At 29.5% G+C, this 576,716-nt stretch overlaps 39 protein-coding genes and 3 long non-coding RNA genes across 83 annotated transcripts in view; 19 read left to right on the top strand and 23 right to left on the bottom strand.

Moving 5' to 3' along the window:
* Nucleotides 1-188,871, top strand: part of LOC141531026 (cell adhesion molecule CEACAM5) — a 252,517-nt gene extending 63,646 nt beyond the window's left edge. The window contains exons 2-14 of the mRNA XM_074248495.1: nucleotides 77,584-77,716; nucleotides 129,831-130,042; nucleotides 140,902-141,012; nucleotides 145,062-145,149; nucleotides 145,223-145,335; nucleotides 148,185-148,345; nucleotides 150,854-150,998; nucleotides 154,563-154,693; nucleotides 169,306-169,465; nucleotides 171,973-172,281; nucleotides 174,064-174,384; nucleotides 187,042-187,272; nucleotides 188,570-188,871. Coding sequence (XP_074104596.1) covers nucleotides 77,584-77,716; nucleotides 129,831-130,042; nucleotides 140,902-141,012; nucleotides 145,062-145,149; nucleotides 145,223-145,335; nucleotides 148,185-148,345; nucleotides 150,854-150,998; nucleotides 154,563-154,693; nucleotides 169,306-169,465; nucleotides 171,973-172,281; nucleotides 174,064-174,384; nucleotides 187,042-187,272; nucleotides 188,570-188,862 — 2,408 coding nt within the window. The 3' untranslated portion in view covers nucleotides 188,863-188,871. The remainder of the gene's footprint in view (nucleotides 1-77,583; nucleotides 77,717-129,830; nucleotides 130,043-140,901; nucleotides 141,013-145,061; nucleotides 145,150-145,222; nucleotides 145,336-148,184; nucleotides 148,346-150,853; nucleotides 150,999-154,562; nucleotides 154,694-169,305; nucleotides 169,466-171,972; nucleotides 172,282-174,063; nucleotides 174,385-187,041; nucleotides 187,273-188,569) is intronic.
* Nucleotides 32,055-34,650, bottom strand: LOC141530940 (glucose dehydrogenase [FAD, quinone]-like). The gene is made up of 7 exons (XM_074248336.1): nucleotides 34,529-34,650; nucleotides 34,195-34,391; nucleotides 33,706-33,800; nucleotides 33,338-33,605; nucleotides 32,746-33,214; nucleotides 32,278-32,648; nucleotides 32,055-32,199 (listed from the first exon to the last, which is right to left on the bottom strand). The coding sequence occupies exons 2-7, from the start codon at nucleotides 34,270-34,272 to the stop codon at nucleotides 32,104-32,106; spliced, it is 1,377 nt and encodes a 458-aa protein (XP_074104437.1). The 5' UTR covers nucleotides 34,273-34,391; nucleotides 34,529-34,650; the 3' UTR covers nucleotides 32,055-32,103.
* Nucleotides 36,401-45,009, bottom strand: LOC141530938 (glucose dehydrogenase [FAD, quinone]-like). Of its 3 annotated transcripts, none has more exons than XR_012479832.1 (8): nucleotides 43,120-45,009; nucleotides 39,897-40,025; nucleotides 39,248-39,444; nucleotides 38,785-39,144; nucleotides 37,680-38,145; nucleotides 37,303-37,431; nucleotides 37,061-37,229; nucleotides 36,401-36,700 (listed from the first exon to the last, which is right to left on the bottom strand). XR_012479832.1 is itself a non-coding variant. In XM_074248334.1 (8 exons), exons 2-8 carry the CDS (start codon nucleotides 43,325-43,327, stop codon nucleotides 36,584-36,586), a joined length of 1,848 nt encoding a protein of 615 aa, XP_074104435.1. In that variant the 5' UTR covers nucleotides 43,328-43,687; nucleotides 44,687-45,008; the 3' UTR covers nucleotides 36,401-36,583. The 3 variants fall into 3 exon arrangements, 2 of the variants coding, with proteins under 2 accessions (XP_074104435.1, XP_074104436.1); XM_074248334.1 differs by having other exon boundaries at nucleotides 37,061-37,431; nucleotides 43,120-43,687; nucleotides 44,687-45,008; XM_074248335.1 differs by having other exon boundaries at nucleotides 37,061-37,431; nucleotides 43,120-43,653; nucleotides 44,732-45,008.
* On the top strand, nucleotides 67,894-70,036 carry LOC141530857 (uncharacterized). The gene is made up of 2 exons (XM_074248222.1): nucleotides 67,894-68,226; nucleotides 68,705-70,036. The coding sequence occupies exons 1-2, from the start codon at nucleotides 68,023-68,025 to the stop codon at nucleotides 69,902-69,904; spliced, it is 1,404 nt and encodes a 467-aa protein (XP_074104323.1). The 5' UTR covers nucleotides 67,894-68,022; the 3' UTR covers nucleotides 69,905-70,036.
* On the bottom strand, nucleotides 70,169-72,121 carry LOC141530856 (uncharacterized). Its single transcript, XM_074248221.1, has 2 exons — nucleotides 71,794-72,121; nucleotides 70,169-71,636 (listed from the first exon to the last, which is right to left on the bottom strand). The coding sequence occupies exons 1-2, from the start codon at nucleotides 71,961-71,963 to the stop codon at nucleotides 70,196-70,198; spliced, it is 1,611 nt and encodes a 536-aa protein (XP_074104322.1). The 5' UTR covers nucleotides 71,964-72,121; the 3' UTR covers nucleotides 70,169-70,195.
* LOC141531027 (uncharacterized) lies at nucleotides 87,850-88,729 on the top strand. The gene is made up of 2 exons (XM_074248496.1): nucleotides 87,850-88,054; nucleotides 88,399-88,729. Exons 1-2 carry the CDS (start codon nucleotides 87,853-87,855, stop codon nucleotides 88,608-88,610), a joined length of 414 nt encoding a protein of 137 aa, XP_074104597.1. The 5' UTR covers nucleotides 87,850-87,852; the 3' UTR covers nucleotides 88,611-88,729.
* Nucleotides 188,872-204,969: 16,098 nt separating the features above from the next.
* LOC141530886 (uncharacterized) lies at nucleotides 204,970-207,242 on the top strand. Its single transcript, XR_012479814.1, has 4 exons — nucleotides 204,970-205,501; nucleotides 205,596-205,808; nucleotides 206,013-206,090; nucleotides 206,204-207,242. It is a non-coding gene; the product is annotated as an uncharacterized LOC141530886 (long non-coding RNA).
* A 17,467-nt stretch (nucleotides 207,243-224,709) lies between these two features.
* On the bottom strand, nucleotides 224,710-231,692 carry LOC141530976 (uncharacterized). 2 transcript variants are annotated; one of them, XM_074248383.1, is made up of 8 exons: nucleotides 231,551-231,692; nucleotides 229,656-229,799; nucleotides 229,358-229,565; nucleotides 228,137-228,653; nucleotides 227,697-228,053; nucleotides 226,487-226,805; nucleotides 226,132-226,416; nucleotides 224,710-225,324 (listed from the first exon to the last, which is right to left on the bottom strand). In XM_074248383.1, exons 2-8 carry the CDS (start codon nucleotides 229,753-229,755, stop codon nucleotides 225,203-225,205), a joined length of 1,908 nt encoding a protein of 635 aa, XP_074104484.1. In that variant the 5' UTR covers nucleotides 229,756-229,799; nucleotides 231,551-231,692; the 3' UTR covers nucleotides 224,710-225,202. The 2 variants fall into 2 exon arrangements, with proteins under 2 accessions (XP_074104484.1, XP_074104483.1); XM_074248382.1 differs by having other exon boundaries at nucleotides 224,716-225,327.
* A 129-nt stretch (nucleotides 231,693-231,821) lies between these two features.
* On the top strand, nucleotides 231,822-234,508 carry Mettl4 (Methyltransferase like 4). 5 transcript variants are annotated; one of them, XM_074248385.1, is made up of 6 exons: nucleotides 231,822-231,959; nucleotides 232,033-232,361; nucleotides 232,812-232,943; nucleotides 233,086-234,024; nucleotides 234,095-234,266; nucleotides 234,345-234,508. In XM_074248385.1, exons 4-6 carry the CDS (start codon nucleotides 233,242-233,244, stop codon nucleotides 234,500-234,502), a joined length of 1,113 nt encoding a protein of 370 aa, XP_074104486.1. In that variant the 5' UTR covers nucleotides 231,822-231,959; nucleotides 232,033-232,361; nucleotides 232,812-232,943; nucleotides 233,086-233,241; the 3' UTR covers nucleotides 234,503-234,508. The 5 variants fall into 5 exon arrangements, with proteins under 5 accessions (XP_074104486.1, XP_074104485.1, XP_074104489.1 ...); XM_074248384.1 differs by lacking the exon at nucleotides 232,812-232,943; XM_074248388.1 differs by lacking the exons at nucleotides 232,033-232,361; nucleotides 232,812-232,943 and having other exon boundaries at nucleotides 231,840-231,959.
* A 1,229-nt stretch (nucleotides 234,509-235,737) lies between these two features.
* LOC141530667 (uncharacterized) lies at nucleotides 235,738-238,359 on the top strand. 2 transcript variants are annotated; one of them, XM_074247908.1, is made up of 8 exons: nucleotides 235,738-236,047; nucleotides 236,139-236,355; nucleotides 236,431-236,584; nucleotides 236,854-236,965; nucleotides 237,043-237,129; nucleotides 237,218-237,373; nucleotides 237,465-237,598; nucleotides 238,025-238,359. In XM_074247908.1, exons 1-8 carry the CDS (start codon nucleotides 235,951-235,953, stop codon nucleotides 238,187-238,189), a joined length of 1,122 nt encoding a protein of 373 aa, XP_074104009.1. In that variant the 5' UTR covers nucleotides 235,738-235,950; the 3' UTR covers nucleotides 238,190-238,359. The 2 variants fall into 2 exon arrangements, with proteins under 2 accessions (XP_074104009.1, XP_074104010.1); XM_074247909.1 differs by having other exon boundaries at nucleotides 235,745-236,047; nucleotides 236,431-236,578.
* Nucleotides 238,360-239,417: 1,058 nt separating this feature from the next.
* Nucleotides 239,418-245,157, top strand: LOC141530668 (uncharacterized). Of its 2 annotated transcripts, XM_074247910.1 has the most exons (5): nucleotides 239,418-240,211; nucleotides 241,423-241,600; nucleotides 242,271-242,383; nucleotides 243,161-243,259; nucleotides 243,728-245,157. In XM_074247910.1, the coding sequence occupies exons 1-5, from the start codon at nucleotides 240,159-240,161 to the stop codon at nucleotides 244,152-244,154; spliced, it is 870 nt and encodes a 289-aa protein (XP_074104011.1). In that variant the 5' UTR covers nucleotides 239,418-240,158; the 3' UTR covers nucleotides 244,155-245,157. The 2 variants fall into 2 exon arrangements, with proteins under 2 accessions (XP_074104011.1, XP_074104012.1); XM_074247911.1 differs by lacking the exon at nucleotides 243,161-243,259 and having other exon boundaries at nucleotides 239,419-240,211.
* Nucleotides 241,648-243,826, bottom strand: LOC141530670 (uncharacterized). Its single transcript, XR_012479781.1, has 5 exons — nucleotides 243,712-243,826; nucleotides 242,854-242,953; nucleotides 242,603-242,789; nucleotides 242,289-242,377; nucleotides 241,648-242,087 (listed from the first exon to the last, which is right to left on the bottom strand). It is a non-coding gene; the product is annotated as an uncharacterized LOC141530670 (long non-coding RNA).
* A 1,094-nt stretch (nucleotides 245,158-246,251) lies between the features above and the next one.
* LOC141530666 (uncharacterized) lies at nucleotides 246,252-250,012 on the top strand. Its single transcript, XM_074247907.1, has 9 exons — nucleotides 246,252-246,511; nucleotides 246,584-246,829; nucleotides 247,420-247,574; nucleotides 247,655-247,802; nucleotides 247,884-248,310; nucleotides 248,717-248,871; nucleotides 248,945-249,184; nucleotides 249,256-249,488; nucleotides 249,565-250,012. The coding sequence occupies exons 1-9, from the start codon at nucleotides 246,457-246,459 to the stop codon at nucleotides 249,742-249,744; spliced, it is 1,839 nt and encodes a 612-aa protein (XP_074104008.1). The 5' UTR covers nucleotides 246,252-246,456; the 3' UTR covers nucleotides 249,745-250,012.
* Nucleotides 250,013-250,330: 318 nt separating this feature from the next.
* LOC141530669 (uncharacterized) lies at nucleotides 250,331-251,902 on the top strand. Its single transcript, XR_012479780.1, has 3 exons — nucleotides 250,331-250,549; nucleotides 251,338-251,551; nucleotides 251,661-251,902. It is a non-coding gene; the product is annotated as an uncharacterized LOC141530669 (long non-coding RNA).
* Nucleotides 251,903-253,087: 1,185 nt separating this feature from the next.
* On the top strand, nucleotides 253,088-254,365 carry Ccdc58 (Coiled-coil domain-containing 58). The gene is made up of 2 exons (XM_074247700.1): nucleotides 253,088-253,134; nucleotides 253,957-254,365. The coding sequence occupies exon 2, from the start codon at nucleotides 253,972-253,974 to the stop codon at nucleotides 254,332-254,334; it is 363 nt and encodes a 120-aa protein (XP_074103801.1). The 5' UTR covers nucleotides 253,088-253,134; nucleotides 253,957-253,971; the 3' UTR covers nucleotides 254,335-254,365.
* Nucleotides 254,366-254,621: 256 nt separating this feature from the next.
* On the bottom strand, nucleotides 254,622-255,988 carry LOC141530329 (protein FAM162B). Its single transcript, XM_074247371.1, is given in 4 exon segments — nucleotides 254,622-254,957; nucleotides 255,361-255,406; nucleotides 255,409-255,453; nucleotides 255,850-255,988. Coding segments are annotated over 4 exon segments (444 nt in total). The 3' UTR covers nucleotides 254,622-254,743.
* Nucleotides 255,989-256,975: 987 nt separating this feature from the next.
* Nucleotides 256,976-258,839, top strand: LOC141530457 (uncharacterized). The gene is made up of 4 exons (XM_074247553.1): nucleotides 256,976-257,158; nucleotides 257,250-257,527; nucleotides 257,923-258,264; nucleotides 258,431-258,839. Exons 1-4 carry the CDS (start codon nucleotides 257,126-257,128, stop codon nucleotides 258,762-258,764), a joined length of 987 nt encoding a protein of 328 aa, XP_074103654.1. The 5' UTR covers nucleotides 256,976-257,125; the 3' UTR covers nucleotides 258,765-258,839.
* On the bottom strand, nucleotides 258,837-260,186 carry Trax (Translin associated factor X). Its single transcript, XM_074247554.1, has 2 exons — nucleotides 259,990-260,186; nucleotides 258,837-259,910 (listed from the first exon to the last, which is right to left on the bottom strand). Exons 1-2 carry the CDS (start codon nucleotides 260,003-260,005, stop codon nucleotides 259,000-259,002), a joined length of 927 nt encoding a protein of 308 aa, XP_074103655.1. The 5' UTR covers nucleotides 260,006-260,186; the 3' UTR covers nucleotides 258,837-258,999.
* Nucleotides 260,187-263,406: 3,220 nt separating this feature from the next.
* On the bottom strand, nucleotides 263,407-274,352 carry Fucta (glycoprotein 3-alpha-L-fucosyltransferase A). 3 transcript variants are annotated; one of them, XM_074248123.1, is made up of 7 exons: nucleotides 273,683-274,352; nucleotides 268,801-269,086; nucleotides 268,198-268,470; nucleotides 265,853-266,044; nucleotides 265,556-265,777; nucleotides 264,893-265,317; nucleotides 263,407-264,450 (listed from the first exon to the last, which is right to left on the bottom strand). In XM_074248123.1, exons 3-7 carry the CDS (start codon nucleotides 268,357-268,359, stop codon nucleotides 264,090-264,092), a joined length of 1,362 nt encoding a protein of 453 aa, XP_074104224.1. In that variant the 5' UTR covers nucleotides 268,360-268,470; nucleotides 268,801-269,086; nucleotides 273,683-274,352; the 3' UTR covers nucleotides 263,407-264,089. The 3 variants fall into 3 exon arrangements, with proteins under 3 accessions (XP_074104224.1, XP_074104225.1, XP_074104226.1); XM_074248124.1 differs by having other exon boundaries at nucleotides 268,198-268,948; nucleotides 269,016-269,086; XM_074248125.1 differs by lacking the exon at nucleotides 268,801-269,086.
* Nucleotides 274,353-276,472: 2,120 nt separating this feature from the next.
* On the bottom strand, nucleotides 276,473-278,167 carry LOC141530858 (uncharacterized). The gene is made up of 4 exons (XM_074248223.1): nucleotides 277,768-278,167; nucleotides 277,369-277,665; nucleotides 276,720-277,055; nucleotides 276,473-276,647 (listed from the first exon to the last, which is right to left on the bottom strand). Exons 1-4 carry the CDS (start codon nucleotides 277,937-277,939, stop codon nucleotides 276,517-276,519), a joined length of 936 nt encoding a protein of 311 aa, XP_074104324.1. The 5' UTR covers nucleotides 277,940-278,167; the 3' UTR covers nucleotides 276,473-276,516.
* Nucleotides 278,168-279,673: 1,506 nt separating this feature from the next.
* Naa80 (N-alpha-acetyltransferase 80) lies at nucleotides 279,674-281,847 on the top strand. 2 transcript variants are annotated; one of them, XM_074247545.1, is made up of 4 exons: nucleotides 279,674-279,692; nucleotides 280,046-280,159; nucleotides 281,007-281,137; nucleotides 281,472-281,847. In XM_074247545.1, the coding sequence occupies exons 2-4, from the start codon at nucleotides 280,050-280,052 to the stop codon at nucleotides 281,798-281,800; spliced, it is 570 nt and encodes a 189-aa protein (XP_074103646.1). In that variant the 5' UTR covers nucleotides 279,674-279,692; nucleotides 280,046-280,049; the 3' UTR covers nucleotides 281,801-281,847. The 2 variants fall into 2 exon arrangements, with proteins under 2 accessions (XP_074103646.1, XP_074103645.1); XM_074247544.1 differs by lacking the exon at nucleotides 279,674-279,692 and adding an exon at nucleotides 279,699-279,916.
* Nucleotides 281,811-283,471, bottom strand: LOC141530452 (flavin reductase (NADPH)-like). Its single transcript, XM_074247546.1, has 4 exons — nucleotides 283,107-283,471; nucleotides 282,717-282,881; nucleotides 282,421-282,642; nucleotides 281,811-282,108 (listed from the first exon to the last, which is right to left on the bottom strand). The coding sequence occupies exons 1-4, from the start codon at nucleotides 283,177-283,179 to the stop codon at nucleotides 281,957-281,959; spliced, it is 612 nt and encodes a 203-aa protein (XP_074103647.1). The 5' UTR covers nucleotides 283,180-283,471; the 3' UTR covers nucleotides 281,811-281,956.
* A 2,235-nt stretch (nucleotides 283,472-285,706) lies between these two features.
* Amt2l (Amt-2-like protein) lies at nucleotides 285,707-287,907 on the top strand. Its single transcript, XM_074247370.1, has 5 exons — nucleotides 285,707-286,444; nucleotides 286,519-287,102; nucleotides 287,181-287,374; nucleotides 287,444-287,544; nucleotides 287,737-287,907. Exons 1-5 carry the CDS (start codon nucleotides 285,707-285,709, stop codon nucleotides 287,905-287,907), a joined length of 1,788 nt encoding a protein of 595 aa, XP_074103471.1.
* A 1,813-nt stretch (nucleotides 287,908-289,720) lies between these two features.
* Sfl (N-deacetylase and N-sulfotransferase sfl) lies at nucleotides 289,721-348,074 on the bottom strand. 2 transcript variants are annotated; one of them, XM_074247846.1, is made up of 11 exons: nucleotides 346,778-348,074; nucleotides 324,580-326,086; nucleotides 310,526-310,723; nucleotides 296,953-297,205; nucleotides 296,263-296,454; nucleotides 293,991-294,334; nucleotides 293,529-293,817; nucleotides 292,920-293,048; nucleotides 292,585-292,767; nucleotides 292,186-292,406; nucleotides 289,721-290,719 (listed from the first exon to the last, which is right to left on the bottom strand). In XM_074247846.1, the coding sequence occupies exons 2-11, from the start codon at nucleotides 324,744-324,746 to the stop codon at nucleotides 290,032-290,034; spliced, it is 2,664 nt and encodes an 887-aa protein (XP_074103947.1). In that variant the 5' UTR covers nucleotides 324,747-326,086; nucleotides 346,778-348,074; the 3' UTR covers nucleotides 289,721-290,031. The 2 variants fall into 2 exon arrangements, with proteins under 2 accessions (XP_074103947.1, XP_074103948.1); XM_074247847.1 differs by lacking the exon at nucleotides 346,778-348,074 and adding an exon at nucleotides 338,945-339,377.
* LOC141531034 (uncharacterized) lies at nucleotides 300,048-301,595 on the bottom strand. The gene is made up of 2 exons (XM_074248504.1): nucleotides 301,337-301,595; nucleotides 300,048-301,267 (listed from the first exon to the last, which is right to left on the bottom strand). Exons 1-2 carry the CDS (start codon nucleotides 301,584-301,586, stop codon nucleotides 300,291-300,293), a joined length of 1,227 nt encoding a protein of 408 aa, XP_074104605.1. The 5' UTR covers nucleotides 301,587-301,595; the 3' UTR covers nucleotides 300,048-300,290.
* On the bottom strand, nucleotides 301,921-304,190 carry LOC141531487 (uncharacterized). Its single transcript, XM_074249333.1, has 3 exons — nucleotides 304,104-304,190; nucleotides 302,252-302,426; nucleotides 301,921-302,177 (listed from the first exon to the last, which is right to left on the bottom strand). The coding sequence occupies exons 1-3, from the start codon at nucleotides 304,188-304,190 to the stop codon at nucleotides 301,921-301,923; spliced, it is 519 nt and encodes a 172-aa protein (XP_074105434.1).
* On the top strand, nucleotides 341,262-501,693 carry Rpiiic53 (RNA polymerase III subunit C53). Of its 3 annotated transcripts, XM_074247849.1 has the most exons (9): nucleotides 341,262-341,289; nucleotides 377,077-377,236; nucleotides 414,947-415,249; nucleotides 499,076-499,371; nucleotides 499,439-499,565; nucleotides 500,089-500,380; nucleotides 500,466-500,728; nucleotides 501,068-501,322; nucleotides 501,498-501,693. In XM_074247849.1, exons 4-9 carry the CDS (start codon nucleotides 499,145-499,147, stop codon nucleotides 501,621-501,623), a joined length of 1,290 nt encoding a protein of 429 aa, XP_074103950.1. In that variant the 5' UTR covers nucleotides 341,262-341,289; nucleotides 377,077-377,236; nucleotides 414,947-415,249; nucleotides 499,076-499,144; the 3' UTR covers nucleotides 501,624-501,693. The 3 variants fall into 3 exon arrangements, with proteins under 3 accessions (XP_074103950.1, XP_074103949.1, XP_074103951.1); XM_074247850.1 differs by lacking the exons at nucleotides 341,262-341,289; nucleotides 377,077-377,236; nucleotides 414,947-415,249 and adding an exon at nucleotides 498,888-498,939; XM_074247848.1 differs by lacking the exons at nucleotides 341,262-341,289; nucleotides 377,077-377,236; nucleotides 414,947-415,249 and having other exon boundaries at nucleotides 498,886-499,371.
* Nucleotides 437,739-496,387, bottom strand: Lmpt (four and a half LIM domains protein limpet). Of its 9 annotated transcripts, XM_074247841.1 has the most exons (10): nucleotides 495,933-496,387; nucleotides 480,168-480,253; nucleotides 465,645-465,819; nucleotides 464,153-464,386; nucleotides 463,850-464,059; nucleotides 450,352-450,552; nucleotides 449,443-449,617; nucleotides 444,103-444,272; nucleotides 439,867-440,053; nucleotides 437,739-439,728 (listed from the first exon to the last, which is right to left on the bottom strand). In XM_074247841.1, exons 1-10 carry the CDS (start codon nucleotides 495,966-495,968, stop codon nucleotides 439,568-439,570), a joined length of 1,635 nt encoding a protein of 544 aa, XP_074103942.1. In that variant the 5' UTR covers nucleotides 495,969-496,387; the 3' UTR covers nucleotides 437,739-439,567. The 9 variants fall into 9 exon arrangements, with proteins under 9 accessions (XP_074103942.1, XP_074103941.1, XP_074103940.1 ...); XM_074247840.1 differs by lacking the exons at nucleotides 480,168-480,253; nucleotides 495,933-496,387 and adding an exon at nucleotides 474,561-475,155; XM_074247839.1 differs by lacking the exons at nucleotides 480,168-480,253; nucleotides 495,933-496,387 and adding an exon at nucleotides 472,386-472,675.
* LOC141530632 (uncharacterized) lies at nucleotides 442,136-444,088 on the top strand. Its single transcript, XM_074247852.1, has 2 exons — nucleotides 442,136-442,782; nucleotides 443,155-444,088. Exons 1-2 carry the CDS (start codon nucleotides 442,190-442,192, stop codon nucleotides 443,171-443,173), a joined length of 612 nt encoding a protein of 203 aa, XP_074103953.1. The 5' UTR covers nucleotides 442,136-442,189; the 3' UTR covers nucleotides 443,174-444,088.
* Srrm1 (Serine-arginine repetitive matrix 1) lies at nucleotides 501,683-509,093 on the bottom strand. 3 transcript variants are annotated; one of them, XM_074247833.1, is made up of 13 exons: nucleotides 508,803-509,093; nucleotides 508,524-508,613; nucleotides 508,311-508,433; nucleotides 506,387-506,557; nucleotides 506,102-506,247; nucleotides 505,785-505,979; nucleotides 504,902-505,702; nucleotides 504,684-504,809; nucleotides 504,118-504,594; nucleotides 503,736-504,039; nucleotides 503,388-503,485; nucleotides 502,398-503,298; nucleotides 501,683-502,300 (listed from the first exon to the last, which is right to left on the bottom strand). In XM_074247833.1, the coding sequence occupies exons 1-13, from the start codon at nucleotides 508,812-508,814 to the stop codon at nucleotides 502,088-502,090; spliced, it is 3,657 nt and encodes a 1,218-aa protein (XP_074103934.1). In that variant the 5' UTR covers nucleotides 508,815-509,093; the 3' UTR covers nucleotides 501,683-502,087. The 3 variants fall into 3 exon arrangements, with proteins under 3 accessions (XP_074103934.1, XP_074103935.1, XP_074103936.1); XM_074247834.1 differs by having other exon boundaries at nucleotides 508,524-508,595; XM_074247835.1 differs by lacking the exons at nucleotides 508,311-508,433; nucleotides 508,524-508,613; nucleotides 508,803-509,093 and adding an exon at nucleotides 507,004-507,139.
* LOC141531466 (uncharacterized) lies at nucleotides 507,353-507,700 on the bottom strand (the record flags this gene model as incomplete). Its single annotated transcript, XM_074249307.1, has 1 exon — nucleotides 507,353-507,700. A coding segment is annotated over one exon (348 nt), but the record flags the coding sequence as incomplete, so codon positions are not given.
* Nucleotides 509,094-509,435: 342 nt separating the features above from the next.
* Cbc (protein CLP1 homolog) lies at nucleotides 509,436-512,325 on the bottom strand. Its single transcript, XM_074248022.1, has 3 exons — nucleotides 512,065-512,325; nucleotides 510,366-511,402; nucleotides 509,436-509,922 (listed from the first exon to the last, which is right to left on the bottom strand). The coding sequence occupies exons 1-3, from the start codon at nucleotides 512,158-512,160 to the stop codon at nucleotides 509,811-509,813; spliced, it is 1,245 nt and encodes a 414-aa protein (XP_074104123.1). The 5' UTR covers nucleotides 512,161-512,325; the 3' UTR covers nucleotides 509,436-509,810.
* Nucleotides 512,326-512,464: 139 nt separating this feature from the next.
* Rod (kinetochore component rough deal) lies at nucleotides 512,465-519,199 on the top strand. The gene is made up of 4 exons (XM_074248021.1): nucleotides 512,465-517,542; nucleotides 517,605-518,714; nucleotides 518,904-518,987; nucleotides 519,058-519,199. The coding sequence occupies exons 1-4, from the start codon at nucleotides 512,617-512,619 to the stop codon at nucleotides 519,106-519,108; spliced, it is 6,171 nt and encodes a 2,056-aa protein (XP_074104122.1). The 5' UTR covers nucleotides 512,465-512,616; the 3' UTR covers nucleotides 519,109-519,199.
* Nucleotides 518,872-520,587, bottom strand: LOC141530732 (mitochondrial transcription rescue factor 1). Its single transcript, XM_074248024.1, has 4 exons — nucleotides 520,107-520,587; nucleotides 519,857-520,011; nucleotides 519,696-519,768; nucleotides 518,872-519,335 (listed from the first exon to the last, which is right to left on the bottom strand). The coding sequence occupies exons 1-4, from the start codon at nucleotides 520,353-520,355 to the stop codon at nucleotides 519,138-519,140; spliced, it is 675 nt and encodes a 224-aa protein (XP_074104125.1). The 5' UTR covers nucleotides 520,356-520,587; the 3' UTR covers nucleotides 518,872-519,137.
* A 229-nt stretch (nucleotides 520,588-520,816) lies between these two features.
* Nucleotides 520,817-538,575, bottom strand: Mask (multiple ankyrin repeats single KH domain). Of its 9 annotated transcripts, none has more exons than XM_074248012.1 (15): nucleotides 538,085-538,575; nucleotides 533,432-533,884; nucleotides 533,153-533,300; nucleotides 531,121-532,970; nucleotides 530,849-531,023; nucleotides 529,517-530,463; nucleotides 529,001-529,144; nucleotides 528,567-528,792; nucleotides 528,321-528,445; nucleotides 528,027-528,189; nucleotides 524,977-527,941; nucleotides 524,723-524,873; nucleotides 521,732-524,623; nucleotides 521,429-521,623; nucleotides 520,817-521,333 (listed from the first exon to the last, which is right to left on the bottom strand). In XM_074248012.1, exons 1-15 carry the CDS (start codon nucleotides 538,277-538,279, stop codon nucleotides 521,310-521,312), a joined length of 10,653 nt encoding a protein of 3,550 aa, XP_074104113.1. In that variant the 5' UTR covers nucleotides 538,280-538,575; the 3' UTR covers nucleotides 520,817-521,309. The 9 variants fall into 9 exon arrangements, with proteins under 9 accessions (XP_074104113.1, XP_074104114.1, XP_074104115.1 ...); XM_074248013.1 differs by having other exon boundaries at nucleotides 528,582-528,792; XM_074248014.1 differs by having other exon boundaries at nucleotides 529,517-530,406.
* A 369-nt stretch (nucleotides 538,576-538,944) lies between these two features.
* Beta-phers (phenylalanine--tRNA ligase beta subunit) lies at nucleotides 538,945-542,123 on the bottom strand. Of its 3 annotated transcripts, none has more exons than XM_074248114.1 (9): nucleotides 541,982-542,123; nucleotides 541,767-541,846; nucleotides 541,628-541,683; nucleotides 541,180-541,334; nucleotides 541,026-541,101; nucleotides 540,658-540,924; nucleotides 540,397-540,576; nucleotides 539,481-540,318; nucleotides 538,945-539,205 (listed from the first exon to the last, which is right to left on the bottom strand). In XM_074248114.1, exons 2-9 carry the CDS (start codon nucleotides 541,822-541,824, stop codon nucleotides 539,054-539,056), a joined length of 1,782 nt encoding a protein of 593 aa, XP_074104215.1. In that variant the 5' UTR covers nucleotides 541,825-541,846; nucleotides 541,982-542,123; the 3' UTR covers nucleotides 538,945-539,053. The 3 variants fall into 3 exon arrangements, with proteins under 3 accessions (XP_074104215.1, XP_074104217.1, XP_074104216.1); XM_074248116.1 differs by having other exon boundaries at nucleotides 542,014-542,067; XM_074248115.1 differs by having other exon boundaries at nucleotides 541,767-542,061.
* Nucleotides 542,124-542,540: 417 nt separating this feature from the next.
* Nucleotides 542,541-544,622, bottom strand: Bai (transmembrane emp24 domain-containing protein bai). Its single transcript, XM_074248117.1, is given in 6 exon segments — nucleotides 542,541-543,039; nucleotides 543,319-543,445; nucleotides 543,860-543,930; nucleotides 543,998-544,127; nucleotides 544,276-544,367; nucleotides 544,370-544,622. Coding segments are annotated over 6 exon segments (630 nt in total). The 5' UTR covers nucleotides 544,458-544,622; the 3' UTR covers nucleotides 542,541-542,917.
* Nucleotides 544,623-545,549: 927 nt separating this feature from the next.
* LOC141531004 (protein ST7 homolog) lies at nucleotides 545,550-547,779 on the top strand. 2 transcript variants are annotated; one of them, XM_074248458.1, is made up of 2 exons: nucleotides 545,550-545,684; nucleotides 545,878-547,779. In XM_074248458.1, exon 2 carries the CDS (start codon nucleotides 545,924-545,926, stop codon nucleotides 547,469-547,471), a length of 1,548 nt encoding a protein of 515 aa, XP_074104559.1. In that variant the 5' UTR covers nucleotides 545,550-545,684; nucleotides 545,878-545,923; the 3' UTR covers nucleotides 547,472-547,779. The 2 variants fall into 2 exon arrangements, with proteins under 2 accessions (XP_074104559.1, XP_074104560.1); XM_074248459.1 differs by having other exon boundaries at nucleotides 545,644-547,512; nucleotides 547,619-547,769.
* Nucleotides 547,780-547,891: 112 nt separating this feature from the next.
* On the top strand, nucleotides 547,892-549,130 carry LOC141531005 (uncharacterized). Its single transcript, XM_074248460.1, has 4 exons — nucleotides 547,892-548,048; nucleotides 548,179-548,263; nucleotides 548,349-548,755; nucleotides 548,828-549,130. Exons 1-4 carry the CDS (start codon nucleotides 547,921-547,923, stop codon nucleotides 549,000-549,002), a joined length of 795 nt encoding a protein of 264 aa, XP_074104561.1. The 5' UTR covers nucleotides 547,892-547,920; the 3' UTR covers nucleotides 549,003-549,130.
* On the bottom strand, nucleotides 549,008-552,092 carry LOC141531006 (rhodanese domain-containing protein CG4456). 3 transcript variants are annotated; one of them, XM_074248462.1, is made up of 4 exons: nucleotides 551,964-552,092; nucleotides 549,872-550,069; nucleotides 549,631-549,790; nucleotides 549,008-549,215 (listed from the first exon to the last, which is right to left on the bottom strand). In XM_074248462.1, the coding sequence occupies exons 1-4, from the start codon at nucleotides 552,025-552,027 to the stop codon at nucleotides 549,161-549,163; spliced, it is 477 nt and encodes a 158-aa protein (XP_074104563.1). In that variant the 5' UTR covers nucleotides 552,028-552,092; the 3' UTR covers nucleotides 549,008-549,160. The 3 variants fall into 3 exon arrangements, with proteins under 3 accessions (XP_074104563.1, XP_074104564.1, XP_074104562.1); XM_074248463.1 differs by lacking the exon at nucleotides 551,964-552,092 and adding an exon at nucleotides 550,817-550,946; XM_074248461.1 differs by lacking the exon at nucleotides 551,964-552,092 and adding an exon at nucleotides 550,145-550,650.
* LOC141531003 (uncharacterized) lies at nucleotides 551,086-560,267 on the top strand. 4 transcript variants are annotated; one of them, XM_074248457.1, is made up of 12 exons: nucleotides 551,086-551,236; nucleotides 551,762-551,897; nucleotides 551,980-552,164; nucleotides 552,352-552,831; nucleotides 552,963-553,246; nucleotides 553,324-553,724; nucleotides 553,801-553,946; nucleotides 554,025-554,347; nucleotides 554,419-554,553; nucleotides 555,300-555,478; nucleotides 555,555-555,712; nucleotides 557,591-560,267. In XM_074248457.1, exons 2-12 carry the CDS (start codon nucleotides 551,813-551,815, stop codon nucleotides 558,602-558,604), a joined length of 3,390 nt encoding a protein of 1,129 aa, XP_074104558.1. In that variant the 5' UTR covers nucleotides 551,086-551,236; nucleotides 551,762-551,812; the 3' UTR covers nucleotides 558,605-560,267. The 4 variants fall into 4 exon arrangements, with proteins under 4 accessions (XP_074104558.1, XP_074104554.1, XP_074104555.1 ...); XM_074248453.1 differs by having other exon boundaries at nucleotides 555,537-555,712; XM_074248454.1 differs by having other exon boundaries at nucleotides 551,154-551,287; nucleotides 555,537-555,712.
* Nucleotides 560,268-560,870: 603 nt separating this feature from the next.
* LOC141530327 (uncharacterized) lies at nucleotides 560,871-569,658 on the bottom strand. Its single transcript, XM_074247369.1, is given in 21 exon segments — nucleotides 560,871-561,416; nucleotides 561,669-561,837; nucleotides 562,423-562,491; nucleotides 562,663-562,869; nucleotides 562,945-563,047; nucleotides 563,107-563,212; nucleotides 563,370-563,561; nucleotides 563,629-563,719; nucleotides 563,798-563,907; nucleotides 564,249-564,414; nucleotides 565,625-565,794; nucleotides 565,905-566,084; nucleotides 566,918-567,086; nucleotides 567,156-567,224; nucleotides 567,300-567,563; nucleotides 567,663-567,765; nucleotides 567,851-567,944; nucleotides 568,012-568,206; nucleotides 568,285-568,375; nucleotides 569,157-569,266; nucleotides 569,365-569,658. Coding segments are annotated over 21 exon segments (3,171 nt in total). The 5' UTR covers nucleotides 569,534-569,658; the 3' UTR covers nucleotides 560,871-561,072.
* Between the last annotated feature and the right edge of the window lie 7,058 nt (nucleotides 569,659-576,716).

Here is a 576,716-nt window from a genome sequence, read left to right as displayed (position 1 = left end):
AAAAAAACATGGAGCTATCGAGACTCTCGAGGATTAATGTTTTTTCTCGTGAAGGAATAGTCTTAGCCAGTGTCGTGAATCGATCATTTCTTATTATTATTTTTAGTTTTTTACTTCTTTTCTTATCATTTGTTTCTTCGGCATATTCGGCATATTTTATTTGCATAATACACACACACATTATTTTTCCATTTCTTATGTCTATGAGAAAAAAAATTACGTTATAAATCAGATATTGTCTGTGTCCATTTATTCAGCAAATAAAATATTTTAAATGGAAGCTGATTCAATCAAAAAGTGCCTGTGTATCAATCTCATAAATTCGCACCTAAATTTCAGCATCATGACTGAGAAAAATTTATTGCCACCTATAAAATTCTATATTTTTGTTAAAAGACAGTTTATTTTTTGTCTCATAAACCCCAAAGGCGTATTTGAAAAATATTACTACAGAGTCCATTGATCTAGAGTATTTATTAGATATTCGACCAACATATAATTCGACTTGACTTTTTTAAAGTTGTATTTGTTGATATAAACGCCAAATTGAAGAATGTAATTTTCTTAAAAATATTGTGTGCAACTTTTTTTTTTTTTTCTCAAATCAAGTTATTTTTTTTGTCAGTATAATGGAGTAATGAATTCGTTTTCAATTAAAAATTACGGTATTCAATAACTTATCGCAATTCTTACGATTGATTATCCTCTCTGGTCAAAAAATTTTCTGACATAACTTAATAAGTCCAAATATAAATTATAGTATATTCTAATATAGCTTGATATAAGTTCATATACAATTCTTTGACCATTATTATAAATATATTATTAATTCGAATTTCTGTTATTAATTTTTTAAGATAAATACATTAAAGCAAATTCAATTATTTTTTAGCTCCACATCAATGTTACATGAAAGATATCGAACTTAGTTTTTTTTTTAATTGAAACTATTTTGTGCATATAAGATTGAACAAATTATTCACAATCATAGTAATAAATGCCTCTCTGAAATAAATTTTTTGTTTAATTTATTCATCTCTAAGTAATAAAGTAAATTCGAATCGTTAATTGACTGGTAAATATTTGAAGTAAAAAATCGAGATTTCTTGTACAACCTGACACATTTTTTTAGTCATGCTTAATTGTAAACATCCATCAGTCCGGCAAAATTGATGAAAATGATCAAAAATTCATGATCCAATTTTTTATTTAAAGGGAACTGTCTGACATTTCTTTCTTAAGTGCTTTTCTTTATATATAAGTCAATGCAAAGTGCCCTGTGATCGAAATTGGAAATATTTTAAAGATAAAATGGACTTTTTTTTTTTTATCTACTTAATTTAAGATTTGTATTGAGTTTCTTAAATTAACTGATGAAATGAATGCTTTAAAAAAGCATGTCATTCTTCAACACGAATTTTAATACTATATAATAAAAAAATAATTTTCCAATTTTTTAATTATTCTAAAATTGTGTAGACCAATTAACATTTTATATTAAACAAAAATGAATTTAGCTGTTGATTTGATAAGAAAAAAAAAATTTTCCTTGGATCAAAATCATCTACACAAGCCATAATAGTCAATAACATCGATTAATACGACGTTAAAATTTATAGAAACTTTCGTTATCGTAAAAGTTATAAATTATTATCTTTAGTGACTACCATATATGAACCCCCTCAACTACAATTTAAACTTGTTTTTAGGGTGGATTTTACTACCAGGAGATTAAATCTGAAAATTCTTTCAGCGTAAGGTCGAAACAAACTAAAAACTCAAAACTCAAGATGTAAGTTAGATTATTTGTCTTAGCTATCCAGTTAATCTCGTGCCTATTTTACATAATGGTATAAAGCGGACTTTTAATTAACAAACAGGAGTATAATTAACAGCGCGATAAGTTCATAATAGTTAGATTAATCATTGACTTGAGAATATACATTATAAAATAGTCAAATATATGAATCCGCTGACGATTCATGGAGTGTTACTGCAATTAATATGATGCAAGACAAATAGGTACAAACGAGCTAACAGGTTTGTCCCACGAGCAAGCGTTTACCCAACTATCTCTCTTTTTCTCTCACTCCTTCACTCACTCCTTCACTCACTCACTTCTCAGTCATTCTCTCATTTACTCTCTCTTTTAACTCACCCTCGCACACTTCCACTGTCCTCCTCTGCCACCCCATTCATCGAGCCTGTGGCGTTGTTTAATGCGGTGTGAGTGGTGGCTCGGGTGGTGCACTGTTGGAGGGTGGTTCGGATGACGTGTTTTCCCGACAACATCTCTTCTTCGTCTAGGCACGATTTAACTTGCTAATGCCACGTATTCGTTGTATATTCATCGATGCTACTATACTAACAGTTGAGCTATTGGGAGATACACTATCTATCTTTATACATACATATATGACTACAACTCGAATAGTTTGTATTTATTTGTACATACACGTGAACAAAGTTTTCGAAATTGTTTACTACACTAAATACTAAATACCTAACTCAATTTCATACGAGTCTTATCCACTTAATTATCTTAGTTATTTATTTTTGTTCATTTTTTTATTATTATTTAGGAAAATTTTATGTACAAAAAAAAAAGATTATACTTTGTGCCTACGTTTGAAAAAATTTTCTGATATTACTGTATAAGGCCTAATATGCAGCGAAAAGGTATATAAAATTTTTTTTTTGCTCTAATCACCCTAAAAACAGTACCCTCTTAAATCGATTTATTAGATTTCCACTATTTTCTAGCTCGATTAAATGTATATCGGTAATATATATTTCAAATTAAAATTCACTCCCAAATCGTGGAAATCTACTAATTCAATATAAAAGATTAGGAATGTAAAAATTTACTGAAAACAGATTTTATTTCTGTTTGACATTAAAAACAAAAGCCTTTATGAAAATTTTATTTCAGAATTTACTATTATATATAATATTTATTAATATTAGATGAAAAAAAAATTTCATTAATTTCAAAAATTAACTTCTCATTGCAATAATAACTTACAATTACTACAATTAAGCTATATCCGTAAGCTACTCACATTTATTTAGAACTACCGCATTACCATGCTTTTACGGTATTTCAAACTTCCCGCTCAGTACCACGTCGCCATCTCTCTCGATTCGAGTGATGAAAGCAAATGTGAAAACTGTTAAAATTAGCGAACTTTCACCATATTTTACAACAAAATAAATAAGCTTGTTTTTTCATTTTTATAGAAACATATTCGTTATATTTTTAATTATTAATTTTCATTTTTTCTAAACAACCGTAAAAAAATTACTATTGTTATTTAAGGAAACGTGAGCAACAATACTGGTCAGGGTAGGCTTCACTTGTTAAATGAACAAATTTTAGTAGTCAATAATTACAAATTTAGTACCACAAGGATTATTTTGCAAAACTTCTACGTATAAGAGACACTTAAGCCTTCGTTGGTCGCTCCATGAGCGAATCGCTGCCTAAAAATTATTTAAGTTAGAGAAACTCGTTATAGTGCAGGTGAGAAACTAAAAAAGTATGTATATTCAGAATTTCAGGAAGATTGTAAGAAAGGTGATTTTTTTGGGGACGTTTTTAATTAGAAAAAAACTCACAAAATTTTTTTACTTGCTAATGAGATTAAAAAAATATTAGCAAATAGACAAATTAAGCAGTTAATACGGAATTATTTGGTTGTAAGTATCAATAAAAAATGAACGAATTATTCATTTTAGAGTGTAGAAAGATAATTGATGAGCTGGTAAAACTTAAGTGGGAAAATTTCAGAATTGAATCAATATACGTGAACTCATGTGTTTGTATGTTCTCAAGCATGGATGGATAAATCCAACTGTTAAACTTTGTTACGCGTCTCTCATTATTATCCATTCGTCCTTTTAATATTTATACAGACTATAGACGTAGATGTAGATCTCAAGTTTTGATTGTTTAACTTAACAACTTCTGTATAGTTTTGTAGATGTATGGAGAGATAGCATTGTCTCTAATATAATGAAAGATCAAAACTTTCACAATGAGATCCTAGCACTATATTTTTGATTCAATCAACAGACTTGTAATTAAGTTCAGGTATTTATTATTATATTTATCCTCCGCTTGCTTCCTAGCTCTTTGTTTCTTATTTATTGACATCAAACTTATTTTTTAACTCATGCATTCACAGTAAGATTCATTTGCATCTATTTCACGGAACAAAAACCTCTAAAACAATCACTGAAAATTATATTCAAATTACAAGTGTGATTAATCTTTTGTTTATTGGTGAATCCTTCGCGACTGCGTATGCATATGACACGAAAAATGGACGCCGATATTAAAAAAAAAAAAAAATAAAAAATACTCTCTAAGAAATAATATTATTAATGTTTTAATTAATTTAATACTTAAAAATTAAAACATTAGGAATTTTCTTCAAAAATTGAATTCACGGTAATCGTAGGACAAATGGCCTAGCATCATCATTTGTCAGTAAGTGATATAATTTAAAAAAATTTTCACGGTAAATTTTATTGGGTTTTCCATGAATATCTAGCTTACCATAAAATCAATAAATTTTTTCGCAATTTTTATTTGAAAAATTATAATAAATTAAGGGCCGCATTAGATCCCACGATTATAGTGAATTTAAAAGTAATTTTCAAAAAAAATTCCTTTCCGTGTACGACTCATTAATTCGTGACTGAATCGGAAAGTCAGAATATCGATGTTAGTACATACAATATATATGTATAAATAACGATTTAATATAGAGCAAACAGTTAAAATAGGAGAGTAATCAGAATAGTTATAAGTTATAACTATAGTACTCTGTTGGATTACCACAACGTAATCGTTAATCGACACAAATTAAATGTGTGATTAACCGTTCGTAGTTATCGTGCATGTTCTGTACTCTACTATTATATTGTATTACTTCATGGTTGTATTCACGCGCAAGGAAATATTTCCAGTAGATTTCACCTCGATGAACAATAATGACACAATGATTGACAAACAAGCGTAAAATACCTCTACGCGACTGAGTGTTAATAATATTTAAATGCTTTCTTCAATAGTCTCGGTTCATACTGACCTGATATATATTTTTAAATAGATGAAGAATAAATGGGAACATTTAACTAAGCTGAGATACTTATCAAACTCAATTTACAAAGGTTCTATAAGACTACAATATTTCGTTATTTTATCATCTTTGTGGGATTATTTTTTAACGCTCATTGAATTAATAATGACTGCAAATGTTAAACATTGGAAACAAATAATATATACAATATATATTGCAAATATTTGTGGTGTACAATAACAGTCACAGAATATGATTGGCCGTGAGATATCTCCACAGTGGAAATGCCCAAACAAAGCTTTTGTAAAAAATTCTATGAAAATCAAATACGAACGTCTCAACCCAAAATATCTCATAAAATGCCTGAACATAGCTCTTGTTAAAAGTGGAACTCAAAATTCTAATTTTAAAAGGTTTTTTATGGAAATTGAATTTTGGTACACCCTATACTGAATACGATATTACTAATTCTGAAAACGGATAATTATAGTTCACAATTCGACAAGATAGAATTATACTTGCATAAATTCAGAAGTAATTTAAACTCTACACTGTAAAAAATTTGCGGAGTGAACGCGGAGTAAACGCGGAGTGAACGCGGAGTGAATGATTTTTAATTGATTCACTCCCAGCGGGAGTGATCTTTACTCCGAGAAGGAGTTAATTTTCATTAATAATAAAATTCACTCCGTATTTACTCCCAAAATAAATGAATTTAGAAATAAATAAATTAAGAGCTTTCATTTCAGTACCCACATGCATTTTGATATATTTTTCATATATACATATATATGATATATATAAATATATTAAAAATTGATGTGGGTACTCAAATGAAAGGTCTTGGTGAGTGTAACATCGGGATGAGCTTATATCTTTAAAAATATTATTAGTTGACAAGATACAATGTCATTTCTTAACTATTGACATTTTCAAAGATATAAGCTCATCCTGATGTTACACTCATTAAGAGCTTTCATTTGAGTACCCACATGCATTTTTGATATATTTTTCATATATACATATATATAATATATATAAATATATGAAAAATTGATGTGTTAAAAATGTTAATAGCTCACGAGATGCAAGGTCATTTCTTAATTATGTATCGAGAGATAGAGTATTTTCGACTGCAGTCTAAATAGTAAATACTTATCATAATAAATTGGCTATTGGTGAGAATAATATGTAACCATGAAAAGGCACAACTCCAAATCAAGACTTTTCCAACGATACCAAATTTAACCATAAAAACCCATTTCATCATATAAATACACTGGCCACAAAATTTTACTTATTCTTTTAATAATATAGATTATTATTATTATTATTATTATTATTTGGTGTTGATTTATAATAAATCATTTATAGTAAATTAATTTTGAGATTTTTTTGTAGAACGAAAATTCATCCTTATTTTATTTTTGTTAAAAACTCCGAACGCGGATGTTTTTCGGAGTGAAATCCGGAATCACTCCGGAATCACTCCGCAAACAAAAACTCAGGATTCACTACCTACGCGGAGTGATTAATTACTTCACTCCGGATTTTTTACAGTGTAATTTCATATAATTGAAATATCTTGAATATAAATAGAATATAATCTATGAGCCAAAATTATCATTTACTTTAATTGGAAATTGAAATGATAATTTATTATAATCATTAGATTATTTTCACCTAATTTTGGATATTCTTATACAGTAAAAAATTTTGCGTCATTGCGTCAAAAAATTTTGAATTAAAAATTTTTGTGTTAAACATTTAACACTTTTATGTGTGAATTTAATATTTATTGTGTTTGTGATTAACTTATTATTTAAGGTAGTTGATGAATAAATGAAAGTTTACATGCTAAATCTTTGGATTATGTTAAAAAAAATAAATAAAAAAAAAAAACTTTCTTTTAGCAATAAAATTTTTTTAGGGAAACCATTTAAATTCATAAGTTTTATTTTATCTCTTCATTCTGTTCTGGAGTACAGTCCATTCTCCGATACCTGGAAAAGACGAGAACATTCGTTAACTAAATGTTCTCCTTTCAGCAGCTGGAATAACAGGGAAGACTTATTTTATTGAGCAAACGGTCCATGACTACTACGTACTCCTACGAGCATGAGAAAAGAATAAAAAAATAAAAAATAGTAGAAATTCTCGGACAGTATCATTTCTTTGACAAAAATTATCGTGTAATAATCTTAATGGTATAATAATAGACCATATCCTTTTTTAAACTGCCTTTATGTAATTTTATACTTACGAATTGTAATACTGATAATGCTGCTTTTTTATCTACTATCACTGCTATATCAGTTAAGTTTTTACACATTTTTTTTAGTCTGGCGTTTGTATTTGAGTATCATTTTATATTGTAAAAAGTGATACTAACAGTTCGTTTTCACAGTACAATATTTTGATTTTTGTTTTATGAATCAATAAAATTTCGCTTATAGTAAATTGACACCACATTGATGAAAACAATTCTCAATATATACATGGATGAGTTAGCGTCTCACACCAAATCCATTCTTGTATATTCACAGAGAGCAGTGTTTATTTACTACGGTTAAATTTTTCAATAAAATAATTTTCAAACGTTTAAACATGTATATTCGAAAATTAGTTTTCTTTAAGCTTACGTGAATTCTTCTTCTGAATGACTTCAAGCTTTTCCTGTAGTTGAAAGAAAAAAACAGTGATAAAATTTGATAAAATAGAGGAAAAAAAATTTTTTTTTCATTTTCAAAAATCGAAAAAAAATAGTAGCCATCAAAAATCCACGACCGAAGGGGCCTAGAAAATTGTGTTTTGAGTAGTAGTTTACTGTAAAAAATTTTGAAGAAAATCAAAATATGCCCTCATTTTAAAAAATGCAATTTAAATTTTAAAAATCAAAAAATACGTATTAAAACACTTGAAATAACTTTTTTTGTACTTTTTTTTTTTCGAAAAAGAATTTTTCGATGGGTACAAAAAAATTGAGGAAATCAAAAATTAAAATTTTTCAAACCTTTTGATTTAACATTAAATGCCCCATAAACTTTCTGGTTTTAATTCTTCAAGCAACGTGTATTTAATTTTTTTGACCGAATGAAAATTTTAATGATCAGTCAAAATGAAATGAAATATTTATTCACCAAAAGTCTTTAATCCAGGTCCACTTTTGTGTAATTTTGAAAGCCATTATGATTCAACATATTTGTTTTTTATTAAGCCCAAAATAATTAGTGAATAATTTTGGTTTAATTAATTATTATTCGAGTCATCTATATCTCAATGAGTAAGGGTATTTTGAACGTTTTTCAATGAATATTTAATTTCAATTAACAATCTCTGAAAAAATATTGATCTGGTGAATGTCAATTATCAGTAAAGCTTTTGATGTTAACTAAAATAAATTCAGAATAAATGACGTTGGAATGATATTGAATGAAATAAAATTGTAAGCTGTCAATAAACTATCAATATTGTTGACACTATCGACGATACTATGAACCGCATAAGAACTATTCACTAAGTGAAATAATAAACATCAAAGACGGATTAATGTAATACTGCCAAGTTGTTATTAAAATATTCATTAATTTTTAAACAGATTTTTATATAAATGTAAGCAAAAGTAAGAAATAAAATAAGCTAGAAAGGACTTTTACACAAACCGAATGAATGGAAAATTTCAAGCGTGAGTTAGCAAGATTAAGTTGACAGTAGATCGAAGTTTAAAAGAACAGGTGGTCCTTTAGAGTAATTTATCCTGTTATAAGAGTGTGAATCCAATAAAAATGGTGGGTACTGAAGATTAAAGCCATAATATGAGCTTGAGCGAATCCAATGGTTATGCTTCTTGTGCTTAGACTGAGTAACAAAAAAAAATATGATAAAATAGAGTTGAGCTAAGTAAAGTAAAGCAGATCGAGATAGAGAAAGAGAAAATAATAGAAAAGAAAAAAACAAGGATAAAGAAAAAGAAAGATAATAAAGATATAGATAGACAGTATATGGAGGTATGTACCCTCTAGATGGTCGTGCTCCAAGTTTCATGCAGAAATAATGGCGAGAGCGTGAAGCAAAGTGACGACGGAATAAGAAAAGGTGTAGAGTTGAAACAACGAAGAGGAAGACCTGAAAGCTAAGTCGAGGGAGAGAATACCGAATAGCACGTGTGTCGATCCACTGGCTGGCCCTTAGCGCTACACGGTCTACTCTGCAGACGACAACGCTTGAATGGTGAAGTAGGCGGAGACGCAGTACACTCCGCACTACACTAGTGGTAGTGATATACTTTGGTCGGACATGCAATTAGTAGTGGTTGCGTGACTATGGTCAAACTGTTGGTTGAATAAACGTGTGTGTAGTTGTAGTTTTACTAAAATACTTGTATGGAAGTAGGAATCAGTCGTTTCAGGAGCATTAGTAGTAGTAGTAGTAGTTAAACTACTCATTGTTGTTGTTGTTGTTGTTGTTGTTGTTGTTGTTTCAGCACTGCTAGTAGGAGTAGGTGCAGTAAAAGTATGGTGTATGCATCATGGTACTCGTGCCAAATCTTGATACCGTCTTAACTGACTCGTTTTCTAGCTTCAGATTTAAAAAAACTTAGTTACTAATTCGTGTAGATTTCATAAAATTTGGTCCACTAAAATCTTATGTTAGGTTATTATAAAAATAATAATAGAAATCGAATTGATACTTGCTGAAAATTTCCAGCTCTAACTGTTATTTATGTTTGTGTAATAACTGGTTATTTTCAAAGCATAAATGTTTTTGATATTAGATTTAAGTATTTTATTTTATGATGTTGAATTTCGTATGCATATCAGTTTAGCAGCATTTTCATCGCTATTGTATAGATCTATGGTTAAAATAAAATGGGTATGTGAATTATTGGGACTAAAAACTTATTATTACCAAGCTTACTGTTTGTTAAATACGCCTTATCATTATTTATTAATAATGGATATTCTAATCTAGATTAGAGAATACAATTACAATGGATATTGTATAATGAATGAAGGGTTGTCACAACAGTTATCCTTTAATTCTTCAGCATGTCCTTCAAAATAAATTGAATTAATTATCTATTATTATATTGTAATTATTGTACTAAGCTCTTAAGCATTGTTTTTTTTTGTGAATGCTTAATACTGTTGAAAGTAAAAAAAAAAAATTTATTTTATAATAAAGAAAAGAAAGTATAAAATGACTGAAGTATTCAAATAAAATTACGAGTTCAATTCTTGGTTAGACGGTGAATATTATTCAACCGAATTTTTTTGTATTTACGTCAATTTTCATTTGACTGTCGATCGTTAAAGTTTGGTTCTGCAACTCTGGTTAACTGTATTGTACTAAAGTTCTTGTGAATTGCGCGTCATCAGTAAGATGTCAACTATACTGCGAGTACATTTTCTGTGCAAAATAAGTTCGTTGTTTCATGAATTTAAAATTATCAGACAAATATCAGAAATTTTTTCACGGGTAGGTTTTACACTCAATACTTTTCAAATACAATATTGAGCTATGTTAAAAAAAAAAATAAAACTCGATTTTAATTTAAATGAAAATTTCATTTTTAATGATTGTTAAAGAAGGATGTACGCATAAATTTAACAATAATAAAAACACGGATGCACATTTATTGATTTAGAATGTTTATATAAATTTGCTGAGTGACCTTAAAAAAGTCTATTGAAACTAATATCGCTGTAAATGTTTAAAAAAAAAAAAAAGAAAAAAATTGGTGCGTCGATTCAGGCGGAAATCGAGCAATGATTCTGTAATAGAATTGTTTGGTCCCGAAGCGCAAACTTGTCAAAAAGTTATCGCTTGAATCGATCCAACCGGAAGCTGTTGTAAATTGAAAATATGAAATATCCGTCGCAATGAAAGAATAAAATGTGTCCTGTACTACAGTTTTATGTAATGTGCGTACATTACTTTGCAGACTATTTTTGTTAATTAAAGTCGGTTGTTCGTAAATCAACTGAATACTGAACGGATAATTGCAGATTTTCTGATTAATTAATGTCGTAATTATTTACAATTACTGTGGAAATTTTAACTTTGGATAAGTACTTGATAATAATGAGACTGATTTTTTTTTATATATTCAAAACTAAAATCTATAAAAACTGATGATGAGTACAAATTTATTTATTAATATTGTTTTTAAACAAGTTATTGTTTCTTTCAAAATACAAAGTATATTATCAAACGAATTTATTTGTTGTCAAAATATAAATTGTAATTATTGAAATACCTATATTTCGTTCCGAACAATATTAAATTTACTTGTGAAAATAATATGCAGCGTAGCGATATACTTTTCCTTTCAATTTTCCTTCATACTGTATGACGTACATATTTCGTAATATTTAGCTCATTTGTGTAATAAATTATTGAAATTTATTCATTGATTGTTATCCAAAATTAGTTTCTGTAGTAACGTCACTTACAATTCATGTATATCATTGCAATCATTATTATACTTGTCATTAATTTAACTTTAATTGGGATTGTAAAGCATTTTAATAAAGTAAAGCCATGTACATTTCACTTTGAGTTCAGTACACCGTCTATACTAAATCAAATTATTGTAATTATCAATAGATGTATACTTCTGGGCAAAATACCATGTCTTATATAATTAGAGCAATAAGAGTTTTATAATCAGTAGATTGTTGAATAGGAAGTAAAATTGAATGTAATTAATGTATTAAATTTTATAAAAAAATTTATCTCACACTGGTCGTACGCTACTAACCAGCTATCAAATGCGTAAGTCTCTCATGATATAAAAATGCAAAAGACAGCATTTAAAAAAAATAAACAGAATAATAAATTGCGCATGTAATAATAATGAGAATAAAATATAAAAACAAACATACACTAGGACAAAATATTAATGACCCTAACAATAAGATATGGATGATTATCATTAACATTGTAACATTTGAAAAGATAAAAACAGGTAATTGCATGTAGTTTATATCTAAATTCATCGAGTTGGTTTTATATATTTTTTCTCCTAAATTTTATCTTTTTTAAAGTTTTTGAATACATTACTCTAATTCATGGTTACGACAGGTAGCAATCAAACAGCCGGAGTTTGGGCTAAGTGCCACTCGTGTAAAGTTAAACTTGTCGTTGAATTAAAGGCCCGAACTAAGTGCGCCTTAGAGTGGGGCATAAGCTATTCCTAGACTCGCAACTCGACAGTGAGCGACTAGCATATCGCTCCAATCTTTCGAGTCACACGCGAACAGCTGTTTAAATCTAAGTGGCATGTCTGTTTTTACGGCAAAACCCTACTAATTTTGTTCCCTTTATTCCTTCGTACCACATAGTATAACTATAAACCGTATAAATCTTCTCTATAGAATTTTCATTCGTCTATTAGATTCCTTATAGGCATATTAATCATAATACCTGAGTGTCTATCATGTGAATAAATATCCGTGCAAAAAATTCATCAGTGTAAATATAATATGCTCAAAATATAGTGCAGCATACCTCCTCATATGCTACACGAAATACTCGTTAATCGTCTTACTCTGTAATTAACCCTCAGATTAATATTATAATATGATACAATATCGATTTTGTTTTCAAACATAAATATCCTTTTATGTTATAATAAATTGCTATTCATATATTTGAATATGATCATACACGGAGAGAATTTTATGGAAGCGCCAATAATCTTTACATTGTAGTCTTTACAATGTAGATTAAGATTTTCCATCCAAATAGTTACATTTTGCCGTAGAATTTAGTTCATTAAGTCTAGCTTTATATATTAAGGATGATTATATATTAATTGTAAACACTAAACTACTATAATTAAAAATCAAATATTACACTTTGAACTGATAAAAAATTAAATTTATTGAATAGAAAAATTCTTAAACAAAGAAAATCATTTATTAGAACTTCATCTTGATTTATGTAAAAAGCTCTTGAACTAAATTTTTATTTTTATTTCAATAAATTTCAAATTCAAAAATTTTTCGTTTTATAAATTTTTTCAAAATTATTTTCGTGGTTTAAGATTTTTTTGCTCGTATAAAGTTAATTTTTTTATTGTTTTTAAGTATTTATTTACTGACCTCTATACATGAAGTTTTAAATGAATAAATTATTTCATGTGAAAATGTACCCAAAAATTGAATTTGCAATGCTTAATTGGGAGAGTTTGATAACTACATTTTTAAAAGTTCATAAGATTACTTTTAACTACCAATCTAACTGTAAGTATCCCATTAAACAGTAGAATCACTTTTAATAATTGATGCAATTCATTATAGCATAGAATTTAGCATTAATATTTCATATTCACAAGTATTAGTGAGTAAAAAAAGTTATTTTTGGTAGAAAAAAAAGATACATGGAAAAAAAATCTCCATAAAAAAGTTCAATCCGGTTTCCAATATACTTTACTTAGCCCGTATTCGAAATTAAAGATTCATACACAAAGAGACAAGAAACAGAATCAGGATTCGGTTAAGTAAAGATAAAGAAAAAATCTATTAGAATTTATTATTTAAATCAAAACGAAAAATTAAGTTTCATTGTACTTTAATGCAATTTTTTTTTATTATCTTATACAATTTCGACTAAAGTGAAATTTCTTTTCAACTTCAAGAAAAATTTTTCTGATATGGTCATGCATACACTGAAAGAAATTTTCTTTAAAAATTATATATTAAATACTATTTGATTAAATTAAATACTGCAAATTTTATTAGGTTTTCTGTAAACTCTATCTAGTCTACCACAAAGTAGATAAATTTGAACGTAGTTTTTATTTAAAAAAAAAAAAAAAAAAAAAACACTGTTTTCAAAAAATGATATATATATGCCCATATTAGACCATGTAAGAAAATTTATTCACAAGTAAATAGCGCCTTATTTAAATCATGTGCACTTTAAACAAAAAAATCTCGATGACTAGTGACATTGCCTATTATCTTACCTACACTTTTTACATACTAATTAAACTAAATGTTAGAGACGAAGGACTCCCACCTGTCAACATTTTGGTTGAACGTCCTTTTTAGGTCAGGCGGAGATAACATGTGTCCATCCTTTTAGATGGTTTTGTACTGATAGATGAATAGAGCACAACTCGCTCAAGGCAAGTTTGCTACAAATTTTATTTTCGATAAAAAAAAAGAGAAACAAAAAAATCTGACAATTTCCACGAAGTAATTTTCAATCGATCAAATCTGTTCTTAATAACTTAGTGGGAGAAAAGAAATTTTAAGTATAAAAAAAAAAAAATGACACTTTCAATGTACTTAAGAGTTCTGTATTTTATTGAGGCTTTTCAAGTTAAGTCGTCAAAAGTTCGTCTTTATTTTTTCGCACTAACTTAATTTTATGAAATATTTTTATATTTATAAAAAATTTTTCATCGCATCTAAGTTTTTCTTCTAATAGTTGAACTGATCTGAAAATATTTTTTTTTTAAATTAAAAATTCAGTTGTTTTTAAACAAAAATTTGCGAACGTAATTTCAAATTAAAAAAAAAAATTACATTTATATAATTACTGTCAAGAACATAAAAAAGCATCAACAAAATGTTCAATGTTAAAAATTTGTTACTATAATGTCAAGAATGTTTAAAATAGAACCCTCTTGGACTTGAATGAATGTGAATGTCAAGCCTTTTGTGTATTATTGAGTCTGGTGTACATACAACGCCCTTGAGTACATTGTCATGGAAAATCCCACTCGCGTTTCGTGGCATGTAAATTCCATGTACATACTTCGGTATAATTGCTTAGAGCAAACTCACTAGTTAACAGGTGAATACGCAACGTTGAAAACTTATCTCACTGATTAATGGGAATGGCATTTCTTGTTTAAATTTCTGCTGCCTGTGGAAATATTTTTTGAAATGGTCTGATATGACTTAGTATGCCTATATGAGGCTTAACATGTTCACATAAGCCAATTTTTGATTTTTCTTCTAAATTTAATGTTAAAAATCTCCAACGGATGGCGCATAATCGCTAAGTCGTCTCTTCATAGCAGAGTTATGTCTGAGCTTTTTTGTAAAATGAAAATAATTTTTTTTTAAATCTTCCTAGGAGCATGTTTGACATAAACTATAGTTTTGTATATTATTACTTGTCGTTTATTTATAAAATTATTATAAAAAAAAATATTGAACGGCTTTAATTTGAAAAATATAAATTTCTTATTGACTAAATTTAAATGAGAACCGTATTTTTGATAACTAAACTCAAACGTTCTCGTTAGTACCTAAAAGTTTATTACTTTTCTGTTTGACTAAAAGTACTGGGACTACTAAAAATAGGTTATTTTTGCCGACAAGAATAATTTATATTCACATTTAAAGTTTTAGAGTCGTGATTCATTAGCCGATATAAATTTAACATAACTTGAGATAACGAACAAGTATAACGCTGGTAAATATTCACGTTCATCATTACAGCTTTTTTCCATTCATTTATATCTCGTAGAACGTAGCCCGTATATTTGAGATTTAAAAATATACAAGTGTTCCAATTAGTTTCCGTTTTTAAATCTTTTAAAAAAAGTAAATGGAATAAAAATAATTTTAAAAATCAAGTAAATAAGAATCTGAAATATTTTTCTTACTGTGGATAAATTTTTATTAAAATACCATTAGCATTGAGTAACATTGGGGTGAGTCTCAACATCCGAGGGAAGACATTGGCGAAATCACTTAGACTCATGAATATGTAATCGCGTGTCGGTTATATATTCTTCCGGTTTCAAGTCATTATTCTTAATAACCACCATTAAAATCTCTACGACCACAAACACAGATGAGATATTTTATTATTTTATGTATATATACCTATACTACATATGTATATTCGACTGTTTTATATTGCAGCAATTTTTTTTGAAATTCCTCAAGTAAAGCCCGTAATTAAATTTTTAGGGATTGCTATGAATTTTTTAAGGTCATTAAAATATAAATTTATTTCTTACTTTTATTAATTGTTTCGTATTTTTTCGATGGTTGTGAGTAGAACTCATGAAAAAAAAATATATATGAAACATATATGATGCGGATATTTTCTAGAATTTACGTAAACGTCTTATGATAAGATTCGACTACATTTTTTTTTTGTAAGGAAGCAGTATATTAATAATTTTTTTTTTATAAACCAAGGGTGTGTAAATATTTTAATTATTCGATTAAAAAGAAATTTGCACATCACCTGTAAGTAAAAAAAAAAAAAAATGGTAAATAAATATTTAAGTTTATATACAAAATAAAAATTGCTTGTCAGACTTCAAAACAAAATCATAATGAGAAGTTAAATGAGATATTTCTTCAAAATTAACAAATTCGATACTCGTCAAAGGAGGTTAATTTTCAAAATAAAATATTCTTCTAACAAATTACTTTTCCTATCAACAGATTTCGGATTACTGATTATAATTATACTGGACCCTAATTTTGTTAAAGAACGTATATGATAAGCAGGGCCAAAGAGTTGGTGTTTAAGGTTAGCGGTAAATTTTAAGATTGATAATATTACCATAGAAATATATTTAGATCGTACACAATTTCAGATATGACTTGATATACTAGACTGAAGTTGCTGACTGAAAGCGGAACACGGAATTGGACTGTAAATATTTGAAATTCAGTCCTTAAAAGTATGAGGTTAAAAGTGCGCCAGCGACAAAATATAATATTTGTGTAATATTAAATTATCGTTGCTGTCAACAAGCGTGTTTTACTCAACTAATTATCCCATCGGCAAAAAATTTAAAGAGAAAATTCAATACAATATTGAAGACAAAATTCAAGACAAATTCAAAGACCAAATTCAATATAAATTTTAAGACAACCCTTATTAAACAAAATGATTAAAAATGATTTCACAATGTTGAATGCTCCTTAAGAGATATGATTTGAAATGATTTACATGATTTGACAGGATTAAAAATAATTAGAAAAATAATCATTTTTGATCATATCAAATCATTTTGTTTAATCAGGGAAAATTCAACAAAAATTTCAAGACAAAATTCAATAAAAATTTTAAGACAAAATTAAGAAAAATTTTAAGACAAATTTCGAGACAAAATCCAATAAAAATTTAAAGACGAAATTCAATACAATATTGAAGACAAAATTCAAGACAAATTTTAAGACAAAGTTTCGCATTCAGTCAGCAACTTCTGTCTAGTATACCAAGTCATCTGAAATTGTATACGATCTGAACATATTTCTGTGGTAATATTATCAATCTTAAAATTTACCGCTAACCTTAAAACACCAACTCTTTGGCCCTGATGATAAGACTTTAAATAGTGTTAGTATTTAAAGAGGAATGGATAAAAAAAAAGTTACATGATGTTATTTATATTTGTTGTTTATTTTTTAACGACAATCGTACGAAAAATTTTTGTGTACACGATAAATGGACATTCGGGAATGCGTAGAGTATGAGCGCCCCATAACACCCCACGTCGTTACCGCCGGTCTGAAAAATATTTTCTGCTGTTTCCTCTGTGCATTTATGATTTGCCCCAGGGACATGGACTCATCCATACTCTGGCTGCCTATCACAGAGTTGAATATTTAATCTAAAGCGCTTTCCAACGTTGGACGTTCACTTGTGACATTTAACATCGAATTTTATTTTTATTTTTATTTTTATTATTATTTTTTTTTTCGTTTTTAATATTTTTTTATCCTATAGTTTTGTCCATGTAAAACTCGTTAAAAAAAAAAAAACTCGTTTTAAAAAAAACGAGATAATTACTATGAATACTCTGTGGCAGCGAATAAGCTTCTTTATAAACTACATTCAGCGAAACTATTTTAATTTTTAAAATATTATATTCGCATTAAAATTAATACAGAAAAAAAGCGCCATTCGGCCACATCCGACATGGATAGGTAGATTTCTTGTTTAAATATTGAAAAAAAAAAAAAACACGTTATTAAAAGGCAATAATGCCGTAAAATCAATTTTTTATTATATCTTTGCAAATAACGATATGAGACCGACTACAACAAATAGATATTTAAAGAAATCTATCCAAAAAACAGAATTTGTAACAGATGAAAGTAATTTAATGATAAAATGTAAAAATCAATTTATTTTTGATTTTTTTTAATTTTCCCAACTGCGAAATAAATTGAAAAAAGTATCAAAAGGCAACGAAAATAGCTTAAATTGAAGATAATTAAGTGAATTTTAACACAAATTTGATAGATTTAAGCTATCTTTTACGGCTTAAAAATTATTTGAACAAAATTACGACAAGAGACCGGTTACAATAGATAGATTTCTAAAGAAATCAACCTAAAAACAATAATGCAGTTATTTAAAAAAAAATGTTTTTTTTTTTTTTCATTACACTTTAATCGATAGCACTGCCGCTGTGCCTCGTATTTTATAATATTTTTTACGTCTATTTATCTCCGGGTTGCGAATTCATATCGTTAAATTGCAATTTATTTTTAGTTGAAGCATACTCACTAATTATTTTGTTATTATCTTTTTCCCTTCAATTAATTTTCATTTTATGACGTAATTGTCTCTTTTTACTCGAATATTTTTTGTTATGTCTATTGTTTTTAATGCTTCAAGTTTTCATGAACTATTCTCGTGATAATTATTTTATTATTAACACAATCTTCGCTTCAAAATTTATAATTAAGCATCAAATAATGACCGTATGATGTCAAGTGGAAGGCTAATTTACTCTACGAAAGATTAATAAGTTAATTAAGTTGAGTGCTGTATATGCAATCAAGGTAAATATAATAAAATTTTTGATGCATTCTCTTCAAACAAGATATTTTTAAATTTTACATAATTATTCTCCAAAACGGTGATTGCTTGGTTTTATGAATAAATTATTTTATCAATCTTTAAAAATGTCCAAATGAAAAATTTTTTGATATATTCTAATAAGTCCACCAATAATTTTTCGATTAAAGATAACTGTCTAAAGTCTCCAACAGGGTAAGAATAATCGCTGAGTTGTTTGCTTACAAGAGAATCAAGAATTAACATAAAAATAGTTAGTTATATCATTTTTTTAAATTACAATTATAATGCAAACAGTGAATTTTAGAAATAACCATTTTATTTATAACAACTATCTAGTCGTAAGTCGCCATTGTAGCTAATAAAGCTGTGTAAATAATTAAATCGAACGAGTAATTGAGTTAAATAAACAATTGAATCGATAGCAAACGATACGTGAGATAAAAAAGATATAATTGAGGTTGATTGAGATTTTCCGGATGTTTTACACGTCAAGCGTGCTAGCCTGAAAGATTCGTTGTGAGCGTGGTGAATGGTGGTACTGCCATTAATTGTTTTTCTCCGGTTTTACGGGCAGGGTATGGACTCTAGATTTACGCCTCGGCCCTTATTTATTTACGCTTTAATTACCCTGCGGCCTCGAGGGCACGTGGGTGTACTCCGAAACGAGAAACTTCAGGAAGCGCGGTAATTAATGGCCTTGGTTAACATTGCGTACTGTCCAGAATGAAGAGGTTTGCGTAAAAAGATGCAAAATAATGATAAACAAAATTTATAAAACAAAATTATTAATAAACATACCATCTCATTTATTTTCTCCATCATTTTCTCCATTTAATTATTATTATTATTATTATTATTATTATTATCACAATTGTAAAAAGTAAAAAGAAAATTAAAATTATGAATAAGTTTTTTAGTTATGTTACTGAATATATAACATTATAAATACAAGTTGCTTATTATCAAACTTATTTTCAAATTGTTTTTGAAAAAAATTATATTCAATGTAACTATTCTCCTTTTTTATTTTTATTTTTTGGATGAGGTTATACGGATCACTGTATAATAGAAAGATTATTCCTTACCTTCATTTATTCAGTATAAAATCGAAAACGTAGTGGTTACTGTAATTAAAATAATACCACCGAAATTAGCCGCAGGTGAACCACAATTTTAGATTTAAATTATTCTGAATATACAAAATGTTGAATTGAAATTAGAGAGAAATGAGAGCAGTAAAATCAAATCGTAAACTTAAATAACACCAAATAATATTATTTTTTATTTTTCATGCAAGTAAGAACATTAGTTCTACAGCAATATATTCATTTTTATCAATTATAATATTGATGCATTGAATATAATTAAAAAATCATAATAACAATAAAATTAAATTTATACTTATCTGTATAGAATGTGTGAAAATTTGAATATAAAAGTAAATAATTCAGGAATAACTCTTTACAACTGTTTACTTTCTCACAGGATTTTTCTCAATTTATTCAATTCCAATACAACGTAAGTCTGTGAAATTTTTTTCACCAAGTCTTATTTAAAACTTTTCAATATGTTGGTGCATTTGTACAGTATATCAGTATATAATATATAATAATATAAGACTTTATATCAATCCATCTATTTATATAAAATAAAATGAGAAAAGAATTGATACCTCGTTTCAATATAAATTTATTCAAGCTAGTGCTTCATCCTATGTATCCCACATATAGCCAACGAAATCTCTATTATAATCTTGACTACGCTTTTCACCAACAAAAGACCGTCACCACGGTGTTTATACACATGGAATAAAAAAAAGCAAACATCAAGTGTGTGCACGATCTTTATCGAAGATCAATAAATATTAAGCGCAGTGACACTTTCTCGTGTTTCGAGTTTCAAAAGCTTCTATAGTGTGACAACTCTTTTCAAGAAGCACCTTTACTCGGTGTCCTCATTTTTGTTGAATTCTTAAAACTTTTTTTCTTACTCTTTTTCTCATACTTTACTATTATACGTACAACTACTACAACTACAACTAGTACTTTTTCTTCTTGGTATCCGCCATCTTATTTTTCTATTCGCCTTCACTTTTCTCTTCTTATTTTTCTTCTTCTTCTTCCTCTTCATGTGCTGCTACTGTTGCTGCTGCTAGTGCTTCAGGCATGTCTTTACTTATGGGCTTCGTAACGGTAACGCTTCGCCCCCGCAAGTAGATACGATCGGTTAGCAATGGGGATGGTGGTGAAGTGATGGGTGGAAAAGGTGGCTAACGGGGCAAGAGGCAGTCAACATTCATCCCAGTAGATAACATCGCTTGTTAAACCTACCTATCCTATCCCATTCTATCCTACCTTTACTTCACCTCATCTTTTCACCTTTGAGCTTATATCTGTTCTCCTCCACCTTTTACTTTTACTTAAGAACATTGCTATCCAACCTACCTACCACTGACAACAAATCGAAAATTTTCTCTACCTTCTCATCACTGTAACTTATTTTATTCACCTCTTCAAGAGTATTTCCATCTATATAGCTATACATATATCTATATGTACTGCTTTATAACCAATCTCGTCAATCACTAAAAGTGATGGTGAGTTCTAGATCTCCAAACACTTTGCTCTAAGATATCTATAGATGTGTATAACCAGTATGCATTAAACGGATAACACTTTTAAATATTGTGTTTTCATTCAGACGCCGACTCACGTCATATCTCTCTATTTATTTAATTATTTATTTTAATGATACGACTATACTGAGAGAAGATATAAGATATTTAGTAAAAAAATAATGATAATTATTTAACACTTACATTTTTTCTTAAAATCTTTTTACATTTTTTTTTATCGAAAGTAGCAAAGATTGACACAAAAATTTTTACTTTCAGTAATTGTTCTATTTTTGATAAAATTAAAAAAAAAGTGTAAAAGATTCTTCGAAAAAAAATTAACCATTAAAATAATCTTAGATGAAGTTTTTCAAATTAAAAATCTGTCTAAATTGCCAAAAATAAAAGTTTGCTAAATTAAAACTTTGAAGAATTTGAAGACCGAACAATTTTATAGAACCAAAAAACTATTAAAACCTCCTCCAAAAACAACAAAAAATTTACTATCACTAAAAAATATATAAATCCCCGAAAAGATACTAATTTTTGTCTTGATCTAAAGCATGAAACGTTCGAGATTAGACATTTTGCATAAAGACTATTTGAAAAAGTTAAGTAATGGTTTTAGAAACGGATAGTAGATAAATAAGACATGAAGTAAAATAGTTTAAATTTTATTGAATATGTTGTGCCAGTTTGTAAAATAGATTTTCCGCAATAACATTTTATAGTAAAAAAAAAAAATCAGTTACGATGTACGTTTCAACAAGAGAAATAGAAAAAAGGATACCTAACTTTTATTTGGTTGTCAAGCATCAGTAGCAGTGCAGTTTGAATTGCCTTGGAAGTGAAAGCAATATACGTATATACGAGGGTTGTTTACTCAGGCGACTGATGTTCTTCGAAAACAATCGTGGCCCGTAATAGGAACCGATTTGTCGTATCTGGTTGAGGTAGGCTTGTTCTATCGTTCGACATTCAATATCAGCTTTAGTATTGTGCTGAACTTTCCTAACATTTTTTTTACTGTGAAAAACCAGTTGAAAATAAACAACTGGAGCTTTTACACTTTTTATCAGAGTTACACAAACATAATTTCATGTGCAACTGCTTTGTACTTTTTTAAAAGATATTTTTTAATGTTATCCATTTTTTTATTTCATTGTAGTAAGATTAAATATCGAGTACATCGGTTATCCAAGGCATTTTAAATTAGTCCAAATATATTAAATCATTGAATTTGATTTTTCTATATTTTCCAAATATGTAAAAGATATTGAAAAACTGAAAGTCGGAATAGTTTCAACTTGTACTTAAATCTAATTTCGATTACAAAAAATTAAGATTTAAAAACGGAACAATTCTTTTTTTTTTTTTTTCAATTAATTTTTCTGCTTTAAAATAGTTTCAAATATAAACAACATGTAGCTTCACAATCTATTCATAAACTAAACCACAAAAAAATGATAAAAATAACATCTAAAAGATTTAGAATATTCGTTTCAAATTTTTTACATCATCCAATTTTTTGAATTGAAATTAAATTCCAGCCTTTTGCTTAAAACACTATTTCCACATTCCTAATATTCCTACAGTTGCAATGGTATGGTATGATATGGATTTGAAAAAAAAAATATCTAGCCAAAACCTCATCGAAGGGATTAGATCTGTTGATCCATAATAATTTGTCATACGAGCCATCTGTTAATACTATTGAATTGTATCGATGATTTGTAGGATTTCTATTTTCTATTGGAATATAAACAATGGACTTTAAAATCGTTAGAGTTATTGATCATTACAAAAAAGGAAAGGTGGATATAGCTTAGGGTGGGTCAAAAAAATCGAATAATTTATTTTTGACTTTATACTCTGAAAAATAGGTTCGTAGACACCTAAAAAGAATTCTCTCCAAGTATAAGCTCTTAATTATAACGGGAAGGTCCTCCGCTTTGCGGGTTTCTATTTTTTTCGAATAATCAGATAAAAAAATTTATATCTCGCTTCCAACTGCTTGGAAAAATATTCCGTGGCATAGATTTTGTGAGAAATTGAATGCTTTACAAAAAAGGTCTCTTATGACTTTTTCAAAAACTCAACCGATTAAAAGATATTCATAGTTGAAGTTTGGCTATTTTAAGGAAAATATTCGTTTTTATTATGAATTTTATAAGTCGATGAAAAAAATTATTTCGGATTGCGGAACTCATGATTTTGTAGGAAATTTACTGCTCTACAAAAATGGTCTCTTATGATTTTTGATTAAGTGAAGCCGTTACGAGATATTCATCGTCAAACATTAACGAATATCAATATTTCCAGTTTTTGATCAATAATTCGATAAATTTTAATTTAAACTATGAGTTTCAGGAAAATTTACATAAATTTGAGTTTCGATCGATAAAGAAATGTTATAAACAATTTTTTAAATATTGTTTTCAGTCTTGAGCTTGTTTGATTGCATTAAAACAAGAAATTAGAGCATTTTTTTCGACATATAGCCAATGATTAGTTTAATTTGAAGTGAATGACATATTTCTTTGTCAAATTTAATATGAAAAGTATTGAATCAAGTGAGAAACAACCAGTATTTAACTTTTTTATAGATAAATTTTTTATTGAATTATCAATTGCAATATAATTGTCTATATTTTTAACATAACAGTACGCTATTACTATAAATAATTTCTTTTATTACAATTTGGGAATGTTTTTTGATGTTCTTTGACAACTTGCAATAAGTACTGGAATTGTTCTTCATTTTTGTCAAGCATTGATTATATTCACTGACTAATGCAACAGCTCGCTCTGCTGAATCATTGACAACTTTTAGTTGTTGAAAGTATTCTTTATTTTCGAGATAACTCTCATTAGTAGGCCATAATTCAACATCGACATCAAGAAAGTCATACGGTAGATCGAAGATTTTGAAAAGATTTAATGACTTTTTAGACACAAAGTCACTCAGAGTTCTCTGCGCCAATGAATTCAAATCTTTTTAGCAATTACAAATCTTTTAGCTTTAGAATCTGTACCTTCACGAGTATTAACAGCTTCAACAATACTTTTTTACTTCTAATGGAACGCCATCGTCAAACAGTGATAAAATGGCAAGTTCATCGCTCAAATACCATAAGTGCGAAATCATTTTTTCACACGTAGCTGAAGAAATCAAAGGATTGATATGTTTGTACTCCAATAAATTTTTCATAAACTGCAAGTCATGATAAGCAGCAGTTGTTGCAGAAGTTGATGAAAACCAAGCTTTTAAATACAATGTGACTATAAAAATACAGAAATGACGAAGACCATGCAATTCTTTCTGAGAGAGTTTGAATTCATCTCTGAATAGATACATTTTCAAACTATAAATGGCCTTAGCCATCCATCTAGCATGATGAACAGCACCAGGACGTTTGAAAGAAATCTTTTCTTGAGGCATTTCTCCAAGGAAAATCAATGATAATTCCAATAATTCTTTATCTAACTTATTATAACATTTCTTTATCGATCGAAACTCAAATTTATGTAAATTTTCCTGAAACTCATAATTTAAATTAAAATTTATCGAATTATTGATCAAAAACTGGAAATATTGATATTCGTTAATGTTTGACGATGAATATCTCGTAACGGCTTCACTTAATCAAAAATCATAAGAGACCATTTTTGTAGAGCAGTAAATTTCCTACAAAATCATGAGTTCCGCAATCCGAAATAATTTTTTTCATCGACTTATAAAATTCATAATAAAAACGAATATTTTCCTTAAAATAGCCAAACTTCAACTATGAATATCTTTTAATCGGTTGAGTTTTTGAAAAAGTCATAAGAGACCTTTTTTGTAAAGCATTCAATTTCTCACAAAATCTATGCCACGGAATATTTTTCCAAGCAGTTGGAAGCGAGATATAAATTTTTTTATCTGATTATTCGAAAAAAATAGAAACCCGCAAAGCGGAGGACCTTCCCGTTATAATTAAGAGCTTATACTTGGAGAGAATTCTTTTTAGGTGTCTACGAACCTATTTTTCAGAGTATAAAATCAAAAATATATTATTCGATTTTTTTGACCCACCCTAATATAGCTATATATAGCCGTCTGAGTGGCTGAAAGAATAGTTTTAGTTACATAACTATAGTTTGTTTGTATGTGTGCACGTATGCATATTCGTGAATGTGGTTGGGCAAAAACCGGAAACGGAAGCGGACCAGCGCTGTATGAATGCGAGGAGGGTGAAAGAGAGAAAAGGAGAAGTGTCAGTTGAAGGGTAGTAGTAGTATGTGACCCGATGACAGTAGAGTATAACGCGAGACCATGATTCGTAAATTTCCGCTTGACGAGTCTCATTGTTTTTACGATTTACAGGCTCCAACAATATTTGTGTATTTGTCCTGTCAAATGTATTATCGACATTTTCCAGGTCGGATGTCGAAGAAACAATAGACGTGACGGATGTTTATATTCGACCTTTAACGTGCTTAACTGGAAAATATCGGCAATGATGTATTTGCTAATGCAGAAATGTCATTTACAGATCATGTGTGCGATCATCATTCCAATTTATGTTCATAATACATTATATTATTTTATAAGTTATCTGGTAATTTGATCATATATTATTTCAGAACAATACAAAATTATTGCCCTATTGTAATATTATTATTATCATTATAAATTCAGTTTTTGCCATGATCAAAATATCTTCCATTATTCATTTAGATTAATACGTATCGACGCAGAATCAATACAATTAGTCAAGTAGTAAAAGACATTAGTCAAATAATGAATTTTTTACCCTCTGAAAATATTCTAATTATTGATTTGAATACAAATTTTAAAACTTATGAAATGGTAGACCTTAACAAGTATTGAGGTAGTTGGATTGCACAAAAAAAATTTCAAGGAATCTTTGAAACTTTAATTATTAGTAATTAAATGCCTAATACGTATAGGGTCAGAATCAAAAATCAATTTACCGCTTCAAACAAAAGATAATTACAGTTGAAAATGACATTATTACACAGGCGCTATGGGAGAAGAGTTAAAAAATGATAAATTTGTATTTTTTTTTTTGCATTCATGGAGAGAAAAATATTGTCAAAATCGTATCATTATTCTAGACGTTACATTTATTTGATTCAGCTATGCATATCCTCACATTGACAAATCAATTGTTTGTTTTAAAGAAACTATATACATTCACAAGAGCTATTGTCTGTATACTTGAGTTGAACAAATGAATGCTGAAATCAGATAATCGGATTGTTATTTTGATGAAATCTCATTTGAAGATACGTTGGATAATCATTTCAACCATATTTTTTCTCTCCGTGTTGAAAAGATTTCAAGAACTTTATAAAAACATATTTTGTTGAATAATATATTCATAATTTCCTTCTTCACAGTTTTTTAGAAGTTATCGATAAACTAGTAATTAAAAAGTCAAAGTGGAAGCGAGCTAATGATAGTCCGTAAGAGAGTCAGCACTAGTAAATAATAAAAAGAAACCAATAGCATAAAATATACGTTGGGAGAAAACTACGTTAAGATCGAATTTTTTTTAAGTTTCAAGTTTCAAGTACTTTTAAAATAAGTTTTCATTTACTATCTCACTTTTGTTTCACTTCAACACTTTCAGTAATGAGAGATAGAAAAACTTTATTTAATCATTTAATGACATTAACTTTGGTTTTTAATTCTGAAACCAATTCAATATTTTAAATGCTTCTTTTCATTTTCAACGGTTTAATCTATTTTAAATACATACAGCATTAAGTACAACAAAACATTTTATCAACTAATCGGATATCCTGTTTGAAATCATAAAATATTCGAGTAGATATATAATCTCCGGCATTTATACATTCTATGGTAATGTTCATTTGTGGGGGAACTCTAGTACGGTTTGGAATATTACTTGGCGAAATTGTTACTTGATGTTATATACTAGTATAAACTTGTGATCGTGTAGAGGTATTTATTGGTCGAAATGTGATGGTAGAGTTAAGTCGGGTAGGGTTTGTGTTTCGGTAGACTTGTTTATAGCCGAGATGTAAATGCTCTGATAGTCACTGAAAATTAGGTTGTTGCCTAATCGTAGAGCTTTCGGCCTCAAAATAAAATTTTTCGTATTTTCTTTTTTTTTTTTTTTTTTTTTTTATTTAAACAAATTATATACCTATGCTCGGTGCAAATCGATTTGAACTCTGATGAATTTTAAGTAGAGACGTTATTCTGTAATGTAGACTTGATAATAGTAAGCCCCTTATAACTAATTACGTTGCGTCCTTAGCATGTGAATTAATTTAATAAGCACGGTCCGTCGTTAAGTCGTCTTGTCTAGTTGAAATTTGAGAAGGGTAAAGCTGTCAAAGGACAAATTTTATTAGAATGTAAATTTAATTTTATTTTTTTATTTTTTCTAATATTGAATAATCGATAACGATCAATCCCGGAAAAATAAGATGGAAATTTTCATTGGAAAGATAACCTAAATTATCAAAAGTCAAATGGTTGGTTGGAAATTGGGAAGGGAACGTCAAGGTAAAAGCGACTGGGGAACCGAAGCTGAAATGTAATGATTACATTTCCGGATTATGTGGAAGGAAGTCATTGCGTTCTGCCGATAAAGTCGGACTTATCCTATTTCACCCTCGACTGCGAGTGCAGCGACGTGAGTGGCTCACATAATTGTGTATACATGTATATCCTCTTCTAAAAACAGATTTAACTGATTTTTATCTGGTAAAAAATTTTAAGTTAAAAATAAACTCGGTTACATACTGGTAATACATTTTTTTTTCCACCTTCAAGCACAAAAGTCTAATATGGATGAAATACCTAAACTGTAAAGTGTATTTTTTTTTAAATAGTTTCATGATAATCATTTTTATGCAATACCTGTGAGAAAATTTTTTGATCCGGCCTGATATGGTCAGATATGAAAATTTGTTATATCTCGTCATACTAAAAAAATGTTTCCACAAATAATGAGATTTTTTAATGTAGAATAATAAATTTGCGAAGCTTTGTTACACTGAAAAAAAAAAAAAAATTAACTTGATCCAAGAGAAAATGTCTTGAACGAAGAAAATCATTTTTTACGAAACAAAATGAAAATTATTGAATTATTTTCTTGATTCAAGAATTTTTCTCTTGAATCTAGTTTTTTTTTTTTTTTTTTTTTTTTTAAGTGTATGAGTTTAAAAAAAATGCACCGATTTTAATTCAATTTTGTTTTTTATTCCCAATTTAAAATAAGTAAAATTCAACCGTCTTGAAACCCACACAGCGGCTTTTATGATGGTACATAGTGAGAGACACTTAATCTACTGTTGGGATTTACTTAAAAGAGTTTAATTAAAAATAAATACACTTGAGTGATAGAAAAGCAGCTTTACAGCTCGCGCGACATCGTCCACATTTTCTTCTTCAGACTTATCCATGGCCCTCTCATAAACCAACGTATTAAGGGGGTAAGTTCAGCTGTGAGTAAGAATCCGCGTCGTAATATTTGTCTTTTTTGTACAAAGATTATCTTAAAATTAACAATCGAAAAGAATTAATTAAAATTTTATAATACCTCAAATATTTTAACAACGAATAGAGAAATATTTACTCGTTTTTATTATTTATAACGGAAACATTGATCTCTTTGTGTATTTCCAATTTTCCTAGTGAAAAGTATTATTCAAGTTTTTTATTCGGATAAATTTTCAAATAAAATAAACATTAACTGCTAGTAATTTAATCAGTCAAAGAGATAGAAAATAATAAAGAAACTGATATTTATTTATTTTACTTAGTTACACAATTAAAGAATGAAGTTAAAAATATAAAATAACGAGTAAAATAATCGTGGCTTAACGATGCTTCTATAGTTTTTCCAGGAAATGAAATTAAATAATAAAAAACTACTTTAAATAAATAACGAGTTATCGAAATAATATTACCTTAGTTAACAATGTAAATATTTTATTTAGAAGAAACCTATTTGGAAAATATTAAAGTTCAAAACTATTTTTCTGTGTCAGGTCCAATATGGTTATTTATGCCCATTCGTAAATATTTTATTTAACATAGTTATTTAATTGTTAATTGTTATGTCTCGTGAATTTAACTAAATTTAAGTAAGATTTAATTAAAAAAACTAACAAAAATTCTAAAAAATGTTCACTTTTTCACCAACGCGACTGCATGTGACTTCTCACTTAATTCTGTTGTACAACTTATAATTATTTATTTCAATTACAGTATTAACCTAATGAGTTTAGCATAATTAAGCGTAATTACTTTATAAAAAAAATCAAAAACTTTCTTTATCATCAAAGTAGTGATAAGTTTAAAGATTTATGCATGGGGGAAAATGAAAAAGTTATGAAGAAAAAAGAAAAAAGTGCCTATGAGTATAGTACACTTGATATATCTTAAAAAAAAGTGCTTTGACGATTTGAATATAAAAATAGTTGTGAAAGAGTTAACAACAAAATTATTCACCAAGAACTGTCTATACCTATGAAATAAATATATCCATATTTAAATGTAATATTAACTGAAGAAGAAAATATATAAAATTTAGTTCATTTACACGTAATATGTTTATTTAAACTTTTCAAAGAATATATTAAGAAGTGTATCTCAGCTATAAACTTATTTTCCGTACAAAAATAAATAATTTATCCACGTTCACTTCAAATATTGTGTTTTATGTTTAAATAAAATTTCATTTCGGAAAACATATCATGTAGAATAATATATATATTTTTACATTCAACTTTTTGCAATTGTCAATTGCAAATTAACTTTTCTTTAGATAAAAAAGGAAAAAAAAAAATTTCATCCTTAATTGCTCCGGTTGAATATTTACTTTAAGACCAATTCTTCATTTTTTTCAGCTGAATGAAAAATAAATTAAATCGTTTATTTTTCTGCTCTAAATTGTCATAGCTGATTTTTTTTCTTGAATATTTTTGCATTTATTAATTTCTCAAGCATTTAATAATTCATTGTTCAGCCTGATGATGTGTTCTATCTCTATTTTAAGTAAGTAATCGTATTAGTCCCGTATTCTCATTTATTTTCTTTCAATTATAGTAAATTTTAAGCTGAAAAGTTAAATTGAATAAAATTTTACATTACTCCAATGAATTATCAATATCAATTTAATAGAATTAAATTAAAATAACAAGTTTTATGTTTTATTATTGATCAGACTAATTACTTAATTGAATTATCGATGTAATTATTATCGAATAAAATTACGAAATTAAAATAGAAGATTTTTCGTTAATTGTCATTTGATATTAGCAATTTATAATTTGGTAAATAAATAATATTATAATTGTGGAAAATCAAGTTAATTTTTTTCAGCTGATTTTTACAGCTCAAACAGCTCTTGACAAATAAATTCGAAAAAATATAGATGAAGATAAAGGTATCGACTTTCAATGGAATAAAGAATGAATTAGTATTATCAATAAAAATTTTCAGTAAACAAAGCTGCTAACAATCATAACTCATAATGTAAATGAAATCTTAATTAATTTAACAGAACTGATATATTTTAAGATTTTAAATTTTAAAGTAGTTTAAATTTACGCATCTTAAAAAATAAATTTATCCATGATTAGATTAGATATATGCATTCACTCTACATGCTCTTAATTGAAATTATTTTTTTTTATGTAATAAATAATATCGCGTTAAGTGAAGTGTAAGGAATTGGAATAAATATTATCGATTTCATTTTACTATTTTGTTATATATACATCGATATGAAAAGAGCTCTTGAGATCGTTTGATGTTTCGATCTTGCTATAGTTGGTCGTCCTCAAAGTGACCTTTTCCGCTATGAATTTATTTCAGTAGTTGATATAGCTTTCACTACTCTCGCTCATGAAATTCAAAGTTCGTACACTGGGTGAGTATATACTTTTCTCATTCACTTCCATCGTTAAATGTTTTATTTATCATGCATTTATCCCATCATTGCTAATAAATTTTATTATTTTATAAATATTTTCTTTTTTATCTACATATATATCGTAAAAATTTAGCAAAGGTATTTTTTGAATGAATTCACATTACAAATTAATAATAATTTTAATTAATGTGATTCTACATTTGATAATGCATTATATGCATCATATTGATTCATAAAATTAATTAAAAAGATATTAAATTCGGGTGACCTTTCACACGAGGTCGCGATTTTTTTCTTTTCATAATTTTTTTTTCTTCATTTATAAAGTAATTTCACTGACTTACTCCGACACCACATTGAGGTCACACAATACGAATCAACATAGTGTACCACTTGGCACATGTCATCGACCTGGGCGCTCCTTTCGAACGTCATACACTAACAAGAAAAAATCGAATGTTATCTACTTTTTTATCAATAATTTCGTGACGGAATATCTCCTATTGAATATGAAATGAAGGGATATTTTATTCTTGAGAGGAATCTGAAATAAAGAACTGAATAAGTAGTTTAATTGAAATAAAATTATGATAATTTATTGAAATAACGCATAAAAATATTTCACAATCAATTTAACATAGATCATAAACAATTCGAAGTTAGTAATTATTATTTATAAGTATGAGCATTGGCTGTATGTTCTCTTGATGAAATCAGCCGCTCTTTCGCCTACCATTGTAACTGCTGCTTGCGGGTTTCCTGAAACAACCTAAAAAAAAAAAAAATTGTCTTTAAATTAACAGAGTAATACTTTGATCTAAATGTATCAAAAAATAATAATAATAACCATTGGCATAATGGAAGCATCAGCAATACGAAGCCCTTGAATACCATGTACTCGAAGATATGGATCGACTACAGCCAATGGATCAGAACTAGGTCCCATTTTACATGAACCAGTCTGGTGATTTTCAGTACGTGTGTCTATATGAACGGCACATCGGAAATAGCTATCTGAGAGAAATTCATATTCCTTACAGCGATCGATCGGCTGGGTTGCCAGAGTCAGACCTTGTGATTTCATGGTAGTTGAATTTGCCATATTAATAATAACATGCATACCATCGACTAATACATCAACGTCCGCAGGATCAGCAAGATCATTACTCCAAATAATAGGATGCTCTAGTGGATTTTTATTAGCTAAACTTAAAGCTCCTTAAAACAAGAAAAAAAAAACGAAATAATTGGAATCCATCCATGATCTTAACTTATAATTCGATAGATTTGAATTGCTAATCACGATAACTATTACCTCTACTTTTAGGATGAAGATTTACTGCTGTAAATCTGACCGTTCTATTGTTGCCATAACTTCTAAGATCAACATCTCCAGTATCAAAGCAAGATTCTTGAAAACCCGAAAAAAACATTTGCAAATCTGGATAATCTGACGTGGTGTAACGTGATGACAAAATCCCAGTTACTTGTGCTAATCCAGATGAAGACAATGGTCCCGTTTGATTGCTTATATACTGAGTCACGTCATCCAAATTAAATCCCAGTGCGTTTTGTTGATTAGCGAGTGTGAAATCAAGACTGTAAGAAACATGATTGTGAAGATTTTTACCAACTCCGGGAAGGTCGAGAACGACACGAATTCCCAAAGATCGAAGTTGCTCCTTCGGACCGATTCCGGATAGAAGTAAAAGTTGAGGAGAGTTTACAGCGCCTCCTGAGACTATAACTTCCCGAGTGACCCTTGCTCTACGAGTTCTGTTATTCTATAAAAACATATTGCTCTTTATTATCGTATTAACAATGAAAATCTGATATTAAACAAGAAATGATAATTTTTTTTTTTGTACTGATTATTTAATTTTTAATACTGTAACAAAAGTACTAACCAGTAAATATTCAATTCCGGTGACCCTTTTTTGGTTGTTAATCAATATTCTTGTAGCAGTAGCATTAAGAACTATATCGAGATTTCCTCTATTACGAATTGGACGCAAAAATGCTGATGCGGTACTCTGTCGAACGCCATTTACACTCATTGTTTGAGCAACTGTAAAACCGCGAATATTTGCACCAACCATATCTTCAGTTCTTCCGTAACCTGTTTCTTCGGCAGCCTTTAATATTGCGTCAGCAAATGGTGGCTGATATGGAAATCTAATATTTTTTAAATGAACACATTATTACGTAATAATCTCTTGAGTTTTGTATGTTATAATGTAATACTAAGTATGATGTTTAGAAAAAAAATTAAAACCTTTCGATAACCATTGGACCTCCAGTGCCGTGATATTGCCTTCCAACTCGATTAATTTCTCTATTATCCTCTGATTTTATAAAATATGGAAGAACCTAAAAAAATAATCAATGCTAATACACGAGGAGTACTTTTATAAAAAAAAAATCCGAGAAAAATAAAACACTAATATAAAAAAAAATTTTTTTTTTGAAAAATTGCATTGTTATTAACTTGCTTTATATTGATTAATGTTGTGAATTAATTTTTTTTTAAGTTATAGACTTGAATAAATTATATAATACCAAAAATAATTTTCCGAAAAGAAATTACTTAAAATTACAGATTGAATTTTATTTAAAAATTCTTGCTTTATAAGTTATATTTTATTTTAAATTGCGAACTTGTTTTTTAACAACCTTGTATAAAAAAAACAATTAAACAATCATATAAAACATTACTTTTTGTATTCATTAAAAAAAAATATATATATAAAATGTAAGCAATTACTTCTGCCCAAGACCATCCTTCATTGCCCATGGCAACCCAATTTTCATAATCTTTAGCATTTCCACGGTGATAAGCCATTCCGTGGTGAACTGTAGTACCACCGAGATTGCGTCCGCGAGGCCAGGAGCATGAGCCGTTTTGCGCCAGACAAGCATAAGATTCATTGATAGTCCTATACTTCCAATCGAGACTACTTCCTTGAAAATTTAAATATATATTATAAATAATATTTATAATTATCAATTTGTCCTATATTGCCTGCATTTAATAAAAAAAAAAAAAAAAAAAAAAACACAACAAAAGTATTTCGGTGAACAATATTTGTAAATCATACCAAGATAAACTCCAAAATTAGATGGAATTTCGGCACCTGCTGGTTCATCAGGACCAGCTTCAATTAATAATACTCGCCAACTGGGGATTTCACTCAGTCTAGCTGCAACAACACTACCAGCTGCTCCTCCTATATTGGCATAAATATATTTGAGCATAAATTTATTTTGAGTAAATAAATCGAAAATTGTTTTACTTTGATCTAAATTAGTTTTTAAATCTCATTTTAAGTATGGTAAAATTCTAGTTATCATAAACTCTTTTAAGTTTCATCATTTTAAAATATAATTTAATTTACAACAAGCAATCAAATTTACTTCGATATAAAATACCATAATTTAATTACTATCAATCAAGAGCAATTTCACTGCATCAGTATAAATTATTTTTTTTATTAATAATATAGCAACATATCTCACCTCCAATTACAATAAAATCATAAACGTTTCGTGGCTTTCTGTCAGCGGTAACACGACCACAGGAATCACCAATCGTCGGGCTTATGTCAATTATATTGTTTACAATATACAAAAAAAATACGTATGTCGCGGTAGCTGATGGACATACTTCTGTGAGAGAAGGGCCACCCAAAAACTGATTTTGACAAGTTGTTGAAGAGTTGAAAATGCTAGGAACATCAGCCTGTTTTATGTTTTATGGTCGTTTAATAAGTTATCAAAATTTTGGCACTAAAGTCAGCAGAAATTGCAAATTTTTAAGTTTCATCTCAAATAAATAAATTATTATTTTAAAAAAGGAATTTAAAAATCAACATATATTTTATTAAATTTTCTATCGGTCTATTGTTATAATTTGTGTCTTAATAATTTATTTTTCAATTAAAAAATCAAAACATTGTTAACTTATGCTGTGTAAAGTAATTGAATTTTTAAACAATTTTATTTAATTGAATAACATACCATTTCACTAAAATTTTTTATCCTTTCGTGCACAAGTAAAATGAAAACTGTTCTTTTTATATTTTTTTATTTACATATGTTATATATTATTTAAACATTCTATTATTTTTAGCCAATATCAATCCATTCGTATGCAGCATAAATTAACAATATTATCTCCGACTTAGTTATCATTTTTAATGATTATGGTCAAAAAATTATAATAAATTATTTATTGGTTCTACGTCACGCTTTCGATTAGTGTCAATATGATTCAATTAATATTTATAAAAAATAATAGTCACGATTCTGTCTTTTGAGAGCCAGGTTTAATTTGAAATTGATGCAGATAAAATGCAGAGTTATTTTAAGGTTTTTTCAGTTTTTTTTTTTTTTAATATTGTATTTGTAATATTTTTTACGATGGTGAGTTTGTAAAAGCTTCCGTTTATGCAAAAATGTTTATAAAAATACTTTCTTTAGCTTTTTCAGTGCCGTAATGATTGCACTTTTTACATTAATCATATATAGATTAAACTAGAAAAGGATGAATGCACTGAACTGAAAATTTCTCGAAAATTTTGTTAACATCAATAAAAATAGACTTTAATCAAGTTGCGGCTGCACGTGTTTTTAACTTTAAATGCAATTAAGATAAATAAGATTAATTTACTTTTAATTAGTTAACACTTTTACATTCAACACTCAACCATTTTTTGCTGTAAAACTCGAAAACATTTTTAAAATAAACTTTAAGTTGATCAATGATTATTTCACTAGTCTGTAGTTTCAGTAACTTTAATATTTTGCTTTAGAGTTGAGATATTTTTATTTTTTATTTCTTATTCCATTTTTTAGATCGTTGTACTAGATCAATTCTCATATAATAATATTTAAAAGCCAAACAATGTGTCATTGTTTCTACACAAAGAAAAATAAAAAGTATATAACACTTTAAAAGATTTAACTTTTGGAGTATTTTTATTCTTTATAAGCTTTTTATGTTTAAGTATTTTTATTCTTAAAAATAATTGAATTTTAATTATTTTAAATATAATAATATCATTACAATAAATATAATTTTTTATTAACAGTTGATCAAAAAGATTTATAATAAATGAACTTGAAATTTGATTAAATTTATGTCAAAATACTTATTAAAAAATAGACATCGGACCCCAGGGTCCTCTTAATCTCAACCACTCTTGTTTGATAAATGTTGCCGCTCTTTCCCCTATCATCATTGCTGGAGCGCCCGTATTTCCAGACGTTACCTGAAAATAATTAATGATCTTTTAATGCATTTTTACTGATGGACCGTTAATATTGAAAAGTCAATTTTTAATATACGATATTTCGTTAATCGTTTTTTTTTACAAATACATCGTTTTAATTGGAATCATGTATTTTAATTATTTTTTGTTATACGGGCAGAATGCGTCAACTTTCGGGCCGCTGCGCTGAATGAAGTTGCCACTTTCTGCCTTCTGTGGTCATATCAGAAAATTTTTTCACGGGATTAGTAAAATATAAACCTATATCGTTTAAATAAATGATATTAATAATAACAATAAAAAATTTGATTCAATTTTTATTATAATATACTGATAAATAAAAATATGCATAAATCATACTTTGGGCATAATAGAAGTATCAGCAATTCGAAGGCCAGCGATTCCATGAACTTTTAGTTTAGAACTAACGACAGACATCGAATCACTTAATGGTCCCATTTTACAGGAACCGGCTTGATGATTTTCCGGTCCAGTATCTTGTTTAACAACACAACTCCAGTACTCGTTGCTTAAATACATAAACTGTGAGCATACTTGAACAGAGGGATTCATTAAGGTGAGGTTAAGTTTTGCAAGTTTACTTGAATTCATAAGGTATGTAGCCAACTGAATGCCTTCTATTAAAACCGCAACGTCTTCAGGATCTTGAAAATAGTTTGCTTGAATGATAGGTTTACTTAGTGGATTATTGTCTGCCAAATGAATGAATCCTAAAATTATATATTAAAAAAAAGTTTATATTACATCGTCTTTTTTTTATGTTTAATAATATTTATTAAATTAATCATATAATTTTGCTTAATTAAAAAAAAAAAAAAAAAACTAACTATGATAAAAAGACGTTTAATTATATAGATAGATTAATTTAATCTAAAGTGCACTTTATATCTCACAGCAATATAAAAGTTTATTCATTAGTATTGTATTAAATAAGCAACTGTTGTCGTATAATACCAACCTCTGCTTCGTGGATGAAGATTAGTAGGCGATATACTAATACTACGTAGGGTATTATCTATAAGCATTCCAATTTGGCCGGTAGTTGCACAGGTTGCTTGATACCCTCCAAAGTAAAATTGTAAATCCGGATGATCTGGTGTACTATAACTCGAGGACATAACACCTGTGATCTGGGACATACCAGTTGATGACATGGGTCCTCTCTGACGACTTACGTATTCTAAAGCCGCGGCCCAATTCAAATCATACTCATTAGGTTGATTGATTGTGTACGTAAGTGTATAAGACACATGATTCTGCAAGTTTTCACCAACACCAGGCAAATCTTGAACCACGGGTACTCCCATTTCTTGCAGATGCTTTTTTGGGCCTATTCCAGACAACAGCAATAAATGCGCTGATCCAATAGCTCCGGCCGAAACAATTATTTCCCGCATTGACCTTGCCATACGTAATTCATTGTCCTTAATTTTATTATTAAAAAACTCAATAAATATCATAAAGATTATTAAGTAAAGTACATAGAGTTAAAGAGCATACAAATATATAAGAGCATTGTTATAGTTAAATTTTGGGTTATTATTTATTTTATACGTTAAAATTAGTAAATATGTCATAATTTGAGATTAAACACCTCCATTACAACGTAATTTATATTATTAAGTGTACGTTAAGTTTACATTATCAAGTGCAAGTTTTAACGTGGTCGTAAACTATAAGAGCCTTTAAGTGTCTGTCTAAATTGATTACCATAGAGAATAAAAATCATTTTTTTTATTTTGTTACTTATAAAATTGAATATTCATAAATTTAACCTCACCTTAAACTCAACCTCATTAAATTTTATTAAACCCTTAAAAAACACATCTTTACCGCAAAACATAAAAGCCATATTGAACGTGCTCTATCTCCGTCTAATAAGGCTATATAAAAAACAAACTATTGAATATTTCAAATAAGATTATTTTCTTTGAAGTCTTGCTTTTTTAGAAATTTATATCTTCCGCAAAATATATAATTATTTTTAAAATTTGTTATCATTCAGAAAAACAGTTATTCTACCCTTTAACTCTGAAGAGAATTATAAAATGAATCTTACCTACTTGAATGTATTGAACGCCAATAGCTTTACGGCCTTCAATAAGTATTTTAGTGACTGTTGCATTTAACGCGATGTGGAGATTACGACGATTTCTAATGGGTCGTAAAAATGCACTGGCACTGCTTACACGAACGCCATTTTTACTTGTAGATTGCGCTATTGTGAATCCAATTATCGTGTCACCGTTCAGATCACTACTTAAACCAAATCCTCGTTCTTCTGCTGCAAGAATGATGTCATCAGATATAGAAGGTCGCCATGGAAATTTTTCTACTCTCAAGGGTCCTCCTGTACCGTGATATTTATCATCAAGTATATCAATATCTCCATTGTCCTCCATTGCCATGAAGTGAGGAAGCACCTATTATTTAAAATGTGAATTATAAGTAAAAACTGTAAAACTAGCCAATAAAAAAATTTTAAAAGAATAATGGCTATTTTATTAAATTCACAAAATTACTAACGTCACGCCAACCCCAATCTTCATTCCCCATAGATTCCCAGTCATCATAATCTTTAGCGTGACCACGAATATACATCATTCCATTGTGGACGGAAGAACCACCGAGATTTTTGCCACGTGGCCATCCACAAGATCCATTTGTTGATAGACAAGCATTTTCTTCATTTGTTGTTTTGAATTGCCAGTCGAGTTCGGTTCCTATAATTTTTTTATTTCTTTTTTTTTTAAATATGTACAATCCTTGTTGATATAATTTTAAGTCTATTAATATTTCTTCAGTGATTTTTATTTTTTCGTATTCTAATTTTGTATAAGAGCAAACAATATACAACAAATTTTAAGATGTAAATTTATTTTTTATTTGTTATTTTTTTTAAAATTTGTTTTGAATTGAAACATTAACATTTTTTTTTTTTTTTAACGTTAAGTTTTCGCCAAGTCGTTTTAAGACACATCCGTTTTAAAGTAAATTTTTGTAGGCTTTCGTAATTTCGGATTCTCCGATTACTTTGAAGAATAATGAAATTACTTTTAACGTTATCGATTTTTCTTAATGTTAATGAGAAAAAATACTATTGGTAGTAAAACGATTAATTTTTTTGAAATTAGAATTTAATAGTCATACATAGAGCTTATTTATTTGAACTTACCTAGAAACATAGCAACCATACTCGGAATATCGGCACCAGGTGGTTCATCCGGTCCAGCTTCCAAAAGTAAAACTTTCCACTCCGGTACGTCACTCAGCCGCGAAGCGACAACCGCACCAGCGGATCCTCCTATTCACAAAAAAAAATAGAATAACACAAAATAAATAGAAAACTGTTAAAAAAAAGTTTTATGAAAATAAGAGAAAACTATTTTCAATGTTTGAAGTTTTTGATGGAAATGAATGAAGAGTTGTTAGTTACAAACAAAAGGATATGTTATTCATTATATTCCATTTATGAATAGAAAATCCGTCATGTATTTTCAAAGATATAATAAAGGGATACATTGTGTGAAGTAAATTATTTAGGGATTTGATTTTAAAGACATATTTGAAGAAATATTTTGCATCTACATCAATTGTATCTTAATATATTGGATATACAACTTTTATCGACTCTAAAATAAATCTAATATAAAGTCACAGAAAACATAACTAATAATTTGCCAGTCGAAGTTCAAAACTTATAATTACATAATTTGAGATTCGTCCTTGGATGTTTAAAAAATATGAGAGCTTGAAATTAAATTGCAACGAGTTGTTTTAAATATAAAGTAAATGAAAAGCATTTTATTTGAGTTATTGAGTGAATCAGTAGTGATTATGACAAATAGCTTTCTCGTGTATCGCTCGAGCGAGAGAATTTCATTCTGGATCAACGACGAAGAAGGAAACGTATTATTGTCGTGTGGAAAGCAGAACACCGTACTCACTAATCAGACGAGTGGTCTACTGGGCTAATTATCTAGTGTCGAAATTGGAGGGATGTCTAGATAATGAACCATCATTAGTAGATTCCTCCAGCCGTCCAATCATTGTCAGCGTAGTCAAACATTGAAAATTCAATTGAATTGTTTGCACCGAAATAATTCGATTTCGTCGAAAATCTATTCTTGATAAATATTTTACTACCCAATTAGTACTTAAATTATTCATTATGCATTTCCTTTATGAATTTACTATTAAATAAAATATTTATGCTTATCTATTTACTCAGAGAAATTTATGATACATTAGTAGAATTAATAGAATAACTTATGATTGTAATTTACGATTATAAGATGTAAATTTTTCAGCTTCGAAAATACATATTTATTATTATTTTATAATCAAACGAATAATAATGAGGTTGTGATTTTTTAATCAGTTTGTCAAAATTAATTTAAGAACATATTGAAATAAAATTTAAAAGAATTAGTTTTGTTTTTCGAAAGTTATGGTGATTACAAAAAGAGTGTTATATGAATTTTACAGGATTTTTTCTGAAAAATTAATTATTTATCGAAATTGTGGGTTGGACCAGCTGTCTATTGTTTAGAAAAATGACCATTGATGTTTTCTTTTATTGTGGTATGAAAGCCGACCGACTTTAATCACTATATTATTATTTATTTAAATACAACGCTGACGGAACTCAGTTTTTTCATTTTTAGGCGAGAGTAGAGCAGACTTACGCTCGCGCTTAAAGCATGCAATATATTAAAGTTAGTATGCAGAACAAGAAATTGATTAATTAGAAAATTTCAAAATTAAATAGAACAAAGAATTGATTGTGGAAGATGACGTTGACGAACAAGAATTCTCTTTTGACTTGCTCGTTGCGCGACATTAATGATTCAAGCGAGTTAACGCATACTTTGTGGTACAACATAGTAGTGTGCACTATGGCTTTCCTTGAGCGTATAGAAATTCTGAAACTCTTAACTTGTGACTTAAAGACGCGAAGGTTCAAATGAAATTGTCGACGAACAACTTTCAATGAAATGAAGATCAACATTCTCAAGTTTCGTTGCTTCTTTATCCTACCAATGAAAATTACATACATTCAAAGAGAGACAAAAAAAAACCATCGTGTTTCTGAAGTTTACAGACAGAAATACTGTTTAATTATATTCGGCATAATTACAAATAATAAAATTAGTAAATCTTTATTTTAATTTTCGAATTAGCGATAAATGAAGTTATTTTTTATTGTTCTACAACATAACTTTGAAGTAAATATATGAATAAAGTAAATAATCATAAAGGATTTTAAAGTAGTTAAATGTTAATTATTGAAATTCTACTCAATTCGTAAATTTATTATAAAGGTATTATTTCAATTTTCTTCACAACATTAATTAAATATTCTCACAAAAGCGCAAACCTGTGCTCGTTTTGTTTTTATCTAGATCACTATACTAAAAAAAGTAACGAACTTTTAATTAAAAATTATGAAACATTTCACTTATTTACTGCTTTCATTTTGTAAAGTAAAAATTTTAAGAACTCAACTGAGGGTTAATAATTACATTTACATTTAATACATTGCTGGAAATAAATACAATTATGTATATTTTTGTGATCAGAAGTAATGTGAAAAATCTCCGACAGAGAACTCATGAAAGCTGAATCAGATCCATACTCATTAGTCAAGTTTCAATATAAAACTAATTTTTTTTACTGTCATAAGAAGCTTATTTAATATTGGTTTTATGTTCAATTAACTACTGCATAATTATTCGTTTATATAAAATGTTAATTGACCTATAAATTTATAGAAACAATTAAAATTTATTAAAAACTATAATAAATCAGTTTTGCATGTTTATAAATACCTTAATTAAACAATAATATAACTGCAAATCTTTATTTTATGATAAAAGAGGTTTTGATCGATTTTTATCTAAATTAAAAGAGATCGATTCTAACTATCGTCAATTTGACATGGAATAAACCTGATATAATACAAAAGTTTGTATCACAGTGATTCTATGACATTTGAGAATTGATTAATCAATGATCAAGTAGAGATATCAAAGAGATGAGATATTCAGAGCTATTGAACCCAATTGAAATCACAGATGAAACAAATAAACGTGAAATTAAATTAAATCAATTACATTATTACTTTAGAAGCAATGATAATCTGCAGTGTTATGTAATTACTTGCATTGTTTTTATATCTGACTAGAGCTCTCAAGTTGGATGGCATAATGAGTAGAGTTTCATTTAAAGTTAACCACAAAAGTCATAATTAAACTTTACAATCAGTACAAAAGGCATACTGATTAATTATGCAGAATGAATAAAGTAATTGTAATTGATATTAATTAGATTAGCAGATTCATCACTTAATTTAGGTAGGAAACTTTTTAAATCCCGTTATTATATGTATAACTTACCTCCAATCACTATAAAGTCATAATAATAATCAGCTGGATTAGTAGGAAACACTCGATTGCACAATTGAGATACTTCGGAGTTGCTGCGAATAAATGTATCCAAGAGAGTCATGAATAGAAGAAACTGTGACCCAGGACATACTTGAGCCAAACTAGGCCCCAAAAATGGTTCCACACATTCAGGTAAAATTGAAATATTGTACGACATTTTTATTTATTGTATCGTAAAATTGTAATAAAAAAAAAAAAAAAAAAAAAAAAAAAAAAAACACCTGAGTTAAATAGTTGATTACTTTCTCAAACTTTTGAAGAATTTTAAATAGGATAATAAAGAATGACTAATTACTCTCCCAAATAATAATATGCAAAACTTATTGTTTACCAAAACACTGTCGTATATTTATACGGTTTTCTCTGTACACATTCTTATAAAATAATAAAATTTGAAAGTCGATTTATAGATATGAAATGTTTAAGCTAAATCAAAGTCCACTTATTAATTCATCGAAATGATAACAGTCTTTAGCTACTTGTCTGTGATAACAACCGAAAAACAATATTATGCAACCTACATAAAGAACACTGCACTACTAACGATTACTGCAAAACTTGATCCTGCATTTATGAATATAAATAAAAAGACTAATTTCTATTCAAAATGATAGTTTAAGTAGTCAAAATTTTCTTTAGATAAAATACAACTAATGAATATAATCGGTTTTTAAAGCTTATTCTTTAGTATACTGGAAAAAAAATTTTTGTGCTCGGTGCCATCTACTGTATTGTAACGAGAGTATCGTGACAGGTTCAATCCGTAGAGCTACGAGTAGCAGTCTAGATAGCGATCTTTTTTTGATGTTTTTGATTTACTTTTTTTTTTTTTTGAAAAGTATATAAAAAAACGAACAATTAAAAAAAAATATTCAATTTAATGGAAGAAAAAAAAATTTAACATGGCCTAGCATGGATTGATCCCACTTGTAAATAATTACCAATTTTTTTGCTCAAATCAAAATGATGAAGTTTTTCAAAATTTTTTTCTTATTTCAAGTTAATTTTTTTTTCTATGTGCAAAAATAATCTACAAAGAAATGTAAAGGATCTACAAATTTTTCTAGCAAATTTTTTACAAAAAATTATAGTTTTTTAACTTAAAATCAGTGTCAATTGAAAAATTCTTCCTATTCTTTATACTTCTTTACTTTTAACCTTTTACAAGTAATTAGAGCAAACAGTTTGCATCAAACAAGTACTCAAATTGATAATACAAACAACTATATACGTAAGGAAAAGTGGGTCAAAATTACCTTCATTAAGTGCAATATAAATATTTTCGTATACTCATAAAGTAATATTAATAAATTAAGCACCATTTTATGAATGAAAAAAGATGAAAATGTTTGTTCTGCCGATATTTTTTTTTTTTTTTATATAATCAAGGATATAATTACTTTCAAATTGGATTGAATAAAAGCATGTAAGTATTGAGAGTGCTTAATGATTTAAATTCTGATGAATAAATAATAGAGTGAATTATAAATTTAATTAAATTAACGTGTGAACGAACAAAACAATGGTTGATGATGATCAATAGCCGATTTGTGAACATAACCTGGTGGAACTCGCTTTCGGTCACAGCACACGCGATGTGTCACGAAATCGAACAGTTGAGTGGAGGTACGAACCCGTGAGAGAATAAGAGAATCACAACGAGAGATCTAGCTAGCTCGCGCATAAACGCCCGTCACACCCAATACCAGAATTCATCGCACACAGGAATTCCAATTGAATCAAATGGTATTACGCACTAAACCTTCTTCATACGTCCATGGACCTCACATGTGAAATTATTCCATTTGTCGCGCTTTAAAATAAAATACCTAAACTAAATTCAATCTACTATTTCCGTCAGAAAATTTGATCTCAATATTTATTTTTATTAAATAAAAGTTTAGAAAAATTTTAATCAATTTTTTAATGATTATAAATTATTAAATTTTAATTTATTAAGGCAATTAAAGTGTTGAAAATAAATTTGCACAAACTTTATTCAACAATAGACTCACGGTACTGCAAGTCCTTTCACTTTGTTGCTACAATTTATGTTCCATCTCCCACTTCTATTCTCAACAATCTCTAATTTAATATAATTGTTATACTTTGATAACAATGACAATGTATAATTTCACAAAAATAATAATAATTATTATAATAATATTATTGAATTAGTTTGTAATCTATTCGATAATTAAATATTGAACTGAACATGTTATTCATAAATTATATGTGACACACAAATCGGTCTAATATTGATTAGTCATGATTATAATAAGTGATTATATAAAGCTGAATATGGAGTTACCGGGTAAATTATTAATGTGTGAAAATGATGGTGTGAATGCATATGATGTTTTGCGATAGATACTGATTGTGATTACAAATCATTCAGTATTTGAGTGATGTTAATTGGAGTGTAACATGATTGTTTGGTAGAACCAATAAGCATTGAGGTTGAAATTATGCACTTTCTATACTTTTTTTATTCAAGATAATTATTCAAGAATTATTAATGGGTTAACGATTATTTAAATAGTGCTTTTCATCTCTGTAAACACTTCATTTTTTATCAATTTTATTAAAAGTTATTTAGATTTATAATGAAACGCATTACTTATTATTTAAATAATGTAAAATATGGTTGCATTATTTTAATATTGCTGATTATTTTTCTGGAACAAAATCTCAATAAGAACTATATTAATTATACAATGAAATAGGAGTTTTAGTCAAACAAATAAAAAGACTGTAAACTAAAAAAACTTATTTGCCTACTACTGAGCTATTCAAGCTTTTTTTAATTTCTTCTCAAGAAATATAATTAGGATATTTTCCCGCTGAGTTTTTAAACTTTGCTATTTAGATGTAATATGATTTTTTTAAGAATAATTTATTTCTCAAAAAGATCTAAAAATGATTGATTTCTGTTCATCTGAGTGCTGTACTAATTTAATAATAATTCTAGTGTCGGAGCAGTCGTAGGGTATTAACTGCCTCAATCAGTAAGATTTAATCTAAGTAAGTAATTCCATCCATTACATATATTTAAATTACCGACAACTCCGATCGTCGGAATCGCGGAAATTTAGGGAATGAGTTGCATTGAATAACTTAAATCTTCTATTTAACTAGAAACAATTCGACTTGACATCACCTATTCAACCAATAGACTATTCAGTGCTACATTCTATCTTTTTTTTTTTTTTTTTTTTGACTACCAAGCTTACAATTATTCGTCTATTGCATTCATCATCTATTATTCACATGTCTAACTTTAACACCGAATAAATTTGGAAAATGTAAATTGATTAAAAAGTCATTCGAGAATTTTTCTGTTGAGCATTTAATTTCCTAAAAAATTATGTATGACACTATTTAAGAAATTTCTTGTAAGGCAAAATATAAAATTCCAGAAATTAAAAATATTTTTTTTTGGAGCTAAAACTTTGACAGTATTCATTCGGATTTTCCTCAAAAAATTTCTAGATCATTTAAAAAAAAAAATTTGTAATTTTTCTATACACCCTCTTAAGTATCTTATAGAGATAATCAGATCAAATAATAATTGGTCTAGTTATTGTTATTTATCCAAATACTTTTGAGTCTATCTGATAAAGTACAATAATTAATTAATTGTATAATTGCTAAAAGATAATAATTGAAGATAAACAGAGTTTTTAATAAATTTAAAAACGAGAATAAAAAGTACATTATAACAATTTGGTAATACGAAATTATTTTGATAATGTTTTTTGAGCAGTTTATTGATGACTGATGGGTTTTTCATATTATTTAGTAACATTTTGAAATATTTTTCCACCACATATTGCATAACGTGAATATTCATTAAATTTAGAATGGAAATATCGAGTTAATGAAAGAGTTCAGCTGTTGTTTGACACTTTTCCAAAAGTTAACCAATTTCCGCAACATGATCAATTACAAATTTACTCAATTGAAATGACATACATTTTTTTTCTCGCAAATTAAATCTATCCGTCAACCTCTACAAAATACTGTCACGCCAAACCGTACTTGACTGTGTGATCCAATCATTGAAACCATAACGGTACTAGATTGCGATACCGGAGTAAAGAAAACGAAAAAAAAGCATAATAAAAGAATACAGGAGACATTTAGAAAAGATTTTAAGCTATGATCAAGATGAATACCAAAGACAAGTGCGTTAGTATATCGAAAGGTACTTTCGACAAATCTTTTGTCTCTGATAACTCTTCTTGAGGAAAAAAAAAAAAAAGAAAAAAACAAGTGATACTTGGCTTTTGTCCAAAACCACTTATCTGCAGCACGGTCAGATATTTTTTCACCCTCACAAAAATTACAAAGATACTATCGATAAAAATTTATTAAATTTATCTTAAAAAAAAAAAAAATTAAATTAAATTTTCTCGTCGATTTTTAATACCAATACTAATTAGAAAGATAAAAAAAAATTATGGACTATTTTTTTTTCTTTATAATTAATGTAATGTCTGTCATAAAATATTGTAAAATTAAAAAATCAATAGTTATAACCCTGGATGATAATTACTTTGCGCACTAATTAGTGACGAAACAAAAAAAAAAAGCCTTGAAATTAGCAGAGTTTAATGTCTACCCCAATTACCAACTTGTTATTTATTTTATGGAAATTATATAAATTTTAAATATTACATTGTTGTATTTTTTGTATTTACTGTTACGATTTTTTTTTCCATACTTTTTAGATTGCTTATCTAACTTAGAACTGTATACTTTTACAATCAATATATTTCAGCGAAATTAATTTTATTTTCATTATGAATCGTGGAAAAATAATAAAACATATCGACGCTCTATATTAACAAATTGCCTAACTCTATTTCAGATTATTTTCCATTTATGGAAAAATCGGTAAATTGAGTAAAATTTTTTATCTATACAAATTAATTCAATATATGTTATATGCATAAGATGTTTTGTTTAAATTACTCAAATAATATGGATTACGACTATTTATTTATTAAAATGTCAAAAACTTACCTCGTAAAAAATTAAAAAACCCTGCTAATTAATGTACGCCGACTTTTGAATTATTAAAAAGACTTTGTTCATTTTCATGCACACTTTTAGATTTAAGAGAAATTTTCTTATTCTGTAAACAGATTTATTACCCTCAGAGACAAATTTATTTGTCATTAATAAAAAGTCATATCAAATTATAAATACACGAACTTTGCATCGATCCGGAACTTTTGAAGTATAGTTCGCAAATTATTAGAAAGTTAAATGAACAAAATTTGGCATCATTTAATTTTTGATAATTCATAGTTCAAAGTTATTTAAAACAAAACTGATGAAAAAATCTGGGAGTTTAGTCATATTTACAGTTTATCAAATTTATAACATTTATAAATCTTTGTAATAAATCATAAAAGAGCCGTATTATTTCAAGAATAACTAATTCTATAATCGTTGGTCTCTTCGGCCGAGTGATTAGCATGCTTTTTGCCCGATCTCGGCTTCTTGCCAGCGGTAGCTGCTGAAATACTGAATAATAAAGTATAGAACCAAGTGATAATGTAATGTCAGACAGAACTAAGTTTTGCAAAAGACCACAGAGTTATCATATGCAAATAAAATCTATTTGAATAAATAAAATTTTTCGGTTTTTTTTATACACCCTTATACTCATGTCAGTCTTGATATTGGCATATCAAGTAATATCAGAACATATTAAGTCAGATATGTCCTGATAAGATGTGGTATGGCAAATTGTTATGTTAAGTCATGCATGGGTATATAAGGACGTATGAAAAATTACATACATTAAAAAAAAGTTAAGTAGAATGAAGAGAAAAATTCTTCAACGAAGAAAATAATTTTGAAGAGTTTCATTGTCTTGAACCAATATGGAAAATTCTCGAATTAAGCTGAATTTACTTAAACGAAGAATTATTTCTCAGCTTAAGAATTTTTCTATTCAAATTGAGGAGATGAAATTCTTCAAAATTATTTACTTGATTCAAGTAAATTTTTTTTTCTGTGTATGGACATATATTATAAAATTTTCCATGGATAATAAATTCTCTAACTTAGAAAAACCATGTAATATACCTGAAAATCGAAATTGCAGTCTAAATAAAAAAATAAATAGTATTTATACTGACCACACTTGTTAAAACCGATTTTGAATAAAAAAAATTCTTTGATTCAAGTTTTCATTATGCATCTTCAGATAAATTAAAAATGATAAAACCGACTGATGAGAAAGCAGAAGTAAATGATTGTAAGGCTTTTTTTGTTGGCTCTTTTTAGAGTTTATTTAAGTGAACATTCTTGTATCCCTTCTGGGGTTATATTGATATCAAAATAACGGACTTTTCTTGAAGGAGTTTGGTTTCGTTCTACATTTTTTTATAGTTATTGATTGAACACTATCGATTAAATTTAAAATACATAGAAAATTCAAGGACTCAACTTATGTTCTGGCAGAACATTAAAAATGTATCTGACTGACATGGACATATTTAAATTTAGAAAATACAATATTAATTTCACGGACAGTCAATTACCAAAGAACAAACGGAGAAGAAACCTTGAAATCGAGTCTGTTGTTGAAAGAATCTTAAAACAATCTGTCTTATTTCACTATAAAAACAAAATAGTATTTCCAGATTCCAAGGACTAGAGACAAGCAATGTCGTTCGGAAAGGCTTCAAACGTAAGAAAATAAAAGTAAAAACTAAATAAAAAAAAGTAAATAAAAAAATAAGTAAAATGATGCCTCTAACTCCTGGAACGGATTCGAGTAGAGAAGAGTTTTCGTTTCCGGTATCGGCATTCAAATCGTCCTAGAGTCCGCTTGAAGGCACGTTGCAGAAGACGAGTTGCTGCCTCGGGGGATATCGCATAGTGGAATCTCTTTCGTGCTGTGGAAATACTCCACCCGTGTTTGGATTCTTCTATTTTGCTCTATTCCCTTACCATGGCAACATGAATTTCTTTGCAATTTTGCTCGCTCGATGATATGATTTCTATACAAACTTACTCACTTTTATTTCTATCCTCGTTAGGTTTGGTTCGAGATTTATACTTCAATATTTCACACTTTGGTATTTCGTTACTTGTTTATTTTTTCTTTCTTCATTTTTATTACACCAATTAAATTCCAGTGATTTTCACTAAATAAATATCAGTCGAGTAGTTCTTAACTCAAGTATCATTTTACTAACAAATAAAACAAGTTACTTTAGTGTGAAGTTATTTGAACTTGAATTTTCCATGCTGTCATAATCAGCTTGACAGATTGATCTTTTTTGAGAAAGTTATTCGAGATAAATTTATTTTTATTACATTATACTAATAATATCAATCGTTATTTTATATTTAATGAAATTTTGTTATATTGGTAATTGTAAAATATTATTCGATTCCATAAAATAATATTCGATTACAAATAATAAATATTTGTTTGACAAATAATGTCAATATATTGATGACAAACAATTTTGTATTGATAGTTGCGTAAATATTGACATCTCAGCTACTTGTTTGATTATTTTTGATGAAAGTGTTGATCTCAAGGTATTTGAATTTTTACTTAAACTCCCATTATAGATTTCGGTCCGATTTTTCACATGATTTTTTTTCGTTAGTTTTTAAATTATTTTTAAAGCCAAACATATTCAAAAGATATTTGTGGCTACAATTTGAAGCAAATTAACCTTTTTAAAAAAATTAAAAAAAAAAAGGTTTCATTTAACTTAGAGTAATCAAAGCGATACTGTCTGACGTAAATTCGATCCCCGTACGTGGTTATCAATATTTTCTTCTCAACTTTTAATTTTCTTAAAAACTTTTAAGTATGAAGCATCATAAGTGACTATATCTTATAATTAAAGGAGAACTTATTATTGACAAGTCATTCAAAAATTTAAGCGCATATACGATTATAAATAAAATTTATAAAATTCTACATTATAATATGAGCTTATACTGTATTAATATAAGAATAAAGGAAAAGATTCAATAAATCTGATAATTTGGAATTTAATACAAGTTTAACTCAACTCTGTCAAGTGAAAAATTACTTCACCAACTTTTGCAGCATCTTTCAAATTCATTATGTAACTCAACAAGTGTGATTTTCTTCATAATAATCTTATATACTGCTGACTTAAAATAGATAATATCTTTCGAAAAGATAAGTTTCATTCTTTAATTGCAGTGAATAAATAGTCTATGAAAATGATGGCTAGTCATACAATTTATTTTTCATTGGTTAATTCTGCTTTTATAAACTATATAAATTAATGTAATTATACACTAAAAAATTTTGTTATTGTCTTTTAATGAATTGCATTGCATTGAAATTGAATTAATAATCGAGACAATAAAAATTTATTTATCTCATAGTTCATTATATTGCATTAATTTTAATAGTGACGACAATTGTTATCGAACATGGTGGATACATAACTACAAACTTTAATCATATGAAAAATTGAGATTTTATCCAACTAAATTTGAAAATTTATTATTAATAAAATAAATTTAAATAGTCCGAGCTGTAGATCATTATAACAGTAGGAGGTGAAAAAAAATAGTTGTGTAACATCATGATTTAATTATAAACTTGACTGGAAAAACAATGAGAATGAATGAAATGAAAAAGAGTGTAGATGCAAGAAAGTTAAAAAGAGAGCTTGACTAAAAAATTTGACAAACGTAGTAAAGAGAAGATACTTAACCTGGCATCGCTGTGGGTAAGACTTTTGATCTTTTTCAGATTGAAAAGCTCAGAAGCTTTTGAAACCGTGTTCTGTGAGAGAGCAATAGAGACGTACACTGCATCATACTATTTGTAACTTTTACCAGTTGCTTTGATCTCTGATATTTTTATTATTTTTTTTTTTCTGTTTTACATATTAATATCAATTGAATCTACAGTACCATTATAAATCTAAACTAATTAGCATTTAAAAATTTCTAATAAAATAAATACCAAGTCGATGCATTAATCAAAAAAGTTTTTGTAATCAGAATTTATAAATTGATTAAAAAAATTTCGGAATTTTAAATAATTGTTTTTTGTTATACAAAAAACTTTTTTTTATGTGATAAATGCATTGAAAAATGCAAAAATTGGATTTTAAAATAAAAATAAATTGGTCTGACATTATTAGATAGTATTTCAGTTAGAAATAACGTCTTATTGAACCGTTGAATAAATCAAGTTAAATGATTTCTTTTTTAATTCATCATCGACCGTATTAAAATATTTTTCAGATTAATTATAATTACTTAAAATTAGTGAAATATGATAAAAAACCTTTCGATTAATAATTTATTAGTATAATAACGTAAGTGATTTACAATTGTATAAAATTCGTAATAAAAGGAAATTTAAAACACATCCAATAATCATATCTCATTATGTAAAAATTATAATTAATAACCAATATTAGAATTTTGAGTGACTTTAACAAGAAGTATGTACGGAACTGCTTTATCGCTAATCGAGATTATAAATAAAAAGGCATTTTAAATGATTAATCGATAAAATAATTCAATGGAAAGGATTGATATTAATAACTAAATTGTTTGCAGAAAAGTTTAAACAGATTTTTACAACTTGAGTTAAACTTCATTTTTAACGATAGCAAATACGTATTACTTGAGATGTCAAGAAGATTATGTCTAAAGTAGAATAAAAAAAAATGGTTACCAGATCTTGACTATAGCATTCAACAAAAAAGTTGCGCGAATAAACCGATTGGATGTTCACATGAAGAGTTACTCAAGCATGTTGAAAGCATTAGAGAGTTTCTTGTGCTTTTTAGTTGGTGAGCAGGGTAGTTTCCCTGGAAAATTAGCACCAATCATTCTTGAATTATCCAATTTATAAGGTGTTTCATATCATTTCATAGAAAATCTCCTTAGTAAACTTATGGAAGAAACTGGCGTGAAATAGCAACACAATGACAGGAGAATTTATAAACTGTTAATAGATTTATTTATTTGGAAACAATTTATTCATTTATTGAATATGACTTATTGTTTAATAAGTTTCAATTCATATTTTTTTGGAAGAAAACTAAATTTATTAACATATAACAAATTTTTATAAACAATTAATAATTTTTTTTTAGTGCACTTATTTTGGCTGTAACAAATAATACTACAACCTTTCATATAAACAGATATGATACATTAATCATTTTTACCGCAAAAAAAAATTGTAATTTATTGTAACCATTTTTTTATTATTTATTTTATTTCCTTTATTTTTTAAAAAGTAAAACATTAGATAGATAGATTGCTACGTGATATCTAATAGAATTAGATTATCTATTGAAATAATGGAGTTACAAAAAAAATGGAGATACATAGGAGAAATATTCTTTAAAAATTGTTGCTGCATTTGTTTTATGATAGGACTGATAAATAAAAATAACCAAAAAGTATTTGTTCAAATTTTTTTTTTTTTTTTTTTTTTTAATTAAAGTGCAAAAAAAATCATGTATGGAAACTCGTTAATCTAAGGGTTAGCTTGCGATAAATAAAGATATTTGGAAATTTGCTAGAGCTTGTACTTTCACTCGATTACACACGTAATGCGTCGTTGCTCATCTCCTTCACTACATACGATATTACCGTGAAATTACAGCGAGCTAAGAGGAATAGAGAATGAAGGAGTGGTGGTGCGTGTTGTATGAATAGAGGAGAAGATGAAGGCGATGGAGCAGAAGAATGAGTCAAGTCGAGTAGAATAGAGACGAAGCCAAGTAGAGAAGAGAAGAGAAGAGCAGAGGTAGATAGGTTACACAGTTTATGAGAGTACGCGCTCGCCAAAGTCGCTATGCGATAATTTGTGTTATCTTACTTAATAAGGACGCGTTTATAGTAAACGATATATACATATATATATACATATATATATATATATATATATATATATATATATATATATATATATATATACATATATATACATACACACATATGTATATATAACACTTGCAATCCCGACTGTAGTATTATATATTCTCATAGAGCAAACTACGGGCAGAGGTAACTCGACAAAATGTATTATCTCGATTACATCTACTAATGTAATATCAATAGCGTTTATACCATCAACTGATGTATTTATGTGTATTTAAATAAACTAGATCATCTACAAAATCTAAATTTTAAAGTTTATGTAAAATTTGACTATTTAAGCATTGCAATTAAAATAAAAAATAAATTTAACTATACAATAGGAACTTTATTTTTTATTTTAAGTTGCATCCATTATTTCTAAGGTTAATGGAAGGGGAGCATATCTTAAATCCTCGTTAATGTTTTTATTCAGCGCTGTACGATAAAACATCCACCGATATAAATTAAAAGGAATTAATAAACTTGAAGCTGTTCACACAGAGTGGAAAAAGCTTAACAAAACAAACTTGTGAAAGGTGTCCGTTATACAGTAGCTTCGTTTTTCTCTCAAAAAATTTGATCCATAGGTTGAATTTTGTGTCAATAGCCTCAGAATACGTATAACAAAGCTCTGTAAAATGTAACAATTGAAATTCTTTTACTTTGTGCGAAATTATTGATTGTTGACATGATAAACTTAGCTTTGCTCACGTGAATAATTTTTAAATACAAAATAACTCGTGGAAGACTAACGTAATACAGATGTTCCTTTTATAAAACGAATATTAGTCTATTATTCTAAATATTTACACTTAGTTTATTAAATGTAATCAGAAATCGAGTTTTTTGTTTATTGATTTTGAATTGTAACAAGAAAATTGTTTATCTATTGATTCAATCAACAAAAGTAACTACACCATTGGACAGTATCAAATTTAATGAAATATGATACATTTTAATAGTTTACTACACATTTGCATTCTGTAATATATATACTATATTAATAGTATGTGTAAGCTGTAAATGTTAATTATTGAACGTTACCCCATAGCACACACACACACACACACACACACACACACACACACACACACACACACACACACACACACACACACACACACACACACACACACACACACACACACACACACACATATATATATATATATATATATATATATATATATATATATATATATATATATATATATATATATATATATATATATAAATGATAACATGCTCGCAGTGAAGCAGAAAGCGTGGCGTGTTTTACGAGGCACGCTTCGTATATTTTCATACTTCCGCGCTTCTGGTTATAACAAGATCTGTATCCAGTGATTCTATATCCTGACTACTCTCGGTAAAGCATGAAAATCGCAAGACATGATGATGACACGCGTGACCATTGATGCGTTTATTGAACAAACAAAAAAGTACTTTTATTTGTTTTCGTCCTTTTACGTTTTCCTGTTGTCCGTTGTTATTAATTCATTTAATACTTCCAGCATTAATACTTTTTTTCTTCAACATCCATATCCGTACTTTTACGTTATTCGAAATTTTAATTTACTGCTCACTTATTATCGTAAACATTGTTCTCATTTTTATGTTTAAACATATCGCACATATATAGAAAATATCTATAATTTTCAATACTTCACTTTAACGTGTTAATATTGATATCAAGATTGTGAATGCATTGCTAAAGAATTAACAAAAAATTATTTTTTCTTTTATGCCATGAATCATAAAATATAAAAAATAATAGTTATAATATTGTAATACTTTTATCGAAGTAACAAATATTAATATCATTTATTTGGGAATAGAGTTTCCTGCACTGCTTTAATAATTTTTCAACAAGTTAATTACACGAAAATACTATCTTTATAATCAGGTTAATTATTAAGCATACTTAATGAATTAAATTAGCAAAAGCAGTTCAACAAGGCTCATTCCTGGTGTACTACATCACAGCACATAGGAACATTAATTTTATTAGACTATGCATACATCACCAAATGTGGTAAATCTTAAATGGTTTTAATTATCTAAGTAATTTTTAATTCATATAAACATTTATTTAATTTCAATTATGCATTCTCTATAAGCTTACTCGTACTCACAGTGAATTTCAACTAAATGATAAATCTTTTGTTCAATTCATAAAAATTTTGTTATTATTTATCTTATTAAAATGAAGAAAAAATTTTAAAACAAGTTAATATCAATATTTTCGAGTAGAATCACAAAGTTTGGAAAATTCAAAAGCAAACCTTATGACTGCTATCTAATGCAAGAAGACTTTAAATTGTATTTTTGACCTCGAGGTAATAACATTAATGATATTGAATTCCAATCGCTAATTAAAACTAAGATGACTTGATTTATTTATTTATTTAAACACTTCAACCAACTAGTTTATTAACTTACTCCAAAACGAAATTATATCGAAATATATTTGTTTATATACACACACGTATATACTCCATCGTATACTATGATTCGATTCAACAATATTCAATTCGAATATTTTTGTTTTTCAAAATAATCGATATTCAAACTTTCTAGTGAATAATTAGAAAATATCGTTAATTGATATTGATGATCGTATGTAAAGTTTTAATTATTAAAAAAAAAAATTAACAATAATAAAAACTAAAAGTAAGCTTCGGCCTATTGCAGACGCTATTGTGCTTGAAACAATATTACAACAGGAAGTAAACGCCACTTCTCACCTTCCGTAGCTCGTATTTCAGTGTCACACTAGCCGGGGTACAATGCTTGCATTACGTTACATAATATTACGAGTCAGTTGCACCATGAACCAAGGACATTTGGCCAAGAGGAAGCTACACCCAGTGAGCCTAGAAACTCACAGTGAGGGGTAGGCTCACACTCCACCACCACCTTTACCACCATCACCTCCCTACAACATTGTACGATGTCTCATGAACCAACAATAGAACTCACCACCGACTAAATCTCACCCATAAATAATATGTAACACTACATACACAGGTCATACCCATTATAGCAACATTAAATAGTCTACAATTAGATATCTACGATAATAGTATTATTAATAAATATCCAATTCAAATTTACATTACAAATCCTTCTCGTAAATTTAGCAGCTTAATACCGCTAATATTAATGTCATATGTAGTTTATCGAAAAATATCAATTGTTGTTACGATAAAATATATAAACATCTTTATATCATTTGTAAAAAATTATTTTAAGTAAAATTTCAAGCTGTTTGATTGAGTAACAGATGTCAAAATTATATTTTTATTCAAAAAAATCTGGGTCGTTAATTATCATGCATGAAATTTAATAAACATGATAAAATTAAATTAAAATGACATTTTTAACACCTTAATAATTTTTCAGTAAGTTCGTATGTTTTATGCAAATAACTTTTTTGTTTAGTTACTACATAAATTGACAAGAGCATACCCTCTTTAGCTGTCTTTATCTAACTACTGTGACGATGACATTCACAGAACATTTTGAATAGAACAGCGTGTATTTGAGCACAGTAGTAGTTGTACGAGAAACGTAGAGTTCATGACATATTTTTTTTGTGATTATTATGATCATTTTATTTACTTTAAAAATTTAATTTAAAACAGCATGGAATAAAGTAGCAATATACCATTGGGAATTGATTGAGAACAAGTACATCAAAGAAATGACAAATGAACATATAATTATTGTTATTATTATTTTTTATTATTATTATTATTATATGATATAGCTATCACTAGCCAGCCAGAAATTGATTTAAAATATATTTACCAATATATGTAATAGATCCTTCTTTTTTTTAAAAAATTAATAATCTTTATATTTAAAAAATTCCATTGATTGGGCCACATACGATTAATTTTTATAGCTGGCAATACATGGCATGATCTCGTCATATATGGCTACATAAAAAATTAAAAAATAACATTATCATTGTTTTTCAATTTTTTATTTTTTCTAGAAATGTATACATTAATTAACATGTCTATTAAACAAAAATTGGTCGAATAATTAATTAAACTAAAAAGCAAAAAATTATTAAACTAAAAACTAAAAAATTTTGTTTAAAATGTCATTGCTTATTACGATCCATTTATTATTTGGTGAATAATTATTTTTCAGTTCTAACACAAATAAAAGTTTTTGAACCAAAACAACTGATAAAACAATAAATCAAATGATATTTTGAGAACTGAAAAGTTAAAGTATAAGTATTTTAATATGCATAAATAGCCTATGGTAGATTTAAAAAGTAAACATTTACATATGCTATTTTGTAAAAAGAAAAAATGAAAGGCATTATTACGAGCAAATGAATTTGAATGTACTCTTGAGTTAAATCCTCAATTTGATGGTGATTCCTTACGAAAATACGTTAAATCCACCCTTACAGCTACTACAGAAGTTATAAATTCAATCAAACTCATAAACTGAGACCTAGAATACGTATAGGTATTGTGTGCATACACGCACATACTTTAATCTGTAAATTAAGTAAAGTTATCTGGTAAATAGACTTGGATACTGCGAAATTTAAAACAAGTGAATATAGTGAATGTCTCAATTAACTTGACAGGATACAGGTTTAGGGAGAAAGAAAAGTTTATACGATGATCTCTTTCTTACTTTGTCTAGCGAGAGTGCTTTCAGAATCAGTACTTGAGTTCAGTACCTCTTTCAATCCTTCGGGCGTTTCTACATCGCAACGACTAAATCCACGATACAAGTTTCACTTCCACATCTGTAACTCGAATTAAACTTTGACTCTCACGATGAAGATTGAATCTAAATCCAACTTGTTGCCGAATTCACTCGAATACGTGGCTTTCTACAGAGAATTAGCTTACTATTTAACACGAGCGGAAAACCCTTAAAAGTTACATTTTCTTTACTTACTTTTTTACGTTTTGTCAGCTTTGTTCTTTTAGTTTTTTTAAATACCGAAATGTTTTTACGAAAGTTGACTATTGGAAAACTGCTGGGATACACCAAAACTTTTTCAATAAAAAACATTGGGGATCACTGAGAACGCTTTTACAAGAAAAATTTTGTACCCGTTAATGTACACTGCTGTTGAAAAGTTTTATCAAAAAAGTACCAATTAATGAAATAAAATTGACTTTACTAATGTTATAAGCTTTTAATGCGATTAAGGGTTTTAAATTTAATCCATTATATTTTTTCCCATAAATGCTTAATCATTTAAAATTATACCATCAGGTTGAATGAAAACCAAAATTTTTTCTTACGGAAAATTGAAATTATCCTAAAAGTTAATAGATATGAAGCCGGATATGGCCAAAAAATCCATAACAGTTAACATTTTCGTATCCGGTGTAGTTGATGAATTGCAAGAGATTTGGTGAGAAGTTTTTTCTGCTATTTTATTTTTTCTTCCTAGAGTTAATAAGTACTTACTTTACTCCTCAGTTGTAGAATATTTTTAACGTAAAATGTTTCCTAAGGATTTATTACCGTTATTTTGACGTGAAATTTTTTCAATGTCAATTAATAAAAAATTTTATAAATATTTACTTACATTCAACTGACTCAAACTAATTTATTCGAGAAAAAAATAAACGAACATTCTGTTAGGTTGTAATTTTTTTTCAAGTCACATACTATGTTATCTGGTCAACAGACTTAATTTTTTTGACAGAATGTTTGAAGTATTATTTAATGGGACTTTACTGTATCGAGCTCTAGATAATTAATCGAGAGCAAAAAAAAACCAATTGATGCGTTATGCATTTCAAAGAGCGCTGTATTAAACAAGAACGTTGGTGACTCGTTTACCGTCCACTAGCTTTCAGATCGAATTGACAAATATTGAAGTAGATAAAAAAAATGCCACCTTTGATAAACGTACACATAAATTCACACGTAAATTGTCCAGGTCTATTGTTTGAAGAATCAACTTGTCTTACTCGACTACATCCTAAGCGTCATAAACAAGTAAATAAAAGTATGTGAATAGAAGCATCATGACAAGTATATTAACAAAGTAACTCATACTGAAAATTTGGGATACAAAGGCGACGTTGCTCAGGCTGATTTTCTATGAAGCTCCTAGGTTCTCGATTGGCACAATCCCCAGCGGAATGTCGACGTGAGATTAAACAGTACTTCCTAATTAACACATGGGTTAATTTACGTTATCACGATGTACCGATGGCCCGGTCTAGCTCTTCGTTCTCAATACACCAACGACTATAGATAATAGTACATTAACGTTGAATAAGCTCGAGTAATCGTCTAAATTTAATGCATGTATACATATATATGTAAATATGATTGTTTCATTGGTTAATAATATCGCAAAAATGACAAAAAAAAATTTTTACAAGGAAGAGCATATCTAACTAGATTAAATTAAACAATATTTAAATAATTTAATTACTAAAGTTTAAGTCTCTTACTATGATTACCGTAGGACGTCTCAGCTCTCTTTAAACCTCGTCCTCAACTATGTCTAACTGACACACTTGTCTTGTACTATATGCCCGTAGCTAATGGCGTTGAATTAGCCCGCTTCAGCGAGTTAATTTCACCAGTTCAACTACATTTGTCGTTTTAACAGCCTCCGTGGGATCGAGCTTGATTAAAATTAAACTAGCCATCGTCGCTGTCAAAGCTCGGAAAATTGTGAGAAGAGATAACTTATTTCAAACTATCATCTCCTGTATAACTCACCCATGGGATTTAATACATATTCTATCTACACAATTAAATAATTATGACATTTTTTTGAAAATTTGCAAAGTTTTATTGGTTATTATAATAAATATTTTGGTAAACTGTTTCTGTGTGTGTTTCAAAAAAGTATTTTTTTTTTTTTTTAATTTGTACTGACAGTAATTTTTAATATTATTTTATTATAACTGTTTTATAATACGTTTATCATGTCCTAATTGATTATTTACCAATTGCTTGATGCTCTTTTGAATAAGCATTTCTATTAAAGGTACTAAAATTCGCATATAAATAATTAAATTATTATCTATTTATGAAAATTTGTAAATTTGTTTTAAATAATTGGATTTCCATCGATAGTTACTGGAAACACATTCATTAACCGAAAATGAGTGGTGAAGCTTTCAATAAATATGGAAATTTATAATTTACCATCAACGTCATACCGTTGGGCGTTTGATTAACAGTTTAGATACCTTTTATTTTAGTCGAAGTTAAGTTAATCACGATTATATTCCTCAAGTTAATGTTACAGCTGCTTCAAAAAAATAAATGAAGTGTGAAAAAAAAAATTTATGCAACGATTGACCGAGCAAAACATAATGACCGAGTTTTGGAAATCAGTTTTGTAGCTTAGTATTTGATTGAATGTAAAAGTTTGTCTGTACAGTCATTTGAAAGTTATTAAAAAAAAATTAGGAAAATGGTTGACCCTGAAGGCCAGCTCTGCAACTTCCCGCCAATTCTATACCTATGCTTGAAATTGTACTTTTGACGTTTTTGAGCTCTTCGAGCTCAAAAATACAGTTGTGTGTATAAAAATTATTGATTTTTATGGCGAAAAGTAAAAAATGTAAATTTGAAAACAATGAATGCAAACGTTAAATTGCATGAAGCCTACTAAGTTGATAATTTATGGGTTTATAACAATACCTAGTAGATTTAACGCAATAAATATTGACAAACAATAAAACCAAAAAGCTTGTAACTTTTAGAGCCATGTATTTCAATTTTATTGTTTGCAAATTTTTATAAAACTATAATCTTCAGCAATTCTTCGATTTCAACTTAAAATATTCCAACTTATAATTCGATATTCCGTCTGTCGATTTCATTTTCTATGTATTTCAATTTGTGTCCAAGTTATAAGTACATAGATGTTCGCTAACTAAACTAGATTAAGTACTGAACTATCAGTACTTCTATTTGTTCTTACTCATTGTTTGATAACGGCCAATAGATCTCGAGGGAACCTAGGTCCGTTAGAATTAAACTATTATTATTATTGTTAAATATTAAACAGAATTAGAACTCAAAAAGTTTAATATTCGATAAGATCTTCCGGTCATTAATTCCTCCAAATACTGGATGTGTGTACACGAATAATATATTTCACTTCAAGGACTGAGTTTGAATTTCCTGCCCTGAGTAATATGCCCAGTGCAGGGCTTTCAAAGTTCTGCTCGAATGGTGTATACTATTCTATTTTAATGTCTATCGGAAGTACGTTAATTAGTAATATTTTTTTAAATAGTTTCTCTGCTCTTATTTCTCTGTTTGAGAAAAAAATAACATGAATGTACAAATTCAAGCTTTGGTTTTTACATTGAAATGGAATTCAGTCACATTTATCTTTTTAAAAATATGGATGAGAAATTGAATTTCCCGAGAGTGTTTTTTTATTTTCATTCTACACAAAAAAAACAAACTCCTTGCACCAAGGAAATTTTAAGGAAGTCAAACGTTACTTTGGAGCAAGAAGAAATTTTTTTGGTACTACAAGGGATCAGGTCTGAAGAGACATGTCTGGTCCCCCACTTCTCAACCCTGGCGTCGCTGTTTTCCCTTCCCCCTCCATTGGGCCCAGGGGTTTTCCTATCCCCTCCAGTGGTTCAAGGGAATTCCCTGCTGTAGTCAGGACATTGATGGGTCCTTGGAGGTCTTTCCCACGCCTAGAGTGGTTGTTTGTTTAGGCGCTAAGCGGCGTCTTCAGATGGATGCACTTTGGAATAAAAAAGTCCGAATTTCAATTTTTTTTGTCCACTTTTTGATACAAAAAAAAATAAAAATTTTCAAAATTTGTTGAGTCAAGAAAATTTACCCCCGCGTCAAGAATTTTTTTTTTCAGTGTAGTAAAAATAAATAATTATTTTTTCTTGAGTGTAATTTTTTTAATTCAATTGAATGCTTATAAAATTTTTAATAAATAAAATTTGACGTGAAATATCGAATGAGTTCAGAACTCGTAAATTCATGGTGAAAAAAATTTTCGATATTGTATGAAATGCTGCCATTCAAATGTAATATAGAGATGTTATGTGACCAGTTAAAAAAAATTGTATTTAATAGCGATTATATTCCAATGTCTCGTTCTCGATGATAGTTATGTAGTCATGCTTGTCATGCTTAAATCCACAATGTTTAAAGTTTAAATTTGAACTAATTTGGCGCCCTGCCGCCATCTTACCGTGCTCTGTGCCCTCTATACCTCATATTGTTTCGTTGTGCTTACGATTCAACACGTTTATTGTAAAAATTTATTAATAAATAATTAATTATTTGGAAGAAAAAATTAAAAATGTCCAGAGAACATAAGCGTTCACGTTCCAGAACACGTTCAAGATCTCGGTCAAGAGACAAGAGAAGCAGAAAGGATGAAAAATTCAATAAAATGCAATCTCAGATGGATAACCTAACTCAGGCTGTAACGGCATTAGCACAAAGCATACAAATACTACAGGAAAAAATAGTAACTGATAAAAATACAGTTACAAGTAATTCAGGTAAGAAAAATTATATAAAAAAAAAAAAAAAAAAAAAAAAAAGTCATCGTAACACTCATCTTTTCACACGAAAGTTGAGGGGTAAGCCCATACGGCATTACCAGGTCCACACGACCACATAGTGATGTAGTTCAATAAGAACATAAACATAAAAAAATACACAATAAGTGTTTTAATTGTCTAATTCTCTTTCTATGTTATTATAGAAAAAGAGACTCCAGAAGTTGTGGAGGAAGTTTTACCTAACGATGACATCGGAAATGGATCAACGCTGATAAAAGACAAGACTCAAGATAATAATACTGCTGAAAGTAGTAGTGTTGAGCAAGCATCAACTAAAGACAGCGTGAATAAAATCCTTGGAATGGACCAAGAATGTACTTACAAAGAGGTAAAGTACGTAACTGGACTAAATGATACTTGGTCGCAATGGATGCTAAAGGGTCTCCCTGAGAAAAATAAAAAAGGTATTCTGGAGGCTTATAATAGAAAAGGAACTTTCTACTCTGAGTCTCCTAAATTAAATTTAGAATTAGGACCATTATTAACGGAAATCGCTAAAAAGAGGGACCGACATTTTGCGGATACGCAGAATTGCGTTGGTACAGCACTATCAGCAATAGGTGCTGCCGTCTCATTACTAGTGGAACCACCGGAAGAAGGACTGGACGAGGAATTGTTTACAGAATACTTATGTGATGCAGGCCAAATATTATCCGACGTTTTTTACCAACAATCAGTGGCTAGAAAGTCGTTCATAACACCACAACTTAATAAAAATATTAAACCATTAGTGGAAACAATGCTGTCTAAAGATAGGTTGTATGGCGATGACCTTAAAGATAAAGTCAAAGACATGAAAGAAATTGAAAAAGCGTGCGCGGAAATAAAAGAAAAACCTCCAACCAAGAGTAACACAAAGTCTCGCGAACAGGGAAACGGGAAATACCCACCTGCGAGCAGTCGTCAGGTGGGTGCTTACCAAAACAAACGTCGGAAAATAACCTTCAAACCAAAAGAATATTCGACCCCGAGAGGATCATCAAAATCAACTCAGCGGACGACGAACCAGTCATCATCGAGGAAATAAAGGTAAATAATGTGGCAGTCCGACTTGGCCTTTTTCTGGAGAGGTGGAAAGATATCACCTCAGACAGATACATTTTGGAATGTATAAAGGGATACAAAATTCCGTTTACGGAAACTCCATATCAAGCAATTTCCCCAGAAGAAAGGGCATTTTCTTCTGAGGAAAAAGAAAAAATACAGATACAAATAAATGATCTTATAATAAAAGGGGCAATTGAAGAATGTGAAGAGTGTGAAGGACAATTCATATCGTCATTTTTTCTGGTACCGAAACCTGACGGATCAGATCGCTTTATTTTTAATTTAAAAAATTTTAATAAATTTATTGATCCTATTCATTTTAAACTAGAAGACATCAGGTCTGCATTAGGATTAGTTTCTCCAGGATACTTTCTTGGCTCAATAGATTTAAAAGACGCATATTTTTTGGTCCCTATTTATATTGGACACAGAAAATTCTTGAGGTTCAGATTTGAAGGTAAACTGTATCAGTTTCTAGTATTACCATTTGGTCTATGTATAAGCCCATACGTATTCACTAAGATTATGAAACCAGTAATACATTGGCTTCGACTTAGAGAAATATTGTTGTCTTTATATTTAGATGATTTCTTATTTGTGGCTAAATCCAAAAAACAATGCGAGGAAAACATGAGTAAAGCAATCAAGTTTCTAGAACATTTAGGGTTTATAATAAACTACGAGAAAAGTTCCTTAGTAGCAAGCCAATCCTGTAAATATTTAGGATTTATCATTGATACGTCAAATTTTTCTTTAAATCTTACTGTCAAGAAAATGAAGCAGATTCTTAGCCTAATAAACGAATTCGAGGTAGGAAAGTCATTTAGAATTAGAGAATTTGCGGAGTTTTTAGGGATTTTGACATCAGCCTGTCCAGCAGTGGTATATAGTTTCATACATTGCAAACAGTTAGAAAGACAAAAATTTCTGGCATTAAAAATTAATGGTGGAAACTACGAAGGAAAAATACGAATTGACGAGTCAATGAAAAAAGATTTAATATGGTGGAAAACTCATGCCGCGATTGGATCTCATCCAATAAGAACGTACCAATTCAAAAAAGAAATTTTTTCGGACGCGTCGCTGACAGGTTGGGGCTGTTTTTGTGAAGGTAAAAAATCCTTTGGGTTCTGGAGTAATGAGGAAAAAAGGAAACACATAAATTATCTTGAACTTTTAGCGGCCTTTTTTGCAATCAAATGTTTTGCGTCAGAGTTATCAGAATGCGAGATACTTCTTAGGTTAGATAATACAACTGCTATTTCATATGTCAACAAAGCAGGAGGTGTTCAGTTTCCACACCTGAGTGAACTATCCAGAAGAATCTGGGAATGGTGTGAAATAAGACACATATGGCTAAAAGCATCATACATTCCATCATTAAAAAACGTAGAAGCTGATGAGGCTTCTCGTAATGTAAATGATGATACGGAATGGGAGTTATCTCCAGCTGTCTTTGATAGCATCAAGCAACAGTTCGGCCCATTTTCCGTGGATTTATTTGCTTCCAGATTAAATAAAAAATGTCACAAGTTTTATTCTCGATACCCTGATCCAGAACCAGCCTCGATCGATGCTTTTAAAGTAACATGGAGTGGAGAAAGCTTTTATGCTTTTCCTCCATTCGCACTTGTCACACGCACACTAACAAAACTTATAAATGACAAAGCTACTGGGGTTGTAGTTGTCCCGGCATGGCCTACACAACCGTGGTATCCACTCTTCACATCTCTTCTAATTGAGCCTTGTATATCTTTTAAACCTAGCAAAAACTTATTAATATCTCCTTACAAAGACCGGAACCATCCACTAGCATCCCAGCTTTCATTGGTGGCAGGCAAACTATCAGGACTGCATATTTGAAGAAAGGAATATCAGAGGAGAGTGCAGACATGATGGTAAAATCTATTGCTGCATCAACGCTAAAACAATACGAATCCAGTCTAAAACGTTGGTGGAAATTTGCTCATTCAAGAAAAATGGACGTTTTCAACGCAAAGACGTCAGACATAATATTATTTTTGACAGACTACTTTAACAAGGGTGCAAATTACAGTACACTAAACACTAACCGCTCAGCGATTGCTTTAATTTCCGCGTATGATATTAATGGAGATGGTTTAATCTCTCGTTTTTTCAAAGGCGTCTTTAAGAAAGACCAACTAAACCAAGATATACGTCTACATGGGATATAACTCCGGTTCTTAATTACTTAGAAACACTCGGTTCTATCAAAAAATTAAAAATGATGGAGGCAGTAGAGAAAGTAGTAACTATACTAGCACTAGCAACTGCTCAACGCTTACAGACTTTATCTGTCATTAATATCGATAACATCGAAAAATCAAACAGCGAAATAAAAATCAAAATAACTGATCAAATAAGAACATCTAAGATTGGAGCTGTTCAACCGGAATTAATTTTACCATTCTTCAAGGACAAACCAAACTTATGCGCAGCTAAAGCTATCCTGGATTATTTGGACATTACAAAAGAATTTAGAGATAATAACACAAAGAATTTGTTCATTGCCACCAAGAAGCCATACGGACCAGTGAAAGCACAAACTATTGGTCATTGGATAAAAAAGGTATTGAAAAAAGCAGGTATTGATACGGATCAGTTTACTGCGTATAGTACCCGACACGCAGCTACATCAACAGCGCATAAAAAAGGTATAGACATTGAGATGATTAGGCGCAGTGCAGGATGGTCACCAAACTCAAATACGTTTTTTAAATTTTATAACAAACCAATTCAATCATCAAGTGGTAATTTTGCACGTGCAATTTTAGAAAAATAATTACCTAAAAATAAAAATAAGAATATTTTAATAATAATAAGCCATGATATTGAATAACTCCGAGTAAAATAAATTTTATAAGATGCATGTAAGTGTCAAACTAATAAAAAGAAGTGTTAAAGAATAATAAACAAACACAAATTATCACAATTACTCTGAAGAACTACATAACTATCATCGAGAACGTGACATTGGAATATAATTGAATGATCAAACGAGCGACCGCCGAAGGCGGTCACGAAGTTTGATCAAAATTATATGAAATGTCTCGTTCGAAGATGATAGTTACCCTCCTTTATTGTAACCCAAAAAATTAAATAATTATAAGCCCACTATCATCTTCGAAACCAAATTGTGATAAATTTATTGCTCACAAAACAATATGAGGTATAGGGATTGAGAGAGAACTGTAGAGGCAGCACTACTGCTGAAAGTGGAGCGCCCTGGTGTTATAAATATAAAGCTTAGTGATGTACACAATGTAATAATCAGTATTAGTTGACATTAAGAATGCAAAAAATAATTAAATTCGGGTTCTTGCCGGTCAAAAATACCCTTATTAGGGGTCAAAATGACATCAAGGGTAAAAAATTATTTGAGTCAGGACACGTTTTAAACGTTGTGGAAACAGAAGATTTAAATAAACACTCAACCATAACCTGCTCAGTTGTCGCTCAAACCAAAGTTTCCGAGGTGTACAATATAAAAATTCATGTTAGTTACTAATTATTCTAACAATTATTTTATACAATATTAAAAATATGACAAATCTGGCTACATCGAAGCTTATTTAAAATTATTTTTAATGTTCATAAATTTACAAAATTTATAATTAAATATAAACCTAGTAAAAAGTTTATGACATTAAAGTTAGCAGTCACTTAACCATTTTTTAATTTTTTTAATAAATAAATTTGTTCCAAAAATTATTTCTAAAAAATTTGATTTTTATTTTTTTAATTTTCTAAACGTCAATTTTTTTCTCATGTTCTTTGATTTAATTTATTTATTCACAAAATTCTTAAAATTATAAGATATCTGCTAAATTAATTTTCATAAAAGTTTCGAAGTATAGAAGTAAATTTTATTCCAGTTTTTAATGAAATAAAAAAACTTGACAGATTATTTATATTTTTAATACTAATTATATTGTTTAAATAACTTTCAGTAACTTAAAAATTATTATATTTAGCTTGACGATAATCGAAATATTATAAGTGCTAACTGCAACTGTAAAACTGGAGTAGCGCAGCAATGCAAGCATATATGTGCCGCAATACACTTCGTTAACTCACCGGATTCTGCAGCTAGTAAAACTAGTCAATCGCAAGGATGGGGTAAACCCTCGCATCGGCAGCTTTTGGGTTATGACAAAGGGGCTCGAATTTCAACTTTATTTCCACCTCCTCCTTTATGTAGTAAAGCCGAAAAATTGACTCCGTTTCATGTTACTACTGAAAACTTGAAGGAGTTTGTGCCTTTTTCACCTTTATTTCAAATTCTTCAGTTTGAAGAGAGAAATCAGGTCGAGATTATTGCTGCTGAAACCTTGGCTGAAATTAAGCGGATGACAGATAAAAATAATTTATTAGAAAAAGCAAAAAAAGTCACTTTGGACATTTTCACTCTTCAACTAGTTAATAATTTACATGGTGTTGAGTGTGAAACGCTTAAACAATGGCATGATTTTTATCAAAATAAAGTCTGCTGTTATGTAGATAAGGCACTATCAATAAGTATTGGAACGATTGATCAGTCTGAAAAATCTGAGTGGTTTGAGGAAAGAAAGTTGCGTATCACTGCTAGCAATGGTCACAAAGTGAAAGGAAATCGTTTTGACATTGAGAAAATTATTGATGAGTTTTTGAATCCTAGTAAACATGAAACCTCTGCTATGAGTTATGGAAAAAAAACTGAAGAAATTGCTCTTAAAGAATACAAGAAATTACTACAACCAAATTGGGAAGTAGTCAGAGTTGGTCTTATCGTTAATATTCCTCAGCCATGGATGTCATGTAGTCCAGATAGTATTCTAATTTATGGGCCAAATATTTGGCAGAAAAAACTCATTGAAGTGAAATGCCCATATTCATGCCGTAATCAACCGATTTTCAACGATGAATCACTGGAAATCCACGTTCAATACTTAAAATTCGATGAAAATGGATTGCACTTAAGCACAACTCACTCAATTTACACTCAAATTCAGCTTCAAATGTACGTCACAAACATTGCTTTTTGTGATTTATTCATCTATTCACCTATGGGTAGTGTTTTAATAACTGTTGGACGAGATGAGGCTTTTCTTAACAAAGTAATACCTGCACTCCAAAAATTTTACTTCCAACATTATCTTCAAAGATTATTTTCTATGCATTCTAAAAAAAACTAGATGTATTTTCTATCTGCAATATTTAAGATGAATTATTATTATTATTATTGAATTAATAATGTTAATTTAACTTACCTTTTATTTGACAACTTAAATTATTAGTTTAAAAAAAAAAAGCTATGAGACTTTTGCAAATTTTTATAAATGTTACAAATTATTATATTTATTGTAATTTAATTGTTACATATAAAGTATGTACAAAAATGTGATAAAAATAATTACATAAATCATATAAATTTTTTAAATAAATTTTTAATTTCATACACTTGTATTTATATTATTATTTTTGAACTATTGTTTTATTATAGGCTTGGAAATATTTATTAAACTGCAGATTACAAAAACAATTTCATCTACGTGAGGAAGTAAAGATATTGGTATTTTTGTAAAAATATTGAAATCTTTGATTCTTTGGTTCACTCGTTCAATATGAATTCTGACCGAAGCAATATTGTAGGTTTCATCAACTTCTTCAGCTGTAAATTGTCCACCATGAGCAAAAGGAGGCATAATGAAAACAGCATTCTTTTTTTCAACTTCGGTTTTAATTTGAGGGAAACCTTTATCAGCAAGAACAACATCACCGGATTCTATCAAATCTACTATCCCACAGTCGTTCGTAATGTAACAGTCACTAGAACGACCACCGTAGCACTTAGATACAAAAGTTATTAATCCATTTGGAGCACACCCAACCAAGAATTTCACTGTTTGATGATGTTTATAGTCTGAGTACATCAAAACTTTCTGTCTTACTTCCGGCGGTTGCTCTGTATACACTTCAGTGCAATCGATAATCACACGTGTTGCAGGGTAATTTTTTTTGAAAGCTTCTGGTAGAGTTGCTTGTATAGTAGCTCTCGAAGGCCAAACTATAAAATTTTTCAATAAAATATTGAGTTGTTGTAAGTTACTGATAAATATTTTTTGTGCTGAAGTTCTGTGGATGCTGAATAGTACTCCTAGTGCTGTAAATGTCAGACCAGTCTTCAATTTTGTCAAAGTGATAAGTAATTTTGTTTTTTTATCTATTTTGGTAGATTTTATGTCAGGAAGCATATTTAATAAAAATGTAAATATTGAAAAATTAACACCGGTTAAACTGCTTAAGGATTGGTCATCATGAATAGAAGTAATTCCATGAAAACCTTGACAATCAGATTTAATAGAATCTGAAGTAATAGGATCACACCCAACATCTTCAACGTTCTTTCGTAAAGGCGGCAGATTAATATCACAAATTTTTTCAGCTGTCCTTTTAATTGGAATGTTTACTTGTACTTCTGCAGTACATACACCATCACAGGAATTTATGTTGCAAAAAAAATATTTATGTTCACCTAAAACACTTTCATCAACAATTTCATCAGTTTGACATGTAATGCTACGAGTTGTTTTTTGTGGAGTACTATCAAATACACAATGATCTTCTACACTTTGTGTTTCAGCATCTACCCAATTATTATCATCTTGAATTTCAATTTCACTTATAATATTATTACTAGTATTATTAATTTTATTATTAATGATATTCATTTCACTTCGTAAATTTCGTTGTCGCAATCGTTCGAAACGTTCAAATGCTTGAGTAGATTTTTTGATATTTACTTTACCAGGAAAAATTGTTGGTATGTATGAAGGATGCCGAGGATGTTCTGACTTTTGATTATTAACAAAATGAGCACTACAAATCCGAGTATTTTGAGTTGGTTCCCAATCATTTGGATATTTCCTGAAAAAAAATTATTTTAAATTTCATTTTTCCTTAGTACATTTTTATTTACTTTACAAAATAATCATTGTATAATTTAATATTCTATTTCATATTACTTGGCCTTTTAAATTTGATCGTGATTAATTTAATTTTTTCATTAAAATAATTTACTTACACATAGTTTTTCACTGCATTTATCCATTGTTGACGTTTAAGGGTTATCCACGCTGAGTTCAGAGTACTTGCAGGGAAACGATAAAATTTAACACTTGTATTTTGATTTTTGTTTTTATATGGCATATTGGAACAACCACGGATACAGCAAGAAACTTTTGACGAAGACATTATCAAAATTTATTTCAATTAGATTAAAAAAAAAATTTATTTAATAAATTTGTTATTGTTTTGTATAGCACTTGCCACCACTTTGCTTTACATTTTTCCCGGCAGGTGGCGTCAAGGTCATCTTTCTCAATCCCTATAGAGGGCACAGAGCACGGTAAGATGGCGGCAGGGCGCCAAATTAGTTCAAATTTAAACTTTAAACATTGTGGATTTAAGCATGACAAGCATGACTACATAACTATCATCTTCGAACGAGACATTTCATATAATTTCGATCAAACTTCGCGACCGCCTTCGGCGGTCGCTCGTTTGATCATTCAATTATAAATGCATGCGTATCAATATTAATATCATTTGTATGATATTGGTGTTTACTAGATAGAATGAAATGTTCATATTAAAGTTATCGTCTATCCTCCTTGAATACATTTAATAACATCATGGACAGAGTACGTCAAAAGCTCATATACAGATATCTGGTGTACGGGCTTTGTATATTGGAATTCGCTTGATACTCGGCGGATATATCGGCTGGACGGCTTTTGGAGAGTCCACCCATGTTGTCCACTGGAATTCAATTAATCGATCTTATTGTTCGAGTTACCATGTATATATAGAACGATTCAGCAGCGTACAGACTGCAGAGTATCTAAACTGTTATGCGACCTCCAAATGGGAAATTGCTTGTTGCTGGTCGTCCGAGCTCATTAAGAGACTGGATGAAATAAAATAAAATTTAACTGAAAATAAAATTAAAAAATAAAATAAAACAAAAAGTAAGAAAAAACGTTGTATTCTAATGCGGGCCGTTAGCTCGGGCGTTTATATGATAAAGAGTCACCTTTAAATTTTATTTATGCATCGCTGTGGGAAGGTGCACTGCTATAAATAAGAGGTCTATGCTAATTCATGCTCTTCCTCTTTCCACTTACCATCCCTCCACTTGTTTCTTTCGTTTACATTTTTTTTTAAGTATACCGAAATATATATTTTTTGCATAAACAAAATCTATTTACATTTGTTGGACGTTTTTTTTTTTTTTTTTTTTTTTTTAATTTAATATTCAAGTATGATCGTTATAAATAATAAATAATCCATTTTATATTGTTATTTTTATCGCTGACAATTTAATGCAGTAGCGTCAATAAAAAACTACTCATTTATTTTTTGTTTGATTTTTTTTTTTCAACTTTTTTTATGCTAGCGCTCCGTATTATGGGTTTTATTATGAAAATTAAATTTGAATAATAAAATAAAGACTCATATTTTTTTATATACGACTAATTTAAAGAAAGAAAAATTTATCAAATAATTATATTTTAAATTTAAGTTAAATAAAAAAATGTTTTTTGCTGTAAAAAATAAATTATTTTAAATAAAAAAGTTTGTTGAATTCATTTTATAGTCAATTTAGTTTTTTATTACTCTTGTCAACATAAAATTATAAAATTAATTGTATTTTAATATTTACACATTTGAGTTTGTATAAAGTTTAATTGTTTATAGAAAAAAAAATAAACCCATGTAAATTTTTCGGAGAACCATATGTATTTTCTGAATCAGTTTGACAAGTTGACTCAGTAAATATAATAGCAAGATTTTTCAAAAGTTACGTTATGTGAACTAATGTAATAGTTAAGTTAACAGTTTTAAACTTGTACATAGCGGGCACAATAAATAATAATGCGATAAGCAATAATATTTTTAATATTGACTGATAATTGTATTTAATTAATTAATGATGTAATTAAAAATTGCAAACATTTCTTACAAATAAGTCTTAAAACTAGAAGCTTGGTATTCAATACTTGATATTTCAATCAAATGTCATCTTCACGTTTGTTTTAGTAATATTGCTTCAGGTTTAATCGGAAGCCGGAGGTGTGTATGTAATATACACGTAAGTGCATTGCATTGTATTGTCTCCAGTAACCTTCATAAAAACAATGCGATCCTTAGAATGTAACCATTATCTGGCTCCCTTACGAGATGGATGAGATGCCAATAGGGTTTCACTTGTCATATGTTATTCTATCGATTGTCACATAAGTGCAGTATCGTATTCTAAAATCATTTTTCTCTTCTTCTGATCTTAAGTATTGATTTTCACCAAATTGAGAAAAATTTTTTCTATTTCAACTGCTGAACTGATACACCGCAAACTTCCTGTAAAAAATTTTCTGACATCGCCAAAACACAGAATAAATATCAAGACATTCTTTTTACATAAACCAATCAATCTGGGCACAACGGTTTCATTGTCAAACAGATTGCAGGATATAATCGGTGGTTTTATTTTTTAAAGGGTGAAAAATTATCAGAAGATAAAAATTCTTTTGTATTTTTATATATATTTGAATACTGTGCCTAGCATTTGAGAATATCGATAACAACCCGAAGTACTTACCTATCAAGTGCAAAAGGTTGTCATTTTCGAATCTCTCTGGATATCCAGACAATCGACTTGAGACTATTACTCTCTACAATACAACAGTCTTTTATTTTGACACTTAAAAAGCTGTGACTTTGAGTGATTTTAGCTATTTTTTTGTATTATTTGTTTCTTTAACTATCGAAGAATTATGTCTATAACCGTTAGTCAAACTATTTATATAAAAAATATGAATATAACTTTTATATTACAGACAGTGAAGTTTACTCTCGAAACGTCAATTGTCGGATACATCAAGCACTTCACCTCAGTAAGATAGCTTCTCAATTCCCACTGCTTTTTATCCAGACAATAACATTCCCGTATATTAGTGCACTATCATCTTTTAACTTATTAAGTTATTCATGTGTGAGAAGAATATATGACAGTAACATTACTTGCAAACTTTTTTTACCACAATATTTATTACTTTTTACATTTTCATTAAAGAAACAAAAGTAAATTTAAAAAATATTAAACCGCTAGTTTATAAGTAATCTTCGTGGCACTAGGAACAAAGTTATACCATAATTTTTTTTTTTTTTTTTTTTCATGTTATAAAAATATTGTGTCAAGACTCAGTGAAGTTTATTCCTAGCGACGGAATTATACATTTGTTTGGAAATATTTTACAACTGGCATGCTGAGAGAACGAAAAATAATTTCACATGCGAGAAAAATTTTCTGACATGGATTGATATGTTCATATATGCCCATATATAATTTTTTGATCAAGGTATTGTTGAAAATATCCCACAGAGGATGCGCGATCGCTAAATAGTCCTTTTACAAAAATGTTATTTTTAAGATTTCAACTTTTAAAATAACAATCAATATTTTGACTCTCTAATGGAGCTTATCTGAAATCATCACGTATGCATATTTCTGTACATATTTTTAGAAATAATTAAAAATTGGAAAATTATGATGGATTCTATTTTTTTTCTCTTAGAGAGTCCGATATAGCCCCACATAATTAGGTCAAGTCATGTCAGAAAAGAATTTTACGGAAAATTTTTAAAAATAATGTATTTAAATTTATTAAATTTTATTGGTTATTTTAAGTAAGAATACGAATTCTCTTCTTCAAATCAAATATAAACTATTTAAATTAATTCAACCTATTTTTTGGACAAAAAATAAATATTTTTAATAATAATCAAGAAAATATTTTCTTGTGTGAGGAAAATTTTCTCAATTCAAGTATTATTTTTCTCAGTGTAATATCTACAATATGCTATGTCAGTGTACTATTATTTTCTCGTGACCAACCTAATGAAAAAAATATATATGAAAACATGGAAGCTAACGTATAAAAACTGTATAGCTTCGATATATCTAATTTATATGCATTTTCACCGAAAACGTACACCAACAATTTTTTTAAAGGATTGGCTACATGTTTGCATATGTATTCTTTTCATGAAGGGGGGGGGGTGACATCCGAACTAAGTTAAAATCCTGTCACGGATTTACTCGTTGACTAGTTATATCTTGAATTTATCAAGATATTTTGAGATCAAGAAAAGAATGATGTTGACTTGAACATATTTTTTTGAAGATTTTAAGCTTATAAAAGAAAGAGATGATTTTTTATACATATCAGTCACAAACAAATAAAAATAAATGTACTCATATTAATAATAATATCAACTAAAAAATATTCAACTCAGGTTTAAATACAAAAAATAAACATAGATGATTCTTATTAAGTATTTTCACGATCAAATGAATTTAAAAAGCAATGTCCAGTACTATTATTGATTTGAACCTTTTCAAAAATTCACAACATGTTACCAATTTGCAAAGATGAGAGTACCATTTTTATTATATATACTTGTGTAAAGCAGTAGAAAATAGAGTAAGTCGGTCTTGAATTCAATGTGCTACGCGACGACAGTTGACTTCTATACTAGGTACATTAGAAAAAGTTTCCAAACTTTTTTTAAAGTTTCTACAGCTCTACCTGAAAGTGCACGTTAAATTGAAAATATTTTAATTTAGTCTCCAACATTATCACATAAAAGATTCAATAATAAAAAATATTTTTATTATGAAGTATGATTTTAGATCTTTAAATATTCTTTTTTATATTTGAAGAGTTAGAAATGAGTATCCGTGTCATTTTTAAGGCATGTAAGTATGCGAGTAAAGACGAGTATAGCAAGTTGGGAATGAATCCGGGTCAATAGTTAAAATATAATTGAGTAACTATTAAGTGGCATTTTTTTATCATTGCTAGCTCAACCTAACACCTATTCTATGATTTCCTTTATTTAAATAGTATTCTAACAGTTTCCGATGCTACATATTTTTATAAGAATATGAATATGGATTAAGACTATATTATTTAGTTTTATCTTTTATTCTACTTTAAAATTCACAAAATATTTGACATTTTATAACAATATAAGCATTCATATACGTACGTGGATACATACATACGATCAAATATGATATTATTCTCGAAGTATAAGCCATCGATGAAGCTACATATTCAGTGCAATAGAATGGTACTCTGATATAGAAGCTATGCATGCCAAAAAGGTTTAAAGCATTGAAAGACTCAGAAAAAAATTGACTGCATTGTGAAGATAAGAAATTTTTTAAGATTTTTCAATTCGATTCCGAAGTCTGCACGCGATAAAATTTATATTTTTACATATTCATCATGTATTTATAATTCATTTTATTATTTTTTCGAATTCAGTCAATAAATAATACAGTTAATTTTTTGAGTAGTTAATTTATACAAATAAATATAAAAATCCATAAAAAATTTCGGATATTGCCTTATGTGTTCGACAGATGGAGCATAATCGCTGAATTGTCTCTTTATGAGAGACTTACGCTCAAGGTGTTTTAAAGTAAAAAAAGTTCTAAAATAAAAATCACTTATTTAACTTTCCTGTAAAACTTATATGAGATTAATTTTTAGTTTAGTTGTCAATTTGACCAATTTTTACCTACTTGACCATGTTTTGTTCAATACAATATGCAAAATAACGCACATATTTCTATATATCACAGAAATTTTTTCCCGTTTTATCAAAGCTCTATTTACTTAAAAAAATTTATACACATCAACTTTTTTTTAAAAAATCAAAGCATAATAATGCTTCATATGAGAATTTCATACCAAAGTTAAATAGAGAAAATTAATCTAATCAACAAAAATTTAATTTTCAGTCCCACTCGTGAATGTAAGCGCTGTGGAAGGTGGAGCTGTTGAGTTACCGTGTGATATTACTCCAATAGGATATGATGCCCTGCATATGGTCATGTGGTTCAAAGGTCATGCAGGTGGAACACCACTTTATACGTGAGTTAAAACATCATCATTTATGAAATTCAACTAAACTACGTAATCTGAAAAGTTTTTTAAATTGAATCTCTCGCATATTTTCTAATTAGTTGAGCTTGTTATTCGCTTTGGAATTTATCGCTTTCCAACTGATATGCTGAAATATTTAAGGATTACTACGCTCAATTCTGAAATTAATTAACTATATCAACGGATTCCAGAGAAATAGTTGTGTAATTTATGATAATTTTTTTCCCAAAACTCATGTAGTCTCCCGTGTAAAAAAAATTATTCAAAAAGTGTTTGCAGCTTGTAACATCAAATCGTGACACAATTACAAATTTTTTTTTAACAAAAAATCGAGAATGCTTTGAGACATGCAGAGTCTGGATTGATCGATAAATTTTGAGAATTTTGTAACGTTTTTCTAAAAAAAGTCATAAAACTGTTCGAGAAAAGTTAAAAAAAAAATATTTAAAATTACTTATTTTGAAAAATTTTAGACACTTCGAATAAGGGCTTCTTCCTGTGATACTTGGAAAGAAGTCATAACAGTGTTCAACAGTACTTCAAAAAATGTCTCAAAAGTTTTAAAAAAATATCTAAAAAATATTCAATAAGTGTTCGTAATTGTGTGACGTTTTGATGTTATGACCTGTGAACATTTTTTGTGCAATTTTTTTACACAGACTATTTTGTTCTCATTTAACAATTCTACATAACTCTATTTACAACAACCATCACAAAAAATGTATAATCTGCCAATTATGATATGCAAAACTTTGTTGTTGGCGTAAAATATACTTATACCTCCTTTATCCACAATAATAACATCGACGTGCCAGTGAGATTTAGAGTATGCCTCATAATCCGCGGTAAGCATGCAGCGACTACAACAATGGCTTCAAGAGCGCGAAACACAAACTTCAGTTCTATTGCTGGCAGACTTTAAGCAGAGATATTTTTTAAATAATTAAAAAATTATTTAAATAGTTTAAGAATATTTTTAGACAATAACCGTCAACACATTAAGTGTATATTAATCCTCCAAAAGGATACACAAGTCGGTACAACTCATTTACGTTATAAAAACTTGTTTATGTCTTATGTATACTCAGAGGGATTATAAAAAACAAAAAATATGACTAAAGACTCTACTACCGGGCTCAAATGTAATATGAGTTGAGATTAAATACATAGCAAAAATGTATATTGAACAAATAAAGACCAGAAAGAATACGATGTACAGCGAGAAAATTTTCAAGCGTATCATTCACGGAAAAAAAGTGATTCTAACTTTTTATCTACACGGGTTTCTAAGTTCGTATCTTATATTGATACACTTTTTATACTAAACATAGCATGTACTATAAACGGCACCGCCGTGATACAAAATTAGAATAACTTTTTTTCCGTGTTGAAAAACCGAGTTTCATATTAAATTTTTTCATTAAATAGTTATAATAGCTAATGGATAAATTATATATAAAATATAAAAATTTACAAGATACTTGTGTAGGTAAATTTAAGATAGAATCTCTTTAAATATAGCTCCACACTTAGCGAATGGTACTCACTTAAAATTTATTTCTTTGTGCACGAGATAGTGTGAGGATAATCCCCCGTGGCACGAGTACGAAGGTTTTGGCTCGGAAGATAATCGATATCTCGTTACATCATATCCCGTTCTCTTTCTCCTCTTGAAACCTTTCTATCCCTTCGATTTTTACAATTGGCTATGCTGTGGTAGAAATAACACCGATAAGACACTGAACTGATTCGTATGTGATTTTTTATAAAACTTTATTCATACATTCAAGCATATTCGTTCCGGGATATCTAATCAAAATCAGTATTTTTTATCGTTATCAGTATCAGTATTCAACTAATTTATAAGTAAATTATCTCTGATTATAAAATATTATTTCCGACCCTTTCGTTATTTAAAAATTTTTCTAAGCCCGCTTCTAACTCAGTTGATAACACCCGGATCGAAATAATATCATTAAGTAACATTGAATACTAAAAATAAAGAAAGCAATCCGGAAAAACCATCTTGTCCGAGGTGTGTCTTACATTATCTTCTTGAGACATCAAAAATAATAGTTATGGTGGAAATAAAAAAATTTGTCTGTTAAACTAGATGGCGTCTCATTCTTCTCAGGCACGTACAAATATTATGATGTTGAGTCACCAGAATAACTTTAGAGCTTCTAAACCCTCAAAGTTAACCTAGAAAATAAAACTTTGTAATAATTTGGCCTTAAGCGTCAAATGCAGAGGTTATGCCCTGCTTCCGCCTCAGTGAAGTTATTGATTCAGTCATATTAAATCAATTATGAAATTCATAATCTGACTGCGCTTGTATAATATAATAAAATTTTTATTAGATATATGCATAAATCTACATTATTAAGATAATAAGGAAAATTTTGTGACAAAGATAACCGTATTATAATTCTATAATTAAATTTTGGGCCATCATAAAAGAATTAACCTGAATTTCTCTTATTTTTCTATTTGATATTTTTGCTTTAGATAATTAAATTCATTATTTAAAAAATTGAATAAATAAGAGAAATTTTCTGACAAGCATTTTTTTGATAATTTGTTCAATAAATGATGATTAATTAAAAAGTAATATAAAATACACTTATCGGTTCCTTATTTTACTTAATAATGAATAATAAATTTGTATAAATTATAGAGGCACGTCACAACTTTAATCTCCAATATTTTTTTTTTTAGAATGGAAGTATAACAACAATATTAAATTTTAATTCACTTCATAAGTATGTACTTTAGCTATATATTGTGGTTGCAAATATCGAATAACTTTTGACCAAAAAATTTTTTTAAATAACTTATAAAAATGCTTCAATAGTTGGCATCATCCTAAAATTCGGTCACTCCACCGGTTGTTTAATTTATTTATTGATGATATTATCATGATTATTATTATTATTATTGCTACCACTATTATAGTAGAATCAATAAATACCCACAAACAAAATTTAAATCAATTGATTTTGTATTCATTTGTTACTTTATTCTCTATAACAACTAATTAATGCACATTCATAAAATGAATTTTGTTGTAGCAAATATTTTATTTATAACATAATCGGAGATAAATTTAAATGGTTTTATTTTCAAAATATAGAATTCTACTATCATAAGATATTAAATCATTTTTATCATTTATTCAGATAAAACAAATAGACATAGGGAAAGATAATCAATTGTTTCAGCAATAGAATTTTATATCTCTTCGCAATATGCACAGGCAATAAAACAATATGCATGCGTATTGTTCTATTCGATCACGAGGTCGTGGATTTTCAATGAATGTGCTTGCTTCGCAATTTTTCTAAAGTGCTTCAAGTTAACAATGCGAAGAATTATCAGCCAGAGGAATTATAAACAAAAGACATTCATTATTGAACCAGAAAATGTCAATAAACGATTCATTAATGTGAAATATTACGGATTTGCGGTTTAATTGTACACTATCTACTGTACTAATATTAAACGAGTTAATATGACTCGTTGGCGTCATTAGACTAGGTCAATTACCAATTAATGAGATATCCAATCAGTACTTTTGATGGTGCTCATTGTTAGGGAGATTAGGGAGATCAATATTTAAGAAGTATGGATTTTATTTAAAATTATAAATTTTCGGATAAAACCAAAAATATGCAGCCTAATTTTTCTTAAATTTTTTGATTCTTCAATATACTATAAATTATTTGACATTATTAATTAATATAAAAAAATTTTCAATCTAAAACATGATAGCTTATTTCGGAATAAGTATATGCAAATATCTATCAATGAAATATAATTTACTTTTGACGGTAATACTAAGTACCCAGCTTTTTTTCCCATTACAATGTAACCATTCCTCATTTGATTACAATATTCTGCGAAAATATACTATTAATTACATTTATTACTGATAAACTGAAAAAAAAATTTTTTTTCAACGTTTCGTTTATTTTTTTTCTATGGGAAGAAATCAGAAATATTACCATGGTATTTGATTTTTATGAAGAATTAAACGAGAACAAGGTTCTAACGCAAAAAAAAAACCTTTGAAAAAAATATATATATAATGATACAATGTTTTCCTTTACAATTTTTTCCAGACTAAAAAATAAAATTTATCTCTACTGCTTTGATCCTGCAGAAAGAAAAACAAGAAAAACTGTTAAACAAAATTATTGTTTTTATCTGTTTTTATGTGTTCAAAGTTAAATTCTTCAATTACAAAATAAAATATAAATACATTTTTTTTTAAATATTTTTTCATGTCAAAGTTACAATTTATACGATAATAATTATTATCTTGTATTACAAGTATTTCCATTTATATTGAGGATATTATAGAACTTAAAACGTTAATCTTTGTAGTCGAGAAAGTTAAATTCTACTACAAGTCTGATAATAATCATGAAGGACCATAAACTTCTCTCCCCACAAACGATAAGCGTTCAAAGCTGTTTGGCAACTTATTAAATTTTTGTTTGTCGCTGAGGTTTGTTGGTCTTTAATTCTTGTAACTAATCGTATAACTGAAACAACTTACCAGAATATATCTACTTTCACAATCTGTAACATACTTTATATATTTGTAATTTTAAATATTATACACAACCTGTAATACTTAAATATATTCAAATATATTCAAATATAAATATATTCAAATTCGAAAATAATGCTGTGAAGCGGGAAAGAATAGGAGTTACGGATAATCATTACATGAAGCGTTCCAACATTCACGTAACAGGATATTTTTGTGAGAAAGGTTTGAGAAAGGATTAGGGAGAGGCACTTCTTAATGTAAGTGTATAGAATATGCGAGAAAAAATTCGAATAGTTCGGATTGGGATTATATAATATAATTTAATTAATTATATAATATATTTACAAAAATCTTTTCGAATTTAATATTATTATTTGTATAAAGATATGTAACATCTCGTTTCTGTAGATTCTCACTCTACATAAAAAATTATTAAAACTTTTATAAGATCCAAACTGGCTGAGTTCAGTTGAAAATACGTTACTACTATCATTTTTGATCAAGTTTGCATGTGACATGCAATTTATGAATTCTAAGGAATTCATTTACATCAAACTCAACAAATAAGTACTTAACACATTTCGATAATATTTGATAACTTTTTTCGCATCTCTAGTAGGACAAACATTTACTTTTCTTTCAAAAAATGCTAATTTACTCGGCTCATAAGTTATTTATAATCTAATTTACAAAATTTTTTTGCTTCTCTATAAAATATAGAAGGTTGAAAATAACATGAAAAATATTCAACCGATAAAATATGTATATAGATTTAAATCTCACTGAACATTAATTTTCTTTAATCAAAATATTTTCATAAAATATAAATAATAACTCTTTTGTTGTCGGTATTTTTACGCTCCTCGAGTAATTTTTTTTTTTTTTTTATAAAAATAAATAAAAAGTATTTTGTATTTCTGTTGAATAATCATTTTTACGCTCTTGCATTAATCCTAATAGCTATTTAAGTACGATCCAATACACTTTTAAGAGAAAAAAAAAAAAAAAAGCCGACAAAAAACATGTGTACACAAAAAAATCGATCCGCGTCCCGAGAGTAAAGTAAGGGTAACCTTTTCCTGTAAATAATGCTCCGTCTTTCTGCAACAATTAACTACTCAACCCTGTTATTTATCGGGTGATCTCATTAAGGAAGTATCCAAGCTTGGTGGGCATATTGATGTTATATAGCTACATGCATGCAAAGGAGCACTAATTATAACATACCATGTCTCGAGAAGAGCTAGATATGCGAAGCACGCTATAATCAACCCCTCGCACTACCACTTTGAATTATGGATTTACCATCGATCTTCTCTACTTGTTTTGTCTATGAGTATTTGGGTTTTATTTCGCTAATTTACTGTGTTAATCACAAAGCAAACATCCGACCCGGTTGTTTTCAAGCAAAATTGTACTGTATATCATTACCGAAGATAACATTACCCAAGAAAAAATATTGTGATGATCTGATATGTACATGTATTTAAAGGCATATCAGAAAATTTAATATGGCCTGATACAGTCTGATATTTCCATATGCAAGTACTCATTAGTTTTGATATGCCTATATGTGGCCTGATATAAAAATTGACCATAATAGGCTATATATAAGAATATAATAACATATCTAGCTTGATGTATCTTGATATGACTTGATATGAATATGTTAGGCTTGGCCTGGTCTTATATGCTCATATCTAATTTTTTGTTCAAAAATAGTGTTTCAAATGTCTGACGGACGGCGCATAATCGTCAAATTGTCTTCTCACAAGAGAGTTAAAAGTCTGAAGTAAAAGAGCACGTTTGATGTTGCTTCATAGTTTAATCAACTACTAAATCATTTTTCATCTACAATGGTATGATAATTGATGTAAACCTTTAAAAACAAAAAAAAAAAACTTCCCGCTAATTCCGTATCTAAGTGCTTAAAATTGCACCGATGACGTTTTTGAATCTCCGAGCTCAAAAAATTTGTTAGGTTTCATATTTTGTAAAATAGAATTCTTCACATCTACACTTTAGTCGTTGAATGAAATTAAATAGTACTTATTCAATAGACACTAGTTAAATATCTATATTTATTAGAACCTTCCCCAGCAGTCTCTCTAATCCCTTACCCAAAGTTGTTTGTTTAATTTCTATATCTAAATTTCAAATAAGCGAATATATCACCATCGAAATTTTGGTGTCATTAAAGTACTCTGCAACTAATCAATTTCAATGCATATTATACACTAAAATGTGTGCGTGTGTGTATAAACATAAATATAAATTATATGGATTCCTATTAGACCACAGTCTCTAATTGGTTAAACTATTATTAAATCATCTTTATAATGAAAGGTTGCATTGAAAATTGTTGAATATCGATGGACATGATAATTTATTATCTATTATGCAAGCCATTTCGTATAATTGTTTACCAATGATATTTTCCCACTTGATAAATTATTCTGGTATTTTAATAGTCTATCCATTTATATAATAACTAATAACCCTAGGTCTCGATATGCTCCATTAGTCGGAAAATCAATTTTTGATTAATGTTGATAATTTCTATTTGGATATTATAAAGCTCTTATTCAAGTAATGGATTACTTTCACAAACAAAAAAAAATTTTTTCTGTCAAAAAAAATTGTTCAAAATTTTATTTTTTTAATAAAATATTTAATAAAATTATTATAAAATTACTTTCGTGTTTATAAATGTTGAAAAAAATTTTCTCAATGTGATCGGCATAATGCAAAAAAAAATCATTTATAAAAAAATATATTTGACATAAGGTAAAAGGTCTAGTTAATCTTTAAGAGAACCAGTTGATGCTTTTTTTTTTTTTAATTAATTTTTATTCAGAGTCGGCTTTAGCTGCTGTGGTCATACCGTGGACTTTAACTGTTGGGAGTAGTACGTTGGGGTCTCGGTTGTGAGAATCTTAACGTACCCGGCAAGGGTCAAATTTCAACCAAGCTGGTTTCTAAGGCCAGTGAGTTAGTTCGAGTGCTCTATATTTGACCTACCTTTGACCACTCGGCTAGCGTCGCCGGTTTGCATATTATTCTCAAGATTCAATTTTTCAGAAAAAGTTGTTATTAAATTTTGTGGGTCATGATATATGAGAACGTGGGTGTCGATATTAAAATCTTCTTGTACTTTTTTATTGTCTTAAATTTTATAATTCTAAATTTTATTATTTGCTATTAATTTCAAATCCTTAAGAACTTTTGTATATATATTGTAAAGATAAAAAATCTAATATCTACACTATAAAGCTAAATTCCCCCAGCTTGAAATCAATACGTAATAAATTCTTTTACCACGTTGAATTCGTGAAATTCTTAAATTAAAAATTTTACATCTTCATCGAAGAGTTTTTTTTTTTTTTTTGATTCGCAAGTTTCTTAAATTAATATGAACTGAATAATTAGAAACAAGAGTAAAATACAAAAAAAGCCTTAATTCATACTTCAATTTTCTACAGACATGAGCCAAATTTTTTCACAACACGTTCAAAGCTCTTCAATTTAATTTTTAAGGTTCAGAATTAATCACAATCTCAATATTGATAAAACTATTAGTAATCTGACAGACAAGAAGTAATGGGCATAAGTAGTTGCTGTTTATTGGTAGAATGCTTTGTATACATCACGTAAAAGTTGATACATGTGAAAAGCACGGTGCCATCTCAGGAAATTAACATAAACCACCATACTTTTTTATTTTCCTAAGCAGGCAGAGTCTATTAGTTTTATGTAAAAAAGAATTTAATTCCATGAAAACTATATAATTACTAAAAATGAATAATTTATTTAATTAAATATAATTTCTAGTTATATTCGACAAAGTGAAAGAAAAGTTTTTAACACGCCACTTCACTTAAGTCTTTCATCAAGTCAACTGCACACCGCTAATCGATAATTATCAGCTATAAATACGCCGTAATTAATTTAAAAAAAAAAAAAAAAAAAAAAAAAATAAGATTAACCCCTGAATAAAATACAATGATTATCCTACAAGCGTTAATAAATATTCCGATAAATAAGAACCTTTGTCTACCCTTTTCTCTATACTCTGTATTTTTTGCCCTTACGGTTGTTCCTATCTCACTTGATTAACATCGACTGGATCTTGTAGACGGCAATACTTTACCTTTGTCTTGGATACCGTTTGCATTACATGGTAAATAACTGGTAACAACTACTAGTTTTTCTTGTTTAACTTACTTACCATAGAATACATTTTTCTCTCTTGCTCACTCACTCTTACTTTCAGTGTCCTACTCAGTCGCTTAACCCTTTATCAACGCAACCCTCCCTCTTATATTTGAGAACCGATTTCTCGAGCGCCGCTATAATCAAGAGAGCTTTCACTCTATCGGGTGGGCGGAATGGGCTCGGCTAGTTGGATAGCGTGCAAACCAACTGAGACGGTGATGTCGGCATGTAACCCTCTAACCGCTATCACCAACACTGTCATCTCATGAAATAGATCATGAAATAATATTATGCTACAGACATTGCATGATGCGACTTAAACCTTCAAACTTCATATGATGCTTACTTTTCATTTATTCATTCATTCATCTATACCAATGATTATATTATTCTTTATTTATGTTTAAATTGACTCGTTTATCAACACTTTATGGTAAGTTACTATTATTTTCAAACAATTTTCAATTTAAAAAAGAAAAGATACATTATTGTTTGCTTATTCAAGATTTTTAATAGTTGGTAATAACAATAACTATTTCAATCTATTTTTTACTTATTTATAAGTAGTAAGAATAACTGTAATTCACAGAAAAAAAAACTGTATTTCAACAAATATCAAATGTAAAGATCACAAAAAAAAAATTCAAAAAAATTATTCAAAATTCAGATATTTTTGTTGCGTTGTTACTTAAAGCAAAATGAGTACAACCTTCTACCTTTTCAATAGAGAAATTCTCAAACTCATATCTAAAACTTGTCATTCTAGCGTATATTATGTTACATGAATAATGTGGTACAAATAGCTAGGACAGCTCTTTGATAGATAACTCCGATCGATATATCTATAAGTTCTCAAATTTAAAAAACAACAGGAAAAAAACAAATATACTTTGAATTGATCTGACTTTTTATACGCTAAAATAGATGGCTTAATAATAGCTGTTTAAGTGCTAAAATATTTAAATGATCATACATGAAAACTGTTTTAGTGAATTCCCGTATTATTGAAAATCAATGATAAAGTATTATAGGCTACAACAATCGCCAATTAAAGTTACTGAGAGGTAATATTTGAAATGTAATAGTTGAGGTTTTATTGGTGTTATAGAAAACAAGGTAATTATCCTTCGTGTCTCGCACTTCGAGATTACGAAGGTAGTATCACTACTTTTATGTTTCAAACCACAAGTTCAGAGCCTAAGAATTTGATTTACGCGCGGCTACCGGCACCTGTGGCGCCACCGCACTACTTTTTCTCATTCATTGTTTTTGTGTTACACAGACCACACGTTTAGATTCAATCGCGTTATAAATTTTATCGTTTTGAGTTTATTATTAAATATTAAACACGATGGGCGGCAAGAAGAAGAGATCACGGAGTCGAGATCGTTCTGAGGAAAGAAGTAATTCGAAGAGATTGCGTAAACTGGAGGATATAATGAGTGGCATGCTGTCTAGCATTGCATCTATCCAACAAGCCATTACGACAAAAGAATTGCCTGAATCATCCGAAGTGGATGACCATGAGTCTGTTGAAGATCAATTGGATGAAGGTAAATTGGATTTTTATTAAATTCAAGAGTAAATCTCTTGGCCCGAGAGGCTAGTTTATATCATTGAATCAGTATACCCGAGAGGTTGATTCTTTGGTAGTGTCCTTTTTAGGCGAATAATAAAGGAATCTACTTAACCCGAGAGGCATAATAGATTCTCATATGATAATCTTACTTTGTCTGGAAGATAAAGTAGAGATAATGTTATTTTAATTACCCGGGAGGTAATTAAAAATGTAAACAAATCAGCTAACTTCTAAAATAAAATAAACAAATATATTGGTCCGTGCATACGAGTACCAAGTTTTTATATCTCTTGGTTTTCTGTCCTTTTTTTTTGTCAGGTGAGGATGGGAATCGTGAGCCTGCTATCCAAGACGAGGGAAAAATAAATGATACTCCAGGTTCAAAAGTCGTGAACGAACCAGAGGTACCTGGAGTCTTAAAAGACGTGACGAATAAGCAACCGCCAGTTAATTCTGAGAAAGATGTATCAGTTGTCACGATTGATGAGTCTGTGACTCAGACTAAAGAAGCTGAAGCTGAAGTTCCCTAGGTTTTGGAAGAAGATACTCTTCGTATTTTTGGAGAGGAACCAATCGGTGAGGACCCAAAACTAGTATTACATTCAAGTATTGCCAAGAGGTGGAAAAAATATCTCACGGATGGCTTAACTAAGGAAGTTAAAGATTCCTTGTTAAAAAAATATCCGCGTGCAGGTGAATTATCTTTCGAGGCTCCATTGTTGAATGAAGAGGTTATGGGAAATTTGAAAGATTCCGCCCAGAAGCGGGACAAGTATTTTTGTTGGACACAGCAGTTGGCTGGGTCAGCTTTATCTGCTCTAGCGCCCGTAGTGGCATCACTTGCTCCGTCAAAAGACGCTGAACGCATAGGCATGCTAGAGAAGGTTTGGGATGCAGCTAAGCTTCTTATTGAGATTCACCGTTCTCAAACGGTGGCTCGTAAAGCATGCATACTACCAACTCTGTCAAAACAATGGGCAACAGCCTTGGAAAAAAGAGTCACGGATAAATTCCTATTTGGAGACAAATTAGTCGACAAAGTAAAAGAGATCAAAGCAATGGGAAAAGTAGGAGATGAGATAAAGCAACAGCCCCCCAAGAAAATTACGGCTCCACCTAGCTCTTTAAACTGGAAAAGCTCGTTGAGCCAGAAGTCGGTGTCTCAATCGAGCTTGAAACCTTCAACACACAGAAAACCACCGACTTCGAGGAACCAGATGAGACAGCCGGCGTACCAGAAGCCAGGCCAGTCTCGCCACTCGAACCCGCGGCCACAGAACCGATAGGAAAGGACGTAAGTATAATAGGGGGACGTTTAAGTCAATTTTTGGAGACATGGAAAAAAATAACGGATGATATATCCGTGATTCAATATATTAAAGGCTATAGGATACCCCTCAGTTCGTCTCCGATTCAAACTTGTTCTCCACCTATAAGAGTCTGGACACCTCACGAGTCTACACTGATTCAGGTAGAGATTGATAGATTGCTGATGATTGGTGCCATTATTCCAGCAGAAGCAGTTATTGTTCAATTTTTGTCACCCTTTTTCCTAGTTCCTAAGTCGGATGGAAAACAAAGGTTTATTTTAAACTTGAAAGAGCTTAATTCCTTCATAGAAACGGAGCACTTCAAGCTGGAGGACTTTCGATCGACGTGTAACCTACTAGAACCTGATTGTTTTATGGGTACCGTTGATCTCAAAGACGCGTATTTTTTGATACGAATTTTTGAAAAAGACCGAAAGTATCTGAGATTCATCTTTAATGGCCAATTATACGAATTTGTATGTCTTCCTTTCGGGTTATGCACTAGTCCATTTGTGTTCACTAAGCTTTTAAAGCCTGTTATAAATGATCTGCGGTCGCGTGGCTATTTATCGGTGTTGTATTTAGACGACTTCTTATGTCTTGGTAGATCAATGGAGGAATGCAGAGACAATATTAAACAAACAGTTGATTTACTCAATCGTTTGGAGTTTATTATCAATCAGGAGAAATCATGTTTGATTCCTAAAACTAGATGTAAATACCTGGGGTTTTTACTAGATTCAATCACTATGAAAGTTGAGTTGCCTGAAAATAAGAAGTTAGTACTATTGTCTCAGATGAGAATCTTTAAGAAAAAGAAAAAATTCAAGATCCGGGATTTTGCTCAGTTAGTTGGATTATTGGTAGCATGTTGTCCGGCAGTTGAATACGGGTTATTGCATTGTAGATTATTCGAGAGGGCTAAGGTTCGGGCCTTAAATAGTAATGGTCATTCGATGCCATGATGTCAATGCCAAGATTTGTACAGAGAGATTGGGACTGGTGGATGAGGGCCATACCGCTAGCTAATCGGACTATTAGAGAGTATAAATTCATAAAGACAATTTTTTCGGACGCTTCATTGTCAGGCTGGGGAGCATTTTGTGAGGGTAAGAGTGCTAACGATCTCTGGGACGAAACAGAGAGAAGTCTTCATATCAACCACCTAGAGTTGAAAGCAGCGCTTTTAGCACTGAAATGCTTCGCAGCAGACTTACGGGACGTCGAAATTTTGCTCAAAGTAGACAACACAACTACCATGGCCTACATTAATAGAATGGGTGGTGTACGGTTTGCTGACTTGCATGATCTAGCCTGTGAATTTTGGAGTTGGTGTGAGGAACGAAGGCTGTGGGTACACGCCACCTATATACCCTCAAAGGACAATTGCGAGGCAGATTACTCGTCTCGTATTGATAATACGGACACTGAGTGGGAGTTAGCTGATGCTGCATTTGATGAGATCACGAAGTGTTTCGGGACTATGGAGATTGATCTTTTTGCATCGCGCATAAACTCTAAATGCCAGCGATACTGTTCATGGCGAAGAGACCCCGAGGCCTTTGCATTCGATGCTTTGACAATTAATTGGACCCAGTGGTTTTTCTATGCATTTCCCCCCTTCTCTCTGATTGCTCGAGTAATTAAGAAAATAAGAGATGACAGGGCTGAAGGTATCTTAGTCGTACCTTTTTGGCCCACGCAAAATTGGTTTCCTACCTTCCAAAGATTGACTGTGGGCGACTGGGTTTGGTTCAATCCAAATGTTAATTTACTTGTTTCTCCTTGCAGGTTGAAGCATCACCCGTTGTCATCGAAGCTTACGCTGGTTGTCGCCAAGTTATCAGCCAGGCGCTCTTAAGAAGAGGAACTCCAAAGGAAGCAATTGATATTACAATTGCGTCTTTGGAGGATTCAACATTAAAGCAGTATAACGGGACCTTAAATTTATGGTGGCAATGGAATGAACAGGCTTCGGAGGATCCCTTTGAAGTGTCGGTCAGCAAAACCCTCAAATTTCTATCGGAAAGATTTGAGCAAGGAATTGGACACAGTGCGCTCAATGCAGCAAGAGCTCCTCTGTCGTTGATATCGAGTATAAATATTGCTAACAACACTTTAGTCACTAGATTTATCAAAGGGACGTATAAAATGCGTCCTAGCTTACCAAAATACCATTCTACCTGGGACGTGGATCCTGTCTTGGAAAAATTAGCCTCACTATTCCCATTGGATTCTTTATCCTTAAAAGATATTTCACACAAATTGATAGTGCTCCTGGCTTTAGGTACTGCACATAGAGCGCAGACACTTGCCTTAATCAAAGTGGCTAATATTGAGATTTTGGAGTCAAAGATTGAGATTCGAATACCGGATAGAATTAAAACAAGTCGACGAGGGCTACCTCAGCCCTTGTTGAAAGTTCCTTTCTTCATAGAAAAACCAGAACGTTGTATCGCCAAGACTCTAATTAAATACCTGGAAATGACTAAGAAACTGAGAAAAAGTACGGACACCTTATTCATCTCATTTAATAAACCTCATGGTCCAGTCAAAAGTGAGACCATAAGTCGCTGGATAAGGGCAGCGCTTATATCATTTGGAGTGGATAAGAGATTTACCGCGCATTCCACAAGGCATGCGTCAACTTCCAGGGCATATGAAAGAGGCGTTAGTGTGCAGGAAATAAAGAAGGTTGCCGGTTGGTCCCCAAAGTCTCAAACATTTGCGACCTTCTACAAGCAACCTATAGAAGTTGGATCTGATAACTTCGTCTTATCAATTTTATCAAACAAGTAGATTAAAAATAGACATTCACAGTAAACTAATTTTTCTCTATTATACTGATGATTGTCCAATACACTTTGCCCAATACATTAAATAAACATTAAAAAAAAAACAAGGAATATAGTTTTCTACTTTTCCTTTTAAATGTTACCTTTAAACAGCTACCTTCGTAATCTCGAAGTGCGAGACACGAAGGATAATTGATTGATCAAACGAGGCCGCCGAAGTTTGATCTGAATTATCCGAGTGTCTCGCACGAGAGATTCCCACCCAACTGCCATCCGGAGATACCCACCCGATTATTAAAATAGGAAAAAATTAGTTAGCTTTAAACTAGATGAGAAAAAGTAGTGCGGTGGCGCCACAGGTGCCGGTAGCCGCGCGTAAATCAAATTCTTAGGCTCTGAACTTGTGGTTTGAAACATAAAAGTAGTGATACTACCTTCGTAATCTCTCGTGCGAGACACTCGGATAATTCAGATCAAACTTCGGCGGCCTCGTTTGATCAATCAATTACAAGGGAACCACAAGTTAGTGAGAAAGTGGTAAGGGTTTACTTTTGGAAATAACCGGTACGGGATATAGTGAAACTAAAATCGCAGACACACAGATTTGAACACAGAATTACGATGGTGGATTAACCACCGCGGGGCTTCATGACTGAATTTATGCTGGGCGTTAAGAGTCCGATGCATCGCTAGAAAACCGCATCAACCACTGAGTCCTGTGGCTTAGCGGAAGGCTTTATTCATACCAGGACACCACATTGGTAAAGCTCCTACCACAAATTATCCTTTAGATTTTTTATTTTTCTGCGACACGTGTACTTGGGTTAATTAATTATATTTATTTACCCATCATTATTTGCTTGTAAATAACAATTACTAAGGATACATAGTTTTGCATATTTCTAACTTCCTGCTAAGAGAATTTAATATTTTCAAGTTAGGAAGTTATTCGTCTTACCCGGTTTTTCGAAAATCGAGTTTTCAACGGTTGACGTTTTAACATCCTCATAGTTTTTAGTGTAGTCTATTTCTTCGAAGTACTCTCTGTTTTATGATTTTTTTTAAATACTGCACCAACATCTTCCATTACTAATAATCCTGGGAAGACGTCAAAATTAATATAATCCTGAACATCAGGAAGAATTCTCTTATCAATTGGGTTCCTTAATAGAACGCCCGATGGATTGATCGGATATCCATCTCTCATTCTCAATGAACCTTTCATATCTTCGAAAACAATTTTCTGATTGTAATTTAATTTTATAGAAAGATTAAACTTAACTTTCCGAAGTGTATTAGTTACTTGGAATAGACAAAAAAAAACTATTCTCACTTACTTCATCTTTGTCTTAATTCAAATTTAAATATCATTGTATCGGATATCGAATCAAGTTGTATATTTAGGATATACTTGTAATTTGGTCTTAAATAACATGAAAAACTAAATTAATAAAAATAATGATCAAATGAAAATTAAGTAGGGTGCAATGCCCCCTTTCTTTACAAGAGATTATTATTTACAAGTGAAAACAATTATTTTAATGGTTACAAAATATTAAATTTAATTATAATAATTTCTAAGATATTACTCTAATTGTGAAATCGAGATGATATAAATATTTCATTTTGAAGGGATTATTTAAATTTTAATACCTGAGTAAAATACGATCAGCGAGAAATGTAAAGTAACAAAGTAATAATTGAAGTAAGTCTAATTTATTTATTTATTTATGTTATTAAAAAAAATATACAGATCAAAAGAAAACTGAACTTGATATAGTACGTTGTTGATATCCGAGCACAGTAAGATTGAATTTTATTCTAAAATGTCTTTCTTAGTGAAGCTCTTGTACGAGTGCCATAGGCGTTAGTCTTCTCCGCCAACCCTTAGCCTGACCAGACTACTCATAATACTCGCTTTGATCTTACTCTCATTGAGGGCCTTTTTCATGCCACATTTTCCAGGTAAAAATAAGTCAAAACCACAGCGTGTCTCTCTTTTACTGCTTCTCTTTAATTTATATTCTTACACATATAGTGAAAAGAGAAGTAGATTAATGAACAATAATGAATGATTGATAAATGTGAGTATAATTTTATATGGACATTTAGATAAAATAAAATATTGTCTTAGCATCCAAGTAGCTATTTTTATGACTCATAAAATAGAATTTTTTATTTAAAGTACCATTTAAAACAAAAATTAAAAGTTGAATAAGTGGTTTGATGATTATTCTCAAAGCTTTTTTCATTTTATTCTCATACTCAACAAGCTCTCGTGTATCATTTTATCGTCACAAAAGAACAAATAACTAATTGCGTACTACTGTTGAGCATTCAAGTACTTTTTGTTCACTCAACAATTTTTATTCATTTTGTTTTCACAAAAACATTAACTACTTTGACGTGGCAATCTCATTACAAACTTTAATATCTCAGTCAAATTAAAATGAAACAGCTAACAATTTATTACTATGAACATTTGATTTTTGTGTCACTAAAAATTTCATTTTAATACCGTTAAAAGTTTTAATTAAACTTTATAAAATTGCCTTTACTTATCTTTGTATATTTGCGAATCATACTAGAAAATTCTTTAACATTAGAGATTTAATGATTTTAAGGAGGAAAATGCGTGTAGAAGGCCGTTTTCATGCTGATTTTCATTAATTTTTTTAAGGTACAAAAAATTAATATTATTTATTGAAACTATCAGGTTATTTTATCCATATATTCATGAGTATTATTCCGTTTGATAAATTTTAATATGCCAACATATATCCTGATATAAAAATCACAATAAATTATTTATTTATTTCTATTTATAACCTAATATAGTAATACATGACAATCTCAAGCCATTTCAAAAAATTGGCAACATCAGAAAATTTTTTCACGGGATCACAACACTTATTTAGTCAATGGAGATAGTAGAGATAAAAGATTAAACTTTAAATGAAATGGTTAATAAATATTAAAATAATAAAAGTGGCGATTGTAGTTATCAGAAAAGCATATATTAAAAGAACGGTTCAATAAATATAAATGTAATGCAACAAAAGTAAAAGTAAATCCGGTTTTTTTTATTTGTTTAGAATGCAAATTAAATACAAAAAGTATTGTTCAAAAACGAGACTATATCACGAGAGTGTATAAAACAAACAAACAAGCAAACAAACGAAAAAATATTTTTATGCATGCAATTGTTTCCACGAATTTTTATTAGTGAATATAGGTGGTTTTTTTTTCTCCCAGTACAGCGATGATTTTTCATGAATACAGAAGAAGGGATACTGCTCGTGGAACTAATCCCATTAGTTCAAGTGGCAAATCCAATCGGGAACGAGAGAACGTTTCTGCTTGGCAATAGTTTGAACCACTTGACCTCACGTACATTATCCTGCAGCAGTAGAGAGTCACTATTGAAAGTCATGAATGGAATACTGACAATGATGTGCTGTATACTGTAAGCGAATGATACTCAGTCACGTTACTGAGGATACAAGAATCACAATAAAACACCCACTATCTACAAGTGATAGTAAGAGCATATAAAGTGTATCAAAATTATTTCATTTAAAAAATATTACTTCCGTTAAATAATCAATAATTCTCATTCAGGATCGTTAAAATTAAGAAATAAATAAATTATCAAAAATTAGATAAGTTTACGATTTTAAAAAGTAAAATTATCAAAGTAATCGTATTAAAAATCTGGTCCTAAATTACGATGTTACAATTAAAATTTTTCCTACAATTTTTTTTAAGTGCAAGTATTTTGCAAAATCGTGGTTTTTTTGTCAATACAAAAAAAATTTCGTAGGTTTATTTGATTAGCGCCTGCGCGGAATCATCGACAAGAATCTATTAAATTAAACGCTGAAGTTTACAGTTTGATTCATTTTTTTGAAATAACCAAGCTAAACGTTTAGAGATTGACAACCAACAGTAATTAAAATAAAAAACTTTTTACAGTGTGAAATATTGCAACAGAGAATAAACGGAGTAAAACAAAATTATTGTTACAATTGTAGATCCTCTTATCGACTCAGAAATTCGATATTTTCGGTAATATTAATAGCCAATATCATCAATTCTATTCTCGTTGTAAACTAGTCAGAATATTTGTTTTACATTTATCACTTAAAATACCAGCATATATTGACGTAGTATTGTATCGAGGATTATCTACAATTCAATGTCAAAGTTATTGATATCGTTTATTTTATGTTGATCAGATCATCGTAAAATACGCAGTCTAAACATCCACAATATCCTTATCATAACAAATAAGTTATAATGTTTTACTGTATGAGTTTTCAATAACCAAATCATTTTTAATCGTCGTGATTACAATTGAATAGTTTGTTATAAAAATTTTATTTTTATTTAATACTCTGAAATTTACACTTATAAATTATTTTATATCACATTCAAAAAATCTGAATTTTCACTAAATTTATAAATATATAACATCGATTTTTATTTGTTTTATTGATGTATTTATTTTCAATTAATCAATATAAAGTATATTTTTGAGCTCAAAAACATCATAAGTGCAATTTTAAGCGCTTCGATATGGAATTAGCGGGAAGTTGCTGTGATGGCCTTTAGGGTTAACCGTTTTTCCAAAATTTTTTTTTCAGTGCAGCATATAAATATTTAAAAAATATATTATTTTTGAAGCTGCTCAAATCCCTGCAGAAATCTTGTGGCCTTTATTATGTAGGTATCTATTTGATGATGCAATATCCACTTTCGCGTTTATTGATCTTCTAAAAACAAATTTATAACTAAAAAAAACATAAGTTATACCACACGATATTGTAGAATAGATAAAATTTGTTGGCGTATTATAAAAGATTTATTTATTATCAAAGATGAGTTATTATTCGATGATTTATCCGTACGGTATGAAGCAGATTTTTCAACCATTAATACATGGTACATTGACACAGTGACTGCTCTTTAACACTGTATCATATGTTCATATATTATATTTATGATCATGAATCACATAACACAACTATAAATATCATAAAAATAGGTGTAGTCAGTGAAAAGGTAAGATGACGTATGACTTAAGTATATTGGGACGTCCGGTGGAAAGCGATAATACCACTTTGACCTACTTACTTCCTGACGAAGAAACTATAAACCAAATGATATATATTTTCGGACGGGTAATCAACACCTCCGCTGAGCCTAGTCGCATAGAGAAACACATAGAACACGCAAAGAAATAATGGGGTTATAGTGCCAGCGAATCAGACTCAGTGGGAAGTAACTGGTACGATAAAAGTGAGAAACACCCTCACAAGTGACGCGTTTAAATAAACGTTTTCTTTTCACTGTCGAATCCTTTGATCCATTCAATTTTTTTTTTTTTCCATAAATCTCAGTCATTCTGTGTATACTTTTTTTCATCTTTTATCGTATATAAACGTACAGTGAACACAATCATTTTTCACCTATAAAAATCTATTTATTAAAAGCACAATGCTACAAAAATATCTAGTCTCATGTTTTGGTATAAAAATTTTCTATGATACGATTTAGTTTTATTTTTAATACGTTTCGATTATTCCAGTTTGATCGAATGCTCTTTTTATTTTTCATTGTAAGCTCTTATATATTTATTAATTTAAATGCTGATGGTCAATGTTGTATGATTCTGTCGATATGATATTTAATATTAGTGGAGAGAGAAAATATAATGAACTTTTGATGCATTAACATGTAATGTTCCGATACTATACACCATGAGATATAAAACAACTGATAAATTTTACTGACGAACGAAAGTTTGATGTGTAATTACTAATGTTATTATTTTCGATAATAATGAAAGTAACATTTTTTTCAATAAAGTATAAATTACATGTATTTCAAATAATAGAAAAAGTATTGATATTATATTTGAATTTAAATATATTTTACTCGAATATGAAAATCATTTCAATATTTAACCCTATTGGAAAGAATACACATATAAAATTTCATAAGATCAATACGTATTGATATGTGGATTTGTCCACGTTTTCAAAAATTAAAAGCTTTTGACTTGAATTATAAAAAAGTACAGGATGGAAAATAATAGTAACAAAAATGAATAAGGATAAAACAATGGTCAAGTTTGAAATTTTTAAAACAAAACTTACAAAAGCCGCATTCGTATTGGGATTAGCCTTATCGTTGGATTATTCCGATAAATTAACTTTACCATTAGAGCCACGACCAATTAAGTAAAACGAATTAAACGAAAGCACGTTCTCCAAGATTTACCGAATTACTTTAAAGATTGTTAGAGTAATTTACTAGAATTTAAATATACTTTCCAACAAAAGAAATTAATAATGATATTTTTACTGATAAATCGTACTAAAACTTTTGTTTATTCTGCGTTTTATGAATAATGTGATAATTAAATATCGATTTTTCACAAAATTTACAAAACATTCTGATTTATCAATCAAATAATTACACTCCCAAAAATTTAATTATTTCGGAAAAATAGCTTAAGATTATTTAGTAATTTTATATTCGTATTTTATGTTTGACTATTCTTATTTTTTTGAATTCTTTGAAATATTGTTAAAAAATCGTGTATTGAAAAGCTGGGAAATAAGATCGTTTCACAACAGGATTGTCGTTTTTTCAAAAGCGCACAAGTGAAAGCAAGTATGCCATGAATATGTTAAGCGACTCAAGATTTAACATATGTCAATTTTCTCACAACTTAGCTACAACTCGCGGATCATATCTGCATGCATAACATTATCAAAATGTCATCATACTAACAGACCATTTTATCTATTAACTACACATGTTATCTTCAATAATATTATTACTGATAATATAAATGGATGTGTGTATTGGTTATTAAGTTATTATTCATAAACCAGTATAAAAATATGAAAAGATGAAGAAAGTAGAGAGAGAAACAATGGGTTTTTTTTTAGTTTATTCAATGATGGAGTACACTAAAAAAAAAGTTAAACTCATTCAAGAAAAAAATTCTTGAATCAAAATAATTATAAAAAGTTTTATTGTTTTGAGTTGAGTGGAAAAATTCTTAAACTAAGAAAAATCATCTAAAATGGCCAATTTTCATATTAGATCACATCAAGCCTGGTATGGCCATATTAAGCTACATATGAGATGAAGAAATTTTATTTTTATAGAATTATAATTTAAAACTTAACAACTTAAACTGAACTCTCTGATAATAAGAAAATTCAGCGATTATGCGCCTCTCATAGGAGATTTTTGACAATATCTTTGATTAAAAAATAATATACGGGCCCATTAGATTATATCAAGTCTTATTAGAACATATCAAGCCCGATATGACCTGATAAGTCCATATCTAGCCCAATGACAAATTTTCCAACGAAAAAATATCGAGGAGCGTGAAAAATTATGTATGGATATACAAACATGAACATATCAGGTAATATCAAAAAATTTCTTTACGAGTGATTATAGTATAAATTAATTTATATTTGTTCGATATTATAGATAAATTATACCGGTAAATTTTTATTTAACCGATAATATTCTACTGTAGATGCATATTTCACGAACATATAGATTTTATTCAATATTCTCTACAGATTTCCTAGTATTATATCACCGTAAAATACTTTTCACATAAATTTACCCTTAGAGTACAAAATGCACGTACTTTCTAAAAGTAAAAATAAAAAAAAAAAGATTATCCAGACATGTGATTTTTGTTTCATTTTCGTTTCATACGATTTTACTGGGGTTTTATTTTCATATGTTTGTTTATTTTCTCTTCCCTCTTATTCTTTATATATATTTTACATCTCGTTGGGTGTAGCGATAATCATTCTGAAAGTCCTGCTGCAGGAAAAGTATGTGAGAAGGATCGTAAAACACGAGAGTAAATGACTTTCCCGGGAAAAGCTTGAGGAGAGACTTTTTAGTCCCATGACGGAAGAATGTTCGGAAGGACAGTTATACGGTTTTTCTCGCTACTGTGTATGCGATATTGCTCTCACTACAGGTGGGTGTTAAGACATCAACGCAAGGAATACGCTCGTACGTCGTATAAGTACGGAAATCCAAGAATGCTTTCAACAGCTTTCCTCCAACATCCAACAGCAACTCCCGTGACGATAACTTAATTCTCGCTACCTTACATATCATAGGTATAAAAGAATTATGGATAGATATAAAAATACTGAAAACTTTCTAAACTCTATGCCTAGCCATTACTCATACATGCGTAGCTTTTTTTCCGAATTTATTTTATTTCAGTGTGAGCGATTTTTTACATGAATCTTAACTGAAAGATTTATAAAAAATAATTTCAAAAGACTTTGATTAATTCATTGCGTGTGATGACGTGGATCATTAAGACCAATCGACTACTCCGCACTAAATAAATTTTTCGTTTCGTATATAGGTCAAGTACGTCTCATACATATATATATATATATATATATATATATATATATATATATATATATATATATATATATATATATATATATATATATATATATATATATATATATATATATTTAACGTATATAAGATATGTTTTACCTATTTGAGCAACCAAAAATTTATTTAGCGTGAAGTAGTTGGTTAGTCTTGACCTATATATATTTGACATTGGAAAATAAAAACGAGCTAAAATAATATTGTGAAAATCTGTCATCATTTTCAGTTTTTTTATTCAGTTAATACATTATTTTTAATTTTTGTAATAAATTAAAAGAGATATTAAATAAAAAAAAATTTTTTTTTTTTCAATTATAACAGAATACTTTACAATGCGGTATCGAAATATAATCAAAGCGATATTACGCTGCACAGTAACTGAATTTTGTCATGTTAATGAATTGACGTTATTTATTCATAAGTCTCACAGAGAATTACGTAAATGTTTGTTGACAAACTCATTTAAATTTTATAAACAAGGGTTGATTATAATAGTTATTTTTCATAGTAGATGATATCGAACCATGTTTTTGTTTTTAATATGAGGATTATCAATCTACTCTTTGATAAAATGTTCCATTAGAATTACCCTACCTGGAGTTTATAATATATACATATATATTGTACGGTAAATAAAATTAATGAATAATCGAAACGAGAGACAGAGCATATTTTTTTTTAATTCTTGACAATATTTCATATTAATAATTCATTTGTAAACCAACACATTACACTCTGCAGCTCAACGATTTAATAATAATTATTTTTTTTTTTATACAAAAACAATTTAATGCGATAAAATTATAAACAAAAATCACGCGAAATTATTTTTGCACATAAGTTTTAATGCTTATAAAAATAATTGTATTTATTATCATTTACATAAAATTTTAATCCTATAATAAAATTAAGCAAACAATTTGTAACGTGATTGGTCAAATATATCATAAGCATGAAAATATATACAAAGTCTACAGTCAGGCGCAAATTAAATTCTAGTTCAATAAAAAAAAGTAAACTCTTAGGTATACATACTGATAACTTTGCTATAAAAGATTCAAAATAACATAGTTAAATAAAGTGTAACTTCTAACATTATTCCTGCTTACTGTTTAACTACTCATGAATTTCTGATTTAACTCTTATGCGAAGCATGTGTGAGTTTGTATTCCGGGATTCGATGATTTTAGCACAAATATATACCTATTTTTACGATTTTATACCCTTGGGAGTTCATCACTTCAACGTTCAGTGTACTGAAAATAATTAATTTGTTGTAATCTGATTAAAGCTGACTAATAATTTTTTTTTATAATTGTGTAAGCAAAAAAAAAAATTGTAATTGAATTTACACATTATTTACAAACGAAGTAATTTTTAATTAACATTTTATAAACACATTTCAGCATTTTAGCTAGTTGTAAAATAATAATACAATATTTGGATGAAAAAAATTTTAAAAAATATTCAGCATACAGTATTTATTAAAAATATCAAACAATATTGATGATATTACACTGATGCTGTTTTTTTTTGTACGCTACTAAAGCAATAAATAACTTTTGATCACATATCATGTCAATGAAAAATTATTTACTACATGACATTGCGACAAAAACAATTTTTAACAACAAAATATTGAAACAAAAGATTTTTCAGTTATTAATTAAGCTCCGTATATAATATATACATATTATTCACGATATTCGATAGCTCATTATAATCATTATGCCGTTAAATACGATACCAAAAAAAAAACATTGCATTGTTAAATTATCTAGCAGAGTAATTTAAGCTATTTGTTTGTTAAATATTGTTCTCTTGTTATGTTTATATTTTATTTAATTATTTATTTCCTATACATAGACGTATATGTGTTGCAATTTTATTTATTTTTAATCATACAAAAAACGTAAACAAAAGTTCAGTATATTATCAAAAGTTTGTTTACCCAATTTTTAATTATTTAAATTTTTTTGAGAAACAGTTTGGAAATTATAGTTGTTAAATTTGAGTCATTCAATCAAAAGAAAGTGGTTAACTTTCGTGATAGATAAATAAATTTTTTTATCAACAAATCATTTAGTCTTAAAAAGTGAATATATAATTATATGTTTAATTCTATTCAACTATTTAAATTTTGCCATGTAGAGAAAAAATCGATAATAATTAACCGTAAATAAGCTCTATTAATCTCTTGTTCGTTTTATTTTTTATACTCCGTAATCGGTAGAATAATAATAATAATATTAAAATTTTAATTAGTAGAATTAATTAGAGGATAGAAAAAAGTAAATTTGACTCGTTAAAAAAAATAATTTCTTAAGTAAAAGTAAAATAAAATATGAAAGGCAATTAAGGAAGGATGAAGTAAAAAAGCATTGGAAATAATAGAAATGCTGTTGGTATCATAACAGATGTACGGTGGTTCTGTCTAAGAAGGCTGATGGAGAACCAAGAAATATGAGAGACTATAGGAAACTTGAGGAAACTGCGGTTTTGAATGAAAATGGTGTGAGAAGGATTAGAGAAACTTTGAACAATACTCTCGGTGACTTCTCAGTCATCAGCTCGGTTCGTTGAACCATTTATAAATGGAAAATTGGACGTACATATCTATATATATTCTTCTTTCTATCTCTCTCTGTACTGTGATGGATAAAATATATCAAAGAATAGTAGATTCTAATAAATTAATCAGAAAACAAAATTTATTTATTTTTATAAATTGTTGATATGTCAAGTAACCTAGTATTAATTATTCATTGAGCATTATTAAGTAGCTGTTTTGATACTTTCCCTTGAAGCTGTATCTAATTATATCTTCACTGTTGCCCATGGGCAAATAATAATCAGATTATAATGTAGAAGACTTAAATAGTTAACTTATATTATTGTCTACAATAATAACTGATAAAAAAAAAGTAATCATAATAACGGCTACTACAGAGTTTAATTATTCTTTATCTTTGTGAATATTATAAATTAGATCTCTTCGTTACTTGCATAAGCTATATTGGGCAATTCTATGCTCATTAAAATAGGAGGCTAAATGATCAAAGAGAATATAAAATAAATACAAAAATGAAATACGAACAATGAGGTTTTATGTTATAACTTATTAAAAATTATTACTTGCTTTTTTAATAGTAAAACAGTATCTTAAGTCGACGATGAATAAAGGTTTTAAAGCCGTCACCTTTATTTTTTATTATTTTATTTTCTATCTAGAGCTTAATTACCCGCCATCGCCGTTTATCATGTAAAAATAAATCACAAAGAGAAAACAAAATTACCGGAGGAAAGCTTGACGAGGAAATGAAATTTTCATCCCGGATTTCTGGTAACAGCAAGATGACTAATTTTCTATTAATATCTTTTGACATATATTTTTCGAAAATCTAAAAAGATAATTAAACTGAGTATTAAGTGAACTAAAAATTATTCAATTATTTTTCATGAATTCTTAGATAGTTCAGTCTTTCACAACGAAAGAAGCATCAACAATTTAATAGAATAATTCTCAAACCAAGTAAAAAAACTAAAACCAAAAAAGAAATTATTCAGTTAAGAATTTTCATGTTTGATTCACGATAATTAAATTCTTAAAAATGATCCTCTGTGTTCAAGATTTTTTATTACAAAATTATTCACGAACACATAATAAACAAATAACATCCATAAGTCATCAGTTAATATGTAATTGGGTGAATAAAAAATATTTTCATGTCATTTTTACTCAATAAAAAAAAAAAAAAAAAAAAAAAAAACAACAAATTTTTTAATTCGAGTCAACCATTAGGAATGTAAAACAAGCGGATCTATTTGGCTCAACAATGGATTAAACGGACAAAATTACATCGGATTTAGTTGTTCTATTCCCTATACTGTCCATGTTGCAACCAACGATGTGGTGTATCGGGTAAGTGGATCATTATTGTCGATCAGCAACAGGTTTAATATGACCCGCGTTATTTTATCACGTACACACACCTCAGAGTACTATTTTTGTCTCTGATATCTATGCTATCTGTAAAATAAAATTCTTAAAATCTATCATTGAATTTTTCATTCTTTTACTTTTCAAAATATACTTACGCTGATTAATTAAAGAAAAAAAGCTCACATTCTGTGCGCAGAAAGAAAATTTCTCCAAAAATTACCGTTAAAATCACAGTATTTGTGGAACATTCGTTAATTCCTGATTTAATTACAATTCTTTCAATAATTATTCACAATTACAATGTAAATAATCCAGAAAAGTACCATTAATTTTTACTGTAGTTTACCGGTAAACAATTAATTAGATTAAAAGTTATTTTTACTCTTGGAACTTTTAGACAGAGTCAACAGTAGTAGGAATGAGAATAATATCAATTCTTTATTAATCCAGATTGATAGTTAATAATAAAATGCTTTCTACAATCGAGTATTTATTGTCTACTAGATATTTAAGTTTTTGCAGTTTCCATTTGCAACATATATTCTGATCGGTGTACACATGCATTACCTGTCCATAATGCTCTCGTATGTTATCCGTATTAACTATCAAATCTTGCTAGTTTGCTACTTACATAAATCTTTCAACTTATGTATGTGCACATTTATATATATAGATACATGTGAGCGAGATCGACCTAAATATAATCTTCGACTTATATAAATATAGAGATAGTATAAGAATCGATTCTTCTCAACCCTAGATAACTTTGACTTATACATACAATTAAGAACAAACAAAGTAAATTGAATATAACTCCAAGGAAACTATCAATTAGTGGTTTAGCTTAAGTATTCTAATCATTACTAATTCAATAAAACTTTTGTTACTATTCAATTTATTTTATTCTTGAGGTTATCGATTCAACAGCCTGCTGAATATTTACACTGAAGATAAGAGTGATTCTAAATTGTGTTGAATAGTTTAATTTACTATTCGTGAAAAAATTTTCTGATATGATCATATACGCCCATATATAATTTTTCGACTAAAAATAGTATTGAAAACCTTGATAGTATTACAAAACCTTTTCTCTATAAAAGAATTGAACTTGAGTTGTTAAGTTCTAAAATAAAAATCATATTGTTCACTGTTTGTATTGCCCAACTTAAAAAAAAAAAATAATAATAATAATAAAAATACTAAGCGCATAAGAAAAAATTTGAAATAATTGAGCCAATAAGCGAGGAGTTATCAACAAACAACATTTTATCACATGATCATTTTTATTGTACCAATTAAAGGCGCAACAAATGAATGAACATTATAAAATGAATAAAAAATTTAGTTAACATCGTCAAAATATGAGGAGACACAGTTTGGTAGTCATTTCTATCTCCGTGGGTATGAAAATAGGGTAAATCAAAATTCACATTTACTGAAGCGTGCGTGATAGTAATTTGCAATTAGAAATTTATCCGAATAGTTGAGTGAATGTTTACTTCTCTCTCACTGCATGTCAACCAGTAACTATGCTGATCTTAATACATGAGTTAGCGCAAATAAAACTACAGTTATTAAGTACTAACAATTCATTCTAAAATATTTACAACTGGATGAAAAAGTTGTTATTATGGCAGGTTACACAGTTTTTGGTACCTAGTTAAGGACATCGATGGGATTTACAATCTCTTGCATTTTATTTATTCGTTTCCTATAAATATTTACCTTTTGTTTCACTAAAAGCTTTTTAATATCGAAATACACCTTTCTCATTTAAACAATACATGTTGATATTACACTATCAATATTGAGTAAATTTATCTGTATTTCACAAATTCATAACTGATATAATTTGTTAATTGACGAATTTTTAATTAATATTCCAGATACAATGTGATCAATAATTTCATTTCGGAAATAGTTGGCAAATATTCATATTTTTTAAATGGAATAAAAATGTAATTAAAAAATATTTATTTTTTGAGTGTTTATTTTTATATTCAAATAAAACAAAGTAATAAAAGATGTTTCGAGAAATTAAGTTTTTTTATCACTTATCCTGTAAATAATTAGGACGAAAAATGTACTTGTTTTATTTACTAACTAATTTCATTCAAAATCTTAAGCTCAAGTTATCAAAGATAAATACAGGTAATAATACCCAAAACTTTTCTTGCAAAATAAAAATTCGAAAAAAAAATTAATAATTAAATTAAACTATCAATCCAAGGTGACGTAGCGCTTTTGAAAATTTCTAAAATTACAAAACAAAACAATTAAATGTTGCTCGATCAATGAATGCTTACTAAAACATTGATTATTTCATAAAAGCTAATGAAATCAGCTGAGGTCAATTACACTATCAAAGGCACGTCAAACGCAGAGTACAATATTTTATCAAAATATAACAAAAACGATTTTAATTAAAAAAAAATTCAATGTGAGTATCAAAAATTAAAATTTATTTCAAACGTTATTTCAATTAGTGAATTTTTTTTATGAGAATTAAAATACATTGAGTGTGAATATTTTTTTAGTGACTGAACTTTTTATATTTTATTTGAATTTCATCATATTTTATCAGATTTGACCATTTATGGCCATTACAGGCGATGTATGAGAATGAAAAAAATAATTTATTGTAATTGTTTCATTTTATATTTTTTCTAGGAATTCAAAGCTCCTCATACTTAATTCTCTCATATATGGAGATAATTTAGCAATCCTGTGCTTTCTGTTAGCGATTTTCTACACTATCTTTGGAAAATGACATGTAAGCATATATGATCATTTCAGCTCTAATTTGGCCCTATTAAAAATTAAATAGGGACATATCAGGTCTTATAAAAAAATTTTTATAAGTCCTGTACTCGTATTAAAATACAAGTGTTTAACTTTGGTCTCTAAATCTTATAAACTTTTTAATAATATGGTAAAGAAAAAAAAATTATGAATTCAATTACTGATATATTAATATACATAGCATCATTTTAATATCAAAGAGAAAGTTTTAGCATATGAAATTGGACTTTATTACTGCGATCAAAAGTTGATAAGAAGTATGAGAGAAGCCGGATTATCCCGAAATGAAGGAAACAACGACAAAGAAGATACTGAAAATGCCAAGAGAGTAAAGAAACTACTAAGAAGATTATTAAGAGTCATGTAACTGTAGTATACTGTTAATACTATAATATCAATGAATCTCTTATAAAGGTGTTTATTTTTATGCAATACTTAGCACGTCTGCAGCTATTTATAACTCCATGAAGAAGTTTTGTTATTTTATTTTAAGACTTAATGAACACGAGACAATAACAGCACTTCTCTATGCATTTGTTATGTGTAATGCATACGGATACAGTTTTTTTTTATTATAAATTATAACCAGAGAGATAAAAAATTAAGAAGTGTACTGTATGTATGTGAGATGTTTGCATAGCAGAATCAGTGATGCTGCACCGCAAGACAATATATACAGGTGAGATGAATTTAATGTGGTGAATAACATACGAGACAAGGTGTGCTCGATTATTCAGTCGGACAAGTTTCCTCGCGAGGTTCGCACCAAACTGTCCCACACGAGCCAGACTTGGCACTGCTATAAATATCCTCCGTTAACATTGTCTCGACAAACATTTCAGACTTCCGGAAAGCATTTTTTAACAGCACTAGCTGGCTGCTATTTCTGTGATTTCGCATGATAACACGGACTTCTATTTACAGACAAGATAATGAGAAATAGTTAGTCCGAAAAATTAATTGTTTCAAGCAAACTTCTAGCAGACGCTGAAAATCGATGTCATCAATTATGTACTACGTGGAACATTTTTTTTTAAATTCAAGGAGAAATCATTTCAAAAATAAGTTTGTTGAGTCCTGAAACCTGATTTTGTATTCGTTCATTATACATGTTTTAGAGCGAAGTTTATTTTGGAAGAGCATACTCTTAAGCTCGAAGAAACTTTGGTTACTAAACTTTTGCGAATTTCCTTAATATCCAAAGTAGTGTAATCGAATGATTAATTAGTAAAACAAATTTGAAAATATTTTAGGTACATATAAAGAACACTATTCTTTCAGTTTCATAAAATACAAAAAAATTTAGCGTATACCAACAACTTATTTTTTCAAAAAAGTTTTCAACTTAGGCTTTCAAGCTCTTTGATTGACAAATTTAATACTTTCTGAAGTTAAAATGTACAGATTGATTTCATTTAAATTTGATAAAAGATCAAGTTCATAAAATATACTATACTCAATAATTACTATGTCAGACTTTTGTGTCAAAAGACAAATGAATTAATTTTAAAAAATTCGTGTAATTATACACGGGTAGAAAGGTCAACTTGACTCAAGACAAAAGTTCTTGAGCCAAGAAATTTTTTTTTAAGCCAAAAATTTTATTTTAGCTCAAGAATTTTTTGTCTCGACTCAAGAAATTTATATATCTCTTGAGTCAAGCTAACCTTTTTATCCGTATACATTTTAATCCGATTTTCAAAAATCGAGAATAATTAGATTTCGACATTCAATAACAAATTAGTCGATTTATACCTTGATTACGATAATCAAAAATTATTATTAAGACCTATTTTCATCAAAGTTAAATCCTTCGAACTTTTTTAATTCTTGATTTTCTAGGATGAATTACAAAGTTTTAAGCATACAGCGTAAGATAAATTTTTAATACTCAAAAAATTTTATATTATCTAAAGAATGAATAAAATATCTATAAAAAATATCAAATCATTTTTTCCGTAACAAAAACATCAAAATTTACTGATATCAGGTCGTAAAGAAGTATCTCCCCTCTTAATCAGTCATAATACATCTTTTAGAAATGCTCACTCCTAAAGTACTCGATTATATATCATTGGGGAAGAACATATGTCCCAATCGATCAAAAAGTTCACAATAATATAAGTTAATAACATTATCATTCTCCGTGTTGCTCGTAAATCAATAGTAGAGCCCAGTCGACAATAAGGTTTAAATTTTTTTTTTAAATTGTAGAACGAATATACCTGTGAATGATACCGTAATCACACAATGGAAGGAAAATCTAAAAAGTATAGGACATATTTCTATATATAAATGCTCGCTAATCACATAGACTTTGACGCAGGTGTTCAACCTCGTTATTCGTTCTTCGTTCTCTTTGCACCGAGACTTCAAAGTGAAGAAAATACATCTGTTTTCTTTATATAGTTCCTTTTCTTCTGGTTCTAATATCGCCTTTGATTCACTTTTTTAATGGCTTACAGGAGCTTATTTATTTAAACAACAATCCGATTTATAAGATTAAAGAAATTTTAATGAAAATATTAATTATTGCTGTGTACTCGTTTTTTATCTTTTTAATTAAGGTATTACATGTAATTAATTATAATTATCAATTTAAAAATCTGATAGTGTTATAAAAAATAAAAGTACATTCGTTTGTATATTCATACAAAACGTTTGCTCAGTATAAACGACAATTACCAGTTAAACGACTACTGCCAGTTAAACTTTGTAGAGCTCTCTAATATACGTTCATTTTCGCAACTAACTTCTATACTTTGACACACTCAAATTTACCACCTTTGATGTTATATGATTCTCTTACTCTACGTAATTTTCCAAGCTTCATGTAGTTAATATTACGATAATAAGTTTAAATATCAATTTGCAACTATGTTTATTCATACCTAACCGATCATAATTACACTAATAGGTTGGTGCGATTAAATTTGGTTGAAACCTCAATGTAATTCAATAATTTAAATTTGATACATTTCTACAATATGTTTAGATTTTACAAATTCTAATCCAGATGTATAATGTCCATAATTATTAGGATTATTATTATTACTTGCAACCTGCGGTTATTGTATGTGGCTTTCCGCGTATTCATAATACTAATAGTTTGAATTAGGTGAGTAAAGTTTACATCTACTCGAAACCGAAAAGGAAATACATTTATCGAGACTTCTTCGATTAAACTAATGTCAAAAAAAAATTTCAATTAATTAAAAATAATTTCTCGAAATATTTATTTTTATTGAATATCTTTATGTTTTTATTCATCTATCAGGCGATGTGGCCGTTTATAGTCACATCAGAAAAATTTTTTTTCAGGGAAAATTAATACTAAAAATTTCCTCCCATGTAATTGATAACGTAGGTGTTAAATAACGATTTGTTAGAAAGTTATATAGCAAACCTTTAGAACTCCTTGATTTTTCAGATCCAAGTTTCACTGATGTTTATTTTTTTTTTTTTCTTTATTTACAACAAAAGACCCACACGAATCAGAAGATGCCGTGCACGCTAGATCCCCTTAGAACGAATGATTTCTGTTGGACAACAGTAGCATATTTCTTTGGTACAAAAATTTTGGCACAACCTTTTTTATTCGAGCTCATTATTCCTAACAACATATTGTAGAAAACTGTTTTTACGATATATTGTAGTTAAAGATATAAATGTAACTACGCTATAGTTGAGACCACTACGTAAACGTCTGCTCTATAAAAATCTTCTGAAAATCACGTCGACTTAAAATTTTTCCACCACTTTGGAAAAATAATAACATTGATAAAATTTAAAAATCGATAATAATTAATTTTTTTTTTAATATTATAAATTAATAATTACTAATGAATCTATCAAATTAATGAGTAGTTCTGATAATTTAAATTGTCATAATTAATTTCCAGTAAATGGTTGGTCGAAATATTTCAATTGGATTTTAATTAAATATTACTGATTTGCAATCATATTTATTTTATAGTAGTTATTAAAATGCGTTATCTACTTATTAATGTGATTATGATTGATTTCCATATTTAATTATCAACTGGTTTAATATGTTTAAGTAAATTAAAAATGAAAATGTCAGTTATTTTAGATATGAAATTATCTATTTCATACTGCAAATAGTTTCTTTCTTCTCAAATATTTATGTCATTTTAATTCTGTCAATCTTTATATCTTATTGTAACAATATTTAACATTTAAATAGAACGCTATTTATTATAAAATCATAAAGTTAAACTCCATATTCTTAATATATATTCCTCGTCATATATTTACTTCAAAATTTTTTTTAACTTCTGTGAAAGGGTTAAAAGTTCGCGTTTTACTGTCATAAAAAATAAAGTTTTAACACAAATATGTCAAACTTTAAAAATAGTCTTATGTAACCACGAAAAAGAAGTTACTAAGTACCAAAGAATAGATTATTTTTGATCCAATAATTGATGTTCGAGACGACATTAGCATTGTAGCAAATCTACAAACTTTGAGGAGTATATCTCGTTTCAAAATACGACTGTACCATTACACATTAATTGTTTTTTTCTAATATTGAAAAGTGATTTGATAAGCTCCATCGTATTCAAACCGTACTTACTGAGATTTCCTTTACATCCGAAAATGGATCTCTCACTAATGTATCGGCTTACTTACCAAGCGGAAATAGTTTCCATAATTTATTGCAAATACTATTTTGATTCTGGTGTATAACATGCGTTGATATTTTGAATTTATTAAGAATTGTAAAGTATACAGATATCTAAATAAATGATGAATTTATTTTTGTTCATCCAAAAATACAACAGAGAATTATGACGCAAGAGGGATGTAAATAAATGTAATTAGTTATGACCATTGGAATTAAATATAAAAGCAATAAATTTTATTGTAATAGAAAACAGCTCACAAGTCATTAGCAATTAGCATAAGAAAAGGAAAATGAATAAAAATAAATAAATGGGAAGAAGTAAAATAAAAAAGATGTTTATCTGCATATTCTGTGTAGCACTCATGATACATTTGTTGACGGCGTTGGGAGGTACTCGAGTTACCACCACAGTGCCAACGTTTCATAGAGTCATTATAGCAGTATACATTTTGTCTGAACATTCATATCCCGCCCTTATGCAAGCATGGTATCCTGACTCCGGTCCTCCATGGCTTTTAAAATAATTCAAAATGCTATCCTCCGCCGGATTTACCATATATTCTCAACTCTCTTCATACGTCTATGTATATTGTATATTGTATATACAAGTGTGGTGAAAATTCTCTACCCTTTATGTATGAGTACCACTACTATTATACTGGACTAAGTGTGCACTCACCACGGAGTTAGCCTGGCGTTTCGTGCTTAGAAATTGTATCAAGTCCAGCACAGGGAATTCACTGAAAATATAAATCCACACTACACTACGAAAACGAGAAAATTGATGTTAAGAAGAAGTGACGAGGAGGCTTGCGTTACAATTAGATTGAATTACTTTTTTTTTGTTCTTTTTTTTTTTTTTTGCTTTCTACCAACACCAAACTTACAGATACAAACAAACAGATAAATTATCCTTGGGAATTTATTTATTCTATACTTCCCTACCTAGAATATTTTATCGTGAATGACATTAGCAATTTATTTTTATCTCGGGTAGAGTACGAAGAATGTTTAAAAATAAAATTTTTTGGTAACTGAAATCAATAATTGAATAACTGATTTAAGAGAAAGAAAAAAAAATTTTAACTTTGCACTACAAGAGTATCGATTAAAAATTAAAACTTTGACACTTGATGAACTGTCATAGAAAACCAGGTGTTCTATATGTCAATGTCCTAAAATTGTCGGAGAACGACGTTACCCATCTGGATCGACGAGAAAAGTTTACGAGTATGTGGTGAACGGTACTCAGCTGAAGAACAGGATGAGTTGGTGGCCATCTTGAAAGTGCGGACCGTTGAATCATCCAAACGTGAAACTCACTCGACTATAAAACTGGTACAGCCACTATACCACCAGTGTGGTGATCGTCGCGCACTGTATTCTTCTCGGGATATAAAGTTCAGATCGATTTACCACTATCTCATTTACCTCTATTTAATATTTTATATTATTATTTTCAGTTTTATAGTAAAGTATATTTTAGTGATCTGACTTGATATGTTTCAACTTTGTTCTCCTTAAAAATAGTTTTATGAAGTAATTAGAAATTTCTTGACTTCTAGTAACGAAAACTTTTTGATATGGTCTGATATTCTGACGTGATCGTATGTGGTCTGATTTAAAAATTAGTGATATCAGGTCATATGAGGGCATATAAGACTGTATCAGTTGACCTGCCCTGATATGACTTGATATTATCAATGTCAGACCCGATGTTATCATAATTTTTCGACTAAAAGTAGTGTTAAAAGTCATCAGAGGGCGTATGATCGCTGAATCCTCTCATTACTAGAGTTAAGTTTGAGATAAGGTAAAAAACTCAGTTATTTACACTGGCCTAATTATTGACACTTGCAATTGTATTTTAATGGGAAAAAAAAAAAAAAAATCAACTCTAATAAATTAAGCCAAAGTGAGAAATCATATAATAATGAAATTTGTTACAATTCATAAATAATGCTAAAAAATATCAGAATTATCAATAAAAAGATTTGAAACGTGAAAAATTTTTATCCATGGATAAATTGTATAAATTTTAAGTTGATAATAAACGGATTACAGTAAATTAATCATTCTAAAAAATTTAATTATATAACTTTCTACTGCAGGTTCATCAGCCGTTATTGTTGTATAGTATATTTATTTAGCTTATATTTTTATTTTGTTTTATAAATTCAACATTAAATATAAATATATGTATGCGGGGGTAAAAATATGACTTTAAATGTTTAGTAAATAGAAAATCACCAGCACGTAATGACGTCAACCGTGAATTATAATTTGAGTTTTATTAAAGAAAAATAAAATAAAAAAACGATTTAGAATGAACGAAGTAAGTTAAAATTATACGGTTCTAGCAACAGCGATCCCCAGTAAATATCACGCAAGCGTAATTTATTTACGACGACGACAAGACATCTGCTATGTAATACACCAACTAAGGGAGAAAAGTGTCATGAATGGATCAATAATAATACGATATCTGTTGATAATTTTTTATACGATAATAACAATAGTAACAATGGTATTGTAGGTTCTTGTGGTTACCAGTAAAAAATAGCAGATAAACTTTATTGTCTTATTCCATGATAAAATATCGTACATTTATTTATTTATTGAAATACTTATTTTAAAAATTCACTACATTGATTTCATTCGAGAAATGGTACCTAAAATACCACGAAATAATTTTAATTTGTCATATTAATTAATGGTAATTATATACAACTCTTATATTTTCTATAAATTTTTGATATAAATTGTGTAACTTGAAAAATAATAGACAATCAATGTTATTCATTGATTTTTCCGCTTTAAAAGAGATTTTGTTTCATAAAATCATTGATATTCAAAGTTACGAATAATAATGTGTTTATATATGTTAATGTTTAAATAATTAACAACAAAATTTTAAACATTGTTGATACAGCATTAATCCATGAAATATTGTTAATATAGTTTAATCTAAGGAAACATAATTAAATCAGTATCAAAAGTTTATACCAACAATTACAATAAATAAAATAAAAGTACTCGGGCGAACATAATAAGACATGTTATTTCGCTCTCGCCAAGGACAAAAAGCACCCATGAGATAGCAAACAATTTTGATTATTATTACGAAAATCCTCTCAGCCTCGGAAGTCCTACATGTGTATGGTGTTGGACAACAGGTTCTATCAACACTAGAGTCGTAGAATTCCAAAGCTAAATAGGTGAACTGCTGTCGTATAAATTTACTAGAAAATATCATCTCTTATCTGTACGACAACATAAATAAGATAACAAAAATTGAACATGAAATCATCAACTATATAACTGAATCTAAAAACAAGCAGTAACTTTAGTTGGAACAAAAAATAAAAATGAATCGATAAAGTTAAAATTATTTTAGATTTTTATAAAAAGTGCTAAAAATTTCGTCGTCACATCATTACTAATCTTTATTTATACATTTATTTTAAGCGACTCTTAACCCAGTAACTATTACAAATTAATGAAATAATTTCATGATGTCAATTTAATCTAAGCCACCTTCAGATAAAACTTTAGTATACAATGACAAACTATCGCTAAGAAGTTCTATTCGATTCAATGGTCATTGTTCTAATCTTACGATTGTCGGATTAAGCCTACCCTCAGTATATAATACATTTCTCAAACTCTTTAGAAGTTTCTTGCTTTGTTAATCCTCAGTTTTACCTATCTATTTGTTTATTTTTATCGTAAAGTTTTCTATAGGACATTACACGCCAAATTCAATGAGTTGGAAAATTTTTCTTTGAATATTTATTAAATTTTTTTGTACCCATAAAAAAACTGTTTTGGCTAATTTAATCATTTTTTGTAATTGCCTGTCTAAAAGATATTAGATTTTCGAAAAAATCGCTCTTATTTTTTAGTTTTTTTGTTGATTCATTTAATAATGGACCATTCGGAATGTTTTTTAAATCTTTGATTTTTTATGCGACATTTTTCAAATTTTTCTGAATTTGATCACAGAATCTACTATAGGTACACAGTGAAATTAAAATGAAATATTTTTGAAGATTCGATACTGCGATCACTGGGCTTGTCTGCCGGATCAAATATAAAACATTTCAAGATCAATAACGATTTGTAAATAAAAAATTAATCAATTCAACATTTTCCAGTGGACTGAATTGAGAATATAAACCATTCTCGAATTCATTGTAACACACAAAAGATTTCATTGAAATCGGTGCAACCGTTTTGGAGGATTACAGTGAGATACACACGCACAAAAGAATTATATATACGAAGATTTTTATAAGCTTAAAAATTAATCATAACTTCCAATTAAGTTATTAATTATCGAGTTAATTTTTTCACCCATTGAAATCTAGAGGAAGAAAAATGAATAAAGTTGTGAATTTTTAAAACTTATTGTTCCATTTTGGTCGATATATTTTAATTATTACATTCGACTATTTAATTTTCATCTGAAATTCACCAAAAGTAACTGACGAATTTTACTTAATTGTTATTATTATTAACATCTCCGTTGCCATCTGAATTTATTCATTAAAATTTCTGGTACCTGAATTAACGATCTCCCTTGCGCGTTAACTTAAATTAATGTAATTTATATTGCAATAATAATATTATAATTTTTAATATTTTGAATGTATTTTAAAATGACGTAGGTAATGAGCCGCTCACATACTTCTGCATATAAAGTATATGAGAATAAATGACAAGAAATACAAAAGCAAACGAGTTTCACTAGGTACTAGTGTGGATTTTGTGGCTCGTAATTTTTAACGACACACGCGAACTTGCATATCCTCTTCCTACTACTACTGTGCTTACAAATACTACTGCTAAAATTACAACTGGTACTAGAAGAACTTGAACGACTCTACTACCACTACTTTGAGCAGCATGACGTGTACTATTATATAAAGAGGACAGTATGAGTAGTACTAGCTGAACCTCCATCCCTATACGTATAGTCGGTGTTCTTTTTTACCCGCTTAAAATGCTTTTACAAAACGACAAACGCTTCATGCACGTCGACCCCTCAGGATCCACTAGGTTTTCATCGTCTAACGAACCCGTACTGTACGGTACAGAAAACTCAGCTTAATTAAAGATTATAACGCGTAAAATAAATTCGAGCAAGCCACAACGACCGGTGTGTTGCGTACTCACTACCTTTCAGACGTGCTAAATAATACGCTCATGGGAGTAGAGTTGCGACGCGCTAGCAATGTCAAGCTTTACGATGCCTGAGAGCTTGTAAAAATAATCATCATTTCTCCACTATACTTAAATTAAACTTTAAATATATATACACACATATAAACATGTCTATTTACATTTTTTTCATAAAAATGTACGTAAATATAATGTGTGTGATTATTATTAGATTTTTTTCAGTTTAACAAAAATATAAAATACCTTTAGTTTTTGTATACAGATACAGTTTTTGTATCACCTGATCTAATTTTTACCTCATTTCTTTCCATGTAGAAATATTTTTGATCGAAGAAAATATTTACGAAGAAAATGATGGGTATATATCAAACTATTTCAAGCCCGATTTAAACATATCTAGCCACATTAAGCCAGATCTCTGATATGGCCTAATACATCGATATATGTTATAGTATTGAATAAAATACTGTGTATAGTTAGCAGAGCTATGTAAGTTTTTTGTCAAAATAAAAAATTTTATGTGTAGAGAATTATTGTTTTTTTAATGAATATTAACTTCATCAAAATTATAATAATTTATCACATTTATAAAAATTAAATTGCTAGTAAATCATCAGCAATTCAATTATTTTCATCGTTTATTTTAATTATCAAAAAAACCATGAATTTATTATCATGTGAATACAAAATAATATACTTAATACACATATTTGTAAATTACCTTTTATGGATGCTGTTATGTGTTTATGTATTTACAAGTATATATTTATACAAGTATATCGTCCATGTAAACATTATTTAATTAAATGTATGTGTACTCAGCGTATTTCAAAAGCTAACACTCCTTTGAAAAACCTAAATAAATATGTATCAAGGTAAATTAAGCTACATTTTTCGTTGGGAAAATTTAAGCTGAGTTTATTCTTAATATGCCAATTATATAATACTTCTGCTAATATTAATTGTGCGTCGTGTCAATTAACATTCATTATTCAAAAAGTTTTATTTTATCTGACTTTTTTATAATTTAACGTTAAATTTTATTATAACATATATTCCTTCAGTTCCAATTTTTTGTAATTCTGTTGAACATTAACACGGGAAAATGTTATTCTGACAGCTTTAAATATAGGTAGTTCGTGTCCGAGATATTAAATATTAATGAATTCACACGAACAGGCAGTGAAATAAATAACAAGAATTATGCTGTTGAATATTATGACGTTTTGATCGAAATTATACTTTAAAATAGTAATAATTGTAATTTTTTAATTAGTTATTTTTATTAACTTTATCAATTATTTTTTCCATTAATATTGAATTCTGAAATATTATGTTATTTAATTAATCTATAAATTAAAGTTTACATATATATACGATCGGCCATGAAAATATCTTTGTTAATTTAATTAGTCTCCAAAACATCGATCGAATGTATGACCAAAAAAATGTTATATCACTTGTATCTCATAATTAGGAAAATTTTAGCCCGAAATCTTAATAAGTAAATGATACAGTTTTTATTAACTGAAACAATAATAAAAAAGAAAAAAAAGTAATAGAATTTTAATTAGAACTAACTTAAAATAAAGCTTCAAATTAATATCTTTGAATCACTAGAATAGTTAACGTATTTTTTTTTATTCTTAAAAACGTGAAAGTTATTTTAAAGGTAAGGTAAATGTTACCGAAAATGTTATGACCTTATGTAACTATAGAAGAGAGTTAAAGAAAAAAAAAGCTTTGCTCGTGCCTTTGTAAGCCTGAACTATTATTTGACTCTTGTATGTCTCGTTGCAACCGAAGATATAGAGCAAAAAAAAACACAAAGAACTACAGGTACTTAAAACTAACTTAACTATAATAATGAAGAAAAAAAAAATTTTTAAAAATGAGTACAATTTAGGACAAGTTGGCAAGCAACACTAAAAGTAACAGAATAAAATACACACACACATATATATATATATATATATATATATATATATATATATATATATATATATATATATATATATATATATACGTGGAGATTTGAAAGAGAGACTGGACGAAAGTCGTAAGGAGACACGACACAAAGAGGGTCGGAGGGTACGATCGAGGTGACGTTTAAGCCGGGAAAAGTCTTTAAAATAGTAGCACGAAAGGATACTCGGGCAAGGAGGAATCGCCTTGGTTTCCACAACTTAAGCGGTTTTTTACGGAGCTTCCGCGTCGAGCTCGTTTCGTGTGATTACCGCGAGAAAGAAAATGCTGGTTTCTTCCTCTCTAACGGATTGTCGAGGATTTGCTTCTTCTCAGACTGTTTTATGGTCATTCGCACTGGTCCCTTCTCTAATATTCTAAATTACACCCATAATATCCTTAAATTCGATTTTTTGCATATAAATCCGAATCTTTAACAATAGATTTTCCTAAAAAATATATTGTTTCCCTTGTTATTTCCAAAACCCCAAGCTTTAAGTATTTTTTAAGCCCACAGAGTGGATCTAAGTATTTTGTGTTAAAAAAATTCTATTCCACATTTGTTCAACAACATTAAGATTTAAAAGTTTAATTTTTCCTAAAATTCCTAACAATTTTTTGCCTTTAGACAATTGCTAAAAATTCTATGAATACATCTCAACAGACATTATTTTATCTGATTTTAGTTTTTAATAACCAAATCAGTCAACAGAAAGTTATAAGTGCATGAGGAAATGATTCAATGCATTAGAAAGTCCAGCGTACTGAATTATAAAGTATTTAATCAAAGTTACACAATATCCAGTTGCTAGAGGATTAAGTTTTATATGATTTGCATAATTTGAATTCATATTAAATTAATTTAGTTCATGAAAATCATCAATTTCCATTTCACCTCATAAATGCTTGAAGAAAAATTGCAGACTGTCAAATAAAACATGTTTCAAAAATTATTTTATCTTGCTTGAGGGAATGTCAGCGTAAACCGAATTTTCGACACATTCTATCTATTTTTTTTTACACGCTAAAAAAATTGAGTTTAATCGTTTTGTTTTTAGGATGTGATACTTTGAAATGTAATTTTTTTTTTCAAATATTTCCTTTTTATTACGGTTAATAGCGATCTGTTAACATGGTAAAATTATCTCAATTAATGAAGAGTGAAGTGCGAGAATTTTTAATTACATTAAAAAAATTGAAACACTTATCATTAATGTATAAACTGGACGAATAAACTATAAATTCATATAAAAACCACAAATATATATTTGAGAGTAAGTATCATTAAATGTCGGCGTTTTATCGTTGTTACATATTTGAAAACTCAATGCACCATGAAGGTGCTTTCCCGATGGAATTTGATTATGTAAAGAGGGTCGCGAACTTTCTAGTGGTCTAGCTTTAGTGTGGTTGTCGTAACATTGGTCAGAATAACTCAACGCAACGACATGACTTCACTTCTTCAAGTTTTTTATCATTTTTTACTAGCACACCATGATTCGCGTTGACTTGAATAATTTTCAGAATAAATTTCGAATGGATTTTCATAGACGATCACGAATAAAGCGCCTGAAGCTTCCTAGTGAATGGAAACTGCCAACATTACGAATAACAATCACATCTCGTTATATATCCGATGTGGATGTAGGAATAAAAATTCCAGTCACACATATGTACTGTCAGATCAAACAAATTGTATACAATTAAAACCGACTGAACTAACTTTTTTCATGATAGTTTTAACGGCTTTTTGTATTTACATTTACATACACTTTTTCTATTCACTAACACTATTCTCTTCGGCAAAGTCAATTGCTAGCTCTACCAGAAACAAAATTTATGCGATAGAGAATTTTAAATAATTCAGAGTATTGAAAAAAATATTTATCAATAAATATTTCAACATTCAACCATCTGAATCATTTTAATCCTAGATATCCCTATTATATTTTTATTTAAATAAAAAAGTTATATTTTGTTTTAATTGATTGTCTATTCAACAAAAATACATAGTTACATGATACCAAATATTACGTTTTGCATCCAGAAAATACATACAATAGTCATGTGTTTTTGATAATTATTTAAACAGTTATGTTTTATTTTAATTGATTATATGTGAGCATAAAAAAAATAATTTATTATGCTGGTCATTTTACAATCACTATTATTATTATTTGTAAACTCATGTTTGCGGTGATTATATATTAAATTATTTGAAAGATAATTGATGAATGACTGCTGAAAGAGCAGTTAAGGTACAGTTCGTGCTAGGGAGTTTTTAGCTAGTATAGGGAGTACTATGCATACCGATAGTTGATAATAATCGTTTCTCGAATAAATGAAGCCGATTAATTTCAGGCAGCGGCACGCGTAATCGACGCGTTGAAATTATGAGTTGGTGTTCTTGTCATAATTTATTATATTGCTGGTGTGTGGCCAATAAATGTCTCGGTAAAGTTTCATTGACTGGTTTGTTGGTTTTATTGGCAAATAGCCAACAAATATAACCGATAACGACGTGTGTTTGTTCCTCTAAGCTATTTCTCTTCTATTTATTTATTTATTTACTAGTCACAAGTCATAACTCATCATATATTGTGATTCCGAAAGTAAAAGATTCGTTGCATCTAAAACACATGACTTAAACTTTCTTTTAACTTTTTACTTTAAATCGTTCAAAGCACAAATATCAATAGGAAAATCTGATTGTTAAGCACAAAAGAATAATGTAGATGATAAAATGAATGATAAATTCAAATATACATGCTTGTTATTTTTTTGTTTTAATGTGTCCGATAGAAGCTATGTAATCTCTATAAATAATCGAAATATTCAGTATTATTTTGTGTAATTCTACATGGCTTTCTTGTTATTATTATAGATTTGTTTAGTTGAGATTGAACTTATATTTTCTTGTTTATACATGCACTTAAGCCAGTCTGTCATGAAGACTCCAAGCTATAGCTGAATTGATTTTTGTATTTATAACTAACGTAAAAGTGCATAGAAAGTAAATTTATTAAATTCACAGGAAAAAGGAAGTAGTGAATTGAAATCATTCAGAATATATATTAGATTCATGTTGACACCTTTAGCAAACCGAACCATCTACCGAACATCACAATAACTATTCAAAGGAGGTCTATGATCAGTCGTTGACAGCTGTTGAAGGAGACAGTCATGTTATGTGAATTATAAGATCTTATTCTGTTCTTTTTTTGAGTAACTAAAAAAAAAAAAAAAAAAAAAAAAAAGACAATTTTAATTAGCAGCAAAATTTGTCGCACTTCCCTCGTAAAAAAAATCGTTAAAATAGATTTTAATGCCAACATTTTTGAGTACGCTCTTTTGAAATTGAACTTGAAATTGTTGAAAAATTATTTTACGACAATTTTAAGACGCTCCGTTCTAATGTTTACGGGGCTCTGTCGCTGTGAGCTCATCTTAAAATAATCTGAAAAAACAACGAAAAAAAAAAAAAAAATGATATTTTTAAATAAACTGTAATATCATTAGAGAGGTCGTGTAGAGAGCTACAAATATACTTACAAATTCCCATAATAGCTAAACCCTTTAACCTGGAATCAATATCCCAGGTAACTGTTAGTCAACAACCATTTGAATTGCATTCGTACCTACAAATATAGTTATCCGAGCATGTATCTATACACGTGATGATGAAAAGCTCAGGGGACAATATACTAACGAGAACTACGCTATCAACGAGTCCCGTGAGGCATCGTTACCCAAAATTTCTACACACTTGCTGAGTTGCATATTTAGACTGAATATTTCAAACAAAAAATATGATAAAAAAATGCAGTCATCAATAAATTAAAAATTATATTTTTTCTATCAATAACATTTCAATAAAATGAAAAAAAAAAAAAAAAAAAAACTTTATTCACGAAAATTTTATCCATTTTATTGTATTATTTATTTGCCAATAATATTTGATATTTCAATAGCATAAACTTATTTACTTTAATTAAAATTTTATATGGAAAATAATGTAATACTCAAACAGAAACTAATTCAATTTTCACGGCAATAAAATATTAAAATGAAAAAAAAAAAAAACGGTATATTTTATGAAAAGTACTTTTTTATGATGATTAAATTGTTATTGATCAACTGAGAGCTGTCTATCTATAGTTACTTAAGTAATTACTTTGTCGCGTCAATTTCTCAAAATTAATGACTAGATAAAAAAAAAATATAAAAATTTTTTTATTTCATCTGGTGATCACTGATAAAAAAAGAAGCAATAATAAATTTAGATACAGTTATTTTTTATCCGGAATGCTCCGTAGTAACAATTTCCGCTGGTAATATTTTTTTTTCTATTTAACTTTATTTTTATTTTACTTTTTTTCCGAAGGATATAAAAACGAACGAAATAATCGTCCAGGAGGTTCAAGCCCGGATAAAGGAAATAGAAGCGAAGTGGTTGAAATGGATTTTGTCAGGACAAAGCGTTTAACGTAAACTATCAAAGTGTCGAACGTCCTTTAGCTTACTCATACTATTTATATCTATATATACCTCGTAGGATACTTGTCTATTTTGTCATCAGACACGATAATCAAAGTCCATTCCGTGACAAAAGTACGGTCAGATCATTTCTTTAAATTCAAGAATCGTCAATCCTGATCACCGAATGTTGATTGTTTCTCGTTTCATCACTCGTTTTATTATATTTTTCATGTTACACATAAGTTTTAGATATTATTGATTTACAGCCTCTCAAGTTTTAAAAAATTCATCATTTAAAAATAAAACATATTACTAAAATATGTAAAAGAATAGTTCAATTTATTTTTTATGAATTACTAGAATCTAATTTACGCGCCTGACTATAGACTTTGCATATATTTTCATGCTTATGATATATTTGACCAATCACATTACGAATAAATTGGCTTCACATATATTTTATCTCAATTTTATGTTGGGATAGATTTATTTAAAAAAATTATTCAATTAATGTATTCTTTTTAAAGTTATGGTGTTTTCCAAGGGTGTCAATCATCTCTACATAGAATCTTTTTACATTTTTTAAAATACTGCAGAGAAAAAAATCTCTGTTTTAAAAAACTCACATTATAAATGTCTACAATAAAAAAGAGCTTATTTGAAAAACCTAATATTGGTAAATCTTTTCAGAAACTAAAATATGAAATTCTCTGTAGGTCTAATCTCGTAGATGAACCATCTTTCAGAAATAAAAGCTCTACATTTTACGAAATTCATGTGTGTTCTTTTATTGAAATAACCAGAAATTTTAAATTATTACAGTTTCTAAGTAATTCTGATCGACTTAAGTTGTTAGCAATCTTTAGTTAATGGATATTTATTAATCGAGTGTTTTGTACAAAACACTGTAATATATTCAATAGACAATGAAGAACCTTTCACTGCAATGCCATTGATTCAATTTTACATGAATTACTTTACTTTACTATTGAAATATCTTCTTATGATTCTGAAAGTAAATTTATATCCAACCTTTCAATCTTCAGTCAAGATATGATTGATGAAATAGTCAATTGAAGTTGTAATATATTTATGATTCTGACTATCTTTATATGCCTCAATTAGTATTTTTATAATCAGTTGATTTTACTTGTTTATTCACATTTAATTTTCAATGAAAATTATTTTCGTGCATTTTCATATCCAGATACGTAAATTTTTAGAATTAGCTTAAAAAATAATATTAAACTCATTCATTTTTAATATGCTAGAAAAATATCTGTTCTAAATAAAGAATATTATAAGAAATGATCGTTCATAAAGCAAGTATTAGATCAATGTCAGTTAAGGGCAAGCACTATTCATTGTCTTGCAATAATTACCCGAGTAACATTACCAACACTAATATAGTGATGTATAGATCTTTTATCCTCAGGATTCATTCGATTAATGTCTGTTTTCATCGTTGGTTCCGTTTATCCTCTAGTTTAGCTAGAACTCGTTAACTGATTGAAATTGATTGACGTTCAGTCTGAATACTGGGCAAGTTTAGAGGGGCCCATAATTTGTAATTACTGGCAGTAAACCCAGATCCGTAGAGAAACTCAGCTGCGTACAGCGGCTATTTGGTGTCTATTGATGGACTTCTGCTTTGAAATGCCATCACTATTATGACTACCTCGCTTTTGTAGGCATGTCTTTTCAATACGATATTATTTTCCAGTAGTTATGCATAAAGTGCATAAAGTTCACGCATATGAAAAAAACAATAAGGTTAATAATAAAGAGCATCAAATTTTAATGCTCGAACATTGAATCAAAAAAAAAAAAAAATAAACTAAGCAGTGAAAACAAAATAAAAGTACCCATAAATCAGTTTATTCTGTTTTTTAATGAGCATACTCGCAAAAAGTTCTCATTCCAGTTATTTGAAAAATTTTATAATGACTCGCACAGAAAATTTTTTTATAGAATCTAAAGGAAAAATTTTTTGATATGGTATGTTCTAGTCATTTACGCCCATATCAGGCTATAAGTGAGAATGAAAAAATATGACAGTTTTTCATTTTTATGCTTTACAATGTATGCAAAATAATTAAAATGTTGTATTGAATAGAACTTCATTGTGCATTTGATCAAACTACAATCGAATGTCAGATAAGTTTCTTTAAAGTGATAAAAAATCATTTTTGTTTTAGACTTTAACTCTCTTGTAAGGAGAAAAGTCAGCGTTCATGCGCACACGATCGGAAATTTTTAACACTAACTTTGATCAATAAATGTGTATGGATATTAGAGTGTGACAAAATTAAATTTCCATGGAGGGCCTTTTATAATTGGAATTTCGAGTTCTACTTCTAACAGGAGCTTTGTTTGGAAATTTCCAACACAGCCCAAACACAGCTACTGTTAAAAGCATATTTGGACATATCAAATTTTCTGATATAGTCATTTATAAGCATATCTGTGTTTTCCTCCTTTCTAACAAAATGCTAACAATTAATTTTACAGTCAATACTTCATAGGTATGTAACTCATGTGTTTAATAATTTTTTAGCAAACATATTTAAGGATAAACAATTTTTTTTACTGCTCGACGAAACAGATATATTGTACAAAATTAGTACATAGAATTAATGCCGTGTTGGTAACGTTCATGTCAAACTACTAAAAACAACTTACATCCACATTCTACTTTAGAAAATTTTATATACATAGATAAATAGATATTCTTGATCCACTTGAATTATGAGAAAGCACGTATCCGCCTTAATGTTTTTCCTTTTACTGCCACTAGATAATGTTGAGCTTATCTAAAGATACTACTCAACATCGAATTCTTGAAATCTTATCAATTTTTTGGATACTCAGGAACCTTTTCAAGTAACATTATTAGATTTCGATATTTGTACCAATATACCTCGGTTATATTATTTTTATATTTATTGAAATAATAATTCTAGGGTAACCAGAACATTTTATTTTTTTACTACAGGAAAAATTTTTTCAAAAACTTATGAAACCTTGATCAAAAAATATCATTTGAAACTATCTACGTTCATTATTTTCTACTAATTGCGATGGATGGATTGTATTTTTTTTACATATTTAAAAAATTGAGAATACTTTGACTTTTTTTTCTGAGTACGTCGAATGTAATAAACTTAGAAAAATACGATATATTTATAGATTGATGAAATCTATAACTAAAGTTTCAGGTATTTACAACTTATAAATAATAATTTGGGAAAAAACAATGACATTCGGGTTTTTCTTCGTCGAATTTTCTTTGTATTGTTAACTGAAACTTAAGGTAGACCCTACAAAAATAGCCTCATAGCCGGATTGCCATTTTTCCATTTGCATATAAATAAGGGAAGCTCGCGTGTTTTCATCGAGGGAAAAAACGGTAACCACGCAACTGTTGTATAGAGCCAGGAGGTATACTTCGATTTTTATGGCCATCATATAAACACGTGTGACTTATTAAAGACGCTTCGAAGCCACGTAATTTTTGATTTTTCAATATCACGCTCTTTTCATCTCGAAACAGAATAATCAAGTATGCTTTGTTTCAACGACAAGAAAGATAACTGTTATTTATTATATGACGATAAATATTGATGCCATGAAAATTTTCCCTCTAGTAAAAATATGTTGCTTTATGAGAAGCTGTTAAGGTTGTCCTATAATTTTTAGTCACTAACATTTTTTCCTTTATAACTTGAACGTGTAATTTTTGTGTTAAACTGCCTACTTTTTTATTAAAAGCTATAATTTATAAACTTTCTATATGAATTAATTAAGAATACGCTTGTTAAATTTATTTATAAATCGCGTATGACTTAATATTAATATGAAAATAAAAGTCTTTAAGCTAGATCCATAAATTTAAAGATAAATTAGTGCTCTCAATGTTTATAATGCGAAAGTAGCAACATTACAGCGATTGAAATATTGTTAGAAAGTTAAAAAAACTAATTTTATTTTAGAGTTTAACTCCTCAAACATAATTCTCTTGTAAAGAGACAATTCAGCGATTATGCGCCCTTCATTGGAGATTTTTAATACTCTGTGATTGAATAATTATACATAGGTATTCATGATCATATTAAAAATATTATTGGAAATTTTAGGACAGAAAAAAAATTATATATTGACGTATCCAACGATTTCAAGACTTCATTATAACATTTTTTCATGGGTCTTTTCAATTTTTTAATTTTTCGATGCATGTGCTACAATTGAATTAATTTTTTATTTATATCTTACAAAAATTTGACTAATTTGAAGATCTTCCTCTCAGAAGATTTTTATATTTTTACAGTAGAAAACCACTTGTAGGATTTTGAAAATTCATTCAGATTGTAAAGAATATTTTTATTTAGTATTGATTGTATTGATAAGAGAAGAAGACAAATAATAATAAAAAGCTAAATTAAGAGTATAATTAACATTCTTAGTGACACTTATCAAGTACGACTGAGATAAATTCTGGGATAAATAAAGTGAAAGGAAGCAATCGGTCAGCATATCTTGCCAAAAATAACAAAAGTTACACACATTGTTAAAGGGCAATATAATATAGTCTCTTTTTGTCTGAAGTGCGTGATATACACTAAGTCCGTTGAGTTAAGCAAGTAGCGTGCCTAACAACACTAACCCTAAATATTAACGCAATTCTATGCAAAGAAATATATTGTATTATTATATGACCGCAGTGACCCGGATAAATTGTGGTTACTGTTAAATTCAACACCGATTCTAATATTTATTCACCGGTATGGATTTGTAGTTGAGGATTAACCTGATTACTGGAGGATTAACCTGATTTACATCTTAGGATCGACAAACTTGTGCCATAAAATACAGTATTCAATTCATATTTCTTGACTTACTCTATTATAGATCTCCAGAAACTTACTTTGATCAATTTGTCCCATAAATTAGAAAAAATTATTGTATAGTTTCTATAAATATTTTGTTATCGAGGTCAGCGAGCGTAATAACATTTTTGAATTGACCTAAAAATTTTTCAGTAATAACTTCTTTTTATATATGTTTATTGTTCTTACGCAATAAGCTGTTTTGTGTGTGGGATAATATGGGTCATAGTCATAGTAAACTGAATACTGTTTACTCATTGAAATGGAAAAAATGAAATCTGTAATTATAATCACTACGTAATTACTAGACACGGTGGTCGGTCTGAAATCGTATAAATTTAGTAAGCCTTGATATTTTTAGACCGGCAATTAAATATTTGAACATCACACATCCCTAACAATGTCCAATACGTGTACATATGCAAATAAACTAAAATAGCTGCTTCATAGGTATAGAAGCTGTTTAAATATTGCAAATGAAGAGCAAGCGTCAATAATTTCTAATTCATCAGTATTTGAATATATGACGATGTAATTTTACTATTTTTCTCTTACCAAATTGGAATTTCTAATTTTAACTTTCGGCTATATTCAGACTTAAAATTAAGTTTTCAAACTATATTATAAATTTTAATTACTAAAACAAGTCGTACTAAATGGTAATACAATTTTTTTCTTTTTTATTGACTTAAAAATGTTCAGTTTGCTACCGATAAATTACCCCTTTAAAAAAAAATCACAAAATGTTTTAAATTAACAAGAACGTTTAATCCAATATTTTTGAAATTTAACATTTAGCGAAGTAAATGTAAATACTATGTGATTATTACCCTCTGTGTGAAGACTGATAAATACTATGATAAAATTTAATTAATGTTGATCAATTATTCAGTGCATTTGTAGATATCAATGAATCAATAATATCGATTTTTAAACTAACGCCATTATCTTGTAAATTACCAGTTATTATTATAATTATTGCTCATAATTTTTTTGTATTATTCCATTATGAAGACTGCACTCGCTGTTAAGTAATTTGATGTGAATAAATATACTTAAGCTGATAAATACAGAAAAGATTTTTTCATTTTTATGTACAGCCTGATATAGCTATATATAAAAATTTTTTCACGGGTTGAAAATATTTATTCATATTGTATTTTTAATTAATTGTTAAATTTTCGAATTTATTGTCAATTTGTTATAGCAAAATAAGTTATGAAGTTATAATGAGAAAATAAAATGGTGTCATTAATTTTACAGAGTGGATGTTCGAAACAAAGCGTTGAGTGACGCTCTACATACTTCTGATACAAGTGTCTTTGGCCCACGGGCATACTTTAGAACAACTATTTCACATCCGGCTGTACTTGTGCTGGATGACATTAAAAGACACGATGCAGCGATATACAGATGCAGAGTGGACTTCCGCCAAGGACAAACGAGAAGCGTCCACTACAATTTGTCCGTTGTTGGTAAGTTTCAATTAAAATTCTCATTTAAAATATAATACACGGGAAATAACACTGAATAGAAAAAAAAAATTCATTTTTGAGATGACATAGAAATAGAAAATTTACTTGAACCAAGAAAATGCCTAAATATTTTCTTAAGTCAAGAAAATTAGTTCTCTAATAATGAATTTTTCATTTCTGTGTATCTACGAATGCTGTGAAAAGTTGAAAAAACTGCAGAATTCCTTGTTGTTAAATTTTCGCAATGTATGATGGACTTGTTTTAAGAATTAATGTAGCATAAAAAAATAAAAAAAAAATCTTCCTGAAGATTGAAGAAAACCTTAAAATACCATCATGCAGTTTTTAGTTTTGATGATCATAGTTCTAAAAAATTCTGCATAAATACCAAAAAATTCCATCAAAAAGTCAAGATTTTTAATTTAAAAAATAACTTTTAGATTTTTATAGTGCTCTTACCCACTTCTTATGATTAAAAAGCTTCCGCAAAACGCCTGTTGATAGTTCTTGTCAGTCTCACGAGTAGAACGTTCTTCATACGAGATCTCGAAGGCATCTTTTTACAATAAATTTGTCTTACATAGAGAGTCTTGTTATGTATAGAATATTTTCTTAGTATATGACTAAATATGTTGATATGCATACTTCAAAAAATTTTTATATAAAACAATCTATATAAAGCTGCAGTTTATAATTTAATCTTTCCTACCCACTATTATATTAATCAACGTAATGATGAAATTTAATTTTTACATTGTAGACTGATGAGTTACATATCAATCTTACCTATTTTTTCGATTTAAAAATTATGTAGTAATAATATTAAACTCGTTATTAATGTATAGCAATAAATGCTTTACAGACAGGTTAAAATGTTCCATTTTCAGCTCTCAGTGATTAATATATCCTAATGTCATCCAGCTACAGTACATTGAATATAGTACATTAAATATTAAATATAGTGTATACTCTGTATAAAGTTAAGTTTAAGTATAATTATAATTATTATCTTTGTTATACTGAAGAATAATAATAAACTTTGTATTATTAAGAACGTTAGCTGTCATGCGCCACTCAGAAGAACATTTGTACCTTTTTGTATTTTTGCTATTGGCCATTACACTGTTAAGATGTATATAAAGAAAATAAAATAAAATAAAATATGCTATAACATAATTTATTAAGCGTTATAGGAATTTCTTGTATTTATTAAAATTCAAGAAATTTTTATTCTGTCAAATAGAGACAATTTAAATCTGAGTCAGACACTATTTAATTTTCATTTTTTGGGTTAAATTAGCAGTTATCATTTGAAAAATAATATATTAATTGAATATTCTATGAAGAATATTAACTTTCAAATTGATTGACATTCAATATTCAGATAAATTTACGTACGTTCAAAACATACAACTCATCACGTCATATCCATGCAATTTCAACTGATTCCATAGAACAAATACGAAAAAATTTCCTTGATTTGAATACTTTATAAATATTACCACAAAAGTTTAGTTGTTATTATTTTTTATCTTCATCAGCTACAAGAATTTTAATTTCTTTATTGGCAGCAGAGATAATTGATGTACTATCGATATATTATTTCATATTCCATACTGCTAACATTAAAATAGAGAAAAATAAATCGAGAAATTGCATTTCAACAATAGATTTTTCTATTAGTATTGTAGTGACTATTCCCTACTCGACTCCATTTGTTGAACTCATAATCATCATCGATGAAGCTTTCATATTTATGGATTCAATTTTCATTTAACAACAACAATCATATCATTACCAAAAACTATAACGATATAATGCAGTTTGTAGTCAAATTATTATTAAAATTCAGATTAAATAAATAATAATAATGTAAAATTCTTTATAAGACACAAACTCTGCCTAAAAATTGACAATTGAATTTATTAATAAAACATAAATTTTTAAATTCGGATTTTATTAAATCTTTGGTATCATTTTTCCTGACATTTAAATTTCAAACCTTAGACTATTTTTTTTGAGATATAAAAAGTAACTAATTTTTCCAAATCCAAAGTAACATAAAAATTTAATCACCGAATGGTTCCTTTGACGTATGTATTTAAACAGTATGGAGTAAATCCATTGGCATTTATTTGTTATCTCGATACAACAGCTATTCTTTTGAAAAATTCTCCTATTTTTGTTTCAAAAAAAGAAAAATAATGATAATGCAGACAAAGGTCAAACAAAACTGTGGTATTTGAGAAAAACTGAAGAAAAATTGTCCAGAAAGTAAGTTGGTAGACAACAGCGGTATTTTTATCACAGAAGATTGGTTCCTGAAACTCTTCAGATTACGTTTTAGACATTCCTTCATCTCTTCATCCTATATCGCTCCATTCTTACGGAAACTCGACTCAGTAGTTTGCAACCATTTGCCAACATCTCTATAGTTTTTTTCTGTTGCTATTTCATTCTTGTAAATCCCACACATTAAAAGTAGCACTAATAAAATTGGGTCTTCTTGTACAATCAATTGATTGCAGTAAAGAATTTTGTTGGAGAGTAGAAAAATTAATTATGCGTTACAAGGAATTTTTACAAATTTCTTTTACATTGAATTCATTTATATTTTATTTAATTTCGTGTAATAAATAATTTTTGATAAGTCAAAATATTTATTTTAAAAAATCAGCCTGGTATCTAAGTTCTTTAAAAATAATTTCTCATGAAATAGCATTAATTTCAAATAGTTTCATACGGCCTGACATGGTCTGATATATTTATATATAATTCTTAATATGTCTTAAAATACTCATACAATACCAGATATAAAAATTGGCCATATCAGAAAAATTTTTCACAGGTTGATACGATCCGAAAACAAAAGCAACAAAGAAACTTTGGTATCCAACCACTATTCGATTTTTGAAATAAAAAAATGATATTTATACGACCAAAAAAGTAGCGAGTAAAATGCAGGAATATAATTTAAAAATAAAGGATTGCCTGGAGATGTAAAATGACATACATTGTAAAATTAAAAAAATGCCTAGTGAAGTAAAAATAAAAATGAATAGAAGGAAAATGATCGCAGGAAAAGCAAAGAAAAAATGAAAAGATTGGGAAAACACTCGGATGAATCGTATGAATTTATGGCGGCATAAATCGAAAAATGCTTCGCTTCCGAGGGTCCGATAATTTTGGGGTTGACCCATTCCTTGTTGCTTTAACTTTTCGCTTTTGCAAAAGCACACTCAGTATTTTACATCGACGTTTATATGTATGTGTATATGTTGTAGTAAATTTGCCGCTTCGAGGCATCCTATAAATCGACAAAAATCGTTATGAACTAAAAGGGAAAGCGGATTTAGACTATAACGCTTGTACTTGATAATACCTCGTTCTGTTAATATATAACGTTGGCATTTTAAATTTAAAAACAAAATATCCAAATATGCAACAGCTAAACTACTATAACGATTTTTGAACATCTGATAAGCTTCATTTATTTTTAATAAATGATTTATTTACCATTGATAAATTATTTATTAACTACAATTCATTAACGGCTAAATAATAAATGTACTTTTTTTAAAAAAAGTACATTTACAAGAAGTTAAAAAATAATTAGTTATATCTAATGAATGATCTAATTGTTTCCAAATAGACGAATTCAGTGATGAATAATTTTTTCTATAGTGTATAAATGGCTTGATTTTATTTTGAACTTATCGATCTAAAAAATTAACTCTCATTAAACCTTAGTCTGAATGAAATATTTTAAATAGAGAAAGTAATTATAGATACAATTGCAACGAGTATAGACTAATTAACTTCATAACATTTTAGTGAATTATCTAAAATTAATCAGCGTCATTACATTATTGCAATTACCGCACTCTAGACATCTTAATAATTGATTTTTAGATCGAAATGATTTATTTGAATAGTTATTTTTATATAAATGACGTGAATAATGAAGAAAAATGTATACTTTTCTGACATTAATTAAATCTGCAGCTATACTGGAACATCGCCCGAATTTGAATGAGTGATCGTAACCCACAGAGTCTAAACCAATAACAACCAAAATACAGAACGTATTGCTTTTGTATTATTTTTTAATGAATTCAGTGAATTGATTTTTCTTTTTAAATAGACGATTGCATTTAGACTCATTGAACAAATTACAAAATCTATTTAATTCTTCCTACCTATAAATGTTACTAATTAAATGGCAATTAAATTGGAAATCTTCGGACGTGAATAATTATCGAATTCATAATTCATTATCACCAATTAATAATGATTAGCTATTATTGTCAAAATGACATTAAAAATTCTCAAAAATTTGTTCATTAACATATTTGGTTGAGAATGCACCATAATCTCAGACTTGTAATGTCTTGTATAAATAAATCTGGGGAAAAGAGTGTCTCTTCAAATTTTTTGGACAATTTTCCAATTGCTTCACTCGGCAGAAAATATTGTTGCAATTAAAAAAGGCTTTTTATTGCTTGGAGTCTTAAATATTTCAAGTTTTTTTTTATCATTTCTTTACTTATAACGAAGAGTAATAAAAAGTTTTTAAGCCATATTGTAAATGCCGGTCTTCACGCTATAAACTGTCTTTTTGGTTGCTTCAAATATGACCTTTTACAGAAATAGAATAATTTATAAATGACACGACGATATTAGGGTTTTTTTTACTGCCTTCTGAATCAGTGCAGCTTTTAGTAATGACTAAATTGAGTTTTCTTTGAAAGCTACTTAATTGTTATCGTAAAAAAAAAAAAAATAGAACCACATGGATCTAAAAGTCTAACTAATTAACAGAAGATTAGAGGGACAAAGTAAGAATTTTCTAGATCATTCCAGAAATTTTTATAACTTTTTAGAACATTTTAGATCAATCATATCAGTTCTACATATTTTGCAACTTCCTAGATAATTTCCGAAGTCCTCATGAGTTAGAAAAGGACAGAAAAACATGTTTTCACATTTTTGAAAAAATCTTTACACCACATGGTTTAATTATTTTTAATTAGTTTATTCCTGTGAATTCTATGTTCTTATAAATCAATTAATTACAAATATTCAAATAACACATACTTTATTCAAATATATATGATATGTTTTGTTATAGGTCAATAATTATTTAATTAAATATGGACATTTCTAACTTATTATTTATGATGATTCCACTTCAATTTGGTTAATATTAACAGACTAAATGAATCAAATAAAATAATAATTATATACTGGAGCACGTAAATAATTAATTAGAGACTTTTTCATCAGATCAACATCATTTTTTCAATCACGATAAAAAATTACGTTCAAAAATAACTTTTAAATAATTATTCTACTAGCTCTTTTCTTTTTTTAACACTCTCTAAGAATAAATTTATTACGACCTCAATTTAAAGAATTGAACTAAATAAAATATTTTGCCTAAGGAGTATTAACAATTACTTTTCGTTATTAAACAGTTGATCTGTCAATCTTAAAAAAGAAAATCGAATCAATGTGTTCCATTCAATTTTTTTTAATACTTTCAAATACGCAAATAAAAACTGTTACTTTATTTATTGGGGCCATAAAAATGATTAACTTAGCATTAAATTCCGCAGACTATTCAGTGCCGGAAATTAAACTTTGTTGTTGGTCTTAAAACAATTGAAGTTAGTTTCATTTACCTATTATTCTGTCTCAGTGTTTCTCTTTAATTTTGATTCTCTCATTTACTCACTTTCATTCCATTACAACAATTCTACGACTGAGTAATCGAAAGATCAGTAATTGTTCGCTAAGAACAATGCGCAGTCGCATACCATTGCTCTATACTTTAACGCGTTCAGTTCGATATTCTTGCATAATTTGTTTTCAACCCGCAAATATTCATTAACATCTCACAACTCAAATTCCGATTTGGAACACATTAATTTAATTGATAAATTTCGAGATAGATAAATTCATTTATATAACCTTTTTATTTGATGAATTTAAAAATTGACATGGAAAAGAGATTTAAATGATTTAAAAATAAGACTATACGTCAAAATACGGTAAAATATCGTATATAATAGTAAAAAAAAAACGGTAATTTAATTAGGAAAAAAATTTCTTCTTTATCCGATGATGACCATGTAATACTTCATAAAGCATTACATCTATTTCGTATTTCGTCGACCAAAACATTATTTTTGGACTTTTAGCTCTTTTCAATTATTACAGTTGATAGTAAACTAGACTTCAAATATATATTCGGCAAAAGGTAAATTTATAAGCCCATGTAGAAAAGTTTTTCAGCTTATTCAAATTTATGTTTGCATTAGGTCCATGTCTATTGAACCAAGATCACCTAGTATTGGTTCATATATGTGAATATGAGAGTGGGAAGGCTCCAAACTATTTTGCTACTTCTATCCAAGGATTTTAATATTCGCTTCCATATATCTCATCGACGAATACTCTAACTCTCACACGAACAAATATCGAAAAGTAAAAAAAAAAAACTTTGATATAAAACCTTGAATAACAACATTTTTTCAATCATTTTTATTAAAATAAATCTCAACGGAAAAGGAAATTTACTTTTTTTTTAATTTTTTTTTCATCAATAACTTTTTACTGACAACAACGTTAAGCGCTATTATTGAAATAGTTTAGCGCATCATTTTTGAATATTCATAACTTTTTACAATAATAACTATTAACTGTTGAAAATAAAGTTTCATTTTCAAATACATTTAACAAATTTTTCCCACACATTCTAATAAGTCACACACAGAAAAAAACTGTTGTTAGAAATATATCCTATTGCCTTACATACTCTTCAGGACAGAACTGGCAGGCTTTCGTTCAGCAGACTCTGATCTGACTGAACCACCTCTGAAAAGTCCACCTAAGCATTACCTGGACTTGTTGAGACTTACTTTGTTCCTTACCAATACAGCCCACTTAATTCTTCTCTGTTCTTGATCAATGCATCATCCTCTTTATGCAAATGAATTACGATGTGTAATAATTTTTAAATAACTCGAATAACTTTTAAACGAAGTTGCCGAGATGACTTTAGGGTCAACCGTTCTCCTAATTTTTCTTATTTTCATACATGGTCTACTATGGTCATTTATCATTCAATCAGTCCGTATGATACCAGATATAAAATTTGCCACATAAGAAAACTTTCTAGCGAGATTTACTTATTTAATTAAAGGAGATCGGACACTAAAGATAAAATAAATTTTATTTTCAGTCATACCGCGTTGAATTACTAATCAAATAAAGTTGATTGCGGAAGCTATTTACGGATAAACTGTGTTTTCGTTGGTTAATTTTGGACTGAAAGTCACTTTTGTGATTACTTCGTAAATATATTAGTTCATTAATTTAGATTGATTCATTGAAGTCGAACACAAATTATTTATTAACAAAACATAGATGAAATTTACTGTCAGTGTTGAGTTTTTGATTCCATTAATCACATTTTAGATATCTTCATTTATCGCAAATTATCTGACATTCCTAATTCATACTGTACTACAGAGGAACTACTTCAAATTTTCATTATTGTATTATTTAGTTAATATTATTAAATTATTGTTAGCATAAGTTTGAGGGAATTATAATTCTAAGTTTGAAAAGTGTGAAAAATTATTTTGAAGCCGAGCGAATTTAGCGAGTAGAAAAAAATAAGTGTAAAAGAATGAGAAATTATTCTATGTCCAGGCGAAGATTTCTCTTTTACAGTGTGATTCACAAATATGTTAAGTACCATTTTGAAAATAAATTTAGATAAGCAATTCTTTCTCGGGAGAATTACTCGGTTCAAGATGATCCCGGTAGGTGATCATAAGCCGTGTAGGTGGGAGTGAGGAGGATACTCTCCACTTGCTCTCGGGGTAGAGTTTAGGGCCCCCAGGGCTAACGACTAGTCACCTGGGGGGAAGGGGGGGTTATTAAGGAGCTTGTTTTAGTAAACCGCGTTTTTAATGTTAGACCGCGAATACCGTGGTATCTGTATGGAGTGTTCTATTGAATTGTTTTATATTGCTCACATTGTTTATATTGTTTTTTGATTTATTAATTAAAATGAAGGGTTTTGTTTATGTTTTGTTATTTTGACGCGATCCCCGTTTAAGACCCTGGACTCCAGCGAGCAAATTTCGAGCCGGGAATTAATTTTATATTTTATTTGAAAACATGGACGTTACAGTATTAAAAACCGAACACAATATCCAGTAAAAATTCAAAAAAATTAAAGAAAAGAAGAGCTTTTAAAATGAACTGTTTAGCATGAAATAATTTTTTTACGCAGATGTCAATTAAACAATCATGAATAAATAAATACAAAAATAGAATGTGTTAACAATGACATAATAATACAAACTTTACGTATGAATGTATATGCTTACTATAGTGATCCTTTTCTTAATACACAGATGATGGGACTGGCGTAATTTCCATTCAAATGCACCATAAAGCAAACTATCTAACTACACTACGGTGATCTCTGCTGCACCACTCACGATAATGCTTTACTAGATTCCATTTTGCGAAACTACCCAATATCGGGCTTGTAACTATTCACACCATCCGCATTACTTAAGAAAGACGTCACTTCTGAAATATCACTTAATAGTTACATTAAATTCTATCTCAATAAATTATTTCAAATATTTCAATGTATTCAATTAGTCAAAATTTACGCTATAATTTCCGTGATTAATTGATTTGTCTAAATATTATATATGCGATGCTTTCAATAGCACATGCTGCTAATCAAATTGCATTAATGGAAAACTGGTTTTATATTATTTAATACGATTGCTCTACATAATTTTGAAGGGCTCTCAAAATATGCATTAAAGCCAAATAGAATTGTTGACCGGACGTTTATAGTAGAATGCATCAGCACCACTTACTAATTAAAATACATTAATATAAGTCGACTAAACATCACTCGACTTTAATGTGTCATCATGAATATGTATGAATCCTCTATCACTAAAATAGTCAATATAATTCAAAAAGGTAAGTTTATCGGCTATAACACATATATAATTTCGATAAAAGATAAAAGAATAAAAGTCCGACTAAAATTGGCTTCATCGCAATTACAGTAATTGATCAAGAGATAGGGACTAACTTGTCAATCATTGCCTCTCTTTGTTCCGCTTTACGATTCTCTACTCGCTCAATTTCCTACTACCTCTAAAATTATCTACAATCACAAGAAGAGCTCGATTGATGACCACTAGTAATTATCACTACAGTTTGTTCCTTTTTTTTTCTCCATTCATTCGTACTGATAGTTCACTTTCAACATTACTAATTATCCATTAGTCAATTAGGTATACTTTATTCTACACAGTTGTTTTTTAAGTCGATTTCGTGAAAGTTTATTAATAGACTTTATGGAAATTTAACTATTGTCTTCATACAGAAACTTCTTGAAAATTTTCTTATGGTTTCTAAGACCAGCTTGGGATTCGAACCCACGTCTCGCCGATGAGTTAGTTCGATTAATCTACATTATTCTTCGATTATTCAACAATGTTTAATTATTTTTTCAATTGAGAATGTTTAATAAATAATTTTTCATTGAGGTTTTTATTTTTCTAAAAAATCTAGACACAGACATAAATTACAAAATATTTTTTTTCGTAGACTTTTGATCAGAAATATGCCTTTATAAATTGACTAAGATATATTCATAAAAGTGGAAATAATTTTTTCCAATTAATGAAAATAATTTCATCAGGATGTTGAACGTAATTATATTGACTAACAATCGATGAAAAAAGACATTAAATCGCTTTAAAAAAAAATACGATTGGCGTGATTTGTTTTTCGTCGGTTTCAAACTGTGATACCCATTTATATTGAGTGCTCTACTAGTGCATTATTGCTATAATTTTATTGCGAGTTTTAAAGCAAAAACATTTAAAAATTTTCCGATTTTTTGTTTATAAAATTAAAAAAATAGGTTTTTTTTTTTTTTTTTAAAACTTCATATTTTCAAACCAAGAGAATAATTGTCTTGAATTGAATGTTAATTTCCTGAATTTTAAATAATCCAAAAATAAAATCGAATGATGAAATTTTATTAAAATTAAAAAAAAAGAGCCAAAAATTATCATAATTAAATTATTCAATTCTTTTATTACTTTGTTAGTTCACGTGATTTATTAAATCATAAAGAACGAGAAGATAGCAATTAATTAAAAAGTAGAATTGCCGTGGTAGTATGGTGCGCAGTTATCGTATACAAAAAGAATCTAGGTGATTCACATCGAGGAATTCCACAAGCTGCACAATAAAACTTTGCTTTTTTTTAATTTTTTTTAAGAACAGAAGCCACACTGTTATAATGAATGGGAAACCGGAGAGCTGTGAAGTCGAAATAAGCTCAATTGTTTCACGGCTTTCCCGACGGTAGCAATTGCATTTTTCAAATGCTAAATAATAAATTATTGAATTTTTATTTTCATCATATTATAAATATATCTATTAATTATCTACAGCAATGAGGAAAAAAATAAAAAAATAATTCAACTACTTGTTAAGTTGACTACGAGTATTATCGATATTTTTATGAGGAACTCAACTAAAATAGAGGGTAAGCCGTCAAATTAGTCTAACGAAGCTTCGATACATTAATAGGGTAACTTCAAAGGAACATCAAAGGTGACTTAGATATTAAGGAAATTTAATATGTCGTACATAAAATTTAACAACAAGGCAAATTCAAATATCTGGATTCAAATACTATTAATTAATGAATTAATTTCTTTATCAAAATATTATTTTCAGTGCAGTAGGTATCTATGAGAATTGAAGTTAATTTTACGTCTTTTTTTTTTTAGTTTTACCAGACTTACCAGTAATTTTAAATCGAAATGGACAGCTTGTCAATGACACTGTTGGTCCTGAAGGAGAACGAGACGACTTAATCCTCACATGTCGTGTTATCGGCGGTAAGAACAAAAACTTGTATATTATATTTATTCCCGGGTCAAAAAATTTGATCTGTTTTAAAACCATTTTTCAATTTAATAATCCTAAAAAAATTTCCTTACAAATTTACAGCTAATAAAATTTTAAACTAATGAAATTTCACGAAAAGTTCTATGTATAGCTTGAACTGAATGATTTATTCAGCATTGTACTATTATATAAATTGTCAATTTTTGGAGACTCTGTTATTTCAATTTGATTTTTAGTATTATCTTTATATTTAGTTATTGAATTATTCTACTGAGATCCCAGCAGTCTAAGTAAATGAGTTAATTTATTTTAATTATTACATCGTTTAAACTATTATTGGACTAGATAACTGAGATCTTAATCTTATCCAACCACAATATTCTAGTAAATCAATAGAGATAATTGAATTTTTGTTCTCTCTCAATAATTTTCTCGACTCAAGCAAATTTTTTTCTGTTCATCCATATTGTGATTAATCAATTCAATACTTTACTTTTCGTTCATAAAAAAAATTAAAATAATTTCATTTATAGCCATTATTTGAACTACATTTTTTATGTTGAAATAAAAATAACTAGAAAATGTTTTCAAGTGACCCATGAAATAAGCTATAAATTAGCGATAATTCATAAGAATAACTTATTTCTACTGAATTTCAACAAAGATTTATTATCTCTTGAATCCATGCAAAAAAAATAAAACAAATAATAGCTCAGGTGAATTTACAATACCCAAGTGATTTTCTTCATCGTTGTTACCAGTATTTTTACTCATTTTTATTAATTAAAGTTGACTATTTCGTGATAAATAGATCGTGAATATATAATCTGTTTATATATTAAACTACATTCAAAATCCATAATGAGAGTAAAATTTTTTGCATGAACAGTAATTATAAAATATGGTTAAAATAATATTATATTAAATTGTTACATTCATATAATATCACTATCTTTTTGTTTATTTTTTTTATCACTAAAATTATATTAAGTCAAAAAAGAAAAATTTCTAATAAAATTATAAAATAGACTGATAGATAATTGTATTTATGTATGGTAGATTTTAAGTAATCGAATAAAGTGATGCAACTTTTTCCGGTAACTCAACGTCAAAATCAATAAAAATTGAGTAAATAGAAAAGTTGCCGTGGCTTTTCTCTCTAGTGTACAACAGGTTTTACCCTCATATATTTTTTTGATCCATATATATGTATGTATGTATAAAACTAAAACTTGACTCACGCCAATCACGGTTGAAGTATAGTATATGATAGTATAACGTATATATATAGTAATGGTGTAGGAAGTAACAGTGTCGTCAGTTATTAGATCAAGCAACTTTTTATCGGTAACCGAGGGTAAGTGAAAAGTTCTACGTTTAGTCGGGCCAGAAGAAGAGGAATAAAGAGAGAGAATGAGTTAAAAAGCCGAGAGAGGAGGCGCTTAGATCGCTTGAGTTGCAAGCCAAAAGAAGAGTAGTCGGGTAGGGTACCGTAAAGCTCTTCGCTGTTTACTTTGGCAACTGGATCTAAATTTCTGTTTATAACTACTGCAACTTCTACGACCGCTTTAAAAGATTATTTTGGCCCTTCATCCGCTCTTGTCTTTCGCATCACTTTATATCTATTCATTTCTATACATATATATGTGTATAAACTTTTATTCCGCTCAATCCTTTCACGAAGACTAGATTTTAACATTTTTTTCATTAATCTTTTTAATTTCCCGCTTTAGAAATTGAAGATTTTATAGAAAGAAAGAAATTTTATTGTGATTAGTTTTCAAATGAAAGTTTATTTTTTATTTATGTTATTTCAATCACTTATTCGTTATTTATTCGACCAAATGTAACGAGTTATAATTTTTTTTTTAATTAATTAATATTTTAAGTGCAGAAAAAGTAATTGATTCATTATATATTTATTGGATTGTCTTGTAGAAATTTATTTTAATGAACGACTCATTTATATCGATTGCTGATAAAAAAAAGTTTTCGATCGATTTACTACCGAGCTGAAGATAAATTTTTAGTACTGTGCAATTAATTTGTAAAAGTAAACTATTATTTTAAGAGATTATCGAAAAGATTTTTAATATAAATCCAAGTTACGAGTATACAGGTATATAAGCTCTAAAAGTTATTGACCGAAGTAAATCGATCTCGAGTCGGTCACGTCGCCAAAGCAGTTAAAACGCAACTCCGTTCGAGAAGCTCCTTGAATAACAACGATATAAGAGTAATGTAAGAGGATGAAATCTGTTTTCTCGTTTCAAAACTCCGTATATTACAACTGTTACACAACTATTTTTTCTCTTTGCTGAAATATAAATTACGGTATTATATAACATTCTCCGAATAAATATCAACCTTAGTAAACAATTTCGAATGTAACCAAACAAAGATAAATTAATTTTATCATCCAACTTTATATTTGAATTTAAAAAATATCTGAACGTACATACTTTTTTTTTTTTTTTTTTTTAGTATACAACATAAAAGCATCCATCAATTTATTTTAGCAAATTGTTCTCGATAGTGGATTGAAAAAATAAAATTTTTATTACAGTAATAATAAAATGATAAAAAATATGTATTATATCAAGTTTTTCCATTTATTTTCGTACCTCAAGTTAAAAAATGTAATCAATAAAATATTGATGACTTGAAAAAAATTTTTTAAATTTTTTATCTCGAAAAAAATTTTTAAAATTAAAAAAATTCAATGAAATATGCCCGAAATTAATCTTTCCGTGACATAAAAAGTAATTTTTTTTTTCAATTAAAATTTCTACAGTTTTTGTAAAACATGTTTTGCTCAAATATTAATTGTTCTCACAGCCTAATTTTTTAAAATAATTTTTTTCGAATAATCGTAACAATAACATTTAAATATCTATAAGTAGAATAAATAGAAATATTTTTTTGTTACACTTGACCCTTCCTACATGCTCTTTTATTATCGTTTCCACTGAAAGACAATAAATGAGACAAGCTTTCAACTTGCAAAATCTCTAAAAAAAAATTAAAAATAAAGAAAATGGAGCATACTTTTTTTATTTAAAAAAAAAATCTAGTGAGTTTGCTTTGGCTCTCGAGCCAAGATGTCTGTATTGAAAAGGTTGAGCATCGCTCTGCTGGTCTCAACGTTATGACCCTTCAATATATACATATATACATAGTATGTTGACGAGGATAGACTAATTTAAAGTTGCCAAGAACTTATTCTATGTTTAGTAAGCTGGGAATATACCAAAACCTTTGAATACTTTATTATCATTGTCACAATCAGCTTACCTCAACAAAGAAACTTGTTTAAATAAAGAACCATTGTATTTTTAATTCTTAAACCTTTAAAATATACGTTTCCTTTATTATCAAAAACTATACTTAGCGTAATGATAAAATAATAGACTTAAAAACCAATAATTAAAAAAAAACCCTTGCTTCTGGGTGAATTTAATTATACTAAACTTCAACCATTACTTATATTACACAGTGAAAAATTCATGGCAATAATTGTTATGATATTATAAATAAATATAATGCATAGAAATATTTTTTTCTTTATACAAACTTTGATGTGCTAGATTAATATAGTTTAAAAATTTTTAATATATTAAAAATTTATTTTATTAACTGATTGTTAAAAAACATCAATTAAAATATTTTTAGTCACAAACATTAATAAATTGAAAGGATTTATATTATTATTTTCTTAATCCGTCAGGACATGGGTGTTTTTTAGTATTTCACTTGCACTACAGCAAAATTCATTGTGTTGAATGTTATTGCGTGAGAAAAAATCTCATAGCCCATGTCCTGAAGGGTTAATAATGTCGTTTATAATGTCTCCTATCATATCCTAACCTTTTACTTTTCCATTTTAATAAATCCGTTTGACAATGGAGCTCATACGGATTGTTGTGGAACTATAACATCGTATTCGTGCATAGCTTATACAAATATTGCTAAAATATCAACTTCGGGATTATATTTAATTAGATAAGTAATTAAAAAATTGTTTAAATTAAAATTACAGGGTCACCAACACCGCGGATAAAATGGCATGTTCCAAACATAACTTTCGAGGAATCTATAACGAGTTCGCTTGATGTAATCGAGAACAAGTAAGTAATTATATTTAGTACAATATTGAGCGACTACTGTAATACTGTTTTAATTTTGAAATTATTTATTCAGATTGACAGTGAGGTCACTTCGTCGGGAATCGTTAGGAACAAATTTTACCTGCGAGGCGTCAAATACTGACCTCGTTCCATCAAAGAGAAAATCTGTAAAATTAGATTTAATTTGTAAGTATTATTTATAAAACAATTAATAGTGAGTAAAATTGTCGTTTCAATTCGAGGAATTTTTTTTATTCACTTTTTTTATACGAAAATCATTCTAAATGTAATAATTACCACTTATAGTTTTTGTTCATCATCTTTTTTTCTGCAAATTTTCTCCAGAACTTTTTTTTTATTTAAAAGATCCATGATTGCAGATCAAGAAAATTATTTCTCTATCAAATAACGATTTGTGAATTTAATTTAAAAATTATCTAATTAAAGTACACCAAACTATTTTTTGAATTAACACTATCATATTTGTCTTGATGATAAAATTTTCGTCTTGTTTTACTGTAAAATTTGCTAATTAGACGGATTGGTTAAACTAATATAATTAGCTAAAAAATGTGCACTCATAATATATGCATGTAAAATGTAAGTAAATATTATTTATCGTTTTATCAGATGAGTACAAACTAAGATTTAGTTGTCAAGATGAACAAAGACATATCGACGAAAGTAGAAAGACAGTGAGGAAGACAAGGGTCGGACAGTTTGTTCCAACAAGATAAAAACAAATGTTTATCTTGGCGTTAACGAATTAAGATCATTATGCTCCTATCTTATCTTTTTATTCTTACTCCATAGATTGAATCTACAAAATAAAACGGGAAAGAAATCTCGCTGCAAACAACAGATACAAATTAGTTTTTGAGCTTTTTGGTTTTACCACTAAGAAGAGCAAAATAAAGTAACTTAACTAGCGAGCGTAAGAAAAATAATTTATTGATGTTAACTCCTTTATTTAATCACTAAAAACATCATTTTTATAAATTCCAAGTGGTAGAACCGTAACAAAGTAAATTCATGCAATTTAATTGTAGAATAAAAAAAATTCATTTTCTATAAAAATAGTGATTTAAGTTAATGACATTCATTACTATTCAACGTGAATCAATTGATTAAATAAAACTAGAGCTAAAACAGCTTTTGAGATGCTCAATAAATTTCGAACAGTTGAAATTACTATTTCCGTTAGCATTCACCGTACTCACCATTTAATGGATTATCAGTAACTGTATGAGCTAAAAGTTGAATCGAAGTTTGAAAACTATGTTTAGGGAAAGATAGAAAGCTATTACAGTACCCTACTTATCATCCCACACATTTCCGATTGCGCTGCTAGTGCTTATGGCATTTTAAGGTAATAACGACAAGTTTCAATGCATCCCACTATCCTAATTCAAGTTTAAATTCTATGTCATAGACGTGGATTTGTTCTACCGGTCACTTTTCCAATTTATAACTTCAAAAATTAGGTTTGTTTACCTCAGAATAAAAACTATAAAAATTAATAATATGAAAAAGAACAATTCCATTATCGTATTGGATGATAGGAAAAAAAATAACGTCTTAGCTAAAATTTTTTTCTAATTATTTCCAATTTTTACCGGAGTTCAAAAATATTTTTTTTTTATACAAACATTTATACATTATTACTCCTTACCACCTGTAATAAAAATTTACTATTTTACAAACTATTCGGCGGTGGATATGTCAAGCAAAATAGAATTTTGTCCAGGTCGCCCAAAATAAATTAAAACAAACAGATAAAAAGAAAAAGAGAAAAAGTAATTTATATATCACGAGATATTAATAAAAATTCCTGTGACACACCTACTTATAGAATGACAATTTTGATTTTTATCAGTAAAAATTCAATGAATTATTTTTCCATCAAACAACACGGCTTTTGGCTCTTATGAAAAGTTAAAATTTCCAAAATTGTAATTTCTTCGATTATACAGACAGAACTCATTCATAAGTTAACAGAAATAATAATATGGCTGGATCAAAATACATGTCAATAATACCAGATCTCAGTACGAAATATTCTTATTTCAAATTCCTATTTTAAAAACCTTTAGAGAAAAAACTGATTTCATAACCAATGAATAATAAAAAAGAACTTCTAAAAGGATCCATGTACATTTCCTAAATTATTGTCGTCAATATTGTGCAAAAAATACCGATGTCAAAATTTAATTTGCATAAAATTTTTAAACTTTAATATTCATACGAACAAAATTTATGATTTTATTCCGTTTGTAAATTATTTATACACTAATGTAGACATCAAAAGACCAAAAAAGGTATAGTGTCCACAAGAAATTTTACATTAAAATTCGATTCTGATTTGACAATATCATCATAAATTTTTTTTCATAGCTTCTTCAATCAGAATTTCTTGTCAATTCAAAAAGAAATTAATGCAAAGCTTATCGAAAAAGTTCACTTATAAGTTTTTATGAATTTAAAAATAGTAAGAATAACTATTTAAGTTTCAAACAGGATAAAATCAATTACCTACTCTCTGAAATTTTAAGAATTTACAATTTCCAGAGCGAGAAATAAAAAGAGATAATACAATAACGACAACTAATTCGGAATGGATTGGAGAAAAACTATTTGCAAATCATTTAAACGTTTGTGTTTTTTTTTTTTTTTTTTTTTTAATTGAATGCTAGTCGTCGACGCGTTTAACTCTTTCCGAAACACTCATCATTTCCTCGTTCCAGTCCAAGTGATACTTTCGTTCACTAATTCAGAACGACCACTGTCCACTTCACAGCAATTTAAAATCGGTGTATAGGTGTAGAGTATTATTTTCGTTTTATATTATCAACCTTCTAAATACTGTCATTTTTTTTTTTTTTTTTCAGTAAAAATTTGATCAATGTTTTTTATTTTAAACTATATGTATCAACATAATAAAAAGCTTTTCATATCACATTTTATGTATATAGATTTATAATATCAATATTAAATATATATTTTTTTTTAATCATGTTCTAAACTTTTTATTGCAGTGAAACCTTTGACGATAAAAGTAAGCAGACCCGGCTCTGCAAACAAAAATGAATCTCTACAAGCCAAACATCGGTACGACTTGGAATGTGAGACAACTGGTTCAAATCCGCCTGCGGTAATAACGTGGTACAAAGGCAAACGTCCGCTCAAGCACGTCAGCGTAAGTTAATTCTATAAAAATAAAAACATGTAAATAATTCAATCTCATTTGTAAAACGTTCTTACTTCAAAGCAATTCATAAATATGGATGTACAAAAATAAAATAATCTATATATCTATTTTTGCTTCTTTATTAATAAATTTTTCAACTTTTAGCGGCAATTAAAAATAAAAATAAATTGTACACTCATGTTGAGTAGCTTTAAACAATCAAAGTAAATTAAATATCATAAATTTTTCTCATTTCCTTCAATTGATGAAGAAATTAAAAAAAAAATACAAATTGATAAAAAATAATATTGTAGTTAAAAATCAATCTGGCAATAGGAGCATGAGAATACTGTGAACTTAAAACCTTGAATTTATTTTTTTTTTAGATCAATGGTAGTAAGACTATATTTTTTATTCACAATACTGTAAACATTTATGTACACTCGTAAATTTTGTCCTGATTCCCAGGATTTCGATTACAATTTACAATCCTAGATTGACACTCAAAATATTAACGAATGACATTACTACGTTTTTCAAACTTTGTTAAAAATTTCAATAGCATTAAGAATATATACGACAAAAATTGTAATGCTAAATTTGGATAATTAAGAAGACTTGAACAAAACATCTATTCGTTTATAAATTTTCTTATGAAATTTAAAAATCCTTACGAAGTTTACTATATTTTTTTAATTTTTTTAATATCTCGTTAATAAGTGAAGAGACGCAATTTAACGGTAATGTGTTCGGTTGAGTAACTGATCAAGATTTCGGTAAAGTGAATGTAAAAGCCGTAACGACAAATTTAGCGCAATCAGACAGAATACGAAATTGAAAATGTCAAGTGCACCCGACATCTACCAATCAAACAAGAGCTGTACAGTAGTAACCTTGTGATTATCTCATTCGTTTGGTACTTTATCTATTTTTTTTTGTACCATTAACTTTATCGAATTTTCAATATATTTAGCTTATTTTCATTAACTTTGTTCATAAAACTATTCAGACTTTCTATCTATTTGTTCGAAGTTCAAAAAGGTGAAATCTGAAAACGGGAATTCCTGAAAGAGTAAAGAGAGAGCTAAAATGTTATTCATTTATTTTTATTTGTCAAAATTTGTCGGATAAATTTAAAACATTTCAAGATCATTGTATTAAAATTTCAAGTCAATCAGAACAAAAATGACAGAAATAGAGCTTTTTTAGTCTCTGTCCCTCTTACACAGTTTATAACGCATGCGCGGTAGAAATCGGTGAACACTAACTCGAAATCTATTGCACGGATATTTTTCGAAAAATTCTTTTTCAATTATAAATAATTTTTATATTAGCAGAATTGTTGACTTTTTTTAGTAAAAAATCGGCGTTTTAACTTTTAAGTGCTGCAAAAAATCTAAAAAATAAAACAAATAAGAACTCAGCAGCATAATCTTGAAAAAATTATCAACAAATTATCAATAAATATATTTATATTAACCAAATTCTTCAAAAAGATATATAAAAATATATTGGTTTTTGATCGAAATCATTTACCTCCTGTAAATAAACTTTACTTCCTGTAAAGTTAGGATTTTGGTATAAAATCGTGGTTAGCTAATGATTGGCTTCAACCCCAAATTTTCAGAAAGAATTCTACTTAGGTAGTAACAATTACTAAAAATTTGCGGTGATTTGAACGACCCGAAAACATCAATCTTCTGTAGCTTTTTACTTTGCATATGTAATTTCCTTGTAAAACGCTTTCGGCATAGCTAATGGCAGTGGTAAAGATTGACAGTTAAAAAATAGTCAAGATTAATAAGTATTCAACTTGTTTGACTGTCTACGGTTCCTCTAACGAATATAATGAAGAACAGAAAAATTATTTCTCACATTTTAGTAATCAATGAATTATCTGAATATTCAGCCATAATTTGTTTTTTTTTATAAAAAAAAAAGTTAAAATAAATATTAAATTTCGTTATTAACACAACTGTCAAGATAAACGAAAAATTTTAATTTTTTTCAAATTTAATCACTTCATAACAGCGAAAAATATTTTTATTTAGATTCGGTTTTAACTGCTGTGGTCATATCGTCGACTTTAACATCATCATTTGCATCATTAGCTTTTGATATGACAAATTTTTGCGAAATTATTACAAATTATTTTGACAGATTATTACAAATACGAGCTGCTGTCAGAGTATTCTTGATGTGTTATACAATAAGTACATCAAATGTATAACTTTAAATTTCTTATTATGTATATCTAAAGCTACTTATTTAATGTCATTGCCGAACCAGTAACGACGCTATTGATAAAACGTCATTGAAAGTTTGAGTAACTTGATAAACTAATACTGAGTTTCTAATAGATTGACAACTTAAGTTGGCTATAATGGAGAATTATCTTAATCACATATAATTTAACAAATTTAATTATAAAAATAACATTACTTTGGACATTATTGTCATTACATGTCATCAAAAAGAAAAAATAAGTCATTGAATTTTTTGTTTTAATATTTTTAGGAAGAAAGAAGTCAAAATTTAACGATCAGCAGGGTTGAGTTCGTCCCTAATGTAGAAGATAATCGTAAAGCCGTGACTTGCAGAGCGGAAAATCCAAATGTTAAGGGTTTATTCTTAGAAGAATCCTGGATTTTAAATGTTGTGTGTAAGTATATATTAAAAATACTTAAATTCTTTTAATATTATCGTTTTTTTTAAATTAAAGTACACTGGTATACTTTAGTGTACCAAATATTGATGACCTTATCTTTAAATCAAAGTCGTAATAATCTGATTAAGTATATCTTATATCCAAATAATCTCAAGCATCGAAGAGTATTCTTGCTTTTTCTATTATATTAAATATTTAATATTATATTTAAGTTCTTTTGAAGAATTGATTCCACACTTGAAGTTTAAATATTATTATTTCTATTTCCCGAGTCATCTTTCATTCATTGTTTTTATAAACAAATATAATTTTAGAGTGTACTTCTTAACTCAAAGTAAACCTCTTAAAGAACGATTGCTGCCTTTTATTAGATTTAAATCGATTTTCTTTAAAATACTCACGACGCATTTTTAATATGAATATTTTTTTTTATGAACAAAAAAAATTTTCTGGTTGAGATGTTTTGAATATTAATCAAAATATTCACAATAAATCGAACAATTTAGATGATAAATTAAAATTAATTAATTGAGAAAGAAAAGAAAATTTCGGATACAAATAATCGAATAAAAAATCTAACTTTGTGATTTTGATATTTAAAAATAAATTAATAAAAATCATTCATCTCGATCAAAATTTGGGATGTAAAAATTGGATAAATGGCATTATAAATTTAGTGTATAAGAAAAAAGCAAAGGACGATAACAAAAAGTCATGACATTCGATAGAAAAAACAAGTTAGATCCTGAAAATGACATCATGTCACGTATTCAATTATATGTCTAACCAACTGAGGAGTAGATCGAAAAAATTACCTGGTCCGTCTCACGTAAGCGGGAAAACAACAAACATCGAATAAAAATATTATTCAATAAGAAAAAGATGAATTGAGCTGCTAGGAAAAGTTTTTCTGTGGAACAAGTCTCTACGTAAACTTATTTTCACGTTGAAATGGTCTGAAGAAAATAAAAAGAACTAAGAGATAAAAAAAAAATTCTGAACAGCTACTGAGTCCCTAAAAGAATATAATAATAATATTCCTATTTTAATTGACATTCCATTTAATTAAAATTTTTAATTACACCGGCACACAAAAAAAAAGTTGTTTGTGCATTTGAACGGTACTGGGACAAAAAAACTTCAGATTTAATTTCAGTGGAACAAAATATATAACAATCATACTCAATCTGAATCCAAAAAATTTTTTTCATTCCGGTCATTTTAGTTTTTCAAGATTTATTGTAACTTTTTTCGGTTTTTCGCAATTTCTTCAAATTTTGACGGCTCAACGAACTAATTAGCGTGTAGATTCAGATTCAGTGAATTGAAACACATGAAAATCAAACTTGATTCGAGTCCACAAAAATTTTTTTATTGCTGCGATTGCAGTTTTTCGCAATTTTTCGAGTTTTTTGCATTTAACTTAAATCTGGAGGATGACTGGGCCAAATGGACTTCAAATTCGGATTCAGCGGGTTGAAATGCATGTCCATAGGTAGGTCCGATCAAATGCACAAACAACTTGTTTTGTTGTGTGCCGGTGTTATTGATAAAATTCTTTTGATAAGTTATGTAGTTTTGAAAAGTACAATGTGCAGTTCAATTTATGATTATTGCATATTCCATCAATTTCAATTAAAATATATAACTAATTTCAATATGCACTCGTCAAACTTAGTTTTGTTCCTCTATTCGATTAAATGCATATTATTGTTCAATCAATCATGAGTCATGAGAGACCTCTATTCTATATATAATATTATAGGAAGGACAAAAATAATAATTTTATCTACAAAACGAAGTGATTCAAGTTATGTCCAATGAATGGAAATTTAATTGGAAACTATTGTTCGACAATTTTTAAATTACACAATCTTGGTGAATACATGCATAACTAATATTTTTTGTTCTTCACAAAATATTTCAAAAATAACCTTATAATTGTTTGGCATAAATTTCTGTGGTAGTTGGTCCATTGGTGTGTGATAATCTTCACATCCATAAACACCCTGAAAAATAATTTAAATATTAGAAACAAATTTTATTGACAACAAAACGACACACATAAACTTTAGCATCACAACTCTTTATAAGTTTTGAATTTGACTTTCTATTACTCTTGGTCAACTTATTCCGTATTTTTCAGGAGCCTTTACCGAAAAAATCGGTAGCCTTTACCGAAAAAAAATCGATAACTGCTACCAATCGCCAATCGGTAGCCTCTCCCGATTATTTTTTTCCGTGTACTAATTTCCTTCCCTTAAAACGGTTAAAAATATGAGAACACTTTAATAGAGTTCATTTTAAGTATTATTCATACGATTATTTAGGTTGTTTTATTTAAAGCCCTTAATAATTTTGTATAAATAAAAAAATTCGTAAAATCTCAATTAAACTAAAATTCACTTAGTTGAGACATATTAGCGATTACGTAAATACTCAAAAAAAAAAAACAATGAATGTTTTTGAATCTTGAAAAATTAAAAAAATAACTAAGATTATTGATCCATTCGATGTAAATGGAATGAAAGCGCCGAATAAATTTAATTTAAATAAATAATATCATTATTGGCAATTTATTTTTAAAACATTCATCAAAAATTCATTCGAGTTTATGATTCGGTTATAAAATAAGTACATGAATAAAAGAACCCAATGAAATTATCATGAACTTTTTTACGAGTCAATTCGCTCTATGTCGAATATGTTACATTAGGGTGTGCCAAAATTCAATTTCCGTGAAGAACCTTTTAAAATTGGAATTTTGAGTTCCGTTTTTAGCTGGAGCTGTGTTAAGGCATTTTCCAAGATATTTTGGAGTGAGACGATTTATTTGATTTTCATAGAATTTTTAACAGAAGATTTAATTGAGCACTTCCGGCCAAAATTTGAAATTCCAGCGGAAATGCACAAACTAAACTCCTGTTAAAAAATTCTATGAAAATCAAATAAATCGTCTCACCCCAAAATATCTTGAGAAATGCGTAAACACAATTCCTGCTAAAAGCGGAACTTAAAATTCTAATTTTAAAAGGTTCTTCATGGAAATTGAATTTTGACACACCCTAATGTTACATATTTTATAAATATTCAAAATTGAGTAGATGAATCCTTTTTATAACATTCAACCGTTGATACGACAGAAATTTTGAAAAAATTCGTTCTCTCATCGTTTCGATTTAGTATAATATACTATATGTCACATCACCGATCAAAGCTCATAGCGATAAAAGTATCTGTGAGAAATTTAAAAGCGGTGAAAAAATACAACAGCGCTCGACGAATTGAATTTAGTGAAGATAAATCATCAACTTAATCACTCAGAAAATGAATTAAATAAAATTATTTAAGAATAGTTTTCCGCTGGTAAATTTTTATAGAAAGGCATTAAAATGCTTTGTGAACTATATTTACTTAAAAAGTAAATAAGTAATAAAATTCTTCAGTGGATTATTATTTTCCAGTCCATTTGAAATCCCGTAACAAGTTAAGCTTATTTCATTTATCACCAGTAGGGAAGAATTTATTATGATAAAATTATACGTGATTGTTTTATAGATCCACCTCTGGTGTCATTAAGCCTCGGATCAACACTGAATGCCGGTGATATCAAGGAGGGTGATGATGTATACTTCGAGTGTCACATTAATTCAAATCCGTCTATCTCAAAACTTATCTGGATTCACAATGTAAGTTTCCTTTTTTATATTTTTTTTTTTGATAAAATATAAACTCATAAGTAATTATTATTATAATTTTTTTTCACACGATTTAGTCTTAAGTTTTTCACTTTTTGATCTCCCCCTCTTCTATATCAGATGTCTTTAAGAGTCTCTTTCGATAAAACGTCACACTGTAACACTTATACCCTATAAGTCAATAGTCATATGATAAATCGTTTGATAATAATTCAAGTGAATAAAATTGGACGAGAAAATATTTATTGGCTTTTTAATAAAAAATTGAACCATTTATTTCGGAAATGGCCAATAATTCTTTTAACTTTGAACCAAATAATTTATTCAATCATTTTGACTTATCTGTTAAATTTAAAATCTAAACAATTTCCATTAATTATTTGGAATTAATTGAGTGACTAGTAATCTACAGTCACTATGTTACTGTCAAAAATAAACAATTTTCTCTCTATAAATAGAGAGAAAATTGGCTCAACGATTTCTCGATATTTTCCATTAAAATATACATAGTTTGGGTACTTTTTGAATAAATTCAAAAACTTACTACTAGGACAGGATTAATTACTAATAATTTAATAGAAAATGTCACTTGGACACAAACTTCAAGAACAAACTATTCAAAACTGATCTACAAACTTAATATAATTAATTAACTACCACTCAATACTATATAAAGTCTTGAAAGGGTAAAATTCGGGTCAAGACCTCTTTTATTGAATCTTCATCAGGCATCTTAATATGTAGTACATAAATGAGCATCTCAATACATCGCACATTCAACATTTTCTAGAACGTTGATTGTAGAAATAATAAATCTGATATAATTCAGTAATCAATGAAAATTACAACAGTGGCAAAACATGTGCTCATAAACAATTATAAATTAATATCAAATATGTTAAATTAACACCTAAAATCCACTTAACTGATAAAAATTAATATTTAATAGTTAGTGTGGATGCAAATAATTTTAGTTATCATTGTATAGATTAGAATATTTTTGCGGGTTAAATTTTTAATTTTTGATAACTTCTTTATTAAAAATAAAATTATTCATGATATAATTTAATAATAACAATTTTAAATTATGTAGATTAGTAAGCTTTGTTAAGTTTTTTTTTCTTTTCATCCTCAGCAGAATCTCGAGATTTACCTTGCAAAGCCTGCTGTTTTTGAGACTTTTACGTACCTTAACAGTATTGATTATTCAAAACTTAAATTTGTAGCAATCAATTGTGATTCCTTGAAAAATTATTGATTCTTATGGTTTATTATTTTTCGATTATTTGATAGTCAATTAAAAAAAAAAAAAAAAAAAAAAACATTCGACCAAATTAAATAGAAACTTATAAATTAATTCTAAAATGAATTTTTAAAGAATTAACAAATTAAAATTTATTCTAATTTACCTATCCTGTATATAATTTTCACTCTGCAACTCAGTCTCATTAGCTTAAAGTTATTTTTTAGCCGCAGTTTCAACAATAATATTTAACTAACATAAACAATAAAATAAATGTGAAAGTAAACCTAGCCTGCGTTAACTTTAAATTTAAAAATAATTCAAAATGAATAATAGTATCTCCGTGTATAGTTACAAAAAGCGTAAAATGTAATCTAAGAAATTTCTTGAAAAAAGGATCTCATAAAGTTTCATTAAACTAGATACACATATCTCAATAACTTTAAAATTACCAAGAGAATGCAAAGTGTTAGAGGCCGAATTGCTTCGATATAAGTACCGGCGATAAATATTAGCATAACATAATTTCATAACACAGATAAATATTATATTATAAATTTAATATAGATGAATAGATATAGATAATAGAGATAGAGTGCTATAAATTAACCAAATATTGAAGGGGAAATAATCTCATATAAGACAGCCATAACACTTATTTAAGAGTGATTTTACATCTCGTATTGAGACATCTTTTCGGGAATCGCAACGAATCTTGGTAGAATCTCGTAATCCTTTAATCCCAATCGGTTTAATCCTCTGGCGATGGGAACGCTATCGTCCGCGAGCGAGACCTCATCTTCTCTGGCTTGGGTTGAGTATATTAAGTCCTACCACTCTTATAGACTAAGCTGGGTAACCTGAACTACCCCGTTTTCATGCTACTCAACGTACCACCCAGCCATTATACATATCCATATATATAAACTTACCATCTACCATCTCCCATCTACTACTAGTGAAACTACCAACTATGTACTACTCTCTGTGCACCCTTGCATCTGCTCTCTTTCCTGCCTTTCCAAGACCCGAGACCCACCCGGGTTTCGTTTCATCGTGATCTTTTGTCGGATGCTCCTCTTTTTCGCAAGGATGTCGGAAACGACTGAGTACCAGCTGCGGCGTTACAGATTTGTGACGAAATTGCTTCTTAAAAATATGATCCGGCTTCATTCAACTCGTCTACTCACTTGCTCGTTCATTCGCTCAATGAGTTACTTACCTAGCTATCCACCTACTATACCTTGTGCTTCATCTTCTTTCTCGAAACATTCTCCTCTTCTTGGTTACTGCTCTTTTTTTTTCTTTATTCTTCATTTTCATTCCACATTTTTCTGTTATCTATTCCGTGCCCTACAAAGCACAAAATAAGTAAAAAAATAATTCATTTCAAAAAGTACCTCGGCTCTATTATCGATTTTAACCTATTCTGATTTTACTTTTACTTTTTGTACAATGTAGTGTGTCTGGATAATTTGTCGAGCATGAAGTTATTTCAAATATTCGGTATCCTTTTGAACATTAAAATTTTCAATGAATTCTATTTAGATGAAAGTCAATTTATATTAAATTTTATTTTTAGGTAGATTGCATGGAAATCAATATTTTGCATTGGTCTTCATGTCAGAACTTACTTAGAATTTTGTAGTAATATCTTTTAACTATTAGAGTAAAGCTCAAAAATAACGTTAGTTAAAATATATATATGTAATATAACGCGGGATATCGCCGCGATTGTGTCTACAATTCTTTATGGATCTAGATGAAATTTGTCTCTTCAAAATTATCAAAATAGCGAAAATCACATTTTCTGTGACTTTATTGATATATTACTTTTGATTGAAAAGTGATGGCTAATTTTTGATAAAATTATGTAAAAGCTCATGAAATTACCTTTAATTTGACGTATATAACGTTAACTTTTTCATGTGATTAGTTACTTTATCGAAGTTAAGAGGTCAATTGAACCCTTTTCAGGTAATGTGTAATACAACCTACTTATGTGTATGTTAAAACAAATTTCATTTAGTGTCAAACAAAAATTATTGAGACAAGATGATAATTCATTCTATGAAATTTACCTTCCATTTCGGGAGCAGCCGAATGGCGTTCTTTTATCAATTAAATTAGCCGAGGTAAAGTAACATGGTAGATTCGAAGTTAATTGCAATTTTGCACAGCTTTAGCTAGAGCTGTAGAGACTGCTTTGTACTTGACTAAAAATCGAATTTTTTAAGCGTTATACATAAAATTATGTATCGTATATATATAACTATGCCTGAAATTCATGAGATGCACTTAAATGGCATGATAAACATGCGTCTACACGGAATGGTAAATAATTAACAAATCATATAGGATTTTTAAGTCAATGAGTAAAGATTCGTTTATTAAAATTTCTTTTGTTTAATTACATAAAACAGTTACTCAAGTATATAAATAAAAAGAATTTTATTTTTAAATATGTCTGAAGAAATGTCGCAATTAAAATAATTTATGCATAAAAAAGTGAAGATTTGTTATCTACCACATTACGAAAGTCAAAAAGCCTATAAATATATTTATGCACCCTAGTAGCACCTGAGAGCTATAAAAGTACATAAAAAAAATTTTTAATGACCTCTATAAATATTAAAATTTTATTACTTAAAATTACAAACTAAAGCCGACCATCAAAATATCAATGTAGAAAAACGAAACATAAACAGAGTAATTTAAGATCGAGTGACACATTTATGCAATTTTTAATTATCAACACTACGCCTATTTTATATGCTCGTTACGTAAACCTTAAAAACATAATGGAGAGAACATCAACCTTCTTTTTTTTTTTATTCATTATAAAATATTTAGGTGAAATTAAGAGACATCTGTCCAATACTCAATTCACCAGAATGCTCAATTCTTTGCAGAAGAGTAGATTCTTTGGGCCACTTTTTATACCTCATTGTTAATATTTCTATTGTAGCATAGTTCATTATCAGTAAATTGAATAATTAAAAAATTTTTCAAATAGTACAAAGTTTTTTTTACATGCATTATTATTTTTAACTTCCCGCTGTGAAAATCATTAATTAAAAAAGAATTTTTAAGTTATTATTTTAACCCAAATTCTCAAAAGTTGCGTTTGAATCAGATCTCACGTTATATTACTTTTACATTCTATATGACCTCAAAAAAAAAACGTCGAATGTTGCAAACCACATCAAAATCGGTTGATTTGTTCAAAAGACATCGTTAAAAAATTTCGGAAAGGCTTTTTTTTATTAAACTCATTCATAAATTTCCTATAAGATTGTTTCAATTAACAAGTTATCTTTTTGTCCTTAAAAAAACTGCGTTACATTAATAAAATTAACAAAAAAAAATGATGTCGGAGTAGTACAGACTAGCTATTTTATAGATGTATCATTCGTTTCAACAATGGTTTTTTTTTTTTTAGTATAAAAAATGAGCGATAAATATTATGATTATGAGGATACTTTAATATATAAATCTAAACTCAAACCTCGTTATACGCTACCGCTAGAGGCGATAGGGAAAAAAAAATTATTGGAAAAATCCGAGATTCAGATTTTCCCTTATGGCCCAGTCAAACTTCCCCTACTTAGTCTTACCAACCCTAAAAGAACTTCACACTCTTGAAAGTGAACGCCATATGAAAAATTATCTTTAACAAATGTATGACTATTTCATAACAAGCTATTATTTAAACAATTTTAACAATATACATGAAATAAAAAACATTACTAGGAAAAAATTCAAATGAAATCAAAATTTTGGACGTTAGTTCGTGACTAAGTCTCTTTCCTTAAAATTTAATCTGCTATAATAAATTATAAACCGTAAAAGTGAACGATCGAACATGTAATAAATGACAAGTAGCTTTGAATCATTTATTCGAAAAATTAACTCGATCATAATAATTAAATAGTAATCTGGGTGTCTGCAAAATCTTGATAACTATATTAATCTATTAACTTATTATCGAATTTGACGGGTCACAGGATTTACAAATTTTATATCCGATAGTAAATTTTTATGGAATCGATAGGTTACCTTTTATGGTATATTGCATATTCAACGGTAATATCCAATACTTCTTGAAGCATTATAATAAAATCATAATAGAGAAAGAAATGACAGAGTGATAAAACCAGCATCATACAGTTTTTCATATACATTAAAAGCAAAGAAGAAAACATCAATACGAACGTAGACGACACATTTTATTGTTCTTTTTCGGTTCTTTATTTTACTTGGGTAACTTTTTTTGTGGGAAACTTAAACTATATTTCTTTCTCTTAAGAACTTAAACTCAATCATTAATTCCCGTAAAGAACTCCCAGTGCATTCGGTATAGTCCTTGCCAAGCATGAATTATTTCTAATCACAACATGGAGTGGCGCCAGTGAAAGAATAACTACAGAGATAGACTCGGAAAAAATAGTACAGTTGAAATGGCGACAGAATCGTGACTTGGTTTGCAATAAGGACCAAGAAACGATAAATCTGACTGCAGCTAGCTAAACGTTAAGGCATGTCTGCGACACGTTCGGCATGATACACGTACAAGTGAGTTAAGGCTAAAAAAATTTTTAAATAAATAATGAAAAAACAGTCTCAAATATTTATATTACTTAAGAGATCAGGTATTTTTAGGAAAGTCGTTTTTTATTTGATTTATTTACAAATATATAGATTGGTCCATAGGATACATTTGGACTTCAAAGTTGTTGTTTAATGCTTTAAAAATATGATTTTAATTCATTTATTTTTAAAAAATGGACCAGAATCGACGTAATTTATTTAAAAAATTTTCATAAGTAATGATAATAAATTGAAGAAAAATTTTAATTTATTCGATAATTTTTGCGTTATAATATAAGCTCGAGATTTATAGTGGAATTTATGAAAATAAGCGGAAGTTTGATGCAAGAGTCAAAGGCGAGGATATTAAAGAGGACACAAGTTTTGCAAAAAGCATCAATTAAAAAGTAATTTCGACCGAAGTACGACAGTGAAGCTTATGTCGACCTGCTTTACTTCAGACGGCCTGCACTTGTTAGTTCAACCGAAACTGAAACGATGTAGCGTGTTACAAGGCTTTAACCTAGTGATTAGTGAAGGTGGATGGTAACGTATCACCATAAAACTATTAGCAAGCCTTGATGTTACACAAGTTTCAACAAGTAAATGTGTAATTTAAGAATGTTAATTTCAAATTGATCGAAGTTGACATTTGAATCGTTTCTTAGAGTAATTCCAGGTAAATCCAAGACAATTAACTTTATTGAAGCTTTATTTGATATCACTAAGCAGTGATAATAACTGATCTGAAAATTTAAAAAATTATAAAAAATTTTTGAAATAAATGGATATAAAAAGTTTGAACTGACCAATAAGAATCTCAAATCTTGGTGTAATTTTTTGTTACTATCACAAATAAAAATTTCCCTCCATTAATCTTACCTGGAGAGTTATCGAAATACTCCTATCTTGAGAGCCACATGAGGTAGTTAAAAAAAAACTGAGAAAACCTTTGCATGTCACAAATGTTAGCGTTAACAACTTACTAGTACATATTTATAGTTTTTCAAACTCAAAAGGATATCACTAACTTTCATTGTCGAAAATTTGGTTTGTATTTTTGATTAAAATACTTATTATCAGAAAAGTTTTGAATAGAAAAACATATGCACTCTTTGAAGTATTTATTTTAATTATCGTTTCACAGTTTATATTGATATTCTTATGAGCGCTAGGTTGAACGCACTGGATCAAAGGATTATCCAATTATTATCCAATTATCCAATCCAGTACATAATTCATTAATACGAGGTTATTTACGTAGAAACTTTATCAATGGCAAATTAATTTCAGACATATTATTAACGCGATGCTAGAATAAACTATATTTTCATTTTTACTTTCAGATATTATTGATTATTTTTAATTCAATTGCTTTTCTTTCAACTTCTATAAAAAAAGAAATAAAAACAACAAATAATTCTTTTCATTAAATATCAATTAAATTCAACAAATAATTCTTTTTATTAAATATCAATTGAATTATTTTAATAATAAATTTATTGTCTCTATTTTCTGAAAGATAAAAACTATTGTACGATAAATAAATTTATTGTTATTACATTATTCTTAGGTATGGATTAGTCTGAAGAAGTCAAATTGACTATTTTTTCAAATTTTTTTTCTTAGTTTTTTTGAGATTTCTTAAAATCGATCGGTTCAAATTCACAGGAAATCTAAGTTTGAGGGAACTCTTTAGAACGCCGTTTGGTAGGTTCCGATCGGTTAAGTCGTTCAAAAGTTATAAGCGGTTCACATACTCTCACACATATACATACATACGTACATACATAATGACAACTTCACCGGAGTAGTCATGAAAGCTTTCTGTGACCTTAAAACGTCAAGATCTGATGAAAACTCGATTTTTGCAAAACGGAGTAAAACCAATAATTTCTCGATTTTCTTAGCGGGAAGTTAAAAATCATTAGTAGACTTATATTGCCTTACTTCACGGTTTTATTTTTTTCCAGACAATTTATTGAAAAAATAAGTTTTCATAGTTCTATAGCGAAAATAAAATGTTTTTATAATTGTGTAAAATAATTTGATCATGAGAATAATATTCACAATCGAAAAACGATTTTCATTCCATATAAGTGCTAAAGTCAAGAAGCTAGAATCGTAAACTTATGCCGTATAAAGCGTATACTCGTACTCCTTTCTCTAATCATCTTCTTACAATTTCTGTACTAACGCTTAGCAACATAATAATTTCTGTAGCACTAACAATTAAGTATGCCATTAGTAACTTATAGAGTAAGATTCGTTTAGTCGATAAGATGAAGATATACTATTTGAGAAGATTAAATATTATTTTTACTTAAGTATTCAACAAATTAATACGCTATAAGCTGTCTAAGAGCTTAAATCATTAAATCTAATGAAAATTTGTCTTTCTTAGTGTGACTGAAGACAATAGCATGCTACAATAAAATTATTAATTAGACAATCATAAATATTATATTAAATAGAAAAAAAAGTAGAAAAATAGTCGAATTAGTAATTTCGAAGTAATTCTAAAAAAAAAAACACTTTTTTCGGTTTTTTTTAGACAATGATAACTCACGAACGAATCAACCGATTTTGACCAGGCTGACGGCGATCGACGTGGTTTTTGAGGTTAAGAGCTGACTAGTTCCGAATGAGTTTGGAATCGATCGGTGAAGCCGTTTAAAAGTTATTCAAAAAAATCCACGTTTGTGAAAAATTAAAAAAAAATTTTTTTTAGATTTCTCAAAATATAAAGGTTCGAATCGGTTCAAATCATATTCAAAATCTAAGTTGGGTCAAGCCCCTTCGAATGGCGCCAACTGCGATGAAATCGGTCAAGCCATTCAAAAGTTACGAGAGATATAGTGACATCCTCAAGAAAATAGTCGGAATTGCTTTCTAGGACCTCAAAATGTGGAGATCTGATGAAAACTCGATTTTCGAAAATTTGGGTGAAACCAATAACTTTCTGATTTTTGAAAATTTTGAATTTTCTTAACAAGAAGTTAAAAATGATACAATAATCACACGGACCACTTTAGAAATAAAAAAAGTGACTCTATAAAAATAAGATTGAAAGAAAGGTTGGATGAAGTTGATAGTGCACATAAGATGCCTGGAATTCTTCAAGTTGTCCTTTTATGAAGATATGAGAGCGTTTAAAACTAGTTGACTGTCCTCATTCTATTCTGTATGTGCACTCCGTCATTCCGGTCCTTTTCTCGGAATGTTCGACGCTTAGGTCATAAGAAGGAATGAACGTAGAGGATACTAAGCTCTGAGACCCAAGAGGGCAAAAGAGTGACAGAGTTGAGGGTACATAAGGCCAAGAAAGTGCAACTTTCTGCCCCATGTGCAGTCAGCTCCTCGACCTCACTTATCTTTTCTTTTTTTTTTGCTCTTATTCTCTTTATTCTACTTTTATCTCTTATCACTTGTAGCTCTTTCTCTTTTTCTTTTCCGCCTCGTTCTTCTTTTGACTTTTTTTTCTTCACTCTTACCCTCGTCCCTTATCCAATCTACTCTTCCACCTGCTGCATGCAACTGTGTTCCGTCGACTAGAAAATTTGTAATGTGCGCTTCTCTGTTGTTGCAGTTTAAGCAGTTTTATACAACTCTTTGTACCTAGTACATGCATCGACATTTTACTTCTATATCTTTTGTATATGACAATTGTGCTAAATTTTATTATAATACTTGCTAAGTTCATATGTGGATGAAACTAAAATGCCAATTTTCATTTTATTTTTTACACTCTATCAAATCATTATGTTTATGTCAAACTAGATATATATTATATACTATAAAAATTATACCTACAATTTCTATTGACTAATTAAATGACTAATTATAGATCAAAGAGCTTTGACTCAATGATTTTGCAATATTTTTAACATAAAGTTATTTTTTCTTTAATACAATTTTTTTTCCGTACATAACAACTAACAATTAACGATACAAGTACGAGTAATTGATAGAAAATTTTATTTATTGATAAACTGACTTTTATGAATTATAAAGAATCACGTGTTTTCTCGAACTTTCACTCAATGTACAGATGTTAGTATCAACCTTATTCAACTAATACAATATACATGCAGGATGCTATCAACTTATTTATTTATTATTCAGATTTTTATTCTGAAATATTAAGCATGTATATAGTTCCATGTAAATAGTTACATTTTCAAACAGATTTATTGACAAAATGGTCCAAAATGTAACACCTTATTCAAAAAAGTTTAAAGAATTTAAAACCGGTGTATAGGACAATGTCTGTCGGGTCCGCTAGTTTGTATAAAAATTTCGTATTGTGTAATGTATTTAAAATCTGAGATTCTAAAAATTAAAATTATGTGTATGTGTATAGATGAGTGTGTGCGTGTGTGGAGTATTCATAAAGCATGACCAATTCTCGTTGCGGAATCCAATCGTTTATGGGCCACTGAATTTCCCCGATCTACGTTGGAAAGTATCCTTGAGGCGACCTCTTAAGATATCTACAGACTGGGCACTAGTATGGTTGGTTAAATCGCGACGGTCTACTTCGAATGCTATATTGTACGGGTGACCACAGACTTTGTTCTCTTGGATGATACTAGAGACCGACGTCGACGAGATGATTAAAAAAAAGACGAAATACTCAGGATTTTATTCTCCTCAGACAGCGCTTTGATTCTTTAAAAAAATTACAGTCTCAACTACATTGGATTTTTATTTTATTCTTTCATTACTCCGGTAAGACTTTGTTAAAGAATCGAAGTAAGAGTGGGAGAGCTACACTTTTTTCAGATACAGCATTCATCTAATCAATATTAATATCGTAATTGAATAGAATGTCTTATATTAAATTAAAAAGTTTCTTTGTCTTAAAAGTTGCTAGCAAAAAAAAAAAATTTGTATCATTAATTTAAAGTTTTGTGAACATTAGCTTTCTTCAATGTCATAATTACTTGAAAAGTTTGGTAATCTGTAAAGAGATAATGCCACAAAACTGCTGAAATCACCATCCTGATATTTATTTATTTCAAGTTTTATGGCCTGTCTACAATAACAATATAATTAATTTTAAAAGAAAAAACAATTTGTCAAAGTAATTAGGATTATTTATTATTATAAATTTTCATTGTGGTGACAAAACAATTTTTTTTGGCAACCAGATTAAAAAAATTAATACATTTAAAATTATAAATTACCCAGCTATCAGCGTCGAGGCATTTAAATTTCGTGGATATTAATTATAACCCATTAATTCTCTCTAAGTTTTAAAATACTAAAACAACTAAGATTTATAAACATCATCCTATTTGTTTTATTTTCATCAAAATCAACAATTTATTTAAATTTTTGTTTTTATCGACTATAGTTGCGATAACAAAGAATGTCCGACTTCGCCCATACTGGTCATTTCTAGTGGTATGCCATTGAAGTAAATGTGATTAAACCCGAATGAATATGTCAAGTTTCATCACATTTACTTGATTGACATAGTACTAGAACTGATCAATATGGACGAAGTCAAACATTTTTAATTGACAATTTATTTTTTATTTATATTACTCTTGTACTAAAATTGCATACACTATTATTTTATATTTCAACATAGTTCATTGAAAAGCATTTTCAATATCTTAGTTAATTACTTAAATATATTTAAAACCTCTGTAGGTAAGCAATTATACGTCCATCTAATTATGTATCAACGGTTGCTATTTATTTTTTCCTCACCGTGTAAATATCACTAAAGTTTTTATTTCTGCTGCTATATTTTTAGGTTATTAATCTCTTATTAAGAACAATATGTATCTTTAAATTTATCACAAATTCTTATATTACAATTTACTTTTTTTTTTTTTTTTTTTTTTTTTTCATTCAAAATGGTGTGTTTTAAAAACTTATAACAATTATAAAAATTCACTATTCATAAGTAATCATAGAAGAATTTAGCTTTGAACTTTATTCATTCTTAATGAGTTCGAAACAAACATTGTTGAGAAAATATTAATTAAAAATACTTGTTTAGTTAACAAAGAAAATTTAATTAAAACAATATCACAGAGCTGCGTTACCTGATAAGAAAACATATTTATTATAATTTGTTCTTTACAAAATTTCATGTTTATTTATTTACTTAAATAACGAGTTATAAATCTTTAAAAAAATATACTGAACATTGTCGTTTAAATAAATTAGTCTTTCATCTTATCGATCAGTCTAGTATTATTTTATTCAGTTGCCGTTAATAGTATATTACGACCTATTACAACTTATTAATTGATAAATCTGAATTAATTTCCCTTAATATTCTCGTCAAGTAAAATTTAAAACAGTTTGAATACCATAATATATTGTCATTTAAGAAAAATAGTAACTCAATGATGACTTACTCACTAGCTTCAAAGAGGCTTTATAAAATACATAATCGATCAGTACAAAAGCAACGCCTTCAATTAAAACTTGAGTTTAAAATTTATCAATAATTTTCCAAAGCATGGCCACTTAGTGCAAAAAGTTTCAGCACAGAAATATGAAAGAAAAAAAAAAGTTGTGTAATATTTGTTGGCTGGGGTCCACGTAATTGCAAAATTATAGTGTCATTTTGACCTCTTTGGGTCGAAAAGTACGATAGAAGATGTTACTCTCGGGAGCTAGTTTCTTCTCTGTTCTTCACCGCCATGGGGACAATCGAAGGTAAACCCCAGGATTTAACCCAAGGCTTAACCTATGCTAAGCAAGGTAACCTGCCTTACCAGCTCACCACTACTACAGAGTATCCCTTCATCTCGCTTTAAGCCGCAACCAACTTCTTCTTGCCGCGTAGATTAAAATCTAGTTAAATTGAGCTCGGCCTCCTCTACTGTCTACCGTTAATGGTTCTGACACTATAGAACCGAGTCGAGTGTATTTTAAAGGTTGACGAAAAGAGTTAACCATTCTTTTCCTACTGCTATCCTCCATTCTACTTCATATTTTCTCGAAATTATTATAAATTGTTGTATTTAGTGTTCAAGAAATAAAATATATTTGAATAAATTATACAAGTTAGCTTAATACAAATTTATTATCAAAATAAAATGATAAAAGTAATAACATTTTTCTTCTATTGTTATCATATCATTGTTGACTCGAGTATTTTTCAACGATTATAAAAATAAGATAAACTTTATTTTTTTGAAAAATTACCGGCATTGTAAAAAAAGACAAGCAGTTAAGAATGATATCATTAAAAAGTCGCGCGAAAAAATCTCGTGAGAGTAGTTAAGAAAAATGACGTCATTATTCGGCGCAACCTTCTTTTAAATAGAAATTTCTTAGATGATCGTTAACTTTTATCTTTTTTAGCAGGAAAATGTTGTTAAAATTTTTGCTTAACTCAACAGAATTATTGATTTTCTACAAACAAGTAAACACAATGACATTCTTTGTTATTTGTTATTTCATTGCTATAACTATAACATTACGCCATTATTTTTTCACTTTGTGAATAACCATAGAAGGTATACTGGCCCTGTTACAGAAACTTTTCTCATGTGAACGTAACATATGAGTATAAAATATATAAATAGTTTTTGATGTCTTTGAAATTCGAGAATAAAGAAACAGAGTTGCTAAACAAAGGTAATCTTTGAAAAATTCTAACTTTGCGTTTCTCTAAAGAGATGGTGATGTTTTTTTTATGTTTTTACTCAGCTTTTATATTAAATAACTAAAAGCGTTTTTCTTATTTGCTAGTAAAGAAACATTAAAACGATAAATGTATGTTTGAATACACGAGAAATACACTGCTCAATGCTTTACTCTGATGCGCTTAAGCTTAAATGATCAATTTAACGTGATTGAATGTTATTGATTTTATTTTATTTATTCAACAGATTAAGCTAGTTCTCGTTGTATAGATTAGATAAGCTAACTAATAAAATTCTTATCGTTAAAAATGCTATTCTTAGAATAAATTAAGAAACATCATTGTTTATTCGTCCATACATAAATTTTAAACTTCAGGCAATGTTAAAAATCTCTGAAGGAGGGCACTCGGTCGCTGAATCTTCTCCAGTATTTTTCAAGAAAAGCTTTAATTTCAATGATAATTTATACGTTTAATTTAAAATGAACTTTATCGATCAATCTCAAAACCACGTCTGTTTTTGTTCATTCAGTTGGAACGACATCGATCGAAAAGTAAAAAAATTCATTCATTCATCCAAGAGAAAATATATCACTCAAACAAGGTTTTTGATCACACAAATGCACCCAACTACACTTACATGCACACACACCAGGATACAGCACATCATACTTTAGCACTTACATCAAGAACTGGTGAGAAATTCACTTTTTTTTTTTTTTTTCAAAACCAATCGTACTTTAATTTTGTGATGGATTTTTTTTTGCCTTTTAATCCAATTCCTCTCCGTCTGAAATAGTAAATAATATTTACAATAATTTTGACAATAAACGAGAACTTATTGCACTGATTGAAATTAAAAACTACGAGGCTGATTTAAAACGCGTTTTACTACTTGCTAGAGTAGTAAAAACAGTATAATTATGAAATTTTATCAGTATTTTAAATATTTTAATAACCTTAGCAAACAGTGAATTATATTTTGATGAAAAGTGAATTATATTTTGTAATTTCATCTTATAACTTTTATTATCGAGTCATGAAACAATTTTTTAAATCATTGAAACAGAATTAAACTGTAAATAGTTAAATACAAAACTATTTTATAATGTATAAATGTTACTAATGTGCTGTGATTATTTTATTTTCCAGAATGAAATACTGATGCATAATACTTCAGCAAGAATTATTCAATCGAATCAAAGTTTAGTTCTGCAGAGTGTAACGCGAAACAGTGCTGGTTATTATGCTTGTGCGGCAACAAATTCAATACGAGAAACAAGAAGTGAACCTCTGCTCTTTCGGGTTAAATGTAAGTTGAAAAGTTTTTATAAATTTGAATAGCAGGTATAATACTGATATCTCTATACAAACATGTTTTTTTTTTTATCAAAAATAAAACTAAAATTTACAAAAACTAATTTTTTATATATTTTTTTTTTTAAATCGAAAAAATTATGAAAATTTATTATGGAATTAATATATGGTTAATTATGGAAATTAAAATAATTTAATTTTTTTAATAAATATTTTTTAACTGTCAACAAATATTTATTAACGTTTAATAAATCGTATTTAATAAATAATTTATTAACTGTTAATAAATATTTATTAAATCCTATGACATTAAAAAATTATTTCTTAACAGTTAATAAAACTGGTTAAATATAAACAAATCCTTCTATCAGTGTAGCAAATATAGTATCCTCTCTAAATTTTATGTATATGATACATGGTGAAATAAATTGTATAAGTCTTTTTTTATTCGGTTATTTCATGCAACGATCGACAGTGTCGTCATCAAGTCCCGATTATTAAATTATGGCGTTAAAATTTATGTAGCGAATAATATTGTTATAAGAAAAATGATTGCTATACAACATAAAACAAAAAGTTATATTTATTCGACGAATGATATATCACGACATAAAGTTTAGAACCGTTTGATTTTGTGAAAAAAATAATAAATAGATCACTTATTTGATGGTTTTGTCTAAAGATGAGTTTTAGTCTGGTGTAAAAACACGCAGAGAAGAAAAAAAATAAAAAAAGCATAAATTTAATAACCAATAAAAAAGATAAGAGAATACACACATGACTAGTTAGAAATTTTATTACACTCGCGATATATGAGAAGGATACCTGAAAAAATCGTCTATGTGAATATTTCAAAAGTACTTAAGTTCGTTCCTACATTTTTTATGTTCAATTCTTATGTTATGATGGTAGAATGTACGCTGAGAAAAGACGATCCAAGTGTATAAAAACAAATAAAATAAAAATAAAGTTACCAAGAAAATAAAGACGAAGCATGCATATTTTTATTGATATAGATACATATTTTATACCCTGACCATTTTGCATTGATCTGAGAATATATAACTTATAAATTTTGTGAGAATTTATCCGAATATGTCAATTCAATATTGTATATTCAGTACTTATGCATATATATAAAAAATCAAATTTTATGTATTTTTAAAGAATATGCTTAAAATAATTGACATGGACATTTCTACCCGAAATATTTTTAATAAATAAATCTCTTAGCAACTATTTGTCTTTTCGTCACTTTCATACACACATTGAACTGAGTAGCTTCAAAAAAATTCTCTTGCATTCTTAAATAATTTCAGTCGGTATCAAAAAAAGAAATGCTTAAAATATTTTACAAAAAGAAAAAATTTTCGGCGATAGAAAAAATTTCTACTTTTTGCAAATTTTTATTGAAGTTGTCAATTCATACTAAAAAGACTGATAATTCCGTGTTTTCACCGTGACCCTCGAAATTGCCAGGATAGCTTTAGAGATTGCCTGGATTTAATAAAACTGTCAACATATGTGTAAAACATATGTGCATCTACGTATTTATATTTTGCCCACGTATTTGTTCTAGATGTGACGTATAATTTTTAGACATTTTGACACTGTGATGTTGCTATCTGTAAATGAAACAACAGAATGTCAGTAATTATGTCAATTGGTTTTTTGACACGTCAACAATAGACAAGATCAATTTTTTTTTTTTTTTTTTTTTTTTTTTCAGACATTAAAAATGTTATTCGGGCAAACAAAAATAAAACATTGTGAGAGTTTGGGCCCTTAATATTAATATAATCGTAATTTTATAATTTTTATTTCTGAAGATTTTTTTCTCATAACTTTGAAAATGTAACTTCTTTTTGAGATTTCATAATCTCAAAAATATTTAATTCATAATTGTTTGACTGAAATAGAATCATGCAATGAAAATCTTTGTGGTATAAACAGGATCTATAAAACTAAAAATAGTCAGAATAGTTCCTTATTCACAATACTGCACATAAAATGTCAACATAAATGAAAAAATCAATGTTAAAAAATGAATCTGAAATCAAAACTTTTTTATCATTGAAAATTTAAAATTTATATATCAGGAAGTTAAAAAATAAATAAATCGTCGTAATACTAGTAACTAGAAAGGAAAATTAGTTTTCTAGGCGGATCGTTCTTTGCATAACTTGAATCCAACTGACGATCACAGTAGGTCGCACGTCTTAGTAAAAGTTCCGCCATGACAAAATGCTCAGGCGTGGTTAGAAAACTTATTACTTCAGCGATACACTTCGTTTTAAGTAAAAAGGAAAAAAAAGGAAGAATCGGATACAAAATATACGTGCATTTACTTACCGTTGAAAATAGGTTAATCAATCAGATCAAGACCTTCCGAAAATTCTATTATAGGTTGAATAAAATGCACATTAAAAGAAAAGAAAAGAAAAGGAACAAACACTAATTGATTAACACATTTTATTTTTATATCTATTGTTATCATTCTAGTCGCGCCGATTTGCAAAGAAGATCAAATAATTGTTGTTGGAGCATCACGAGGTGAATCCTTAAATATTAGTTGCAAAGTGGAAGCAGACCCTCCAGTACGCAACTTTCGATGGAAATTCAATAACAGTGGGGCAACCCTTGAAGTATCGCCGAAACAATTTACGATACCAATGCATGGCGACGCTGATGGTGTAAGCATACTAAAGTACACGCCAGTTACAGACGTCGACTATGGTACACTCTCATGTTGGGCGGATAATGAAGTCGGTACACAAGCCAGACCTTGTCTCTTCCAAATTGTGACCGCAGGTGAGTCAACTAATTAAGATTTCTTATTTACATGTAAATATCTTAACAGAAAGATCATGTTATTATGCACAAACGTGTTCTGCATGACTATACATTTTTAAATATTTATAAGATACATCTACCGTTTTATTTTGTATGCACACTCCGTTTAAATAATAAATAATACTACTAAATTTTTTATTTCATAATTTACCATTTATTTCGTCTGTGATAAATCATATTTAATATAAATTCTTAACATATAAAAAAATAGTTTACCTTGCAAGCCATACCTCAAGCTTTCTGCTAATTTCAAGCAATAAAACTACTAATTTTCAAACTACTCCATTGGTTTAACAAAATGAAACCAGTCTATCGAAAAATCAAGCGTAATTAACGATCTACGTGAGTAGATTGAAGTTTGATAAAAATTGGCAATTTTAGGTATAATTGTCACCAAAAAGTATGATAACTTCGGAAACAGAGAAAAAGCTAAAACTGACGATTCAAAGCCGTTTGATAATTTAAAAGTGGAATCGGGGTTAACATCGGCGACGCGTATAACCACTTAGAGATGTGAACGTGCCATCACTATGCGGACGTTGACAGACGAGAGCGATACAAATCAAAATAAAATGGCTCTTGGTCTCGGCATCGCGTTCATCGCCTATCCATCAATCTATTTCTTTTCCATTTTATCGCCTGCCCAAATGTGAACGTTTGTCCTGCCGAATATATCTCAAATAACTCTTTGAGAATATTAAATGATTTTTCCTCCGATTATTATACCTATACCGATATTTTATTATTTATTACCAACGTAAAAAGTCGCTCAGGATTTTACAACAGCCGTTTAAGAAACAGAAAAGAATTCACATTTATTTTTATTGTCTAAACATTATTTTTCTTCTTTTTCGACTTACTTTAGTATGATGTAATTTTTAAAAGCCTCAGCCTTTAGAAACTTTTGATTTATCATTATGTTCAAGAATTTTTTTACCCGACCTGTAGACTTAGAATTTTTTAGCAATTGTGTTATGTAATGTGAAAATGGTAACAGTAAATGATTTTACAATAAGCTGAATAAAAAAATTAACTTGAGCTCCTATCATGGAAAAACTGTTGATAAACTTTACTCCATTAACTTTTTGCTAAAAAAATTAAATCCTTATAAAGGTGATGCAAAATGGCGAAGCTATAAAAATGTCATTGACCGTACACCCATATAAGACTTTGTCAATACTTAACAAGCTTTATTAACTATTAATAAACGAACTTTTAATATTAAATGATTTAATAAATATTTATCAACAGTTAATGAGTAATTTATAAAATGCAATTTATTAAAAAATAAAATCGTTTAACAGGTCAGAAATTCTTCCGTCAGAGTATTTAGTTTACAAGGCAGTTATGAAAAAGGATCTAAGAAATACGATACAGAATCTAAACTATATAGAATGATCTCTATACAGAAATTTATATCCAACGAAATTCAACCTAAATCTTTATTTAAAAAATTAAATTCACATAAAAGATTCCTTCTCTTTTTTTTTTTTTATCAAAATCTCGTTAATGAAAATTGAAAAAGATTTTGTCTACAATATTCAACATAATTGTGATTTTGTTCAATTAACAAAAAAAAAAGAACTGAAAATTTTTTTTTGTTTAAATAACTCATTTTTCTTCTTTAGCTTTTATACAAAGTTATAAATGTATTACACAAGTATAAAATGCGTTGAACGATAAAAGGATTTAACAAAGCCCTGGGAAAATTGAATTTTCAATACAAAATTTTTATTACAGGCAAGCCATCTCCAGTACGAAATTGCACTCTAGCCAATCAAACGTATACAAGCGTTGAAGTTAAGTGCATTGCCGGATATGATGGTGGTTTGCCTCAGAGATTCGTTCTCGAGGTATACCACGGTAACATTGATTCGTTGCCAGACAGCAAACCACAATACAACGTTTCTTCAAGCGACGAGCCAATTTTTTCACTCTCCAGTCTAGATGTTCCAGTTGATGCTGGAGTACATGTTGCTGTTTATGCTGTCAATGCCAAGGGTCGCAGTCAGGCGGTTGTTCTTAGTGAAGTTACCTTCCGTGACGCTGAAAAACGTACGGGTAAGCCATATTAGTATTTTATTGAGCTCGATTATTTTTAAGAAAACAAAACCGTGTATGGAAAAATCAAGATTTAACTGGTTACAATCTTAGAAGGAACCTCGGTCCATATGTAGTGAAAATAATTTTCAGATAGTAACTACTATCATGTAGATTGTAGTGAGTGCAATCTTCGTTGAACTCAGTTCAATCCGAAATTGGACTCAGTGCTATTCGAGAGTTATTTGTTTCACACTGAGAGAAAAAATTTCTCTTGAAAAAAATAGGAATTTTTGTGACAAGAAATTAATTTGTTGAAAGTTTTCAACAATTTTATTTTTTACCTGAAGAAATCAAAATTTTTCTCATTGTAACTTTCTTCTTGAAAAAAAGTTGTTTTTCATATAACCTGCATTGAAAATGCGAGTTTCAATGCTTGTTGAGCCAACTGAAATCGAAATAAAAAAAAAAAATTTTAGATACACAGCTTGCGAATTTGTATCCAAAATGAATAAAAAAAAATCATTACGTTACTAAGTCTGAACCAACAAATTATATCCTAAAAAAGTATTAAATTAAATCCTCTCTATTCTGATGTTATAAAAAATACAATTAAATTCATTCATGACGTATGATTCATGGGTGTAATAAACTAAGTAATCGACAACGTAAACTTTTGTTGATACTTTTTCTTTCGATAATTGAATTTCAAGTTCCCAAATACATCATGTCTTTTTTTTAAATATCCTGTTTCAGTAAAACGAGCCAGTGAGAATTTTTTTTCTTTATTAGGAAAAATAAGTAAAAGGTAAACCAACTTGTGAAATGTGAACAGTAGTTTAAACTCATCTAAGTGAAATTCAGAGTGAACTTTTGACTTAGAATCATCCTTATGGTCCCACTAGATTTTTCAGTCTCCGAGGTGATCTCTTAAGTTTATATTAGATCACATGAACTTCTTTGTCTGGGCATTATGGGTTATTAAGTTTTATAAATTTTATTTTCTTAAACTTTACTTTCTTTAGTCTACTTATCTACTAAAAAGTATTTTTGTTTGCTAAATGTTCAATTTTAAATTATTCCTACTTAAGGTAACGAACGAACGCTTAATTGGAGTGATGTTATAATTAATTATACCACTTAAGTAATTATAACTATTGAAAACTTTCATATCCAATTAATTCGAAAATTAAATATATTCATTAATTTTTCATTAAAATTTTGTGATTAGTATTAGGATGGAATTTCAAAATTTTTGAATAAATTTGTTTAAAAAAAAATCGCTACCGGATGCATGAATGAAAACTTCAGTTTTGTTAAAAAATATATCCCTCAGACAAATCCCTAGATGTCTCTACTCATATCAATACGATTCAAACGATGTTTTTTAGTTCAGTCGAAATTAGGTACTTCAATCATTTATTTGGCTGATGAAAAAAAAAATTTTTTTTTTACATAAAGAAATTTCGTTTGCTTTGCTTACCGAGTGTAATGACACTGTAACTTATCAAGATTCTGCGCTTTTTTCATGCTTCAAGCGAACGAGAGGGTTGAAATCATTTTTGTTACCGCACACTTTTTTTACCCTCATCTCTACTAGCTGATAACTTCTTAGATTTTGGCTTTTCTCTTTTTATTTTTAAGAGCTGTCAGAAAATAGATTAAATATATTTTTTATACATCTTATATGTTTTGAATCTATTTTTGATATTTTAACAAAATTTTTCTCATGAGAAACGACATATTAATTGACATACATATTTCTAGAAAAAAAAATTTTAAAATAATGATAAATTAGTTTTTTATTAATTTTTTACTGACATTTTTTTAGCAGGTTTTTTCATCTCAATACTTTTGTGTTTAATCTTAAAAATTATTTTTCTATTTAAATTTCGGTGAAAATTGAATTCGATTTTCTGCTACTTTCATTAGAATTAATCAAGTTGAAAGATACTCATATGGTCATAATATTGATACAAATAATGTTGCTTGCTTACTTAAAATAAATTAGGTCATTAGATAAATTGTGTTAACCCTTAATTTATTAGCAAAGATAAAAAAAACTCTTGAAGAAAGTACTATAAAAGATAAAAATGTATAATGATATATCCACATAATCTTGGCTGTATAAACATAAGTAGACTTAGAAAGAATAGTAAGATAAGTAACGATAAGTGAAGTTAATGACAAGAAGTCAGAAAAGAAATTCACGAAGAATAATGACTCTACAAAAACAGTAAAAGTCTTGTAAAAATTACATAGACGAAAAATTGAAGCAAATAGCCGCATGCGTATAGACAGAGGGCAATTTAATGTGCGAAAAAGAAAGAGCTTGAAATCGACAGGAGGTATAAAAAGCTGCTGAGGTAAATAGAGATGAAAAAAGAACATCTAGAAGTATGGTGGGAGAGAAAATAAAAAAATAAAACAAAAACAGATAAAATAATAAAATAAAGAAAAGTATAGATAGAGGTGCTGCTTAATGACCGCGCTCCTCTAAATTCGTATCTTTTCTAGAAAGTATAGGGTATACTGTTGCCAGCTCCATTACCTGTAATTGCTTTCTTCAATTGTATTCTTTTTTAAAAATTTCTTAATGCTCAAAGGAGCGTAGAGAGAATTTTCTTGCTCTCGTACCTGGGATTTTTTTATTTATTAAAATCATTTAATCTTTTTTATTATTAATTTTTTATTGACTTTTTTATATTTATACCTACAGAAGTGAAACCAATTACTTATAGAGAACATAACTATTACAACTTGAATTGATTCGTTATTTTAACGATTCATAAAAATTATTGGCTATTGATTCTAGAGTAGAGCTATGATATACATTTATCAATATATATTTTATTCACAACTCCAATTAAGTTAACAAAAAATTTTGATAGACTGCTAATCAAAATTGAATTTAAATATCTCTATCAGTCGCATCAACTGATTTTTTGATGCATAAAATAGGTCACTGAAAGTAGTCATAATACTATGTTCCGTTATATTTTTATTTTAAAGGATTGAAAAATATCCAATAATTAAAGAGTATTGAATTTTCACTTTATTGCTGAAAATCATTACTGGAATGAATGTTAATTTGATACGTAAAAAAATATCAAACTCATAAATAGTGAAAATTATTTGTAAACAGATACCATATTTTTTTAAGCTGTTAATAATTCGCAATAATTATTTTTTCCAAAAAAAAAAAAAATTTCAGTCTTGTCATTGATTTAATCCAAAAAATTTTGTAGTAAGAAATTTTTTTAATCCACTTATTTTTAAAAGTCAATTTAATTCACACCAAACATACATAACCATAGAAAAAGTTCAAAACTACGACAATTCAATGTCACTTCATTATTCAATTCAACATTTTATCAGTTGGATGTTGAATCAATAAGATTTCGTTGAGTTTTATTCAGTTCTCTATCTTGTTGTAAAAAAAATATTTGAAAAGTCAACTGTACAAAAAATGGTAAAAAAAATTTCAATCAACAATAGTACCTTGAATTTCTAGAAAAGAAATGATGTTCTCTGATCAAATGGAACGCTACTGGTACTTGGTCAATAACCTCTCTACAACTATTATGACATTGGTTGTAAAGAAAAAAAAAAATAAATGTTCGTTGAACTCAGAAAATAGAAACAACTTTTCTATTTTATTTCAGTAGTTTACAATCGTTAAATAAATATAAACTGTATAAAGTATAACTGACTGTTCAATTTACCGTTTAATTAAAAAACAATTATTAATTTCTTCTTTTATATAATTCCTTTTTTTACTTATTCACGAATTTTTTCAATTTTCTTTTCGCTTTTATTGTTTCTCTAATTATTTGTATTTTATGAGCTTGATACAAATATCCGTAATGTCTACTTCTAGGTATTACTTAAATTTAATAAATCGATCGATAAACATTTATGAAAACAATATAAACTACAAGAAGAAATTTATGCAATTTTATCTACAATGTAATTTACCATAAAATATAAATTATATATATATCCAGCGTCGGTAATGGTTTGTATTTATTTTTTTTTAATATCTACTACAAATTCGATGTTTGTTTTACTCCGTCGAAAAAGTGGATTCATTATTGCCCACTACAAATTCTTCTGACTTAGAAAACTGTTGGGTGTTTATAATAAAATACGATACCCCTATATTATACATAAATACTTTTTTAACCTGACTTTTTACATGATGTGAATTTTTTTTCTGTCTAGTTAGTAATATAACGAACAGGTATACAAATATTGAGCCGAAACCAGCTCAGAGGTCATATCAGTTTTCAGTAGTCGACCTAAAAAGCAATGTGTGGCTACAAAATTACGTACTAAGTCGAGCTGTGGAAAGTTTTTCATTCCGTTGCATATACTATGCGAAGGGTTAATAACTTTCTTGTTCATTTTTTTTACTACTACCTACGAGCCATCACCAGAATCTGAAATGGATTATGCAGTATAGAAAAATCAAAATTTACCAAATTAACAGTTACGTTTCTTCAAAAATTAAAAAAAAATAAAATATTAATATAATGGGATTTTTGAACAAATCAACTGATTTGAACTACTCGTGAATAAAATTTTCTGATAAAGCCAATTTTCATAACTGGTTAGATACGAGTGATATGACAATATATGGCCTAATCTAGTTATAGATGGCAGTTGGAGTGTAATCTTGATACATTTTTTTTTTAGAAACATTGTTAATGTAAAAATTGATTAATTATCAAAGTTGTATTCATATTTGATACAAATAAAAAAATTACATAATTCATACACAGAAAAAAAAACGTTCTTGAATCAACTACATATTTTTGAAGAGCTCAATATTCTTGATTTAAGTAGAAAAATTCTTGATTTAAGAAAATTTTTCTTGATTTGAGAAAATTTTACTTAATTCAAGAATTTTTCATTTTGATTCAAGACAATTACCCTCTTCAAAATTATATTCTTGATTCAAGAATTTTTCTCTTGAATCAAGTTAATTTTTTTGTCTATGTACATAGTTACATTCATAGCATTTATATAACACATTAATTTCGGATTTTTGAAGTTGAAGTTTAGTACCAAAAAACAATAGATAATCAGAAAACTTTAATGAGGATAAAGAGTACAGAGTACTCCTATTATATCCCTATATTTAAAAGCAATTATAATAATAAGCATAAACGATCTAATAAAACTGATTATTGTCTAATAATAACGGACGTTTGTATTTAAATTTAACTTGAACTGTTCTGCGGCAATAATTGTTATCAACAATAATTAATAATTAGTTTATAAAAGTAGTTTAACCCAATAGTGATTTCTAAGTTAATTTTATACCTTTACAGTTATTCAAACTATACCTAAAAACAGGTGATAGTAGGAAGTAGATGATAAGAGGTTAAAGATAATACCGTCACATGCATAAATAGTATCGACAGAGAAGCGTTTGCGCAGATGAAGGCTGAACAATTGAGGTCTCTGCACTGTACTGTCGTCTTCTCGTGAGTTGACTACGCAAATACAGTATAAACGAGCATGAGAGCAAGGATAGCTCGTTAGTGCCAAGTACAATAATTGAGATAAGGACCTCCTTTATAAAGCTTCCACAATTTCGTATATATTGCTAGCTAGCAAACTTGTGATAAGCTTGTATTATTGTACAGGCAATATTTACTTACTTTAACAATCTTGTCAATCTATGATCTACATAACACGTGTGCTATTGTCAATTACACTTACCTGCTTGACTAAACTCACTGTTGACGTGCTCTTATTTTTATTGCACAGAAAAGATTCTATCAATTACAATGCCCATGCAATTAACAAGATTGTTTATCTAAATTACCCGTGAAAAAATTTCTGACATGGTCAGTTTCTATATCCGGTTATATATGAGCTTATCCGACTATATATGAGAGTAAAAAAATATATTATTATAATTTTTTAATTTTTTATTTTTTTAAAAAATTTTTACAGTAAGTAATAATATTTCAAGTTAAAAAAGTATTCAAATAAGTTATACTTTAAATACACAATAAAAAAAAACTATTTTTTATGAAAAATTGTTTACTACACAGAATTCGCTTGTATTAAAAATTCCCCACATTCCAAATGACCCATGTAGTAAATAATTTACGATTATACTCTTTATCTACTCTGAATCTATAAATCATACGACCGAATATTCTATACATAATTTTTTTTTATCCAAGTTTAAAAATAATCTGAATAAATTGAAACCAATTATATTATGGAAATAGTGGGTCTCCCGAATGATAAAAAAATATATAAGATTGAATAAATAATGGATTTTATTAAGTGTTTCATGAATGCTTTTATTGGTACTCGGACGTCTATCTTCTAGACCTCTAAGCTCTTGCACCAACAGTGCCGAGAAAACGAGTAGGATAAGCGGAAAAGTACAGAACAGCTAGGGTGAGAACAGAAACACGGTATTGACATTGACTTTAATTCGCTTACCTAACCGGAACGTCACGAAGCTCAGCTTCATACCGGCATTGATCCAGGTGTGTCGCAGTTTGACTCCAACTCCTACTAAGCCCGGCTTGGGCTGACTTGAGACCTGGATCCTGCCGATATACATGCTTCACTGTTCACTGTTCGCTGAATATATCTTCTGCTATGGATTTAATACCATGGATTTCGGTTCATGTTTACTCAACTTTCATTATTTAATGAATTTTTTTCAAAATTTAGTCTTTCTACGAAAATCTTTTGGATATATACTATTAACAATTACAATAGCAACAAATAAAATTGTTTCACCAATACTTTTGACAATTACTCACAGTAAAAAAAAAATTATTTTCTTTACGATGATTCTGAAAATTTCTTTTAAAATTTAATATAAAATTTTTTATATTAAAAATATTATGAATTAATTTTATTTAATTATTTATCCAGAAGAGCAATGTTTTCGTTTCAAATTTTGGTGCGACTTAATTGTGTTTGTGTGTACTGCATAGTAATCTATCCACTAAATTTAATATTAATTTATTCAACGTGACACATTATTACTAACTATAATAGAGTAATCAATTTGTATGCTAAGCGTCAATCCTTACTAGATATACAAACCACTGGTGTGATGCGACTCGGTGGTTAACACGTTAATATCTCTCAAATGATCTACAGTGATAAATTTACTCCAATATTGATAATTAATTTACATTCACACTCAAGATCAAATGTTAGCTAGAAAAAATCATGAAATATAATCTCATAACTAGAAAAAAGATATTTTATTTTTGTCAAAGCTATTATTATATGAAATTACCAAAATAAAATTAGCAGACATCTGACAATTGAAAAAATTTTTTGCCTTTAACATTAAGTTTTATGACAAATCACTGTTTTTATATTATTTATAAAAAAAAAATACTGTTAATATTTTAGTAAGAATTAAGACAATCAGAAGAAATAAGATATTAAATATTTATCATATTTAAAAGTACGAATTCAGAAAAGTGACATAGCAATAATTATTAAAAAATTATCTCTGTCTCTCAATCTCCAATGCGACGTTTCATAAATAAATCTCAAAATGTAAATCATACGAAACTTTTATATCTCTTAGTTCAACTATTTTGCATGAAATTGAATAGTATATACTGAAGGTATAAAAAAGAATTAAAATATCGAGTTTCAGTTATTATTCTCCATTAATAAATGCATCTCCGTTCTTCGCTGCTTGTATTATTACGATTGATATTTTTCAACCATATTAAAAATTCAAAATTTAAATATAGTTACATCATTTTTACAGTGAATTAATAAAATATAGATAAAAACATGTTCTGATATATCCATTTTCTCCTTATTATTTTTTTAATAAATTTTACTGGTAAAGATTGAACATGAAAATTTGAAGGTACAAAAATGAAAAAAACATGTACATGATATTGATGTATTAATGGTAGAAACTATAAATATCACCATAAAATGACCATAAACGTGAATCCAAAAATAGATAATGCCCTACTAATTAATAATTAGTATTAATGAAATGTCGTAATTAGTGGTATTTATATCATATGCACGTTTATTACGATAAGCCTTTATTAGACAGAAGACTATTATTTTATAAGTGGTTCATTAAATTGCATACGTAATTTTATTCCATTGTGAGTTTAATTATTTCATTACGATTCAAAGCATTAAAACATTAACTAATAATAAAATTATTTATTGAGAATATCTAAATCAATCACTGTTAATAAATACTATTAAACAAACCAATGAATTCTAATAAATTTTTGAGAGTATATGTTTCTAGTGGAAAATATTGAATGTACTTTATTCTCTCTGAAAAACTTTTTAACGATATACTCATGTTAAATCGTTTATACGGCAAATACAGCGCACTGCATTGGTTTAAAAATCAGGTTATTTGAAGAGGAGCTTGAAACTTTCGATTATTATACTGAACTAACACTTCAGAATACAGAATATTTTATTTTTTTTATAACAAATCATTTTCAGGAGCTTGGTCTTAATTTAAATAGAAAAATTCTTAAATCGAAAAATTTTTTTTGATTCAAAACAATGAAACTTATCAAAATGATATTCTTTTATCAAGAATAATTTTTCTTTTTCTATATACAACTAAGGAAACAAGTTTTATGCAACCTAAGTTTTTATGACCTTACATGCTTGGATCAGTGAAAGGACTCTCCGTTCGATGAGACACGAATTTCTATATCATAAAGCTTATTATTTGTTTTCGATGATAGATAAGCGTTTTTCTTAAAAAAATAGAGAGAAATAATTAAACTATATTGTAAAATATTTTTTAAAGGAAAAGTTAATCAGCAATAAATTTTTTAAGCAAATGAGATTTTAAAACAAGCAATAGTATAAAATTGGTGGCGAAAGTGAAGTAAGTAATGCTAGATTACTCAAAAAATAATTAACAAATCAACTTTTTGGCCTAAAAACCTTGTAGGTAATGCTAAAATAATCAAATCGGTTTATATTAATCATCAGAAATTAATTTATCGAAATTTAAAGCCTATTATTCCTTACAATACATGTTTTCAAGATTCTACTATCTCAAATGATAATTAAATTTATAAAAGTCAAGATTATCCTACTCCAATAAATCGACACCAATTGTTGTTCGTTGGACGACAACTTTTGCCCTCCAACTTTAGTTATTGGAGGATAATGTAAAATTAATGACTAAAGTGAAGTTAGTTTAATATCGTAATTCGTGATATTAATCGAAAAAAAGGATCCTGATTCCTTCTTCATTTGGAATTAGAGCGCGCGCGTGAAGCGCGCAACTTAAATTTCTTGTATTTACTTAAAACAAAATTAAACATACTCTATGCAGTAAAATATATTTTTTTTTTCACTTAGAAAATCCAATATGAAATTAATTTTATTTAGTAGTAATATTTTAAATTCAAGTTATTTCTAGGTTGTGATGTTATTTGGTGGAGTTATTACTTGGTATACTATATAATTACGGTAGAGTTGTAATTGGGTAGAGGTATTTATTGGTGGAAATGTGATAGTAGAGCTGACTCGGGTATTGTAATTTGGGTACAGTTGTTTACAGTAGAAATGTTAATGCTTCAAGTAATGAGAAACATTATTTTATTTATTTCTAACAATGAAATTACAATTGATTTTATCATTATAATAACAAGCTTTTAAAAAAAAAATTTCATGTAATTTCTGGAGGAAATAATTAGAAATAATTTTTAAGTAAAAAATTAAACTTACATTAAAAATTTTTTATTTAATTTTGTGATGAATAATTGAAAAATGATGAGCAATTAGTTTTTCTCTGTAAAAGTAAAATACAAAATTTAATAAAACCCAAATTAATAATTGATCATTCAAATTTTAATTATCCAATATCTACCCGCAATAATTAAAATTTGTTTTTTATTTTTACTGTCAATCACATTTTGCTCGATTTTACTTAAATTTATTTTACTAAAAAATCGAACGCGCTTTGCGCGCTTTTATCAAAATTTTGCTATCAGTAACAGCTGAAAATTATCAAAGATTTACAAGGCAGATTATAAAAACTTATAATGCGTGCAGTTATAAAGAATGCAATAATTTTTACCAGTTAAATCAAAGTAGCAGACAGATAAATAGTATGATTACTTCGCACAATAAAAATGTTGTAATTCAAACTATAAACTAACCATGATATCGTTCGATAACATTGTTTGACGTCTGTTTTCATGAAAGCTAACAATACCTGGAATTGTATAGTGACCCGAGAATATTTAGTGAATAACGAGGAAAGAGAAATGTTGAGATGGAATTAAAATGGTGCCTTTATCTTTACTACTCCGGTTGCAGAAAGAATTTATTCTCGTATGAAACTCGATTAAAGTTCTATTTCAAGTTTTACGAGCAAGTGCATTTTCAATGCCCGTATGATACCTTCACGAGGTATGACGATAAAACAGATGCTAGGGTGAGATCGTCGACCCCTATTGATTACCGACAACCCGGTAACTCCTTCTTTATAATATTGTCAATACATATATTATATTTATTGCTTACATGTATATTTTATACAATATACAAAAATAAATCTATCCAACTGAACATTGATTCCGTGACATAATGACAATAACTGTAAGTTATACCTTCGATGTCGACCAAAAATTGTTAAATTTGATTTATCTCAAATCCATACATTAAATTTACTAGCTATAGAGGATCACTTTTATTTGTTAATTTTTATCAGTAGTAACTTGATAATTTTTTCATTTAAATAATAAGATTTCATTACATAATTTTACAAATCAGTTATTTTTAATTTGAAGTCAAACAGAGATAAGTTTCCTTAAATATTTTCTTTCATTAAATATAATTTAAAAATATACTCACAACTACTTGAAATACTTACACTATAAATTGCTATTTACATTAGCTGTTCATCGAAAATGTTAGACACTAGCGTGAGAGACTAGCGGAAAAGAGAAATATTTTAAATTTTGAAATGCCAAATTTTTCGACTAATTAATTACTTAATAGATTCCTCTTTCACTATAACAGCCATTCATCTCTGGAAAGAACTCCTAGCAGATATTATAAATGCATCTAGTATTGAAGTCTTCAAAAACAAAATCTACGGATTATGTCATCGTATCCTGCAGCCATTATTATTATTATTACGCTTCCCAATGTTATAAGATTATTTATAATCTACTTTGAAATATAAAGTTTTTAAAAAATTGCCATTTAGCCACTTGGCCTGGGCATAGAAATAAAATATCTGTCTATCTAAAAAAAATAAATCCAATGTAAATTTAGCCGAACGGTGCTGAAATGAGTATCTTTAATACAGTTTTTTTCACCTCAATATATTGAAAAATTTCGTAATAAAATAATATTATTGGAAGAATAGAACAACTAATGAAACTTGATATAATAATTTGTATAACATTATAACAACAAATATGTTTGAATAAAAACAAAGTTTGCATAAAAGTTATAAACATCAGTTCATTATTTCTCTTGTAGTTAAAGTAAAACTTTATACAACAACTCTACCTTACTCAAATATACATCGTGATTGGAGTATTCATGACAACAACATACACAGAGTGTTTTTATGTCTCGTCAGAAATTTTATTTGTTAATCCTATAGAAACAGAAGGTTGAATCTCACGGTCTCATTTTTGATATACAATAACTACTTGTATTCACATGCATACACGTACGCTTATGAAAGACGAAAAATTGAATTTAAAAAAAAAAAAAAATATATATATATATATATATATATATATATATATATATATATATATATATATATATAATATACTTTCATATAATTATTTATAATTCAACATTACCTCTTATTATTTGAAATGATACATTTTGGTATAAAATATGAATTAAAAAAAAAATACCATGAATTTTGATATTGTTCGAAAATAATATCTTTTAAAATATGTGAAGCACTTTTACCGACTTATACATCCTATAGAGTTTCATATCAACTTTCAATAGATAGACTCGCTCGAATCTTGAAAGTATTAAAATCTTTTGACTAGTTATCGCAGTTCATATCACCGAAACTATTTCTCATCCGAGGCTGAAAAATTTTCAATAATATAATAAAGAGATCAAAATAAAAAGTACGAAAAGATGGAAATAACTTTTATATTAAAATTTATATTTTTTTTTAATTTATAATCCTATAAAAGCAGTCTGTGATAATAATAAAGTAACTTTTAATATTATTAACAGCCGCTCTAAATTCAAATAATTTTTACAGTTTGATAAAATAAACAATTCAAATTTAATTGTATTACTAACGAATGAGTAATATTAGTTATTGCTAGACCAGTGGATTTATTTTACAAAATACAAAATAATACTGCAGCAATGATATATTTTTACTATTAACTTATAATTGTTTATTTATATGACCATTGTTTCTGGAAATATTATATAGGAGCTTGAAATTTAAAACAAACTATTTTCAGAAGTTTGGAAATTAATTTATTAACATATTTACTAAATATTGATAACGGTTGAAAAACTCACTGTTTATTTTAAAAAATAAAAATTTTATTGAATTTTCAGAAATAAAATGTGATGATAATAATAATAAAAATAATAATAATTATATTATTTTAAAGTTAGATAATTAGTGATTAACTTTGATTATTCTTTTGTAACCAGGTCAGGATGCAGGAATCGTATTATCTCCTCTAATTGGTATAGTAATCGGTGCTCTTCTTACCCTCGTGTCTGTTGTCCTCGCAATCGTAATAAAAGCACGACGAGAACGAATGTCAAAACCACGCCATGAAAAGCCTGGCGAACTGAGAGAATTACCACAACAGCAATATTCAAATCCAAGTCCGCAACAAACAGTGGAAACTGATCCAGATGTTATCCCAAATAAATTTGGTAAATATTTAATTTATTATTTTAGAATTATTTACAAATTATTCAAACTGTGTTCTAACTTTTCTACATAGAAATTTTCTACATAGAAATTTACATGACGTTTTTATTTGTCAAGCACTAGAAGATTCAAATAAATTATTTCCGTTGACGTATATAAGTATAAATAGCGTATCAATGATGAATCTGCAAGTTAATAAAAGCTCAATACAAAGACATACTCGTCCATATTTTCTTGTAAAGCGATATATTAAATTGAGAAAATGAATAAATATATTTTTTGTAACGTAGCTTTTCAATATCTTTAATAATAAAAATCACCAGTGATTTTATCACGTTTCTAAACTCATGATACGCGAGGATATGAAATACATGCACGAAAAGATTTAATTGAATTCCAGCAAAAAGTAGCATACAGCCAAAATTATGAAATTGAACAAACGCACGTATGAAGCAAAAAGCCAACGCGCAGGTTCATTCGATCTAACCATGCGCATAATCGATTAAATAACACGTATGTGCAATTTAGAAACTTTAATCACGTTAATAATTTTCCTTTATAGATTATAGAAACTAGAGACGTCTTTATTGTTCATACGTTTCTATCCTACGGCAATGCATGGCGTAGCTCTTTTTCGAAATAACGTCAATTAACAGCATCGACAGTCTTGAACTTAGTAGCTGTTCTAAATCATTGAATATAGGGATGTACTACATTGAATTTTTTTGGAATGATCTTCGGTACTTATAAACTTAAAGGAAATATTAAAAAACCTAAAAGAAAATTTTTTTGTTTCTGAAAATAAATAAAATTTAACTTAATCCTTCAGTGCCCACGTTATTCGGCTCACCTTTTTTACTATCGCCATGAGAAAAAATCTCACATTCAAATAACATACGATCTAAACAAATATGTCAGCGGAGTGCTTACCGAAAAGCGCCAATGTACGCCGTAGGGAGCCGAACAGCTTGATTTTTATCAAGCTTAACAACCTTTGATACTCTCGCCATGAGAAAATATCTTATAGTCTTTGAAAAAAAATTTTTTTTTCATTTATAATGAAAATAAGCAATTTTTCAATAAATTGTTAAAAAGAATATAAAATTTTCGGAAGGTAAAAAACTTTTCAAGTGGTCTTTCCATTTGAATTAAAAAAAAATTAATTAAGATTGAAACCGAGCGTGAGTAAAATTCTCATAACGTGGGTACTGAAGGGTTAACTATTTTTATTAAAATCTAAAAAATCATCATTTTTATGAGTAGTGTAAATTATAAATTAATAAAATAAAAATTTTACAGAGGAAAATTTAATGGAAGTTAGTCCGCCAAGTTATCCAGGTAGTTATTCATCAACACATTGGGTAACACCTGGTCCAACACCAAGTATTGATGAACTATGTCATAAATTCACCGGAAGACCAACTGAACTGAGATTACCATCAAGAAGTACAATTCCAATACTTCCAAACTCAGCAATTACGGGAGTGGTGGTTGGCGCTGGTCAGGGTGTTTTTGTTGCTGGCGAATGCCTTGACGGTGAAGCGATCAAGCGACGTCTCATGGCCAACAGACTTCCCGAAAGTTGTGTTTAAATTAATATTTTCAACACCGCACTGTCATTATTTATTTATCTAGATTGATCATAAAAAAATAATAATAAAAACAAATTAAGAAAGTCTTTCTGGTATATTAAACAGGTAAAAAAAAATAATAAAATAACTAATGATAAAGTTTCGCGTGCTTCCAATTAATAAATGACGCGATAGGACATTCATTTGATTATCGTTATTATTGTGTGAGTCATTAAATAAATCAGGATACAATAATAATAACAAATAAACTGAAAAACTACCAAGTTCATTACGTAATCGAGTGGGTAAACTCGTCTTCTTATTCTGGAATTCTCTTGAAATGTAATGTACTTTGGTACTTTACTACCATTAAAAAGGATTCTCGATCTAACGCGTACGCTTGCCAAGTACGAGAAAGCTGAAGATGGATGAGCTAAGCGCGTGAAATCTAAATTGAAAAAATAAAAATAAAATTAATAATAATAATAAGTAAAATAAAAATAATTATATATAAAAAAGAGTACTTATCGAAAGAAAAAGAAATCGACAAGAAACAAAAGATATAATTCATCAGATACTCTATATAAATCTTCGTCTATACTCTTTTCGTTAGTGCTCACTATAGTATTGACGAATGAAAATTGACTTTAGCTAAATACTATTCGCCGATGTCTATTATTATATATACTACTAATTCCCAAAGGTTTTATTGATCGGTCTTGATGCATTTGAATGTTTTTACGATACAAAATTTATTGTTTTTATAATTTACTCTCTTCCAGTTGATTGTGAATATTTGTTTATATTATTATTATTTGATAAATGAGCGCTAACGTATAAAAAAGAGTATAAGAAAAATATAATAGTGTCGTTAAATTATAATTTGGTTTATGTAAAGAAATTTATATTACTATAGAAAAAACGTTAAATATTAAATTAATAGTGAGTATTGTATATAATGTTATAAAATTTTAAGAAACTATTGTTTGAAGAAAAAAAAATATATATATTATATATAATAGCTTTGTCTAAGTAAAAGAAAGAGACAAACGTCTTAAGAAATGAGTACGTTCTTAAGAACCTATTAACAGTAACTCTTCATTTATTATAATTATAATCTAATTATAACTCTAACAATGGTAACTATAATAACAATAAGAGTGTAAATAACAATTTTACAAGATAAAAAAAAACTTTGTATAAATTAAAATATATTTAATTTAGAATGAGTTTAAGTATTAGAAACTTTCATATCATTACTCATATCATTTAAACAGTTCGTATGTATATAATACATATATATATATAAAATTGTGATTGTAATAAACCCAACAACAATTGACTGTCGTAATATTTAATCTGATCTATCTGTTTTTGTTACTTGTTTTTTTTTGTTATATAAATAATCTAATGAATAAAAATTAAATTGACAATAAAAACTATTGTGTGTTAAAATAATTTCTCATATAGACTTAAATATCTAAAGAACGAACCTATCAAATTAAATTAACAATTAATAAACATGATCTACTGACGTGTGGAATAAACATAACTGAAACTTATTTTTTATTTATTTAATAATAATAATAAATAATACGTCAAATTAACGAGTTCATAAAGAGTCAATAAAGTAGCATAGCTTTAACAATTATTTGAATAAAAATGAATTGATATTGAATTTTAAAATTTTAATTCAAAATATTCACCAAAAATAATGATTTTATTTATTTCTTGTTCCGTAATATAAAACTGACCGGTAGCTTTTTTTTTTTTTTTATAATTAAAATTAACAATTTGTCAGAATAAATAGAATAGTTTTTGAGCTATCCTATGACTCAGAATACTAAATAAGACTGAAATTTTAATATAAACTTTTTTATGAATATATTTTACCATAAAAAAATATTAATAATCATTAAATTTTTATCGAAACTCGAAGAAAAAACTTTAATGGTTTTAAAGTACGTTAGTTACATTGTAAAAAATTAAAAAGGTTGTGGTTCTTTTATAGCGTTAGTTACTGAGTAACCAAACAAAGTATTTAAAAATTTTCTAGAAACTTGTTTATTTAATTTATAAAACCCTGAAATAGTTAAAGAAAAAATAACTTTTGCCGTCTTAAAAATTCAATGTAAACTTATCCAACTTTACTCCGTCGAATAGTAATGGGGTATAAAGTCTCTTGCTCACCCTTTTATGAAAAGAAAAAAAAATAAAGGAAAAAATAGCTTGAATTTTAAAAATAAATTCACAGCAACTGCACAGTTGAAACAAACTGACTAAGTGACTTCAAGTGAAGGTTATTCGGACGTGGGTCGTTAAATAGCTTTTATTTATTTTTTTTTTTTTTTATTTAAGCATTGTTATCATTCTAAACATGTCGGTAACAAATATTACGCCGACGAAAGAAATAAGGAAGGAAGGAAGGAAGAAAGAAAGGAAGGAAGATAGTGATGGACAGACGTTGATGTAACCCATGAAAACCATTTAAGATGCAGTCCTACTGAGAAGATCTTTCGAGTGCTTTCACACGACTTAACGAAAAAAAAAAAAAAAAAAAAATGAATGAAATTCGCTTGGAATTCTAATCTCGTCGCTTAGCATTTACCCCGTGAGTTCCTTGTCTCTCACAACCCCCGTACAATTCTGAGCACTTTGTGAATAAAAAAAAAAAGAAAATAGATAGCAATACGTCGTCCATATCTCTTTCCCTTTGGACAATGTGCCTGGAATATTTATTGAGAATCGTCCCACGAGCTCGATAAGTCGATTAGAAAAGAAAAAAAGATGAATGTATATTCGTGGTTGGTCAAACTTTTTGGGTTTTTTATTAAACCAATAGTCGATGGCGATTATAAGGTAACCAATTTCTACGGTATAACGAGATTCGTGAGAAGAAAAACGTAGACGCCACCAGGCGATACTGTATTAATCCTCCGGGAAAAAATCAATGGATATAAATAATAAAACTCTAGATACATTATAAATATATTTAGAGTTTAATTTTTTCAACCAGATGTAATATTTTAAAGGATTTCTTTATTTATATCACTTAGAACTTATTATACTATTTTTAATCCCAACTACTGGTATAATATTAAACAACTACAATAACTAAACATAAAATAGCTTTACTATTTACTAACTGAAGCTAAGTATTATCCTTGTAAAATATTTCTTGTCTAAAATATTCGTAATCACAGTTAAAACCTTTATTACTTACGAGATTGAACATATTATGTATTTTATATTTTTTACTTACCATTTGGTCATAATGGTCTTGACATAAAATATAAATCTATCTATCTGTTCAATTATAAAATCAATGCGTATTGTCATATTTTCACTGGTTCCATTATGGACTTAAAATTTCTTGTTCATTTATGCCTATGACGTACTCTTGTGAGTATATGTGAGATTATAAAAAACGCTGTTCATTAATGGACTCAAGAAAAATCTAAAGGATCTTTTTACCCGGTTTCGAATGTTGGTCACATAAAAACAAATTTATTATTCAAAAAGCCCATTCAACAGTCGAAATAGACGTAGATTTAATAATAAATAATAAAAAAAAAAAAAAATCATAGGATTGTATTGTGACAGGGAAAACTGAACTTTCCATGGTTGTTATCGACCACTTTATTGACGTCACGATAAATGAGGGTTTTCCCTTACCGTTCGATTTTTGACAAGTAGTTCAGACTTGTCACCGGGCGTGCAAATCGAAAGTCCCCACTGCTGTCCCCAAAAACGAAGCAGGGTTGACAATAGGAAAGTTCGAGAACTCGGAGTCAAGGGTTATAAAAGATCCGACAAAAGAAACATCGAGGCTTTTTGAGCCAGGCCCTGGAACAAGTAACACCTTTAGAGCCAGGCTTTTGAGCCAGTGACGCTTTGAGACAGTGAGACTTTTGGCAAAACAGTGAGTCAGTGTAGTGCTGTGTAATAAATTTTGTCATCGAGATTCAGGACCATCAAGAAGGAAGTCAATCTACGATCCGAAATTGGGAACCCATTACTTGGAGCCGGAAAGTTTATTCGAGACGAGAGAGAGAGACCAACCAGCCGCTGATTTCGCCCGTTTCCACCAGGACTTCACTCAACGTTTGGAGAGTTGTAAAAGTTAAGTCAGGTATTATTATTACAATTATTTCAGGCCAAGCTTAAATTTGAAAATTGAGAGGCCGAATTAACTGTAATAAAATTTGTCAATTAATGATCGCTATTGTCTCAGATGTCACTTTTAATTTAGTAGATTCTTTTATAAGTAAATTATTCATAAATGTCAATTAATTAGTTTGTTACAAGCCTTTTAGTTATGGAAAATTAATTAGTTAAAATTAATTGATTAAGTTGAAATAGTAGAAGCATTTGTGAAATTTAGATAGTCAAGGTCACTTGGAATATATGTAGTTTGAATATTTAATGAGGCTTGTTAAATTTGTAGAATTTGAAATTTGTAATTTTATCAAATTAATTCTAGGCCGTTGGGCTAAATTCAATTAATTTAGTAAATTTAGTGAATTAATTTTTTGAGAAAACTGTTAATGAATTTAGTTGAGAAATTTTGGTAATGAATTAAATTAGTGAATTTGGTATTTTGTATTAAAGAAATGTTAAGTGTAAAATTTCAGGAATTTAGAGAATTAGTAATTCGGATAAAGTGTGTATTGAGTTAGCGTCCGGTGGACGATTTTGTATGGAATTAGGGAGTTATTTAGAAACGTTGTATAGACGCCCGAGTCGGGGGTACAACGGATTAAGTTAGGAAACCGCTGCGTAGACGCCCGAGTCGGGGGCGCAGTCAGGAATAGGTTTTAATCAGTATTCCGTCAGGTTGACGAGGTAAATAATGTTAATTGATATGCCGTCAGGTTGACGAGGGAAAATTTAGATTTTAAGGTATTCCGTCGGAGTGACGAGGTAAGAATAATTGGCAAGGGCCAACGTAGGTGAGAGTTAGTTATAAGGAAATTGTTAAGTTTGTAGATTGATTGAATAAATCACTTTAATTGTTATAAATAATTTTTTCTCAGTTTTATTTACAGCCTTTCTCGGACTTCTCACGACCCTGTCTTTTCCCTCTCATGCTTCCCCGGTTTCTGGGACACCGTGTCTAAAATCCCAGTGGCGCCCTTTCTAAAGAGGAAAGGGGTAGCTAACTGGACCTGGGTTAAACCCCCCGGTTACAGTATGCAAAAAAAAAAACTTCCTAGAACGAATGCAATAGCAAATTTCATAATGGTCATGGATAAATATGATTTAATTTTAATACTATATATATGATATGGTACTCAAATTAAAGCTTATTTAAAGAGCTTTTAGATGCGATACAGAAATTCAATAAGTTATCCCGTTTAAAAGTTATTCAAGAAAGAAAGTGAAAAAATGTGAATTTTTACGATTTCGAAAATTTCTAAATCGTGTCGTTTCCAAAATATTCAACCGATTAAACTCATCTTCGAACTAGCAGTTTGCATCAAAATAGTCGCAAAAATGAAAAATAGAAATTCAGAATTTGAACTTATTATTAAAATTAAAAAAAAAATTTTTTTAATTTAACAAGTTGGTATCTTCATACCCCTTTTCAATAATTCAATTGTTTTAAAGTTCGAAAACATATTTATGAATTTTAGAAATGAATTGCGACTATTCTTAGTTAGCATTTGATTAAATAAAATCAATTCACGGATTGTATTATTTGTTTTGTAGTAACGTATTTTTAGATGCATGACTGATGCGATATGTAAGCGTTGCATCACCAGATATTGTTCCGAGCAAAAAATTATGATAAAATCTTTTGAAAAATATGCTCTTGGAATTTCTTTGGTAGACTAGATAATGCTATAGACAGTGATGAGTTTGAATTATATTTCAGCTTCTTAGATAGATATTTAAATATATTTTTATAGCAGGGGTAATAATTCTTGCGATTATTTCAATGAGACTACCACTTACAACATCTTGAAATTCGATTATAAATATCTGGAAGAGACTAGAATAAAAAGAAAATTATACGGCAGCAATTAAAATTACTTACCCTTGATTTAAAATAGAATGAAATATCTCGATATTTCGCCTTGAAATTTTCCCGTGAAAAATTTTCTGATATAACCTGGTCTGATTATAGATTTCTATATCAAGCTATGTATGAAAATAAAAAAATAACATTATAAATTTCTAATTTTTTGTTTTTATTGCTAGAAATGTTTACGTCATTTAAAATGTTTTACTTAATGACGTAAACGTCAGACTTAATTTAATTTTTTTTTTTTAGTGCAGTATTGCATAAAAGTAGAAATTTTATAAAATAGAGTAATATTTTCTAAAGTAACTTTATAAAATTGAGAAATTGATGGCATTATAAACTAGAAAGGTTCTCAAGAGTTGAAGGAGAGGATAACAGAAGGGTGAAAGTATTAAAAGGGTACAGGCGAAAAATCTTTAGTACAGTTAGTAGGGGATGATGATGATGAACAAACTATCGACTGTAACCCAACATTACCAACGCTAAACACTAAGTAAGTATGATAAATTAATTGTAATCAATTAAAGTCATCTTACCTTTTTTTCAATTGCTCTGAAAATTTTCATAAGTGGTAATAAATTAATTTTTTATTTAAAATAATAAGAATTTTTATTTTAAATTTATTCCTAATTGTAATTATACTTAAGAATATTTAAAGAGTTGAAATAAATTACAGCTGAACTAATAGACTTTTTATGCACCCTTCAGAGCTCATGTCTGAGCACGTATCATCATTAGCGCCAACGAGCAAACTTAAAGTTGTCCCAGAGAGTAAATAGTACTTTACACATCTCAAGCGCGAAGCATTGGTTGTGCTCTATTATCACAAAGTGGATTTACTCGGGTTCACTTATTCTGAAACATCTCTTCAATTTTTATAATGCATTTACGTTAAGAATTAAACTAATTATGAAATAATGATAAAATAATATTTTTAATCGTTCACGATTTACTATTTTTTAATTTGTTCCAACCAACTGTTGTGTTACTATCCGCTAATAGTTATATGTCGAGCGGTATTTAAAAAAGGAGTCAATTAGAAATTCCTATTTGCTTTAAATTTTTTTTCAATCGTACTTTTTTTATTACAGATCAATAAACGTTTTAATACTGAAGTTAAACAAGCAAATATAGTTTTTAATTAATTCTTCTGTATTTTTTTTTAATTCTCATATTTTTTGAACCTAGTAAATTAAAAAAAAAGTCAGAAGAGAAAAAAAATTTCATAATTCCAGTCGTGGTTTTATAAATCACTGATATGCTTCTAGTTTTAATGTTTTAATAGTAATAATAGCTAATAATATTCGTATGAATAAAGGCTAACATTAAAATTGAGGATTCACATCGTTGAAATTTAACATTACACTTCGTGCGATTTTCACACCGTCCGTATTAAAAATTTTTACACCGAATCATTTACACTACACAGAGTCCAAAAATTTTTTTACAGTGTACAAATATATGTATTTTGAAATCCACGATTTCTTTTTCATAGATTACGTTTCATGATAAGCTAGATGTAAAAACTCTGAGATAATATCAGAGATATAATAAAATGTCCGGTTGATAATAGCATATATTACATGATATGCATGTACTACATCACATTATAGAGTAGAAATGATTTAAGATTAATCATATATCATGTTTGTTATTTATGAATAATAAAGCTCACTCAACGCTCGGATTAAAGCATGCGATAAATAGACTAGCAAGCGTAAATACGTTATCATTGATTCAAATAATTTTTCACTGATTCGAGACTAAAATATTAACTTAAATGTTTCTGATTTAGTATAACCGGTATAAATTAATTACAATTTGTACTAAATAAAAATAATATAATAAATAAATGATAGTTTTAAAATACTTTTCCTTATTTTCGCAATAGACATAAAAAAATAAATTAAAAAAGTCGATAAACAAGTAATAATTCATAATTACTAAATAAAAGTCGTATTAAGTTTAAATTTATATTAAAGCAATTAATTATTTTAATAGTGTGTTACTACTGCAGTTGTAATCGTTCTTGAGGACACTGCGCCAGTAATATGTTACGTCTCATACAAGAAAACACCACAGATTATTAATTTTTCGTTCCGATCAATGCAGTTATTTTCATCGTAAGTAACAATCAATTTTAATTTATTTATTTGTGAACGGAATGTGTACACATTCGAATTTACTCGCCGTAAAATTTTTAATATTTTATATAATATCCGCCAACTGTCTCCATGATATCCATCACTCACGCAAGAAGAAGCAATGCTAAATTTTTTTAAAAACAGTATTTTTTTGCGGTAGTTCTCTGAAACATATCAAATATTATATTTTTTATTTTTATCATCACGTTTTTATTTGACAGTCACTTCAAAATGTCGAAAGATATTTTTCCCAGATATCTGCATATTATATTAAAATCGTTTATTTTCACATTTTGGTAGTTTCGACGTTTGAATAACTAATTCAGGAAATTAAAAAACCCTCTTTTAATTTTTATTATCGCTTTGTTATTTTTTTGATCTCAATGTATATATATGCATAAATATATATTTTTTTTCTTTATTTTTAATCCTCTTTCTCTCAGTACTACTAAATTCTTCATTCTTTTATTCTCTTGGTTTTCTTGTCTTTATCGTTTTCATTCGTCTGCACCCGGGGATAAGCAATGTCGACGCTGACGGATGTACGCGATTTCCCAGACTCGTTGATCCTACTCCCCTTTTCATATATCCTTTGATAAGAGGTACAGAGCATCAGAAGCAAAAGCACCAGCAGTATGGTGGCTGCTAAACCAGTAGCCGAGTGGCTGAGTACCAGTGGTAGGAAAGCGTGAAGGTTAGATGAGGAGTTATATAAAGAAGCGTAAGATTATACGGGGTCGGAAGTGGTGTGAGACTTGATGAAACTCGTCCGTTAGTGACGAGAGAGTAGCTGTACGTCGGTAAACTTTGAGAGCAACGACCAAAAGTTCCAATTTCTTATTCATCAGCGCTATTGAAAATAATCTAAGAAAAAAACATTTTTAAATTACACTTCCGCCCTTCATCTTGCTCTCTGTTGACATTTTAAACGTAAATATAACACGTACATAAAATGGACAATTATAAAATAATCTGGGGATTAAATATTATCTTCATTAAAAATTTAAATCCACACTTAATAGTTTATCTTACTATTGCAGAGAACTTCATCTCTCAATTTTCTTCAAATTTTGTTAGTCAAGCAGAAACTGAAGTACTGTCACTCTGTACCAAAAATTTTTACTTTCGAAAAAGTAGTTTCTCTTAGTTGAGGGTTGCTTGCCAACGTCTTAGTCGTTTAATCTCTAAGTTGCTTTGAACCTGACTCTCTCGAAGTTACTTTGACTCGTGCAAGATCTTGGCTTGTTAAAATATTTATGGTGATATGAACTATAATATGAACTATATAATATGAACTATAATGAATATGAACTATAACTAATGATGTATTACTTTGTTTTTACTTGCAAGTGCTGCTTTTTTTACGGACTTACGCTAACTCACTTTTACTCATGATTATTTTGTGAATTAAAATTTTTGAATATTAAGGGATTACATAGGTTTGGAAGCTTCAAGAAATCAGGTTTTTTGAATTAAATTTTAGCCTACAGATATTTTTTAGAATTATTAAATTTATTCTTCAATATTGAAGATGAGCGAATTCAGTTATAGAATGAAAAAATAATTCTCTTGTTGTTTGTAATTTTTTTGAACTCTAAAACTTTCAAAAGCAATAAGTTTAGTAAAAAAGTTGAAAAAAACTCTTACATTACAATGGTACATTTAACTTCATAAAAATTTTTAACGAGTTCATTTTGTATGGAAAGACCATTATGCTCTCTACGCTTTTCCTATCGCAAACATTTTTAATGGATGTTATATTGGACCAGTGGACCATCAAAATCGTCCACACTCGCTTTCTAGCTTAGTCTATTTTAATTTGGGTAAAAAGAGACAGACTATAGAGTTACAGAAGCAAAGCTATAGACCATCGCTCGTATAAATTCAATCTAATCTGATGCTTTGGAAAATTAGCTTTGATATAATTATAATTGAATTAAATGCTACTGGGATTCTGGTTGACACTCATTGCATAGTTAATCGATTGATATATATTAGGGTGTGCCAAAATATAACTTCCTTGATGGACCTTTTAAAATTGGAATTTTCAGTTCCGCTTTTGAAATCAGCTGTGTTTAGGCCTTTCCTAAGATATTTTGAGGTAAGACGATAGATTTTATTTTCATAGAATTTTTTAGCAGGAGGTTTAATTGGCCACTTCCGGCAAAAATTTGAATTTTCAGCGGAAGTGCCCTAACTAAGCTCTAGTTAAAAAATTCTATGAAAATCAAATTTATCGTATACCCAAATTTACCCTAATATATATATATATATATATATATATATATATATATATATATATATATATATATATATATATATATATATATATATATATATATATATATATATATATAAATAAATGAGAAAACGGTTAAATAAAAGTGGTTTGCAGTTATTGAGAATAACTCTGCAAAAAGTGTTGTACAATTCACAACGATTTGAATATAATTAACTCATAAATATAATTAATTTTAACAATACCAGGAAATAAAAGTTTAGGAACTTTTCTCATACTTTGTAACGTGGTAGATTTTTATTCGACTGTATAATATACAGAAATATTAAAAAAAAATGTAAACAAAAAAATTTTGTTTTTAAAAAAATTTGAATTTTGCCAAAAAAATCAAATTTGGCACAAAAATTCAAACTGTACAAAAAATCAAAATTTTAGAAAATGATTTTGTTAAAAAGAAAAAAAATTTTCTAAAATAATTCAAATTTTGTAGAAAATTTACTAGATCTGTCACATGTTATGATCTGGAAAAAAATTGAAATAAATCGTTGATGAAATAAACTATGAGCTATCGAAAGTAATGAATATTGCAGAAATACCCATTCTGAGTATTTAATTAAAACTTTGAGGTCAAGTAGGAACTCATAAGATGCCAAGATTCTGCAAAATAAGAATTTAAACTCAACTGTTCTTGTAGAAAAAATTAAATACTTGTAAATATGAAAATTTATTTTTTTTTGCTAGAAGTTATTACAGCGTTTTTGATGAAAGTTAAACCTATTGTCCGTGCACCAAAGAGTCTTGTAAAAATAAATTAAGAAAGAGAACAATAAAATTATAATACTTTAATCTATGTTTTATAAGCTTTAAGATACATTTATATGGATATACAATCACGTCGCACTTCATTTTATAGGTAAAACGTAGAAACCGACTCAAATTAATAAATGTGATTGTATAAACGTATGTTTATGATATATATGTACTAGAAATTTGAATGAACCAATGATGAATCATGTCCCGTTTTTTCCGAGTTTTGACTATTGACTAACTTCAAACTCTCATGTGTTTTTATTTTAGGGATAAATTGTGTATATAGATAGCAAAATCTAATTAATAAACATTACATTATTATTACTTTTAGATTTAGCCCAAATTACTTTTATCAGATTTTTGAATATAAAAATATTGATAATGATTATGATTACATTTTTCACTTTGTGGCATCTCACCATCACTTACTTCTACTACTGATAAAGTATTTGATGCTAGAAATATTTCACGAGTGACATTTTGAGATCGCTGATTGGTGATCCCATAAGTTGCCTGCCACCTCTTCACATGAATACATTCATCAATATTATCATAAAACGACCATTTGAACGATATGTCAGCATTACTAAAGATATTATATACATGCATTGAATATTATTTCAGATATGTTCTAAATGTATGTATGTATACATTTATATGATAAGCTTACAAAATAGAAGATCCAAAAATTGATTATTGAATTTAAATTAGATAATATTTAATCTTCTCACGAGAAATGTCAAATCTTTTAATTTAAGATGAATATGGATAACTCTGCTGATAAATCTGATGAAGAAATAATCTCAGTACAGCACTTAACATGAAAATTTTCTGTTTATTAAAAATCAATTTCTATAAAAAAAATTACTTTACTTACATTCAAAGTCTTCAATAACCTTACTACCGCTTTAGCTGCACATCAATAAAATTAATACTGAATCTAAATTATGCTGCGTAAGGAAACTCAAATGATTTAGCTCTCATCAAAATATCTAGAATATTAAAAAATTGAATTAAGTAAAAAAAAAAAAAAAGTCAATTTGAAATTTACCGATAATTTTATTTCAAACAAAAATTCCACTAGATTTAAATTTTTTGTCAAGTAAAAGATTTAAAAAAAATCTTATTAGATGCTTATATTTTTTATGTCAATTGCTTACGTCACATAATTCATCCGACTTAAATGTCTTGTCTACTACTTATTTTTTTGTGTATGTTCGTGAATAAAATTAATTTTATTTTTACGAGTCAATAATATTTATAAGCATTTTTTTCTGACTAAAATTCACACGAAAATAAAAAAAAAATAAAAGAATAATAACGAAATTTGCGTGAATTTATATTTATTGTATTATGCATAATCATAATTTTTTATCTTATCCGATTTTTAAAATACTGGAAATAAAATTTATTCAAAAATCAACAAAGCTCATAATTTGGATAACAAGTTAGATGTAAATTGACTGTTACAGGTTTTTCAATAATTCTTAAGTTAATTCTAAAATGATTTTTTTTAAAACTAAAGAATTATATCCGTCTTTAATAAAGTTGAATATTTTTCAACCTAACGCAATAATTATTTAATTACATAAAAACATTTCACGATTCAAGATGATCAAATTCTTGAAAATAATTTTTTTTATAAAAGATTTTTCATCTTGACTGAAGTTTCTTTTTTTTTTATAATCAATGCAGATATCCAAATGGACACCACCAAAAATAAGAGTATCATACCAAGAGAACATAAATTATACGAAATTACAAAGAAAAAAAAAATGAAACGGACTAAAGAGATTATAATTATAATTACTATACGAAAGCAAGTTTAATAAAACATTAAGGATTTAGTATAATGACTCAAAGGAAACCCTTTAAAAATCGGAGCACAATAGAAGTACATCAAGCAAAAGAGAAAGGGCGATAGAAGAAGATGTTAGATAAAAGAGATGATGATAAAAAATAAAGCTGGAGGAGAAGAAAAAAAGAATAAACTAAAGAGAACGTCTCCCATATTTCAGTAAAGAAAAGAAAGAAGATTGGGGGAACGAGGCATAAGTTTTGCCAGGCGCTGTTTGAGCTCGAGACACCGAACCGCCGAGTAGAGGAAGGAACGGACATTATGAGTATAGACAGTAAAGCAACCCAGAAAAGACGTAGCCAAGGATGAAAATGAGAGGACGACCTGGGTAGAGCTGTAGAGAGTTTGCCTGGTGAAAAAGATGACGAGGTTAAGAGAGGGATGAAAAGAGAGACGTTGGAAACTAATTTTCGCGATATTGGTTTTACAAAATTGGTTATTGATGTTCTTTTGTCGATGAGTATAACTAGTAATAGCGGTAGTACCGAAAGCAGTAGTGGCGGTGAAAAGATTTATATAAGTTAAACTTAATTATTTTTTATTATAAAATTGACATTTTACCACCATCACGGTGAATTCATTTTCAACTTTTTTATTAAAGGAAAAAAGATAAAAAAATATATTAGATTTTAAAAGTATTCTTATAAATGCATTCAATTAAAGATAATAGTAGATTGAATCATTTATAATTTATATATTCATTAAATTTTAGCTAAAAAATAAATTTTAATATAATGAAAATAATAAAAGTTGATTAGAATAACTGATGTAATCATTCGTAATATAAAATTTTTCAAACTTAACCTAGTCCGGTGATGTAACTCATTATTTTTAGAACCATCGTAAAATCTCCGAGAAAAGCTGATAAGCTTTTGTTGAAAAATGAAAACTCAAAATTCAGAATTTCCAAGAGCGGCATACGCTTCTATTTTATTATCTACTTTAAGTGAATATAAACAATAAAAAATTTATTTCTAACAAGATATATATTAATTTATTATAATTTTCTAGCTTATAACTATTTTATTTATAGAGAAATTTCAATGAACAAATTTACATTTTTCATTCTTTTTAGTAACGATAAAAATTACGGGTTCGATTCGTTTTTGCATCCCCTATAAGGTTTTTTTTAGGCCAAATAGTTGATAATTCAATTTTAGGCCAAACAGTGAATAATTCGATTTCAATTCGAGGCGAATAATTCGTAAACTCGAATATTCACACACCCCTAATAAAAATTAATCTTCAGTCAGATATATTCCTATAATTTTAACGTACCAAATCGACTTTTTTTTAAACAATGTAATAACTCATAAAATTTATAAATATTTATCTTAATTGAAATAAACAAAAAATCACAATGTACTCCTTTATTTATAACTATGTTATACAAGTTGAATTTATTTCCTAAAAAAGAAAGGGACACAAATGATACATGACTCGTACAAAAAGTACGAATTAAATATACAAAAAAGAGTTAAAAAAGTATGTTCTACACAAACAAAAACAAGATGAAAAACAGTAACCTAGAGTCTGCTCTGAGCAATGCTGCGTTTAATGACACAAGTCTCGTGTCAAAATGTTTTATCGTTTTCCCACGAAAAACATGCGGTTTTCCTGAATAAATTCTCGAAATAGTATTGTTATACTAATCAAATTAAATTTTGTACTAAAAACATGATATTAATCACTGTAATAATAGTAGTTAGAATTAAAAATTTTAATACTGAATATTCGAAATGTTTAGAGTTGTAAATATGAGTAATAGTTTTTTTTTAATTCCTTCGGACTTTTCTCACAATTATTTAATCTTTACAAACTTCCGGCTGAATTCATGTTTTTTTTTTTTTTTTAATTATCCACACTAGCTCCTTTGTTGGTGCTACAGGCTCGCCATATCAGGCACTACTACTCTCTGCAAATAGGTTTTTGCCTGGCTGGAAACTCGCCAAAAATCTGAGCGGAGCACGAACCACACGGATCGTCCGTTCTGATGTTCTGACAAAGAATCGGTAATTTTAGCGAATGCTGCAAACCGCACAAAAAGAGTGCTCAACATCATAGCATAGAGAAAGAGGTATGCTACATAACACTAGTGGTAGGAAGAAAGCGTGAAAATGGAAAAGGCAATGAGAAACGAGAAAGAGAGAGGGGAAAAAAAATAAAATAAAAGTGAAACGCACAACCACGATCCACTAGCTACTATCATCCAGCTTGAATCCCGACAAAGTGTAATTCGCGACCTCATATCTTTTTCTCTTCCACTGTAGTATCTCTTTTTCATAATACTTTATCACTCGAAATATGAAAAAGGACATAAAATAATGGTTCAGGAGTTTTTGAGCTTTTTTTCCCGCCATCCGACTATTTATTTTCCATTCATGCCTTAAAGAGACTTGAAACCATTAAGTAGTCGAAGAAAACCCCACGGCATACATATTTACGGCCATTCGTACCAGAAAAATGAATAAGTTAAAGTAATTTTTTATTTCTTAATATTATTTACCATATCGTAAAATTACTCCAATTGAGAAAAGGATATTAAATTAAATTAAATTAAAAGCTAAGAAAATTTCTTCTTGCTCCAAAATAACTTCGGTCTTCCTTATAATTTTTTTGGTTCAAGAAATTTTTTTTTTCTGTGGATTTATCAAAATCATTAACATGATGCGATTATGATATTTTATGTAAAGATATTGATAAGAATTGCATACAAGTATTACATACGGAAGGTTGGGATAATCGAAGTTGCTTTCAACAAGACAGTATGCAAAGTGTTAAAACTTTTATAATCTAAATATTTAATCTTGTGTAAAGTTTATCTTAAGTTTATCGATTTATCTTAATCACTATAGTATACTCTGATATATAATACGTTGAAAATACTTGGATGCTTAATTTTAACTAGAAATATGAGCTTTAATCTAAAATACGAGTTCCATTCTGTCTACAAATTGATTAAGTAATCAAGAGACACGGCTTGTTTCGCGCAAATATGCATCTATCTCAATATGCAGCGTAATATAAGTGCAAGAAACTGTACCGTGTTCTAAATCCGGTTGAACTGTCTGTCAAAATCAATACTTCCATTTCGATTGAAGAGTGAAGGATAAAACTTTGTGTAAATAAATAATATACTTGCGACGTAATATATTAGTTAATCAGATTTTTTGACAATTACTGTGATAATTTTTGGCAAAAAAGAAGAACGAAATAAAAAATTATATATCTCTCCATTTAGCGAATTATAGGTAGTTTTCCAATTATAGCACTAGAGCGCATTATGCGGCATAATGCTTAACATTGAATGTTTCAACTACAGCAACGCTTCGCACAGTCGAGCACTCTCAAAAGTAGTGTTTTCGCTTGATGCGTGCAATGGATACCAACTCAGTGACAGAAAATTAACAAGTGTTTTTTCTTTAAGTTGACATTGATCGGAATGTTTTATTTATATTATCTTTAGTAATATTATTTATTGGTGACAAAATTTTTAGAGCTTTCATTGCGTTGTAGGTTTTTGAAAATAATCAAAGCTAATTCAACCTGTGTTAAAAAAATTAATATAAATATGGATGAAGGTACAAGCATTGATTTTTTTTTTATATTTCACATTTAAAATGTGAATACAACTTCATTTTAGAATGCGAATCTCTAAACAAATTTATTTTACAGAGATATACTTTTGTAAACATTGCTATGGCTTGATCGAATCATTTAATTAAGCAGGAAATCACTAATGCTTTCGTGGAAAAGAACATATTTATCAAGATGAAGAAGACAACATAATGTTATTTGTTCATAATTACGAGAATGACAATAAAGATAACCGTGAAGAGCAAGTGTTTAACAACGAAAAGTCTGAAGTTCATAATCCTTTATTATCAGGTACAAATATTTTTTATTGGAATTGAGTTTAATGTCTTATAATATATAAAATGGCTTTCACCAGTAGATTAAAATTTTTTCAAACAGTAATGTAATAAATAATTTTTATATTTTAATTAACTTTTCAATGTTTGAAAATGTTGAATTTTCTTATCAATAAGATATCTATTGATTAGAATTAAGAGTTTTATTTATATATTTTAGGTTACACTGCATTTATTGAAAATGATGAAGACTGAAGTCAATCTGTAGATTTTCAAACGGAGAGTAATCCTAAGAAAAGTAAGAATTTAATTAATTTTTTAATTTTCCTTAACAATAGTTTGTAGACTGTACATTAGATTTTGAAGCTTTAATTAAATAATAATTGTGTGTTGTGTTTCTTAATATTTCAGATGCTGTGTGGACAAAGCAAGCCACGATGGCATTGCTTAGCCTATACGAAGCAAATTTACAGATGCTTACGGATATCGGCAAGAAATCAAGGGTGTGGAAGAAAATATCCGAAGGCTTAAAAGAATTACGTATACAGATAAATATAAATATCATTAATGCTGAAGGTGCATTGAACTATTGATAGTTCTGTCGATTAGAGATCTTCATTATAAGCATTAATTTATAGTTGTACAGGTAACAGTAGATCAGGTTAAGTGGAAATTTAATCGCTTATATAACAAATATAAAGAATGTATCGACAATAACAATAAAAGTGGAAGAGCTCATATGACATTTAAATATTATGAGCAATTCGAAGAAATTTTTCATAAAGAGAAAAAGGTTTCCATTTCAAGTACATTATCTTCTTCGATACTTACTACAGATGAAAAAAAAAGGAAGCATGATGTAATCGAATCAAAGAACATTAGTAAGAGTAAAAAATTAAAAATAGATGCTATATCCAGCGAAAAGAATCTATCACCAGTTGATAAGTCTCCAAAACTCAAAACAACTCCGATTGCAGACGTTAAACAAACTGCAAGAAACCAGCAACGCATTCAAAGTATGGAAATTTTGGAAAATATTCAAGAAAACCAGAAGGCTAGAGATGAGAAAATGACTAAATACTTAAAAATGAAAGAGAAAGAAATGGATTTAAAAAAAAAAGCAATCGATGTTCGTGAAACTGAAATGCAAGTTAAAAGAGATGTTGCTACTGAAAAACTAAAATTTAATGAAAAGAAGCATAAAGACTGGTTAAATATAGAAAAATTGAAATGTGAGCTTCTAAAAAAACTATTAAAAAATTGTACTGACAGCGAAGAGTCTGATTAAACTACCAAAAATTTACGTTTAAGAGTTTGTTGTACCTAAAAAGTTTATTTTAACATGTCGAAACAAATACTTTATATTAAAATCTATGATTAAGATTTTGTTGTACTTAAAAGTTTATAATTACATGCAAAAACCAATAAAATAATATATTTAAGAATTTTTTATTTTCACTTTATTTTCAGTTTCCACTTCTGTATGTTGTTAAGTATTATCATAACTACACAATTGTGAAATTTATTTAATTTAGTTACAACAGTAAATTAATTATTTAATAAATGTCAATTTTTTATCATTGATTTTTACAATTTAATTTGTACAATTCAATATACAATTGGTATTGGAAAGTATAGATATATTTTCTTTTGAATTTATGCAACTTGTGCATCTGGAAACAATTCTCTGAATAATACCATTCTACGATCATTATTATTATTATTATTATTTTTATATTGTTCCTCATAACCGTGTTCCTCTAAATTTATCCCGACATGTATATTATCGTCTTCTAAGTTATCAAAATTGTCATGTTCATCGATACAATAATTGTGCAAAATACATGCTGCTGTAACGACCTCGGATACAAATGATAAATCTCTGTACTCAGTAAAGAATTTAATCCGTCGAAAACGACTTTTCAATTGTCCAAAAGCTTTTTCAACTGCCATTCGTGTAGATGAATGCAAATAATTGAATTCTCTTTGTTGAGGAGTCAAGTGACCATTATCTCGAAATGGTGGAACAAGCCATGATAGCGATGGATATGCAGAATCTCCAATAAGAAAAGTAATATTTGGAAATACATTTTCTTTATTATTGTGAGACTCATCATATAACGGTGATCTTCGAAAAACTCGAGCATCATGTAAAGATCCTGGCTCACCACAATAAATATTAGTAAACTTCATATTAGAATTAACTACTGCTTGAAGATTTATAGAGAAATATTTTTTCCGATTACAATAATCTACAGCATCTTGAGAAGGCTTTACAATTTTTATATGAGTACAATCGATTGCTCCTAAAATATTGGATATATTTTTTTTTGAGAAAAAACCTTCACATGTATTGATTATTGCATGATTAGTCTGAGGCCACTTGATAACATCATCCAGTTTCGTTAGAATCCAAGTTATGACACGGCGAATGACTCGGAATGTTGATGAAATTGAAATATCAAATAAATTTGATATAGTCCGCAATGGTTCAGTATTTGCAATAAACCACAAAAATATTAAAAATCTTATTTCAGCGCTGATGGGTTTCATCCCAAAGGTATTCTTGGGAATAAAAGTTGATGTTTCCAGTTCATCTACAAAAAAAAGTTTCAGTAATATATGATATAGTATAAATAGTTAATACTCAAAAATATGAATTCTTAAAATACGTACTTATTAGACGATATGCAGTAGTTCGCGATAATTGAAAATTTTCTCGAAATTCAGCATCCGTCCAAGTTTTTACAACATTGAGATAATTTTCTACTCTTTGCTTTCGGCAACCTGTCATCAAATATTTTATCAATGGCTCAAATAACTCATCTGTTTCATTATCATACATATTTTCGATAAATATATCACTTGATAGTGAACTAATTGATTGATTTAAACTCGGAGTACTCGATAAATCATCATCACTATCATCTGGGTAAGATGATTCAATTAAAAAGTATATAATTCTTTTAGAACTCATTTAAAAAAATTACTCAAAACAAATGTTAATTAAATGATCAAAATCAAAATTACTTAAAATAATCGTAAACAGTTCTCATACAAATAATTATTTATACCACTTTATTGCATGCCTCATAAACGAAGCGTTGTTTACACATTAATGAGGTTATTGCTAACTCTATGATTTTTTTTTTTCAATACTGTACTTAGCGCACTCTACTGGTGCATTTAAAAACTAATTCACGTTCCAATTAAGCTTCAGCATAATTCAGCATTGTGCGCCACTGAGTCGCACAATGCTTTGTAATTGGAAAACTACCATAAGTTATAATCATAAGTCCCTGATTTAATATTCTCATTGTACGTATTATCATATACACAAGCTACCTGGCCGTCACTATATTACTGCTGAGAATAATAAATTTTGGAAAAAAAAATTTGGTTTAATGACATCGATATTTTGAATCACAAAATAAATAATTTGGTTACTTTTTAAATATAAAAAAAAATAATATATTGTTTATAAATTAGTTAAAAGTTTGAAACAACAGTATTCATTTTTTCATTCAAAAACATATTCTTAAAAAAGTGAAATAAACTTTTTAATTTCGAAATAACAACATTTTCAAATCTAAATAATATAATCTGTTCTCAAAATTTTTTCACGTAAAACTACTGATATAAAAAAGCTCCTCGATTGATATTTGAGAAAATTCTGTTGTTATTACCTTTCATTATTGATAATACCAATCAATGGGCTCAGGTGTTCTCTGAATAATGGCTTACTCTTAATACCAGATAAGTGTAGCAGAGAGTTAGTAGATATAATTGAGAAAACTAAGGAAGCTGCACATATCTCGAATAAATAATTTTTAGGATTAGTTATATTAAAGCAATTTTTCTACAATCATCAAATGATTAAAAAATAATTTATATAATCATTTTTATTTTAAGAGTCCAAAGAAATATTCATAAAAAAAATTTCTTGAAAGTTAATCAAGCTTAAAAATATTTAAAAAATCCTTCAAAAAAATCTTAGTAAAAAAGTAAAAAGTTAGAATAGATTTTCTGTTAAAATAATTAATTTTTTGAGGGATCATGAATATTAATAACATGAAATAAATTTGAAAAATGCACAGGTCACATATTCCAGTAAGCTAGATAGAAAAGACACAAGTAAGATGATACTGATCAAAGAGGTGGATAAGTTCAAAGACGACACTAAACGTCTTTGGGCTATATGAGGCTCAATTGAAGAGATATGAGACAGCGGTAGGGAGCTAAGGGGGTATGTGAGAGTAAGGAAGACTACAGAGAGCACACGGGATTCATCAGCGAATAGATGATGCGTTATTGAGAGTTCCCTGAATGCATCGTCAGCAAGTACATGATCGTAAATCGATATAAATCGAGAAACCGATGAGCGGGCACTGCTGCCGCTTTAACCGAAATGATTTGTAGTACCTATCCAACCTCCGTAAATTAGGATTAGTTCACAATTCCATGAACTCTGGAACACACGCTTTACTCTCTACCTCCTTTCGTTCTTACTCATTCATACTCTGTCTCATTCTCTCTACTCTAGTCTCTTTTTCTCTCGGCTGTACTCCTTCATCTGAATCGTGTTCTACTACATGACGACTCTACAAAGCGCAACGCGACTGCAATCGGTGGATTATAGCGGTAGTGGTGGAATCGTAATCAAAATTTCTGAAGGGCGAGACTTAACTACTAAGTCGAAGTCTGCTGCTGACTATCAGCAACCTGGTTATTATGGAGACCTCTCTTGAGAGCTTGAGGCTACAGACCGATTGGAATTGGCACCAAACCGACTTGCGACGAAGTCCCAAACTTGGGGAATAGAAGCTGGCAACCCACTTCTCTACTTCATTTCATACCGTCTCTTAAATCTGACTTTAGTTATGGATTACGCCGAATTATTTATACTCTTCTTTTTATTTTATTTTATTTTATCTTACCTTATCTTATCTTATTTATAAATATTTTATATTTATAATCCCTTTCAATCCTATATTTTATTCAATAGAAATAATCTCAAATAATTAATAGAATGCCCGCATATACCGAGGACATTTTATTTAATTGTTCCAAATATCATACGTGGATTATACTTTGAATCACTTAAGCTTGGCTTAAAATCATATTTTTAACTTTTCATGCGGATTAATAAGAATATGAATTTATAAACTCGTTTTATTTATGGTTATCACCAATTTTTTTATTTACTCTATTGAGTTTTTTTTTCTGTAATTCATATAAAACATAAAATTTTTTAAGTTGGCTGAACAATTTTGTCGACTATTTATTATTATAATATCTAATTTAAATTTGAGTCATGTGTAAACATATTATTCAGTAAAAGTTCTTTGTATTATTTATTTATTATATATTACATTTTTTGCTAGCATATAATTATCTCTATTACTTTAGAGCCTTAATAGAGTCAGCAATGACTGACGAAACTTTAAGAATAAAATAAAAACGATTTTGGATATAAAAGTTGTCCATGATCCATTTATAATACACCAATAAAATATTCAAATTGACAGAAATAAAAACAATATTATTCTTAAGTATTATCAAAAATTCAGCTATAATCAAGTTTAACCGAGATTTTATAGATTTCATTCACAAGCATTCATTTTCAACATACATCTACGTAGCAGGAACATTTTATCTAAGTTTTAATTCTGCAAGACTTAAAGTCCAAAGCGGGAGTTTATTTATCCTACACGTCTACACAACCCGCCTTAGAAGTTTATTTCTCTAAGCTTTGTTTAGAGTCTTCTCATCGAGTGGGAAAATTCCTATCGACTGCTAATATTAAGCTTCCAAGTCTTATGAGTTCAGAGATTCACTAAAAGAAAAAACTACAAAGAATTTGATAATAATGACTGATATGTTTTTACAACCATTGATCGCCGTCACCCTAAACTTGCTCCGCCATAGATTGGTAGTGAGAAATTTATTAATTGTATCCATTCATACATTGTTCAAATATATAGTAATTTTTTTTAACTGTATTCAAGGTAAACAGAACAAAATTTCAACTGCCGTTAAGAAATAAAATTTTCGCGAGGAAAAGAGGGTACCCCTAAAAAAATTTTAAAAAAATTTTCTGCGAATTTTTCATCAATAAGTAATCTGGCAGAACTTACTTTCAGTCTAATGACTCAGTCCCTGCATGTTGTGAAGTAATTTTTTTTTTTTCATGAAATAAAATTTTTGGTCTTTTTAAACTCGCATTACTGGAAAATTTTGTCTCCCCTTCCCTACATTCATTTATTTATTTATTCGAAAAATAATTACACTCAAATGTGCTGAAATATTTGAAACAAAACGATCTCGATGTAAATGTGGACACTTGTTGAAGGGATGATTTTTAAAAACCGAGTTAAATCCGATAATTCATCGACTTGAAAATTATCAATATTCAAAACGAAAAAAAAAACAAATATTTCAACTCAAGTTTGTAAGTTATTTATATATTTTTTATGAACAATAAAACACCTTGAATTATTACCGCTAACTGGGTGAGTGTGTTTGAACTCTGAACACGCAATATCGATTGTAATAAAATTGTGAAAATACTACTCGTAGCGTAACGAAAAACAATGCAGTTTTCGTAATTAATTTATTTACACTGGCGGAAGTTTGTTAAATGAATCTGCTAGAATACCACACAGAAATAGTTCTGTTAAAATAAAAATAATAATAATAGTAAATATTAAACTGTTCTCTAAAAAATATTAAATTTCATATTTTTATGCTTAAAGCTCAAAAATAGCAAGAAATTCCAGAAATGGTCTGTTATTGAATTATACAATTTTTTCTTGTTAAATTTTGAACAAAAATCTTGCTTAGTTCTAAAAATAACAAATTAAATGGTACAAAAAAATCGTAATTTAATGATTGAAAGTATTCATAAAAAAATAAAGATAAAAAAATTAACAACAAACTACATGCAGCCAAGAAAATATTTATCTGTTATATTTTTAACAAAGCATCAATTTTTGTTAAAAACCAGTTGAATGGTATTCATTGCAAATTGGACCCTCGGTTCTTTACTGGTAGCAAAATAAATTACCTTTAACAAATCCAATTAAATCCAGCCAAAAGCATTGGGCAAAGCGCTGAGACGTATACCACCGCTGCGGTATCTACTTACCCGCTATTTTCGCCCGCCATCTCCCTGAGCACCACCTCCTTCTCCCACTCTAGTGAGACACTCTTACTCCTTTCACCCGCTCTTACTCAAACCGATACCGCGAATTCTGATAGTATATATATATATATATATATATATATATATATATATATATATATATATATATATATATACTACGCGATAGGTCATGCTGCAAAATGCTATTATATAATACTCATATACACCAAGGGCGCCAAAGTATGCATCATATATGTATTTGATATTTATATGCACTTCCTGTATACATATATAATACGTACGTGTATGTACTGTGTAGTATATGTATTATATATAAATATATGACGGAGAACGATGATATAGAGTAAAGAGAATTGCTGCGCTACGCCGCGCTACGCTTACACTGTACTCAGTGATTCTATATAAGATGAAGAATCTGAAAATATGATTTTAATACTACTGCTCTCACCATATATCATGCTTTTGTCCGCCCACACTATTGTCTCTCAGTTATCCCTCTGTACTAGGAAAATCTATAGGGAAACGATGCTACTCTACTCTGGGATCTCATGTTGAGAGAGCAACCACCGATCGAGTTAAGCTTCGTTACCTTCAATACAATGTTACTGATATATATGTTATACTATACACGTTTAAGATAAACCAACCTCTAATTTATACTTTTTTAAACTTTGGTGACAATGAGTATAAATTTTATGCCATCTTTATCTGCCTTCTGTTTTCTTTTTATTTTTACACCAAAAGAAGGATTTTTAAATATTTAATAAGCTTTACTAACTGTTAAAAAATAATTTTCTTCTTTTGAAAAAAAATAAAAAAATATAAGAATAAAATGAATAATAAAACAATGGTTTGAATGAAATTAATGTATCATGTTTTTGTTATGAAAGATTATGGTTTTATTCGTTATAAACAAGAAACATTAACTCAAAAAAAAATTTATTAAATTTTTGTTCACTATTTATAAATACTTATTAAAATGTAATAAATGTGTTTTTTCCCAATAAAATATTTATTAAAAATTAAAAAACAATTAGATAAATTGAATACATTAACAGTTTATAAATTCTTCTATGGGTCTATGAAAATTAGCAGGATAGCAAACAAGAAACTATCTAAAAACTAATATGAATTTTCACATGATTTTCTATAGAAACACATATTTAATGGTTTTCCCTAGAGATCCATATGAAATTTATTTATATATATATATATATATATATATATATATGTTAAATATAACTTTGTCTAAAGTATGTTTCTCAAAAACCGGTGACCAAGTAATTGTTGCATATTATAATAGACATATAACAAGCGATGCATGCAGAATTTTAATTACTTTTGAATTATTAAAATTTTTGGTCACTGACTGCAAACCCGAAAACCCTGCATACCAGCAGAACAAGGACGTCTGGAGTCATTTATGACTTAAGAATCTTCACAAGTCATCACTCTCTAAAATGATATCCATTTTCTCATGTATTGTAAGGAAAATGTAACAAATTCCTAGATATGGTGATATAGTTTGATATCTGACTGCATTCAAAAACAGTTAATGCTCTCTACTCCGTACGTAGTCACTTTAAGATAAAGCTAGAAAAGTAAACAATTTAACAATCCTGTACTTAGGTACCTTTAATAAAATTTGAACAAAATGATTAATTCAAATTATCAAACAACATTTTTATATAACTTCTCAATTAAAATACAAAATTTTCTACAATTCGAAAAATTAATTACTGTTTATTTTTTTTTTTTTTTTTGTAAGGTTTCTCTTTGTGTCCATAAGCAAGCCATCAAATTAACATTAATTTAAAAATATTACATTCAACATTTTTAATATAATAATAGAAAGCTCAAACAACAGTTGAATAAATAAAATTTCAACAAAACCTCAATCTTGCTTTTTTGCACATGAAATCACAAAATATAAAAAAGCTATGTAATTGTTTGATTCAATTGAAAATTTGTTTTATTTTTAAATATGAAAGATTCTAGAACTGATATAAAAATAACTATCATTAAAAAGTATTAAATTCAATTATTAAAAATTAAACTTTTCAAATTTTTCACGACTATAATAACAATAATAAAATTAGTTTTATTTCAGTATCATCGTAATTATTCTCACGAATATTATCTCTGGATTTCAAGCTCTAATTGTTAATTTTTTATTTTCAGAGATGGTTTTCGTTTGTTCACTCGATGATAAAATACTTGTAGTATTCATTGTTCTCTCTTCAATGACATCTTGCATAATTCAAATACCTTTTCAAGTGTTCTTAATTCGTTCAAAATTAATCAATTGACATGCTTCACTACTTATCATCTCGACTAATCCCGATTTTTTTCGTCATTCCATGAAATTCAAAATAAAATATAAAAAAATATTCTCTACCCTTCTTTGATTATCAATAATAATTAGACTTTCCACAAATATTACACTGAAGCTCATTACTTCAATTGAATTAATTTTTTTTACATACACAATTGAAAAAAAAAAATTATTAATTTAAAAATGTATACTGAACATTCCGTTGTTAAAATTGTCAAATTGGAACTTATAATCGACAAACTAAAAATATTATTGTTTCGTATAGAACGATGGAAAAAGTATTATTTTAAAAAAATATTTACGATTATATATTGACAACAATAAATTTCATTGCAGAACGATTGAGGAAATTCTATCAAGAATTTATGGGATTGATATGTGACACTTTTTATATGTATCAACTCACATTTTACAATTTCTCTAGTTTATTAAAACAATAAAATTTATCGTTAAATCAAATAAAACATACAATAAATTTTATTTGATTTAGAGTATTTATTAATCATTTTAATTAATGTATACTTAATTATTTAATCGGTCTATTCATAATATAAATGATTTGAGAGACACGTTTTGATAAATAATTATGATGATAAGCGTTGATCTATACAAATTTATTATGTTTATAAAAGAGTTTATCACGCATCATCAAATACCATTACTGCACCTCTCTAACCGATAATTTTATTCAATAGTATGCACCACCCTATTCCCTTCATCCTTCATATAATTATTAATACATAGAATAATAATATAATAAATATACATTATAATTATCGATTTTCTACTGAAAAAATTTATATTGGTTTCATAAATAATTTATTTTTCATTATATAGGGGTACAATAAGTAAATTATGGAAATTATTTTTTTGAGTATTATGTATGATATAAGTTATCATAAATAGGAGTTCTTTTTTATTAAACGAGTTGACTTTCATGAATATTAATGCACTTGAAAAAAAAAAATTAACTTTAACTTAATCAAAGGAAAAATTTTTGAATCAAGAAAATAATTTTGAAAAGTTTAATTATCTTGAATTAAAATGAATAATTCTTGTATCAATTGATACTTACTTAAGTAAAATGAACTAAAACCAAGAAAAATTTCTTAGATTAAGATAAAGTTCTTCAAAATTATTTTCTTAATTCAATATATTTCCCTCGATACCTTCTATATATCAATAATTAAATAAAGTTTGAAAATAAAACTTAAAAAATGGTCAAATAATATAATACTGTAGAACATCATGAACTGTAGAGGTATTATTTTCACGGATACAACTAAATTCAATTTATAATATAAATAAAATAAAATAAGGAAGAAAATAAATAGAACAAAATAAAGAGTGGCTCGATTTTCTTAGTATTTTATGTTTTTGTTTTCTATCATAGTGCACCGGGCTTAAGTCAACGATGGAAACCTTCGCCGGCTACTTTTTAGGTCTCATGGGATATCCGTGTTTTTCTCCAGCTATTTTATCCTTCCCAAGGCCTCTTCTTTCTTGGTAATCCAGTAATTTAAACTGATTTTGCCCGAGACCTGGGGATGATTCCGACGTCTTGGAATCACTTCCGACGTTAACCTTGTCAGGAAAACGAATTTCCTACGAAGTACCTGTGAAATGTATTTTTACCATACTTAATATTTAACAAATAAATATTTTACTAAAAAACATTCTTATTTCAGCTAACAAATTTTGAATTATTTATCCGTGTTTTTTTTTTTTTTTTTTAATTCTTTTCCACAAAATTTTATTTTGTAAATAAGATAACTTTTTTACGTATTCTATACAAATGTCTATTTAGTCTAGGATAGTCCAACTGGTGACAAAGTAACCAAGAATAAAACAACCGCAAAAACTGTAATTTATTATCGACCATCAACCGAGTGGAATTGTTAACTCTTTACTTCGGGGTTTTTAATTTATAATTTTTTTCTTCCGTGCATTATACGATATAGTCAATTAATTTTTTTGATTTTCTTTTTTTTTCCTAAAAAAATTTAATTTCAAAGTACTAGATGGCATACAAAAATTATTAATTCTCAAATAATATATTTTGCTGTTTAATATCCTATTTTAGCTAAGCTATTCATATTTATTCTTAATAAATTTCTTGAAATATAATGTAGTTACGTCCAAAACTAAAACGACGTAATCGCATCTTCTTACTGGTAAGCTACTTGCCGATGGTGGACAGTATCGGACTTCACGTAGCTATACATACTTAACTTAAAGCCACAAGTATGATGTGATATATCAATTACTGCTAGAGGATATCAGTTCACAAATATTTACAGTCTACAAATTCATGTAAAACTTTATATAGACATTTCAAAACTTTACCGTCCACCAACCAGCTATCAAATAAATGTATCATTATTTTTATAAAAAAATTTAACTTTTTATGTGATACTTGACGTACTTTAGTTGAATATTTAAAAACGTTTTAGATACTCAGAGATTATCCAATTTAACTTTTTTCAGACATTTCTATTTCGTTTATTTAGCTTTATTATATCACCGTTTAAGTTTTTATGAATTTAAGGTAGTACCTCCACGAAAAGCATATTTCAAGAAACTTCTAGAGTTTTTTTTTTTTTAAATAAATATATTAATAATTCACCACCAAAATTTCAGATTAATTTACGGCACCGTTTTTGAGTAATTAATTTTCGAAATTGCATCTTTTACAAGTAGAGGTACAGAGAGATGGTAAAGTTAGTATAAAACCTTCCGTATCACTCGCGTGATGCAAATAGATTTCATACTAACTTTACCATCTCTCTACATGTAAAAAAGAAATTTTTCTTGGTTTAAGTAAATTTTACTTGATTCAAGAATTTTTCGTCTTAATTCAAAATAATGAAACCGTTCAAAATTATTTTCTTGGTTCAAGAATTTTTCATTTGATTCAATTCGACTTTTTTTTCTGTGTATATATGTGTATCTAATATATATGAATTCTCTATCCTGACCGTAGTTAAGTGAAAATTTTATTAGATAACAACCATACTTTTCTTAGGACTTTTTTGAAAAACTGAGAATATTTAATTGAAGTTATAACAAGTATTTGTTTTTTTATAAAAAATGTTTGAAGTTAGCGACTTTCGATATTTTACATGGGTGGAAGTAAGTGAGCGACAGTCTGTCAAGAGAGGCAGTACTAGTGCGTGTGAAAGAAACCAACAGCCATAATCTATTGGTGTCTTTATTTGCCGCAGTATCTCCTTAAAGAAAAGTATAGAATCTATAAAAATTTATAATCTGTACTGTTACCATTTCACTCGATACTTTTCTTTGTACAATTTTTTAAATCGAAGTGAAATAACGACAGTAGTTACTTCTCGAAAATTGATGTATCTGTACATTTACTTATATATCATGCCAAGACTGTCATACGGGTTTGTAACTGAACTATAATTCCGTGTTATCGCTGGATTCACGGACGAACGCACAGCTCACCCATCAGCCCATCACCAACGCAACCTCACCTATGTACTACCCGATCCCACGATTTCAAAAGCTGCCACTCATTGTCTGTATATTCTGTATAGTCATATGTGAATAACTAGTTTATGTGAAGAACACATTTATATTTACTAGAATTCTTAAGCTGATTTTCACGTTCATGATCCTATATATATCCGTACGTTTTCTGATATGAATAAATAATTTACCTAGGTTGATGGTAAGACAAAATAGAAGGTACTTATAAATACATGAACTTCAATCTTTTAGCCCGTTAATTTATGAAAAAAAAAAAAAAAAAAAATTAAATTTGACCTACATCTCCGTATACAATTTAAAAAGACGACGTCAATTTTCAAAACGAAAAAAAAATTTAACTTAATCAGAAATAATCGTCCAAAATATGTAATAGATAATTCTTTACAGTAAGAAATCAGAAGGAACAATTTAGTCGATAAATATAAAAGTTTTGATGATTAAAATTAATACTTAAAATGTTTATATCGATAAAAACTGTCTAAAACTAATTTTTTTGCGAAATCTGCTGTGATGATTGGAATAATCTTAAAACTTCAGAAAAAATAAAAATTAAATTATTTGAATCGAAATTTCATATTCGTTAAACTTTAACTTTAAATAATTTTTAAAAAATTTAATTTATCAAAAAATCATAAGATACGTTTTTTGTAGAGCTTTAAATTTTCTAAAAAAATAGCTAAACACATCCTCCGTAAGACATTGGGTTAGTGAATTAGAAAAATCAAAAGGAATATCGTGTAGGAGCATAAAAATTTCAACAATAATTTTTTTTTAGTTTTCAAATAATTATAAATAAACAATGAATAAATTAAAAATCATTTTAATATCATAATTAAACAATAAATTTATAGATTTAAGTACAAAAAAATAAATAAAATAAATTAACGTAATTGATAAATAAATAAAATGATGTAAGATGAAATAAATAAGATATAATGGACAATATGATTATTGAGCATTGAATATTTTTTCTTATGTATCTAAAATTAAATTAAATCTAGTGGTCATTATTTTCATGGATCATAAAATAATGAATAATGATAAATATTAGATAAATATTACAATAATGACAATATAAACATTAATTATTCATCATAATCAAAATTTACTATTTGAGTTTGTTTGAGAATCTTGGGAGTACGTTGAGCACAAACACAACCAGTATTGAGTCTCATTAATTTATGACCGCCCTTTTTCATAGGTACTTGAATGTCAGTATACGTTTGTATACAGCAATAAAATAAATACTTGGTATCATTAATTTGACAGGTTGATCCACTGTAATTACACGTTATATCGACAAGATCTTTAGGTACAATATAGTCATCAGAATTATCACTTATCGTGAAAGATTTAACAGTGTAGTTACAGGCAGAACTATTTTCCACATCTTTAACTTTAGCTTCGACTCTCTCGTGCCGTTGATACCGTCTTGATTGAAGTGCTTTTTTTATATTACTATCCATTAGTTCATATTTTATTCCAGAATCATGATCATGACGCTTTTTTAGTTGATGCCGTCTGAAGTGTTCAAAATTAGATCTTCGATCGATATCAATAAGTTGATTAAGAATGTGATGCTGATGAGTTGATGATTCCGATGGTCTTGAATAATTGATAGAAGTCGAGTGTCTTACAATTTGATGAACTTGATCTGATGAAATTTTTCTCCGATGGTGACTATTATTATCTCTTCTCAACAATGATCTTGCTTGTATTTCTTCCAGCGTCAGTAGCACAATAGTAATCACAATTATTAAGTTCAAAAATTTAACATCCACTGCCTGCGTAGCCATGGAGTTTTTATTAATTTTTTAAAAATAAACTAGTTACAACAAGCCACGTACTTATTATTTAGTTTATCAGTATGATATGCTTCTAACAAAATCGTGTTTAAGACTGATACAAAACTTGTGTTGATGGATTTTATTTATTCCTCAGCCTGTTATAAACTCACACTCGCCCCTCTTATTTCTTAACAACGTGTGTAGTGGCTAAAGTAAAAAATCACACAAATCCTAATAGTGGAACCTGGCATTATGTCATGAGTCTAAGCCTTCCTCAACGTCACAGTCATTCCTTTTGACGTCAAAGTACTCCTTTCCTTCTACGGATCGAAGCACCCATATATTTTTATTTTTTACGCCATGATTATCCCTGTCCCCGTTTAATAAACCACTCGTTAAACTATTTTAATTAATTGTTCTGTGTAAAAAAAAATTTATTCCTTCACTCGGAGATATTACTCTTAATTATTTAACAATAATAAACAAATAAATTTAGATCGAAGCAAAAAAATCATGGGCTAATTTAATTCAATCAAAATATAGTCTTTGGGTTTATAAAAAAGTTATCAAGAAAATTTTATTTAACTTTTTTAAATAAGTTAAAATTATTAAAAGCTATATAAAGTTACAATGGTATATTTTTATTCAAAGTTTTTTAAAAATTCAATACTATTAAAAGCTTTTTAAATTATTGAAATATTAAAACACCAGTTTTATCATTTAAAATTATTTATAAAGCTTATAACCATGGATATAATAAAAATTGTCTATTTGTTTATTATTTTATTAAAAAAAAAAAAAGTTATTTAGATTAATAATTGTAGGCAGCAATCGAATAGCCTTGTTTCAATAATTATTAAGTATTAAAACAATATGAATATTAAAAGATTAATAGATTTATTTTAAATTAATTAATGACAATTATATACTATTATTTAATTAAGCTATTGAATGTCAAACATTGAAACTAAATCATAGTGCAGGTTAAACGTCTGTTTTTTCTCCTTTAAATTAATGGCTGGCCATCTGCTACACCTTAGTTTGTTAGCTTAGGTATAAATTAAGAGTTAAGGAGACATAGTTGTATTTTGATTTTTTTTTAAGCTTTATTATTTCACTTTATAAATGATTTAAATTAAGACAAGTTCGTATTTTCATAAAAGACTACTTGTTAAAATTTAAGAAATAATTTTTTATTCGATAAAATATTTTATCTTAATATCAATTTACTATTGATGAGCCAATAATCCAATTCAACATTTTTCAATTCGAATTGAACTTTATAGAGAGCAGTTTTAATCCACTTTTATAATTTATCTAGTCTAAATCTGAAATTTCATCTGAAAAATATGAAAATATATCATGTAAGCAAACTATTCGTAACTTGATTGGTCAAATATATCATAAGCATGAAAATATATGCAAACCCTAAACTCAGGCGCGCGCAAATTTGAATTCTAGTAATATAAAATAATCAAAAATTCATTCGTGTTATAATTCATGATTTATGATATAAAATCAAATATAATGTTGAATCAAAATCATTTTTACTATTTTTAAATTTCATGTACTTATAATTTTTTTTTAAGATAATTTTAATTATTAAATAATTATTATTCATAAAAAGTTTTTCAGGTCATCTTAAAAATTTAGGATGAATTTCATCCGCCAGATACCCAATTTCGAAACCTTAACTTCAGAATTTTTAAGCGTGACTTTTTTTAGGAATTTTTGTAGTTTATGTAACTTTTAGTACACAATCTAATATATTCTTATAATTTTTTTAATTTTCATAACAATTAAATTATTATGAAAAAAATTTCACGAGTAAGAATTTAAAAAAATTACAAGTGCGAATTTTAAAAAATATTTTTTTTTATTATAATTGATTTGTTATAAAAATTTAAAAAATTATCAGATGTCTGCTGGTTCCAGTATTATTCTACTTACAAATAATAATTTTATCAATAAATCAATTGGAAAATAAAAATATGAAAATTGTCTGTTACTGAATTTTAAAAAGGGGTGACTGTAGGGTAATAATTAAAAAGATATACCTATGAAATCATCAATTCTGGATGTTCAACAATCGAGGAATTAGGAAAAAGAGTAAAAAATTCTACGAAATAAATTAGATAAAATGAGGATTGACATGTCTTTTGCGTACATCTTATCTTACAGGATTTATGATAGACTATGTATAATACAACGCATATTTCGTAATATATTTATGATTGTACTACGATACAACCGCGGTCGCTTCGTCACTGATACTGACTTGAATACTACAATCATAGCGTAAACTCGGATACAATGTGTCTGAGGAAATAAAACAAGGAAATGAAACACTTTGACGTCACTATTGAGACAATTTTAATTGTTTTTTTGTAAGTATAGAGGATCAGTATCTATATAATCAATCTTTTATGTATTTATTGTTCTGCTATGAGTTCTTCTGTATTAATAATCTGTAATTATATCAAACGAAGTAAATGCAAACTCGGATGCTCGTGTCTGAGGAATTTTAATTCGGATACAGTGTATCTCAGGAAATAACATAAGGAAATAAAGTACTTTGACGTCAGTATTCAGACAATTATAATTATTGCTCACGTGCTATTAATAACGTTCATTAATAAATTCCAGCTTTTTGGCTCTCTACACTGTTGAAAAAAGAAGCAGTTATTTTCGAAAATGTTTTGGAAAAAAATTTCCGGGACAATAATTCTTCTTTTTTAATAAAACGTCTGGTGAAAAATTTTTTGAAAAATATTTCAATTAAAGGCAAAAAAGCTATCGAAATCTTCATTTTTTTTTTTTCACATTTTTATCATAAATGCACCGTAAAAATAAGCAGAATCAAAAAACTTTTGAAATTGTCAATTTTTCATCTAGTTATAGCCCAGAATGGGTTTGACCGTACTTATAATTAATTACCGAAATTTTTCTTGGCTTAAATAAATTTTTCTTAATTCAAGAATTTTTCGTGTTGATTCAAGTTAATTTTTTTAACTTCCCTCTAAGAAAATCGAAGATTTCGCAAAATCGAGTTTTTCTCAGATATCGACATTTTAAGGTCATAGGAAGCTTCCCTGTCAACCCCTGCGATGTTATCATTACACAGAAAAAAAAAATTTCTTGAACCAAATTATTTTGGAGCAAGAAGAAATTTTCTTGGCTTAAAAAAATTTAACATCATTCAAGAAAATATATTTACGTATTCCAGGACCAGGTGTTTGCTTGAGTATGTCGGACTCAGAAGTCAATATTATTATAATCTTCATACGAAGATTAGTAAAGTTAATGAATAGATTTTAAACTTGCAAAAGTAATATCATAATATTACCTTGAATAAATTATTAATTTTGTTCGTAAACTCGATTTTCAATTTTGAAGTATGTGTGTAAACTATAAAGTTACTAAATTTACGAAAATTTAACAGCGTAGATTCTTTGAGATGCAATGAAAAATTTTTACTGATAATAATTTTGGTACATAAAAAATTGAATAATAAATAAAAAGGAATAAGTAAATTAATCTCCTGCGACAGAATAGGCCCTTCAATTTTTTCTTATATTAAAAAACTTCTGGAGAAGTAAAAACTGATAAGAATCAATAACTGTAATAATTTAATCGTATATAACTTTATAAAGTATTTAAGTAAAACAATACCATTTTACTTAAATAAAACAATGATTATGATTATTTAAAAAATAGAGCGTATTGAAAAATTGAATAAAATTTATCTTTATTCTCCAACAGTTTAAGACTTTTATAATTAAGATGTAAATATTGAAAATCTTAAGAATATTTACAATTACATTAATTTTTTATGAATTTAATTAAGACAAAAATAACTTTAGATTGTAAAACAGTTATGAATTGTTATTCTTTGTAATAAAAAAAGAAACAACGATTGATAATTGAATTCATAAGGATAAATAAGGATAAATGAATAATCAGCGTTTATCGCAATTATGTGAATGAAAACACATTTATTGCTAGATAGTAAATAAATTACAGTAAGCGGTATTCGATAAGATTCACACATTCTTGTATTATAAATAGTATAGTTGGCTATAAAAAAAAATAAAAAAAACATTTCCCTTCACTGACCGACGTCAATGGATCACTTAAAAGACTATAAGTTATTACATGCCATTCCCTGGTTAACTGCACGATTTGCATCAACGCACGGCATAAAGCATAAGGTTAAACGAGTTTTGAAGGATATACATACATTGATGCAAAAGCAGCCGGGATTCACCGGATTGAGATTTAATTTTGAAATAACGTCAACCGAGATTATTATGTTTAATTTTTATTTTCAGTGACCATGGACTTGTTAAAAAACTTTTTAGCATAATCAATGGTAAAGTATTATAATCTATCAATAAAAAAGAAAAAAAAACAATTAACGTTCGTAAACAAATACAATTACTTTTATTTAATCAAAGCAATATGAAAAATTATCAATACATTTTTTTTTTACTTAATTATTTTTTATAGCTAATAAAGTGTGTACAAAATAATATAATATGTGAAATTATGTATATATTCGTTATAAAATTCATCATTCATGTCATTAACATAATTCATAATATTAACAATTGTTAAACGATTGTTGTGAGTTTTCCCTTGCGTGATTCAATACCTTGAATGAGATCCGTTAAAAGATCTTCCATTTGTGTTGCCGCACGCTTCAATTCACAATTGTCACTTGAATTAAAAGATTCTGCTGATGAATAAATAAAATTAAATTCAATTAGGTTCAAAATATAATAATTTTTATTTATTAGTTATATGTGTATTATAGGGTGTACCAAAATGGAACTTCCGTGATGGACTTTTTAAAATTTGAATTTTGAGTTTCGCTTTCAACAGGAGTTGTGCTTGGGCATTTTCTGACATACTTTAAGCCTAAAGGATTTATTTGATTCTCAAATTTTTGCCCAAACAAAACTCCTGTTAAAAAAATTTTTGAAGATTAAATAAATTCTTTACGCTCAAAATATGTCAGGAAATGCCCAAATACAACTCCTATTAATGTATTAAGGAACTCAGAATTCCAATTTTAAGAGGTCCATCACGGAAATTATATTTTGGCACATCCTAGCGTATTATCTTTATGGTTTTTCTATAAATGATAGAAAAATTACTCGAAATTATCAATCATTCACCATTACAACGCACATCGACTTTGAAAAGTTTTCTGCAACTTTTGAAAGTTCAGGTTCATCAAAACTGTCATTTAAGTTTCTGAGTAATGTCTCAACTTCAATGAAGAGTAACTCAATAGAAGTTTAAATGAACTGTATTTATTCAATAAACTTAATTAGATATTTGTTTATTGTCTTCACGATGAATAAAAAAATTTTTTTTAATAAATTATAGTTTTTTAAGTATCAATTGAAGTTCATAATGAAGACTAACTTTTTTTTTTATTTTACAACAATGATGAATATGACAGAGTAAATCGAGATTATTATTGATTTTTGTAAAAATAATAATAATTGATTAAAAAAAAAAAAGTGTAAATTACCTTCCAATAAACAATCGTTTGCAACCATATTCTGCAATCGATTGAGTATGTCATTTAAATCACCTTGAATATTTTGCAGACTGCTATGTCGTGAATGTTTATCAGGCCGCTGAAGACTAGACGGTGTATTGTCTCGCGCGCTATCTAACAGTGAATCATCATGAGACATTTTATCGGTTGCGTTCAACGGTTTTGACGAGTATTTCGATGAAGGTAAATTAGAATTACTCGAATTCAACCATTGGGAGAAGTTACCATGGTCTTGATAAATACTCGTTCGATTTCCTAATTAATTAATTAATTTAATAAAAATATTCATTTAATTTTTTATGGATAATATTAAATATTTAAATACCTCCAATCCAAGTGCTGAGTTGAATTTTAGATGACAATTTAGAATTTTCATAAGTACTTGATGCTTGTCTAGTTTCTTCATGAGATCTGTCAACGTTCGAATTGTCGAATAGATTACTATTTATTTCATATGGATTTATATTACTAATTGTCGTATTACTGCAATCAGGATTATTACTTGGACGGATAATCGGGCTTAATTGGAATTCAGGTAATGTTGAAAATCTAGATGCGACTGGTAACGATGGTAATAGTGGTGTACTTTGTACACAGCGCATAGTTTGTGGAAATGATGACCTTTGGCCATGGAACATGTACTTCTAAAACAATTTTTTTAATAGAGAAAAAAAAATTTTTTTAATTAGCAATGTTGTAATAAGAAATTAATTTGTTAAAAATCTTAAACAATTTTCTTTCTTAGCTGAAAAATTAAACATTTTTCTCAAAGCAACTTTCTTGTTGAAAAAAAATTTTTTAGATTTGAAGAAAACAATTTTAAATAGACAACTTGTAAATTTATAGCCAAAATTATTTTTTTCCCCCAAGTACATAAAACTTTTTTTCAACGAAAAAGCTACTGTAAAAAAAATTTTCATTTCTTCAGCTAAGAAATAAAATTTTTTAAAATTCTCAGCAAATTAATTTCATATGCCTTTGTAAGTTTTCAAAATGGAGACAAATTCCATGTAGGCATGCACCACACCCTAAAATTTTCTAAATGTAGAATACGACGGATTAAAATGGCAGTATCGATATCAAGATTAAGAATTTCTATGTTGATAATATTGTTTCTGAAAGTATTGACTTTAGGATTATATTATTATCTTTCGGTATCTTACACCTTATCAATATAATATTAGAACTATTAAGCTCTAAAAGTGTCGATAGAATTAAAATCAAATACTTTACTTTATCAAAGTGATAGCATACAAATAATATAATATAGTAATATAATAGTCTTAGATCTCTTAGTTTTCAATTGGACTGTTAATGTAGTAGTTTACAATTGCAGTTTTTATGAAACTTGAAATTAAATATTATAAAATTTAAAAATTAAAAATTTTTAATTAATAGAGGAAGATTTACACTTTCACACTTGACTCGTTTAAAAAATTCAAATTAGAAATTAGATATTGATTTTAATTTCATTTAATGAAGCAAATATGACAGTCATCGGGAAAGTATAATCAATTAAAATAAGTAAGACTCACTTTTAGTGTTTTTAATCGTTGTAACTGAGCTTCAATAGCTTCCCGGTGCTGTTGCAGCCTTTCATCACGATTACCGCATATCTCCTTCAATTCCACTTGTAATTTTTTATTTTCTTGTTCCAAATGATTAATGATACTCGACAATTCTTTTTGAGGATCATTATTAACTTTTTCATTTATTATTGAAGCTGACAAAGACGAATCAGTAGTACTATCAGAAAATATCGATTCTTCTTTATTGAATGGTAATGCATTTAATGCTGATGATTCTAACTGTGCAGACACTTGGATCGGACATAATCTTAATTTACTTCTAATGAGATCAACTATTGGTTTTGTGTTTTGTTTACTCAAAGTCTAAATATTATAGAATAAATGAAAATAAATTAAAATGACATACTTTTTTTATAATTTAAAAATAATATAATGAGAATAAGAACCTTTGTGCAATATTCTTTGACAGGATGCTTTAATTTATGTTTATGAGATGTTTTAGCAAAGAAAAAGCACATTTGACATTGATGGTACCGTGCACATCTTAAACAAGTAAATCTAGGTCCACGGATAGGTGTTACTTTGCAGGATGAACATTTAATATGATGAACAACATGTTCGGCTAATTTCAAACGATTAAACGTTGATATCCAGGAGAGTAAAGGTGGATCCTGCATTAGCCATAATCTTAATTCCGTTTTACTGACACCTAAACAACCCTGTGACTCAACGAAACAACTGTCAACAGTCGATTGCACTAAGTGGCTACCATACTCGACACTTTCACCAAGTAATTCTGTTACTTTACAAATGCTTGTAAGTAGTGTATGTAAAGCGGCCTTAGACAAGCATGCATTGTGATCAGCCAGCAATTGGTAAAAGTATTCATATTTTTCATGAAGACTGCCACAACTAATTAGAGTTAATAATACTTTTACTGAGAATACTGAAGCTTTTCCTTTGCTGTAATTAAAATTTTAATTCATTAATAATAAATTTAATTAAAAATTCGATATACTGATATGTCAAGAAAAATGTTTGAATATTTCATTGGATTTTCTTGTATTGAATGACATAATTTTTATTATTAATAAAAGTAGAAATATATTATTTAAAACATTGATTCAATTTCTACTTCAGGGATTATTTTTAATAAATAATTTAATTTTTTTCTCAGAGCTTTAATACACATAAAATTTTTCTGAAATGAAGTTATTTGCTATCTAAAAAAAATAATAAAATGCTTCTTAATAAATTACATTGTATACAAACGAAAATTATTAAAAATGCACGTCATCAATACCGTATATAAATTTGTGATATGAAAAATATTATATTCATATCTTCAACTCTAAATAAAAGTCAATCTTAATGTTTATTTTTAATATTTTCTTAAAGCTGTGAGATGAAAAATACATTCAGGCACGTCAGATTATTGATTGCAACATTAAATCATGTTGAATACTGTAATAAATTCTTAGATAAAAAGACTTTAAAATCATTTATTAAATTTCTTTTTTTTTTTACTTTCCTGATTTTTGAGTGTGATAAATAATTATTAATTATTAAATATGTAATCTCAACAAATTTATGAAATAATTTCCGTGAATAATGTAAGTAATTAAATTTAAACGAATTATTTTTGGCAATAAAAAAAAGTAACTTACTTGTTGAATGTCAAAAATATACATGCAATTGCTAACTCTGTAATTTTATTAATATAAAACTCAACATTAGCTTCTTTACGAGCTGCGAAATATATATCTGCTATAACATCTTCTACTTCAGTTTCATCTAATATAACTGAATTTTCAGTTATTGATAACTTATGACGTTCAAACACTCCAATTACCAACTGAAGAGGTACATATTGCACTGAAATAATCATATCAAATTAAATTCAAAATATTTATTTATAAAAAAAATATTTATTTTACGAATTTATAATCAGAGTTAAATATATACTGTGAAGTTTTCGATGTAGTATTAAAACTTTTGCTGCAGTTCGGTAAAATGGATACCGAATTCCATTACATTCCTTTATCTCTTTCATAACATCATCCATTGTAATAATATGTTCTTTCTTCTAGTAGAATAACAAGAATGGATCTGTTGCAACCCCAAAAAAAAAAAAAAAACAACAACAAGGATTATTATATAATTGTATTTACAAAATAAATTATTAATTAATTAATGAAAGTCACTTAAAATTAATTTTTAATTAAACTTTAATAATTGTAGTAATTAATTACAAAACATTTCGATGCTATTATGATAAAATATGCTGAATCAAATATTACTCCAAACAGTATAACGCGTATGCTGAGAACATCCGTTTACAATTGCAAGCAAATACACATACTCGTTGGTCAGTTTATTGAATTAAGTAAACCGTTGTTTAGAACAAATAACACATATTTGATTTATTTGAGTAATTACTTCCTCGTTTTAACTATAAATCTAATATAAATCAATAACGATTAGAATATATACGTTTAAAATCACAGCTGAAAGAAATTTTCATTTTAAAATTTAAAAATAATTTTTTTTTCAATGAAGAGAAATAGATATTTTTATATTTTTGATTTATGAAACATAAATATAAATTTTTTTAATTTTTTTTTTAAAACTTCTATAATATGTAACCAATCACCACGAGTCTCTTGAAAAGTGCAATTTGATTTCGTTTTGTAATAAATACTCTTAGAGACATTTTTCTATACTGCTAATAATTTAAATTTATAAATTAAATGAAATAGATTTAATTTAAATTTTAATATTTTTTTTTATAATCTTTTTCACCTAAAACTAAATTTAATTGGTGTAAACCTAATGTATAAAGCTAATTGGCGTTTGAATAAATTAATAAATAAATAAATATGATTTTTTTTTCAAATTGAATGCATTTTTAAATTCATTAAAATTCAACAAATTTAAAAAATAAATTTTTCAATACACCAAAAGAATATTTTTATGCAATTAAATTTTTAATAAAATTGTAAGTAAGCATTTTATTTTTATTTACTTAAAAAAATGAGCTATCATCAATCAAACTATCTCAACTTATGAAAATAAAGTTAGGCGATATTTCAAAATTTTTAGAAATTTTTTATTGAAAAAATTTCAATTAAATAATTAAAATAAAAAATTTCACCGGTAAAAAACTTGAAAAACTGTAAGTATAATTTTTTAGAAATATCTTTTTAGTTGTAATTTAATTAATAAAAAAATCAAAAAATTTCAGACGTTTGCGCTAACTTCAGTGTTATCTTAACTTCTACTTTAAATTAATTAAATTATTTATTAAAATAAACAGAAAACTTTATAATGCTGAATCAATATGCTTAAAAAATTATCTTATTCAATAAACTAATACAACTTTGTAATTCTTATATTAAAAATCTAATATCAAAAGTTTTTAAAAAATTTTTTTGTTTTGACAAGCAAGTTATACATTTGAAAAGTTTAACTCATATTTTTAAAAAGCCTTGATATATATTTAAAAATAACACCATAAATTTAACACTAACTTAAAATATAATCAAACATTATTCAAAATGTTCTAATTCCCGCACTTGACAATTTTAAATATAAAAATAGTCTTGTCATATATTCTATTGGCCTCAATAAATAATAAAATATAAAAAAAATTTTAATATAAAATTTTTATAAAGTAATATTGAAAAATAAAATCATAAAGTTAAATATAATTTGTTAGTTAATATTTATAATAATAACAACACGATAACGATAATAATAATAATAATTATGATAATTAAGCGCATTATTCCGGTTGGTCACGTTTTCATTTTTTTAAATAAAAATGATAAATTAAAAGTAATTTACACATGAATACTCACCAAGAATTAATAATAATTATTAATTAAATATCGCATGTCATTAAGAAATTTATTTAATAAGTTAAATAACTTAATTACATTATTTAATAATGTTGGAAAAAATGTAAACAACTTTTTTGTTAATGGCTTCCTAAGTGTTGTAATTAATTGTTGATTTTAAAGTTGTAATTTCAATAACAATTTATTCATAAAAAAGCACATAACTAACAAATAAAATTTTTGTGTTTTATTTTATGTAAGTAAATTATTTAAATAAAATTGGGTATAAAGTTTTAAGACTTGAGAGGTTAGAATAGATGATGCTTCTCTCTAACCGACAACTGATTCAGTCAACTGAAACAATGACACAACAGTGGATCCATAGCTGGTGAATGACCCTTAGGGTCACTTTTACACACTCATATGAAAGGTATTCACGGTATTTATTTACATACGAACTTGCTGTAAGTATCTTATAAAAATTTTATTTTTATTCTTTTCAGACAATAAGTCACAAAAATATTAAGTTTATTTATTATATAGCAACCTCCAGAATTTTACTGTCATTTTTACGACGATATATAAAAAATAATACATTTAAGTTAGCAGTCACTTGACAATTTTTTAATTTTCTTTAACAAAAAAGTTTGTTCTAAAAAATGATTTTTAAAAAATTGCATTTTCAATTTATTAAAATTTCTACAAATCCATTTTTTGAATAATTTTTTTGGCTATAATTTATTTGTTAAAGAAAAATAAAGTAATTGTGACAGGTAAATTTAATGTCAAAAAAAAAATATTTATCACTATCATTGGACTAAGTATTAATCGAGTAAGTAAATTATTTCAATTAAAATTAAAATGAAATTAGCTGACATTTCAAATTTTTTAGAAATTTTTTATTGAAAAAATTTCAATTGAACAATTAAAAGAAAAATTTCAAAAAGCTGTCAATATAAAAAATTTTTTTAATAAATTAATTGCAATAAAAAAATGTTTCTAAAAATTTTCACTTGTAATTTTTATTAATTTTCAAACGTGAAACTTTTTAATTAAATTTTTTCTTAATAATTTAATTGCTATAAAATTCCAAAAAAATTTTTAGCCGTCTGCTAACTACAGTCTCATCAATTAAATCATAATTGATAAACTAATTTTTTTTTCTAATTAATTTGGTTTAATTAAAATTTTTCAATTGATGTCTAGAAGTAAAGAATTTCAATTTTGTTTCAACTGCAAAATTTTAATGAACGAACATTTATGGATTTTTTAAATTCTAAAGGTATATCAACAACAGTAATTTCTTTATTCTCAAAGTAATTGAGTAAAATGATGATTGAATGTTTTATAATCAATAATAAAATAGATGAAGCTCCGAGAATAATTTAATTATTGAAATATCCAATGTAAAAATGTAAATATCTATAAAATATTGATAATTACTTGATGAACGGCAGATAAAACATTTTATATATTAATTTAATATAAATTTATATAAAATTTTCATAATTGAAAATATTTATCTGGAATAATGCTGGACTTGTTAAATATTTCAGATAAATTAGAGTGTCGACAAAATAATTGACGAGAATTAACAAATGATTTATACTGTAAAATATTTCACCGGGAATTTAAAATTCAATTAAATCATATTCAATACTCAATTATTCATTGTAATATTACAAACGTATATTTTAATAAGTTCATATAATATGAGCATTCTTGCGGTTCATGATAAGGGATGGATTATTTCCCACCTTGAATATTTAAATAAAATTTACAACAACGTATATAATGACAATCAATTATTGGAATTAGAATTCAACAAAAAAGTATTTGATATTAATTCACCATTCTTACGCAATAACCAAATACCAAAAATGAATGAAAAAAAATCTATGACAAACAGAAAAACGTCTAAAAAAAAAAAAAATATCGATGATTCTATTTCAACTGAAAAATTGGATGAAATAAAATTTATTCAAGAGACTGTTGATGAAATATTAGCTGATGTTGCGGAAAAAAATATATTTAATAAAATAGTTGAAACTGATTATAATAAACGAGCTCGTGAAGCATCTCAAGAATTTTACGATACCGAGTACAATATATCGGATAATTTTTATGGGTGCAATCAATCAGATAATCCTATTATTACAACTGTACATTCAAACCAATATATATTCCCAAGTAATTCTCATTTTTATTCTTATGACGTAAAAGATATTGATAAAAAATTGGAAATTAATAATCAATTTGATTTTGTTCTCGTGGATCCACCCTGGTGGAATAAATTCATACGGAGAAATAAAAATAAAAGTTATAAAATGATGTTTAATGAAGAGTTAACTAAAATAGCCATCGATAAATTATTAAATTCCAGTGGTATTATAGCAATTTGGTGTACTAATTCTCAAAGTCATTATAATTATATATTTGATGTTATTTTTCCATTGTGGGGAATCAAATATATCGCTAAATGGTATTGGGTCAAAGTAAGTACCAAAATAAATAATTATATATAATGAAATATTTTTATAATAATTTAAAATTTTTTCTTTACAGGTAACAAAATCAGGAGAAACAATTTGTGATTTCAATAATTCATCAGTAAAACAACCATTTGAACTATTAATTTTTGGTAGTTTAAATCAAAGCGCAGTACCTCAAATACCAGATAAAAAATTAATTATTAGCGTACCTAGTGCTATACATTCTCACAAACCTCCTCTGATAGGTAAATAGTATTTTATATCTAAATATTCGATATTTTTATTAGAAATATTAATTAATTGTTTTTTTTATTAAATTACAGACGTGTTAAAAACTTATCTACCTCCAAATCCTAATTGTTTAGAAATATTTGCCAGATACTTGTTACCTGGATGGACAAGTTGGGGATTAGAAGTATTAAAATTTCAAAATCTGTCATTTTTTAATATAAACAAAACCAATAAATGCTTTGGAAGTTGAAAATTATTTCAATTGTATTATTCATAATTCATTTCGATGTTCACTTACTGAAATATTATTATTATTATTTTCAACATATTTACGTTAACTATGAACATAATTTTAGTAAGTTAGTTTTTTATCTTATTTATGCAATTATACTTTTTTCACGAAAAATATTAAGAAGGAATTAATATCCAAACTCGAGATTCGTAACGTACTAGAATAAAAGAACGCATTTAGTTATTCTAATAGAATTATTTACTTTAGATTCAATTATTTTTAATAAAAGGAAATATGATACTGAATTTAGCAAACTCTTTTAATTTTTTAGATTTTTATAACAATTAAATTTTTACAAAAAAAATTTTACTTATATAAATTAGAATAAAATGAAGTGTGCATTAAAAACAATTTTTTTTTTCTATAAAAATTGATTTATTATGAAAATATTTAGAATTTTTTATTTAAAAAATTATTACATAAAAATTTTTTTAAAAATTTCACATGTATAAAATTAAAAAAACTGCAAGTGTAATTTAAAAAAAATTTTTTTTTTTTGGGTATTATTTAATTAATGAAAAAAATTAGAAATTACTAAACGTCTGCTAATTTCAGTATCGTTTTTAATGATAAGTATTTTTATAAAAATTAAATTAGCCGTCATCTGAAAATTTTTATAATTTTTTTCGTTGAAAAAATTATTAAAAAAAAATTTGCTTTAAGAATCTTCTTACTTGTAATTAAATTATTGAAAAAAAAAAAAAAATACAAAAATTAAAAGTTAGCAACTTTACCGCGTTAAAAAATTTCAGTGGTGACATCTGTCCATGACACTCCATATTAAATAAAAATATCGTTTGTTCTGTTGATAATCTAGAAATGCTCGATAGCCAGCGCTTTCTCAGTAAGTGTTGACTTCCAGCAGTTACGGTTAATTTATACATCAAGTTGGCGGTAATTCTTCTCTCAACAGTTGTAAGCAAATTGACGGAAATCTACGGTCGCAACTTGAATACAAGTTAACAATCAAACTTGTAGTTAAATTTCCTTTCAACTTTACTAAAATTTGAAGGAAATACTTGTACAGCAAGTTTTGACGTCTATTTGCAGAGTAAGTTATAGGTAACTAATAGGTAATCGCTCGCTTTGCCAACTCTTTCCGTCAAGTTTGCTTCAAATTGCGGACGTAGATTGACAGTAAGTTATAGGTAAGGTGGCTATCAGGGATACTATTAATCGGGTATACCTAAAGCTTGTTTTACAACAAACAACAGTCAAAATTAACAACAAGCAAGCGACATCCATCATCTATAGTAAAATTATACAGTATCAAGATTAAGATACAGCTCCAAAACATTATTGACAAAAAAAGTAAATTCAGTGATCCCTATGTGAAGTTACAGTTCAAACGAATTGTTAATGCATAAATAAAGAAAACAATTGTTGTAAATAAAAAAATAACAACAATGCCAGCAATAGTATCGGGACCACCGCAACAAAGTGAGCATATGTGGCAAGCATTAAAAAATCATATCACCAGAGAACGTCAACGAAAAAAACAAGGTTTTAATTTGGTTTCTAAAATTATTTATGCTTTCATTTTTATAATAGTTTTTTTATTATTTATTAACTATTTTTATTTGTATTTAAATAGAACAAGAAGCTGACGCAGAAGAAGAAAGATTAAGAAAAGAACGTGAAAGACAACAAAAACAAGATGTTATGACTTTAGGGGAAACTAGAGAACAAATTTGCAGTTTAGAAACTGAACTTTCACAATTAAAAGATGAAAAACATCAATTATTTTTACAACTTAAAAAAGTTCTCAATGAAGATGATAATAGACGTCGACTACTAACTAAAGAAACAAAGTATTTATTTTTTATGTTTATGTTATTCACAATGGATATTATTTTATTAATTTAATTATAAAATTTTTTTTACAGCATATGCTCAGATGTTCTTACTGTTGGTAATTATCAAACAACAGGAGCAAACGTAGTACATCAACAATTATTTTTACCTGTTCCAACTCGGTGTACGCTATACAAAGTTGCAACAACTGCTGCTTCATCTCACACATTAATGACTAACGTAAATGTACAAATTTAATTATTAAAAATTCACTTTTTGGTAATTATTTACAAGTGGGGTCCACCACCCTATTTTTGGCCATATCTCGGTCAAAAATTTACATTTTTATGATAAAAAATATCGTAAAGAAAAAAATAAAGATTTCGATAGCTGTTTTGTCTTCAAAAGTTGGAAAAAATTTTGGCTCTCATGTTTTAGGATAAAATTTCTATTTTATGTTTTTAATATATTTTTTTTTTTTTATAGCTAAAGTATTTTTTTATATATTTAAACAGGGACCACAAAAAAGAAGTCATAGTCCATCACCACCACCTTCAGCATCATCTTATCATACAGCTTACGGATACAAGCCTCAACCAATGCCAAATTATAATCCTCCTCACTCACGTAAATTTTATTTGAGTTAAATTAAATTATTGTTTTACATTCGCTGTGATTGATAAATAAATTATATTACAAACTAGGTGACGTAAGGGGAGACGGAATGGGTTTTACAGAGTCTGAGGATGCTGCTCGAAGAACTGGTGACTCACGTGCCGTTCTCTGGAACAGTAAGTTTATTATTTAATATTTTTTTACTCTAAAAATATTATTGAAAATAAAATAAATAATGAGCACGCTAAATATTTCTGTTATTAGAAAATAACCAGTATCCTCCCTCAACATTTTATTCAACTCCTGGTGGACAAAGTGTTTACAGTTATTCAGCACCTACGTCACAATCATCACGAGAAACTGATCAAGGTAAATCGGTTTATTTGTCAAGTAACCGAGCGCCAATAACCCATCAGCCAGGTCAGTTATTATTAGCTGTATCATAAAAATATTCAAATTAAATTTTATTGTATTTTTTTTTTTTTTTTTTTCCATTCAATTTTATGAGTAGCATACGTTACGAATCTGCATCCAATGGATCATAATAATACGTATTCAGAAGAAAAATTTTATTTACGTCCCAGTAATCATGCGTCCCATGTAACAGTGCATGGTGGAGCAATACCAATCCAACAACAGCCACAGGTATATTTATTTATTTATTTATTGGATTTATATGTCAAGATTTATAGCCGAATGGCAAATTGTCCAATGCTTAGTATAATTAATGAATTATAACAAAAATAATTATAAGGCTAATAATTAATTATGATTAAAAAAAAATGATACGCCCTTTTGGCTTAAAAGTTTTTTTGTCTTAGAGCCAAAAGAGTGTATACAAAAAAAAATTGTTTTATTCACTTTTCTTACAGATCTGAATGCTATAAACATTTTTAGATTGATTGGAGGAAAAAATTTTTTTTATACGCCCCTTTGGCACTGCAAAGCGAAATTAGGCATTTTGAAAGAGATTAAAACTGTAATATTATAAAACTGTATTTACCTAATACAGTTTTATAATATTAATTTGTTGCAATATTTTTAATTATTTATTTTAATATTATATATCAGGGTGCTAAAACAGGCAGTATTACATCCGGTTATCCTGTAAGAGCTCCAAAACCTCCATCAGGACCTTATCCACCGCCAGGAACTTACGTCAGTTCCCCTACTACCAATAATTCTGGCAGATTTTTCATTCCAACCGGTAAAGGATTTCATACAAGTTCAATCTAAAAATTCATCATTAAATTTACCAATATTCGAATTATATATATGTATACGTTTTTTTTTTTTTTTTTTTTTTTTTCCTCTGTAAAAAACATGTAATTATTTAGTGATATTATAAATTTCCAATTTTTTTTAATACTATTGTAGAAAAGATTTTTTTTTTTTTCGTTAATAAATTTTATGTAACATCTTAAGTAATATAAATTTTACTTTCATTCTTAATATGTAATTTAATGTTATGATTTTATACCAACTCAATTTTTTTAAATAAAAATTGACTTAAACATTACTATTATTTTTTTTAATTGAATAAATTTAATCTTTCTAGCAAGTTTGAAAAATTACACGCTCCTTATGCATAGTAGTGTTAACTTAAATTATAATGTAAAAGTCTCGCTTTGGCGCTGATGGCTGCGACGCTGGTTTGTCGCCTTTAGAACCAGACTTTCTGCCAAGAATCGTGAGTTCGAGCCCATGCTCCGGCCGATTTTCTCTGATGCGTTTGTTATTATATTCTCGAATGACACCTCAATTAATTTGTCGAACCACAGTCTAGCTCCCTGTAAGTGCTACAATCACTTGCAGCGGCGTTCCCTAACCTGTGGAGATAAAACTGCTTAGCCTCGCTATGTTCGGTGGTCCTGATATATGTGGCCATTGTAACACGCGCGCTACGCAACATTTTTTAAAAAATTTTTTTATTATCACATTGATTTATCAGTATTAAGAAATTTAACAAAATTTTTTAGTTACTAAAAGTGAAATCAACCATTTTAATTTCTGTTTAATTTTGTTGATATATTTTTTTCTTGAATACATAAAAAAAAAGTTGATTAACACAATTTTAACAAATTTTCAAAAAAATTTATAAATTTTTTAGAAAATTGTGATATTCAACTTTTTTTTTTTAATTGTTCGTTTTTTTATGTACTTTAAAAAAAAAATATATCAAAAACATCAAAAAAAGATAAAATATAAATTTTGAAAAAAAAATTTCTTTTGAAAAAAATGAGAAACGTTGTTATTAAAAATTAAATTGTTGAAAATTTTCAATAGCTAAAGAAATAAAAATTTTTCTTACAGAAACTTTTTTGTTGAAAAATTCGCAAATTTTCAATCAAAAATGTTTTTTTTTTTTTTTGTTAATCAAACAAATTTTTTCGTCAAGAAAGTTATTGTAAGAAGAATTTTTTATCTCTTCAGCTAAGAAATAAAATTATTTAAACTTTTCAACAAGTTAATTTTTTGTCATTACACTGCCAATTTCTTTTAAGATAAATTTTTTCTCTCAGTATAATTATGTCCATTGAAAAAAGCTAGAAAATTTATGGGGATGAAAGTTAGCAATTGAGAATTTAGGGGTAGTACGACTGCAGCGCCATAAAACATTTCTCATAGTATTCCATATTATTCTACCCTGTGTAAGGGTAACACAGAATAACAAGCATCGGTCGTCTTATCAACTTTTTCCACCCTAATTAAATTCAATCTCGCGAATAAATTTCTCTAGACAGTTTGTTGTTGTTGTTTATTGTGATAAAAAAGTACAAAATGGACATATTAATATGATATTTTAGTGACTATATCTATAAATATTAATATCGATTGTTAAATTTATTTTCTTAAATTTTTTTTTCTTTTGTAACCAGCTCTTGTGACTGAAAGAAGCGATATGACGCGTAGTTAATCAATACCGTAAAATTTGCACAGTATCTTACAATTGTGAGCTGATTTTAAATATATATTTATTTATTTACTAATTTTTATTTTTTAATTTACCGAAGACTACTGTAATGATTATTTTTTTACTGTGATTAATAAAATTTAGTTTTAAATAATTTGAATACAAGAAAGTTCAACTGTGTGTTTAATTATCGGGTAATTATCAAGATAATCCGATATGTTTGATTTAAAAAATAAATATTAAACAATAATAAATAAATATTTGACAAGCATAATGGTTAATAAAAAGTGAATGCTCGGCATGTTAATGTGGCAATCCGATGTGATGATGATAGAATTTTTAAGGTAAAAAATCATGATTATTTACTAAAACTCTTTTTTTTTTTTTTTTATAATTAAAAAATAAAAATTAAATTTGATCAATTAAAACATAGACCACCCTCAGTAATATATATTGTGCAGGTTGAAATAAACGCATGCGCATTTTATGTAAACTCAAAGTAATCAATGACCACATTGTTACAGATTCACTATGAATATAAAGCATATATGTATTGTACAATATTCTTTTATGTTTTATATCTTGGAAAAAAAAAAAAAATTTTATTCATTCCTAAAAAATAAATAATTAAATGAAAAAAATGATAGTTTGATTGAGAATAGTTGATGACATGGAATTAGAAGAATATATAAAATTTTGAATAAACTAAATCTTTGAGTCGACCTCCATTGTAGTCATCACACTTCAATTAGAAGACAGCACTAATCTTGTAATTGTAATCTTTTATAGGAGTCCATATTCATTTACAACTCGAGAAATGTTGATAACGCTTTTATTTTTGAGTATATCAGTAACAACTTTTCTTCTTAAGCTCTCAGGTAAATATGTCCCTGTTAATGACCATATTTTCTGTTATTAACTAGCATGGCTTTGTATGAAAACAAAAAATGGAAATTCCATTACGAAATTCACTTAAATTAAATACAATTCATTCATTGACTTACTAAATAAATTATTACACAGAAAAAAAAATTAATTTGAATCAAGTAAATAATTTTGAAGAACTTCATCTTCTTGATTTGAGAAGAAAAATTCTTAAACTAAGAAATTTTTTATGTTTTAAGTAAATTTTACTTAATTCAAGAATTTTTTTTTCTCGATTCAAGACATTGAAATTCTTCAAAATTATTTTTTCTCTTGATTCAAGTTAATTTTTTTTTTTTCAGTATATTTTAAAATTAATTATTTTGCAATTTCTTTTTTATTTTGTCAATTTGTAGAAAGATTAAATTTTACAAAACATTGCACTATTTTATGTTACAAAAAAAAATAATTTTGACATAAATTGATGAATTTTAAAATGAAATTTAAAAACTCAAATAAATTGAAATGATTTAAGTGGTTATAAAAATAATGTGGTCTGCAAAAGGGATATATATATACCTCAATAGCTGATTTAAAAATTATTTTACAGCAGGTTTTTCATTTTATAAATTGAAAAAAAATTTTTTTAATAATTTATAATTGAATAATAATAATGCATTAATTACTTCAGCTCATTAAGAAGAAATATGGCTGAATTAAGGTCACTGGACGCGGCTGACTGTCCAGAATGTTCAGGACCTCCACCGATGTTCCGATTACCACCCCCGCCTCGGCCACCCTTTCTTAAAGAGGGAACATTTTGTTCGGAGGCCCCATTAGCAGAGTTGGAGGATTGCGGTAATATTCCTGTAAGTACTTAAGTACTCTAAGTACTTATCAAGTTATCATGCCCATTTAAACCTGCTAAATACTTATTTCTTGATGTTACATTAAGGGATCGTGAGTATGAAAGTTTTGAGTCTGATATTGTATTATTGAACTGATATAATCTAGCCGGTTAAATTAAAATTATTCAGAGTTATTTTCATTATTGCTGTTCTCTTATTATTAAAAAATATTTTGATAAAATGTCATCTACAAAATAAAATAATATTTTAAATTAACTCTTGAGAAACTATCAGGATAATAAAAAAAGGCGTTTAGATTTAGCATTTAAAATCAAAAGAAATTTCTCCAAGCTATGAAAGGGGTCGGCTGTGAAATATTATTGAAGGTGTACAAATAACTGAAAAATATTACCTAAAGCTTATCTTGTCAGCATTTACGTAAAATTTACAGAAATGAGCTTACTTTTCTCATTCAAAAGTTATTTGATGAAAAAATCACATAGATGCACTGGAAAAAAAAATTTTTGACTGAAGATTAAATTTTCTTAAACCAAGAAAATATTAAAGAAGACTAAAAATTGAATGAAGTCAAATTTTCTTGAACAAAAAAAATTTCTTCTCGCTCAAAAATCATTTTAGTCTTTTCTATAATCTCTAATAATAAAATAATATCTTAAAATTATTTTTGCAGCTCATTGATGTATCGTACCATAATATTCCATCGTTACAAAGCACAGCATTGATAGTAACATGCGCGATTGTTTTGCTTCTAACAACAACAACTGTTTTCGTCGTATTCTGGAAGTAAGATTACTCTTCTTTTATTAAATAAAATACTTTTATGCATTCACAGTGAAAAATTTTTTAAAATTCGGTTATTAACTCATAGCTTTGAAAAAAAAAAAAAAACTTCTTACTTAACATAACACATGTTAAGTGTGCCCAAGCCGAGTGTAAGAAATTTTTTACTGCGTCAATGATTTGTTTATTTATTGGATTAGTTATATGTTAATCATCACTCACCTTGCTTTTGAATGTGCAACTGCTAAATATTATCACAGCCGTTATTTTGTTCTATTTGCGATATTTTTTGCACTAATTCTCTATGTAAATTCATGAAACTTCTGACTACTACTATTGGTGTTCCATAGGTGAGTACTGTAGAGTAGTGTCTTCTTTATGAAACGTCTAAAATTTATCACTTCTTTATCTAGAATTGATAAATATTTTCAACTTAATTCACATATATATCGTTTTTATCGTTCTATACTTGCATTTACGCTCATCCATTGGTTGTTAGTAAATTCGATCCTTCATTTTCATCAATTTGGTCTACTTACTTTTATCTTCTTCTTAATTTTTCTATCTATTATTCTAAATAAATAAAAAATGAACTATTTTATTAAAATTAAAAATTTCTGTATCTGATGTAAATTTTGCATAAAAATTTGCTTTTATTTGAATAAAATACTTTCTAATATTGTAAATATTAGATACACTCCGAGTATTGTTTCTGTAATTTTATAAAAGAAATAAAAAATATTTCTTTGAAATAAAAATCAAAATTAATAAATTTTTCAGTTACATGACATTCAAATTATCACTAGATCGTTATAAGCCTCACGATCTTCAGCATGAACCGTTTCTTTTAACCGACATCAAAGAACCCTCTCGACCAAGGTAAGATTCATATACCATTCATTTTTTTTTTTTTTCATAAACATTGCTTTTGTCTTTTACATATTGTCTTGGACGCAAAATTTTTATTTCTTGATAATATAATGAAAAATTAATTGTTTTAATGAGACAAATCGGGACAAGAAATAACGAATCATTGACATCTTTAAAATTTTATTATAATAAAATAATTATTAATTTGATAATAAAACGATTCATTAACAATTAAATGTTTAGTTAACTAAAATTTAATTTAAAAAAATCTAAGTGTATTTTAAGTTATTAATTAAATTTTTTGAAAATATCAGTTAATAAGTTTTGATATTAATTATTAATTTTTAATTAAAAAAAAAAAAAAATTAAATCTTGAAAAGTAAAATATCATGTCTCGATTTCTCTTACTTAAAAAAAAAAAAAAAAAAAAAAAAACAAATATATTTATCATAAAAACATACACTTTATGCATCGTAGGTTTTTGGCACGTCCTTGCTTCAATATATTCGGACTGTCACGCGTATGGCAATGTTTGCCGACTTGCTGTCAAACATTGGAAGGTCCAGCAGCTAGTCTTATTCACGCGCCACTGAAAGAAACCAATGACTCAAGAAGAGCATTTGTCAATCAGCAGCCTCATCCTCATCAGTATCGTCATTATGCAGTTCAACACACAGATACTGCAGCAATGCGCACAGCTAATTTACAATCTGATTTGACTGCTAACCACGAACGATTCCACTACAATTGCCGGTCAGTAAGCAACAATCCCCACATTAATAATCCAAGAGAAAATAACCCTCAGATTAAATCACCCGGAAGACCATCAGCTAACAGCGAACATGTTATGATGCTTTTAAGCGTTGCAGCACAATTAACAAATAAAAAACCACGTTTTCTGTAAAAAAAAGAAATTATTTAAAACATAATGTACGGGATAAAGTCACTGGTTTTTAATTGACTAACTTTATAATGCTGCTGATTTTTATTTGGGCTTTTTGAAAATTTTAAAAACAATTTTTGTAACTTCATGTTACAATTAAATTAAACATTAAACAACTATACACTGAAAAAAAAAAATTTAATTGAATAAATAGAAAAATTCTTAAACGAAGAAAATAATTTAGAAGATTTTTGTTGTCTTTAATCAAGATGAAAAATTTTTGAATCAAGTAAAATTTATAAAAATTTTTCTACTCAAATCAATAAAATGAAGTTCTTCAAAATTATTTCCTTGATTCAAGTAAATTTTTTTTTTTTCTGTACATGGATTATTTAAGTTATACAAAATTAAAAAAGTAGAATAGTTGGAATTACTATCAGCATTAATGATTTTTTTTTCGCACCATTAATTTTCGTAATTAAAACAAATATCAATGTCTTTATCTCATTAATAATAATTAATACTGATTATAATAATAATAACGATTGAAACAGTTATTTACACTACATATTTATAAAAATAATACTGAGCTCAGCTCATTTTATACATATTGCAATACTCAAATGGTAAATTGTCGCAAAAAGTGCTTATTATTTAATGAAATTATCTCTTTTTTCTAATTTGGCAATCAGTTATACATGTAAATATACTATTGCCCGATAAAAAATTTTTTGAAATTTACTCAAGATTTAAAAAAAGGTATATAAGTAAATAAAAGATCATTTCTATTTAAAATTATTAAAAATTACGTCTATAAAAAGATATTAAAATAATAACTAAATTGAATGCAATTATTCTAGTCATTGACCTTAGTTAGTTATTATACTTTTTATGATAGAATTTATATAAAGTATCTTGAAAAATAACGAATAGGCTGAAGCCGATATAATTATGTGATTATTTTAAATTATTTTAAATTAATATTTAAATAAACTATTCAACTATATACGTATTATTGTGAAGAAAAAAATTTCTTATATTATATATAAATTTCTACTCACTCTGTTATATATAAGTATTTATAAGCATAAAAGTGCTAATATTTTTAATGTAAAAAATTGTTTTTTTTTTTTCTTTTTTTTTACCGAATAAAACATGAATGTATACATTATGTCAAAGTTTTTGAAAAATAAAAAAAAATAAAGTATTTATTATCTATTTAATTCCATTATTTTATTTTCCTTATAATAAACGGTTTAAGGCATCGAAAAAGACTTCCATTTAAGTTTTCTGAAAATTAAAGTAGATTCGAGCAACCTATTCAAAAGTTATCAGAAGTTTAAAAACGGCTAATTTTATAATTCACAATGTTTACAATCGGCTAATGTTATAAAAATTGGCTAAATTCACCTAGCCACAGATTTTTGTTTTTCGCTATTTTATGAATGACTGAATTTATATTTGATGAAATTTCCACTTTGTTAATTTCATTAATATCATTTTTTATTTGCGACTAATTTTACAAATGACATTATCAACTGATTTCCAAATTTAGAGTTAGTAAACGTTCTAGTTTACAAGCGGTTATTTTCCAGTAATTAAAAACATATTTAAATCACGATATCTCTGAAACTATAAGACATAGAGACTTCAAATTTGGTAAGAATATTACTTTTGCTATGTAGAGGTCAGCTAAGAACGGATTTTAAGGAATTCCTTCCTTAAAGGGGTTTGCGGGGGTGTTAATAATGAAAAATTTCAATTTTTAAACTACAGCTCCTATAGACTCCAAATTTGATAGGAATCTTCTGTAAGAGATGTAGAAACAGTCTATAAATGAATTTTACAATAGATCACTCAAAATTAAAAAAAAATAAGGTATTATTCATAATTTTTGAAATATTTGTCAAGATCTCAATAATAGTCATGTTTTAGTGCTCACTCATCCATATTACTCATATACGTGATAATGATTGTTAACAGACATAAATGTAAATACATATGTTTTATCTACACGCTACACCTGTTGAAGCTATGAAGTTCCATTCGTGGCACGCGTATCCCCTCTGTTTTCACCCGCACGTTACAAAATACTCTGTTACGTAGTATTCTTATTTAACATTAATATACACAAAATTCTATGCGTTCTGTCATATCAAAACCACAATCGGTGAGACATGAGTTAACGAAGACAAGGGCGTGTTCATTTTCACTTAAATTTTTAGTCCGAAGAAAAGCGTTAAACTCAGACAAACTATACAACAATATTGATTCCGTGAATTCGGTCAATAACGTTGTTTATCAATAAAATAACTCGTGCAAAATGTTGACGGCTAATAAGTTTACGTTGTTTAAATTATTATTTTTGTTTATTTATGGTAAGAAATTTGTTTATTTATTTATTACTTAAAAACGAGCAGAAAATTTATAAAATGAATTTTTTGCTGCAGTTCGTTTGTCTCTGCAAGAAGAAAAATCTTGTCAGATTCCTGAAGTTATTAGAGGCGCTTGGTTTTCATGGGAAAATAGAAATGTAAAGACCCTCATCGATACTGAATCAATGTCAGGTCGTGGAAAATGTATTTTAATGAAAGAAAATGAAATATCAAATCATACATTTGTGTTTAAAGAACACACATGTTATCATTGTGTTCAACTTGTTACAAGAACGTTAAATATTTTAGATAAAACTGAATGTAAGTATAGAATTTAAATTTAATGATTTAAAGAAAAAAGAACGAAGTGATATTCATGTCACTAATTTTTTTCTTCAGCAAAAGCGATCATACGGGGAAAAAAAAAATTTTTTTTTTTTTAAACTAAACATTTTTGTGACAAAAAGTTTTATTTTTTAGCTGAAGAAATCAAAATTTTTCTCACAGTAACTTTCTTGGTTGAAAAAAAGTTTTTTTGATTTAGGAAAAAAAAATTTAGATTGACAACTTTCGAATTTTCATTAAAAATTATTTTTTTCCAAATCTAGAAAACTTTTTTTCAAAAAAAAAGATTTTAATTTTTTCAATTAAGAAATAAAATTTATAACAAATTAATTTTTTATTAAAACATTGCTCAATTTTTTTCAAAAGAAATTTTTTTTCTTAGTGTAAACAGAATAAAATTAAAAAATATTTTTTGAAAATTAAAAAAGGTTCTTGATAACTGATAGTTTGAATACAAAAATTAAAGTAACCCAATTTGTTTTAGGGTTCAATTTTCTTTTTTGAATATTTAAAGAAAACTTAATTTTTTCTGTTATAATAATTTTTTTTTTTTTTTTTTTTTTAAGTGGAATGCATAGAATTGCCTGAAAATGTGGAACCGAATATTGAAAACATATGCCAAGGAATGGACAGAAAACAACAAATTACGTTATTTTCAGAGTTTCCGAGACCTGTTAACTGTAGATCATCTCTTGAGGGAGTATGGCAATTCGCTTATCAGGTAATCGATTAATTTTTCTAAATAATCAATTTAAAATTATAATATTAACAGAACGCAATAAAAATTATCATGAATTTTAGAACCGTTTCAGATTTACGGGAGAGTGTAATCATGAAGATGCTGAAATAAAATCATGTCAAACAGCAGGATCTCAATTTATGATAAGTAACCAAAAATTTAATATAACATATAAAAAATGTGAAAATATGAATGGAACAATGGACGCAGGTGAAAATTAATTTCTTCTATTGACCCTATAAGTACTAAATTTTTTGTCTTATTATCTATTCAATGAATTTGAATTTTTAGTGGTCGAGTACAGTTGCTTGGGTGATTGGTTTGTCGATAAGAATCATTATTTCGCTGTAGTCAATACAAAAGAGACCCGCATAGAAGAAAAATATCGATGCTTCTTGAAAAATCGTGATGATGAAAAATATATTGGAATGTCATTAACTCCTGAGTGTAACACTTTGAGTGCAATAGACGACAGTCCAATACGATTGCACATCACTCAAAAAAAATCTGAAATTGTTGAACCTGGATGTAATCTCGCGGCAAATATGACAGGGGATTGGATAAATTTGGATTATAAAGAAGCTAATGTGGTTATTAATGATACACATATTGAAGAAACATGGTATCCCGATACAGGACGTGAACGAAAAACGATTTATGTTTGCATGCAAAAACGTGATACAAGAGTAATGATGGCTCGTCTTGATACTTTTGGATGGTAATTTTATTATTCTTCATTAATAAATAAATACTTTTTTAATAATTGTCGATGTCATAAAAGTTATAATATTGAAATCACCAGACAATTTAAATGATAATTTAAAAATTTTTTTTTAATCTCTAATAGACATAAAATTTTTTATTAAAATTTTTGCATTGTTATGTCCGAAAAATAAGATTTTATGATTCATCTTCGTGAACCCATAAAATAAAAACTCAACGATTTTTTCGTTAGAAAAATTTATCTGTTAATAAATAAAACCTTGTTTTTCGGACATAACATCATAAGAATTTAGTTGATCTAGAAATCTAAAAAATTGGCAGATGTCTGTTAATCTGTTAATCTCAGTATCATTAAAAGAATTTTAAATATTTATCGCCAATAATTTGAAAAATTATTACAGTCAAAAAGATTACATTTGTTACGATTTTGTACCACGGCATCATAATATTATAAGATACAGAAGAAGTATTGCTGTTATTCAAGATGACTTTTCGGTAGCTTGTTCATGGAGACAGTTTCAAAATCAAATCAAATGGAAGTACAGTTTGCTCGTGTGTATGTAAATAAATTATTTAAAAATTTTTCATAAATAATAGTGTTAATTTATGATTAAACTTTTTTAATATAGCAAAAGATCCTGATCCGATAAGATGCCCAATCGCAGGAAAATTTCAATTCACACAAAGAGGAGATCATTTATTTGAGACACGAATTTTAGGCGGTGTTACGGTAGCACCGAGACCAGAGCTTTATTGTCAGGAGAATATATCCGACTTTTCAAATTGTGATTTCAGACAAAGAGAAATAAACATTAAAAAAGACTATTGTTTAACATTAGATTGGAAAGGACGACCAGTTGACATTTACAGTAAAATTTTTTTTATTAGTTAAAAAAAAAACGTGTATAGAAGTCACCATATGATTTATTTTTTTTTAAAGGCGATTCTGATTATAAATTGCAATGTATTGGATTTTTTTTGGAAAATATTAAGTCGTATTTGATAACATACGATGTACTAGACCCAGCGAGTGCATATCGATGCTGGGTGTACCAAAGGACTGGCCTCAACAGAATAATTATGTCTCAAGCTGCTGGTCCCGTTTGTAGTCTAGATCAAACGGCAAAAAGTTACAATTGGATTGAAGGAGCCGCTTTAGCGATTGATATGACGGTAATTTTTTATGTTCAGCCATTGATTTTTATTTATTGAATAAGCCTTTGTGACTTTAATCATATTTTTATCACAGGAATATGAGCGTGAACGAGACGAATGTCCATTATTTTTTGACACCGGCGCAAATCCGTGGGCAACTACGGAAAGTTCCATAATAACTTTTACATTTAAATCAAATTCTGCTTGCACGAGCAAAATTATTTTCTCAGTATTAATTTTAAATTTAGTTATTATTTATTTGGGTAATTTTTAATTGCATATTAAATTATAATAGCATATTATTTACTAAGTACAAAATAATAATTTTTGAGTTTGCTAAATGTTTTGATGTTATTACAAATTTTGAAAAATAATTATTTTAAGATTTATGATCAATTGTTTACTCCATTAATTTGAAATAAGAATTATACTTTATGATAGATTTTTAGTTTTATTTTTATTTTTATCAACATTCAAACAAGCTTTGAATATCATTCGATCTAATCTATTTAAAAAATTATTGATCATATAAAATCTTCAATCTGCATACTTTGAATTTTTAAACTAAACTTTAAATACTTGAATTCATAAAAAGTCAAGATTTTTTTAAGCTAACTCTATCAATTAATTAAAAAACTGAAACTAGGAAAAATTGATTAAATTTACTGATTTCAAATTTATTTTATGCAAATTAAATTTTGTTCAATTTACTTCCCAAAATAAAAAATACGATCTTTACATAAATCGAAACAATTTTTTCCGAGAACTAGAAGCATATAATAGCAGCTAAATTTTTATTAGTGCAGAAAATTGATATTTGAATATAGCAAATTGTTTATAAAAGTAAGCGTATAGAAAAGTGATGTATTAGACGCTCGTCTTTCTTTATCAAAGCACAGTATAGCAGCCCAAGCTCAAGAAGAAATTATTTATTTGTGAGTGATTGAAGAGTTGACAGCAGTTTAATTTTTGAGTTTTTGATCGCACGTTGGCGCCAGAAGAATACTTTTATATTCATTCTTAATTTTGAAGTTTATATTTATATCTTCTGAATAGTAACAAATTATAGAGGACTCGAGGTTAGTATTCGATTAAATTTTTTTAAAATAATCAAATCTTAATTAAGCACAGTAAAAAATTTTGCGTCATTGCGTCAAAAAATTTTATGTTAAAAATTTTTCTGTTAAATATTTATGTGTAAATAAACACTTTTATGTGTAAATTTAACATTTATTGTGTTAAATTTACACAAAAAAGTGTTAAATTTTAACAAAAATTTTTAATACAAAATTTTTTGACGCAATGACGCAAAATTTTAAACTGAGTGTTTGTGCAATTGACTGAAACAATTGTTCATGGTGCATAATGTTCATGGTGTATAATGAACATGGTACATATGTTCTTTTGAACACTATTTTGTCGTGTATAATGGAATAGAAAGTTTAATGGTATTACAGGAGGATACTCGATTCTTAAATTACGTTGAAAAATTTCAAAGTAATGAGTCATTTTTAAATTTCATTCGTAGCGTTCACAATACAGTATTTTTTTTTTTTTTGTTGTAATCTATGAAGAAAATTCCAAAAAATTATCTTCACACCCTATCACTAATATATTTATACGACTAAAATGATTTTATCTTATCTATTCATTAAATTTGTATTTAAAATAAAAATTTTTCAGTTAAAAAATTATTTCATCTGATATTAAATTTAACGAACTGAAAATTAGTTAAAATTAATTGGAATAATTAAATAAAATTAGACTGTAATTTTTTTAAAGATGTTAAAGAATTAATTAAATGTAGTTATGACATTTAAGTAATTTGTAAAATAGTTAAATTAATAAATTTTATTTTTTTGTACAGTGACAACGCAAAAACAACCGCAATGCCAACTACAAGCGAAAAGGATGAACTTGAACCTGTGGAGGGATCGTTACCTCCTATTATAGCACCACCAAAATTGACTATTATAGGAGCCATGAACTTTATTGCCCGAGTAGGAGCTCGCTTTGATAACAGGCCACAAGAGTTTGCGTTGCTTTTAGAAACGTTGTCTAGTTTTTTACACACACAGATGGTAATAACAGAGTCACACGCGCGTAGAACTCCTCTTCCTGAGGGCTTCGTAATTCCAACAGTACATACTGTATATTCTAAATCTTGTGAAATTTTAAAAAATGATCCAGATCTTATGGAGGAGCTCAAATGGTACATCCAACCAATAACTGCTGATCCGAGAAATTAGAGATGAGGAATGTACTCTTTGATACAGTTCTAAATACATTCCAATATTTTGATGTTTATTCTTCCAGGGATAATCTTCATCGTAAAATTTATATTGTAATATGATAATTTAATTTTTTTGTTAATGTAAAATGTATAGGAACATTTTAAGTAATTCGTAATCTTCATTAAATTTTTTATTAAAGTCAATAATTTATATGTGAATAATCTGAAAAAAATATTTGCTCAACTAAAAAGAAACATTTCTTGTTAATAATGTTAATTTTATTTAAATTAATTTTTCAAAACGAAAAATTAAAATGTGTTAAGATCGATGCATACACAGTAAAAAACTTTGCGTTATTGCATCAAAAGATTTTGTATTAAAATTAACATAAAAGTGTTAAATATTTAACACAAAAAATTTTACTGTGTAAGTCTTAGCATTTAAGTATTATGAGCCATTGTAAATTTCGGAAAACAATGTATTTTTGTATTTAATCGACATTTTTGTAATCAGAATTTGACTAAAAACGAAGTATGATATCATTAATAGATAAAACAAGATTATTAATCTTTAATTATGTTTATGTTATTGTAAGAAATGTAATACAATGATTTCACAACAGCTTCAAAAATTTTATAATAAAAACAATTATCATTTACAATAACAATACATTTTTTTATTCAGCTATAAATCATTGAACTGAAATGTTAGTGTATAGAATTAAAAGAAAAATTTGAGAATAAGTATCATTTAGCCGTCGTTCAAATTTTTTGATTTATATAATAACTAAATTATTATAAAAAAATTCCATGTCTAAAAATTATAAGTGCAAATTTGTTAAAATATTCCTTTTTAACATAATTGACTTGTTGTAAAAATTATAAAAATTATTAGAAATCTGCTGATTTTAATATCATATAAAAAATTCCTTCTATTACTAGTTTTGATGAATAAATTATGACATTTAGTTAGCAAACAATTTTTATAATTTTTATTATTGAAAAATTAAAAAAAAAAAAATTCCTTTTTAATTCCATGTATAAAAAATTTAAAAATAATGCCTTTAATTTTTTATATTTTTTTAGTTTTAATTTAATGAAAAAAATTTTTAAATACCTGTTAATTTCAATATCATTCAGAGTTTTTCTAGTAATAGGTTAGTAATAAGTAAATAACGGCAAAATTAAATCCAAAGTGTGTTGATTTATTTATTTTGGCAACTTTTGGTTGAATTTTTAAATTTAATGAGGTTAGCCTTCTGTACATATTTATTTTATCAACTGATAAGAGAAATTTTCCGTTCTTACTTCCTCTGTTGGTAAGATGGGATGCTAACGTTAATCTGTTTTTTTTTTTTTTTAATTACCTAACCTTCAGTTCAAAATGGCAGCATCTTCAAGCATGGAGTGTGGGGATTTTTGGAATTTCAGGTATTTTCACAAAAAAAAAAAAAAATGCACATCAAATTTAAGTTACAACAATTTAAAAATTTTGTTCTTATTTTTAATGTATTGATAAAAGAGATTATCTCACATATTTTAATAAATATTTGATCTCAGATAACCTCTATTTCACAGTGATCTACAAAAAATTATTGAAATAAATTTTATTAAATACTTTGAATTAATAATTTTTAAGTTGTGCGTTTTAAAAGTCATTAGATTTTTTTATCAATTAAAAACTAATGATTTATTTTTTTGTTAAATTAATCACTTTTTTTTATTGAAAATTAAGTTAGCCGACATTTAAAAATTTTTAGAATTTTTTTTTATTGAAAAATTATTACAAAAAAATTTCATTTGTAAAAAACTTGAAAAACTGTATATGCAATTTTTAAAAAATGTTTTTTTGTTTTAATTTTATTATTGGAAAAAAATCCAAAAATTAAAAACGTCGGCTAACTTTAGTATTATTCTTTTTTAAATTATTTGCCGGCTTTATTTTGACGATTTGATTTTAGAATTTAAGAACACAATAATTAATTTAATTACTAACAAAATTATTGTTTTATAATCCTAAAGTTAGACGAAATTTTAAAGATTTTGATTTTTTTTTTTTTTTTTTTTTTTTTTTTCAATTTTTAAATTATAGCTAAAAATATTTTTAAAAAATTCCACTCACAATTTTTCAAGTTTGTTAAAAATGAGAAATTTTTTTAATTTTTTTGTAATAATTTTTTCAATAAAAAAAATTCTAAAAATTTGTAAATGTCGGCTTAATTGATTTTTAATATTGTTTTTTCTTTTTTTCAGGACTCCTTACAAAAAATGAGACAGATAGATGACAAAATAATTTACTTATTAAATACAACTATTCCTACGGAATCATTTCGGGGTCAAGTGGATGCTACTTCTAAATGTAAAGATTTATTCCAACAAATTCAATCAGGCCATTCACAAAGGGAAATTGCAATTAAAAAGTGTATGGATTCATCACGTGAAAAGGTCAAACGATTGAAAGAAGAAAAAGAAAAAAAACCTGATGATGATTCAGTGCTTAAATCATTAAGACACGAACAAACAACTTTAAGGCTGTTGGAATCTGAATTAGGTGTTGAAGAAGTAGTTAAAAATCGTACCAATCAAATTTATATGGCTAAATGTCGTGGGTTTTATAAACCAAGCACTTAGAACTTTTTAATAAATCGTATGTTTTAATAAAGTACACGTTTTTTTTTTTTTTTGTTTTATTAAATAACGTGACAAAAATATAAACTTTTTATTATTGAATTAGTAGCAACAAAATTTTATTTCAAAATGTTAATATAAAATTTTTTTATTTTATAACTCCAATTAACATTTTATTGATAATAACTACTTAATGATGTTAGACAACTAATAGAATATGTACATTGTAAAAGAACTTGAAATCAATTTTTTTTATAAAAAACACATTGTAAATAAATAAAATCACAAAAAAGGGATATTGCAGCAGAAATGATCAATTTTTATAGTTTTCATTGAATAAAAACAGTTACATTATGAAATTTATTACTATTAACCTGCTTACTATAATTTAATAAAATTCTATAAATAATAATCATTTGTTAGCATCGTGTTTCACAGCCGCTTTAAATTCAGCCGTTATCTGGCGACGAAAGTCATCATGTTGAGCTTTCATTTCTTCCATTTTTTCCTTCTTTCTCATATTACCCATAATGACAATTGTTAAACAACATAGGGCTGTTAAAATCATCATATAATTAGCTAGGCGGATTCGGGCTTTGCTCATACAATTTTGCATCACCTCTGCCCTATAATTAAGAAAACAATCGTTCAATTATGAATTGAGTATCCCACTATAACACTGATGTTCACAGATTTAAAAAATTTTTTTAGAATTTGATAGCAATCAAATTATTAAAAAGTTTCACTTGTTAAAATTAATAAAAATTACAAGTAAAAATTTTTAGAAGAATTTTTTTATTGAAATTAATTTGTTAAAAAAATTTTTTAAATTGACAGCTGACCGCTAACTCCAGTATTATTCTTTACTATTTTTTAACATAATTGGCCTTATAACTATTGGATTTTAATATTAAAATTAATAAAAGTCATTTTTAGCATAAAAAAAAGCTAAATTTCCCTCTAAGTAGTAGCATATGAATATTTATAAGCCACAAGAATTATTTTAATTAAGGTTGAGTTATTACTTACGGAATTGTATCGGGTACAGCTTTTACATTAGGATACTTTTTGCGAAAACCAAAATTTTTTTCTCGAAATTTGAAAGATGATGTTCACTAGTTACTAAAATTTAGAAAATATTGAATTATAAATATCTTTGCTGATTTGAATTTAATTGATGAAATTTTTATGATATTAAAATTACCCGACACTTGACAATTTTTCTTTTCTTTTTTTTTAATAAATAATTTTTAAATAAATACATTTTTTTAATAATTTTCTAGACCTAGATTTTTATTCAAAAAAAAAAAAAAAAATATAAAAAATCTAAGTCTAGACAATGATTAAAAAAATGTATTTATAATTTTTTAAAGCTTCTAAAGATGGAGGTTTTAGAATAAATTTTTTCTTGCTATATAGTTTATTTCCTAAAAAATTTATAAAAATTATCAGGCATCTCTCAATTTCAGTGTCATAAATTTTTTTATTAATTAATAGAAAAAGAGTAAACTTTATTACCATATTTGGCGTCAGATGCTTCCTGAGGCTTTGATCCTGAGGTTGATGGTTCTGGTTTAACATTTCGTAGAATGGAATTGGTTCTAAATCCTCTGACAGATCTTACAAAAGGACGTACACGAATTAAAAACCCTGACATTTTTCTGAAAAAATATTTCTTAGTATTAATTATTTCAGTATAAATTATTATGGTTAGAAATTCTCTTGATTGTAAGTAAGTGAAACTAAAAGTGTTTTTTTAATCATTAAAATTTATTTGGATCAGAATTTTTTTTTAGCACAAAATATTTAATAATATTAATAACATGAAAATAAATATATACTTATTATACTATGACATTCATAAAATTATAAAATTTTTATTGCACTTTTTAATTATAATTAGATAAAATAAATAAATTTTATAGAGTTAATTAAAATTTTTATTAAAATACAATAATGATGAAAAATGAAAGAAAATTATATCACCCAAAATTCGTGTTAAATTTTAGATTGCTTTGTTATTTAATCAACAATTATAAATTAAATTAAGTTAATAGTTGTAATAATTATGTTAAAACAATTACACGTACATAAATAATAATAGACAGTAAGAATTTGTCCGCACATGACCACGGGAGCGGTAATATTATCGACTTTTGGTAAATTACCCATGCGCGTGCGCAAAAAACTGGTAAAATGACATAACACTAAAATTGACAGATTTTAAAAATTTTTTTAGAATTTTACAGCAATTAAATTATTAAAAAAAAATTTAATTGATAAAAATTAGAAGTAAAAATTTTTAGAAGCATTTTTTTATTGTAATAAATTTGTTAAAAACCTTTTTTAAATTGACAGCTGATCGCTAACTTCAGTATTATCGAATTCACACAGTCTTTTTAATATATATAACCGGAAATAAATTCACTATTCTTTTGTTTTTAATAATTTGTCAAATCATAAGGTTTCGATAGCTGACATTAAACATTAGCAAAATTTTTGTTTATTTTTTCTTTGTATAAAATTTTTAAGTTTTTTTTTTTTGCTTAGACTAAAAGTACTAGTAACATACAAAATGTATTTCAAAAGTTTCCGCGGTTAGTTATAAAGTTCTTTTTACCGACTAAGTTAGAAAATAATAAACAGAATTACGCCATTAAAATTAAATAAAAACCCAAACATTTTATCACGTGGATTAAAAAAATTATTTTTTTTAAGTATTAGTTAAAAAAAAAAATATTATTAGTCAATCGAGTAAATGAAAAATTTTTTATTACTGTCAAAATAAATAGCAATGGACAAAAAAAATTCCGATGGCAAACGTAAAGTAAGTATATATTTTTTTTTATAAAAATTAAAAAAAAAACTTCATGCGTAATTTATTAATTTTTGTTATAATTATTATATTTAAATTTTAGTCTCGATCGAATAATGAAGGTCCACCAGATAAAAAAGCGCGTATACACATTGAAAATATTTTATTACCATGTGAAGATCGTAATAACGATTTGAGTTCTCATAGTATACATAATGTACTTGAGAGTTCAAATTCGTCAAAAGTTGAATTAATTAAGTCTAGTAATGGCCCGTCGACATCCAAAGAAAGTCCAACAGATTTAAATGAAAATATTACTGATGGAGTTGAAGTAACTAGCAATGATTTAACGACAAATGAAAACACCATCGATAAAATTAGGTATGACTAGATATTTTATTTTAGTTTGACAAATTAATGGTAAATAGATGATTAAAAATCATGATATTGAAATCCTGACATTAATGTTAGCTGTCACTTGATTAATTTTAAATTTTATGTAGCAATTAAGTTTATTCTAAAAAATTATTTTTAAAAAATTGCATTTTTAATTTTTTTAAATTTCTACATGTCAATTTTTTTTCTTATTTTTTTTTTGTCATAATTTATTTGTTCACAAAAGTTCTAAAAATGATTAAATATTAAACAGACATCTTACAATTTTTATATTTTTATTGAAAAATGAACTTTGCTTAAAAAATTAGTTTTAAAAAATTTCATTTATAATTTTTAAAGCTTCTAAGCATGGAATTTTATAAATAAATTTTCTTTGCTAGTGATAGTCAAGAATCCAGTGAAAAAGATTCCAATGTAAACGAAGAAGATAAGGAAAATTGTCCAGATGAAGCTGCTGAATCATCACTGCCAGTACATCAGTCTACATCCATCGAAGAAGCTACTGGAATACGAGTTCCTACTGTAAATACTGAAGATAAATTAATTGAATGTACAATTCTTATCGATACCAGTGAGAAAAAAATAAAATGGAATGACAAAAAAAATTCAACAAGTAGAGATGCTTCAAGCGATTCAGTCAAAAATAGTCAAACTCTTCACACATCAACAAAGACACCTGCAGTTCCACGAGTTAAATGTACTTTCGGTGCAAAATGTTTTAGGTAATTAATTATTTCTATGAGATATTCAATATTCTTGATTAAAAATAAGTATTAATACAAAGAAAAAAGTATTGAAAAGAATTGGTTTTCTTGTCAATCCAATTTTTTTCAATACTTTTTCTTTTTTTTTTTTTTAATCAGAGATATAAATTTATGATTATGATAGGTTAAATTCTGAACATAAAGCCAAGTACAGTCATCCTGGTGACGCGGATTTCGACGTCAAAGACAACAGACCCGAGTGTCAGCATGGAATTCACTGCTACCGAAAAAATCCACAGCACAAAAAAGATTACAAACACACATTAGTTCGCCGAAAGCGAAAAGTATATGCTAATCAGATACAAGTGTTGAAAAAAGGCCAAGATGATGACAGCGACAAAGATTCAGATGATTCATCATTCGAAGAGTCTGTAGATGAATCTGAGTACGGGCCATCGGATTTAGACGAAAGTTCTGAGGAAGAAAATGATGTTGAAGATGATGACAGCGATTGGTGAACTTAAATAAATTTTTTCGTTGATTTACAAAAAGTATTTTATTGTTTTAAATAAATGCTGATATATTTTTGTATATTTATCAAATGTTATATTTAATATTATTACAAAATTTAAATCTTAGTTAAATTATTTTTCCTGTAATAATAATTACAGTTGTTGAACGTTACAAAAGATAAGAAATAGGTATAAAATATTTTTAATCAAGTTGAAGTATAATATAAATTATTTAATTTAATTAATACGCCTGATAGCCTTCATCATCATCGGGTGGATAATTTTCAACAGAAGCAATAGCAGCATCTGCAAGCATATGCTTCGGCATTTCTGAACCACGTACTTTAATAGTATAACAGACGTTTTCCATTTTAACTAAACTTTGTTTCAGAACGTAGAACTTACGGCGAATTTCCTTGCTTGAATTACCAGAGCAGCCAAGGAACCCTTTATAAATTTCTTTAACCAAATTGCAAGTTTTGTAGCAACTTGCGATGTCACCAAAAGCTAAATTGTTAATACATTTACGCATTAATTCACCAGTAAGATCAGCAACGCCAAGAATGTACTCGTTTGGTGTCATCAGTGTCCTGTACTCGGACGGAGAGTCATCATCCAAATCATCATTTTTATTTTTTTCTGCTGCTTCTGCTGCTGCTGCTGCTGCTGTTTGGTCGGCGTAGGTGAGATTCTTATCAACCTCTGTCCAATCTAATAAAGAATCGTCCTTCAGATAATTATAAAACGTCATTGCTTCTATGTACTCTTGGAGTCCAGCTGTGTAGGCTCGTAAGTACTGATACGGATCTTGATTGTTTAATTCGTGGGCAATATTTTTAAATAATGTTTTTGCTAAATTATCCAAGCGTAGTTTAGCTTCACTGAGGATTCCGTCTGTTTTGCTTTCCTTGTCGATGGTATGTAGTAAAAATATTATGCGTTTACTTTCAATAGTAATATCACGGCTGAATTTAACAATACGCTCATAACGATCATGTTTATCATCAAGTTCTGATGCATACCCACGAAATTGTTGGATTACTGGGTTACTTTCATCAATGTCATGTAAAATTTCTTTACCTTTATCACCAAAGTTTATTTTATTTTTGTTACCCTGATGATAGTTGCGATTACGCCTGTTGCCATGGCTACCTATAAAAATATAAAAATAAAAAGCATTTAGATTTACAGAGTAGATTAGAAAATTTTATTGATTAGTTAATATATTTACTTCTTGAATGTGACATTTTGTAAATACGTCACAAACTGCTCGAACTGATAATCTTGTAATAATTAAATGATCAGCAATGTTATTTTGACAGTTTTTAATTTATTATTATTTAATAATTGAATTTTATCATTTAGTTTAATAACAAACACGTATGCTACGTAGTAAATTGATAAACAGCAGAGATGTTCGTGATGAGGTTACTGTTATTTTTATCAATCGACTATTGGTATGTCAGGTTATTAAAAAATTTTATTTAATTCAGAAATCTAACCTACCTGCAATATAGCAGAATCCCATGACATTGAAGTTGACAGACCCTTCGCAATTTTTTTTTAACTTTTTTTTATTGAAAAAATTATTACAAAAAAAAAATTGCATTTGTAATTTTTTAAAATTTCTAAATATCAATTTTTTTTGCCATAATTTATTTGTTACAAAAATTCTTGAAATTATCAACTATCAGCTAGGTTAATTTTTATGAAAAACTGTAAGTGCAATTTTTTAAAAAAATATTTTTTTGTTCTAATTAAATTAATGAAAAAAAATCAAAAAATTAAAACATCTAAACTTTTTTAGAATGTTTTTATTTACTTACTTTTTTAAAATTTGCTAGTAAAAATATATATTACATAATATTTTTCATAAATTATAAAATTATAGTCTGTTTTTTCAGTTAAAAAGAACATTCAAAAATATGGCATTAAATTCAGCTGTCACTTTACAATTGTTTTAATTTTTTTTTTCCCCTCCGGGTGTAAAGCGTCAACTTTAGCCCCGCTGCGCTAAACAAAGTTTCCGCTTTACACCTTCGTCAGGGAAAAAAATAGTATACACTCCTCGGGAAGTAAATAAGAAAGCCTCAGATCACATGTTTGTTGACCTCGGCTTCGCCTCGGCCAACAATTACATGTGATCTGAGACATTTCTTACTTTACTTCCCTCGGTGTGTAATATACTATTTTTTTAACAAAAAAATTATAGCAAAAAAAACTTATTAAAAAAATGAACTTGTAAAAATTTAAGTAAATTAAAAATGCAATTTTTTTAAAATCATTTTTTTGTTAAAGAAAATTAATAAAAATAGTCAAGTGACAGCTATAACTTTAATGTAATTTCAAAAATACCCATCACTAAGTTTTTTTTTTTTGGTTATTGGACAAAAAGTCGTAGTGAGAAACAGGATTATCAATTATAAAGTCAACAAAACATTAAAAAAGGTTAAATTCTACTCCAACTTGTATTTTTGTGGATATTTTTATCTGTAAAGATTCTAAATAAATAAATAAAGGAAGAACTAAAATTAACTTCCTTGCATTTTATGGACTGTCAATTAAAAAAACATGTATCCATAATAATAACGTTAAGCCATAAAAAAAAAGGACACAAAGGAAGTTAATAAAAACTAATCAATAACGAAGCATATAATTGTATGAATATTTTTATTCGTCATTAATTTATTTTCATGCCCTACAGCCAGCACCAATCAATTTAGAGTTTTATTACTCACAATGTTTTTTATGTAGTGATTCAATTTTAATGCTTGTTAGACGATAACAGCATCAATTAAATTAGTTATAAATATCACTTAGTTATCGATGGAGATTATGTGTACCTATCAAAATATTTGTTTAAAAAAAAGCCCATCATTTAATTAAGTTATTTACTTTTATATGATAATGTTATTATTTTAACATCAAACTTTTACATTTTGATTTTGTATTTCAGCATACAAATTTTTGAGCGCTCTACTCAGTCATTTACCCACAAGACATATTTCTTTTTTTTAATGCGATCAAATCATTTAATTTACAATTTTTTATAACATACAATTTAAAACGCTTAGTAGTACGTATACTCATCTATAGTTTTAAAACTCGTTCAAACCAATAAAATTTTCTCTTTTTACTGTTTTATAACTTAATATCTTACAAATAATTATTTTATTTTATTTTTTCCATTACAATTATGATTCGAATACTGTATAGTATATAAGAGAATAATTTCTCTATTTTTTTTTATATTAATAAATATCATAATACGTATTTTCATTTACACCTATGGTAATTAGATATTTCAAGCGACAATTGACTATATAAGATTATTGTACATTAAATTATAATTATTGATGTTTTTTTTTTTTTTTTTTTTTTTTTTTTATAATGATGATGGCTAAATAGATCAAATGAAATGTTCAATTTAATACAATGATAGTTCGATTGATATTGCTCAGCAAAAAATGTGTTATTTAGTACTCGTACGGTTTTCAAATTTTTTTTTTTTTAAATGTTAGTTGATTTTTTTACAAATTAATTTCTTTTGTTAGTTTTTTTAATTACACTTACAACTGTTAAATTCAACAATATTGTGCGTATTCACAATCAGCTTGTTAAAAAAAAAAAAATAAATAATAACATGAATTACTAATTTAATTTCTCCTTACTTACATATTTTCCAATATTTATTTATAAATATAAATACCTAAATTATCCATTCGTTGTTAAATCTGCGCGTGATTTAATTATTTAAAGTTATTATTGTTATTTTATTAAATACATCCTATATTTTTATTTGCGCTTTAGTATTTGAGCTATTACAATATTATATAACATTCCAACAGATATGTTAAACTAACATAAATCTATAGTTTACAGCACATTTTATACAAAAAATATTTTAACGTTGCACAAATAGATCATTATTAATTATAATTTCTTTAAATATTAAATAATAGTAAGTATAAATTATTTTTATAAAAATAAATATTAAAACCAAAATTTTTATTTTGGCAGTGCGTTCAATTTTTTTGTCTTTGTCTTATGAGTATGAAGAGTAAATATTCACATTAAATAAAAAAAAAAATTTAATTAAAAATAATATCTCACCCTACACGGAAAGAACAAGATTACACTGGATATCATCCCAGATTATACTCAGTGATATCTGTGGTGAAAAAAAAAATTTCAGACAGTTAAAAAAATCCAGATTATACTGTGCGATATCTAGATTATACTCATTGTAATCCAGATTATACTGGGTGATATCTGGATTATACTCATTATAATCTGGATTATACTAGCTACTATCTGGATTTTTTTTTTCACGCAGTATAATCTAGGATGATAATCAGTGTAATCTTGTTCTTACCGTGTACCTAATATAAATAATTATTTTTCTTGCAATTAATAAATTAAATCATAATTTAAAAAATCAAAAAAACTTAACAATGTACACTCAAAATAAATATCTAAATAAATAAATATGTTAAAATAAAAATAATAAATATTTTTCTTAACGAATATTCATCATCACAACTTATCACAAAATTCATTAAATTTAAAATTTTCTATTATTTTCAATTGATTATTTAAATTACTAAATAAAATAACTATCTAATTACAATTATTTGTGACTTGTTGACAACCTTTTTCATTAAAAATTAATTACCCTATTATTAATAAATTATTGATCGTTGCAAAAAATAAAATCAATAATTATTTATCTCTATTTTAATTTCTTCTTATATTATATTTAATAACGTATATCAGTGAAATTTAATCTAAAGTCTATAAGTCTATAGACTGAAAAACTCAGTATAAACATAGATTAGCTATCGATCATTTAACTTTTTAGGACTTATATCCGTACACATATCAATAATTGTTACGAAACAACTAAAATAACATTTTATTTTAATAGAATCATCTCTCTTCATTCTTATTCTTATTTTCATAGTTAAATATTATTAAATTAGAGTGTCCTATATTTTAAAACAAAGAGTAATAAGATCTTATTCCCTCTATCTCCCAATAATTAACTTCATTAATTGTAATGATATATAATCTTCGTCTCTAAACATGAGGTTACTTCATTTAATGGAAGTGATCAAATTTCCACAAAATATCAATTAAATTAATATAATATATTTTGTAGATCCTTCATTCCATCCACCTAGGAAGCAATATATTTATTGCAAATATCGCAATAATAAATAACATCCAAGTAATTAATTAAATAAACGAAATAAAATATCAACACTTAAAAAATATAAACTTTGTCTTAATACTCGTAATTTTTGATAAAAATAAAATTAAGTCAACTATCTAATCTTCCTTAATGACTAGATTATTTTGTAACTCACGGTTTTCGTTTTCTCGCCAAGAATTGAGCGTGCAAACATCATCACCACGCCACCATTCATTAACATCCTTGTAGAATTTTGGTTGCCTATTATCGTGAACCATCGCACAAACACGACACCAAAAATATGTATTAATAAATTCACCGGTACCTTTCCATTTGAAGTACGAATTATATAATTCATCATCACGGTCAAGCCGATGAAGATAATCAGCTAACTCACGCGGAGATTCAAATTCATCAACGTGAATGTAAGATCGATAGGGAGCACTTTTTGCGTAATCTGTTGGGTGTGCACCCATCACGATCGGCAAAACATTGTGTCTAAAAAGTAATAAAAAAAAAATATTAATCAATCATAAATAATTAAATTTACAATTTAATAACAATAATTATAATGAAAAGTACACGGAAAGAACAAGACGACACTGGATATTATCCCAGATTATACTGAGTGGAAAAAAAGTTCACATAGTAGCTAGTATAATCCAGATATTACCCAGTATAATCCAGATTATAATTAATATAATCCAGATTATAATGAGTATAATCCAGATTATAATGAGTATAATCCAGATTATAATGAGTATAATCCAGATTATAATGAGTATAATCCAGATTATAATGAGTATAATCCAGATATCACCCTGTATAATCTGGATTATGCTAGCTACTATTTGAAAATTTTTTTTCACCACAGATATCACTGAGTATAATCTGGGATGATATCCAATGTCATCTTGTTCTTTCCGTGTTATCAACTTACCCCAGTCCATTGACGAAGAATTTTTCTGTAATATAATCGCGACAATTAGAATTTTCAAAGGCCAAATAAAACTTGTAATCAAGATCTAGCATTTCAAAACAAGTTTGTGCTTGTGATCGTGAGCATCTTAAAGTACCGCAGGCTCCATAAATATCAACTTGAATATATTTTGATAATTCTTTGGCATATTGCATTCGTTGATTGCGAGCATGACAATTAGACACAAACCAAGCGAGTTTTTTCGTTTTGTTAGCGGCATAATTAAATGTCTGTGAAATTTGCGTTATCCTTGGATCATAATACTGCCATCGTTCGTAAGGCGCAACGATATCACTATCTCTACGGTATGTTGCTGTTAAATTAACTATCGCATTTTTCACTGTTTGGGTATGATAAGGACACTCAAGAAAGTACAACATCCAGAGCTATAGTAAAATAAAAATTGTATAATTATTTTTTAAATCAATATTTCTTGAGGTTTTTAAATAATAAATAATAAATTTGGTTTATAACCTCAAAAATTTTTTTTTTGGCATCAACAGAATCAAAATAACTTTTTTTTTATTTGAATTTTGTTAACTTTCACTCCATATATTTTTCAAAAATATAAAAAATAAAAATTTTTTCATATTTCAATAAGTTGAATTTTTATTAATAATTTACCTGATTAGGAGATCTGCGGCCTATATGAGTCACATAGTCTTTAAACAATATCAAATCCGCGGAATCTGGATTATCACGAGTAATTACACAATTACTAACAGGGCATCCTAACCATTGAAACAATTCATTGCCTACTTTAGCTTCGTTCATTCCATGAGGAATCATTATTTTCTTTGGTGGACGCTCTGAACTTCTATCATAGTCTGATGGAACAAACATTAGCTGAAAAAATTAATAGTATGATTTAAAAAAAAAAATAAGAAACAAGGTTTATTAATTATTGAAATTTTTTATTACCTGATTAGTGATACGGTCATCATTTGGATCTTCATCAGGCCACAACCTTGCTATTCTTCGGCCAGTTTTTTTAGATTTAACAGCAGGAATCGGTCGCTTCGTACCGCCTTTCATGTACCATGGTCTTTTCGAAGGATCTGAGAAATCGGAAATAGGCTCCGATGCACTAGTTGTCCCCGTTACATTTGAAAGCTTTTAAATAATTAAAAAAAAATAAGTATACATCGAAAATTTAATTATCTAATTACTGTTGAATAATATTTTACAGAAACTTTTTTTAACAACTGTGAAACTAAAATCGAAATTTTGTACGTTAAAAGATTGAATTTCAATTGTTCTCAATTATTTCCTATAATTTTTATTGAAAAAAAAAAATTCTTCTCGTTAAGAAAATATGAAATCTGAGAAAATAATAAAGATTAAAATAAATTTTGCTTCCTCTTGACAACTCATAAAACGAGTATAAAATATGTTAAACTATCTTTTACCCTGACATAATTGAATTAAGCACATTTACCTTGATCCCAAACATAAATTGACATTTTACATACAGTTCACAGCTGAGTGACTATTTTTCGTTACATCATTTCATTTATATTAAAAATTTATAGAAAAAATTCACATAACTTTTAAACAAAAAATACAATTTAAAATTAATAAATATGAAAATAATTTGGATTATTAATATTACTATTTATTCATGAAAATAAAGTTGGTCGACCTAAAAATTTTTAGAATTTTTTTTTATTCAAAATATTATTACAAAAAAATCAAAAAAAAAAATTTGCACGTGTAAAAAACTTCAAAAAGTGCAAGTGCAATTTTTTAAAAATATTTTTTTATTTTAATTTAATTAACAAAAAAAAAAAAAAAAAATTATAACGTCGGCTAACTTTAATGACATATTTATTCAATAATTGAAGATGCTAAGTGTTGAATTAAAAGGGTAGTTTTGATGAGATAAACATTTTTTGAGGTAAAAAAAATTTTTTTGGATTTAGAACAATTTCGCGTTTTAAAAAAATTTTTCTTTTCAATTTTTTCCGTGTTTAAAATTTGGTTTTTTTGAAATTAATAATAATGATAAAAAAAAATTAATTTTAATCAATCTGATAATATTTAAAATAATTCCATCTTTTCTTACATTTTTACCTAAAACCAGAGTCACACATATGTGCCTGTGAAATAGTCGGTCGCCAGTGAAGTATATATATATAATAGTGTTCAACGAGATAAGAATAATAACAATAATACAAATAATAATGATAATTCATGTATATAATTTGAAAATCGAAAAAAAAAAAAATATAAACACAATGTCACAAATTGTTAATTGTATATCTATTGTTATTATTGAAATAATAAAGGTATGTAAAGTCTAATTGTATTGCTTTGTAGTTCTAGTTGCCTACATAGTACAATATAAAATGTATATATACATGTAAAATTAACTCAACTATGACGACCTAGTCGACATTAGATTATTTTGTTAGTTACATTTTTTTCCTTTTATTTACCAAGCGAACGTTTGTGGGGACTTGATAATGGCAATCAATTGTTGGTTTTCCGTTTGGCGATACAATCGTATATAAAATATTATATTTTTCATGTTTCAGGTTTTTATGTTCTATTTAAACTAAAAAGCGGTGGCTATGAATGGATTTAACAAAAAAAAAATTTTTTTTTTAATTTTATCAACAATTTAATGACTGCAATTACCAAACCGGTATTTCTATGAAGCTGAATGTCAATAAACAAAATAAAAGAAATGGGTTTTGCGACAACGCGTGCCGGCTAATTTAATAACAATAATACTCTAAAGTAAGTGTAATAAATAAGCTAATCAATGATAATAATAATAATAGCAATAATTATCATTATTATTAATCTATATGCTATAGGCATTTCAGAACTTGGCTCTGAAATTTACCTCAAATACTTTATTGAATGCTTTGTCCTGTGTGATTGACCTTACGCGCGGTATCACCGTCAACGGCTTCTTTGTTTTTTTTTTTTGCCGTTGTCTTTTCAACGGCAACGAAAGTTTCATCTTAATCTGTGAGTTAAATTTTACCTTAGATATTCAAAGGATTAAAAGAAAACTAACTAAATATAATATAATATAATATAATATAATATAATACAAGTGGCTTAAAAGTACTATCAAGTACTCGACTACAAAAACATGGATAACTGCCAACTTTTTATTTCAAGTACACAAAATATATAAATATCAAATTTTGAGATTAACAGTTATAGTTAAGTATCAATTGACTATTACTAATCAATACTCTATTTAATTTTATCAGTACTTTTTTTTTTATTAATTAATTTTATTGATTTACCTTATTTGTTTCGGGAAGAGGTCGAATTGGTTGTGATTGTCCATCAGCTCGGATTGAATGCCACAGTTCTTTCTGCCGTACATTCATCACCAGCAAAATCATAACAGTTGCGCAGAAAACATACAGAAAACATCTTTTTAGCGATAATCGAAGTAAGCCCATGCCAATTTGTATTTATTCGCCAGCTTATTTAATCCCCAGCGAGTGCTCTGCGAATTTTTATAACTTTTCAATTGAAATGATTGTTTTCAATCAGTCAATCGACATTCGTTCCTGCAATAAACATTTCTAATTATTATCTTATATGATAATAAGATTTTCTATTGTTAAATTTTTTATAAATATTTGATTGGCGGGTGAATTATTTGTATATAATTATTAATCCTTCAACACAACGTTTTATCAATTAATTTATACAATAATGATTTTGCATTGAATTTTATTGAAAATTTTTTTTGTGATATTCGCCAGTAAGTAGGACAAAAAAATTAAATAATTGATTTATCATTGAAAAAAAAAATAAAAGTTTGATGTGAATATGACGTACATTTAATTAAGGGAATTCATATAAAGTCTTATATAAAATCGGTCAATTGTATTCACCTGATCAGCACAGTAATTGACAGAATACCAATACGGTGGTATTATCTTATCCAGACGTTCTGTTCCGGCGATTAAATATAAGAAGATTGAGTTATTTACGCCCACCGTACTCTGTGGTTACTAAGTGGTTTAAATCTAATCGTGTGTTCTGCTTTTATGCATTTAGTTAATATTTCCATAAATTCTAAGTTAGTCTACTTTTACTAGTTACTCACTTTATACATATAGTTCATTTTTATAGCACTGACAATTTATAATGGTAGCCACCTGATCATTTTTTAGACGCCTATAAAAAAATTACATATTATTATCATAGATATCATTAATAATTTTTCGGTATAAAAAATATCGCCACAGTTACTATACTACTTGTTTGCTAAAATTTTTACAAAAAAAAAAATGTATTTATTCAACCCTGAGTTTCGTAATTTGTAGCCATAAATATGTTCAATAATATTGAAGCTGGTAGAAATTGAAAATTTGATAATTAAAAAAATAAAAATGTTTTTAATTAGCATGACTTTAGTTTTTTTTTTAGAGTAATTCCTTTTTTTAATTTTTGATCTCTTTAATTTTCATGAAATCAATTTCAATCGAGTAAAAATTTTTTTGTAATGCTACACGCTTCATAAATTGTATAAAAAAAATGAGTTTTCTAGGGAGGGTCCCTAAATCACTAAACTTAATTTTTTTTTTTTTTTTTTTTTTTTTTTAAATTCTTTTATATGTAAGTCAGAGATAGAAGTAAGATATATATCTAATATATCGTCTTGATAGTATTCTATGCGACAAGGGATGAAACTAGATGATTTCAAAAGAGGGTAAGTGTTGATTCATCATCCACACTCTTGAGTCGTTTTTCATTTTATGCCAAGCACACATTTTTTATGCCAGCATGAAACTATGTAACATAAGACATTAAGTGAATTTTTCAATTTGATATATATTTTAATTTTTTAAATAGATATTTTGGTGTCTATTGTAAGGTAAAAGACCCAGTTATTGACACTTGCAATTTTATTCTAATTAAAAAAGAACAAATCAACTTTGATAAATTAATAAATATAATCTTTAAATTCTAAATTTTGAAATAATTTTTTGAGAACATTTTATTTTTTTAATTAGAATAAAATTGCAAGTGTCAAACAACTAGACCAGAGTCAATCACTGGGTTTTTTATCTTAGATAAAATTTATTTACAACCATAAAAAGATTTAATAAAATTTCAATTTTTTTTTTTAATTATAAAGATGTTCATTTAATTGTTTGGTATCTTCTTTTTTCAACATTTTTTCTTTTTAACTTATTTATTAAAATTTTTCATTTTAAATAAAAAAATGAAGTGATAATGTTCTATTAATCTCCAAATAAATATCATTTTCTTTCAAGTATTTGCAAGTGTTAAGTTAAAGAATTTCAGATATTTTCATAAAAAAATTATAAATGATAGATAGTAAGCAACAAAAGCTTGTAAAATCAAGACACTAGTTTTTTTTTGTGTTCAATAAGTTTTATTATGCAATTTTACAAGTGTAGAGAGAGAGAGAATAGATATGCTTGTCTCGGAATTCTGTACTAGAATTATTTCAGTACACTCATGACAATATAATGCTGTGTGTAGTATTCAATACTTATTGTGTGAAACAGAACAGCAAATACTCTAATTTTGTTAACGAGAGTGTGTCATATTTCTTTTAAATTTAAATATTGCAGATAACAAAATTAAAAAAAAATTTTTGAGTAATAGAATACATGTAAAATTGATTTTTTTTACTTTAATAAATTATATACATATTTATGAAAATTTTTTTTTCTTATTAAAAATATTTCAAACAATTTATTATTGTAATAGGTATTATTTTTATTTATTGATTAAAATGTGTAATCAATTATGTCAAACTATATGAATAAGTAGTTCGTTAATCGATTAGTTATCTATTTTCTACTTAACATATAATTATAGTTAGAAAAAATATTTAAGATGTGACAGGGAAAACTGAACTTCTCATGGTCGTTATCGACCACTTTATTGACGCCACGGTAATGAGGGTTTTCCCTTACCGTTCGATTTTGACAAGTAGTTCAGACTTGTCACCGGGCGTGCAAATCGAAAGTCCCCACTGCTGTCCCCAAAAAACGAAGCGGGGTTGACAATAGGAAAGTTCGAGAACTCGGAGTCAAGGGTTATAAAAGATCCGACAAAAGAAACATCAAGGCTTTTTGAGTCAGGCCCTGGAACAAGTAACGCTTTTTGAGCCAGCCCTTGGAACAAGTAACACCTTTTGAGCCAGGCTTTTGAGCCAGTGACGCTTTGAGACAGTGAGGCTTTTGGCAAAACAGTGAGTCAGTGTAGTGCTGTGTAATAAATTCTGTCATCAAGATTCAGGACCATCAAGAAGGAAGTCAATCTGCGATCCGGAATTGGGAACCCATTACTTGGAGCCGGAAAGTTTATTCGAGACGAGAGAGAGAGACCAACCAGCCGCTGATTTCGCCCGTTTCCACCAGGACTTCACTCAACGTTTGGAGAGTTGTAAAAGTTAAGTCAGGTATTATTATTACAATTATTTCAGGCCAAGCTTGAATTTGAAAATTGAGAGGCCGAATTAACTGTAATAAAATTTGTCAATTAATGATCGCTATTGTCTCAGATGTCACTTTTAATTTAATAGATTCTTTTATAAGTAAATTATTCATAATTGTCAATTAATTAGTTTGTTACAAGCCTTTTGGTTAGGAGAAATTATTTAGTTAAAATTATTTGATTAAGTTGAAATAGTAGAAGCATTTGTGTAATTTAGATAGTCAAGGTCACTTTGGAATATATGTAAGTTGAATATTTAATGAGGCTTGTTAAATTTGTAGAATTTGAAATTTGTAATTTTGTAAAATTAATTCTAGGCCATTGGGCTAAATTCAATTAATTTAGTAAATTTAGTGAATTAATTTTTTGAGAAAACTGTTAAAGAATTTAGTTGAGAAATTTTGGTAATGAATTAAATTAGTGAATTTGGTATTTTGTATTAAAGAAATGTTAAGCGTAAAATTCAAGGAATTTAGATAATTAGTAATTCGAAGAAATTTGAGTAATTAGAGAAAGTGTGTATTAAGTTAGCGTCCGGTGGACGATTTTTGTATGGAATTTAGTGAGTATTTAGAAACGTTGTATAGACGCCCGAGTCGGGGTACAACGGATTAAGTTAGGAAACCGCTGCGTAGACGCCCGAGTCGGGGGCGCAGTCGGGAATAGGTTTTAACTGGTATTCCGTCAGGTTGACGAGGTAATTAGTTGGTATTTTATGGTATTCCGTCAGGTTGACGAGGAAATTAAGATATTGAGATATTCCGTCGGAGTGACGAGGTTGAATAAATTGGTTAATTAGTTATAGGAAAAATCGGCAAGGGCCATTTAGCGTAGGTGAGAGGTTCTCACAATTAAGTTAGTTTTAAGGAGACTGTTAAGTTTGTGGAGTTGGTTAATAAATCAGTTTAATTTTTATAAATAAATTTTCTCAGTCTTATTTACAGCCTTTCTCGGACTTCTCACGACCCTGTCCTTTCCTTTTCATGCTTCCCCGGTTTCTGGGACACCGTGTCTAAAATCCCAGTGGCGCCCTTTCTAAAGAGGAAAGGGGTAGCTAACTGGACCTGGGCTAAACCCCACGGTTACAAAGAAATTATTTTAATATTAAAAGTTTTACAATTTTTTTGATTTATTTTAAAATGTGTAAAAAAAAATATCAAAAATTCAAATAAAAAAAAAAAAAACGATAATTTTTTAATTGGAGAGAAAAAACAACTTTAAGGTACAACAAATAACATCTCTATGTGATATTTCATTTAGGATTAATCGTTATCGTTCTATATTGTATAAATTAGAGCAAAAACTTTTGACACAACTTTGCTTGTTTGTAAACTAAGTAATTTTCCAGATCGATAGCATGGTGAATAAAACTTTTTTAAAGTTAATTAATTGTGTTTAAAATTTTTATCCTATCTAGCTATATTATTTTAATAATTCACTTAATTGTTCTATTTGTTACCTCAGTTTAAAAATTATTAATAAATGATTAATATAAATTATTCCGAATAAATAATTTATGATTATAGCTAGAGAACTTTGAGAAAAAAACTGATTTTTTTAGTGACAAAATTTATTATTGAAACTCTTGTAATTAAAAGGCCAATAACACTTGAGTAAATTAACAAATTCATTTACTTAAAACTAGTGTAAATTTTTATAGATACTTTTCACATAAAAAATGTATGCAAATAGAAATGGACATAGTATAAGTGTGTTATTATTCAAAAAATTTTACTAATTTTATAATTTATCGTAATCGTAAGCACTATTTATTTTTTTACTACCCGGCTGTATTGCTAACCACTAAGTATTATGGATTACTTCTATCCCAACCTTGATTTTTACATCATCTGTATTTTTATTCATTATAATTGAATCAAGAGACAACACAAGTTATTATTGAATAATAATTAAGCCGCACTTGTTAAATATTCAAATTAAATTATACGCCCCAAAAATTTGACATTGTTTTATTATAAATATAATTAAAATTTTCAAAAGAAAATTAAATTATTAAAGAAGAAATAATTTTGAATTAATGTTTTATACAAAAAATTAAAACATTGCCGTCAAATATAAATAAATAAATAATTTAATTTTGAGTTATTTTTTGCCTATGAATAACTGTTTGACTTAGTGTATAAAAACATTATTTTTCCCTTTTGCACCAGCTGAAGTTTGAATGAAAGGAAAAAATATAAAATAAGGGGTAGTAAGTACAATACAATAGAAGCTAATATTCATAGGTACATCGATACATAACGTGAGTATGCAAACACATGTAAATATTTGTCTTACCTTTATAAATTTAGATTCTATTTTTATTAAAAAACTTCACTAATTAACCATCGAGGTGAAAAAATAAATAAAGTTACAATGACACACTGTTTGATGCATAAAACCGGCGGCATAAATTTTAAAAATATGTACAGGCACCATCAAGCACAATAACAGAAGTCACATGACACAAATACTGGTTGCAAAAGTCATCTTACTGCTAACAGTTGAAAATATTGATAACATAGATAATGTGTATTTTTGAATACTGACAGTACAATTTTCGAAATTATAAAAAAATTTTTATATCACGACTAGATACTGTCAGATCAGCCCCTCTTTAGCCCCCCGGTCTTTAGCGACTATAACTCACCGCACCTTTACAGTGTGTACTGTATTTGCTCCTCCCATGTACATTTAACAAGACACCACTACCCGCGGAAAATAATCCATAAGCTTCGCGTCTGCGCGCTTCTATAGTTGATACATATGTTATCATATACATGAACATTATCCACTACATTAGCTGGCTCTTTTAAACATCTATATGTTTCTATTGCTAAATTTATATTTTTTTTTGGGTCTTTTATGTTGAAAACTCTTTAAATTGTTATCTTCAAACTTTTTTTTTATCAATGATGATTTTATCCAAGCTTGAATAAATTTTTTAGTTACATAAAATATTAAGGGTAGGCCGTCTATAATATAGTAGATTTATTTTTAGAAATTTTGTTCTTTTAATTACTTTTTAGAAAATTTTTTAACTGCGTATTATAAAATTTCTGTATCAGGTAGTTTTTTGAAAACTTTTTTTCATTTGATGAACATCATTTATTTTAGGCGCAATTTTAAAAATAAAATTTCTAAAAATATATTTATTATACGACCTACCCTTAACATTTAAAATTGCTATATGAAATAAAAGACACAAAAAAATATAAATTTAGCAATATTTGTTTTGTATGAAATTATTTTCTTTTTTCCAATAAATAAGTTACAATATAACACATTTCTTCTTTTGTAAAAAATAATAAATTAATTAATTATTTGTTTAGTTTGTTATTTAATTTAAATTTAAGTATTTGCGGCTTCCTTATTATCATTTTGAGAAGTCTGATTTGGTGCGTTTTTTTTCATTCATACGGTTAATTAGTAACTTCACTGTTTCCTTAGGAGTATCACCTTCTGTAAAAATATCATTTTATCAAGTAGATATAAATTAAATTAGTAAAAATTTTTGAATTTTTTAAAACTCTTACTTATTGGAAAACATCTGCCGTACTTTTCTAAAAAAAAAAGCTACTAGGAAATCTGCAGGCAATATTCCAATATGCATCACATTGAAACTCAAAAAAGAATTCAAATCGATTGAATTATCCGGTTTTATCTGTTAATAATAAATGAAATTAAATATTATTATTTTTATTACTACAATCGCTGAAATCATTTTAAATAATAATCAAAATTATATATCTTACGGCACCGATTTCCTGAAGACCCTGCGTGAGAACGTCGTAAATTTCTTCTTTCTGCAATTCATCCATGTCGTCAAATTTAATATTCTGAATATGATTGAACATACGCCCTAATACTTTCGTCAAATTTCCTGAAGTATCTGGTGAATTTTCTTCCATTGTTCAAACCAATTGTAATCATAAATGAGGTTAAATCTGAATGAAGAAATATTCATTGATTGAAGCTTTGTAAATGTTATTGAGAACATTAACTTAAGACAAAAATGTATTTAAAGAAATATTTATTTATCTTAACGAAACTTCCGAAGAAAATTTTAATAAATTTAACTTCCGACGCTTAAACAAATATTTCTATCAGTAAATGTTAAATTTACACATAAAAGTGTTAAATATTTAACACAAATTTTTTTGACGCAGTGACGCAAAATTTTTTACTGTGTAATATATAAACAATTTCGCTAGGACTTTTACAATTTTTTGAAAAGTAAAATTTGAAATTATTTAATAGCATGATTTTTCTTCCTTCTCAATGACATTAAATAGATGACAGTTATAATATATTAATCACATACTTACTGCGTTGTTATGAATGGGCAGAAACTTTATGTTAAAATGATTGAACACAATATTTAATTTAATTTAAATGTGATTATTGGGGTACAAAAGTAATTGTTTTATACAGTACGAGTAGAAGATTTGTAAAGTAATGCGTGTTGACGGAGCGTGTGCGTCAGTTATAATGAGCCAGTTAGTACGATTTGGAAGGGAGGGGAGAGCTATTGGAGAAAAAATATTAACTAATATGATGTAATTTGGAAAAAAAAAAAAAAACAGTAAGATTTATATTAGTTAATTATTATTAATCAATTAATAAATTTGTTGCCACGTAGCGTTATTTTATGTTGATAATTAATGATCATTTGTAAATTAAATTCTTTTTTAAAGTTTATCGCTCTTGCATCGGCTGATGTAATAATACACAGAAAAAAAAATTTACTTGAATCAATTTTGAAGAATTTTATCTTCTTGATTTGAGTAGAAAAATTATTTAACTAAGAAATTTTATTTAATTCAAGAATTTTTCGTCTTGATTCAAGACAATAAAACTCTTCAAAATTAATTTCTTAGTTCAAAATTTTTTTTCTTGATTCAAATTAATTTTTTTTTCAGTGTATAAATGGAGATTTTTTCATAAAATTTTGTCTTTCTCAATAAGCTTGGAACATGGTGAAGTAACTAATGAAAATTCTGCATAAAAAATTGCCACGAACTTAATGAATTTCTAAGTAATTCTTAACTAAAAAAAATAAAATAAACTATCGTACGTAAACGGTAAATAATATTTAATTTATTTCACATTACATAATTTCTATTTCATTATTAATTATTTCGAATAAAATATCCTAAAGATTCATGATAATTTTTGTCTGCAATACGTGCTGCGTTTTTGAATACTCTGCAGGTCACTAATCTTGAACAATTGCCGTGCTTCAGGAAAATTTTCATATGTTCTGAAAACAAATGAAAGCATTGATTAGTAAAATGACTTTTGAATTATAATTTAAAATAATAATAAACCATACTTTTAAAAGTTTTAATCATATTGTCACAATAAGAAGATCCGCGAAGAAAACATTCGATAGCCGTTGCTTCATAACTATTGTCATAGTGAGGATAACTTTTGTTTAAGATTTCAATACTACTGATGTTTGAATAAAATCGATCTTCTTCTTCAGAAATAGATTCTTCATCCATTTCAGTTTCTAATTCAGAATTTCCTTTATAATCAGCTATAATTATTTTATGCACTTCGGTTGAGTAGTTTGCTTCTAAAACATTCTTAATGCTGTTAAACCAATCGAATGTATGTCTGTTACATCCAACACATATACCTAATTCTAAGAAGTTCAGCATAGTATCTGTCAATTATACAAGAAAAGTTTAGTTAAATAAGTTTGGTTCATAAATTAATAACTGGAAAAAAATTATTCCGGTTCCGAATCATGTGTTAAGTACCACAAAAAATTAATTTAGTTTAATTCAATTAAATAATTTAATTACAGATGAATGATGGTTTGTTAACACCAATTTATCTAGAGTAAAACCTTGACGTTTTCTTCTTTGGTAATTTTATTTTTAAATATTTTAAAATATAAATCAAAATTTTTTAAAATAATTTTCAATTGAAATAGTTAAAAAATTTTTTAATGATAAAAATTAAAAAAAATATACCTTTAAATTCTTTGATCAGCTTTTTACACGAATTACCAAGATTTATTAAACAATCCGCAACTATTCGTTCATAAGCATGATTTTTATAATCACGATCCATTGATTTAAAAAATAACTTCTTAGGCTTATGAAGAGGCTTGTTAATATTTTCTAATTTATCGGCGCTGTACATTTCTTTAATGACAGTCCACTCTTTGGGATAGTATTTTTTTAGATGAGAAAATTGTGTTTTTATAAATACTTTCATCACTACACCATACTCAGTTAAGTCATTGTCAAAATAAGGTGCTAATGCATCTGTAAAAAAATTGAATGTTAATAATTTAATATGTTGCAGATAATATCATTAAAAGATTATCAATATCTATCTTTGTAGGCAAGAATAATTTACATACTTACTTTTCAACACTGAATCCAGTCTATCACAAGGAGTCACATCGAAAAAACACCCTAAGTAATTTGAATATCTCTTTGGGAAAAACTTCAAATGATCAACTGTTCCGTCAGTTGAACACAACATTAAAGCAAAAATTACCACAAATAAAAATAAAAACACAGATTGAATTTTCATCTTTACATGCGGGTTTTTTTTTTATATCTAAGGTTGCAAGAACACTAACTTAAGTGACGAGGTTTTGAACCTGCTCACAGCTGGCTGTAAGCGTGAGACCTTTTTCAGGTAAAAACTAACATCTATTATTCCCTTTAATCGAGGGAAGGGGACTTTATTATTCTAGGATACATTGGAATTTTATTTTATAAACTTCAAGTATTATCTTTTAAGTAAATATACATATGTATTCTTTTTAAATTGAATAATTTTTTTAACACTTTTTCAAACATAAATAGATTCTACACGGAAAATAAAATTGTAGGAAAAATTAGAATTCGTAATTCAGAACCAGACTTTCAGTATCTTCACTTTAAAATTTACAATGGTACATCGTAAAAATTTTTATATTGACTACGTTTATATGCATTTTTACGATATAGCATCGTAAATTTTAGAATGTAAAATAGGAGATATTGAAAGTCTGGTCTTGGTTTACAATGTCACAATTTTAATTTTTCTTATAATTATTTTTCCGTGTAAACTAATAGAAACCGCAAAACCAAGGAAGCATATTTTATCATTTTTTTTCCTAATTTCGGAATTTATCGATAGGAACTTTTTCTTTATTTAATATTTTGAAAAGAAAAAGTTTAAAAAAAATGACTGTTTGATTTTTGTTTATTAATTAAATTAAAATTAAAAAGATGTTTCTAAAAAATTGCACTTATAGTTTTTCAAGTTTTTTAGATGTGAAATTTTTTTTTAAATTGTTTAATCGAAATTTTTTTAATGAAAAAATTTGAAATGTCGGCTAACTTCTTTTCATCTAAAAAAAAAAAAAAAAAACACTTTACTATAGGAATATTCATTTCTAAAAACAATTCAAAATCAATAATATTGAAGTTAGCAGTCAGCTGTCAATTTTAAAAATTTTTCTAACAAATTAATTACATTAAAAAAATACATGAAAATAAATTTAGCAGATATTTAATAATTTTTAGAATTTTTTTTAACAAATTAATTATGACAAAAAAAATTGACTTTTAGAAAATTTTAAAATTAAAAATGCAATTGTTTAAAAATAATTTTTCGGAACTAATTTTTTTGTTAAATAAAATTTAAAAATTCTTTAGTGACTGCTAACTTTAATGTCGTAAAAAATGCTTCTAAAAATTTTCATGACATTAAATTTAGCTGTCACTTTACAATTGTTTTAATTTTTTTTAACAAATAAATTATAGCAAAAAAAAAATTATTAAAAAAATGGACTTGTAGAAATTTAAATAAATTAAAAATGCAATTTTTAAAAAATTATTTTTTTGTTAAAGAAAATTAAAAAGTTGTCAAGTGACAGCTAGGTTAGGTTAAGGTTTATGTGAAACTTTTTAACTAATTTTTTTTTAATAATTTAATTGCTATGAAATTCTATAAAAATTTTCTGTCAACTTCCGTGTTATTTAAAATCACATTATGTAAACTCATGTAGGCTCAGTTCTCATTTTAACAGTACAACGTACGATCGAGTGGTTTCTGAGGATTTTTTAGTGTCCACCGTATGGTATAATAACGACTGATGATATAGCGAAAATGACATTTCTGAAAGAAGATAATATATCTTGTCTTTTGACAATCATTCAGTGAAGTTAAAGTTAGTTGAATAAGAACAATACATAAGCACCATCCTTTATGTATTTTAGAAATTTATTTATATTTATGTATATTATATTTCATCACGATGGCGAAAGACATAAATAGTTGTGATCTAATTTTTGTTAGTAAATATTACCCAAAATGTTGGATATTTTTTTTAAAACATATTTATTTTCATAGATGAGTGATAACTAATAACTAATGAATTATAATAATAATAGTTATAGATAAAAATATTCCATAGCTGTAAAATAGTTTAATATTTTTTTAAAAATGCTTATTAAATAAATTTAACAAATTAACGATGATTCTTGGCATTCTAACTCGTGGAATTAATAGTATTATGTGAGTTTAACTTTTCATACTTTATATTAACTTTCATTGCTTCTTAATTATTTATATTATTTATTATTTTTTAGATTTTTTTCGTGATTAGTGGACTTTTATTGAGTAATTATTATTTTTTTTTTACAGGGAGATGATAAATATGAATTTATACACCATTATTCCTATTCACGAAAGACCTGATTTGTATATGGATTGTTGTAAACTTATCAATTCCGAATGGCCTTCTAGTGACACCAGAAGGTAGTTTATAATTAAATAGATAAATATATATATTAAATAGATAAATATATATATATATATATTATAATTGATCTTCAATTGAAGGATTTTATTTTTTAATTATACTTTGATAATTTTTAATCTACAAAAAATATTTTGTTGGTGATTATAAGCTCTGAATTTTTTTCTTTTAAAACATAAATAAAAATCATGGTTACAAGTGACAGATATAAAACTGGCATGTGATTGACATTTATCTTATCATCATTCTTTAATAATAAATTATGAATTTTCATTATAACTGTCGTGATATTGTCTTCAATAATTTGACAGTAAAAACTTAAATCATTTTTTTTTAAATGATTAAATTTTAATCTTTTAAAATTTTAATAAAATTTTTTCAATTAAAAATAATATTTCTCAGAGTTTAGGTTAAAAATTTATTAAAACTTATTTTTTATGTTTACATTTTAAAAAATTTTCTGACTTCAAAGTTAGGAGTCACTTCATTATTTTTTAGTTTTTTTTTTTTTTTAACAAATAAATTTGTTCCGAAAAATTATTTTTATAAAATTGTATTTTTAATTTTTTTTAATTTTTACATGTCAATTTTTTTGCCATAATTTATTCATTACAAAAATTCTTAAAAATATCAAATATCTGCTAAATTAATTTTCATTAAAATTTTATTTTAAAACTATAAGAATAATAATTTTTAAAAAATTGTATTTTGAATTTTTTTTTCTAATTTTTTTACCATAATTTATTTATTAAAAAAATTTTTAAAATTATCAAATTTCTGCTAAAATAATTTTTAATAAAATTTTATGTCAAAAAAAAATATTTACAAATTACATTATTTCAACAGATTAAGAACACTGAGAATGTCATGTGATAATTTTCCAACTTGTTTGATACTTATAATTGACAACAAAGTAATAGGGCACTGCAAAATATCACTAGTACCTAAACTCAATGGCAGCTGTTTTATAGAATCAGGTATTAAATAATTCACTAGCATTATTAAATTTTACTGAAAATGAAAATAATAATAATTTATATTTTTAGTTTTTATTGGCAGTTGAGTCTAATACAACAATTTTTTTTTCATAATGTTGTTAGCCTGTATTTCCCTCCAGGCATAAACAATTTATCGTTAATTCATACCTAAATTTATCATTAAAGATAAATTTGACTGAAAAAATAATTCAGACGGCCCATACCCGTATTAGACAGTCAATAAAAACTAAAAATATAAAATATTATAAAACCAGTCTTTAGAAAAAATAAATATCAAAAAATAGTAATAATAAATAAAAAAATGTATTTTTAGTTGTTATCGATTCAGAATATCGATACCGAGGGCTCGGTTCAATACTTTTGCGTGGCACAGAAAAATACGTTTTGACCAAAAACATAAAAAGTATTTATCTCGCAACAAAAGGGCAAGAACAATTTTACCAAAAAAATGGATATTACAACTGCGAGCCCATCGATTTGTGGGACTGTAGAACAGTCTCAAAACCCATTGATGTAATAAGAAAAAAGTATACACAAAAAGAAAAATGCTCTGGGCCGCCGCCGCCACCACTGCCTAATTTATTTTCTTTTAAAAAGTCAAAAATTACTACATCTAAAACCTACATGGTAAAACATTTATAAAAAAACCAGCTCTATTTATAAAACAAATATATTTTTTTATAAGAAGACATTACATGTTTTATTTAACATTAGTATTTATATTTATTTATTGAAAGTATAACATGCTTATTGCACTGTATTGTAATATTTCTTGTTATCTTGGATCGTAAATGACAATTACTGCTGAGTATCAGTCGAAAGACCACAAACTGTTTGGAAATGTTCTGGTTTTTCTAAACTATCAACTAAAAACTCTCCCAGCTCATACTTGGAGATAACACGTCCAGGAGACTCATCGTACTTAACAGTGTAGCTTGATTTTGGTGATGCTAAAAAATATTTAATCATTAATCAATAATAATAAATTAAATAAATAATTTATACGTCAGTTAAATATTAAATTCAGGGTGGTAAATATAATATTGTTATAAATATAATTATCTGTTTATCGACGAATTAAATTTATAATTAAATTTAATTATAAATTTATAATTAATTATAATAATTTAGTGATAAAAAAGCAGACTTTCGAAGATTTTAAATAAAAAAAAAAAATTTTTATGAAGATGTGTATATATTTAAATCGATTCGATAATAGTTTGATGTCTGCCATTTTTATTTCTAGTATAATTTTAAATTACCGGCAATGTGTGGTGGCAAAACAGCAATCCATTTAAGACCGCTCTCTTTGATAGCGTCAAACATACGTTGGTGATCGGCATTTATGTCAAGAAACTGTTTCGGGATTTTGTCCAAATCCCAGAATAAAAATGAAGATAAGCAAACAGATACGCGTTCAACATTATTTTTTTTCATAGCACGTATTATGTTCTTTAATCCATCAGACATTTCAGTTGTAGGCTCTGAAATGATAAATTTTTAATTAATAAAATAACTAAAATACTAATCCAAAAAATTAACTAAATTTTTAAATTACTCAGATCATTTCTCGTTCCTAGTACAACAATGACTCCTTCCTGATTAGCAATTGATGGTTCAACCTGTTCATAATTGGTGACATTCCCAACGATGGTCTTGACTTTTCCCTTCAAGTGTTCCGGAATTTTGGCTTCGTCTCTTACGAAGACAGTGACGTCGTAGCCTATAAAATATAAAGCAATTGATGATAATTATGTGATAAGTATGTTGATAAAAATTATTTATAAAATGACCAATTAATTTAAAAATATCATAAAGCTGAAGTTAACAGACATTTGACAATCTATTGATTTTCCTTGAAAAATAAACTAGACATAGAAAATTATTCATAAAAATATTATTAATAATTTTTCAGAGCTTCTAAAATTTTAGTATCATAAAATATTACCTTTATTAACAGCGTGCTCTAAAGCACATAGACCAGTCATGCCGGTAGAGCCAAAAATTATAACCTTCTTCATGGTCACAGTGGTGTTTTTTAGTTGCTGAGAGAACTTTCCTTGAAGACACTTGAACAGAGACTGGAATATTTATTCGGCGATAATGAAAACCAAACTATAAATGAATTTTCATTATTTTATTTCAGTACGTCAATTTGATAAAAATACTGATATAGAATTGATAAGAATTAAAGATTTGATTGGAAAGTATTGCGTCTATACGTAGTTGCGTCTATAAATCTTGATAACGAATGACAAACAGCTGAGTCATCTAAGAATAATTTAAGTTAATTGCCGGTATGTTCTCCTACGCTAGATTGACAATTAACATAGAATCTATGCTAACATTAATATTATATTATATCACGTTTTCATAACTTGTTTTTTTATCCTTGTTTAATTTCTTCAATTGGAAGCGAGATCTATAGAAAGCGCGCGCGCACACAGCGGGTAATTTAAATTTTTAAAGTAAAAAATAAATAAACTTTTTAGAAAATGAAAATTAAGCTAGCCAACATCTTAAAATTTTTAGAATTTTTTTTTATTGAAAAAATTATTACAAATAAATAAAATAAAAATTTCATTTGTAAAAAACTTGAAAAACGGTAAGTGCAATATTTAAAAAATATTATTTTTTATCTTTTTCAAATTTAATAAAAAAAAATTGGATGTTACATAAAAAAAAATGTTATTTTAATTAAAATTCAATTAAAAAACTTTAATTAGAAAGAAAAAATGTATTAATTCATTGTTTGAATATAAAAATTAACTAAGCAGATATTTAATAATTTTTAAAAGTTTTGTTAATAAATAAATTATGGCAAAAAAAAATTGTCATGTAGAAATTTTAAAAAATTAAAAATGCAATTTTTTAAAATAATTTATTTGAATTAATTTAATTATTAAATAAAATTAAAAATTGGTCAAATGACAGCTAACTTTAATGTCATTATTTGAATAAGAAGCAATTTAAATATAACCGTTACAAAAAGTTTACGCGCGCTTCCGCGGCAGCCAATCAGCGTCGTCCTGTTCCGAACAAAGCTTTCTGCACATAGAGACACGCAGACGCCATTTGCATTCCGTCTAATGCTGACGAACTGACAATCCACAGCCTCCCGGTGCTATTTTGTATTTGTTTTTTTTACTAATTTTTACTTAATTATTGAAGTTGAATTATCATCACAAATATTTCTATCACATCAACAAATAACAATTTATATTTTAAACATCTTGATTGTTATTATTTTTATAAATTCATTAATTTTGCTTTGTCATGTTCGAGATGATACCTGTACTATACATTTCAATATTGTACGTTAGTCAATTAATTTACTGCTGAAATTGTCTCTTGTAGATTCGTAATCGATTATTTAAGAAAATTTTAATAAATTATTGCATAAAATGTAGCCATGGCTTTGGATTGGGTTTTTTCGTTGACGCCAAATTTTATCGCGCGGCTAAAAAATAAATTAAAATACTTTTTATTTACTCATTTTTTTTAATGACATTTAATTGTGATATTAATAATACTGAAGTTAGCGGTCAACTATCAATTTAAAAAATTTTTTTAACAAATTAATTACATTAAAATTTTCACTTGTAATTTTTATTAATTTTCACATGTGAAAATTTTTAATTAAATTTTTTTTTAATAATTTAATCGTTATAAAATTCCAAAAAAATTTTTAATATTTGTCAACTTCAGGGTTATTATTATTAAATATAAGTTGTTTCTAAGTATAATATAAAGTAAGGAAGTAGTGCACAAGTGTCTTAGTGAGTAGTGATTTGTTAGTGAGTAGTGATTTATTAGTGAGTAGTGATTTGTTAGTGGTATAGCAACAGCGACTTGTTAATTTTCCTCTGCTAGTCTCCTAATTTTTTAACTTGAAGGTAAATTAATTTTATGCGTTTAAAGAATATAAAAATTATTTTTCTGATAATAAGCCTTACAAAATTTATTTAATTTTTTTTCAGGAGTTCAGTTTTGGAGCATTCAGAAAATCTTGATATGGTAAGTGAGAAATAATAAATGCTTAAGTATTCTATTATACTCAACAGACATCAGATTATTTTTAACATACAAATTAGGGTTCAGATAAAATTTACAAAAAAATGTTGCCCATTTTTTTTTAACCTTAACATGTTAATTTTTTTGATAATTTTTTTGTTGAAAAACTCCGACTTATTTTTGGGGGATTGATAATTTCAGTTTTATAAAATTTTACTTACACAAATAAAAAAAAATTTTCATCAATATATATGTAATTCTTTATCTCTTATACTATGCTACTTAAAAAAAAAAAAAAAAAAAAAAAGTCATTAAACGGTATTATCAGTATTATAAATAAAAGTAGATTCTTGACATATTTTTCTCAACAATTAGTCAAATTACTTAAACTTTATATATATATTTAGTAAAAAACAAATGAACAACAATTTCTATTCTCACCTGTCAAAAAAATAACAACAGAATACTACCGTGACATGTGTCACTAAATTTAGTATTCATATATCTTTAAATTATTTATTATTTATTACAATAATGTCAGATGACATCGATAGTTGTTATACAAGCGATTCAGACATAGGATTTAGACAGTTGGACTCTTCAGAATCACCTGGATCAGATAATAATGAGAGCAATTCTCCCTATAATATATCATTATTATTACCGGTAGTACGTATAATACTGGTGATTTTCTTAAGGATCGGATTTACATTAGTGCAGATTGGCAGCGTGCCTATAACCAACGTAAATTTAATCCTGCTTCAAAATATCGTTGATTTTTGTTGGGTAAGTCTCATCTACATTATCCTAGGATCAGTGATAGCTTACACGGGTGATATAGTCGGTGTCGTGGGAGGGGGTCATTGGATAGGTGACAAAGTAGTGAACAAAGAAGAAGCAGTAATCGGATGGCAAACGATAATGATTGCTTCTTCAATAGCAACAACCTGTATGGTCGGTCGTACCCATACAATAGCATCTATTATCATCGGAATAGTTCTCTCGGGCATTGTGCAACCGTTTATTATTCACTGGACCTGGACAGCCAAGGGCTGGATGTCATGGAACTCGCTTCGTGGTCAGCAAGTGCCATTTCGTGATTTCGGCGGGTCAACTGTTGTCCATATCGTTGGAGGTCTTACCGGGCTTATTGGCTGTTCAATATTAGGAAGAAGGATTCTCAAGCTTCGTGACATGGACAAAGCTAGCATTGCAATTGGATCTGTTGGTACAACATTTATTGGTCATTTTTTCATCATCTTAGGACTTCAGGTTTTTATAAAAATAAATTTATTAATCAAAACTTTTTGTTTTGCAATAAAATTTGATGATTATTCCATTTTCAGAGTCTATTTTTTAGTAATAAAATAGATGACAACGGCAAATTAGTGAGCAAGTGGTTATCCCGCATATTTATCAACAATTTATTGACAGTATCGATGTGTGCCCTTGTGACGATAGCTCTTCATTTTTTAATGCGAGATTCATTCAATCATTGGACAGTAATGAGATGTATTCAAGCAGTCACTGCAGGTGTTGTTGTTATTTCAGCTGGCGTTGACATTTACACACCTTCAATTGCTCTAGCTATTGGTTTTGTCGGAGGAATCCTATTTTATCTTGTCACAAAAGCTATTTTTAAGACCCCGTTAGAGGATTACTGTAATATCATTGCTATTCACGTTGTCTGTGCTCTTATGGGTAGCTTCGTCGCCCTATTTTTCTACGGAGCTTCTCACGAATCTTATGGATACTCGGTTGTTTTGCTTGATGCACTCTGGCATCTTATCTGCATAGTTTCTATTATTTCATTCGTTTCCGTAACCGTAACGCCGATGTTTTTGATACTTGACTGTCTAGGACTGCTCAGGAATAGGTCTGAATACTTGAATCACTTGAGGTCTACTGCTGCCCAAGAGCGAAGACATAGGTATTCTAGTTTCAATTATTCATCGTTTTTTATTTCATTTTTCGGGTGATATTTACTGTATCGTAAATTTTTATATAGATCATTTGGTGAAAGATTGTTTCGTCTTGACTCTGAGACAGTTTTTATTCAACCTGGGCAGTTGAATGATCAAGAACTTCAAACCAAGTCATTACCTAGACCCTCAAGAATTGAAACGGTAGCGCGAGTTGAAATTCCCGATCAAAATCTTACCACCCAAAATGTTTTTAACGATAGTTTTGAAGCATTTAAAGGTAAATTTGAATTATTAATTGAGCAGGGTTGAAATTTTTTATAAATAATAAAATTAACTTTTTATTTAGAGTCAATTGTAGAACAGAAATTGAGAAAAGCTCGACAAGTTCATACAATTAGTTCAGCAACCGACCCAGCAGAAGTAGATCATGGTAGTTACAAAACTCTTGTGATTGGAGACTATAAAAAAATAAATGAAACCATCATTGGAAGTAAAAATTTAACCACGCCAACAATTACCTACGAGCTAATAAATGTTAACGATTATTACAACAATAATAGTTTACAAAGTTCACCTAAAGTTATTGAACAAGATCTTTCGTATAAACTTCATAGAACTTTAAATTCTTTGGATTTAAAGAGCGATAGCGTTATTCAAGACGGTGATAAAGTTAATGTACTTGTTGAACCGCAATTTTGTTCTTGTGTAAACAGCGATTCTGAAGATGATGATTACTTGAATTCATTTAATAAACAATCATTTGATGAGAGTCAAAACATCAAGTTAGCCATGATTAATGACAATCAATAATAATAATCATAATAGTAACGGGGATAATAAAATTGACAATTTGTTTTCTTATTAATTTTTTTTTATCGGTCTCACATTTTTTATTTATTTGGATGACAGTATTTTACAATTGAGTACCGTTAGTTAAATAATCATAGGTTTCAATTAATAGTTGTTTTTTTTTTTAAATCAATATTACAAAAATGAATGATTTATATTGCTTGCTTGGATTTATTACGCTAATTTCTGATTTTATTGTCAGGTAATTAAGCTTTCCATGGTTGTATTCTCATCGTGAATAATTGTGATATAACTAGATGCATTTAATTAATTGAATATATTTTTTTCACTATATTATAGATCGAAAAAAATAATTGACATTGATTGAATCCTTGATATTTAACAAACGATTCTCGAGGGTTCAATACAAGAGACTTATAAATACATAATTAATATATATATATATATATATATATATATATATATATATATATATATATATATATATATATATATATATATATATATATATATAATGTATATTTATAATATTTACAACACTGATTTAAATGGCACGATTGACGAGGTTAATTTAACAAAAAATTAACCGTCGACAACAATAAACTTTGTACAATCATTAAACATTTTTTTAGTCATTACTTTTCTTTCATTTATATGAATACTTATTTATTTATTTATATACTTTATAAATATATATTCATTTAAAAAAACGTTCAGACAAAAAAATTTACAAACGTAACATTAATAATTAACTGGATTTTATTTTTTAATTATTATCAAAACGTCAATATGGCGGGATTTTATTAGAGCTGACTAAAATTAAAAACTTAATTTACAATTTCGTTAATATATCATTACATTAATATGATCTTTCATAAATATTTACTAGAAACAAATGGAGTTTAAAAAATTAAATACAAAAAAATCTTATCTTTGGACTGTACAATGGACGTTTTTAAACTGTTGAAAATTACCTTTTCAACATAATTAATTAATATCTTATTTTTATATTAATATATTTATAGTTAATTTACCTAGGAATGAAAACATAGCTTCAATATAATTGATATTATCAATAGTCGAAAATCCACAATTTTGCAATTTGTATACGACTATTTAGTCACATAAAAAACATTATAACAATTTAATAGACATCAATATTGACATTCGACTATTATGCACATTGTAATAATTTACATAAGCGGTAATATCCGCATTGGTTTTCATAATTGTCATAGTTATAATCAATATTGTCAAAATATACATTATTTGTGATCATTATTTCCAAACATTTACATACTCAGTAGCTGCAGCAATCATAACTATAATATATAATATAATTTCATCTATCTACAACAATGATCACGTAAATAAATGTCAATCATTACATTTTAAAATATACAAAAAAATCAGTACAGGCATAATTTAATTTGATACATTTTTAAACGAATAATGTATTCTAATAACAGAATTTTTAACTTAAAAGTTAAATCTTAAATGGTATAATAATTAAAAAAAATTTTTTTTTACAATTAAAAGATAATAAACAATATCTTATTATTAATATTATACAATTATTTTCAAATCTTGCAACTTGATGTCAGCAAAAATTGACGTTTTAGTCTTAACAGTCAGGTAAAAAAAATATAAAAAAAAATGGCACTTGCAATGTACGTTAATTACACACCATTTATCGCAATAACATTAAATTCTGTTGATTACAATTACTATTATTACAATGATGTAAATCGCGCGATAAACATTAATTGTTTAACTAACTATCGGCATACATAGGTATGTACATGAAGGTAGGTTATTTACTGATTCAGTCACCGTATTACTGACTAGGTATTTGACCAACGTGTCCAAGCATATAGAGTTTAATCATTTGACCTGTTCGTTTAGATATGCCAGCAGTATTTTAATGCACACATAGAGCTAGCACTATTTCCGGCGCTTTAATCAACCAATAGATCCGTTGAATTCGATAGAGTTTATTTTATTGTGATAAAAATGATAGTAAAAAATGAACATTAGTTTGATTTATTATCACTGGGTGATGAAATTAAACGTCTCAGAAATAGAGGGTAGGGTGAACCACGAGTAATCAGTAGTCGACGTTTGCTAGGTCATCACAGTATCCGTGAGATCGTCCTTTAACCATTGTGGTATGGTCCGTGAGCCGAGTCGTTTAAGGAGCTTAACTAATGCCGTATTGTGAGATAGATAATACCTCTGCAACAGTTTGTACGACCTATCTTCCATCGGGGGATACTGACGACCTTTACTTTTGCCAAGGCACTTTGTATGATCTTCATTAGTGACTTGACAAAAGAATCCTTTTTTTGGGTCATACCTCAAGTGAGTTGAGTAATTGAACGCCGGGGTTATTTTCAAAAATCGCTGTAACTCGTGCAACGTTTCAACGGGATTCTGGCGCAATTGTTCTCCGTCAATAATGTGCAACTGCTGAGGCAAGTAGTACGACAGCCACCGCTCCAAGTGTTGAGCATATTTACCGGGGTTTAAGCATCTGTTGCGAAGATCACGCAGCGGTTTTGGAGCGGTGTCACTTGCTGTTATCACCGCATGAAAGCTGTAGTTGTTTGCTACCGGATCACCATGAGCACGCGTATGCTGATACCACGAGTACGCTCTTCTGGCTGGTGATAGCAGAATTGTTACAAGCTTCGCTTTTGGTAGAAGCGCGTGAGCTCGTCGTGGCACTAACTCTCCGTCAAAATATGTTGCTGATTTCTCAAACAAGTACCGCGAGCTTTCGTTTTTTGATGCTGGGAAGAAACTCATGTACCTGAAATAAATTATCATTTATTAAAATTTTATTCAAGGGATTTAAATTTATTCGAATTATTATTTTTTTTAATATACTCTAATTTTTTAAAATTAATTCTATATTTTAAATTAAAAAGAAAAATTAGTTTTGAATATGTTAGTTCAATACTAATTTTAAAAGTTTGAATTTCAATTAAATGAATGAGAATATTAATTGGATGAGCATTCGTCTATAAATCTATTAAACTGTCTCTACCTTACGTGAATTTCAATTGAAAACTTTTTTGACAGAAGTTACTATCGTTACAGTTTTACTTTTAATGTATTTGCTGAAGTCATTATTTACACCGGAAATGCTAACTAAGCTGATAAAATATTACATGTATATTATTGAAAAAAATTTTTAATTCAAGAGAAATTAATTTAAATAAGTTTTAAAAAAATTTTTGGCAGTATATTTTACTGATAATTATCAATAAATTTAATGTTTAAGTAAATAATTTTTTTAACAAAAATATCATTTCTCTTCAGTTAGTTACAAAATAACTATTTGTACAAATATTTATACATTCTATAAAATGAAAATATATATCCTTTAAACAGCCGTCACAAACAACATGCGCACTAGTTTCAATTTATGTTTGTCAGCGGCGGCACATGCTTTGTGTGCTTTATTTTTTGAACTAGCAGATTGTAAACAAGTAAATAATAATATTTATAGATGTTTGTTTAAGATTTAAACAGATATATTGTCGTCATGTTACTGTTTGTTTAGAAAAACTATCTAATCTACTCTAAAACAAATTCTTCTTCATACTTATTGTTATTATACAATATAATATCTGCCGGTGATTTAAAACTCTACGCTTAAAACAGTATTTTTATTGCTTACGCTATACGTCAGTCAATAATATAACATCTTGAGATAAAGAATTATAATTTTGATAGTCAAGTGAGTAATAAATAAGCCGAGAATTTTTTAACGAAATATCTCACAGCTACTTAAGCCTTGAACTTAATCAAAGTTGATTGTTTAATGTGTGTATGATACAAAACTTAGATTAAATAATGAGTATAACATAACAGTTTTAGACTGTCTCTTGAATAACTAATACGTTTCTCGATCATAGATATTTTTATTTACGATACGGGTATTGGAGGCGTTTCTGATTAATATAATATAAACTCTAGTTCAATATATTTTTTTTTTAAACGATTAAAATGATTGGAATATTAGTTTTGTTTTTCTTGATATAAATGCTAACTAAATATTTGAATATGTTTCTAAAAACTTTTTGATTTAATTCACAAAGTTCTGAATTATTTTGAAAAAAGGAAAAAATACTATTTATATACTCGAATTTTCAAAGTTAATTAAATTTTGTTTCGTTTTAATAAATATAAACAGCGAGCGATATTTACATTGTTTAAAATTATAAAGTTTTTAGACTATAAGTAAATAAGAATAAGGATAAAAGGTCATACCAATCGAGTCCTTTGTAATAATTTTTTCCATTGAAAAATTGAATTTCCTCAAAAGTATCCGGACTGGGTAGATTGCTGCTTATTGCCGGGTGAATTGAGAGAAATGTATAGAGAGCTGTCGTCCCAGTTTTTTGCGGGCCAATAACGAGAAACCTTGGCAATTGATCGCAGGTTTTATTTTTCGACCATATTTTTTGGTGCCGGGGGTCATCACAAGGATTCTGCAAAATTTTAATAAAAACAGTTAACGATTATTAATTAAAAAAAAAAAAATACAATAAGTACAAGAGTTTTTGCGGCTGAAATATGATTGAAGTGAGTAAGCAAATAAATGAATGAGCGAGTGAGAAGGTGTATTATCGACATAACTCTTAATTAGAGATTAATTAGCTCACTTACTCCCCAAACGGGATCCGCCTCTTCAGGGTATAATTGGAAATAGCGTTCTCCTAATTGGAGCGGCGGGGCACTCGAAAGCCGTAGATTTGTCCAGCACTGGATGAATTTAATGACCGATTCAAATGTATAAAGAGCCAGACGATCATTACCGTAATTGGACATGTGCGTCATGAAGATGTTTATCTGAGAATTAATTATTGGTCTTTTTATTAATAACTCAATAAACTTTAAAATCAAGATTATTATCATTAGAGAAAACTGGCATTATTATTACAACAACAATATTAATAGTTGTAAAAAAAATAACTTTAGTTAAAACTCAATTATAAACTTACTGGATTGTAAACAATGGTCTGAAATAATTCACCGCCCTGTATAGATTCATCCAATTTGTCTCTTCCACCGGGATATCTTTCAATGAAAATTGTATGAGTAAAAAGTCCGCAAGTTTGTCGTGGCAAAACCTTTAAGCATAAAAGTACGATATTGTAATTGAAAATACAATTTAAACTTAAAATTATTCGAATTAATGGTACATTATATATAGATATACATCTAATGGATATAAATATATATATATAAAGTTCGGTATAAAGAACGATAATCTTTGATCACGGCTAAAGTTGATGGGGAAGAGAGAAAGAGAGAAATTTATTGCTGACTGAGCCACTTGAGACGGTTCCTCTTATTCGAGAATCTTTGATACTGCATCAAAGAATATCTCAGTTGAACAGTTTAGAATGATCCTGGCAAAATGGCTTGAAGCCTTTTGCAACTCGTAAATTGATAGCAAACTCTCTCAATACTCGTTGAATCTCTAGATATATATACGTATATTATATGATGTAGGTTTATCTGCCGGTATACATCTAACTATCAGTATCCCTCTTTCTCTCTTTATCTCTTCTTCTTACTGTTTAGTAGGTCTATCGATTTTCCTGTACCATAATATTGCGATGAATGAAGCCACGCCTAAGTCGAGCAGGTCTCAGGTGTGGATACTCCTCAGTACTGGTGACTTTGATGTTCCAAACTCGCTTCCAAGCTTCATAAAGTCCCTCGTGTACCGGATAAACTCCTGAGTGATGAGGACTGACACTGTAACCACTCACCGTCGGTATACCGTGTTCCTTTGCAAATTGCTTATTAAGGCCCATGTCCAATTGTAGATGAGTTACATTCTCGTAGAGATGTGGTTGTTGGTGATTCCACATGTGCGAAAACCACGAGAATCTGTCTCAACATAATTGGGTAATATTTTTATAATAAGTTAAAATTTACTTAAAAAAAAAGAACAATTTTTTTAGTCTAAGAATTTTTCGGCTTTATTCAATATTATCAAAATAATGTTCTTAGTTCAAGCGAATTTTTTCTATCAATATAGGTGTAAAAATAGATTAACATACCTGTCGACGTTCTCTAGCAGCATATCGTCCCCCAGGTTCTCCTCGGACGTTCCGTGATGGAAATACTTTCCGGAAAACCCCAAGTTAAATTTAAACCCTGGCACAAGCGCTTGGATCCTTTGTTGCGTTGCCAAAAGCGCCAGAACGTCGTCCTTCTTTAATCGCGTGCCTTTTTCACCAACAAATATATCATCCACATCCACCAGTATCATGCGATTAAGACTGAGGCTCAATTGTCCGTGTGATAAATACGAAAGCGAATCCAGTAGGAGTAATTTGTGGAGCCAAAAACGGAGCCCGCTTCCAAAAAACACTCGCTGTATACCATCATATCTTCCGTGATCCTGCAATTAAATTCAACAATTTTAATCATTAGCAGTGATAATCATTATAATTATTGTCAATTACAATGGAATAGGAAGATACATATACATTATATTATTCAAATATTAATTATCCAGTATATACAGTTTATTACTCCATTGTACTCCGTGTAAATATACATATTATATATAAAGTGAAATAACAATAGAGGCTGTTGGAAAACTGTATTACGAGTGACACGTTGACAGAAACAGTTAATTATGTTAGTCGACATCAACAAACCCTTCAGTTGCTTCTATGCTGTTTTCATCCTCTCTCACATCAGCAACATCACTACCAGTACCATTAGAAACTAAACCCATAAAGTGTGTATGTGTGTTCAAGTGAACTTGTTAACACTGAACAATAATAATCACACCGATAATATAATTAAAGGGTCACCTGTAAACCCACACGTAGACCAGGTGCACCAGCTGTTGAACAACTATGATCCTCATCACCATTTCAACTTGAGATAATTAAATCTGGAGTCAATCAGCTGTGGATTCATTCGATTAATCAGCAATGCGCCAAAGTTAACCCGCACACACTGGTCTGCATTGTCAATTTGTTTTATTCACGAAACAAACCCACATTCTAGTTCATAAACACATACACACTTTACAACTATTAATTATACTATACTGCTAGAATGTTTTTTCATTTATGCTCTGATTAACGATCCAATTTTGTACAAAATATTCCATCGTCAAGCTTCATAAAATATTCTGTTCTATTGTCTGCATACGCGACCCGATTTAACGCACAAAATGCTTGTTTAAAACTTTTCTGCAGAGCGAATTAACTTTTTTATTACTATTATACCTATGCGATTTCATTTTGTTATTTTGTTATTTTCTTTTCTTTTAGTTTTTCGTTACAAAGAATATTGAGTGTATCATAACTCGGTAAAAGTTTACGAGGGTAGTTTTATATCAGAATCTTCTTCCTCTTTTTCTTCCGTAGTTCAATGTATTAACAATTCAACTCGTAGGAAAGGAATTTCGTACAATTGCAGTGAAATTTCCACTTAAATGCAAACGCGAGTTTAAACAGCTTTACGAATTGTTTTAGTAACGCACACTCTGTCTTTACGGGAACAGTTTATACGTTTATAAAGTACCTACTTGAGTAGATCATTGTCATCGTTGTCTTTATTGTATTAATTCGCGCCCATTACTCTATTCAACTGTGACCCAGCCACAAGTGTTGAATACCTCACCCGACTTGAAACAATTATAAAACCGATTGTATTTCTATTTTCGTCGTTACGTTTGTATAAGACTCGTATTTTCTTATATTTTTTTTTTTTTAAGATTCTTTTAGCAATAAAAATTTTGACGATCTTTTTGCAATTTAATAAAAAGTTTTATTAAGGAAAATCAGATCAGATACTTAGTGATGTTGATGTCAAAAATAGATAATTGACTTAATCTCTAAGTAGTAGACTTTGAATTTAGTGTTATCTTATATAATTAAACATGAAAGTTCCAACTAAATATGAAGGTAGGTAGTATAATTTAATTACAACTCGTGAAAATGAGCTTTGTTAAATTTAATGACACTCGATGACAAGAGATAAGATCGATAAATGTCAGAATTATATTAATACTGAGTATAATAATCGCGAATTCAATTTTAAGTGTTCAGAGTGATAAAGAATTCGTAGATAGTTAATCTACTTAAACTTAATTAAAACACGACGGTATTATCGGAAAAATTATTAATCTAATATACTTTTATCCTGAAATATTTGAGCACTACCTACTCTTCACTTCTAAATAATTCAAAGTGAAAATGTCATTTTAAGAGCAGGTAATATTGAATTTATCATCAAGTTAAATTCAACGTCACTGAGTTATAAAAGTAATTTAATAATATGTATGTAAAATAATAATAATAATAATACCTGTATCACGGTGGCAAGAGGAGTTTTTTGATTAGTATAGTCGAGGCTGTCTCGGTACGCCCAGGCTAGTGGCTCGTACGTGCTGTCGTTTGGTTGAAAAATGGTCCAGTCACCACCGGGTAGAGGCCCCCAGGCAGTCTCGCCGGATCTGGTCAACCTCAAGATGGGTGAGGCCGCGTTCAGCTGTGCATCCTAACGACCAAAGCAAACCGTATGAATGAGAAATAAAACAAATGGATTACTAATAATAATAAAAAAAAAAAAATAATAATAATAATAATAATAATAATAAAAACAAAGAAAAAAATATCAAGGATCTAATATTATTACATAAAGGGAGGAAAAAATTAGTCTTCTTGTTTAAAAGGAACAATAGAGTATCCACGATGAATTTGGATCGCGCATTCACGCGCCACTGAATCGAAAGACAGAAAATCTAAAGACGGAGAATGTAATCTCGGAAATAGAGCAAGAACTTTTGACCCTGAATCGCTCTCTACGAGGGCAACTAATCAGCGCTCTTGGCTTCGTTTTTTATTTTATTTTATTTTTTTAAGGTCATGGATCACAGAGAAAAAATCCGATTTGTTTTGTTTTACTCCGACCGATCAACTAATTTCAAAAAATTCATTTTATTTATTTGTCTAATCAATTTTTTCTTCTGTGATATTAATTAAAAATTTTAATTACCTTGAGTCGTAAATTCGTGTGGATGAATAATGGAAATCCTTTCAATTGGGCACCTACAAGACTCTCCTCACCGGGTGGTGCAAATCCAACAATTCCAACAGAGTATTCGCGGCAATATTTATCGAGTAACTCACGGTTCCATTTGTCCATTTGAAGATACTTGTTTAGATTTTCAAATACCAGCACACCGTATCTCCCTTTATCGAGGTTCGTCAGCACTGGTAATGATTTACCCGCTACTTCTACCTTGTATCTAAAAAGAAAAAAAAAAAATAACAATTTTAAAACAAATTGTAAATCAGTCAATTATACACAATATTATATCAGTCAATCTGCAAATTAACCAATCATATTGTTTAACAACTAAACCAGGGCATTTTGATTGAATCAGCGGAAGGCTTTTAAATAGTTTCTGGCGATGACGTGACTTAATTAGTTATCCATCATGTACAAATACCCACACATATGCAAATCCACCAATATTAATTAAGTAATCAACACGATCGTGGCAATTGTTCAGAGATGAAAAAAAAAGTATAGCCTGTCTCTCGTACCCTGTGATGCCTAGTGTTCATTTGTGTCGCTTCTACATACTAGCTACCCTTCTGGTTAAACACACATAGATATATGTATAAACATGTCATTCGCAATTTCTCTCTTGTACTGTTTGTACAACGTGTATAAGTGCATTATTAATTTGACAATATACAACAACGTTTTTGCTTCTGTACTCATACTCAGCCTCTCTTTTTTTTCCTTTTTTCTATTTTTCCATAAAAATTCTCTTAGCGCGCATTCATTTACATTCACCGACGATATTAATTCTAAATCACTTTGACGCCGTAGCTGTGTATTCAATTCAATCTATCCATTTTATTTTCCCCAGAATAAATGTATTTAAACATAAAACTACCTACAAATATACGCATACATATAAAGATAGAGAATATAACTGTTTCCATTAGGCAAAGAGAATTTATCTCAAACAAAATTTGTGTGAATCAATTCCCAATAGAGTCAGCCAGTCAAATATTGATCAATATCTTGAAATTTTTTATCCAACAGTAAATAAAATAGTTGTCGATGTTTCTCGATATTTTTATTTTTTCATTTATTTTCTTTGATTTCTTTTTTTATTATGTGAAAATAAAAAGATTTTATAGATTACGAGTAAAGATAAATCGTGCTTTTAGCTCTGAATTTTTTTTTTTTTTTTTTTTTAAATTATTTATTCGATAAGTTTTTATTTATCAGTGTAAATTCGTTAAACAAAGTAAATGATTGACTGAGGGTAAAGGAAAGAAATTGTGCCCGACAGCTTGATAAAATGCAGTTGAAAAACCGAGTGTACGATCTTTTGTCAAGCCTCTGGATTGTATTCGCCTTTACTCTCAGTACTCATTATATATAGATATATATTTTCTCTTTTTGTGAGAGTAGTGTGTATACCTCGAGATAGAATGTAATTTAAAAGGGTCCTTTTAGCCAGCTGCGTCGTATTGTCAACCAACACCATGGGATTCTCTTTCACTTTCTCAGCGGCTTTGTCAAAATTCGCGCAAATACTCTATTTATTATGATTATAATTGTTTTTTTGTGACACCTCGAACGTAACACAGAGAACAAAGCAATAAAGAATTGCAAAATAATTTATTAAATTGCTTTCATTGAACTCGTTTTTTTAGTAAAAATATAAGTAATTTTTATTCGATCTATTTTATTGAAGAGGGATGAAAAAAAAAATATATATAAATACCGCCTTAGAAAGAATTATTGTTACGGAGAAGTTGACATTTCTCATTGAAGTGTATAAATGTGTGAGTGTATTTTCCCGACGGATTCTCGGTATTCATGTCACGTATGTACCTCCGGGAGTGTTCTTACATGACATTTCACAGGATAAGGCTTGGATCAATGCGACATCTTCTTATCTTGTCATCCACGCGTTCGAGCGTTAGTCAACAATGAAAATAAATCTTAATTAAGTTTAACGTGATAATTATATTGATTATTACCCCAACATTGATTGTCAGTAGAGTCAGAATCGTAAGGATGTGATGCGAATTCTGATTAGTGATAAATCATGTGTAGGGAATTATTCAGTTTTCTCAAAGCAGTGTTGAGATTATTGATTAATTCCAGTAATGATTTACTTTTCCGTTCATAGTAATGTCTACTTTGAGGTGGTACTAATAATTTTGACGAAAAAAATTTTTATTATAAAAAAATCCTAAAAAACGAAGGATAAGTCCCAAAACTGTAGATTTCAAACAAATTAGACTACTTTTGATATGACAGTATTCATATCCATGTTGGCTCCTTGGGTTGGTTTTTTTTTTTTTTTTTTTCTAAAAGGCAATTTATCATAAAAATTAAACTTTAAAAACAAATGGAGGGAATCTTTGGATTTAGATGGTCTTTAGACTCCCTGGATGAATATCCTGCATGCTCTTATGTAGAGGTATATAACACGACATGTAGAATTATTCATGAAGGATGCGTAGCTTCCCTGGTTTCGATTCGCAAGTACGCTGAAAGCAGTTTCGTGCTTTGCTCACGAAATAACCAATTCGGTATTGTATGCATGCAGGTGTATTGTCCATATATATGGGGTATTCCATGCCAAATCGATCACTTTTGACCCCGACCCTTTTCGATTTGGCCGAAAGTTTTCCATCCTTTTCTACCTTATAAAAAACGGTTCTCAGAATTTTTTTGAATTTTTTTACCTAACTCCAAAAAAGTTATGAATTTTTCAAAAAAATGGCTTTTTTATTTTCAAATAGCCATAACTTTTTCAAAACTAAACATTTAGGTACCTTTTTTTTTTTTAAATTTTTGTTTTTAGATGTACTTTCCGATAAAAAATATTAAAAATTTTTGTAAGTCAATACATATGGAATTTTTCAGTTTTTGACAAAAATCAATGATTTTTCGAAGTTCGACATTTTTTTTTTTTTAATTTTTTTTTCTAAAATAAACTTTAATCAATTCCACAGTTATCCCTGTAGAACCCAGATTGGGCCGATTTCTCTTTCTATTTTTTTTATTCAATTGAAAAAATATTGTTAAATTTTCAAAAATGGAAAAAAAATTTTTTTTCATAAATTTTATTTATATAATGAGATAAATACAATTCAACGATTTCACGGCATTATATTCACAATTTAGAGGCTTCATCGATGACTGTAATTAGTAAGATCAATAATTGATGCAGCTAAAATTAATTACTTTTCTCTCTGTCGTTTAAATATTTTACAAATTCTGTGTTCATTCGAATTCGAAAAGTTTTTAACTAGTAAACAACCATTTTCATCCGGAATTATACAATGTAGTTGTTAAGTTCCTGTAATCGGTTTCGTTTTCAAAAATCGATCATTTAAATCATTTACTGCTGTGTCATAATCTTCTTCTGGGGAAAACTTCACTATAATATTCGGCAAGTTATCCGGTGCAGAAGCCCATTCAAAAAGTTCTTCTGGTGTCGTTATTTGTTTGTCTACCGCGAGTTGGAGACTTGCTCTCGCTGCAAGTCGTTTGAGAATACCACCGATTCCATCACACGGACCTTTCCCATGGGCAGTCGCAAAAAAATGCCATTCAACAGGAATATCAAAATCATCTTCGTGGTAATATAAATTTACAAAGTTTTTAAAGTTTTTAAATTGTTGAGGAGCTCGATCAGAAAAATAATAAATCTTGTTACAACGTTCAGGAAGACTTTTCACGTAATCAGTTATTATTTCGATGAAAACATGAACAGCAACGGCATCATGTTTGTTAGAATCTGAGATAATTACTAAACTTTTGTGTTCAAGTTTGTTATTTACTGTATAATAAATAACGACTGGAAAAACTGTTGCCTGATTATTATTCCAGTGAAAACCAGCTGCCGCATTTTGTACTACGAAGGCATAATTTTCTGCAAAATCACAAATAATAACATATTCATTTGGTTTCAATGTTTCTTTCAATGTCTTCAAGAATTGGGCTTGCTCCTTAGCAATGAACGAATGAGGTAGAAGAATTTCTAACTCACTACAAAATTTTTCCACAAATTCTTCTGTAGGCTTAATAATAGTTTCTAAACTACTTCTCGGTTTTGATATCCAATATTTATATGTAATATTCTCGATTTCCCGGTCCTCAAAACATTTTAGTAAAATTTTACTCAACTCATTGACCCCAGGACAGTTTTTACATCCACCTAAATAACACTGAAAAGATGGATTTTCACATATAATCATGCTCAAGTAATCGCTGTAGTGTTTAATGGGCTTTTCTGTGTTCCTTGTCAAAGAATAAATATTTGCACCTAAAATAACAGTAATTTAGTAAACTTAAAATTCACGCATTTATAATTATTAATTAATTTGATAATTACGAAGCATCATTAACTTCACGTTTTGATGAATCGTACACACGCAGATGGTGTGTGTTCCACTTGCCCCTGCTAACACACAATGTTTTGGTCGCAAAGAAGCGAATTTTGAAAATCCAATTCTCTCAGTAGGATTTATTTCACAGAAACATTGGTATAATTCTTTTAAGTTAGACAGGATAAGTCTTTTTTGGACGTGTATCCGATTACCATCATCACTTCGAATTGATACAAAGTCTTTCATACCGGGCATTTGAGCACTATACTCATCATCGTTGTAAAAATTTTCGACTTTTAATTTTACCTGATCAGTAATTGTCCTCCCTATACAAAAATGTTGAGTAATTTAGTTTTCAAGTCTATTTAAAACATCGATTTTACGCTACCCATACCTAATTTCGATTCAGGTGTAGAAAGTAAACCCGTTTCTTCAACCAAATTTTTTGCTACTCTTGACAAATGTCTTGATGTATTCATAGTTTCACAAATACGTCTCTCACTCCATTTTACAGGTAATAATGTTAAAATTTGTATTTTCAAAGACTTATCAGTTTCTTTATCGTTGAATTTATCATACAACATTTTAATTAGAGAGCGAAAATTTTCACCATCGTCATCAATCGATTCTTCATCTGAAGAAGAAAGCAAAACTTTTTTAAGCTGTCGGATACCCGATTTATTTTATTGTTCAAAAATTGATTATCATTCAATTTCTTCGATGGAATCGGTGATTGATTTAACAATTCTAATGCATGGTTTATTACGGGTAATTGAGTTGCAGCGCTAACTTGGGATCCTGAGCTTGATTGTGATGCTTTGGGTTCGCTATCAAATGACATGGAACCTTAAAAATAATAGTGAAACATATAGCTACTAGAAATGTATTCAAGTAACGTATAAATAATTAAAAAAACTTACGGAATGATAAGGATAATGGGAGATCCATGGCAGTTGTATTACTATCATTATCAGCCTGATCATTGTTGTCATTATTGTCACTATAGTTGTCTTCACGGTCACTTACATCAGCACTAGGATCATTACGAGCATTTGTTTGTTGCTTCACTAACTCTGAAGCTTTTTTCGACATGAACTGCATAATAAATAATTATCATCTAATCCTAACGTTACTTTCATAATATCAGTCGCCGGACGTAAACCAATTTTTTTAAATGAGATTCCAACTCAAAAGGATTACAACACCGATCAAATACCTTTTTGACGCCATAAAGACAAATTAAAAAAGCGCTTATAAACTAGAGAAATTATTTATTTATACAACAAATGTAATGACAATCTTTTATAAAACACTAGATTGCACAAAAGATTTATAGGTTATGTTTTAGATCTCAAAATGAAAAAGCCGCACTTTTAATCAAAACATACTAGCTTATAGCATCTAGTTTACTGGCTATAGGTAAGTCGATAATTGTTATCCCTAGTTTATCGATCTAATTGATATATTAAAATTTGAATCTTACTAAATACAGTCATCGATGAAGCCTCTAAATTGTGAATATAATGCCGTGAAATCGTTGAATTGTATTTATCTCATTATATAAATAAAATTTATGAAAAAAAATTTTTTTTCCATTTTTGAAAATTTAACAATATTTTTTCAATTGAATAAAAAAAATAGAAAGAGAAATCGGCCCAATCTGGGTTCTACAGGGATAACTGTGGAATTGATTAAAGTTTATTTTAGAAAAAAAAAATTAAAAAAAAAAATGTCGAACTTCGAAAAATCATTGATTTTTGTCAAAAAACTGAAAAATTCCATATGTATTGACTTACAAAAATTTTTTAATATTTTTTATCGGAAAGTACATCTAAAAACAAAAATTTAAAAAAAAAAAAGGTACCTAAATGTTTAGTTTTGAAAAAGTTATGGCTATTTGAAAATAAAAAAGCCATTTTTTTGAAAAATTCATAACTTTTTTGGAGTTAGGTAAAAAAATTCTGAGAACCGTTTTTTATAAGGTAGAAAAGGATGGAAAACTTTCGGCCAAATCGAAAAGGGTCGGGGTCAAAAGTGATCGATTTGGCATGGAATACCCCATATATTGTACGAGTTGTTCGCAGTCCCGAGAGAGAATATTTGCCGATACGAGCAAAGCTCACACAAGTGCCAATCGTGAACAAAGAGCGCAAATAAGGAGAATGAGAAAATAGCAGTCACACAATTTCGTAAATTGGGAACACACTCGTTTGTACAAAAGAAGATCGTTTCAAGTTGATCGGCAAAGACCTGGATAGAAGAAAAATGTAAAAAAATCTGTATCGTACACCTATACGTATGAACTTAAAAATAAATGAACAAACTGGATACGCGAAACTCTTTTATTCTTCGTATCCAACAGACGCCAGTTTTCAGATCGAATTGGAAGTTGTCTACCGAAAGTAGAGTGAACACGTGGTATTGGCTTCAGGTTATCTTCTCGACCCCTCTCTCAAAAACTTAGACCTTTTTCACATGACAGTTCGTTCGTGCTTACGATTCTGACAATTTCCGCTAGTAATAACGTCCATTCGTGTTTTGGGATTTTTCCATGTCTTTTTTTTTGCCTTCAAATAGCTTGTAGCCTTCAGGGATCCATCTGAAATGCATTCACCGTCATACAGCCACTAGCTCTCGGATTTACCCTCAATAACGAAGTTTTTAATCGATCACACCATTTTCCTTTCGCTATTTTCCCGTCTACTTTAACTTTAACTTTACCTTCTTTTTATTTTTCTCTTTCTACTTCATCATTTTTATTACCACATGTACCTCAGGCGCTCCCAAACTCTCCATCAAACATTTTCCATTACTTTCGTATTGATCTAAAATTTTAATCCTATCCTCTAAATTATTCATCTAAATTTCTTTTCCCTTAACCAATAAAACATGAATGAAAATTTATCATGGAGATCTAATCTTTATTTTAATTAATTTTTTATAAAGCTCCACCGAAAAAAAAAAAAAAAAAAAAAAAAAAATATTATTGACGCTACATGAAATTTAGAGTTGCTGTTCATTTAGAGAGAAAAAACGCCCACAGTACTTCACTATTGTGAGAACAGAACAAATGAATGAAGTTGATGATGACGGTGAAAGCTCGGACACAAGAGTCCTCGTGAAAGATGTAGGAGAAAAAAAAATGTTGAGGATGAAACTATTGAGTGGGATGATAGCTAGCTAGTGAAGGAGTGCTCAAAGGTTTGTATGGATTCCTAAAGATGAAACTACATAATAGGTAAAAGGTACGACATTCAGAGATAATATTCAACTCTCAGCAGATGTCTGGGTTGTCGGGTATCTTATAGAGCTTTTTAGCTTCTTTACTTTTTTATTATTCTTTCTTTTTCTTTTTATCCTCAATTTTCGTGTAATCTCAAGACTACACTTTTCTTTTAAAAGTTTCGACGTAATTGTTCATATTCAAGGCAATTTCGTTGAATTGATTCACCATATACATGTTAAATATGTTGCAGCACACTTTAATTTATTGAATGTTGAAAAAAATTTTCAAAAGCAATAAAAAAAAATATTGGCATATGCATACGGAGTACTTCTGTCGACGTTGACGATAGTTCAACGGACAGAACGTTACATTTAACTGGACTATTTTAACGAAAGTTTGGCACGTGTTTCTGCGATTCCCTTTCCAAACAATGCGGTCCAGTTGGATTAACCGTTTGAGCATAGTTGGTTTCTACTTTAACCTAGGATGTTCTCTGGCTTTAAGTCGCCATTTCAGAATTCAATGACCTCTTTCTTCCAAGGGTACTAAAAGGGCTTTACCTCGGAGAGTTATACAAGACTTAATCATAAAGCATCTGTGTCTATGTCTATGTCTATGTCTATGTCTATATCTTTGTCTCTATATCAACCATAATTCAGTTCAATATATACGATATTCTATATATTGTAGCCTTGAATCTACGATGACAAAGGGCTCTCAATAACTGTGATCTATATATGTATAAAGTAATAACGTTATTTGTATGAGTAGACCAGTCCGCAATTGAATTCTCTCAGTAAAGTTATGTGTGCAGCTAACTGATAATTAATTTTCATCAAAGGTATTGTAACATAGTTGCGGTTTAATATTTCCAGTCGATCATTCAAATGGTCCATTTTAATCTTTATATTGCCAGACAGACCGAACCTGATCACTACTGTGTGTGAATAATAAACTAATTGTTAAATTTATTCAGGTGTTGGACGATTGTTCTCTTTTTTAATTTATTAAATGGCTGGCAAAGGGCTTTTTTTTTAACCAAGCTATTGTACAATACCGCCAATATTGTTAGTAAATTTGACAGAGTTACTTGGTTCGGTAAATAGAAATTATCGATAAAATTAAATAGTCGATTGGTATTTTGATGATTAAAAAAAAAAAAATAATGAAAAGAAGTTTAATGATCTGTTTAGTTGGTGGGTTGTATGCTCTAGAGGCTACAGGCTATCTCCTAGATTGAATTGTAATCTGATAAAGGGATAAAGGGATTTAATTTAGCAACAAAGTACTTCCTCAATAATCTCTAGCCGTGATTGTAATTTTTATATTGCATTAATGATACAAAATTAATTCTGCTACTAGCGGTATGTGAGCTATTAGTAATTTCAATGGTATTTCATTAACTGACATTAGTATTGATTTAATTCACCGTCAGTTCATTAATTTATTGAGCTATTGATTTATCAGTTGATTAACTTTCTATTTAAGAATTCAGACGTAATTACTCTCTGGATTGTTAGGATATATTTTCGGATTAAGAGGCGGCTTCAGTTATTAAAGGTTCATGAATTTCTTATAAATAAAGAAAAATTTTAGAAAAAACGCTCTGTAATTAAATAGATTATTGAATTATCTGCAATAGCTTCACTGTAGCGAGTAACAAAAAACAGTATGGATTCCCTCGATGAGTGCAAAGAGAGAAAAAGATGTGATTTGTTCTTAATGAAAAAAAGTTGGTTTGTTGTACAAAAAATAATACCAGTACAGTGGAGTCTCCTTAACTTCTTCGTTTTTCAACTTTAACTCCCCACAATTTTCCTCGAAAAAAGAGTGGAGGGGATCGTCTACAACAATTTTATCAGTATTACAATCTTATTATTTTTTGATGATATGAACCAGATGACATTTCACATTCAATTTAAATGTTCAAATGATTGCTGTGTCAAGTTAAAAGCAAATAATATGTTAATCCAATTACATAGTCAATCTTGGTTTGACTTAAAACAGTTTGCGCGATATCAAAAGACGTAGGTTTGATTCCTGCATACAAACACTGGTAATTTTTTTCAAGATTTCTTCGACTTTTAACTTGAATATATTTAGTTTAAATGTGGCATGTCTCGTACATCTCATTTGAAACTTTTAAGCCTTGATAAGATTGTAAAAAAATATCTTTATCAAAACAACATTCATTTGGAATGTTTGATAATACAAGAATAAAAAAAAATGAGTACAATAATCTTTCTTTATGAGTATGAGTATAGGAAGTAAGAGATTGAAAAACAACTGAGTAATGAGGCCATAAAAATTTATAAAGACTGAGTAAATTATTATTTTATGAGCATAAGAACTAACAAAACCGGAAATTAGTGGTGAAAAACAAGGATTAGAGGTAATGCGTGTGTATGTTTATTTTTAAGTATACAGAGTGGAGTAATAGAGAGAGAAATTGGGTGGTACAATTATTTCATACCAGTGAAAACGACATACCTAACTGGTGTGCAAATGTAGATAGAGAGGATGCAAGCAAGAGGAAATAACGTGTATATACTGCAAAGCGAGCCAAATCGTTGGGAGTGATCTGAGTTTGAAATTTATTCAGGCATCAGTGATTATCTTAATGAACGTACTGGCATTTCTCGTCAATTTCCACCTTCTCCGGCAATTTATACCTTCAGCAGCTCTTTTATTTAAAGTTCCTTGTTGGATTTGTGTGATCGACTTTTGTCGGGTAATTCAATTTTCACTTTTACTCCACACTTTCCACCCTTTTTTCCACTCTTTCTTTTATAATGAGTATAATTGCTACAAATACACTGGTCTCGAGCTCTTTTACAATTTCCTTCAGAATTTAATTAATTAGAATTCTAACGCTGCTTTAATTATTTTCTCGTCTCACTTTGATTAAGTTTGGTACATAATATTGCATCACGCAAACACGCTGTTAATTACTAGCTTTCATAGCGTTTCGATATATTATTACCAATTATGAGGTATCACCGAGGTTATGAAAGTTAAAATAATATACACGTAAATGTTCATTTCTCTCATTACTTTTTTGTATATATATATATATATATATATATATATATATATATATATATATATATATATATATATATATATATATATATATATATTAGGGTGGGTCAAAAAAATCGAATAATTTATTTTTGATTTTATACTCTGAAAAATAGGTTCGTAGACACCTAAAAAGAATTCTCTCCAAGTATAAGCTCTTAATTATAACGGGAAGGTCCTCCGCTTTGCGGATTTCTATTTTTTTCGAATAATCAGATAAAAAAATTTATATCTCGCTTCCAACTGCTTGGAAAAATATTCCGTGGCATAGATTTTGTGAGAAATTGAATGCTTTACAAAAAGGTCTCTTATGACTTTTTCAAAAACTCAACCGATTAAAAGATATTCATAGTTGAAGTTTGGCTATTTTAAGGAAAATATTCGTTTTTATTATGAATTTTATAAGTCGATGAAAAAAATTATTTCGGATTGCGGAACTCATGATTTTGTAGGAAATTTACTGCTCTACAAAAATGGTCTCTTATGATTTTTTGATTAAGTGAAGCCGTTACGAGATATTCATCGTCAAACATTAACGAATATCAATATTTCCAGTTTTTGATCAATAATTCGATAAATTTTAATTTAAATTATGAGTTTCAGGAAAATTTACATAAATTTGAGTTTCGATCGATAAAGAAATGTTATAATAAGTTAGATAAAGAATTATTGGAATTATCATTGATTTTCCTTGGAGAAATGCCTCAAGAAAAGATTTCTTTCAAACGTCCTGGTGCTGTTCATCATGCTAGATGGATGGCTAAGGCCATTTATAGTTTGAAAATGTATCTATTCAGAGATGAATTCAAACTCTCTCAGAAAGAATTGCATGGTCTTCGTCATTTCTGTATTTTTATAGTCACATTGTATTTAAAAGCTTGGTTTTCATCAACTTCTGCAACAACTGCTGCTTATCATGACTTGCAGTTTATGAAAAATTTATTGAGTACAAACATATCAATCCTTTGATTTCTTCAGCTACGTGTGAAAAAATGATTTCGCACTTATGGTATTTGAGCGATGAACTTGCCATTTTATCACTGTTTGACGATGGCGTTCCATTAGAAGTAAAAAAGTATTGTTGAAGCTGTTAATACTCGTGAAGGTACAGATTCTAAAGCTAAAAGATTTGTAATTGCTAAAAAGATTTGAATTCATTGGCGCAGAGAACTCTGAGTGACTTTGTGTCTAAAAAGTCATTAAATCTTTTCAAAATCTTCGATCTACCGTATGACTTTCTTGATGTCGATGTTGAATTATGGCCTACTAATGAGAGTTATCTCGAAATAAAGAATACTTTCAACAACTAAAAGTTGTCAATGATTCAGCAGAGCGAGCTGTTGCATTAGTCAGTGAATATAATCAATGCTTGACAAAAATGAAGAACAATTCCAGTACTTATTGCAAGTTGTCAAAGAACATCAAAAACATTCCCAAATTGTAATAAAAGAAATTATTTATAGTAATAGCGTACTGTTATGTTAAAAATATAGACAATTATATTGCAATTGATAATTCAATAAAAAATTTATCTATAAAAAAGTTAAATACTGGTTGTTTCTCACTTGATTCAATACTTTTCATATTAAATTTGACAAAGAAATATGTCATTCACTTCAAATTAAACTAATCATTGGCTATATGTCGAAAAAAATGCTCTAATTTCTTGTTTTAATGCAATCAAACAAGCTCAAGACTGAAAACAATATTAAAAAAATTGTTTATAACATTTCTTTATCGATCGAAACTCAAATTTATGTAAATTTTCCTGAAACTCATAGTTTAAATTAAAATTTATCGAATTATTGATCAAAAACTGGAAATATTGATATTCGTTAATGTTTGACGATGAATATCTCGTAACGGCTTCACTTAATCAAAAAATCATAAGAGACCATTTTTGTAGAGCAGTAAATTTCCTACAAAATCATGAGTTCCGCAATCCGAAATAATTTTTTTCATCGACTTATAAAATTCATAATAAAAACGAATATTTTCCTTAAAATAGCCAAACTTCAACTATGAATATCTTTTAATCGGTTGAGTTTTTGAAAAAGTCATAAGAGACCTTTTTTGTAAAGCATTCAATTTCTCACAAAATCTATGCCACGGAATATTTTTCCAAGCAGTTGGAAGCGAGATATAAATTTTTTTATCGGATTATTCGAAAAAAATAGAAACCCGCAAAGCGGAGGACCTTCCCGTTATAATTAAGAGCTTATACTTGGAGAGAATTCTTTTTAGGTGTCTACGAACCTATTTTTCAGAGTATAAAGTCAAAAATAAATTATTCGATTTTTTTGACCCACCCTAATATATATATATAATATGACTTTGAACAGCACTTCGTTGGTTTCCTCTTTTTACTTTGAGTCGATTGCAATTTTCTTTAATTGCGAAATTCTATAGAATTTCAAAATAAGGACTTAAAAATAAGCTGCTTTTTGTTATCCTCATGCTAACTGCTGTCCCTTCATAGAATAGAAATTATAATAATATTCATCAAAGCAAAGAATATTTTTAAGCTCCTAATTTAACTTTTAATCGTTATATTATATATTAATTATAAAGTACCATTTAGCATAAAAGCAAAGTACTTGTATAGATCCCATAACCTAATGAACTCAATATGAATAAATTAAAATCAAGATAAAAATTCATTTCATAAAATGAAATGTTCAATTAGTATTTCGCGAAATTCTGTAACAGACGTTTTAATAAAAAAGAGAAATGAACAAATCATGTACTGACATATAAAATAAAATATCGTTATGTAAATGGAACGAGTATAAAATAATTTAAATATGAAAGCTCGAAAAAAAAATGCAAAAAATAAAAACGAGACTTTTCAGTTTTATCATTCTATGAATATGCCCATCATACTCACTTAATCCGATTGTAAACGAGCAACTCGGCGATCTCTCGACCCACCCTCGAGTAGAGAGTCTCAACAAAGACCAGAACCTTCGGGTCGATCCTCAATCTTGCTTCGCTACGATGATCTGGAGCCACCGGTAGTCTCGTAGCACCCCTCAGGGTTGAACATCTTATCGCTGGTTCCGGTCTCGTGTCCCGATGGATCAAACTGCAACGTTAATATACATTATCAATATCAATCTCAGTTATGCATACTCTTCTATAATACAAACATAAATAAAAAAATCTATCCATAAATTTTCGGAAAAGTACATTTTACTTATGAAAATACTTTATACTTCTTCAATGTCTGTAAATTATGTTATTTTTATCGGGCTACAAGACAATGATGAAGTATGTCACGAAGACAGAAATTGACTGATGTGTAGGAATAAACTGAGGTATCATCAGCACCTAAGTGACTTTCCCTGGAGTAGCAAAAACTAATCGATACAAAACATGAGTCGCTATACAGACAGAAAGATAGAGCTGAAGAGCTGTTGTAAATAAGAGACGGTTTGAGAAAAATGATCGGTACCTGACTTGACGTGTTGCTTTTTGAAAAATGAAAATGCTGATAACACGTCACTTGATTTATCTGCGGTTTCGTAAATATTTATTTGAAAACGCTTTTCTGATATAGAATACACGTCATTCATTTATTAAATTTGCAGCTATTTATTCATACACAGAAAACAGTGAGCTTCTTTATCCGAGCGATTTAATTCAATAAGCAACTAACAGTTTAATGGCATTACTAATACCATTACTGATTGAATTCTTATTTTTATTTTACTTTTAAACGTAATGGCGTTCACTTGTTAAGAGTTTTTAGTATGTTTCACTAATCAAATTCTTCCGATCCGAAGCAACTGATATTCCCAGTAGGTCCCAATTATCTCTAGTAGCACTGAGAGCTAAAAGTCAGGAAGTCTTTTAACTACAAACTATTTCTTTCCATCTAATCGAAAAGAAGAACGTTAACGAGAAAGTCTTGAGAAAAGACGTGGCGCCCAAAGTATATTGGACGCTCGTTTATTGGTGTACACTACATTTTAGAGAATCTGTGTCTCTCTAAAATTTTTTTTTTTTTTTTTCATTTAATTTACGAATCTGACGGCAAAGTCACGCTTTAATCTTCCAACTAATCTGGATTCTACATGTTGATATTAATAGAGGTTGTATATAGCCCTTATAGTTTCTGTATTTACGAGTATTAAAAGCAAAAAGAAACAAAGCTAAAGAATATATCTAAATATAAATAAAAATGAAGCCCGCTATCGCAATTGGTATTTTTTTCATTACTATACACGTCTTTTGTAACGTACGGAATTTTTCTCCAGTGTTTTTTCTCAAAAGCAAACACATAAAAGCTCGAATATGCGGAAACGTACGTATCCACTGTCCTAGATACACTTTACCGAGACCCGTTGGCAGTGGGATTTAGATATGCATGCAAACGAACACCCGACAATCCCACGGGTACACTTCTGACTCGAAAGCATAAATGCGAAGCATATTCAGTTATTACCATGGCCTCTGGTATTAGTATATATTTTCAAATGTTAAAAAGCATGAGGGAATGCTTATGTACATATATCCTGCCACATATATCGTGTAATGTACTTATATTCATACCGCGGGACAAATAAAGACCGAAAATGAGTGAAAGAGAAACAGAAATTTGTCGACGACCACTCAAAATCTCGTCAGATGTTTTTTTCCACGTTAATAATTTCTCACTCTGGAGATTTGCTGTGTCCCAAGGATCTACGTTTGAGGGAACTGGGGTTGGCAAAAAATATAATTCGTATTAAATATTTAATTTTATCTCTTCATTTTATATCTACGCGCTGTAGTTTTTTTTTTTTTGTAAAACTAAAATATCTAATAAAAACAGTTATTTAAAAAGAAAATAAATTTTTTTTAGTTTGTTTCGTGTTCAGTTCGACTTATGATTAAAAAAAAATGTGGTATTTTAGTTGCTTTTGAAGAAATAAACACTGCGTGCATATACAGGCGGTAATAATAATAATAATAATAATAATAATAATAATAATAATAATAATAATAATAATAATAATAATAATAATAATAATAATAATAATAATAATAATAATAATAATAATAATAATAATAATAATAATAATAATAATAATAATAATAATAATAATAATAATAATAATAATAATAATAATAATAATAATAATAATAATAATAATAAATAAATAATAATAATAATAATAATAATAATAATAATAATAATAATAATAATAATAATAATAATAATAATAATAATAAATAATAATAATAATAATAATAATAATAATAATAATAATAATAATAATAATAATAATAATAATAATAATAATAATAATAATAATAATAATAATAATAATAATAATAATAATAATAATAATAATAATAATAATAATAATAATAATAATAATAATAATAATAATAATAATAATAATAATAATAATAATAATAATAATAATAATAATAATATAAAAAAATGATGATAATAATTGTTTTTGATTAAGCCCAGAGTATCTTTTAAAACTTTCGTGTTTGTGATAAAGCCATAGTTTTTGAGGCAGGGACCGAGGGTGAGAAAGCGAAAGCGAAAGAGATAAAATAACGATAAGGGAAGACCGGCGTGTGGTGCATGTATGTAGTTTAGTAGAGTGCGTGGCCATCAGCCGAGCACGATCAAAGTAAAGGCTACATATCCATAAAAATATATTTCGTGTTCTATCAGTGATATTCGGCTAATTGCTTCTGACATTGCGGCGACTACAAAGTAAACTCCGAATTCTCTGTAGTTTATATTTAAAACACGAACAGTTGCATGCAAGGTTGATTATATATATTTTTTTATAACGTCTGTCCACATTTTTCTTCGATTTAGCTGTTACATGCAAAATACCCTTTGGACTATTTTTTTTACTTTAGTTATCTAACAAAGTCAAAATAAAGTTTCCAATACTTTTAATATATTTTAAAATATCGTTTTTCATATAGACATTTCTGTCTACGAGAAAATAACTTTTGCGAATTTATTTTGAATTATGTTTTATTTTGGAGAGTAAATATAAAAAGTTTCTTACAAATTATATAGATGTAAGGCTATATATGTATGTCTGTGTGTCAAACCGATATCTGATTTTTCGATTTCATCCGTGAGTAGATGGATGTCAGAAGTGATTCCTTTTTCAACTATTTGACATCCTTAGCTGCGGGTGAATTTCCAGCTAGAGAAATTTTATTTTTTTATTAGTGTTGATATGTAGTAAATTCCTTCTTTCTCTTTGAGCTCTTTACATCGCTTCTCTTTTTACGACACACACTCATTCGTTTAACTTTACTTTTGTAACTATATACATATCACGGCGGCTAAATCAAAACGTTCTTTTATCGAGAACCTCTAAACGTCGTGTCAGATAAAAGAAGAGAAAAGATATTAGATATAAGACAAAAATCCAAAAAATTGTACGTCTCAAGACGGTATTCGAGTAGTCGAGAGTATACCTCTGCTACTAGATGAGACCTTTGGTATATTCAGCTTATCCGTAACTGAAGAAGGAAGAACAAAAATATATATCTACAGAGAAAAAAGGGAGAAGATGCGATGATTGAGCAGCCGAGTTGTTTGAGCAGAAAAAAAATACAACAAAATTTAGCTACTGTGGTATGAGAGGTTTTCCGGTAATTTACGAACCTCCGGAAGAATGATTTCTCGGAAGATAAAATTACTTCGTAGAAATGTTTAGGGCATCTTCAACCTTTGACTCCAATAAAGTTCAATTCATCCAGTTATTTTCGATTAGAAGTAAGAAATATATTGCAAATGAAACGAAAAAGTAAGCTATTGTATCAAAGGTACAATAAAATTAAAAAATAGAAATAATTATCGTTATTATTTCATATTTTTTACGAAAACATAGACTTTATTGCTTCAAAATAGCTCCGTGTATTATCGGAACAACATTTGTGATAAGACAGCCTTAAGATTGATGTGATATCCAATTATATCTGCGAGACAGGAAAATTATCATAGAGAGAGAGAGAGTGAAAATGATCGACGGGGTTTGAAGGACAGATGGCGATGAGCTAGCAATTTGTGCGGCAAATCGTTTTAATTTGGACAATTAATGTATCGTTAGCGATGAAAATAAGAGGAGATGAGGATCATTACGTTCCCGAGATGGATTCATTACTCGGTAATCATACTTTGACAAAAAAGACATCGAGCTCTTATCCAGAATAAAGGGAACTTCAAACGTTGTGTTCATGAGCGATTATATTAAAATTTCTTCTCTAAATTTTTATTACAATTATAATAATTTACTTAGTTATCAATTGGAATAATTTATATTAATATAGATAAAAATAGAAATAATATCGGAATTTTATATTGCGTTTGAGTTTGTAATTTAATGAATCGATATTAAAAACGAGTATTTTACAAAGAAAATAAGTAGTAAAGACAGTATCATGACACCGTACGAATGAGCTTTTGTCATATAGCTTAAAAGCACTTCTAATTTTAACGATGTCAGATCCATTTCTTCGTTCTATTCCTATCAAAAGCTCATATAAGACTATAATAGTTAAGAGCGAACGAGAGCGCAACAGGAACAAGAGAGTGAATAATGCCAAGTCTTTGATCAATATTCGATGCACAAAGTTCCTTTCAGGCTATTCATGAAGCATGATTAAAAATATTCAAGAGAATTGTTGACGCTTCGTTTAATTTCAAAATTTATTACTTGATGTACATATATTTATAAATATTAATAGATGCATAAAACTTTTATTCTACTTTTCGTCATCATCTTTTTTAAACTATGGTTGTACTTTTTTTTTTTTTTTAAATAGTAATTTGCAAGATAAAATTACAAATAAAATAAGTCGTGATGTTTTTTGAGTAAATCGGATTATCGAATGGGTATGTGTTGAATTTATTAACGCGTTCGTTATACATGTACAAGCTTTTACTGTACTGATGAGCTTGACAAAAAAAGAGACATACCTTGCGTATGTGAATAGGAAGGCGAAAAAATAAAGGTAATATTGGATCGAGAGATCGGAGAAGTAACGAGTAAAATAAGAAAATAAGTATGGTAGAGCAGTATTGAAATAAGAGAGGAAAAATTATAGAATATGGATAAAATAAAGTAAAGTAAAATAAATAAATGATGAAAAAAATGGAAAAAACAATACATAAAAAAGGACTACTACCTCTCCGTCCGAGCCAATAATTGGAATTCTAATCAATAGAGCGCGATCGTTCGGCCGTACGGTATACGTCCATTGGTAAAAAAAGCCTTTCTCTATCTCATTCACTATTATTAGCTTTTTTCATCCTTTTCCTCCCACACCCATTTTCATATTTTTTTCATATTTTTTATTCACTCCATTATGACTGTACTTGTTTATGTATATCTGTATATTACTCTCTGATACTCCGGCTGGCTGCGTGCATACTTTACTCACCCCCGAGCCTGCCATCAATACACATTATTGATAGAATAATAAAAAGAAATTATATTGACTTTACCAGCCACATGTATGGCTTTCACTTGTCCATTCTTTTTCATTTCATTGGGAGAATCCATTGTTTATTTTTGTTTTAATACATTTCTTTACTTTTTCCCAATCTGTTACAACCATTTTTTTTATTTTAAATTATTTCATGACTACATTTTTTTACACGAAAAATTTTTTACTGATGGAATCGAGTTACTCTTTGACCTTTGGTCGATTCGTATTGGCTAGTCGGTCGGTACTTATTTAATGAAATTTTTTTAATTTTTACCGAAAGTATTGAATAAATTCAATTAGTATAAATTACATTTTTAGGGACTTTTAATGTACAAATAAATTTATACAAACGTATTTTTCCGACAAAAATTTGTACTTCAAAGACTTTAACTATTAATGAAAAATACCTTGAATTTTTTGAATTTACTCTATTTGAACATTTCTTTAATGAAATTCTGCTATTTAATGTAAAAAAAACTAATTTTTATTTTAGTGTTATTTATCAAATAACAAATAAATTATTATCAAACTTCTACCACACGTATTAAAGATCCTAACGAGGTTACACCCGTCGCTGCCATGCTTTTTAGCTTGACATTGTTGCCTAATTTATTTTAAGTGCAAAAAATATTATTTTATAAAATTTAAATTGATTATAAAAACATATTTTTTTTTTTTTTACAGTTTAACTTAATATTTTTAAAAATTTTTAGTTCCATTCGAATTTTTATTATCAAATAAAAAAAAAAGCTACATGAAAAATTTACTAGAAATTTTAAAACGTTGCAAATGCAATTAATAAATAAAAAATTTACAATTTTATAAAAGATCGTCATTTTAAATCAATTAAAAAAATTTAATGGAAAAATAAATTATTTAAGTCTGAGAACATTTTTAGATTAATATTAAATGAAACTTTAAATAATTAGCAACAAAAATTCTGACAATTATTGTCATATGTCAATTAAAACTCAGCATGCAGGGATCTCTTAATAGCTCGAGTACCGAAAGGTTAAACTTATTGAATAAATATCAATGTCAGCCAGCGATAAATGCAATTACAAATCAGAAGAAAGTTGCTATAGAAGTTCTGAACTGATTCCTTTGAACAACTAAACGATATAACTATGACAGTAGTTAATTTCCTACATAAGCGTGATTAGAAGCGTGATTAGCAGCATACACTACCGGTCGTCACTCAGCCACAAACATTCAGATGAAACCCGTAGGGGTCACATTAATGTTAGTGGTGCATAGACGGACATCGTGCTCCCAAACGAGCCATATATATGTATATAACCTCATGCTCTACTCCGTTTGCTTGGACCAAGCGAGCTGAGCGGAGGCATGCACATTTGTTTGTTACTCTAATGTCTCACATATGTTTACTGTCGTACAATTGGCTTTGCAGTCCATGTAAACATTTACTGAAACATTATTCGGTACTTTAGAATTATCAAGCTTTCCTTTCCCTTCTGTCTATTTTTACTCGATAAAAAAAATCTATCTTTTTTTTTTTTTTTTTTTTCAAATTTATTGATCAGTTCATAATAATAATTTGAATACGTTGGAAAATTCAATCAAATACACGGAAAAAAAATTATATGAAAAATTACAATAGTAATATCGTAATCCAGGACTATACTTTTAGTATCTTGATTTTTACGATGCTGCCGTCTACAGAATACAATTTGAATTATTGAAAATTACGATGTTATTTAGTAAATTTTTTTTCTATAAGAGCAAGTGAATAAGGACGCATACTATATGTTTTAATAAAAGAAAGACAGAGTCCAGTAGTTTGCGGCGCCACCACCAAAAAATGACCAATTACTGTATGGAGGGTCTTATTATGTGACTGAACATAAAAGCTAGATATGTCTCTTATAGTGCGAGGGGATAAACCTTGGACTTGTGGCGGAGAGGTCTCCGGGTTCGATTCCTCGGTGATGCAGAATTATTTTTTTCGGTAGCCTAAGCTTCTTTTTAATTTAAGTGATAGAAATTTACGATACTGCATCGTAAAAATTACGATTTTTGAGTTTAGGTCGTCCGGCATTACAATATTCTATACTAAAAATTACGATGTTTTTACCGTAATTTTTCATACAGTTTTCTTTCCGTGTACGAATAACGATAATAATATGAAATGCTGCGGTTGTATCTTAGAATATTGAAATCGAGACTGTTATCTGGACTCTTTTATTCCTTAACCTAGGTACAAAGTGTATCATTGAGTCGCTCTTCCAATTTAATATTATTACATCAATATCTGAATCTCATCATTCTATGGCTCATTCAATTAAAATCGTTTTCGCGATTAATTTAATGCTCACAGTAGTCAATGGCGCTATAAAAGTTGACGATCCTTTTTTCCATTGGTCTGATATTGAATCGGGATTCTCGAGAAATCGGTATCTTTTGTCAGTGTATTTATAAGCTTAGATAAAATGAAAACCAGCATTTATGTTAAAAAGTATGCAGAAAGAAGAAAAAATAAAAAAACATCGATAGTCGGAGAATGCAAATTATTGAAGTAATAAAAATCTTTAAATGGTGAATTTAAAATGATTTTGTTCGTAAAAAGCCATTTAATAGAATTGACATTCTCGTTTTATCTGATAAGCAAGGGTATTGTCATAGTGGACATTGCAATTAATCCAATGACCTATCGAGTATACGTTACTCTCTGTAAAATGGAACAATGCTCATCTCTATGTACTTTATGCGCTATATATGCGTTAATATTAGTAGAGTAGAAGATAAATAAAAAAAAAAAAGTAAATAACTAAATATGTATACGTAAGGGTTTACTGTGCATGAAACAGACATTTAAAAATATATGTCACGTGCAACTAAACGATAAATATGTATATTAATGTTTACACACCGCGATAGCCCAGTCACCCTGACGGTCTATCTCGTGGTCTGATTCCTGTAGCAAGCACTCCTGCATAGTTGCTTTGTATTTACGTCACCGAATCAAAATGAAGTATTTTAAATATTAATAATTAAAAAATAATAAAACTCGAATCGTCATTGTCTTTAAATATTGTGATTGGCACTTATTTACAAAATATTAAATTAAATTGTGTGAGTTGTTATCATGATTTGCGAATATAGATTTATTTATTCATCATTTGAATTTATTTACATATGTAAAAACTGTGCACGTAATATAGAAGCATCTTATTCATTGATTTTATATTTCAGCACACACACACACACACACACACACACACACACACACACACACACACACACACACACACACACACACACACACACACACACACACATATATATATATATATATATATATATATATATATATATATATATATATATATATATATATATATATATATATATATATATATATATATATATATATATATATATATATATATATATATATATATATATATATATATATATATATATATATATATATATATATATATATATATATATATATATATATATATATATATATATATATATATATATATATATATATATATATATATATATATATATATATATATATATTAAGTCACAGTGTGATGGAGTATAGTGAAGGAACATAAAATCAATTCAATAGCACAAGCACATGTTTAGCTTATTGAGCTGATAACACTCAACTTTCGTACATTATAGGTTATTTTTAAAATACTAGAATTCAAATTTGCGCGCGCAAGCGCGCGCCTTACTATAGCGTTTACATATATTTCCATGCTCATGATATATTTGACCAATCACGTTACGAATAGTTTGATGCCACATACATTTCATCTCAATTTTATTATGGGATGTATCTGTGAGCTTATGTGCACATTTATTATTCAAAGGCAATATGATAATAGTTGTATGTACATACGATGTATAATATATCCGACCTATATGTTTATGATTTGATTGTGGAATAAATGAATAAAAATTTGAAGCATTAACTTTTGAATATTTTACTTGTATTCTTTATAATGTTATATTCTATTTTTATTCTATTTGTATTTGTACTTGTATCATTATATGTGTATGGATATGCACAGAATATACGGAATTGGTATATATTTTCTCCGGAAATAGTCGAAACTTTTTACGAGCACCCTTCGCCTCACAATTTCCCGGTCTGGCGCGTGTTTCGTGTGTTTTATCCAATATTTCTCACATCAATTCCTGGGTTAAATGTTTCTCCTTCAAGTACTTGTTTCACTGCCTGTAATAAAGAACTTTTTATTAAGTGTGTATTATTTATGGCGAAATAACTTTGAGACTGCGAAATTATGTTTACGAAAAATTTTGATTATATATCCATTTTAATAACACATATATTTTATTTTCCATTAACTTGGTTGATTAAATGTTTTTTTTTATTGCTGTCAAGTTCTTCTTTTTTAAATAAATATTTACGCGATAACTTTATTAATTTAAATGTTTAGTACGTAGCACGTACTTCTGACACGCATATGTATTGGGTGTTATTATTAAATCTGTTATACGAACGGGACGAAAAATAGTTATGTGAAGGTATTAAAAGTGAGAGAACATCAGAGTGTATTTGTATTATATATATGTAGTGTTTTGTATTGAGGCCGTTTATATTCCGAGAGTTTGGTTTGTCAATGTATATCAATATATGGATAGGATTCATTTGCACGACACTTGAATTGGCATAGTGATTGGGCGTGTGATAAATATCCGGCCTGATTTCCCTGCCGACGCAAACTAGCACTGACTAATAAAAAATTAACGCTAAAATTACAGTTACTGCTTATTTTAATCCGATAGTAAAATATATGAAATTTTCAGTGAAAATTAACGAAGATAAATGTTTTTTTTTTATAAATTGATAATAAAATAAATTATTATAACAACATATATGCTCTATACAAAATCTTGAGCCAAAAAAATCATTTTAAAGAGTTTAACTTCGACTATTATAATTATAATTTCAAAATAGTCGAAATCGCGTGATATGCTACGATTTCTGATGTTTGAAAAAATTCAATGAAATCAGTTTTGGTCAAATTAGTTCATCCCAAAAATCCAATTAAACTTTAATACATCATTGAAATATAATTCTAAACTCAAACATTGACGCAAAAGTTACTCGAAGTTGTGGACAATGAGTTGGTCAGCAATAGATGCATATATCCAACTTTAATGAATTTATGCTTGCTCACATCATAATACATTCTGCTACTTTCAATATTAAAAGTATACTTTCGTTTGTATTTCATAGTTTTTCAATTTCTTAAAATATTTTTTTTTTTTGAGTACTGCATATTTTAAATCAAAAGTAAGTTAGAGAAAAATATAATCTAAAGATTTATTAGGAAAATAGCAAGGAACGGTACCAAAGTTTATTAATTAAATTTCAATCATTATTTATTGATTTAAAAGGGTATTCATAAAATTTAACAATGAACTGGCTGATAAAGGAGAGATGTATTTGAAATAAAATACCGTATTGATAGGTATTACGGAGAATAAGGGTGAAAAGAGGGTGATTTCATTGAAAAATAACAAAAAAAGATAATGTTTGGAGAAGGTAAGTGATACCGGGGTTGGACAAAGTTGGCAACGTCTTTAGATTAGGTTGCAAAATGTTTTATAGATCCCGTTCATCATGAACTAAGTTTCCACGCCTTTCCTGATTATGTGACGACCTGAGATTGGTTCGCGTTAGATTGTCAGAGGGTAAAGGATGTACGCAGAAACTACTCCAAGTTATATGTCTCCTCTAATTAAGCATGGACTTACCCGGATTCCTTCTATATCCCCTTTCTCTCTGGTTCATTTATTCATTCATTCACTCTTTAAATGAGAAAGTACTTTCATTTTGAATTTTGTAATTCTCCAGAGTCTAAGATTAATGAGGATGAGAAAAGACTTCTTTAAAAATTCCAACCCAACCAGTTTACCGATTAGACGTGCATAAACGCCGCGTTTTACAAATTTTTGTTAATCTATATATTATAAAGAGGAAAGATTTGATTGTTTTTGTGTTTGTTTGTTTGCATTGAATAGGCTCCGAAACTACTGAACCGATTTGAAAAATTCTTTCACTGTTGAAAATCTACACTATCCCCGAGTGACATAGGCTATATTATAATATAATTAATTTTGAAATTTATGTTAAGTACCCGTGCGAAGCCGGGACGGACTGCTAGTTACTTATAATTATTTAAAAAATTTATCTTCATTCTCTATTAAATAATTTCAAGCCAATAGTAAAATATAAAACGCCTAAAGCACAAAAATGTTTATGAACACGACAATTATACGGACTTTGTTTTTAGGTTTAACTTGACTTTGTTTGCGATTATTTGGTAAACAAATGGACAGAAAAAAGATAAAGCAAAATTTTTTTTTTTTTTTGTCCTAAAAGATAAATATATAAAAGCATAAACGGAATGTTTTTCCGTGAAAGCAAAAAATAAGTGGTCAAAGAGTTTGTTAATTAAATCATTGGCGCACGAGTAATATGATACGTTTTAACAAGCTTTATGTTAAAGCGTGCATTTAAGCAAACAAAAATAATATTTAAATTCAAATGCATTCTTCTCTTCGTTTATAATATCATGTCATACTTTGTCAATCATTAAATAGGTACACAAAATACATTAGAGCTTATTATTTACATAAACTTCGATTTCCTGGTTACATTATTAAACACACGAAAAAATTGTATTATTGTCCTCATTCAATTCACTCCTTTTTTATTTTTATTGTAATTGCCGGGGTAGATGTAAACGATCAAAATTATTAATGTTCAAGCTGTAACTCGTTACAGACTACAAATTTGGTCGGAGTCTTCTAAGTGTGATGTAGAAATGATCTAAAATTATTATTACTATTTTTTACATGCTACCGAATACTTTAAAAACAATAAAACTGAAAAAAACCAGCTGGTAAATTATATCAATCCAAATAAACTAAAATATTTTTTTATTAATTAAATAAAAAGTGCAGAGAAAAACTGAACACGTATATTTAAATTTCACGAAAAATTTTCTATTGTGAACCATAGCCGTCGTATCAATTTCAACCAGCGAATAGTGTTTTATTTTCTATCAGAAATTTAATTTGAAATAGTTGATCACACTTGAAATTTTATTTAAACAGAGAGGTGCCTTTGTCGTTTTTCTACGTAAATTAAAAAATAAAACAAATGTTTCTTTACTGGAAAATTTAAATTTACCATAGTGTAATCTTTTAGAGTGTAAGTGTACCATCATCATTGTGATAATTTAAAACGGGAAATTTAGAATAGAAAACAAAGCCCTGAATAAATGTACGTTAATTAATATTTGTAAAAGCCCTTAAAACTTAAACAAAATCAAGGTAATCCCACAAAGCCAGAGGCAGCTTTCAAAGAAAACTCATCACTGAGGATCAGGTCCTTGTTCATGAAACTAACTCTGGGGTCATTCGAAAGGGGCCGTACTCTCCACTCCTCTTGTGTACATCTAGTACCCGGTTCCCGGCAGTGTTAGGTATACTTTGCTCTCAATATATACGTGTGTACATATATATAACAAACCGAGACAGAGTTTCTAAACCCGTGGGAGGTACCCGGCAACTCGTTACGCTAAATGACCTGCTTGCCTCAATTCTCTAGTTTGTTAACTAAAAGTTTGCCGTATACGTAGTAGCCATACCAGCAAGAGATCGCGGCAAGAATACCAGCTAAAATCCGCCGTCCGGCTGGCCAAGCGACTAGACGTGTATTTGCCTTTTCGTCTCCACCATGCCAAAGCTCTATTTCCCGCGAGAACGATGGAAAACACATACTCGCACAAACTCACATGTGTGGAAGATAATTTCAAATAGACGTTTGAACTAATAAAATTTACAGAAAACTACCAATAAAATAATCGCTTTATCCGCAAAACTATTTGATTTTGAATTTACGGTAAACTCTACATACAAAAAAAAAAAAATATTAAAAAAACGATATTTTGGCTTTAGAACAATATTCTTGCCTTCAGAACATTTTATCTGTCTTGTACTTTTGAATGGAAAAGTAATTTTTTTAATACTATTTATTAAAGAAACTTTCTTGAAAAAAGAAAATAGTTTTTTTATACATCAAGAAAAAATTTTTGAAGACAAAATTGTTCTTGATTTAAACTAGCATTTTTTTATTGTACAAGATTCATTGTCATCAAAACTCTAGTTCCTCGATTCATTTTTCTTTGCTCAGATTTTATTTTTATTTCTATAAATAAATTCGCGATAATCTCGAAAATTCATGGGGTTTGATCAATGGGAGTATAACGTGTCGCGCTCAACTACTGAGCATGCAGATTACTCGATGATATGCGATTTGAAAACATGCGCCGTCATATATTCCACAGATTGCTTGTATTACATTACAGTATAAAAAGTTCGCGAGAATATTTATAAGACAGCTTGGTTGCTTATGAGCTGTGAGCTATAATTTATTATGGAAAAAATCAGATGATTTACCTGGACAGCGGCGTGCTGATAACGTAGTGGGTGTAGTAAAAAATGCTGGCCACTGAGACGAGAAGCAACGCGGCGACGCACCGTTTAACCGTGGCCTGTTTGACGATACACCTGGGCGCCATTGCTCCCAGTAATGGAACACTCGCTTCCGCCCCGGAAATCTTCATTGTGACCACTCAGTACAGTATCGTTGTTGGTGTTATATTGTTATGAAGAGGGCTTCAATGGCACTCTTCTTTGTTTTAGACGATTCACTTAGGAGCCTTCAATAGGACTTTCAGTCGTCTAGCGCAATTAAATATAGATGTATAGGTATATACATATGATACAGAATACTATCACATTGAGTGGGACATTAAACAGTATTGGGTGCGGTATAAGTAGAAACACAAGAGTTTTCTACTTTGCAAACTGACTATTCCACATCAGTGACTTGAATGATCCGTGAATACGATGGCACTTTTAAATGACTGTTGACAGCCACTCGACCTTGACATCTCTTTTATGTCCTCGCTACTAGTGCTTGTTGCTATCTACGTCGTTCTCTTGAGAATAAATAAAAAACTAACGTCAGCAAAATTTATCATAGATATAATACATGAAATAAAATATCTAAATTATGTTATAAAAATACTACACTAGTTCAAATTTAGGCAATTGATTTTCTTCTAGTCTTGAATTTCATTTTTCAATCACATATTGTTGCAACAGTTTTCTCAATTTTCAATAATTAAATCGTGATCTATTTTTTCCCGCAGTCGTGGAGACACGACCGCCATTTCGTGTTGTTGAAAAATTTTCTAACCCATCTGGCTTACGACTGATATTTTTAGCAGCACTTAAAGTCATTTAAAAATTCATTAGAAAACTTATAAGTCTTCTAAGCTACTTATTGATTTTTATTTATTTTTTACGATAAATCTTTAGAGAATAAATATCGCTTAGGTAACAGACTTGAGTAAAAGTGGTAAAAAAAATTTTATTGAAATGTCACGCGAGGCAGCGGCCACTTGGGGATTTCAGTGGCTTGCGATATCGAATGGGGTATATGGCCATCCGTTACCGGTACTTGCACAAGGGGTACACTCGAATGTACTTCCCACTACCACGGTGGTCGCGGCTTTCACCCTCACTGGTTTCACGTACACCTACACCTCGGTCCCCACTTATACTACTAGTATAAGCACCAGTAGTAGTAGCAGTAATAGTAATAGTAATAGTAACAGTAGCAGTAGCAGTAACAACACCACGATGGTCCAGTTGTCCAGTCGTAAATTTAAGCGTTACACTAGTGTACGCTGCAGTAACTTTTATCCGTGGTGGCACTATTCCTCGGCCACTGCTATTCCTATCACAACAACCTTCCTTGTCAATTAAACTTAATGTACTAGTCCTACTGCTGCAGTACTTTCTCAGCTTAGTATCTTTCTTTTTTTTACACCGTTCGACGGCAGTGCGAACACCGCAAATTGATTCTCTTTGTAATTCCACAGCACCTCGCTTCTTCCTGAAACAAATGATAGCAAGAAAAAATTAGTACTGATAGATAAATATCTACCATTAAAAACATAAAAAATAACACCTCTCCATTAATATTCTCTTCTTATTTTTTACCCCAGACAATCATTCTTTCTCTTAAACAAACGATATTGTAAAACCGCGAAACAGGCATGCGGGCTCGCCTTCTTAATGAATAAAAAAAAAAAAAAAAATGGGGGCAAAAAGATGAATTAGAAAAATACAAAATAGACTTTTAGAGCTTGGGTATTTTTACCAAGAATTTATCCTAGATCGTTTAAACAGCCGCGCAATAACGGGCTGCGGGAGTAGCAGGGTGAAAAGTCGCGCGGGGTAACTAGTTCTACAAGTATAAGTGTATATATTGTATATATGTGCCCTGGTGCCCACAATTAATCGACTGTACTTGCGCTAAAGCGTCTTGGTCGTCGTTGTTGCTGTTGTAACGAACCTGTTTTTTTTATTTATTTTTATTTTAAATGTCTTTTTTTCTATTTAGTCTTTAGTTTTTTAGTCTTATTTGTTCTTTTACCGTGGCTGTGTGGCCGCGTATCATGAGTCTCCCACTGTACTGTGCTACCGACTAGACATACACTGTGTTCAAGAAGTCCATTAATCAAGTCCTCCCTCGGTCTAGAATTACTTATTGCTTATGCGCGTACCGATGCCACCTCTGTCCAAATAAGAGCTGGCGTATTTCTTCCGAGTGATGGTAGAGCTATCTAGTCTTGTCCGAGAGCTATCATATCTATATATATATATATATATATATATTTATATATAGAGGGATGAAAAACAAAAGGAATTAATTGAAAATGAGGAAGAACTGGTGAACGACCTGTCGAGAAAAATCATTAACCAATAATTTATTTTCTTTAATAAAATACAGTAAGAGATAGTATTGTAGGAAATCGGAGCGTAGGTGAATTAAAAGTTCATTTTTAATCAGAATTAATTCCATCACCTCAGCTGAAGTTTCGGAGTTTTAATTAAATTAAGCTCTGTATTTGGAACAAGTACTGAGTTTTCTTCAGCGGTGATTTAAAAATGAATGCTCTGCAAATTTTTTACAGTAAGTAAAATGAAAAAAAAAAAAAAAAAAAAAAAAAATATTAAATGTTAAATATAAAATATGTATTATAATTTGTATAAATATTATTCTTGACATTTTCTCATCTCTTTACGATATCCCACGTGACCTGACCTGGCATTTTTCATGAGCTAGAATATTGATATCTTTCGGCACACAGCTCTGAGCCCTTCTTTCATATATTTATTCTTTGATATATAAATATAGATAGATATCAAGTCGATGAAGTAAATCAAAAAGATGGATATATGTACAACTAAAGAATTACGATGTATATAATATATAGTATATAAAAAAGTGGTGTCAGAACATATAAAAGTCGACATCTAGGACTTCCGCGATGATGAGAGTAACTTGCCGATCGTACTAAAAACGAGGTTACTATGTAATGCTGCATGAGGTGAATAGGGGAAGCAGAAGTGTAGCAGTCTCTTTTGGAAAGACGAGATGTCGGGCGTGCTAGGAATTTAATTACGTACTAGTCACTTGAGCGGTCTACTCTGGGACTTCATCTTCGATTATCGAGCAGTCAATTTCTATCACGCCCCATCATCATCTTCCTCCACCTCTCCAAACCCCTATTTCCCCTTAAATTACATCTTTCTGTTCATTTCCCGATGGTCTCCTCTCATCTTTCCACTCATCGGTTCTATTCCATTTATTTCGGGCAACATTATTTTTTTATCAAGCCTCTCGATGGTTTCGTCCAACAGACTTTTAACATTATCGTCTTGGTTACTTACTTTTATATTTTTCCATCACTTATTATTCCATTTTTATATTATTTCCCCGGAGAAGGTAAAGAACGGTGAGTAAGTTCTTCGGTATTTAATAAAAAAAAGAAAATGTCATCTTTCGATTCCTCGTTATTTTTCATCCGATGGATTCAACGAACCAGACATTGCATTTTCTATATTTTTATATTCAAATTATACCCATGTTGATGTGAATCCAATTCCACTGCGGATTTATATTCCGTATTATATTGCATCACACAGATGATGTGAATTTTTTTTTCATTTTGTTTATTTAAAAATATTGAAAATCATGCATCTGATATTGATATTACTGACACTGATACTGTGAAGTCACGATTTTATCAATATGAATTATCTATTGAACTTTAATCTAGCGATTGAATCTTCTAAGTGTTATCTTCCTTCTCTCCTCATAAATGTGAAGGAAATTAATGTTTGCCTTAGTTCTCCTTGCAGCACTCCTTGCAATAATCCCAGGAAATTCAGTGCCGTGAATAGATTTTCAATTCATAGGACCAACGGCGTCATAAGTTATATACAAATTCATGCATACACATGTTGATATACATATATTTCTTATGTACACATAATATAGCTAGAGATATCTATCTATATATATACACATATAAAATCAGCCAATAAAGCAGATAGTTTCTTGGCCTTTCGTCGACACCTCGTGGTTGGTGAGAAAGCGTTTATTCAAATTCTATCTTTCTGGAAATTGCCCTGCCATTGGGCACGCGTCGTCGTGTTCCGATAGAATTCAATATTCACGCACCGGCATCCTCTTCGTTGGTCCTTTCCTATCAATTTCCGATAGTAAAAAATCTAAAAAGTCAACAGCGTAAAGTCAAAAAGCCCCGTGATTAAGTAAGATGGGACGTGGGAAAAATAAAAATCTAACTAAGAATTTAGTTAAATTTTTTTTGGGTTTATTATTGAACTGTTTGCTCGATCAGTAAATCATTTAAGATTTTGATTGAGATAAGAAATTTGGCTCAGTGTATACACGTAGATAATTGATCACTGAAAATTGATTTAGTAGCACAATTGAATGTTGACGTAATTGATCGACAATCCCATTAAAATTGTACATTGCAACTGAGTTTAGTGTATTTACGGTATAGCGAGGTTCGTCGTACGTCATGATTCATGAATCAAGCGCATAAACCTATTCTATATCTATATATACAACGATACTTGTGGGGAAATTGTCGACGATTGAGTTTAGGGTTTCGCAAACGGAATCAATCAACCACTCGACACAAAGGAATCGGATTACTATGACGGTGTGCAGCTTGCTTGTAGAACTAAACCTGCTGTGAGACTGACGTATCACGTGAATCTTGAACACCACTGATAGATATATATTATCCTTGTTGTTTCTCTTGTCATTGATGGAAGACTGGCTCTCTAAGACTCATTAATTATTCAACTAACTTATGATTTACGTTTCTATTGAGATTATAAAATACTCTGATTCAGGTCAGCTGCTCGATATTCTATTTATTTTATATTTAATGAATCGCCCGAAATTTTCATTAAAACTTTTATATGTTGAGAAATTGTAAATAAACGAGATAGAATATTGAAGGACTGTTTCCTGTAGAGATTCGAGATGGCTTTATCAATTGATATAAAAAAAAAAAAAAATAAAACTCAAAAAAAGTAATAAAAGTACGTACGTGTCAGCTTGAAACGGGAGATAGGCGATATTGGAAGGTATTAAAACGAAAGTAATTAGAGACTTGGCACCGAAAAGACTTTCCAAGCTTGTATCTATACGACCCAATAGTCATCGTGTCTAGAAGCTTATCTACTCTCTCCAACACTCGTAAGTCGACTATCCCCGGGTGGATTATCACTTTGAAGTGGTGTGTCACGTTTTTCACTTCATAGTCAAACCCTCCCGGTACCAGAAAATGCAACAAGAAAAAAAAATAAAGAAAAGCGAGTCCCGAATTTACGATCACTCTTCTTTCAACAGAATGGTAGATTCAAGAAATTTTTAAATTATTAATTTTTCCACTAACGGTAGCGTTGAAAGTATCGGATAGAGGACGCATGATAGCTGAATCGTCTCCTTATTAGAGAGTTATGTCTGATGTATTAAATTTTCAAATAAAAGTTTTTTTTTGTAAAGAGCTCTGAAATTTTTTAGTGGAAATTGATTAATTGAAGACATCAATGAGTCTATATCGAGGTTTATCACGCGATGAGTGGACACGCGTGCGAGTCTTGAGAACGTTCTTTTCGATGATTTACTATCGGACATGTATAAACAGAATCATTCGCATGGTGAATGTCCGAAAGCCCTTGAATGGTTTCACACTTACACACCACGGGCTCACAGCAGTGATAGAATAGATGATGGTAAACAGGCTGATGGTTGTACACACACACATACATACATACACACACACTTCTGTTCCACAAGAATCTTTACTTAAAGAGCAAAAAAAATCTAACAAGTACGAACTGAGCGAGCGGGAGAGCAAAAGCTGAGGCAAGAGCTAGGGTAAAGGATAGCCCTTGAGTTGTGTGAGGTATCTCAAAAGCTATCGGTTGAGATCACGCGCGATTTTCCAATGGAATGGCGACGCGATAGTGTTTACTCTTCCGGAGCAACTTCTCTGCCGTAAGCCTTTACTTGTTGTCTTTCCACCACCGCCTCTGCCGTTCTTCTTATACTCTTATACTCTTACACTTTTTCCTCTTATTCTTGGTTTCCTTCATTTTTATCTTTATCTTTATCTTTATCTTATTTCTCCTCTTCATCTTTATCTTCGACTCCGTCTCACTTTTTAAAAACTTCTTCAGGTTTTTTATTACTCAATTCTTTAGCTCATCCACTCCAGACAGTGCCAAGTACTTGCATTATGATTTTATTTTTTCGTTCGCATTATATTTTCTCTTTAATCTCATATATGCTTTTGTCACATCTGATACGCGTGGTAATACAATTTAAAATTTTAAACGACTTTTGTTTGTTGCCTTTACTTTGTTTTACTTTTTATTTTATTTTAAATTAGTTGTTGTTTTATTTTATTTTAATTGTTTTTTCATGTGGCGTCTGTGGGCAAAGATCGATTAACCGAATGAACGTAAAATCACCGCAGACGAAATATTCGATTTCAATGAGTATACGAGAAACGATAGAAGGCAAATAATAAAAAAAGAGAGAAAGAAAATTTAGAGACGGAATAATGTCTGTTTGTATTTGTGTATGCATGCGTGTGTGTGTGTGTGTGTGTTATTGAGAGTAAGAGAAAAACAACCTGACGATTTTAAAGCTCAAGCTCAAGCCAAAGCCAGACGTCTGCGGCAGGGACCAACATACACCCACACACATACATATTCACTCACTCACAGGATGGTGATATTGTAAAAGCTCGTTTATTATCGTTGGCTTGAGACTCGCGTCCCGTAGTAAGCTCGGCTAAGCACTACAGCGCTACTATATTACACGACGATATATATTTGTATATATATATAGATATATTTAAAAGTATGCACCATTACCAATTGAGCGTACATACAGTTAGCAGTATGTACAGCGGTACTTGAATATTTGTGTGCGTGCACGTGCATACGGTGAAGGAGAATAAGAATCAAATAGTGACCGCGTCGTACCGGCCGGAGAACCTCTGCCTCTGGATCTGGATTCAGTTAACCTGTAAGAATGTGTGGATGTATGTACCTACTATACCTTAGGGTAGTGTATGTGTGTGTGTATGTGCATGTGAGAACGCGAGCAATCTATGTATGATCGACCTGTATATACCAGTTCGATCCTCCAGTATAGAGATAAGGAAGAGAGGCCAATGACTGCAAAAGTCTCGGTCATCGAGTTCTCGGGCTTCCTGATGGGGTTTCAAGTTAGTCACGTGATTAATTTCCTTTTTTGTTGTTACTGCTATTACGCTATTAGTATTGCTGATTGTAAAAATTTAGCTTAGTCTTGCAGAGGAAAATGTTAAATCAACACGCAAATTTACATTTATGAAGCACGATATTATATAATTCATGGTATCTTAGATTTAAATGTTTAATTTGCAGGTTGCTTGATTATATTTGGTGATCACGCAAGATCGACAGTAGCTGAGAGTATATAATAGTCAGTAGTTAGCATTACTCGTTCGAAATTACGTCATGTGGATGAATATTTTGTCTGTTTGTGCCCACACTGTACTAGGTATGTATGTATTCATGTATTTATGTATCTATCTATCTATTTGTATCTACATCAACATCTATAATACATCTGTATTCATATACATATACATATATGCATGTATGTATGGTTATATATGCAGAGAATTTGTGGTAAACATGGCATTTCGAATATTAGAACATTCGGTGTGGACATTAACATGTCTGGAGTTTAGCTAAACCATCAAGTACTCCTTTGTGGTGTAGTGTGCTAATCAGTATAAATTTATATGATGCTTCTGCATTTATGTTTATATATTTGCTTTTGACGTTACACATACTCGTCACTGAGCAATGTGCAACGTCATTTCATTTTCAGCATTAGTTCATGTTTGCTTGTATGTGTGTAAGCCACTGATGGAACCGAGTTACTGATTACAGTCACGGATACTCATATAATTATTATTATTATTATTTTAATCTCATAATCATAATTGACACTGGATCAAATAGCTCGACGAACATAATTATTATATATACTTCCTGTGACGTTCGAGTATTCCAGATAAATATGAAAATCAATAAATAAGAAATATACTATTAAATTGGGTCAATTAGTTTAGAATTGTAAGCTTTTTTCTGAATGAATGAGATAGTATTGTTTATTTTTGTTTGGAGTGTTATTTAAAATTTATTATATTCTATTATAAATAACTGTTTCAAAATAACTCGGAGGAAGTCGACAACTGGATTCCAAAAATATTTTATATTAACATTTGAGGTAAAAGCACCAATCATTGACCCTACAAGGGGATAGGTACTAATTTTTATTTTTTTTTACTATATTTAAATTCAATATTATTAAATTTTTATTTTTACAATGAGTTAATCATTCTGGTATTTTCTCGAATTCATATTTTGTCATAATAATTAATTAAATTTAGAAACTGATGAAATGGATTACTCGGACACATTAAACGGACACATCAGTAATTAACACCTCTCTTGACTTTCGGAAATATTATACAGATGTATTTTTAACATCTATCTGTATAATCGATAATGATTTAAACTTTTGACCTCTCGACATTATTTTATGAAAGAAAGATGAATCATTAATTTCGCAGACGATTGAGAATAATTTTAATAAGACTTTTATGTAAAATTGGCTTGTTAAAAAAATAGTCTTAAATACTAAGACTTTAAAAATGAATTAATATAATTTATATTAGAATCGATCACGCAGTTACATTGAACCTGAAGTCATAAATAAAAAAGTAATGCGTTTTATTGAAACCAGAGACTTAGTATTGGATTACGAACGATGGACATCTCTGATCAGTGAATAATTCAACGTAGTGAGCATCGGTATAATTCGAATCCATTAGCCTTATGCGTAGCAATACGTCATTGTGGCATAGGTTATCGGATAGTGGGCATTAGCGTTTGGTTTAATCCAATCGGACACGTTTGAACGCAACGTTCTGTGAAGTACGCTCGCACATGGCCTTATTTCAAATCTCTATTCCTCTCTGCATACACACACATTCTGTACAAATCGATTCGTGTCTTACGCATTAATCGGATTGGAATCATGCCAGGACGCGTCATAATTTCTTCATTTCATTCTATAGTTCGATTCATTCGTTCATTTTTTATTAGTTCTGCCTTTTCGAAATGCATTCTCCGCTGGGGTATTATTGTGAAGAAATGAAAGGATAAGCAGTGATTTTTATTCAAACCAACGTAAATTTATTTTGAATCGGAAAAATTCATAAAATCCAATAATGCGTTGGAATCAATACAAAGGGATAATCGTCACGCATGACAATAAGATGTGTGCAAATGTTTTGAGCACAATGCAAAGAAAAGCTTTCATTCTTATTGCTCGCCTGACCTTAACACTCACTGATGGAAATAATCGTTCAGGCTTATGCGTTCGAGTGTGCACATGTGCTTATTATAAGAGTGAGTCTATTATACATGTGTCAATATATTAATGTTTTACGACAGCCGTAGTCGAAGATTGTGATAATTCGAATATTATATATATTTTACTCAATACACTTGACATTTTCGCGCTGATTGAAGTCAATGAAAGTTCAACTTACGTTTGAATTGTATGCCGTCAGGAATTAAATTATTGTTTAGGACATTATTATCATTATCGTAGTAGAATGCCGGATGAAACCACTGGGAATGATATTAATGTGTGATAATAAATCTATACAATCGACAATTTCATCTCATAATTACTAATTATTCGCTGTTAATTGAGATCTCCCTAAGAATTTAATATTCACCGCCAAAGCAATGTTATTCAAGTTAAATGACCCGCATTTGAACTAGAGGGATGATAAATATTCATTCACATATCATAGAGCATTGAAGAATAAATGACGAATGACAATCTAATTAGTTCATTGGAGACACATTCCTTTCTCCATAACAGTATAGTTTCTCCATAACAGTATAGAAACCACTTAGTTTTCGTTTTGGCAATAATTAGTCTAGGATGAGCAAGCTAAACTCCATTATAGCGTCAATTGGTCAGTGATTTATGTAGTGACTACGTCTATTGTGATGGATATGTGTAAGTATGTATGTTGATGTGTGTATGTATAAATTTATAATTTCTCTTTGACTCACAGCTATACACTTTCCCGCTTCTCTTTAATTATATTAAACACAGTGAATTGCAGCATCGCATCTCCGGTTACTTAACCGTACACGGTCAGCAAGGGTAACTCCGACGTCGTCATGGTGGTAAAGTGGTTTTAAACGTGCGGCGGATCGTGTGGCTGCAATTTAATTTGCGCGAACAGCCCTCTTCTAATGTTCACCTTCGAGAACAATTATTTCGTTCATTCGTTTCACGGTAAAATGAGCTCTAGAGTTTATAAAAAATATTTTTTCTTGTTATCATTTGTCTAACCTAGGAGCTAAATTAAACATTTTACAACTATAGCTCTTTACCATCAAATATACATAACTTTACTTATGTATTCACCAGTTAACTTAATTAATGCTCGTGAAATATTTAAAATTTAACAGTCAAACCACAATCGGCTTTTTAATAATGTACTCGATAATTTTTAATTGGTAATTTCAATTCAATGTTTTTAATGCTCTTTTAAGTTAATGTAATCACTGAAAATCCTTTTCCATCCATTCGGGATCTATTATTTTTATTTTTTCGATTCAATCAGCTGTTTTGTAAGCAACGTTTTTGTCATAAGATAATAGTATGTTTTAATTTAAAAAACGATCAAATTAATTTAATTTTCAGAAGAACAAAGTAATGAAAATTGATCGCTAGAAAACATTAACATTTATTTTCATTTATTTACAACGGACATATTAATTAATTTTACTAACTTTTGTTTTGACAACCGGAACAAAAGTTATTTAATTAATCCTTATTTATTAATAAAAGAAGAAACTAATTAACATGTTCGAAAATTATTTTCAATCGACAAGAGAATGTTAATTAATTTTAATAAATTGAGGCTGAAACATTGAAGGGAAATTTACTTAACGCGTTTAAATATGAATGAATGATGATTATAATTGTGTTTATAATATAAATGTATGAATATATAAACATGCGTGTAACTGAGATTTATTTAGCGTTTTAATTAACATTTGTTGGCGTAATAAACCGTACAAATGTTGGTAGTAAATTGTTGAAAGTAGTTGTCATTACCTTGAAGTTATTTCTAAACGTTTCCGTCAGTGTTAATGAGTTTCATCAGGGCTTAAGGACGGTGGTACAAACGTACAGTGTTATGCCGTTGTTGCCGCGCTTACAGAGCTCTAGGGTACGTTAAGTACAAGGTGCCTAGTGTCACCGTCTTAATTGCGTTTCGGCGTTACACCTCTTGCTGCACACAGCATGCCCGAGTATAAACGAAAACGTTAATAACCCGCAAGTTACGCGACCAAAGGACTGCTATTTGTTCCTCTCTAGCTTTTAAGACAAACTTCTTTTTTTTTCTCACTACTAATATAAACAACAACATTTACTGTGACATTGTAACGTGTCACACAGGCTTTGTGGCTCACACTTTACACCGCAGTGTTGTTTATAGTTTAATTTCACTTTTCCTGACCATTTTTCCAGACTATTTGCCTTTATTTTCCTTCGGTCGCTTTGTCTCTCTTCGTTTGTTGTGGTCAGGACTCTATGTTTTACGATAATATGCGTGTTTGCGTTGGTCGCCCACGTTTTTGTGCTATACTTGCAACAAAGTCCTGCATTGCTTGTATATCGTGTAAATATAAATGTGTGCATCTATATTTAAATGTATTCCTTTTACTTGGTCTTTGCTACTCATGTGTAAATTTAATACTATAGCATTAATATTTTCTTTCACTAGTATCTTGTAATTTTTAGCGGTAACCGGAGAATCAAGTTTTACGATATCTAATTTGAATTGAATCGTATCGCATTAAAATGCGATTTAAAATTTTTTTTATGGTTTGCTAGATAGGAAACAAGTTTTAAGTTTATTCATTTGTAATTATTGAGATAAATTAAAAATATTGAACTAGTCATGATATTATGATATATAATTAAGTGCACTAAAAGAAAAAATATTAAACTGATTCAAAAGAAAAATTCTTGAACGAAGAAAATCATTTTGAAGAGCTTCATATCGCACTTATTTAAATAGAAAAATTCTTGAACTGGGAAATTTTTTCGTGATTTAAATCAATTTTATTTGATTCAAGAATTTTTCTATTGAATGAAGTTAATATTTTTTTAGTGTAGTTTTTAAAATTAATTATTATGCTCGTTTATTATAATTCATACAAAAAATTTTAAATCGATAACAGTTATGCAGACAAAAGTAAACCATAACTAAAAGAGTGGTTAAATTTTCGAAGTTCTTTTATAATTTATTAGGTGATTTTTTGGTTTAATTTACATGGCAATTCAAATTTGTTCGCAATGCTGATATGTCTGTCATAAATAAGTTACTTTATTATTTTGAAAAAATTAGGTGGTTTTTGTTTTGATTGAATTCACTGGAATGTGTTTTAATTTTTAACATTTTGCTTTTATGAAATTGTAAATTCTCGAGGGTATACAATTAGCTCTTGTTTCACAAAAGGTTATATTTATAATTTAAATACAACCAAAAACAATTCAAAAAGTTCGTAAAAATTGAAACATTAGTTTGGGTCCGTTTTTTTCATAGGCCACGCTAAATTAAATTTTAATTAAATAATTGCCATTTAAACGGAGACTATTTGTTTAATTTTTATTATAACAATGTATACGTGTTACAAAAAAATTGAAAGAAAAAACTTTGATATCAAATAATCAAACTATTTTAATAAACTCAGGTTTTTTCGTTATTGGTTATTCCGCAACGAAACTCGTCGAAAAACTTTAGCCCATGCTGTCGAATGCTTTAAAAAAATTACCATTGCTGTCTCTTAATATCGAAGTTTTTTCACGTGAATAAAAAAAAAAAAAGGTAAAGATTGGAAAAACAGTACGCATTAGAGCGTATTATTTCGGAATGACTTTTTAAAAGCCAAAGATCTTTTAGTGCATATTTATAACGGAAAAAAGTTCGGAGCAATCCCAATTAAAAAGTGAGTATATTTGTACTGAAACTTTTTTTATTTAAAATTGATAGTACACAGTACTATTCCATCGTTAAAAATTTTTATCTAGAGATGCTTTTCGTGATTTATATTTTCCTCTTTTTATGTAAAATAAATAGTTTAGTTTAGTGACAGATGTTCAAAGATGCTTTTTACTAGACTTTAAATGGCTGTAACTTTTGAACCATTAAAACGGCAAACTCATACAACTCCGCCTAACTTTTTTTTTATATAAAATTTTATTAGAAAAAAAAAATGGCTTTTATCGTAATATCCGACGATGAAAATGTGTTCGGCAATATCAATAAAAAGTACAAAAAATAATTAATTAATCGACGTAAAAAATCCCAAAATACTTTCCAGTATATTTCTATATATTTTTGATGTATTTCTATACATATTTTATCTTCGCTATTCTTCCGCTGGTATATTTTTTTTATCAGAACATACTAAAAATTTTAATACAAATGCCGATAAAAAATTACCAAGATAAAGTAAAAATTGATGTTGAATAAAAAAAAAGTTTTAACGACTAAAAAAATGGAAGATTTCAACTGATATAAAGGTCACATTTATGATTGGTGGTAAACTATCAACTCTCGTTGATCGAGTCGTATCGCTGCAGCTTAATATATTTACACATATACATTACAGATATACATACGTACATATAGATCCTTACAAATACAATCGCAGGGTATAGGTAAAAAACGAGAAAAAGTTTGCCAACGCGGCAGGTACCGAGAGAGTTGTCCGTTTTTTCCTATTTTTCAGCTCACTCCCCTTCAACTTTTTCTTCTTTTATTTATTTCATTTTCCTCTGGTTTTTTTCATCCGTACACCGAGGCAGAAATGTGTGCTATCATGACCGTTTTATTGTACACGTACCACATATGTGGATACATGCATACATATATATGTGTGTGTTGTATAACATTGTTTTATTTTTTCTCTACATAAACTGTTTAATCCGTGTATACCTTGTCCACAGCAAACATCAACCAGTCAGTAAAGTATTGTACAGTACTCAAACTTAAACTCTTTCTTTCTCTTTCTCCTCTCCTATTCTTGTTCCTCTATTTATTTACACATTCTCGCGGTTGATACGAGGAAACGCCTACAGCTCTCAGTATTTCATATGCAAAATTAATATTTGTCTTTTCTTTACTGTACCAAAGTTAGCTATTAAAAATTAAACTGTTTTAAAGTTTATTCTTCGTCTACTTACCTAATATATCCATAAATAATTCGCCCTCGCAGTAGTATGCTAAGTTTATTTTTTACTCCATACTTCTATACACAATATAATAATCATTCAAGCATATACGCGTTTAACTAAACTCAACTCGGAAAATAACCGTTGGCTCGTAAATATCGTGCTTTCCAGTTGTCTACTAACTTTTAGTGTCATTTAGCACTCGTGCACTCCACTACTTATTCTCACGGGGTTTTTTTTTTCCTTCTCAAATACTCAACTATTTTTCGTACATACTTTCATGTACGTGTTCTTACTGTAAACACTGTTTGCACCTCACTATAATAGTCTCATCTGACAATGAGCAACAAATGAATCTAATATGGAGTAGAAATATAAGAAAAAATATTGACGCAGTGGCTCAGTCCTTCAGAAGATCCGTCCCTGATCTCAGAGGCAACTAACGTCACCCTTGTCCCTCGTCCAAATTCCTGGAATGATGCATATCCCGGAGAGACAGATAATATTCTAGCAATGGTACTGAGAACGACAGACATAGATAGTAACATTTGTCTTGACTATATCTTATATACAACATACTACATACTAGATATATACTAGTGTGTACGCTACAGCCAATCCCATTGGACTTGGTCAGGTAGTCAACGCATGCCAGGTATGTGCGTTACTTACTCTGTTTCAACTTATTTTACCCATTTTATTTATTTATTTCTAACTCACATTTTGCTCTTGTCGATTCTCTCGTCACGTTTTCCGTTTTCATCCTTACATTCTATTCTATCTCCTTCAATTACGAGGAAGTGAATTCTACGAACGTACACTTTCGCTGCTGAAGAAGTGACTCTTTCAACGCTCGTTTTTAATTTAATCATAAATATATACATATTTTATTTAAATATTTATTATTCATTTGCGTTAATTAATGGCAAATCACTCTGCTTTTACTCGCAATGTAAACGGTATTATACTTTAAAAGCTTGGATTACAAAATATGTGCATTTGTAATCGATATAATATGTGCATATCAGTGGTTGTATAGTTTACATTTATAATAATATGCATGCTTCGTCGATGCGTTAATAGAAATCCATTTTATTGTCATAAAAACGATGAATGTTGTCAGCACATGCAAGTTTATCTGTTTTGCAATTTTCGTTCGCTCTGGCATTGTGTGGATCCAAAAGATTAAAGAGTTCTATACATATATGACGCTCTATATATCCATATTGTTTTATAATATACACAAAGAGATATAGATAAAGATGTGGATGTCATATATATATATATATATATATATATATATATATATATATATATATATATATATATATATATATATATATATGTGGTACCAGATAAGCCGTAACAGAATAGTAATACATGTAATAATACATAGCGTAGACAAGAAATAAACCCAACATTGTGCCCTCAATCTCTTTAGCATCTTTCTATGCTACTCACGTTTTCATATTAGCCCAATAGCGCATCGCTGCACTGCTGTGAATTTTTCGAGCTTCTTTTCTTCCTCAAAGTCACTGGTATACAACGTTTTTTGAACTTTCAACAGTAATACATATACTTTTTCTTTTTTTCCAAGCTACCCACTTCGATCAGTATCATTTTATATAACACACAATATTTGTTTTCTTTTTTATTATTGTTATTACTTTATCTTCTTAATTCATCAGAAATAAAATATGAAATCAAGAAGATAAAATAAAAGTTAATCAAAGTTGATTAATTTATATTCATCACTTGTTATTAATCATCCATTCTCGCAAATTATGCAACGCAGTTTATTTAACAGCAACTTAGTTATAAGTCATAATATAATATAACGTAATGAATTAAATGATGAGTAACATCTAGTATTTTATTTTAAATCGCAAAAGGAGTTTGTAATTAAATTATAAAATTATAGTTATATCGTGTAGCTTACACGATAAATTTTTGTGCTCAAATAAAACTAACTCGCTGCTATAAACTTTTAAGCACCACTAATTTCTCTTTTTTTTTTTATACTTAATTGATTTTGCCGTAAAGCTAGATTTTATATTACGGTTTAAAACATTTCTTATTGTTTATGTGCCCCGTATATGTGTTATTAAATATATACAGAATTTACGAGAAACCAGACTTTAATTATTAAATTTTACGATATATGGAAATGTATGATATTATTTCCGTTTTATTATTTTCAATTCTGAGTACTATAACCAAGAATTATATTTATTTAATTTTTTCTTAATGATTCGGATAAAAAATTATTAATTATAGTTGTGTTATTTGTTTGTTTGATCTAGCGATTGGAGTACCAGGAATTTGGCTGAATAGAAGCCGTGATTCACAAAAAAAAGGTAAGGTTGTTTTTCTATACCTGTTTTTAATGAATTATGTCGAGAAAACCTGATCGAGGTCTGATGGGTTAGAATTACGAGAATTTCGTGACTATATGTAATATATTACATACATAAAACGATTAGCAATTAAATATTTCGGTGAATAGAGCAGAAATATATTTAGAATGATAAGTAAATAAAAACTGTACACTGTAAAAAATCGACGGTGAATTTTCATCACCTTCGGAACTAGACTAGAATAAATGTTTATTTAGCTGAAGCAAATTTCATATGCTAACAAATACTAGAAAAAATTTCTCCAGTTTAGGTTTGTGAAAATCGATTATGTTTCTTCAAAAAAATTTAAATTTTTTAAAAGATTTAACTAAATTTTCATGAAGATTATTTTTTTTTTAAGTTTTTTTTGATAAATCTTTTGATAAATAATGAAAAAAAAAATAATAAATTATTAACATTACTTTATTTAATTAAAAATTATTTAAAACTTTAATTTTACTTAAATAAATTTTTATGTAGCAATTTGGATTTCTTAAATTATAAATTGTTATGCAAAAAATTTCTCACTTAATGATGCTTTTAAAAATGAAAAAAAAATTATTGATGTTTTTTTTTTTAAATATTCAAATTTGTTTGTTACATCAAACTAAGAAAAAAAAGTTTTTTATTATTTTTATTTATAATAATATAAATATAAAATTTTTTCTCGGAGTGAATTTTACACTATAGAGATTTAATTATTTAAAAACCACCCGAACCGTGAATTTTTTACTGTGTAAATTACAAATGATGTTTAGGATCAACAATAGTAAGGTAGATTTATCAAAGAGAGATTAAGGACAACGGTTTCCTCTTAAGTAAAGAGAAAATAGCACTGATTGTTCTAAAAGTATAAATTAAAAATGATCTAGATGAAGGATTAAGGAGTATCCTCCTGAGGGAGAACGAACTTATAATTCGTTCCTCTAATAATTTATAGCAACTCCGTGAATTTAACGGCAGTACGAGCCAAGCGGGTAAACGAATTCCTGGGGCGGTAAGACGCGGAACGGAACGGAACAGAACGTCACCTGTGGAATTTCACAGGATATAGGAATGGAACGAATCTTCTTCAAAGTCGTCTAACTCGGGCTCACTTTTATGCATGTATCTATCCTATCTTCTATCTTATGCACTAAGACCAACCAGTCTGCCAACTGATGAGATGGCAAGTGGGTCAGCATTGAAATCTCCCCATCTCATCCTCATCCTCAAAAGGGCGAATAGTTTCTCATTACCATAGATCACTCTCTATGTACAGATATATCTTTAACGAATTACTGATTTTATTATTACTTTGAAAAAGTCCATTGGAATTTGGATTATTTAAAGCGATCGATTGTCGTCTGGTAATTAAATATCATCCAGTTAAAATTTAAATGATAAAAATAGTCCGTGAAATATTTGATTTGATGCATCAATTAATTAAAGTTATTATCGCCGAATGTTAAATTATACAATTCAAGTTATTTATTTTATTTTGTCGGGTATTTTCTGATATTATTTATTGTTTGTGCCTAAAAAAAAATTTACTTGATTTCAATATATGCTTAGCTCATATTTATGAAAAAAAAAACGTGTACAGAATACCGACTTTTATTTACTGGACAAATTGTTGACCTTTATGAAACTCAAATATCGTTTTAATATTAAATTGGATTTTTTAAAATCAATAATGCACGTAACGGACCTAAAAACAGAATTACTCTCGTCAATAATCACTGTGTTGAAATTAATTTTTTCGGTAGATCGCCCTCATCTTTTTCCACCACTGTCAAGAAACTAATACTACAGAACTCAATATTTTATTTTATTGCTACAAAAATGCACTAAAAGTAATTAAATAAATAAATATGTATTTTAATTTAGTCATGCATATGTTAGCATAGAAATGTCAGTGTTTCAAATGATCATTGTACATATTTTATAACGATGATTCTTTCTACAATTATTATTTAATATTCTATTGAATATTCAAATAGTCACATTTGACATTTATGATTTTTATTGAAATTGCTTGACATTTATTATTAAGTACCGATTTATTAACATTGACTCTGTTTAAATTTTTTAGTAAAATGATATTGAATTAAACTTTGGATTTTATTTTTTCAATAACAAAGTCAGCATGCTTATTTTATTATTAAATATTTACATTTTTTTACTCGTAAAAATCGTATGTATTAAAATTCATAAAAACTTGTTAAAAAACTCGTATTTTCATGTTAAAGTTTAAAAGTTTTCTCTTTGATGTGGGTAATGAGTCCATGATTAATTAATTAAAAACACAGCCCGAAATTAAAAAGGCGGGATGTAATCAACCTAATGAGATCCGAGAATAATTTTTTGTAATTTACAAGAGATTAATAGCGGAAGGGTTAGAATAAGCAAGGTTAAAAATTGAAGATAAATCAGTTGAATTTAGTGAAATGGTAGCAATAAATAACTAAAAATGATTTTTTATTCTTTTACAAACATATGCTCGTTATTTTGAAGTAACTTAATATTTGAAATGCTCTCGAGCAGAATCTTAGTATTAGGTACAGTAGTCTGGAGTCTTCGAAATGGTTCGGTAAATCAAGCAAACTCTAACGAAAACTTTGCGCACGGACAACAGCTTTGAGAGGCTTATTCTTTATTCTTTTTATTATTTCATTTTTTCTTCCTCTCTTTTCTATATATTTTTCCCTTTCACTTGAGCAAACTAAGCTCTTCATGGCTGTTCTTTATTGGCCCTCTAGCTCTATTCCCAGCCGCCCGTCGACGTCTCGCCGACGTCCTCGTTGGCGTCTACGTCTATGGTCTTCAGATCGTTATGATCTTTCTTCCTCTGTGCGCTCCTTACATTACTCGGTGCTTATTCAACGGCATCCCTCAAAGGCACAGCTTCCGCCTCTCTCTCACTTCTGCTCTTGCTTTTGCTCTCGAGCATCATCCCCCAGATGTGAAATTTTTACTGCGACCCCACCGCCATACCAGGAGTCCTCCACTCGTGCTTTTTTTCTACACTAGTGCATTAAAGGAGCGTCTCGGTACTTTAAAGGCAACCGCTTCGGGTTACATTGTGTCGTGAAAAAAAAATAAAAAAAAAAACAGACTGGATTCCTCTAGAAATTCTTTCTTCAACTATTTTTTGTATTGTTAAAAAAAATTAACGCATTAAAGTAACCATTTTTTTATACATATATGTTCGTCCAATTTATTTAGTTTCTCGAAATTGTACAGGTGACTAAATTTCTTTCTTGAAACCCAAATCCGTCACACTACTGCTCTTATATAATTCAATTATTGTATTGAGACAGTTTTATTACTTTCCTTTTCAGTAAATCGTAGTATCTTAGATTGGGAAATATACCTGTCGTGTTCAATAAAGACTCTCTTAGTTTTCTGGAAATTTTTACGCAAGAAAACACATTTTAGCCTTAAATAAGCACAGAAGTTACTTTGAATCCACCGTACTTCAGTAAATTAAGATAACTTTGCCTCCAAAAGTAGAAAAATATGTTTTTACGTAACTTAGAAAACGGAAAAAAAAATACATTTTTGTTTTTGATTTAGAAGACGACTTTTTGTTGATTAAGAAAATAATTTGAGATTTTTAACGATTAACTTATTTTTTTCCACTCAAATTAAAATTAAATGATGGATAAAATTTTTTTTTCTTCTCCAATTACTAAAAACTTGTTATAAAAAAAACTGACGTACGATAAAAAAATAACTATAAATTTGCACAATAAAAAAATATTTGCTTGTCACAGTACCATATTCTCTACAGAATTCAACATTCTACATGGGTAACTATTTGATCATCAATATTCAAATTTCAAGTATTCTATAGTCAATAATAATAAAAAAATTTGACGTATTGAAATAACATTTTCTGAATTATTATTACTAAAACATCAAAAAAATTTTTTAATTTCGTTTTCACATAACTGCATTCATTTCAATTGTTTTGATATGTAAAGAATTTTTTCTTTATATATCAATTAATTTAAAAAATTGACTACGATTTCATTTCATTTTTTAACGGTAGTAAAAGATTATTTGAATGTGATCATTTAATATCTCGTTCGGCTCTTGTAAGAGGCCCGGGAAAATTCTTATAATTAGTCTGGGGCCCAAGCACATTTAAAGGATTAGATAGATAAATGGGAGTTTTGTTATACATAAGTAAACTCACTTATACTTAAAATAAGATATACTCAAGTAATGACAAAAAACATAAGAAGAAAGAATTTTTCTAACTTTTATGGATACCACGTGTAGAAGTAAAAATAAATTGTTTGTGAAGTGAATTTAAGTTACGTACATAATTTATTAGTGTAAATACTAGGGCCGAATACTCAAATTGAAATACAAATCACGCCATACAGTACATAACAATTCAAAAAATTTACAATTTTTTTAATGAATAGCCTGTTGTTCATTACTACAAGTACAATCGAACACAACGCAGTAAAATTATTAACATTTCTCCGTTTCACAATTACATACAAAATACAATTGAATTTTATAATTTAGTTTCATGCAATGTTTTAATTTATATTAATTATTTAACTGTAATTATTTTTGTTATGAATATTGTATTAACAATTAATATAACTAGTCAATGCAACGCGATTACTATGATTTATATTTTCACGAATTGGAAAAATTAATTTTACTTCTATCTCAATCAATTACAAAATTAACGAATCATCGATTTTAATTAATAATCAACATTTTTATTAATTAAAAAAAATGGCTGAACATGCTAATATAATAACTTTTTTTCATGACGAATTCATTACCACGCATTGTTACCAGTGTACCTCGATGGAACTTTTTAATAAACACTGCGGTATAATGAATCACTCAAACTCTGTCATCGGTTGTCAATGAAGAGTATCAGTAGCAATGTACTAGAAAGTACATGAAGAGCATGTAACAATGTAAAAAAGTAAAAACGAAAACATCAACAGAATGAAAAATATATGAAAAATAAAAAAGTAAATCGGAGTAAATTTTTATCTAGTCTGACAACTAATCTAAGCGTTTATAAACGGAAAAAAGTGAGCATATAACACGATTTCGTGCAACCCACGATTTTAATCACGACACGCAACAATCACCGGTCAGACACGTACATAGATCTTTCGACTAGATCACTTCCGTAGCACGTGACAACCTAGTAATGTGTATATCAGCAGCTGCATATAAGCTTCAAAAATATTTTATAAACTTCAACAAACATACTCTCAATCTTTTTCTAAACAACGAATTAACAATAATAAAACTTCACTAACAACTATTATAAGTTATCAACTATTATACCTTCCTTTCAATTAAATAAACGTTAAACTTATAATATGAATTACATACTCATACATCTGCATAATACATATTATATAGGTAGTTTCGAAATAACTTTAATGCAACAACTCTCAGTAACTATTAATAAACTTACCATAACACCAAGAAGTCTGACGGACGTTTTGTCTTTCGGTTCCATCACATTGACATTTTTAAAAAACTTTTATCGATATTATTTTGTGTCACTGTGCTACAAGTGTGTTTTAGATAATGTAAATAAAATACAAACGGAGTTGTAATGTAACTTGTATTGTAACAACTAAGCGCTTCGGAGCAGCACATGCTATTACTATTAACAAACCATATATGTACTCTTATAACATATATTACTCGTTAAAGTCTTCAGTCTTACTATTTGCAACCTGTAACTTGTAACTTAAAAACTCATTTTTTGGAGTTAGATAACATCCGCACTTGTTTACATAAACATACTCGGTTGATTTCTGCATAAATTTCACCGCGAAAGTAAATTATAGCAATAAAAACCGTCAATGTTTATATTTTATTAATAATATAGTATTAATTACCCGTGAGAGTTATAAATATCTAAAAAAAAGAAAGACAATTAATAATAAATTAGCGTAAAAAATGATAAAACGCGTAACAAAAAAGCAGTACGCAAATTAATTATTTAAATATTATTCCATGAAACAAAACTTGTACAAGTTTTCTTTGTTTGAGGTTAAGTCTCACTGGTGTTTGACGTTGCTAAGTACACACGGTCCAGTCTCGAGTCAAAATACTAAAGACTCACTCTTCTCATCTTATCACTTTTTAATCGAGCTTCAATATCAAGATTGCTCTCAACTCTACGAAGAAAATTTCCCGACAGAGTAGAAGTTTAAGTAAACTTTAAGGTGGATTGTTTTTGGTCGGATAAAATACAACTCAGGTGTGTGGAATAAATATAAAGCAACGTCGAGCCATGCTGAGTGCGCGACCGGCGTCGAACTGCCGTGAGAGTGACGAGCTAACGGGGAGCAAGCAGTACTGGCATCAGCACAGCAGCAGCAGCATCGACTGAGAGAGAAGCAAGGAGAACAGAAAAAGACAGCAGTATAGCCAGTAGGTACCTCGTGAACAGCGCGCAGAGACAGAGAGTTTATACACAGTATAGAGTAAAACTTATACTAGTGCGCATCGCACAGATAGGGGGAGTTTGAGTGTAGCGGGTAAAGAACTCCCTACTCCTCGCCTTCCTATTCCGCGGTGTCTCGTGCTCATGTCGAGTCGCGACCCCGACTCTTTTTAATTCCATTCCACTCGCATAGTACTTGTACTTTTACTTCGAATCGCTGGTGGCACTGTACAATATAAAACATACATCAACCCATGAGCAGATGCTGTCTTTCTCTCACTGGCATTCATTTTGCTAAGCTGCGACCTCTTACTCTGGGACGTCCAACAATGTAAGCATGGACCACGTTACCCGGCGCTTGGCTTGGCTTTTTCATCCTGCTTTTCTCCACATCATTACGCTCTCCACTCTTCTCTTACAATCATGCTCGTTTCGATACGATACACCTACAGAACAAAGTAAGAGTAGCCTTGGTGGAAAAGTGTGAGGATGACCCACACGAGAGAGCACTCCCACTATCGTACGAACTTAGCCGCACACCGAGATAAAATCTGAGCCAGTAGAGTGGTGTAGGTACCACAGACACGACGCGTTTAGTCCCGTTGTCTGTATTGGTTCCAGTTCCACTTCCACTGATATGTTCGTATTCGGAATGCTCCATAGTAATCCCTTCCTCGGGAAAATTGGCCGTGTGTGGGTAAACCATGAACCCCTACCGAGCCGTGGCGGGAGCCGCTTACTGCGCACTCGCGAATTAATGCCATGGGGTCCTGACACGCGGTCGCGCCCAAAACTGATGTGAGAATTGAGTATTATATGTGATACTGCATGGCAAGAATGAAATAGGATGTCATATTGACGTTCGTTGCACTTGAAACACAACCAGTTGAGCAAGATGTTCCCTCTCGTTTTATTTTTCAGTCTTTTAATTTTTTACTTTCATTATTTGTAGATCTATGTACTATAGATGTGTGGTAGTTTGTTTAAACGATGATGTGAAGAATAGTCTTGATGTATACATGTGCTTATGTACGTATGTGAGTGGGGGAGGTATGTTTGTGTAATGATGTTTGGATTGGCGTTGCGTCTCATCGTCTCTGGGATGTCTGAGCGGAAGTAATGTCGTCAATGAGAATGGGTATCATGTCAATCACCGAATTTCTATTCCAATACACTGTGTGTAAAAGTGTGTGAGTTGCGGGCTGATGCATAGATGTATGGATTTATTTATGTATGTATGTATGTATGAGTTTCTTCGAAATGAAGAATGAAGTAGGTCGATCGAACGACAATCTATGTATGTACGTAACGTAAGTACATATAGGCTGTACATTAGGACCATCATCGCACATAGACATTTCACACCTCATTTTATCTACGGTAGTTGTACATTATATACTTATTAGTAATACACTACTAGTAATGGTATGTATGTATATATGCAGAGTGGCGAACACTTGAGAATGTGCTATCCTATTATAATGTTATTATTAAATTATTATTTGTATAGGCTGTAACTGGTGATAGTTGCGCTCTACTTTAATATAAAGAATGCGTCAGACACGCACGTCTATCTATACAATAATGCAATAAGCGTAATACGGTATTATCGGACATGTAATTGATGTTAGCTGTTAATACTTTATTATAGAATTGTACATATACGTACATATGAATCTATATTATATAATATGTACCTAATGTGCGGTGTATTATTCATGTAATATGTATGTCTATTGATGGTATGATGGGTAAGAGGGTTTAAATATAAATCAGATATTATGGATTAAATTTTTGTTTTGCTTTATTTTACAGAAATATCGGAAAATCAGCGAATGTTAAATGAGACACTGAGAAGCGCATTAGTGGTGATGAATTTTTTATCGTGATGCAAATTATCGATCCAAACACCTATTTTTTTTCGCTTTTGCTGGTTTTAAAGTATTGAAAATTCGGGATAGGAAACATTTTATCGGATTAATGAATAAAGAAATTTCGTAATTAACTGTAAAAAGCGCGAGGTAATATAATAATAATAATTGCATTAGAGTGTAATAGAATAAAATTTGAAAAGGCATTAAAAATTCATGAGAAATAGAGAAAATATTCCGGGTAAATAATCTAATTTTCACCAGACGACGACAGGGTTGACGGTAGCAAATCTCTTGTGGACTTAATTCCCACAGTCAAGTGAGCCTTTTGGTCTCACTTGCTCTTTTAACAGTTGACAAATAAATTCCAGCGTAACATTAACTATCTACGGATGTTGGATGTACTACGAAGCCTTATCGTTAAGCAGGAATCCGCGTGCTTGACACAAGTTAAATCAAAACTCGAATTACGTGTGTAGGTACTCTCTACATACTACTCGAATTACGTGTGTAGGTACTCTCTACATACTACACACACATAGACTGTGATATATACATATATAATACCGTACTCAGCTCAACTCTCGACTTTTCACTTAATGCACCATCTTATACTTATTATGACGCTGACGACATGCTACTATGACAACGACAACGACAACTATACAAGTGAGAGAAAACTTATCTCCTTGTCAGACTTTATCACAAGAGATTTTATTAATTTCAGGTTTAATTTACCTCTTGGGGTATGCCTGTTATCTTTCTTAACTTTATTTTCCTTCAGGATATTTATTTGTAATTAATTATCTATATAATTGCGAGAGTAAGGAAAATTTTATCTCTGGCTTATTTATATAATGAAATTTATAAAATTAAATGGGTTTTTTCGAGTTGAATTTAGTATTATTGGAAAGGTTTTAACCTGGATTTGTGACTTTTCAAGGTTTCTAATGTATCTTAGTGATAGTTAATTTATTATGACAAGTTATCGGAATAGTTATAAATTTAGATTATAATTTTGCGCTAGATAAAATTGTTTTACTTATTTATATTATTTCGTGCATGTGAGTGTTGTTTTATGTCGAATATCAGTTCATATAATTAAGAAAATGGAAAAATTTTGTGACGAGCACATCTTTTAAAAAAATCTATAGTAAAATTTGGTAACATCAAAAAGATTATAAATTTTTTTACAGTTTGATATTTTTTTCGGCGATAGTTAATTTATTTTTTGAATAATTAAGAGAGTAATAAAATTTTTGTAACGGGCATATTTTTATATCGAAAAAAATTATTGAGATTAAATTTGATATTATTGGAAAGGTCTTGACGCGAATTTGTGCCCTTTCATAATTTGACATATTTGTTGGCGATCATCAACTTTCATGTTAAGCTTTAAATAGTTTTTAGGTTCTATAAGTTTGCTCCTTCATATTTTTCCATTAAATTATATCCAGTCAAATACTAACTGCGGGTTATTTTTCTTTACTATAATCATATATCTCTCCATAATATTTTACATTTATTCATTTAAAAGCTCACTAATAACATTATTCATTTTACATATTTAACAACTTTATAATCTACTGAAAATGCTTCCTCTAAATGTATCAGATTATTAAATTGTTTTTTTTTTTAACTAAATAGAATTTCACAAATTTCTCAGTTCCAAATATACTCGACAAAGTGTAAATAATTTAGATATTTAAAATTTTAAGTCTGGATATTACGACGAAGAGTCTTATGGAAAAAAAAAAAAAAAAAAAAAAAAAAATTAAATAAAATTTCTGTGCATTGTTCTGTTCTAAATGAGGTTTGCGTTCCGCAATCGTCAATACAGAATTATAATCCGATTATTCATTTGAATTGTTTTAGAGTAGCCCGATGTCGCACTTCGTACAGTCACCGTATGAAAAATTTCATTATTAACACTATGTTATATAATTATTCTATAATTAATTAATGTTCTTAAAATTTATGTTCAAGATGTATAATACGATATGACAAATTAGAAGCCACTTAAGGCAAATTTGTTCAAATATGGCTTTTCCGCAGGGAACTTTCTGGAAAGTTCAGTATCTCCATTTCTCGAAGGACACTTGAGATGGCAACAACTTGCTTTTGCTTTATGATATCCCTCAAGTTGTTGTGTATCATTAGTTATCAAAGTACGTTATAAATTTACATCACTACAAACAATCATAACTATATATATGTATAGATACATATGTACAATTTAATTAATTAAATTCTATTTAATTATTTCCGTCGGTTTTCTCAGTATAATTACAATTATTAAGATTCCAGCAAATTACCCACAATATGTAAACATATTTTCCGACCAAAAGCTGGTTATTATTAATAGTTGCCTTAATGATATCAAATTACGCTGTCATAACATTTAAAATTTTTTATTTTTCATAAAATAATACGGAATTCAAAGAACTTTAATAAAGAACAACAATAAATCTTAACTTGAATAAATTTATATGACGCATAAAAAACAAAAACAACTAAACTCTGAGTAACAGAATTTAAAATTTCAATTAAATGCTGTTACGAGGGCAATGTAAAAAATGTGAAATTACACGGCTTTAAATGCATATGTTTTTCTTAATACATATGTGTATTAATGCAACAATGTATGTAGCATACCAATATAAAAGTAGCCATATAAAGTTTTGTATTACAGCAGCATCCATCCAATATTTGCAAAAGTCTTGACTTGCAAGGCACTCAATATCTTTGTAGAATATAAACGACAAGTTGGCTTACTTCTCGTAAATCAGTGCAGTGTGCAAGCAAGGACTCCAAACAAAATCCATAAATTTCCGCTTTTCCGTGCCCGGTGGTTTTCCGTCAGAAGTTTTCTCCCAAGTTCCGAAAGTAGTATTTCCGCGTGTGGGCACACGAGCGGATGCGAAACACACTACTCCTGCTCTTGCATCGTATGAAAATAATAATAAAAAAATATATAATAATAATAATATACGTTTTCTTGCACTCGAGCATACAAGCCCTCCTTTACTGTGTAGTGTACTTGGCTTATACCATACAACAACATTTGGTGGGCCTTCTCTTCCGCCCTTATAAAAGCTGACGCATAAATAATGCAAGGGGTTACGGGTTTTTAAGGGCTTCTGTCAGTAGCACGAGAGGAGTGACCGATGCAGTACTCTCTTTTTCCTTTAAAATTTTTTATTTTCTCGTCTTGTCCTTTTCTTCTTGCTCTCAGCTCGTATCCACGCAGCCACGTGCTAGTAAGAAGTGGCAAAAAATACAACTACATACACAAGGAGAGACTTTACCGCAAATGTTGTATTGTGTGTGCGATGGATTATACTCACACTTTAATATGCCGACACAAGTAAAACAACCATATCAGACAGTACATCGCTGAGTTGACGGCGTTTCGAATCGACCACAAGGGATTCTCTGTGCATGCATAAGTGATGTTAGAGGGCTGCTTGCTTCATCATATATTATACTTCATATGCATTATAATACTTTACTTAACGCATGAAAAACTCCTCCGGCAAAGTATCAAATTCGTTCTTTTTTTTTTTTTCATCGATGTTAAGTAATGAGAAGGAGGTTAATATTTTTAATATCATTAGTTACCGCACGTTAATAATGATAATTATAAAAATAAAAATTATAATGATGGAAAAAAAAATATGATAATAATAATAATTAAAATGATCGAGGCAGCACATGGTGTAGCCATTGAATTTTAGCGGTAATACATTAAAGCAGATTTATATGATAAATTTAAACTAAAAAATAAATTAAAATAACGATGTCATAATCCTCGTAATAATTAAAGTTTATAAAAAGAGCAATAAGATAAATAAAGTTGTATAAAAATTCAGAAGCAGACTCTGCGGTCTTACATTGCAATTTGAAACGTAAATCCGTTTGTGGGTTTAGTAATTTAACTACAAATTAACGCATATCCTAATTTTCGTTCCAATTGTACTTTGTCCAGTGTCCTGGAAGAGGCAAGTATGCGACTCACACCACTCTGTATTACTCGTTACAGTTTGTTAAAACGAGTTTCGATAAAGTTAAAGCGCCATGCACACTCGGATTCTCGCTTTCCTATTCCCCCTATCCTACGAGCACACAACCGCTTTTATTTTACCCTCCTTTGGTATATCTGTATATAGTTCTCGGTCTACCGTGTTGCTATATCTTCAGTTGTATGCAGACATTTAGATAAGTTAACTGGTAGTGGTGCAATCGAGTGTACCGTCTATCCAAGTGTGTGAAAACCCGCGGATTTTAACCCACCATCTCTAATGCCAATGCTACACTTCTATATATCTCCTTCGGGAGTTAATACTCGTGACTAAATTTTCCTATTCCCCTCCCTCACTGTTTTCCATTCGCTCGAATATACATTTACTCACACGGTATTATCATTTACACCGTGAGCTTCAATTATTTACACTATTTTAATCTGACTATTATTATAATACTAGATTACATTGATTATCTTTGCTTGAATTTTTTCGTGGTATTATATTAATTAGTCGAATTTTTACGCCAGTTAATTTTATAACACTGAAAATCCAAGTGTTTTAACAAAACACACATAAAGTGTTTTGTTCCTATCTTGAAGCATTGTAGTCACTTTTAAAACACTTCCACGTGTTTTAATTTCCTATGTTAAATGCCCATTTGTAATTCAAAAATTTGAGAAATTTTCTGAAGAAATTACTTTTAATTTGACTTACATATCTCGATCTTTTTTTTACATATTTTTTCTTGAACAGAAAAAAAAAAAAAAACTTGAGCCAAGAAAATTTATGAAGACTAGAAAAATTTTTGTTAAAAGGAACATTCCTTCTCTCATAAAATTAATTACAATATTTTTATTTATTGAAACTCCAAAGTGATTTCAGTTGTGAGTTGTTTTTTTCAGTGATTATAAATTAAATTACAATGATTAATTTTATTGCATAGTTGTTGCTTTTAGTATAAACAAATAATAATAGCTTTTTTATTTTTCGCGAAAAATTGTACTTGAATGCCAAGCATTCTTGAAAAAGTAATGATCAAGAAATTGAGTTACTTTTTCATTAAATAAGATCAATGTAAATATTCGTAAATTAAATTTTAATGCAGCCAAACAATATTCTTTTTTAGCAGAAAAAACTTGTATACAGGACATTTTTATAGTAAAAAAATTTCCAAATAAATTTCCCGGATTACAAAAATGTATATTGAAGAATCGTAAAATAAATACCAAATCCTCCTTTAGTGCTAATATCTTATAGTACAAATTTAACGTGAATAAATTTCGTAAATTCCGTGGTTAGAGAGACCGAAAAAAGGTCTCTTTATTTATCAGCATAAGATTATAATAAATAATATTATTAAATTATTATAAATAATTCATTATTATTAATAATGAATTATTTAACTGATGCGATAAAGGTACGAAAATTATCAATTTCTATTCGAATGATTTTCCCGTTCGCTCGGCTGTTATATTTAGCGAGAGTAGCACGATTAACCAATAAATTTATTTTGATAATATATATTTGCCCGAAAGGTACAGTATATACATATACATATAGATGTATATATGTATAAAATGCGATACAAAACAGGCATAAAAATATTTCAACCACCATAAGTATTATCATATCAAGCGTGGTTCATTAAATTTCAATACGGAACACATAACGCAAAACATAAATTATTATAATATATAGATCGCATCGATATAATATTAATTTTATTATCATTATTTATTGATGCAATTGATCGAGTATACGATTTTTTAAATTGTGATATAGCATGTTTCCATAATAACATCTGGTCAACATTAGCGTGTGTCATCACCAGTCACGATCGCCAGACATTTTGCGTTGAGACCCAATGCTCAACGTAACGTTCATTTCGTGCTGCGAATTCGACACGTTTAGTTTACGTTATATTCCTCTACTGAATTGTTCGATTTTCATCACAGTACTCTAACTGTATGTGTTACACATATATATTCACACACATACATCACCACTGAGAATTTTCCTGCTAAAACACAGATACTTGGATCATTGGATCACTGGCATGGTTGGTTGACTGCCGCTGTGTGATGTGTGATGGTAATTTATGGTCGAGGACGCGCTATACTTGTCGCGCTGCGAACAACGTCGTCCCAGTGTGGTTGCCACTGTAATTGAGGCCTCTCGATACATCGAAAAACATGCTCAGGTATACATACATGTGTATGAGGTACATATGCAAGCGTCAGTGTACAGTGTATAGTGCAGCATAGACGGTAATGTATATATGAAACCGAGTCGATCGCGTCTGCTTCCATTTCTCGCGTCAGCTCAATTTTCCGATAAATATCGGCCTCGAGATGAGAATTTAACGACGTCGTAAATAATACTGAGGTTGTACGACTACAACTGCGACTGTACGAGTTGCATTCAGAGATGAAGAAAATAAAGTAAGAATAGTAATAGGAGATAAAAAAATCTGAAGAAATGCTTCACTTGGTTGGTGTATGATACCGAGTACGGAGGTTCTTAACTATTCGTACATATTTATTTGATATACGAGGAGCCATGGATATCGCATCAACAAATATTATATTGTCGATACTGGCGGAGGTGAATAATCTCAGGAATGGATGAGCTGTAGATACTTTGAGCGATAGTTTGGAGAATGTCTGGATATGTATACGTGTATCCCATAAACTAGACGATAATGCTAGTCGAGTTAGAGCTGCGCTGCATGCCTAAGCGACTGCAGTATCCACGTGCCAGTTATATGCACCGATGGTGACGGCATTAACGCGAGAGAGTTTCGCCCTCTCGTGGGAGTTAATGTCCGGACGAAGAGGTTCCCTTTACCATACTATACTATACTATACTATACTATACTAAACAGCTAAACAGTTAAACAGTATAACCTGCCGTTACCGTAGAAATAGACGTAACAGGACATAGACAATAAGCGAGCAAGTGAGCAAGCGAGAATGAGAAGGAGGGATTGAGTTCGGAGAAGTGCATGTATAGTAATAGTAATAGGTCCAGTATGCACTCACTACTCTTGTCTCTTCTCAGTTTAGTCCTCTATACCTTCAATGTCTCTTGGTCCGTGTGTTAACGGTGTTCCGAGCACGTACTGGTGATAATCTACGAGTCGATAACTTACTAGCCGAATTGCTGGTGATGCTGCTTCTCTACCATCGCTGCTGTTGGTAGTTAGCTGGCTGGCTAAGGCCACGCGCTCAAATTGTCTCGGCCGACGTAACGCGCTAAGTGTAATAACTAACCCCGGTGCTTATAGAACCCATGATAAAAGGAGTCTATTACTGGACACGATTGGTATTATATGGTGTGTGACCAAATTATGTCAAACTCATCTTTTCACCTATACGGTAATACTGTGGGAACGTGATATTATTTTGACAATGTCTATTGTGATTTACGAGGACACTAAATATTTTTATTTTTTTTTGTTTTTTGATACCATACTATGGAGCTTTCTGGATACGGATACAGTTGTTATAAAGCACACACTGTTTTTATAGAGCCGCTGGACATATGTTTGCATTCATTGTTTTATATGTGAATTTTTTAACTCTTTTCTCTATTCATTGTTATCGTATTTTTAGTTCGCGAAAAGCCATTTTTTATTACCTAGACTGAATTATTTTGAAATATGTTACTGAATATTTAGCAATGTTGTCTACTGTAAGGTTATACTGCTTTTTTCTTTATAGAAATTTGACACATCGAGTTCTCTAAATGCGAATTGGCCAGGCTAATAGCATTGAGTTTTTGTTTCTGCAGAGCTAGAGTACAGGAGTTTATGAAAAGCTCGATCCAACGTGGCTTTGGTGAATATAGCCGACGTTGATGATGTCGACAGAAAGATTATCAGGGACATCGAGAAAGTGCATTCTCGATGAGCGTCAGTGACATTTTGTCGATAAGGATTGAATGATTGAAGAGTATAATGCCATATATATCGGCTGGAAATCATACATTCTTGTCTAAAGTTCTTCTCCCAGTGCTTTTAAGCTCGTCAAAATTTTTTTAATGCATATATGAATAAAAGATTTTACGTGTGCATCAATGTACGTATGCATACTTTTGCCTGCATCATTTCATATATTTTTCTCAGCTCGCATAAGTGGCTCGTTACTTTTTTTCTCTCCATTACTGATAACTATAACAGTATATCTACCAAGAAGATGCTAAAGTAGCTCTTTTAAATTTTCTATCGATCGTTAAAAATATATATTTCTCAGCTTATGAGAGTGAGATTGGCTCACTCTCAGCAGAGCATACTCTTTACCACCAGGGCAGACCCCAAGATGCAGACGGCGTAACGGCAATTTCTTTCTGGACTATGCACCCGGTACTTGCATACATAATGTAGGCTTTCTTTTACTCGAAATTCTAGACTTCATGCTACACGAATACACAAGATATAGATATATATTTACATTTATATATTAGAATAACCATTTGTAATTAGTCGTACGCTGCTGTTAAATTTTTTACAATCTGTAAATATGCTTTTAGTTGTTTTTGATTAAACATTAATTAAACAAATGAAAGTACACAGTGTAATTTATTTTATTATTATAATGTAATGGATAAAACAAAGTAAAAAATTTGGGGAGTGATTTTATTTACATTATTAATAAAAAAAAAAAATTCCGTGAAATTAATTGATTTTTTTTTTTTTATGAAATCAAAATTAACAAATTTTTACTCATTTTAAAACGACAAAATATGTATTTTTCTTTAGTTTTATATAACGAATAAATTTAAATATTTTTAAAAATTGCATTAATTTTTTTTTCAATTTCTACAAACAGTATTTAGTGAGAAATTCTCTACATAATAATTCATTTTTCAAGAAATCCTGAAATTATCATATGTCAATGAATTTTAACTTTAAATTAAACTGAAATACAAACTTCAAATAAATTTTTTACTTGGGTGCTTTTTTAACTGAAAATCATATTTACTTCGAATTCACTCTCAATGTTTTACAGTGTAAAAATGTCCTTTAGTGTAACAAATTAAATTTAATGTGACCTTAGTATTTACTTAGCATTAACAAGAACAGTTGATTTTTAGTAAACATCATTGCGAATTTAATCCCACTAGAAAATAATGGACGTTCAATGAAGTATGATATGATCGTAAAACTGGAATTGCCTTTTAAGTGCTTTAGCTTTACACTTCTCTTCCTTCCAGAGAAGGAAGCGGCTTAGCGATTGTGCGTTTTCCCATCAACATTACATCACAAGTTTCTGTTTTTTTTCTTTGCTTGGCTCATTCGATTTTTTATTGTTGCCTTTTACTTTTCTTTGTTTTATTTTCAAGTGAATAAACAACAATACATAAAAATAGTCAGCAATACTTTATCACGCTATAAAAGGACCAAGTTATAAGTAACGATACGTGATGAAAATATTGATGACGACGATAGTCTAATCAATATTTATTATTTATTATATTTTTTTCGTAGCAAAATAGCGATGAGTTACAAGGCCGTGAGAAGCAATTATAGATTGAAATTTGATAAAATAATAATATTAACATTATCGGCTATAAAATAAAATATATATCGGTTTTATTTGAAAAATCCCTGAATTTATTATTCGTAGCACAATAATTATATAAATTGTATGATTGAGTGTAGAGGTATATTTTTTAAAGCAGGAGTTAAATCAGACTTTTTAAAATTTCCATAAATAAATTTATTGTCATTTCATAAATAATAAAACTTGGTTATTCATCCTGGAGATTATAAAGAGTACCGAGAAGCAATAAGATGGAACAAGAAGTAAAGATGAAGATACGTAGATGAAGAATAAGAAAAAGAAAAACAAGTGTCAGAGGAAATTTAGTTTACTCAGAAGAAATAAGATTTACGAGATGCTCCTAAAAGAGATCCGTTCTTACGAACAATTTCCCTAGCAAGAAGCGCCAGTTGAATAAGCTATACACAGGGTGAAAAAAATATAAAAGCTTAGCCAAAATAAAATTAAAAAAATTTCTCAAATGTATATATCCGATCTAGTGGCGGGTGCATCAGTACAGTACCAAGAGCTAGTAGCTGAGAGTAGTAGGTTCGATCGTGCGAAACGGATAAACCACGTCGTAACTTTTGATGTTAGACGTCCATCGTCAAGATGAAACTCTTACCTCGATCAGCTCTTAACTCTTTCGGTTATTTTTTTTTTTTTATCATCCTTTTTTCTTGTCCCAAATTTTTTATTCGTTACTTTATTTTACAGCAATCTCGGATTGGAGAAAGCTATAAATGATATCCCTCAAATTGCAATATTAGATGTAGTAAACAAGGGATGACTCAGCAGTTGTTGAGTTTCATGTTCGACCAGCTGGGCTATTGCAACAATCTGTACGTGCGAGCCTCGGTTATTCAAGTTTTCGAGTCACACACTCTCGCTAAGATAGAGAACAATAAATTCTCGGAGATTGTTTGAGTCTAAGTCTCGGTATTAGTATTAGTATGGAGTTAGTCCATAGTCCTGTAAACTTGTTTGCAAGTCTGAATGACTTTGAATGCTAAGTTTTTAGAGCTAAATTTGTTCGGAAAATTATTATTCTAGTATTGTGTTTAGTAGTACATGCACTGCACAGATATATCTGAAACACAGACAGTTATCTGCAACAGAATTGCTATGAGAAAGATGAACCCTGAGGATTATATTGCTGGGTATTGTGATGGTACAAGGACGAGAAAATGAAGAAGGAGATGCATAAAGAGGACTATTGAGGATGAGAATAAGAGAAGGTTGTGCACGATGGGCCAAAGTTTCCGCCAGTTTGCTGTTATATAGTTTAATTCTCGAGGAGAATCACTGCCAAGCAGTTGTATATAATTGTACTGTAGCACTTTGGGGGGTTCCATACCCATAGAATCAGCCCGCCGAAACCCTACGTCACGCTCTCAATCTTGCCAATTAATTTTCCACGCTGTGAGAACTTTAGAAACATACACGACACAATGTCTGGAATTACACGATTGTATTTAACTGAATCATCGGTTATTGTTTATCATTTTAAGATGTTTCACACCAGTAACTAATAATCAATAGTATTTTGTTTTAATAAAATGTATTATAATGTAAATCACGCATAATAAGCTTTAAATCGATCCTTCGAACGTCAGTTGCATTGCGTGGGAGTATGTTTTATCAGTATAAAGTAATTTGACGTTCTGCAGATGTATGTTAGATAGATAAAGTCTAACGCAGATGAGAAACCACAAAAGATAAATTAATTTATTGGTTTTTATGTGTACATAAATTTAATCTTATATAAGAGGTAGTCAAACAAGTCCTCTGTAGCAAATGATACCGGAGTTTTGCTTCTACTCGAGATGCCTTTTTATCAGACAATTATATTTTTTTAATAAAAAAAAAAAAATCACTCGGCTGAAGAGAAGTTTAACTCGGTCTTATCAGGTCTTAAAATTACCGGAAAACTCGTTGATGACAGCTAAATACGTGAATTTTGTGTGCGCACCAGATGCTCATAATTGCCACGGTGCTCTGCAGTGAACGCATAAAGTGGTCAGAATGGCTCGAGGAAAATCTCCGTTGGTAATAATTTAAATTATTTCCGAGGCAAATAATTATTTTGAACGTATTAACGGCGCTGTTTAATAACAACAAAAAAGGAGAAAAACGCGCCTCAGAAGTAAACTAAAACTAAAAAAAAGCGACAGTAAATTAATTAAATTTTGTAGAGTATTAATTTAATTAAAATTCCATTGCAACACGTACTATTTATGTACAAAAGATAAAAGATTATCGCATTTTAAATTGGCGACTCGAGATATAAAAGAGTTGAGACCAACTCAGGCGCTGGGGTGTTTCTGTCTGTGTGGATGGGTGTGTGAGTGTGTTTGAGGTCCATTCCATTCGTCTCTCTTACTGGTTCGCCTCGTTATTCTAACCGTCCTCGTACACCGACAAGGGATGAATATTCATCACGGATGAGGTAGCTCCAGCGAAAGTGCGATGATAAAATAAAAAAAATTTCAAAAATCCACATTTTTATATATCTATACATTTAGATATTTATATATAGTTTTACTAGTGATAAATTAACAACGAGATCGTACCCAACTACTTTATTGTCCAGTCTCTCTCAATCTCTTTGTTCTTTTGTCTATTTTTTTGTTTTTATTTTCTTTAAACTCTTTGTCGCTCTGTATAAATATATATAGACATTATTATAGAGCTTGTAAAGGTAAAGTATGAACAGAACTATTTTAATTACAATATTTCAACGAAGACCAAACCGCGGGCGCTTGGAAAAGTCATCGTGTGGCCCGGTTACCGAGAAGAAGAAGAAGAACAAGAACAAGAACAAGAACAAGAACAAGAACAAGAAATAAAAGGAAAAGAGAAGAAGATGATGATGATAAAGAAATAGAAGTAGGAGTAGGAGTAGGAGTAGAAGTAGAAGATGTCGAGGTGTCGACCTCGAAACTTAAACCATTACCGCTTCCTTGCTGTCGTCCCCATGTAGCACAGACTTTTCAAGTATATACGTCGTATTTGAGCGCCATACATGTACAAAATATATATATATATATATATATATATATATATATATATATATATATATATATATATATATATATATATATATATATATATATATACACAATTGAGCTGTAAAACGTAGGTACACGTTTTGTGTATATTTGACGGGGGAGTGCACAAAACGCCGGTAAATTTTTTTGCTGAGGTACTAAGTTGTCTTGGGTGTGCAACGTGATTCGCGTGTCGACGCTTCTCACGCAGAAGACACTCGTGGGTGACGAGGAGTCGAGGAGATACAACTACCAGCCTCCATCTACCACCTTTGTGCTTTACACTCTCGTGTTCATTCTACATATTCATGTATGTATGTGTGTGTCTATGCCAGTAATAATATGTAGTGCACAGACAGAACACGGTAGGTAATATGGAAGCGGGAAAACTAAGACGGGAAGTAACGACATGGCGCCTCTGTGCTATGCTACACTGGGTAGATTACACCGTTTCAGTGTGCATCTTTGTACACTCGTAACACACACGCCTTTTACTTTATACTACAGCATTATTCGACGACAAAGTACAAGACGAAGAAGAAGAGAAGAACTAGAAGACAACTTTGTGCAGCGTGTGCTACCCATGGAAGCCCATGAACGCCAGCCTGAAATGACACCAGACACGTTACCGAGATTTCTTATGTTTATTCGGATTAACACTTTGTATAAATTAAAATTGTTTTTCTTTTCGCTGCTTATATTTTGTTTTATATTGAATTATTTTTGTTTATTTGTTTGTTTTGGTAAAGTTTTTCGGACTTTTATTTTGTTATGTCGGGTAAAATCGTATTTTTATGAAAGAATATGTACAAATGTGAGGGAGAATTATATGTGGGTATGGAAATAGGTTTTTCTTATCTCCTTATCCGATAGGTATGGCCTTGGGCTATTTGAGAAAACGGCATTTATACCGATGATAACATCCGTGTGGTGCAATCTCTATGCACAAAGTCGTATGTCCTATTACGTATGCATAGATTCATAAATTCTCTCGGTTAGTTCTCGCGGTTATCCAGCAGAGCTTACGTGCTGCTGGCTGAGGTTCAAGGGGTTCAGGTGTTGAAAATACACCTTTTAACGCTGACATTGTAGAGGAAAAGCTTACTTACACTCTCACTTTACTACTGAATTTAGCTTTAAGAAATTCGTGTTTATGTATGTCTGTATAAATTCTGACGGATTTCGGCCACGGTTAAGTTGGAGGATATATTTGTTAAAATGCTATGTTGTTGAGAATATAATTTATTATAAATATTATTTATTTTATTGTCACATAACTTGGAAAAAATACTTAAATAAATTTGCTTGAATTAAATTGGATAAAGTCGCTGCATATGTATATATGCTTTTTTAATAAAATAATATTTTTTTATTAATTTCATTCTGTAAGTGCCTTTAGATATTTTTAGTATCTAATATTGTCGATTCTTTATTTAAATTCACTCTCGCAGATAATATTTATGTACTCAAGTCTACACTCTAAACTTTTCTTGTTAATGCTTTATCTATTTTCAATACTTATTCTTATTCTACCAGTTTCTTGGTAAATTTTGAAGTTGTTTTTTTTTCGGTAAATTGAATTTTATAAAACTTTATAAATATGAATAGAATAACAAACATTTTGGATAACTCATTTTTGGATTATTTTCATACATATTTCAACGACAGTTGAATGCATTAAAAATATATCTGAAAAATATGTAAAAATTTTTTTTTAATTGTATAATATTTTCAATGATTATATATTTTATTTAGTTTGAAACATATTTTCAAACTCATTCCTTTTATGCATTTTTAATACACAGAAAAAAAAATTTACTTGAATCAAGTAAATAATTTTGAAGAATTTCATCGTCTTGGTTTGAGTTGAAAAATTCTTAAACTAAGAAATTTTTCTTGGTTTAAGTAAATTTTACTTGATTCAAGAATTTTTTGTCTTGATTCAAGACAATTAATTTCTTCAAAATTATTTTCTTGTATCATGAATTTTTCTCTTGATTTAAGTTAATTTTTTTTTCTGTGTATATTTCAATCATAGATAAAATATACATAAAATGTTATATAAAATTAGATATTGAAAATAAATTTTTTATGATTTTATAAATCATTCATTTACTCTCTATATATTTTTGATTAAAAATATTTATATTAAGAGAGGATAATGATATTTTTTACCTTTAATTATTCTCAAAAAGATAAAATAAATACTGTTTTTATAAAATGAGTTTGTGGTGCAGCCGTAAGCTTTCAAAGGTATCAAAGTTGCAAAATATAACAAAGTTTTTGAGGGAATTTTCAGAGCTGCAGAAATTCAATCCTTTCAATAGGTATTATTAAGTTCTATTTTTTAAATATATTATTAAATATATGAAGTACTTTTTATTAAATCACGATTCTTGTATATCACAGGATTGTGATTTTCTAAGAAATTTTGTCGTTCTAAGAACAGCGAAGTTGACTCACGGTTATTAAATTTCTCTTCTTCATGCTTGATTATCTGCAAATAAATTTCTCTCATTCATATTCCGCGTATCTTAGTATAGTATACATAATCTCACAACTCGAATTCCGCCTTCAATTAAATTCAAACGGTGTACTAAAGCTCCGAGAAGCGTACCGCGAATTAGACAATCACGCGTTCCTATATACTACAAAGCGTCAGATGCAAGAAAACATTTCTAGTAATTTCATAATTGAATTCAATTCTCTCCACCCATAACAATTAAATTCATTTGTTTCTTCAAAATGGCTTGTCTACTCCAATTTCGAAATTAAAAAAAAAAAAAAAAATTATTTTTCATAAGTTTGAATTTAAATTAAGAATTACGTGCAGACATTTTATTTACACTGAAAAAATCAATCAACTCTAAATTAATTTTTTACTTCAACCGCAGCACTTTACATACAATGAAGATAAAAGTTTACTTTTGAATTCTTTTGAACTGCATGGGCTTCAGTAACAGGAAATAAATTGAAAATCTTATTCTTCAATAAAACATCATTCTTTTCTCCTCACTTGAGATGTCACTAAAAAAAGACTCTCGTTTTGTGTAAGTAGAATAAAATATTTGTAACTTAACGAAGTAGACTTTTCTGCATTTTTATCAGTTTACATATTTATATATTTATTGTCTTTTTTTATTTATTTATTTATTTTTAATTATTAAAGTATAAATTGAGTAGTCGGTTTTATTGACAGTCTTCACTATTTCGATAATATTATCATAGAATTCAATTGAAATCGCTTGAGAAATAAACCCAAAAAGAAATATTGAATATTGATGAAATAATTTAAATTATTTTTCAGAAAAACGACAACTGCGAGTCTATTTTCTTGATACTAATAATGAAGCTACGCTTCAATAAATTCAATTAAAAGGAAAAAATTATAAAACGTATATTTATGTTTTGAAGCGAGTGTGTTTAAATTTATATTTATCATAGAATTCATATTTTCTTAAATCATTTCAACTAAATTGAAAAAAATCTTTCAAATACCAGTCCTGATTAAAAGACTTGTGTGAATATTTTATTAACGTATAGCTCATAAAGGGAACAAAAAATTGTACATCTAAAAATTTTCTTATTAAAAAGAAATCTAAATAGAACAAAGATAAAAATTTTTTGTTTGAGGAAAAATTACTTTATCCATGAGTTGATATTATTGTCAAAGAATTTCATTCGTAAGTGCATAGAAGAATGCTTTGGATGGTAGAGAGTACACAGCGATACTCTTTTACTTTTATCCAACTCTCCGTAGTACCGACTGTGTCCAGCTTGGTTCTTGCATTCTTTATATATTCACCATGAGGCGAGACGAGCACGTACCACTTGGTGGAAATAGCTGGGCTATACGGTCGTCGTCGACGATACGAGTCCTGCTCGGGTAACTTTTAAAAATGCAACACACACGCGAGTGAAAAACATGGAACGCCAACAACCAATCCAAGAGACGATCCAACACTCTCTGTTACGTGGGATAAGAAGAAAGAGGAAAAGAATTTTCGCGACAAATTCAGATTCACTGCCTGTGCTTACACTCGGGTTGTTATGAAATTTCCATTATCATTTATTTTTACTCACTTAACTTGCAATAATACAGCAACACGTTTTTTTTTATTTTTATTATAATAATATTATATCCATTTTATTTATGTAAATTTAAACAATATTCACTTTTTATCGATTATTACTTGTATATTTAACTCAATTACGAATAATAGTGTATAAAGATGAGACTTATCAGGCAATAGTCATGCATCGAGGATAGATAAGTGCTAGTTGCGCCTTTGAATTTAAAATTGACTAGTCACGAGCTACTGATCGAAATGTCTCCGGCAAAATGTTTAAGAATACATAAAAATAAAAAAGATAAAAAGAAGAAAAATGAAAAAAAAATTGAAAGAAATATTGAAGATGACAAGTACATTTATTTATTGATAGACAGAAATTGAGTTACACATATACATGTGTACGAAGCTAAAGCCAGAGCTGTAAATGTATTCTGAAGAAAGTCGATTTTAAATTACTGAGTCAAATTACTTGTCCGGACTTTTTTAAATTTACATCGCGTGTCATTATAAAGTTTATCTTTAGCTGCAAATCTTTAAAAAAGATAACCTAGATATTTTTTGTTAAAAAAACACTCACGACTAACATGATGAGTTGCCCTGAAAAGTTATCGTATTAAGCTGAGAGCTTTTCGAACTCTTTGACGATATTAAAAATGTATTAATAAGTTTAGAAATGCTTATTAAAGAAATGGCGCTTCTGAAACCTTTAAAAGGAGTTTAAAGTTATATTTATTTTTTGTATTTGCTTTAAATATGTACTTATACTTAAGTTTTACAGTCAAATTTTTTTCGACAACTTTTAAATTTCTCAGATCATATATTTTTAAACAAAATAACTTTTGTCTAGTTGTTAAAAAAATATAGTTGTACTAGCTGACCGAGCGAATATTTTACACAACATCGAAATCGAATAACGAATGGTTAAATAATAGTATGAAAATTAAAACTGATATTTATTAGTACCAATACTAAAAATAAAGTATCTTTTATTAATAAATATTGGCAATTACTTATTTCCATATCATAATAAAACCTTTTGTTTTATGATGAAGACATTGTGCAAAATATTTTATTAATTACGTTAGGCAAGGCTTTAGACGCTCGTGTATGAAAATACACACTCCGCTCGGAGTTACAACTTTCTAGGAGCCAAAAACCAATAGATTGTGTTTGCGATTTTTTAAACAATCGAAAATCTGCCATGCTAGTTATATAATCTGACAATAGGTGGCGCTGCATTTTGTTAATAATAATTTATTTTTATTAATTAAAAAAAAAAACAATTGTTTTTTATTTTCTGTAAATTTTAGGTTTTTTTTTTTTCTCAAAAAATACTTTTGCGAAATAAAATATATGATGATGATACTTGTCAGGGAAAGAAGAATTTTATGTCGAAGAAAAAGACTGAATTTGCGTGGATAAAAGTCGGTATTTTATAGATAAATTCTAAAAATTAAGCAATGCTGAAAAAAATTAATAAGAAATTCTTCATTCACTATATTTTATGGCTCTTCTCGCCCGATAAAATTTGTAGTATCAATTTCGCCAGGAAAAACTTGCATTAATAACTAATAAAAAATGTTTTATTATAAAGAAATATAAAGTATGATTAAGGTGGAGTACTAGAACTAGACTTGCAGTAAAGTCTATAAAATTCTAGTATGCAACTCGGCACCAAAGTACAAATTCTCTCGTGACATTCGTATTCGGAATTTCTTGGTATCCGTACAGAGCAACCGCACGTTGGTTACGTTCCCATTTCTCGAGAGCACGAAAAATCCGCTAGAGAAATTTCTCAATAACCGACGGCGGATACGACGTGCGCTCGAATGTCGATGAAAAACCACCATCCTTTACACACAAGTCTCGGAGAAAAATTTAAAAGTCAAATTACCTGAGGAAATGCATGCAATAAAAAATAAAAACATCCTTGCATATTTATTAATTTTTTCTTTTTTATTTCAATTGTCAATGCGGGTAATCATTTGGAATGTAAATCATATGAAGGATTTCGTCTTCACAATACAGAAATGAAATAAAATAAAAATAACTAATGATTTTATTACAGTTGAAGAATATTTATTATGTATTAAAATTGATACTAGACACCGTTTGATTTATACACAATGCATAAATTTGTTTCATCAAAAGTATTGTAGCTTAAAGGATTTTAATAAAAAAAATTTGATATTTTATTCTTGAGTGACAAAATAAAAAATGATTTTTTTTATTGAAAGTTGCATGTATTTCTCAAATTTCCCTGCTCTGGTGCTGCTACAGCTTGCGACATAGGTAATACAATATGTTTGAAGCTTTATAAAATATATAATACAAAAGAAACGACAATGTGGTGTATGACGAGACTTTAACTCTATTTGTATAAATATATATGTTTAGGTTTTACGCTCTCCGCACCATACTACACGATGCATTGTATTATGAACACAAACGTTGCACATTTGCACACATGGGTGTACAAGTTTATACCCCATTGAACACAATGTCACACGGTAGCACAACTTTTAATTAGGAGAAATTATTTAATTATACGCTCTACGCTAATGGAAAAATTCATCCATAATTTTTTTTAATATATTTGATGGATTTACTTTTTGTGTTTTATACAGTAATTTGTTTAATTAACCTAACAGCGTAGATCGTCCAACAGTGGATGAAATTATATAATAATCTAATATTAACAGAATGTTATTTTTTTTTTTTTAATTTTCTGAATGGTCAGCATGAATATAGTTCAGTAGTTACGGTGAAGTTAACATGAAAAAAAAAAAAAAAAACAGAAATGAGATAATTTATTTTCTCTCTTTCTCTCTCTCTCTCGATAACAAGTGTGGACTTCCAAGCGAATTAACGTCTCGTCTCTGTGAACGTGCGGTGAAAATGGTATTGTCCGAGTTTTTCTTTACCTTTTTATTTGTTTCAACTTCTATTTGATGAAAAAAAAAAAATAAAGAAAATAGATAATATTTGCATATCCAGGTCATCCGGTGTTTAAATCTCAACGATGCGAAAATCCGTTATTTCAACAAATTAATTATCTTTTTTTGTTTCAAAATTTACATGTACTCAAAAATGAACACACTTTAATATTAACAAACATACCTTCAGTTTTTGCTTTCCATTGTAATGATAGGAAAATGAAAATTTTTTTATACATAATGCAATATTTATATTTACTATTCAGCTTTGCTGTTTTTTTTGTTCATTTTGATAATGCCAATATTTTTCTGTAGATAAACAAATTTTTTGTTTATTATTTTTTATTTTTACGTTAAAAGTATAAGCTTTTATCACATTTAAAGATATTTCGAATAAAATATTAAACGGAAAAATTTTTTATCTTTCAGTAGATAAAATGAAAAATAAACCGTATATTTTTTATAATATTGTTTCCGGTTTAATATATATATTTTTTTTTTTATCTCGTATTACACGCAATATACGTTTCGATAACAGCCAATATCCAGCGCCGTTCAAGTATGCTTGTGTTTTAATACCTTTGCTATTTATACACTAGTCACAAAAATTAAGGGATATAAAAAAAATTCCAAATTTTTTGGTGATTTTCAGCGAGCTGTAACTCCGAGGAAAATGATCGCACAGAAAAAAAAAAAAAAGCAAATTGTAGCTCCAAGTGTCTAGTTTTTAGATATGATCATGAACATTTTTTGTCATCGTCAGGTCTGGAGAAATCCTAAGAAAACTACTGAAAAAAAATTTTTCGAAATTTTTTTCGTCTTAAAAAAGGTCTACGGGCTTCAAAAAAATTTTTCGATTGTTTCGTTTAAAAGCTCTTTTAGTAAATTTAATACCCTTTAATTTGACGTAATCAAAAGCCTGTACGATAATTTGCCGCGGAGTTATCGTCAATCAAAGCAAAAAAGTTTTTTTGACTTTGGAAATCAATAACTCTGGAAATAATGACCGTATAGGAAATCGAAGGAGGGTTTTGAAAACTACACAATATTCTCTATAAGAAAACGTAAACCGCTTTTGAAGAAAAAATTTTTTTGAATTGAAAACTCGGACTGAAAAAAGACAAAAATTCGCATAATTAAGGATATTTGGATAACTTGGTATAACTTTGGATAAAATGGATGAACGAAGGATATCGTTGGTAATTTTTAACTTCAAAGTGTCCCCTAAAATCCCTAAGAAATTCAAAGCGCTGCGATTTTTTGTTCATAGTGCCCAGAAGCTTCAAATTCTGTGTTTTCGCAAAAATCACCATTATGAGCAATTTTGTGATTTTTATTCATTTTTCCATTGAAAAAAATTTTTTTCAAAATTCTTTATTTTTCGATCAAAAAGATTGATTTTTCAAGAAATTTGAAAAAAAAAAATTTCAATTTTTTCGAAATTTTCTCAATTTTTTCGACTGTTGTTTTACCGCCGGCATTAGCGTTACCCAAAGCGTACCACGTGGAGGTTGCTCGGTCGGATTTACGCTTCTCACACACACGTGTGTGTTGTGTGTGTGTGTGTGTGTGTGTGTGTGTGTGTGTGTGTGTGTGTGTGTGTGTGTGTGTGTGTGTGTGTGTGTGTGTGTGTGTGTGTGTGTGTGTGTGTGTGTGTGTGTGTGTGTGTGTGTGTGTGTGTGTGTGTGTGTGTGTGTGTGTGTGTGTGTGTGTGTGTGTGTGTGTGTGTGTGTGTGTGTCTTTGCCTGCGTGTTTGTCTGTTTGCAGCTGCCAAATGACCTCTGTACGCACGGCAGTAACTGCTCAGTACCGTGTATTGCCACCTCTGTTCCGAATCACAGCTCGTAAACGCTCTTGCATGTTGATGCCTCGTCGAATATCACGTTGCGAAATTCCTTGCCAACAACGTAACAACGCTTGAGTCAACTGATGAAGATTGTGCAGTTGCGGATAGTCTCGCCGCAATCGACGCCCAAGCATGTCCCAAACATGCTCAATTGGGTTCAAATCAGGACTCATCGCTGGATGATTAAGCGTTGTTACGATGTTGGCGCGAGAAAAGTTCGCGTACGAACTGCAGTGTGAGGACGAGCATTATCCTGCATCAAAATGAACCGTCTTGCCCCCATGCGTGTGCGCATAGGCAGGACGTGTGGCTCCAGAATTTCGTCGACGTACCTATCGGCAGTCAACGTCCCACGAACGATGACCAACGGGGTTCTGGTATTGAAGGACACGCCTGCTCACACCATGACTGATCCACCATTGAAAGCTGTAACTGGTCTCGTAAAACCATCCCGATCTCGTTCTCCACGACGGCGCCAAACGAGAGATCGTCTATCGCTGCCATGAAGACAAAATCGAGATTCGTCAGTCCATAATACACTGGTCCACTGTCTACGACCCCAATGGTGATGATCATGAGCATAGGCCAATCGGGCTCGGCGATGTCGTGGAGTGAGCATAGGCACGCGATTTGCGCGTCTAGCGCGTAGTCCTTGCTCTCGAAAGCGATTTCGAACCGTCGATGCCGATATGTGTTGTTGGGGAGGACGTTGTCGACGATTGCGAAATTGATGAGCGATCGTGTGGGCATGCGCAGTAGGGTTTCGACGAGCTTCTCGAATGATAGCTCGATCATCACGCTCGGTAGTGATTCGTAGTCTACCTTGACCCGGACGACGATCGTAACTTTGAGTCGCGTTAAATCGGGCATAGGCCCGACTGATAACGGACTGGCTCACTCCCATAGAAGCTGCTACTTCCACCTGACTGTAGCCCTCTTGAAGGAGGGTAACAATGCGAGCCACATCTGTGGCAGCTAAATGTCGACGAGGCATATCAAAAGGTGCTTATCAAAGAAAAGCTTACATAAAATTCACGTAAGGAATTTAGGCTAAAAAGAAAACGTAAAATTCAAGTTTTGTGTGAGGAAAAGCCGAACTCCGCGGGGGTATATCAATTTGTTTTTATTGAATTTTTAAAATGAGATTTAAAACTAAGGCAGTTGTAGCGGACAGAAAAAATTGAGTTAATTTTTTTGACAATAGTGAAGCATTCTGAAGACGATAAAAAAAAAAATTAAAAAAAAATTTTTGATAAAAAAATTTCGAAAAAATTTTCGAAAAAATTGAAAATTTTTTTTTTTTTTTTTTTCAAATTTCTTGAAAAATCAATCTTTTTGATCGAAAAATAAAGAATTTTGAAAAAAATTTTTTTCAATGGAAAAATGAATAAAAATCACAAAATTGCTCATAATGGTGATTTTTGCGAAAACACAGAATTTGAAGCTTCTGGGCACTATGAACAAAAAATCGCAGCGCTTTGAATTTCTTAGGGATTTTAGGGGACACTTTGAAGTTAAAAATTACCAACGATATCCTTCGTTCATCCATTTTATCCAAAGTTATACCAAGTTATCCAAATATCCTTAATTATGCGAATTTTTGTCTTTTTTCAGTCCGAGTTTTCAATTCAAAAAAATTTTTTCTTCAAAAGCGGTTTACGTTTTCTTATAGAGAATATTGTGTAGTTTTCAAAACCCTGCTTCGATTTCCTATACGGTCATTATTTCCAGAGTTATTGATTTCCAAAGTCGAAAAAAACTTTTTGCTTTGATTGACGATAACTCCGCGGCAAATTATCGTACAGGCTTTTTGATTACGTCAAATTAAAGGGTATTAAATTTACTAAAAGAGCTTTTAAACGAAACAATCGAAAAAATTTTTTGAAGCCCGTAGACCTTTTTTAAGACGAAAAAAATTTCGAAAAATTTTTTTCAGTAGTTTTCTTAGGATTTCTCCAGACCTGACGATGACAAAAAATTTTCATGATCATATCTAAAAACTAGACACTTGGAGCTACAATTTGCTTTTTTTTTTTTTCTGTGCGATCATTTTCCTCGGAGTTACAGCTCGCTGAAAATCACCAAAAAATTTGGAATTTTTTTTATATCCCTTAATTTTTGTGACTAGTGTATATAATGGAAATAAAAAATTCATGCTCGTTGAATTTTCAATATCAAAGGAACCGAATAATCTCGATGGTACTTATTACTTCAAATTATAGTTGATACGAGTCGAAAATAAGATTAAAAGAAAAAAAATGACGGAAAATAGTCTCTTTTATTATTACAAGCTAATACGATTTAAATAAAATTGGTTATGTCAGCAAAAAATAGTAATGTGTATTTAGAATAAGTGTCTATAGTATAGCACATCTATGTGTAGGGTTTGGAAATTGGATTTTCTGATATGACGGTATCGCGGTTATCGCCGCGACTGATGAAACTGCTCGGGAGTTATATAAAAAAAGTAAATTAAAGTACGACGGGATATTCATTTTTAAAAACAAATTTTAAAGCTTCAATAAACGTTGAATTAACAGAAATAAAAATAATAAAATGATAGGCTCATCTTTTTGTATGTAAACTCAAAGTACAATATAAATTTTTATAGAACACTGAAAAGTAAAAGAATTGTAAGAAATTCTTATTAAAACAATTCTTAGCTTTCGTGATTACTTCTCGTCAATATAATCGCATAGCTTTTCTCCACGTTCCATCAACTTCAGAAAATACGAATAGCAAAAAAGCTTTCTTAAATGAAATAAGAATGAAAAAACTAAAGAGTTTGTTTTACCAAGCTTTTTAAAAAGCGCCGATTTACTTTTATTTTTTATTATTATTATAATTCTTTTCCTTCCTTGTCTATTTTTATTTAGTTTTATTTTTTCTTAGTTTAATTCTGTTGAAACGGTCGAATTCAGGGCAAAAAGGATAGTCATGAACAGTTGAGCTAATAAAGAAGGGTGGAAAAAAAAAATTCTCACGATAAAGCGTCAGAGGCGATCCGAGTTTTATTAGCCTCGTTAATTTACCCCTTCGCAAAAGTTTCGTCGATTTCCCGCGAAGGCTCCAAGTATTACTACTACCACTGGTAACTATGCTCGTGAGTCTCTCTTCATTTTATATTCCTCTCTGTCTTTAGTGTTCACTCTTTCGCTTTCTCTGTATTTCTCTGTGCATTGTATACTCTTCTGGAAATGTCCGAACTGTCTTCGTGCAATTTGTACAGTACATAACTGTATATCTTCACATACATGCACACATATATATCTGTTTATAAAAGGATATAGTGTACGGCTTTTAGCCAGGACGGTTCAAGTGCAAAAAGATCTTATACCGCCTAAAAAAAAAAAAAAAAAAAAAAAAATTCAATAAAAAATTCTTTACTTTGCATCATAATTCTTAGCCGAATTATTCGCTAACTCAAATTCATCAAGAATTATTTACTTATTATGAATTTTTATTAGGAATTTAATACTTTAATAATGGAGTATTTGTACACAATGTCATTATATTTAAATTTACTTGTCATATTAATTTTATCATACTCGTCATCAGAAAATAAAGTACCAACTTGTGCAAGTTGCACTGACGTAAACACGAATAGTACACACGGCTATATAGTATAACCTGAAATCGATTTAGCTTTATACATTTCTTGAATACATGCAGAAAATACCTTTCCGGATAAGTTTAACGTTCCGGTCATTGGTCTTGGAAAAATTGATTTTAGCCAGCAAGTTAATTTTAACTAGCAATCTGTAGTTACTATTTGATAGTCGAACTTTGGCTTAATGATTAGAGATTTTTTAACATTTTTAATCACGATATATTTAGTTTAGGTACTTTTAAAGTTAATTTGAAAAAGAATATTGCCGTGACAGAATTTATTATCAACAATTTAATGGACAAACATGAAGGAACAAACTTATAGAACCAGAAAATTATTCAAAGCTCCTCTTAAAATTTAACATCAAAAACTTACTATCATAAAAATATACATGAAACCTTTTAGAACAAAAATATGCCCGTCATAAAAATTATCCTCATTTTCTTAATTATATGGACTAATATTTGACGTATAACATCATTATCATGCACAAAACAAACTAAATAAATAAACAAATTTTATCTAGAGCACAATATTACTTTATAACATATCAACTATTGCTGAAAGCATAAAGAAATTGACCTTTTCAATTATTCTAAATTTAACTAAAAAATCTATATCATCGTAAAAATACTCCAGAGACAAATTTTTTCTTACTCTCTAAAATATATTAATAATGTACATTACATTCAATACTATGTTTAAATTTTTATTGTTGTACTTCATGCAGACAATTAAACTTTTGAAGTGAAACTAGTTATTCAATTATACCGGAAACCTCCAAGGAATTTAATCTCTTGAGTATTATCAAGTAATTATTTCTAAAATATTGATGATCACGTTGTACATAATAAAGTTACCTCATTATAAAAACCATACTTTGAGCTAATTTTAGCACACTTTTTGCATCGCGTTATCGGATCCTTGTCAGTAATTAGACGAATAATTACGATTAATTATCTCGTGACAGTGTAGCAACAAGAACGAGCACCCGACAAAATGATTCTATCTTCCAAAAGTTCCACGTCATTATTACACCATTCTATTGTCGTTTAACTATTCAATTTCTTCTTCTGGACTCAAATTCTCACTGTGAAATTCCAACTAATATCTATTTTCATTATCAAACATTAATTATTCAAGATGTTAAGTCAATCTGTCTTTCATGACTTATGGTACAAATTACAAGTTACATTTATAGTCGTCTCTTTAAAATATTTGACATACATTTAAAGTTTTATTGTTATAAAAATGTTATATCATTTAGAACTTGATAAATTTACACCGCTTACATTGTAGTAATCAATACGATTATTACAAATTTATGTATCATATATACATATAATTCTAGATAGATTAATCTGATGAATACTCGAATTAATATTATATAATAATGCGGAATACATGAGTTCAATTTTGCAAAGTCTATTCATTGTATTTGAGAATTTGAAATATTAATTCATTTTCCAAACGGCATTCAGAAATAGTCAAATCAAAAATCCATGAAAGAATTAAAGTTAACGTTTGGAATCAATGTTTGTGCAGATTCAAATTTATAATCGTAATTAAATTACATAAAATTAACTTCCTGAAATTAGAATTTTCGTACTATTACTTCTGCTATAAGTATAAATAGAAATAACGGTCAGGCTCATCAATAAATCAAACAACTCTGGATAAATATAATTTTTGTCTTAAAATAGTGTAGTACTTTGTCTCCGACTGTTTTCAATTCAAGCTTTATAATTAGCGAAAAATAGTTTTACTTATTTAACTTCAGCATCCTGTTTCGTCACAGGTGTTGCTGTTTAGCATTTAACGGAAATAAAAATCAATAATCAAAAAAGTTTATTGTATAAAATATTATTTGGTAGAGAAGTCTGGTGGTGAAGTAACATTTTGTATTGACAGTAAAGTTATGGAGTATAGGGAATGTAGAGAGGAGGTATGTAAAGTACAAAGCCACTGAATGCAGCGGTGTTGAACTTGGTATTTGGTATCTGAGGGCGATGTGTGGGCGGGTATACAAAAGGGTTTATAGTTCAAAGCAAAGGGCTTTACTGTTGTTAGTTTACATTTTCACGACCCACCCGCCAGTTTAAAGGACCATTTATACCAAATGTCATTCTTGAGTGATATAATACACCTATTACTTAAGGGTTGAAATATTACCATAACGGCCGATATACATCTCGAATTAATTAACTTCACTCTGATACTCAATTAAATACAATATAATAAATAATGTTATAAAATTTCAGGCAAAGGATACCATATATTGATTAATTTAAAGCATGCATATGTTTAAGAAGAAGAAGAATAAATAAAAAATTTGTGTAACAAAGTAAATTTTGGAATCAGGTGGCGATCACTTCGAGGAAATAATTATTGAAGAGTGTACTCCAGCCTGATCGTACCCAGCGGAAGTGGAGGTGCTCTCCGGCGTAGTTGTATCCGGAACTTGGGCTTAATCTATTCTTGATCGAGGAGATAGCTCTGCGACCTAGGAACCCTCAGCCAGGTAATGTGTCTTCCACCTTCCTTTCTATCTTACTCTCACTATCTTCCTCTTACCGGGTTTCTCGTCCTCATTCTCGTTCAACTCCCCTTTGGCCAGTTGGAAAAGCGATCGATGTGTAACTTCCGACGTTGGGAGTGCTTCCGGCGGCGCCTTGGAAAACCATTCTCACTACCGACTCTCTCACTTTCTCGGTCTCACTTTATGTCTAATGGTGTTTAATACTGTAACTTTATGATATGCCGAATTAATTATCTTTCGAATATTACATTTTACGTCATAAACTTGTCACTTGTTACAATTATTAATATTATCAAAAGACTTGATTTTTCTTCTTTTCTTTTTCTCAAGTGGACATTTTATATATCATATTTATGACGCAATGAAAGAAAATTACTTGATTCAAGAGAAATATATTTAAAATTACACTCTTGCTTGGAGATTTTCAATTCGAATTAATTGAAGAAATTTAGTCTTAAATCAAGAACATAAAACTTGGATGGAAAGATGAAATTCTTCATTCGGAAAGCTTCGTCTTACACCAAGTGCTCCATTGTTTTTAAATAAAATAGCTTATACTTTATTCGAGAATTTTATTTACTTTTATTCTCTTGATTAAGATTGGTCATATAACATTGATTTAAAATATTACAGATTTGTTTCAATAATCCCAAAAATGCTCAAATTTACGATATTTTCTATACTTTAAAAAATAAGTCACCCGTCATTTTTTCTTACACCAAAAATATAAAATTCTTAACGAAAAACGAAATTAATTATACACTGAAAAAATTTAATTTGATTAAAAAAAAAAAATTCTTGAACCAAGAAAAATATTTTGAGTTTCATGGCCTAGAATCAACGGCAATTAAAAATAATTTTATCAGTAGAAAATATAAATTCATATTAGCGATCGATTGTAAAAAACTTAATGGCTAAAAATGTATTTGATATTTAACTTTTTTTCGGTATTAATTCAATTGCTTTTAACGTCGAGAGTCAAACTGACGGAAATGAATCGAGCGTGGTATGAGAACGTGAAGCGCTCGCTTTGAAAATACTTGATTGCCATCACCACCCTGGTTACTTCCGGCGCGGCATCGTGCCTCCGGGAAAAAGTAATTGGTCCGGAATTGGTGAAAAATCGACTATTATAGTTCTGCAGAGTGTCGCGAAAAATTTTTGTTACATCTGTTAAATAAACGCTAAAATATAATTGAATTCGATTCAAGTGGATCGATTGTCATTGCGGATTCTCCGCTCTTTCTGTAGTCACAGATGCTATTTCACTTTAATGTGAATTTAAAATTTAAACATTTTTATAGTCAATTAAAACTTTTTTCATTCAATTTAACGACCGTACAAATGATTTTATCATTCTAATTTTAACGAACGTTATCATTAATTTATTAAGTTTTATATAGCGCTAGAATTTATTTATAAATGTCAAGTTATTTATTACATACGTATATCCAAACATTCAGTGATAATAAATTGCAATGCAAGACAACAATGTTCATTTAAATCATCCGTTTAGTACTTTCAAATTAAAAATAAATTAACAGCGAGTTGATAGTTGATATTTTATTTAATTGAAAATTTTAAAAATCCATCCGGATCACAACAGCATTTATGATCGTTATCTGGTTAATGAAAATAGATATTTATTGAAAGAGTTAACGTATATTATTTCATGAATAAAAACTCACAGAAATGAATATTTTAGCACAAAAATAATAACAAAAACAGTCAAAAGAAAGAGATAAATTTTTATATGGCATCATTAAACGCAAAAAGTGTCTCTGGTGGTCGCCTTGAGAGTATCGCCGAGTTACCATCTCAATAATCTTACCGTAAAGCTCCTAACAGTTCCATTTCCGGTAAAGAGACTCATATTTCGCGAGATTTACTCTGTTTCCACGGAATAGTCAACCATTAAGAGAATTGTCCTCATCACCGTTAAATCAAGTCATCTCATCCTGATACGTCGCTACGCTTGAGTTCATTAGGTTTAGAATAACAGAGCCGGAATTAAGTGTTGGAACATGATAGTCCGCGATTGTTAAGTCTACCAATGGAGGTAGTCTCGGATTCTCGAGTACTGGGATGCGTGCTGTGAATTTAAATATATTTGATAAGATATTAATATAATTTTTTTTTCTTTTTATAATGATAATATATTATTTACAGACAGAAAAAAATAGGCGCTGTAACATAATACATTCCTTTGGTAGCAACATGAAAATCCTGTGACAGGCAACAACAACAATAATAATAATAATAATAATAATAATAATAATAATAATAATAATAATAATAATAATAATAATCCAGCCCTTTTTCGATCCAGCCCTTCACGGTTTCTGACAGCAAAGACCGATGTTACTGGGACTTATCCAACACCTGAGCGGGTGGAAGCTTTTTGGACTGAGTTGTATGGAGATCAACCAAACGTGAACGCCAATACTCCAGCTCTGCACGACTTCAAAGCATTCTGTCGGGAACACCGTCGGCAGAATGCTGATGAAGAGAGCCCTGCAGTCAGTGTGGATGAAGTTCGTTGAGCTCTAAATGGCAGCAAAAATTGGGCTGCCCCGGGACCAGATGGCATTAATGTCTTCTGGTGGAAGAAGTTTACTTCTACCCACCTCCATCTGGCCTGCATATTTACATCGTATATTAGAGCTGACGATCTGATTCCGAACTGGCTTGTAGAAGGGCGAACCGTACTGATACCTAAAAAAGGTGACTTGTCTGACCCTAAGAATTTCAGGCCTATCACCTGCTTGAATGCGGTTTATAAAATTTTTACAAAAATTTTAAATAACCGTATCTTGCAGCAGATAGAGCCTGTATGGCAACAGATATATGAACAACGTGGCAGTAAAAGAGGCCTGTCAGGTTGCAAGGAGAACCTGATAGTGGATCGATGCGTCTTACAAGATGCGATCTACTATCAACGCAACCTGTCAATGGCTTGGATTGACTCTATCGCAAGGCATTTGACTCAACTCCACATGAGTTGATTTTATATCTACTCAAATGCCTGGGAGTCAATCCCGAAATAGTGGAATGCATTCGGCGTACAATGCAGCTCTGGCGAACGCGTTTTCACATTGGAAGTGGAAACGCATTGCACGTAACCGGAGTTGTAGAGTACAAACGAGGGGTCTTCCAAGGCGATTCCTTGAGCCCTCTGCTGTTTTGCATTTCACTGCTGCCTATATCTGTTGCTCTCCGTAAAACTCGTGGGTACTCTGTGGGGACTCCGGGTGATCGAAAATATTCGATCACCCATCTGCTTTACATGGATGATCTGAAGCTATATAGTGCTGATGAAGATCATCTACAAGCAGCCCTCAACATCGTAGCAGAGTACACACGAGATGTCGGAATGTCTTTTGGGTTGGACAAATGTGCGGTCGTACATCTGGCGAGGGGTAAGTGCTCTGATACTGGTGATGATGTCGAGTTAGTAGATGGGAGTGTCTTAAGACAATTAGACGCCGGGGAGTTGTATAGATATCTAGGAATGGAAGAGCACCGCATGCATGCGGTCTCTGAAGTCCGAACAACTCTCCAGAGCGAGTATGTTAGGAGACTCCGGAAAATTTGGTCCTCCGAACTTTCCGGCAAAAACAAAGTCTCAGCTACTAACATGCTCGCTGTCCCAGTCTTACTATACTCTTTCGGTGTCCTGAAATGGGCCCGAAAGGATTTACGAGATCTCGACATCAAAACCCGTAAGATCATTAATATGAATCGGAGCATGCACCCCAATTCATCAGTCGCCAGATTAAACCTCTCCCGGTCCATCGGTGGGAGAGGTTTGCAGAGTTTGGAGCGGCTTCACGACCGTTTGGTCCTGGGTTTAACACACGAAGTTGTCAATTTCACTGCAGACGAGGATGACTTTCTTATACAAATTGTACATAAACATGAAAATGCGCATAAGGGGTCATTCTTGTATAAGGCAGCAATATATGCGGCAAGAACCCTTGGTCTTGGAGAAATAAACGCTCTTATGGAACTCCGAAAGGAGGAATTTAAGAGCGTCATCAGGAACGCCGAGGAAAAACTACTCCTTGGCGAACTGATGGACAAGTCCATGCACAGCGTGTTCTTTAAACACGTGCGTGATCATGGCTTGTCCATCCAGCTGACGTTTTCCTTCTTAAAGTCAGCGGGCCTGATGTCCGAGACTGAAGGGTTCATATTTGCCTGCCAAGATGGTGTCATTAACACTCTTGAGTACCGTAGCAAGGTGCTCCAGGTGCAGCTTCCGGACACGTCCTGTAGGAGGTGTAGACAACATCCGGAGACGCTTATGCACCTTTTGTCGGCATGTCCAATGCTGGCGAGAGGTGCATATATCGAGCGTCACAATGCTGCCCTGAGAGTACTGTACTACTATCTTCGTCATTGCTACGGTATTGACGTGACACCAGTGCTGCCTTATCTGCCAGGAGATATTCCCCAGGTTGTTGAGAATGACAGTTGCAAAATTTATTGGAACATGCCATTTGCAACAACCCGGCGGATAGATCACAACAAACCTGATATTGTGCTCTTCGACAAGGCCACTCGTGACATTTATGTCATTGAGTTCTCGGCCCCGGCTGAATACAACATCTCAGCCAAAGAAGAGCACAAAAGACAAATATATCAGGATCTCCTGTTTGAAATTGGCAAACTTTACCCAGGTTACCGTGTCAAGCTTGTCGTCCTGATTGTTGGCGTCCTAGGAGGGATGAAACAGTCTTTTGTATCCTCACTTGCCAAAGTTCCAGCTTGCTCATCAAAAGCTGAGTTCTTGGCAGTTAGGATGCAGAAGGCTGTTTTACTTGGTTCTCTCCGTCTCTTAAGGGAAATGACTTTGGCCTGCTGTGATCACTAACCGCCTTGTTGTGCGGAGTGGTGCAGCAGTAATGGATGGCGCTCAGGCTGGGCCCTCGGAGAGTCGGACTCCGGGGAAAACCCCCCTGAGCAATTAATAACAAATAATAATAATAATAATAATAATAATATATCATCATTCAAATTTTATAACTACACTGTAAAAAACAGAGTGAACTTTTTATATATTTTATATAATTTACAAATATCATATATATAAAGAATATAAAAAATTCACTCTGTTACTCTGAGCAACAAGAGTGAAATAGAAGTGAAATTTATTTCTTAGTTATAAAATTTGAATGATTATTATTATTATTACCTGCCTCAGAATTCTCCTGTTATTGAAACATGATTCGTTACCACAGGAATGTATCATGTTGCAGTCCCTATTTTTTTACGTGCAGGATATTGATAAAAGTTTTTAATTAAGTGTTGGTATAATTTAATAACTGAATTTTATACTTTTTACATATCATGCGATCATTTTTTAGGTACGAAATGATAAATATCACAGTCAAAATTCTTAATTATTATACTTTAACATTTTCGACATTTACATAAAGAATATTAACTTGTTACTCTGATTGCAGAATTTTTGTTTGATACTAAAATTTTATTTAATGTTCCCTCTCGAAAATTTAAGTAGTATTTATTGCCAATTATTCCATTTAATTAAATCATTATACATAAATAAAATTATGAATTATTTATTGTTTAGTATTTAATGATCATCCGCTAGCTCTGACAATATTTAGGTCAAATGTTTTGAGTTACGATACCCATAAATAAGATTATGAGCTAATGGGAAATATCTGTGAAATATTAGAAACTTTGGGGAAGATAAATACACACCACGGACAGACTATTTACTTTTATACTCTCAAAATATGTGTCCTAAATAAAAGATGAAGATAGTGAAAATTTCCGAATGGAGAAAAAAATAAATTTTTTTTTCTATATGACTATTGATTTTCCTTAAAATTGAATTTTGTTTTTGTGAATACGCATAGAAAAATTAATAATGGTCGAGTTGTACGACTTCTATATTTCAATCTGTAAAAATATTCTCTTTGACAATTCATTTTTTTACGGTAGACTATACATGCAAAATTTTCATTTTTAACAAACGCAGGTTTATTGAAGTGCTTTAAATAAATGAATAAGTTGTAGTGTTTCTGAGCGCCTTAAAAGTCACTTTGAGATCTTAGAAGACCGCTGAAAGAGTTTCATTAAAAATTTGAAAAAAAAAAAAAAAAATAAATAATAATCTCGTAAGGACACAATGTAATTTTCGTAGGATTATTTTTAGATCGTTAAAATACACTTTCTATAGATTGAAGTAAAAACCAACACTTTGTTACGTTAAAAAAAAGATCTTTTCGATTAAAATGATCGTAAGTTGGTAGGCATTGAGAATTTTTTTTTCATGAAAGTTCAAAAAATTTAACTCTGAAAATTGAAGATGAAAAATGAAGTTAACACCAGATTACTCGATTTAAAAAATTAATTTTTTATCATTTTTGTAAAATTTTTTTCCATTCCCACAATTTACGTCCCAAAAGACTTAATTAATTTACGAGTTCAGGAATAATGCTTATAAAATTTTGAATCTGACAAGAGCACTAATCTATCTAAAACCTTTGAATAACATACGATTTGGTAATTAAAAAAAGTCCAATGTGATACACACCTTTCAAGTAAAACAAATAACTTTTCAATTTTTTATCATCATTGATTTTCATACCGGGAAGTTAATTAAATAATTTTCTAGGTCATTGTTATACATTGCATCATGTTTCGGGCTCAAAGCATATAGTTAATGAAAGTATATATAGATCTTAACTTCCAGCTTGGATAGATTTCATTAAATTTTATTCAATGCAAACTTTAATGCATTCAATTTACATTTAAAATGTTGAGAATGTTCAATTTACATTAAAAAAACGTTCAATTTCCGTCAAATATTTCGACTGAGGATTATAGAAAGCAAATTCATCTCTAATAAACTATCGTAAAAAGAACTTGATTTCAAGTACATAAAAAAATAATTTCCGGTAAACGTATTGAGATTGATTTCCATAAAAAATTTCCGTACGTAATCGAAGAAAGCTATAGAATTATTTGCATGCTTTGTAACTTTGATTGAAAATAATTATTCGATGTATTGAAAAAAACATCAATAATGCTTATGAGAACTATCACAAGCAATATTACAAATTACCTATAGCATGCTGATTGTTGATCGCTAATTAAAATGAATTCAAATACAAGGAATGGAGTCAGATATAATGTCAATAAAGTAAATGGACGATGTCGCTCGAAATAAATTACTGCAGCATCAATTGAACCAGATATCCCTAGAGTGATTGATTACGAATGATTTAGTAGTTGATGAAGGCACATATTATACTCAGTAATGGGAACTCATTGAAAGGTCTTCACAGTGTGTTGACACTGATGACGAAGACAGCCGGGTTACAATAGCCTGTGATTGGGAGGTGAATGTTGTTTTTGATGTTACAAACAATAACATTACATCATTGTAAATTGTACCTCGCTCGCTGACAACAATGTGTGAATACTCAATTTTCACACACAATACTCACTGCTTTGAGGTGTGTTACATTCCTCTCATTTGCCTAAAACATCAAATCAACTTTGCGGACCCTCGGTCTCATGATAATTGGTAATTCAAGTTATTAATGACTGAAATTGTTCATTCCGTGATAAGAATTTTTACTCTAACTCACTTGATAGTAATGGTACCGCGCGGTACCTGCGAAAATAATGTCGAAAGTTAGTTAATTTTTTTTTTTTTTTTTTATTAATCAAATAAAGTTAAAATCTCTTTTACGTGAATTATTACTTGCAGGACTTAAATACCATTAAAAGTTTAATTAATATTTTTTTATTTCTTGTTTTTTTGGCAAATAATTTTAATTTACTAATAATTGTATAAATTCTTAAATTAATAAAGTAATTAAGAATGAAAATTAACCTGTACTATCTATAAAAATTTAAAAAGTATTTTAATAACAAAATTTATTACAAAGTTAGTGAGTTATTTTAACGCAATTAATAATAATAAATAATAATAAAGCAGAATGAAGATATATAATAATAAATAAGTTAAAAAGGTCGTAACAGTTGTCATTTTTAAAGCTTTTAAGTCGTTGAAAGCAGGATGTAAATGTCACGAATAAATTCTTAGTATCTCGGCAGTAGCGTTTTGTAAGCCAGTAGAAGTAGAAACATTCCACATAGGGTCAGCCGTTGATTCTTCACTGTGCAGTATTTCCTCCACAGTGCACTTTGTACAGAACTTACTCTCTTAACTACACCGAGAGTACTTTCTCGCTTACTTCGTTCAGTGGTGAGAGGCAGTGAGGCGTATACGTAGATCTAGATTTTAGATGTTAGGTGCTTGGCTTGAGGTCGAATTCGACCCTTGCGGCTGGCACTCGACTTCACCGAAGGATATAACCGATAAGAGATGGCTTAATAACGTCGCGTTGTGTGCCAGGCTGCAATATAACTATACAGCTATCTGATGTGTACTGATACACAACAAACCTAATACTCTTACATACTTACTCACACATTCTTGAATGAGCTTTACGAATAAAAACTAAATATGAACGTTCTTGCATTTCGTGACATTCGGTAATATTGCTTCCTTTTACCTCACTCTACTCGTCATCTCCAATATTTTTAACATTTTTCACTTGCCATAATATATTACTTTTAGATCTATCTGATTTTCTCACATAAAATTGTGTAAAGCTCAAAGAAACGCGATTTTTAATTTTTTTTACCCCTAATCTCCGTTCTTTTTCCTGCACGTGAGTAAGTATTTATTGGCCCAGTAACTCGCGAGGATCGATGAATAATATAGAGCTTTACGCGTACCTCTGACAAAAAAAAACCGACAACCTATATGAAGTAGAAAAGTTTTTATAAAATATCAAAGCCAGAACACAAAGGTAGTTCACAGAATATTTGAAAATTTTTTAAAATTGTTTTATTAAAATAGAAAAAAAAATAATAGTATTGCTGGTTTGTTTCTTTCAAATATAAATACATAAAACGTGTGTGCATAATGAAATTGTTTTTCTTTGTAAACTTTTTTACTAGCGAAGGTTGCTAAGAAAATAAACGTTTGATTGTAAAGTAAAGTATTTATGATATATATTTTATGTAGACAGTTTTCTTTAAACGTTTTGTTTAAAATCGAAAAACGAGGTTTATAAGAAAATAATAAGTTAATAATAACAATGACAATTTCACTAACACTGAAACTTTGAAATCTAAGATTAAAATGTCAGAATATTTTTAACCGTGACTAGGAGTTAATGTAAAATGCATAATAGTTTTAAATATGAGCGGAATTTTCTTATAAAAATATCAAAACTAAGACTTTATCGCCTATTACCTTCCAATTATACTATTATATTTTTGAGATGATAGAATACCCTTCACCCGCAATAGCATTATAATTTATATAACAATTTTTTTTATTTTCTCCTGGTGAGAGTTCGAGCTCGCGTTAATCTGGGTTAAGTAAATGCAGCATAATTCAAAATCTCATTAGAATGTCGACATAAAATATAATTTTTTTTTACGGGTAAAATCTGGCGCACAAAGGCTGTGGAAGCAAAGAGAGGTATGCGAGAGCTACCCATGAACAAAAAAATAATGTAAAATGATGAGTGAATCCACTTTCTTGGTACACATACAGCAAGTTGCTGCGTTACGTCGAGATGGCATTTTTCAAATATTCTGCACTCTCAAGCTCGGAAAATAGAAAATTACTTATATTAAATAAAAAAAAAGCAAATTACTTTTAGAAGACAAAGAAGAAAACATATATGTGATGTGATGAAATAATTGATGTGACTTCGGTTAAAGGATAAAACAATGCTGTTGAAAATTTAAATAGTTTAATTTATAGTTTATGGGTGTGTGGTTTATTGGAAAATACCTAAATATCCTTACTCAATCGTAATGGGCGTTTCTGTCGGTTCAACAATCGCCAAAAGCCGTTTTCCTTCGATTTACGTTTGCGGAAGCGTCCTGTCGACTGTGAGACGATGCAAACAGGAAAACTCGTGGTGCTGGTATATTTTATCTTATTCACTACCCTTTTTATATTCTCTTTATTCCCGTTTGCCTTCTCGTTTATTTTCAACGAAGGATTTCGTTAAATCTCGTCCTCGTCCTCGTTTTCCTCCTGGAGTTTTCGATGCGACAGACGACTATAAACTCTACGAGGTTAAAGAAGGACCAAGTCTATAAATACTTAGATTCGCAAAAAGAGAAAGACCGAAGAAGTTTATGAGGTTCGAAGAAAGAGAATAAGACAAACCATACGACAGAACAGAACTTAGAGAAGAAAACTTAGCGCATTGTTGTGGCGTGCATGACTCTGAACTTGTCTACTGCGAGACTACTCTTCGAACTGGGTACAAAGTGAAGGGTAAAAGCTGAGTTTCGTCTTAGCAAAAAAATAAACAGAAGAAAAAACAAAAACAAAAACAGCTAAGAAACCCGACAATAAGGTTTATAGTTTTACCAACGTCAAAAGCTATAGCTGCTGCTACCTCTGCAAAACTTGCCTTTTTCTGTTTTTATTTTTATTTTTATTTTTTTTTATTACTCTAAGAAGGCCAACAAAAAGTCAAATCTTTTTTCGCTACCGACTAGTGACTGCAAGTGCGATAAAAAGTTTGTTATTGTTTGAGATGGATTTTCAAAAAATCAAAAATTAATACCGTTAACTTTCTAAAAGTTTTACGTATATTAATATATTAGTAAAGAGAGGAGCGCTTATGAGGAAGGAATTTAAGATGAAAAAATTCAGTATATGCAGACACAAGGCAACAGAAGCTCGTTATACGGATGGATTGCGATTCTTAGGTAAAACGAGGGTGAAAGATTGCGCAACGGCGTGTTAAGCAATGTGTATAAAAAGAAAAAGTAACGGTAAAAATTCTGGAGGATGCGCCAAAGTTATATATGCGAGAGTGGTCTGTTGCTTCACAAAGTGTGAAAGAGTCAGGATTTATTTTTTTCATGACGTTTTTATTCTATATATGTTGGGGAGAAGGCGAGAAGAAGAGAGAAAGAAGAAAAAATCTTTGAAATGGAAAATGTTGAATACAAGCAGCGGAAAATTTTTTACGAGTATTTTACACATTACAGCATATGCAGAACACGGTGGATGCAGATGAGCTTATTTGATCTCTCTTAATGAAGATTAAATGATTAAAGATCTCGCTCTAGATGATACTAAATTGTGCGAACTCGGGAAATAGCTGGTATTCGATAGAAATCGTTTAGTTTCTATTTTACAGGATGAATGCAATAATGACCTCCAGTGAACACGAAAATGACAACCCTGTAGCGACCAGTTGACGGGCAATTGTACTGGAACTAGATCACCATCCATCGTCATTGGTAACGAGGTTCCCTCGCTTGGAGATTTGAGTTTTTTTCGGGCCAACCCACAACCAACACTCCAGAGAGTTACGAGCGCTCAGGCATCAAGAGTAGTGAAATTAACTCAAATAAAATCTGCATAGAAAAATGTTATTGAAAGCCATAAAGCTTCAATACGTTGCTGTTAGTCGGTAATATACCACCCGAATATATCTCCATTCTCTATGCAGCTTACAACTAAAATTCTCTGTCAATCCTACTAAACGAATTTCATCAGACTATTACCAGGGATTTGGTTGCACAGATTTATTAAAGCTCTCATTAGTCTTGATTACTATTAATTGCTTGTAATTCTCAAAACCGTATATGACCTCAGTCTGATGATGTAACAATACCAGTATTAAAAGTGAATATTCATCCCTTCAATGTAATAATATTTTTTTTTACAATTTGTGATAAATTTTCATTTAAAAAGAAAATAAAAACATGGTTTCATATTTTTCTGTTAAGAAGTCGAGATTTACCCAAGCCAGCTTAAGCTTATTATTATTATCGCTAGTGAGTTGGCGGCGATCTACGCGCCGCTTGACGGCGCATACGACTCCTCTCCCCTACATTTTTTTATTCTTTCTCGTGCTATGTACTCTTGGCGGAATTACATGCTAACACGTGCCTTACTATATTAATTATTATCTCTATATTCTTCGTTATATTTTTACAATATCATTTAATTATATTTTAGAAGTTTAAATAAAGATTTAATTAGATTATTAAACACAAATATTGGTTTATATTTAATTCACTTCCTCACATTTTCCAATAACAGACAATAAAACGGAATTAAAAAAAATAAATACATTGCATTGGATCACATTACATTAGATAGGAAAAAATAAATGCAACGTGACGCTTCTAGTTTCTCAGAACAACGGTTACATATAATACATTTTCAGCAGAATAGAACGACTTGCACGATCGAATTTCCTCAATTCCTCGAAGCGTTTGATTCTCGATGGTATGAGTACTTTTGCACTTCTCTTGACAATCTGCCCCACGGCATTTTACTTATGACACGTTTAGGATTATCCGTATGCATAAAGTCAACATCATGTGCTTACTACTGATCCTGATATCCTACCATATTTCTCTGTGTATATATATTTAAAGAAGCATATAGGTTTAGTAATTATCAAGCTGCGCGTATTTATACGCAGTAGAATCTCGACATAATACATAATTCTCTAGCTTGAATACATATATGCATTCCCACGTGAATAATATCTATATATTTTTGTCTATCCAAAAATATAACCTCCATGGTTTTATCATCAATCTAAAAAAAATTTACCACATCGTAATTTATTGCCAGTATATCCAGCCATTTTTACGTTATTTATTTTATCATTTCGATCATTTCGATTTCATATTTTTATTCGAAATAATAGTTGAAAAAAATAAACACACACGAAAAAATTTTAGCTTGAAATGTATTTTTTTAATTATAAAGTTTTTATTAGCAAAAATAAATATTTTTTCAATCGTCGAATTTTGCCGAAAAATTTTTAAATCAATATCAAATATTCAGAGAGCAGTTATTGGATTGAACTATCATAAATTTTAGTTAATTTCCAAGTTTTAGAGCGATCTAAAATAATTAGGACATTATGTCATTTGTAAAATTAATAATATTAATTTTTGTTCGAATTAGACTAAAGTAATTTTCTACTCAATATAAAATAGCTTCGAAAAATAATTTTTTGCTAAAGAGGTAATAAAAATAGGTGCTAAAATTTTTCGGACAATCATGTAACGTTCACAACAAAGAGAAATTATAGTTCCTCAAATTTGTTTCGTGCACTAATTAAATGCATAATTACTTTAGTTTTTGAAAAAATGTCTTTTGTCTTAATTGGAAGCCAGTTTCGTGGCACGCTCGGAAAAATTCGCCGGACCACAGAGAGTTACTGGCTTCACTTTTCCACTCGTTGAGTACCGTGCAATGTTACTTTCTTTGTAATTTTTATGCTTTAGTTTTGCTTTATAGTAGTCTACTATACGGCGTGGCCTGTTTGTCATCATGCATATTCAAGAGAGGCACTGAACATTCAACGTTATCTCTCTTTTGGCAGGGGTTACAAGCTCCCTTGTCAATATATCTCTACATGTATTTACATTTAAATAATAATGATAGTAATAATAATAATAATAAATAAATAAATAAATATATGTCTGTATATGATCAGTACAGTAAAGCAAAGTAGAATGAATAGGATGAAAAGAAAAAGAAACAGCAAACAATGAAAAAAAACCGATGAAAAAATACGATGAGACGACAGGTTGGAAGTTAAAAAATTAAAAAAAAAAGAAAGATGTCCTCTGGATAGATTAAAAACCGGCCAAGCTTACTAGTCTTGACTTGGAGTAAAAGTAAAGACATCTATATGCATACTAACAGCAGTACGAATGAATGTAAGAGTGAGATGAATATTCTAGCGAAACCGAGATAGCTGTAAGTGAAAAACTAGAATGATGAGGAGACAGAAAAAAAATATTAAAAAATAAACAAAGATATCAGAGTATATAATAGTTATAAAAAGATAATAGATAATGATAATAATAATGATAGTAGTAGCGATAGTAATAGTAACGGTAGTAGTAGTAGTAGAAGTAACAGAAAAAGAGCAAGAAAAAATAAAGCGAGGAACAATACACGTAAAAGCAGACTGGGAATGCGGCCAAGTGAATGACGAGGACCGGAAAAGTCGCGAGCTCCAACTCTCCTCCTTTGAGACTGACAAAAACCGAAACTACTTCCTACGGTAATTGTTTTCCGAGAAAATATAAAGTTCACATCGAGTGTCCTGCCCTCTTGCGTAACACGTCGAGTGTGTTGCATTAAATTTAACATTCGATGGACTTTTTCAATTTATGATAATTAAACTCAATGCTTGAACTTTTAACATAAGATATATGTGCAACTCTCATAAAAATAATTTATATAAAAAATATACGTTAAAGTATTAAAAATAATTGAATAATACACTAAATTTGTATAAAAAATATAAATTTTTAATAGTTAACTTTTGGAAGATTTTTATATATATTTCAACTATAATTTGAACACATAAATAAAATATCTTAAAAATATATATGTGAAAATTTTTCGAAAATTTTTTAGTTTAAAATAATTATTTGTTTGTATTTCATACATTTTTAATTTATTTTTTTTTTTTTTCCATATCGGCAGCTACATTTATTAAAAGTATATCTCAGTATATTTAATTATATTATATGTTGAATCATATCGTGTAACATATTATGAGAGGACATTGTTCTTTAGTAACGGAAAACAAGGGACCTTTATGTGGAAAGTTTAACTTATTGTTTGTTATTCGAGAGCATTTAGTAATAATCTAATAATACACACAATGAGAAAACCGGGGAATTTTAGAAAATTATTAAAAACTTTTTGTTCAGACGTTTTTGCGGTTTCAACAAGGGTAAATATTATGATATACATAACAGCGTTCATTTCATCGTTGATGCAATGTAATTGAAGGAAGCTTCCGGGAAACTTTTAACGAGTTCGAAACCTCCAAATAGTTTGAATTTCTAATACTCTTATCATTCTAAATATAAATACCCCGATAGACTTGATGGCTGATTATGAATATTTGAAATTTTATGCCCAAGCTTTTCGGAAATATGTCTCATGGAATTTCGAAGTATCTTCGGAATTGTTAACTTGTCTAATTAATTATACAAAGCACATTTTATTTATTTTAAATCAGGTTGTTTGTTGTTTTTTTCATTTATACACAATAAATTCACGTTTTATTATAATTGTTTAGCGAGATATTAACTTGGTTTAGTTTCAGACTTTTAAACTTAACGTTAAATTCAATACCGGATTTATCACATGGTTTAATCCAAATCGAGAGGGAAAATATATATTATTGAAGCAAAATTTTATTAGCCTTGATAATTGAATTATGAGAATAGAAACACAGCTAGATAATTGATAATTTGATAATATTTGCTGTCAACTATATTTATTTTTATTTACCGAGTATTAACATCATGACATAATGTTCTAAATTATTTATTAAATACACTATCTATGTAAATAATTTAAAACATATTCCTGTACTCTCTAGGCACTCATAATGTTCTGAATTTCGCGAGTAAATAAATTAATTCTAGAAGTCGTGCATATTTTATCTTGACCCGGTTAACTCTAAGGAGAAACTCGGATTCTATGAAATAGTAAACGAGGTGCTTGTTTGATAGCAATCTTCTATTTACGTTACAGTAAAATTCGTAAATAAAATAGGTTTAAAATGATGTGTCGGGTAATTTGAAAATAAATTTTCTTACTTTATATAAAATAAATTTGAGCTTCAGCCAAGCTTGATTGAATTTTTATTGCAAAAAAATTATTTAACATTGATATGTTGAAGCGTTAAGCGTAAATATTATCAAACTTTTAGAGTTTGCAGTGGCTATATGTGAAGTGTTGTGGATATAAATAACCAACTTAATAAATGGGTAATAAAATTCATATCGTTAAATAATAACAAAGTAAAATGAAGTATAGTATATAGCTAATCGATGTAGTGAGTTGAGTGAACAACAGGGGCGTGGTGCAGCACGTTCACATTCTCGCTAATCAATTATAGCGCTTTATCATGACAAAAACTATAATATATAGTTTGTAGAATATAATTGGAGTATCCAATCGACTAACATAATGAGTTTTCTCGTTTTATATCTATTTCTCTCTCCCTCTTCTCTCTCATTCTCTTCTAGTCTCTCATGAATGTGGCGTAGCAGTGTACTATAGTACAATAGCAGCTATTACAATGTTCTTGGGTATCTTTGGAGTCTCCTCTCTCATCAATCGCACTCCAAACAACTGCGAAAAGGTTAAAGCAATTTTAGTAGTATTGATTCGCGGAGATAATAAAACTTCTTTGAATAATTTTATGTGTTTTGTCTAAGTACTTAACTTGAAATTTTCATGGTTACAATTTATATTCTTAAATATAAATTTAAATTGATGTCTTGAGGAAAGTTTTCATGGCAGCCGTTTTTATGCTAATTTTTAACGGGATTCGTTTTAAAAGAGATTTTTTCTATCAACTGTTTTTAAGAAACTTTAGTTGAAAAATTTTTTATAATAAATTTTTCTCGTAGACTTTTAATATTAAATTTTCCCCGCCAACCTTTTGCAGTAAAAGTAAAAAAAAAAAAAAAAAAAAATAGGACAATATTTCTTAAAGAAAGTAAAAAAAAAAAAAAAAAGGACAGTCAGTCAGCTTCAGTAAAAGTTTAAAAATTCAGTGAATACACTTATCAGGCGTGTGATTAAAAAAATAAAGAGAATGTGGATTTTGACCATGCACGGATAATAAATCTGGGCGTAAAAGTTTTTTCCCTGAAATTGAGATTACAAGTTCAGAAGCCAGAGCCACGTTAAATTTAGCGTCAAGGGGTAGGAAGTGAGTAAGGTTGGTGGTAGCTGGCGAACAATTTACGCGGTACGTGTCCGCCAAGTAGCTTCAGGGTTAAGACCTGGAATTTGCATGATGAGACGTAAGAGCTGAGAGCTAAGCCACCAGAATGAGCGGCAGGGTTACACAGACAAAGACTAAATACTACTCCAGAGCGTGGGAGTGAGTAAGTGTATTAAATTAATGCTCACCGGTGAAACAAAGAACCAGCTAACAAAATAACTAAACAACAGACTAGACACCGGGCGAGAAATAAGGAACGGAGCTCGGGAGCTTCACTAGAAAGTGCATGAGTAAGCTAACTAAAGTGATTATAAAGTAAAACCAAAACTGAATTACGTTTGAATGAACAATAAAACACCTACATCACACATTCCTTCTTAAACAAATCTCCGAGTACTTTTTCCAAAAGTTTTCCATACATCCAATATTTCTCTTGACTGGTAAATCGACTTACCTCTTTTCATGTTTGCATTCCCAAGGTGGTCGCCGAATGCTTCCCGGCTTCTTTAAGATTCAAAAATACAGTCTGAGTCTGTGAAAATATTCAGTCGGTCTTTCCCTTATTTTTTCATCCTCTCTTTTCATGTATATATATTTGTGTGTATAAATATACTCGAATTTCTTCAAATACAGGCTTTGTACTAAAATATCTAAGATGGTGAAATAGAATGGGACGCATAGACTACGTTGACGACGCGGATATTTCTTACGGGGTTGGTATGCTTGAGCCAGTGCAAATATTTAAAGCTCTCTGTTGGAAGAATCCCGAGAAACGACGCGAGATCTTTGGCTCTTGTACCTCAACTCCCACAAAGTTTCGATATAATACACCCCGAACCATTATTTCTCTATTCGACTGTTGGCGGTGCATTGTGGGGCTTGTGCCTGAGGAGCTTAAATCCCACCGTCGTCTATTATCTTCCCGTTGCTTTCTGCCTTATTTTCTGATTCCGAATACCAAAACAGAGAAACTACATGTATAAAGTGCACTGGGATCAAACTCGTGAAAACAACAAACTCAAACGCGGCTTCCGCAATCTCAGAGCTCCTTTCTTTGGTATTAACCATAACAACTCCCTTACCTATGTGTGCTATTTTAATACCCTTTCTCATTTTATCTTTTCACTACTTTTGTGTATTTTGTCCAATTCTAAAAGTAGAGGTACATATTCGAAAAAGTTTCCCTCGATGCTCCAAATGTCAAGAATCCAGACAGATGTAATTAATTAAAAATTTTCTTCATTTATTTTTAACTTGTCAACTGTTACTTTTTCTAAAATTAATTCTTCTTCAGTTAGAATAAATTAAAAATATATATTATTATTATTATTTAACAGAAGCGAAAGCTGCTTTAATATTTTACTTTCTTCCAATTAAAATTTACCGCATTGGTTCCATAAAATCTCAAGTTTTATCATTTCATGACGTATATATTTATATTTATTTAACTTTTAACTAACAACATCACTGTTCAATAATTACTTTATGACGTTTTCGCGATATTTTATTCAAACTCAAACTAATTATAGCTTGTAAAATGTTTTCTCATCGCTAAAATATTAAATCACAAAATAGAGAAAAAGGATAACAGGAAAGTAAATCCAGAATGCGGTTAAATTAAAGTTATTTCTAGGAAGTAAGTATTTATTCAGAACTAAACCGAATCCAATAAGACTGAGAATAAGTTTTAAAAATACAAACAGCAAATAGTGTTAACTGTAGCATTGACGTTTTAAAGATGGGAACGTTGATGCGCCGGAGAGTGAATCAAGTTGTTGAGGCAAGAGCGGAAAAATTTGATTCATTTACAGTCGAACTAAGTTTGTAAAGTCCTTGATCAGATTAAGCTGGAACTTAAGGCCAACCGAGGATTCCACAGGCACTGCAACGTGATACGACATAGCATTAAGTTAAAGCTCTTGGGATGATAATAATGATGATGAGAATGACGACAACGACGATGATGATGATGATGATGATGATGATGATAGTATCGACTGGAGTAACTACTCGAGTCTAACCTAGGGCGACAAAAAAAAAAAAAAAAGAAGAATAAAAAAATACAAGACAAGACGAGACGGTAAAAACGGAAACGGGCCTTTCTCCTCTGCTGCAGCATCTATCTAAAAGTACGAATAAAAAAATTAAACGCTAAAACGGAAAACTTAATTCTCCCGGTGGGATACTGACGAAGAAGTACCGCCGAGCGTTCGTCTGATTTCAAAGTACCAGACTCTAAAATATGCGCTTTAATTTGCAATTTAATTGAAGGCTACAAGAGAAAAGCCAAGAGAAATAAAAAAGCAAGCATTGGGAACCGTTGAAGAGCTTTTTTTTTTATTATTCCTATCCAAATAATGCATCGAGCATTATCCATCGTGTTTGTTTTTCTCTATCTTGTCGTTCATTCGTTCACTGTATCTCGGCGATGTTTTGCTGTATATTGCTGTTTACTTAAAAATATACATATATATTACGTATTACCCGTCGTTGTATAATAATGTACGAATGAGGTTAGTCGTATACTGTGCGGTATAAACTATACGGGGTACAGAGTAATTAAAACGGATTACCGCAAGACGTTAAGTCTTAACGAAAAACAACTCATATATTCCAGAGCAGTGTGCTCATATACATGGTCAAATATGCACGACCAAGAGGGTAAAGTTAAATCTACTTCCGAGTGGCACTGACGTCGTTGTTATACCGACGTTGAGTCGCATTATATAGTTAACTCTCATGATACAGCCGTAACTGGCTTTAATTGTGCTACCACCTGTTTTGTTGTCATAAATGCACTGCCTATTCTGTTGGAATATCACTGTTGACCATTTACTGTTTATGTTCCTTGTTTTCTGTGTTTGTATATATTTATATATACATATACATTATGCAAACACTCGGATCTACACTAGTTTTTTTAAATCCTTATCATTCAGCTCTTTTATTCATACACTGAAAAAAAAATTTTCTGCTCCGCACTGTACAGATCGCTACTGTCAGTATCCACACGTTGCTGTCTAGAGGAAAATGAGATTAGGAAAACTGTATAACGGTAGCAATAGTTTCGTAAATGACACCGAATAGATCGTGACGGTCAGTATCCAGACTGCTACTCGTAGCTGTACGGATAGTACCCGTAACAATCCACTCGTTACTATCTAGTTACTATACAGTAGACGCTGCCGAGTAGAAAACTTTTTTTTCAGTGTACCGTTGCGCTAAAATAATATTATCAGGCGTATAAACTTTATTAAATTTTTTTACACTTCCTCGAAGGATTTTTTTCGATGATGAGAAGTTAAATTTTTATGATACTTGATCAATATTGAAAAAATAATTATAATATTTAAAAAAAGTAGAATCGAACTTGAAACTTTTTATTGCTTCGGGGTTTTCATAAAAAATATTTTATTTTTATTGTAAAAATGATTAACTTATTTTTATATAATTACTTTTTAGCTTTTAATCGAATATTTCAGAGTCTTGATATACTTTAATTTAGTTAGCTGATTATTATGAAATTTAAAATGGAGAAAGTTTTTTAAACCTTGAGGGAAATCTTGAAGTTATTGTAAAAATCACTTCTGTTTTTAATTTAAATTTATTCGAAGAAAGAGTAATTTTTTTTGATAAATTTAAATAATTATGCAAATAAAAGTTTGGAAATTTCAAAAGTACAATTTTCTTAACAATCGAGACAATGGTGGTTTAGTTTTTCATTAATTATCATTAAACGACACAAAATTAAATAGATATTTGTGACACCAGATTCTTCCAAAATAACAAAATTTATACAAATAGTATACAAATTGTTTCAATTCAGTGAACTAACAAGAGCAAAAAAACAAAAATACTTGCAGAAAGACAAAAAAAATTTCCCAATTGTAAAACATAATACGTCGTGCAAAGAAATAATTAAAAGCATTTCGTGAAGATATTTCTCAGTAATGCAATTTACATCAGTAATAACCGTAATTTCCCGTTATTGTTATCAATACTAAGAAGATAACACTAAGAAAAAAAAACAATAATTATGAAGATTGAATCGACGGTAGAATTGAGTTTGTTACGTAATATCATTACATGATAACAGCGAGAGGAAATTATACGCTTTCACCATGGCATCAGCAACAGCAACTAGGGCGTGTTGCTGTCAACAAACGTAGTTTGTACTTCTCACTTGTCTGGTAACAACCTTATACCATACCTTATACCTTATATCTTATACCGTCGAATCGTTAGCCGGCGTTCTCTTGCTGCCGTTAAATATATACATATTACTCAAGTTAAAACGTTTAGTTATAAGAAGACGCAATCCTTCTTGGTCGAGGCAGGGCAATGCCAGGCCGGCAAACAAGGCCGCTGCGAGAAGCTTTATGCCAGCCCGCGAATAAATAGCGCAATTAGCACTGCACAATTTATTCTAATTACACCACGGTAATTATTATCTCGGCTTAAGGGTTTTCTCGTAGCCTTCTCTCCCAGCCGACCCTTCTTCCGTTGGGGCTTTATCGTCGTCGTAGTTGCCCGTGGGTATAATCGTTCCGTGCAACTAGCTGCTGCTTCGATGCTGCCAGTACAGGACTGGTATACCATTTCGCTCAGCCGCGCGTGACAAAATTGACCGCATTGTTCTGGTACTATACAAATTCAACCAACTGATGGAAAATATTGAATGTCGTGTAAACAAAAGCTCCGGTGAATTATTATTTTGGCTTATTATTTCAATTTTTTCTCATAAAACAATAAAGCTACAGTTAAATTTTAATATTAAACATAAAAGACAGTCAATCACAAGTCCCGAGTCATATTGTTCTCTCAAAAACATTTATACATATTTTTTTTTAGGTTGCTACGTTTGATGATTTAAAAAGTTTTAATTTTACTCGATCGTTCATACGGTTGACTATTTTCTCGAGTAACGTATTATATTCGTTGGATGAGAATGCGTTCTATGAAAGCCAGACTCCCGTCCAGCTTCAACTCGGAGGGGAAAGTGCAGACGTGTTCAGAAAAAAATCTCACTCAACGTCCGCGTACGAACTGCCCTGGAATAATAATTCGAATACCAGGGTATTCGCTCCTGCATGCGCTATTCACTGAAAAACCAAGTGAGCCAGAGATCGAGAGAGAAAATAAAGAGTTAGGTAAGCGTGATCTTGGGAAAAAGTCACTGACGAAGAGTATAGAAACGACAGGACCATTTTCTCGAGGATCCCAGGAACGTTAAAAGTCCTTTGCACGCTTGAAAAACTGAGGGATGGTCTTATATTCTTTGCTGATCGCAAGAACCGACGAATCAAACATGAAATATATATCTATAAATTTTTTTTCAAGTACAACGAAACTCTAAAAAAGATTTTGAAATATATATACCGACTCTGGGACAAATTTAAGCTTGAATTTTACGTCGTTTACTTCTCAACTCACGTCATGTGTGAAGGAGAAATTCACGTGACAAAAAATATAATATAGTGATAACGACAATGACAATTGACGAGCGCCGTGAAAATAATTTTAAATGACTCGCCAATTTATACGATCAGCTGGGATAGAATGAAAGGTGCATTTTTAGTTGGATTTACGAATAAACTAAAAAAATAATAAAAAATGAGATTGACAAGTGACTGCGGTTATGCTACAACTGTAGACAAGACATCATTAATACTTGAAAAGTCAGAGCTTTTTTACAAGTGATTTAACAGAAATCATTACAATCACGTCATTATCTCTTTTAATGACTGAGAATATTGAGCCATCGTAACATTTTTATTCCTATACATCGCCGTCGTAAAATACTCATCATTTTATCTTCTTCTTGCTTTCCTTCGTTTCTCCCCACGTTCTTCCAAAGCCCACCATAAATGCACCTTTCTACGAATAAATTTATTTCACGTTATTGTGTACTTATATTTTTCTTTTTATCTATTTCTATAACTAAATTTACTTCAATGTCAAGATTTTTTTTTTATTTGTATACCATGTATTTTTTTTCTACCAATTTTTCTACTAGCCAGCGTCGAAAATTTAGTACTGTAATCAATGCAACGGTCGATCAGTCCTGCGCGATATTTAAAATAATTTTCTCGGCAATTTTCACGCTTTTTGATCCGTGTAAAGAGTTATCTCCATTGAATATCGACCAGAATGTTAAATACTTGAGCTTGTTTTTATTTTCACTCAACGCACGCCGTAAGCTTTTTTCAAAAACATTTTTCTGGGTACGAGGTATTGTAAAAGAGTGATGAATCAGAATGACTACATTATACTGACAATCTCAGCTATTAACATCCAACGATCCATAACCTCAAGATTATATCTGGAAACTTCAATTAGGCTAATATCGTCGAGCACGGAGACTAGATGTTTGAACCCTTGCCCCGTAAATTTCCACAACGATCGCTTTGGTAGCTCGAGGCGATAACGCCAAGCTTACCTAATGCTTCGGATATCAAAGCTCAATCGGGGTGTATATGCGTATCTGCCAGTGCTTCTCATCCTGTTGACGGCATTGATGTCGTCATCAAGTCAAGCTTAATTTCTATGGTCCCATCGTGTGCAGTCCGATCCTTGGTAGTGAAGACATCACCTGAACCCTAATAACCACAACCTTAAGTTCTCTAAATAACCCTGGATAACTTTGAACTTTGTTTCTAGAGGAAGGAGAACGAATTCGAGTAAATAATAAATTTTTTTTTAATTTCAACTCGTCATAAAAAAAATTCGATTGTACACAGAAAAAAAAAGATTTATTTGAACCAAAAAAATCGAAATTCTCTTCTCTCAAACAAATTTTATATAGCTCGAGATAACTATTGTCTTCATAAATATTTATGATGAGACAAAAATAAATTTTTTTTGAGTAAGGATATTATGAAAAATCATTTAAACAAAATTTATTGACCAAATTTAGCCCACTCATCTCTTTTTTGACATCAAAAAAGTCGATCAGTGATTTTTCTACCTCACTTATAAAATAACCCGGTTTTCGTCAGTACAAACCGAATGACGACACGTTCGAACGTACAGACGCATAAACGCAAAATAAAATGAATAAAATAGAAAAATGTGGTGAAAACATAGACCTAGATACCTACGAACAATCCAATTGGCAATATATACCCACGTGCAAATGTATTTATATAGGTATGACACAGAAGCTAATCCTATCGCATACACACAACAATGAAATGGTAACGACACCAGGAGAGAATGGTGAATAACGTAGCTGAATGCATTTGTATTACTTGCGGATTTGTGCATCGGGGATTTTGAATACTGCCACCGTTTATAACACTACTGTACACATTTATACACGCACTAAAATTTTCTCTCTACAGTAATAGTAAAAGCAATAGCAATAGCAATAGGTACCTGTACAAATGTATGCACCTATGAAAATTCACTTCGCCGGCTGTGTATTGTAGCAATGCGATGTCTAGAGGTTACTGCCGATGATCCACGTAAATGGTTTTCACATAGATTTAGATATTTACTCGACTCGGCACAGTCGGATCGAGTGCTACTATTGCTAGTTGCTACACTATGACTAGTGCTGTTAGCAAATCTAAATCCAAATACGGGTTGAGTACTTGTGCGAGCTTTCATGCACCAAGTATGTATTAGGTGTATCGCATGTTTCCAATTCTCTCGTATCGTCTCTCGAGTAATTTTCGAACCGAACGAAGTAGTCCGATACCGCTGCAGGCAGACCTCACATATGCACGGCCACGTTGTCTGTCTCTGAAGTCTGTTGTCTGTAATTTATAGAGTTGTACCTAAATACAAAACCAAAGTACGTAAGCTCGTTAAATGATTTTATTCTTGTGTATATGAGCTTTCAACCCCGAAGATATAAATAACATTATTAGTGTGACAATTAGGTGTATGTTTTAATGCCGCTCTACTAGTCCTGACACATCAATTTTTCATGATTCATTTGGTTTAATCGCCCAGAATATAATTTCCGCGTGTGACCGCCTACTCGACTATAAATTGAAATTTCATCGACCCATCTGCACCATTTATTCGCAAACATAAACCTCTATATATTATATCTATATATAAATATAAATTCGATTGGTTAAATTCATTCATGCGGCAACAATTAAATTGTTTATTGAAATCGTGGAAACAATTATTTTCTGAATTACAATTACTTTATGAAATATATTAAAAAAATTTTTTTTCCCTTTATGCTTGTATAATGAATAATTGCAGCCACTATAGTTCTTTGAGATTGTGGTCTTGTGGATCCACAGAATTTCAGAGAGTACCATCTTTTCAAGCTCATTGAGATGACGATTGCGTCGAATAACTAATGGAGAATGGAATATATAATATAATATAATATAACAAAGTTAGGTATATACGAATGCAACAATATCATGGTAATTTGTTATTCAAATGGGAAAGAGAACAAGCGCACATCAGGAAGAGTCTTGTTCTGATTTAGCTTGTACTAGGAATTCTGACAATGTTCGTAGCTCTTTTGCCTCTGAAAGCTCTTTAAAGCTGGTATCTGTACTATGACGTTCATGTGCCCTCCGTCTTTCCTTTATTCTTTTCTTTTATTTATACTTTTCTACCCCGCGGTTGCATATATATTTCACCATCTGCGGTTCGCCAGTGATCTCTGTTCTACACTGAAGAGAAAATAGATAGAGGAAGAGAGAGAAAAGGGATGAACATTTTATTATTGTTTCCTGGTTTAAATGGCAGCGTTCTCGGTCGCTTACGCACAGTGATGTTATAAACGTCAGCACACATGTCACTTATTTTCCCGCTTTACAGTTGCATTACATTCGAGAAGGCGGATTGTTGCTGAAACAGTTGTGGTCAGATTTCAATGTCAAGCATCCCGCTGTGAGAACATGCCAGAGAAACCCTAGAGACGTGCATTCAGCTTAAGCCACGCGTTACTACATACAACGGTATGCATACATTACAATGAATGCCTGTATGTGGGTAGCGTATGATCGTGTTGGGACTTTTGTGTGAATCCATGTGGGTGTCTGAAAGCTTGCAATACAAACCGAATATTCTCCACCAACTGTGACAACTTGTATCACTCAGTGACGTATGACTGAGGCTATGCGTTATTGACGCTATTTTTTTCAACCCTGCATACATTTTTTGCTCTACTTCCTGAAGCATTTTTTTACTATATGTTGAGACAGAAAATGTACAAATAAAGTTTTATGGGTGTAATTTTTATTATACCGTATGTCAATAGTAATTAGATTCGGAGATACTTCGATGGTGAAAAAAATATTTGATTTTTGATAGAAAAAGTTTTTTCAATTCTATTTCATCTATTATTAAATTTTTTGACTTCAAATAAACAGTACTTTTATTTGATTTTTATTTTTATTTTTTTTGTACTGTTAAATATTGATTTTAAGCAAATTAAACAATCGAAAAAATTTAATTATTATTGAATAAGAAACTTTAAAACCATTCAAAAGTTTTAAGCGATTCACATACTTTCACACATACACACAAGGGGAAGTTAAAAATTTGTTCATCAGAAAATTTTAAACGAAAAAAAAAAATGGTTCAAAATTTTTTCTCTCAAATCACTTTAATTATTTTATCAATCCACAGTTTATAAATTCGATAATGTTCACAATTTGTTGATTAACAAATATTGATTTTTATACTAATTTTTACCTCAAAGATTAACTATCAATTACAAATTTTATTCCTAAAGTATTTCTATAACTAATTGATTGATTGTACATTAATAACGGATAATCCGCATGGTCATCGTAACAACAACTAATACGATTATCAAAGTCAGTGCTTAGGTATTTAGACGTTGCTCCTTGCTATTGTTAGCTCCTTGATGCGTAAGTTCTCTTGGGAAGCAAATAACAGACAATACACTTGGGATGAACGAGAAAATAAAAAACGAAGTTATTTAATAACTTAATGTTGTTTATCGAATAAGTTTTCTGAAGTTATTTGATGTAAGGGTAAAATAAAAAGATAAAGTTAACGATAAAAGTTACCGCAAGCACAGTAATTAGACAGCTTTTAAGCTGATGCATAAAAAGAGTGAGCGTTCTAAAATGAAGTCTATTTCATGTCTTGCGATCGCTCGTTAGTTTGTTCATTATAATTGAGAGAAAGTTAAATGGAAAATGTCAAGCATCCACGATAATGGTATAAAGGTTTTCCGAGGACGCCAGGAAATAGTACAGCGAAATTAGTTTGAAAACTGTGACTGTGCGTCGGTAGTCATAGTAATATACTATGTATAATATATAATATAGTATACTGTACCTGCCTTGTGGAGGATAAGTGTATATATTTATGTATAAATGTTATGTAGAGAGTGCAGCGGGGTATTCGCCGCCAACTTACACTTCGCAATCGTGGCGTAGTTTACGCCTAGCCAAGAATGTGTGTATACACGTTTTACCAGGTTTCCAATTGCACAACTCGCGCTCTCATGATTCACTTCCATAGGTCTGTAGTTTCATCGTGCCTCTAGAGATTTATCATGCCCTGCTTTTTTAGTTTCTCTTTCCTTTTTTTATTTTCATTTTTCGATTTCGTATTTTATTTTATTTTTTTATTACTTTCCTACCGCAGAATTGGATTGCGGTTCGGACACTAAAAATAAACCAACGAAAAATAAACAAATAAAAAATATATTTCGCGCTGGCTGTGTGACACCTGGGTCATTCTTCGCCGAGCGCTTTCTCAACAATTTTAAAAATGAACACAAATATTAGTGGGCAATAAATAATAACCAAAACTAAAATAACACCAACTCCTAACTTATGCTATAATAAAGTTAACTTAATAGTATAAATTATTCACAGAGTATTTTTCACCATAACTTTACACTTTTTTATTTTATTTTATTTTTTTTTTTTTTTTTAATTTAAAAAGTAACGAAATAAAAAGCAAATTCCTACAAATATATTCACAACTGGTTTATTAAATGGAGCGACCAACTGCCCCGTGACCGAGCTTTTAAACTCTCATACCTTCTGGCCTACTAACGGCATCGATGTGAGCGCGAATTAACATCTGAGAATTACCCCAGGCATAAATATTATTATATTGTATTATGTAGGTATAATACTGAACTTTAAGTACAGTAGTAACAGCGAGAATGTAAAAATGAGAAAGGCGCCTTAATGTCTGACATTTTTACTCGACGAGAATTCAAGTATCCGTAGCAATACTAAATTTTAATTAAACTCGACATTTTTACCATCACTCAGGTAAATTAAAAAAAAAAAAGATTATAATATATCATTTTTTAATTTTAATTAAGAAATATATTTTTTTAATTTATTCTATTAAAACTTTCAGATCACCATATTTTCTAATTTATTTTTTATTCACTGCAATAGATTTTTATTTAATTACAAAATATGTTTAAGACTTTTTATTAAATTTTTATAAATAATTCAAATCTTTCTTACTTCATTAGCAAAAAAATGCAATTATAATTTGTTATGACAGTTTCTTTTTACAAATGACAAAACAAGTATCGAATGAAATTCTATAAATAATTCACAACTTTTTTTTTAATATTTAGAGTCAATTTAGAATAGTCTAATACGCATTAAAGTTATTTTGAATTTTAGCAAGAAAGCTTCTTGAAAGTGAGGTTCAATTACTTTAAGTCTACAGTTTAAACAATTTTGAATCAATTTATTATCAGGAACATGTTGGGGCTACAGGAGTTATTTTTCTGAATGAATGTGAAATAAATTTTTGGAAAAATGTTTGGAAAAACAACCATAAAATACTGGAGGATAATAACTTTGTTAAGTTGGAAAATAAAACACAATTTAATAATTGGTCTGACCACAATCGAACTAAAACTACTGGGGTTTTATTTCTTCATTGCAACATAACAGATATTTACGACGGATATAATAGTAATATGTGTGACTCATGATCGGATTGAGCACGTAGCATTACGGGCGTTATTTAATCGTACCAATAGATATATTTTTATCAGACTAAAACTACCCACGCCGTGGGGTAGCACGGTACCGTTACTAGCCAGACAGCCCCATGAATGAGGTACTTTAAATGCAATCGAATCCGGCACCGGCTGCGTCGAATACTCGCTCGGACACCCGGATTACGCGTTGTGGAATAATAATATCTCTGGTTCTCCATTGTCCCACCGTTGCTGTTCTTATACCGGCATTCTGTTTTATCATCGAGTGTATTATTCTGATGCTATGACATCTCTATTCCACCTTTATACGCTTTTATTTCATTATATTTTTTTTTCTTTTACATTTTCCAATTTTACAATCCAATCTATTACACTGGAAACCAAAAAAACTCCAATTCATATTTTCAAATTTATTATTTCAATAAATATAAAAAATTTCCTGTATATACACCGAATAAAAATATTTTTTATTACTCTTCTATTATTCGCGTTTTGTTTTTCGGTACATGATAAATTTAAATCCAATGGAACAAATCCAAATTCAAATTCTAATTCACTAGATTAATAATAGACCATGCAGACCAAAGTACATATCTCGTCTATGGTTGGTTGTAGAGAATGAATGTAATATACGACAAAGTTTTACAATTTCACAGCATAAATTCACCAGATTGTAATTGAAACTGGTGCTTTATTTAAACCAAATATAATCAAAGTCAAATACTGACTGTTCATTGATTATTTCAGTTTGTTAATAGTTTGATATCCTCCATGCATTTCAAACTCCTTGTACAGTACTTAACAGTATCAACTTCAATATTATCATTATTAATTTAAAGTCCTATTACAAACAAGTTGTTTTTACTTCATCAAAATAATTATTTCGTTTATTCCTAAATTTGTGTCATATTAAATTTAAATTACCATAAATAACAGATTTACGAATTTTCCTTTTAAAAATTTAATTTTTAATGGAAAATAGTTGTTCAATTTTTTAATACCGAATTAGAAAATTAATTTTTAATGCGGTACTTAGGGTTTAAAAATTTTTTATTTTCTCAATTTTATCACTAATGGTTGAATTAGGAAATTGATCATACCGTAACATCTAAGTAAATAGTGGTTACTTGTTTTCGTATTATAGGTACTATAATCAAAGCAGCTGCATCCATATCCGCGAATGTAGACTAAACCTTAACAGTGGCATGTAACGCGTGTTCTATCGTCAGGCAGATGCATTTTGGGTTTGTCCTCTACTCAGTAAACTGCCACAGTGGGCGAATTCAAATTAATAGCGTACACGTTTATGAACCAACGGTACGTCTCAAATATACATCTCCGAGTATGCATGCATACATTACAGAGTAGGGTCACATACTTGCATTAGTTACAGTGACTAGTCAGAAGTTGTTAGTGAAACTGGCTAACATCTGAACCGTCCAAGCACTGCGTCATTCAGGTTAGTGGTTATTAGAACGTCAACTCATTAGCAACTAGCTTTCGATTTATGCATCGTGTGTCAGTAAGAAATAATAAGCACGATATTGTATCGTTGTCTGTTATTTGTTTCTATCTGTGCTTAAATTCAATCTAATTTGAAACAATAAACCCAAGGTGCTTGAGATAGCAATAAAATAAAAGAGTCATTTTGGATTAATAAGATTTTTAGTTTGAATATCTATTCATAACATTTATATGACGATGAAATGCATGAGTGATTTGCTTCAAGTGGTGAAACGATTTCTAGCAAAAAAGTTTATGCTTTTTTATTTCTGTTGAGTACGGTTTTACGAGCAATGAAATTCTTTTGAATTATTAGTCATGAGCTGAATAACTCGAATTTAAAAAAAAAAAAATCATTCTCCGGATGTTTTGATTTTATTTCATCTACTACTTACCTACGCAACGTTTTCTAGTATATATTAATAATTGACTACGAATCTTAAAATTATTTTAAATGAATATCTATATACATACTAAAGCTAAATATATAATGTGAAAAATTACTTACTAATCTCTAAAACTAAATTTTTTAATTCACGAATTTGTCTCTTGAATCAAGTTAATTTTTTTTTCTGTGTAACAATTGGTGGTTTTTCTCTAATTCAGTTTTAGAAAGTACATCGTATTTATTTATTGTTATTTATTACGTGTATTTTTTACTTGCTATTTGGCAATCATGGCCTTAAGATACAATAAACTATTTATCACGAAGCGACAGTCGCGAATATGGAGATAAGCTTAACTTATTAGACCGAATAGTGTTAGTTAATAATAGTTATTATTATCAAAATCATTAGAGTTATCTGAAACAATTGTCTGTTTGTGCGGTGCCTGGTACAAAAGGGAAGGAGTGATTTCATAAAAGATAGACGGATTAAACGGTGGACGCGGTGGCGTAGAATCCGCATTAGACGGTGATGCGTGAAGCACGTATATCTTGGTTGGTACAGTAGCTTGAATAGATCAAGCGATTGTGGTTTATTTTCCGGCTTGACCGCATACTTCGTCTTGTCATTCCCGTTTAACCCTCCAGCAGATATATATAGATACATATATATTTCTGTATAACTTGATTGTTCGTCCATTGTTTTCGTCACTTTGCCAGAACTATCGGCATTCTTTATCGTAAATTACATTCAATTCGATCGTCGTTTTCTTCTTCTTTAGGTTAAATTCAATAAAATTCACCTTTTTTTCACATTGACAGTGTCCGTTTTACTCTGTCTTTTTCATTACTTTTCCTGCTATTTTATTTTTATTCGTCGCCGTATTTCAAGCAAGTCTGCCCGATGTTTACGGCGTGGCCTCTCGCCAGAGAATCGACGGGAAGATTGAAAAAGCCCTTTTGGATGAGAGAAATGAGCAAAAGATCCGCCGAAAAAAATAAAAAAAAATTCATACTTTTTATATTCTTTTCATTTTTCAAACTTTAGACTTTTTACTCCTTTTATCGTTATTCGTTTTCGCTTTCCGTTAAAAACTACGACGATGAGGAAGAGAACGACGTCTTCTAGGAAAGTGGAAAATAATGAGGAATCTTTCTCACGCCCGACGAATATCCTTATGAATATTTGCACTCTCCGTGGTAAAACTCCGAAGAAGATGAATTTATCTTTCACCAAGTCGAGGTACAGAGGGAATGTCAACGTTTTTTGCTTTATTTTTTAACCTCCCAACCCTTACAGAGCTCCCCTCAACGTACTGTACACTTTTCATTGGAAATGATAGATAGGGTAATGGTTCCCGTAGAGATAAAAAAACTAAAACGAGGATAAATAGCTAGCAAGACCGGGTGGGTCTATGAAAACTGGATGCTGTCAAGCCCTTGGTACTACGAGGTGTACATATCGCATCAGCAGTAAATTTAACTGAGATTTTTTCTTACCAGGAAATTATAATTTTACCTCTCGTAAAGAGTGACTCGGGTGACGCTAATGCGAGTTTACATTAGTAGAGAAAAATGGACTCACAGTCAACGTATCACACCAACAGGTACACGCCAACAATGTAGGAGTAAATTGAACTTGTGTTATTCCCACATACTTACCTCCTTTTTTGCTTTTACTTGCTTCTATTGAGTTTAATCGCCGAGAAAATGGCTATTTTATTATTACATTATCCAGCCTTTAAACTTAATTTTGGTTTTAGACTAAAACTGAAATAAAACCCGAGAAAATTAATAAAATTTTATTCCTCGACAAGCATAAACAAATTTAATATTACAGTTTAACGAGTGGGCAATATTTTACCCTTTGATGCCACTAACCAGAGTAAGTTATGGTATAAAATATATAGTTTATATTATATATTATATATGCACGAATAAAAACTCCTAAATGGGTAGCTTTATGCACACACATGCATAAATATACATAAACACAGATTGGAGGTGTGTAGACATACATGGTTAACGATTTATTTATGTACGTCGACAGCGTAGGTCTGGGTATCTCTTCCGTTTGAATAGGCATGCAGAGCGGAAGGTTTTACAGGATGGAGTACGACACAAAAACGAGCTGCTCCCGTAGACCCATCAGGAACCTATCAGCAACATCAACGAGACTCCACTGGACTCGACTGAAGTTGACTTTTTATTTTACCTGCTTTACTTTTGGCTTTTTTATTAAATACTCTTTACAGATAACCAAATAACATAAAAAAGTATACCACTTTTTCTAACGAGGAACTTTGAATACGTTGCACCGCGGGATTCAAAAAAATTATATTCAATTGGGATTAAATGCTTAAAAAAATTTATATGCGGTCGCGGTAGAGAGATAGTATAAAAGTAGAGGTGAATTTAAAACCTGATATCATGTCTTTGTTATATTCCTACTAATTTTTTTAATTAATTTTTTTTTTTTATTATATCCGTTACTTTTTTTTTTTTATTATATCCGTTACTGCTCCGAGTCAGTTATTCACTCAGAGACTCGAATTACTAATTGCAATGAAAATTTCAAAAGTTTAACGATCAAATTATGTGAAATGTGGATGCGAGTCATGAGATAGTTTCAGAAATTAACAATAAGTGGATTAAAAAACTACTGGACACGGTATTGACTTCACTAGAATAATATTTTATATCTTTAAGATAAGAATGATTCATTTTTACGTAGTACTTGGTACAAAAGCAGCATTCTATTTTCCATTGTAATTTATGAAATATGTTTTAAACTTCTCGCTTTGCAAATTGATAGTATTCAAAAGTAAGAAGTTATTGATTTCGGTCCAATTTTGAGAGGTTTTTATCATATCTCCACGTTTAGAAGATTTAGTGAGACTTTCATATAAGTAGAGTTCAAATTTCATTGGTCACATTGTTTTAAAGATACTCAAAAAATAAATATGGAACAAAAATTTTTTTCTCAAGTATTTTTGGGACGTCTTTCTAATTTTTTGAGTAATCGATTCAAGACTTTAAAAAATTTTTGATAAATTGCGCTCAATTTGGTCAAGAACTCCAAAATTGAACAATATATTCAAAAGATATTACAGTTCAAAAATTAAAAAAAAAATGTTGATCTTAAAAAATTTTCAGATTTTTGAGCTCGAAGATCAACAGATGCAGAGTCAAGGGCTTGAAAATAATTTTTTTTTATCAACGTAAAAGGTAGAAAGATTCAATTTATCTGTTTGATAATTAGAGTAAAAATCAAATTCATCAGCACAGGACGCGAACGTATACAAATAAATTTAGGAAAACTTGTGTCCTCTCTGACTCGTCAAATGCTTAGAAGAGTTGTAATAGAAATCACGGCAAATTACCCTTACTCAAACGTAAAGTTCGCCGGTAAAATTTAATCGCTGGTCTGACAAAGACACAAAATTAGTTTTGAGAATAAGTAAAAGAGAATACAGTGAGAAGAGCGAGCAAGCAGAATAGAGATACTGGTCTGACAGCGAAACGGTTCTATCACTTTTCAATAGTTTAGTTACCCCTCTCGGTATATATAGTGAAGCTGCCGAGGCAATGGAGAGGGTGAGAGTGAACAGGCAAGCTGACTGAGGTGGAGACCATGAACAGAACCGACGGTGGGACGAGTTAAAAGTAAAATATAAGGTAGGCGAGTAAGAGTAGTTAGAGGGCAAGTCAAACAAAGAGTACAAAGCGCTGGCAGGAGTTTCCGAAGCTTTTGCACCAAGTAGAGAAGAAGAAATGGGTGAGTTTTCTACCGAGTAATAGAAGAGAGGATGATGTAAGCTAGTCAAATAGATTTCATTTCCGTCCAGATTTTATTGTTATTCTCAAGATTGATAATTACTCCCTTAGTCATGACTCTCTTTTGGAGATCCCACGTTTATTTTCAAAAACTTTAAACTTTCCTTCCAAGTTTTATTATGATTAAGGATAAAAAAGGGAAGTTCGGTAAATTAAAAAAACTTTTGACAAGAAATAGTTTGAAATAAATATTCAACATCGAGTGGATAATTTTGAGACCGATTATAATCGACAAGTTAATTATAGTAAATCAATAATATGCTTGAGAGAAAATATTCTCACGAAAACTTCCAAAAATCAAATTTCAAAGAGTTTCATTATTTTGAATCAAGCAAAATTTCTTGGTTCAAAAACTTTTCGTTTAAATCAAGTAAAATTTTTTTTGTAGTGCAATAATATATTGAACATATTAAAAATGCCATAAAAAATTGTTAAATTGTCTTACAATTTCATTTAATTTAGCTCATGCTTTTTTCAATTTAGCTTTTTTTCTCCTCTACAACATAAATAAAGTCGTTTGAATTCGCCCATAATCTTTTTCTCAGTATACCCTTATCCTTTCATCTCCAATTCCCTTTTACCGTCTCCTAACTCAGCCTGAGGTAGGGTACTCTCTTTGTTACATAATTAACTATACCGAAAGTTCGCCAATTTGGGCAGCAGGTTAATCTGGCTTTACTTAATATCGCGAGTGCGTCATGAAACTTTGTTAAGACTTTAGCCAAACTTACTCTTTCCACACCGTAATCGATTATCGCTTCACCGCACACCGGCCATAATAAGTCTGATAATAGTATTACGATGAGAAAAAATTGATAATACTTATACATAATTTTATCTAACCGTTATTATTAATCATCATTATTCATAACAAAATAGCTTTATCAAAATCATAATGTGAAAAAATTATATAATATAAATAATAAATAATAGAAGGAATAGTATAGAGATGAAAAATACCAGCGTTTGATTACGTCAAAAACATGTACATAAATCTAGCGTTTATGCTAATGATCACTCTGGTACCGACATGCTATCGCACCAAATAAAATATAAAGTCTGTGTACTTTTTCATTCGTCATTTAGGTTGATGCTTTGGCGGCGGTGTTTTCGGTATCGCACAAGACCTTTTTTTATATATGGTTTTTTATTTTTTTTTTTACACCCACGTTACTATATGTTAGAGAAAAACTCAAGAGATAGGGCAAGTAGGTTTGGAAAAAAATGAGCCATTCGGTTTGAGTGTCGAGGAAAAAGTCGTTCCTTGTATATACATGGACATTTCCGAGGTGTACGTATAAGCACAACTGCACGAGTGAATGTTCGTGAACGGTATTTCAATGTCTTTGAAGAGATATATAAGATCTTGCTGTGCATATTATGGTAATAAAAAATGTACGGTGTACCTATAATGCGACATATGCTGAAAATTGAATGCTAAAATATTATCTTCATTATTTATTATTTTCATTTTACCAATATTTGATCTTGTACTCGAACTTTAATGGACTAAAAGTTCAAGTCTCGTAAAAATTTAAGAACCGTTAAATATTTTTCTACCTCTTTTACCAACAACCTTCAACAAGGATCTTTTATATAATTCATTTAATTCTCACTCATTTGTGACGGTAAACAGTTAATTAAAACTCTCTAAATCTCGAGAACTGTTGAGACTTGAATATACGAGTAAATATTTTATTAAAATTCAGTAAATATTTTTATAACTATTTTTATACTCGTCACTTTATAAATATTTTTCAACCCAAAAAAATAATATTTAAGTTTGTTATTAAAAAAAAAAAAAAAAGTCTCGGGTAGAATTTACTATACTCTAAAATAAACGCAGGATTGCTAGCACGACTTTTTTTTTTTTTTTTTTTTTTTTCTATTAATCGACTTGTATATTTGCATAGTCACCCCTGAATTCATCAATGTAAATATGTTTGTAATCAAAACATTTGTGAAATTCATTACAGCCGATTTGCACAAGAAATTTCACCTTATAAAATAATAATATTACTTTTATTATATTTTCACTACATAAAACATTTTAGTGTATATAAATGAATATTTTTATCGCTCGATCGAGTAATGTCAGAGCGAATTATTTCAATAGTGTTTTTTGGCATATGTTTTGTTTAAGTGTCTGCATTCCATACAACAACACAGATGTCCGACAAAAAATTCCATTCGAGTTTAGAGCTTGTACATTACATATAAAGTATGGACATACACATAGTCTTAGGTACGTAAACCAACACGTATACATGTACAAGGAAGAAGGATGCTTGAGTCTACTCTGAAGTAGAACGAGTCCTTTCTGGACTTACAAAAGAAGAACCAACACCATTTAAGGGCGTTTCTCCTGTCCCCGGGTGCCTATAGAATTCTCGCCTTTGTATGTGTCTTACTATGGAATTCATACATCAGAGCTAAATCTTTGTATGAGATATATTGTGTGTAAAGTGCGGGGTGAGACTTTTTACTCTTATACTTATTCTTCTATATGGTTGACGAATATTATATTTATAAATTACCAACAGAACCCTCCCTTGTTTCGAGGAGGATAGATTTTGTTTTGTTATGAATAAACACTCTTCTTTATTAAAAAATTTCTGGCTTAAAAAAATTGAAGGAAATAATCGAAATTGTATGTTTACATGTTTTACGACCTGTGCAAAAATGATCTAAAGTGGTCATACATAAATCACCAGTAGGTGATTTTAGAAATTTTTTCTAAAAATTTAAATTGTTGATTGTGTGCGCGCACTTTGATCTTAATTAATACAAATTTAAGAATCACTTTTTCTCTATAATTCGAAAAGCTTAGATAATTTCAATACTAAATCAACCTAAACCTATATCAGGCCATATTTGATCACATCAGTGCGTATATTATATTGATATATGAAAATTTGTTCAAAGGAATTTTAAGAGTTAAAAAAAATTGTTAAAAAAAAAAATAACAAAATATTTTATGTCTAAAATTAAATTAGCAGCCATCAATATTGATTAGAGAATAAAATTCAATTTATCATTTTAATAGAAATTTTTTATCTTATCGAGAAACTCTAATACCCAATTTCCCATTAAACTTTAAAAAAATTTTCCGCAAACATAAATTGAGGTGAAACACAGAAAAAAATAAGTATAACAAATTTATAAATTTGTTTCAGTTATTTTAATTTGTGTTGCAGGAGGATTATCCCGAAAAAACCGCTGAATTAATCAGAGACGAGGACAATGTGCCGAGAATAAGAGCAGCTGGATAATAAGAGGAAAAGAGAGAAAGCCAGCGCAGGTGGTGCAAAACTGAATTGAACGAATAAAGGGGAATAGGTCTCGTTGCAATTAGTGAAGTGCGGCATGCTTCTCCCCAAAAAGCTCGCTGAACTTTGCGAGTATTTTGCGGCATAAATCACAGATACGCGATGAGTTTTGTAGGAATACCGAGAAAGCAAGAGCGAACAACCACCCAGGGAATCCAAGCGGAACTTGTGGTGAGTTTGCACTTCGATTAATATACCTATCTTCTGTAAACCCTTTTATTTATTCTCGCTTTAGATTTTTTTTTTTCGTAATATCTTACTTTCTCTTCAATATTTGAGTCAAATTAAAAACTTATATTAAACAGTTTTTTTCTCTTCAATCGACTACGATTTGTTTCGGGGAACTTGAACATTAAATATTTTAAACTGAGATGAAGTTAATAAAATTATTTTAACTAACCGAAAGCTCGTAGATGATTTTGTGTAATTTACTCAACCGAAAGGGGATTCGGTTGAGTGATAGGAAGCGCCGTGATTGAGAGAGTGTATGGGCATGATAATTATGATGATGATAATGACGATGACGATGACGGTGATGATGATGATGGTGCTGATGCTGATGGCGACATGCCGAGAGATCTATTGAGATCAAAGCAAGGCAGAGTCGATGAGCCGGCTGGCATCAGCTCATTCGCTCAAACTATGCTTTGGTGTTATATATGTAGTGCAGGGACAGGAAACAGAATTCGAATGGAGTCGCGGTGAGGCCACATTGCCCAACATGACAGCTTCTCTAGTTATCGATCGTTTAATAGTTGCTAAACAACACCCTTCTAATGAAACCCACTTTAATTTTCTCTTCGCTTCATTATTATCTTCAATAAAACAATTCAATCGAGTAATTGTGTTAATCCTTAATCCTGAAAATCAATGAATCTAACTGTTGAGGCAATCATTAGATTATTCCGCCATATTACATTAGGGAAATCGAATGCATGATCCGAACATTTTTCTTAAATTAAATTTAATACTTCTTAATTAAATTGACAGTGATTGTTTGAAAGCAAGGGTCACCTAATTTTTGACCATAAAAAATCTAAAAATAGTCGAAACAAAATTTTTTTCAATTAATTATAAAGCTTTGAAAGGTGAAAAAAAATTGAAATAAATATTTAATAAAATTTATTTTCAAAATTTTATCAATTTCTAGAATTTTTTTGGTATTTTATACATAATTAAAAACTATTTGAAATAGAAAAAATTTTTTTTTAGATGTCAAATTTTTTATTTTTTTAAAATTGTTTCAAGTCGAAAAAGTGTCATTCATACTTTTTTTTTTTTTTAATTATTCGACCTTTGACAAACTTTAAGAAAAAATTGGATGCCAAAAAAATATAATCATGTTGATTTTATGGTTAAAAATAAAAGTTCGTACTTTAAGGAACAATTTTCAGATTTACACCTGAAATAATTTCAATTCAATTATAAAATTGATTATGCATTTGGATCTCCAACAAATTTTAATATAAAAAAAAAGGTGTAAATTTGGGTTAAATAGATTAAATAGAAAGGTGTTACATATTATTAAATTGCATATAGTCAAAGGGGTATAAGCTCCGCTGGTACAAGATATCTCAAAGTTCGTAGCGCATTATTCGGGCATCTTAGCGATGAAGAAATTTAATATTAACGATGCCGGAGCGGAGAAACTTGAACGACCTAGCCTAGGGTTCACTCTTAATTATTGAACTTTGCCGTTTACTCCTCCACTTGTATAGCGGAATTCCATTCTGGCTCTTACGGGAACAAAATTTTTGTTATTTGCATCCCTTCTTTCATCTTCTCATCTCATTCTTTTCATTTTTATTACTTAAACTTAACTTTTCTTCATTCGCTATACTCAAACTTGCACTTTTTCACCGACTGGCTGTGCTTCTCGACACTTTGTTCTTTAAATTGTTCGGAATTCGCAAGAAACTTTACCCGGATAAATCTGACTTTGACATTTATTTGATATTCGCGGATTCATCAGCGTGATAACAGCAGCCAAACTTTCCAAATAACCCTGTCACTCAATTTGATGGGCCTTCCAAGCAAAACTTTATGTGATATAAAAACCTTTTTGCCTACATCATCCATATATAGACCATTTGTACACAAAAAGTTACTAGTAATTTGAATAATACACTTTTTATACACACATTATCATTTTATTCTCATGCTAGACAGTAATATTATTATAAATCGTTCAGTCAAAAAAAAAAATTTATTCCCACTTTGGTCTTAATATTAATTAAACTTTTTTTTAAATTATAAGTATACCGAAAATTATATTATTAGAATTTCTATTCTTTTAATTATTGCCATCAACACTGAATCATTTACTTCAGTTAATTGCTTCACAGTTCTTATTTTTTATTTAAAATTAATAAACTGTATTTCTTTTCTACTTAAAAAAAAATGAACAAACTCTTAATAAAAAAAATAGCTGAAATCATTTTTAGACGCAAGCATTTATTACGCTAGAATCTTTTTTCCATCGTATATAAATGTTTATTTTATCAAACTTGAATTTTAAATAGAATTATTATTCCGAGTTAATTAATCTTGTAACATCAGACTGAAAACTGAGAGAAACGACGTACGATCTATAAATATAACTTATCTATTTTTAATGAACGTTTATTACAGTTCCGTCTAAAATTAAATTTATGTATTATTTAGTCAACCAATATTCATGCATTACTAACTTCCTTGAAGTACCTGCAGTGAATACATCTTTTTAATAATTAATTAAAAGTTACTAAAAATGAATAATCATCAAATATATATTCCAATTTAACGAATCTCGGATACATTCACGGAAAAAAGTAAACTGTAATAAATGATAGTCGAGTTGTAATAAGTAATGATCAATTGATAAAAATTACCATTTCAAACAGTAAAATCGTGATTTTACTAGTCACTATGTAATATTTATTATTTAAATGCTATAATTTATTATTTACACGCTAAAAAATACTATTTCAAACAGTAATAATCGCTATGTGAAAGTCGAAAATGTTAAAGTATAATAATTAAGAACTTTGACTTTGATATTTATAATTTCGTATGTAAAAAATGATCGTATGATATTTAAAAAATATAAACTACAGTTAGTAAATTTTTATATAAGCAACGTCAATATTTACAAAGTAAAATGGTAAATTTTAAACGCAACGCTAAAGATGGAACTGTAATTATTGATGTGCTTCGACGGGTAAAATATACATTTTAAAAGTAGAATTTTTACTGTTTCAAACGTTAAATTCTCCCAGAGTGTAGGACCTTCCCCTTCTCCTTATTTGTAACGTTAGTGCTCTTGCAGAGCATTAGCATGTACTACAGTCGAATCGCGTTATGAGTCCGGCTTGTTTTCTTTGTTTTTGAACCTGACTTTTTTAACACGTGTTGGACAGCACCGATTTCAACACTGCCAAAATAGCTAGAAATACGTGGTTAATAAAACTTCTGACAAAAATGACCCTCCAACGTTCTTATAGCGTTGCGGTTAGGTGATAGTCTCGCGTGCGTTAAGGTTACTATTCGGAACTCGGTTAGGGCAATATTTTTCTGAATTTATTTTTAAGGCAAGCGTAAGACTTCTTCACAATGAATGAATGTAAATGTGATTGAAATCTTATCCCCTCCTCCAGCTCCTCTAAAAAACTCCGAAAATAAAGAATGTAAAAAAAAAAATATATTAATTAAACAAAAAAAAAGACAAAATAAAAAAAAATTTTTTTTATTTATAGTTTTTTTTTATTGTTAATTTTTTTATTAATCCCGATAGCAAATTTAATAAATTATATCCGAAAATAATATTTAAAACTATAAAATTTAAATAATCAGGGTTGTTATTTACTATTATTATTTTTAAAAATTACTTGGCGTGATATTATAAAATACATATTAAAATGGCGATTTTTACTGTTTGAAACTGTAAAATTTATAAAACCACTGTTGTTATTTACTATAGTCATAGTCACAATTTACTCGGTATGATAGTATCGACTACACATTGAAATGGCAATTTTTACTGTTTGAAACTGTAATTTTTAAAGTTGAAAGAGTCGTTATTTACTATAGTGACCGCTACTAATCACTTATTTTGGATATTAAATTATAAATTGTGGCTTTTATACTTTCTACATTTAGATTTGTAATATTTACATTTTTGCCTCCCCGATGTCCACTGTACAGTTTGAAACTGTAAAAAGTAACCGGAATCCGAGTGAATTTTACAGTTTACTTTTTTCCGTGTTTGTTCATTGAAATCGTAGTAATAAATTTGTCTCTCATCATTCGTCTGAAGTGTGTTGAAATATTAATTTTTCTTTCGTTTTACATCAGATCGAACCGTCATCAAACATTTTTATGTAATGTCAGAAATTCAGCGATAAAATTAAAACTAAATGTAAATGTCAATTAAATTCCATCTATTTGATTAAATTTTAATTGCAAGTTTAATTTTATAAATTTTTGTCTCTAAATTTGAGTAATGAACTTGTAAAAAATTAATTACAAAGATGTATAAACCCGTACGTATGCCGTTTATCTATTTAAGTATAAAATGTACGGAGGATTAAATACGAATCGCTCGAGCGTATCTGTCGGTATGTTTTACTAATAAGGTTACTTCAATTAACACAACCGCGCTGGTAGTACGCGCACTGATTAATTAGCGACAGTTGAGATTTCCACGAGCTATATTGCAATAAGATGTACGGAGTACCAAGGCAATTAACTGATTTGATTACTTATATATACTTGGGTATATATGTGTATGAAGGTTCTATAAGCTCGTAGTTACAAAATTTAATTTTGTAAAAAATCTTATGAAAATTTTTCAATTAAAACTGTATCGTTCTTATCCATAACAAATGTAAAAAAGCTTTAATTTCCTTATCATTAATTCTTATGTGCCTCAAATACTATACTATAGTAAGCCCGTACAAAGTTAGTAGAAAGATTGAGAACGGTTTTTGTAAACAGCGTGACGCTGAATAAAAATCAGGGTCTTAAGTTTCTCAGGGCTTTATTTACTTCATCATGAGTAGAGGTAGAGTTGTAAAAAAAAATACAATGGTACGAAGGCAAACTTTATGTTCTGAGAATAAAGAAAAAAATAAACAACTTAATACGAGTAACTTTTTAAATAAAATTCCAATTTGCCATGCAGTATTTTGCATATAGCAGTACACAGACATATTAATGCAATGGCAGTGGCAGAGATTCTAAAAGTAAAAATGTTAATGTGATAATTATTGATTGGAAAGGTACTCAAAAATGAAAGAAAAAAGGCGGTGAACAATTGCGCTTACTGAGCAATAAATGAAATTTAACGGAACTTGAACCACCATCAGTGTCCTTTTTGTCCCCCTTCGCTCGTCTGCCGTTCAACCCGAAGAGCCGGATGAATTTTACATGAATCCACCCTCGGTAGACTCGAGAGCCAACTATCTAACTCACTCGACAAGACAGTGTGCACGCGTACAATTGCCAGGTGATGAGTTAATGTAAAATAACAAAAAATCAAGGAAGAAAAAATAGTAGTTGTAGTAGTAGTAGTAGTAATAGTAGAGGGAAGAGTGAGTCGAGGATAAAAAAAATTTACGGCTTCTGGGCGGTTCGTTAAGGAAGAGTCACGATCTCAGCTCCTGCCAGAATAATATCGTTTTGCTATACTTAACGAGGCCTTTTCAAACGCATACATGCATTTGTAATCTATATCTTTCTGTATAATACACATATATATGTATATTTTAACAAAAAAAAATCTATATATATATATATATATATATATATATATATATATATATATATATATATATATATATATATATCAACAGATTCAGTAGAATCTGGCGCCAAGTTCCGTTCTCAAGCCAGACTACCGAGTGTGTATATACCGTAAGCAGAATCGTTTTTTGAGGTTACAAGTTTTTTTTCAAATTTAATTTGATTTTTTTTTTATATGATATTTTATAATAGTAGTTCATGCTTTTTATTACGCGTATTACTTGATTATTATCAATTATCTTTATAATTTCTATTTAAAATTATTAAAAATAATCAGCACAAACTATAGCGACCCAGATTTTTAGATTTTAACTTTTTTCTTATGTAAAAAGCGGACGGCCAGAGACTAAATAATATAACGATGCATGCTAATCTTATAATAGATGGGAAACTACAGTGAAAAAAAGATATTTGACAGCTTGCAATTACACACGCCAGGCGGCGCAAGAATAACTTTTACATGAACTATAGCTTAAAGGGGATAGTTTGCCACCGGAAATGTATTAAATTAAAATTGTCAATTTTTATTATAATTACAAAAAAAACTGAAATCCGAACAAAAACAGTTTCACTGTAAAAAAATCGTGCCAAGTCCACGTTCATAAGACTATTAAGAAAAAAAAATTTTATTTCTTTACAAAAAGATATCAAATAAAAAATAAAAATCCAAGTAACCGATATGGTTGTATATGATTTTCGAAAATTAAAAAAATTTTTGTAAATTTAAAAATTAAAAGAAACAATTTTGGAACGTACTTGGTGTGCGTTATTGTGTACTTCAATTTTTTTTAAGTGTCCTAGTAGATACAATTTAGGAATTTCATAAAAAGTGAAATATTTCGTAACTACGCACACTAAATACGTTCCAAAATTGTTTCTTTTAATTTTTAAATTTACAAAAATTTTTTTTTCTTAATAGTCTTATGAACGTGGACTTGGCACGATTTTTTTACAGTGAAACTGTTTTTGTTCGGATATATATATATATATATATATATATATATATATACAGTGACAGCACAGTAAAGTTTTGCTGAATGTAGATTGGTGTGCCCTTCGGGCACGTCTGTCGTCCCAAGACGACGACCCACTGTCGCGAATGGATAAAAGGATTTCCAAGTTTCTACCAGTACGCAATAGTTTTATTTTTTTTTTATCTGACGAAATAGCCTACAGCGGTATTCATTTTTTCCCTCTCCGTTACAGTCATCAACTGTATATATTATACATATATAATGGCTATTGAATATTCAAAAAAATGTATTATGCTAATAATTTCATTAGTCAGTTTTAATTTCTTTCTTTTATGTCTTCTTGAATATTTTTGTTCATAATTAAAGTCGACTAAAATTTTATGACGAGAAAAATAAGAATAAGAGAAAACAGAATACCTTATAATTATTCTAGTTATAGTTATAATATAACTTTTGTTGATGGATGAAAAATGACTCTGTTGGTATAGATTAAAAAATGAAGTCAATGAATAAGTACTTTAGATGAGAATTTTCATTTAAAATTAACTGCCAATAATTCAAAGTGATAACGGTCTCGGAAAATAATATCTTTCAAGTGAAGAGCCGCTTCATTGGGCGGACAATCGAGCGGAAGGCAATATCGACTTCTTCAAACACATACTTGCTCTACACATCGAAGCTATACACGGGTTAAGGGAAACAACCAGCTAAGAAAAATAGAGAAAAAAGAGGGATGGGAAGTAGAAGAAGAAGGAAGGAGGAGTGAAAAATAAAACCAAGATCTAAGGCGAAGGCGAAGAAAAGTTGATTGATGCTACCGCGAGTATTCGCGAGAGGAGTTAATTCCTGAAGATATTTTCTCTGCATTGTGCTTTCCCACGACGTTTCTCTGTGTACTTTTGCTTTGTACTGTGTGTCTTGAAGAGGATATGCATTCGAGGGAATAGATAACACCTAAGGGCGAAACTAATCGAGAGAAACGGAAATGTCGTTTTGACCCTCCTGATATTTAGAGTTATTACACTCCCTCAGCTTGTTCTTGAGTTAAACACCGACACTTTTATACTTGGTTAGTCATTTTTTATTTGCTCAACATGGAAATATTTATTGCCCCTAAAGCTCCCTGAAATTTTTGCTTCGAATAAAATGAATCCCTGCCTGTTTTACCATTTTATCGACAATATTTCTCAATAAAAAATTTTTACTGCAAATATGCTGTGAGTTTTTATAAAATTTTATTACAAAAATCCGATTGAATAGTGATAAATAACAATATTAAATTTACGAAGGTTGTCATTTACTGTCTGCGTTGTATTGTTTTACACGGAGTTTGTGGAATTTCTTGAATATCTGATGGTCCGGTTTGCTCGGAAATTCTCGAATCCCGCGGTTAATAGGCAAGATAAAGTTATCGAGCCCCGACAGCCACCCCGGGAATTCGGAGCGCGAAACACCGAGTGAGGGCTGTATTCCCACGAGAGACAAAATTGTACATTCCGCACGCCCAACACCGGTTCGTTTTTTTTATTCATTACCATCACGATTATTATTATGTTTTTTTTTTTTTTTTTTTTTTTTTACATATATGTCACATTATTCTATTTTTTTTATACTTATACATTTCTTAGAGGCTTATATTTTGAAGTGTAATTTAAGTAATACTATTGATATTGCGAGTTATTTTCATTAATTACTGCTATTACTGCTTTGAAATCTGTCTTTTAACTATCGAAAATATTTAATATCCCTATTTTTTTTTTCATCGTCTTAATTTGTGATAAAATCTGAACTTACCATAATGTATTTAAAGACAAAATTTTTTTTAATTCTGAACAACAATGCTACGACTGACAATACAACCTTAGAAAAAAAAACACTTTCTTTTATTATTTATTAAATGATCTATTCAGTGGCGTGTTATATTCCACAATAAATTACTAAGATTCAGTGTAATAAGTAGTATATCTCAAATGCATTCGACATAACTCGAGTAAAATAACTGCAAGTGAATGTCATTCATCAGCGTTTCACTTTACCGCGAGTTACGGTCTAGTCTCAAGACATATAACACATAATATATAACATATAATATATATGTGCACATTTATGACTATGTCTGTCTGCATAACCGAAAGATATAGTTGCAAACGCTCACGAAGCTTACCGAAAACTTTTAGCAGTAGGTGAAGCCCCGGGTGTCTAATAGAATGGAAACTTGGGGAATCAGTCTAACTCCATCTGTGAACTGAATGGTAATTATTTTGATAACGTAGGAATGTCACTCTATTGGATCAAGTGTATTTACGTTAATTGAGAAACGCCAGGTGACTACTCATTCAAATTATAAAATAATAATAATAATAATAATAATAATGAAGAAAAAAGAATACCGTATATTACTTATTGTTGTTATAACTATTAGTTATTAGTCATTGTTTGTGTCTGTTATTTATCGAAACTTGTTGTTATTAGTCACATATTTCTTCATAACTAATAATCATACAATAATTTTTTTCTTCGTATATGTTATCAAAGTTCTCGAAAGTAGCCAAAAGTCTACATGTCTGGACAAATGGGGTGTGACAAAGAGGGTTGTTACTATTGTTCTCTCATCATGCGATTGGATTATTGTGTAAAAATAAGTGAGAGTATATCACCAAAGTCACATGCTATACCTCCGTTGATGTTTTCATATCCACACACAAATGTATATTTATTACAGTATACTACAATAAAATAAGGGCGATCGTGACAAAAGAAAAGAAATTGCTAAAAAAAAAAAAAAAAAAAATAAAATTTAGTTCACGTCGTTGTTCGTCGAGTCGATACACATTGTTTTGATAATAATACATATTTCTACGTCTAGATGTAACAAAACACATATATAAACTTATGTACACATGGACATGTAACAGCATTGCCTTTTATTTTTCGGAATCGTATCAAAACACGCATCATTTTCCTACACTAAAATGTTCACTTGTCGCGGAACGAGAACCCATGAAGATTTTACCAACGATAATGTACTCAAACATTTCTACACACGTACATACTACGTGGAAGATATATGTACATAGTAACAAACCCGTGAAAAAATGATCTAATTTGACTTGATTTGGTCATATAGATGGCCACATCAGACCATGAATAAGAATCAAAAATTAGTTAATTATAATTTTGTATTTTTTCTAGAATTGTGCACGTCAATCAAAATGTCGTATTAGACAAAAGTTGGTTTAGTAGCTGATTAAACTAAAAATCAATGTCAGATAAGCTTCTTACGAGAATGACATTTTTTTTTTATTTTAGAAATTTTTATTGACAATTTGAAAAATATAAAATTAATTTTGAACATTTTATAAAATTTTATTACTTTTTTGCTTTCCGTACCCTTAAACATAATCCGATGCGTTTTAGTTGGAAAGAAATGAAAATAAAAAACTATAGGCAGGAAGCGTGAAAAAAATTTTTTTTTGCTTTTTAAAAATCTTTATTCATAGCATTCATGTATTTAGATTATTTATAAATTGTTACAATTTAGTTAAATGTGATTAAATTCAGTGATTTTTTATGATTCCTCGTTTTTACTCAACAATTTCAGATCTCGTTTTATTTATATATTTTGATAATTCATTTTTTGATTTTATTACGCTCATTAAGGTATAAATTTTTTTTTTAATTTTAAATAAAATTATTTAAAAAAGTATCCCACATTTAAAAAACTGTACTGCAGACGGTAAAAACAGTTTATTTTTAACATTGATTAAATGGGATTCGACGGATGAAAATCTTTATTTAAAAATAGTTATTGAACTTTTTGACCTTTAAATTTTTAACATCACTTGAATAATATTGTTATGATTCTATTTAAAAAAAAAAAAAAAAAAAAAAAAAAAAAAGTCAATATGTCAAATTTTGTGGGATACGACGTATTAGAATGGCAGTATCGATATTAAGCCATATATGGACATCAAATTTGCTCATAGCCATATCAGAAAAATTTTTCATGGGTATAAAAGTAGAAAGCACGGTATTGTAAGCTTGTAAGGTGTTTTATGAAAATACTTTTCAGAAATAGAGATCAATAAAATCGGATACATATAAACTGGTGAAAACGATGTGCTTGTCGATGAAATATACGGGAGTAGAGGGTGAGGAACGGACGCAAGCACGATTAAGTAATTATAGCGGTGATCGAATCCACCGACGATTCACAGGATTCCTATTTCCAATCGTCGATCCGTCACTGGTGACTCGTGTAATGTCGTGCAAATCCAACGGATCGTTGACTCTCGTGGATACTCGATTCTCGATGCTTCGAGCTGTTATACGCGTGGTATCATCGTGGTTCACAACATTGTTACTGTGTAGAATATGCATTATCGAGTCTGCATGTCCTTACTGTGCTCATTGTTTAAGTTTTTATGGTTTATTCTATTCAGGAGGACGTAATTTATGCTCCCACAACTGCATTTCAAGTTAATGGAGCCTCGACAAATATCTTTGGTGATGCTTTCAGATATTGTCGAATTAATTTACTGTCTAGATCTATTACTATAAATAAAAAATATGTAATATCTACTTTGGATATGTATTAACGGCTTTTTATTAACGTCTACTTAACTAGAATCGGGTCAATCGATGTTTGCAAATTAATGGATTATTGAATATTAAAACCGTGTTCTATATAGTTTTTGCTTTGTTTAAGCTTATTTTTAGGGCAGAATGAAATACATTTTAAGTACAAAAAAATGAAATACTTTGCAGCAGTTGCCAGAATAATAGAGTAATTACATTGAAAACTCTTAAATGTTTACTTTTTTTGTATTTTTTGTTTTTGTTTTTGTTTTCATTTTAAGTTTTATTAATGTCACAAGGTATTTTCATTGAGTGTGTCGGATATAAATAATTAGTTTGAAAGCTTAACCGAGAATAATGAACATAATAAATAAATATAAACAGGAACCTGAAACAGGTTGCTATAAAATTAAATGTGTTTTTTATTCACAGAAATAACACTAAATAAAAAAATAAAAGAGGACGGTAATGAAAATGAGAAATCAGTACTGTGGGCTGTGGGCAAAAGAGAGAAGGATAAAGTGAATATATTTAAAAAGATAAAGAAAAAGGAAAAAAAATCTAAACTAGAGGGAAAAGAAAAGTCTGATTAACAGAATGAAATATTTAAAGCGACCTCTCTAGTACGCGTCCTCTTACTGCGAAAAGAATACATTTACGCGAGAAAGTTACTGCTGAAAAAAAAAGGAGCAAAAAAGAAACGAACGAGAAAGAGAAGAAATAACGGATAACAAAAAAAAAAACTAAACCGAGACTTTCAATCTCATGCATTAGAAAAATTATTGTTTTTTTTTTTAAATGTCAGCCTTGAGTGCCGTGCTATTATTCGTCGGTGCATAATTCATCTAATAATAACTCTTTGCCACAGAGCAATCCAAGTGATATAACCGAGTTCCGAAGTGCGAGTATTGGTCATGTAAATTTGATCGAGTGAGGGTGGCAGATGTGAAAGCGAGGGTACAACAGTCGTTGAAAGGGATGTCATATGTCTTTGGTTAAGTTAAATCTAACTTGAATATTCCCTCGTCACTCAATCTAAAGAGCCGAAAGCTGAGTAGAAAAAGAAAGATAACTTTGCTCCCCGTGTACATCAGGCATCCGAAATGTGTTTGAGTGAAATGGGTGAGCTTAGAGAGAAAGGATAGAGGGAATACTTGGTCTCGCAAACTACCAGATACAGTCCAAAGTGAATCCCTCGAGTAAGGACGAATACTCTTACTAGTACTGTAGACTCTAGACTCTAGTAAAGCAAGTTTCGACTCTATACAGATGCATAAAGTGCCTTCTCACGCATACATGTGGTCACTTTGAATTACAAATGAGAGAGCATTGGTACATTAGATGTTTCGAGGGTAAGGATATACATATATATCTACGTCAACTAATTGTCACTTGCCGTTACCGCTCCTATCTGCGATCTATATTGATACTAATATACATTCGAGAATCCTCCGGATAACGAAGAATAGCTTGATGCACTTTGAATCACTCATTAACTTCACTTCATCCTTGAATCAATTTATGCCTCTTGAATTACTAATTTATGGTTATTTGAGATTTGATATTTTTGTTCTAAGTAGTATACAACTTATTTGGGTCTCCGTCAGTTCTGTTTATTGACAACATTTTCTGATAGTACAACTGTGATAGAAATTTTGATCAAACAAATTATTGATAAATTTATTGAAAAATCATAAGAGACTTTATTTGCAGAGCGTTCAATTATTTATGGAAATGATTCATCATATTACTAGATAAATAGACTTTTAATTAATATTTGATACTTGCAATATCAATAGTACTACCTTTATTCTTTATCGATAATTTTATTACCTGTCCGATACCTTAACGAAAATTAATAATTCATTTATCACTTTAAATTTCCAGACGTTCAAATTATATTTAAACGTTTATAAATACCCTCTTCGATCGACGAATCTTCTCCAAAATTAATCATATTAATCATCAATTTTTAAGCTTGTTCGTCTATTTTTGCCGGATTAAGATACGCTTTACCATTAAAATCTCATCTTTCATCAATAATTTCTGAGGCCCTCAGACATTTCCCGTTAGCTACTAACTTATTATTAGCAATTTGTGTCGTTTTCAGAAGACCCAAGAGTCATTAGTTTGTTGAAGCAAGAACTTGAGTTATGCTTGTCTTAAACTACCGATTAGGAGGGTGAAAACCCAAATCTTGTTGAAAATGAAACTTTTAAGCCAAATTCTAATCTCTGACCCTTATAACGAGCTGCCTATCTATGAGAAAAACAATCCAGTTGACCGATCATCTCGGAAAGAAAAATATATCTTATTTCGAAGCAGTAACTCTATATTTAAAGCGTCCATTGAAATTAATGAGTATCGTTCGAATCGATGTGAAAAGACAAATCTGTGCAAAGACAAATGTTTATGGGATAAAGCAGATAAAAAGAAACAAGAAGCAGTATAAGAGAAAATGTAAGAGGATATATCCCAGGGATTCAAGTTGTCATCCATGAAAATAAACTGCAACTGAAGGAACTAGTCTCTTGTTCCGTAGCCTAGTGTAACACAAGTGACTTTGACTCCAGGTCCTCTATCGTTTATCCTTCTCTATATAATAATACTGTACGGTGGTGTTAGCTGCTCCAGGATATGTCCTCGTTATCAGTCCGCCAGACGCTTATTGAGCTACTTTTGTATGTTTGGATTTTAGTTTTACAACGGATAAGAGTAAGTCTTCTTCGGGTATTGTTAACCCGAGATGATTACAGATGGTCTAGGAATCTGTTGCCCTTAGCTGACATAATCGAAGAATAAAAGCTATGAGCAGACTGAAAGCTTTACTTATGATACTAAAAATAAACAACAAACGTTTATGAAAAGGTACCAGTCTATTGTAAACTAAAGAGATGCTACCTCGTAAAAAGGAATAAAAATTTTAGTTAAAGCATAAATAACAACAATAATGATCGGAAAAAAAAAAAAAAAAAAAAGTTTTCTTTAGTTATAGAAATTGTTCTTCGCTCGATTGCCATCAAAAAGTTGCCAGCTCACAATTCTCAGTATTTTTTTCATTTATAATTTTTTTCTTTCCTCTACGAGCTGGGTTTTATCCTCCTCCTCCTCTTCCTGCTCATTCTCTTCCTCTTCCACCTGGTTGTCATCGTGGTTTGTTTTTTTTTTTCGGGAAGACAAATTGGCTCGGGTCATTACAGTTGGTGAAAAACGCGAATGAAGACGGATAAAAAGTTGAGGACGATAACGCTGGATCCTTTGGGGGTAGAGCTTGTCGGACGGGTGAAATACCTACAGTAAGAGTAGAAGAGTAAAGTAAAAGTTGCTTTAACCGCGAAGCTTTTTCACGGAAACTAATACAACCATCCACCGCACAAATAGTACAGAAAAACCAGCGAGATTATATAAGAACTCTTTACTCTCTATTCAACTCTTTCTCGTGTCTTCGTTCACTTTCTCACAATAGCTTTTAAAAGATGAGTATCCGGGAAATTACACACTTCCTTCGTGTTATGATGCAAGAACTTTTATAAGGTTCAAGGTTATCACAAAAAAATACATTTATCAACTTGTTTTCAACAGTGTTACCCTTTTTCGTTAAATGATTAATTACGTAGGTTAAAAAAATATTATTATTTTTGTTATTATTTAACTCTATTGTGTTTTCTCAACAATTTAATTAATTAATTCTGTCAGCGTAAAAATTAATAAAAATAATTATACCCCAATTAATTAAAGTAACAGCTAGGATATTCAGAAAATTCTTATGCAAATATTTAAGTTTGAAATAAAACATTATAAAGTCAAGTAAAAGGTAGAAGGTAGATTATACTTTGATATAATACTAAAGAAACATTTGAGTAGTTTAAGATTGACATAAACCTCGTGAGTAGCAATAAAGAGAAAAGACTAGTACAGTGCTGAGATAACAGAATCTCGTAGAATAACACACCCTCCCCCTTCTCGCCCCTCGGAATGACATTTTAATTATAACTTTTCCCGTAATCTCTTAATTGTGTTTTGCAAACACACCGCCTTATCTATAATTACACTACGCTTTAATATTTTCTTGATTTTATGAGAAACCCGAGAGTATATAACAGAATGCAGCTAATCATATCTTTAACGAGTTAAATTAATGAGTTGATTTTTAGCGATTTTTCCTCGGGACAAATATTAACCGCGGGAACATTATCAGTCACTTTATTAGCCGAATAACGGTAAATTACGATAGGAGTACGGTCGGTCGGGTATTCATAACCATCCGTGAGAAATGTGTTGTGACAAATGACTGTAGTTTGTCTCTGAGAAACCCCGCACACAAACTCAATTGCATTCGGAAAATACTCAAACTACTGTGAATAATTCCTAAACGCATCCATCATACTCGAGCGCACCGACATTTTGCTATACTAAAATTCTCCTCTACTCTTTTCACTTCACCCACAACCCAACTAACCACCCATCAAAATCCAACCAAACCAAACCAAACTCCACCCACTCAACTTATATATATATATATATATATATATATATATATATATATATATATATATATATATATATATATATATATATATATATTTTTATTTATAAATATATATATTCCATTCCCAAAGCCGCACTTTCGTTTTGTGTGAAAACGACAAAGTTTAATATAAAGTACCGTCGTCACACTATAATCCTCATATCACCGTTTGTGAATGTAAATGTGTGTGTATATGTGTGTGATCGACGTCGCGACAAAATGGACTAGTGGATTCTTTTTTCTTCTTCCTTACAGTGTAGTGCAGTGTGGTGAAGCGTACACCGTGCACTGTACAACGAATAGCGAAAACTTTAATGCATGCATACATACATACATACATACATACATACATATAAACTTATTCTGGTGGGATAAATAAAGTATTACGAGTTTTCCGAAGTAAAAGTACCCCAACATACTTGGGTCAGACAACTTTCAAGTTTTTCTTATCAAATGCATAGACTTTTCCACAGTGCATTCCATTTTTCGAGGGAGTAAAAAGCAAAAATAGATGAAAAAATAATAAAAATAAAAAATAAAAGTTTAATCGGTTGATATGGGTACACATGACAGAAAAGTGTGATGCGACTATGACTATGTGTGTACGTAAAAGATCAATTGAATAAATATATTCAGTTAGACTTGCACCAGCACTCATGCGGGACGACAATGATAGACGATGATTTCGATATATCATCAATAGTTGTGTAGCATCACCAACGAGTGCATGGAGACCGAGCCAGTGGTACCGTGCTCAAACGAGCACGAGTTTGCACACATCTGCTCTAACTATAAAATTCACACGGATGACTAAATGCGTTTTGCGATTCGTCCTAAATATTCTACCAACATTCGGCTGTATACTATATACTATATACTCTATACTAGGGTGGTATCGCGCTCTCTCCCCCCACAGAACCCTGGAACCGATCTCGCTAAACATGGAACTATTGCAGACTAAAAGGGTGCGCGGGTACGGATGAGTGCGTCAACTTATCGATCCACTCGAAAATACACGAGTAACTAGCAGACGTACTCGTGTTGTAAACACCGTACAATTGGAAATTGCTGATTTATAGTCCACGGGTTTTCCAAAATTACGCTGGTACATACACGCCGCATTACAACCAATCGAATGTTAATACTTACTGATTAAATATTCCCTTCCTGTGTGTATACACGCGGAAAACAGTACAATGATACTCATAAAATAGAACACCTCTGGTTATTCACCACTCTCTGAATAATAATAACAATAACAATAATAATGACCGTAATCATAATAATAACAGTAACAATGATTCTCTGCAACGATAACTTTATATTAATTAATTGTTTTATTCAAATTTATTTTACGTATCCAGCAAATGCGTGGGAGAATATTGCGTATCAAAAATTCATAAATTAGTCTCTCGTATCCGAATTATACTCTTTGTTGTTATTATCATTATTTTTTTTATCCCCATTAGTAAAATTATAATCATATCATTTTATTTTAGATAAATATTCCAGTATATTTTATTCATTCATCGCTATTATACTTATTATAATTATTCTCGATCAAGGTTATAAAGGTTATAATGTATCATGAATTTTTGTGAATAAACATGTTTCAAATTATTTTGAGTATTTATATCCGAAAAATATCCAACATCAAAAACAGAGAAATTAATTATTAAAAAAGTGAATAAATCATTTTTAAAGCTGAAATTAGGCAATTTGCTAATGAAAGCAATGATAACTTTTTTTATAAAAAAAAAACTAACCTGTCTTGAAAAAAAAAAATGATCCTCCTCAAAGTAATAAATTTTCCAACTGTTGTCCATAGAGAAGGTCTTGCAAAAAATAAAACGATGAGGATTTTAATCTTTAGATTTTCTTTTGCGCAAGCAGTATTAAGGATACGGTGAGTTGAACAGCCGGATAAGAATCGGCAGTGGGCACGATATCAAAATTATGACGAGAGGGTTACAGATTAAAAGGTATCCTAAAAACTACCGCACACTGGAACAATTTCAATGGCTATATCCACAAAGCACAGAGAGCTAGGACACGGGCTGCAGTAGGACTTGGAAGCTAGCCAAGGAAGCCGCAATATTGTGGCGGCAGTGGGCAGCGGGACGCGCATTGCTTCCATGTGGGCATTCGAAAGACTCCAAATTTCGTAACATCGATATCAACTTGACTGGTACATTTTTTTGTGTATAAGTCCGTTGTATAGCCTGTACCTTCAACACAACACAAGACAAGTAAACGTAATAAAATGGCATATCCTTCACTTATAGTGTGTGCTGTATATAATACACAAAAGCATTTTGTGAACTACGTCTGGTCGATGCTCAGTGAATACCCTATCTGCACAGCAGATTGTCTCGTACTTACTAAGCAGTTACTGCAACAAAAGTCCAGCCTGATTTACGGGCTCCAAGTGCACAAAGTTTCGGTTCAGTTCTGGTGCCAATGCTCCAGGGCATTGTTGTATCAGATTGCTGGCTGGCTGTTGTTGCATCTTCACATATGGACGGGCATCCGAATCCGGTTGACCGTTTGCTCAAGAAAATAAAAGAGTGCATCATTTCCGGCGTTTTGTGTCGATCCACCCTCGGCTGATCTTCAAAAATGGTTGTGTAATAAAATTTAAAATATTAAGTTAAGAAGAAAACATTATAACGTACAATATATAATGTTAAATTACCACCTTCAACGTTTAACAAAGCTCGAGAGAATAAATATCACAGCTTTGCGTTACTTTATATAAATTATTACAGATAATGTCGAGAATAAATGAAGCTTTACCGAGGAAAAAAAATAACCGCGCTTTTTAAATTTTTGCTACAAGTCACCCCAGAATATTATCTTGATAAATGATTGATTGTGTAATCAATTTAACAGCTTTCTTTCCACCATAAATAGTGGAACAAGTGGATTGAGGTACGCTTACCATAAGACAAGACATTGCCGTACTAACTACGAACTTGGTAGCAAATTTCGCTAAGACGATCTCATGTTTTACTACTATGCTGTGCTACACTATACTGCCGTAAGATTGGAGTATAGAGCTTGTACAGAAGAGACGTAAGACAAGACGAAACGATCCTGACGACGACAACCGAGGACTTACTCTGAAGAACAAAGTTCTGCGGCTGCTATAGTTTTCAAATGACACAACCTCGTCTTAACTCAAGCTGCGTTGGAAATTATTGGCGAACAAAAGCCCTTCAGAGGTTATGAAACTTTCAATACTCCTGTTCATCCTGGTTCGCTGTTGCTATTTTGCTACTGTATGTATATGTATCTCTGCGAACATTTTAGAAAGTGAGATCATTGTTTGAATAAGACACATAATAACCAAACTGAAGATGAGGAACGCGTCAAATTTGTGAAAGGAACGGGATAGTTGCTTGAGTAAATGACTAAGAGCTTATCTATTGTTCCAAGGTAGCTGTCTATTGAACAGAAACTCACCTCAAGAAAGGGTGACGACGAGAAAAAATCATAATAATAATAATGATATAATTAAGAGAAACAAATAAAGTAAAGGGTAAAATAAAAATTAAAAAAAAAACTCAAGTCTACGTCAGTTGGTTTGATGCTTTTCTTTGGAAGTAACAATCGAGTTGATAACGTTTCGTTTGAAAAAATCCATTGACCGAGTACCGCGCTCTTTTCAATCCTTTCAAATGATTGATATTTTCTTTTGTAGTCGTGTTCGCTTAAAATAAAATCCTTCGTCATGTACTAGAGACAGTTTTCTACTAGTTGTCTTTTGTATTTTTTTTTTTTTTATGGTAGCAAAAGTTATTTCTTTTATAGAAAAATTGAAAAAAAAAAAAAAAAAAAAAAAAAATAGAAGAATTTAAGTTCTGAATACTATACTGTGATACTACGCTGCATTGTCTCTTTGAATCAACTGTTGGGATATAATGCAGCACTCACTCTTTGTTAAGGTGAATAAAAACACCGCGTATCTTAATAGAGATAAAATACCCAATAGATGTATTAGCAAAACTGAATGAAGATGACAAGATTTTATTCAGCGAGTAGGATCACATCATCAAAGCCGTTCGATTAAACCGATGACAAGTTTTCTTTATCGTTTACTTTGTAGAGAAACACCAGGACTTTAAGGAAGATCAATGTCGTCTTGGTCCTTGCTCATCTCTCGATAAGACGTTTCTCCGTTTACAGTTTCTCTCAAGACCGCTCAGAGTTGTATCTATCTGGTACGCTCTTTATTTGTATGTGGATTTATATCTGTATATGGAACTAAAACCGTTCTTCTGTTTCTGACTCGTTTCATTCGTGTAGTTACTGTCCGGCTTATTCGAAAAGCTCAAGCTACTTTTTTCGGGATTAGTTTTCAACGTCGATTGATCATACAAGCACGCAATTCAAAGGTTTATATCCTATTTCAGCGCCGCTGAAACTTTCCCGACTGATCAATTGTAAAAAATTTGATAAAATTGACGGTGATTAAATTTTTTATCCGGTTTTTAGAGCGTTTGATATAAGATAGATTAGCTTTGAAAAATGTCATTAAAATTTATGGATTAATGTATACAGTATTCAACTAGTTTTGTTACAGTTTTAAAATTGAAATCAGTTAGAGTATTTTTTATTAAAATAAAATAAAATAGAGATCGTAAAAAGTTTTTTATTTGGAGAAAAAAAAATTACAACGGAATGACATCGATTATTTAAGAGATAGATCTTGAGATTCGAGCTAGTTCTCGGAAGAAGTTATAAGAGACGGGCGACTGATTCTCAATATCGATTCTACTCTGTCGAGTGTGACGGATTTAAAGTTGTACGAAAGCGGAGTGGTATCTGTGAAGGGTTCGATAAGCTTTCTAGAATTGAAACCTTAAAAGATTGTGTTACTAATAATCAAAACGAAAAAGAAAAAAGAAGTTAAACTTGATTTTTTTTAACTTTTATGGATTTTTTACACAAATTTAAACTATACTAATAAAAGTTTATTGGCAATTTGACTTTTTTTAAATTTAATTTAATCTCACTGCTTCTAAATTGGATACCGGATTAATTAGTTTGACAGCTGACATTACATAACTTTTAACATTGTATTATATTATAATAAATACTTATAAAAATAATTATGTGCATTAACGAAATTGCATTTTGAATTAATTGAATAATTTTCACATGAAAACTTTTACGATCGAACGTAAATTTAATCAGGTTAATATAACTGTATTTTTAATAATTCCATTTATATAAAATGTTTCAGCAAATCGAAAACCCTCTGTAAATATTATTTTATTAAATAGATAAAGCTGTTAAAATGTGAACGAATCTTCACGAAATATTATCACGTATCGGTCGTATCTTACAATCCCGTATAAAAATCCGGAAAAAGCTTACTGATCGCGTGAGCAGAAACATCAATCTAAGAGTACTTAAGCCAAACTTGAGGCCAATATATTTAACTCATTAATCAAAGAAAAGAAAAAAAATGAAGCATAAAAAAAGTTATAAAGTAAAGAGTTTAGTTAGATTTCTTGAGCTTAGATAAACAAAGTAAATTCAATTTATTGTCCTCAACAGTTCACTAATGAAGAAAACATTAAAAGTTTAAAGTCTCGCAACGTTACAGAGACGATGTAAGTTGAATTAATAAATTTATCGGTAATTGAATTTTCTAATCGTTTTCTATCAAGTCAATCATCCATCGCATTAGGGTGGATCCCAGACTTTCCAAAGTTAATTGGATAAATTATTTATTTTACGGATAATCAGGGATATCACCAAGTTATAAACTTCGCAGCAAGTAGTTAACTGTTAAATTAGTCAGGCATTGCTGCTCCCTTGTTTCGCCCTCATCAATCGATCTCCGAAATAAAAGATAATAAATTTATCGTGAGAAAGCATCTCGTTACTCTAAAAGGAATCGATTGCTTGTCAAATGGATCGTTTACTCTATAAAACTGCACCGCGGATCAATTATTTTTTCGGTTGATTTGTTTCAAAGCTCTTTACGTGGTATACCTAGTGCCATCTACAAAGTTGTTGATTATCTCTCGAATTTTCAATCCTGACAGTGATGAAAATTTAACTATATTTATTCAGAAAACCATTAAATAAATACGTTAAATGTTTATTGTTAATTAAAACAAAATAAAAATTCAGAAAAATAAAACGGGTTTTATATTTCGTGAACTAATAATATAATTCGTTGCATTTACTATTTATTGTTAAATATATCTACGCATTCAATAAAAACGCGAATATTGAACACAATTATGTAATAAAAATTCTATTGAAATAAACAAACCGTAATGATGATATTTTCCTGTGATCCATGAAAATACAGCAATCAGTAAATGGTTAAACGCTGCATGAAATATTTTTTCAACTGACTGAATAACGAAATCACTTTTACGTTAACACAAAATAAAACGTAAACAATAACTTTACTCAGCTACCGAATGAACTCGTTCTCGCTAAATAGTCTGATATGTTCGTATGAATGCACATTTTTTTTCCGTCTCTTCTTCATACGTTTTTTTTACCGAACTTTGAACTGCGAATAACCCCCAATAATAATGTTCTCACGTTTATTTATTTTTTTCGACGTGATATTATAAATCGCGTGGTTTTGCACCCATGCATGCATCGAACAGCTGATTACCTACATTTATACCAGGGGTTGAAAGCTCAGAAGGATCAAGTAACGCCATCTAACAAAGGGATGCAATACTTTTGCAGAGTTAGTACAGATGCGATCAATTTTTTAACCACCTGAAATAATATAAATAAAATGAATCTTCAACTCTTAAAATTGTTTGTAAATAATAACATTTATTTGATCAATTTTACATCGTGATAAATTGATGTTTCAAGTACATAATCACGTTTAAAATATATGTTTTTTTTAATATATTTATATTTTTATTACTATTTATAATTTACTAATAATAAAAACGATTAGTGCATATGCGTGATTTTAAATGTTTACATAGCAAGTGTCATTGGTTCGTCATGGTATATATAATCGTTATTATTAATGCAAGCTTCCATTATTATTATTCATTTATTTCATTATTATACATAACAATGTGTTATAATGTCAATTTTAATTCAATTCCTGCTTTTGTTTGTGGTTGACCGTAATTTTACATACTACATATATTAATTAATAAAATGATTAATAATAAAGATATATTTTAATTTTTTTTATTATTTTTATTGTTAATCGATATTATTGTTATTAAAAACAGTAAGATTTTCTTATAACCAATTAAGTAATTAAGAATAGATCATATAGTAATCACGATAAGGCCACAAATTTCGTTCATCATTTATAGATGATGACAGATACACACACATATAGTTATAATTAGATATTTTGGATTTTTTTAGATAATTTTAATTACATTGGTTTATTTTTTTAAGAATAAAACAAAATAAAAATTTTTTTTGCCCGCTGCAATTCTATGGGGAGCGCAAATTGGCAATTGTGTTCAGGCAGTAGTCATGTGTTGATTGGTTTTGTAACTAATCACAAAATAAATTACTGTGTATGTATTTGTAAGCATGAGTGAATGTATGAATGTAGATAAGCGTGAATTTATTTGTGTGTGTGTGTGTGTGTGTGTATCTTGTGTAAGTGTAAATATAGGTGCATGTATTTCGTTTATTGTCATACTTCGGTACAGTGGCAATTTAATTATTTTATTTTTACAATATTCTATTTAAAGACACTTGAATAGCGGCATACAATTTCATCATTCATGAATTAGGGTTTTCCGTACTAATAGATCAATGCAAATTTATTTCAGAATAAAAATATTAATTAATAAATCATTGAGTCGATTATATTAAGAAAGTAGCTTAATTTGACTTAATATTTCTTCTTTTTTTTTTTTTTTGTTAATAAAAAAAAGTTTAGAAATAGTATTAATAACATCACTCGTAACTTGACTCGCTTCTTTATTAAGTTAAATGTTTTTTTTTTTGTTTTCATTTTTATTTATTAACTATACGTATAGAGTAATATATTAATGTTAAGCGATTTGATTGTTTAAGGCAACTGCACATTATTCCCACTATGATCCGTTGGGACATTTTGTTTAATAGTTCATAATATTTATATATATACTTATATTTTTAAATATATTTTCATAAGCTCATACATTGAATCAATAGCCAAGTCTAACAATACTCGAGAACAATTTATATGAGTTAAAAATATCTCGAATACTGTTGGAGCGGTGTGTATTTATAAGATATTTATAAGAGCTAAAAATAAAATTCGAAATTATAAATGACTATTACAATAACAGATGACTAATAATATAACTAATTGAAAAGAAGAAACATGTCGATAAATTTTAAAAACAAGAACAAAAAAAAGTTACGATGAAGTTTAATTTTATAAATATTTATAATCATAGCGAGCATGAATTTCGTATAATAAAATACGTCGTTATAATTATTTATTCATTGTTATTTTATATTTTTTCACACGTATTATATCTTCTATGAATTTTATTCCTCGTCTATAAATTTTCTCGTCATCAACACTCGTTATTTTATTTATCATATTTTTTTTTGTTAAATATACTTTTTAGCTGATGTTTTATTTTATATTTTTTTTCCGGGAATTTTTCATTCCGAGAGCTTCTGTTTGGCGCACTCGGGACAGATGATGTCGTCCCCGTCAGTTATGAATCCACGTCCGACTAGTGAGGTTTTGCATCCAGCGCAGATGAAGCAGTCATTGTGCCAATGCCTGTCCTCGAATGAGATGAAGCGTGTGCCACCGATGCCTATTGATTTATAAAAAAATATCCCGTTGATTAATGGAAATAAAATAGCCATTATAAATCTTTGATAATAAAATAACACTATTTTTTTTTTAATGCAAAAATTTTTATTAAAAATATTAAATAAATAAAATTACGAACCAGTGATTGGTTTTGTACAAGCTGTACATCTCTTGGCAAAAAGCTCGCCGAAACATTCAGCGCAATATGGCTTATCATCGCGTGAAGTAAACCGCTGGCCTGCCAGTGAATTGTTACAATGGCTGCAAGTGAAACAATCTCTGTGCCATGGTTCGTTCTTGTATGTTACGCCGCCGCTGGTGATAATCTGTATTAAAACGAAAAAAATTCATTAATATTCATGAATTTTTTTTTATAATTCTTGCGATCATAAATATTAAAAGCTTCTCTAATTTAAAAACCAGAAACATTTATAATTTCGTAATTCGATTGTATGTGACAAATTTATTACGACAGAATTTGTTTTTAATTTTCTTTTTTTTTTTTTTTTAATTACTTGTTTGACTTAAAAAATCAGAATCAACTGAAAAAGACATTTATTTCACTTAAGCTTTGTCATTAAACGTGATTGATTTTCTCCGCTGGCTCGGAAAAAGTAAACTTTGAAAATTACCGATAGATACAGCAACAAAATACCCTCGAGATATTTTGACAAATGAAACAGTAATTTTATTGATCCGGAAAAAGTAATTAGTAAGCTCAACAATAATGAACTCTGATATATATATTTTTTTAGTTTTACTTAACAAAAAATTATTGTCAATTTATGGTTATTAATTTACTCGAATCGCATTAATAATTTAATTAATTTAAAATTTGTATTTTATGACAGCGCATATTATTAATTTTCACAGTGGGACATAAAACAAAAATTGATTGCACAATTTTTGATGTACTTAAGGGGGGAGACTCATGTAAAATTTTCAAAAAATCGATTTTTTTTTTTTTTTCGATATTCTGAAAGTATACTATGTTGAGCGTGTACTGACGAGCCGGAAAAAAAAAATCTCGAATATTTACAAAGTTATGGCTAATACAGTGGAGCGGGTCGGAGTACGTATTGTCAAGTAACGAGCCAGGTAGTCGGGGCGCTTGAAAAGGACCTTTCTATTATAATACCTAGAAATATTTATTTTGTTCAACTACCGAGAATCCCTTTTAGTATATATATATACATACTTTTACATTCCTGCACACGTGTAACATTAGTACACGAATAACCGTTAGTATAGAAATATATTTAGTTTAGCTGGAGATTTCTTCGTGTTCAGTCGATTTTTAAAAGCAAAAATGCCGAATTATAAAAAAGGCACACGTGGCAATATTGCACGAAATATCTCCAAAAAACGAAGTTATCAGGGTAATCAGTTCACCAATAAAGAAGGTGAAAATTTCGAAGCCAATACAAGCCACAATGAGAGTGCCAGTGGCAAAAAACTCCATACCCGTGATAGTGAAGAAATTATAACAAATCCTTTACACGGGTACAGGATAATTGAATTTTTTACGGTGTTCACAGCTTTGTCGGAAATTGTGAAGTGCTCGGTGTGTAATCAGAAGATAAAATTCAGTGAGTGTGGTTCCAGAGGTCTTGGTTTTAAAATTGTTATCACATGTCCATGTGGTAATAAAATAATCAATTCAGGTCCTTTCATTCACAACGGATTTGAAATAAACCGGAGAATAGTGTTTATCATGAGACTTTTGGGTGTTGGAAGAGAAGGAATAAATGTATTTTGTAACCTGATGGATCTATGCACTGGTTTGAGTAAAAGTTGTTACGCTAACATTGTGGAACACATTTATAATACAGTGAAATTATCATTTGAATTTCTATCGCAGAAGGCAGTGAAAGAAGAGATGGAAAAAAATGTTGAGCAAGGAAGAGAAAAAAATATTTTAAAAGTATCTGGAGATGGTACTTGGAAAAAACGTGGTTTCAAATCAACGTACGGTGTTGCAACGCTCATAGGATATTATTCAGGGAAAGTTATTGATTTGAAAACAAAAAGTAGTTACTGTCAAGGCTGTGTTTACTGGAAGAACAAGACTCATACAGAAGAATTCCGTAAGTGGAGTGAGTATCATGAGGATGAGTGTCAACAAAATCACGAAGGTTCGTCAGGAAAGATGGAAGTCGATGCCATGAAAGAAATGTTCTCGACTTCAGAAGAAAAATTTGGAGTAAAATATGGTAACTACATTGGTGACGGAGATTCTAAGACATTCAAGGCTATTCTAGATTTAGAACCTTACGGTAATGAGTTACCAGTAGTGAAGAGTGAATGTATTGGTCATGTAGAAAAAGAATGGGCTCTCGACTTAGAAATGTAAGAAAAGAAAAGAAACTTTCGGGGAGAGGAAAACTAACTGATAAAGTGGTAAAAAATTAACAAAATATTATGGTTTAAGTATTCAGAGAAATGTTAACAGTGTTGAAAATATGAAAAAAGCCATAATGGCTACTTATGATCATATTTTTTCCACTACAGAAAATCCCCAACATGATAACTGCCCTGAAGGCGTTGATAGCTGGTGCAAATGGCAGAAGGCTATTGCTCTAAATCGAGATCCTCGAGAGGAAAATTTAGCTCCATTACTTGGTGAAGATTTAAAACAGCATCTTTTACCAATATATCAAGATTTGTCCAAAGATGATTTACTTGAGCGATGCCTTGGTGGTCATACGCAGAACGCGAACGAAAGTTTTAACGCTACAGTTTGGCGATTATCCCCAAAACACCTGCATTCCGGACTAAAAGTAGTCGAAATTTCAGCTTACATTGCTGCTGGGATATTTAATGAAGGTTATACTTCCATATTAAGAATAATGAACCTTCTGAATCTGAATATTGGCACTTATGCTAAGATATTTGCGGATAGTACAGACGAAGAGCGAATAACCCGACAGAATCGTAAAAGCCTTTCAGAGACCAAAGAAGCTCGTTCAGCTCGCAGACAACATCAAATAGATGAAAATCAACTTTTGAGGAGGCAGAAGGACTGTTATATGGACCTGGAATTGCAAATTAGTCGGTAAGTAATTAATAATTCAGTAAAACTACTCATTTTTCCTGTACTGAAACTTTAAACGCGATTATCTCGAAACTACTTTTTGAAAAACTGCTCGTGTTGTAGCTCAAAAAATTATTGACCGATTTGTTTGAAATTTGGTGAGGCTTTTCTCTACATTACTACCGGAAGGATAAACCTGAAACTTCAGGTATTTCTGATTGATTACTAATTTTTTTTGGGGGTAAAAGGATCAAAAAAATAGCCCAAAATCGTAACTTTTTTTAAGGCTGATTTTATATTGGATTTTATCCTTTTTTTTTTTTAATTTTAAAGGTTTATCCTTTCCGTTTATATCTCCTGAAAAAAAAAAATTTTTTTTTTTTTTTGTTTCAGATCAACGGTTCATGAGTGACAAATAGAGCAGTTTCGGACCTCGCGTCGGAGGCAGCCTACAAGACATCATGCTGAGCCGCCATTTTGTATTAAAAAAAAAAAAAAATGTTTTTTTATAATCTTAAAATGTTTAATAAAGTTGTGTTAAAAGTTCGAAACAATGAAATTATTTTATCACTGTAAAAAAAAATGTTAAAAAATGACCGATTTCGGGGCATTTACATGAGTCTCCCCCCTTAATCAACGCGTCATTTTACACAAGTTATCATTATAATAAAAAAATCTGGGATGACAAAATACTAATTATTCAAAAGGTATTATTGTCAATTATTAAAATAATTGAACCATCATGCATCAAATAATAAAGAAAAAAAATTGCAAATTTTTTTTCAATCGATAATTTTAAAGAAAATAAATATCAGGATCATTTTCAATAGCAGTTTATATTTTTCTACGAATGATTCTTATCGATTGTAAAGTTTATGTCGCTTACAATAAAATATTACCACAAGCTTTAACTTATATATACTTTTATCAAACTTTAAAAATAAATAAATTTATCTGTTTTTTCACGTATGATTACTTCAAGAGTATTATTATTTAATGATACAATCAGAGGTTTTTAAACAATTGAGTCTTAATTTTACGATGCTAACGTAATTCCTGCTTATCGCGCTTCGACATAAAATTATATAGTATTTTTTTTCCTTTAATTTTCAACAACTGCAATTTTTATAATTTATTATAAAGAATAAAATGTTATTATGAATAAAAATAATATGAATATTTTAAAATTTGAATTTTGTATATAAACATGACGAAAACAATACACCATCTGGTGTGCTTTTAAATTAGACTTGTTTGGACAATAAACAAAAGCGACGTACTTATACAGTCGTCTCAATTAAAAAAAAAAAAAAAAAAAAAAAAAAAAGGTGTCAAAACTACCTTATTGCACTTGACACAACGAGTAGCAAATTTATCCTCGTAGCAACCGGCACAGTAAATTTCCTGTTCTCGCGGAATGAAGCTCTTTGTACCAATGGGGTTCTTGCAAACGACGCAGCAAAAACATTTCTCGTGCCACTGTCGAGTCTTGTATTCCATCTTCTTGGTACCTGAAAAACATAACAACAACAAACACCCAAAGAGGTGTGTGAATAAACAGAATAACTTTGTATTTAATTAAAGATAGAGAGAGCCCACCTACACCACATCTACATCTACATCGAGATCTACTCTCATCTAGTCTAGTCTAATGTAAATGCTGAACCCACAAGATGGGTCAAAGGGGTCGCTTTAATGAAAACATCATGTTTTGAATTTAAATGATTTATGGTTTTGCATCCCTTTATTTCAAGCTCTCGTATCAATTAGCTGCCTAATAATAATATTTATTATAACATTTTTATTATTATTTTAATTATAACATATAATAAGTCTGTAAAAGCAATTAAAATGTTAAAATGAGATAAAAATCACCTACGCATTGAAATAAATACTTGTTTGCACATAGCACGTGCCTATTATGGAATGTGAGTAATTTAAGATTTAAATTGGAATCAGAGAAACAGATGCGTCAATAAATGATACAATAAATCACAGCGTTTTTTATTATTATTTATCGAACAAGTGCATGAATCCGATTGACCTGAATTTTCGGAACGCTGCTATGTGAAAAATCTTTAAAGCCGTTTTACAGGTTCCATTAACAACATATTTACCTTGTGCTCAACCCATAAACATTACGAGTTAAGTACAAGAAACAAGAGCTTTAAAAGTAAAGTCTATCGGAAGATAGCTACTTTATTGTTTAGTGTTGAAAATACATAAAACATAATAGTAAAAAAATTTATTTGTTGTAAGATGGACAGTGAAATTTAGGTGTGTCCGAACTATCCGAGAGATGTAATAGCTACTTTAGGTACTGTTGAGTGTAAGAAGCACTTTTCTAGTAAAAAAATTGGCTTGATTCAAGAGTAAAATTTTCAACCACGAGCATCAGTTTTAAAAGATTTATCATTTTGAATAAATCTTTTAATTTAAGATTTTTTTTTGCTTTATTTAAAGTGATGAAACTCTTAAATTTGTGTTTTTTTTTTTTTTTTTTTTTTTATCAGAGTAGAAATTAATAATAATAAAATTCAATTATCCATCATTTGAATATATTATTCAAATAATAACACAAATGAGTAAAAGTAATTAGCTTCGATTGGTCCTACATAATTTTCAGTAAAATAATTGTCAGTTCGTTATTCAAGTGCCGGGCACATGAACGATAGGTAGACAACTAAATTAAGTAATTTATTTTATTTTTCGTTCTCTAGTTGTGTGTCACCATCACTAGTTTTTTACGATGACACATCCAATTTTAGACTCATTCCCAGAATGGTTATTTATTTTTCAATTACCACCGACATCACTTTAAATATGGGTTTAAATAAAATCCTGAAAAATTACCATTTAATTAATTTTATCTAAATTAATCAACCAATTATGGGAGTTACTATAAATGACACATTGATTTATCCTCATATTTTTTACCACTATTTCAAAACTTACTTATCTCTGTATACATTTTATCTCATATTATTTTGTACATTATTTTCCATTTAAGTATTTCTATACGCTAATAATTAAACGCACAATACCGCATGTATTTTTAACGCGAATCGACTCCTGAAATCACCAGATGTGACAAGTACAGATAATGAAAAAGTTCGACAATGATCATGAATAGCTGTTAATATTTTTATCACTAACAATTCGCGATGTACAATAATAAACTCGACAAAACAATTTTATCATTATCACAAACAAAAAAATTCAATTACAAAAATAAAAAAATATAAAACGATTTTTTAAATAAATTTATTTATTTAAACCGATGATCTAACTCGGCTGATTAGCCACAAGACGATGCGATTAATGATATCACGTCCCAAAGTAAATCACACATGTTTATCTTCGCAAACTTGTTTACAGTTGATTAATTTTGACGTCCTTTCCTCGTTCATTACTCTAATGTGTTTTTTATTTGTCAGAGTCCATTTAAATATTCAAATTTTAATAATTTATTTTTTTAATTACTAATTTATTATCAATATCACAATTGGGCCCATCGTATAATTATTTATAATTTTCATTTATTTCCAATAAAAATTCAATTAACGCGGAAGTATTTAATTTACAAAAACAAAACATTATTTCTTCAAAATCATAATTATTATTCATTTTTAAAAAATATTTATCGATGACTCAGTAGGACCGCAAAGTGACGTCAGTGTCCAGACCACCTCCGTATAAGTATAAACTGAGATGGGCCTCAAGGCTGATTGTCGCAACTTGGTCAATGTATACCATACCGCGTTAAATGTTTACTGTCATTCAATATACATTTTAAACTATTTTATTTATTCATTATCATATTATCAATAATTATTAAAATTTTTATTTAATTTAAACAAAAAATAAAAATTACTTCTTCGTCTCTTTAAAAACTTATCAATTACAAAAACAAAAAAATTAATCATTACTACTGTCATACAATTACCCATAATTGCCCCAATTACTAAAATGTATTTATCTGCATAATTGTTTACATCGCTCGTTATTAATTAACGAGAAATTTAATCCAAATTGGATGGCACGGGGAAAAGGTCAACCGTAGTGACTACAGATGTCAAGGCGGGCTTTCGATCGATCGCGGCCCGTAATGATGATAAACGTTACAGCTAAAGGGAAAAAACAAACAAACAAAACTGTCTGTACTGCATGCTGTATACTGTAATGTTATTTGTTTCGTAAGTAACCATCAATTAGTAAAGTATGTCTTATTTACTTATTTACTTGGCACACAGAACACAAATAGTGATAAAACAGCCAATCTACGGACATAGTCATAAATACAACACATTATTTTATAGATAGAAAAAAATCACACTTGGTATACCCGATAAGGCTATACACCTCGGTACAAATCGACCGGTTGTATGACGTATTAATGCGCGCCTCGGCCCACATTACTATCAGTTACGACCTTTAATTATTTTCAGTCACTTTTTACCTTTTAAACATATTAATAATAATATAATTTATTTAAATAAAATATTTAAATTAAAATCAAAAGGGCTGGCAATACCTGGCTCAGCTTTTTTCCAATCGCCGATTCTGCAATCACGGCCTAGACAACATCGAAATCGCGGATCACCCTCCATGGGGATCATACTGAATATCGCGACGTCCTCATCCTTTTCTTTGGCCCTTTTGATCCGGTCTTCGTTGATCGTTTTTGTGGTAAAACGTAAATTCGTGGACAAACGCTCTCTCAGCGTCTCGGTTGCCATTTTATTTTATTTAATTTTGTTTTACTTAACAAAATAAAAATAAAAAATCGTAACACTGAACCCGATACTAAATAAAGCACGAATTTACCCAGCAGTATACCAGCCGCAAGTAGAGTGATTACTATACGCGAAGTAAACCGTGATCATCATGTGCCGAGATACTTATTGAAAGAACCCGCGTTATCCCCACCCACTAACCATTTAAAACCTTTTCCTTCTCAAAGTCTCTTCCATCCTCGATTATCCTACCTCTTCTTATCGCTCCCACCTTATATTTTAAATTCACTCTCTCTTTTGCATTATACTTAGCTCTTATAGTGTTAGTGTTCGTATTAGTGTTTATGTTTTATTGTATGGTATCGTCATTTAAACCTCTACTCCTCCATCTTCCAGTTACAGTGTTATCTCCTATCGGATTACCTTGATTTTACTCCGGTAACGCACATATACATACTAATTTTCTCGATTTTTTTGCGCCACGCGGTCTAGCCAACGCTTAATGCTATACTTAACGTTTTATTTCCTATTTTATAAAAACAAGTAACCTTATTTCCTATTCACGATATTTATTTTTTTTTATTTAGCGCAATCACGTATTCAAGCAATAGTTTTTTTTTTCTTTTTTTTTTTTTATCTATAACAGTGATGAGATTAGTATTGAAGTAGAGTAGCTTTAATTAAATGGAAAATTATTTTTAAATTCAAAAAAGTAAAGGAAATAAATAAATGAACAGAAAGTAAGCATCAGTTCAGCAATCGAGTGATAATATAAAACATAAAGTTGTGGTAAGCCCGCAGGCTTATAAGCCACTGCGGGTATAATATTCTTGTCTTATTATCATTATGTAGAGTAAATTATTGAGCAGGCGCAAAAATTTCACTGGGTATACAAAATGTATACTCGTATAGTTAGCGTTAAAAAAAAAAATAATAATAATAATAATAAATAGAGAGAAGAAATAAATTTGTGAATAAGGCTTTCGTTATATACAATTTATAATACTATTTACATTTTGTTTTATTCATGAATGAATCTTCATTTGTTCTATTATCAAGTGCTGTATTATATCGACTATATATACATAATACACTCGACAGTTGATACACTTTCTAAATATACATAGTTATATGTATTAACGTACACACAACTCTTGTGTATTTGCACAGGCTAAAGTATTCTCAGAATTAATAATCTATGTTTGCTTGGAATCAAAAAAAAAAAAAAATCAACTACTATACGACTATACTCCTCTATTTTGTTTAATTGTATTTATATTATGTCTCGCTAGATGTTTAATTACATGTTTAATATTTAACAACACTTTAATTAAATTTTTCGCTCAATACTTTATACTCAGTGTTGTACTCAAAAATAGGCATTTTATTTAAGTTTTCATTGAATGTATTTTTAAAGCAATACAATTAAAAGAGTTATTTTAAATCTAATTTAAGGACTACCGTAATGAAAGAATGTCACACTTGTATTGATGTTTAAGAGGTTGCGATAATTGTCAATGTCTAATCGCAGGGGCCTTGACTCGTTTACCTTAATAAGACCCGAATACGACTAGAGTGAGATAAAGATTTTAAAAATACAATAAAAATGAGTGAGCGCTTAGCTCAAGCCTCAATTCTGTTGATTCTTCATACCATCACATACGAGTAACACTAATCCTACGAAATTGAATTTAAAGGCTACACTGCCGAGAGCAATTAAATTGTTAAATTTAATCAATCATCGATCGTTAATATTCTCTATTGGTACGTTATGTGATCTTGAATTCTGATTTATTGCATATTGAAGTAGACTCTGTATTAACTCACATTAAATAATTGATTTTAATTAAAATTTTATCGGAAAAATAATTAATATTAATATGAACTCAACCTTAAATCAAATTTTCAATAAACGATTTTAATTCAAATTTATAAAATAACATACCAGCGCGGAAGATCTCGCCGCATCCATCGCAGCGGCTTGCAAACTGGGCATCGTAACAATTGCCGCAATAAATCTTGTCGACCTTGCTTCCAAATTGTTTGTCCACCAAAGAGACCCTGCACTTGTTGCAGAGGAAACAAGCCTCGTGCCAGTGCTTGTCCTTGTACGACAGATCCTGTTTAAATAAATTCAATTCGTTTAAACAATAATATCATTATTTTTATTACTAATTTACATCATTGAATGCCCGAAAAATAAGTCACCACCGCTACATTGTCTGAAACAACCCACAAAGTTGTTTGCTGGCGATTTAATAACATAAACAATATTTTGGCACGGAATCATGTTTTGGTGTCATTAAGAGATATTTTGATGTTTAATAATTTGGCTTGGTTGAAACAAAATTTACAAATTATTAAGTATATATATACATATATATTACAAATGAAGCTGTGGAGTATGAAAATGATGTTAGCCGGACTATTGCGTCGGAGGGAGAAGACGAAAATAAAAGCGATAAGATATACTGTATGGTAACTACTTATACTATAGAGCACAGCAACAGCAACGATGTAATGTCTGCGTCGGGTGTTTCTATTTCTAGGAGTGAGTAAGCCGACACCCGTGTCTCTTGCTGTTCCGTATCTTCGTTTATGTTTTTACATTACTACATTACATTAGTTATACCGACATTATAATATCGTCCATTGGCACGAAAATGCAATTATTACGTTGGCACCAAATAAGCTCAAGTATTACTGCTATGATTATTGGTATTATTTATTAATATTACTATTATCATTAGAGATGTTAGTAACAGGGTTTTATTTGGGTTTACTTTTTTGCTTATATACAGTTCCAAACCAGGATTAAGTGTGAAACAATACTCGTTTGATTAGAATTTATTACCTTTGAATCGATACCGATGATCTTGTTGCACTCCTCGCACCCGTTTGCAAAGACGCTTTCGTAGCATTTGATGCAGTAGGGATGCTCGTCGCGCAGAACATAGCGCTGTCCGGTCAAGGACTCGTCGCACTGCCAACAACAGAAGTGACCGCTGTGCCAATCCTTGTTCATTGCCTTTGTGTACTCTCCACTGAAAATTAACTGCAACAAATAACCATTTAGCTTATTAATTTTTTTTTATTGTTTAGTCATAGTCATTTAATTACTAAAACAATTACACAATTATTATTATATTTTTTTTTAATTTTCAACAATTTAATGAGTATGAAATTCACGTTTTTATATTTCATTATGTTAATTCATATATTTTAGCGTGTATTTATTTGGACTTTTTTATCACACTGAGATATGTACCTTGTGTGAGTGCTGGTGTATGTGCTGGCTGAATAACATGTATTTTGTAGATAAAATGTATTTAACGCGGTTTAGACATAATTTAGCCTTTTAAAAATAATAACAATAATTTAAGAGTTATCAAAAAAATAAAATGTTTGTATGAATTTTTTCAACAGATAGATATCGTATTATTTTTTATAACATTTATCTGCAATATGAATAAAAAATTATTGTTATTATAATTAATTGTGTTTTAGACATTTTGATTGCGGAGCCAAGAATTCGTCAAGATAAGCGATTTTTTTTCTTTAACAACTCTTTATACAGAAAAAAAATAGACCCGTATCAGGACTAAGTTGTCTTGGAATCGGTATCAAGTTCTCAGGGAGACCCCTTGACCCGAACAGTCACCGGAGCCGCCCTTCTGTTAGGAGAATCAAACCGTGATAAGAAACAACATAAAAAAAGTAAAAATAAAGTGATAAGGTCAAAAAAATCTAATTGAAGAAACGCGAATGTAGGATTTTCAGCCAGCACATACTCGTCGATGGCGTGATGGTTGTTCTGAGTGCTGTCGACCTCGGTGATAGTGACCTCCGCGTTCTGGTCGCTGCTCTCCCTGCGTTTGGTCGTCTTCTTCACTTTGCGAACCTTTCGCTCCGTGGTGGTGAACACTGCACTTTCTACCTCCGCCATTCTCCCTCGATTGCAGTCTCGTAACGTTCGATAACGAATAAACCAAAAACGGCGACGTACAAACGACCAAACGTTTAAACTTTTTTTTTATTTACTTTACTTTACTTTACTTTACTTTACTTTAGATTCGAATTAAAATCGGTTCGTTAAGATAAGACAGTCGATAAGATAATAAATAAATAAATAAATAAATAAATATAATAAAATAAAATAAAATAAAATAAATATGAGTGAAAATCAGAAAGCACCGCGTTGTTCCCTTGGAGGTTTGCGAACTGACTGAAATCTAGGAACAGAATGCGTTGGGCGTCATCCTCATATCGAGACGCTATTTTCAGCGTCCCGACGACTCCAGAGTGCGTCTCTGACCCCTTGTCCTAACTTGATCATGATCCCTTAGCTATGTTTTCCCCTACTCTCTTTGAAATTTAGCGTTCTAACCCAGTCCCACTACCGTTATTTGTCGCCCATCTCTGTCTGGATGTGTCTTGGTGTCTTGGTCGTCACCGTCAGCCTCGTCTTCGTGGTCGTGCTGCTGGTTGTCAGTCGGTAGCGACCTCCTCATCCATCGTCTTGTCGCCTGCCGCTGTCGGCAATGCATGTGTGCCGGGTGCAACTCTTCTTCGCGGACAGTTTACACACCACCAACTAGACCGTCCAATGATATTTTTCACGATATCCTCATCGTCATCAACAGTACCAGTACAGTTACTATCACAACTATCTTTCTTTTCTCTATCTCTCTCTCTCTGTCTCTCTCTGTCTCTCTCTGTCTCTCTCTACCTCTCATAATAATTAAACCTGTGTTCTCTGTCTTTTACTCTGACTCTGTCTCTGCTCGGTTAATCTCTTTCTCAAAGCATACCACTATACACTATACACTAACAAGACTGAGTGTATTTTAGTGCCTGACGTTAACGCAAACTAAACTCAATTCAGGAAACACCACAAATTCCAGTGGTATCTCTTTTACTCTTTTCAATACGAGGATTCTATTCATAATATATATAATTTTATAAGAATAATAAATGAATAAATTAATCGGGTTTTTTTATTGAGAGATTAATTTTTTTTCCAGGATTAAATATTTATAAATAGATATTTATCAGCAGGTGAAAATAAATGTCGAAAGTTTTTTATTAGTCGAATAAAATTTTTATGAAAAACATTATTTTGACGTTGTTGGACATTTTTTTATTTAGGTACGATATAAAGTTGAGGAAAATAAAAAAAAAGTTGAGACAATGTTCGCGACACTTTGATCTCGTGCCAAGCAGGTGGTTTTTAGACATCATGCCGGATTTTGACATTAACAAGTAAACGTAAGATAGAAAAGAGACTGAAAAGGATTTCAGAGTGGGGATTTTAAAAATTACATAAAAAGATGCGCGCAAGTAGGTCGGCATTTTCCACGCATCACCAATGTCTGGTACACCCACGCGTACTCAATATATTGTTCATATTATTTTTTTTTTTTTTTTTTATATTCATATTCATACGGCTGCTGATGAATAAGTCTGGTAACGTGAGATTTATTTAAATAGTTTCATTTTGTCTCTAAAGTATTGATAACGAATAAGTATAAATGTCACCAATATGTAATATTATTGCGTCCCGATAAATCCTATTGACATTGAGTTGAGGCGAGTTATCTATACTAAAAGCTATGACATTGACGACGTAATAATTATTGCCATTTATTATTCAAAGCCACTTAAACATCAGGCAATAAATTACCAATACTCAGCCTCAAGTTTGTTTGATTAATTGATCATCATTTTACGAATTAGGAATCGCAAAACCGTATGCAGATTGCTTACCTCTGAACAAGTGATGCAACTGTTATTGTAATCGCAATAGCGATAGCTTTTACATAAAGTGATGGAAATAAACTTGAAAAAAAAAAAATGCTAGATAATTTCGCACGACATTGTTCGGATCAGCTTGTAAGGAGCATCCATAATTTAATAAAAAATAAATAAAAAGACTATCGTCTTTCACGCTCACAGTGTTTCCCACCCACGTAATTGAATTCTTACGATTTAGATATTATTTTCGTCTGCCTCACGCGATGAACAGAGTCACCCGGTACCACAAAATATGCGTGCCCGCATCGTCACTCAACTCAAGAGTGTGACTATTAAATCATAAATAGTTAAATACTTAAAGTATTTTTGAATAACAAATGTGTTTATAAATAAACTTTATTTTTTTAAACTTAAAAAAAAAATGAATATTTTTCATCCGAGCCAAAAAATCCATTTAGTTGAATAATTATTATTTTTATATCCATCCACGTGAAGGCAAAATAAATATAAACTTTTTTTTACATAATAATAACAATAGCAACAAAAATAATTGGTGGCCACTAGAGGATTTACGTTTCATAAATAAAAATAAAATTTACCCAAAAAGCTTTACTAGACTCAACGCTGGGTATGCAGTACTCAATGGGGCCTGTAGTTTGTAAAATACTTTCATCTTCAGCATCCACAAATTCTTCTTCATCTAAAGAATCCTCTTCACTGCCCAGCAGTATGGAGGGTCGCCAACTATTCGTAGCCTCAGCATCGCCAGAGCTCGTTCTAGCAGGAGCTGGATCTGCAGTGGAAGCCTCAACCCTCGAATTATTCCCCCTAAATTGAAAATCGTTATTCGGGACGTAATGGACTCCCTGCATGGACTTGTCGGGATCAATAGACCCGTATCCGACCGTGTAGTGATCGTCAAGCGATCGTGATTTAGGAAACCGTTTGCTCACAAACGACCTCCTCCCGTTTTTCATCCACCCGTCTCTTATGCTTTCTGACTTTGGACAACATTTCCACGGAGGAATATCATAATCATCTATCTCGAGGTTTGTTTGCACTTCAACAGACACCAGGCTCGACCTGCTCGTTGACATAGATTTTTCACTGTCAGTAGGCGACGTATTGGTCCATTCATCACGATAGAACTCTTTACTGCCATTAGTCTGTATCGAAATGTCCGATTTCCGTCTCTCCGGGTCCCTTTGTCTTTTGGTAAGATTTTTTGTGCTCAAATTTTCCGCGGACTTGCTTATTTCTGCATTCTCTGACTTCAACCTTGTGGACTTTCTCAAAACGCTGGTCGGTCTAACTTTGTGTCTCTTCAGGTTAGGCTGTGAAACGGGGCTGGTACCTCGGTCTTTATTTCTACTTTCTCTGTCTATATCTTCATCTCCATCAATCGATTTTACATGATCACTATTCGAGACTGACAATAGACTTTCATTGGAAGAAAGCTCCTCTTTAAAACTACGGACTGAAGTTATCTCAGACGGCATTGCTGAGTGATCCGGAGACTTCGATTCAGTTTCTCTATTCTTAATGCAACTTTTCTTAAGCTGTTTTAATTTTCTACAAACAACGGGATCCTCAAACGAAGAATGAGTAGACGAGGAGGATCCTCCATTATACCTCGTGACAACCACAGGCACGTGTCTAAAATGTTCTTTTGTAGGCAATTCATTGCCCGAGTCATTTTCAAATGTCGTGCTCAAGTCCAACGATGAACTCGAGGTTGATAAATTTTTCGGTAGAATCGGAATGGGTTTCAATATTCCCTTGCTCTCTACCTCGCCAATTAATTTATCCGGGTCATTAATTTCTTCGAGAATTAACCTATCATCATGATCGTCGTCATACCCGTCATCTTGCTCGTTATCATAATCGAAGCTCTTTGAAAAATCACCTTTCGTTAATATTACAGCCAATTGATCTCGCGTACCATCAACCAGCGCCTGCCAAGGCTCCTCCGCGTCCTTCTCAATCAACTCGAAATCCAAACTAAGCCTAGAATCAGCCCGTGATACGCTTCTTAGATCACGACTGCTCAATTCCGACAGAGTACTTCCGTCTCCGAACCCATGTGACTTTAATTCACTTCGTACTCTCAAACTGTACTCGTGAAAATTTTCCAGTTTATTTCGCGCACTAGAGGGCATCCTCAAGTCTTCCGAGTGACTGATCCCGCAAAGGGAGTCATGGAAGCTCGGATTATCCACCATCGCCGGGCCATGGTAAGACAAGCACGGCGCCGGGGTTATTGTTATTTCCTCCGTTAAATGTTTCAAGCATGCAAGCAATTCAATTGCGCCAACACACCCTACCAGAATCGATAACAGCAGACCCATTTTTTTTTTTTTTATTTCGCTCTCAAAGTCTCTTATCTCAGTAAAGTATAAATTAAAATTTCGTTCTACCGTCATCTAATTGGCGAAACAATTTCAAAATTTATATAATTCCTTACGAGCAATTCTGGCGTTAATGTCCACATAATAAAAATTAAATTTGAAAATGCCAAAAAGGTATACAGGTGTCTCTTGAATTAGCAAATTCTCTCTTGATTGCGCAATATTACCCACCCACATCGACGCCTTTATATGCTAAGAGAAAATATTTAAGCTCACATTCATTTCACGGCTTCCATTACGCGAACTACTTTGACACGCGTCGCAGCTCGTATTTACTTGAACTAAAAAACTATTCTGACCATTTTGTTTTACTTTTCACTGCACTGTTTCAATTAATGACAATTGCCAGTCAGATATTTTTATCGAATATTTATTGATTGTAAATTGTAAAAAAAAAAATTATAAAGATAAAAATGAAATCAATGTCGACGATAGGCCTAGATTCACCGGATGTGAGGCTACTCAGCAGAACTGTATTATTTAATTCGTTTGCAGATGAACGAGATCGGACAAAAACTGGTGATGCAAAGTTGCTCCCTCAAGTTGGTAGGTAGAACGTCACCTCGATATAATAATGTATATATATGTATCTCTATCTGTCGCTGACCAACAAATACATTCCCGGGCTGAAACGCTAAAGTTAGATTAATGTGGCCCTGAGAACTTGGTTATATCGTTGCACAGCGTGTCCTTAAAAACATGTTACCGATCGATGATCGTCGTCGCTAATTAATTGCCGCCGGTAAAAACTTTTTTTGGCACCGGTGCGCTGGTAGTTTTATTCCAACAGACGAAGCTTTTGCTTTTTTCACGTTCATTCTAGACTATGACAAAGACTAAAACGAAATTCACGACAATGAGAGCTCTTTGTAACCGTTTAGTATGCTTGTTCTTTGGTTCACCGAATTTATTTACGAGATTTTGTTTTAAGATCTTGACAATGATTTCGTCATTTTTCGCACCTAGATTTACATGATTCACATTTTAACGTTGTAAATTATTTAATTCTTTACAATGAAAGGAATAATTATTAAGCCATTTCACTTTTCATTTATTTTTGGTTTATTCGATTTTAAATAAAATTTAATATTTTATATTATATCTGAGGGAGAATATCTTCACTAAAAGCTTTGTAACAAAATGTCGAACATTTAGAATGAATAATCCATCCATTTAACTGCCAGATAGTAATATCGTCAATGTATAAAATATTAACTTCTCGAATAATTCAATTCCATCTTCATATTTTGGTTATTTTTGTATATCTTTATAATTGGTTTATTGTAAAATTCATCAAGAAAGATTTTAATATTTTAAGTACATCAAAACTTTAACCCGAAAAACGGGAACATTCATTTTGATTGAAATTGAATTATAAATTAAAAATAGTTTAATTTACCACCGAAATCATTTTGTGGATGAATGATTAATTAAAAATATGAAAATTTCAATCAATATGACAATCTAAAACATTTTAAACTACAATGCAATGCAGGAAATATCAAATTATATAAAAAGAAGCAAACAAATATAGATTATAAACATAAATTTCTACAAAATTCAAAGAGGAAATTAAATTGATAATGTTCATACTTCCGTTACAGAAAATCCTGTAGTATGAAATTGATCTCTAAACTAATTGAAAGAATGGGTCCTGATTCTTTATTGGTTTAAAATTAAAGCACGTGCGCAATTTAAATTTCTAGTGATAAATATAATTAATGTCTTTAATGACAATTCAGAATTTTAACGTCACAACTGTCTTTCAAAGAAACTGTCGATAATTCCGAAATAGATACAATGACTTTACTTATTTAAAATACTGGATAATATTGACAATAATAAAAGACATAAAAAAAAATCCAAAGTTAAAATATTTAATCGTCTTCTCTCATGTATGTCAATCACTTAAATAATGCATATATATATATATATATATATATATATATATATATATATATATATATATATATATATATATATATATATATATATACAGGGTGATTCAGAATTAGTGTCCGACCAAGAAAACTTGGATAGAAGATGCGATTTTAAGCACAATTGCAAGAATAAAATTTTTCGAAATTCTCAATATTTTGGGAGTTATTGAGGATTGAAATAGACCAATCAGAGAGCTCGTTACAGATTTAAAGAAAGAAAAAAAGTACAATAAAATTTACCAAGCGAACTTCATAACGAATGATATTATTGACTTATTTATTTCAAAAATAATATAAGATGTTATTTCTTTTGTTTCGAATAAATAAAAACTTTAATATTTTTATTAGAGAAAATAAAATTATTTCGCGCATTTCCTCGGGCTTACTCGAGTAATACAATTATGGTCTTAAAATTAGTATTGCTGGTTCTCCTGCCTATTGTCATGCAAGTTGTCTTGATGATTGTCCTACGGAGTGTTATGTAGAAAATCTTACTAAGTGTTCTGACGTTCAACAAGTATCTTAATTTCATCTAGTAAATCGGCGGGATTTATGGGAAAAATTATTCTCTACAAAAAAGTGATAACATCATTTTACCGTATCATTAGCCCAAAAAAAAGTTGGAGCTGCGTCTCGGTTGAAAATTGCTATTCACTCCAAAAATTAAGTTTCCATTTCTGAAGTTCCACAAGTATCTCATAAGTGGAATGCAGCTCCAACTTTTTTTGGGCTAAAGATACAGTGAAATGATCTTAATACTTTTTTGTAGAGAATAATTTTTCCTATAGTTCCTACCTATTTATTTAATAAAAGTGAGATACTTGTGGAACTTCAGAAATGGAAACTTAATTTTTGGAGTGAATAGCAATTTTCAACCGAGACGCAGCTCCAACTTTTTTTTGGGCTAATGATACGGTAAAATGATGTTATCACTTTTTTGTAGAGAATAATTTTTCCCATAAATCCCGCCGATTTACTAGATGAAATTAAGATACTTGTTGAACGTCAGAACACTTAGTAAGATTTTCTACATAACACTCCGTAGGACAATCATCAAGACAACTTGCATGACAATAGGCAGGAGAACCAGCAATACTAATTTTAAGACCATAATTGTATTACTCGAGTAAGCCCGAGGAAATGCGCGAAATAATTTTATTTTCTCTAATAAAAATATTAAAGTTTTTATTTATTCGAAACAAAAGAAATAACATCTTATATTATTTTTGAAATAAATAAGTCAATAATATCATTCGTTATGAAGTTCGCTTGGTAAATTTTATTGTACTTTTTTTCTTTCTTTAAATCTGTAACGAGCTCTCTGATTGGTCTATTTCAATCCTCAATAACTCCCAAAATATTGAGAATTTCGAAAAATTTTATTCTTGCAATTGTGCTTAAAATCGCATCTTCTATCCAAGTTTTCCTGGTCGGATACTAATTCTGAATCACCCTGGATATATATATATATATATATATATATATATATATATATATATATATATATATCAACAATTAAGTGAAATATCGAGTTTCATGGACAGACTTTTTAATATTAAAGTACTAAACCGATTTATATATTGAAAAATCAGTCGAGACAGCGCGATAGATCTTATTTTGGTTACCTCATCGGTTACAAGCCAACGTCAGGAGATCATCATCCATACGCGTTTTGCGCGCGGTACGAGCTCTGGCCGAGTGCCAACCATTAAAAAACCCCGGCGTTTATGCTCTCATCCACGTTATCAAACTCACGATTTATAAATTTATATTTAAACTTCTCAACTGGTCGTCAGCATTGCCGGATTATTATCCAGTCGGTGTTAATAAATTTTTTTCTCAAATATTATTTTTATAATTATTGTTATTTATTAGAAAATTAAGAAATTATAAATTAACAAAACAAGCATTACGGCGGTTATTAAAATGTATTTTTTTATGTATGTTTATCCATATGTCATGATGAATGCTTCCGTTTAACGACAGCTCCCGCGTTTTACTCATACTAGATATAACACGCTCGCTTCGCTCGCCTTCAATCATTTAAAAATCCCGCCACTATCTCAGTCGACCAATCAACAACCGAATAAAATGGTCACAGAAGTGACGTAAAACGATACGACATCCGGCCATCAACTTTTTAGAAGAGGATTTACATTTTTTCGATAATCTTATACTCCCATCCGTTTAAAAATCTTCTGAAGTATCTTCTAAAAATAAATATCATCTGAGTTAAACTTTAATGATCATTTCAATAATCTGGCCGTTTATTTTTATTTTATTTATTATTTTTAGCCGGCAAAATTGAATGGTTTTCAATTAAAAAAAAAAAAAAAAAAAAAAAAAAATGAAAAATATTCTATAAAAATTAAATACAAGTACAGAAAATAATTTACTTTAGAGTACTTATTTATGAGTAAGTATCGAGTCCAGTACATTAATGTTAAATTTAACGGTTCTGTTTTAATGAGTATGGAAATACGGGCATGGGCTGGAAGAAAACGGAACAATGCCAACGTTATTTCGGTCGATGATCGAATCGGCCATGGTCGTTCAGACGCGTTGAATAAAAACTCGAAAGTATAAATAATAAATAAATAAACAAACAGTTTACATAAGTTGAATTAAAAATTAATGTTCCGCTTGAAAGTTGAGCGAAACAGTGAAAAATTGATTGTTTTAAATAACAAAAAATAAGAGACTGGTAATAAGAGATTTGGCATTGAGGAATGGTCAAGAGCAAAAACCGTGTCAGAATGCATGGCTCGCAAAACTTGCAACCCTTTCGCACGCTCTGAGACACTTACAGATCAGAGCAGTAGCACAGAGCAGAATATATGTATAGAGTTAAACATTTAACGCCTGCCATTGGAAATGCTTCCATCGAGTCTCGATTATTTCCGTACCATGAGCTTCATCGACCCACTTATATCCATTCATCTTCGCTTCTCTTAAAATTTAAATTAACTTATTTCATGTGACATTTATATGTATTTATGAAGGCGTATGAAGAAATAGATAATTTTTTTTTTTTTAAACAATCTTGAAATTTTAGCGAAAAATAATAAATTGAAGATCATGTTAAGATTTCAGCCCTTATGGAGTAATAATATTTAGAGTCAAAATTTCACATTTTCCATTCAAATAATACAAGAGAACATTTTTTTAATCTTTGAAATTTTATGTCCCATCCATCAATTTACGTACTAAGAAGTGTGATACATATTTTTCTAGAAAATTGAACGATCTTAAAAAAAAAGTCTTATGATTTTTAAAAAAATTTACTCTTTTGAAAATGATTAAAGTTGGACATATCCTACATTATAAAATTGTTTAAATTTTTTTCAATTTTCGGTAAAATTTTTATTATTTAACCCAAACATTAAGAATAAATTTAAATGAAAAAAAAATGTGGTTAAGTATTTATCAATTTTCAGTTTTAAATTTCAAAGTTCTAGCTTTGAAAGTTGTTACTATTCATATAGAGCTTAAATCAGTCCCAAGATTTTTTTTCATCAATAATTAGCTTTCAATTGAAATTGCGGTTGTTTGTGAGATCTTGAGGCAAACTTTACTTAAATTAAAATTTCTGCTGCAAAAGCAGAGATCGTCAGCAGAGTTGGGAGAAATGTGTATTTTTTTCGTGACGTTGAGCCTTATCTCGAGGTGAGCAGGCAGATGTAATTATCTCGACACGAAGTTCCATGCTAATTATCGAACCCTGGTACCGATGTTACCGTGTCAAGGTTACCGAAATAAGTTAAATGAGAGTAGAAGTGGGAGTAAAGATAAGAGATAAAAATAAAGCCTGATTGTAACAAAAAAGACAAAGATGAAATAAAAAATAGTGAGAAAAATAAAAGAATAAGGAAATTAAAGCGCACGGAAGATTGTGAATTTAAATCTAATGGTCTCGCGTGCAAAATTTTCTAGTCACGTATTTAAATAGCTTAATGATAAATCACTTGAGGTAACACTTTAAATCAAGAAAGAATAACGGCGGCCATTTAGAAAAAAACTCGTAAAAATGACAGAAACGCGCCAGTACTAAAACAAGTTTTATGTGAAAGAATAAGAATAGAAAAAGATCTGTGAGGAGAAGAAGAAAGAGAAGGAGCAGAAGAAATGGCTTAGGGGTGAATTATTTACATCTTTCTGTTGCTTTACATCGCACTGGATATTTTCTCGTTGACACAATCTCAAAATAGACAATGACTTATAGAAAACAACCGTAAAACTCATCTTCTCTGGTGTATATAAATCCCAGATGAACAAGATTTTTGGCGCATAAACCTAATCGGCTTCACCAGACACACTTGCCTAATATCTCAACCGTTTCTACTCATCAAAACATAATCAACAACTTGAATCTTCAACAGTAAATGAAATTAAAAGAATAAACTTACCTAATATAAAATAAACTCTTATTTAAAGAGAATTTACTGATTACTCGATATGTATTTTTATTTGGATAATAAAATTTTCATTTGATGTCGACGATGATGACCTGAGAAGAGTTTACGATAGACGCTCGAGTTTCTGTGACTGACTAATAAAATCTTAAGAAGGAGGATACAAGTCTGGATGCAAAAAGCCCCGCCATCGTGGGCTACACCAAATATCAAAATAGATTGCGTCAATTGCTATAATTCTTAGTAATATGCTCGTAATATATTATATTTTTCATTGGAATCAAACCAAATTTAATAGTTATTATTATTAATAATAATAACAATAATAATAAAAATAATAGCGACATTAATACCCACAATAAAGTAACAAGTTACTAATAAATCAAACAATAAAAACGGATTTTAAATAGAACAGATAATTTTTAATAATCAACAACATAATTATAAATAATCGCACCCGTGAATCAACAGGACGTCAATCGTTACTTCAACAGGTGGTCGATAAATCAGTGCACCGTGAATTCATTCCGTCTATACATTTTCTCAATCAAAATAAAGAGAAAATCATTATTGATATTATTAATATTAATATCACCATCAATATTATCTTCTCATCATCCTCCTATTTATTTATTAATGTAATTATAATTATAAATGATTAAATCATTTTTCCTGGAACAATTAGCCTACCGATGAAATTTGTTCACGAATAACAAATTTATTTCCAAGCTATTAGATATATATTCCGAGTTTTCGGTAAACTCAGGTCTCGCTATTTCAGTACATCTAAATTAAGTCCGGCCTAGTTGCTGGTAGATGTAGTTGTACGTCCGACTATCAACACAACCCTCGCCGACATCGCTTTATTTTATTGTTAACGCAATAAGTTTGGTATTTTCAGGGATTCGGAGAATCTTGTTAATTTGTCACTGAGTATTAACAAAATTTAATTTTATATAATTTAATTTAACATATCAATGGACAACACTTGTCCAATTTACGGTTTTTAAATTCCTAGAATATTAATTGCCTCTCAGTGGCTAATTAATTTAATTAATTATTAATGTCTGCACTTGGATTCAGTTCAGAAGAATTTTAATTCTGAAATAAATTAAGTTTCGAATAAAAAAGCTCGTCGATAAAAACGCGAGTAGTGGATAAAGCAGATGTGTCAGCCGTCGGACAGTCGGAATTGTGACATGGGCTGACCTCTACTGGCTTTACTATTTATTTCATGAAAAAATTGGAGGTAATGCAGAAACAGATTCTCTGATAATTAATTTTTTTAAAACAATTTTTGATCTAATTAAATAAATAATTGTTAGATAAAAAAAAATTAAAAAACTAAGAAATGTTTTTTAAATAAATTTTCGTTAATAAAATTTTAATTATCAACCGCGATCAAAAAAACCCAGCTTTGCCGATAACAAAACGGTAGCAAAGAAAGATCTTCCCTGATAGCCACCTTACCTGTAACTTACTGTCAAACTACGTCCGCAATTTGAAGCTAACTTGACGGAAAGAGTTGGTAAAGCAAGCGATTAACTATTAGTTACCTATAACTTACTCTGCAAACAGACGTCAAGACTTGCTGTACAAGTATTTCTGTCAAATTGTAATAAAGTTGAACGGAAATTTAACTACAAGTTTGATTGTTAACTTGTATTCAAGTTTCGGCCGTAGATTTCCGTCAATTTGCTTACAACTGTTGTCATGTAAAAAATTACCGCTAACTCGATGTCAAGTTAACCGTAACTGCTAGAAGCCAACTACTTACTGAGAAAGCGCTGGCTATCAGGGTTGAAATTTAAAAATTTTCAATAAAAAAATGTAAATACCTCATCGCAGGCAGCACAGCGAGGCTTAAGTCTTTCGGCATAATGTCTCTCGCAATATAATGCGTCATCGTGAACGCAATAGGCTAAATCAACGAGTAGTTCATGGCACTGAGCACACTGGAAACATGCGGGATGATAGAGCAGTCCAAGTTTGCTTGCCATCACGGCGAGACTCCCATATTTAAATGGCTCGTGACATACTCCGCATTCCTGAATAATAATAATATTTTATTAGATAAATTTTTTATAGGAAAAAAGAATGATAACTAATAATCATAAAACCCAAAAAATTTAATAACTCACATGTCCACGTTCAAGTACTTCCTGGACACTGCCGATGTCCAAAGCTATTTCATTTCTCGCGGCCATAAAATCATCAGCACTTGCCGCGTGCCTGGGGTCCAAATGCCGGCAATAAGTCCGCGCGAGATCTTGCTTAGGTAATTGAGTCGCCAGTTGACGGTCGCGATGACGTTCTCCAGGAGTTCCTAATCGCGGAACTGATATTTCCGGCAACATTGAAAAATATTCCTCCACCTGAAATAAATATTTTATTATTTATCAGTTCATTGCAAGAAATTGGGAGTGAAATTTTTATTCTCATCGCTCGGAATACCGAAGTGAAAAAATATCAGTTTTATCAGCCAAATCATTAAAAAACACTTCAAATGATTTATCTAAAGCTTAAGTTTTTAAATATTGAAACTTCATTTTTCTTAAAAATTTTGATGCAATTTTAAAATTAAATTAAGACAAAAACTTGTATTATTTTTAAAAAATCTCTAAATACAGATTTTGTAATTTTTAAATGAATAAGATCTATTTTGTTTATTTTTATTAAAAATTAAATAAATAATTTACCCCGCGAAGTTTCTTTTATTAATCTAAATAAAATCCTTCTCAGAGTGAATTTAATTTCAAGGAAATTTAATTAATTAAAAAATTACTCCGCGAATTTTTACATTGTAGAGTTATTTTGATTGATTAAAATTACAAAATGATAGTTCAGCTGTATCTCTTGGCACAAATCCCACCAAATAACTAATAAAACCAGACGCAAACACTTGACTCAATTAAATATTGCGATCGTAAATTTATGAGTATGTTCATAATAAAACGCATAATCGTTAAACTTGTGGGAAACAGTCAATATACTTTAATAATACTTAATCTTTACAATCTTTATCCATTTATTTATCAATTTATGTCCCGTAATACTATATATTTTTAATTCGATCAATAAATTAATTTATTACTTGATCAATCAACTAAACGAACAACTCGATTGGTTTTAATTACCGACGAATAAGACTAAAGTAATCGAATCTAGTAGCAGCAACGAGATAAATTTTCTCAAACCTCCGTTATGGAAATCCCTGGCCAGCTGCCAGAATTTTCAGTACTCAGTAATTTTAATGTTAATACTAATACTAATACCGATATCTTAAAGTGCAGCAGTAAAAAAGTTTAACAATAAAAATAATTAACAGCAACAGGCGCATTAAAATATTAAACAATTTTAGTTTAATTTAAATAAAAATCGCAGTGGGTCCAAATACGTCATCGGCTAATTTACGAATTTCCTAACGAACTCAACTGCAATCACTCTTTAAAGCTTTATTTAAACATTAATCATCACTGATCGTTTGTGATTGCCACGTGTTCTGGTTTTATCTCATCAAATCTACGTCAACGTCTTTTCATCTCGCCAGTTGCTTGAAATGTCAAATAATATGCAAGCTGTTTAATGTTTACTTAACATTATAATTTAAACTTATAAACTAGCTGTTGATACCTTATGAGGCGGCAGACTGGAAGGTGCCCAAGCCAGTCCTCGATCCCGCGGTTCAAACCCGATGTAATTGTTCGAGCTCTCGCTTTTCAAACCCAAACGCGCTCTCACTGACACCCATTCTTCGTGACAGACGTCGTGGACTTCCTTCGGGCACTTGCAGCTCGTGCAATTTTTCCTGAGAAAAATAAAACAATTAATTTCCGGTAATTAAAAATAAATATCTAGGACACTGCAAATACATATAGTTTATTTGATATAAGTGATAAAAGAATGATAAATATTTATCCTCCCACTAGATTTATTGAACGCTTCGATACACTCGGCTATACCTGATCTTATGAGTCATAAAAGTTAACTATCCGCGTGATTAAATTTTTTTTATTTTGTATTGGATTTTTTTTTATATAAATTCGATGATTGAAAAAGTTAATTATTTATTTATTTTTTTTTATTTCACTTATGTAAATGAATTTTTAAGATATATAATCTTTAATACGCTGTTGGAGTTTATTTTGATAATAAAAAATCATTTATTAAGTACTTTAATGGCTTTAATAAAAAAAAACAATAATAATAAAAATAAAAATGAGGTTATTTATAGTCGTGAATAATGTTTGAGCAATTAGTAATAAGTGTTAATTAAACAGTCCTTGAACTTGGATAATAATTTAATGTGTTATTATAAAACAATCAACAAAATGCATATTGATATTCATTAAAGTTTCACCGCGCCCTTCCGGATGTCAGTTCAAGGTCTTATCACTCATACAGTACGAATGTACTTTAAAAATGCATTTCTCCACTCCCCGGAATCTTGTTACGATAAACGTATATTTTATTATAAATTATTATATCAATTAATTGTAAATTTAAATAAATTATCATGCTTTCATATTTGTATTAATTCTGTTAATTTAGCAGCACTATTTTTAGAAGGATTAAAATAATTTTGATTTGCGTCATTGCCAATGTCAAGTGCTGTTAATGAAAAGTTTGGAAGTCGTCCCGATAATGTCATATAAACATTTATTTTTTTTTTTAAGGATTTGACATTTTTAAAAATCACAGTAATGTAATACGAGGGCGGAAAAATGATAGAGAGTACGAAGAAATGTTAATCGTCCCTCGTTTCTCGTTAGATGCAATTCCACACACCATATTATCCCCGAGTAGTATGGCATAGCAGCTCTAATGAGAACACGTTACGCTGAAGAATAGGTGGGGTTGTAAATGTCGTCACCACCCCGCGTTACATTCAACACCATTCAACATTCTCCGGAGCCCGTACATAGATTATTATAATGTCATTATAAAAATAAAACAGGGAGATAATAAACATGAATTTCTTTAATAAACACATTAATTAAGACATCAGAAAAAAAGTGCTGTCACATGTCAACGGCGTCTCATTAAAATTTCTCGCTTAAAAATAACACTAATATAATGCATCCTGTATGTGTAGAGATTTAAAAAAAAAAAAAAAAAAAAAAAGAGATTAAAAATAACGAAATAAATAAAAAATACGTTCCGTTAATTCTTAGGCGAGTTGTCGCGAGCCGTTAGCGGGAAACAACAACGCCCTGATAATAAATGAGGGTAATCCGATTTACACCGTGGTGGTAAAAGAGTACCATAGTAAGAGTACAGTAGTTGGTATAAAGTATGTATAGTAGTAAAAGGAACTAACTAATCTCTAGCTGTGGAGACTCATTGCTTTCACTTTTTTAGCCCATGTCCAGTTGGTTTTGTGCTGAATTTAATTCATTTATCACTTGACATACTTTTATTTTTCATAAATCTCATACTTAGCAAAACATTTTTTCAAAGGTTTTGAACAGTCTATTCAGTCCAAAATTTTTTTAGTATTAAATTTATGTATGATTAAAAATATAAGCATATTTTAAGTAATCAATGTAAAAATTTTTTATTAATTAGCCTTTTATGTTTAAATCAAATTTTTTATTAATTTAAACCTCTTTTATATAAGACATATTTGAAAAAATCTAAGTAACGTTAGTTACTGTTTTTTCTAAATTAGAGCAGCCAAATATAAAAATTAATGCATTGATAAAAAAGATAAACTTAATTAAAAAAATAAATCTTGTTTCAAAAAAAAATTTTTCTTAATTTTATAACTCTCTTCTACTTGGTATAGGAAAAATTATTCAAAATAATTTTCATAGATCAAGATTTTTTCTCTTGAATCAATTTCATCTTTTTATCAGTGTATAAATTTTTATACTGAAAGATCTTAAAAAAAAAAAAAAAATAAGATACATAAAGCGCTATTTAAATTTCTGTTTCAAAACTAAGTACTAATTGCTAATAAACAAAAAATAAAAAATTTGTTGCAACTTCCATCTGATCTAGGCGCTGACCAAACTAAAAAAAAAAAAAAAAACAAACTCACACACGAATCAGAAAAAGGACTTCGTGACTAGTAGCATACCTAACGATCAGCTCGAAGAGTTCATACTGATCGAAGACCTTACAATAGAGATGTAGGACCCGAACGCAGGCCCACTTCATCCCCGGCCAGGGAGCCAAGCTGAGGTCCAGACCGTCTTCCAAAGGACAGCGACCAATGGTCATACTGCGCCTCAACTCTGCGCCCGAAATCGTGGGGTAGCGATTCCTTCGATCCAACATGGGATTCCTTTTAGCAGAAGCAGTAGCAGCACGTGGAAGGTCAGTAGAAACACTCGCGTACTGCTTTATCTCAGCCCCTGACAAGGTCGGATACCTTTCACGGCGATCCAGCGAGGCGGTTTTCCTGTAGAAGTCCTTTTCAGGAACAGAAGGACACCTGGTGCGCGTGGAGGGCGGACTGATCGGTCGTTTCTTCGGTTCTGGAATTCTTACACGCACTCCCTGGGGCTCGCCACCCGGGCCAGCGACACACGAGACTCTTACTTCGACTTTAGGCATCTCGTGACCCCCAGAGCGTCCTTTGGGGCTCATCCTTAAGGATGAACTCGAAGAAGATGGTGGTAGAGCTGGCGTCGTGTGACGCCGTTGCAATCGCTCGTTCAGCGTGTCGTCTCGTACGATTTCATCTTTGTCACGAAAACACAGCTATTCATTCTTTGACTCCATTATTGGGTTTGTTTGTATGTGTATGCATATGTAGGTGTGGACTCTGATCCATCAGTCATCATCGTAAAGACTTTGCTAAGGATTAATATGAGGATTTTTCGTTACAATCGACAATAACGGCACTATTTACCTCCTAAATAAACTTTTAATGATGTTACCTTTTTAGGTTGTCAAGAAATAATAATAAAATTAAAATAAAAAAAAATATCGACAATTACATTAAATCAATTGGTTTCTTTCTCTATTGTATTGATAGTGAAAACTGCCTTTATTTTGACCTTGTTATCAACTTAAATGATTGCTCTGAAAAAATATTGTTCCTTAGACTTCATAAATTTATCGTACTTGGATTACGCCCTCACATTTTTTTTTTTTTTTTTTTCTTTTACCAAACAGACTGAAAAGTGAACAATAAACAAAATTAAAGTGCTTTACGGTGTTCCAGAGATATCACGATTAAAACATACGATATATGTATTTATATTTGTATTTGTATTGGTATGTAATTCAGCAATCCATTTTCTCACATTGACTGATAAATCTTACCGAGCAAGAGTCTCTAATTGCGATAAATATATTTAATTATTTAAAAAAAAAAAAAAAACAAAAAAAAAACACATACTCTTAATGGAAATAAAATAGCCAGCACTAGCGATAATATGTACTCATATTCATTTTATAAGGATAAATCCCGGTGTAGATGCATAATTTGACGACGCATTGTACACGCGCAGGTGTTATCAAAAGAGGCCATGAGATTTATCCTACACACTCTCAGGTATATCTCACGAGGAGTTAAGTCACCCAAAGGCGTTATTATATTTTATATCTGTTTGTTGTGCTACCTATAGTCTCAGCTAATGGCTATTAATTAGATAAAAAGTGTTTATGCTAGTATTTAAAGGCTATTATCGCTTTAAAATTGTTTTATATTTGCTTATCATCTGCAAACGTGATCACTGATCATTTATTATTACTGTTATTATTTTTTATTAATTTTGCATTTTAAAATTAGCGTCACAAATCACTGATTTGTCAACACACTGTTAGTGTTTTTAAATGCTAAAACTTAAACTGCTGTAAAAGATAGACAACTATATTCAATGGAAGCTCATTAATAATATAACTATTATTGTTATTTTGGTATGTACGTGCAATAATAATTGACCGACAGTGCATCCACAGAAGGAGCATATTTCAAACTGGCGCCACGAGGTTCAGTCCACACGTAGGTAGGCTGTACCTCTACACGCGGAAAAACATTCTACGTGTGATTCAAGAATTACTCGCGCACGCGCAACATCTCGGTGTCATCTGGTAAGAACTTGCAAAAGCTTTTCTTCAAATTTAGTTTTATTTTTACACATTTAGGGTCTTTGACGTTATGGTTATTATTATTATTATTTTTATTATTATTATCATCACGATCACAACCTATTTAAATGTATTCACAATAAGGGAGATCAAAAACTTTTAAGTGGCTTCTTAAATGCTTATCTCGAAATTGCTCAAACAAAATAGATTCAAAGTTTAGCAGTACACACATTCTCACAGATTTATTATTATTTTTATCCGAAAACTTTATACTTGTTTACATAATTAAAGTCTTAACTTTAATTTACACGTTGTTTATGTTTATCTTACCCCGATTAATTTTGTTTTCGGTCATTACATTGACGAGGCATAAAGTTTACTGAAACCACTTAATTGCGTAAAAAAAATCCCGGGTGAATTTATATTAAATGCAAGCTTGCTGTACGCATTAATGCTAATAATGTCGAGTTTGCGATTTCATTATTTTATTTATATGAAATAAAATAAAAAGTATTTCACTTGTACTGCTTCGTTTTATTTAGCTTGAGTTTATTCAATGTTGGCAATTTTTAAAGCTAAGTAATCATCGCTGGAAAAAGTTTCAAAACTTGTTACTGTCATTACTGTTATTTTTATTTTATTATAAATTATAAAGTTTATTTAATTTTAGAAAACATTGTGCAAAGTTTAGTGAGCGTAAAAATTCAGTTGAGTGTAAAAAGTCTAAATATATATAATATAAGTACATTACACAAAAGTGTAAAGTAGAGGCGGGTTGAAAAAAAATAGTCATCTTCTCTAATTTCATTAGTGAGATGAGCGAGCTGACGACGATGACGGGAATGACAGACTGACGACCTTGGTTTCCTCGTCTTTGACTACTGCCGGGGCTTTTTACGTAAGGCCAAGCTTGTGAGCTGAGTGAGCTGTATAATCTGCGTCAAAGGCACTGGCTAGCAACCTAACAGTCTCCTAACTCTTCAAAAAGCTCACCACTATCTTCCTAGATCCATAACACATACATTCAAAAATTACCTACGTTTAACTGTGGGCTGATGCCTGAATAGTATGACAGTTTGTTGGCAACTTCACTCACTGAGTCTGTTGTTACTAATAGTTTCCTGTAGTTTTCTCCATTCATATAACTATACTACTTTTTTTTCTCTGTAATTAATTATTTTTCGTGTTAACATAACGTTTGTTTATCAACAATTTACCCTGTTTATTATTATTATTATTATTATTATTATTATTATTATTATTATTATTATTATTACTTTACCAGAAAAAAAAAAAAATTACCATGACCATTATTATCAAAAATTATATAAATATTTATAAATTTCCGAAATTTATTAAAAATTATTTTTAAAAAATTATAAAATTGTTCGAATGAGTGACAAGCCTAGTGATTAATTCTTTAATCGACTATGAAAATTTAAATATTTAAATATCGAGCTACTTGTGTTTAGACAAGTGTGATGCGCGTAATATATTTAAAAATACAAAATATATTTACGTAGAATTACTAATCATTAGCAGATCAATGAGTTGTTTTTAGTATAATTATTAGTAATAAATAATAATTTATAACTAATAACGTTTAGTGGGATTCTGGTATAAGTATTTATAGAATAAAGATATAGAAGCTTAGTGGAGTCATAAAGGCTCGTAAAATTTCCACGGTTTGGGCTTGATTTCAAGTTTCCGCAGTTATTCATAAGATTTATGACCGAGTAAAAAATGTAGACTCTGCTCACTCCAGTTGCTTCTTTTCCCATCAAACTAATCGCTCCAAATGAACGGAATAAATGAAACTGTTAATTATTATTAAAAGTTAAATTTGTTGGCAATTTCAAGATATATACTACCCAGATGTCACAAAACATAATTTTTTTTCATCACTTAATGTCGTTATAAATACTTAATACCGAGTTTTTTAATGTTGTTTTTACATATAAATCATTTGTAAATACGGTACTTAACCCATACATATTTTAAACATTTACACGATTTATTTATCTCATGGATAAATATATACGTATATTATTATTAAATGTATTTATCAGCCGTCCGATAGAGTTACCATTTTTAGATAATTTTAATTTGTAATGGATTTTTTTTCGTATCATTTTATTTGCGATTTATGGTAATGATAACATAGTAATCACGTTGTATAGATGATTGATTTATGTAATAACTGATCCTTGGAATCATATCGCTATTATTATTATTATTATTATTATTACTGTTTTTTTTTTTATTTATAAAATTATTTCATTATCAGTATAAGTTACTACATATATTGTTAAAAGAAAATCAAAATCTTACTCATTAAGTTTCAAGGCTCGAATGCAAGGACAGTGCAAGCATATATTTTCATGATGTGAATTTTTAATAACAGATGCCCGTGGCGCCGGCAGCGGTGGTGGTGGTGGAGGCATCACAGGCGGTAAATCGCTAACTGAAAATCCATTTTCCCGAGCTATAGTTTTCCGAGCCCCTTTTCTTCTCACCGCGAAATTACGCTCGCGAGATGGAAACCGCGGTGTTTTCTTTTTCTCTTCCGTCACTTCTTTCACTGATAACCGATCGTCCCAAACCATTTTATTGTTTTACGTATATTTATCAACTTGGACAAATATTAATTCTCGCAATCTGTTCGATGTTTATACGGACGTACGTAAATATAAAAAAAAATAAATATCACAGTTATAATTACACTGGAGAAATAATAGGATCTCGGGTGATACTTTAAGTGAAACTAATGCGTTCATCGGCCAAGATAAACAATAATGACCGCTAAAAAAATATTCTAATGTCAACACAGTGTCTATCGACTTGATCCGGTAGATTGAATTGTTACAATCAGGTTAATGGACAACAAATTGATGGCTTTACTTTGAGAAAACAAGCAATTTATTATTACAAACAACTATTATTAAATGTTTTTTATTTTTACAGTTTTAAATAATTATTTATTTTCAATTTAACCATTAAATAAAATGTTTGTTTGTATTTATGAATATAGCATTGATATGTCTAATTTAAGTTCTCAAATTCCAGCACATAAAATGAATACACACAATATAATATAATAACCGGACACAAATTCTCTCAACATTAAAATTAACGGGTATGACCTTGTCGACAATCAATCTACGGGTACTTACTAGCGATTACATGAACACGAGACCGTTTTTGAGCAATGGCACGAACCTCAATTTAAAAGAAGCTATACAATATATAATACTATTGATACAGTATATATCAAACTTATTAAGTGAAATGTTGATATGATATGAACCGAGTTTTCACAACGACATCGCGTTTTAAACTGACACGTTCTCCAACTGGAAGTTGCACTGCGCGTTCCACTTGACGAAGTTAAATGGAAAAAAGAAGCAACAATATAATACGAAAAAAACGAAGTAGAAATGACAGCTACTTGGAGCACACAAGATACGACAACTCGAAAGAACCCGCGGCCTTCGCAAATTGTTTTTTATTACGTGCCATTGTCGGTACGGCAATTTTCATTTGTGCAATTACACACCGATGTGCTGCGTGTCACATTCGACACTGGAATGCTACTATTAAATATTATTTTAAATTATCTGTGACAAACACACTGACAAAAATATATTCACGATTTTGAGCTACTTTTTTTTACTACTCCGAGAAGAAACACTTTCACTTTAATACTTATACTGAATATTTTAGTAGCGGCTTACGATGAGCCAAATCATCGTGATATAAAACTCTTTATATTAATTTACATTAAATCGAACCACCCGCTATTAACTGTTAAATTATACTAACTGCTGTACGCCAGTTACTCTCAATAATATTTTTCGTATTCTACTGAGATTATACGCCTGTGTTGTATTGATAACGATATCTGCAAAATAAATAACCGCGTTATCATTTTAACGCCTCAGAGCTCATTGTCCAGCTGATGGAATTGTTCAAGCAACTTATCATTTTTAAAATATGTCTTAATAATGTAATTATTCAAATTTTATTTACTATCTTTTTATTTATTATATTATAATAAATTTTTTAATTTATTTAACAAAGAAGTAGCACAGACAAATATTTTATTACAAATAAAAATCATTTAATATTTTTTTGACGGGTGTCAGATATTTTTTTAAATCAACTTAATTAGTAAGTTGATTTATTATATTACTTTTACTATTATAATTACAAATATTAATAGAAGCTATAAATAATTGTAATTAAAAAAAAATTAATTGCAGGTCTACTGAATAATAAATAACGTCTTATTTATGCGGATAAAATTATACTTATTAAATGAATTTTCTAAACTAATAAATAATTCCTAATGAATAAATGATAACGTATGAAATGTATAAATTACGTCGATGTATCTATAAATTGTATCAATGCAGAAAACGAGTGATAAAAATTCTTAAAATAATTTTTATTTATTTGTAACAAAAATAAAAACATTGAAACAAAAAGTGAACAAAGCTAACTCACCCGGTGCAATAAATACCCGATCGTTCATTGCCATCATCGTCATTATTATCATTATCGTAATTCAGATCCTCAAGATCGTCATCGTACGCATTCCCAGGGTTATGGACAATCGCAGTGTGTTTTCGCGTCTCCCATCTGTCGTTCATTGTAAATTCTAATGTCGCTCTCAATCACCTTTTTCTCCACAATACCTGCAACTTCCTCTCGTTATTTTATTGCCCCCCAACAAATAAAATAAATTACAATAAAATAAGTTTCAACTTAAAACAACATTACTGTTTCCATCACACCAATTCAATATAATATTAAATAAAATTACAATTCTATTCACTGGACATGGTAATACACAAGTTTAAGTTTCACGGGCAGACACAAAATTCACTCTTCTTCTTCTCTCTATACAAGTCCGTTTGAAAAATCAAATAGGAATAAATAAAAAGAAGAAGTACAACTTCTAACTTTAAAAATATATTCAACTCTATTCCATCCGCATAGATTGAATTTTTTGATACCGCGTAATATTATAGATCCACACCCACCGAAACTCGTTTTATCGTCGCGTTAAATGTTATAACTATAACTATCCGGAGACTCGTGCGATAGCGCGCTTCGAGTGTATGATCACATTCTAAATATAGTCAGACATTAAAATCACGCCTCAGTCCCCTTTAGCTTTATATTGTGCTTGGTGTTTGATGCTTACTGCTTACTACTTTACTCGCTGTTTGGTGGTTGATGCTCCAAGACTATCAGTATCATGGTGTATGGTTAGTCATTTTATAATGTAATGTGTAGCAACTAGTGGAGTGTAGGACTCGACTAATGCAAGAACACTAATGTAGGAGATGATACCATCAGCCAAACACATTGACAAGATAAGAGAACGCGTTCTTTGATCCAATACACAACTTCCACATACTTTTATAATATAAGCCTTACAAGTTACAAGTATTGTATTTATACAAATAAAACATATATATGTTTCTCTACAGATTTAAAAGTGAAATGCAAGTAAGAGTTTACGTGCACACATGAGTTGATGTTGAACGAATTGACAATGCGTCATAACTGATTGTAACAAGCTCAACGGCGAGTCGACAGTCTGTGTAGTATTATATCGTGTATATTAAAAAATACAAATCTTATCTTTAAATTTGCGGTCACGCGGCGTTATTCCACCGTTGTGTTGAGTGTAAGTACTCGAGATAATCAATTTAAAAGTACATTACCTCTACATACTTGTTTTTACACTCAAATCATTTCATTTTATTATTTTTTAACCAAATATTCTGAGTCATTTCATTTCACGCTCCGTTTCATTTTTTTTTAATACTTTTTTTGGGTCATACATTTTATTTATAAACTTTTTAATGTAATTATCGCCTCGATTACGTGGTGCAAACAAAACTTTGTAATCGATAATGTTTTTTTTTTTAAAGAGCCAGAATCGAATGTCTTACTTTGCAGATAAGAGAACAGTAATTGTTAGGCCTTTTTTTTTTTTTTTTTTTTTTTTTTAATACAATAGTTTAACCTAAATATTTATCTTAAATGCACCCAAGTGTGACATTCAAGGTCTGTTGTCTCATCTAATGACTTCTAATGACGTCTAACACGTATCAACACCTCGAGATTTATTTATTTATCACTATTTATTTTCTTTTGTAGTTTTTTATCGTCACTTTATTTGAAATAATGTATTACGCCGACATATATTATAAATTATACGACAAATGTCTCCGTATAACCTTTCTAAAGCATTCTAATAAAATTATTAAATAACATCGTACTAAAAAAGTCAAAATAATAAATTGAGTTTTATATTCTAAGTCTAAAAGGTTTGGAATGTTTTAAAGACATAATTACAATTTAAATAAAAACAAATAGCCTGAGAGATGATAATTATTTAACAAAAATCACAAATGCGCGAGTAAATTGTCGAGGTATTTTTGCAATGGAATTCTTTGGAAATACTTAAAATGTTGGTGCAAAAAGTTGTGGAAAAAGTGAGTCATTAGGCGTTTTATCCTAAGAAACGTAATAACGTTTAATTTAATTTAGTTTTTTTTTTTTTTTTTTTTTTTAATCAGTAAAACGCTTCTCTGCTTAATAAGTAACTCTTTTAATAGAAAAAGAAACCACATCCGTATAATTAAATTAAATAGTCAGAAATAAACAAAACACTTTAATTTTAAGATTTTAAGAAAATTTATTTTGATTGAAAAATAAAAATACCTGACTTTTGATTTTAAAATTGAAAATCAATTATTTTCAATAGGACGTATCCAAATACACAGATCAAATATCAATCACCATGTAATAAATGTTATATCATTTCCACAGTAAGAGATAACACTTGAGCACGATTTGAATATCAACAACTTAAATCCGTATATAAGGACAACTTATAACCAAGTCACGGTAAATTTAGTCATACTCAATATAATTTTAAACACACTCATCGCAGTAACCAAGAAAAGCACAAATAATAATAACAAAACTAATATAACGCGACATACTAATACTAAACATAATAGTTTACTGACTAGACAAATAAAACTCAAGTCCGATGTCTCAATTTATTCCACAAAGGTGTGTCGTTATTATTACGCAATTAATACAAATCATGTCACTGTATAATCATAATAATTATTATACTCCACTAGCTATTTTCTCCAATGACACTTTGCGGTTCATTAATAACGATAATTATTACTTATTACATATATATTACTTAGTAGTGGCACTTTTCCGGGTAATTTTATTCACAAGCTCACATGCATCGCTTATCAACAGAGCGTTATTACTTTAACATGACCGACTACTATGTACTATTATATTGTAACAAGTACGAGATTGTACGCACAAAAGAAGGCGCTTATTATTGTAACTCAGTAATGAAGATGATGATCCGAGATACGAGATGTCTCGTGGTCGCTATGAGAATGAGAGCACGTGCCACGATGAATACTGTCTAGTTATTTATATTATTTATTTTATAAATACACTTAAGAACTCATTTTGGAGGGTGTTATTTAATTTAAGGTCAATAAACACATTAATTGGTCTTATTCAATTTTTAGTTTTCGTGATTTAATGTTTAATTGTTGGAATTACTGTTTAAATTTTTGGGGAAATATTTTGTACGACATTTTAGTGTGAAGTTTGTAAGCATCTGATTACTGTACAAATTATAAGGAATTTTAGCAAATTTAGAATTTTTTTTTTCCAAGTATTTTCATGAAGTTGTTATTTATAAAATCTAAAAATTCAACTTTTTAGTTAAACAATAAAAATGCAAAAAATTGGGTGACTGTTCTAATAAACATTCAAATTTTTTAAATATAAGTCCTTATCAATTTTCTTAAAAATTTTTCACTTAGAGAATTTTAAATAAAGTCGAAATTAAAGCCAATTGATAATTTTCAACCATAAACACATTCAGAACGGATCTTGAGATGAAAAACAACAATACTTGTTGAGGGTGTTTTTAATTTAAGGTCAATAAAAAATATTAATTGGTTTTATGTAATTTATTATTTAATTATTGTAATTACTATTCTAATTTTTGGAGTAAAACTTTATCTATAGAATTTGAAAAAAAAAAAAAATTATGAAAAATAAAATATTCCAACTTTGAATTACTTGTCGAATTTTTCATTAAATTTCACTTATATAATGTAACTTTTTGCACCCTTGATAAAAAAAATTTTCACAGTACACAAAATTCGGAAAATATAAAAATTAAATAAATACTTGATATTTTTATTCAGCGGGTAACGTTTTGTTCTAAAGATTTGTGTACTGTATACTGTATACTGTACCGAGAGATCTCGTATCTTTGGCTATTGACCAACAATAATATGAATCACCGGTTGACAAAAAATATAGCACAATAAAAATGATACGTACTCTTTAAAACAGTTGTTTCATTATCCATTATTCTACATTTACTTGTCATGAGCGTGTCTTTTAAAGTGAATTGATTGTGAGCCAAAATCTCCGAGATTCATGTACTCTTTGTCGTATAAGTAAGTTAGTAAGCGTATTGTGAAATACTAAAATAGAAAGAGCCATTGGTTGGATTATTTTATTTATTTTCTGCATTACTCACGCGGCAAAGATAAACTGTCATTTTAACATTGAAATTAGTTAAGCTCGTTGAATAACCGGAAAAAATTTATTGTCTTAAAATTTTAAATAATTCGGATGAATAGAGCATTAATTAGTTCGGGGTATGAATAATCAAAGAAAGCAATTAATTGTGATCTGACGTAACAAATGTAGTTAATATAAGGAAGTTCTGCCATTCGTCGACGTAAGATGTCTAAAATCATGACCTCAATGTATGTAATAAATATAATAATGTGTTGAGAGTTCAGTAAATGTGAGGTGGCTTCGTAGAGTCACGAAGCCCCATCAGAGAGTGCACAATTAATTTGTTATTACCGAGTAGCTATGAGCAGGGTAATCCAGAAAGAAGTCTTGTGAGTCATTCGTCCATAATACTTGTCTAATATAAGTACATAGATCTAAAGTGTGTAATTATACGTGGATAATTTAACTGGCGCTCCCAAGTCTGACAGCCTTCGCTGTGTATACCTTGCTCGTAGATTCTTCAAACTCTATGCTAGTTTAATAAACTATAATAAACCACTTTGTTAAAGTTACGATACGACAATGTATGTTATTATTGCTATTGTTGATGTTGATGTAGTTCTTTTGGTAATTAAAATTACTGTACTATTATTAATTCCAATGTTCAGACGTCAAAATGTCACTGGGAACATTTGCCGCTGATAGATATATGTAGTTGTATTGTAAGATGTATAACATTCCGACAAGCCAAAATCAACAGTCTGAGAGGCTAAGATATATATCACACACATCAGGAGATATAGATCACATCTGTTGGGTGAATGTTATTGTTGTAGTTAAAATATTCAAATGTGACAAAAAATTTTTGAAACAGAAATTTCTATCAAGCAGTATTGAATTAATTAATATTAAAACAAAAATAATTATTGCGAAAAAAATATAAAATAGTTAAATTATGATGATTAAAATTTAGTAAAAAATTTTTAAAAATTACAAGTGCAAATTTTTTTGTCGTAATTAATTAAAAAAAAGTTCTAAAGTTTGAGTAGAAAATTTCTCTGAACTGTTTAAAAAATTATTACAGCAAAATAATTGTTCAACGATTTCATTCTTAACCGTTGTGGAAAAAAAAAAGTAATAATTTACGTAGAAAATTTGTTCAATGTTATAACTAAGAATTTTATCATAATTGCGATGAATTACACGAAAACTAACGCTTATTTTATTACACAGAAACACTAACATGCCAATAAAAAGTATTTTATTAAAAGTAATAAAATTTAAAAACTAAAAAAATATTTTTCGAGCCTCGAGTGTATGTAAAGTAACAGCAAAGGCTATAATAAAAAATTTAATAGCAATAAATGGTGTTTGCCATTGAAAAATTACAGCGTTTATTTTAATACGATAGTCATTTATCGCAGTGATTTCCATGAAAAAATAAAACTGAGGAGACGAGTTAAAGTATTTATCGGTAAATTAATTGTAAAAAAAAAAATATATATATACCTCCATGTATGAGGCGAAAATCCGGAACATGTTTCGCCGCATTGCAAACACGGCTGGCCATCCTCAAGGTCCGTGATTTGAACGTTCTGTAACATAAAAACCATATAAATAAATATTATTATTTTTTTTTTTGAGCCTCTTATTTTATTATTTTGAAGCCCGAATAGCTTGTGTATATTTGTTACTTTATAACGGGTAATTATAATATTAATCACGGTGCTAAAAAAAGGATGGCTGCAACGAGTGAGAGGTCTAGATACCGGGAATGAAAGAGAAAGACTCTCGAGTAGAGACTTTAGTAACAAAACAAATATGGTAAGAACGCCTACATAAACTACCTCTGTACCCACGTCAGTTCTGGCATCACCAAATATCGACTAGACACATAATATGCTCCTCACTTATGTGTCCATACTCATAAATATACTTACCGTACACTAAATTCAGGATAAACAAAATTATTGTTATTATTATAATCGTAAGAATATTAATTCAGTTAAAAAAATTTATAATTTATTATTTACAAAAATTTTTAAATTAAAAATAATAATAATTTTTAGTAACCCGGTACTTTTTTTGACCTTGAGGTGGATCCATACAGAGATAAAAAAATATAACTCCACCCGAGTTTTATTTAATTACTACGTCTCGTAATATATTAATTGATGAAAAACTAACATAATATAAGCAAGTAAGTTTTAATCTTTACTGACAGTAAAATAAATATAAAATATTGCATGATAATCACGGAAATCGTAAAAGAACGTGAATGATTTCGTAGGCAAGTCATTTTTTTTTTACTCATATTATTTACGTGTAATATACATAACGTGTAAGTAATATAATAATATAACCAAAGTATAAGTGGGCACTCTAATTGCCCAAGAGTAGATATTAGTAAAATTATTTGAATATACATCGAACTCATTGATCCATGTCTAATATAACTAAATAAATAAACAAGCTAATTGATGTAATTTTATTTGATTTTATACTGATATTTATTATATAAATAACCAAAAATATCGTACCGAGTCATGAAAATTCCGTGTAAGTGAGTCAGTTGATAGTTTTCTCAAGCCAAAAAAATCGATACCGGCATCCAAATGGTCGTAATCATCATCGTCCTCTCTTACAAGCTCGTCATCATCTCTAAATGTATACCTATCTGGTGAAATATTCCTGGTGCGTCTGCCCAGATATCGTCTGTCAGTAATTCTCTCGGGACTTTTTCGTCTCTCGGGTGTCTTTGAATTGGTATGAATTCTAATAACTGTGGCACCGTTGCGTTCAATACGCGTGGAAAAACCCAAATCGCTGTCGTCATCCTCGTCATCATCATCCTCATCCTCATCCTCATCCCCGTCTCGGTCCTCGTCGTTGTCGTCATCCTCATCTGACAGCAGGCAACGCGTTCTCGGAGGCTTGCTAGACTTGTTCTTAGTCTTCTCACGTTCCGGCGACTCCTCGCTGGAATACCACGAGGACAATTCTCTCTCAATCCATGACAAATCACGTGAGTCGCGGTGGTGATGATGCTGGTAGTTGTGGTTATTCATTTTTTTAACCTCCTCCCTTTTGCCACCATAATCATCTCTAAGTCTTAACTGCTGTTGCTGATGATTCTGATAATTTTGATGATTCTGATGATGAAAATCCTTTGAAGACGAAAATACTTTACGGTGCTGTCTTGGTACCACCTCGTCAGCCTCGATATTTTCAAACGTGGGTGGAGAGAGAGGTCTTGAGTGTCGATTGTCTCTTCTCGGCTTACTCTTAATAGACTCTGACTCACTAGAATTATTTTTAATGTCTTTCTCCTTTTCCTCTTTGTCTTTGCCTTTTAATTTTAATGAAATTTTACGAAATATCTGTCTGTCTCTCGAAGACTCGCGCTTGTTATTACCACTAGAAGAGTCCCTATTTATGTTCATTTTAAAGTAATTTTTATCCTCCAAGCTTCGGTGCCCCGAATAATTCCTCCTCCTCTCCTCGTGCTCACTGGAAGACCCTCTGGCGCTTCTGACTAGATTAAAACCTTTTTTGTGTTCCCTAATCTTATCGAACTTCCCAACAGACAGATCAAAATCTTTACGATTGATTTTAGTTTTATCACTCGCGGTCTTTTTTCCCGGAACATAACTATCACAACAGTTTCCGTTCCGCCTACTCCCATTGACAAAACCCGGACAGTTTGAATTTGAATTTAAATTTTCTCCGACTGCTTTGATGAGCTCAATCGCGCGGTTTGGTGACTGCTCCTCGCAGTGTCTCCAAGATCTCTTATCCAAATAAATAAATTCACGTTTGCAGCCTTTGCTCACAGAATCATCTAACGGTGATAACGATCTACCATGTATAAAATCACCATTTATTTTCCTGGATGACGATGACGAGGATGAATAACGCGTTTGCTTGTAACACTCCTCACCATCTTCATCATCATCATCTTCTTCCTCATCCTGATCCACATCGACATCCTCGTTTTCCTCTCCATCTTCCTCTTCTTCATCTTTTTCTTCTTCTTCTTCTTCTTCTTCTTCATCTTCTTCTTCTTCTTCTTCTTCTTCTTCTTCTTCTTCTTCTTCTTCTTCTTCTTCTTCTTCTTCTCCACCAATCCGCGGTTTATCATATCGACACTCGTATTCTTCGAATTTCCTGACAAATTTAATGGGCTCGGTGATTCCGTTACTCGGCGTTTCCACATCGTAAAAAAAATTCCTCATGTCCTCCTGGTGGTAAGTTTGCTGACACTTAGCACCTCTGCGTTCACGATCCAACGATTCGTCAGATCGTTTGACCTGTTTTGTGAAACCGTTGTTTGACGGTTCTAACTTCCCGTTTGTAAGTTTCGGTTCACTGGATTTATTATTGTCACTATTATTACCGACTATTGAAGTTGATCCTTTCGACTTCCGCCGCCTATAATTAATTGGCTGTTGTTGGTTTCGAATTCCATGCTGCTGGTACTGCTGATGGTGCAAAATTTTTTCCTGATCGTGATATTTGTTTCTGTGTGGCTCCCAAATATTTTTACTGTTCACATTATCTCTGCGCCTTGACAAATGCTGTTGCTGTTTATGCAAACTGTCATCCTTATTTTTTGCACAGACTTCCTTGTACCCGTTGCGTAATTTATCATTGTTGTTGTCGGTTATCAATTGAAACCGGTCAACACGCGAGGATAAACTGTACTGGTGGATCTTATTGCGATTATCATTGCTCTGACCGGAGTCACGTAAGCTCTCCTTCTGATCACGATCTTTTATAATAATTGGCGACCTTACTTTCGGCTCTTCTTTCGTCCATGTGTTCCAAAATCGTGACTTCATTATTGTTTTAAATTATGTTTTTTATTCACTAATAATAATAATAATAATTTTTAATAAATAACAAATCACTAAAACTTATTTTAACAATAAACCACAATACCGATCGAATATAAGATTGCGTTGCTGGTGAACGCGTGACAAATACTATCGACACTCTCGATTGTACCCGAAGGATGGCTTTGCGATTGAATCCCACGCGAGCCTGGCTTCCAGACTGAGTGAAAAATTAAGAAACTGAGTTAATAACAAAACCGAGTTATTTAAACAATACTTACTCGGTACTAAATACAAATATATATAATAAAATAAAATAAAATAATGTTTATTGAAAACGGTGGGTATTAAATAATCCCGGTGTATACTACTGTAACTCAGTTTCTCTTGTCTGTATAATTATTGTTATTGTTGTTGTTTGTACCGGCGCGATGCGATCGTTTGTGGTCAAAGCCGAATCACCGAATCCGGCAATCGAGCAGGATACCGTGCTCGCCTGGATATGAATGTATGTAAGCAATGTAATGTTAGAGTCCGCACATACATAAGAGACCACTACCACCAAGTAAAATGGTGTATGGTGTGCGGTGTGTGGTGGATCTGAGAGAAACACAAGATTTTCGAGGTAAGATTAATAACGGGAGAGAGCGAGAAAGAAAGGAAAAGAGCGGTGAAGAGTGAAACGAGGCGGGCCAGAGAGCGACCCTGAAAGTCGCCGGCGACTTTCACGTACGCGTGCACTTTGCCGTGTTGCTCGCCTTCTTGTGTCCGCCGCAGCTCTTGGATCTTGCTCTTGCTCTTGCTCTTGCTCTTGGAACTTCGAGTTGGGTCTCGAGTCTTGGATCTCAGATCATGGGTTTAGCTTTAGCTTCAGCTCTTGCTTCTTAGTCCTGGTTCTCCACATGTAGTCTTCCCTTTTTGTTGTCACTAAAATGAATTCACCGTCTTCAACATTTTTCTCTCACTCCATATACATCCACATCCACATCCACATTCTCTCTCTCTCTCTCTCTCTCTCTCTCTCTCTCTCTCTCTCTCTCTCTCTCTCTTCTACTCTTATTCTTCGAAACTGCACTCTCGATTTTACTAAAAAATCCTTTTATTATTATTATTTTTCACTGTCATCGTTCACCGTTTAACTGTCCAATAGGAGTAAGTATATTTTTTTTTCACGCTTTGTCTGGTGGGTGAAATGACGCAAGGACCCAAAAAAGTATCGTTCATCTCAGCCGAGCCTTTTGAGCCACTTGGGATGTGTAAATCCACCAGCAGTACTCAGTAATGTGAATCACCACGTAAGATTACGTCCGACGAAAAGGAATAATAAATAATATTATAAATGTCGGTGTTGGTGCTGGTGTCGATGTCAGTGTTGATACTAAAATTCCATACCAGTCAAGAGTTAAATATTAATAATATAAATATAAATAAGGAGGAAGGACTTAACAGATGATACAGGTTGTGTTTGGTGAGGACGTAGGTCGAGTGAGAGCGACGAACTGATCGACGCAGAAGACGATGTCGACAGATCCAGCCGGTCCGTCCGGTTGAGGACACGCGGGAGAGCAAGCAGGTGACGCCCTGCCCTGCCTCCCTGGCTTACCTGGCTTACCTGCACCTGAGATTCTCTGGTATCTCCGGATAGTGCATAGTGGATTCAGGATAGAGAATACCTTTCAGGTGGAGGGGACAGGGAGCAAATAAGACGGTTGTGTCAGATGCAGCTAGAGCTGAGATAACACCCAACAGGAGTTGAGTCGAGATAAAAAAAAATAACAGTACAGTCAACTTGTATCAACTCAACAGAGTCATCGACATCCAGACTGTCCTTTTCTAATCCTATCTAATCTTAATTTTTCCGAGCAGGAAAAAATCTGTTTTTTTTTTTTTTTTTTTTTTTATGCGCTCGTGAATGTTGCTTTTTTGCGGAGATTAAAAACTACCAGATCGATGCAATGCAAAAGTCCCGAGTTTAACGGTTTCACGCGCCAACGATCATCGCAATTAAGTTCCGTTTTCTTCGGGCGATCGAGTCTTTCGTTCCCTGCCGAGTTCAAAATCCTGTGATTCATTTGTTGTTTCGTTTTTAATATTTAGTTATGTTATATAATATTAACGATAATATCATCTGTTTTTGATAGAAGGTATATGTAAATGTATGACTCTTATTTGCACGCTGTGGTGCCAAAATATGGACCCTGGATTGATGAAATGATTTAATTTACATTAATTTGGGGATTAATTGGTTTAAATTATTTTTTATTGGGGTTTACACGCCCTGGTTCTCGAGATTCGCTCACGGCCCTGTGTGTGGGATGTAACAAGGTCTTCGGTACATACGCCTCTGCTTTTGCAAATCCGGCGACAACGATCAACAGATGACGATCATTATGACTATTACCTCAAACATAATATATATACATTAAAACAGACGAAGCTCTTTCCAGTGATCCGGCTAAGTAATTAAGTAATTAACCAGAGCAAAAAGATTATTTTATATCTCGGGATTTCATTTAGAGGATTTTAAATGCCCTCTTGTGTTTAACTTTTTTATCTTTTCATCTTCTTTTATGGACTTGATGGATAACAATATCGTAATTAATTTTTTTAACTTTATTACAAACAAAAGTTCTGGCTAAATACTGCGATTATATTAATTAATTATCATTTTATGAAATAATTATAATAAATTGAGTAAAGAATTTTTTTAATGAATTTTATTTTAAGTAGAAAAGGAAGTTATTAGTATGACATTATTAAATTTAATAGCTATTAATTACAATTTATTTTGGTTGGAAAAAAATTTTTATTACTGCAATTTATTTGTCCGGCTGGGCTGTTCTTTTTATTAAAATTATTATTATTATCATTCTGGTATTAGTAGTAAATCGGGGTGATAATTGACAGTTAAATATAATTTAATTAAAATAGTGATATGTGTTTAAAAGTACGGGCCATTGTGTTTGGTGTTATTAAATACATCGAAGGGAAAATAATAAAAATACGAGTTGAATAGCTCTGATTTGTAACAACGATGAGTCATTTGCAGGTCTACATTGCTCTACACAATGTTCCGATACTATACGGCGAATGTGGCTCAAATGGCGAATAGAAGAGAATGGACATTTTTAGATTTTTATATTTTACGATAATGAAATCCCATTGGTAATTTCACAATCCCTTTCAATACAATAATTTCTCGTCGCTTTAATCTTAATCATTATCATGCATCACTATTCAAAACATACGGTATTTTCTTTTTTTTTATAAACAATCTTTTATCTTCTTAAATATCACAGAGTTACAACTAATACTTTGTAACTAATTATTTTTACATTAAGAATTAATAAATTTTCTCACAATTATTCTGCGAGTGATGAGTGATACTGATTATAAGAATGCAATAAATATTCAAATGTTGTAATAATACAGCTTACAGCATTATCGGCGAGTAATCCCTCTACAGTCTAAAGAACACACTATACTTGTTAATAAGCGATACCGTCGATATTAAAATTTAAATAGAAAACTACAGTAAAAATTTAATTAAAATAGCTATTAAATTTTTATTTTTTTTTTTGCTCATTTTAAGCATGTCGAGTCTTTAGACTTTATCTCTTCGCTAATTAAAAATAATTATGTTACTAATAATGATAATTATAATGGCTAGAATGATGATGATGATAATAATAATGATAAAAATTTAATTTATTTCGAAACAAATAAAAACCCAATAAAAAGTTTAACTATCACCATAAAATTTAATTAATAAAAATATAACGAGACCAATAAAAAGACTATCACTATCCCCATGATCCAGCTCGTTAGTTTGACTAGCGTTGCGTTACGTCTTAAACTTTTTTCTATGCTCGTAGCCCACGCCAAAAAGTATAAAATAAAAAATCAGGTAATACATAATTCATATAAATTTTTAGTAATCTCGAAAGATGCGATGCACGTTTTAGTTTCAGTCCTTTCTCTCTTTCCTCCTCCAGCTCCTCTTGTTCCTTCTTCTCCGCTTCCTCAACAGATTCCTCCCTTTCTCTATTATTGTTATTATTAATATATACTGTATTATATCTGATATAATATGAGTTATATTGATATATAATAATTCTCTCTTAACTTTTAAAAATCAACTCCTACGGTTAAACAAAATAAACCGCCTTTTACACACGCTTATTAACTATCTATCAGTTCATCGCAATCATCACTGTCATTCAACATTAATCTACTCTACTTGTTACCTTCAAATTACAATTTAGTCGTTCGAATACAAGAATAGTCATACAAAAAAGTACTTATTATAATTTATATAAATATGACATCAGCCCGTCGGAAGTGATATCACACTTTTTTTATTTATTACTTGATATTTATCATAACAGTATCAATTATAATAATCTAATTATTGTCAAAATAATTATTATTATCATCCATTGTTTTAACAGGAAAAAACAAATTATTTAAATACATCCTTGTGATCACGCGTATACTTTAATTTATTATAATATTTTATAAAAAATTAGTAATTGATATTTGAAATATTTTTTAACAGAAAAATATTTTCGATTAATTATTATTTACAAAAATTTTAAACTAATTACATCACGTTACTTTCGTTGAAACTGATAACATTTTAAATACTAATTTTTTATATAAATATTTATAAAATTCAAAAAGAAATGTTTAATCATTAAAATGTTTAAAAACGATTTTTACAGTACACCTAGTAACTCAAAACGAGTTATTATTACCTAAAATTACTCTTATTACATTTACATCATCGTAATTGAATATTTAATTCTTACAACTTCAAATAATTATAAATATCTTTTTATTTTCATAGATTTAATAAATTCCTGAATGTAAAAATAATTCTTAATTGCGAATATGATTTAATAACTGCAATTTTAATCAATATTACTATCAATTAGAAAAATTTAATGTTACAAATATCTCTAAAATAAAAGTTTATTTACTTCATTATTTTTTATGAGGTCGACACACCTCTAACCGCACATAAAAAAAATTTCCAATTCAAAAATTGGTCCTAAATGTAAATCAAATTTGTCGTAGAAAATATCGATGATTAAAATAATAATAAACAATAACAGTTACCATTTATTTTTTCCAAACTACTATACCATCTGTATTAATGCGGGAAAAAGTTGTTAAATTTATACGCAGAATATCCGTACGTATATTTAAATATATTTAATAATAAAAAAAAAATATCCGTGCAACACCTGAGGCGAGGCGTAAAAGTTAACAAAGCAACCTACAGTTTCCTTTTTATATGTCGCACGGCTCCTTCTCACGAGTGACGTAGTCATCATTTTATTTATTTTATTTTTTCTATATAATGTGCTCCTTCGACTTGGACAATCGTCTTTTATTTATATACAACACCATATATTTATTTATTTATGCGTTTATATTTATAAAATGTACATACATATATAAATGCTATTACTTTGTCGTCAAATACGCCCGCGCATTAAAATAGCAAATACATAACATACGACACTTGGTTTTAATCATCAGTATGAAAGGAAACGGACTTTGATTGAAAAACTAATGGATTCAACACTCTGCCTAGTGTTAAATGTTTATTTATGTATTTATTTTTATTTTCACTTACTCTAAAAAAATTTATGAGTTAAAATAGTTTCTTATTAATATTTTTATCTGAAAAATAAAATTTATAATAAAGACGTTTGCAAAATTAAATTATTTACAAGAAAATTTAAACTTCAAATTTTAGAATTTTTTTTTTTGTTTAAATTAATAAATAATAAAACAATACAAAAATTTGAACAAAAACATTATTTTCAAAAAAAAAATTTTTTTTTTTGGTTCAAAATTTTTTTCTCTTCAATTAAATTTTTTTTTATCAACTCCTCAAATAAATAATAATAATTATTTACATGACCCACCAAATTAGATCAATAATTTTGACAATATTTGAACGAAATATTGCAAAGTTCATTTATAATTTTAATTATATTTGTTTGATGATTGATGAGGTAATAAGTGGTTAACATTTCGTCAAAGTAAGTAACTATGTGAAAATTCCCTCGGGAGTAAAATTATATAATATTACATGACGTGTTTCGTATCATCAAAAAATATTTGACATCACATTACTCCAGAGATATACAAGTCTTAATACCTTATGTCACGTAATATCAGCATTATATTATATCTTTATCTTTTTATGCCTTTAATCCGCTTTATAACATAATTTCGTTGATTACAAATTTTTATTACAGTATATATATTTGTATTATACACAGATTATAACGCCAATTAGCAATTTATATGAAATTTATAGGAGAATATTTTTATTTCCTTACTTATACGCTCGTACAATTCAATTAAGCTCGAAGTATTAAGTATTGCTACTGCAATTTTTAAATCTTAAACCTCTGATGTTTAGTAATCGTACTGGAATTTAAAATGTGTCGCTGTCGGATGTTTATATTTAGCCATGGAATTTAAACGGTTTGAATCTTTAAGTAAACCACCTAAATAATTTATCGTACAGTCAAATCAATAATAAAAACTATAAATATTTTTATTATCATTGATAATCACAGGAAAAAATATTTGTGCAAATAAGTTAGTAGTAGAGTTAGTTGTTATGAAACGGATATAAAAAATTTTTAAAGCACTGTACTTATGATAAAAGGAATAAAAAATTATCAGTCAAGGAGCGGCAATCGCTTATAAATTATGCATTCGTTTATCGACAATAGTTTAAATTGATTTTTCAATAATTTTACACGGAGAAAAGAAAATAGTTACATTTATCATTTTCCATTGATACGAATCTTATTTTTAATAAAATCATAAATAATACTATGTACAATGGGATTTATTAATATTTCCGGTAATAATAACTACGTTGTATTGTAACTAAGTAAAGAATAAATATCAGTGTAATCTATAAGAATTAAAACTATGTAGACTCCTAAATTCCATGCCACATAGATTTAATAACTATAAATAAGTGATTAATGTCAAAACTATAAAATTTTAATTATTATTTACCTTCAAATTAATATTCCAATTACATCTTGTCAAAAATATTCTAAAAAAAATGTCGTTTTAAAGAGTGTACATATCCCTATAAAACTCTTAGTTATTTTACTCATTATAATGAATAAATAATTTTTTAAGAGCCTGTTTTATAATTTATAACGTCAACATTAAAAAAATCTTCTTACTAGTCAATTTGTAGCTAAAATTCCAAGCTAACTTTTATACTTAACCCCCATTAATTTTAAATAAGAATTTAAATTTAATCCTATAGGATTTTTATCATTTAATATTAACTTCATTTAAGTTTCTGTTGGAAGACTTCTTTCGAGAAGTTAAAGAGAATCCAATAAAAAAGCATTTATTACTTAAAACTACCAAGTTTTTATTTATATTTATTAATAAAAATATTCACAAAGTAAAAGCTAAAAGTTTTCAGTGGAAAATATTAACTTTGAATTCTAAATAATGTGTAGTTTTATCAACGGAAACACATTAAGTACTGCTAGGAAATCCAAGCAGCGATAAATTAATTACTGAAGAGAGTGCAAATCAAGTTTGACATGAAATAAGGGAACAAGAGAAGAAAAACAAAGAAGGAAATAGCAGAGCGGTGAATTACAAGGTTAAATTAGAGAAATTGCACAGTATAGTATGATATATAAGGAAAACAATAAAACAAGCTATTGAGTAGCCTTACAAGTTGAACTTTCAATATCATAAGAAAAACAATAGTGCAAATTGAGATCTACTACCTACAGGTATATTTAATATGTAACGCGCATTTTCTTCCCAACTATGAATATACTCCGTCAATAAACATTGACGGAGAAATTGATTGCCAATACACAAATAGAAGTTATTGAGTTACGTCAATATTGTGAATAAAAATAAGAAAACTTATGAAATAAAAATAAATAAAAAATTAAGGTAGTACCCTCGCGACATATAGTGCGAGTAAATTTGGGTATAGTTTAGGATATTTTTGTCTTTCTCACTTGCTATTCTTTACTCACTTCTACTCATGGTTATTTTTGAATAATACAGTTATTTTTTAATAATATTTAAAAATCTAGATGGTAAAAATCAATGAAAGTTTGAAAAAAACAAATAATAGCTGTTTTTTAATAGTAGTTTAGTTTTTTATGAAAATCTTAAAAAAAGTTTCTTAGTTATAATAAAATATACGAGTAAAATTTTCGGTATCCCGTATATCACAGTGCATAACCTCCTCTGAAAATTCGAACTTTGAAATTAAATATTTCTGAAACTAGATGGTCAAAAAATTTCAATTTGCGTCAATCGATGAAGAATTATATGAATATTAATCTGCCAAAATTTAGAAAAAATTCCTAAGAAAACGCCTCTGGCGAGGGTACTACCTTAATAAGAAGCATTTGTGTGAATCTTAGTGACCTTAAAAGCTTTGTATTTTTATTTATTAAATCTGCTTCATGTTTTTTACAATTTTTTAACTAATAGATACCCCCTTCTTCTTTTCCTTGAAAAGGAAACACTCAAAGATTCCAACATAACAGTACCGAAGGTTTAGTCGATCATGAGGGACTCGAGGGTGCAGCTTCGATAATACTCTCTAGGTGTGGTCGTTTTATAGTTTACTTACACAACTATCCAAAAGACCTACTTAGCCCGTTAAATCTTCAAATATTTTTATTTACCTCCCAGAAATTATTTGTTTACTCGATAAATTAGCCAACGATTTAATTGAAATATTTTAAGCCCGAATTTTTATTTAAAACGGTGAAATTACAATAAAAAATTCAATCAATTAAATGACTTATTCAAAGTACAATAATTGAATTATTTGAATAAAAAATTCATTCTTATAAATTGAATGCTTTCCTCTTCTTTGCTTATTTAATAATTCTAAATTCTTGCGTTTCTTATTATCGCACGCCTTTTAGTTAATTAGACAGGTAATTTGTGTTCTTGTTTGTTTAACACAAAAAGTGTAATCTCGGAGGTTTTTTAGCGATATTTAATTATTGCACGCTTTGAAATTTGTTGAATCACGCAAGCTTACTTTAGTATATTTTTAGGACAATCACTTAATCGATTTTACAAACCCCTTGTTATTTTATCATGAATACGTACGTATAGTGTACGATAAATTTATGTATAGAAATTAGATACTGGTAGAATTTTCGTTGGCGTTTGACATTTTTAAAATTTTACTAAATTTACGAAATTTAAATTCTTCACAATATCTTTATGTCTTCTTACGGTAAATTAAAACTTTCAGAAGAATTTCAATTTAAATTAGAGCATTTTAAAACTTTATTTACTGTTGTCATTAAGCTTGCATTTAAATTAAAATAACTCGTAAACTTAGTTCTAGAAAAAATTTTAAAGCTTTTGACGGTGGGAATTTTATTCTTCAGAAAATAATTTTTTTATAGTTCATTTATTTGTTCCCATAAAAATATACAAAAGCTCTTTGACTAAGTATATCAATCCTAGAAGTAAAATAATTTACTTGGTATAGTTTGGGAAAAAATAGACAAACACCAATAAATGTCGATATGTATTACAATAAATTTTTTGTCGGTAAATTCACTAATACAAACATGATCATTTTTAAGTACAGTATTTTTTTTTTATTTATAAAAATAAAAATTTTTAGGTTTAATTAAAAGGACTTCGCATGAGCACAATACATTTTTTTATCGTATTTCTGGTTGTTTTTTATTAAGAGTTAGATTTCCAATTCCGCTGTTATAGTTTTTTCTTAATTTTTATTGATTTAAGAGAAAAAAAAACTTTGTTTTTGTTCATTTTCAAAGAATTACACTTGTTTGGAATTATGTTTCAAAAAGATCGAATTAATTTTTTTTTATATATATATTTGAAGAGTTTATTTATTAAGCTTAATAAACTTTTTATTTATATATGTATATATAATAATAATATTAATAATATTTATTATTATCATTTTATATCTCGTATTTATTCGGGTAATTAAAATTAATAATTCTAACTTTTAATAAAGCGCATGATTATAAATTTTTTTCCAATTTTTAACTACAAATAAAAATTACCGTTAACACCATAAGTAAATCTGTTGATTTCACAGTTTAATCAAGAGAAATACAAATGGAAAGGAAAGATAATGTATATAAGTAATTATATTCCCGTAATCTTCAGAAACAACAGCTACAACTTTCTTGAATAAAATATATTTTTACTTATTTATTTTTTTGTAAAACGTTCTCATTGAAATAATAAAAATTTTTTTGTCATGTTAAAATGCATTTTATTCCATATCACCTTTCGCAATTTCAAAAATAATTTATCTCAACAATTTAAATGTTTGATTTTATTTTCTAACAGCTAAGAGCTCATAAACAGAGACACCAACACACTTTCAAATGCTGATATAAATCGATGCATCTTTATGACCGTCTTAACTTTGGGACGGACAATCGTATATCTTGTTACGATAGAGAACCAAATAAATAAAACATCTCAATAAAAATAATTAAAATTAATAAATAACCTGAAACATATTTTCAATATATAATAAATAAATCATTAGAAGTAAATGAAAATATTTAAACGATTAAATTTTTTTTCCTTTTTTAGATACAGATCTATCCAACATTCCTAACAGATAAGCCCTAAGGCTATGTTTTAAATACGCGCGAAAGGAACCATACTTTAATTGCATCGATGTATTCGATTAGCTGCCATAAATAGTCAATACTTGGTTAAGATAAAATTTGCAGAAAAAACGTTTGGCTATAAAATTTTTTTATTATAAATTCTTATCTACCGCTTCGCGTGTTTTCTTCATAACTTAAATTACACTATTTTCTTATCCGCTATAATCTCAGGCTATTTTTTAATTAAATAAATCTTACAACCTTTAATTTTATTTTCATTTATATTAAATGTATTTTTCTTACAACATCATAAAAGCAACAATAATAAATTATTATTAATAATAATAATAAATTACAAAGCTAACTCCAGAAGCTGTAACTAAAAAAAAGGAATCCACGTGGGAGATGGAACTTAAATAAGCGTACACTCATTGTGTCAGTGCATTGTTTGACAGACAATAGATCTTTTAATGTCAATTGATTTTTCGTCACACACTATTTGACAAAAATTCTTATGTTATAAAAACGTAATTTAAATAAAATAAGTTACAGGTGTATTTTTATAAATAGTAAATAAATTCACAGCAAACTATTCGGATTCAATGTCAATAAACAGTTTTTTGCCGCTGATTGATCTCCCGATTAAAAATTACAATACTGTACTTAGACTTCTTAACATTACTCTTACACAGACAAATAAGCTCTTATGTACTAGAAAAAAAAAAAAAAAAAAAAAAGTTGTGATTCACGTTATGATAAATGATAGGCTTAACACTCTAAATAAAACATTCATTTTACAAACAATTCTGTTGCTCAAGACACAATTATCAAGGATACATAAGGTACGTATGTATCGTTATCTATGTACCTTCTTCCGAGTCATATCGCGTTACGCGGAAACAATTTTATGAAAAATAGTAAATTACTCCATTTATTTTTGTTGAAATAATTAGTTAGTGTTTGGGAATTATTTCACGGTCACATTCTCCGTGAAATTGAGTTATTTGTACGTCATTCATTATATATGAGCTGTATAATTTATTTAGTCCATTTAGTATAATTATTTGTCTTCAGTATTCATATATATAAAAATTTACCTATGAAGAAATCGATGTATGTTGTAAATAATGGCCGAGAGTTTCAAAATAATTTTGTTAAATTACGACGATACCTGTTTTAGATATATTTCTTCTGAGTTTTTGAATTATAATATAGTAATAATAATAATTATCTTTCAATAAATGGAATTCTATTCCAAACCTTTGCTTCAAGATCACGTAATGCCATTCAGTTCTCTCAAGTCTCTGGAGCATGTAGGCAGTCAGCCGATTAAAGTCGACATTAATTTCATCTCATGCGTGTTGTGTTATGTATACACACAACATCGCAATCCTCGTATAATGTATATATCTATATAATACCTATAGACATAGATATAGATATATTCAATACATACTTGTGTAGTTGAAGGACACACTCTCACTTATACTGGTTTTACGAATTTAGAAAATATGTCATCACATAGAATCGCACCTGAGACAAAAACGTACACCTGCAATCCTGATTATTCAATTAAATCGCTCAAATACTCTGCACTCAGTGCTTGCTTTGCCACAAATTGAATTAAATTTCAAACAAGAAGTACCTCTTGTACTCTTCACCTACCCTTTAATTAACTGACTTATAATTACGCCAAATTACAAATAATTAAAATTAAAACTTAAGATAATTATCTTGCTAATAATTTTTTTAACTAACAAAATAAAATTTACCTTCACTTGCTCGTCGATCAGCCTGTCTCCGTTCATTTCAAATTTTAAATTTAACTGATGACTATAATTGTTTAAATAGCTCGTAAAATTTACATTTTTTAACACTGAGTTGTCGAGATACTTTTTTATCAAGATTTTAAACCGCTAATCGTACGTATGAAAGACTTTCGAGTCATTAATTCCCAAAACAAATATAAATATATTAATCACTCAATCAACTTTGAAATAGAAAAAAAATCCAAGATACTTTTTTTTACGATGACGCACTAAGAAGTCAAAAACCGCTTTGTCACAGCCAAAAAAATTACTATTCACAATAACTCTTATAAAGTTATAAATAATAAACACGATTATTGATACTCGTCAATTTCACTATTTTTCAAGCAAACAAAATGAAAAAAAATAAATATACTGTTAATTTATTAATCTTGAAATTAAAGAAAATAAATAAAAAAAAAAAAGGTATATGTAAATAGAAATAAAATGTGTATTATTTCGGAGCGTACGAATAGTTAACGCGCACGTCGTCCTTGCACTTTTGAACAGCACCACGAAATTCAAAACTCAAGTCCAGTGAGTTAAGTTTTGCGCTTGCGCGGTTTTTGTTATACTTTATTTCGTTAACGCACGTGGGGTAATTTCAATCACTCCTGCGCATACTATTTATTTATTTTATTACTTTATTTAATCTACAATTCTTTTCAAACACATCGAGTAAACAAATCGCTATTGCTCACTAAAAATATTTTTTCACTTCGTCAAATATTCCGAGCAAACATTCGATCGCAATCAACTATTTATTTTGTCAATCATTTGGTACTCCAATCGCAATCAAGTCAAAATAATATTTTATTCGTTTTTCAACCCTCTAAATTATTCCTCAAGTAAAGTTTCGATTAAAAAAAATTCAACGTCACCAAAGTTATTGTGATTGAATTTTAATTGTAAATTTAGTCGGTAGAAAAAAAAAAACTATCAGCTTGTTTAAAAAAATATTGAACAGCAAAATATTTATTTTTTGTCAAGTTATTTAAAAGTTACTAGTTGCCGGCAGTTTGCACTTGCATTTAAGTTTGTGTGGGTGAGTAGCGCGAGCTAAAAGCACGTGGCGCATCTGTCAGGCGCGAAAAAATATTAAAAAATACAATATTATTGCTTAATAAATTTTTATTGGGTTTTTTTCGTTACACTACACTACACTACACTACACTACTAGTTACTTGAATTGACAATTACTGGCTTACATTCACTTACTAGATTACATTATTAATAATATTTAGTGAACGATATGGTAGACAAGACAAGAGCGGCAGAAGTTGAGATGGACTGGACACATGAAGTATGTAGTAGTATAGCGGCCGGCGTTTATGAGCTCCGCGTCGCAACTGCCGCCACGGGTAAAAAACCATACGATGACCTCATCACCAGCTGGTTATATGTGTAATGTGTTCTTTCATTCTCCGTAGACTTATATTTACTACTACTGAAATATTTACCATACTGAAAATATTTTTTATTTAACAATTTTGTTAATTAAAAACTATTTTTAGTTTTTATCTGGAGGAATGTTCAACAAATTTATCTTTCAACAATTTAGATTAAAAAAAAAAAATTTTCCGATTAGTATTTTGTAATTTTCAAGTTCAGATGCAATTTAATAATTCAGAAAGTAAAAAACTGTAATTTTTTTTATCTAAAATATTTATTATTTATATTGTTTTAGCTAGAAATAATTTGAAAATTTATTTTTTTTGATTACAAAGAAAAAAACTAAAATTATAAATTACATTAATTGATAAAAAAATTGTTCTATCATTTAAAAATTAACTCCTCGATAAATTGAAATTTTATGATAGAAGTTTTTTTATTTAATTCGTAACTAAATAAGTTTTCGCATAAAAAGTTAAGCCTCTTACGCGACAATAAAATTTTTTAAATGCCAAAATAGAGTGCCCTACTTTCGTTGTTTTATTTTATTTTTTTTCCCACTCAGAAGATAATTGGGAATTTTCAAGAACCTCTTGAGAGTACGTATCTCAAAAATATAAAAATAATGTGTATGATGATGCGAAACTTGTCAAAATATTTCATTATTTCAATTTAAATATTTCTTAGCAAAATTTGTGGAGCTGAAAAGTTATCACAATAGCTCATTTTATCATATTATTTGAATACTGTAATTAGGTTGGATTAATTGAATAATTCGAACAAATAAGTAACTGTAAATATTTAAATATTTTACTTAGTTATCAAGTGATCGTCATAATTCATTGTATTATATTTATAATAATAATTATTATTGTTATTTAATAATTGTTCATTGACCACACATGTACATGTTCTTGTACGCCTACATTATTGAAATTAAATTGAGCGTTAAACAATCGATAAATCGAGCATTAAAGCGTGAATGTATCTTTGTGATGCTATAACTTTTACCCAATAGCTCTACTCGTATTTTAGATTATTATCGTGGGTTGAGGTCCTTGTATTGTTCATTATACTACGGAAGCGGAAATTATAAAAAATTCATAAAAATAAATGTCAAAGTTCTCTTTATTCTCTTACCCAATTTACATTTTTTTGCTGCTTTGCTAAAACTATTTTATCACTTTTAATCCTTTAATACTTTTAAAACTATCAACAATCTTTATCATTATTATTATTATTATTATTATTATTATTATTATTATTATTATTATTATTATTATTATTATTATTATTATTATTATTATTATTATTATTATTATTATTATTATTATTATTATTATTATTATTATTATTATTATTATTATTATTATTATAATATTTTTATACATTTAATAAATATCAACTAACCAATAATCAATAAGCAACTGGTTTAAAAACCCAAGAATTCAAATTACGCGGGAAAAAAATGCGCGCGCATTTAAATATAAGAAAGCTCATGAACATGATGTTTACATCGAGCATGTTTGTACAAGTAGATTTAATTTTTTTCACGTGCGTTGGATGTAACATTAACAATGTATTACAATTAGTGAAATATTAATTTAAAAAATTCCTCAATTATAAATAAATATTTTAATATTTTTCGTTATGAAGTGAACGAATAAGTTATTTTTTAAATAATTTTGTGGTTATTTATTCTTATATTTTTCTAGGTTATTTTTGTAATTATTTCTCAAGAATATTTTTATTAAAGTAATTGATGACAAATTACTTGTTAAAAAATGGATAAAAAAGATCCTAAGAAAAAAATTCCAGAGATAAAACAAACTCCAGATTCAGACAAACCACAACCTAGTACTAGCACTTCAACTCCAGCACCAACTGAACGTCTCATGTCATTCCTTAGTCCACGTAATTTATTACTTGGAAGCAGTGATAAAAAACCACGTGGTGCTGGTATCAGAGCTATACCTGCACCAAATTTAAAAGTTCAACGTAAAAAAGTAGAGTACGTATTTTTTTTAAATTTTTATTTGTTCATTTATTGAGATGATAATTTATGTTGTTTCAATTAGGGATAGTACGTCAGCTGACGATGAACCGAGTTCTGGTAAAAATAAAGGTAGAGGCAGAGGTCGAGGCCGAGGTCGGGGAAATGACCGTGGTAGAGGAAGAGGCCGAGGAAGATCAAATGCTGTCCAGGTATTTTGCTTTATATTTTAATTATTGATAATGATACCGAATTTAACAGACATTTAAAAATTTGGTTATTAATTACAAGTAGGGTCAACCCCATTTTGGGCCATAACTAAGTGAAAAATTAACATTTTTAAATTTTTTTCTATTCTGCTTGGTTTTACGGCGTATTTATAATAAAATATGTCGTGAAAAAAAAAAAAAAAAATAAAAAATAAAAATAAAAATTTCAATAGCTTTTTTGCCTTCAAAAATTGAAAAAAAATTCTCTGATTTGATCAAGTAATTTTTCTGGTTATATCGCGTAAGATTACACTGAATATAATCCGAAAAAATATTATTTCAATATTATAATTTGAATTATACTCAGTAGAATCTTGGACTACATAATTTTTTCGAAAATTGTGATATTCAATTTTTTTCTTTTTTAAAAAATTAAAATTTAAAAAACTGTTTTACTCCTGCTAATTTCAGTATCATTATTTATATTAATGAATTTGTTCTTTTTTTCAACACTATTTATTTTTAGTCTGTTGGAATATTTGCGGAAGGAATACAAATAGATGTACGTCCTAGTTCTTCTGGTGGAAGATCTAGTTATGGCGGCGGGGGTGGCGGTGGTGGAGGCGGTGGTGGTGGTGGCAATAGAGGAAGTATTGAAATACCTACACTCAAGTTGGACTATGATTTCGACAAAGATGCTGAGGACAGAGTGTTGGAAAAACTATTAAAAGATGACCTCATCGATAATGGCGATGATGACGATGATGATGATTATGACTACATGGAAAATGCACCAATTGCTTTGCCATTAATTAGAGGTTTTTATTTCTACTTTTAATCTCACTCTAATTATTTAATATTTTTAATTATTAGTATTAATTATCTATCTTGATTTTTTTATAGACCCAAAAGGAAAACAATCTATTAAGAAAATAAAAGCTGAACCTGGATGTGACGATGATGAAAGAAGAGCCATCGAGCCGATGGCAGTAGATGACCTTGAAGAAGAAAGGGATTTAAAACCAACGATTTTAGAGAACGGTATTGCTGTGCCTCCACCAGAGCTCAAACCAAAACTTACTAACAAATTCATTCCACCACTGACTGATAACTCAACCCAGCAAGTCCAACAAGTTATTAAACAAAGTGGACTTATGATGCTACGAGTATGTTAATTAAGTCTTTTTATAAGAATACGTTGCGTTACAAATGCCATAAAAGCGTACCAAAAAAATTTTTTTCGGGAAACAACGTATTTTTACTTTAAATGCATAGAAAAGATGAAAAATTTTTTTAATTAAATAAAAAAATTATCACAAATTTTAAATTTCAAAAAAATTTGATCAAAGTTAATTTCAAATTTGAAAAAAAAAAATTTTCATAATTTCTATGCATTGTAAGTAAAAATACGTTGTTTCCCGAAAAAAAATTTTTTTGGTACGCCCTTATGGCATCAGTAACGTGACTTGATAAAAAAATTAATAAATTTATTGTCTTTGTTTTAGTTTCCAGATTGCCTTCCTGGATTCCCTAAAACTGAAGATAACGCTGGTCCGTCTTCTGAAGAACATCAAGCTTTAACTGGTTCAGATGATCAGTCTGCGAATATATTGAATAATATAACAAAGTTGTGTACACTAAGAGATCTTCACCCTGGTGTGATAGGTAAATTACAGATACTCAGGTCAGGAAAAGCTAGACTTGTCCTCGGTGAGAATAGTCTAGTTGTTGAAGTCGGTTCACGAATTGGGTTCAGACAGGTAATTAGACTAAATTATATTTATAAGAAAAGTAAACTTGAATAATGATCAACGTAAAATGCTTTTTTTTTTTTTTTTTTTTTTTTTAATTATTTCATTCGTTCGCTTTATTATTCGAGTTAATTAAAGTTACTTAAAATTGAATAACGTAACCACGGATTTTTTGGCATTGCAGGACATAATTGCAGCCAAGATCAACGGAGAAAATAAAGAGATGATAAATCTGGGACCAGTTGATAGCACACTTATATGTACACCAGACTTTGAAAATATGTTGAATCGACTGAACCTTGCTATATAATTAAGAAAATTTTTTCATCACTTTGTTATTTAATATCGGTGAATAAATAAAATAAATAATTTTGTTTAAATTTGTGTATTTATGTCAATGAATTGATGATAAGCGTTTATTATAACGCTATCATTTAAATTTACAAATATTAATTAAGCATTCAAAAAAAAATAACCACGTTTAAATTCCATATAAATACTTGCCATTACATTAATTATTTAATTTTAGTATTATAATTATTTTTGACATACACTACACACTAAATTATGTACTGATTAAAGTAGATATTAGTTTCATTCACTGAGTGATTAAGTTCGGTCTCAGCCGAATCAAACTGATGATAATCATTACTTAAAATTAAAATATTGAAAATATTCTTACTTAACACACATCAGTCGAGTGACACAGTTTTAAAATATGCTCATTCGTATTGTAAGTAATTAATCATAAAAAAAAAAAATTTTTTAAAACATTCAGTCACTTCGTTCGATACTGTGTCCTTTTTTCATTGATTTAAGAGCTTTTTCTCGAAGTTTTTTTTCGAGCTCCTCTGTATTACCTTCACTCACATCTGATTCATCAGAATCGGCAACCTTCTTTTTCTTGTGTTTTCGATGCTTCTTGTGCTTCTTATGTTTCTTGTGTTTCTTTTCTTTCTTTCGTTTCTTTTCTTCTACTTCACTTTCCTAAAAAACAAAGAAAATTTATTTAGTTTAAAAAACTATAATATTTATCATATTGCGAAATTTAATTATTTAAAAAGAAAAAAAAAATTAAATTTACCTCTGATTCACTGGTGCTAGTTTTAGCTCTCTTTTTACGTTTCTTTTTTATCTTTTCATCATCAGAACTGTCATCATCTTTCCGCTTTTTCTTAGAAGACTCCTTTTCAATTTCTTCGTCATCAGAACTAGAATCTTTCCTTGACTTTTTAACTTTAACTGGCCGTTCATCATCACTTGCAACTGAATCTTTTTGGGCTTTTCTAGTACGCGATTTCTCTGCATCTGAGGAACTGTCACGTCGCTTACGTGATTTCTTAAGCTCGTCATCAGAACTAGTAGAATCTTTTTTTGACTTTCTTGACCGTGATTTCTCATCTTCACGACTGTATTTCTTAGATTTTGGTTCATCGTCATCAGAAGACGAGTCTTTTCTAGGACGTTTAAATTTCTTAACTTCTTCTTCAATATCTTTACGCGATTTTCTTCTTAAATCAGCCTCACTTGTATCACGTTTTCTACTCATTTCCATTTTGCGTTCTTTATTACGCTCGTCAATTAATTCAGCACGTGTCGTCATTTCTTTAATACGTTTCAATTGATCTAAATGTTTTGTACGTTCATCGTCAGATTCAGAACTACTGTCAACTTTTTCAACTTTTTCTTCTTCAGCTGAACTCTTTCTAGACTTTCTCGACTTATCATTTTTACGTTGCTTGGCTCTTACCTCTTCATCACTATCTTCTGAGTCCGAAGAATGATCTACTTTGTCTTTACGAGATTTTTTAATTACTTCAACGGGTTTTTTAGCATTTATTACCTCTGGGAATTTTACTGCCGGTTTTTTATTGTCCTCTGCAGGGAGCTTAATTGATTTGAATGATGACCGATCGTCTTTCTTTAATTGAAATACTTCAGTCGGTGGCATGGTTATTGATTTCAAAGAATCTTCTTTATTGTCTCTGTAGAAAATTAAATTAAATTCATCAATATTTATATTAAATTAATATTCATAATTATTTCTTCGACCATTATTATTAATAAAACTTACTTGGGAGCTACTTTAGTTTTAGCGGCAGCCGCAGCAGCGGCAATAATGTCTTCAGTTTTCTTGAAAGGTGATGGTGTGCGTGATAAACTTTTTGAAAACTACAAAAACAAAAAAGTATGTTATTTCCGAGATAATTTTCAATTGAAATATTTTTCGATAAACATACATTAAAAAAATAAAAAATTGATTTCAATCAAGAGAAAAACTTTTGAATCAAGTAAAAGTTACTCAAACCAAGAAAAATTTTTATCTTAAGAATTGTTCTAATTAAATCAAGAAGATGAAATTCTTCAAAATTATATACTTGATTCAAATGAATTTTTTTTCTGTGTATAAATTCAAATTTACCCTGTGTCGGGATAGAGGTAGTGATGTGGCCGAAAGTTTTTTCGGTGAAACATTAACTTCAGTTTTTTTGGTCTGAATAGTTGGAGGGACGGCTGCAGGAATAGGCTCGAATTTTTTAAGAATTTCTTTCTCTTGGCGTTTAGCTGCTTCCTCTTTAGCAAGTCGCTCTTTTTCTCGTCGTTTCAATTCTTCAGCTTGTTCACGTTCACGCTGCTCACGTTCTCGTTGTTCGCGTTCACGTTGCTCACGTTCTCGTTGTTCACGTTCACGTTTTTCTTGAGATAACTTTTGTTCTGCCGATTTCCTAAAAAAATAAATAAATAATAAATAAACGATACTAAAAATCATGAACCATACTGTATAAAATATTAATAAAACATACCTAGCTTGTTCATCATCAGAAGAACTACTGTCACTACTGTCAGAACTGCTAGACTTAGAACGTCCATTACGAATTTCTTTCCGTGAATTGTCATTAACAACCTTAGGCTTTTCATCAACAGCTTTTTTCTCCTTCGGCTTCTCCTTAGGGGCATCTCTAGAACGATCAGGAGACTTCTTGCTATCCTTCGAACGGTCCAGCGACGAGCGAGCATCTCTGGATCTCGACCTCTTGTCCTTATCGCGACGATCCCTTGAGCGATCTCGCCTGGTAGATCTGTCACGTGAAGAAGACCTATCATACCTGTTGGCGCGATCACGAACGTCTGGTGATCGACGTCCGCTGTTCCGGCGATCGAGTGATCTACGACGATCATGGCGCTCCGATGACCTGCGACGACGATCTGGTGAACGTCTTCGTCGGTTGAGACTTGGGCTTCGGCGACGATACCTCAATGGACTTCTGCGTGGAGGACTCCTAAGAAAAAAAAAATAAATTCAAATGAAAGTATTTACGAGAGCTGTTAAATTTATTTTTTTAAATTTGTTGTATAATTTAATTTATACCTTCGCCAATCACCAGCGCGACGTGAAGATGGAGGCCTCATGTTACGACCACCGCTATATCTATCAATACGGTCACGATCTCTGTCATGATCTCTTCGACGATCCCTATCACGGTCCATTGAACGCCTAGTAACATAAAGAGGAACAATGAAATTAAAGTTTACATCAATCTATTGATAAAATAAATTAATTTATTTATTACTGTTTAAATAAATTACCTGCGATTACGATCGCGAGATCGATCTCGTGATCTGTCACGGTCTCTCGACCTGTCTCGATCTTTCCTCGGTGAAATACTTCGTCTCTTAATGCCAGATTTTCTTTCGCGACTTGAATCACTATCGCTACCACTATCATCTTTGTTTGTTTTACGATACGATCTCTTAGCCTGAACTCCGTCTTTCTTTTTGCGAATTTCAAAATCATTTTTATCCTTGCCACGTTTATTGTCACCACTGTCAGAGCTGCTGCTAGAACTAGCGTTTCGTTTTTTGTGATCTTTCTTTTTGCTCGGTGATTTTGATCGTGATTTAGACGACCCGGAGTCACTCGAATCCGATCTAGACTTGCGACTCTTACTACGATCCACACTCTTGGATCGAGATTTCTTAGATCGTGATCTTGACTTACTGCGTGAATTACGCGAGCGTGATTTTGATCTACGTGACTTGGAGCGATCATTAGAACGTGATTTAGAGCGCAGTGACTTTGATTTAGATCGTGATCTGCGTGCTCGTGATTTAGAACGTGATCTACGTGACCTTGATACTGGTGATCTGGATCTACGGCTGCTAGTTTTCGTTGATGTCGTTGTAGTTACAGCTGTCGATGTCGTTGTTGCTGTTACAGCTGTAGATGCTGGTGATTTTGATTTTGATTTTTTTTGACGATTAATAGAAGGTGATTTTGAGCGTGATTTTTTTTTGTCATTTTCTGGTGATACCGAACGATTTTTCTTTTTACCATCAGCTATGCTCATCAATTTTGCTTGCAATCGTGATATCGCAACAGCTGCTTCTCTGTATTTGAAAATAATTAATTAGTTTAAATTTTAAAAATGTTTGTTGCTAAAATTTTAATTTTAACTATTTAAATACTTACGGCTTAGTTTTCATGGGCATAACAGGAATTGCATTTTCTGGTTGAGGAGAATCTTCTTTTTCATTTTTTATATCTGAAACATCTTTGCCATTATCTTTAGATACCGGTTTACTTGGCGATTTTGAATGTGACTTATGTTTGCGACTTGAACGATCACGATCACGATGTTTATCCCTTGAGCGACTTCTCTTGCTCCTAAGAATTACAAATACAGTAATAATAAAACGATCATACATTGTACTTAAACTAATTAAACAATTTAAAAACGTTTAGTAATAATTATTATTATTGTTAAAAAAAAAAGTAAATAAACATACCTATCTCTATCGCGATCACGACTGCGGTCTCTTTTACGGTCTTTTGAATTACCACGTTCTTTTTCTTCTTTCTTTATTTTATCATCATCCTTTTCTTTTTCCTTCTCTTTCTCAGCTAGAGACGCTTGTAGTTGCTGTTGTTCTTCCTGCAGAGAAAAAAAATTTATAAATATTTAATTACTCGATCAAATAAGTATAATATCAGCATTGAAGCAAACTCGATCTGAATGAAAATAAAAAACGAAGGTAAACTAAAATTAAAAATAATTAACCAGATCAACTTACCATTCGTTTTTTCAACTGATCTTTCTTCTGCTGCAAGAAAGCCTCGGGTATACCGTTGGTACTTTCTTGCGCTGAAACTAATAAGTCCCACAGTTCCCCCATAAACGAACGTGCATTTTTAGCATTGAGAAAACCCGTCAAATTAATCTGCATTTTTCTTGGATCCGGAAACTAGATAAAGATAGATAAAAAGAAATTTTTTTTTACACAGTTAACTATTGAATTTTCATAAAAATCACTTAGACATTAGCATGCTTTATAATAATAAATATTAATAATTATTCAACAATTCCTCAATCAACTGCTTTTCCCCCTCGAAAAAGCAGATTCATATTTTATTTATATATTTTATCTTACCACCCTCCGTTGCCTATATTAACAAAATTAAAATAACAATAATGCTAGAAAGAAAAATTAAAATTAAAAACTGTATAATTAGTGTGTACACCTAGATACTTCTCATAGTGAAACAGACATCAACCTAAAACATTATTATATTAAATAAAAAAAGCTGCAATTAAATATACATTATAAAATGATTAATAAAATGAATAATAATGATTATTAAACATGATTAAATCCATAATTTAAATCCGTAGTTACGCGTAATCACCAACCTGTCACATCAATGAGACAGAGAGTATCTACTGCCATGTTGTACATGTACCCAGTAGCTCGTAAATAACACACATTGATTGATACCTCCAAGAGCGTTGAGTTAAGTCCCAGGATACGACGATCGTCTATTCCTCTCGGTGATCTTCCTGTCAGCAGCAAGAGATTGAACAGCACTAGCTCTGAACCGGAATACAGTTGTGGTTGTACTCCAAATGCCTTGGGGCGCTGTCCAGATGATATTTACACAGCTCTGCAGACAAAATGTAAGCCGGTGGTCCATGACAGCAAACAGAAGATATACCATCGACATCTTATGATGTCAATGACGACGACCAGCTCTAGGAGTGCCTAATAATTAGGCAAGATGAATACCACTTGAGATGGTGACTGATGCCCATATTGATTGACTCGTATTGCTACTGTTGTTGCTGCTGCTACTGCGATTGATGGTGAAGTTACTGCAACTGCAACTGCAACTGCTGCTGTTGCTGTTGCTTCTCCTTCTGACGATGACCATGAAGATAATGATGATGACGACGATGATGATGTTGATGAAGACGAAGCTGTTGATCTGGTAGGAAGAGCTGACAAGTATCTGCGATGATTATTAACCCAGCTGACGATGGATTGAATAATGCCGAGACGAGAAGACGAAGAGAGGAAGTAGTTTGAAGACGAAGTAGAGTGAGATGGGTGTCATCCCGAATGCCATTTGGACAAATCGGTTGATAGAGCCCCACCACCAATCGGACTCTCTTTGTCTCTCTTTCTTTTCTACTTATACTAACGGAGAATTCAAAGACATGTGATAAGACATTAAAATATATTATGCAATTAGATATTCATTGTTATTAATTCTTGCATTATGTTTGTATAATTATAAAAAAAAAAAAAAAAAAAAAAAAAAAAAAAAAAAAAAAAATGTAACTTGTTCGCAGTTAAAACCACGAGTTAAATTATAATTAATGTAAACAAAAGCACAACAGACTAAATAGTAGCCTTAATTTTTCTTTTAGGTAAAAAAAAAAAAAAAATGTAAAAAAAAATAAAGTAAATATCCAAAGATCCAATGTTTCGCAACATCGTAATTTACAAATGTTGACATGATAAATTGTGCTGAAATAATATTTAATTTGCATTTGTTTTGTTTCCTAAGATGAGGGGAAAAAGCCTAGTGAGAGTATGTTTTATTTGGCTTGGTATGATGAATTATTAATGTCATATAATTTTTTAATACTAATAATGTTATTAATTACTGATAGAGAGCTTAATTAAATAATTTACAAGTCATAATTTGGAGCCTTACCTTCTCCTCAAGTTGATTATAAACAAATTCGACAACTACGTCGTCTTCCATTCCCAGAATTTGGGTAATTTTTGAAGTTATCCATGGCTTGATTGTATCAAGCTTCACCTTGGTCATGTCGACCTAAGAAAAATGTGTAATAATTATAAAAAAAAAAATCATAATGGAAAATAATTATTACAGCAATTAACTGATAACAAAGCTATAAATTACCTTCTGTGTTAAAGAATCCCCGAACTTCATTTGTTTGAGCAGCTTTTTCTCCTTGTCACTGAATCGCGTATCCTGTGATGCAGTAGTACCCTATTAATTGTTAATAACTTTATGGCTATATCTAATTAACTAAATAAATAATATCAACGATCATCTACAGCATACGTAACAGGTTACGACTATAAAAATGAATTTTAAAAAATTTATAAAATTGTAAATTGATCACAAATATTTATTTAGTCATTAGTTTCAAATTTTAAATAAAACTGATAATTTTACCGTGTACATCATCTTGTCAGGAGATTGAAGCTGAAACCCCCGATGGTCCAATGCCACAACACCACACCACACAAGCTGATTATTCAGCTAAAAAAATTAATGTTTATCAAAAAAACAATTTCAAGGTTATTTAACAGGATTATTAATTAAAATTGAATTAAATAATCTAAATGGATTATTCAAGATATTTATTTATGATTAATTATTATCATATTTATTGTTAATTCATCAGTATATAGACGCACACACGTATACGATACACTAAAAGTTAGGAGATCAATTGTCTCAACATGGCGCCGGCATCGTGGAAAATATGGAGACTATATATGTACAGTCTATAGTCTCCCTAGTGGACAGGATGACTTAAGAAGTGTAGCCGAAATATATTTAAAGATGTCGCTATACTTAAAAATTTTTAAGACTGATTTTTTTATTAAATAAATTATGAATAAATAAAATTTTATTTTAATTAACAAGTCATAATTAGCAACAAAAAATTATTTATTATATACAAATTTTTATTTTAATATTTCGATTAATATTTTACATAAACTACAATTGTTTTAAAATTTTAATTAATTACATGTAATTGTCAAGTTATAAATTTTTTACAGTATTTTAATTTAAATGTCTATTTTTTTGCGCATAAAAAAAAATTTGTTCTCTACAAAAAAATATAAAATAAAAAAAATCAGAAGAATTATGAGAATAAAATTAAGGTAGACAACATCTAAAAATTTATAGAACTTCTTTTTTATTGGAAAAATTATTAATTTTTGAATTTGCAACAAAAAAAATTTTTTTTTTATTACTAAAAATCACAACAGTTACTTCGTTTTTCTTTTATTTAATATTTTGTAAAGAGCAAATATATTTTTTTTAATAGTCTTGTGAACGTAGATTTGGCTTTTTACGGGAATTTTATTTACAATAGTATGTACGAAAATACTCTTAAAAAATAAATATCAATTATATACACATTCAAATTAAGCTAAGTTACGATTCTAATTATTTATCATCAGGATAAGTGACACTAGAAAGGAGTAAAACGTTATTTGGTAACGGTCCAGGTAGAGGACTCAAAATGGTCATAGTTTGTTTTGCAACATCCACATTTGTTCTAAAAAAAGAAAAAAATATTATTAGTATAAATACCAGGATGTGCCAAAATGTAACTTCCGTGATGGGCCTCTTAAAATTGGAATTTTTAGTTCCGCTTTAATAGGAGTTGTGTTTGGGCATTTCCTGACATATTTTGAGCGTAAGGGATTTATTTGATTTTCAGAGAATTTTTTAACAGGAGCTTTGTTTGGGCATGTCCGCTGAAATTTCAAAATTTGGCTGGAAGTATTCAAACAAAGCTCCTGTAAGAAATTCTATGAGAATCAAATAAATCCCTACGCTCAAAAATATGTCAGGCCAAACACAACTCCTGTTAAAAGCGGAACTTTAATTTTAAGAGATCCATCACGGAAGTTACATTTTATCACATCCTAATAAATACTTTTGTAGTAAAAAAAAAAAAACAACATTAAAAAATCATTTAAATGATAAAATACTTACATGCAAACAAAGCCAGCGATATTTGTCTGCACGACATCATCTTTATTAGGATCAGCTAGTGATATAGAAAGTATGTGTTTCTTCAAACTAGGTCCCGGTGTCGTAGGAATTAATTTAGAAGCTTTACTTTTGGAAATTTCTTGTGAATTTGATAAAGAGCCTACACTGAAGATTTTTACGTCGCTCCATTTTACATCAAAGCTATGAGGGGTCAGTGTTCTCCTTGTACCGTAAAAATACTCATCGATACGTAAATTTCTGGTAGTTCTTCTGTAAGGAGTGCCTCGATTCACAACCCCACTGCTTTTGGGTAATAAAATAACTTTAACAAAGTCAGGAATATCTTTGACAAGCGCATTGTACAATTTTTCATGATCTAAAACAATAATGGCATCGACTTCAAATGCTTGAGCAATATGAGTTAGTATTCTGTAACCCTTTTTTAGTATCCACCCGCAAGTGTTTATAATTATTCCTCCCGCCTTTTCTTTCTTGTTAGTCTCCATGCGGTCAGAACAAACTTCTGCGATTCTTGATACCAAATGATTGTACAGCGGCATATTAAAACCAGGACCTTTGTGGCCAAAGTGGAAACCAACAGATCCTGGAGTGTTAAATCCCTCAACTACATCCGACGGCTTATCAATCGGCAGCGCTCCAATTATTCCCGGAATGGTTATTTGTCCTTGACCAACATCCAGGTCTACGAAAGTCGGTCTTCTGCCCATTCTAGCAGCGTAATTCAATAAAATTTTCGCCAAAGTCGATTTACCAACGTCTTGGGGTCCCGCAACCATAACTATGGGCCCAGTGGAATTATCTTTCTCAGCAAACTCTCGCATTCGTTCTAGAGCCGCATGACAATTTAAATAAAGAGCCATTGGTGTTTTTTTTTCTACAAACGCGACTGTTTTTCCTGTAAACTCAACTGTGCATCCTTGCCATGTAAATACTCCAATTTTATGTCCAAATCCAAACTCATATTTTTTTCCTTTTATCAGCTCTGCTCCAAATACTTCTGCTAACCCGTTTTTTAGCTATAATAACATATTAAGTAAGATTTTATATGACATTAAAATTAGCTGTCACTTGACAATTTTTAAAATTTTTTCCAAAAAAAGTTTTGTTTTAAAAAATTATTTTTAATTTATTAAAATTTTTACAAGTCCATTTTTTTAATCATTTTTTTTTTTGCCATAATTTAGTTGTTAAAGAACATTTAAAAAATTGTGAAGTGGCAGCTAAATTATAAAAATTAACATAGTAGATAGTTGATAATTTTAAGAATTTTTGGAACAAATAAATTATGGCAATAAAAATTGACATTTAGAAATTAAAAAAAACTACAAATGCAATTTTTTAAAAATAATTTTTTGGAGCAAATTTATTTATTAAAAAATTATCAAGTGACAGCTAACTTTAATGTTATAGATTTTATTTATTTTAAAAGTTCGTCATTAATATATAACACTGAAGTTGACAGACATTAAAAATTTTTTTGGAATTTTATAGCAATTAAATTATTAAGAAAAAATTGAATTAAAAAGTTTCACATGTGAAAATTAATAAAAATTACAAGTGAAAATTTTTAGAAGCGTTTTTTTATTGTAATTAATTTTTAAAAAAAATTTTTCATATTGACAGCTGACCGCTAACTTCAGTATTATATTAATATAATAATATTAAATTAATTTCGTACCTCCAATGTTACTTTTTCATCTTTTTCATTAACCTCAAAGCGTAATTCACTCTCTGGATCCAAATGAAATACCTGGCTTGTTTTATGTTCATTCATTTTAAAATAATTTAAAAAAATCTACTGGTCAAAACAAAATAAAATAAACTAAAAGTTTTAAAATATCAATTCATAAAATTTAATTTGTTAAAAATCATAAAAACTCCGAACTCATCAATTGTTATTGATAAAATCTGTTTAAATTTTACTCATCATCCATAATAGGCTTTTGTGGTATCATCATTCGCTATTTTATCAATTAAAACAAGAAATTTACGACAGCGTCCTCTTTTTAATTTAGCATGTAGCTCAGCATTTAAAATCAAGTAATTTTAACGGTTTATATAAAAAATTTGTTTACGACTATGCATAACCTGTAGCTCTAATTTTTTTTTAATTTTAAATTATTTTTTTTACTTTCAATTCTTAATTGATTTATTTAAGTGAAATTAATCTATTATACCGTAAATATTTATTATAATTTGAAACGACAATTAGTATTATTTATCAATCATAATGTGGACCAAAATATCATCTGGCTTTGATGCCGACGAAGAAACCGCTAATTTCGGAACGCGTAATTTTGCCGAAACTCCAGGATCTATTTATGAAACCTGGACACTGGCAGTAATCCAACCAGACGTTGAAGTCGAAGAAAATCCTAAAGTGATCGCAACTGTATTTGACTCAAGACTTTGCGTGAGTGTTGACAACTCCATAACAATATTCAACGACTTATCTTGTAACGATGTGCTGTCAAGCATCGGCTTTGACTCACAAATCACCAGCTACTGTTTGTCAAAAGATAGTTCACTGCTATTTGTATCCGTTGAACCAGCAGAACTTCACTGTTTTACTCTCACAGACGCGTGTCAAGAAATATTCTGCCTTGACCTGCACCAACACTTTCAGTGTCATCGAATCATCAAAGTCTGCTTAGATGAACAAAATGATCTGGTAAATTTATTTATTATCACTTCTGTAGGTAAAATTTATCGAATTAACGATTTCAATAAAGCTGTCATTCCCAATGGGGACGATGATAAAATTATCAAGGCTATTCAGGTACTGCCAGTTCAAAATTCTAAAATAAAGTATGCAGATCTGAAACAATCAAGTAAAACATCAGTGAAAACATTAGTAACTTTAGGTGATGACATATATTTATTTCCAGCAAATATTGCTTGTCCGTTAAAGTCGTTACCTTATCAGTACATCAAAGCACAATTTTTCAAAAACTACAGCGGCATGATTTGTCTGCGTGCTGATAAAAGTCTGAGTATCGTGCACCTCAACACACTCATCGGTAAAAAAGTATGGGACGGTCCAGTTGCAGATTTTGTAACTCTGCAAGAAACTTCAGACAGTAACCACATGCTGGTCTTGATGGACTCTGAGCCTTCAGCAGACACGACGTCACTTCATTTAATGTCTTTTCCAGATTTTAAAATTATTTTTACCATGACTGTACCAAGAACAACATATTTAATTGATGTTGTAGGTGGTGAGTTGATCGACAATTTGATGATCATCGAAGGAATGAAGAATTCGAGTGATCTGGTCAGCGCTATCCGTGTAAAATCCATTGGAGAAAGCTTGCCAGAATATCGACTCCAAAGACTGCTGAAACAGCAGCGATTTGATGAGGCAAGAGAATTTGCAAGTAAATTTAAATTAAATTGCGAATGTATTTTCCAGGCACAGCTATCGGTATTAATGAATCAACTACGTCCGCAGCTGGATGACAATGAAACTGTTGATCTAAATAGTTTTATTTCAATATTAGATCAAATAAAAGACGTTAAATATATTTACGAGTGTTGCAGCAAAGCTCTGACTCGGGATTACCAAGACACTAAGCGTTTGTATATGTACTCGAAGAAGCGTATTTTTGATTGTATTAATTTATCGTCGACAGCATCTATCAGCGAAGACCATTCTCTTCTTCTGCATGAAGTAAGTAACACTCTGAAAAAACTAGAGACTTTTGAATGCATCCAAAAGGTAAGATCTGAGTACAGAAGCGATGATTTTACAGATATAAAGGAATGGGATAAATTTTCAAGAGCTAATTTACTTGAAGAGTGTATTAGATACTTGTCTCTGGGAGAAGTACATGCAGCTGCACTGATATGGACGCGTCATATTTCATCGATAGCTCCGAGAGTAGGTAGAGGAACAGTTGAACAAATTTTAGAAGTAATTCCTGGTAATTTAGGACCCACTGATCTGTGGCCTTGGTTACACCAATTCATTCCTTCAGTTACTTCGTTCATACCTAGTTCTCTGATTGAAATAATTTTGTGGGGCTATAAGAAGACCAAATCTCTAGAGAAGTCTCACCGTGACCAGTGGCCGGCTATTGGATTGCAATTTTTAGAAGGACTCGTTGATTTGCTGCATTTCGAAGAGTATAAAGTGTGTTTTCAACTTCATCAGCAGTACACTAATAAAAATTCACAGTTCCATCGTTTGATGAAGCTAATGCAGGCAGTTTCTGATCTAGTAGATCTTAAAACCCACTACAAAGTTTTATTGCCGCTCAACACTTATCTGAGTAACCCAGTTGACGTCGTTACTCTGTTGCTTAATAAAATACATATTGATGAAATTCCTGGGCTAATGAGTAATTTTTTAAACCAATACATGGTTAATCACTCCTTGAAGAACGATGAAGTTCTTTCGACGTACATTCAGAACACCTTGAAGACCTCCAAACAATGGTGGATCGGTGACAAAGCGCCGTGGGATAAACGGCTCACTGTTGTTATAAGTTACATCCATAACATCCAGAACCGCTTGCAGCAGACTTTGGAAGTGTTAAAAAAAGCACCGGTACCTTGGAGTGACGCTTTGTCAACACTTGCTGATCAATCTTACAAGTACAACCATCCACTGGTAGCGCAAATTCACATTGAAAGCAACAGTATCATCCTAAAATTAATTTTAAAAAAATACGGATTCGCTCACATTGGTTGTAATATTAATTTGTATAAAAATATCATCAAACAAGATCGCACGGATATGGTTGAAGATTTGTTCGAGTTAACAAAAGCAGATAATAATTTAAGGCAAGAAGTTATTTTTACTTGTCTTAATTATCAATTGAGTCACGGTAATACTGAAAGATTTATGGATACAATTGATAAATTGGATGGTGATTTACTATTAAATTGTTGTCAGCAAATAGTCGACATGATAAAAATTAAATTAAGTTATAATAAACTTGATACATCATTGGAGTATTATATGGAAGTACAAAATACTTTGGAAAATAAATTAAAAGAAGCGTTGACAAATGCAAAAAACAAAAAGTACGCTGAATTAAATGATTCTTACCAAACATTAAAATTATTAAAAAATATTTACCGTTTGTTTATAGAATTTAATATTGATGTTGATCAAAATAATTATTGCTTGCATAAAAAAGATATTATACACAGTTATATTGTCAAGATAGTTAGTACGTGTGAGGATGATACTGATTGGTTGATTATTTGCAAACGTGTTGAAAGAGTGAGCAGTTTATTGGGCTTGTCAAAATTTTTTGGACTCCATGAAGTATTGCAACAAATATCACCTCCGCAAAAGTTGAAAGATTACATAATTGATCGCTTGAACAGCGCAGGAATGTCTCCAGATCCTGATGAGAGTAGGTACATAATTAAAATCTGCTCCGAATTACTTTTTAATCTTGACGACAACTCTCAGCTGGCTATTTGTTTAAAAAATTCTTGTTCGTCAACTTTAATTCACAGCACAGAAAAAATAGAATCTTTGACTGAAAATTTGCATCTGATTAATCGTATCGAGGCTTACAATGAAGCTGTAGGCGCTGAGAAAATGAAAACTGGATTACAATCTCCGATGTCATTTAAATTGTATCCAATTTATACAGATGCTTCCTTCTCGCCTGGAAATATTCTACTGCCTCTTTTAAAAGATGCTTTGGATATTTGTCGTCATTACAAGAATATTAGTAGAGGTAAAGAAGAAGTCTCAGAGGTAGATCCAGAAGTTATCAGATATATGACCAAAAATTTATTCCATAAAGTTAAAGCTGTTCAAAGTGAGCATCACGATTACGCTTTGTTAAAAATATTTATGATCATTCAAACGGAATTGTGTTCTTATCAGCCGGTCAGTGAAGAAGCTGTTAAAGAAATTCAAATAGTGATAAAACATTGCAGTTGTATGTTGCTAAAAAAATTAGTAAGCAACAGGTCATTCGATATTCATCTGGGACTAGCGTGTTTATTTTTACAAGATGAATCAGAAGTTATCAAAATACTGGCGTCGATTTCAAAATATTTCCAAACTGATCCGTCACGTGATCGAGTTATCAAAGATTTGGGCTACGAGTATTGTCGATTAATTAAAAATGATTCTCATATTGACTTATTCAATGAACAAAGAATAATTCACTGCTGGGCAGAGAGACTTGGTCAGTATGGTATTTCTCATCAGGAAGTATTGCAAAGCAATATTGAAGGCAAACGTAATATTATGATACGCATTATGAAGTCGAAAAAACCAGAAGCTCTGAAAGTACTAGAAGACTTCTGCTGTAACTTTGGATTCAGTTTAAAAGACTGTTATTTAAAATTGCTTGAAACTCTGCTGCTGTCATGGCAACCAAATTACACTCTTACAACTGGAAAAGACGGTAAGAAGGATCTCAAAGTGGATGAGACTGATATAAAAGAACTGGAAAATATGTGCAAAAAGTTAATAAAAAAAATAAATAACCTTGAAGACAGCAAACACAGTGAAATTAAAACACATTTGGAGGCATTGAAGCAACGAGTTAATTTTTATCACTATGAAATATTCCTTTTACTGCTGAAGCTTGGTAATGAAAAGGATTTTGAATTACAAAGTTACTTACGTTTTTTGAAAAATTACATTCGTATTAGCCCACCGACAGACATTGAACGTGAAGAATGGTTAAATTACTGTCAAGATGAGCATTCATTACCGGCGATTGCTCAGTGGCGACTTCCGTACCTGCCAAAAGTATCTATTTTTAAATTAATAACACAGGAATTAAATTTAAAAACTTATGAAGAATGGTTAAAAATAGCGCCGGTTCTTAAAATAGCCAATTACTGTATTTGCACATTAGCAGTTAAAGGAGCGGTTGCTGAAGCTTGGCCTCATAATTCCGTGACGAGCAATAGAGCTTCCAGTCACGGTCACAATGAGTGGTCAATACACTTGCGTAACGGTGCTCTTCTTCAAGAAATAAAAAAATGCATTAATGTTTGCATTAAACAAAAAGAAGAAATTCAGTATGGTGCAGCGGCCTGGTACCATGTAGTTAATTATACGCCTCCTGGTGCTGATAGAGTTGCTGCTGCCAAGGAGTGTTTCTTGTACGCACAAAATTGGCAGCAACAAGTTGATGATCCTCTCGCTCCAGATGATTCTATTAAATCGAAGGTAATTTATTTATTCGTATATTTTTAAAAATTTTTAATAATTAATAAATCATTTTATTGTAGCTCTATAAAATAGAAGAAAAATATTTCAAGTACACATCGAAGCATACTTTGTATACTTACGGATTAGGTCAAGACAGGTACTTGAATCTAGTCGAAAATCCGGAGAAATTGGTCCGAGAATTGTATCACGATGAAACAATTCCGGCACGTTATAAAGGAGTTATTAAAAATCGTCCTGATATAAATGGAGCGGTAACAAAATTAGGAGATATATTCAAATTAAATTTAATGAAAATACGCTTGGCGTTACTACACGAATGGCTTCAACCCGAAATTGGTGACACCAAAGCCAATGATACTTTAAATATGTTCAACGATTTTTCAACAATATCTAATAATACTACAGGGGATACTTTTACGACTGATGATAATTTGCTGCGGGCTTGCTATCTTGTTGGTTCGGACAATTCTGAAAATTATCCAAATTATCTGCTCAATATCAGTCTAATAGAAGGTAATGATGAAGACTACGGGAATCTTTATGAACCAGGTATGCGTTTCCGTGCTCTGAGAGTGCTCCAGTCTATAATGGATGAAGTAGCGTTAGCTGATTACGCCAAACGCGATCCACAACGCGTCAATCAGTACATGAAATCACTCCAGTATTTAACAGAGCTAGAAAGATTTGGATTGTCATATAGCATTACTAATTTTGATATGTGTTCTAAACAAAAACTGGTACAGATTCTAGTGAACAGCCAGTACAGTACGCCGCGTGCATTAGGACTGATTCCGCAGTTATACCTGGATTATGAAATTGAGGATCTCAGTTATCTCAATACTGCATTAGAGTATATGGTAAAGTACTCACTTGTGCAAGAACTGAAGAAAAACTTATTGAAACTTGGTTCAATTGACCGCATTATTAATTTTCCCGGTTACATTGCTGCTTGGCAATTGATTATAAATGAACCGTTTAATAAACTTGACCATAGCTCTAAAAGTGTCGATAACTGCATCGAAGCACTGAGATTGTTGCATGTATGTCCGATTATTGACAAATTTCAATTCAGCTCTATCATTAATTATTGTATTGTGGCTAAACAACCACACTTCGCAGCAAGTCTTCTTCCTTTTTTGAGTGGAAATGAACAAGAAATTGTTCTACAGGTATAAATTTATTTTATGACCCTTAAATACCTAATCGCGCGCCTAAAGATAAAAGGGCGTATAACAATTTAATATTTTTTTTTATCGCCAATCGAGTAGTAGACACGTTCTACACTTAAAATTGAAAAAAAAAAAAAAAATTGCAAAGGTAAAAGAGTTATTGAGTAAATAAATTATATTTCTTTTCAGAAAATACTACAAAATCTAAATTACGAAGAAATAACAAGTAAAATGTTAGATTTAGCGAGTAAAGGTGTGTCCATCGTTTACCAAGTAAGTAAATCCTTCGATCACGATTTTTTATTTAATGTATATTAATAATAAATTTATATTATTTATTTAGTCTATTACGATGCTGAACCAAGCCAGAACTAAAATGTCCATTGAACAATAGTATTATTATTGTATATATTTGTACAGTTGTTATGAATTAGAATCCTCGGAAGGTTTCCAAGAATCACCATAATTTTCAATCGTCAGCGACTTTTCACGTAACAGTTTAAGTTTATACCCTTCTGGGTGATCACTGGCATCTAAGACAGTTAAACGAGTTACAATTAAAAAATTGGGGTTTTTTGGACTTGGACCCTGAATATAATCTATTTCGTCCTCGAGTCCAACCTGTAATAAATCAATTAATGTATAAATTATAGATTTGAGTAAATATTAAAAATTTTTTATACTATTTTAATTTATGTGTTATGACATTGAAATTAGCAGACACTTAACAATTTTTTCATTTTTTTTTTTAATAATCTAGGTCTAGAAAATTATTTATAAAAAATTGCACTTCTGAAGATGAAATTTTTTAAACAAATTTTTGGTAAATATTTGCAAGTGGGGTCAACTATGATTTTTTTTTTTTTTTTTTTTAAATAATTACCAAATTTTTCTTGCTCTAATTTATTAGTGAAAAATTTTCTAAAAATAATCAAATGTCTCTTAATTTCAATATCATTTTGTCTTGTCATTTTTTAATACCTGTAATCCTTTTTTGAGTACTTTCTGACCATTAATACGTAATTTACTTTCATACAATGCAGTTTCGGCTTTACTAAAAAGTAAATAATAATAATTTTAATAAAAAAGTTTTTAATTTTTGTTGAAAAAAATTATACATCAATTTCATAATGAATACTTACTTTCGAGCTATACCCATTCCAGCCTTAACAACAGCATCAATCCTCATTGAACTTACATGAGCTGTTATTACTTTATTATTTTTATTACCAGCTACTATGGATTCTATTTCATCATCAACATCGCCCTTTTCATCGTCGCTGTCATCTTGATTTTGCTGTTTAAAAAATAATAATAATAATAATAATAATAAATAAATAACCATTATGTAGATAAATAATTCATTATGTAGATAATAAATAAATAAATTACACTTGATAGTTTTTGTTTTTTAGATTTCCACCGTTTAATCACCCAACAATCGAGGTTATGAGGCAATAAAAATTTATTTGACAGTTCTCGTCTCAAAAATCTTGGTTGTATATTATTTAATTCATTATTAATATCATTATTTGAGTGTGAAGACAATAATTGTATTCTATAGATTGAGTTAATCTTATTTAATTGTTTATTTAATTTTAAACAAGATAAATAACTTGATGATAACCTCACAGTTGCCATTTTTGTTTGTAAATATTTACACGCCACTCACTCGACGCAAGCATATATATAGTAAAAAATGCATAATTCTGAGAATGTATTATTTGCTTAAATGTGCTACGCCCGAGACTGTCAAAATATTAAAAATTTATGAAATGAAATTAAAAAAAAAATACTTAAAAATAATAATGACTGGTTTTATAAAAATGGAGTTAATAATTTTTTATGAATGACACGATTTATTGCAACAATTCTGGCCCATATGCTTAATTTTGCCAGCCAACAATTAAATTATATTCCAAATAATATTACTATATACTACTATTAATAACTAATAATTAATGCAAATTAAAATAGACAGCATAATAAATTTAAGAAATTAATAGTTCGATAAAACATTAAAAAAATAATTAGGAAAGGTAATAAAGTAGTACATTTATCGATCAATCGATAATGTTCTACTAAATAATCAAAACAGTCAATTTAATTTTTTTTTTTTTTTGCATTATTTTTTTTTTCACATGACCGCTCCTTGGCTCACGTTAGCCTCCACGCCGCCACATATGTCCAATTTTATTAATTGGTATCGAATAAGTATATTAGAAGATAATAATAGCAATAAATTGTAATAAGGATTTACCATCTTATCACCTAACATGACAAGTAATATATTGGATTTTCTGGGTGTCAATGAATATAAGGTAGTAATGTAATTAATTGTGGTGTCTAGAAACAACACGCTTACGCCAGTTTCATCAACTACTACTACTAGTATTTTTTTTTTCATTTTTCTTATTTTTTAGTTTTTTTGTTTTTTTCTTTTTTGTTATGTTAATTTTTATTATTAATTATCATTAATAGTAATAATTCATTCCAAGTATCTTGCGTCTTCATGATGGTTTGTTTTCAAATTTTTTCGCAGTATTGAGAATAAAAGAAGCCGCGTAACGAGAATTAAGGTCTCAGCTACAGCAATTAATGAGTCCATTTGTTCCATCCCTATAAAATAAAATAAAATTACATTATAATTATTGTCAATAAATATTTATATTAAGATAAGTTTGGAAACATAAAAAATAAAATAAATATTTTACCGGGTGATGTTTATCTGGGACCGTCGGATCGGGCATTCCCCATGCTGGTGCATCCAATTTAGTTGAATCATTTGGAGGTGGTATTTCTGATAAAACCGGCGCGTTTCCATACTGCCCTGGGAATAGTAGTCCAGGTATCATAGATAATCCTGAAGCACTACCATTAGGATATGCTTGTGGATTTTCCATATGGCCCTAAAATCAAATAAAAAAATTTAACTTTAGTTTAACTCAATTAATTTTTTTTTTCATTTGTAACTGTAATTTAAAAAAAAAAAAAAAAAAATGTTTATATGTATTTACCGAAAATGGTGATTCAATAATCTGTTGAATATCCGGCTCCATATTGGAAACACGATTATAGGAAACATTTGTTCTGAACATTTGTTGTCTCTCCATTCCAGTTATATTCCAAGATCCGACAGATTTATCATTGATCATCCAATTAACAGGAGGCTCAGCATCGCCACCAGGTCCCATATTACAATTGTAATTTTTCCATGCTCTCTCAGTACCAATAGGCCTAGGTACTTTACGATCCTCTATTTTTAATTGATTCATCTCCTGTGTAACTTGACCCGGAGATGACGGTGACATTGTCGGTGAGCCGCCGTTTTCCAAGCCAGTTATCAAATCAATACCACCAACTTGAGTAGCACCAATGTTACCCAAGTGATTAGGAAAGCCCATTTGTGCCATCATTTGATCTTGGTGTGGTGGATAATTACTGTGTGGTGGATGATTAAATTGCCATCTTGCTTGTCCATTTGATGATATACCTGATGGATGAGCCGGTGGAGGTGGTTGTCCTCGTGAATTAGGTCCACCAGTCGGTGGCTGTTGCTGTTGCTGCTGCTGATATTTATTCAGAGGATAATTACCGAGCATTGCTAAATTAGTAGGTTGCATACCAGTCGGTGGTGCTGTTGGTACTTGCGCAAACATATTCGGATGAATACCCGTTGGTGGATTGAACATCGTCACCTGGGGTTTATTATTGAGATGCAATGAGCTTGAAAAATCAGGAGCACGTGGATTTAATCTTGACATACTAACAGTCGTGCTTACACTCGCTGACTGGCTTATAGACGGAGCAAAACTCTGCATGTGTGGATGAAACGGCATCATCGGATGACCGCCACTCGATTGCCCATCGTTTGGTACCATTTTTAATAAATTAGAATTAACATTAGCGTGGTCATATCCACTGCTGCTGTTTTTAAATAACCCATCAAGATTTTGCTGAGAGTTTGAAGCCATCATATGTTGTTGCTGTTGTGCTTGCATCTGTTGATGTTGTTGCTGCTGCGACTGCTGTGAAGTTTGTTGCTGTTGCGATTGAGGTTGTTGCTGCTGAGACGAATGAGACGACTGCTGTTGTTGTGGCTGTTGCTGCTGTGATTGTTGCATCTCTCGCTGAGATTGTTGATGCTGCTGCTGGTGATTAACATTCATATTCCGTGAGGCAAGATCACTGGCGTATACAGCTCTATTGAATTGATTCATTCCAGCACTCTGTAATTCCATACTCTGCTGTTGATTCATTACTGGCCGTGCAACTGCTAAACTCGATGATTTATTCGGCAACTGATGCTCATTCAAATAATTATTTATTGACACTTGATATTGCTGTTGTTGTTGCTGTAAGCTATTATGAATACCAGACGGCGAGACGCCCGATACACTGCCTATTACGGAATTTCCTGACGATAAAACACTACTATTATTTGTTTTACTAGAAACTGGTGAACACATTGCTGTACCTCTGTAGCCAGGTGCCTTAGAAGCATCCACTTGAGGTGGTGAACTGTCAATAAATTTGCCAGGAGAATTGTCAAATTTATTGGAAGCGTTGGTAGATCCACCACCACCAGCAACTGTTGCGAAGTTCATACCCTTTTGAGATTCGTTTTCACGACTTCCCCATACTGATTGTTGAGCAACCTTTGAAAAACTATCATTAAACAGCGAGTATTCAAGTGGTGTATTCGTTTGCTGTTGAGCTTGATGTGGTCCAGATTGTTCCATAATTCCTGACATAACTGGAGTCGTACTGCGCATTGATTGTGATGATTGCTGTTGTTGATGTGATAGATGAGCTTGTTGCTGCTGCTGTGCATGTTGTTGTTGTTCGGTCTGTTGTTGTTGCCGGAGTTGTTGCTGTAATTGTTGTTGTTGCTGCTGCTGTTGGGCATGTTGTTGTTCTGTCTGTTGTTGTTGCCGAAGTTGTTGCTGCTGATGCCGCAGTTGTTGCTGCTGCTGTTGCTGTTGTTGTTGTTGCTGCTGCTGTTGTTGCTGCTGCTGCTGCTGTTGTTGTTGTTGTTGTTGTTGTTGTTGCTGTTGTAATTGTTGAGATTGCTGTTGTTGAAAACTATTTGATTGAGTAACAACTGGTGGCGATGGTGTCACACGCATAGAAGTAACAGCAGTAGATGAGGCAATATTTTCCGAGCCGTTCGAAACAACAGCAGAAGTTATAGTAGACGACTGATTGGTTATAGAACCAGATGATGAATAAGTTTTACTATTATAGTGTCCTGATGCATTTGGAGCAGATAAAGACGGCAGTGTTCGGCAGTGCTTGGGCGATGTGCTCGTCATGGTTTGATGGGGTAAAGTAAGCGGTGTCAATGATGTTGATGACATAACGTTATTTATTACTGAACTTGATTGAGACATTGATGACGGTATAGAGGATTTTTGTTTATTACTATTGCTACCACTGTTGTTATTGTTACTGTTATTAATCTGATTTGTATGATTTAACTGTACAGTCGTGGTAGTTGTATGAGTCGAGGCAGTGATATCAGATAATTTTGCAGCAAATGTCTGTGGTGCAGTTGTTGTTATAAGTTTAGTAGCCCTTCCCGAGGTCATAATAGCACTAGTATAGGACATTGTTGTTCTGGTATTAGATGACGATGATACCTGTCCTCCAGACGCTGCGACAGCTGCTGCTGCTGCGGCAGCATGCGCTCGTTTTTCAGCTGCGGCCACCAGTCGCGGTGCAGTTGCGCGTGATATAGGCGCTGAAAATGCACCGGCTAATTTAATAGAAGATGATGATCTGAGTGGCATTATTTGACCAACAGAAGATATTCCTGATGATGTATAACCGGATTTAGTTGCGTAACTAGTGGTCCCGGTCACAGAGGTTACTGGTTTATTTACCGGTCCCATCTTGGGTTTGGATGTCTATTAAAAAGAGAAAAAAAAAAAACACAAAAATAATGATTAAACAATATAATTAAATAGATTCTAAAAAATTAATATCAATGAAGGATAAACACTTACGGCACTCGTGGGTACCGTCGATTTATCCCAGGTTGAAGAAGTTATCACGGTGAGTTTGTTCTTTGGCAACATCTGAAGGATATCTACGTCAGGATCTTTTATAAGAGCAGCTATCAAAGTATGAGCTTGTTTAGTAGCCTCAGTTGGACCTCTGTTAAAAATAACAAAAATAAAAAAAATTTTTTAATAATTCACGAAACCAACAATTAATAGTTTATTATTTTAAATATTGACGGAATAAATAAACAACTTACTTTATCGTAATAATACGTTCGCCTTGACATTTGCTCTGCTTTTCAACCTCGATGTGAGCACCAGTTGCAGCGCGAATAGCATTAATATTGCTACCACCTCGACCAATAACACGGCTAATAGCATTTGGTGGAACTGATATTTTTTTAGAACGACATGGAGAATTCATAAATCTACCGGAATCAGAGTCAGACTGTCCCTTACGAACAACTTCTTTCCAGCCTTCTTCACGTTTACCACCCTGTTTAGGGCTCGTCGAATTTATTGTTTTAACACTATTATTTATTCCATCATTATCATACTGATTACTATTACTGTTATTATTAGATTTTTTTCCTTTACCAGAAACATAATTTTCGTTACCGGTTGCTTCAAAGTCTTCACGTTCTGCGGGATGTCGAGAGGACTCAAATACAAGTCCTTTGAGTTTACGCTCGGAGGAATTAATACTACCACCACTAGAAGAGGAAGATGCAACTGGCTGTCGTGAATTACTAGACGAGGTAGTCATTGAACCTGACGTACCACCTCCGGTATTACTATTACTAGTTGAAGCGCGTTTATCAGGAGCACAAGAAGAATTAGAAATAGTTGTAGTTGAAGTTGAAGAACAACTTTGAAGTTTACTACTAGGTGCTACTATGGAGGATTGGGAGATATTTGATGATGATGAAGAAGAAGCAAAAACTGAAGATTGAGGGCGATGTGGAGAGGTGTCTTTATCATTACTATTATTTGAGTTGCTATTATTATTGTTAATATTATTATTTTTCTTCTTTTTCTTATCTTTCTTTCTCTCGCGTGCTTTAACATCATTACTGCTACAGCTTCCTTGGCTATTAGCATCTATACCACTGTCACCCTCTTCTTTATCTGGATCATCTGGGCTACGATTAACTGGTGACGGCGATGGAACATTGTCTAAACGTTCACAACTGTCGGCACCGCCCTCCTCATTGTCACTTTCGTCAGCTCTATCAGCATCCTCATCTTCGGATTTTTTCGACGCATCCTCTTTATCTTCATAAATTGTTTCATTCTTTTTATTTTCTTCATGAAGTTTTCGTTTTTCTTCTTTCTTTTCTAATTTTTTCTTTTTCTTACGTTCACGTCGACGAGCTGCAGCGGCACGCTTAGATTCTTCACGGGTTTTTTCCATATCCAATTCTTCCAATAGTATACTAGCATTTTTATTGGCTTTAGCGGCTTGTGTTTCTTTAGCAGCACGAATTACTTTAACACACTCTTGACACTTTTCTAATAATTCTTTGTCATTGACAGTACCAATATACCTTGTCATTTCTTGATCACTAGGAAACTGCGTAACATGACTAACCATCCATTTAACAACTTTAGTATGCCCTTTACGAAATGCTGCCATCAAACAAGACACTTTACGATTGTCTTGTGAATCAATATCAGCTCCAGCATTGTATAAAAGTTCAACAACATTAAGATGCCCACCATTAGCAGCAAGCCACAACGGACTATTACCTTTTTTATTTTTAACCTCAACTTGGGTACCACGTGATAATAATAATTCAACAAAACGGCAGTGACCTTTGTCTGCAGCAATAGTGAGGGCAGTGTCACGCGACGAAGGGACAGGAGTTGCATTAACATCAGCGCCTTTAGTTAATAAAACACGACCAACTTCAACGTAACCCCCACTAGCAGCTTCCATCAACGGTGTTAGTCCTGTTTTAGCGCGATGCTCAACATTTGCTTTACGATCAAGAAGCAAACTTACAACTTCATGTCTACCTTGGAAGCAAGCAAGAGTCAAAGCAGTATTACGATTTGTTTCAATCTGCGCGTTTATATCACTACCCATATCCAGTAGTAATTTAACCGCTTGAGTATGCCCGTTCATAGCAGCAAGCATCAGTGGAGAAATTCCAAGTTTTGAACCGGTACGTGAATTTATTTCAGCTCCATTCTGCAGTAAAAGTTTTATAATATTGACATAACCACCAGATGCAGCTAAACTAAGTGGCGTATAGTCAGATACATTGCGATGTTCTTTATTGGCGTTACGAGACAGTAATAATTCTACAACCTCGAATCTTCCACCACTGCAAGCAAGTGACAAAGGAGTATCCTTTGTTCGCTCAGACTGCGCTTCAATGTCTGCGTTGTGATGTAAAAGTATTTCAACAACTTTTTGGTGACCAGCAGTTGCTGCTAATATTAATGGAGTAAAGCCCTTTTTATCACGATGTTCGATATCGGCACCACGACTCAGTAGGAATTCAACGAGCTCTTCATGCCCACCAGCGCATGCAAGCGTTAATGCAGTATCATGATTGCTGTCCGTTTCTGAATCAACATCCATACAAGCAAATTGTTGGTTTTGATTAGCCGGTGAATAAGTAGCTGGAGCTGTATCTGCGGTGACCTGAGCACCGGCAGGTACTACGCTATTGCCTGTATAATTTCCTACTGCACTTATGGCAGGATCCAATTGATAATTTTGTTGAACTTGTTGTTGCTGTTGCTGTACTTGACCAGTCACTACCGGACCCACAATGGTTTGTTGTTGCGATAGCTGTTGCTGTTGCTGTTGAGGTTGTGGTTGTGGCAGTGGTTGCTGTTGTTGTTGTTGCTGTTGCTGTTGTTGTTGCAGTTGTTGTTGTTGTTGTTGTTGTTGTTGTTGTTGTTGTTGTTGTTGTTGTTGACATGGAGAAGGCTGCTGTGATAAAAGAGCATATCTAGCTTTTTTCTCTTTAGCACAGGCATTTGCGGTATATACTTGTTTTTTGTCAGATTCCGTAAGACTTGCCACGGCACTTGTTGCCAGTCCTTGAGTCTGCGTTGCTACTTGAACTTGATTACTGCTTACACTGCTACTACTGATGCTGCTACTTGAGCTACTGCTACTAGTACCAGCACTAACTTTACCTCCATTTTTTTCCTTGCTCCGTGCAGCTGCATTTAGATTCCAACCCAACACAAGATTATCTATAACTAAAATATTGTGATCGTTAAAATTGCATATTAAATTTCAATAAAGTTTGACTTAAAAATTTTTTTAATAAAATATTAATCATACTTGTTGGATCTATTCCAGGTTCTTCGTACGATGTTTCTGTGCCACGGATTTGAGCGGCAGCAGCCATACGTAAACCACGTTTGAAACCTTTTTTGTAAACATCATCTAATGTTTTTTCTCGATTTAATCTTTCGCTGGATCGTCTTCCGGAACCACTAGCATCCTGAAATTTATTATTTATACATCAATCATTTGTAATGGGTAAAAAATAAGTGGAAAAATTATTTTTTATTTCTTTTTTTATGAAATTAAATAATAAAAATTTTTATCTTATTGAATTAATATAAAAGTTACCTGCTCAACTTGACGTAATACCTGATGCTGCTCCATTGATACAAGGTCTTTTGAAAGCTGCTCTTGATCTTTGTCACATATACCAAATTTCTTTAGTTCTAATTCATCTTGATCGTCTGGACCAACTGTGAAAGTAAAGAGTTAAACAAAAATAGCAGATATTCCGTTAAAAAATAATTATAATAGGAATAAAAATAAATAAGTTATTATAATATTTAAGAGATAAAAATATCGCGATGATCTTACGAGCCATATAGTTACCGTTAGGCACATCGTCGAAGGTAATTGATTCTATTATTTCGGCAACTTCATCCATCGGTATCTGCATTCCATCATCCAATTTCAGGACAGTACTGTCCGCAGTTAGTGCTTTAGCTTTAGGAGCGGCAGCAAAGAATGGACAAGCTGTATCTCTGTGCAATCTTGCCAATTCCGAGTCCAGAGGCTCCGATATATTTTGCTGTGTTGTTTGCTACATTTAAAGTTAAATGCATATACATCAAGACATCGTTTTTATTTTTAATTATGAATATAATTTGTGGTTATTGTAATTTTTGTAAATCCAAATGATGCGGAAGCAGTTTTTATTGATTAAATGTAAATTTTAAAAAAATTCATTCATTCTCTGACGATTTAATAATGTTTTTTTTTTGTTAAATTTTCTATCTACTTGATTGTACCTGATCATGAAGATGCTCAACATGAGTCTGAGTGGGGTGAAGGTGAGCCAACAGTTGACTGGGCATTAGGATATCAGCACCGCTGTCACTTATAACACCAACTTGGGACTGATGTACGTCATGCTGATGCTGCTGCTGCTGTACCTGCATTCAGAGATTAGCAAAACGGTCACACAATATAATATCCAAAACAGATCATCTCATTAGCATAATCAGTCCATCAGCGATCCGAGTAGGTAACCAATTAATCATTGCTATCAATTGTTAATATTTTTTTATTTTTTTCTGTTAATCCAAATTCTTCTCATTACTTATTCATTTAATTATTATTTCATTTCAATTTCAATTCGAAATAATTTTGTAAATAAACAAAATGACGAAATTTCTAAATAAATTCACGATAAAAAAATACTGATGTTTTTTTATCTGATAGTGTACAAAAAAATTTGTAAATGGTAACCAACTCGAAGATTATTTCTGAGTTTAAATGTGCATGATGATAATCAATCGACGAACCTGTACTTGGTCTAACTGCATTTGAAGTTGTTGATTCAATTGCTGAAGCTGTTGAAGATCATGAACCTGTTGGAGTTGATAGACGTGCTGTCGTTGTTTCTCTTGATACTGCTGTTGAAGTCCGACCAATGTAACCTGTTGCTGCTGCTGTTGCTGCTGCTGCTGCTGCTGCTGCTGCTGCTGCTGTTGTTGTTGTTGTTGTTGTTGTTGTTGTTGTTGTTGTTGTTGTTGTTGTTGTTGTTGTTGTTGTTGTTGTTGTTGTTGTTGTTGTTGTTGTTGTTGTTGTTGTTGTTGTTGTTGTTGTTGTTGTTGTTGTTGTTGTTGTTGTTGTTGTTGTTGTTGCTGTTGCTGCTGGGTCTGTTGTAACTGAGAAATGGTAGCCTGTTGCTGTTGTTGCTGTTGTTGCTGCTGCTGCTGCTGCTGTTGTTGATGCTGTTGCTGTTGCTGTTGCTGTAGTTGCTGCTGTGTCTGCTGTTGAATGAACTTGCCAGCAGCAATATTGGGCTTGCGAAGATTTTTACCCTCTTTCTTGGAGACAGGTTTAGCCTTGGGTCGATCACTTATGGCAGTATTTTGACTGACATCACTGCTAGCCGTTATCGGGTGTGGAAGCGTCAACGTTCCCGTAATCTGCGGTGGCTGTACTCCAATTCCAGTTGACACTGCTGCTGTTGACAATGTCCCAGTGATCCCCGGTACACTGACAGCTGCCCTGGGCAATGACAGCGGTGGTGTTGTCGTGAAGTTGGCCATCGTCATCGTTGTAGGAAATGTTGCATCCCCTGCAGGAGGATCCAGAGGCATGGATTGGGCTTGTCTCAGACGTTCCTCCAACGACATGCGTTTGGCGAGATATAACCCTTGATAAAACGCAAGGGCCGTATTGGTTTCTTGAAAGGACAACAGGCTTCCCGATAAATCGGATGTCGTGCCACCGCAAACCAACCCTAACGAAAGACCAATACCATTCGAACGAGTGTGCCATTTTCGATCTTACGACGAAAGTTACTTTGATAATACTCACGCGACCAGCAACTTGTTTTTTCTTTTTTTTTTTTAATCATTTAATTAATTTCATTTAGTGTTTAGTAACCGAAGACAAGAAGTGAAGTGCAAAAGAAAAAAAAAATTCAACGCTGCATGTGTTTAATTAAAATGACAAAACCCGAATTAATCCGAACCGCTTCGTTAGTAATTTTAAAAATGTTTATCTATTAATTACACCGGCGTTAATTAATCGTAGGAGGAATTTTTAAAAGCTAAGATTCAATACTTTGAAACGCGAGTAAATAAAGTGAAAACTTGAAGTTTAAAAAAAAACTGTGTACTTACCATGAAGTGCAGTAGCTGATTGAGCTGGTAAATCAATATTTGATATTCCTGGCAGTAGTGAATCAGTTGAATCTGCACCATCACCGGGTTTCAGTTGTCTTTTTTGTTCATCTAAATTCGGAGTACCTAAAAACAAGTGGCCTGCACCTTTGATCTGAAGCTCACGTTCTACCCTCTAAAAAAATTTAAATTATATTATTTAGAGAGTTTTTTAATTGTAAAACATATGAATTTTTTTTTTTAATAATATCAAATTTTTATCAAAAACATACCTGTAATTCTTCAAGAATTTGTTGTTTATGAAGAATTTGCTCATGTCGTGCATTTTTACGACTTTCAGCAGATGTGGACGCGGCTACAGGTAATGGTGTAGAACTTAATGCAATATTAGGTTCTGACAAGCTGGTAAAAACACCACTTCCTTTATCCAATATATTTGTGTCATCCATAGATGTAGCAACAGCCTCACCTGCAGGCTGAGTTCTTACTTGCTGCGCTTCAGCAGAGGTTAAACTAGCATCAGGCATCACTGTGACCGAACGATTCTTTCGAAGCAACGATTTTTGGCTATTGTGCTTCGGTTGTAGATTTTGGTTTTGGTTTTGTTCAGCGCTCGGTTGCTGTTGCTGATGCTGGGGTTGTTGGATCGATGGCGGTTGTTGATGAGACATCGGTACTTGTTGATGACTAAGATTTAGTGGCTGTAACTGAGGGATTGCCGTTTGTTGCTGCAACTGTTGGGGTGGTGGTTGTTGCTGCTGCTGCTGTTGCTGTTGTTGTTGTTGCTGTTGTTGAGGCAACGGTTGAGGTTGGATTATTTGAGTTGGTTGTTGTTGCTGCTGTTGTTGCGGTTGCGGTTGTTGCTGCTGAAGGGGCTGCTGCTGCTGCTGCTGCTGTGTTTGTTGTTGCAGTATCGGAGCAGGAGTAGCAGCGTTATGCTGAGCATTCATCATAATGCTGTGAGGATAGTCAAGTAACAGCTGAACAACACTGGTGTGTCCGCCCTTGGCAGCCTCAATCAACATAGTTGAATTATCCTTGAGTTTATGGAATGGATCGGCAGACTGGGCAAGCAATAGCTCAACCACCGCAAGGTGTCCACCTGCACAAGCAAGTGACAGCGGCGTATGATCATTGTTGGTCGTGTGGCGATTAAGACTGGCCAATTTCGATATCAAAAACTGTACGGTACAAAGGTGTCCAGCTCGACAAGCTTTCATTAAAGGCGTTCGTCCTCCTTCAGATTCGTGTTCCAAATCAGCACCAAATTGAAGTAGAAGATCTGCAACATCCGTATGCCCATTCTCACAGGCGTAGGTAAGTGCTGTATCCCCTGTTTGAGTCTGAGCATGAACGTCTGCTCCAGACTCTAGAAGATAACGAACAAGATCTAAATGACCTTCCTGAGCAGCTTCCATGAGCGGTGTTGATGCTCCTAACTCGATGTCAGCTCCTGCTTTTATTAAAAAATCAGCAACTTCAAGGAAACCACCACAACATGCCAACGTGAGCGCAGTTTCCTGGGTCTCTTCCGTCTGGGCGTTTATATTAGCACCCTGACTTAGGAGTAATGCCACCATTTCTTCATGACCTTCTCGAGCAGCTTCCATTAATGGTGTATATCCCTCATCATTAACCTCTTCGATGTTGGCTCCACGTTCAATTAGAAGCATAGCTAAATCAACATGACCACCACACGCAGCCAGTGTCAATGGCGACTCGAAACTATCGGTCGGCATATTCACTTGGGCGCCTGAGTCTAACAACAGTCGTGCCACTTCTACGTGGCCGTCCATTGACGCCTCCATCAGTGCGGTGTGCATCTCATCGGTCTTATGCTCTTGATCAGCACCTGCTTCCAATAAAAACCTTACCATATCAAGATGACCCTTGTAACACGCTAGTGTTAACGCAGATTCTTTAAATTCATTCGAATGAGTATTAATGCCGGCACCGTGTTCTAGTAAGATCTTGGCTACTGGCACATGGCCAGCGCTTGCCGCTTCCATCAATGGTGTATGACCGTTTTCATTATGATCTTCAACGTTCGCGCCGGCTTGAAGTAATACCCTCACGACATCTTCATGGCCACCAGCGCATCCATACATCAATGGTGTATTACCTATTATTAATTTCAAAATAATTTATTATCATTTACTTTCATTATTTTTTTCTTGCTTTAATCCTTTGTTATTTATTGATGTTTGAGAACATAAATACTTATTAATCCAAACACATAAACAAAAGGGATAGAAGCCAGGTTATAAAGAAAATATTTTCTACTATTTTTGGCTTAATACATACCGGAAGTTGACTGTGCATTGACATCTGCCCCATGAGCAATGAGTAAACTAACAATGTCAACATGCCCAGCACTAGCAGCTTCCATCAACGGAGTGCAATCTCCTTTGATTCCTCTATCTTCAACGTTGGCGTTCATTGCTAATAATACCTGAAAATTACATAAAAAAAAAAAAAAAAAATGGATGTTTATAATAATAAATAATGCTATACAATGATTATGATAATAAAAATAACAACAACAATTGAAATGTATTTTCACAATAAATAATTATAACAAACCTGCGCTAGTTCATAATATCCAGCAGAACAAGCAAGAGAAAGCAGACTTTCGCCTTCTTCAGTAGTTTCGTGGACACTACGTCCTTCAGTTAACAATTTTCTAACAGTTCCTACGTCACCGTCAGTACAGGCTTCAACAAGGGAGCGTTTCTCGTTCTGTCCACGTGGATTGTCACTGCGCATCCTAGTCAATGCAGCAGCGGCTTCGTCTAGCGCACAAGAGACGCTAGACGTTAATCTCCTCAATACCTCGTGGTCAGCTAAATGCTTCCCATCACTTGATGACAATTTACCAATTCCTGCAGCTTCCAGTAACGCCTCTAATCTTGCTTGTGTCTCTGGATCAACCGAACGTTCTGGATCGTCGGGTGTTAATAAAAACTTTGATGATTCAAGGTGATGGTGATCTTCTTCCAATGTTGCTTGTTCGATCGCAGCACGAAATATATCCGGCTGAAAATTTTTAACGTAAGATTCGAATGACATTTTACAATAAACAATTTATTGGTTAACAACCAATGTAAAACAAAATTTTTTTTTAACACAACGTGCGATTTAACAAATCATTTACTCTTTTTGACTTTCTTTCTTTTAACCACAATTTCAATTAATTTTTACATTTTTTTTATATCTATATATTAATTATAAATTATAAATAATTGTTGAAACTATTATTAATGTAATTAATCTCAATGATTGAATTAAAATAGTGATTTTAGTGTGCCCGACATTTTCTTATGCGTATTAAAAAAAATAATGATGTCGATTTCCTCTGGTATGCAGAACGAGTTGAAATGAAAAATCGAGGTTATGCGCGTCTGAATACTCTTTTATATATACGTACATATGAACAAGAGCCGTAGACTGTGATGCAGGATAGAGGACATGAATTTTAGGTTAGTTTTCATGAAATAGTTATCACGAAAAATATTTATTATAAAAATCACACCTACTGAAAATTTTCCAACAAAAAAAAAATATTCTTAACTAAATGAATGAACGATCGACGAGACACGAGGTAAATTTTATTGCCGTGAGAATAGAATAGTCAAACGTTCGGTAACGTTATAATAAGCTACGATGTACGCTTACTCACTCGCTTACTCTACAAACCCATCGGTCGTACGAGAAGAAAAAATTAATATACACAAATATAAGTATATGAGTCTATACTTATGTGTATACCTATATGTAACGTACAAAAAATTAAACAAACTATACACTACTACTGTGTACTACTATTTTATTGGGAATACGCCGATGATAATGATGGTATGAAGAATGTTACTTTTCCACTCTAATGAAGAGCATATAATTAAAATAAAACGTCACGACATGATCAGTACCACCAGCAGTAACAGTAGCAACACAGTAAGGATTAATAACAACGGGGAATAGAGAGAAGACACTTTGGTGAAAGTATAATATAAGCTGATGCACGTCAGTAATAGGTATATATAGTTATGTATGTATATATTGAATCGTTTGAGAGCCTCTATCTCTACCTCACCTCGGCTGGGTGATTCGGTCTACTCACAGCAACTCTACACGAAACTACTCGTTCTCTGTTCTCTGCTGAAACCTTAGCTCAAGTCTAACCAACTATACTACCAAGACAAGTCCAGTACCACTGAGAAAATAAAAGACACTAAAGTTGACAATGCACGGCCATTCCAGCTCAAAGTTATTCCAGATAGCTGGGATAATTTTTTACTAAAATTACTCTGACACTTGAACGCTAATTTTTCGACTCACACACGTCATTTTCGTGTCAATCACACACACACACACACACACACACACACACACACACACACACACACACACACACACACGACATTTAAACTCACACACGACAGACAATCGACATCACATGCAGCCAAACACTCACTCAGTCACTCACCCACTTTACCATTTGCAAAACACTTACAAAATTCACAAGTAACTATTTATTGTTAAATATTATTTTATTTTTCAGCAGTTTTAAATTTTTCCCACAAGCGGTCTCAAGATTTTATTCACTCCCTTTAGCTACGGCCCTGCTGATTCACTCGCGAGTCGCGACACACTATCGAAATGTTTCACTCGGTGCTATCGAGGCGTAACAAAGGATCGACCAGGGGTGGAGAAGAGAAAGGGCACATACTATTCCTTCGACATCTGAATTTCTGTTTCAGAATTTTTTCCAATGTTCCAATATTTAACTGCACAAGATGGTCGGAAGAATAATATAGTACATATATATATATATATATATATATATGTGTGTGTGTGTGCGCGTGTGAGAATTTATTTTTAAATGAAATAATAAATCCTTCAAGGATTTAAAATCTGTAATATTGCCTGAAATTATTTAAAAAAATTTTATAAATATTTTACTTAAGAGTAATAATAATAAATTAAAAAATTAAAAAATTAAAAAACACTTTTTGTGAAATTTAAGATTATTTTTTTAATAATAAAATTAAAAAATTTTTAAAAATTAGTTATCTGATATTTTCACACTCATAACATGGTGGCGCTTTACATATATGCTGTATATTTATATTTTTTGTGAGCTGTGTGTAAGTATTTTTATTGTCAGGATGTGTGAGTGAGTATGATGCACGAGCAATTGTTAAGGAAAAGTAAGGAGGGGCAACACACTATTATATTATATATAACAAGAGAAGAGCATCTCGGAATCTTAAATTGGTGTAAATGACGTAGCCATAGATGATTTAAAGCACGATGCGTCAAGACTAATTAGTTGGGATGGGTTAGATTGCATTTAATAATAACAGTAATAAAAAAATGACAAGGGGAAAGAGAGAGGTAGAGATAAGAAGCGAGAAAAAATGGAACAGAATGGAATTTGTAAGAAAGAAAATAATAATTATGTAAATTACGTAAATTAAATGATTTGAGGACACACGGATCTCAGTTTATTGCGAATAAAAATGGCGGATAACTTATACAAGTATTATTATTATTGTTATTATTGTAGTTGTTGTTGTTTGTGGTAATAATAATAATAATAATAATAATAATAATAATAAAACTAGTAATAATAATAACAATAATGATAATAATAATAATATATATAATATTGAGTTTATTTAACTTGCGTTTTACAAATCCGCGCGCGTGTATTTGACTGACGTCTCACGATGCATACCTTAAAACGCATGTATATTTCCGGTTATGTAATCTACTTTGCGCACAAATTTTAGCCCCAATATTTGATTTTTATTTATTAAAATATATAATTTGAAAGTATTTTATTAAAACAAATCGCGGTTAAGAAAAGCTTTAAAGTTGGTTAGGTATTGAAGCTAACGTAAGAAGTGTTTAAGTTAAGAAAAAGAGAGACATTGTAGTTGTTCGCAGTCGCGTATAGTGGATCGTGGCGCAAGTAATGTAAGGCCTCGTGTATTATAGTGGGAGAGCTAGGTCGTAGGCCTCGGATCAAAGGCACCAGCAACCTGACGCGATTGCGGGATACGACCACCACGATCAACACCATTAAATACAATTATTATTATTATTATTATTATTATTAATGTTATCATTATTTATAACTACACATTAATATACAAATCTCATTGGCATGCCAAAGTTTTTTCGTCAATTTATTTACAAGTCAAGACACTGATTGGGATGATGATAAATAAAAATAAAACAAGAGAGAGAAAAAGTGCACACATGAAACGATCGGTCCCCATTGATATAAATTTTATTATCCGATCATGTCACAGTCACACAGAACAAACTTACATTGCAAATAAAGACAGGATTTATCTCCTTCTCACTCGACACAAGACCAACTACGGCCTCTCACTATCGCGCTGTCTTTATCCTTTGCCTGCAATTCTCTTACTTTTTATTATTATTATTAAAATTATTAATATTACTATTGTTATTATTAATATTACTGTTGTCGTTATAGTTATCGTTATAACTGCACATATACATTCGAATTTCCACACGTCATAACTGAGGTATTTAATAATGTAAACCACAGATTAAAAACGTAGTCGTGTTTAAAAGTACAATTTCACCAAGTCGATTAATTTTTTCACCGGTCGTTGACAACTAGTACCCACTTCCCCACGCTGGATTACAATTATTACTTATTATTATTATTTTTCTTAAAAACATTGTTTCCTAATAAAAGGAATAGAACGGTAGGATGACTTTTTGGATGATTCAGCGATTGCGTTGATTTGATAAAAAAAAATAGGGGAAAAACAATACGAGGAATTGTCGAATGGAAAATGAATAAATGATTAATTCATAAATATATATACATACGTATTAATAGTAATAGTAAATGTATAGTTATGAAGATGGATAAATAGATGTATGTATGTGGATGTACATGTATATTATATTTATATATATAGGCTGAATTAAAAGGATGGAATGAATAAGGGCCTGATGATGGCAGTGAGTTGAGGAAGGCATACTGCGATGCGGAGGAAAGGCCGCCCCTCGTGCGCAATGAAAATGGATGGAGGAAGAGAAGGAACGAACGAACGAACTAAAGAAAAAAAGAAAAAGAAAAAAAAAGTACAAAGTAGGATGTGTAAGTATGTATGAAAAGAAAATGGAGGATTGATGGTGGATAGTAAAGATGATGATAATGAGGATGATTTAAATAGTACTAGTTACCTCAGAAATACTGTCCTCTTCACTCTCGGATGAGTCTGTCATAAAGCGTGGTGGAGGTTCCGAAAAGGTCTCGGTCTCAGACTTTGTGGGGCTAGAGTTCGAGGACTGGGGAGTAGACGACGTAATGTCGTGTACAACACTCGTTCTATCGCTGTTCTGGCTATCCGAGGATGTTCCTTGTGCTACATTCTGCATTTTTACCTACTAAATTAATCATATGACACCAATATTATTGTTCTCGTGTTTAAATACACACATTGAACACTTTTATTATTTATATATATATATCGTTAATATCCAATTTAGACTTTTTTTTTTTATTATTATACTATTCACAATTGCCGTCATTCACGTAAGCTAACACCCGCCATGTCTACTATGGCCGACTATGGCCGACCAGAGCCAGTTCCTAGTCTTTTCCCCAACCCAACCAACCAACCTACCCGGATACCCTCCGCAGTTGCTGCTGCTATTCGAAGGATGCAAACGTTAGGGGCCGCTTACAGCCGTGCTCATGCTCGCGATACTTATTTGCTCACTCTAACTCTATTGCTCGCCCTTTTTCCGTCTCTCACTTACTAAACACTCTGTTACTTTCTCTATCTCGCTTTCAAGCACTATCATTTGCGGCCCAATCGCAAAAAGACCTGAAAATCAAACATACATACTCCTCTATGTGCATTTCACAAAAATACAACATAGTCGCCATCTACTGCCGCCTAATTCAAATTATATTTCTCTCTCTCTGAGAAATTTATGTATTAAATTTTTAACTTTATGCTAATTATTAACATGACAATTCATTGTTACTGCTACATTATTCATACTGGTCAAATTTAAATCAAGTATACAATTACAAATTATATTTTGTTTAATATTAATTATCTTTTATTTTATTTTATTTTTGTTAATGTAACATTATGAAAAATAGTATAAAGATTTTTTTTATTTAAATCAAAATTTTTTAAATTACAAAAATGGTTCGATATTTATTTCTACAACTGAACAAGGACGACGAAGATCAAATTTATGAAGAACGTCTGGATGAAGAACTCCCATTTTACCAATCACTTTCCCATGTACGATTACATTTGCACAGTACTCAGAAAAATACGTAGGATCTAAAAAAAAAATATTTATTACAATATTATAACACTGAAGTTAGCAGTCAGCTATTAATTAAAAAAATTTTTTTAATAAATCAATTACAATAAAAAAATGCTTCTAAAAATTTTCACTTGTAATTTTTAATAATTTTTACATGTGGAATTTTTTAATTTAATTTTTTTATAATTATTTAATTGCTATAAAATTCCAAAAAAAATTATTATATCTGTCAACTTCAGTGTCATACAATATTCCACTTAATTCAATAATTATAATAAATAAACAATACCTTCAGTTGCTTCAAGATAATAACCATCATTGGTTTTGTTGACATTCCACGGAACATCAAGCAACGACATAATTCTATCAAGAAGTCCATGAATGACCTCCAAACCAGCGGATTTATTATAATAAATAGCGCAAAGTCTTCTTTGATTTCTAGCTCCGCATTCCGCTTGAGGATCTCGCAGTACAACATCAGATATTTCATAAAGTTTCAATGGCAGCGGCATATTCTTATTCGCTCCAATCGTTTTCAATAAACCTGGCAGCAAAGTAGTTCTCACTACTTGAAACTCGAGCGTCTTGGGATTCGAAATAGTAACCGCAGGTATTTGATCAAAACTCCAGCCCAATTTATCAGAAACATCTTCGCGTGAGCACAGTGCAAATGTTAGAGTTTCTGTGAATGCACATTGCGCTAATTCTTGACGTAAGTGATCGGTCAATTTATTCAGAGGGAATTTTTTCCCTACTGACAAAATTTTGGGAATTGTCTTCAAGATATTATTGTAACCCCAAGCGATAGCAATATCCTCATAAATATCTCGTGCATGAATAACATCATGACGCGTTGGTGGTATTTCAACTGACAAAATATTGCCGTTTTTAACTTCGCTTTTTAAGCACATTTTTGACAATAATTTGGCTATTTTCTGAGGAGTTTCTTTTATTCCTATAAAATTAACCGCGTCATCGCTGTTTATTTCATTGGAACGATATTGAAGTGTAGGTGAACGAACTACTTCTTTAGTTTCTTCATAAATTATTTCAACTGGTTCAACTGTATATTTATCTTTACAGTATTGACTGAAGGCACTTACCAATATGTCTACCGCAATTTGACCCTAAGCAATCAGTTAACGTAATAAATTACTTGTTATTCAATAAAATATTCAATTAAATCAATTAAAAGATAAAAATACCTTAGTCAAATCAGTATTAGTACATTCGATAAAAATATTCTTGGTATTTAAAGTTATTTTAGAGTGATCACTATTAATTATTGGTGGTAATGACAATACAACACCGTTACTGTCATAAATAATTGGATAAACTGGACTATCCTTAATGATTGGTAAATACTGTTTCAATTGTGCATGATGCTATAAATTAACATAAAATAAATAATTATATCAAGAAAATAATCAAAATTATAAATAAAATTAATATAAAAAAAAACTAACTGCATATAAATCCATAATCTCTTCACCATTGTACTCTTTATCTTGATTAAGAGGCTTGAAACGAATATCCTTAGGAGGTTCAGCATTATAAACAAAGGGACCTTTGATAGTATCTAGATCGTGTGTGCCGATCGATACCAGCGACCGCTTTCTACCTAGATTTTGATGTAGTTTATCTTGAAGGTCTATAAAGCTGTCGTATGACTCCTTGGTTAATGTTATTCCTCGCAATATTGCGCCAACGACAAAAGGTCGTACGTTCATACACTGTTTCGAGTAGTAATAAATTATTATTATTTTATTACTTTAATTAATAATTAACTTCAAATTAGCATTTAAGATTATGAATAATTTATCGGTCGGCTTACCGCACTTTTAACAGTTATTTTTTCAAGCTTGTTTTGAGATGTCGGGTAAATAAGCTTGTAGCGTGACTGAGGAATTCTACGAATAAATGATAAATTAATTATTTGACAACGAGTATTAGCTTAGACACAAGAATGATATTGAATGATTATTTACTTTTCTAAAAATACTAATAGACCAGCAGTTAAACCTTCTAAACACAATAGATCATATCTATTGGCAGGTACGTCTATTTTGTAAATTATTTCTTCAGATGCACCTTTACTACTTTCTGTTCCTTGTTCTTTAGCAATTATTTGCTGCTCGGTAGTCTTTAAAAAAATTTTAATTAAATATTTTATGTAATAATGGAAAAAATTTATAACACTGAAGTTGACAGATTAAAAAAAATTTTTTTTTTCGAATTTTATAGCAATTGAATTTAAAAAAAAAATTATTAAAAAAAAATTAATTAAAAAGTTTTACATATGAAAATTAATAAAAATTACAAGTGAAAATTTTTAGAAGTATTTTTTTATTGTAATTAATGTGTTAAAAAATTTTTTTAAATTGACAGCTGACCGCTAACTTCAGTATATAAAAATTTTAATATATTATAACTTACAACTTCATCAAGCTCCAATCCAAAATTAAAGCACAATTTTTGGAATTCATCATCAGCTAAAAAAATCAAAATAATTGGTTATTTAATAATTAAAATATATTTATCTAGTTATAACAACAATAAATATGTGTTAACGTACAATATGATTGTCCAAGTGCTTTGAAAAGAGAATCACGTTTCACACTTACAGTCGGCATGATTTATCAGCTCCAGATTATCCTGAAATGATGTAACGAATTTAATTATTTGATAAGGTACTAATTATTGAGATAATAAAATTTTTTATATTTAAGTCTATTAATTTATATAAAAATAATTTTAATTAAAAATTTAATTATGGATAATTATAAACACCGGAATAAGAGTTATGAATGTTATAAATTAACTTTATTGTTAATGACGAAATATTTTTTTTCACGCAAATATATTCTGCTGCACATGTGAATTATGATTAAAAAACGCATTCATATCCATATGTCAGTATTTACAAGGAATACCACTCTGGCGGTTCATAAAGATGATTTCTGCATTACTCAATACTTAAATAGTGGCACTAGTTGTTAGTTCTTCTCAAAGTATTTAATCATTTAAAATATAATATAAATTTTGCTGAGTGATGCTTAATTAACATATAATTATAAAGTTCTGTTAAATAAAAATCAATAATCATTAAATTTAAATATATAATGACACCTTATAATTAAATTAAGCAAACAATTATAATAAACCAACTTAATATTAATAATTATTTATTAATTACAATATCATTTGTTTTTATGAATTGAAAAGTACTAAATTTCAACTTAATAAATCTAAGTAATTTTATTCTGAAAGAATCACATTCTGTGTAAGTGAAAAAATGAATTGTATGAAATAAAAAAAAAAAAATTTGATCAAATGAGATTTTTAAGTATTAAAAATTTAATACTTTTCAATTATTTACAATTTTATATTAATAGTTATTATTTCAATTCAGTAGAACATGAATTTAATTTAAACATACATTATTATCCGATACAAAGACAGTTGATTGCGTGATAAAAAACGTGAGTGATAAGTGAAAGATGGCAGAATAATTATTTTGTACAATGTATTTTTTAGAAATTTAAATTACGTTTACATTCTAATCACTCTGAAAAATATGACTTTTAAGTCTTCTCTTGAATTAATTATTTTTTAAGGTATTTATTTATTTGCGTATCAGTTTAATTACGTGTCTTTTGATACATCATTTTATAAATTGATGGAAAAATACGCTTGATCACGGAAGACTTACAATTATATTAAAGCTCACTCTATCAATTTCTTTGCTCTGAAGAAGCGTCTTAAATAGAATATTTGCCATGTTGCTAAACCTAATAGACAGCACATTGAAAATATACTGAAGTATAGTACACGTGAATTTGTTTGCTCTGAAAAAATAAAATAGATATTCATTAATATTTTGATTCAATAATAATTTTACTTATGTCATTAAAGTTAGCAGTCAATTGATTATTTTTAAGTTTTTATTTGACAAATAAATTTGTTCTGAAAAATTGCATTTTTAATTTTTAAAAATTTCTACATGTCAATTTTTTGTATAATTTTTTTTCGCCATAATTTACTTGTCGAAAAAATTTTTAAAATTATCAAATATCTGCTAAATTAATTTTCATATTTTACTTTTTAAATTATAAATAACCAATTACCGTTTGTATCTCTCATTTCTTCCTCTCTTAGGCGCATTCTTGAAAAGTCTTGGACGATACTCTCAGACAAATCCTCGAGGCGTTTCAATTCAACTTCAATGGGTTTAAGTTTAGCGGCTTCTCCAAGCTATTGATGTGAATAAGTACATAATAAATATTAGCTAATTTTTAACGATGAGAATTTTAAATTATTGAAAATACATCTCAAGATCTATTAGTATGGAAAATAAAATAACACGAATCACGTAAATAACTAAAAACAACAGTACATTTGATCAACGAGGTGGCAATCAATTGATGTGTAATGTTATTGATCAATAATTAATGAAACAAAATACAGTAATTAATAGATTATAGGTAATAGGATAATAGTGAACACACAAGCAAAAGAAATTAGCAAATTTCATTTACCATCTGAGTGCCCGAATAAGTTCACATAAAAAAGAAGAAAATAATAAAAATATCTGTTTGTGGATTTCTTAGAGAAAAAATAATTATTTATTTTATTAAGAATTTTATTAAATTTACATAAAAAACTTACCGCTTCATAATTCTTAGCCTCAATACCATGTTTAGTTATTAATAAAATGTCTTGTTTCATGCCTCGCTGATCTGTGAAATCATCAGTGGAAATTAATAAATAATAATTACTCATGAATGATAATAAAATAATACTAACGAGCTGGTAAATGTGAAGTGAAACAAATTTCCAAGGTGTCATAGTTTTCAGTGACAAATGAAAATTTCGAATTTCTGTCATGGGGAATATCTTCTTTTTGTGACAGTATATGACCCTTTGAATCTTTTACCTAAAAATAACAATAATAACCATTAGATTTAATGTTTTTACAAATAATTGAACCATATTGCAGGTTAGTAAACCAGTTGTTAACCTTAAAGATTGTGTTGACGTAATCAAAAAAAAAAGTAAATTAAAAAATGCAAAATAAAACTTACCACGTAGTCAACACGTTGACCGGGTGCTTCGGATACTTGGTATTCACCAGTAACTAATACCTGAGCTTGTATTTCTTCTTTAATACATTTTTAGCACTCGGTTGAAGTTCAAACATTATACTTTGTACATCGGCAATTACTATAAATAGTAACACCACTACACCATAAAACAATGATTTCATTTTTATATTAATGATATTTATTAACTATATATAAACTTATTATTACAACCAACTTGTGCTCTTATTTTATGCACTTTCTTTTACTATTAAAAATGTATATTTTTCAGTACTATAGCTAGCTATGTCAACCACGTACGTCTGTCAACATCGTGATGAGTTGGCAGCCATTGGAGAGAGATATGAAAAAAAAAAAATTATGTTATCATTGTTATTATTTCGACTATTATTATTATTTTTGCCATCTAGTGATTATTTCCGGTTTCCATACCACTTTCCGGACACTGCGGCCAATCAAAATTAAACCGCCAATTTTTGAAAAAAAAAAAAAAAAAAAAAAAAAAAAAAAAAATTGTGTCATTGAAAATACAAATTAATGTAGCAGATATTTAATAATTTTAAGAATTTTATAACAAATAAAATATGGCAAAAAAAAATTTTTTAAAAATAAAAAATGCAAATAAAATTTAAAAATTTTCAAGTGACAGCTAACTTGAATGTCATTCATTAAAAAAGTTTTAGATATTTCATTTTTTCGATGAAAATTAAGTAAGCCAACATCTAAGAATTTTTAGAATTTTTTTTTATTGAAAAAATTATTACATAAAAAATAAAAATAAAAAACATTCCATTCGTAAAAAACTTGAAAAACTGTAAGTGCAATTTTAAAAAATTATTTTTTTGTTGTAATTTAATTATTAAAAGAAAAAAATCAATAAATTGAAAATGGTGGCTAATTTTAGTATTATAATTTTTTAATATTTTTCAATTTCAATTACCTCTATTTTTAATTTTTTATTAAAAAAAAATTTACATCTTGATTGTAAAAAATCTTGTTAGAAAGTGATTGCAACCTCAATAACGGTATTGTACTGCCACCTAGTGATTCTATTAAATATTTATCTGTCAATGGTAAGAAGTGACATCGCCATATTTGCAAATTATTTTTCGAATACTCTCCAATTGTTGAATAATTTTTTTTTAATATTAAAATAAAGAAACATAAATTTTTTAGGTCATAAAAATTAGCGTATAAAAAATTGTTTTTTTTTTTTTTTTTTTAATAAATATGACGAAAATTTTTTAAGCATCCACTAGAATTCAATAATACATATGTTTCTACATAGATGGTAAAAACAATTTTCAGCATGTGTATAGTAATCCCGTTGAACAAAAGCAGAGTTCAGTGATCGATGTTACGTGTGTAACAATGTAATCATCCGTACAGAAGTAAGTTTAAAAAATAATTTGCAAATCTGAATTGCAAATAATTAACTTGATGAATAAGTAGCTTTGTAATTTTGAACTGGAAGTATTTAATAATAAACAAATAATTGTCTTTGTGTGTTAAACTACGAAGAAAAAATCAAAAATACACAACAAAAACAGTTTAACCCTGTGAATTTTTGTTATTATTTTTTAGCTGAGATAAGAAGAGGATACAATTAACAAGTATTTAAAATAATTAAATGGCCTTATTGTTTACAAGCATGTGGGACTCGACAATGTTCCTGAGTACACTGACACCAAAGTTTTACGTAGCATTGACTGGAACATCATCGTTGATATCCGGGTTGATATTAATATTTGAATGGTGGTATTTTCGTAAATACGGCACATCATTTATTGAGCAAGTATCACTAAATCATATATCACCTTGGATTGGAGGTAACGACAGTGCATCTGATAACAATAACACAAATTTAAATAATACTAATAACTCGTCTAATCAACAGAGTGTACCAGAGTGTAAAGTATGGCGTAATCCGATAAATTTATTTCGCGGTGCTGAGTACCAACGTTTTTATTGGGCAACTAATAAAGAACCATTGACATATTATGATATGAATCTTTCAGCACAAGACCACCAAACATTTTTTACCTGCGAAGCTGACACCGGCAAAGCTGAGTACGAGATTATGCAGACGGCCTGGCGTGAACGTAATCCTGTAGTGAGGATAAAAGCTGCACACAGTGCTCTTGAGCACAATGCTGAATGTGCTCCAGCTTATATTTTGTTAGCTGAAGAAGAAGCCACTACAATATTGGAAGCTGAAAAAATTTTAAAACAAGCTCTAAAAGTTGCTGAAAATAATTACAGAAAATCACAGAATACTCAACATCAAGGTACTACTGCTGAACTACGTCGGGATACAAATGTGTTGATTTATATTAAAAGACGGCTAGCAATGTGTGCTAGAAAACTCGGTAAATTAAAAGAAGCCGTAAAAATGTTTCGTGATTTAACAAAAGAAGTACCGCCAATAATGAATGTATTAAATATTCATGAAAATTTAATAGAAGCGTTATTGGAGATGCAGGCGTACGCTGATGTACAAGCTGTTTTGGCTAAATATGACGACATAAGTTTGCCTAAATCAGCGACAATATGTTATACAGCAGCTCTGCTAAAAGCTAGACTAGTTGCGGATAAATTTTCTCCGGATATAGCCAGCAAGCGGGGATTAACTACTGCTGAGATGTCTGCTGTCGAAGCTATCCATCGGGCTGTTGAATTCAATCCTCATGTGCCAAAATATCTATTGGAAATGAAGCCTCTTATTTTGCCACCTGAACACGTATTAAAACGAGGTGACTCGGAAGCTATTGCATACGCTTTTTTTCATTTATCCCACTGGAAGCAAATGGAAGGTGCTTTGAATCTTTTGCACTGCACGTGGGAAGGAACCTTCAGGATGCTACCGTATCCATTGGAACGTGGTCATCTTTTTTACCCGTATCCAACTTGCACCGAATGCGCAGATCGTGAACTGCTCCCGTTATTTCACGACGTCAGTGTTTATCCTAAGAAAGAATTGCCCTTTTTTATTTTATTTACTGCTGGACTGTGCTCATTTACGGCTTTGCTGGCTCTTCTGACTCATCAATATCCTGATACGATGGGTGTTGTCGCCAAGGCAATGCTCGCTTGGCTTTCTTTACCTTTTTACTATATCCTTGATAAATTAGAAGCTATCTTACCATCAAATTTGTTACAACAATTATCAAGAATATAAAATTAGCTTAATTATTTTAAAATTCTAATTGATGATCAATGGTAAATGTTTTTTTTTTTTAATTGAGTTGTATTTAATGTGATATTCTTAAAAACATTTATTGTAATATTTTTTCGTTCGTTTTTTTTTTTTTTTTTAAATCACGAGAATCTCGTACAGACTTCCAAGGCCCTGAGGACTGATTTATTATTAATTAACTAATTGTATTTATTTAGTATATTTTTTTTTGTTTAATAGTTTATAATTAGTGTGACTACGGCAAATGTACAAATAAAAGAAAAATAATTATAAACGCATAATAAAAAAAAATTTAATTATTTTTTGTTGTATCATTATTGATTTTACTTAAAATTTCTCTTTAGTTTTAAAATAATTCCCGCCTCTTAAAGCGCCACCTTATAATCCAACGGTAGAAGTAATAACTGTCATGAAAATATATTTACATAGAAATGTGCTTTTATTTATTTTTATTAAATATTTGGAGCATCAATATGGACGTACGTCGACGAGAACGTGAAAATATTGGTTTAAAAGGAGTAAGTCAAGTCTGGGGTAAATCTCCTACAAGAATAGAAGAGTAAGTACTTGTATTATTTAATATTCATATAAATTATTATAGAATTTTTCCAGGCTTCAATATATTTTTTAACTATTCTAACCTCACGTGTAACGACTGTCAATGTTTTATAAATTGTTTGTATTTTTAGTTCTGACGACGAAGATGAAGTAACTGTCAAAAAACGTGATCATTCACCGGAGCGGCGCAAAAAAATTAAAAAAGACAAGAAAAAAGTAAGTAAAAGTGTCTAATATTTTTTGGTGTAATAAATAAGTAAAAATAAATTCTCATGCTAATTAATATTAATTTGCATTACAGAAAAGTAAAAAATTAAAAAAAGAGAAGAAATCTAAAAAAGAAAAAAAGAAGAGTAAAAAAAGGAAACGTAAATACTCAGATAGCAGTTCGAGTGATTCAGGATCATCCGATGATGAAGATGGTCAAGTTAAGTGGGTTGAGAAAGGGAGCGAACAAGTTAAAAGTAAAAAGAAGCGTAGATCAAGTTCTGACGACAGTGGTGATGAAAGTGTTGTTGGTCCACTACAAAAACAACATGTCACTTTGTCTGCTAAAGACTTTGGTAAAGCTTTATTACCTGGTGAAGGAGCTGCAATGGCTGCTTATATTGCTGAGGGTAAACGTATCCCACGTCGTGGTGAAATAGGTCTTACTTCTGATGAAATAGCTTCCTATGAAAGCGTTGGATATGTTATGAGTGGTAGCAGGTATTTATTATTTTCTTGAATTTGTGATTTTTTTGTTATTGAAAATTATTAATGAACAATTTTATTTTATAGGCATCGTCGAATGGAAGCTGTTCGTATACGAAAGGAGAACCAAATTTACTCAGCAGACGAGAAACGAGCGTTGGCGATGTTCAGTAAAGAAGAACGTCAGAAACGTGAAAACTTAATTCTAGGACAATTTAGAGAAATGGTCAGTCAGAAACTGGCTCAAGAAGAAAAGAAATGAATGTATATTTTGTAAATAAGATTTTTTTATTATTAGATTAATTCATTCAATTATTTAAGTATCATGTACTTGTAAATACTTGTTTACCAATTTTAACTTAAATGATCAATTTCATTGAGTATCATTAATCTTGAGTATTTATTTTTAGATAAGAAAGATTATGATTTTTGTTTAGTTTCCCATTCAGACCATCCTCCGATATAATTGTATGCACTGTAAAATTAAGAATTTAATTAGATAATTAGGGGGGTATTTTAATCTAGAAGCATGGATTTAAGGTAATTTTTTGGTACCGTAAAAAAAAGGCAACCAATATTTTTACAATCTATTATTTTATAAATTGGAGTAAGTATTTTATAAGGGTTGGAATCGTGGGCATGGTCACGTGCCAATTTTTTGAGACCCCTTCACTTCATCAGCTGCTAATTTTTTGAATTCTCAACTTTTTTAATTTTTTTCTGTATTCTTGTAATGTTAATAAATAACTTATAAAATAATGGATAGTAAAAATATTGATTGCCTTTTTTTACGGCACTTTAAAAAATCACCTGAAATTCATGCTTCTAGACTAGGATACCCCCTTCAAAATGTAAATAAAATTTTATTTGTAAATAATTACAAAACTTACTTTTCATATCCAAGTTTCAATAATTCCTGTTGTACATTAGCACTTCTCATTCCAGACCTACAACTCAATACTATTTTAGTATCCTTGTTAGGTTTTGATTTGTTAAACTGATTTTTAAATTCTTCATCCGTCAGATTTAACATTTGTGTTACATTTCCCACTTAAAAAAAAAAAATTATAACCAATTGACAATTTATTCAACACAAAATAAATAACGAAAAGATAAAAAAAATATATTTACTGGGTATATGAATACTTCCAGGTAATTTTCCAGTCTCATCAATTTCTTTTTGCTCTCTAACATCAATTATCAGAACTTTATCATTTTTCTGATCGGCTAGAAGTTCTTCATAACCAATTACATTTTTTTCATCACCCTGACCTCGCATATTTTCAAGTATCGTCGAATAATTCACACTGCTTACTAATCCTACTCTACCTAGAGTCAAAAAAATAAAAATCCGTATAAATAAAAATATCTCTTTAAAAAAATTAAAAAAAAATTTGCTCATACTTTTTGTAAATTGATTAAATCCCCCAACACTAAATACTTTACATAATTTATCTTTATCTTTACAAATATAACCACAACATCGCAACAACACAACCCGATAATTTCGAATAATTAAATTATTCATAACAACAATATTAATAAATACTAAAAGCAATAATAATTATTATTCAATAATATCTTCCTCCGTTTTCTCTTTTAATCTTGTCCTTATTTTTTTTTACTCCAATTATATAATTTTTTTATTGCATATTATCTTTACTCAAGCAAATGTTCGGCTAATTGGAAGTATTGTTAACAAATAATACAACTGCTTTATTGTTCAGTTGCAACAATGCAATTTATTTACAATGCTTCTTCTAAATGTCATTAAAAGAAAGTTGTCAATTTTACAAAAAGTATTTTTATTTAAAAAATTTAATATTTAATATATTTATAAATTTCTATACATTTGATGACATTAAAGTTAGCTGTCACTTGACAATTTTTTAATTTTTTTTAACAAATAAATTTGCTCCAAAAAATTATTTAAAAAAAATTGTATTTGCAGTTTTTAAAAATTTTTAAATGTCAATTTTTTTAACAATTTTTATTACCATAATTTATTTATTAAAAAATTCTAAAAATTAATTCTCATATATGTCTGTGTTTAGATTCATATTATAAAATACATACAAGTACATATATATATATATATACATATATATATACAAATATCTGCATATATTATTTATCCGAATTTATATGACAAGACATACAAATGTATAGACACTTTAGACACTTATCTCGTGAAGCAGAATAAAAAAAAACAACTAAAATTAAATAAAGTAAAAAAAGAAAAAAAAAACAGATAGTGATCATGTGAAAATTGTAAGAGAGTTGTGGCCCCTTTTTTAACATGTGTCGCGCTCTTACGAGGAATGTGCAAAGTTTGTAATTTTTATTTTTCTCCTCCAACTGCTATGAACTAATGTAATGTAAGAGACTGAGACGGAGTTTCTGTGTTCAGTGTATATTATAACTTATTTTTTTTTTTTTTATTACAATTTGTTTATTATTTAAAGTCCTTTTTTAGTAATAATATCCTTCTCCAGAGTAAGTTCTTGTAAAAATTAACAAATTTTAATATTAATCAAACATCTAACGGCAAGTTAAATTTATTTATGATAGTTTAAAAAAAAAGTAATGATAATAAAAATAAAGTATAAGATGAAAAATTTGTGGCAATTCCATCCTTTTGTTTGTTTGTGTAACTTTCAGACTTTATATGTGTTTCTAAAATAATTGTTCCATTATTGCAATTGATATTGGTGTGTTACCTTACAATTAATTGATTGGTTGATTAATTTAATTGTTGATATTTATATACAGTATTTATAATTTTATCAATTGAGTGTGTGATTCATTTGTTAGGTATTTAAAAACGATGAATTAAATTGATTGTAATATGAGATTATATAAATTCCATAGTGTTGACACCTCTGTCATTCATCTGGCTCATCACGGCCACCACTTTTTTATTATCATTATCATTTTCCAGTTTTTTAATTATTTTTTATTATTAAAATATATTGATTTTAAAGTGAAAGAATTATAATTAATTAATTTATTTTTGTACAGATTAATTTGAGGATAAAAAATATAAATATATTCCACAAATGAACGTATAAAATGAGTTCTATTCAACAAACTGGTAGATTTCTGCCATTTACTAATAACAGCAGCAATATACAGCGCAAGCAGTTGTCGACTCAAGGTAATTTTAATTTAGAAATCTTTAACAAATAAATATTTTATTTATTTATTTATTTTTTTTACTTACTTTTACTAATTTTTAGGAGGTTTGCCACAAAGTTTGAGCGGAAGTGATACCGATGTATCAACATCAAATGAAAATTTAAGCAATGAAGAAAGGTATGTCATAAGACATACTGCAAGACAAGAGCCTCAGGGTCAAGAAAATCAACAACAGCAAAGTCCATCAAGATCTTCCAGTCATAAAGAAAATATACCAAATATTCAAGTAAATATTACATAAATAAATTATAATACATTTAAATTCATTAGAATTATTTATTTCAATTCTTTGATATAAGTAATTATTATAATAACTTTAAAAAAAAAATTCTTTTGCATTTAACTATTTCTACTAGTTAGAAATTAATTACTTGCATGGATAAATAATGAATATGAATATTTTTGAAAACTAGGGTAACTTGATAAACCGTAACAGTTTGAAGGATAGTTTAAATGGATCAAACAGAAACAGTTTAAAGGAGAGTTTAAATGGGTCAAATAGAAATAGTCTTAAAGACAGTATCAATGGATCGAATCGTAATAGTTTGAAGGACAATTTGAGTAATCGAACAAGCGTGGGATCTAACCGTAGTAGTCTCGATATATCAACTAGTTCATATAATACACTCATTATTCATAATGCTAATGATGAAAACGGCTGGTCACCATCTGGACGGTTGTCTAGTATCGTTCGCGAGCATGCTGGCGATGTGGGTTATTTGTATAATGAAGGAGGTGGCGGTGGTGGTGGTGGTGGCAAAGGTCACTCAAATAGTCCGACAATGCAATCCTTAACGAGTTTACCGCATGACGAACGTTTTTATGAGCAACCGAACAATGGTGGATGTCAAGAAATTAATGATATCCCTGATGATTATCTTAATCAGTCTCAGGTACTCTATTAATTATATCTATTTATCTATTACTTTATACTTCTTTTTTTTTTTTTTTTTTTACTAGTTTGTTAATCAAAATTCTTAAAATTCCTGTAAATTTATTTATAAACCTATTTTATGGTCAATAGGTTTTGAAACATCTTGCGAAAGAAGTTAAGCCGTATTCAAAGCTCCAGAGTGGTGGAAATAATTTAGAAATAAGAATGCGCGAAGTTGATAGAGCTAAACAAATAAATAATGAGTTCAACGATCGGTCTCAGTCGTCTTATACCTCGATACTAATGCCTGCGAAAAGTAAACACAGATTATTAGGACCTACGGAAAAATTGACACTATCAAGATCACAGCCAGATTTATCGCGAATTGATAAATTAGGTTTCGATGGATATGATTCCCCTGCAACATCTCCGCGGTAATTTTTATTTAATTTAATTATTTATTAATATATTAAATTAAGTAATTTTAAACTGTAAATTATCTTAATTACAGACCACAAACGAAAGGTAGAGAGGAGGTTGATATAGCTACTGGAGAAATTTGGCCTCCATCTGAAATGTTCCAAATAATAATTCAAGAAAACAGTGCCTTAAAACTTGAATTAGAGCGATGTTACAGCAAGGTAGCAAAGTCTCAAAAATTAGAGCAAGAAATATCAAAAGTTCACCGAGCACACGAAGAGTTGGCTGCTTCATGCGAGCGACGTGAGAAACTTGAACGTGCGGCCCGTCTGAGGCTTCAAAACGACTGTCGTCGATTGACTGAGTTAAATCGTGCTTTGAGAGATCAAATTGATTTACTCTCTTCACGATCTGATAATCCACCTATTGTTGAATCCATGCGGAAAGAGTTGACGCAGAGAGAATTATTAATTGGGCAACTTATAACGCAGAGTAAACTTCTTTTATTTGATTAAAAAAAATTTTTTTAAGTATATATTTACAATTTTTTAATAATTTATTTGCATAGATAAAGAATTAGCAGCGTCCAAAGACAGACAGGAAATAGAATTAGCTGCACAGAGAGCAACACTGCAGGAGCAACGTACGCATATTGACATTTTAGATACGGCATTAACAAATGCCCAAGGAAACGTTGTACGTTTAGAAGAAGAGGTAAAAATAATAATTGTTATTATTATTGTTTCAAGAATAATTATTTTAATTATTTTTGATGTTATTTTGTATGTTTAGTGCCGTAAAAAACAAATTTATGTAGAGCGAGTCGGTCAATTACAGCGTGCGTTGTCGTCATTACAAGCGTCAAGTGATAGACGTGAAGAGACTGAGCGACACTTACGTGGTCAACTCGAACGCGAATTACGTGAAGGTGGTAGTGGATCTAATGGCCACGAGCAGTCATCAAACGGCGAGACAATAACTGAATTAAAGAGACGATTACGCGAGCGAGATGAAAAAATAATGTCGCTTGAAGGTGACGTCGCTAAATGGGAGCAACGATATTTGGAGGAAAGCGCGTTACGTCAAGCAGCTATTGATGCAGCTAGTCTTCCCAAGTAATTTAATTCAATTTACCTTCAAATTATTAAATAACAAATAATAATATTAATAATAATTCATCTATTAGGGATGCTAAAATAGCAGCTTTGGAGAAGACAAGTCAAGACGCTGAAAAAATGATCGCTGAAGCAAGATCTGAAAAAATGCGTCATATGGACGAAGTTCATGCCGCTCAGAAAAAATTGGCTGATCTCGAATCTCGGTAATTATTGTATTATAAATAATTAAATACAGTGGATTCTCGCTAATTCGAATCTTGTTAAGAGGGTATTCTAGTGTGGAAGCATGAATTTGAGGTTTTTTTTTTCGGTAGCTATAAATAAAAAAAAATTTTTTTTTCACCATTCATTTTTTTAACAGGCATTTATTAATGTTTTGAAAATACAAAAAAAAAATTAAAAAAAGTCAAAAAATACCATACTGAAAAAATTATATGGTGTTGACGTGAGGGTACAAAAAAAATGGTGCACTAATCTTGTCACGATTGCAAGCTTTCTAATGACCTGAAATAAAAAAATAAAAAAGATTATTAATTTACATAAATGCTGCTATCGTACCAACTAAGAAAAAGTGGAAAAAAAATTTTTTTTGCTAAATTACGGCTGTCCAAAAAAAATGATATATTTTTTTCAATTCTTTTGGACCTTTTTGAATTTTTTAAGAAAAGTAAAAATTTTTATTTTGTTATAATAATAGTTAGTACGATAGAGACATGTATTAAGAAGACTCACACCAAATTTCAAGTAAATCGGTTCAGTATCAAATGTTTTCTTAATTTTTTATGGTCTACTTGCAAATTTTGAACAACTTGTTAAGTCGAAAACTCGTTAACTCGATGTTTTTATAACTTCCCTTGAAGTTCAAGTGATCGAGAGTCCACTATAATTGAAAATGTGAGGGATGACAATATAGCGAGAATTTTTTTTGTAAATAAATAAAAATATGTAGACTGAAGGATCTCGAGTCGAAGCTGGCTGAGCGAGATGCAATGATACGTGTCCTTCAGAAGCATACATACGACAAAGACAGTAGCAGCAGCAGTGGAATGGGTAGTTATCCAGCGGTACATTCCTCTCATTCAAGCACGTCTGCAGATCACACAGGATTAACAGGCACTCCTGAATTAGGTAGGTATTGTTCTAATATCACAAAAGCAATCGATGCATCTGCATTGTCTCATCGTAGTTTCACGTATGTCATCAGTGAGCAGTGTGTTGGGTGGGACCAGTGGCTATGGCAGTACTGGAACGTCCTTCGGCGTCACTGACAGCTATAAGTATCGTAACCAAGGTAGTTTCGAACAAACAAACAAGAGTCTTGGTGATCAACTCAAAGAACTTGATTCCCAGCTACTCAGTAAGGTAGGCAGAATCTCTACAGTGTAGTTGTGTGTTCAATTTGTCACAATATATAGTCATATATATTATTTTTATTATTATCATTATTACTCTTATTATTATTAATATTATATAATTTTTATTATTATTAATATTATATAATTTTTATTATTATTAATATTATTTTAAAAATACATATTTTTATTTTTCTTCTGCGTTTTGATTCATTTTGATTGAAAAAATCTATTTTTTTTCATTGTCATACTTCAACTCATTATTCTCAATTAATAATTCGCATTGTTATTTTAATTCATAATAATAATAATAATAATAATAATAATAATAATAATAAATATTATTATTATTATAATATTGTTATTGTAGAAACGGGAATTAATTGTTGAAATTTTTTAATTTATTTATAATCGCGTATTCTTATTTGTTTTTGTTTTTGTTTGGCAACGGTTATTAGATTTTTCAGATTATGAAAAGAATATTTTTAAAATAAGGTCAATTTTCACAAGGTACCGTACTAGCATTTGTGTGGAGTGATTATTTTAATAGAAATTTTTATTTTTTTATTTTATAAAATTGAGAATATTAAACATTGTCATTTATTTATTTATAATTTATATTCATTATTTTATTTATACTTTTTTAATTGTTATATTTTTATTATAATTTATGACTATAACCATAACACTACTTGGCAATTTTTAATTATTCTCGGTATGCTTGTTTTATAAATCACGCAATTTTCAATAAAAACTGCATAACATTTAAGGTAATTCTTTCGCTGCTTTAAAAATTAAATTAGAATTAGATCTAATTTAATTTTTAGCCTCAAAACAACTATTTAAATAAACATATTTGTTTTTAGGCTAAATATAGATATATATTTTTATATATTATTTTAGTTATTTATTCAACGTATAGTAAAGTTATAAGAATTGTAATATTAGTCTAGAGAAAACGCTGACAGTAATATAAAATATTATTATTTAATTAACAAACGAAAAAAATAAATTTATAGCTTTAATAAAAATATAAATAATAATTTAATGCGTAAATAATAAATTAAAAAAAAAATATATACATATATAATTCGTATTGTGGAGATTTAACTAAAAGATAGAAAAATTTTGATTGAATGTATAAATTATTATTTAATTACTTGTGATAAATTCTTAATAAATTATCAGATTTTTTTATATAATTTTAAAATTAATAAACTAGCAAAAGGATTACTTTGAAGATTTGATATCTAAATAAAATCCACAATACCCATAAATAGTTTTTAAATATATTGAATTAGATAAAACTAATCTATACAGTAATTAATGTTGATAATTAGATAAAAAAAATGTATTTAACCTTTAATAAAGGTGAATAATTATCAAAAGTTTGTCAATAAAAATCATCTTTTCTAAAGTCTGATAAATTGATAAAATAATTTTAAATTGAATCCAATAAAATTATCGAATATCTCACAATCATCTTAGTAGATCGTTAAATTTTTTTTTAATTCATTTACTTTACACACAATTAAATATATTGACATGTCATTAATTATTATTTATTATTTAAATTTTATTAATTATTATTATTATAAAATAAGTGTAGAGAGAAGATACCTGATTTTCCGTGTAGTGATTAATAATATTTTATTTGTTTTTTATAGTTTTTACAATTTTGATTTGAAGTTTGATCCCAACTAATACCTCTGTAAAAAAAGACGAGAAAAAAACCTATCCTAACAATCAAGAGTGCGCATGAGCTATTGTGGCGAGCACTAACCCAATTTAAAAAAAAAAAAAAAAAAAAAAAAAAAAAAAAAAAAGATATCCAGACACACAATCCTGGTTTCCTTTTCCAACGTAGGCATTTTTCTGTCTTTTTCAGCGGGCACTTTGCTGTTTTCCAGGATTCTCTAATCCAGGCACTGCGTCGCGAAAAGGAAAAATATCCAAACCACTATTGGCGGGCGTAGGTCACAGCACTGGTAGTTCCAGTACCGCTTCAAGTAAGAGCCGTCTGTTGGACGACTCTGGGGGTGAACCAACTGTTGCTGGTGTTGGTGTTGGTGTCGGTAGTAGTGTTGGTGGTGGGGGTGGTGCAGGTGAAGGAGTAAGCGGAGGAGGATTGATTGAATTCACAAGTTCAACGTCTGCGAGATACAACAAGCAAGGTAATGCCGTTGGTGGTGTGTCGTCACGTCTGTCCGACGGGAAACCTGAGGACATGATGTTGCTGGAGAAACAGGGTAGAAGTTCACAGAGACAGCGTATGCAAGAGGGCGAGCCCCGTCGAGCTGGCAGTCTACCACCAAGTTCATTGCCACGTCCGCCACGTGCTCTCAAGTCCAGCGGGAATTCTCGCTACTGTCGGCTGAGCGACACCGAGACACGGAAAAAATCAGACCCTGGGCCCAGTGTCATCGACACCATCAAAACAACCCGTGATTCGGGTAACTGCACCCTCGAGTACGGAAGATTCGACAACGGGAAGGGAATGAGGCGTAAAAAATCGGTCGCCGACGCTTTTGTCCCCAATACGCTAAAAAAACCTTCCAGTGGAGAGTACGAGCGGCTGGGTGAGGTCGACAGAAAGAAGATGATACTTGGTAGTAGTGGGGACGTTAAACACCGTGAGACTCAAGGCCGTTCGTTGATACCACCGCCTTCAAGACGTATCGGTGATTACGGAAGATTGAGTGACGGAGATGCTAAAGCTACGCTCAGGAAACAAACAGGTTGCTCATCAGTTCGTGGTCTCAGCACTGGTAGCATGGTCAGCAGCAAAAGCGGCGGACGTGACTCTGGAGGCACTGCCAGTAGCGATGCATCTACATCTTCCTTACCGCCTACTAAAGCTCGGTCTATACCCAGACCCAGTAATTATCGCATACAATTTTAATTTTATCCCTCAGCTTATTTTATTTTTTCATTATTTTATTATATGTGATTTGATTATTAATTATTATTAATTTTATTAGGATGTAGATTAAGATAATAAGAAGGGAATAGATTTTAAATCAGTTAATTTTTTTAGTCTGGAATCTCAAGTGCGCCATAATAATTTTTACTCTTTTGATATAATCATTTTTAATTATTATTTTGGTAAAATAAATTTTAAAAAGAAATTTTTTATCTAAAAATTTTTTGTCAAATTATAATAATACTTTTACATACATAGATATTTATGTTAATAATTATAAAAACTAGTCATTACCAAAGTAATAATTGTTTTTACGCACAATGAAAATTAATAATGGTTTATCGGTAAATTTATCTTCCATTCAATATTGACTATTTAATTAATCAATAAGGTAATTAATCAAGATTTTTTATAAAAGTGCCTTTTTTAATGCCTACATTTGGTCAGTACAACTCTCAATTCTGTGCCTTTCTCTATAAATATTGATATTGAGTATTTACAGAAAAAAAAAATTTAATAATAATCTTTTATAGTGTAGGATTTCATAAGACTGAAAAATGAATATTGACGCAATTGAAATTAATTTTTCTTTTTAATTAGCTCTTTATTTTTCATACAAATCAACAAAAAAGTAACAATTGTATTGATAATGATAATTTAAATTAAAACTGCTGTACCAAATTGAAACAATAAGTCGACGTGGTAAATTAAACAGTACACCAAAGGTCAATCCTTTTCTTATTATTTTATTTGTCCTATTACTTATATATTGAGTAAAACCAAGTGATTAGTTTAATAGTAGATTTTAATTATTGTAACCAATATTTATTTGTGTTTGTGTTTATTATTATCTATTAAAAGATAAAAAAAAAAATTAAACGTCGATAGATCTAACGAATACACTGTTGTAAAATTGTTTGTAAAAAATAACTTTTTTTTTCGATTGTGATGTAGAATAGACATAGATCTAAATTTGTGGCTTAGTATAACGATTTTTGTGTGTATGCGTAAAAGTTTAATTAAGTATCAGCTATTTTTAATTTAGTAACAGTATAGTATGACATGTACTGATATTTGATGATTTAAATTGCATTAATTTTTTTGTACTCGAATTATTTTTTTTTCGCAAAAAACATTGTATGCAAGAATACCAAAATGTTTCGTTCTTCGTAACCAAAGATATTTATTGTTCTCTCGTTAATTGTACGGTGTAACCAAATATTTCAACAAGCTAAATATTTTTGCGTATTACATGTATAATTAAACGACGAAGCGCTTTAATTGTTTTTTTTTTAAATGTTTGCTCTCTATTTTTTATAAAGCCGCATTGGTAATTTTTTACTTTTGTTTTGTTGTATTTATTTTTTATTTATTAAATTTTTTAATTCTGGTACTTGTACTGATTTAATTGGAAATTTTTGTTTTTGTAAAAATTTTTTTGGCTCGAAAATAGATAGTAAGCAAACGTACCATTGAATGTATAAAACTTCATTATAATTAAAAATATGTATGGCATATTTTAAGCCTTTATACTAACAAAATACCAATGTATTGTTTTTGTTAATTGAAAAAAAAAAAAAAAAAAAAAAAAAAGCTTTTTAAAAGTTACATTTGCAGTCATGATGTAAAGGAGTTGTATTAAATACGAAATTGTTGTGAAAAATTGTTTATTTTGATTTATATATTCGTCCCCAACATTCAATAATCATTTTATTTTTAAATTACTGTTTAAAAAAATTTTTTTACATGCTTTAATAAAAAAATACTTCTGAAAAGTAAAAAAAAAATTTTGAATAAGTCTAAAATAAGAACAGAGTGATTAATGAAAAAATTTATTTTATTGTTAAAAAAAGTATTAAGTGCTCGATATTAATTTTTCGAGGTATTTTATTGATAGATATTTATAAAAGTAAAGTTATTACAGAAAGATCTTAAAAATCACTCTATAATATTTTGACAATAAAATAAAAATTTGTTTTAATTACTATTTTTATTTTGAAATTATTGAAAGTTATTTTTTTTAATTAAAAGATCAATTTTTGGTAATTATTTATAAGTGCTGATTCTGCTTTTTTTACGGCGCTTTTATGATAAAAAAATTGAAAAATATGGAAAAAAAAAAAAAACCAAAAGATTTCGATAACTTTTTTGCTTTTAAAAGTTGGAAAAAATTTAGGTTTTCATGTTTTTGGATAAATTAAAAAAAAATTTTGATCAATTTTATTAAAAAAAAAAAAAAAAAAAAAAAAATAGATGGTCTAGCATGGGTTGACCCCACTTGTAAATAATTACCCCAATTTTATCGACATTTTATCAAGCTAATAAAAGCGTATTAAAAAAATAAAATTATTTTAATAGTATTTTAAACATTAAAACTTGGAATTTAATTAAATTTTTTCAGGTGAACAACCTCTACTATCAACAGTTTAATTGTCTCACTAAATAATTCACTTAGAACGAGAGATTAGCTTAATCCTCGCAGAATGTTTGGGTCTTAGAACTAAATCCGGCAGCATTCGGATTTCACCTGCCAAGTCAATGGGCTCTAAATAAAAGTTATGAATCAAGTGCCCAATTATCACCTTTAATTCTAGCATTGCAAATTTTTGTCCAATACAATTTCTCGGTCCTGCGCTGAAGGGCACATACGCAAAAGGATGTCTTCCGTAGCTGTTCTCAGGTAGAAATCGGTCTGGATCGTACCGCAACGGGTCGGGCCAAAAATTCGGGTCACGGTGTAAATCATAGATATGGACATGGGCCATCACATCCTTTGGTATAAAATAATCTCCTGGAATTCGTTTTAGCTAATTAATTATTTATTGGGACATAAATCAGCTCATGATTAAAAGCGACCGCTATCTTTTCAGCAGAACTAAACAAGAACGTAAATCAACTTTTGAAATGGGAATCGGTAAAATTGTAGTCAATAAAATACGAAAACAGACATGCTCGCTGTTAATTTGAAAAGGTAGCAGTCTTCAGATAAGACATAGACGTAACAGTAGAATTGCTATTATGTTACATAATTAAATTAAATTACTTAGTTGTATGTCATCAGTAACATCTCGGGAAATAAACGGAACGCTTGGATATAAACGCAAAGCTTCTTTGATACAACGCTCGAGATAAAATAACTTTTGTAATTCCGTAATAGTTATTTGACCATTAGAACTTTCAATGACATCATCAAATTCTTTTCTTACTCGTGTCTATATATTGTAATAAAAACAATTGGTTATTCATTTAATAAATAATACAAGTAATAAAAATTCTAAAATTTTGATCATGTGTACACGGTAAGAACAAGATTATATTGGATATCATCCTAGATCGTACTGTGTGAAATCGTACTCAGATAGTAGCTAGTATAATCCAGATTACAATGAGTATAATCCAGACATTACGCAGTATAATCTGGATTTTTTTTAGCTACTATCTGAAATTTTTTTTTCACCGCAGATATCATTGAGTATAATCTGGGATGATATCCAGTGTCATCTTGTTCTTTTCGTGTAGAATCGCAACGTTAAAAAATTTTTTAACTTAAAAATTTGATAAAATTTTTTTTTAAGTTTTTTAAAATAAAATAATTTTTTTTCAAAAATTTAAACTTTTCAATTGGAAGAAAAATTTTTTTAAATAAAAAAAATCGAAAATTAAAATTTTTTTAAGTCATTTCATTAAAAAAAAAAAGAATAGATTTATCGAAAAAATTTAATTGTAAAACCTAATCAAGTAAAAAATTTGTTATTATCGTGATTATAAAAAATTACAAAAATTTTCAATTAACAAACCTGAATTTCACGATGTTCTGCCAGAAGTAAAAGAGTAAAGCAAATTCCCATTGCCGTGGTATCGTGACCCTGAAAATTAACAGTTTAACTTTTATTCTGCTCTACTCTGACTCAGCGGAAAATGATGAATCAATTACATCCTCACATGTTTATTAATTGATGCATGTCATGTAATTATGAAAAAAAAAAAATAAATTATATATAATTACAAAATCAAGGTAATCAGACAGTAGCGCGTACCTCAAACATAAAAGTGTCAACTTCTTCCCAGATACCGTCTTCATCGATATGACCGTTTCGCATCGCAGCAATTAGTAGATCAAGCATTGCTAATCTTTTTTTCCTCAATAATTGTCTGTCTACGTCTTCTGCAGTATTTGTCTCTGTAAATTCCTTCAGGTGAATTCCTTGAGTGTCTTCATGGTACTTCCTACGCTCGCCGATAATCTTAAATATTTCTTTTTTAAAATTAGATTGTAATTATTAATTAGTATTAATTAATTAGTATGTTACTTAATTAACCTTTTTAGAAAATCCACGAACGATGTCCAGGCATTTATTTTGCATCCTTGATGTAGGTGAAAGATTGAAAAAAATATCTTGATGCAGCCACGGTCTTAATAGTCTGGATTAAAAGTTAATAATTATATAGGATTAATTACTAATTACTAGTGTAATTATTACCTATGCAACATTAAGTTTCCTAGATCGTGTATGGCTTTGCGATAGATTTTCTGGAAACTATCCATCGAACTTTTTTGTCCTTCCAGTGAAGTTCCCATCGCCGTTTCTTTTAGAAATATTTTTTTTAATATTTTATTTTGAAGTAAATTTTATATTATTCAAGAATTTTTTTTCTTGATTCAAGACAATAAAATTCTTTAAAATTATTTTATTCGTTCAAATATTCTCTGGAATCCATTTTTTTTTTTTTAGTATAAACTTACCACAAATAGCATTCAAAGTATATTTTGTTATGAAAGGAACAAGATCTATTGTTAAATTTTCTTCTTCTTCTTGAGATTGTAAATCGTGAACCATACGTCGCGCTTCTTGGTCAAAAATATCTGAAAATTCTTTTAGTACATTGAAATGAAACGCTGGAGTCAATATTTTTCTTCTTTTCTGCCATTTGCTTCCTAAATTTTTAAAAAGATACAAAAATTTATTATTTATAATTTTAAATAAAAGTAAGCTAATACATACCCGTACTCGTTAATAAACCGGTACCAAACCAAGGGTTCAAAAAAGAATAAATTTTACTTTTTGTAATATTCTTCGAGCTCGATAGTAATATCTAGAAATTCAGCAATAAAAATAGTCAGTTAATTTTCTCCATAAGTTTATAAATCAAATTAATAATTAGATAATTTACTTCAATGTCGTCGGGATGACGAATGTTAATTCCACCATCTTTAAGACTATATACTCGCGAAATCGGGTAATAAGTATTATTTAAGTATCGTGTAAAGTCCCATAATTGATCTAAAAATATACATCGTTTAAGTAATGTTAGCATTAATACTTTGAAATGTTCACGGATTTATTTTTGATAAAAATTTTGTTATTACTTAATTATCTTTATTATTTTTATGCAATGTTTCGTCTGTCTCAGGACTTTATCAAGTACTTTAACGTCAGAAATTTAAAAAATTAGATTTATAAAAATTTATTCACAAGAGTACAGTAAAAATACAACTGCAAGGTTAAATTTATATTGACTTAAAAATTATTAAAAGATATAATTAGAATTAATTAATAATATCAGTCTAATAATTTAAAAATTATTTAAGAATCTTATTCAAAAGATAAAAAAATAAAATTACCTGGCGTGACCAAATAATCTAAAGCATTACCAAGAATCGGAAGTGTTTTAGGACCAGGAATTTTCTCTAAATAAAATACCATTCGACGCGATTGGTGTAAAAATTTCATATAAACATAACAAATAAATAAGAGAAGTATAATTGATAAAATTAATAAAACCATTTGTCACATTAAATGATCTACAGTTATTGAAATCAAGAACACACTTCAATACGTTTAATACTCGATGTCTCGAAGTTAACTGATAGTGTATTGATTTTCATGTCAATACGGACACATCCTTACGGTAAGTGGATGAAAAAAAAAGAATAATAAATTAGTTAGATAATAATTTTTTAAAAATAAATGAAAACATCTTTATCACTTGTCTCGTAATTTGCGCGAGAAAATTTAACGTATGAAATAACGATAACTTGTGACTTTAGATAACTAGTTTCATCAGGAGAGGGTGAATAAAAATAATCGATGCTGTAATAAAAAAATAATATTTATATGTACAAAAATAGGAAAAAGGGGGCAAAATGGGGTACTCTCAAAATTTTGTAAAAAAATTTTTTTTCTAAAAAAATCTTACAGTTTTATAAAATATATTTCAATGTCATTTTCTACAATTTGAGAAAAAAAAATTTTTGATTTAAAAAAAGTAGGAAAAAATTTTTTACAGTAATTTTTATCGTTATTGTGAATCATAAAATTTTTTTTTTTACATCTAAGATTTCTTCTTCTAGATTTTTAAGTTTTCGCTATAGCAATCAATGATTTAAAAAAAAAATTGGGATGTCATTGGTTTCACTCCAGATTTCGAAAACCAAGTTCTAATCAGATTTCCACATTTTAAGGTCCTAGGAAGTAGTTCTGAATACTCCTACGAAGACGTGTATGTGTATGTGTGTGTGAACCTCTCATAACTTTTCAATGGCTCCATTGATTTGAACGAAATTGGCGTCATTCAATAGAGTTCCGTGAAACTTTGATTTCCTCATAAATTTGAACTAACTCATCAATTTAACCAGATAGATTTTTCAAAATCTCAAAAATAAAATTTTTTTTTTTTTTTTTTAATAACTTTCAAACAGATGTAACAATCAAATTCAAAATATCATCGTCACTTAAACTTAAAAGAAGACGATTGAAGAGAAATATTAAGCTAACAATTTCAAAAAGGTTTTTTTTTTGCAATAATTTAAAAATTTTTTTAAATCATTTTTTATGTTATAATTTAACACAACTTTAAAATAATGTTAAATATATTAGTACACTTATTTATCATTAATAGTAATAATAGAATTTCGTAGATACTTACGATTTGGATACTTGTATACTTAAAATTTTCTTAAGTACCCCACTTTGCCCCTCCCCCTCCATTACATTTTTATTTATTTATATTTATTATTGGTATAAATTTCACATATACTGGCGTAGCTGGTCTGATAACAAGATCAGAAAGGATCTTTATGTCTGCTGCTGTGTCTTGTGGTTCCAAATAAAAAGCATGTAATAGTCCGGCAATTACTGTTTTTAGTTCAAGCATAGCAAATTTTTGACCTGTAATGATCAAAGTTATAATTTAAAAAATTATTATTATTGTTGTTTTATTATTTAAAAAAAAATAATGTTTAACAAAATTGATAAAAATCGTGTAAGTAAGTCATTACCAATGCAATTACGTGGACCTCCACTAAACGGAACGTATGAAAACGGATGCCGTTTTTCGATACGATCTGATGCAAATCTTTCAGGATCATAAATATTTGGACGCGGCCAAAAATCGGGATTGCGATGTGTGTCTATTAGATGAATATTTACAACTGCTCCTTTGGGTACAAAACAATGTTCTGAAAAAAAAAAATATTAATTAGGATTAAACTTTTAATCTATATTATTAAGAGAATAAGCAAAATTTTGTGGCCAGTGTATTTATATGAGAAAATGAGTTTTTATGGTTAAATTTGGTATCGTTGGAAAAGTCTTGACCTGGAGTTGTGCCATTTCATGGTTTCATATCATTCTCACCTAAAGTCAATTTATGATAATAAGTATTTAGGCTGCATTCGAAAATGTTCTATCTCTAGATACTTAATTAAGAAATGACTTTGTATCTCGTGAACTATTGACATTTTTAAAGATATAAGCTCATCCCGATGTTACACTCATCGAGACCTTTCATTTGAGTACCCACATCAATTTTTCATATATTTATATATATTATATATATGTATATATGAGAAATATATCAAAATGTATGTGGGTACTCAAATGAAAGCTCTTGATGAGTGTAACATCGGGATGAGCTTGTATCTTTAAATATGTCAATAGTTAAAAAAGTACAGTGCAATTTAGGGAAAGTCATTATTTAATAAAGAAAAATTTTATTTGTTTATAGTTCACGTCAGGGCAGTCTCATGGTGACTGCAAGGTTGATAGTATTTATCATGAATATCTCAGTAAAATTACACAGTAAAGAATTCTCCATCTCTGTGTCAAGAAAATTTTAAGTTCAACTTATTTATACCATAAGCGCTTACGTAGAAACTACACGAAAAAATGTAGTAGTTATTTTTGTTACACTTGATTTGTGTTCAAAATGACGTAAAATTTCTCAATGTATAGTTCTCAACTTTTTCGTCAATTTTATTTTTTCTAGTTACGATAAAAGCCATACACTCACTTAATTGTACATCTTCTTGAATTTCTCTCGAAACAACCGGAACACTTGGATAAAGTCTCAACGCTTCCTTAATACAACATTCCAAGTACGAAAACTTTTGGACCTCACTGATGCCCATTTTTCCATCCGAGGCTTTTAATTCGGAATTTATTTCTTGTCTCGCTCGTTCCTAAAAAAATTAATTTGCCTTAAAAATGAATAAAAAAAAAAGAATTATCAAAATAAACGTATAATTTACTTGAATGTCTTTATGCTCAGCCAAAAGTAAAATAGCAAAAAGTAATCCCATGGCCGTGGTATCATGACCCTGAGAACAGACAGATACTATTAATTAAAGTTATTACGCAATTACTGAATAACATCAATAAAAAATTATAATTACTTCAAAAACAAAAGTATCGACTTCTTCTCTAATTCCGCGATCATCCACACCGAGGCCTCGTTTTGAGGCTGCGATCAAGAGATCAAGGAAGGCCAGTCTCTTACGCTTTACTGCTCAAAATGAATAATTATAATTTATTGATTAATTTTTAGTAATAAATTTACCTTTTCCATCATATTGTGAATTTAAGTTTGTTCCTCCCTCGAAATCACCTAAATATTTATCTTTGGTGTCTTTGTGATATTGTTGTCGTTCTTTTATTATCTGTAGATTTAAATCAGACAAGAAAAAAAGAAATAGATAATAAGCCGGTTGATAAAATACAATTAATTAATAAATTAATTCCTGATATTTTTTACGAACTTTATCAGTAAATTTGTGCAAGGTCTTTAAACACTTGGCTTGTTCGCGACCTTTGTCAGAGAAACCGAAAATCCAATCGCTGTTGAACCACGGTCTGACGGCTCTGTTATGGATAATTATTATTCAAAATAATATTAATAAATTATCTACAAAGTATTCAATTTTAATTAACAATTGCAAAAAACTACCGGTAGTAAAAAATTTCTCCAATGTCGTAAACTGACTGCTTGTAATTTTTTTGCTCAGGATCATTTTCTTGCATCGTAGCTCCCATTGATGATTCTGTAAAAAAGTTATTCATCATAAATTAACTGTATGAATTATTAAAAAAAATTGGTCGATATTTTACCGCATATTATGTTGAGTGTAGACGAGGACATCAAGGGCAAAAGTTCTTTGATAACTCCATCTTCAGATTTTATTTCTGATTTTATTCCATTAATTAAACGATCTTTATGGTCGACAATTGATTCCATGTACTCGTTAAGATTATACAAATGAAAAGCTGGTGTTAATATTTTTCTTCTACCGCGCCATTTATCTCCTGGTTTATTTATAAGTATTATTAAGAAATAAATAATAAAAGTCTGTAATTAGTTTTTTTGAGATTTTATGTGAATACCTGTACTTGTAAGAAGACCGCTGCTTAACCACGGATGTAAATAATCGTAGAATAAACTTTTTTTAATGTTTTTATTGCTACTCAGTATAACCTGTTGATTGAAATTAAATTTCATTACAGTACGATTTAAACAAAGATTGATTAACAAATGAATTTTTTTAGGTATTAATAAAAGTTTTTTTACCAATAAAAATTAATAAAAAATTTTAAAACTGTGATTAAAAAATTTCTTTTAATACTGACTGTCCATTTTAATACGTAGTATCTAATGTTTTTAGATTTTTTTTTAAATTACCTTGTAAGCAAAAAGCTTACATTCTTAATTGATAAAAAGTTTTATTTGAATGTAGAAGATATTGTGTTGCTAATTTCAAAAAGATGTATCTCAAATGATGTCTTTTCGGTGAGCCAAAAATAATTTTTTTAATTTTATTGTCAAACTTTCTGGTTTAAAAATTTAACACTTTGAATGTTTAACTATAAGAATTTAAAATTAAAAGAAAAACAAGACTCTTGACACACTCAAACGTCGAAATTAATAAAAAAAACTAGAAGTTGAAAATGTTAAATTTTTTAAGCAAAAATAAAATGTGAATAAAATTTTTTTATTAACGCCCTTTTGGTTTCAAGATTTTTTTTTTTTTTGAGCCAAAAGAGGACATGTCAAATTTTTTCTTTTTGTTTCCAACAGATTTATAAATTTATATTAATGCAAAAAAAACATTGGATTTTTTATTTATTAAAGTTCTAAAAAAATTCAACCCACAAAAAAAACAACATTGAAAATTTTAACTTACATAAAAAATATTTTCTTAAGATATATTTTGTTTAAAATAAATTGTTTTGTAAATATTAAAAAATAATATACATACTTCAACGTCATCGGGATGATGAATATTGATGATGGGCCAAACACCAAGCCACAGCTTATAAACAGGATAATAATTTCTTGAAGAACGTCGGAAAAAATTCCAAAGATCCTCTTCAAAGTAAATAATTAGTTGAATTATTATTATTTATTATAAAAAATATCAGTTAAAATTTTTTAAAAAATTAATGAAGTAAATTTATTTGACTTACCAAGCGGTACCATAACATCTAAGCCATTGCCAATAATTGGATACCATTTAGGTCCAGGAATTTTATCAATATGCTGTCCTTGCCTGCTTCGATGTGTATAAGAATGCAAGATAATTAATAACAAAATTAATGTAATTAGTACCGTAGTTATCAACGTTTGCAAGTCCATGATTTTATGTTTATATCATTTTGTTTTTATTTTATACAAAACAAATTTAATAGTATCTGAGAGCAAAGATTAACGATCTGGTTAATCGAGCAGTCGCAACTCGACTGGCCTTACAAATAATAAGTGAATAAAAACACTTCTCTCATGCAACACATCATATATATGCGCTTTTCTCCCCTCTCAATCTCGATCATTACTTATCCAGTCTGTACACGAGTTTTGTAATTTAGTTATGTAACTTTTCTTTTCAGTGACATTCAAATTGTATTTTGATTACTTGCAGAATATTTACATTTATTTATACTATGATTTTCTTCGCGATACTCAGCAATTAGTATGAATTTTATCAAATCATAATTTTAAATTATTGTGTCATTAAAACAAAGTTACTTTATTGAACATTTTTGAATCAAGAATGTCAAAAAATAACTTTTTTAAAGTTTATATCATTTAAAAATAAAAATAAAAATTTTAAAAGTAATTTGGTAATTTTTTATTAATGAAAGTATAAAATATTTAACTGGTAAAAATGATATTTTTAGCTATCTTAAATAAGTAGTATTAATTATTCACATTAGTTAATCATGAATACAGTTTTAAAATAGAATAAAATAAAATTAAGTTATGTATAACATCAAGTCAAAAAAAATTTTTTTCACACATCAATACTTTTATTAAAAAGTAGAATCTCGAAAAAATGAGCGCCAAACAAAAATTAAATATAAATCCGTGATTTGATATGATCGCAATATCAGAGACGGTTGATGAAAATTTAAATAATTCTATTATATATTAATGCCATTAATGTGCAATATCTCACTAGCTCGCAGTTTCCATTAGGCCGCTGATCCTCGTATGAATAAAAAATAACTTTTATCTTTTAGCATGCACTAGTATCTGCTAAAAATAATTGATTATTTTAATTCTACTGTTAAACTAACTTTTGCTGATACTATTCTCGTGTTATTATTTGAACTGACACGATTTCCCATTTTTTTGATAATTCAAACATATCATTCACTAATTGCTTACTAATTTGATTTATTGAATAATGTTTTCGTTGATTGAACTGATTAATGATTTAATTACTCAAACTTCAATCTGTTAATAGGATTTTACATTTAAAAATAAATTAATAAAATAATTTTGCGAAAATTCATAAATAATAAATGAATAATTTTCATAAAAAATAATATTGAATGGATCGGATGATTATCATCGGCGGTATTAATGTAATTGTTGACGATATTTTACCGCGAGATGTCTCGAGCTGCAGCATTTCTTCTTGTATTTGAAATGACAGCTGAGTAGAACTAAGAACCCTTTAATTTACAGTAACAAGAAAAATAAAATGAATTACAGAATAAATTTTTTTTTTTTTTTAAATAAAAAGAAAAGAGAAAATTTTGATTTAATTCTTGATAAAATGAAGAAATTTTCTTTATTCCATTTTCAAGGATGTTCGTCATCAGCTCCACGCTCTAGTTTACTCTGGTAACCCAGTTTAACATATATGTGTCTGCGAAATGATGCGGTAGCCAGGCACTTTCTTGCACGAATGCGCCAACTAAGAAAAGTTGATAAATAAAAGAAGAAATAAAAAGCGCATGGTGGAAAAGGTCCTCTGGAAAACGTGATCTGAGGTCTCTGTGGAGTCGCCATATACTCTTATTACTGTTCTGCGCTGTTGTTTTACAGTTATACTATATACTGGTCTAGTCCCGGTGTTGTTGTTGCTGTTGCTGGTTACTAGAAGGAATCAGTGCTTCTGTTATGTACCGTACTCGCTGGCTGATGCACGAAAGTATTAAAGTATTAGCCTTGGACTCGATTCGAAAAATCTGAGATCCGGCTATAGATCTTTATATAATTTATAGTAAGGATCGTGATACTCTGCTCAGGAAGTATCCCCATTAGATATTTTCACCTGACTTATTTTTTATAAATTCATTGTTAAGGAAATTTCATTATTAGTTTTATCGATTGCAGTTATTTTTAGTTCCGAGCTATTTAAAATCGTTCTCGAAAAATTTTCGCTACAATTTTGTGATTTAACGGGTGTCGTGGTATCTGATAAAAATTTCAAAATACGATTGATCCATTTTTTATATGTTCGTGGACACATTGAGGAAAAAATTTCAAAATTTCGATAAATTTTTTCCTTGTTCTTTGACTACTATCAAATTCCACGCTAAAAAATTTGTAGGGTGGATAGTTTTTAATTTATGATCAAATCCTTTCCGAGTGGAGTTTTCTCCGATAAAAATTTCGTTTATATTGTTAATAAAAAAATTCGTGAAGTATTCATAATTTTTCAAAAATTTTTACTTATATTTTATTGACAAGACGAAAAAAAAAATAATCTTTATGAAAATTTTATTCAATATTCCAAAAAAGTAAAATTTTTATTAAAAATACAATTGACATTTACAAAATTAAACTTGAGAAAAATTGATTAAAATATTTTTTTATTCATTAAAAATATAAGACTTATTTCAGTTAAATAAAAATTTATTTTAGTTTGAAAGGAGTAAAAATTAATTCCCGATTTTTTTCAGTCTAAACTCGTTTGTTTTTATATAAATATCGATAAAAAGTAACTGTTCTACAAATTGTAACATAATCATCTCTTACAAAATAATGAATGTAATACATTGCTATAAAAAAAAAGTAACTGAAAAATTTTGAAAGCTAAAAAAAAACAAACGGAGGATTAGTAAGTAAATTTATGGAAAGTTGTCTGTCTGGTGATCCTCTCGATTGTTCGGAGGATTATTAGAGGAATATCCGGTAATCCATACATCATCGTGGGTGCTTAGGCAATCGATTTGTGTCATGTATGATTAGATATCAAACGTGACAACTTGTTGTACAAAGTCAAACTAATTTTATCCTTGCTCATACCTCTATCAACATTAATTAATTATCTCTAGCAACTTTTGCAGTAAGCTGGTTAAATATTATTTAATAATAATTAATGATCATAATCATTTAGTTATAATTGAATCTATTATTAAGTTATCATAATTATCATAGCAATTATATAAATAAATAATTGTTCTTCAGTGACATAATGTTCAAATTAGATTATTTAACTATAAACAACACTCATCAATTGATTTTTAATTCTTATTATAATCATATGAATAATCTTAGCAACAATATTAATCAATAATCGTAGTCAGTGACATGATTGTCAACAATTGTAATTAATTACATTAAAGTTTAAGAATACTTAACATGTTTTTTTTGTGGAAAAAAAATCGATTGATTAATTGATTACGTTAAAAGGTTGGTTGAGAGTATTAAATTATTATCACTGAAGGTCTCGTTGGGTTGATCTATGATTAGATTTTAAATATAAAAATTTAGGTTAATTTATAAATAAATATTGATACTATAATTGTTTCTCAGCGTTTGCTTCTTTGTGGCCCTTACGTTCTACGAAGATCTTTTCTAATAGAACATTAGGTAAAGTTAAAATTATATTTAACCTGCGAAGATATTTATAGAAATCAATAGTGTTCTAGTGTACTTTAGTAGAATATAATTTTTTATTTCAAGTAAATTGCAATAAAATTTTAGGAAATCCAAGAATGCCTCATAATTTCATTTTCCATAATAAAATTGATTAAAATAAAATAAAAAAAACTTTTAAATCTTTCGCGGCATTTTCCATCTTATAGAGATATAGATATACAAACGATAAGTAGATTTGTTTAGTGCTAATTATACTGAAGCGTATAAAAAAATGGACTTGATCAGTTAAGTTTTTCGGCAGTTATTGTGACCTCGCCAGTTTTCATACATACATTTGACAGACGGACGTCCACGGAATAATTTTTTTTATTTATTTTAAAAGCAAAATGTCTTTTATAAACGTCATATGTGTTTAAACTAGTGTTTTTCCATGACATTTATGTGTAAATATTATTTTACAAGCGCTTCGCTTATGAAACATGCAAAAATCTAAATTTATTTTAATGCATCAAAGTTTAAACATTAAAAATAATTACACGGAAAAAAGTAAACTGTAATAAATAACAGTCGATTTATAATAAGTAATGATCAACTGCTAAAAATTACCACTTCAAACAGTAAAATCATTATTTTACTATTCACATTGTAATATTTACCATTTAAACCTTACAATTTACTCTTTACATGGAAGAAAATACTATTTCAAACAGTAATATTCGCCATGTAAATGTCTAAAATGTTAAAGTATAATAATTAAGAATTCAGACTTTAATATTTATCATTTCGTACCTAAAAAATGATGTTATGATATGTAAAAAGTATAGAATAAAGTTAGTAAATTTCTAATACAAGCAACGTCAATATTTCCAAAGTAAAATGGTAAATTTTAAACGCAACGCCAAAAATCAAACTGTAATTATTGACTTGCTTAGACTGGTAAAATGTATATTTTAAAAGTATAATTTTTACTGTTTGAAATATTAAATTCTCCCAGAGTGAGACCCCCTTCTCTTTCATCTGAGTTCCCCTTCTCTTCATAATATAGACTATATATTGAAACGGCAAATTTTACTGTTTGAAACTGTAATTTTTAAAGATAAAAGAGTCGTTATTTACTATAGGGACAACTACTAATTACTTATTTTGGATATTAAATTATAAATTGTGGCTTTTATACTTTCTACATTAAGTTCTGTAATATTTACATTTTTGCCACCCCGATGTCCGCTTTACTGTTTGAAACTATAAAAACTAACCGGAATCCGAGTGAATATTACAGTTTACTTTTTTCCGTGTATCATTCTTTTTGACAACTTAATTAACAAAAAATAATTTGACATTTTAATAAAATTATAAATATATTTACGATTTTTAACAAGTACTTAGTTCTAAAAAAAATGTATTTTTAATTCCGCAGTGTAATAAGTAATAAAAATAAAAATTATGATAAAAGTAATTCACATTGCATGGAAAATTAGATAAAAATGACATTATACAACATAGTGGTAAAATATGTGTGTATTTTAGAATAAAAAGCGGAGTATAGTACAAAAGTATGTGGATAAAAAGTTTTGTCGCTACAAAGCAAGAGATCGTATATTATGATGTATGTGATGTAGAGAGTTTTCCCCCGAGGGCAGAGTAACTTGAATTGTAAACTTTCCGAATAGAACCAAACGGAGAAGTGCTCGGTATCTCGATGTCATCGTCGTGAATCCATTCGCTCACTGTACGTGTACCTGTCGATTATTTTAAAAATTTTTTCTTCGACACGTCAAAAGATCGGAAAATAATATAAACTTTTGAATCACACATACACTGAAAAAAATAATCGATAGGCTCTACCGATTATTTTCTTCAGTGTAAGTATATTTTAAATTAATAATGGAATGTATTGTGAATAAAAGTTTTTATTATAAATTATATCATACATATAATATTATCAGTCATAGTCATTATTTTTTAAATCAATTGTCGTGACTCATGATTTAAGTCTTGTCTCGTAATACCACAATTTATTATTCATTCATATTTATATCAAGTGAATAATCGCGGTATCCAGTAGTTAAGTGCACATCTACAATCTAGATTCTATTTAGCTGTCAGACTAAATAAAACGAAGAAAGTTGTGAAAGTAGATCGTCGAGACGAATAAAACGTTTGGGGGATTTACCATTTAATCGACGGGTCTTGTGATTGCTCATTCCTCGCATTTCGTACATAATGTTATATACCATTTGACAGACATATATTTTTATTTATATTTATATTTATGTCTGTATACGTCTATAGTATTTTATCGAGGAATTATTTATGAGATTTACATTCATCCAATCGATTCGAGTGTTCATATAATATTTGAAAGAAATACTTTAGATATTTTTATGTTTGAGGTAAATACACTAAAAAAAAAAAATTAACTTGAATCAAAATGAAAAATTCTTAAATCAAGTAAAATTGCATCTAAGAAAATTTTTCAACTTAAATCAAGACGATGAAGCTCTTTAAAATAATTTTCTTTGATCTAAATTTATTTTGAATCAATTAAATTTTTGATTTTTGTATATTCTACGAATTTTTTGACTTAATTAAGAATAATCAAATTTTACAATATACTTTTCCTGGTTCAATAATTTTTCACTTGAATCCAGTTAATTTTTTATTTTCCCCACTATAAATTTTTAGCGTAAAAAGAGAAATTTTTATCTGAAACGTTGAATTAATTTTTTTTTCATTAAATTTTAAATAACTGTCAAAATAAATTCATTCTTTTTTCTTTATCAACTGCTCCGAATTTTTTCAATTAACCTTCACATTCGTTACAAATTTAAAATTCTAATAGTTGTTCAAAACTATATAAAAATTGTAATTAATGTGTTTTTTTTTTTTTTTTTTTTTTTTTTTTTTTTTTTATAACTTCTAAAGTTTAATAGAATCTATAAAATAATTAAATATCAAAGTTATTTATTTAGCAAATTGTGAAAGAATTTAAAAAAGTATATATGTCATTAGTAAGTAAATTAACGTGAAAATGAACGTGATATAGCCTTGAGGGGAAATGACACATTTGTCTGTTATGGTCGTGTATACCAAGGAAGGTCACTCATGAGTAGAACCTAGACCACAAGCTTTAGAGTAATCGTGCAGTCTCTCTATACTAGTTTGCATAATAGTTGTTTCAGGTTAGCTACGATCTATGTTGGGTATGTGCTGGCTAAGGCTAACTTCGGAATTCCCATCGATCACTCTATCTACGTCTTTCTTATAGTACATTCACTCACTCAGCTCGGTATGATTACTGTAGATTGGATATGTACCTAATTTTGTAAATATACATCCTAAGTACACATTTAGACAGTAAATCTTCTTTACATACTTCGACTTTATTATAATTACCGATAATTAAATGTTTTAAGAAAAAGATATTCTATTACATTAATTTTAGTGAAGTGTATTATTTTCAATTTTTTCCTTTAAAAATTAATAATATTAATAAGTGTGCGTCTGTATATATAAATGTATGTAAATAAAATTTTGTCGTATGATATCTTGAAAACTAATTAACCGATCAAGATAAGCGATATGACGTTCGAAAGTGTTAATTAAAACTGATTAGATTTTGAAGTCAATCGGTCGAGCTGTTTTAAATTTTTTTTTTTAATTTTTTCTGAATAAATTTTAAAATATTTATTTAACCAACTCC

The sequence above is a fragment of the Cotesia typhae genome, unplaced genomic scaffold (assembly GCF_013202065.1).
Source record: "Cotesia typhae breed Kobodo isofemale line unplaced genomic scaffold, CoteBio_Ctyphae contig_5, whole genome shotgun sequence".
NCBI classification, from domain to species: Eukaryota; Metazoa; Arthropoda; class Insecta; order Hymenoptera; family Braconidae; genus Cotesia; species Cotesia typhae.
The sequence above is the reverse complement of the archived record's forward strand: the minus strand, read 5'-3'. Positions and strand labels throughout refer to the sequence as shown.

Excerpts from the sequence above, each read along its gene's own strand:
- LOC141530940 (XM_074248336.1), bottom strand. The coding sequence starts at position 34,272 with ATGGCTTATCACCGTGGAAATGCTAAAGATTATGAAAATTGGGTTGCC. Across the intron at positions 33,801-34,194 it reads AAGGATGGTCTTGGGCAGAA|GTTCTTCCATATTTTATAAA; the intron begins GTAATTGCTTAC and ends TTATTTTTTTAG. Across the intron at positions 32,649-32,745 it reads TCTTCATCCTAAAAGTAGAG|GAGCTTTAAGTTTAGCTAAT; the intron begins GTAATAGTTATC and ends TCTTGTTTTAAG.
- LOC141530938 (XM_074248334.1), bottom strand. The coding sequence starts at position 43,327 with ATGTCGTACAATATTTCAATTTTACCTGAATGTGTGGAACCATTTTTG. Across the intron at positions 39,145-39,247 it reads AAGATTGGGGTTGGCGTGAC|GTGCTTCCTCACTTCATGGC; the intron begins GTTAGTAATTTT and ends TTTAAATAATAG. Across the intron at positions 37,432-37,679 it reads TCTTCATCCACGAAGCAGAG|GATTCATTCATTTGGCAGAC; the intron begins GTTGGTATTATA and ends ATATAATTTTAG.
- LOC141530857 (XM_074248222.1), top strand. The coding sequence starts at position 68,023 with ATGCAAAAAATAATTAAATTCGGGTTCTTGCCGGTCAAAAATACCCTT. Across the intron at positions 68,227-68,704 it reads TGTACAATATAAAAATTCAT|CTTGACGATAATCGAAATAT; the intron begins GTTAGTTACTAA and ends TATTATATTTAG.
- LOC141530856 (XM_074248221.1), bottom strand. The coding sequence starts at position 71,963 with ATGTCTTCGTCAAAAGTTTCTTGCTGTATCCGTGGTTGTTCCAATATG. Across the intron at positions 71,637-71,793 it reads AATGCAGTGAAAAACTATGT|GAAATATCCAAATGATTGGG; the intron begins GTAAGTAAATTA and ends ATTTTTTTTCAG.
- LOC141531027 (XM_074248496.1), top strand. The coding sequence starts at position 87,853 with ATGGGCGGCAAGAAGAAGAGATCACGGAGTCGAGATCGTTCTGAGGAA. Across the intron at positions 88,055-88,398 it reads TGAAGATCAATTGGATGAAG|GTGAGGATGGGAATCGTGAG; the intron begins GTAAATTGGATT and ends TTTTTTTGTCAG.
- LOC141530976 (XM_074248382.1), bottom strand. The coding sequence starts at position 229,755 with ATGGATGATGTTATGAAAGAGATAAAGGAATGTAATGGAATTCGGTAT. Across the intron at positions 228,054-228,136 it reads TCAAAGAATATTGCACAAAG|ACTTTGAGTAAACAAAACAC; the intron begins GTTCTTATTCTC and ends TATAATATTTAG. Across the intron at positions 226,806-227,696 it reads AACGATTAAAAACACTAAAA|AAGTACATGTTCCATGGCCA; the intron begins GTGAGTCTTACT and ends AAATTGTTTTAG.
- Mettl4 (XM_074248384.1), top strand. The coding sequence starts at position 233,242 with ATGAGCATTCTTGCGGTTCATGATAAGGGATGGATTATTTCCCACCTT. Across the intron at positions 234,025-234,094 it reads CTAAATGGTATTGGGTCAAA|GTAACAAAATCAGGAGAAAC; the intron begins GTAAGTACCAAA and ends TTTTCTTTACAG. Across the intron at positions 234,267-234,344 it reads TCACAAACCTCCTCTGATAG|ACGTGTTAAAAACTTATCTA; the intron begins GTAAATAGTATT and ends ATTAAATTACAG.
- LOC141530667 (XM_074247908.1), top strand. The coding sequence starts at position 235,951 with ATGCCAGCAATAGTATCGGGACCACCGCAACAAAGTGAGCATATGTGG. Across the intron at positions 236,356-236,430 it reads CTACTAACTAAAGAAACAAA|CATATGCTCAGATGTTCTTA; the intron begins GTATTTATTTTT and ends TTTTTTTTACAG. Across the intron at positions 237,599-238,024 it reads CAATCCAACAACAGCCACAG|GGTGCTAAAACAGGCAGTAT; the intron begins GTATATTTATTT and ends ATTATATATCAG.
- LOC141530668 (XM_074247910.1), top strand. The coding sequence starts at position 240,159 with ATGCTCGGCATGTTAATGTGGCAATCCGATGTGATGATGATAGAATTT. Across the intron at positions 242,384-243,160 it reads GTTTTCGTCGTATTCTGGAA|TTACATGACATTCAAATTAT; the intron begins GTAAGATTACTC and ends TAAATTTTTCAG. Across the intron at positions 243,260-243,727 it reads AAAGAACCCTCTCGACCAAG|GTTTTTGGCACGTCCTTGCT; the intron begins GTAAGATTCATA and ends TATGCATCGTAG.
- LOC141530666 (XM_074247907.1), top strand. The coding sequence starts at position 246,457 with ATGTTGACGGCTAATAAGTTTACGTTGTTTAAATTATTATTTTTGTTT. Across the intron at positions 246,512-246,583 it reads ATTATTTTTGTTTATTTATG|TTCGTTTGTCTCTGCAAGAA; the intron begins GTAAGAAATTTG and ends TTTTTGCTGCAG. Across the intron at positions 249,489-249,564 it reads CTTTAGCGATTGATATGACG|GAATATGAGCGTGAACGAGA; the intron begins GTAATTTTTTAT and ends TTTTTATCACAG.
- Ccdc58 (XM_074247700.1), top strand. The coding sequence starts at position 253,972 with ATGAGACAGATAGATGACAAAATAATTTACTTATTAAATACAACTATT.
- LOC141530457 (XM_074247553.1), top strand. The coding sequence starts at position 257,126 with ATGGACAAAAAAAATTCCGATGGCAAACGTAAA. Across the intron at positions 257,159-257,249 it reads ATTCCGATGGCAAACGTAAA|TCTCGATCGAATAATGAAGG; the intron begins GTAAGTATATAT and ends TTTAAATTTTAG. Across the intron at positions 257,528-257,922 it reads AACACCATCGATAAAATTAG|TGATAGTCAAGAATCCAGTG; the intron begins GTATGACTAGAT and ends TTTCTTTGCTAG.
- Fucta (XM_074248123.1), bottom strand. The coding sequence starts at position 268,359 with ATGGGCTTACTTCGATTATCGCTAAAAAGATGTTTTCTGTATGTTTTC. Across the intron at positions 266,045-268,197 it reads CTCTTCCCGAAACAAATAAG|CTTTCAAATGTAACGGGGAC; the intron begins GTAAATCAATAA and ends ATTATTTAAAAG. Across the intron at positions 265,778-265,852 it reads ATGACCGTATCACTAATCAG|CTAATGTTTGTTCCATCAGA; the intron begins GTAATAAAAAAT and ends TAATTTTTTCAG.
- LOC141530858 (XM_074248223.1), bottom strand. The coding sequence starts at position 277,939 with ATGAAAATTCAATCTGTGTTTTTATTTTTATTTGTGGTAATTTTTGCT. Across the intron at positions 277,666-277,767 it reads ACTGGATTCAGTGTTGAAAA|ATGCATTAGCACCTTATTTT; the intron begins GTAAGTATGTAA and ends ATTTTTTTACAG. Across the intron at positions 276,648-276,719 it reads TATGATTAAAACTTTTAAAA|AACATATGAAAATTTTCCTG; the intron begins GTATGGTTTATT and ends ATTTGTTTTCAG.
- Naa80 (XM_074247544.1), top strand. The coding sequence starts at position 279,876 with ATGATTCTTGGCATTCTAACTCGTGGAATTAATAGTATTAT. Across the intron at positions 279,917-280,045 it reads CGTGGAATTAATAGTATTAT|GGAGATGATAAATATGAATT; the intron begins GTGAGTTTAACT and ends TTTTTTTTACAG. Across the intron at positions 280,160-281,006 it reads CCTTCTAGTGACACCAGAAG|ATTAAGAACACTGAGAATGT; the intron begins GTAGTTTATAAT and ends TTATTTCAACAG.
- LOC141530452 (XM_074247546.1), bottom strand. The coding sequence starts at position 283,179 with ATGAAGAAGGTTATAATTTTTGGCTCTACCGGCATGACTGGTCTATGT. Across the intron at positions 282,882-283,106 it reads AGAGCACGCTGTTAATAAAG|GCTACGACGTCACTGTCTTC; the intron begins GTAATATTTTAT and ends TATATTTTATAG. Across the intron at positions 282,643-282,716 it reads AGGAACGAGAAATGATCTGA|AGCCTACAACTGAAATGTCT; the intron begins GTAATTTAAAAA and ends TTATCATTTCAG.
- Amt2l (XM_074247370.1), top strand. The coding sequence starts at position 285,707 with ATGTCAGATGACATCGATAGTTGTTATACAAGCGATTCAGACATAGGA. Across the intron at positions 286,445-286,518 it reads TCATCATCTTAGGACTTCAG|AGTCTATTTTTTAGTAATAA; the intron begins GTTTTTATAAAA and ends TTCCATTTTCAG. Across the intron at positions 287,545-287,736 it reads ATGGTAGTTACAAAACTCTT|AGCGATAGCGTTATTCAAGA; the intron begins GTGATTGGAGAC and ends TTGGATTTAAAG.
- LOC141531034 (XM_074248504.1), bottom strand. The coding sequence starts at position 301,586 with ATGCCCGGTATGAAAGACTTTGTATCAATTCGAAGTGATGATGGTAAT. Across the intron at positions 301,268-301,336 it reads CGTGAAGTTAATGATGCTTC|GTGCAAATATTTATTCTTTG; the intron begins GTAATTATCAAA and ends CTGTTATTTTAG.
- LOC141531487 (XM_074249333.1), bottom strand. The coding sequence starts at position 304,190 with ATGAATAATTTAGAGGATAGGATTAAAATTTTAGATCAATACGAAAGT. Across the intron at positions 302,427-304,103 it reads AGAGTTTGGGAGCGCCTGAG|TTCATGTCGAAAAAAGCTTC; the intron begins GTACATGTGGTA and ends TTTATTATGCAG. Across the intron at positions 302,178-302,251 it reads CCCATTATCCTTATCATTCC|GTTCCATGTCATTTGATAGC; the intron begins GTAAGTTTTTTT and ends ATTATTTTTAAG.
- Sfl (XM_074247846.1), bottom strand. The coding sequence starts at position 324,746 with ATGAAGATTTCCGGGGCGGAAGCGAGTGTTCCATTACTGGGAGCAATG. Across the intron at positions 296,455-296,952 it reads ACACGAATTTACGACTCAAG|GATGCACAGCTGAACGCGGC; the intron begins GTAATTAAAATT and ends TTTGGTCGTTAG. Across the intron at positions 293,818-293,990 it reads CTGCTAGAGAACGTCGACAG|ATTCTCGTGGTTTTCGCACA; the intron begins GTATGTTAATCT and ends ATGTTGAGACAG.
- LOC141530632 (XM_074247852.1), top strand. The coding sequence starts at position 442,190 with ATGAAAAAAGCCATAATGGCTACTTATGATCATATTTTTTCCACTACA.
- Lmpt (XM_074247838.1), bottom strand. The coding sequence starts at position 468,605 with ATGAGCCCCAAAGGACGCTCTGGGGGTCACGAGATGCCTAAAGTCGAA. Across the intron at positions 464,060-464,152 it reads AAGTACTTGAACGTGGACAT|GAATGCGGAGTATGTCACGA; the intron begins GTGAGTTATTAA and ends ATTATTATTCAG. Across the intron at positions 444,273-449,442 it reads CGGCGAGATCTTCCGCGCTG|GTACCAAGAAGATGGAATAC; the intron begins GTATGTTATTTT and ends TATGTTTTTCAG.
- Rpiiic53 (XM_074247849.1), top strand. The coding sequence starts at position 499,145 with ATGGATAAAAAAGATCCTAAGAAAAAAATTCCAGAGATAAAACAAACT. Across the intron at positions 500,381-500,465 it reads TGCTTTGCCATTAATTAGAG|ACCCAAAAGGAAAACAATCT; the intron begins GTTTTTATTTCT and ends ATTTTTTTATAG. Across the intron at positions 501,323-501,497 it reads CACGAATTGGGTTCAGACAG|GACATAATTGCAGCCAAGAT; the intron begins GTAATTAGACTA and ends TTGGCATTGCAG.
- Srrm1 (XM_074247833.1), bottom strand. Across the intron at positions 506,558-508,310 it reads ATAATCAACTTGAGGAGAAG|TTTCCGGATCCAAGAAAAAT; the intron begins GTAAGGCTCCAA and ends ATCTTTATCTAG. Across the intron at positions 504,810-504,901 it reads TCTCGCGATCGTAATCGCAG|GCGTTCAATGGACCGTGATA; the intron begins GTAATTTATTTA and ends TTATGTTACTAG.
- Cbc (XM_074248022.1), bottom strand. The coding sequence starts at position 512,160 with ATGAATGAACATAAAACAAGCCAGGTATTTCATTTGGATCCAGAGAGT. Across the intron at positions 511,403-512,064 it reads ATGAAAAAGTAACATTGGAG|CTAAAAAACGGGTTAGCAGA; the intron begins GTACGAAATTAA and ends ATGTTATTATAG. Across the intron at positions 509,923-510,365 it reads ATCGCTGGCTTTGTTTGCAT|AACAAATGTGGATGTTGCAA; the intron begins GTAAGTATTTTA and ends TTCTTTTTTTAG.
- Rod (XM_074248021.1), top strand. The coding sequence starts at position 512,617 with ATGTGGACCAAAATATCATCTGGCTTTGATGCCGACGAAGAAACCGCT. Across the intron at positions 517,543-517,604 it reads ATGATTCTATTAAATCGAAG|CTCTATAAAATAGAAGAAAA; the intron begins GTAATTTATTTA and ends ATTTTATTGTAG. Across the intron at positions 518,715-518,903 it reads AACAAGAAATTGTTCTACAG|AAAATACTACAAAATCTAAA; the intron begins GTATAAATTTAT and ends ATTTCTTTTCAG.
- LOC141530732 (XM_074248024.1), bottom strand. The coding sequence starts at position 520,355 with ATGGCAACTGTGAGGTTATCATCAAGTTATTTATCTTGTTTAAAATTA. Across the intron at positions 520,012-520,106 it reads AAAAACAAAAACTATCAAGT|CAAAATCAAGATGACAGCGA; the intron begins GTAATTTATTTA and ends TTTTTTAAACAG. Across the intron at positions 519,336-519,695 it reads TACTCAAAAAAGGATTACAG|GTTGGACTCGAGGACGAAAT; the intron begins GTATTAAAAAAT and ends GATTTATTACAG.
- Mask (XM_074248012.1), bottom strand. The coding sequence starts at position 538,279 with ATGCAGAATGTAGCACAAGGAACATCCTCGGATAGCCAGAACAGCGAT. Across the intron at positions 533,301-533,431 it reads GATATTATGAACTAGCGCAG|GTATTATTAGCAATGAACGC; the intron begins GTTTGTTATAAT and ends TGTAATTTTCAG. Across the intron at positions 529,145-529,516 it reads TGCAGTTAGACCAAGTACAG|GTACAGCAGCAGCAGCATCA; the intron begins GTTCGTCGATTG and ends CTCTGAATGCAG.
- Beta-phers (XM_074248114.1), bottom strand. The coding sequence starts at position 541,824 with ATGCCGACTGTAAGTGTGAAACGTGATTCTCTTTTCAAAGCACTTGGA. Across the intron at positions 541,684-541,766 it reads AGCACTTGGACAATCATATT|CTGATGATGAATTCCAAAAA; the intron begins GTACGTTAACAC and ends TGATTTTTTTAG. Across the intron at positions 539,206-539,480 it reads TTATCTTGAAGCAACTGAAG|ATCCTACGTATTTTTCTGAG; the intron begins GTATTGTTTATT and ends TTTTTTTTTTAG.
- LOC141531004 (XM_074248458.1), top strand. The coding sequence starts at position 545,924 with ATGGCCTTATTGTTTACAAGCATGTGGGACTCGACAATGTTCCTGAGT.
- LOC141531005 (XM_074248460.1), top strand. The coding sequence starts at position 547,921 with ATGTGCTTTTATTTATTTTTATTAAATATTTGGAGCATCAATATGGAC. Across the intron at positions 548,049-548,178 it reads TCTCCTACAAGAATAGAAGA|TTCTGACGACGAAGATGAAG; the intron begins GTAAGTACTTGT and ends TTGTATTTTTAG. Across the intron at positions 548,756-548,827 it reads TATGTTATGAGTGGTAGCAG|GCATCGTCGAATGGAAGCTG; the intron begins GTATTTATTATT and ends TTTATTTTATAG.
- LOC141531006 (XM_074248461.1), bottom strand. The coding sequence starts at position 550,268 with ATGAATAATTTAATTATTCGAAATTATCGGGTTGTGTTGTTGCGATGT. Across the intron at positions 550,070-550,144 it reads ATTTAATCAATTTACAAAAA|GTAGAGTAGGATTAGTAAGC; the intron begins GTATGAGCAAAT and ends TTTTGACTCTAG. Across the intron at positions 549,216-549,630 it reads TTGAAACTTGGATATGAAAA|TGCATACAATTATATCGGAG; the intron begins GTAAGTTTTGTA and ends TTAATTTTACAG.
- LOC141531003 (XM_074248453.1), top strand. The coding sequence starts at position 551,813 with ATGAGTTCTATTCAACAAACTGGTAGATTTCTGCCATTTACTAATAAC. Across the intron at positions 551,898-551,979 it reads CAAGCAGTTGTCGACTCAAG|GAGGTTTGCCACAAAGTTTG; the intron begins GTAATTTTAATT and ends ACTAATTTTTAG. Across the intron at positions 552,832-552,962 it reads ATTATCTTAATCAGTCTCAG|GTTTTGAAACATCTTGCGAA; the intron begins GTACTCTATTAA and ends TATGGTCAATAG.